Source organism: Misgurnus anguillicaudatus, chromosome 6 (assembly GCF_027580225.2).
Source record: "Misgurnus anguillicaudatus chromosome 6, ASM2758022v2, whole genome shotgun sequence".
NCBI lineage: Eukaryota > Metazoa > Chordata > Actinopteri > Cypriniformes > Cobitidae > Misgurnus > Misgurnus anguillicaudatus.
In genome coordinates, this window is record NC_073342.2 from 12,740,961 (window position 1) to 13,317,676 (window position 576,716).

The window sequence follows — 576,716 nt, forward strand, 5'->3', positions numbered from 1 at the left end:
ATTCATGATTTGTTAATGTATGATTAGGTCATGACTTTACTTGAGGGGGCACATCATTATTAACTACTAATAAACTAACATAAATTAATGATTTGTTACTGTATTATTGTGTAGGTAATGACATTTCTTGGAGGGGTACATTGTTAAAAAGTTATCAATTACACATTCTATACAATTTCAGCTCATCAAAATTTTTGGTGGTTTTAAAGGAGAGGAGCAAATGTGAAAATTGGTCAGACATTTGGAAGGGGTAATAATGGCTTAAAAGAAGAACAAGACAGATACTGTATGTGCATTTTGATAATAAGACAAGCCAGTTCACACAATAACCATCGTCTGTAGGCTAATACTGATTTAAATTTAGAAAGAATATCGTCTGTCACTCTTAATGACAGCAGTGGAACTAATTTTAATTATTAATCCATAATTGCACATTTAATGATTAAGGTTAACTGTAAATGTTGCAAGAAATCCAGTGCCATTCAATGTTTTTAGCTCAGCTACAGGAGCAAATGTATAAACAGTTTTGCATTACAAACCTAAACATTTTGCATTAACAAAAGTTATTTTCGTTCTTCTAGGGAGCTTGTTTGATGTGGGGTATGCAAAGTGTTAATTAATGCATTAACTAAGAAACATGTATTAATGTGTAGTTAAGGTGGGTGTAATTCATGCATTAATTCATATGACTCATAACATAGTTACGGTTAGTTATTGATTAGTAAATAGCTTAACTCATCATTAGTTCATATTAAACTGATTATTAATTTATGTATTAGTACATGATTATTCATGTGCTGTTGTTGTAAAGTGTTACCGAAAAACCAAACAAAGTAAGCGATTAGGCCAACAAATGTTATGTTGATAAGGTAATTAGTTGTACGTTGCAATTTACATGCATCCAGTGATCAGAACTTCATAAGTGCTTAATCATGAAATACTCCAACGGTTCCTTTATCAACAAGATAATGGTTAGGGAGATTATTGGTGTGAGTGTAGGTGTTTTGCAAAACCTGTAAACTGCATGCTTGTATTAGACTCAATTTAACTACGAACACTGTCAAAATTATTTATTTTTCTCTGTAGGCTGGAGGAGATTGAAAAGGCAGAAATAGCAGCCTTGAGAAAATTAAACATTGAACTCCAGAATAAACTACTGACCTTGTCCTCTTCACCCCCTGTATGCAGCGAAATCAAAGAGACCTCTTTAGGTAAAACATGCATTTTTACACTGAACTAATGAACTTTGGTTTAAAAAAATTTTTAATTTCTAATAAATACATGTCATCTACAGTGGAGCAGTCTGGTTCTAGCAGTCAACAGTCTGAAGCAATAATAAATGTGGTTGGAGATGAGGTAATGTTCCTTTAATAACTATTTTATTCAATATGAAAAGGTGAATTTCCAACAGTAGGCCTGGTAAATAGGGATGCATAACGATTTTCACGATAAAAAATGGCTATGACCGCTTCACCCAATGGTTCTATTTATCACTGCACCCTTAGCAACCACACACATCAGTTTGAGAAGTTTTTTGTTTTATTTGAGCTTTTAACATATTGCATTACACATTGGAACCTTGTTGTTCAGGGTCAGGGACAATTTTTTTTCCAGTGAAAGAAATGCTTTTATTAATTTAACTTCATGAAAGTTGCACTAATGCATTATTTTACTTTAATATTGTTTGGTTATATATATATATATATATATATATAATGTATATGTATGTTTTTTCTTAAAATTATAAATGCATGTGTGCATATTTATACATTAAACATTCTTAAATGTATACATGCATGTGTGTGCATTTATCTATACAAAGTTGTTACACACAGTTCACACACACACACACATATATGGTGTAAACAAAAACGTTTTTTCTGCTATAGATTAATCGTTATGCATCTCTACTGGTAAAACAGTTTAGTGACATGTAGTCTCATGATTGGTCAGTTTCTAAGGTGTTACTAGGCCGCTAGCTAATAGTTGATTGATGGTAATGGAAAATTAAGTAATTGTTTTCAAACTAACAGATAATCTAAATAGAAAAAAATGCTTGAAATGATTAAAATGCACCTGAATATATCAAGATGTGCTGCCAACTTTTATTGCCTTCTATGAACACATGTATAGGTTAATGCTGTGTCCAGATTAACTTTTTCTTTACTTATTTTTTGGTGTTCTCAGATTGTCTTGGGTGGGACTATACATTTAAGAAAGGAAGTCTGGGAGAAAATAAGCAGCAGCACCAGGGACTCTTTATTCATTAAAGAACTGGCAGTGGCAGTCTGGGGAACCAAAACCCTTGGGGAGCGCAGCCTTACAGGCAAGGAGTGTCCCACCACAAAATCCAGTCGACAGCCGCTGACTCCAAAAAAAGTGAAAATAGTAAAAGGTATGTCACTGTAGCTAGGAAATACTATACACAATATTGTCAGTCAGCATGAAATATTGTGGACAGTAGTGATGGCATGTACATCTTTCAAAGGTTTTAATTTCACTTAACCCTTGTGTGGTGTTCGGGTCTGTGGGACCCGTTTTTAATGTTTACTAAAAGAAAAATTATGCAATTAATTGTTGTTTCAACCTCAGATTCATTGGCCTTGGCTCATTTTCTATAAAGAACATAAAAATAAACAACTTTATAATGACTGTACACTGTACACCCCCCTACACATTTATATTACATATGTGGTGTTCGGGTCCACTGGACCCGGGGGTAATAAGAGAGTGAAAATTGAATGTGCTATGTAAATTTACTCTGTTTTTCTCCTATCTGGGACTCCTGTGAGTGCATGAGTGTGTTTGTATATATGTCTGTACATATGTGATGGATGCATGTCAGAGTTTTGTCCTTCTGCACTTGCTGTAACAGCGCAAGGATACAACATGTTATATATCAAGCATGAACACTTGTCTGCCCCCACTGTCCCAAAAACTTTACCTTTTGTCTAAAAGGAACAATTCTACATTTTACCACTATATCCCTTACAAAAAATAACCATGGTTGTATTATAGTAAAAGTGTAGTAATCATGGTAAATTGGTGTATTGATTACCATTCCTGGCCTGAACACATGAGTTTACCACAAAACCTATGGTGTGTGTGTGTGTGTGTGTATGATTGTGTGAGAAAGAGTGAGAAATAGAGAAAGTAAAATTTCATATTCAATCATTTTCATCATTTTAGGTTGTATCCAAAAGCAACACATTGTACTGCAGTGTGTGTGGACATAAGATGGACAGGAAGACACAGTATATGTCTATAAAATGCAAGAAATGCATATGCAACACAGCTACACAGTAAAAAATCTGCTTCTTATGTGTTGTGTAGGCTGGCATGAACAGGTTATGTGTTCAGTGTAGATAATGTGTTATAATACCACATCTTTTCAGATGAGGCTTGTGCTATGTAGACGGACACAAATGTGTACAATTTCAAACCAAGTTCAAATAATTAAATATCAAAGTGATGAAAAACTTATTTGAGATGAAAAAGTGATGAAAATACTTATTTTATATAAACATCTGGGGGAGAATAGAATTTTCTTCTCTTATTTCATATTATCACAAAAACGAATGGCACTTTAATCTATAAATAGTCCTCTACCAGTGGTGAGTCCTCTACCAATAAATGACAAATATTAACCATAAATTATGTCTATATTACTTGCAATAAGGCTAAAGTAATCATCTGTAAACAGTTATACATAAATTTGTATGACTGCATTGGTTTAAGATACGAATAATACAGTGGGTCCACTAGACCCACAAACATTGTCTAAGTAACAGAAATATGAACACCACACGAGGGTTAAGTCATATGTGGTTTGCAAAAAATTGCGTGTGAACAGAGGCACTTTTCTAGTCAGCATAATATCTAATTTCTCTTTGTCTATTCAAACCACATCACCCAGAACTGTCACAATACAGAAGTATAAATGGTTAGGTTTGGTCTTTTGTTAATTTAAAAATAAATAAGCTGCTATTTTGGACACTGTGATAAGTATGTGATGGTTATATTTGTTTTTGTTTTTCAGCCACCTTTCGTGAATGGCTAGAGAATAAAAAAATTCCAAAGGAAGAATTGGAAGCCAGGGCGTCAAAGTCTGGCCGTTACATAACCGAAAAAATTATGGACATTAACAAACAAAAAAAGAAAGCCATGTGAAGAGGGGAATTTTAACAATGTATTTCTTTATTAAAATGTGAATTACAATTATGTAAAAAAAATTGTCTTTGTCTTATTTTACTATGAATATGCATTAAGGAATGTGATATATAACCACGCAAGGCTGGTCGGCCAGCACACCAACCACGCAAGGCTGGTCGGCCAGCACACCAGCAACCCAGGCTGGTCGGCCAGCACACCAGCAGCCCAGGCTGGTCGGCCAGCACACCAGCAGCCCAGGCTGGTCGGCCAGCACACCAGCAGCCCAGGCTGGTCGGCCAGCACACCAGCAGCCCAGGCTGGTCGGCCAGCACACCAGCAGCCCAGGCTGGTCGGCCAGCACACCAGCAGCCCAGGCTGGTCGGCCAGCACACCAGCAGCCCAGGCTGGTCGGCCAGCACACCAGCAGCCAGCACCTAATGCTGGTCGGCCAGCACACCAGCAGCCAGCACCTAATGCTGGTCGGCCAGCACACCAGCAGCCCAGGCTGGTCGGCCAGCACACCAGCAGCCCAGGCTGGTCGGCCAGCACACCAGCAGCCAGCACCTAATGCTGGTCGGCCAGCACACCAGCAGCCAGCACCTAATGCTGGTCGGCCAGCACACCAGCAGCCAGCACCTAATGCTGGTCGGCCAGCACCCAGCACCTAATGCTGGTCGGCCAGCACCCAGCACCTAATGCTGGTCGGCCAGCAACCAGCACCTAATGCTGGTCGACCAGCAACCAGCACCTAATGCTGGACCAGCAACCAGCACCTAATGCTGGACCAGCAACCAGCACCTAATGCTGGACCAGCAACCAGCACCTAATGCTGGACCAGCACCTAATGCTGGACCAGCAACCAGCACATAATGCTGGACCAGCATCCCAAGCTGGTCCTAGCATGCAAAACATACCTTATGCTGGTGACCAGCAATGCTGTTTTTTTTAGCAGGGATGGCATTGCGTCCATGTAAGCGAGTACTCGCGTCAGCACAGATCCTAAAATATCCTGTAGTGCAGCCTTACCGAAAGCTGCCATAAATGATAGTTAATGTAACATGTAATGTTACTGTCTAAACTGCACAACATGAAGAGAATTAATGTTACACACCAAAGAAGTAAATTACACGTGTCCCTGTTTGTAAACAATGGCCGTTTCTCAATTCAAAGCCTGCAGTCTGCTGAGGTCGCATATGCAGGCTGAACAGTGCAAGCCATAACCATATTACATGATATAATAAATAACTTAAATAAGGAATATTAAAATAGACATTTCAGGCTTTCTTTGGATATATGTATCATGTCTGTGTGACAAGTATTCACCGAGTTTCAATTTATTTTTTAACGTATTTTGAGAGACAGCTGGCAGAGACAGAGAAGTCTGTAAGCGCACCATGTTTATTTTCTTTATTTTACAAAAACACAAAGGTTGGTTGTTATTGTAAATGTACACAAATAAAAGTAGACACTTCACAGTTTCAAATGATGTCTAACACGTGTATAACTATTAACTGAGTATTTTCAGTTGATTCTGCTTTGATGAGGAGAAAACACATCAAAATGTGGCACCGCGTTTTTTGGACCCCAGGGAGTTAACCCTCAATAGATCATTAAAAAAAACTTGACAATCAATATTTTTTTCCACCTTAAGCAAGTCAATATTTTAAAAGTACTTCTGCCTGAAACATACATATGAAATATTAATTACATTTGTGGAAATTTTATCCCTTTATATTAGGGATGTCTTGATCCGATCACGTGATCGGAAATCGGCCCCGATCACGTGGATCACGTGGACGTAACCTCCCGATCAGGACTCGGATACATATGCAGGGTTTAAAATCCATTAAGGTCTCGTTCTGCTCCGCGCCAGTGTACACGCTGCGCTGGTGCGTGTGAACTGATGAGAAGAGAGTAGGCTTGTTCGACTTCATGCAGCGCCACAAGAACCGGCAGCCGGATGACGTCAAAGTTCCGCGAGTTTGACGTCACCCGGCTGTCGATTGTTGCGGCGCCGCATGAAGTCGAACGAGCCTGTTGACGTGCTTTCATTCATAGGCTTCACACTCGTGCGTGCAAGGAACCCACGACAAAACCGAATTTTTACCGCTCATTTAAACGACGCGTTGATCGTTTTTGTCACCATGTGCTCAGACGCAGCTCCGCGTCTCACTCAGAACCTCAAGAACGCGCATTGCCGCAGGATCATTTGACATTACTTTAGAGATGAGAGATAGAGAGAGAGGTAAGAATGGTGCCCACGTCGAGAAAACTTAATAGAAGTCTAGAAACAAAGTATTAAAGTATGTATAGCCATGTCACTCATCTCATTACAATATGTTAACTGGATACAACTGATTGTATAGCTTAATAAAATAATGTATTTTGATTATACAGATTAATTACGACCTAACTATAGGTATTTTATAACTAACTGCTGACCAGCTTAGGGAATTTCTATGGCTATTTTATAAGATATATTGCTGAATCAGTATGTTGTTTTTCTTGTTAATTGAGTCTTTTTGGGTATCTATCTTATGCATAGAATTAGTCAAGGAGGTTGATTCTTATAACTTCCTTCCAAGTTTGATCAATTGTGCATAATGACATGTGCAACAAATGCATATAGGGTGTCAGACTCATAGATTTGCATAATTTAAAGTTCCGTTTTTAAAGTTTGGGTCAACATGTGGCACAGCTTTAAAACTGAAACTTATAAAATCCTATCAGAGGTCCAAAATGTCATTGAAACACACCAGTGGCTTTGCTGTCATCAGGATTAAACATGTTACCCCTCGAACCCTCCATCCCAACAGAGCATCCCCACAAAATAAATCCCAATTTAACCCCTGTACATATACTATATATATTCTCATTATTTTTTAACACATCTGTAGTTATGCGCTGGCACAGAGTTAGACTCTTTTGACTCCACACAGAAACAGCAAAGCGTGCGGCATGACATAAGGAACATCCTGGATCTGTTTTTTCGCTCTTCTTTATTCTTTTTTTATGTATTATAGAAGTATCGGATCAGGACTCTGTATCGGCAGATACTCAAAATCAAATGACTCGGACTCGAGGGCAAAAAAACCTGATCGGGTCATCCCTACTTTATATGCCAGTTTGTTTATATTTACCCCCTGCATCCTGGCCAAACTTGCCCATTGGCCTACTAATCATCCCATATACTAATTGGTGATATCACTCTATCTCCTCTCCACTAATAAGTTTGGTGTGTGGTGGGCGTTCTGGCGCAATATGGCTGCCGTCGCATCATCCAGGTGGATGCTGCACATTGGTGGTGGTTGAGGAGATTCCCCCTTTCATATGTAAACCGCTTTAAGTGCTGCAGAAAAGGGCTATATAAATGTAATGAATTATTATTATAATTACTATGTTGTGTTTGTTTCGGTTCTGGCCTCTAACTATTTTTTTTTACTTAATTAGTTTATAACACAAAATGTGACCTTCAAAAAGAGAAGACATTGGATGTGTTGGATATGCCCCCGTGCCCCACTCATCACCCCCACCACCTTAGCCCTCAGACACACTTTTTACACCTACTCCATTTTTCAAAATCAAATGCTTATCTTGTCAGTAGCAATGCGCTCCGCAGAAAACAGCTAAAATTGTAAAATTTTGATGCATGCAAGGAATGGTGAAAAGTAACGCCACGCGGTGGACAAGTATAATTATCAAAACTTGAAGGCCAGTAGTCAAAAATGATATCTTGACATAAAGGTATGCATTAGTTTAAGGTCAAGGTCCTCTAAGCTGTGGAATTTGCTACCTCGGTTAATTAGGTTTTGCCCTCTTTATCTTCATTTAAGTCATCTCTGAAAACACATCTCTTTTCCCAGGCCCATTCACAGTGTTGGGGGTAACGAGTTACAAAGTAACGGATTACAGTAACTACATTACTTTTTTGGGTAACGAAGTAAAGTAACGCATTACACTAATAATATTGGTAACTACACTACTTTACTAGACTATAGGAACGCGCTTTCCTGCGTTACCCAAGCAGTGTTTGCCTGGGTGTAAAGTTCTGTCTATTTAAGTGGTGCGTGCATGCGTGTCCCTGTACGTGTGCCGTTGCCATAGAGATTGATTTGACGGAGCTGTTGGTGCAAAGGGGAGCGGGAAATGAAGACGGAGGGTTTCAGCCACTGGGGCGATATTCACATAACTTTCAGCGTATTGCTCGAAAGGACAAAAATATTCGTGTGAAATGCACACTATGCCCACACGACAAGTGTCTTTCAACTGCTGACAACGCGATGAGCAACCTGTCTGAGCATTTGTAAGCCCAGCATGGCAATACAACACTTGTGGCGAAAGATCCTGCTTAACTTACCGGTCAGGGATCGAGAGGTCCGAACCCGAAGACGGAATTAGGTAATGAACCTCAATCGAGTCAGAGCCAGAGCATAATTCTTTTAAAGAAATTATTTGAACGTAACCCGAACAGCAATGTCGCGTGCGCTCAATTTATAGAAAAAAGCCAGGAGTCAGGACCGCTGTTTTCTTCATAATCTTACTTCCAAATCTAATCCTATAAACTTTTCGGTCTTTGATGTATCACTGTTACCGCCCTGCCAGACTGTCTTAAATAGAGAAATAAGTTAATTCCTTGATTTGCGTTGTTGATTCATTTATAAATAATTCCCCCAAGGGTTTAGTTTATGCGCAAAAAGCATTAAAATGAATAGAACGTGATGATTACGTCTTTCTTTGGTGAAAAAATAATAAAATAAATAAGCCTATATGAAATGTGTTTCCCTTAAATAATTAGCAAATTAACAAAACGAATTCAAAAGTAGCCTATGAGTTTATTTATTGTGTGACGCGCTCCCAAACCGATGCAGCACAAAACACTTTTTACCTATTTAAAAAAGCACAATGTTTTGTTATTATTGCGAGTGTAACTTTACATAAATAAATTTACACATTACAGTTTTGAATGTTGTTTTACTTTTATTTGTATGACCATAATTTAAGGTAATTTAAGGTAATGCAAAATGCAAGCTCCTCACGGGTTTCATGCCATCACCCGCGTGGGTTTACACAGGGCAGCGAGAAAGAGACATTAAACTTTAAACATTTAACATTCTACTTGAGTTTTTTTGGACATCCCTTTGGAATCACTGCAATCATATCATCAATTTATAAGGTAATAATAAATATAAGCGCAGCGCTTATGAGTGTTCAAACACTGCTGACCGCTCAGCTGTCAATCAGCCGACCCTCACAAAGTTTCACATTAAATGATAATATATTTGAACAAGCATGGTCCTGTGGCTGTGCTTATTTCTGTCAATGTTCTGCATGAAGAACTTTAAAGGTTTCTACTTACATCACGATTTGCGGTGCGGCCGGTCGCAGTCTTTATGTAAAACGGGTATGAAATAAATTAATGCGTCGGATAACGGGTCAACTGTTATTTTAATCGCGCGGATGCGGGTTATCAAACAGGACTGTGCATGACTCGTATAAGGAAAATGGAATGACAACATGAAAATTATAAAATAGCCTACATGTTAATATTCTGTATGAAACCACCATGGGCGCTAAACTTGCGGTGTTAAAGGGACAGTTCACCCAAAAATAAATTATAAATTTTGTTACAAACCTGTACAAATATCCCTGTTCTGATAAACACGAAGCAACATACCCTGAGAAATGCCAACAACCAAACCAAGCATGAGCCCCATTCACCCCCACAGTAGGAAAAAATAATACTATGGAAGTGAATGGGGCTCATGAATGGCCCGGCCACAAACATTCCCCAAAATATCTTCATTCATGTTCACCAACAAAGACATTTATACAGGTTTGCAACAACATGAGAGTTACAAACCTGATTTACAAATAAATTATACAGAATTTTAATTTTGGGCGAACTATAAATCCGATGGGGTCAAAAATTAGGGTGCACCTAACTTTTGTGCTGGTGCACCTAAGAAAAAATGTTAGGCGCACCAGTGCAACCAGTGCAAAAAGTTAGTCTAGAGCCCTGCTGGCCGGTCATTTAAAGTAGTCACTCATCATTAGCCGACCCCGCCTAAACCATGTCCATGTATCTATGTGGTAAATTAAGAAAAAGGAAAGTAAAGTAATAAGTAGTGAAGTTACTTTTCAAATGCAGTAACTAGTAAAGTAATCTCATTACAATTTTAAGAAGTAACTAGTAACTAGTAACTAATTACATTTTTTGAGTAACTACCCCAACACTGCCCATTCATAATTTGTAGATCTTAAGCTCTAGTAAGTTTTATCTAATTTCTATGTTTTATTCTGATTTTATGGCAATGATGTTGTAAATACAAATAATTTCTTGTATGACTGTTTCTATGCATCTTATTGTGTACCGTAAAGCACTTTGGTCAGCAGAAATAATGTTTAAATGTGTATATATAAATAAAAGTGACCATTATTTTAATTATTATGTATTTAAGCAACTGAAAAAAGCACAAATGTCAGTGCAGGTCAAAACTTACCCAGGGCCCTAAAACCCCTTAATAACCCACATTTAGATTGTTATCCCATTAGCTCAAATTAGAGTGGTTACCCGAAAATCATCTTGCCTCCTGACGCCATCCCAGTGACTCACCTTCTCACAGTCCAAAAGGATTTTTCCTGACCTAGGGATTCCTATCGCCCAGGATAAACCATCGAAATTCTGGGTATTCATGTGTCAGGACCCGTCAGAATCATGTGCAAAATTTTATCTAGTCTTTGTGTTCGGGGTCCTGGCAGTACCATGTTCTATGTGGGAGATGCGTGGTTTTAGTACTGGGTTATTCTGACCACGCATTTCCCGGGTCTCTTCTATTTTTCACCGATCCCTTACTCTTAATGATTTCCAGCTGTATGTCATTTATTTTGTTCCTATTTATTGTCCTTGTGTTTGCTGTTCTGTGCTCGTGCATCTTGTTGGTTCCTGTGTCAGTATCTGTGAGTATTTAAAAGTCATTTAGTCTAGTTTGTTATATGTCATGTTAAGTTTAGTATCAGTCTAGTGTTGCGTTTGCCCCGTCTTGTTTTGCCCCCTCGTGGGTTTTGTTTTTCCCCTGTTTATCAATAAATCTCTTATTTCTTCACGTCTGCATCTGGGTTCATTTCTTGTCCATATTCCCTCACATAATGAAAGCTTCCCTTACCCATGAGTCTTGCAAAAAACAATTCTCACAGCTATGTTTGGGAGGTGTTTAAATTTTAAGTAAAGAATGTAATAATTAATTTATTCTTCAACTCTCTCAATCTCGCAACTCAATTTCTCCAAAATGGAAATTTTTTGGGGTTCTAAAAAAGATAACATTAAATGGAAGAAAATATGGTTATTACCATATAAATAATGTATAATAAATAAAATGAAAGACGTGCATTTTAAAATTTTGCATAATATACCCATGTAATGCCTCTTTATCTAAATTTTGTGATGTAGCTGATATATGCACCTTCTGTAAAAAAGAAAGTGAAGATATTTGCCATTTATTTTTCTCGTGCAATGTTTCAACACTTTTTTGGAAAGATTTAAGTTCCTATAACTTCTCAAAAATTAATGTGAATTGTAATTTACACATTAGGGTGTGATTTATTTTTTTGAAAACCAAAACAAATCTTAAGAATCAACTGTTAAAGGAACAGTATGTAGGATTGTGGCGAAAACTGGTATTGCAATCACAAAACTTGTGGCTAAAACTGGTACTGCAATCACACAACTGGTGGCCAATACACAAAATGACAACATAAACATCAGTTGAGGGCTGCAACTCCACTTTTTAAATGACAATATCCTGGCAGGACCACTGTTGTCAGTGATATTTGAAATTAAAATTATTTATTAAAGTCTAGTGACATATCAGGGCCATTTTATGATTAATTAATATAAATTTCTTACATACTGTTCCTTTATTATGCTTTGGTGACTTCCGGTGGAGAGTACGCTGGCGCACTGTGGCTGCCGCTTCTCCATCAGCTCGTTAAATTGTTTATTTTAAGGTGCTGTATGTTTTTTTATGTTGGATCATATCTGCTAATATGCGGCTTTGCTGGATTTTATTTGTTTTAATACTAGCACCTCTTGGACTGCACTATGATTAGATACTCTGCCACGGCACTTTTACAGTTTCGTCATTTGGTGCCCTCTATCAATGGAGCCTTGGAAAGACAACTGCGATCGCTACGACTTCTCCGGCGGGCAAAGTACGTTCATCGTGGTTCCCGCAGGAATCTGTGTTCAAGCGGAGCAGATATAAACACAGTTTAGTCTCAGAGGCATTTGGATCGTCGGCATCTATTTTCGCGTCATGTCTGCCCTGCTAATTTCTTCTACCTCCAGAAGTCTACTTCATCTCGCTGTGGTGTCCGCCTTGATACAATCAGGTTTGCGCATCTGAACACTCGCTCTATTAACAATAAAGCGGCCATACTTTGTGACATTGTTTTGGACAAAAAACTAGATTTTTTCTGTCTTTGTGAAACATGGCATCATCAGCCCAATGACTATCTCAATCTAAATATGTGTGCTTTGCCTGGTTACACTTATCTTGACCGACCGCGACTCACGGGCCGCGGTGGCGGTCTTGCTGTCATTTATAAAGCTGATGTTGCAGTAACGGAGGTTACACTACCGTGTTTTTCATCATTTGAATGCCTGGCTTTTAAGCTTACTGGTCTCCCTTCTGTTCTTGTGTTAAACCTGTATCGTCCTCCAAAACCTAACTCTGCATTTTTCTCTGAATTTACTGAGTATTTGACACTTGCCAGTGCGCTCTGTCCAGTTATTCTTTTAACTGGCGATCTAAATATTCATGTTGACAATTTGGCTTGCAATAATGCGGTGTGCCTCATGGATGCATTAGAATGTTTTAATCTCACTTAGCATGTTAACTTTCCGACACACAAACATGGACATATATTGGATCTGGTCTGCACTTCAGGAGTAGCTATTGAACAACTAGAGTGTACTGATGTATGTATAAGTGATCATAAGCTCATTACGTTCAATTTGACCCCTCCTTCTTTGCAGACTGTGAAAGAACGTGTTGTCTGTTTTAGGAAAATCGGCGATATTGATCTTGATCTTTTACATCGTACTGTGGGTGACTTGCCAATCACGGCTTCCGTTGACGAGTATAACGCTGCTTTTTCATTTATTTTGGATGAATTTGCCCCTCTGAAAAAACGTGTTGTGTCTTTTAAGAGATCATCTCCTTGGTACACATCTGAGTTACGTAAATTAAAGGCGCTAGGCAGACAGTTGGAGCGGAAATACAAAAAAACTGGTCTAACTGTTCACAGATTAATGTTTGATCAGCATCAGACTGAGTACCAAAATGCTCTTAAAGCTGCAAAAGGGGCATATTGTTCCAATATCATTGCTAGTGAAATCCATAATCCCCGTGTTTTGTTTAGAACAGTTAACAATTTAATTAAACCTCCCAGTGACTTGAACTGCTCTACCACTGAGCAGTGTAATGCATTTCTCAATCATTTTTCAACAAAAATTGAGAATATTTATAATGTGATTGCTTGTGAAGATGCTCCTGAGCTTGTTGAGGTGCATCCTCCCAATCTCTCTGGGATTGCTTTTTCAAGTTTTAGTGCTGTTGACTCTGATCTTATTTCTAAACTTGTTTTGTCCATGAACTCTACTACTTGCATACTGGATCCACTCCCTACGACTGTTTTAAAACATTGTCTGCCTGTCATTTTACCTCACATTACTACTATTGTAAATGCTTCACTTAATTCAGGGAATGTCTTTTCTGCTTTAAAAATGGCCACAGTAATGCCAGTCATTGGTCAGAGTTCTCAATGATCTCCTTGTTATAGCTGACTCTGGGACTTGTGGTATTTTGGTCATGTTAGACCTTACTGCTGCATTTGATACCATTTGTCACAGTATATTATTGGACAGATTGCATAAGTGGACCGGTCTGTCTGGAACTGTGTTAACTTGGTTTAAATCTTACTTCTCAGAACGCTCCCAATTTGTCTATCTGGGTTCAAATAGATCTCAGACTGCTCCTCTGTGTCAGGGTGTCCCTCAGGGGTCAGTTCTGGGTCCTGGCTTATTTAGTATTTATATGCTCCCCCTCTGGCAGATCATTTGGAAGTATGGCCTGGGCTATCCTTGCTACGGTGACGATACCCAGATTTATATTAGCTCTCAGCCTGATTTTAATTCCTCCTCCTCCCAACTTTCTGACTGGTTGCTGGAAATTAAAGGGTGGATGAAACTAAACCTTTTAAGACTCAATTGTTTCAAAACTGAAGTCTTATTAATTGGCACTCCTTTGAATGTTAGTAAATGTGAGGATTTTAAGATTACAGTAGACAATACTCAACTGTCCCCTTCTGGTCAGGTTCGCAACTTGGGAGTGATTTTTGATGCCCAGTTAACTTTTAGTTCACATTTAAAAAATATAACTAAGGTTGCTTTTTCCATCTGAGGAACAACACACGAATTAGACCGTTTCTCTCTGATGCTGAGAGGCTTATTCATGCTTTCATCACGTCAAGGCTTGATTATTGTAACTCTCTTTTCGCTGGTTTACCAGCAACCTCCATTAAGAACTTGCAATATATACAGAACTCTGCCGCACGTGTTCTGACTTACACATCCTCACGGCATCACATTACACCTGTGCTCCAACAACTTCATTGGCTTCCAGTTCAGTCGCGAATTGATTTTAAAATTTTGATTTTAACCTATAAAGCAGTACATGGGTTGGCTCTAGATTACATCTGTGAGTTGGTTACTCCATCCATTCCTGCTCACTCTCTGCGCTCTGCTGGCTCTCTTTCTCTGTTGCAGCCTCGTTGTAAATTAAAAACCATGGGGGGAAGGGCCTTTTCCTATAAGGAACCAAAGCTATGCATTACCTGCGTCTATCAGGGATGCTGCTTCTATGGACTGTTTTAAGAAACTTCTTAAGACACTTTTTTTTAGTCATGCTTTTAATGTATAAACTTATGTATTTGTTTTATTCTTTTTACTGCAATGCTTTATTGTTTGATTATTTTGTATGTATGTTGTAGCGCTTTGACTTTGAGAAAGGCGCGTTATAAATAAAATGTATTATTATTATTATTTTACTGTCTTATCCTTGGGGCAAAATTCTATTTTCATAAACAAAGATTTCTTAAGAAAATACCAACTTTTATAGATTTCTTGTGTGAAGTAGAACATTTAATTAAATCACTAAGACTAATTGATAAAAAAAACATTTATTTCTTGAAGATTTTTTATAAACTCAGCAAAAAAAGAAACGTCCCTTTTTCAGGACTGTGTATTTCAACGATAATGTTGTAAAAATCCAAATAACTTTACAGATCTTCATAGTAAAAGGTTTAAACATTGTTTTCCATGCATGTGCAATTAACCATAATCATTTAATTAACATGCACTTGTGGAATGGTCGTTAAGACCTTAACAGCTTACAGAGAGTAGGCATTCAAGGTCACAGTTCTAAAAACGCAGGACACTAAAGAGACTTGTCTACCAACTGTAAAAAACAACCAAAGAAAGATGCCTAGGGTCCCTGCTCATCTGCGTGAATGTGCATTAGGCATGCTGGAGGGAGGCATGATACTGCTGATGTGGCTAAGGCAATAAATTGCCATGTCCACACTGTGAGATGCCTAAGACAGCGCTACAAGGAGACAGGAAGGACAGCTGATCATCCTCGCAGTGGAAGACCACGTGTAACAACACCTGCACAGGATCGGTACATCCGAATATCACACCTGCGTGACAGGTAAAGGATGGCCCAACAATTGCCCGAGTCACACCAGGAACACACAATCCCTCCATCAGTGCTCAGACTGTCAGCAATAGGCTGAGAGAGGCTGGACTGAGGGCTTGTAGGCCTGTTGTAAGGCAGATCCTTACCAGACATCACCAGCAACAACGCCGCCTATGGGCACAAACCCACCTTCGCTGGACCAGACAGGAGTGGCAAAAAGTGCTCTTCACTGATCAGTCACGGTTTTGTCTCACCAGGGATGATGGACGGATTTGTGTTTATCGTTAAAGGAATAAGCGTTACACCGAGGCCTGTACCCCGGAGCGGGATCGATTTGGAGGTGGGGGGTCCGTCAAGGCCATACTGCTCGTTCTGTGCATGACAGCAATGTTTGTGTTCTGCCATGGCCAGCGAAGAGCCCAGATCTCAGTCCCATTGAGCAGGTCTGGGACTTGTTGGATCGCAGGGTGAGGGCTAGGACCATTCCCCCCAGAAATGTCCAGGAACTTGCAAGGGTCTTGGTGGAAGTGTGGGGTAACATCTCACAGCAGGAACTGACAAATCTGGTCCAGTCCATAAGGAGGAGATGCGCTGCAGTACTTCAAGCCACACCAGATACTGACTGGTACTTTTGATTTTGAGCCTCCATTCATTCAGGGACACATTATTCAATTTCTGTAAGTCACATGTCTGTGAAACATTTTTAGTTTATGTCTTATGGTGTTGACTCTTTTAGTGTTCATACAAATATTTATACACATTAAGTTTACTGAAAGTAAAAACAGTTGAAAGTCAGGGGGCGTTTCTTTTTTTGCTGAGTTTATCTTTCATGTACTGTAATTAATACTTGATTTGGAATTTTCTTTCTTTTTTCCTTTTCCTTTTTTTCTCCCCTCTTCTCTTCCATATGTTCAGATGACTTTGAATGTGTACACTTTGTGTTATACTTGTACTTCATATATGACATTTCTGAATTCATAAAAAAGAGCGCGTTTGGTTAAATAGATCTGATTCCTGTAAATACAGAATAAGACAATAGTATCTCACTTTTTATCCTCTATGGTAATGAGGATTGTTGATTACTGTTGATTTAAACATTATCTGTTGAATAAGAAAGCAATTAAAAATCAATGTAAGCCATTATAGTGCATAATTAACAAACATTACTTTGGTGAACTTGACTTTAAAAGGGTGCTAAGGTAATTTGGGGAACTGTATTCCTTTTTCCTGCTTCATCCTCTCTATAATTGAATGATACATACTAAATGCCAAAATGAATGATGATTACAATAAAGCAAAATAAACAGCAACAGCTAAAATCTTCCTGATTTCCTGATACCTCTTCGATTACAAGGTCGATACAATGTCATGTTTCTGCCTTTTCAGTTAGTAAAAAAGTTAAAGATACCTCTTCGATTAAGCAAACTTTTTTTCATAATTTTGTGTGATTGATTTAAATTAGTATTTTAGAGCAATTGATGAAAAAACTTGTGCAACTGTTACAAGCTCGCAAAATGAGACGGAAAAGAAGTGTAGAACAGTTGCTTTAGTTTTAATAATGAAATCCTAAAGACAGTGCCGAACACAGTGGGTTCACGCTAGAAGTCAGGTCCAATGATAAAACACATTAGACCAATAGGCAGAGAGTAGGTTGTCTTTTGAATGCATTTTCAGCTACCTCTGGATGTGGACAAGCTCAAAACTTTTACCCCATTTACACATGTCTTTGTCACCTGTCAAAACGCATCTTAATACCAGCCTCTATGATCAGGATCAAACACTGAGAATGTAAACAATCAGGTTTGTTTCATTTGTATGTTAGTAATTATTTGTTGTGTTAGCAGGTACAAATATTAAACTTTCTCCCCCCAAAAAAATCTGGAAAATGTCACTTGCATCAGATGCCATTGTAATAACAACAGCATATTTGTGAATTCTGGAAATAGGACTTGCCTACAGTACAACAGTATTGAGACAGACAAATTTAGAAATTATAATAACAACCTATTTGTGAAATTATTTACTGCAAATTGAACAATTGAAATTAATCTGTTTTTGACAGAATTTTGTTTTCTGGTTTTGATCAAGGCCATCATAACTCTTTTTTAGAACATATGATGAATGTTTTAAATATTTTATAAAGACAAATTTCTAGTCTTCTTGTCATTGAACTGGTATGCACTATTGCCAAGGAACACACAAATCAATAAAATGTACACCATGAATGTCCTGTAAGCTTGTTTAAATATAAACCTAATTTAAGTGCATATTATTTAAATGTTTGTTAGCAAATCTATTTCCTATAATTTAATATCATATAAAAGACAAATTAAATCTAGTCATAATTTATGTCTGTTCAGTTTGCACACCCACTAATTACCTCTAACATTGTATAAATTACCTTACAGTAATATTAAGGTGTACCATTATATTAAGGCGTATCTGTCCAGAAGGTGTAGTCTGTTGTTTAAAGAACACATACAGTGCCAGTATTTCTTGGAAGTATCAGTTTACATTACAATATTAAAAAGGAAATGACACATCAAATATCATATTTTAGGATGCTCATTTTTATGTACACAGACGTTTGCCACAGATGTTTGCTGTTGTATCCACTACTATGAACTACAATGAACTCAGGGATATCAAACACTGCACAACACATCATATTAAGTTTATTCAACTGAGGAAACCAATTGCGTTATTTTATTTCGCAAAATCAAAACATGTAACATTGTATATCCTTAAAAATAAGTTGCTGTTACTTATTGTATTTCTTACATCCACTTGTACATCTTAATTTCAATTTACTTAATCTACACATTTAATAAACCTCCAGAACCTGTTAACTAAACTAAATTAGTTTCTTTAATATTCTTTGATACAGATCAGTCAAAATCTGATGTTTAATGTTTTATGTCATAAATTTTGTTTGGGGGGCTGCAAAGGGATGCACCGTACCCAAGGGGGGCCACATGCTGAAGTTTCAGAAATACTGATTTAACCTATGCTGGGCTCGATCCTTTTTGACCCAACGCTGGGATTAAACGCTATCAAAGTAAATTGCTTAAATTCAGTAAATTATATAAAACTCATCACAGATGCACTTACCTGTACATAAAAAAAATGCTGTGTTATTTTCAACCCAAGGATTGGGTCAAAAAAGGGATGAGCACAGCAGCTATGTTAAAATAGAGGTGAAGCAGTTATCAACAGGAGTCTACAGAAACATGTAAGTGTATTTGTTTTTAGACTTGTGAAGTTTTAGGAGCAGTTTCGTTGCTAAGAAATGCTCTCTTGTTTACCTTTGTCTCACGTGCTGTGATCGCGCTTGTTCCCGTGCATCCTCGGGTGTGTTAGTGTATTAGTTTCGGCCACTAACTTAGTTGTTGATTGTTGTCGGGCGTGGCCTGCTGAATTTCAGTTCACAGTTCAAGCACTTTTTTAAGTAGTAAGTGCACCTCAGCAGGCTCATCGCGTGAAGACTGAAGAGTATAAAGACCATCGACTCTACCTGCGCGACTCCAACAAACAGGGACAGCGACAGGGTATTGCACTTTTTTGTACTAACCTTTTTATATTTATCTATTTTTCTATCTTTCTCCTCTCTTCTATTTTCTATTTTACTATGTGTTTTCAATCTCTACTGTCACTACAAGTCGTAAATCAGTTGTATCACGCCGGCTAAATGCTAATAACCTCCGCACTCTCTCCATCCACCACCGCCTCACTGACTTTTCCCATTGGCTTATGGAACTGCCAATCTGCTGTAAACAAACGTTACAGCTATTGCTTCACATTCTGGTCTCTTTGTTCTAGCACTTACTGAGACATGAATTAAACCAGTGGACACTGCCACTCCAGCTGCCCTTTCCAACAACTACACTTTCTCCCATAGTCCTTGCACAACAGAAAGGGGTGAAGGGAACGGTCTGCTCATTCCAAAGCACTGGAAATTCCAACAGCACACACCCTCATATGACACAAGCTCTTTTGAGTCGCATGTTGTTACCATCACCCACCCTACTAAAATCCATTTTCTAGTTATCTATGGCCCCCCATGACAACTTGGACACTTCTTGGAGGAGTTGGATGTACTTCAGTCTTCATTTCCAGAGGATGGTACTCTTTTAGTAGTACTTGGTGACTTTAACATCCACCTTGAGAAATCACAGGCAACTGACTTCAACACCTTACTGCATCGATTGACCTAAAGCTAGTCCCTACTTCACCAACCCACAGGTCTGGTAATCTTTTAGATCTTATTTACACACGTTGCTGTTCTACTTACCACACCCAGGTTACCCCACTACACACATCTGATCACTCCCTCCTCACTCTTGAGCTCGACCTAACTCCCCCAGTCACTGCACACAATCCCCCATTGGTCACGTTCCGGCGCAACCTGCGCACGCTCTCTCCCTCTCGCTTATCCTCTGTGGTCTCTTCCATGCTCACCCCTCCCAACCAACTCTCTCTGTTAGATATTGACAACGCCACTGACACACTATGTTCCACTCTTACATCCTGCTTAGACCGTTTATGCCCTCTGACATCTGGACCAGCCCGGGCTACACCATCTGCCCCTTGGCTATATGAGGTTCTCCATGAACATCGCTCAAGACTCAGGGCTGTTCTTGCTTCCTTCTTCATGGATGTCTCCTCTGCTAAGACCTAATTCATTCAAAAATCAACAACTCACCTGACTCATGCACTCTCGTGCAAGACCTTCTCTACTCTTCTTTGTCCCCCTGCCCCCCCTTCATCTGACTTAACAGCTGATGATTTTGCTTCCTTCTTTGTGAAAAAAAGACAAATGCTATCAGCAGTCAGTTCTTGAAGCCACCACTTCTCGCGCATGCTCAAACCTTTGAGACATGCTTGCTCACCTCCTTCTCTATTTTATCTAGCTTCTAACCATCCAACTACCTGCCCACTAGATCCCATACCCACCCATCTCCTTCAGGCCATCTCTCCGTCGGTTATCCCTGCTCTCACCCACATTATCAATTCATCTCCTACTGGTACCTTCCCCGCAGCATTTAAAGAGGCTCTGACAACCCCGCTGCTGAAGAAACCAACACTCAGTCCTGCTTTGCTAGAGAACTACAGACCCGTTTCTATTCTTCCCTTCATTACTAAGACTCTTGAACGTGTGGTGTTCGACCAGCTCTCATCTTTCTTGACACAAAATAACCTTTTGGATAACAATCAGTCTGGTTTCAAGAGCGGTCAAGGGCAGCCTACAAGTCATCTGTGCTGATCTTACTGGATTTAGCTGCCGCTTTTAACATGGTGAATCACCACATACTCCTGTCGACCCTCATGGCTATGGGTGTCTCGGACACAGCGCTTCTATGGTTCAAGTCGTACCTCTCAGGTAGGTCATTCAGGGTATCCTGGAGAGAGGACGTCTCCGAACCCCAATGTCTCGATACCAGGGTGCCTCAAGGCTTCATGGTTGGACCACTGCTCTTTTTGATATACCTGACATTCCTGGGTTCTGTCATTCGAAAACATGGCTTTTCCTACCACTGCTATGCGGATGACACTCAACTTCACTTGTCTTTCCACCCTGATGACCCCCAGTTTCTGCCCGCATCTCTGCATGCCTGAAGGACATCTCACTCTGGATGAAGGATCATCATCTCCAGCTTAACCTTGCAAAGATAGAACTGCTTGTCATTTGATTTGAACCAAAGATTCATCACAACCTTTCCATTCAGCTAGGTTCCTCGACCATCACGCCATCCAGGATAGCCAGAAACCTGGGAGTGGTCATTGATGATCAGCTTAGCTTTACGGCTCATGTTGCCAGCACCGCCCACTCTTGTAGATTTATTCTCTACAATATTAGGAAAACGCCCTACTGGCTGGACTTCCTGCCTGCACAACCAAACCCCTACAGATGATTCAGAATGCAGCAGCAAGAGTGGTCTTCAATGAGCCAAAGAGGGCGCACGTCACTCCTCTCTTTGTCAAGTTACACTGGCTTCCTATAGCAGCTCACATCAAATTTAAAGCTCTGCTCCTGGCCTTTAAAACCACCACTGGGTCAGCACCCACTTACCTTTGCTTGCTTATACAGCCCAACATACCCTCTCGATCCCTGTGCTCTGTCACCGAGCGACGGCTTGTGGTGCCATCTCAAAAAGGTAAAAACATTATCAAGTACCTTCTCTGGAGTTGTTCTACAACTGTGGAATGATCTGCTGACTCTGTAGCTGTCTTTAAAAATCTGTTAAAAACCAATCTCTTCCGCCATTACCTCACCTCCTCATATAAGACTTACTATTTTTTCATTTCCTTTTATTCTTGATCTCTATCTTTACATTCTTAAAAAAAACGAACCCATGGCTATGTATACTGTGTTGGACTTGGATGAGACTATTTCCAGTGCACTTATGCTGTTCTTGTGCTGCTATAATTGCTTCTATTGTTTACCTCATTTGTAAGTCGCTTTGGACAAAAGTGTCTGCTGAATGACTAAATGTAAAATTATATGTTTATATTTGACCCAACATTGGGTTAAAACAACCCTGCATATGTTCAATTACAATCCAGTAGGCTGGGCTCATCCTTTTTTGACCCAATGCTATGTTGAAGATAACCCAGCATTTTTTAGAGTGTAGACTCCCAAGTCAAAAAGGGATGAACTCAGACAATCCAGCATTGCATTACATAACAACTAAATTGGTTGGGTTTGATCGTTTCTTAGGGTGCAATGCTGAAACTAATGGAACAGTGAAATTACACTTTTAAGAGGTGCTTGTCCAACAGTGGCGGCTCGTGACTGCTCATCCGAGGATGCGCTAAATCAAAATAAGTGTTCGGATTGTCACATGTGTGGTTCCCTTTTCCAAAATATGTGTCCTGCGTGTCGAGAGATCCTGTGTGCATCACGTGTTTTGTCAAAATAAGTGCCTGCTGCACACACGTCAAAACCGCTTATGATAAAAATACACGCTAGACACATTCCCAAAATACACGCTAGACCTTTTTTTAATAGTAAACTCTGATTACGCATGAGATTATGCGAGTATCTGGCAAACGCAAGCGTCTCTTTTATCATAAACCCTTTACACGCATCTGCAGCAGGCACTTATTTTGGCAAGATCGTGATGCACACACAATCTCTCAAAGCGCAGAACAAATATTTTGAAATTACGAACAACACACGATGGGCTACATACATGTTTGTCATGGTCTTGCCAGACCTTTGTGTTAGATTCAGTTCATATGGCAAGATCATGGGAGTACTGTGTTCTGTGTGGGGACACGTGGAGTGATATTCTGTGTGGCTTCCATGTGTTCCCAGTGTCTTGTCACTGTCATGGTCTTGCCAGACCTTTGTGTTAGATTCAGGTCTGATTTCACATGGCAAGATCATGGCAGTACTGTGTTTTGTGTGGGGACACATGGAGTCACATTGTGTGTTGTTGCCACGTTTTCCCAGTGTTTTGTCACTTTTACCCCACTCCCTTGTGTGCTCCCGTTTAATTATGTAATGATTTGCACCTGTTCCCCATTTGAGTTGATGTCTTTATAATGCCCTCTCGTTCTCTGTCTTGTGCTCGTATGTTCGTTAAGATACAGGGTGTTTAGTTCATGTCCTTCGTGTTGCCTGTATCAAGTTCTCATAGTCTGTGTTATTTAGTATTTAGTGTTGTTTCTTTGTTAAGTTTAGTGTCATCATCATATGTTACCTGTTTTACCCCCTCGTGGGTGTTTTGTGTTGTGTTGTGTAAATAAATGTTCAGTTTCAATTTTCTGCACTTGGGTTCTCTCCGCCAAACCAGTCGTGACAATGTTGTGACGACCTTCGCATTGTGCGCTTCAAAAAAAGAAGTCACCAGCCGCGACTGTTGTCCAAAAAAACATAATATATTTTACAGCAACAAATAACATATTTTATAAAATTAAATTCACTATACAGTTGCTTTACAGTAAGTGTTTGGATTATGTATGGATCAATTCAATCTCCAAATACGATCTTTCCAGATGTGTACACTTTGCCGTATGTTTTATTCAAAAACAATGCTAATCTACTGTAACTTACAGTATTGTTCAAAATAATAGCAGTACAATGTGACTAACCAGAATAATCAAGGTTTTTAGTATATTTTTTTATTGCTACGTGGCAAATAAGTTACCAGTAGGTTCAGTAGATTCTCAGAAAACAAATGAGACCCAGCATTCATGATATGCACGCTCTTAATGCTGTGCAATTGGGCAATTAGTTGAATTAGTTGAAAGGGGTGTGTTCAAAAAAATAGCAGTGTGGCATTCAATCACTGAGGTCATCAATTTTGTGAAGAAACAGGTGTGAATCAGGTGGCCCCTATTTAAGGATGAAGCCAACACTTGTTGAACATGCATTTGAAAGCTGAGGAAAATGGGTCGTTCAAGACATTGTTCAGAAGAACAGCGTACTTGATTAAAAAGTTGATTGGAGAGGGGAAAACCTATAAAGAGGTGCAAAAAATGATAGGCTGTTCAGCTAAAATGATCTCCAATGCCTTAAAATGGAGAGCAAAACCAGAGAGACGTGGAAGAAAACGGAAGACAACCATCAAAATGGATAGAAGAATAACCAGAATGGCAAAGGCTCAGCCAATGATCACCTCCAGGATGATCAAAGACAGTCTGGAGTTACCTGTAAGTACTGTGACAGTTAGAAGACGTCTGTGTGAAGCTAATCTATTTTCAAGAATCCCCCGCAAAGTCCCTCTGTTAAAAAAAGGCATGTGCAGAAGAGGTTACAATTTGCCAATGAACACATCAACTGGCCTAAAGAGAAATGGAGGAACATTTTGTGGACTGATGAGAGTAAAATTGTTCTTTTTGGGTCCAAGGGCCACAGGCAGTTTGTGAGACGACCCCCAAACCCTGAATTCAAGCCACAGTGAAGACAGTGAAGCATGGAGGTGCAAGCATCATGATATGGGCATGTTTCTCCTACTTTGGTGTTGGGCCTATTTATCGCATACCAGGGATCATGGATCAGTTTGCATATGTTAAAATACTTGAAGAGGTCATGTTGCCCTATGCTGAAGAGGACATGCCCTTGAAATGGTTGTTTCAACAAGACAATGACCCAAAACACACTAGTAACCAGGCAAAGTCTTGGTTCCAAACCAACAAAATTTATGTTATAGAGTGGCCAGCCCAATCTCCAGACCTTAATCCAATTGAGAACTTGTGGGGTGATATCAAAAATGCTGTTTCTGAAGCAAAACCAAGAAATGTGAATGAATTGTGGAATGTTGTTAAAGAATCATGGAGTGGAATAACAGCTGAGAGGTGCCACAAGTTGGTTGACTCCATGCCACACAGATGTCAAGCAGTTTTAAAAAACTGTGGTCATACAACTAAATATTAGTTTAGTGATTCACAGGATTGCTAAATCCCAGAAAAAAAAGGTAGACACTGCTATTTTTTTGAACACACCCCTTTCAACTAATTGCCCAATTGCACAGCCTTAAGAGCATGCATATCATGAATGCTGGGTCTTGTTTGTTTTCTGAGAATCTACTGAACCTACTGGTAACTTGTTTGCCACGTAGCAATAAAAAATATACTAAAAACCTTGATTATTCTGGTTAGTCACATTGTACTGCTATTATTTTGAACAATACTGTACATCTAAATGAATATGATATGTGGGCATTTTAAGTATGATATCCTGTTAATAAAAAGCAGAACTGTTCATGCTTTCTAGGAATTTTCTATGCTTTGATTAGGATGCTAAATGTGGGTGGCCTGTGAAAAAAATATTTTATGTTGGGTAAGAGTCACATCCTTATTTATTTTAAACAAATAACAATTGTATCATTTGACAGAATGTGTTACTCATCATTTAAATAGATTGTTTAATCTCAAACACCAAAAAAAAGTAAATATTTATTGGGTTCCCAGCATTTACTTGACCCAAGGCAAAATTTGAGTTCCACCTTCCGTTCCACCCTCTGATCACAAAATAAAAGTCATTGGAAACAGGTGAGCTTGAGCTTGAACTGTTCTGGCATAAAAATACTGTAAATTCATTTCTGTCTGTCTCAAGGATATATGAAAGATGTTGGGGACACGGGGTCAGAAGAAGTGGATGTTCTTTGCCAACAACGGGTAACTACCTCGATTCTAAACTAATGACTAACATCAGTGTTTTATCAAATTGCATACATTTTTTACATTCGAAATTGCTTCATCAAAAACTAATTTTCAATATTTGTTTTTATCTAAAGTGACTTACAGTGCATAGAAGGTAGGCTATACATTATATTTTCTAGTCAGTGTGTGTGGGTTCAAACCCATCGACTTTTGCCTGCTAACACAATGCTCCTCCAAATTCACTGTGTTTCTTGTTTTAAAATAAGATTTTAATATGGTTAATATGTTTAATTGTAACTAAACATTAAATACCATTTAATTACTGCTTAAGTAAATCTCATAAACTCTGATGGGTCATTTCAACTGTTTCTACAATTCAACTTGCCAACTAATACATAAATTCCTTAATATGTTTGATTTATTTAACAAGAGTACTCAATATTAATCTTATTATCATTTATACTACACTGTAAAAAATATGCTACACTTATACACTTATAAACTTACTCAAAATTTGTGTTTTTTAAATTAAAAGTTCTTACTTTAAGTAAAAAATTTTTAGGTGAAATGTAAAAAAAATTCTAAAATATTTAAACATTTCCAATTGTTTCCAACCAAGCTGAAAAACTTTAAAAGTTTCAATTGAAGTAAAATGAATCCAACTTTTACTTTTTAGAGTAGCTTTAAGAATATGGCAAAATATTGACAATTTCCTTTGTCTTCTGTTTTCAGTCTTCCCCACTGTGCCAAATTTGGTGACAACGTCAGGTTGAACAATTTGGGGAAATTTTCACTTCAAGACCTTTGATGGTCATTTCTTACAAATGGCTGACACATGTAACCACATTCTGGCAGTGATGTGTGATGCACCTGTCTCAGATTTTAACATCATGAATGTGAATGGCTCAGGTACTTCAGTCACAGAGCTGGAGGGGACATGACATCCATCAAATTTAGTCAAGGCAACATCTTCATGGACGACCTGTGAGTTTATCTTTACATTTTTGAAAGGTGTAAATAAGATTGTCCTTTACTGTGTTGCGCCTTTTCTGTTTAGACAATTGTATGAATATCTAGTTAAACTAATCATTACACGACCGCTAATGCCATAAGCAATGACTCTACAAAACAATGTGACCTGGCAAATAGAGCAGCAACAAATACCAAAGACAAAGTACAAAGTACAACAAAAAATGTAACCAGGGTACCTGAAAACTGCTTAATGACTAAAATACTTTGTAGAGTAAGCAACAAAAGCGCTATGCTTATATAATTCTTTCCAAGCTCCGTGCAGACCCGAAAAAACAAAGATATACAACATGTCATAAGAGCGAAGATTATAATGTAGGAGTGCGCAGGGGAAAAACTAATGTGGGGTTAGTTGTAACACGGACCGTGTTTTGGTGGCATGCAAGTACATTTTTTCATCATATGTTTTTTGGTTTCTATGTTGGGTGTGTAAGATACTGACTAAAACATAACATAATTTTGAAATATGTCTGCAGCTCTTAGCAAATTTTTTGGTAGGCTTGAAAATATTTTCACCCAGCAGGGTTAGTTGTAATGATAATTCTTGCCATTGTTTTAAATAGGCTACACACTAATGATTGCTGGCTGCCAAAAAAATAAATGTGTCTTATCAAAAATTCTGTCAAAATTTATTTTTGTTCATATCTTTAATATTGATTGAATAAGGGTCATGTCAAAGAATAAAATCATAATGAAATTAATGGCTTAAAACAGACTTTGATTTTGAGACTTTAGTATGTTTTTTACAAACTGTGTAATATATAAAAAAAAATTTGTCATAATCATGCAGCTTTTTCTCACATATTTAGACATTTGTATCTTTTAATTGAACTATGGTTAGATGAGGGATAAATAGTGCTAAGGGTGTTGCTAAGGGCGCAGTGATATTAAATAGAACCGTTGGGTGAAGCGGTCATAGCAGTGTTTTATCGTGAATAAAGCACACCTACTGACCAATCAGAATCAAGGATTGGAACTAACCGTTTTATAAAAAACAGTTAAATAATACAAGAAAATATCTAATAAGACTTACTATAGACCAGTTCAAATGATGTAAACAACGCTGGTCCAAAAACACTTCCTGTTACAGTTTGTGACAGTTATTTTTTTATTTCACATATATTATTATCTTTAAGATGTTTGTTTAACTTCAGTTAATTCAGGTTTATATGTTCTGTTGGTTTATTTTATCCCAACGTTTATCTAGTGTTAAAAAACGGAAACAGGAAGTGCTTCTGGACCAGTGTTGTTTACATCTCTTGAACTGGTCTATTCCCACACAGTTCATTTTTTACATGAATTAATTGTGTATTTATCATCATTTTACTTAGGAAAATCTAGTTCTCAATAAATGTTAATATTATTATGTAGAAATTATGAGAGTTAATCTAATAAATATTACTACACCAAAAAGTTCGTTTTTTCAGTGTAAGTTGTAATGTTTGCACTTCTGTCACGTTTGGTGTAATTGTCCAAAAATGGTAAGTAATAGAAACAAACTTTAAATGGTCATTTGTAGCAGAGATGTGTGCGTTGCTTGTGTCAAAATATAATTACTCTGAAAAAAAAGATTAATTGAATTTAATCATTTTTTAAGGTAAGTAGTTGCAATCAATTTATTTAAGCTACATTTAAACAAAAGTTTTATATTTTATTTTACTTTACTAATCTTTTTTGTTTAAATGTAGCTGAAATAAATTGATTGCAACCACTTACCTTTAAAAAATTGATTAAATTCAATGAATCCTTTTTTTCAGTGTAATCAAACTCAAATATTTTTTAATGATTGAGCCAAAACCAAAAAGCGTTAGGTTGTGCCCAGCTCTCCCCTACATTTTGTAATAACACAGTGGGAGGGATTAAAGGTGTGTTGTTATATTTGCGCTGCCTACTGCTGTGACATGATACAACCCAGCCAACATTGCAAGGGACCCCACATGGGCTTCCTATGTGGGCCCTATATGGGTTTGTCCATGGGTTCCACTATGGCCCCACGTGGGTTGCCCACATGAATTTGATATAGAAACTGAGTGGGGCTTATGTGGGGCCCAGCTGGGCAACACACATGGGGCCCATGTGGGCCCTATATGGGCTTCCAATGTGGGCTGTACATGGGTTTGTCCATGGGTTCCATTGTGGCCCCACCTGGGTTGCCCACATAAATTTGATATAGAAACTGAGTGGGGCCTATGTGGGGCCCACGTGGGCAGCACACGTGGGGCCCATATTGCATCCACGTAATGAAGCCCACGTTACATATCAGGGCCCGGAATGAATTTTTAATGGGTACTGGACTGGTCCGTTATTATGAAATAATTATACTTTTAATGCTTAATTGTAATTTACTTAAATAATATATTTGTTTTAAATTGAAAACCGATAAAAGCAAATCATTTCAGTTCGGTAAATATCAGATTTCAGCATAAATATTCAACAGTTCATTCATCTGTAACATCACAAAACATGAAGGAGGTGCAATATGAGAAATAAAAAACTGTAAAGGTTCAATATATTAAAATACGTAATTGTCAATTTATAACAATACAATGCTAAAATAATCATGAACATTTCAAAACTGCTAAGGCAGGTAATGACTAACAATTTAACATAACACTAAAAATAAGCATTGAAAGAAGTCAAACTCTTAAAATACTTCGAACTCAAAAACAACACAAACATTGCTCACTCTTCTGGAGATGGTCTTCTGATCATCAAGTAATCTTTGCTCAAACGTTTTATGAAGAACTTCTAAAGCATCCACAGCCAAACTCATTAAATGTCCTTGCACGTTTGCTTTGATTCATCCCTGTGCAGTCTGTGAACTTGTACCGTAGTATTACATTTTCTAAAAACACAACTCAGGATAAATTACAAGTGTAACAGTTGTGAGAGACTCCTGCTGCTCCGATAGAAACCGTATCCTTGCGCCTGAGCGGAAATTCTTGTAGTTTAAATGTTTATCATCTTTATAGTTGTAATTTTAAAAGTCTGCCTATTTTAGCAAACATTATTTAAAATATGATATTATATTATGTGATAAAAATCACAATTAAAAACATTTGAAGCAGGACTACTTTGTCAAGCGTAATGTGTCGTTGCAGTGAGCAGATCGTAATGAGGTCTCCTTATATGAAACACCTGACTCCAATAATCAGACTCCTTTCAGAATGTTTGAAACATTTCTTTAATTAACACACTTATCAAACTGATGAACTTTCTGACATTTCTTATTTTCACTCATGCTCAGCTGTGCAAATTAAAATTTATAATTGGCAGGTAAACATTACAAATATCACAAATAAATGTTAACAATAATGCATTTTTATTTAAAATGTTTTATACTGATCATATCCTATCTGTGATATTATTTGCTCTTTGTATAAAAGTGACTATAAACCAAAAGTAATAATTTTAAGAGTTTAAATGTATATAAAATGTATTTTAAGCATAAAATGTTTTGCCCACATAGGTGCCATGAGGGCCCCACATTATTATCCCACATGGGCAAACCTATATGGGGCCCACATAGGGAAACCCACATGGGACCCACATAGTCAACCCACATGGGACCCATATATATTGCCCATGTTAAGCCCATGGCCACATGAAACCCATGTTGCCCATTTGGGACACATGTGTGGCCACATATCAATGTTAATTAAATGTAAAACATAATGCATTTTTATTTAAAATGTTTTATACTGATCAAATCATATTTGTTATATTATTTGCTATTTGTTTAAAAGTGACAATCAACCAAAAGTTATTATTTTAAGATTGTAAATGTATAAAGATGTATTTCAAGCATAAAATTGTTTTGCCCACATAGGTGCCATGAGGGGCCCACATTATTATCCCACATGGGCAAACCCATATGGGGCCCACATAGGAAACCCACATGGGACCCACATACATTGCCCATGTGAAGCCCATGCCCACATGTAACCCATGCTGCCCAGATGGGACCCACGTGGGGCCCACATGTCAATGTTGGCTGGGAAGTGAGGGCAATGTTGGAATGCCCCATACATCCCCATAAATAATTTATTTCTCACAAAATTAAAATTGACCACCACAAATAGATGTTTGCACATCGCGTTTATCACTACCTCTGTCTCACATGACAGTTTCTGTACAAACACCTGTGGCGTCAGTCGACGTGCTCCGCTGAGCCTCATTTAAGTTGCATTAAAGCATATATGCTAACGTGCGCGTCACAAACTTCAAGTCTGGAAAAAAACTGGTATGGTGTTCCTGATACTGAACCTGTGGATGTTTTTATCACTAAAAGGGAGTTTGGGAACTTACAGCAAAGCACAGATGAGAACAGGTTTACTCGAGACGCTAAAACAATAGCGATGACGCTAGTCAGACCAATCAGTGATCTACATTTTTTTCACCTCACATTTTGGTATCAGCTCATGTCACTTGGAACCCCAGCCAGGTGGTACTAAATAAAGTATTGGATACTACATACTGCACCCAGTGGAAAAGCCTCCAAGAATAAGCTGACCCAACCTTGGGGTACTATGAAATGGAAAGCGCCATAAGATTATTTCAACCTCAGACAAGACTGGCAGAAGACTTCCCCGTGGTTGTTTTCTCTGAGCTAAGTTCACAAAAGTAGATGACTCCTTGTCTTTTAGAAAATGTATTAATACAATTTGTTTGTTTGCGAAGTTTTTCCGAATTGAATAAAAAAGAAAAAAGAAACAAAAATACAGAGTCCAAAAGTACTGAAGGAACTACAGTTCTGTACTGAAAGAAATACTGAAAGAAAATAATGTACTTTTTCCAAAAATAAAAGACTCATTTAAAATAATGGTTTACTTAAAATGAAAACTAGCCAATATGTAATTTATCATCAATCGATCCTTAATGCACTTATTCATAAACTGCAAACATAAACTACAAAGCTTGTAGAAAATGTTTTGCCTTATCCATACATAAAACACCACCTAAAATACACTTTTTCAAAATGGATTCATATAAAGGGTTCATATAAAGTTTTCAAAACATTTTACTATTTAAAATTATATACTAAAACGTTTGGTAAAAACAACATATACTGTGTATAATTCACACGAAAGTTTGTTATAAAATATTATTTCTAATGTTTTACATATTTGTTTGCACTACACAATATTTGTTTCTATATATTACAGTTATGTAATGTAGGGTTACATAATTTTATTTTTCTCTATATAAATATATTTTTTTATAATTTCTTCTTGCAGGGTATCTATTCCCATGAGTCAGAATTAAATTAACATCGAGAGAGTCTCATAGAGTGTTAAGATCTCCAAATATGGAGTGACTGTTATTTGGGAGGAAGGAGATCACTGTATGGTGGTAAGCTACATTACAGATTATGCTTTTTGAAAACAGTGTTAAGTCATGCATTTTTTATCTAGTGTATAATCAAAGAGTATTAAAGTACCAAGAGGCAAAACTCAACAGAATGTTTCATTGTAACAAACGCACCCATGCACAGAGCTGCAGCTCCGCCATCTTGGTCTGAACGCAACACAGTTCTAATAGGGGATTATCACGCTTCCGGCTTTTGTGGGCAGGACTTGTCAACTTTGTGCATGTCCACTTCCAGGGCAGTTCAACAATGGCTGAAACAAAGGCCAGATGTCACTGCTCTGTTCCACTTTGTAAGTCGAACAAACAACCCTACTTAATTTTTCATAGATTCCTAACTGAATTGAGTCTAAGGAAGAATTGGATTAATGCGGTTTGCCGGGATGAAGAGCCAAACTTTAAAATAAAACAAGGTAGCACGTTTGTTTGTAGCCGGCACTTTTGTGAATCAGACTACACTAATGGTAGTGCTAGCAGACAAGCATTAATTGGCTAGAAGAAACTGTATCCCTTGTCCACTTTGGAGCGGGCTGTGATGGGTGTTGATCTGTAAGTCGATGTATGTCAGAACATAATTTAACAGGGATGCAGTATAAGTAAATTTAGAGTTGTCCATTAAGCTTTCGCCAGATTGATGAGTCATCGAAAGTGAACATGCACATAGATCGCTGAAAGCGGAAGTATTATGTATCAGTGTGATAATTCCCTATTCAAAAGCGGTTAAGGGAACTAAATAGTTGTTTCTAGTTTTCTCTATAGACTAAACTAAAACGGCATCTTGAATAATGTACAAAATAATGCTTTTGGATCAATTTCATCAAAGAGCATGAGGCTGTCAAATAGGCCTTTTATTTACCCCAATAACTTTTGGGGATAACTCCCGTTTTCATACACAGCACAATTTTAAAACACAAGTAACAAGTAACAAATTTACTGCATTACAATCTGAGTTACTCTGCAAGCAGGTTACTCGTATGAAAGCTTCCACCTGCATACTTGATCCTATGCCTTTTAGTCTATTTAAATCTTGCTTTGATCCATTATGTCCCTCAGTTCTTGCTATAATAAATGACTCCTTGTCAACAGGTATGGTGCCAACAGCACTTAAAACTGCTGCTGTCACTCCCATCTTAAAAAGGCAAAATTCTGATGTGAACGTTCTTTCAAATTATCCCCCAATTTCTAATCTTCCAGCTAAAATCTTAGAGGGTATGGTTGCGGCCCAATTGAACAATCACCTAATTGAAAAGAGTTTATTTGAGCCCCATCAATCTGGGTTTCGGAAACTGCACAGCACAGAGACTGCGTTGTTTAAAGTAACTAATGACTTGCTAATAGCTTCCGACTCGCGCTCCCTGTCTCTTCTCATTCTCTTGGATCTTAGTTCTGCCTTCGATACTGTTGATCATGCATTGTTACTTAATCATCTGGAAACTGTATTTGGTTTGTCAGAGACCATTCAAGGCTGGTTTATGTCTTATTTTACTGACCACAGTCAATTTGTTTTTATGGGTGGCCATAGGTCCAAAGTTGGTTCTGTACATACGGGTGTCCCACAGGGGTCAGTACTGGGTCCCTTACTTTTTAGTATGTATATTTATCCACTTGGTCAACTACTTAGATCTCTAGACCTTAACTATCACTTTTATGCTGCTGATACGCAGATTTATATCCATTCAAGGCCAGGTCAAAATGTGGACATCTTTCTAACTGTATCACTGAGATCAAGATTTGGATGTCTAATAATTTTCTGTCCTTAAATGGCTCTAAAACGGACATTATGCTCCTAGGCTCTCCTCATCAACTGCAAAATCCTGATGGTTCGCTCACCCCGTCTGTTGATGGTGTCACCCTGGCGTTTCAAACCAAACTAAAAAATCTTGGTGTCATTTTTGATGCGTCGCTGTCATTTGAGCCTTTTGTTCAGAAGCTTTGGAACTCTCTTCCAGCTGACATAAGTGAAGCAAATACTTTAAAGACTTTTAAATCTCTTCTTAAAACATTCTATTTTAGGATTGCTTTTACTTGATTATTTTATTTTATTTATTATTTCCATTATCTATATTTTTTGTATTTTAATGTGTTGTATTCTCTGTAAAGCGCTTTGAGAAAACAACTTTTAAAGGCGCTCTATAAAATAAAGGTATTATTAACAACAGCCCATGTTCCTCTTGAAAGGATTGACAAATTCCTTGAAAAAACCAAAACACAATGAACAGTGAATATGTGAAAGGGACAACACATTAGTCAAGAGAGCATATATAATAGTAATAAAAGATCATCACAAAATTAACAGTAATAAAACTGGTGATGGTAAGTAGATCACCATATCATTTCTGCCTGCATTACAAACAACAAATCAGACACTGTGCAAACATAAGGTGCACACATTTACTACAAACAGAATGACAATGGAAGTATATTAGCTATTCTATGGGGCGGTTTTCCGGACAGGGATTAGACTATTCCTAGACTAAAATAAATGTAAGAGCTGTCCAAACTGAAAATAACTTGCATTGACATATCTAAAAATACATCAGTGCCCTTTGTTTTGCCTCAAAATGCACACAAGTAATGTTTTTAGTAAAGCATGTTTGTTAAAACTAGTTATATTTTCTGGCTTAAGCTAATCCCTGTCTGGGAAACCACCCCTATGGGGCAGTTTCCCGGACAGGGATTATCTTAAGCCAGGAATAGACCTGAGTTTAATTGGGAAATATAACTAGTTTTAAGAAACATACAGTACTAAAAACATTATTATGTGCATTTTGAGGCAAAACAAAGGGCACTGATGTATTTAAGATATGTCAGTGCAAGTTGTTTTCAGTTTGGACAGCTCTTACATTTATTTTAGTCTAGGACTAGTCTAATCCCTGTCCGGGAAACCGCCCCTATATGTTTTAGTCTTTAGTTTTATTTAATTATTACATCGTTTAATTAATCCTGACTGCTAAAAACTTTGTACAACACGTTACATTTGATACATTAAGAGAGAGTTAATGTACAGATTTATAGATGACTTAGCTTTAAATTTAATTTCTGTTGCGCTTCTGTTTGGGCTGTGAGATTTGTCGATTTTGGGTCCGTAATATTACATGATGGATTCTGACACTATTGAGTAGTTTCACCATGTATACAAGAGTGGTTTTGCACTTTTTCAATTCACACACAACTTCCCTGCACCCACTATTGTACACCTGCATGCCGCTATTTAAGCCGTGCGCTTCAGTCCAAAATGGCAACAGCGGGACAGCAGTGCCATCTAGTGATCTAGTGTCAAAATTGCCACTGAGTTTTGCCTCTTGGTACTTCTGTACTCCTTGGTATAAGTGCACCCATAAACACACACCCTTTCATCCTCATGTTTGCTCTTAGTAATAAAACCAATTATGCAAACATCAAGCAGGATATTGATTTTAGACAGCATTAAATCAAATATTGAAGAAAGTTAAATGATTACAGATGCAAAATTAGGCTTCAAAAGTTACATTAGAATTTTGTCCTAGGGTAGCATACAGTACTGTAACAATTATACTGGGAATCCATTGTTATATTTACACTTGATAAAATACAGGATTATTTTCAATCCCACAATGGGGCAAAAAGGGATGAGCCCTGCCCATGGGTTCCTTGCAAAAATTACATAAATTTGGGTGTCCTTGCCATCATAAAGATGAATAAACCTTTGGTTTTAAGCATTGTTGGGTCTTTTCGACCCAACCTTGAGTTGAAATAACCCAGCATTTTTTGCTAATATTAAACAATATTTTAGCCATAAATAAGCTAAATAAACATAAATAATATCTTCAGATTCACCTTGCTGAGAAGTACAGAGGTCACACATGAGAAAAATTCAATGGCAACAAGACTGATGACATGAATTAACTAATTTAAGGTAAATCAGGGAAACACCTTTTTTTACTTGTTTTAAATACAGTAAGTATTTTTTAAGCTTCTGTGCATTTGGCAAACACATATTCAAGGTCAACAAAAGCCATCTTCATATGTCAACTTTATAAATAGATCACCTGTATGTGTCATGCTGTGAATCAGACTGGATGTAAGTAGAAATTTTCTTAATTGATAAACACACACGGTATAAAAGTAAACTGGTGAGTAACTTAACTTCAAATAATAAAGTCCTTGTTTGCAGGAAACGGATGATGGTCAGACTGGGCGGTATGGAGCGATCATGTAAGTGGAGCAGAGTCTAGTGATCAGTGATGAGACCAGACGATGACTGAGTGAGCAGGTGAGTGTTTTAAAGGGGTATGGTGATTGGGCACAGGTGATGTTGATCAGTATTCAGGGGAATGTGAGCGAGTGGAAGGAGTGAATGAAGATGTAGATGGCTGTGGAGATGGAATCTTGCCAGTATGATTAACATGACGTGTTATACCTCTCAGATCCAGAGACATGGAAGGTGTCCATATCAACCGAACCCTGTGAGGAAGTTTCACTTTCCCCCAGCGATCAGTGTGAAAACCAGGTACAATGACAAAAGTAAAAATGTTAAAAGTATTGAAAAAGTGCTACCTTTGCCTGGGGTGTCTAATACGAATTTTAATCCCACAGATTGACATTTGTAAGCAGTATCTGAACAGTTCAAGGTTTGATGACTGTCGCCATGTGATGGACCTGAGTTCATTGATGGAAAAACCTTCAGCTTTAATGGCAACTGTGACTACATCCTCACTAAGGTCAGTGACTGTCAATACATGTGGACATTTTTCCCACTGTACAATCAAATGATGGGAGAGGCAGGCCTTCCGTTATGGGGATAGAATTTATATTTAAAGAGTTTGGTTCCAAAACGTGATAAATGCCTTTTTTTAAATGAGTTACCACCAAAATCAGTATTGTATCAGGTCAGTATTAAAAAGTACATTCTTAATTTTATGCAAAATCCGATACCCGCTGTGTTATTTTGTCATCTTTTCTCTCTTTTTCCCCAAAACATAAATGCCAGTCCTCCTTCTCTGCAGAATGCAATAAATAAGCTCAACAAATAAGAGTACACCATTACCATACTTTCACTACTTAGAACATCTAAGCATATTCGAAGAGGCGAACAGGAGGTCTGCGATTGGATCTAGTAGGATATCTCGGTGAAATGTTACACGTGTCAATATCTTCCATCTCGTTTTCAAAACGTATATCCAACAATGGATCTGAAGTGCCCTGCTTAAGTTTTTTAAAGAAAGAACAATTCCTTGTGACAAAATGTCCATTTATTTTTGCGGTTACCATGGTGCCTTTGACCTTAGTGACCACAAGTGGCTTTACATTGTATGGTGTTGTTAGTTTGTTGTAATAATAAAAATAATACATTTTATTTATAATACGCTTTTCTAAAACCCAAAGCGCTACAAAGAAAATAAAACAAGTAAAATATAAATAGAACAAATAAAATACAAAAGAACAAAATAATCATTACAGTACAACACCGTAAAATACTAATCACAAAAGTCTATGTAGGCAATTTTAAATAGATGTGTTTTTAACAACTTCTTGAAGCTGGCTAATGTAGGAGCATCTCTAACAGACAGAGGAAGCGCGTTCCAAAACCTGGGTGCCGCAAAGGAGAAAGCTCTCTCCCCAATAGATTTTAATCTACAGGGAGGCTGCTGAAGAGTAAGAGAGTCCATAGACCGGAGGGAACAAGAAGGCGCGTACTGGCTGACTAAGTCACAAATATAAGAAGGTGCTATTTCTTGCACAGCTTTAGTGTAAGTGTTTTAAAAGCAATGCATGACTGGACAGGTACCCAATGCCAACTATAAAGCACACCTGTAATGTGCTGACGTGGTGAAGTATATGTAAGCACACGTGCTGCTGAATTCTGAATGTCCTGCAGGCGTTTTATAGATTTAGCAGGTAACCAACAAAAAGTGGTTGTGTTTCTGCTGACGAAATAGAACGGAGTCTCCAGGTTCAATGGCAGAGTGTGTGGCATGTCATTGTGTGTCTGACAGAGCTTTCATTTTGTCCTTTGCCATTTTGTCTCTTTTGCGGATGTCAGCGTCGACTCAGCAGCAATGGTACTTGGGAGTGCTAAAGGTATTTTTGTTTGCATCTTCCTTTGAAAGAACAGCTCTGCAGGTGAAGTCTCTGTTGTATTCTGAGGTGTAGATTTGTACTCACAAAGGAACACATTAAGCTGTTGCTTCCAAGGGATGCCTTGAACTTGTGCAGTGCGAATATCTTTCCCTAGAGTGCGCATGAATCGCTCAGCTGTGGCATTTGCTTGTGGCCAGAGAGAGGGTTATTTTCCTATGGCGGAAACCAAGAGTTTCAGCAAACTGAGAGAACATTTTGCTATTGAACGGAGGGCTGTTGTCAATTTTGAGCACACTGAAAATTCCCATCAAAATGGTTTTCAACAATAAGATTACGAAGATGTTGAGAGTTCTTTGCTTTTACCCATCATGAAGTCTTTCATTTGTGCCACCTGGGTAATAAGAAGCATTTATAGGCCATCAATTAGGACTAAAGCAGCTAATATCAATTAGTACTGATAGGGGGCAGGGTTTCTCTCTCAATACTGACAGATTTCAGGTGATCTCTTGGCTTTCAATGGCATTTTGCACATTCATGTGTTCAATACTTATTCCCTGTGTCATTTCACTTTATTTATTATGACTCAACTTGTAGACTTAAATGTCCTGATTCTTTGTATGAATTAAATATTTTAGGGCTCGCAAAATTTTTAAATCCCTGGTAGACCTTCAGGCAGGCATTCTTTAGTTTTTGGTAGCCCGAAATGAAATGAAGTAGCCCAAATAAAGAACACATTATTTTTAATGTAGAACATTGTAAAAGATACAAAACATCAATCAAAAAACATTTTCAAAACACAAATAACAAAAATAGTATAAAATAACTAAATTGCAATCAAGTATTTGGTCCTCACTGAGACTGAACTGAAATTTCTATGAACTTGTAAGAACAATATAGAACATTAATTATTCTGTGTCAGATTCTGAATCTAAGGTATCAACTGTCACAGTTGGGAATATGGCACTTGATGTTGAGGGCATAGCATCTTCTTCATAAGCTTTCTCCTCCTGTACATCTTTCTCCACTTCTTTGCTCCTTGTTCCTGTTGTTCTTGTTTTATGTTCCAGGTGTCTTGAACCTTTTCCAGAAAACATCCAGGAACGAATGGCCTTGTCAGGGCAAAATACACTAGTCAACGTTTGAAGTGGATCAGGTTCATAAGGTTCATAAAAGTTGTCCAAAAACAAGAATGCATATTATTTAATATTTTAATACAACTTTTATGAAAGGTTTTGATCCACTTCAAATGTTGACTAGTATAGTTCAACTGATTCTCCATTTATGGAGAATTGCATGCAGTCATTCAGTGTTTCAGGCTGTAGAGAAGTGTGATGTGTTGTTTTCACTCTGTTCATGCAAGAAAATCCTCTTTCGCAGATGGCTGTTGATGGACTAAGGGTCAGCATTAATTTCACCAGCAACAAGATATGAGAGAGGTGTTCTGGATTCTCAGAGAGGAGATCCTTGTACAAACCATCTAGCTTGCTACCACGGTGTTGTGCAAGCCACATTTTTAGATCCATCCATTCTTGTGGAATTTTCTTTTTTTCTTCCTTGTTTAGCAAACTGGCAAAATGTGTGACAAGATAATTGACCTCTTCATCCCCATAATATGCCAGCTCTTCTCTGTGGTGGGGAAGGGTCAAAAACTTTGAAACAAGAGAGAGGCTATTCAGACAGATTTTTAAATCTGCTGTCCATGTCCTTAACTGTAGTGTCAATAATCTTCTGAATCTCTGCACCAGTGTCTTTGTCTGTGCCTTCACCTCTTCTTGCAGGTCGTTGGCTTTTGTTAGCTGAGTTTCACAGTAGCAAATACTGCCATCCTCTTTTACTGTTAACTTTGTGTCCAAGGTTTTCTGGTATTCTCCTGGTTTTGTTTTCAGGGTAAGCGTGCTCTCAACTAACTGATTTGTTCGTGTGATGTTTAAGTTGTCATACTGAAAATCAGTACTGCACTTGGATAAGATGGTGCTGTAGTCCAACATGAAATGCAGGAAACAAACAAATTTCTCAGTCTTCATCTCCTGCACCACCTCCTTTGCTTTGGCAGCATCCTCTGACTTTATTTCACTTCCTCCTGCCATATTCTCCATATGAACAACAGTGGAACTGTAATTTTTTTCCACAGCCTTTAGACATCTTAGTCTGTTTGGAAGACATTTTGTGCTCTTTGGTCCACTGAAATTTGCCACTTTCTCATTTAGCAGTTCACACGACGGGCAGGGGAAAAAACATTCTGGTAGCCCGACTGGAACATGCAATAGCCCAAGGACGTCGGGCTAGCGATTTTGCGAGCCCTGTATTTGGTTTGATTGCTACATCTGGTGGAAATTTTGTGTCAATTGCCCACTTAGAAATCCCCTTACTGATAAAAATGCTGATGCGTCAAATACTTATTTTCCCAGCTATATCCTCCTGGAATTATAGATTACTGCACCACCTTTGGAAGTGATATTTGTTTTGGTGGAACATGTTTGTCAAATGGGAAAATTGAAATACATATTTTTGAACGCATAAATACATCAACTTCAACACCCTTCACTTTTTTAAATAGAAATGTCACCACTAAACCCACAACAACAGAGACATCTACAACCACAACAATAACAGAAACACCAATGACAACAATTACTCCTATAACACCAACCCCCACAACAACAGAACACGAATATTATCACAACAACAGAGACTCCAACGACAACATAAACTACTGAAACACCCACAACAAAAGAGACAACAACCACTGCTACCACAACAACAGAGACACCACCAACAACAACAACTACTAAAACCCACAACAACAGAGACAAAAACAACCACTCCTACAACAACAACTGTTACTGTAAAACCAACACCCATAACAGCAGAGACACCAACGGCAACAACAACTCCTACAACAACAACTACTGTAACACCAACACAGCAACCGACACCAACAACAACCACTCCTACAACAACAACTACTGTAACACCAACTCCCACAACACCAGAGAAAACAACATCCACAACTAGGGTGGCCATTCATGCCAGTTCCGCCGGACACGTCCCAAACAGGATTTTGGGTGCGTTTTCCAGAAGTCTGGTCGACCACATATGTCATCAAGGTTTCATATTTTGGGTTCAATTTCAGAAAAGCAACTGTTACATTTCAAGGTAAGAATAAAACTACAATGATTGTATGTCTTAAAAGAAATAAATCTTAATTTTCTTATGTATTTTAACTGAAATGTGAGATAATTTCACATAATTTCACATGTTCACTTCCATACAGATGGTCTTACAAACCTGCTCTTCAATATTATATAGATAGAAAACATATAGATGGCTGTGGATCAAAAGGAGTGATCTGTGGACAACACATGCTACCTAGACACAATTGGGGACTGATCTCCCTTGGCTGGGTGCCTGGGAGAGGGTGTATGTTGTTGAAAGACCCGAAACACCCAAGGTGACATCACTGATTATGTGTCTAGGTTGCACCAGTAAGATGTATACAATATCTGGAAATACTACTTTATTGTCCTAACTAGGGCCTAGCCTTGGTTTATCTTAACCTCTTTTGACATTTTAGATTTTGTGACAGTACCTCAAATGACTATAGAGTTCCTAATGGAACAATTCACCCATTGCATGAGTACATGGCAGGATTGTGGGCAGTACATTCAAATTGCACAACCCCACCACCTCCAACAAAGCGTCTTACTCCCACCTGCAAACCAAAAATATGATTAGTGCCACATGAACTTCCAGGTGCTCTGTGGTGCTCAGGTAAGTGCAGTGTTGGATAAGATTGAAGCCATTGACTTAAATTGAGAGGTGAGGAAGTAAGTTGGGTTAATGTGCTGCTTCAGAATTATCATGCAGTGTTTTCCGCACATGAGGGTGATCTGGGGTGCACCAACTTGATTGCTAATATGTCCAGTTAGACAGCGTTACAGAAGAATACCTCCCTCAGAGAATGAGGACGTAAAAGCCCATATTAACCAGCTGTTTGAGGCCCAAGTGATCAAGGAAAGTAGTAGTCCTTACGCCTCACCAATAGTCTTGGTAAAGAAGGACGGTAGTCTGCGCATGGAGACCATGGATTTAGCCAGCAGGTACAATCAAGTCCTTATGGCTGTGAGAGATCAACCCAAGACTGCCTTTTGCACCCCTTTCGGGTTATTCGAGTACAACCGTATGCCCTTTGGGCTTTGTAATGCCCCTAGCACCTTTCAACAGCTGATGCAACAGATGTTTGGTGAACAACAAGGTCAATCGCTGTTGCTATATCTTGATGACATTGTAGTAGTGTTTTTGTCATCTGTGGCTCAACATCTGATGCAGCTGGAAGTTGTTTTGAATCGATTAGAGCAGGGGGGATAAAAGGCTAGGCTAGAGAAATGCTATTTTTTTCAGAAAGAGGTCAAATATTTTGGGCATGTGATCTCCTCTGAGGGGGTGTACACAGACCTTAGTAAAGTTAAGGCAGTGTCACAGTGGCTACCAGAGAGTTGATACCAGAGACTGTTGGTGAGTTGCGTTCCTTTTTGGTGGTTATTATCATCGATTTGTTGAGGGTTTTGCAAAATTTGCGACCCCATTGCATCAGTTGGTGGCTGGGACCGACCAGTGCCAACAGAGTTTTGAGGGTCTGAGAAGTAAACTCACATCAGCATCTGTTTTAGCATATGCAGACTTCTCCCGACCTTTTATCCTATGCTAGTCACAATCTTCGGCCCACTGAGCGCAACATGTCTACTAACAGCTCCAGGAAATTGGAGTTTATTGTGCTTAAGTGGGCCATGACTGAAAAATTTATTGAATATCTATTAGGGCAGAAATGTATAATTTTTATGGACAACATCCCCCTAAGTCATTTGGCATCTGCTAAGCTTGGCACTACAGAACAGCACTGGGCTCCACAACTGGCCTCCTTTGATTTTGAGATCAGGTATAAGTCATGGAGAAGTAATAAGAACTTGGATGCTCTCTCGCGACAACATCCACCATGCTCCCTTAATTAGGGTTTGGATATTGAGAGCCTTGGCACTAATGTTCCATTGGAGGAACATCAAGCCTTGGAAGATAGGGTGGTTCTTCCAGTTACCCAGGCAGTCATGAAGTAGTACCAGGTACTGTATATGATTGGGTGGTAGAACAATAAGCCTGGCTTCAGGTTGCTTTTGATGGGGCTTGTGAACGTTTAACCCAGGCCGCAGACCGCCGTAAGGGCAACCATGATCAAGATGTTTGTGATGTTCCGTTGAAGGAAGGCCAGCTGGTGTACCTCCATGATTATGGTAAGAGGGGTCATCAGAAAATTCAGGATTTATGGAGCTCTGTTGTACATCAGGTAGTGAGAGCGCCCAAGATGGGTAGTGTTGTGTATTCAGTAGCACCAATGGATGAGACAGATAAAATTAAACATGTTCATCGATCCTCATTGAAAGCATGCATTCGGAGGGAGTCATTAGTATCTGAAGGTAATCAGAGCCAACAAAGTTCTGAAGTTAACCCTCCATTGGAAAAAGTGAGTGTGCAGGTGGATGAGGCTGATGAAGCAGAATGGTTGTTGGTCATTCCGGGGGGACATCAAGAACAAGTGGCATCAGGGTCTGCTGAATTAGCTTATGCAGAATTGTCCTCCACATGTTCAGTAGTACCATCAGGAGTTGTGCCAGCAGTATCCGCAGCGCCTGATTTGGGGGTAAGACAAGCTAGTGGGTTATCTGCAGATTCATTAGTAATTGTTCCGTCTGTTAGAGAAGAGAATGGGGGTCCACGGCCGCAATGAACTACAGCTGACCACCACTCATGTTCATCATCTTCCTCGGACTGTAGGTAGGGTAGTGACTGCGGGTCATACAGCCTCTACTGTAGTTTCAGCTATTTTAGGCCATGGGATTAGGTTGATCATCGGGGCGACTATGCAAGACCTTGGGAGCGGACTGTGGCAGTTAGAGAGACGTAAGCTCATTATGGCAGTTATTTATCAATTAGTTGGGGCCGATAGAGGGGGTTGGATGACGTGTAAATAAAGATACATGTGTGTGTGACTTGGGCGAGTGTCATTTTCAGGTTACAGTTGAACAGTTGGACAGTTGAAGACTGGAAAAATGTTGTCTGGTCTGATGAGTCTTGATTTCTGTTGAGACATTCAGATGGTAAAGTCAGAATTTGGCATAAACAGAATGAGAACATGGATCCATCATGCTTTGTTACCACTGTGCAGGCTGGTGGTGTAATGGTGTGGGGGATGTTTTCTTGGCACACTTTAGGCCCCTTAGAGCGAATTGGGCATTGTTTAAATGCCATGGCCTACCTGAGCATTGTTTCTGACCATGACCATTGTTTTTTATATTCTGGTTTCATCTGCTTACCTGCAAATAATATGCTTTTTAAGGTTTGTACTGAACTTTTCCTTTGTACTGAACTTTTGTTTTTTTATATCTTAATGCCTTATGGCTGCGCCGCGTAATACATCATTGTCTTTATGTTTCCTTATGTGAAACACTTAACGCAAAACTTTTATATGCTGGGCTCATCTACTAGCAACCTATTCTATATAAGGTATGTATTATTGCAGTCCTAATGCATTAAGTCGTGTTCGATGGAATAATTGATGCACTTGTCGCCTGAGATAAAGACGAACATGACCCGAAACGATCTCCACCATCGGTCAAATATTTCATCTCCATCTGAGTTTGTTTTCCATTAAAAATGTTATGAATATAATGACACCTGTCTGGCCATATGTGAAACCAGTATCAACTTTGACAATGCCAGTGTTTAAACAGTGTTTTTAGAATTTAATAAAAATTGCATTTGGTAAAAAAAAATATTTCTCAATCCAAAAGTATATTTTAAATATATGCTTAATAAGTTCATTTTATAACGTTATAACTATATTTTTTAAGTTGAAACAAATTTTAACCTTTTTAAAACAGGTTTCGTTTACAGGTTCGTAACACAAAGTTTTTCTTCAAATGCGACGTAAATATATTTCCTTGAATTCAAATATATGAAGGGCTAAATATATATTTTAATGCTTTAAAATGCTTATATACCTCTCTTGGATCTTGTCGTTGCCATTGAACATTTATATTTTATGTCAACTAGTTTCCTCTCAAAAATGATTTTAAAGAAAAAAAGGGATATAGAGGTATCTTCTTTTTACCAGATGTCTTGCAAATAAATTCTCTATGATTTTTGTTAGCAAAACAAATTATTGCTGACTTGAGGACCTCGTGCTAGCCACGCATTGATGTGCATGAGGTGTGTGTTTGTCTGCATGTATGATGCGACTGGCTGCTGCCTGTCAATGTGTTGCAGTAAAATAACAGGAGGGGGAGACAGTGAGACATTAATTAATTTCTCCTCTCAATATATATAAATTAAATATATTTATTTTGTAAGTAGCGTTTTTTGGAAATGCAGGTTTCAATCAGACAGCAACAATATTTTCCTTGCGTTTTGTAATGTCAATTCATATTAAATCATATGCAGACCACATTATGCCCAGTAAAACTAAGGGTTGTACGCTCCATATATGGTTGTTTCGGGGAGGAGATGGGAGATACATTTTTTAAGGTAAGTGGTTGCAATCAATTTATTTAAGCTACATTTAAACAAAAGTTTTATATTTAATTTTACGTTACTAATCTTTTTTGTTTAAATGTAGCTTAAATAAATTGATTGCAACCACTTACCTTAAAAAATTGATTAAATTCAATTATGTTTACTGCATTAACAATGTCTCTGGGCAAAATATTCCAACCAGACATGGCTCTATAAAACATGGTCCTCTTTCCATAATTAGTTTTTACTTTAGGTAGTATAAACCTTCCTTCTGTAGCATATCTAGTGGCATAATGATGTTCATCAGAACTAAAGCATAGCCTACAATAAAGTACTTTGGGTAATTTAGATAAAATTATATTTCTTGTTAAATTTAACAGGGAAACTGTAAATCTTTCTTTTACCTTTAACCAAGAAAGTGTATTATACATCCAATTCACATTAGTTCTGAATGGACACTGAAGTACACATCGCTTGTCTGTAGTACCTGCTCAACGCACATATCTTTAACTACTAGATTCAATTTCGGTTCACTCAACAACATATGTCTGGTACCAAAAACAATACTTTTTGTCTTGCCAAAATTGAATACTAACTTATTATTTGTAACCCACTCTACCACAGACTTTAGTTCATCCAATAACACAATTTCAAGATCTTCAATTGTTTCTTGAGATGAGTAGATAGTTGAATCATCAGCATACATAGCTATTTTTCCTTTCTTTAAATGTAATGGCAAATCATTTGTATATATAGAAAACAGGAGAGGTCCTAAACAACTGCCATGTGATACTCCACAGTAAACTGCTCTTTCATTTGAAAAACTTCCATTAAAAATAGCTGTCTGCCTCCTATTTACTAAATAACTTTGAAACCAAATTGTTGCTGCAGAACTGAAACCATAACAGTGCAATTTTCTCAATAAAAGATTATGATCAATCAAATCAAAAGCAGAGCTAAAATCTAACAGTACTGCTCCTGCCAACTGTTTATTATCTAATGCATCTAGCCAGTCATTTGTCATTTGAGCCATAGCAGTGGTGGTTGAATGACCTGCTCTATAGGCATGTTGAAATTCTGTATTTAAATTATAATCATCAAAATATTTCTGAATTTGTTCACCCACAATCTTCTCCATAATTTTGCTTAAGGCAGGCAGCAAACGAATCAGTCTACAGTTGGGACCACCGAAAGTAGATGCATTTTTTGGTAATGGTACAATTTTGGATATTTTCCAATCCTGAGGATAAACCCCTGTATTTAAACTCAACAAATTTAAACAATTTAGAATCAATATTATCTTTGCATTGTAACATTACCAAACTGAAAATTACAGTTATTTTCCTTCATAATACTATTTCTTATTGAGGCCTCTGATTTAATATTTTCAGTCTGCTCCATATCACCCCTTATTTTTCCAACTTTATCACAAAAATAGTTATTTAAATGATGGGAGGTGTGGGAGTGGTCATCATTACATTTACATGGTCAAGTTGTGGTTTCATTTACGTTGTTTATTGTTATTTGTTTATTATTTTGAGTCAATTTATTTTATATTTGTAGGAGCTGCAGGCCTTTGTGGAGAGCAAGGGTAAAGTTTCCCTTTAGGTGGTGAAGGTGTTTCCTTCTGTTATTGTCTTTTCTGGACCATCTGGTATTTGTTGTCCCACTTTTTTATAGTAAATGCATCTTAAACCTTTGTCATTAAACTTGAAATAAATATTTCAATTTTTACACCAGTATGTTTTGTCTCCGTGGTTTATTTTGCCACAGAGTGGGGAACCTGTGCATAGTTTTTAAGTAAATTCCTTGGGTGAAATTCCTGGGGTGGCGTAGTCAGGCATGGTCTAACCCTTTGGGTTACTAATTTATTTATTGTTACCTTCCTTCTGCCATCAGGCCACACCTGCAAGCAATGTAACTGTGGAATGGATAAAGATCCGTTTCATACGGTTACTTGTGTTGATCTAACCTGCACACCTTGTGCTGAGGTAATAATTACAATTTATGTTTGCGATCAATATATTAAAATTGTTTTATAATATCAACTTTTAATATACATGAATTGGTAGATTTTAAGTGCTGTATTTGAAAATGTATATGTGCCAGTGAAATAATAAAACTATACACTTGTAATGCATTCCAAGGGCTTCAAAGAGGTGAAGGTAAACAAAAAGCCTGCATATACAATGCAGCAAACAACACCCAACTAATTATACAGGTACACATTTCCATGCTCATTGAGTTGACCATAAAAAGAAAGTCATTGTGTTTGTCAATATTCATGTATGCTATCTGCTCTTACAATTTAGGTTGGAGAAGTGCTCACGCAGAAATGTGAGAGCATTTCCTGCCAGCGAATTAATGACACGTTTGTGCCGGTGAAGGCAGTAAAAACCTGCCCTGAATACAATTCAAATGATTGTGTCCCTGTGAGTAAATATCTGTAACTTACAAGACATGTAACCCTGCCTGCATGAGAAAACCTAGCTGAAGTCATTTTTGTGATTTAAAGAACAGAAAATATAACCTTGATAACTTTAAAGGGCACACATTATGCCCATTTTTATAAGATGTAATATACGTCTCTGATGTGCAAATATGTGTCTGTAAAGTTTCTGCTTACAATACCCACAGATAATTTATCCAAAGTGCCTCTATTTGGGTAGAAGCCAAATTGTGCTGTTTTCGTGTCTGTAACTTTAAATGCAAATGAGCTACTGCTCCTCACTCCTTTAACAAAAGAAACAGTGAGCGTTTTTGGTTAAAATAGATCTGATTCATGTGAATACAGTTTGAGACAATACTATCTCACTTTTGAAATGGTGGACAGTGTACAACTTGCTGAGGATGGAAACTATGGTAATGCAGTGGCTGAGGCCGGGGTTTATCAGTGTGACATCACATTAACAAAATAATGCTTTGCTTTAATGGGAACTTTCCATTGTAGGGTTGTGGTTTTTAACACAACAACCCTACAATTTTGCATAATAGGTCGATTTTGCATAATTGATGCCCTTTAATATTGACTGACTAAGGCAGGGCTCCATACAAAAAAATCCACTAAGGAGCAACTGGCTCCTGTGAGGCGAGTAACAGGCACCACATTTATGAATTTTATTAAAAAACAAAAGTATTAAAAACAAGCCTCCATAGTTGAAGTACCCTTTAAACGGGAAGTTTACCACTTTTGAAATATTAAAATACTTTACCTTAACACCAGTTTAACACGTAGCCATCTATGAACAAAACATTTTAATGTTTACTTTTCCAAATTAGTGTAAACACTGCGGCTCTTTCTTAAACCATTCTGGGCGTTCAAAACATTGCTGGCTTTATCATTGACATACTGTAAACACGGGGTGGGGCTATCTGTAATTATTTACATTAATTGGGCGGTAGTGCATCAGATGCCATTAGTGTCGCTGGTATTACAGAAATGACAACTCACCTGGGTATAAACATGTCATGCTGACGTCTGAACAAACTTCTATTTGTGTCCTTGCAGGGAACTGAGACATCAGACGCGGATGGATGCTGCAAGACCTGTAAGACAAGAAATAACTATATAAACTAACTGTATTAATTTTAATAAGAAAATGATTAAATGAACTTCACAAAACACAATGCATGAGATATATTGTTCATGACACAAGCTTACATGTCTCTTGCATGTCAGGTGAGCACAGTAACTGTGTTCGAGTGAGAAATACTACCCAAATCCATGTGAAAGGCTGCACCTCCATTGGGCCTATAGAAGTGACTTTCTGAAGTGGCCACTGTGACAGCCAGTCAATGTGAGAGCATACACGCACGCACCTGTTCGATAACAAACAACAAGACTTATGAGTTCTCTAATAAACCTCTTAGTCTTGCCTCATTTCACATAATATATAGTCCCTAACAAAATGATGCACAGCTGCTCTTGTTGCCGAGAGAGCAGAACCAGCACTAAACAAGTGAAGCTGAAGTGTCCTGATAACAGCGAGATCATGTACAACTACGGCTACACTGAGAGCTGTGAATGCACACCAACAAAGTGCATAGACTAGAATACTTGTCGCATAAAATGTCTTTCAGCTTTTGCCTTGATTACTGTTGATTTAAACATTATCTGTTGAATAAGAAAGCAATTATAAATGAATGTAAGCGATTGTGCATAATTAACAAACATTACTTTGGTAAAAATTCCACTACACAGCTTTTTGTTTGTAGTTTGACTTTAATAGGGTTCTAAGGGAATTTCATTTCCTGCTTTATCCTGTCTATAGTAATGAATGATGAATCCAATAAAGCAAAATAAACTGCAACAGCTAAAATCTTTCTGAGTGGCTCTTCGATTAAGCAAACATTTTTTACATGAAAATTCAATTACTCCAGTATTTGTGTGTATAATTAATAAAAATATGTGATGTGTTAGCATGACACTTATGGTGTTTTCAACATATGTTGGTGCGCACCGTGGTGCGGCCTCGGAGCGCACCAAAATACATTGTATCATTTTTCAGTTAGTGCGGTCCGTGTTCACATATAATTTTTTTTACTGTACTCGAAATGCCGCACCGTACACCACGTGACAACGGTCAGCCCTACCATTGGTCTCTGACAGCTCTTACCGTCTCATGACCACCCCCATGTTTCCACGACAACCAGCCTGACAGGGAGAGCGCAGCTATCAAGATGTGGAGATAAACGATGCACGTCTTTGCGAAGTTATTTGCTTTAATGGGAAATTGTGTAGCTGTTCTATTAAAGCCGTTCTCACGGAGCCGTTTGCTAAAAAGCCTGTAATGTCACTATTTGTGTGTGGAGGACAGCTATGCATTTATAAAATCATCAGCTCAAACGTAAAGGAGACAGCGAATCTCTGCAACGGACCAGGACTGGCTTGTTTGTTGTTAACCCACAATATAACACCCGGATCACGCCACAACAGAAGCCCAGTGGCTCAAACATGTGGAGAACTTCCTGTATTTGGTTCGGCCCGAGGTCCAGCAGTGTTCACACCACAGGTGGGTCGCCCCAGAGTTCGGCGGCAGCCGCTCCGAGACCACCTGTTTAGAGCCGTCTCAGAGCGGTCGTTTAGTGCGGACCCGAGTGCGGCTGTTGTGTTCACACTGACCCAAACGAACCGTACTCGGAGCGACACGTCATTTGGGCCGACCTAAACAGTGTATATTATGTGAAAACACCCTTTTTTGTTTTTGTGTTTTAAGTTCCCTTTCAGTCGGTCACTACGACTTCATCGTGACCATCAAATTGGGAACACGCTTCGTGGGAGTAGGTATTCCTATCCTACAGCGCCACCCCCATGCGAGTATTTACCGAGCAGCAGGTGCAATACCAAATCAGCCCTTTTTCCTTCAAAAGCTGGCAGATCACTGCATGCTTAAATTGGTTGGAAAACTTAAGCCCTTCAGTGTAGGCTCTCGGATTTCCACCTCTTTACTTTATTTTTAACTGGAGTTTTAAGTGTGTGCGTTGCACTCCCCTGTGGTCATCATCAATTCAGCACAGCATTAAAGAGTGATTTCCCTAAAAGAGTAGCATGAGTTGAATTTGTGTCTTTTAAAAGACAGACATTCTCTTGCGTCACGGCAAGTGCGTCTTTTTAAAGATGTCATTTCATCCATGCAGTTCCAGATTTGGCAAATATATGGGTCCCCGGCATGGCCACGATTGTTGTCTTTCGTGCCTGGGTATAGAGCACACCGAGGCTACGTTCGTGAAGGGCTCATGCTCCATCTGCAAGAGCATGCAAGGTGACCTGGAGACGTAGCGGACTGCTCTTCCCCCACAGTTTTTCAGACAGCACCCACAAGTCAATGTTACTCTCCAGGTCTTCTGAAGAACCTGGGAGCTACGACTGGGCTCATAACCTACCATCCATTCCCTCCTCTATCGCCAGAGGGTGTCAAGCAGCTTGGGTCCGATCCTGGAAACTTGCGTTTGCTGAATCGAGCTCTATACAAGTTGCCATTCAAATCCTGACACCCAAAAGCATATTTAATGCATTCGTCATTACAATTGGTTTGCAGCAATAGACCTGAAGGATGCATACTTTCAGGTCTCGATTCTCCACGACCCCTCGGGCTGCTCCATATGAGACTGCTTCAGCTTTGGCTTCACGACCGAGTCCTGAGGAGATTGTGGCACAGCACCCTTCACCGTGTAACTATCACACCTTCGCTCCGTGGTCAGCCCTATACTTTCTCAGGGCTGGTGTGCTTCTGAGACAGGTCTCCACGCATGCCATTGTATGCACAGATGGTGGGGGGCCACATACGAAAGGCTTGCAGCCTCGGGGGTCTGGAGGGCACCCCAACTGCACTGGCACATAAATTGCCTCGAGTTGCGGGCTGTATATCTTGCTCTTGTCCATTTCAGAAACGAGCTTCAAGGCAAAGATGTATTAGTTTGCACAGACAACACTGTATATCAATCGCCAATGCTTACATAAAAGTTTGGTACTCCCTCACCACCTCGGCAGCCGATGATGTGGAGCATCGGCTGTCAGCCTCTCACTAGATATATTCTCTATAAACCTGTGTTAGGGCTCAGTCACACCGAAAGCGCTTTAAACGCTTGCAAACGCAAGGCGCGACGCACTGCCTTTTTTAAAAAAGAGCAGTGCAGCGCGGCTTTTCATATTGCTAAGCAACCACCGAGTCAGCTGTCTTGTCAATCAAATATTGAAGCGTGAGGGCTCTTTTGCTGTTAACTGTCATATTAGCAGAAACTTTAAAAAGAGAGCGCTTGCTCTGACCTTGTTTGAGGATAAGAGGAGCACAAACACGCAGGAGAGAGTGAGCGAGTGGAGTCCAGTTCTTCAAAGCAACTGTTTAACGTCCCTCGCCACAATGTAAGGCCCGCCTCTCCCCTCATTCGATTGGACAATGGAAGACGCGAATGACGTCAGGCGCTCCTCCGCTCTCAGCGCTCCTTCAAAAACGCGTGCGCGGCAGGCGGCAGAAAACCGCAAGGCGCTCGGCGCGCATAAACAGCGCGCAAACGCGCCCTGCCCATAGAATATCATTCAAAAAAGGCGCCTGCAACTGCCATAAACGCTTTTGGTGTGACTGAGCCCTTAGGCTAGGCGTCCATGTAGGGTTCCTATGTGTGTATTTCCGTAGAGTTCAATTCTACAATGTTTTCCCTTAACAGAGCCCGCTCTGCGTCTCTCTCTCTCTCTTTCGTATGTGATCGGGTGTTTCATGTGCCACCCAAGGGTAACCTTCTTTAAGAGTGGCTTTCGCAGCATTCTAGGTTTGCCCAGACAGGTTCGCTTCCCAGTTTGCCTAGTTCACTATCGTGGGTTAAGGAACAAGTAGTGAACCGCCTTTCTGCAGCAAGCCCAGGTTCCGCCTCTTTCAGATAAAAGTCACGAAAGGTTTACGCAGGCACTGGAAGGGTCTGCTGCAGTGGCATTTTGGTAGGGGTTCCCAATTCATTGGTCACAAAGTGACTTCGTAGTGACCGTCTGAAAGGAAATTTCTTGGTTACGTATGTAACCCTTGTTCCCTGAAGAAAAGAATTGGAGATGTCATGTCCGATCGCCACGATTTGCTGTTCCACTGTTGATATCGGACGGACACTAGATGCTCGGCTTTCTCAGCAAAAATAGCTGATTTGAGATTGCACCTGCTGCTCGTTAAATACTCACGCGGCGGGGCCGGCCTGGGGGATGCAATTACTTGCAAAAGCAATCCGGTCTAATGCATTTTCGGCTACTTCTAGATGTTGTCAAAAGTGGATGAGCTAAAAACGTTTACCCACGTTTACACTTGTCTTTACACTTGTTACCTGTCAAAACGCATCTTAATACCAGCCTCTATGATCAGTACTAAACACTGAGAATGTAAACAATCAGGTTTGTTTGAATTGTATGATGTTATTTGTTGTGTTAGCAGGTACAATTATAAAACTTTCTCCCCCCAAAAATCTGAAAAATATCACTAGCATAAGATGCCATTACAATAACAACAGCATATTTGGGAATCCTGCCAACAGTATTTAGATGAACAAACTTAGAAGTTATAATAACAACCTTGTAAAAATTATTTACTGCAAATTAAAGAATTGAAATCAGTCTGTTTTTGAAATGTTTTAAGGCAGCACACCACACATTCTATCAAAATGTACTTGCAGGTAGATCAAGGCTATCATAACTATGTTAGGACATATGATGAATGTTTTATATATATTTTATAAGGATTTTTTTGTTGTTGAACTGGTATGCACTATTGCCAATGAACAAACACACAAAGCAATAAAATTTAAAAGACAAATTAAATCTAGTCATTAATTTATGTTTGTTCAGTTTGCACACCCACTAATTACATCTAACATTGTATAAATTACCTTACAGTAATATTAAGGTGTACCATTATATTAAGGCGTATCTGTAAGGTGTAGTCTGTTGTTTAAAGAACATGTTTTATAAACACATATTTCATATGTATCAGTTTACTTTCCTATATTAAAAAGAAAATGACACATCAAATATCATATTTTAGAATGCTTATTTACACAGAAAATTGAAAGGAACATGTTTAAACAATCAAACGCTTGCCACAGATGTTTGCTGTCTAAGTTTATTAAGGAAACCAATTGCATTATTTTATTTCCAAACTCATATCACGCAACATTTTATACCTTATAAAATAAGTAACCTAATATATAATAGTAACCTAATAAGTTGCTTTTACTAATTGTATGTCTTACATCCACTTGTACATCTTAATTTCAATTTACTTAATCTACACATTTAATAAACCTCCAGAACCTGTTAAATAAACTCAGCTAGTTTCTTTAATATTGTTTGATATATGGTCTGCATTTATATAGCACTTTTAACAGACCTATGGCCATCCAAAGCGCTAATTTTACCTCACATTCACCCACACATTCATACACCGACGGCAAGGCGCCATCCAGCTCGTCCGGAGCAGCTGGGGTTAGATGTCTTGCTCAAGGACAACTCAAACCATTGGTCAGATGGAGCCGGGGATTAAACCACCAACCTTCCGATTTGTAGACAACCTACATGAACCCCTGAGCCACTGCCGCCCCTGATATAGATCAGTCAAACGTGTGATTTTTATAATCCTCAACATAGGATGAACAAGTACGAAGAGACTGATCTTAGTACTGGCATTAGTACTGGCAAACTTCTAAATATCCAACAAATGAAAATGAAACCTTTTTTACTGAGAAACATAAAATAGCACTTACACTATTATTCATTATTTATCGTAACTTCTGTGTAATTAAACCTAAGACTATAACCACTATTACTACTAACTACTAAGCACTATGTTGTATAATTTAATATGTTTTGTTTAATTAAAATGTTTTATACAATTTTCTTTGGGGGGCCGCGAAGGGATGCACTGTACCCAAGGGGAGCCACAAGCTGAAAAAGTTATATAACCACTGATTTAATCTATGCTGGGCTCGACCCCTTTTTATCCAACGCTGGGATTTAACGCTGTCAAATTAAATTGCACTATACATTTATTGGGTATGACTTAAAAATAAAAAACCTTGTGGCAGCTCATCACAGATGCACATACACTCTCAAAAATGCTGGGTTATTTTCAACCCAAGCATTAAACTGTAAATCATTTTTTTAAATTTAAACAACCCAGCATATGTTAAATTACAACCTGCAGAATGGGCACATCCTTCTTTGACCCAATGCTGGTTTGAAAATAGGCCAGCATTTTAAGAGTGTAGACTCTTAAAATGTTGGGTTATTTTAAACCTATTTTAAACCCAGCTTTGGGTCAAAATCCAAGACAACCCAGCATAGATCTTTTGATCATTTCTTAGGGTGTACTGCTGAAACAAATGGAACAGTGAGGTTACACTTTTAAGCAGTTCAAAATATTTTATAGGAACAAATAATGTATTTTATAAATTAAGTTCACTCTAATTTTGAGGTTTACAACAAATAGGCCATTACAACTGATTCTGCTAACATTATACAGTATGTAATGTTATATGTTAAAATACAATTTTGTGCTGTTGTTGCTTTAGAGTTTTGATTATGTAGAGATCAATTCAATCTCCAAATACGATCTTGCCAGATTTGTCCACTTTTCTATAGGTTTTCTTTAAAAACAATGCTAATCTGCTGTAACTTGCATCTCATTGAATATGATTTGTGCTACACATCCTCATCCCATGGCGTCAATATTTGACACACTTGACCATGCGTCAATGTTACGCGGAGGGTATACCTTTCGCGTCATTTTTTGACGAACTGGGGACTTTAATACTATTACGTCCGTTGCATTCTCTTTCCTATTTTCTTACCATTTTCGCGTCGGTTTAGGGTTAGAAAAAATTAAACAGTGCACGCGAAATTAAACAGTTCTCACCTGGCGTTGGGCTTAGAGTTAGGTACGACAGTTGTCACCTGGCGTTGGGGTTAGAGTTAGGTTTGGGTAGGGATGTCATTATGTAAATCTAACCCTAAACCGACGCGAAAATGGTAACAAAATAGGAAAGAGAATGCAACGGACGTAATAGTATTGTCCCCAGCTCGTCAAAAAATGACGCGAAAGGCACACCCTCCGCGCAACACACTGACGCATGGTCAAGTGCGTCAAACATTGACGCCATGGGGGGGAGGATGGGTTGGATTTGTTGGCTTTTTGGCTTTTTAAGTATGATATTCTGTTGATAAAAAGCAAGACTGATCATGCGTGTTAAGAAATGGCAAAAGCATGTTTAGGGTGCTATATTTGGGTGGCCTGTGAAAAAATAAATGTCATGTTGTGTAAGAGTCACATCCCTGTTTATTTTAAACAAATAACAAGTGTATCGTTGTTTGACAGATCGTTAAATAGATTGTTTAATCTCAAACACCAACAAAGAGTAAATATGTATTGGGTTCCCAGCATCTACTTGATCCAAGGCAAAATTTAAGTTCCACCTTCAGTTCCACCCTCTGATCACAAAGTAAAAATCATTGGAAACAGGTGAGCTCGATCAGAACGGATCTCTACAGGGTTAGTGAAGATGTTCCAGATGAAGATGCTGGAATGGGCCATAGTGCTACTGGGCCTACAGTCTGCATATGCAAGTGAGTAGACTACAAAAACTGATCTCAACTCAATTTATACATAGCTCAACTGTTCGGACATAAAAATACTGTAAATTCATCTCTGTCTGTCTCAAGAATTTTTTAAAGATGTCGGGGACATGGGGATAGAACCATTGGATGCTGTTTGGACAACAACAGGTAACTTCATTGTAATGAAACAAACAAAAGCTACAACAGATTCTAAACTTTTGACTAACATCTAACTTACAGTGCATACAAGGTATACATTACATTTTTTAGTCAGTATGTCTGGGTTCAAACCCATGGACTGCTAATACACGGTTCCTGCACTGAGCTATACAGGAACAGTGGTAAACATTCTCAAAAAATTCACTGTTTTTCACATTTTAAATAAGATTTTTATATGGTCTTAGACTTTTGGATCACACTGGATATGTCTAAAATGCACCAACAAACTGCACATTAAATATCATTTAATTACTGGTTAAGTAAATATCATAAACTAAACTGCAATTTGTTTACATTTCAACATGCCAACTAATACATTTCTTCGCTGCCTGATGAAACTCACGTATGTCCAAAATGGTTACTTTTCAGGAAGTGAAAAAAACACAGGTATTTCAAAAGCAGTTGAATGTAGCGTTGTCATACTTGGTACGGCATCTTTACATGTAACCATATTCTTGCCAGTGTGATGATATAATCCACATTTGACCAAAATTGAGTTTAAATGGACATACGTGCATATTTTACAGTAATGGTGGTCGATACGCGTTCTTCCGATCATTAATTAGAATGGCCAAGTTGCGTTTCATATTGACAGATGAATACGCTCATTTTAGTAAATAGTCTACGTCTTAGTTTATTAAATGCGCTTAGTTTATTTAATATTAATTATACATTTATTAAATGTCTCTTGCAAACTATGAAGGGACAATGAATCGATACACTGACATGGTAATGCTAGACAGATACTTTTTTTTGCACAGTCCTACCGTAATTTTGTCACTCCTAGACGTACGTCTGACGTCATGGGGAAACGTTTACCTCGATGAAGGAAAGTCGTTGTCTTATCAGGCTATGTTTATTCGGCTATCCAGTGCTGAGCTTCGATGAAACTTCCACCAGGCGGGAGATACGTGGCGTAATTGACAGCTTTGACACCAAATGGATATACGTGAAAATCATATGACATGGTTTCACAACTTTTCATTGGCCATTTAGATATGTGAAGCATACTGTATACGGAAATGAACTTGGACATTCAATCCGTCGAAAAATCTCAAAATCGGCAAAGTGGACATACATGGTTTTCATCGGACAGCGACGATTTATTACTTCATATGTTTGACATATTTAACAAGAGTACTGAACAATAATCTTATCATTTATACTATAGTGTAAAAAGTGAAAACTGCCCTACTTAAAAAAGTTACTTCAATTGATAACACTTAAAAAAAGTTTTTTCACTTCGAGTGAAAAATTTAAGGTGAAAAACTTTATTAAGTTAATCCAACTTTTACTTCTTACAGTGTATAACTTTTCTTTTGTCTTCTATTTTCAGTTCTCCCCACTGTGACAACGTCAGGTATTAAAAATAGAAAATAGATTTTTAAAACACTGAAATAGCCTGTTTCCGTTTTTACAGTTATTAGAAAACTACATTGTGCATATTTGTTTACTAAAGGTGTCTTCTACAAACAAACATTAATAAATGCTCTCAATTTATTTGGCAGAACCTAATCCGGATCATCCATCCACCTTCTGTAGCACATGGGGGAATTTTCACTTCAAGACCTTTGATGGTCATTTCTTTCAAATGGCTGACACATGTAACCACATTCTGGCAGTGATGTGTGATGTACCTGTCTCAGATTTTAACATCCAAATGCAAAGAACAACGGTGAATGGCTCGGTTACTTTCACCTCAGTCACATTAGACCTGGAGGGGACGACCATCAAATTAAGTCAAGGCAACATCTTCATGGACGACAAAGTGTGAGTTTATCTTTAAATTTTTGAAAGGTGTAAATAAGATTTTCCTTTACTATGTTGCGCCTTTTTTGTTTAGACAATTGTATTAATATCTAGTTAAAGCTAATGCCATAAGCAATGATTCCACAAAACAATGTGATCTGGCAAATAGGACAGCAACAAATACCAAAAACAAAGTATAATATCGATTAATTGTTTTTTACCAGGGTAAGTGAAAACTGCTTAATGACGGAAATACTTTGTAGCGTAAGCAACAGAAGAGTCATACTTATGTCTTTCTTTCCAAGCTCCGTGCAGAACCGAAAAAACAAAGAGATACAACATGTCATAAGAGCAAAGACTATAAAGTACATTTGTAATAAATAAGCTGAAAGACAAATAAGAAGTGAAACCACTAGTTGACATGTAAATTAAACATTACCAGTTTAAACTTTAAAGGCAGCTTAGCCTTGTCAAACATAACACCAACCACAATTCAGTTTGTCAATACATGACTTCACCCATTAACAATGCATGGGAAGCATTAACCCTTATGCCCCGTGTGAACGTACTATAAGGATTTAAAAATGGGGCACTATCCAATGCAATTATAGATCGTTTCATCATACGCACGTGCGTTGCCTCTTTGGCTATTTGTTTCTATATATCACAGAAATAATGTAATGCAGGGTTACATTATTTTACAACCCCAAAACAGAAAAAGTTGGGACACAGTAGAAATTGTGAGTAAAAAAGGAATGGACTAATTTACAAATCTCATAAACTTATATTTTATTCACAGTAGAATATAGATAACATATCAAATGTTGAAAGTAAGATATTTTGAAATGTCATGCCAAATATTGGCTCATTTATGATTTCATGAGAGCTACACATTCCAAAAAAAGTTGGGACAGGTAGCAATAAGAGGCCAGAAAATTCAAATGTACATACAAGGAACAGTTGAAAGACCAATTTGCAACTTATTAGGTCAATTGGCAACATGATTGGGTATAAAAAGAGCCTCTCAGAGTGGCAGTGTCTCTCAGAGGTCAAGATGGGCAGAGAATCACCAAGTCCCCCAATGCTGCAGCGAAAAATAGTTTTCTGAGTTTCTCAGAGAAAAATTGCAATGAGATTGAAGTTATCATCATCTACAGTGCATAATACTATTCAAAGATTCAGAGAATCTGGAACAATCTCTGTGCGTAAGGGTCAAAACCGGAAAACCATACTGGATGCCTGTGATCTTCGGGCCCTTAGACGACACTGCATCACATACAAGAATGCTACTGTAATGGAAATCACAACATGGATTCAGGAATACTTCCAGAACACATTGTCAGTGAACACAATCCACCGTGTCATTCGCTGTTGCCAGCTAAAACTCTGTAGGTCAAAAAAGAAGCCATATCTAAACATGATCCAGAAGCACAGGCGTTTTCCCTGGGCAAGGCTCATTTAAAATGGACTTTGGCAAAGTGGAAAACTGTTCTGTGGTCCAACGAATCAAAATTTGAAGTTCTTTTTGAAAAACTGGGATGCCATTTCATCCGGACTAAAGAGGACAATGACAACCCAAGTTGTTATTAGCGCTCAGTTCAGAAGCCTGCATCTCTGATGGTTTGGGGTTGCATGAGTGCGTGTGGCATGGGCAGCTTACACATCTGGAAAGGCATCATCAATGCTGAAAGGTTTATCCAAGTTCTAGATACATATGATCCCATACAGATGTCGTCTCTTTCAGGGAAGACCTTGCATTTTCCAACATGACAATGCCAGACCACATACTGCATCAATTACAACGTCAAGACTGCGTAGAAGAAGGATCTGAGCCTGCAGTCCAGATCTTTCACCCATAGAAAACATTTGGTGCAACATAAAGAGGAAGATGCGACAAAGACGACCTAAGACAGTTGAGCAACTAGAAGCCTGTTTTAGACAAGAATGGGACAACATTCCTATTCCTAAACATTGGTCCTCCTCCAGCTGTTCCCCGTATGTACATTCAACTCTTATGGCCTCTTGTTGCTACCTGTCCCAACTTTTTTTGGAGTGTGTGGCTCTCATGAAATCATAAATGAGCCAATATTTGTCATGACATTTCAAAATATCTCACTTTTTTAACATTTGATATGTTATCTATATACTACTGTGAATAAAATATAAGTTTATGAGATTTGTGGATTGTTCCATTCCTTTTTTGCTCGGGATTTCTGCTGTGTCCCAGCTTTTTCTGTTTTGGGGTTGTATTTATCTCTATATAAATATATATTTTCAATCATTTCTTCTTGCAGGGTTTCTATTCCCATGAGTCGGAATGAAATTAAAATCGAGGGAAGCTCATCGAGTGTTAAGATCTCCAAATATGGAGTGACTGTTATTTGGGAGGAAGAAGATCACTCTGTGGTGGTATGTTACATTACAGACCTTTCTGAATTTCAGGTTCATCTAGTGATGCAAGCATACAATTTTTTTGTGTGGCCTAAGAATGTGCTCATACATCAGTGTATCAAAACTGGTGTAAAAATCACATTTTGTTGCAGAGTTATAACCATTTATGTGTAAAAAACACAAAATTTAAAGGAAATTTTTAGTTTTTTGCACTTTTCGGCCATTTCTGATGGAAATTTTAATATAATGCCAAAGTAGGTTTTACGAATAATTCAAAATGGCGGATACATTTTCATGACGGAAAATCGAATCGTCTTGAGCCAAGGAATCAGAGGAAACAAGAATTTTGTTTCTAGGACTTACGTATCAGAAGTTATAAGCAAGTTTGGACAGTTGGTGGCGCTAGCGGGTTTGAGATAGAGACTCCAAATTTGCTGTAGAAATTCTTTAGACTGTCCTCTATCAGTGTGCCAAATTTCATAACTTTCCTACGTACGGTTCTATGGGCTGCCATAGACCGCAATGGCGGAGGAATAATAATAATAATAATAATAATAATAAAAAGAAAACTAACAGGGCTTGACCCCTAAAAAAGAAACAAATTGTACAAATCTACTATATACACTCTAAATTCTGCTGGGTTATGTTTAACTCAATGCTGGGTAAACATTGGACAGAACACATGTTGGGTCATAAATAAACCTATGCTAGGTTGTTAAACGAACCATGAGTTGAATCAACCCAGCATTGCATTGAAACAGCCCAGCATAGGTTTATTTATCAACCCAATATTTACCCAGCATTGGGAAACCCAGCAGAATTTACAGTGTAGCAAATTATTTGAAAGCAATATCCTGTCTTAATAATATCAAAATTACCATCTGACAAAGTTAAAACGCTGTTTGTATATAAAATATATATGGATATTTATTTTAGGATGAGGGTTCCTTGTATATATATTACATTATATTTAGGGGTTCCTGCCATCATAAAGATGAAAAACTCTAGTTTTAACCATTGTTGGGTCAAATATAAAAATTTAATTTAACCCAATGGCTGGGCTCGTTTCTTTTTGACCCAACGTTGGGTTGAAATAAAAATTTTAGGAAATATTAAACAAAATTTTAGCCGTAATTAAGCTAAATAAATATAAATAATTTCTCCAGATTGAACTTGCTGAGAAGTACCGAGGTCAGATTTGTGGACTCTGTGGAAACTTCAATGGCAACACCACTGATGACATGATTTTAAAAGGTAAATCAGGGAATCACCTTTTTTACTTGTTTTAAATAAAGTAAATGTTTTTTTTACAACTTATACAAACTTATCCAAAGTTAATTAAAGACAAAAGCCGTTTTCATATGTCAACTTTACAAATAAATCACCTGTATGATTAACATGACATGTTATACCTCTCAGATCCAGAAACATGGAAGGTGTCTGTATCAGCTGAACCCTGTGAGAAAATTCCACTTCCTCCCAGCAATCAGTGTAAAAAACAGGTACAATGACAAAACTAAAAGTATTGAAGAATTAAAAAACTGCTACCTTTGCCTGGGGTGTCTAATACGAATTTATCCCGCAGGATGACATTTGTAAGCAGTATCTGAAGAGTTCAGGGTTTGATAACTGTCACCATGTGATGGATCTGAGTTCATTTGAGAAAGTTTGCGCAGACGACCTTTGTCACTGTCCTGGAAACCAGAAGTGTGTCTGCCACACGCTTACAGAAATATCACGACAGTGCACGCATGCTGGTGGCAGGCCAGGAAAGTGGAGAACAGACAAACACTGTCGTGAGTATGATTACTACATTATACAGAGAAGCAATGACCACATTGATTGTGTCTGATATATTATTTATGTGTTGTTCTGTGGAGCAGCAAAGACATGTCCACTAAACATGGAATACATGGAGTGTGCTGGCCCATGCAAAAACACCTGCTCGGCCCCAAATGGAGCCCTGCTGTGTACAGATAACTGTGTAGATGGCTGTTTCTGCCCTGAGGGTAAGGCCTTGTTTCAAACAATAATGTTTTCTCGCTCTTCAAAAAAAACCTTTGAGGAGGGTCAAAATAAACTGTTTAATTCCCCCATTATTTTTACAGGCACTGTGGAAGATAACATTGGTAACAGTGGTTGCGTTCCAATAAACAAATGCCCATGTATGCACAACGGCAAAATATATCAGCCTGGAGAGTCATACAAGCAAGCGTGTAAAAAATGGTAAGTCACACACATGCATCAGTCAACGCAAATCAAACAGATTTTATTCTGATAACACTGCTGCCGTAACAGCGAGTGTGCGGCTGGACGCTGGAGTTGCACGGATGTGGAATGTCCTGGAATCTGTTCTGTTGTAGGAGGCTCTCACATCACCACCTATGATGGAAAAACCTTCAGCTTTAATGGCAACTGTGAATACATCCTCACTAAGGTCAGTGACTGTCAATACAACAAATGCACCTCAACAAATACCCAAATAAATCAATGAATTCACAAATGATTTTTTATTTCAGCACTCTGATGACAGCAGTATCGCTGTTGTTGGAAGTCTGGACAAGTGTGAGCCGAGCCGAACAGACATGTGTTTGAATTCTGTTACTCTGGTCATGTCAGACACGATAGTGACCACTGTAAGTGTTTAAATTTTTAATTTAATAATTTTAGTAAAATAATGTGATAATGTCATGCTTGTCAAATACTAAACTAACAAAAAAATCATTTTTATTTCTTATAAGTTCAGCTAAATGTTTAGAATGACCACTCACTGAATACTTCACAGTATAAGCCCTATAGAATGTTGCCTAGAAGAATATTTGAAGAGCTCAGATACAAAAGCCGCTTAATGCTACCTACAAGAAAAAAGAGAAAATGATATTGACCGTATTATAGTGTATGTTCGTCAAATACTTTCACTTTAAATCTGGTTAATCTCTGCTCAGGCCCTTCAAAAGGTTTTTGTTTGCAGAATCCGTTAAACACCGCGTCAAAGTCCTCAAAGTGCACGAGAGATTGATGTGAAATGACAATGGATCAAATTCAAACTCAACTTGGGTTCCTTCTGAGTAATTGGACCTGAACACAACCAGAATGTGGCAGCCACATGCATAACAGCACCCCCTAATGTATAGTTCAGTTTTTTCAATGTATTTGTTTCCTCATGGGACCTCAAAATGTCCCCACAAGGTCATAAAAGTACTGGTATCCCTATATGTCTCCACGTCTGAAAGATAAACGTCACACGCGGAAGTAAGCACAAAGTAACGCATAAAAGTCTCCGCTCGACTAAAGCAGTTGGCAGAGAAACTGTGAAAATAGAAGCTCATGTTACATTAACAGGCTCTGAAGACCCGAGAAGAGATACAACGAACTGTACAGCTTAAGACAGATATGCCGTTGGCTTTTTGATCGACTACTATGTACTATAGGTGGTGACGTCACTGCCTGCGAGAAAACTGATAATTCTCCAAGTCCCATGTAAACGCAATTGTCTGCATAGCCGGTTTATTGATTTGCATGTAAACGCATGAAACTGTTTTCTATAATAAGCAGATTTTTGATAGTTATCCGCTTATTCTGTGCATGTAAACATACTCAATAATCAATAATTCAAAGTGACTATTTCTGTCTAACTGCATCCTACTCTCTGGATGTTTTAGTAAATGTAGTATGCCAACAGGGTATCCTTTGCATAAAGAGCTTTGTATACATACTGCATATTTTATTTACAGTATAGGTAAAGTGGAAAATGCTATCACATTAGTCTTGTTTCTCAATTGTGATCAAACTTTTCTTTACCTATAAAACAGGTAATTTTTTCGTCCAATGGGACTGTCAAGCTAAATGTAATCAGTCCAGATATGTTGCCAATAATCACAGGTGTGTAATCAAATATGAGAAAATGTCCTTCTCTGAAATATGCATGATTAGGTATATCATCTATTTTGTTTCTTACACAATTTCGGTGACAGGGCAACTGGCCATCTTCCAGCCCTCATCATCCTTCATTATCGCTGAAATAAAGAATTTTCGTCTAGAAATCCAACTGTCTCCAATCATGCAGTTGTATATTATAGCCAGCACCTCAGAGAAAGGCAAAATGATTGGTGAGTTTTGTAATTTGGTGCATATTGACCTACAATACATCACAGTTTTACAGTAATGACTCCACACCCTTACAAAAAGGACAGATGAATGAATGATTACATTATTTGTGCACTATGTTTCATTCAGGTCTGTGTGGGAACTATAACGGTGTCCAGAAAGATGACTTCAAAACAGATTCAGGCATTATAGAGGGAACACCAACATCCTTTGTTAACTTTTGGAAAAAAAACCCATACGCTTGTCCAGATGTTGAAAACACATTTGACAACCCCTGCAATCTGAGAGTGGAAACAGGTCATAAATTCATGCCAAATTTTACCTCCCATTCTCATTTTTGGGGGGAACAGACTGTGCGAACTTTAAGGAAGTGTGTCAAATATCTTTTTCTTATTTATGTAGAAAAACTTGCAAAAGACTGGTGTTCCCGTCTGACGGATCCAAATGGAACCTTCTCCTCATGTCATTCAGAAATATTTCCAGACATTTACTATCAAGTAAGTCTTTACCTCATAGAACACTCTTTCCTCTTTTAATTTACTGTACATGGTCAAATAATTAACACGCTTGCGATCATCTTCTGCAGAACTGCGTTTATGACACCTGTAAGTGTGCTGATATTGGGAAGTGTATGTGTGCTGCCCTCTCCGCCTATGCCCATGCATGTGCCGAAAGAGGGATCATTCTCCACGGATGGGTGGATTCATACCCCTGTGGTGAGGATTTCATTTAATGTCCTTTGGTTAAATATCTAGTCTCTTAAAATTGCTCGGTTTTAAAAGTGCTTCTCTGCCTTTGATTGTACAGACAAAGTGTTTGAGTGTTCAGAAAATATGAAGTACTCCTACAATGTGACTGGTTGTAGCAAAACCTGTCGTTCTCAATATAAAACCGACTACATCTGCAAAGTGTCTACACCTGTGGAAGGCTGTGTTTGTTCAGAAGGGGCTTACCTAAACGATGCAGGCCACTGTGTGAATGCTGACCAGTGTCCTTGTTACTATAACGACCTGGTCATAGAGCCATCAGGATCAGTAAACATAGATGGTGCCAACTGGTAAAGTAAATATTTCAACATATTGTTAAAGTCTGTGTAATGCGATATTAAATATGCGTTCTGAGTTCATTAGAGGAAAAATTAACGAGTGGTGACCTTACAATCTCTCTGATGAAGCCAATACAGAAGTGATTTAAACTGCAATTTATCGACGAGCCGCTAAAGACCCATATTCCCATATTTCCCCATGTTAAAATGACCAACTTTACAGCAGGAAATAATATGTTTACAGCCTGGTACAAAATGTGATTTTGGTCTATATAGTAAATTTTTCACTGCACAGTGAGAAGCGTGAAATTTTTATAACTCATCTGTTTAAATTAAATTAAGCCTTAAAGTTCTGCATACTTTAGGGCGTGGAACCTTGAATGACGGCTGAACTGCCACAGCTGCTAGAAAACTGTAGGCTGTAGTAAAGGTAATGATGGTAAGTCGCTATTGAGCGGACAAACTGCTGATGCTTAATGCACTCTAAACAACCTCTAAAAAAACCTTGTCAAAAAAATAAAATGTTGTGGTTTGATAAAGACGAAGGGAGACGACAAGCATGGATGCACTGTGTGGATGCACTGTGTGGAGAGGTTTGGCAGCCAAGCAAGAATTCAATGACGTGTAGTTAACATTGTATAGTGTACATTCATTTTACACAGTAAAGTAAGCTGAGTGTAATAGTTGATATACGCTAGATATTATATATGAACTAAGGTAATTTATTGCACTTATTATCAGAAATAAACTACTGTAAAATGATTCTGTTGTTATTGATTCTATGTTGAAGTTACTGGAAGTTGCGTTTAGTCCACAAAAAACCTTTGTTAATGTTTTTGCTGCTGAAACCGTCTATAGTTTTAGGGGTGGGGCCGTGCTCCATTGCATCATCGAGCCATAATTTCAGACCCACCCAAAAAACCCAGAACTCAGAAATGGCGAAAAACTGTTTAATGGTCTAACTCCACAATTCAGTACTACATAGTACACATGTAGTCTTTGTCACAGAACATTTATAATGTGTTTCAAAACAATTCTCTAAATTGACTTTAACACACTTTTTACACAGACTTTAACACATGCAATATTAACTAAATAATGTATTAACCCTGATGGTGGATTTTCATGATTTTGTCATATTCCAGCACCTGCACTCTCGGCAAATTACACTGCGACAGTCAGGAAGGTGAGTTTAACCCACAACCTCTAAAACAAAACTGGACAAAATCAATCATAAGATATTACTGAAACAACACTACTTTAACATAGTGTGTACAAGTTATACAAACCTCATTCATGTGCCTGTTCTGTTTTTAGACTGTGTGGCTCCAATGGTCTATGTCAAATGTTCGATGAGTGAACATGGAAAAACAGGAGCAGAGTGTCAAAGGACATGCCAGAACCAAGATCCAAATAACTGCGTGAGTTAAAATGAAAATATTAGTTGGTAGATGAATGGTGGATGAATGGATTTGTAGTTTGGTGTATGTATATAGAGGAAACATTTTACCTTTCTGGTTTTGACTGCGTCAGCACAGGTTGTGTATCAGGATGTATGTGCCCAGATAATCTGCTAGCTGATGGTCAAGGTGGCTGTGTAGAGAAGGAAAACTGTCCCTGCTTTCACAATGGATTAACTTATTCACATGGGGATGAGATTCAAAACGAATGCAACACCTGGTAAACCATTCATTTACTGTATCAAAGATTATAATGTACTGTAAACGCTGTAAAGAAATTATGTGACAAACATTAACAGATTCATGCAAAGATTTGCCATGCGCTTGCTAAAAATCTGCAAGGTTTGCAAACTTTTAATTTTGCAATTGTTCTTTTTTTAGCAAATGCAAAAAAGGGATGTGGAGTTGTACTGATAAAGATTGTTACAGCACCTGTACCATCTATGGTGAAGGACATTATAAGACCTTCGATGGAAGAAGATATTTTTACCACGGAGGCTGTGAATACATCTTTGCACAAGTATGTTTTTAACAGCTCTCTCTAGTTTCATGATGATTAAACAAATAATTGAATAGTCAAAATTGTCACCCTTACGCTAACACTATTTCAATTGTCCACTTTAGACATTTTACTAATTATAAGTAATTATGTAGTTAGCCTATATAGTAGTTGCAAAGTTACTTATAATAAGTAAAATGTCTAAAGTGGAGTAATTATCTACTACCAATTTTTACAGTAGTAGACTGTGTTTAATATCTATTAACACTTTATTGTGATGATCCCTCAACAGACATTCAACTGTCTATAAGTATCTTTACAGGTGCATGTCAACTTATTCCACTAACCCTAACTTCTTCCCTTACCCTAACCCTTACAGTCTACTAAAAGTTAGTAGACATGTATTTGCAAAGTTATTCATGTAACCTGATACATATTTTTTCTGTGAAATCCCACCAGGATTACTGCAACATGGAAAAGAGTCAATCCTCATTACGCCTTGTTACAGAGAACATTCCCTGTGGCTCCACTGACTTCATTTGCTCCAGATCTATCAATCTTTTCTTTGGGTAAGGCTACATCAGTGTTTCAAGTCAACATTAATGCAACATACAATTTAACGTAACTCTGACATAATTGTTTACACAGCATTGACAAGTTTCACTTTTACCATTTCTGATAATACTAGCAGCGACCTAAATTCATTTGTGTCCCAAACTTATTATTGAAATCCTTTAGAAATACAAGGTGGTTTTATCTGAAGTGGATGGAGTAAAAGTTGTTGAAACCAATGGAACTGACTACCAATATCAAGTCAATACTGTGGGGATGTACACTATCATTGAGATCAAAAAGCTTTTAAATTTAATTTGGGATGGCAAAACAACCCTGATGCTCCAACTCCATCCCAGCTTAAAGGTATGCATTACATACGAAGGTATGCATAAAACTATATGCATTTTGCATATTCACCCACTCACCTAAACAACTGTATGATCTCTATTAAAGGGCAAAGTGTGTGGACTGTGTGGAAACTTTGATGGTAATGCAAATAATGACTTTGTAAAGCACGATGGAGAAAAGGTCACTGATGCGGTGGCGTTTGGGAACAGCTGGAAAGTGAATCCAAGCTGCCCGGAAGTGAACAGTTTGATAGACCCTTGTGAGAAAAACCCTCACCGGAGTGCCTGGGCTCATAAGCAATGCAGCGTCATTACAAGCAATGTCTTTAAAGACTGCCATCCACATGTATGTAAAGATATCAAAACTTTTTGAACTTCTCAGTTTAATATGAATCATTTAAATTAATTGTTAAATTTGTACCTAAAATAGAAGAGAAGAATCTACTCCGTACTGTTATAAAGTTGTACATTTTCTTGTCTATAGGTGGACTCTGCCCCATACTATGATGCCTGTGTGAGGGACACCTGTGCATGTGATTCTGGGGGAGACTGTGATTGTTTCTGTACAGCAGTGGCTGCTTATGCAGCTGAATGTCGAAAGAAAGAGGCTTGCATTGAATGGCGGACTCCAAATATTTGTCGTAAGTGTTGTGGGAATGCTGTGGCTACTTGTTACACAGGGGTATGTCTCAGAAAATGGAAAGCTCTTAACTTAAAATAACTTAGTGAAATCAATCCTTGAAACTACAATTCTAATATTAAATGTGTGTAGTATCTGATAGATAATGAGTTAACACAAACTTTAAGATGTGCCTCTGAAATACAAGCATACTTTTATAATTCTGTTTAAGTAGAAAAGCTCCTATGCATCCAATATAATGGTATATTACCTAATATTCGATAGACTAAAAAATTGGAAGGCTCCCCTCCTCCCACTTATCCTCTGTGGTCTCCTCCACGCTCCCTCCTCCTAACCAGCTCTCCCTTCTAAATACAGATAACGCCACTTACACTCTATGCTTAACACTTTCATCCTGCTTGGACAGCTTATGCCCTCTGACATCTGCCCCAGCCCGGCCTACTCCTTCCACACCTTGGCTATCTGATGTTCTCCACGAGCATCGTTCCAAGCTTAGAGCTGCGGAGAGGAAGTGGCGCAGATCGAAAGATCCTGCAGACCCTTGTCTCTATCATTCTCTAGTCTCCTTTGCTAAAACTCAGTACATTCACTCTAAAATCAGCAGCTCACCTGATGCATGTGTTCTTTTTAAGACCTTCACTGCTCTTCTTTGCCCACCAACACCCCCTGACTTATCAACTGATAATTTTGCCTGTTTCTTTGTGAGGAAAACAAACTCAATCAACAGTAAGTTCTCTGCCCCACTACCTCCTGCACAGGCTGAAGTTCCTGATCCATGCTTTGTCCCATACCCACCCGTCTCCTTTTGGCCATTTCTCCTTTGGTTATCCCTGCTCTCATGCACATTACAAATTCATCCCTTTCCACGGGTACATTCCTCACAGCTTTTAAAGAGGCAAGGATAACCCTGCTGCTGAACAAACCCACACTTAACCCTGCAATGTTGGAGAACTACAGACCTGTATCTCTCCTTTCCTTCATTGCCAAGACTCTTGAGCATGTGGTTTTTAACCAGCTCTCCTCCTTCACACAAAATAACCTCCTGGACAGCAACCAGTCTGGTTTCAAGAGCGGCCACTCTACAGAACTGCACTAAGAGAGGCACAGGCAGCCTCCAAATCACCTGTTCTGATCCTGTTGGATCTATCTGCTGCTTTTGACATGGTCAATCACCACATCCTCCTATCGACCTTCAAGACCAAGGGTGTCTCTGGAACAGTGCTACTGTGGTTTAGGTCTTACCTCTCAGGTAGGTCATTTAAAGTATCTTGGAGAGGTGATGTCTCCGAACCACAATGTCTTACTACTGGGGTACCTTAGGGCTCAGTGCTTGGACCACTGCTCTTTTCGATTTACATGACATCCCTAGGTTCTGTCATTCGGAAACATGGCTTTTCTTACCACTGCTATGCAGATGACATACAACTGCCTTTTCAGCCTGACGATCACACGATTTCTTCCCGCATCTCAGCATGCCTATGTGACATCTCACTCTGGATGAAGGATCCTTATCTCCAGCTGAACCTTGCTAAGAAAGAACTTCTGGTCATTCCATCTGACCCTAAGATTCAAAACAATCTTTCTGTTCAAGTAGGTTCTTCGACCATTACGGCTTCCAGGTCAGCCAGAAACCTGGGAGTGCTCATTGATGATCAGCTCAGTTTCACAGCGCATTTTGCTAACACAGCCTGTTCTTGTAGATTTATCCTCTAGGAAAATTAGACCTTTCCTGTCTGAGCATGCTACACAAGTTCTAGTCCAGGCTCTTGTCCTATCCAGACTAGACTATTGCAATGCGTTATTGGCCAAACTCCCGGCCTGCACAACCAAACCCCTACAGATGATCCAAAATGCTGCGGCAAGAGTGGTTTTCAATTAGCCAAAGAGGGCACACGTCACTCCTCTCTTCGTCAGGTTACACTTGCTCCCTATAGTGGCTCATATTAAATTCAAAGCTCTTCTCCTGGCCTTTAAAACCACCACTGGTTCAGCACCCCCTTACCTTAAATTGCTTTTACAGCCTTACGTACCCTCTAGATCCCTGCGCTTTGCTACCGAGCGAAGGCTTGTGTTGCCACCAAAAAAAAAGTAAAAAATCACGACCGTGTACCTTCTTTGATTCTGTTCCTCATCTTTGGAATGAACTACCGGTTGTTACAAGATCTGCTGACTCTGTTGCAGGCTATAAGAATCTGCTGAAACCCCATCTCTACCACCAACACCTCACTTTCTAATATTTTCTTCTTTTTTATCCTTATCTTTACACTGTCAAAAAACCTAAAACTTGGCTATGTATACTACATTAGACTTGTTGAGACTGGTTCTAATGCACTTATGTATTGCTGTTCTGATGTTGCTCTAATTGCTTTTATTGTTACCTCATTTGTAAGTCACTTTGGATAAAAGCATCTGCTAAATGACTAAATGTAAATGTAAATAGACCGTTTCATCGGACGCACGTGCAGTGATGCGAATTTGTGTCTGAGGGGAACTTAACTTCCGGTCTCTGTTTGTTTAATGGTCGGACTAGTTGCTAATTGAACTAATACCTTCTCGAAAATAACAAATGTTTTGATTTCCTAAAGACAATGGAATAATTAATTTTGGAAGTATTACAGTAAGCATTATACTTATAAGTATTACTACTTATAAGTATAAGTAACTTATAAGTATAAGTAAGAGACAAGTAGTATACATTTTATACTGTAACGTTAGCGAAGCTTCGTTTTTGATACAATTTAGGTTAAGGTAATCTATGTGTTGTTTATTTTGCTTGTTATCAGAAATAAACTACTCTAAAAGGACTTTGTGATTAATGATTCTTAGCGGAGTTTACCGGAAGTTACGTGTGTTCAATGAAAGCTGTTTGTTTATGTTGTTATTGCTGAAACAGTCTATATATAATCTAGTAATCCAGTTTAGAAAATGTTATGTTGTGTTATTAAAGTTGTGACTACAATATCTAAACTGGTTTGCAGCTTTATTCTGTGACTACTACAATGACCCAGTGGGAGACTGTGAGTGGCACTACAGAACCTGTGGTTCGGCCTGCATGAAAACATGCAAAAACCCAGAAGGGAACTGTTCCAGTCAAATTCCTCTCCTAGAAGGTATGACCATTTTTAAACCTCTAAAGTATTTGACCAGTGGGCTATTACAAATTTAAAGTAATATAAAGTAATCCTTCTACACTTTTTTTACTTGCCTAGGGTGTTTTCCCAAGTGCCCTTCTGACAGGCCATTTTTAAAGGAAGAAAACCAAAAATGCGTCACAGAGAAAGAGTGTGCTCCTGTGTGTGTATATGAAGGGAAGGAGTTCATGATTGGTAAAGAAGTGTACCACACCACAGATGACAACGGCATGTGTTTCAAAGCTGTGTGTGGGTCAAATGCAACAATAATTACATATAAGGAAAATTGCATCAACGCTGGTATATCCACAACTACAGGACCAAAAACACAACCAACAACATAACCATCAACAGCAACTCAAACCACTGATGTGTCCACATCTACTGGACCATCAACAGGAACAACACAATCAACCACACAACCATCAACAACTACTCATACAACTGAGGTGTCCACATCTACTGGAACATCAACAACACAACCAACAACAGCATCACAAACAACTGGTATGTCCACATCTACAGAATCATCAACAACACAACTATCAACAGCACCACAAACCACTGGTGTGTCCATAACTACAGGACCATCAACAACACACTATCAACAGCTACTCATACCACTGGTATGTCCACATCTACTTGACCATCAACAATACAACCAACAACAGCACCACAAACTACTGGTGTGTCCACATCTACTGGACCTTTAACAAAACAACCAACAACAGCTACTTAAACTACTGGTGTGTCCATAACTAAAGGACCATCAACAGGAACAACAGAATCAACAACACAACCATTAACAGAGGAAACAACACAACCAACAACACAACTATCAACAGCTACTCAAACCACTGGTGTGTCCACATCTACAGGACCATCAACAACACAACCAACAACAGTCAATCAAACCACTGCTGTGTCTACAATTACAGGACCATCAACATGAACAACACAATCAACAACACAACCATCAACAGAGAAAACAACACAACCCGTAACTTCCTATAACGCTTTTTAACCTCCTAAGACCTGGTGTGTCCACTTACGTGGACGTCAATTTTGTTTTTGTTTGCACCATAATACTTAATTCTGTGTAACTGTAACCTGTTGTACACAAACATGGACAATTACACTGCTTCATGTTTAAAGAAAAATATTTGGTAATTATATGTATTGGTTCTTTCTAACCCCAAATAGCTGGAATAAACCTAAAATGCAAGCCAAACCAAAGCTTGGGTCTTAGAAGGTTAAAGTTTCTCTTAAAGTAATCAAAAAACTTTCTTGCAGTAACATTAGTAGACCGTTTCCCTAACAATTCAATTAATACATGTCCTTAAAACGTTAGCATTAGAAATGTTATAACTGCATCTTTAGCAGAACATTCTAAAACCATTAACTTTGAAAACGTTACCATTGCATAGGTGATGTAATGTTCTGAAAACATTGGCATTAGAAACATTATAAATGCATTGTTACTAAAAACATTAATATTGAAAACATTACCATTGCATAGGAAATGTAACATTCGTTACCATTAGAAACGTTGTAATTGCATAGTTGGCAGAACGTTCTAAAACCATTAACTTTGAAAATGTTACCATTGTGTAGGTAATGTAACGTTCTTAAAACGGTAGCATTGCAAACATTATAGGCCTAATTGTATTGTTAGTGGAATGTTCTAGACACCTTAGCATTGAAAACATTACAATTGTGTATGTAATGTAACGTTCTTAAAATGGTAGCATTGAAAACTTTATAATTGTATTGTTAGTGGAATTTTCTAGACACCTTAGCATTTAAAACATTACCATTGTGTATGTAATGTAACATTCTTAAAATGTTAGCATTATAACATTAGCATTATAACATAAACCATTGCATTGTTAGTGGATTCTAAAATTATTAGCATAAAATGTATCTTCTGGGGATTTAAAGAAATTTAAGTAAATGTAAGGATGAGTTTAATAAAAAGGCCTAGTCCTGGATTAATAAACCCTGTCTGGGAAACCTCCTTCTAGTTAATACTTCATCATATTAGCCATTCATTGCATAATGGTTGAGCTAGTTATACTGATGTGTCAAGGAAATTTTCTTTAAAACTATTTTTTCTATTCTATATCATTTTTATTGTTTTTGTAAATGTACCTTTGACCTTATTATAGTGTTAACAATGGAGAAAACCTGTAAAACTTAAAAATTGGTTGGATCAGGTGTCCTGGTGTCCACTACAGAAAACAAAGCCATATAAAATTATAGAATTCAAAAATGCAAATATAAAAAAATTTCAAGGATTTACGATGCTTATGACCATGATAATGTGATAGTATGGGCGTGGTTTTAGAGATGACCATGTGCTCTTTAAACAGTGTTGATATTTGAGTTACGGCTTCAGGTAAGCATAGTGCAATTTGTTTATTTGGATTAAAAACTTGAATCACAATGTTGATTAGCTTAGTTATAGTTACTATATTGTCTTACTGCGGTTATGATTGGGTTAACCGTGTGATTGAATTTTCTCATAAACTGCAGCTGCCATTCACAAAGCTGTTAGCAAGTTTAAAAATCAACACATGAAAAATCAGCTGTCACGACAAGTAAACTTGTCAAATCAATAGCCAATTTGTCAGGGCTCGGCTCAAGCGCCCACCGAAATGGCCAAGAACATATGTTTAATTGCTTCACATTTGCTTTACATTTTGTGTCTAAACATTTTGTGTCTGCTTTCATCTATTTCAAATGGCAGACTACAGAGCGTCTGTCGTTGCTAAGTAACCTAAGCATTGTTTGACGATGTGACGATTAGACTAGTCTTAGACTAAAACATTTTTAAGAGCTGTCCAAATGGAAAACAACTTGAACTGACATACCTTAAAATACACCAGGGCCCTTTGTTTTGCCTCAAAATGCACACAGGTAATGTTTTTAGTAAGGCATGTTTGTTAAAACTTGTTATATTTCCTAATTAAACTAAGGCATATTCCTGAATTAAGCTAATCCCTGTCCGGGAAACCGCCCCAGAGCATTTAACAGGATTTAAACTGTAGCTGTATCCCATCTAGCCAGGACCGCTGTTTCATCCTAATCCAACCTCCAAATCTAATCCTAAACATTTTCTTTGTTTGGTGTATCCCTTCTAGACAAAACCCATGGCTGCAGCTGGCAAAATCAGCCTACCTAATGTCCGCCCTTCCAGACTGGCGGTTTTAAATAGAGAAATAAAGTCCGTCCTTGATTCGTGTTCACTCATTTATAAATACATTTCCTAAAAGATCGTAATTTTCCCAGGGGTTTAGTTTCCTGCGCAAATACCATTAAATCAACAGAACATAATGATTATGTGTAAGGTCTTGTCCAAACAGGAGATGGGGCAAGATCTAAATGCAGATAAGACTTTAATAAAATAAAACATAATCTGTGGCTTGAAACAAGGAGCGTGATCAAGAACGTGAAACAACCCATTCAACAAACAATAACCGACAAAGAATAATGGTAGCAAGAGGGCTTATATAGGGACAAAAAACTTGTGGCATCAGAACATGCCACATAAGGGAACAGGGAAACAAGAGATAACCTGGCAAGACAAGATTTCAAAATAAAAGACATAAACATGAAAACTTTAAAATAAAAGACATGAACATGACAAGACAAAACCCTGACATAACCCCCTCTTAATGGCGGCTCCTGACACCCAACAAAATTCAAAAATATATACTCCTTGGGTGGTTGTGTCAGGACCGTGAGGCAGGGCTCGGCCGTAGAGCACTGGCAGGCCCAGACCGTGGAGCAATGGCGGGCCTGGACTGTGGAGCAGAGGTGGGCCTCAGCCGTGGAGCAGCGGTGGGCCAGGGCAGAGGAGCAGCAGAGGGCCTCGGCAGTTGCTCTCGGCTTCGTTCCTTATTACCCTCCCACAAAACATACTTAGGGGACCGACCATCTTGGTTGTGGGTTCTAAAATGATGGCGGCCTTCATGAGCACTGGTTCAGGCATGGCGAAAGCCATCTTAGGCACTGGTTCAGGCATGACGGCGACCATCTTGTGAAGTGGTTCAGTCATGGTCGTGGCCATTCTGGGAACTGGTTTAGGAGACTCAATTTCATGGGCTGCAGTGAACTTCATGGGAACTGTAGTGCAGTGAGTGACCAAAACACACCACAAAGCTGTAGCCACTACTGGTAGCACTGCAGATAGGGGATAGATCTCTGACTCTAGCTGAGCATGCATGACGTGAGGAGACTCTGGCTGAGCAGGCATGATGTGCGGAGACTCTGGCATGACGTTAATAATTCCAGACATGACAGTAGGGGCATGAAGAAAAGTAAACCCACAGTAAAGTTAGAGGCATATGTCCATAAAACATAATCAATATACTTCAGTATAGAACCGTGGTTAAGTCCCAAAGGCTACTGTTTATAAATATACAGTTGCCTCTCTCTCTCTCTCTCTCTCTCTCTCTCTCTCTCTCTCACCCTTAAATGTTGTTTGAATATAGTCAGTTATGTCTCATATAATCCCTGTAGAGTAGTCAATAAATATATGCATATTCATCCATGGATGCCTCCTGTGTTCTGATTAAATTCAAAGTCACTTTAACTTTCGATCAATTCTACCTCACGCTCAACGTTTCATAAAATTAACTTACAATTATGGATATATTCGCTGGACGAATTAATTAATTAATTGGTATTATTAAGTCTGCTAAAGAATTACAATGGGCTTTAGCAGAAAACGTCATATAGGCTTTTAACGTCATATATATATATATATATATATATATATATATGACGATTAAATGTATGTATTTCAATGCATCCATTACATTAATTTCCAGTGTACATCTTAATGGTAGATAATACTTTAGAGTACCTTATATTTGTCATTTTTTTCTATTTTCATCTATGTAAATCCAAAATGCCTATGAGATCTAGGTGTCTAGGTGTTTTATGTAAATGGAGGTCAAAGATCTCTTGTCTGGCAGCAGTAAGCCAGTCTTGTGTATATGACCAGTAGGCTAAGTTACGTTCAATGGTACAGGTTTGATTGAATTATTTGTGGCTGACCGCAAGAAGCGCCTGTGCTTCAGATTAGAGCCCGAAGCCATTTGTTTTGAGAATAATGTCTGGCTGATGAAGTTATTGGCTGGCTAGCCGGCTCAGCTAAAACCTAAATGGCTGCTGCAGCCGCAAAACTTTTCATAGCTGCAAATGGCTGAAGCTGCCACTACATGTCTACAGATACTGATTAACTAGATCTCAATCTTTCCAAGCAATGAGACTGAGAAAAACTGTAATATAAACACACACTGTTATCAGTATTATTTTGGACTAAGTTTTGCACATTTCACTTCAATGTACACTGAAGCATGTGTCGTGAATTAGTAATGTGGAAACGGTGGTTTGTTACTGCAGTAATATCACGTTCAGTGCTATAAATCTCTCCGTTCCAGAATATTTGGTTCATAACATCAATCTTTGATCGTATTTCAAAATATTAACAATTGTAAAGTTTATTCTTATTCTTAGTTAATCGTAAATTGTTGTTATATGCGTATGGCTTGCGAATGTAATGCTCAGTTAACTTAAATAAACCAGGCTTGATGACGTATGCAGCACTCATATGCGACCTCCGCAGGCTGCAACCTTTGTATTGAGAAACAGCCTCTGTGTATTGTAGCAAATGAACGAACACAAGACTGTGCTGTTATGAAACCAGTCGGAAAATAGATCTTGTGTATTGTTTATATATTTCGTGTGTGTATGTCTCTATGTGATAGAATTATTATTTGATGCAAATAATTCTAGCCGGCTCAGCCAAACTTTATCAGCTAGCGGCTCAATTTGGCTTAGGAAATTATTGGCTGGTGGCAGCTGAACTTCTAAATGCTGCAAATTGCGGGCCTGGCGGCGGCTTCGGGGTCTACTTCGGATCAAACTGCCTTGATAATTTCTGTATTGCTATTTGTAATATGTTGAAAACCAGTCCACCTGGTTCGCCAACCGTGTTGAGAAATTAAATTGTTTGGTTATTTTGTAGTCATTGGCAATGGAATTGAGCTGAAGAGACCTGCTATGCTTTCTTCTAATTTATTTTCGGTGTAACTTATATGTGTACATGCTGGTGTGTCTCCTGAAATGTTTACTATAGGGCAGGGGTCAACAACCCGCGGCTCTAGAGCTGCACACAGCTCTTAAGCGCCCCCCTAGTGGCTCCCTGGAGCTTTTTCAAAAATATGAAAATGGATAAAGTTGATGTGAATATTTTTTTTAATATAATTTCTGTAGGAGGAAAAACATTGATAAAATGTGTATAATAAATATTTAATTTCAACATTTCTGTCAATGAAGCCATGTCATGGGCCATGGATCCCAAGGCTACGGGGAAAAAGAGAAGAACAGAGGATTTAACAGTTCTTGGACCAAATTTATCGGGAGGATTTATTGAGTCTTCGCTATAATGCGAGAGTCCCGCCGAAACCTCCTTGTAACATTCCCCATGAAATCATATATGCTCCACAAACAATCTGCAAGAGAAGGAAAAGGCGAAGGAGAGGTACCAGAGGGGGAATTAGAAATAGACTGAAACGACGCGGCAGCCGGTTTCCCCTGCCCACAATAACTCTAACTAATGCTCGATCACTTAAGAACAAAATGACTGAACTTGAGTCATTAATTAAATATAATCGAGACTATAAAAATATAAATCTGCTTTGCATCACTGAAACTTGGCTAACGGAGGAGAGTGATGATGTAAATCTTGAGGGATATACTCTAATCCGACTGGACCGTGATAGCCAGAAATCATCAAAAACCATTGGAGGAGGATTGTGTATGTTTGTCAACAACAGCTGGTACGTGGAACTTATTGCTCAACCCATTACAAACTTTTATCGGTGTCTTTCAGGCCCTTCTATCTGCCCCGAGAGTTTTGACAAATAACTGTTATTTTAGTTTATGTACCTGGGCCAAATTTTGCACTTGCAGCCGAGGGCATTGCTGACAGTTATAACATTGCACTACGTAACTCATCGGATGATCCGGTGTTCCTTTTGGGAGATTTTAACAACTGTGAATTATCTGCGTTTCTGCCGAATTTGGAACAGTATATAACTTGTCCGACGAGACTGAGTAAAACCTTGGATAAATGTTTTGGTAATGTGGATGGGGCATATGTTCCAAGACTTCACCCACCATTAGGACGCTCAGACCATAATGTTATCCACCTTCTTCCAAAATACAGACAGATACTAAAAAGGACTGAACCTGTCATTCAGCAGGTCCAGTTATGGACTAAAGAGTCGATTGAAAATCTTAGAGACTGCTTTGAAAGCACAGATTGGAATCTGTTTTTTAATGATTTTAACTGTGGCAATGTTGATCATGAGTCCTTGAATGACACGATTACCAGTTATATCAACTTTTGTGTAGAGGCCGTGGTCCAAACAAAAAACATTAGACTATTTCCAAACAATAAACCTTGGATTAATAAAGATCTTAAACAAACTTTAAATAAGAAGAGAATGGCCTTTCAAAGGAATGAGACAGACACAGTAAAATAATTAAATAAAGAAATTAAATGTAAGATAAAGGATGCCCAAATACAGTATAAAGGCAAAGTTGAAAATAAATTTAAAACTGGTAATGTCAGAGATGCATGGAAAGGACTAAATATAATGATGGGCAAACAACAGAAACAGACACAATTGGCTGTGGATGACGATCCACATAGCTATGCAAACAATTTAAATGTTTTTTAATCAAGATTTGACAATCATATGGATATGGAGCATAATGTTTCTCTGATAGAATCTGAACCTATTAGAATAGAGGTAGGGGAGGTTATCAAAGTGCTCCGTAGAATCAAACCAAATAAGGCTACTGGTCCAGATGGCATTAGGGGTATTGTTCTAAAAGAGTGTGCAGTACAACTTGGGTATGTATGTACTAGGCTGTTTCAGATCTTTTTAGATGATGGCTTTGTGCCGGTAGCATGGAAAAATACTACCATTATTCCAGTACCCAAAACCACCTATGCAAAAGATCCTAAGGACCTTCGGCCAATTGCCCTCACATCAGTCCTGTGCAAGTGCATGGAGCGCATATTGAGCAAGGAACTTTTAGCACAAATTAATGGTTCTGTCGACCCATTACAATTTGCTTATAAGCCTAATCGGAGTACCATTGATGCCTCCCTGACCTTACTTCATAAAGCTCAGCATCACTTAGATAAAACTGATGCTCGTGTCAGAATGTTTTTTATGGATTTTACATCAGCATTTAATACTGTACAGCCACACATTTTAAAAGGAAGGTTACAAGATTTAGGTGTACATAGCTGGTTAATTTTATGGATTGAGAATTTTTTAAGCAATAGGCCCCAAAGAGTTTGTGTTAATGGAGTCTCATCTGACTGTATAGTCTTACATTCTGGGTTACCACAGGGATGTGTTTTATCCCCTTTGCTCTTCTCTGTTTATACCAATGAGCTCCAGTGCAACAGGGATGATCTTGCTCTGATTAAATATGCAGATGATCTGGTTTTACTTTCTTGCCAAACAGACCGGAACTGTTCCACTTATTTTGAGTATATTGAAAGTCTTGTACAATGGTTTGACAACAGTCATCTAGGGTTAAACATTGAAAAGACAAACGAATTATGTTGTGGGAATCAGAATAAGAAATGCACAACTGCTCTCCCATATGAACAAGTTACCATAAAAGGTGTAAAGATAGAGCAAGTCCAAAATTTTAAATATTTAGGCACTCTCGTTCCAGGATAATGTGGACTATGTACATAAGAAAACTAGACAACGTTTAAGTCTACTTAGAAAGTTGCGAAACTTCGACATTGAAAGGAACATTTTAATTACTGTATATCGATCAATGATTGAAAGCATTTTAACTTACAACATCGTCTCATGGTATGGAAATTTAACAATGAAACACAAGAATAAATTAACACGAGTAATTAATGAAGCAAATAAGATTATCGGCCATAAACAGAGTACATTGCAAGAATTATTCTCACACTTTCTGGAGAAAAGGGCGTTAGCGATTTACTCAGACCAGACTCATCCCCTGCACTACTGCTTTGAGGTCCTCCCTTCCGGGCGTAGGCTACGCGCACCATATGCCAAGAAGAACATTTTTAAAAGATCATTTATTCCAAACTTTTAACTTTTAACTAGGGCCATTATTGTGAATGTTGTATTAATTTAATTGGATCATGTATTGTGTGATTTATAATGTGTTTTTATTATTGTGGTATGTAATGTTATTATGGAATGTTTGTCGAAGCCAGTGTCAAAGATGAATTTCTGTCCAGTAAATCTGAACAGACAATAAAGTCAATCAATCAATCAATCAATCATTTGCTTTCATTGCCAGTGCGGAAGGATTGCCTGCATGTTTGCTTTGTAATGAGAAGTTGTCAATTAACAAAAAGAGTAATGTGGAAAGACATTTCCAGGGATAGCATGCTACATTTGCAGCCAAGTGGCCAGTTGGGAGTGAGAGAAAAAATGCGATTGCATTACTTTTGGGGAAATTAGAGGAGTGCAAAGATAGATTTAAGAAGTGGATTGACTTTCCAAACTCCACTACTGCTGCTAGTTTTGTTGCAACCCGGGAGATAATAAAGCGTGGGAAACCGTTCACAGATGGTGACTGCATGAAGGATTAATTCATTAAAATATTAGAGCACCTATTTTCAGACTTTAAAAACAAAACCAAGAAAATACAAAAAATTAAAGACATGCCACTCTCCGAAAAAGACAGTGAAGGAAATGGCCATTAAAATGGCAGGCAACATCACCAATCAGCAAATCAAGCACATTAATTCAGCTCCAGCATACTTAATTGCCTGTGATGAGTCATGTGATGTGATCGATATTGAACAGGCAGCGCTGTTATGCAGGTATGTTAACTCTGATGGGCCGCAAGAAGAAATCATCAAATGAATACCACTGAAAGGCCAAACACGCGGGGAGGACATATGTCAGGCTGTGCTGAAGTGTTTAAATGACAATAGGTTAAACACCAACCACCTGATTTCAGTGGCTACAGATGGGGCACCCAGTATGAGGGGATCACAAAAGGGGTTTGTGACTTTATTACAGAAAGTGTTGGATTGAAATCTGCTTGCATTTCACTGCATCTTGCACCAAGAAGCACTATGTGCACAAACATTCAAACCGGAGTGTTTGAAGGTGATAAACCTTGTCATCGAAATGGTGAACAAGAAAATTGCAAAAAATGGAACTAAATCTCTGGGTGTAAGTGTAGTGAAGGATGCGGATGGCTCTTAGTGTATTTCCATACCCATCTCCCACATTCCAGAGCGTGTGTGTGAGTGATACCCTTTGACCCAACTTGATGTAAATGGGTCTAGACACTTCCTTCTTCTCCGGTCTCCATGGTATTGCTGCAGCCAACCTGGGAGACAAGATCTAAAGAGACAGTTAATGTTGCTTATTTGACTTTGTGTACCCTTAAGCAGTTTGCACTGTGACATGTGATACCATCTCAGTTCCCTTAATGGTGGTGGCCACACAGCTGTTGCATATAGCAACGTATGGTCCATGCCACCGGGGTGTGGAAGCATCTTGCTTCACAAAGACAGGTATCATTATCATGTCACCTTCTGAGAATTTTATCTTAGTATTTGGGTTGAAGTGTGCATCATTAGCCAAGTCTGACTGTTGTTGTTTTAATGTGGTCTGTGCATGTAACACCTTCAACATTTCCTGTAACTGTTTTAACTGAGTGTTGTGTGGCAATTATGAGGGGTCCCAGATCTGCTGGGGTGAGTTCTGGGTCTATAGGAAGTTTCATGACTATTCTAGTCATGTGTTTAAATGGACTGATGCCTGTGGCTTTAGAAAGAGTTGCTTGCAGTAATGTTAAAACCGTGGACATTGCATCATAGCACTGGTTTTTATGTTGTGAGATGTGCTTTGAGATGCTTTCTTTGATGTTGTGATTCACCCGTTCCACCAAACCAGAGCTCTGGGGTTTGTATGGAACATGGAATTGTCACAGGTTGGAGCGGACCACAGGTGTCATGAGTCTCGCCCCTCCCTAGTTTCCACCTCGAGGAGGTCCCAAGAGCACCCCAATGACCAGACACACAGAGAGCGTGAGTAAAGTTAAAAACAAGCTTTATTAAATTATTTAAAAGGAAAGTGGGAAGGGGGGGCTAAAATCCAACTCTCGGGCCAGAGTATTCTCGAGTCACTCGCACTCCGTCGCAGGGACTCTCAGGTGGGTCTTCCACTCCTTCTATGGATGCGACATCAATCAGATTATTCACAGCGGGCTTCGTTCTGTTTTGCAGGGGGACTGCCAGGGGGGCCTTTCCTTTCCTGGACGTGAGAGATGAAGATGGTAAGTGCCACTGAATATTATGCGAGGTAAGTACCTGAGGCTATCCGCGGCGAGTTTCTGGGCAGTCCAGCGTGTTGGACTCCTGGCCTTCCAGATACCCGTGTGAGTTCACAATGGCTGCACGTGATCTGACTTGGATGGTTCTGGTGAGTGTACAGAGATCAGACACCAAGTTTATTTTCGTACACGAAAACTGAAACTAAGACTAAAACTATCAGCTAAAAAACATTTTCGTTAACTGAAATAAAATTAAAAATTCATAATAAATGAAAAACTAAAACGAAACGAAACGAGCAACATTTATTGAAAAACTAACTGAAATAAAATAATAATTATCAAAAATAAGTATTTGTTTTCGTAATTAATAAGCTCTCATCCTGTGGCGGAAAATCTGAACAGGCTTTATAATAGACCCCTTAATCGCCGACGTCACTGTGACGTCACCGCTCTAGCTGGAGGCAAAACATGAAGAACTCATAGCCGGCGCGCTAAAAGTTTGAGGTTTTGACTTTAAAATGTCGCCTTGTGTTTTTGGCTGCCAAAATAGAAGTAACAGCACTTTTCGTTCAAAACTAAAGCTTTAACGGATCCCGGCAGACATTCCTTCACAGAAATAAAGAAGACAATTGTGGTTGAATGGACGGAGACGATCCCAAATACTGCTCGTGTTTGCAGTGCACACTTCATATCAGGTAAAATAATCTATCATATGTATTGGTGTGTTGGTCTTATCTAGTACAAATCAGAAAGTTTCTGTTTTATATGTGATGATAAGTCAACCGTCAGTGCACTAGCTAACTTAAATGTTAAACAAAGATACAGCGATAGATGTGTGTGCCATCCTTTGAATGATCTCTTAAAATAATCCCCATTGCTAATCATAGATAGCCCAGCGATAGGTTACATTAGACAATAAGCCTTGACAAAATTCCCCAAACCAGCCGAAAATACTCCATATGTAGGAAATATCCATAACCTGGTTAAAATGTTTCCAATGAGAACAAGATACAATAACTAACTGTTACAGAGTTAATTTACAAAAATAGCTGTCACGAAGAGTCAGTAACTTTACATATTCGGACAGTTCCGAACCTTCTTCTGCATCTATGTTTAATAAATCCCTCCTAAAACGTCCTGGCTTACGCTTGTCAGCATTGCGTCCGTGCCTCTTTTTGCCTCGAACTAATCCCCGCCCACCCGGAGACGTTGCAGTGTTTACAAACTTTTAAGGAGTCTTTATTTGTATATGGCGCGTTATGCATGTGAGGTTAGCTGAGGCTGACAGCAACCTCAGTTAACTGATAAATATGTCAGACAGTCTAGCTGCTGTTAGCTGCTAAACTATAATTACTAAAACTATAACTGAAACTAAATAATATAAAAACTAAATAGAAATGTGTTTGCAAAATAAAAACTAAACTAAAACTAACAAAACCATTCATGAAACTAACTAAAACTAAACTTAAATTTAAAGCAAAATTGAAAACGATACTAAAATAAAAACGAATTTAAAAAAGCAAAACTATAATAACCTTGTCAGACACTGATTTTTAATGCTTAGCAACAGGTCAACGTACAGACGGACACACTGGATCTTCACGGGTGCTACGCTGCCTCCCAACCTTGGACATTCAGGGAAGTATTTCAAAAGGGTACACTGGGGCTTTGCTGGGCATACAGGTAAGTATACGGGACAATACGCTGGCTTTAGCTTTGGGCGTACAGTGAGTATACAGAAGGGCAACTGGGATACCTAGTATCAATGCCAGACCTATTATTTTCATATAGTTATTAATACTAATTTAATAACTGTCTCAATTTATGGCAGCTTATTTGAAAGAGCAGTTTCAGCCACTGTTTACAGCTAACCATATGTGATCAAATTATGGGGACAGACTTGGCTGTGAGGCATATATCCCTAACGTTACCTGTGGTAAAATGATGGGGACAGACTTTGCTGTTGGGAGTCTCTCCTTCGCTGGTTCAACTCCTCTGTCTCCTTCCTTTCATGTTTTCTGACAGTCTGTATCGCATAAAAACTAATTCCGGGGTTCTGTTTGCTGTTGTTAGAACATCCATGTATTACACCACACACCATCGCGCGGTTTAAAAAAAATTACACCGATAATACCATGCATAATACCCACGCTGCTTCACTTGTCAATTGACAGACTGACAGTTCTATGTCAACAATATGGCCGTCCCGAACATTGATGACGTAGATCGAATAACCCCTATACAGAAGGGCAACTGGGTCTTTACTTGAGGATACAGGTGAGTATACAGAACAATATGCTGGCTTTAGCTTTGGCCGTACGGTGAGTGTACAGAAGGGCAACTGGATCTTTACTTGGGCATACAGGTGAGTATACGGGACAATACGCTGGCTTTAGCTTTGGGCGTACGGTGAGTATACAGAAGGGCAACTGGGTCTTTACTTGGGCATACAGGTGAGTATACAGAACAATACGCTGGCTTTAGCTTTGGGCGTACGGTGAGTATACAGAAGGGCAACTGGAAATGGTTATAACTCACAGACCCTCGGGGAGGTGGACGACAGGCTTTAGCCCTTTCTGAAGCTTGGGAGACTGGAGAGGATATGTTCGCCACAACATTGGTGGCCTTCTTCGCCAGGACAGTCTTACCGGACAGCACTCCACACGGTCCCTTTCAACCATAGACAACACTTCCACGACGACGCGGAGCCGTAGGCTCAGACCTATTGGGCGAATAGCAAGGGCAGACACACAAACATTTTCTTGAATTTACTTGGCTCTAGTAAATATGTGGGAAAACGGGTATACCACCTCTTGACTTCGAACCAGGGCAGGTAGATGTACGGGTCAAGGCTGCTGCTCGTTGGGCCTAACACGGCCTCGGCTGGTGTCACCACACAGGAAAGTTCAGGTACGTTGTTACACCCGAGCAGTGGCGTCTGGTGACTTCTTTTTTTGAAGCTCACAATGCAAAGTTTGTCACAACATGTATGTAGCTTGTCATGTGTGTGGTTCATCATTTCAAAAAATGTGTTCTGCGCTTTGAGAGACCGTGTGTGCATCACGTGTCATGCCAAAATAAGTGTCTGCTGCCTTGAACTTGAACTTGAAAGGAGACGCTCGCGGGTGCCAGATATTGGCACAATCTTACGCGTAATCAGAGTTTACTGTTAAGTGAGTGTCTTGCGTGTATTTAGGGAACGCGAGCGTCTCTTTTATCATAAACGGTTTTGACGCATCTCCAGGAGGCACTTATTTTGACAAAACACGTGATGCACACAGGATCTCTCCACACCCATGACACATATTTTGGAAAAGGGAACCACACACGTGACAATCCAAACATTTATTATGAATTAGCGCATCCTCAAAAGTGCAGTCACGAGCCGCCACTGCACCCGAGGTGTACCTCAAGAGTGGATTGAACGCTTCCCTCTGCTCTCTTCCAACCAACAGGACAAGAGATCTAGACAGGGGCAAACCTCTGAAGACACTCCACAACAGGTAGTCATACACACACAGCTGGTTTTCCCATAAGGCAGCCAAAACTTCTCACCGTTAATGTTTCCCACAATATTCACACTGTTCTTACTTGATGTCGTTGCCTCGCCACCACCAAGTGGGGGAAAGGGAATCAGGATGTCACAAGTGGCATATATGTGAAGATGGTCATTCACCAGCACCAATACTCAATCTCTTCAATAGGATTTCTTTCCCGGCCTAAAGGGTGGTTGCTGACAACATGGACACAGCACGACACTGCAATTTCCAAGTGTACACACACAGCAAAGGGAAAAGACTCCACTGCACTCCACACACTTTCAGTGAAATAGGGTCAGAACCACATCAGACCAGGGACTCGTCCTGGGAATCGTTGGGGCACTGATGCAATGAGTGGCCAGATGAAAGCGTCGCCGCCACGACAATCCAACGTCCCCCTTCTCTAGCTGTTTCCGGGTCACCCACAAGTCCTTCCCACGGTGGGGCCGCTCACACACTACGCCACAAGTCACAAGAGGCTCACTGGTATTTCACACTCATGAGGTAACGCTGACACAATGGTAATTTGGGGTACTCACATGTTTGTTGACATGAGGTCTTTTCGTCTTCCTTTCAGATAATCGATAGAAACACAGCCCACTGTGCAATCCTCCTTGAGCCGGCCTCCTTCGGCGGTACTTCCGGTAAGTCTTCCTGCTTACAATCGCTTCAGAGCACGTTACACATTTTCACAGGACATTTCAAATGTAGGTAGCATATATATATACTCAGCCCAGTCTCCGTTCATGCCAGATCCTTTGATTTTTCTTCGCCCAGTCAAGAATATCCACAGCACTTCCGTTCTCTTCACTCACCCAAACACTCCGTCTCACTCGCCATATCGGCTGGAATAAACTGCTCCCTTCCGGTGTTTTCGAGGCTCCCTTTGAATTGCCCAATCCACAATCGCAACCTCATCTGCACACCTGCGATCAATAAAGCCCAGATTTTGGTTGCCCGGAGTTCCCGGAAGTGGTAACTGGTGTTCGGGGATTATTGTCCGGGCGGAACTAATCTCCATCACTTTCAGTTCCACCCTTAAAAAGTCCCTCTGTGACACAATCTTTTGTTAATGTTTGTATGTAAGCATCTTACATATGGTTTCCATTATTTTACCAATGAAGTGGCTTCCATGGTCCGATTTGATTTAAATCGAGCGCCGCCCAGAGTGGTAGAATTTGGTTCACTAACACTGGTGCCACTGTGTTTGCGTTGTTGTTGCGAATTGGAATCGCTTCTACCCATTTAGAGAATTTATCAATTATTACAAGGCAATAACAATATCCCCCCTTGGCACTGGGTAGTGGGCCAATGAAATCTAATTGTAAATTCACATGGCCCTTTTGGCGGTTCTGGTCTGCACAGTTTTGTGCCTCCTGGTCTACCTTGGTTGATGGTGGTACATACGATGCATGTGTCACACCACCTTTGAATATCTGGTGCCATTGCTGACCACCAGTAATTCTTTTCTATCAGCTGTTGTGTTTTATGGGCTGACACGTGTGTACTCATGGTACAGCATTATCACTGGTTTCTGGAGGGCTTTTGGAACAATGTACTTTCCTTCTCCTAAAATCATCCCTTTCACGACTTTGACTAATTGATCCTGTTTTAATTCGGAGCCAGCTCTCTCTCTGAAGTCCACAGCTCTTGTTGATATTGCTATAAATCAAAGGGAGTGGTCTGAGCCGCACTCAGGAACAGTCAGACTGTCGGGCCGTCATTCATCTCCTTTTACGGCTGCTAATTTTGCCAATTGACTGATAATGTAGTGTGTTCATCTGGGTTTCGGCTAATGTGTGCAGACACTTTGATTACCAATATTGGAGATTAATGCGATTTAATTAGCTGCCAAATTGTGGTTATGGTGTTAAAATGTTTGAATGACGTTCTGGCTGAGGTTAAGAATTTTCGTAACAAATACGTACAGGCTATTAACTCTTTCACCGCCAGCATTTTTCATGATTTTCACAAAAGTTTAATGCCTTCCAGAAAATGCTCCTGTTTAAATATATAAACATACAATATATAATTAAAAGAACAGACCCTCTGCTTTCAAACAAAAAAATCTGTTTCATCCTACCTTCATGTGTTCTGTTTTTATCACCTCTCAAATATGTGTAGGTTTCATCAAAAACACCAAATTTTGAGCAAAAACCTGAGATAATTCCATTTTTGTGAAGAACTTTTGATAGAGTTCAGATGCAGAGCGATCTTTAAAACATACACGGACATACAGCTGTTTGTCCTAGGGCAATACTTCCGTTTTTTATAAGTTGCGGAATACCTGGTGGATAATAGCGGTATTGCAGATTGATGAGATAACTCGTCAATGGCGGGGAAAGAGTTAAGCGGTTCAGGGTGTGTTCGGATTACTTCAATAAATGCATTAAGTTGAGCTTCTTGTGCTGATGTGTTTGCAAGTAAATTAAATATTTAATTTGACACACCCTTTATTCGTCCCTTCAATAACATTTGTACCGGCACGTGCACTGTGTGTACGACAACAGGTTGAAAACCTACAATAGGTTCTGTTGGCAACGTTACTTTAATAAAGTAATTAGTTATAGTTACTAGTTACTTCTCAAAAATATTAACTGAGTTAGTAACTGCGTTACATCATTATATAAGTAACTAATTACCAGGCAAAGTAACTATTGCGTTACTTAAAAAAAGTTCAAATATTTCAAATTACTTGGATGCCCCATATAAAATTTGTTAAATGAATGAATTAGACACTAAATAGAAACCACTAATTTTGTCCCTTACGAAAATTAACCATGGTTTTACTACAGTAAAACCCATAATATAATTCACCATGATTACTTTAGTAAAACCATGGTTTTGCTGATAGCAATCAATACGCCAAAAAAACATGGTTACAACACTTTTACCACAAAAAAACATGGATAATTTTCGTAAGGGGTGTCAGCATGTGGTGATGTGGGGTGCTTTATTGGATCAGAATTACAGACGTGAAGAGGCTCTTTCTTACTCTGCATAAGTTGCAGGTTACATAAATATTCTTGCATTTCACCTCAACGATGGAAAACGAGTGCTTATTATACTTTGTGTTTGCGACTGCTACCTTTGAGTTTGTTGTACTGGGCTGCCTGTGAGTGGCTAGCAGCATCACCCGCTGCTTGTTGAGAAGAGAGAGCGATACATGTTCTCGCGTCAGTCTCCAATCACGCCAGAAAAGATTTTTGTAAATAAAGTCGCTAAAGGGGTTAAGAAAGTTGCTAAATCTAGTGACAAAGTCACCAAGTTGGCAACACTGCACTGAACTTCTCGGACTGTGCATGTGTTTGTGTATGAACTCTGCCTGCCTCTGGTTGGCTAACGATTGAAATTAAGCCAATCATCATCGGTTATGTGGTTGTCCCACCCCCTCTAACACACAGAGACCAATCATCATCAGTTATGTGTCTCTCAGCCCACAACACACATACACACACAAGAAAAAAACATTGCCTGCCTGGGTGAGAGAACATCCTCTGGTGAAAATCGCTTTAGTGAGATTAATTATAGTAACACGCAGCATTTATTGTCAATAACGGAAACGGCGTTATAACGGGGGAAGCAGTAATTTATTTCATTACTCGTTACTGAAAAAAATAACGCCGTTAGTAGGGTTATTAGGGTCGAAACCCTGTTCGGTGAAGATTTTTTTAAACACGAATTCCCCCATTGTCTTGTGCTGAAACTAACACCACTTAATTTGTTTTCATTCGCATGGACCTGTAAATGGAACGGCTTTGATGGGCAAGGCAGACTGAGTGCGAGCGCAGAGCATAATTGCTGTTTTAAGTTTGTGAATGCTTCATTGTGGCCATCTGACCATCTGAACATGTCAGAGGCCTTTGTTTTTCCCATCAAGGAGGGCGTTTAAATGTGTTGTGATGTTGGCGAAGTCTGGAATGAAATCTCTCAGATAATTTGCTGTTCTTAACACCTTTTGTAATGCATTCAACGTGTGAGGTCAGGGTAGTTCAGCGACGCATTTTTGCCTATCGTCTTTTTGTGCCCTATGGCTTTGTGTTATTGTGTCACCCAAATCAAGACTCTCTTATTTCACAATATTAACAATTATAAAGTTGACTATTATACTTAGTTAATTGTAAATTGTTGCAGGATGCTTATGACTTGCGAATGTAATGCTCAGTTTACCAGTTAAACCAGGCTTGATGACGTATTCAGCCTTCATATTTGACCTCCGAAGGCTGCAGCCTTCCAATTGAGAAACGACCAGAAATATTTCCTTGCCTTTTTCCAAACAAATATTGTTGCATTGTCTCTCTCTCCCTCGCCACCAGGATTTTCCGCAATAGCGCTCCTTTTTTCTCTCTTTTGTGTGAAAATTGTTGCTCCAAATCCAAGTAAACCGATGTGATCCAAGCAGACCTAAAGTCTGCCGCTTTGTAATACGTCACGCGAGTGACAGCGGAACGCAGCAAATGAGGAAGAGAGAAGAGAGAAACGCTCGGATCTGATTGGTGAATGAGTAGGGTTTGGTTTTACACTGTGAGCAAGTTTGATTGCTGTAGCATCCTGGATTGTAATGTAAATACCATAGACACAGTAAAAGAAAGGTAAATACGTGAACACAGCATCTGAATACAGCGAACTATAAGCAAGATAATCGCCGTCGTTTATAAAGAAAATTGCATTTATGTATGAATCAAGATCGTGAGTTTATATAAAAAAATTGCCTTAAAGGGGAATCGAACCCGGGTCACCCGTGTTATAGGTCCTTGACACTAAAACTGTGCCACGGAGTCACATGCTATAAGTTGCTCTCTACACTCGTTAAGTAGCCTCCAGCAGAATTCACGTTAAAAACAAATTGTGTGGAGGAAGTGACATATGCCGTAAAGCAGTCGAATTTTGTAGTTTTTTTGGTGCTCTGGTTACTACCAGAAACCCTAAGTTTTAAAATACGAGTAAAAGTGATACAGACCCCGTCAGGCTATGGTAGACATGTCATTCAACCTATTTAAAGTCGATGTACTACCACAAGGGTCTTGAAAATTTATTATGAAGGTTGAAAAATTGCAAGAGAGAGACGCAAGAGAGAGACGCAAGAGAGAGACGCAAGAGAGAGACGCAAGAGACGCAAGAGTGGCAACACTGCTATCGGAGCTCCGCCGAGTTCATCATCTAAATCTTACTTTCTTACTATCTTGTTCCTATCTATATAATATAACTTACTAGTTCATCTTAGGAATACCTTACCGTGACGATTATTCAACAGTTTCAATAAGTGAAACGATTTAAACACCCAGTATTAGCATATAGCCCGGTAGCATTAGCAAACGAGGAAACGCTGCTCCGTGCATTGGAGCTCCGTCGAGTTCATAATCTAAATCCTATTTTCTTACTATCTCGTTCCTATCTATATAATATAACGTACTAGTTTATCTTAGGAATACTTTACCGTGACGATTTTTGAACAGTATTAATAAGTAAAACGATCTATCACTAGTAAACACCTAGTGCTAGCATATAGCCCACTAGCAAAAACAAACGTGCCGGTTGAAGTTAGCACTTGCTCACTGTCTGTTTACTGTAAATCTGCCTTTTTCGATCTAATGGCGGACTCATCCGATGTATGTTTTTCAGACCTTTCCTCACCAGAGCGGGAAGCTGTGGAGGAGTTGTGTCCCGGCATTAGCACCAGGCGGTACAGCATGCCTCACATCACCCTGGCTCCAGGCACCCGGAGACGACCGAGGCACGCAACGAGCGAGCACCCATCTCGATGCAGCTTCACGGACCGCTGTCTGGCGAACGGAGACGCCATCGCCCAGCATGAAAACGGTAAGACTCCGCTTGTCATTGTAACCTGCACTACTTGCCACATGTACAGTTTAGCTTCTTCCGTCAGCATAGAGGGGTTTACATGTGCTAAGTGTATTGAAGTAGTAAGTCTGACGGAGAAGGTTGCAGAACTAGAAGCGCGCATCCGAACGCTAGTTGAGGACAGTAAGACCGCTAATGTTAATGTTACAAACACTGTTTCGGGTGCGCCTAGTGTTAAGCGTAATACACATGGCTCGGTTCCGACTTCAGAGTCAAGGCGGCTGACTAACTGGGTGACTGTCAGGCGGCCTAGTCGCATTCGGCATCCAAATCACGTTCCTGTTTTAATATCAAACAGATTTTCTCCACTCAGCAATACACCGGCTGAGACATCTGTTAAAGGTGCCCTGGTTATTGGAGATTCTATACTCAGGAACGTTGGCATTGAGGCACCAGCCACCATAGTCGATTGTATACCGGGAGCCAGAGCGTCTGACATTAGATCCAAACTTAAAGTGCTGGCTAATGCTAACCGTAAGTTTTCTAAGATTGTTATTCACGCCGGCACGAATGACACCAGACTCCGCCAGTCGGAGATCACCAAAGATACTATTAAAGAGGTGTGTGAAATTGCAAAAACAATGTCAGACAATGTAATTTGCTCTGGTCCCCTCCCCGCCTACCGGGGGGATGAAACTTACAGTAGATTAGTGTCTCTTCATGGCTGGATGTCAAAGTGGTGCCCTCAGCATAACGTAGGGTTTATAGACAATTGGAAGCATTTCCGGGGAAGACCTGACCTGCTAAAGAGAGATGGCCTCCATCCGTCTCCGGAAGGAAGTGCTATACTCTCTAGAAATCTGACCAATAGTCTTACTTTTGATATTGTCTGACTATCCAGGGCCCAGGTCAGGAAACAGACAGATCGGCTTACCCATCAGTCTGTTAGCTGCCTTGACATGTCAAGATCACATATATCCCAGCACATAGAGCCTTTTTTAACAGAGTACCAACACATCTCGACTGTGTCTGTTCCTCGAACAAATAAATACAGAGCACCGTTTACCTCGTCTCGCACAAATCTTATTAACATAAAACTAGAACATAATACATTAACAGATGAAACTCAAATGTTAAAATTCGGCCTTCTTAACATTAGATCACTTACCAACAAAGAACCAATTATCAATGAAATAATTACTGACCAAAACTTAGATGCACTCTGTTTAACAGAAACCTGGCTTAAAGCAGACGATTACACCAGTTTAAACGAATCCACCCCACAAGACTATTATTATAAACATGTTCCTCGTCTAATAGGGAGAGGGGGTGGTGTAGCTACAATATACAATAAAATATTCAAAGTAAACCATAAATCCAACCTAAAATTTAATTCGTTTGAAATAATACTGTTAAATATGGAAATAACTGATCGCAACAACAAACGACTTTCGTTCATTTTAGCTACCATATATAGGCCTCCAGGCCACCACACAGATTTTCTTAAAGAAATAGCAGACTTCCTATCTGAGCTTACAGTCACTGTAGATAAAGCTCTTATCGTTGGTGATTTTAATATCCATGTGGATAATCCAAAAGATGCATTAGGACGTGCGTTTATGGATGTTCTAAATTCTCTCGGCATTAAACAAAACGTGTCAGGGCCCACGCATACTCGTAATCACACACTAGACTTAATTCTGTCACTCGGACTCAATATTAATGACATCGAAATATCACCCCAGAGCGATGCCGTTTCAGACCATTACCTTGTGTCATGCACAATACTTCTAGATAGGACCGCTCAGTCTACAACATGCTACAGATTAGCCAGAACAATAATTTCCACCACTAAAGATAGCTTTATTAGCACTCTTCCAGACCTGTCCCAAATGAAACATGTAGCAGATAATCGTGAAGATCTAGATATTATAATAGAAAACCTGAACAACGTCTGCTCTAGCACGTTGGATGCCGTTGCTCCCATTCGAAAAAAGAGAATCAAAGAAAAACCGCCAGCTCCATGGTATGACCATCATACTGCAGCCCTTAAAAAAGTAGCTAGAAAAATGGAAAGAAACTACCGAAGCACAAAGTTAGAGGTATGGCGTTCAGCATGGAAAGAGAGTGTTCAACACTACAGACAGGCTATTAAAACTGCCAGATCTACCTATCTCAGTACGCTTATTAAAGAAAATCATAACAACCCTCGTTTTCTATTTAGCACAGTTGCGAAACTGACTAGAAACAAAGAACAAACAGAAACCAATAGTAAACTCCAACACAATAGTGACGACTTCATGAACTTCTTTACTAACAAAATTATGTTTATTAGGGGAAACATAGAAACTATGCAAGCAGCCATCACTCTACCCAATAGTACATTTTCCACTAGATTACCAAACGAACATCTTGAGTCATTTAATCCTACTACAATAGAAGAGCTCTCTAAACTAGTAACGTCATCCAAATCATCGTCCTGTATACTAGACCCCGTTCCCACAAAATTACTAAAAGAGGTATTTCATGTAGTGGCAGACACTGTACTTAATATCTTTAACTCATCTCTAGAATTAGGATACGTTCCAACAGCTTTCAAACTAGCAGTTATTAGACCGCTCATTAAAAAGCAAAACCTTGACCAGGGAGATCTTAATAACTTTAGACCAATCTCAAATCTACCTTTTCTTTCTAAAATATTAGAAAAAGTAGTGGCAAGCCAGCTACGCACATTCGTAGAAAATAATAATACATATGAAAAGTTCCAATCAGGATTCAGGCCCCACCATAGCACAGAGACAGCGCTGCTTAGAGTTACAAATGACCTCCTATTAACATCCGATCGTGGTGAAATCTCAATCCTTATATTACTAGACCTTAGTGCAGCCTTTGACACAATAGATCACACAATCTTACTCAATAGACTAGAAAACTATGTTGGCATCAGTGGTCAGGCGTTAGCCTGGTTCAGATCGTATCTAACCAATCGATATCACTTTGTTTATGTAAATGAGGAAGAGTCATATCACTCCCCCGTTAAATACGGCATACCTCAGGGATCAGTTCTAGGCCCTATCCTATTCTCGTTATATATGTTACCTCTAGGAGACATTATCAGGAAACATAACATAAGTTTTCACTGCTATGCGGATGATACCCAGCTTTACATCTCGTCGCATCCTAGCGAAACCCACCAGTTTTCTAAGCTAACAGACTGCATTAGTGATATTAGGGACTGGATGGCACAAAACTTTCTTATGCTAAACTCCAATAAAACAGAGATACTTATTATTGAACCGAATCGCTACAAACATAATATGTCAGATTACAAGTTGCCCATAGATGGCTGCACGGTGGTGCCATCTTCCACGGTTAAGAATTTAGGCGTAATGTTCGACAGCAATCTATCTTTTGATAGTCATATCGCCAACATCTGCCGCACAGCATTCTTCCATCTTAGAAATATCTCAAAAATACGCCATATGCTGTCTGCATCAGACGCAGAAAAGCTTATACATGCTTTTATGACCTCTAGAATAGACTATTGTAACTCGTTACTCGGGGGATGCCATGCAAATCAGGTAAACAAGCTACAGCTGGTTCAAAACGCCGCCGCAAGAGTGCTTACTCGATCTAAAAAGTATGACCACATCAGTCCAATTCTGGCATCTTTACACTGGCTACCAGTTAAATATCGTATACAATTTAAAATATTACTAATCACCTACAAAGCCTTAAATGGCCTAGCGCCTTCGTATATTAAAGAACTACTATCAGAATACAATCCATCACGTAAACTGCGCTCACAAAATTCTGTTCACTTAATTATCCCTAGAATATCAAAAGTGTCTAAAGGTGGTAGATCCTTTTCCTACTTAGCCCCTAAGCTCTGGAATGATTTACCAAACAATGTTCGAGTATCAGACACAGTCGATCAATTTAAATCTAAACTTAAGACATTCTTCTTTAACAAAGCATTCACATAAAATGTCCAGTAAATGTACATTTCCCGCAGTAGTTAGTTTGTCCAGAACAAAGCACTCACATACCTCATATGGGTAATATACTTATGCCGCAATAGTTAGCCTGTCTGGAACCGAGCCGACTTGAACCACTATAATGTTTGACACTTGCATTGCATGCGAACGGCCCCTACGCTAATAGAATTCTGTTTTTCTCTCCCTGTCTCGTCCTCAACCACGAGGACCATGAGACAAACAGACCCAGTTCCGGTTGCTGTGAAGATCATTGCATCACTGATCCACTGGCTGTCCTTCAACGTGATGACCAGCCGATGCCCGACCAACGACCACCGGCTAAACCAGTTTAATTCGCTTACCCGCCTCCTATCCCTACCGTTTCTATATATATATATATATAAATATATATTAATTCCTCCCAAGGGTTTTTGTCCTTCTAGGACTTTTTCCCATTGGGTTTTTTTTCCTAGAGGGTTTTTAATCCCAGGGAGAGTCAGCCAACTTTGGCTTAACTTAGCACTTTACAGTATACGTTACTTTATTAATATGCTCGCTTGTACGGTTTAACCGCTTTCTCTACTTCTTATATTATCTATTGATTTTCTGTGTTCTCCTCTACATCTTCTCATGTAAAGCTGCTTTGCAACAATTAACACTTGTGAAAAGCGCTATATAAATAAAATTGAATTGAATTGAATTGAATTGAAAAATTACATGGTGTCACTTTAACAAATGCATACAATTCTCAAGCAATTTAGAACTTTTTTTGATAAAATGCTGTTTCACCCTTATTTGTCATTGGTTGTATTATGTATTGGTTCTAATGGAATATGGCCCAAAACACACTACAGTGTAGTGGTTTTAACTCTTTCCCCACCAGCATTTTTCATGATTTTCACAAAAGTTTAATGCCTTCCAGAAAATGCTCCTTTTTAAATATATAAACATACAATATATGAATTAAAAGAACAGCCCCTTTGCTTTCAAACAAAAAAATCCGTTTCATCCTACCTTCATGTGTTCTGTTTTTATCAAATATGTGTAGGTTTCATCAAAAAACACCACATTTTGAGCAAAAAATTGAGATTTTTGTGAAGGACTTTTGATAGAGATCAGATGCAGAGCGATCTTTAAAACATACACGGACATACAGCTGTTTGCCCTAGGACAATTCTTTCGGGTTTTATAAGTTGCGGAATAGCGCCACCTGGTGGATAATAGCGGTATTGCAGATTGACGAGATAACTCGTCAATGGCGGGGAAAGAGTTAATGGTAAAAGCTATTCTATTGGTATTTTAATAGAAACCATTAGAATTTTTTTCTGTAATGGTTTTATTGTTTTTTCAACAGGGTAGCAACTTGTCAACCCACCTGTGGTTTGTGGATGTTGGCATAAAAAACGATCAATTAACTTCTCCTTTTGGTGTTTTTTGGCAGTCTGTAAAACGATAGCTCCGAATTCTTGTTAATCTGTTAGTACAGTCTATCGCACAACAGCTTTTTGCCATTTAGACCCGTTTTCAACGGGTTTCTGCTGATTTTACACTGTACACAAATGCTGCCGCTCTGTCTTTTGCCACTCAGTGGGCATAACCGCAGTCACTTTCGCCGAAGTTGACGTCACGTGCATACCCTCAATTCTTTAAACTGCACGTCACATCCCATAAATGTTCACTGTATGCTTGTTAAACAACAAGTCTCTTAAATATATGCATATATACACATAAACCCACAATTTCTGTATTTGTTTTTTCATAGTCTAAAACCCTTTATGTATTTACATTACAACTGGTGGACAAACTTTATATTAGAATTTAACAGTAACGTACTAGGATGAGTGCACTGGAAACTTCCATTACCAAAGAAAATCCCTTGTGTGAGCAAGCACCTTTCAATAAAGAAATTTCTAATGTTACCGTTTTTATACATTTTTACAAATTACACCCAGAGACAACGGGGCTGGGCCAACGTCCCGCCCACTTATACACGAGTTACGTGAAATTTCCATTCCACGCACATTATATTTCTACCCCACAGACAACAACCAATCAAATCCGCAGAAGTGAGATGACGTAAGAGGAAGAGTTTCGTTTACGCACTGGCGGGAGAATTTTATTTGTTATGAAACAGAAACATGGTGACGAAGGCAAGAAGACAGCATAGGGCTAAATATCAGACAGCAGTTATTTTATTGATATCTCAAGTCCGTTTATAAAAGAAGAAGCGTTCACACTTACAAATTACACAGTTTTAGCTGTCAGTATATCCCGTTTTAAATGCGAATGTAAGTTAAAATCTGACAGCTGTTTTTAAGTTTTGCTCGCTTTGATAACGTTAACGTTACTTGTTTTTTTCCGTGTCAAGGATATAACGTTATCCACAGGTTTGTTTGTTTGTTTGTGTGTAAGTTATACATGTCAAAAATGAAGGTTACGGTGGATAAGATTATTTCGCTATCAGAGGAAGATAGTGTAGATGAGCTTCAGAAGCATCTCACCTTTGTGTCTGACGATCAGGTTTGTATTCTATTGATGTATACATATAACGTATATGAATTATAGATGTAATTATATGTGTCGATGCAAATAGTCTCATATTATTTAATGTTTGAGGTAGCAGCACCAAATGATGTGCACACACATATTTTAATGTGGTTTTTGACTTTTTTGCTCTTCTTGCCCTCCTGGTCAGCTCACATCCATGGTTACTAATAGCGCTTTAAAGGGAAAGGATACAGGTGTCCTGATTAAAGCTATTTTTAAAGGTAAACCATGTTTGAACTTTACAATACATAAAGTCTTAGTATTTTATTTGTTAAGACTTCTAGTTATAGTGTATAGTCCGACCTAGACCACTGTATTTGACAATGAAACAGCACCTTTACTGAATATAATTTAAGCAAGTAACTTAACAGAATATGAAATTGTGCATGTGTTTGGCACATTAGGGTCACCAGTGAGTGCATCCCATGGTGCAAACCGCAGGCTGCTTGTGTACAAGCATTGTATTCCTCTCTGTGAGTCTGGGGACCTGCAGCCAGAAGTTGCCTCGGATATCATCGGTCTTTTGATGTTGGAGGTGAGATGCTCACTTTTAACTACACAAAGCAATAGGAGTAGTATACAATCTTTGGTGGTAAGTGAAAGACTGTAGGTTCGAACCTCACATGACTCCAGAAGACCGTTCTTTGCACATTGACTACGAAAAAATACCCCCATATGTTGTGTCAGTCACATTTACAAACTGCCTCCGAAACTTTAGTCAGTCATAAAAATATTCGTATTTATACCACGGGTCTGTTGAATGCTGCATTCTGATTGGCTGAGAAATGTTCTATGGGTGTTGATTATTTTACTGTAAACCGCACACCTAACTTGTCAAATGTCTTAAAAATAGGCACCAGAGCAATGTTTGTGGTAACCGTGGTATAAGCGGAATAATTGACTCCGGTCCTTTGAATTATTTGAAAATAATGCACACCTGTGCGTCGTGCCGCCTTACCACCTTGGTGTGCATTATTTTCTTATAATTCAATGGCCCGTTGTCAATTATTCCTTACATATATTCGTGTTTTTCACATCACATTTTAAAGGGTGTTTTGACGTCAGAGCCACCGTGCAATTGAACACCAAAATCAAGAATAGCGTCTAGTTAATCCATCGTCTCGCAACACAAAGTATAACAAACAAAGTGAGAAATACAAAGAGACAGAATATAAAGAGAGATAGAAAGTGCCATGATTGTCAGATATGGTAGCCCCCAGCAGGGAGGAAGTAAGCTGCCTTGCTCAAGTTAGCTAAACGATAGCTTGTTGCATCCTTTTGCCGCGCTAAGAGTGTTGTTTTGCTATTTTTTTCCAACAATTATGAATTATTATGCATCGGATACAGTGTGCAAGGTTTGTATGCGTGACTAATTTGTAGGATAACGAATACAAGAAAGCGCATACGAAAATTACAGACTACAGTGTGTGTACTACATCTGAACTGTATAGCATCAATTTAATAACATTCTACTTGAAAGCATTACATACTTTATTGTTTAGAGACAATAATCATGCGTATTAAACATAATCAGCTTGATTTGGAGAAAGTAAAAATTTGTACTAAATTGCATGAAAATCTTTTTCCATGTTTAAGTGCTATAGACCTTTTGCGTGTTTGCAAACAGAGATTACGTTTTTTGTGGGCGGAGCCCAACTGGTGGCAGAAAGTGACAGCTCTGCAATAGTTGTGTGAAGTGTTTTAGCGTTAAACTGTGATTTTTATGGATCCGGTGTTCTGTAGAAGTCTGTTTCCCCTATATTTCTCTTAAGTGTAATGTTTCTAATAACGTTTTCACAAAGTTACGTTTATTTTTTAACTAAATTAAAAGTTTAAATGGCTTGGCTACTGATATGTGTGCATGTATGTAATGTATATGTATTGTTCTTTATTGGTAACTCAATTATTTTTACAGTATGAATCGCTGAAGTACTTATAAGGGCAATACTATCATGCATTCTTTATAATATAATTGATTAAATATTTCATCATTTCCTGTTTTCAATTTCTTCCTTATATTTATAGCCTACGGGTTTGTATATTTGTATAGGCCTGTTTATATAATATTAACAAAAAAAATATGAAAACTTTAATAAATGGTAATATTATTGATATTATGAACTCATTCAAATCTTTAATCTTTCTAAATAAATTATAAATGTAACGTGATAAAAACGCTATAAGAGACACATAGAGGGAACAGGCTTCGACAGAACACCGGATACTCTAATTATTTTCGATTCAAATTATTAAAAGATTTCAGATGATTTCATCACTCCAGTCTGTCCGGTTGAGGGCTTATTGCAACCATAAACACCTACGTAACTTCAAATGGTGTCTTCGACGACAGTATAATATAAAAATGAAGGTCGTCTATTTTGGCATTCCTATTCTGACACTCAACAGCACAACAAGACATTTTCTAGTGAGTTATATTGTTCGTTTCACTCGTGTCTCATTCATTTCCACTGTTTTTCTGCCACCACATTGCGCGCGTGACGTAACTGTGACGTCGACTCGCAAAAGGTTTATAATTGACCTATGGCTAAGCCACGCCCTCTCCACTCACTCGGATAAACAATCATAGCCGCTATGGCAGCTGTCACACTAGGAGATTAAACGTTAAAATACATTGTTGACTTACTTTAGAACTGATGTAGAAATCCTATTTTAATTTATCCACATTTAGTTGGTGTTGTGGTCTACCGCATTAATCTGTTAAGCAGACACTTATCTCGGTTGAGATGTAGCTTGGGAAAGAGTTAAAAATACACATCGTCGCCTTTCGGGATAGCTAGTGTCGGAATTGCATGTACCCCATGCACACCGTTTGACCATTTTAAACTTAAAATGACAAAAAAAACATATAAAAACGGATGAAAACTGACTAACTGCAATGCATTTCAATGGACATGGAGGGAAAGAATGTCAGAGTGTATTGGGTTGCTATGCGCACTGTGACTGGCTCATCGCGTTTGGGGGCGTGGCTTAGCCATAGGTCGTTGGGTCCCAAGTGCTTCTATCAACCTAGAAAACATGAAAAAACTGTTTTGGTAAACCATTCTCTACAAACATGTGAAAAAATAGGTCATTCAGATTTCGCCTGTTTTGTGGTGCAAGTAGCAAGTCTTATTACAGTAATGCCGCTCCTTAATCTGCACTATCCAACTATGACACTGACACATTGATTGAGTTTCAATTTCAACAAACCACCATCATGGCAATCAGTGATTGCATTTCATCAGCTCATTTGCATTTTAAAGGAGACATCCAAAAATGGCACATACAATGTGCCAATGCTAACATGTTATAATAAATTATCTGTGGGGTATTTTGAGCTAAAACTTCACACATGCACTCTGGGGACACCAAAGACTTATTTTACATCTTTTTCAAAAAATCTCATAATATGACCCCTTTAACAATACATATATAACATTCATATCTTCTCAGACACACAGTCTGCCTGGTGATGCATTGGCAGCTATAGGGTCTCTATATGTGGAGGCCATTAAGGTGGGTGAGATGAACAACGGGAGATCACTGGAACTCTTCCCTACAGTCTTGACTGCTCTTGCTGCTACTGAAGCATTGGCTTATGGCAAAGGTAAAAAGGCATAAAAAGCCACAACTTCAAGTTTAAACTGATTAAAAACATTTGTTTATATATGTAAAGAGATTAAATTAAATGTACCGGTAAGTAGTAATTTGGGAAAAGGAAACAAGCAAACATTTCAAGCACCAATAATATACAAGGATCACAAAATGAGGAGAGTGATTGCACCCATCTGTAAAGTGTGTAAGATAATGATCATGTATTGTGTGAAAACTTATGAAAATGTTTTTTTTTTTTTTACGTTGTATGTTAAAGGTGAGCTGAGTGGAGATGAGTATAAGAAACAGCTGATCAACAGTCTTTGTTCGAGCAGGTGAGATATCCCATTTTACTGCTTAATAAAGGCTTTCAGATAGCATTTATAATTGGTCTCAATTTGATTTCTGAATATCAGGGTTGATTGCAATTAAATGACATTGCTTTTTAACAGTCTAAAACACACACAATTTTACACTGGCTTCTTTAAAGGAATAGTCTACTCATTTTCAATATTAAAATATGTTATTACCTTAACTAAGAATTGTTGATACATCCCTCTATCATCTGTGTGCATGCACGTAATCGCTGGAGCGCGCTGCGACACTTCGATAGCATTTAGCTTAGCCCCATTCATTCAATGGTACCATTTAGAGATAAAGTTAGAAGTGACCAAACACATCAACGTTTTCCTATTTAAGACGAGTAGTTATACGAGCAAGTTTGGTGGTACAAAATAAAACGTAGCGCTTTTCTAAGCGGATTTAAAAGAGGAACTATATTTTATGGCGTAATAGCACTTTTGGGAGTACTTCGACTCGCTTGAAAAGTCTTCTTCTTCTTCTTCCTCTCATAATGGGAGAGGGAGGGTGTTACTGCGCCGAGTCGAAGTACTCCCAAAAGTGCACGCACACAGATGATAGAGGGATGCATCAACAACTCCTAGCCAAGGTAACAACACACTCCAATACTGAAAATGAGTAGACTATTCCTTTAAGGGGATTGTGGTTGTAGTAACAGACTTGTCTAATGTTTACAGATGGGATCCACAGTGTGTAATCCACCTTACCACCATGTTCAGGTATGTTCAAATCTATTGTACTGGTCAAATGTATGAAACCAGAAGAAAAACTCAATGTTTTGTTTTGTCAGGGATGTTCCATTGTCTGCTGAAGACCTTCAGTTTTTAATTGAGAAGATTCTGCGCATGCTCCTAAAGTTGGATCTTCAGGAGATCCCACCTCTGGTCTATCAGCTACTACTGTTGTCCTCAAAGGTCTGATATTGAATTCTGATGATGAAGTAATTTTCTTAATGTAGAAAATTTATCTATTATGCCCATTTTTACAAGATGTTATAGACCCTTTTACTGTTTGTACACAATGATGATGTGGCAGCATATGCATGCACAGTTTGGCAACAGAAGTATGGCAAGAATCAGCAGTGAAGCAACACAGACAGAGAAAGTTACACAGCTACCAGATCTGTGTACTATAGTGGAGGAGTGGATAGAAGATGTTAGCAGATGGCCAAATATAAAGTTGCCAGATATTAGTATTAGTATATTTTATTAGTGCAACCAAACACAACAACCAGACATTTTGATGCTGGGAAACCGTTTTAATAAACTTTCTGAGTTGCTAACACGTTAGAACCAATGGGGAATAACACCACTTCTGTTGCCAAAATGTGCGGGCAGGCTATTTGACCACGTGAGCTGTAAAAGGGTCTATATAATTCTCAGGTTTGCCCAGAATGTGTATGACTGTAAGTAAGTGGCCATGGCTGCGGCTTTATCAGTGTGACATCACATTGATAAGATGGTGGATTTGTTTCATTGTAGGGTGGTTGTGCTCACATACTGCCAACACACATGTATGTCCATACATCTTGTAAAAGTGGATTTTGCATAGTAGGTGTCCTTTAACTCTTTCCCCGCCAGCGTTTTTTTAAAAGTTGCCAGCCAGCACCAGGATTTTTTTATGAATCTCACAAAAGTTTAAAGCCTTCCAACAGAATGTTCTTCTTTAAATATATAAACATATAATATATCAAATGAAAGAACAGTCCCTCTGCTTTAAAAAAAAAATTATCCTACCTTCATTTGTTCTCTTTTTATCACGTAGGTTTCTTCAAAAATACAAAATTTTGAGCAAAAAGCTTAAATAATTGCATTTTTGTGAAGGACTTTTGATAGAGATCAGATTCAGTCAAAGATCAAAACATACACACAGTTCTTACTGTTTACCCAAGGGGTTGCTTTCTGGGTTTTATAAGTTGTGTAAGAACCCCACCTGGTGGATAATAGCGGAAATGTGGATTGCAGGAAAACCTCGTCATTGGCTGCCAATCGTTTACTCTTAATTGACAAGTTAACTCCTCAATGGTGGGAAAGTGTTAACTTAGAATAATTAAAGGTATAGCGGAAGATTTTCCTGATTTTTTTAAAAGAACCACCCCTCCATTTAAAAAAGAAATGCACATGCACAACACTCTACCTGCACCAGAGAGGGAACACCTATTAAAGGTGCAATGTGTAATTTTTAGAAGAATTTTTTGACAGAAATGCAAAATATTATACAAAACTATATTATCAGGGGTGTATAAAGAGCTTTCTTAATGAACCGTTATGTGTTTATTAACTTAGAATGAGACGTTTTTATCTACATACACAGAGGGTCCCCTTACATGGAAGTTGCCATTTTGGTTTCTACAGAAGCCCTTAATGGACAAACTTTTTTTTACTAAGTTACAGTAGCTTTTCTGTGTTTCAAAAGCGAGGGGTGAGCAGTGGACTGAGCCATTGGTTGCAATTAACAACCTCACCACTAGATGCCGCTTAAATTTACACACTGCACCTTTAAACGCGTGCACGAGAGAGAGCATGCAGGAGCCTAGTTATTCTCTTCACTCTGTTTACAAGTTGCTGTCGGCATGTTTACTGTGTCTGCGCGGTTCGTGACTTGTGCCAGTGCTAGCCTCGCTAATCATAGCTTACATCAACTTTTACTAGCAATGATTTTAAATGGATTTCTCCAAATAGCATGACAAACTTTACCTGTCGAGTAGAAACTTCGCATGGGAAGCCCAACCTGTGCTTTTACTGCACGCCAGCGTCTGAAATAGTCTCCCAAAAACACTCTGCTCTTGTTTCTTTCTTCAGAGGCGGTTCTCTTCTTGTCATACAATTCGTAGACACTTTTTCTCTTGCGACCCTCAGACATTTTGAAAAAACACGGTGTGAACGCGAGCTTCAATGAATGGTTGAAACCATAGATCACCACACATATACATTTGAAAGTGCGCATGTGCAGAAAGCGAACCTAGGGACGAGCACGTACGACGGCCTTACATCAACATATCCTCAGAATGATTGACAACTGGGATGACCAATAGTCTAGATGATCCACCCGGAAAAAGAAAATTTTCCGCTAAACCTTTAAGGCTACTAAGTTTTTTAAAACATTATATTTGTGTTCTAATATATATTTTTTTACATTTTTTTAAACAGGGTTGTAAGAAACTGGTTTTAGACGGAGTCATCAATTACTTCAAAAAGCAAGACCAGCTACAAAAAGAGGAGCAGAGAAATGGAGAGTGAGTTTCTCACTTGCATATAGTTTTATTACATTAAATTACACACACATCTGTCAGATATGTCATATAGCTTGCTTAAATGAGCATTGCATGTGTATTATGACAGCAAAATAGACTAAATAGATGATGTGGTCTGTGTTTTTAGGAGTGAAGATGTGGAGGTACAGACCATCCCGCAGGATCAGCTGCGGCACGTAGAGGGAACCGTCATCCTTCATATCGTCTTTGCCGTTCGTCTGGACCATGAGCTCGGCAGGGAGTTTTTTAAAAGCCTCAAGGTGAACGTTAATCAGTCTCACGTAAATCTACACCTTGCCTTTTCTTGAAAGTAACACTGAGCTAGCTAAATTTTGTTTGTCTGTAGGCTTCGCAGAGCGACCCATTGTGTCCTTTCAGTATCGCCCTACTGCTCTCAGTGGCTCGAATCCAACGGTATGAGGAGCAGGTGCGTGTCTAAATGCATTCGTCTGTCACATATACACACACTAAACAAGCTTAAACTAACCAAAATGCTCTCTGAATTGGTTTTGAGATGAAGCTGCTCTCACCTTAACATGATTCATAATTCTCAGGTATTTGAGTTCCTGAAGGTTGCCATCACCAAGAACTTCAAGGACGATCAGATTCAGCAGAGCTCCAAGTTTCTGCAGGATCTGCTGCCTCAGTGTAACAGTGTCTCAGACATGATTTTAGACACGGTGAAAAACAGGTAAAAAAACATTTACACTTGCTGTGGGTTTACAGTTGTGTATTCATTTGTTTAACATATATTTTGTCTATAGCGTGTTTGGCTGGGACCATGTCACCCAGGGTCTGGTGCAGCTGGGATTTATGCTTATGGATTCCTTTGGGCCTAAAGCCGGAGTGTTTGGGAAGGCCACGGATGTTGTGTCCGCTGTGGCTAAAACGCCAAACCAGCTGGCATGTCGACTTGGTGGAGAAGTTCTCTTGGAGAGTTTCAAGGTATTACATTGTGTCTATGTATTTATCTTTTGGATGTGGACATTTTTTGCATGCAGTTTGTACAGATAGTTTGTTTGTTTGTTTGTTTTATATAGATGCATGAGCCAATCAGAGGGGAAATCCTTGAACAGGTCTTAAACCGACTGGTGACTAAAACAGCCTCCCCTGTCAATCATTTCATCGGTTAGAAGTTTAGTACTCTGCTTGTTTATTTCCATTTGTTTGTAGCTTTGCATTAATTTTCCTTTTTGATATCTCGCTGCTCTCACAGAACTTCTTTCCAGCATTGTGATGTCTGCTCCCATGATCCTCTTGGAGTCGTCCTCCAAGGTCACAGAAACATTTGACCAGCTTTCATACTTGCCCCTCAGCACAGTACAGGGTCTTCTCAAAGCTGTGCAGGTAATGTTGCACCTGAATGTTGACATCTCTTTAAATGCACACCAAATTTGTGATGCATTTGATATTATCTGTCTTTTCAGCCGCTGCTCAAAGTAAGCATGTCCATTAAAGATGCCCTCATCCTGGTCCTCCGGAAGGCCATGTTTTCTAGGTATGGCTAAAAACATTTCATTGATTTATATGTACTGTATTATCGATAACTTATTCCCGATGATTCTTCTTTGCAGTCATTTAGATGGACGCAAGGCAGCTGTGGCCGGGTTCCTGTTGCTACTGAAGAACTTCCGGGTTTTGGGGAGTTTAGCTTCTAGCCAGGCTAGTCAGGCCATTACATCCAGCCAGGTAAACCTGCAGGTGGACATTTACTGCAAACAGCACATTATTTAAAGGAGCTGTATGTAAGTTTTTGAGTGTACTAAATTAAGAAAAATACTATAATATATTTGTAGCTATTTAGGAAACATGCTAAGTTCACGTATCTGTTCTCTAAAAACGACACAGATTTTCGTGATTGGTCGCCTCGCTGATAACAACGATTATGTTATAAAATGAAAAGCGAAAGACGAAACTCTATTGGTACGTTAATAAATCTAGGCTTATATTTCATTTTATTTTCGGGCATAGAGTATAAACAGCAACTGAAATATTCAATATAAAGTGTTTCTGGTTACAAATTTTATTAAAATATTTGTTTTTTGACAAATTCACCATGTGATTAACTTCATTCGCGAATAATATAAGAAAACACGGCACACACGTCAGTGTTTCCCACAGGATTTTGAGAGACTTGTGGCGGTCATGACATCAAACACTAATTAGCATATATATGACGTCATCACGTGTTCGCGTTTGATCGAGTGTTGGCACCTGAAATATGTTTCAGTTCTACTCTTTGGTCTGTCACATTATATTGCATTTTAACACAACTGAATGCTATACTTTTACATATTATAAGTTCTGTTGTCAGACATAAAATGAGTAGACTATAAAATAGTTACTTAACACGACCCAGTAACACCTCGTGTTTATTCCAACTGCTGCAAAAATCTTGATTTATAAACGCGACATCTTCTGACAAAATCACCATATATTCACATTGAAGCCTTACTGCTGTTGCTGTTCTCATCAATGTCTTGTTACGAGCGCTTTTTTATTTTAAATGTGAGTTTAACCTTTTCACTGTTATGTGTGAGAGAGGCGCACGCGCTGCATGCAACATTAGAGAAAGGGAGGGGGAACGCTAGGCACTAGCAACAATAGCTGCGTTTACATGGACATTTGTAATCCGTTTAAATGATCAATCTGAATAAAAATGCTCCATGTAAACACCTCAATCGGACTAAAAAGTGCCAATCTGATTAAAAATCTAATCCGCTTGTTAGGGGTGGTTTATACCTTTTGTAATCCGCTCAAAAGGACATGTATACACTTGATTGGATGGATAACTGAAACTGGGACGCTCTGCGCATGTGCAATCTTTTCTTTTTTTAATGGCGGTGGGTAAACCCACTGAAAGGCGCATTTCCGCCACCTACAGGACGGGAGTGTGGAGCATATTCACACGTGCAATGACGTAAAATTGCTGTAATGACATGTGACGCAAATAACTCGAGTTTGTTTTGTTGAAGGAAGTCACAAGAAGTGATTGTCTTGTTAATCTTGTTCCTATTATCCTTCAATTCCCCATAAAGTGATACAAGACAGCGTTGTCCGGTCAGTACATCATTTATTCTCTGATCCACAAACGCGTGTGTTTGGACTCGCTCTCGCGAACGGTCTCTGCAGCACTGCGTGAAGTAAAATACGCTTTTTGGGCACACGTGAATGGGTGTTTTTGCTACTGCTTTATAATCAGCTGAGGCACAAAGCAAATCTTGAAACAGCATGAAACTATATTTGTGCAATGTGCGCATGTTATCAAATCTGATGTAAATCTTGTGTCATATAAACACGCACATCAATCCGATCACATTATTAAGTGTTCATGTAAACGCTATGATAGGATTTATTAATCGAAAGGATTTTAATCCGATGGAGGCAAAATGTGTCCATGTAAACGTAGCTAATGAATTAAGACGTTTTTAAACAGTAAAATATAAATGTAAATGGGAATCATGAAAAATCTATTTATGGCGGACAGTGTTGATTCCGTGGCGGTGCGCCACAAGTAAATCAATGTATGGGAAACACTGCACGTGACTACGGCAAGCAGTAGGTGTCAGACTTGGCAGGTCTGTCTTTAACTCCTCCCTTCGTCTCCAAATGGCAAAGCGCCACATGAACTCGAACACAACTATTCTTTTTTTGAAATGGTACTTACTGGTCAGAATGTCTGTTTTAGTTTTGGTCTGCGTGATCCTGCAACTGTCAATTTAGCCAATAGTGTATTTCGACAGCTCAGTTGCCAGTTATCACGGTTGCTTAAATGAGACCGCAATTGACCATAAATGTGACCTCCGAAATGAGTGGCAGATTGAGGTATAAATATCCACATGAGCTGGTTTGCAATAAACAAGAAATTTTGCAGATAAACGTATGCTTTTCATCCTCAGTTGCGCCTCCTACATGTATCTGGCAACCCGAGCGTGTTTGAATTTAGACTGCAATACCACTTTCAGCCTCTACAGGTCAATGTTACATATAGCACCTTTAAACGATTTTAGTTAAATCCTACCAGCCACTTGCGTTATTTCTTTAACTATCCATCAGGAATCCTCTATTTGTGTAAAGTCAATATGGCTGATTCTTGTTTTCAGGTCCAGGCAGACGTCCACTCGCGTTACAACGCCGCAGCAAACGAAGCCTTCTGTCTGGAGATCCTGAGCAGCCTGCGTCGATGTCTGAACCAGCAGGCTGATGTGCGGCTCATGCTATATGAGGTCTGGGTATTTCAAGTGGAAGAAAACAGCTTAATTCACTGATCCTCTTCTTATTTTTGTCCTCTGCTGTGCTGAGAGTGTGATGTGATTTTATTCTGAAGGGTTTCCATGAAGTCCTCCGTCGAAACTCTCAGCTGGCGAGCTCCATAATGCAGACGCTCCTATCACAGGTGTGCATTGCAACTCTGAATGCATTATGATGATCATATATTGAGGTCCTGTTTTTGATACATAATGTGTTTGTGTGTGCCAGCTAAAACGGTACTTCGAACCCGAGCAGGATCTCCTTCCTCCCCTGAAGCTGGAGTCTTGTATCAGTGCACATGGAGATCAGGTCTTCCTCCAGGAGCCTCTGGTACTGATGCAATGTTTGATGTGCTAACCTTGTATCCAAACATGTGTGTGAACTCCAAATGATGAATGTTTGATGGTGTCGTTCAGGCTCACCTGCTGTGCTGCACGGTTCACTGCCTGCTGTGGTACCAGAACGTACGGACCGGTGGTGGCTTAAGCGATGATGAAGACGATGAAGATGACGAGGGTGGAGTCCAGAATGAACTGCATGGCATTCTGGAAAGCATAACGAAACGAATGATTAAAAGTGAGCTGGAAGATTTCGAGTTGGTACGTAGATGTTCCAAAATCCAAATTTGCAAAACTCTTTTTAGTTTGTAAACATTTAACAAGTGTAAAGGAGCTATAAGTAACCCAACTGGATGAAGTACCATAGCTACAGTATTGCTATGAGGATCTGAAAACGCTAGTTGCTATACTGATCACAGGATTAAATGGAGTTTCATCGTATCCGTGTACGTTTCAGGATAAGTGTGCCGAATTTTCAACAAGTTCCAGCGTTGGGGTGAAGAACAGCATCTATGCTGTTCTGGTTATGGGAGTGAACGAGGTTCTCATGGAGTATAACTTCATCACTGCCAATTACAGGTCTGTGCACTTGCGTCTGTGAAAGTCCTCTGAAACCTGTGCCGATTTGTGTTTAACATGCTACTCTGTGTCATGCAGTAAAAACCGTATTGAAGAAGTCCTGGAGTTGTTCAAGCGCTATCATAAGGTGTCTGAGATCCTGCGGGAGAAAGCAGGAAAGGGCCGCACGCAATCCAGCAAGACTCCTCGCAGCCTGCTGTCTCTGAGCTTTGTCTCAACACTGCTCACTGCTCTGTTCAGGTACAATTAAAGTATGAAGTAACACAAATATATACTCATTCTTATTGGATACCTGAATGCTTGATATTTTTTTTTTAGAGACAGTACTCAGAGTCGTGAGGAGAGCCTGTCGGTGTTGCGCTCCAGTGGAGAGTTTATGCGGTACTGTGTGAGCGTGGCCCTTCAGAAGATCCAACAGGTGGAGGAGACGGGACACACGGATGGGCCCGAGGGTCAGAGCTCCGACAAGACTTTCCGCCACCTTTGTGACATCACCAGGTCTGACCTTTATTGTGTTTTTACAATAAATACATTAAAAAAAGCAAATGATTTTTAGATTGGTAATATGCAGAATATCATCAGATCATCATTGCCCAAAAATTCATTTTTCTCTGCAAAATAGTACATATAAGACCTTGGTGTATGAATAAGATTGAAATACGTTCACTTCCCAAAGCGTGCTGTTGTGGCGCTACACCAACGTGCCATCGACCGTGGAAGATGCTGGAAAAAAGGAAAAAGGCCACAGTGTGTCTCTGCTGTGTCTGGAGGGTCTTCTTCGAGTCTTCACTACTGTTGTACAGCGATACCCAACACAGATGGGCAACTTTTTGTCTTCTCTTGGGGGTGGGTTGACACCACAACATTTTTAGCTTTGAAATAACTAATTTTATATGAGTTTCAGTGAAAAAATGTGTTTGTCCCTTCAGGGGATGGAGAGGGCGAGGGGTCTGATTTGACGGAGCAGACTGCTTTCTACATCCGGCAGTTTCAGGTACCACTTTTAAAGGATTACTCCACTTTCATAAAGAAAATCCTGATAATTTACTTACCCACATGTTATCCAAGATGTTTATGTCTTTCTTTGTTCAGTCGAAAAGAAATTAAGTCTTTTAAGGAAAACACTCCAAGATTTTTCTCCATATAGTGGACTTCAGTCCTTAACAGTTTACAGTTTTAATGCCGTTTAAAGAGCACCTATCGTCCAATTCACGTTTTTAAATTTTCTTTGGTGTGTAAGTGTGTATTAGTACTTGTTAAAGATATGCAAAAGTTATAAACCCCAAAGTTAACGATGATGCGAGTTATCGTCTCCAGCGTAAATCTCTTTTCTTGGACTACAACAAACACACGGATTGTAGGCAACAGTTTACTTCCTGGGATTGGTGATGTATACAAGACCGACATTATCATAATTCCTCCCGCTTCGTACTCAGCCTGGAAGTTAACTCCTGTCAGCAACCAAATCTTTCAAACATGGTATGGAGCGTCACGTTTCCAGCTGATGTCAGATGTATTCAGGCCAATCACAACGTACAGATTAGCTGGCCAATCAGGAACACAGAGCTTTTAAAATCCGTGCTTTTCAGAAAGAGAGTGAAATCTGGAGCTACAAAAGTGTACATTATTTGGAAAATAATGTTTAGTTTTATTTTTTGCCATAAACCACACAAGCACATTTTATTATACCAAATACACGTACAAAATAACGTTGTTTTTAGCAATGAAATTGGTGCTCTTTAAAATTGCAGTTTCTGCACAGCTTCAAAGGGCTCTGAACGATCCTAACCGAGGCATTATAGGTCTTATCTAGCGAAACAATCGTCATTTTTGACGACAAAAAAATTAGGGCTGCACGATTTGGGTAATTTTTCCCATTGCGATTATTGATGCTAATATTGCGATGTGCGGTTGCGGTTATAATAAATGGTATCATGAGTCAACTTAATGGGTTTTAAGGAAAATCCACTCACAGTTTAGTGATAATGCTAAAATGTGTATTTGTAAAACTAGAAATGTTTTCGAATTGCCACGTGATGTAGCAACTGCTCAGTGTCAGTAATCCTAAATCCAAAATATCGCCATACAACAGACGTAGAGGTTTTTTTTAGCTACCAGATCACTGTCAATCTCCTCTGCATCCATCTTCGCTCTGGTATTTCCGCGCTGCGCACACACAAGTGAAGACGCACACGTTTTTCTTTCTTTTTTAAACAGCAAGGGAAATCATCAAACTGTTATCAGAAAGTTTGAGTTAACAAGTCCACACATTTATTTATTTAATATAATTGCAACATTTTGCTGTCATATAATCGTACAGGCTGACATCGCGATTGCGATGCGATTAATTGTGCAGCACTAAAAAAAAAATATATATGTACTTTTAACCCACAACTTCTTGTTTTGCACTGGTTTTGTGACATGCTCGTGTGACCTATCATATTACGTACAAAGGTCACACGTTACATATGTGAAACACACACTTGTGGACCATTTTAAATAATAAACTGACACAAAGACATTAATGGATTATTTTTTTAGGGAAAGCGGAATATTGCTTCAACCTTTCCCTGCCATTAATGAGTTATCAATTAAGAGAAAATGCTTCCTGGCAATGACGAGTTTTTACGGCAATCCATATTTGTGCTATTATCCGCTAGGTGGCACACTTAGGAGTTGTGCACACCAAAACTTTTAAACGCGGCTGAAAACGCCTGGAGAACGCAGAATGCCAGCTTTCTTCAACTGAGTGCTTTGGTAGCTCTGATACTTCTGCTGTGTGCCGGTTGGTTGCTGTGGTAATGTCCCGCCCCTCCTCCACTGTGATTGGACGACCGTGTGAGAACTGGCTTTGTTGAGCGGGGTTTTTTACTCAAAGTTGAATATTTTTCAACTCTCAATTGAAAACATGCGCCGGCCGCGGGCATAAAAGCTTTCGTGTGCACCCCCCCCCCCCCCCCCTTACCCAACTTATAAAAAACAGAAGCATCTATCGATTCAAAAAATGGTAAAAACTCTGTGAATGTATTAATCATGGTTCTGAATCTAATCTCTAACAAAAGTCCTTTACAAAAATGCAATTATTTCAGCTTTTTGCTAATTTTTTTTTTTTTTTTTTTTTTTTGAAGAAAACTACCCATATTGGAGAGGTAATAAAAAGAGACCAAATGATGATAGGATAAAACATATTTTTTTTTAAGCAAAGGGTTTGTTTTTTTTATTTGATATATTGTATTTTATAAAATTTTCTGGAAGGCATTAAACCTTTTGTTAAAAAAAACATAAAAAATGCTGGTGCTGGCTGGCAACTTTTTTTCTTTAATGCTGGCAGGGAAAAGTTAAATTCAAAATAATGGTAATTCCTCTATTGGTTTGCTATGACTGAGCTTTTACCTATAAGATAAAGCTATACCTGTTTTGTACAGCGGGCTCTCATGACTCAGCTCAGCAGCGGAGAGGAGGAGTTTAACACTAAAGAAGCTCAGTTATTGGTCAGCATCCTCAGCGTGTTGTCGCGGCAACTCAACCCCACCTCTCAACAGGTATTTACACTAAACAGCTTGTAGCACTATTTGTGGCTGCTGTCAATCCTAATGTACTTTTTGTTTTTGAACAGTTTCTCCAAATGATCACCTGGACGGTGAAACTCTGCAAAGAAACCAATTTTGGTAAACGTTGCTAAATATATACAAAAGTTTCTTAAATACACTTATACATATTAACCCTGGAGAACCCACGGGTCAAATTTGGCCAACGTTAATTGCTGCTAATTAAAGGGTTCTTGGGTTCCCCAGGGTCAAATACGCACATATTCAGCTTCTTTACATCTTCACAGTTTAATTTTGGATACATTTTTGTTTATGTTTTAGAGGACATATCCTTTAGTAAGGGTTTGCTGTCGCTGCTATTCAGCCTGCATGTTCTTTATAAAAGCCCTGTGTCGCTGCTCTGGGAGATGTGCCAGGACATACACAGCCAACTGGGAGATATCGACCAGGTAATGTTTTTTTTTTTTTTATGAAAGAAGTGGTGGGTATAGCGGTAAAAGCTCAGGACCAGTATACCCCAAAAGGTTACTGGTTCAATCTCAATATTTCCAACAAACTGTTACACTATCAATAAATAGAAAGCGTATTTATTTAGTTTTTGGCTAAATCTCAGTTTTTAAAATTTAATGACTGATTTTGTGGTCCAGGCTCATCAATATATCTGTGCCATAACTCTCTCTCTCACTTGTTGTTTCTGTCTAGGATGTAGAAGTAGAGAAACAGTCTCACTTTGCCATTGTCAGCATGAAGACAGCATCATCCACTACAGTAAGAGAACACAAGTCTGTTTATCAGATTTGAACCCTCACTCCTCACTTGCTTATGACAATCTCTCTCTTCTCTGCAGCTTTTAGTCTTGTCTCAGGTTGGAAAGGTATTGGATGAAGTCGACTGGTTGATTGCCAAGAAGAAAGCTCAGATAAGTTCAGACAGAACCATTTCAGGTAACGTACACACTAAACGGTTTTGAAACATGCCATGTTAAGGAATAAGATAAATAACACATCTGAGAACTTCCTGTGTGTGGCATGTATTAGGAAATACCCAGCAACCGCCGGGCCAGCAGGACTCAATAGAGAAAGCCGTGACGATTCAGTTGGGGACGCTGTTGACGGCTCTGCACGAGTTGGTTCAAACCGCCCTGCTTCCAGGACCCTGCACAGACACACTGATGCGTGAACTCAGCCGGACATATGGTATCCTGACAACCCTTACCAAATATGTAAGTCCTGTCCGGATTTACTACAACGAAATTACAACAGTGCCAAGGTTATCTACTTTATTAGGCAGTTAAAAGTTAAAAGGTGGGGTGCATGATTTTTAAAAAAACACTTTGGAAAAAGAAGTCGGGCTGAGTACCAAAACACACTTGTAGCCAATCAGCAGTAAGGGGCATGTCTACTTACCGACATTGTTGCCTGGGTTGCGTATGTGTGGGTCGGGTTTATAAAAAGAAGGTCCAGATTCTATTGCGGCAGGGGCGTGTTTGTTTGGGTGATTTCAAATGTCAACATTGGCTTTCAGAGATCATGCACCCCGCCTTTAAATGTAAAATTCCCTGACTTTCACTGACTAAAAGCTGAATTTCCATGACCTATTTCTGGGATGCCATGAGCCTGGATAAGGTAGTGTACACTGTGAGTTTATAAAAATGTTTCTTTAAATGCATGAAATGAATAAACCATGCCAATAAACAGCTGTTTAAATTTTAGTCAGAGGAGGCTTGGACCTGGAAATGGTATTTCCTACATCACAAGTTAACAAGCGGATTACATTTTGATAAATGGAAACTAAAATAAAAGCAACAAACAAAAATCCCTGATATCCCAAGACTTCCAATGTCTGGAAAAGACCTTAAAAATTCCATGATATTCCAAAAATTCCATTAGGGTTTTTCTGCAAACAACATACTGCTTGAACAAGTTTCCCTAAAAAGCCTTTATCTTCACTTTCTCAGTATATTCAGCTATGTGCAACCCAGCCTGGCCAGCTCCCTGCGCGCCTGGAAAAATTGGTGAGTATTTTTACAGATGTTTAAAGGAAAGCTTATGTTTGATATTTGGTATCAGCCATCAGAGTGGACCTCACACTTTTAAAGGGCACATATTATGCAAAAACCTATTTTACAAGTTGTTTGGACATAAATGCGTGTTGGCAGTGTGAACACAACAACCATACAATGAATAAAATCCCCATTAAACCAAAGCAGAATCGTTAGATATGCTGTTGTGATTCTCTTGTTAATGTGATGTCACACTGATAAAGCCCCGCCCACAGCCACGCACTGAACTGACTGGTTAACAAACACAAGCTTTTCTAAATGTGTTTGTTAACTCATTGTAGCGCTTATGCAGCTAAAGAGACTATTGCCTCAGACTGTATTTACAGGAATATAACATTTATTTTTAAACGAAAGCAGTAGCTCATTTGCATTTAAAGGTACACACATGAAAACAGCGGGGGGGTTTGTACATGCTACAACACATAACATTTGGGGTAGGCTACTGTATATACCAGAATAGACGACCCCTAGCCTGGGTGCCATCCGATCTTAGCCCTGCCCACAACATTTTAAAAGACGGAAAGATCGGTCTGGGGTTTCTCCGTTGAGGAGCTACCATGCGAGACCCAAAGCTGGTCGACCAATCAAATTGTCAGGGTGGGCTTTATACGATGATGGACAGATGATCAACAGTAACGTAATCAACCACGTCACCAAAGAGCGCGTGTGTTCAATCTATTTACAACGAAATGGCTGCCGCTGGAGAATGTATGACTGTATTCAGCTGTGAATTGCCCCTTTGGGGATAAATAAAGTGTTTGAAACTTGAAACTAGAATTCAGATGTGTGGATTCTGACATTGAGTCTGTTGCAAAAGATATCGACAGAGCATTGATCTTAAAAGAGGAACAGAGAAACGCGAGCAAGGCATTTGTCTATTGGAAAGATGTTTTTACCGTCCTTTCTACTGGATTCAGCAAAAGTTGATCGCAGTTATGGAGGACAAAGTTAAAGAAGCAACTGAAATGGGTATCACGGCGATGCAACTTGGCGTGCACGACGAGATGGATATAATTAGCGGTCGTTGCCAGCTTCTTTTCGGAACCCAGAAATCGTTGAATAAGCTGCTGAATAGGTTGACGGACATGCTAGGCTCCGATATTTTTCAAGCCGACGTAATGGGTATCGTCGTTGATGAAGTTCAACTAATGTACAAATGGTAAGAGAGAGTCTTACTGTATGACTTAGTAAATACTTAATGTTGTGATATAAATGAAATGTTGTAAACTTAATAGGTATTGATGTACGTTCGCTAGTATAATCACAATGTTAGTGTCATTTTAGCGAAATAACTAACATTTCAGGCAGGCTGCAAAAGACGTAATTTCAACATACGTCACACACTCCGTTGCTCTGATTGGTCATAGGTCTATCCAATTGAGTGCAGAGGCATTTTTCGGTTTAGACACGCCTCATAATCATAGCCCAATGGAGCGGTATCAGACTCAAATTCTGACTAGAATTGAGTATGACACTTCAGGCTAGATGACCCCCCCAGTTTGTGGAAAAAATCTGGTTTTCAACAGAATATAATTTTATTTGAAAATTCTAGTGATAATTAATTGAGAAAAAACACATTTAACACCATTCATTAAATATTTGGATTAATTTGTCACAAAATAAAGTGCAAAATGAATAACCTTTCCAGAAAAATGCATGTAATGTAACTGTGGTACTGTGAAGATAGATAGAAAATAACCATCTGCTTTTAATCAAACACATCTAACCTATCGTGTTATTCAGTCTATTTTTTAGAACAAAAGCATTGTCTTATATTCGGGTATATACGGTATTTTGAGCTGAAATTTCAGACACATTCTAGGCATATGTGAGACTTATATTACATCTTGTAAAAATGGACATAATGGGTGCCCTTCTATAGGTCTTTAATTTAAAATCTCGCAGTTTGTTCACACTAAGAGGTTTTGTGGATCCATATTAATCCTGAATGCATCATGCACATTTCCTATCATTCCTAATTCATCTTTAAAACATCTTGTATGTTCAGGTCAAGCTGTCAGGATCTCATCTCACTCCTCAGTGTTACTGCTTTATCACATATGTACAGGTGCGTATGGCAGTACTTCTCTTCTGCTTTATTCACACCTTCACCTCTGTCTCAAAGACATTATTTAACGTTCCTTATGTACAGAGTGGAGAGCTGACAGCAGGAGGATCAGAGAAGACCAAGAAGAAGAAAAAAGAAGATGAGGCCGTAGCGGCTGCTTCAGTAAGAACTAGTGTACTGTACTCCTTGTGTTGATAATGTAATACCATCAAGTTAAAGAACAAAACATTAAGTCAAATTTGTTTTATTCTCAAGGCTAAAGTTCTTCGTGAAACTAAAGCCATACCAAACCTCATTTTCAACATTGAACAGTATGAGAAATTTCTTATCCTTCTCTCCAAGAAGTCAAAGGTAATTGCTTTTTAAATTATTATTAATCCTCGGCTATATGCACAGCATACATATAATTGTAAGATGAAGGCACTTCTGTGAATGTCAATGCCTGTGTCGCCCTCTACAGGTCAATCTGATGCAGTACATGAAGCTCAGCACCTCCAGAGACTTCAGAATTAACACCGCCACCCTGGAAGCTGCACTGCAGGAACAAGAGCAGGATCAAAGCCAGCAGGTGTGTGTTTGGTTAAATGCATTATTGATGCCACACATCAGTGCGTTCGGTTTTTGCTCTCAGTGACGCTCCTTTTCATTTCAGACTGAAAGTTCACAGGCTTCAGAGGGAACCCAGGCACCCAAGAAGAAGAGGAGGAAGCAGTGAGATAAGACGATATCACTGAAAGACCTTCCTTTGCACTTTCACACTTTTTTTTTGTTCAGCCAGCCATTCCAGACAGTTTGAGACGTCTGTTCATCCGTCGTTTTATCTTACAGATGTGCTGGTTTTTGTTTTCCGTCGTTTTTCTTTGGCTAAAGATCCTTTGGTGATCTCTATAATCTGGTAGATATCTAAGGCCTCACCTGTTTGTATAAAAAATGCATTTTATGTTCAAGTTAACAAGTTAAGATACGCCCAAATATCATTTCATTAATACATTTTATCGCTGCTATAATCTTAATAAACAAATGCCTATATGTGGTCTGGTGACTTTCTTGACCTGGTTGAATGCATAATAAAAGCATTTCTGCATCCATCTTTTAAGATGTCTACGTAATAATGCTTTTATTGAAACCAGTGTTTCGTTTCTTTCACGTTTGGCTGTGTAAAAAGCCTTTTAGTCTCACCTTGTGGTAGTCCGTATCTTTTCTCCACTCCTGTGGGGTTCGATGGAGTCACGCAATCCATGGTGACCTCCTTTCGTAAGCACTTATCGATATCCACAGTACTAAAGAAAGCCACTGATTGGGGCAGATCCTTCATTCCCACTTTATAAGCAAACATACACCTGAAGACATTCAGAGCAATGGGTTCAGGTCTTGACTTTACAAAAGAAACAAGATGTGTAAAGCTAGGGCCACACCAAAATATTTTTTAAATGTGAGAGACCACAAACATGAAGAAAAAAAAATCTACGATTTGCCAGTTTTATTCTTATAGTGTGTGGATTGCCACTATGTGGTCATGATAGCACACCATCAGATTCCTTTCACATAAGTTCACAAACAGCGCAAGTCCAGACGGAGAACAAAGAAAAATCCCCTGATGTCTTTTGTGGTCAAACGTGACTTACTTATTCATTTAGCTGACGCTTTTATCCAAAGCAACTTACAATTGTTATGTATGTCAGAGGTCGCACGCCTCTGGAGCAACTATGGGCTAAGTGTCTTGCTCAGGGACACAACGGTGTGGATTCGACAGGCATAAAGAAATGTCATTAATACCGTGGACTACATTTTACATGTCTATCTCACTTCGGTCTGTGCCATGACACTGGTTATGGTTTCATCAGCTCGCTTTCTGATTGGGTACCGTTTTTTTTACGTGACAATCTACAATATACAACAGAATCTCAGATCGTAAATATTCAACATATATTTAATTTTTACTATTTGCGATCGGAGCACTTCCGAGTAGAGGTATTCTCAGGTCCAAAGAAATGTACCCGACTTGAAATGACCCAAATCATTTTTGACCCTATCCCGAATATATATTTTTTAAAGAAATACCCGAGACAAACCTGAGAAAATTAGAGTCTGACCCGAACCAGTGGGGATTTTTTTTTACCCAAATGTAAACGGCACCAGCTTGTGTGCAGTCTGCATCCCGCACACACCAGTCAGACAGAGAGAAACCCTGTTGGCATCGCATCTAATTTGGCCCGCTGCTCCATTTATTTTTCTTTGTTATCTGATGACGAAAACGTAAAAATGTGCATTCAAAAACATACGAGAGAGTTTGGGTCTTCTTGGGTCGTTTAGCAAAAACACGTTCATTTTAAATTACCCCAGACACGATGCCGCTATTATTATACCCAACCTGTGTCCAAGGCACACGTGATACTTTTAGACCCAAACCAGATCTAAGTGGACCGGTGAAGACCTCTACTTCCCAGCAGATTCAGATGCTCTTAACACACCGCGCTAGAGCTGCACAATTAATCGTTAAAAGATCGTAATCTCGATTCAACCCCCCAAACGATCTTAATCCAGCATTTCGACGATTCAGGTAATTATATTTTTAAGGAGGAAAGACGAAGTCTCATCAGTTCTCTCGACAACACGCAATCACAGTGGCCGCGATGACGTCTTGACGTCACATTTATTATTGCGCAAGCCAGATGTGCTTTCGCTGAGAATTTAGACAGAAAGAAACAGAAACTAAAGAGAATGAGTGAGGCAGAGCAATGCGCAGGTACGTCCGACAAGAACCTTGACGTTGTTTTAGTACCAAAAAAGAGGATCTTATTTAGGGTGGCCATTCGTGCCAGTTCCGCCGGACACGTCCCGAACATGTTTTCGGGTTCGTTCTCCGGAAGTCGCGTTGCTCGACCGCATACGTCATCAATGTTTAATATTTCGGGATTAATTTCAGAAAAGCAACCGTTACATTTCAAGGTAAGAATGAAACTAGAATGAATGTATGTCTTAAAAGAAATAAATCTTAATTTTACTAGTGTATTTTAACTGAAATTTGAGAACCTCGATGATGTATGCGGTCGAGCAACGCGACTTCCGGAGAACGAACCCAAAAACATGTTCGGGACGTGTCCGGCGGAACTGGCACGAATGGCCACCCTAATCTTATTCCGGCTCTTATCCCTTCTGAAAGGGTTTTTAGCAGAGGGGGATACATTGGCTGCGTCCAAATAACCACACTTGCTGTCTTTGCACTTGACTCCTTACATTATGTTTTTCTGTATTTGGCCCAAGTGTAGTGGGCGTGAAGATTAAGGTTACATGTAGATTTATTCACGTGATGGACGTTCACGCCGCAAGCGAGAGCATCAAAAAACGCTCAAATACATTCTCTGGAATCCTCTCAAGCAGAGGTTTCTGCCTTCCGATTGGTTGCCGCAGAACGCTTCCGCCTTGCGACTGTTTGTCGCGGTTACCATAAAGTAATAAAAAATCTGATACGATAATCGGTTCAACCACAAAGACGATCACAACTTTATCTAGGATTGTGTGTAAGGGGGAAAACAGCCCAAATTTAGGCCAATTATCTTTTGGTGTGCACCTGGCTTAAGGAGTACTGTAGGAGGATTTTTACCTGGTCAGCAGGTTTGTTATCTGTAGTGCCAGTGCAGCTCTGTAGCGATCCTCACTGCGCACCAGGTAACGCACCTCATCGTGTATGCTGATGCAGAAGCGCCCGTCAATGTTGTGTTCCTCGAATAGCCACCGCATGGCCACCAGCAAGAGATGAAGGTAGTCAACGGCGGAACTCTGCACCACCCAGTTCACCCTGCTGGTTATGAACTAAAACATAATACAGGTAATGCAAATGATATAAAAACATATATTTATAAAAACAAGCATTGCATTATTTATGATAACGCAGGTACACTCATTAAATTTTTATTCTTTGCTTGCTCTGTTTTAATATATTGTCTAAGACAATATGTCTGGCAAATTTTGGCTCTGAACCATCTTCTCAAGGATTTATTGCAATTATAGCCAAGTATGCTTGTTTTGAGCTGGAACTGAGATCTACAGGACACTGGCCCTTCAATACAGGAGCTGACTAACTTTAAGCATTCTCAGTATAATCGAGTTTAAATATCAAAACTTATGGGCAAATAAAGTGTGGAAATGTCCTCGAAACACATTCTTCCTTACCTCATCTTTAACAGCAGAAGGTTCCAAAGCTCTGGAGATCTTGCAGCCCAGTACTGGAGTTGCTGGTTCATCAGAATGGGCGATATTTTCTAATTTATTAAACATCTCTGACTCCGTGCCCCCGCCCCACGCCCGCTTCCCTACGATATCCCATTTCCTCTTCCTGCGGGTACTACAGGTATCAAAAGAGTAACGCATTAACATCTCACAGGAACACAAACCAGCAAAGAAAAGGAGATCATCTGACCTTTGAGCTGCAAGTTTTGAGATCCTGCGCAGCTCCTGCAGTGAGATGGCACCATCTTCATCACTTTCCACCTCTATGTTCAACTCGTTCACCAACCACTCACCTTCCTCCGACAGGTAATACCTACAAACACTCAATGGTTATGATCTGGTAATCCGATGACCAGCAAAAGAAGATCCACGCAAACATCACACTACACATTTCATTCCATTGCCATTCATACGTGTGTTTCAGACCAGACTTGTGCACATTTTGTTGCGTACCAAAGTTCAAGTATGGATTTCACGTGGAGAAAACTGGTGACCTTTCTCTCTACTGAATAGCAAAGATGGATGAAGCACTCCATGCAGGTATTCAGTGTAGTGTAGTGTAACTGCCCCAATAGAAATAAGCATCTGAACGGTTTACCTGCGCAGTCCTTTAGTAAGGGCATACATCTGTCGAGCTTTGCTTCCTGCTTCCTGTTGGCTCAAGCGATGGTTAAACTGCATGAGCAGTCGCTCGGCAAACGGCTGTCCGGCCCCATAAATCCTGCCGTAGTTGAAGACCTTGGCATGCTCGCGGCTGATACCGACAGCATCCGCGGTGCGGCTGTGCAGGTCCGTGCCGTCACTCTTCTTTCCCTGGAGCGTCATCCATCCGAATGCAGTGCAGCCTTAAAATGAGATGTGAAAGTTGTAATATTGTTTATTACTGTAATATAGAGTAGTTCACATCGTTCGGCTTACTGTAGTTAAACAATGAGCTAAGATTTTAACAATAAGCAATTCAGATAGCAATTTCTGACTTTGTCATGCACTTTCATTAGTAATAATACCATGCATCCCAGCAAAGTGAGCTTCGCCCAGCAGGGCAGCAATCCACAACTCTTGTGAGTCCACATCTGCTCCTACCAGATGATAACCAGGTGGCACCTGCACCAATGCCTTTAGTTCACTGCCCACGCGATCTTTCTGTACATATAGATATTAAACACAAAGACAGATGAGATAAATATGCAATAGTTGCAAACTTTTCATTAAGAAACATCTGTCAATACCTAATTCACTTCATTATGTGAAAAGTTTAATATCTATGTTATTTAACAGTTGTGATCAAGAATGATATTAGAAGAATATCATAGCATTTCAGAGTCTCTTTAAACAAACATTAATTCCATTCTTTCCAATAAATAGGTTTACTTTAAAGGTGCAATGTGGGACTTTTTAGCGGCATCTAGCAGTGAGATTGTGAATCCCAACCCAATGGCTCAGTCCACAGCTCACCCCTCCCTTTCGAAACGCATAGTGAAGCTACAGTAGCCACCACAGGACAATAATGTCATCGTCTAAGACAACACAGTGACAAAACGCCCTCTATAGAGCAGTTTATCCATTTAGGGCTATTGTAGAAACATGATGGCGACTTTCATGTAAGGGGACCCGAGGTGTTTGTAGATTAAAATGTCTCATTCTAAAGTAATAAAAACAATACAGTTTATTACGTAAGGTCTTTATAGACCACTGATAATATAGTTATGTTTATATATTGCATTTCTTGTAAGAAACCTTTCTAAAAGTTACACAATGCACTTTTAACTGATAATAATTGTGGATATCATACCCGAGCATTGCTGGCAGTCAGCCACGTCGGCTCTACGGCTCTGCGTGTGACCGTTCCAGCCGTGATGACCTGAGGTAAAATAGCTCCATATTGTGCTTCAACATCGTAATCATCATGTGTGCTGACAGTGAAAAGTTAGGGTCAAACGCATATGGTGATTAAAAACATTAAGATGTATTAGATACTACCAACATACGTGCTGACAGTGCGTGGTAGCTCTCTTCGCCGAAGCCATACAACCATTTGGGAGCTGCAGAGACAAAATACATTTTAGATCATGCTATAAACATTTCATCATTAAAAGGAATGGATCACTTTATATCATATGTTTTTTCAAACCCATATGACCTTCAGTCTTTTGTGTATGACAAAATATGTTAGGTGAAATGTTAGAGATGGAAAGCCTCACTCAGGGTTCCCACTCTTTTCTTGAAAAGATTTTCCAGGACGTTTCCAGGACATTTTCAGGACATTTTCAGCTGCTACAGTGTGAGTCAAGTTATCACAACTTAAACTTTTCCTTTCACTCAGTTTTGAATTTGCTCTGTCTTCCTGACATCGTCACTAACTCCTGCCTATAAAGGACAACAGAAATTTGAAAGTCTAAAACTACTTATATTGACTGATTACTGAAATTAGGCCTACTTTTCATACCTTAGCATTTTCATATCTTTCATATTCTATTAGGGGTGTGACGAGGCACTTAATCCACGAGACGAGACACGAGGTTGAGACGAGATTTTTATTTTATTTTTAAGAAATTCTCAATGATAAAATAAATGAATGGGGAAACTGAAATCACATTATTTTGAAATGTTTTAACTAATCTAGGACTGTCCCTAACAATTATTTTGCTAATTGATAATGAAGTCATTTGATATTTTTGGTAATAAAATAACAACCTTTAACATTACATAATAATGACAATGCAATAATAATTCGTCCAAATAAAGTATCAAAACTAGTAAACACATTTATATAGCCTAAAAAAACAGAATTATGTACTATAACAAATGCCTACAGGGGGCGGTAAATGACCCACTTCAGTTACTTTAATTTTAAACGGATGCTTTTAGCCAAACAACGTTTAAATCCATTTAAATCTTTAATATTTGTCCAATTCTTTACAGTAGAAATGATACAGTCACTGTTATTATTGAGCAAGATTTAAAAAGCAAACGCAGTAAAAGACAGAATATAAAGGGCGATTTATAGTCGTGCGTAGCTCTGCGTAGCCTGACGCGCACCTCACAAAATTTCTAACAGCGCGTCGGCTCTACGCGGACCGTAAGCGCTGTGATTGGTCCACCAGAACCCCTCCCGTCAGGTAAAAAAACTGCGTCATAGGTATTTCCGTTTGATACGGTGAAAACAAAGATGAGCCAAGTTGAGGAGTGATTTAACTCAAACTGAAACATAAGTCGCTGTTTATTTACTTCCATCATTGCTGGTCTTCTCAAATTATACACAACAAGTTGCTATTTCTTCTTCGTTTGTGGGTTTACTTGCTTAGCTTCTTCTTCTGTGACGACTTCTGCTGCTACTGTGGTTACACGCGTGATTACTGCCAACCAGCGGTTTCGCATGTGTTTGCACGTCGACGCGGACGGCGACGCACAACTATAAATGAAAACCGACGCGGAACCTACGCCGTCGCTGCTACGCCGTAGGACCTACGCACGACTATAAATCGCCCTTTATGCATTTAATTTATGACGTATGCAGTCTACAAATGCAACCTCTGGATGCAGCATTTTGTATAAGAAACGGCCAGCATTTGACCTCCCCGAGAAATCTTGTGACATAATTAATTTCGCGATACATATTTAATCGCACGAGATCTCGTCACACCCCTATATTTTATGCATTATACTTACTGTACAGAACACATTATTTTTTCACTTAGACTTCGACTCGAATGCTTTCACAGTGAATCCTTACGTGTAACGGTTCACATTTACCAAAAGCTGGCAGGTACACACACACGTACACACACACGTACACACACACGTACACACACACGTACACACACACACATTACCTTTTTAAGCCCAACTGCAGCAAATGGGGAACGGGGTACAGAGAGTGAGGCAGAGCAGTGCCATTGAGTAGAGCGGTGCTGAGGCAGAGGGGAGGAGGAGAGGGACGGGAATGTTACGTTGTAGGTTCAGTAGACTTGTTATTCTCTGCTTTTCTACAATGATTAGCTGAAACTGCTTTACCACGCTGCTGAATCGTGTTGTCAGACAGGAGTACCGCACGTGCATATTTGCCACAGAACTCACATGTCCGTAGTTTAGAGGAGCAAGTCCTACCAGCGTACTATGTCGTCAAATTGCGCACTTGCTACGCAAACGCGTACATTGGCAGGTATGTGTCACGTGGGGCGGTGTGCTGGCTACATGCGGAAATGAAGGAAGAAAGCGCTCCAGCCCAATATTACACGTTAAAGGCAGGTCAAAACAGACATTCATGCATAACATTTTTAACCCGTTTGCGTTCATCCTACCAGGAGGGAAAATAATTTTCCAGGACAACGCAAGCGTTTCCAGGACATTTGACGTTTCCCCCCATTTTTTATGTGTTTTCCAGTACTGGAAAATTGGTCTTTCATTTTCCAGGTTTTCCAGGTTTTCCAGGACGCGTGGGAACCCTGCTCACTTTCACTGAGCAAAATCTATATTGTTTGTAGTTTTTTTTTTTTTCATATTTCAGTATTTTCTTACAGAGTTCCATAGAAGAAAATCTGTATCAGCATGTAAATGACTAAATATTTAATTTTGGGTGAGCTACCCATTTAAAGGGACACTGATATTATGATGCAATGACATTATGCAGTGCCCTGCTATTAAAAGTTAACAAGGGACTATTTCCGGGTGCTGCGTAATATCATTGCATGTTACAGCAGCAAAGTCCTTGATTTTTACGCCAGAATGAGAGTTGCGATTTTCTAGGCCGATATGGCCAGGAACTATACTTTTAATTTTCCGTCAGTCTTAGTACAAGATGTAACTACAGAAGAGTCAAGTTTTAAATAGGAAAAATATCGAAACTCTTTGGTTATTTTTGAGCGCGATGCTAATGGTCTAATCAGATTCAATGGATTATGCTAAGCTATGCTAAAAGTGCTAGCGCCAGACCTGGAGATCAGCTGAATGGATTCCAAAACAGTAAAAATCAAATGATTAACTCTAGGGGAGCTGGAAAATAAGCACATTTTCAAAAAAAGTGGAGTGTCCCTTTAAGACTGCTGAAGCACATGCACATAAGGACAGTTAACTTGAAGAAAACTTAAACCTGATGCGTTTCTGAGCATTCCTCCAGAACGAGATCATCTTGTTGATCTCCAGGGCCCGTGTGCCAATCGAGCCCCCCCGCCTCGCCTGAAGCGTGCCGTCCTCCATCTTGGACAGGAAGTCTTTAGAGAACGGGCTTCCCACGTTGTTTTCATTCCCGTCCTGTGAAATTATACATTTTTGATAAAAGACTAATATGAATTTGATTGTATGAGCTTTAAGAGAAGAGGTGTTGAAAATTAGTTAAGCACCTTATGAGGAAGTTTAAAAAACCAACAGCCAGGGATGTTGACATCACTGTATGGTCCGTTTCCATTATGATAAGGGCATTCGCTATTTCCATTTTTAACAATCTAAGGAGCAAAAAATACTGTTATTTTAGAAATGTCAAAATTTTTAATAATGTTAATATGTTAAACAATATACGGTAATACATTTTTTTATTTTAAAATATGTCGAATAATAATAATAATAGAGTTTTTGATTTAATAAAGTGAACTATAATAAACTGAATTGTAGTTATATATTATAGTAATTATTACACTTTGTTAATGTATTCTATGGTATCAGTGAATTGATAAACTTTTGTAAATACTGTGGTGTACTTTAATATTTACAATAGTAAATTGTAATATATTGTCATATTAGAACACTTTGTTAATGTATACTATAGTACTCTATCAACTACAGCGAATTAATAAACTCTGTAAATATTGAGGTAAATACTGTAGTGTACTGTAAACTGTACTATATACTGCAAACTGAGAAACTCTTATAAATCATGTAGTGTTTACAATGATAATTTTACAAGAAAAAATAATGCAGTTTACTACAGTAAATAGCCAACTATGCTATAGTATTTATTTCTGTATGTTGTCCTAACCTTTAACCTCTTGGGTGGGGATGCTGTCCTCGGCACTTCATCATCTGATACCTCCAAACGACTCATTTCTTCAACCTACACACAGATAAGGAAATCATTTCTAAAATCGAACACAAAAAGCCCCTATTCACAGAACATTTTCTCAATATCACCCCTAAAACCAGTATCATTTTTGTAAGCTGTACTTACCTTCTGCCATACGGCGCTATCCTTCAACATGATGTCATCCGAATACCAGCAGTCCTGACTCTGTGTCTGTTCCTTTCCTTTACTCTCACAGTATTCTTTATAGACTTTCTCAATTGATCTATAAAACACCACAACCACAAACATGCTAGCTGCTTTCGATTTAAAGTTCAGATTACAAGAAATATGCCTAAAATAATCATTATGCTTATAATAAGCATATCATCCAGTTTATCCTTTATTTTACCTGTAAGGACATACAGGTCCCTCACTGTCTTCTGAAATCTCCAGGTTATCTTTGCGTCCCGGTACCAGGTAACCCCAGCCGTGCTTGCTGGAGTAATGTAGAGGATAGCCGTCCCAGGTGAGGCCCATGAGTTTGGGTGTGACCCTCATCTGTACGCTGATCAGACTGGCTACAGGACTCCAATCGTTCTCTTCAGACATCTTCACAGACAGCTTACGGTACCATCTGTCAAAAGCAACAAATTAATGCAAAATAAAGTGTTTCGTTTTTAATCTATGGGGTGATTCTTACCCAGGGCGGGCAGGTAACTGCTGTATCCTACTGGCGGTCTCATTTACTTTCTCGACTAATCCTTTACCGGGGTGTAAAGCATTCGCCTCCTCTTCTGAAGAAGGACCGGGGTCTTTTGCTGGGGATGCTGACGTTTCTGATCCCTTTTTGGCTTTTTTCTTAGTCGCAGGGATTTTCTTCTGCTTAACTTTCCAATCTAAATCCCATAGCCAAGGATCGTCTTTGTATCTGAACAGCAAACCAAACCAATAAATACCAAACATTTTATTAATCCTGTTTGTGTACCGAGTGTAAATACTAGACGCTTTAAAAAATAGATGATGCAAGCGTGACGTCAAAAAAAAAAAAAAACGGATAAAGGCATCAAATCGAAATTTGGCATCAAGATCTGCAGTGTAAATCCAGCCTAAAAGTTTTAAGTGTGCCTCTGGTGTAATATTAGCAGAATTGGGTCTTCTTGGGTAATTTAAAGTAAATGTGCATATGCCGAATGGACTCAATTGACCCAAAATATCTTGCGTGTGTGCATCAAGTCCTTTTCCAACCCCTCCTCTGTTTGCCAAGACCGCTTGCGATATATAGTGGCTGGCGGTAGGTTATTTTCATTGAACCAGACTTGTCAATCAATTTTGAATGCCCATTTTAGCGGTTACCTTGGTGTGGTCGTCAAACAACAAATGAAAATTAATGTTGACCTCTAATTTTGACTCAATGTGCATTGACTACATAAATAATGACTAGTTCTTACTTACCGATCGTCTTCCAATAACTGGCAGGCATCGTCGGCCAAATTCATCAATGACTTCTTCATCTCCCTCTGCAGCACTTCATAAGTCTCCTGAGCATCTTCCAAGTACCGCCCCCAGTTCTGATTGACAGGAAGGTAGCACATGCCCATTTCTAGCATACCTGCCAGTGTCACTGGGTGAGGACACCTAGAGATATACAAATTGATTTAAGTAACAGATCCTTGAATGATAAAATGTAAAATTGATGCAGAATTGTGGGCGGGGTTATGTAAATGAAGGTTCATACCGCTCTAAAAACAAAGGCAGCTGCTGAGTGAAGACCTCATGGGTGGCCAGAACATCAAAAGCACAATACTGCATCAGCTCCTAAAGCAAAAACAAAATTGTGCAATTGGCAGATGCTTTTATCCAAAGTGACTTACAGTGCATTACATTTTTTATTGGTACGTGTTCCTCGGATTAAACCCACAAACTTTGTGAGCTACAGGAACATACCGATAAAAACTACATACATCAAATACAACCTTGCATCACCCTGCTCACCTGAAAGTTGGTCTTCACATCAGACATGCTGCCCTTCACGAAAATATCTCGAGCTTCTTTCTTCAACGGCTCTCCCCCCACGTAGAGGGCGTGAACATCAACAAGGTTATTAATGCTGCTGATATCAACCCATTCCCATGATCCAATCTGCAACATTACAAGACACATATATACACATCTAATGAAAAAAAAACTGTATTGAACAACATTTTGTTAAGTAATGCAAGTTAATTTACAATGACCTACAATTTTTAATATTTCATTTTTGATAAAGTTGAATCTATATATAGGAAACTTATCTATATGCCATGTTAGGTAAAAGGTAAAGTGCATGATGTCTTAAGTGTTAAAATTCCCAGAGACACCTATAAACTGTGCTAGCGAAACATTGCTGATGGGTTTGCACAAACCTTTGGACCCTCCGGACGCCGCCCGAGTCGCTTCATGTGCTCCTTAACTTCCTGCAGACCTTTTCTCTTGCCGTACTTGCTAGCCATCCAGAGAGAGCGCTGAAATCCTGTCAACCCTGAGATAGCCATGTGGAGACTCATAGTGTCCAGAAATCGCAACTTGGAGCCCTGCGGGGTCGACACACACATTAACGTTGTGTAAGGTATGTACTGTGCAGGATCATAACAAACAATTAAATAAGTAACATACCTTTAGCAAGTACTGCTCTTTAATGTGCGCCCGATCAAAGCTCACATTGTGTCCAACCACAAGCCTCTCCTGCCACTCGCCGCCTGGTGGTCTGATGGAGTTTGCAGGCGTCTCCAAAGGAATAAGATCGGCCAGCGTGAGCTGATTGGACCAGGTGTTTCTGTCCTCTATCAACCTCTTACTGCACCACGAGTACCTGAAGAAACCAACACACACACACACACACACACTATAATTATTGCAATAATGTTGATCCAAGAACATGTCCTGCTTGTTGAATTCCCATCCACCCACCAGGCATCAGGAGATACCGCCACAGCCAGCGTGGGAAAATGTCCCTCCTCCATACAGACTTCCACATCAAACACAAGCGCATTCTCACGTGGGAAATCCACCCTGTTGCGTTCTCCATCTTCTCCATATCTCGTCCAGCCCAGTTCCCAAGCCCATTCCTTGGGCATGTCTGGCAGCCGTGCGCCCTGAAGCTGACTGGCTGCATCCAGGTAAGGAAGGCTCTGCTTTTGGGCAAGGGTGCGAAAGTGTCCGTCAATGTCATCACCGTACATGTGGGGTAATTTGAGTTCTACGTCAGGTAACAGCTCTGCGTCTTTCCCCCAGAGTTTATGTTGCTCCAGATGTTTGATGCTGCGCTCGATGTCCTCTTCTGTGTACTCCTGCTTCTGGCCTCGAAAGATTTGCTCCTGCAGGTTCCTGGAGAGCATCTGGATGTTGAGCGGGTTCAGACGAGTCTGGTCTGAGCCTTGATGGGTTTTGGGTCTCACTGAGGTGGAAGAGCACCTCACCCCGAAGGTGTGCCATCGGTAACGTGATATCAGACGATGCATCATCCCAGAATCTTGAAAGATCTCTCACATTATTAGCTGATCCTGGTATATGAAAATCAAAAACACGTACGTATATAATTTTTACTGCAGATAAATAAAACAACACATCAAATGACAAAAATATCCACTGCTTCTTTTGATAAAGCGATGGTTGTATCCTTTAATGCAAGCATAATATCAAATTCCATATGCTGGTTTGTCATTATCACAATATGAATTGAAAGAAGAACGTACCTGTTTAACCGCCGCTGGATAAATAGACCTCTGGCGAGCTACACATGATAACTTAAATGCAAGTTACCGTTATGGTTAAAAGTGTGGAAAAGAATGCAACCTGACATTCAAAACAATCATAAGATACATCGCACATGGATGTCCTCTCGAAGAAACCCGAACGCGCTTCTTCTTCGGCCGTTTCTCAATCCGAAGGCTGCAGCCTCCGGAGGTCATATAAGGAAGGCTGCATACGTCATCAAGGTTTGTATATTAAGATAACTGAGCATTACATTCGCAAATCAATAAGTATTTCACAACAATTTACGATTAACTAAGAATAACAGTCAGTTTTATAATCGTTAATATTCTAAAATAAGACATGCAGCCTACAAATGCTACCTCCGGAGGCTGCAGCCTTCGGATTGAGAACGGCCTTTTTCTTCTTCTTCGTGCTTTATTGGTGGTTCGCAGTCTTGGGTAGAGCATTATCGCCATCTATCGTGGGCAATGAATCAGGAGTCTTCAAACTTGCTGCGTGTTTCAGCTCCTCCATTTAAAGCCACAATATTTTACAATATTTCTATTATGTTCCACTGTTCCTCTGACTCTATGCACTGACGAATTAAGACCTGCATGACCCTTATGATCTTAATTTTGGAATAACACCCTGGTCTACATAAACTCTTTATTGAATGAAGATGTTTTACTATTTATCTCCATGTCTATATTCTCTTTTGCCATGGCTTGCTTTTTATTCCCTGATACTACAGTATGCGCTGGAACCCACAAAAACTGAACTGATCTTATTTGTCTGTTGCATCATATGTTAAACATTTCTAAAACAGAATCTTGCCGAACGTGCTTCTATTGCACATCTTGTCTTATAGCGACATCTAGTTGTGTGGTTGAAAACTACCCTGTCACGTTAGCTTATTACCGTTAAATGAACATTGGACATGTTTGTTTGTTTGTTTGTTTGTTTGTTTTTTGTTGTTTTCTTATCCATTTATTAATTGACTTATTTATTTTAATGAACGTACGGAGCACATTTGATATATTGCACAAAGTCGCTAGAAAAAATTGGAACGCATTAACGTTATTGTTTGGAAATAGTTTACGCCGCTTAAAAGCCAAAGCGCATACTATAGCGGTAAATTATAGTAGTTTAGCCTTCCGATCCTTCTTATTGTTGTCCGAGCAAATAGTTGATTTAGTGTTCTTTGTGGATGGATATAAAGTCTCCGAACATTTTATTGAATAAAATGAAAAATCACATCGTCTCACAGATTCAACAGGACATCAATACGAGGTGACATTTCAAGGTGCATGATGTGGGCCTCGTGGCCTAATGGATAAGGCGTCTGACTTCGGATCAGAAGATTGCAGGTTCGAGTCCTGCCGGGGTCGTAACTTTTCTTTTTATTAAAGAAAATGTGCTTTGGTTGTTTAGAAAGCAATTCATAGATACAAATAATATTGTTGTCTGAAATGTGAAAACGTTACCGTTACCTAGTAAATATTAAAATAAAAATCTGTCGACGTCTTAAAATGAAATACATTTTTATTACCATTTATTTAAGATGGTATATGCCAAAAGAGAAGAAAGTATAAGTATTTTATATAAGACACGTGTAGTTTTAAAATATTTGTTAACATTTCTGTAAAGGTTTTTATTAAAAACTTCCTCTGCCAGTGTATAGTTTATTATTACCACAAGAGGGCGATATAGCTTCATAAGGCAACACATGAACATTATAGTGTATGATAGTTAGGCCATATAGCCTAAAAAGGATACATTTCATAAATATCTTATGCTTTTTGTTTAAAGATTACAATATTAAATAAACATAAAACACGTTTGTTTTTATTAAAGAAAAAAACTTTTGTGTGTCTCTCACAAATATGCAGGGCTGTTGTTTGTGGTCTTAATTTTATATAAAAAAATACCATAAAACATAGGATATAAGATTTTATACAAACAAACAAACATTAAACAAAACGTATGCATTTAAACAAGAATCAACAGAAAATTAAAATACAAAAACTGAATCATAGATACTTGAACAAGTAAGTTTACACTACAGATTTGCAGATGAATCTGCTAAATGAATTAATAATAAAAATAATATAAAAAAAATAAAAATAAATAAATTAACTAAATTAAATACGATGAAAGCCAATATAAAAGATGTATAATGACTAAGTGTTTAAGCTAATAATGGATAAAATTATTACAAATTATTAAATAATAATAATTGTAAAAGTAAACAACACAGACATAGAAAATACACCTATACATTTCAGTAATAAAAATACATTTTCAGTATTTAAACTGATTTGTTTGTTTGTTTCCCCTCTTTGCCAGGCACTGTACCTTTATGTCATGATGGTAAAGTCGTTCATGTGTCTTTATAATGGCATTTTAAAAAATTTAAGGAAAGGCTTGATTAAAACATCAGCTGTCTCTTTAAAAAAACAAATTAAATTCATTGACCCAGTGTTCACATTATAGAAGTTATAAAGCATTTAATGATTTCTTTCTTTAAGATTCAAGTCTCCAGGTAATTATAATAAACATCACTTCATTCTATTAATCTATTAAGACCCACAAGAATTAGGATGCATACATGTAGCTATTTTATATATTTGTATATTTATTCGTCCGTCTATCTCCAGTAATGCGGGTTCAGATTAGGTAAATGTTCTTTCTTTTCTTGTCTGTGCAGCCCAAGAAGCCAGCTGAAAAGAAATTGCTTTTCTCCGTGAATGAAAGAGCCCTTGTTAGATCAGACCCTTAATTTTGCCAAGTCTGAAGCTTAAAGAAAAGAAGGGAGGGAAGTTTGTCTGTGTGTGTAACTGAGAGAGACAGAAAGTGAGAGAGAGATATGAAGGCATGCCTTTAGAGGGGGTTGCGTCTTAAACAAACGTCTGTTAGATTCAGCGAAAGGAACCTGAGGGGGGTGAGGATACATTAAATCATCATGTTTAGGAGCTTAGGCACGACTCTGGTGGCTGAAAGGACTGTCCGGGCCTTCACTGATGCTATTCATGTTTAGGGGAAGGAGGTCAAAGGGTCGGCGGGGTTCACAGGCTCCAGCTCTATTGGTATGCAAACGTGTTGTGTGCATATGTCCTTACAAACAGAAATCCAGCAAGTGAAAGAAATCAACTCTGTTGACCTACAGCTAATAAAGTTGATACAATGGTTGTAAAATTAAAATATTTGTCTTTCTGTTCTTATAGTCTAAAAGAAGGCCTATATAATGTAGATCCACTGATCAAACTGATTTTATTATGCATTTCCATATCTATCTATCTATCTATCTATCTATCTATCTATCTATCTATCTATCTATCTATCTATCTATCTATCTATCTATCTATCTATCTATCTATCTATCTATCTATCTCAAATGTAAATCTCACATTTTTTAAACAAATAGTTTCAGATTTTACAAATTATGACAAATGAATATTCAGATTTCATGCCCTTATTCAATTCGTTTTCATTTTCTTTTGTAATTTAATGATAAGTGTGTTTAGTGTCCACCTCTATAAATGATGATGGGTTCATTGAGCTCAGTGTCATCTCTTCTGACTGGTCACTGGGGAGAAAAAGGAAATCGCCACTCAATTAGCAGCCCTTGACCTGTCACTCTGAACTTTGACCTCCGTTGTTTAAGTCGGGTTTATTGTCCTCCAGGGAGCGACCGGTCGGTCTCTGTCCATCTGATCCATCAAGCATTTAGTCTGGTTTAAAGAAGTCAAGGTCATTACCGCTAAAGAACCAACCTCTTTCTGACCTATATTATATTTCCGTTTTGCCCGTATATAGGTAAAGGGCACGAGCACAGGAGGAAAACGTAAACACGGGCGGATTCATTTTAGCACGAATGTTTTCATTAAATATATTTTAATAAACAATTAAATAACATTTCGTTTTTTGGCAAATGATAATATAAATGTGTTTACAAAAGCAACGTCTACAATAAAACGTGATATTTAAAAATATATTTTTGACCATTTTAAAAAAAAATGTTTAGTGTCTTTATTTAAAGCGGATGTGGAGTTTTAAACGCCCAGTGTGTTTAAATAAGTCAGATTAAAATTTATCTTTAGGCTATTTCTTGGATAATTTTAGCCATATCACATTTGTTTATTATATTTTAAATTAATTTATATTAATTCAGTCATTCTTAATTACAATCTACCTTTTTATTAAACAGCTTATAAAAGTTCATCAGAACTGAATAATTGTGAATCTGTGATGCTACTGTTTAAATGTTTTTTAGTATAATTTTATGCAAAAAAAATTACATATATTACTAATAAATACATATTAAAAATATAGACATTTGGTAGCGTTTGTGATTTTTCTATAAAACCATCGTATTTCATTGAGTTTTAGGCCTATTCTATTTATTTTCATATCGCGTTTTTTCATAGGCCTGTGTAAATGCTACACGCCACACATTATTAAACATTTCCTTCATGCAAAATTACGAATCCTACTATAGAAAAACTTATCTCTTGAATATTGAGGTCTGGTTGCTTGGTAACCCTCAAACGTCAAAGGTGTCTCATTACAATTAATTGCGCATTGCTTACGTTGCTTAGTAACTATCCAACTGCAAAGATTTGCTTTTTGAATATTAAGTAGGTCTTGCTGACGTCGCCTTCCAATGTGAAGGCTTGACTCATACGTATTAAGTGACTATCCTTCACCATAGTAAATCTGTGGTAAACTCGTAGATGGAGATCTCAGCGTCTCGTCGTCACATCTCTTCCATTCAATGGCTAATTAACACTTTATACTAACCGGATTCATAGGTCACGAGAGACTCATAGGCATTCGTTTTATTAGAAAACCTAATATAAATGTAAAGAACACTGTCCTTCGTAGTATAATTTGGCTTTGCAATAAAATTAGTAGTGTATATAGTTTAGGGGTAAAAAACAGAGAAATCAAATTTCAGTCATTTTTGTAAATCATAATTACTATTTCTCATGGCAAACGTAATGAGCCCAATGTGTGCAGTTTTTTGCGTTTCTGTTCTTTCCGTTATTTTATGAATTTGGTTCATTTAAAATATTATATATATATACTTTTATAAAATGCTATTTATTTGTTTTCCTAAAAATATGTTGTAATTAATGATATTTTCAAACACAAGCCATGCGTTTCATGAGTCTGTTTGTACAGGTCTGCTGTCCATGGTGCTGACCAGATTCTTTATAAAAAATAATTATACAGTAATGTCAATAATTGAGCACACCTCTATAAAGGTCATCTAAAAACATCCAAAACCTCAAATATATATTAAGTTATTATTTTTATTTACAACTCACAGAATTAAAATCACGAGTACAAAAATATATAAGATAATATATTTATTTATATATACATAAATTGTAAAGGGATAAAAATTGTAGAAAAAAATGCATTTGAATAAATAGTACAAATAATTCACAGCTAAAATAAAACACTGTAGTGAAATGAATACAGTAAAATACTTTTTATATCTAACCCCCTGTACAGCAGTGTATTGAAAATTGATGTCTACTGTAAAAACACAGTTCACATGATCTAAACAGAAAAATAATACAATTTAATTTTCTTTTGCATGAAATTAAAAACTCTCAGACACACACACACACACACACACACACACACACACACACACACACACACACACACACACACACACACACACACACACACAATTTAATATGTTTCAGCTTAGATTCAGGTGCCTGGGATCTTTCCATTGTTCTTTCATGCCATCTTATTACAGCTGATTTTCATTTATTTTATCCCACGAGGTAAGTGTGTCTCCGCATAGGTCAGTCCACTGTCCATTCTGTAAAAGACAAACACATCAGCACTTTAGCACACGGTGCATTATCACAGACTCTTTAAGAGCTGCTTCCCATAAGGCAGGGTGACTTTTTTAATTGTGCGGACATTATGAGTAAATTAGGCAAATTAACGAAGTAAAACATTGCCATTGTACCTGCCGCTCAAAACACAATCCATTACAGCCTCACACAGAGACTTACAGTGGCCGCAGAGCGATGATGATATCATTTTAATATTTCCATGTGTTTCGCACTCATCAAAAGCGAAATAAATGATCCGTAATCAATCTCTTTCTCTCTTCTTCAATGGGCCTTTGTAAACAGTGCTACAGCTCTGTCACAGTTTTTAAAAATTATGCATAGACGTTTCTCCTATTCAATACCACAGGGGAGCGGCTTCATGTCTTTCTCTGATAATTTCCACCCTCTCCCCTATGCAAACTCCCTCTTTCTCTTTCTCAGGATTTGTGCTTTTTCTTTTTGTTTTTTTTCCTCCGAACACCCTCTCTGGGCTCCATGCAGCTTATGTAAATGAAGCCTTTTATTATAGCCGACAATCACACACTTGCGCTCTCTCAATATCATACACACACATTCTTACACATAGTAATTCTGTTTCCGACTCCTTCGGAGCCAAAAGCATTGGCAATTACGAGATTGACAAGCAATGTCGGTCTTGCTTGGCTGTGCTCCATATGCACATTTTCATTTATACTTTATACACGCTTATGATATACTACGTACAAGCATTAGGTCACTATTACAACCACCTTGTTCTCAAGCCAAGCAAATAGTGTGCATACATACTAGTCACTTGTGGGTGTATTATGAGAGTGGGGTTAAATTAGTACTTGGGACCGCAGACCCGCAGATGGTGTGGTGCGGGTACGGCTAGACTGTAGTGATGGGTGGGGGGCAGGTCCCGGTGGGGGGTGGAATAGGTCTGAGTTGCACTGAGATGTCTGATGAATCCGGAGCTGGAAGATTCCCAGGCTCCGGGACTGTGCCCAGCTGCAGTCAGAGGCGGGGCGGGGGCACATCATCAGACAGTCCTGACAGCACAGTCTTTCATGGGCACATTACTGAGCCCTCCTGCCTCCGTTCCATAGCAACTTGCTCCCGGGTCAAAGGGCAATGGCCCCCCTCACCAAAATGCAAGACATCTAGACATCTGCGTAGCAGTGAACTTGAACTTGACTTAGATTTCTTCACACGAAACCTTGTTGTAAGTTTAGGTGTTTTACTCACAAACTGGCTTTTCTTTCCCTAGATATCCGCGTCTTCATCTTGTTTTTTACTACAGAGACTCAATTAAGCTTAAAGTACTAAAGAGTTGCATCCGCTTTGCATCAGCTAATGAGCAGCCTAATAAATAAACTATAAACTTCTCGGGTAATTGACGCACATTTTATCATAAACAAACCAACGTACTTCTAAAGAAGATGCGCCTTTGGATGACTTGGTCTCACAAGATTTTGGACACATGAGTTATCCCCCCACCACACACATTCAAAATCAGGTCAAATGCTTTGTTCATGTAAGAAGATCAACAGCTTGTTGTGTTTAGTCGCCGTCTTTGTTTCGGTTAAGATGCTCAGCTTGTGGGCTTCTTCTGTATGCCGGGATGTAATCACAAAAATGGAGGATGGAGAAACATCATCTGTAACTTACTCTAAGGCTTGGCTTTGTTATAGATTACTTCTTGTCTTGGTCAAAGTTGCATTAAGAGACAAAGATTAAAGGGATACTTCACCGATTTAGCATTCAGCTTTGTATCTGTAGAAAAAGGAGAGATATCTGCATTTTGGTTCTGCAAAAAAGTCCTCCGATAATGTAATATGACGATTTTTGCATCATCGGAAGACTTTTTTGCAGAACCAAAATGCAGATATCTCTCCTCTCAGGGGGAAATGATGGAGGGAAACATGGTCATTCAGTAATACTGCCGTTTTTCTACAGATACAAAGCTGAATGCTAAATCGGTGAAGTATCCCTTTAAGCTTGACCTACATTGGATGTTATTAAGGACTGTGTGGCACATGAAGGATTGATAATATATTTATCAAAGTGCAAGATGATTCATATTTTCTTATTACTTTGAAATGTCTTTAAATGTATGTTTTTATAAAGTAAAGTACTGCATCACATGTTCAAGGATCAAATAATCTAAACCTAAAAGCAAAACTTTATGTAATGTAATTGATAATAAAGTTTTATTCAGATAGATATTCGACATTAGCTTTCATTTCAATACCTTAACTTGTAGAAATACAGTACTAGTTTATGCCAGTAACTCTTAAAGTTATACAACATTTCAGTTAGAGTTTTAAAGCGGACGTATTGAGCGAAGCTTCATCCCAGATTAATCACAGATATTTAAAGAAGACAGACTTTTGCTCTCGGCTCTTGACCTAAATACATAGCAGCTATGATCTTGGTTTAATCTTACCGGACACACTACTGACAGCATCTGTAGCTTTGCATGCTGTCCTTTACGTCTGTTAATCTTTACATTTTGAATCATAATGTATATAAAATTTATATAAAAAATTATTTTTTATTTAAGTAAAATATTTTTGTGGCAACAGAAACATCCACAGATGCTGTAGGCAGAGATTAAATTAAAAGTATTCAACTGAATTTAATCTTTACGTTATGTTGGGGTCGTTTGATATCATATTGATATTTCATAACTTTCCTGATATTCTTATAAACAAAATCTCAACTTTATAATATGCTATCTCTTTTTTTTAGTAAATTATTTTAATAAATAATCATAAAATTATGTATGTGCATATATTATTTATGTGCATTATTCGTATGTTTTAATAGAAAAAGAGTCTATGTGCATGTCATTTTGCAGAGTTTGTAATTTCATCAATTTTTTGTGTTGATTATTTTGAATCAAGTTTGTTTTGAGATATTGTAAACTAAAGATTTGTTTTATGATGGACAGTGTAAAAAAGTTTTAAATGTTGCTTACTTTGTACTTAAACAAAGGATAAAAGCTTCAGTTATGTTGCTCTTGGGCTTTTTTGTGGGCGTCATAATTTTGATTTAAAGCAATTGGACATCCCAACCAATGTTTTCATTATGCATGGACGCCCAGAAGAAAAAAAAACGTTTCACACAGAAGAAATGAAGAGCTCAGATGCAAAACTCTGTCATGTTTTCTTGTAAAAATTTTTTTTCATAACTCTTATTGGATTTAGCCTAAAAACCAATATTTCTTATATGTCCTGAGGGTGGGATTAAGCAGATTTGACACAAAAGTATTTGATGAAGGTATAGGTATACATGTCAAGAGCATACGGTTAATATCATTATTTAATTTTTGCCTTTCAAATCTTTACTAACCTCAAATTTTCAAATCTTTAGCCCCACTACAAACCTGCAGTTTCCAAAAGCTTTGATAACATGGCTTCACATCACGTGTCTATCTGAATGTCTTCTGATGTCATATGACCTTCATTGTGGTGGCGGTGATGTAAATGGCTTACCTATGCAGCAGTGTATATTTCCCACCGGTTTATTAATTGCATCAGCAGTGTAGTTTTGTAATGTACAATTGCTAGCTTAACATTTCTGGACATTTCTCAATTATTTTTCATACCAGATGACAATAGGGACCTATGCTTTATTCTAATATCAATTCATTATGGATTGGCACTGGTCATTTAAAATATTATTGTGTCCTATTAGTGCACTCCCAGAAAAAAAAGGTACAAATGCTGTCACTGGGATTGTACCCTTTCAAAAAGTATATCTTTGTACCTAAAGGGTACAAACCTTTTTTGAGGGTACAATCTGTACCTTTTTCTTACAGTGTAAAGGTTTGTACTTAAGTTTAACATTTAATAAATACTGTGTCCCAAATATTATTGACATATACAGTACTGTGCAAAAGTCTTAGGCCACCATGCCAGAATTAGCATTGTTGTTTTTAGCAATTGTATAGTGATCACATATAATTATGTCTCTTTATTAGAATACAACCAGAAAATACAGGAAATGTGTATGTAGTATTAAAAACTGTATAAAAGTATAAGCTGAAGTGTCAAGTTTTTAGGGTAACCTCCCCTTCCACTTGAGCCATAGCAGGAAACTGCAGGATCTCTTAAACCGAAATGAAATTAAATCCTAATTTCTAATTTTAATCGTATGACTTCTGGACTTCAGTCTCCTCAAAAAAAGCTCAAGATGTGTGCCAAGAGAGGTCACACTAAATTCTGACTGATGCCTGACGAAGACATTTAGTTCTGAAATTTTTTTTGTTTTTAATTTTGTGTGCATATTTCCTGTATTTTCTGTTTGTGTCTTAAAAAATAATGAAAAGCTGGTGATTGTGGCCTGAGACTTTTGCACAGTAGCCTAGTACTGTATATTGACGCATCTTAAAATACTATGAATTTTATGGCATGCGATTACGTTTACACATATAATATTTGTAATTATATGTGCTTGTTTTGGTGCATTAAATTGAGTTGTGTATGCATTTAAAAAATGTTGAGTTTGGCTTTTTGGGACGACTATGCAAGATTCACATTGTCTTAAGTGTATCCCATCAATATTATTTGCTTAAATTTTTTATTTAATGACACGAATCTGCATTTTGGCATACTCAAGATTACAAAAATAAGCGTGCATTCTGTAACAACCTGCTACGGCCACAAAACACGCATCTGCATCTCGCTCAGACGTGTATTAACTACACGCAGACTAATTAAGATGATCAGGTGGCCCACAGGCTCCGTCTGTAAACATACACACCCCTGTACACACAAACACACACTCTGCCTCACAAAAGCCCTGCGATCTGCATAACCGTCTTGTGTCTTTGGCATCTGGTGGTGTCTGGTCTGCATCGCTGTTTCCCACCCTGCCCCCTCTCTGGTGGTGATGCAGGAGCAGCGCCCCTGACAATGGTGGGAAAGCGGAGCTCTTTATGAAAGAAGGGGGGTCTCCATTGAGTGAGAGGGACCAGCCGCGAGCTGGGCAGAATATTAATGGCCGACAGCACGTTCTGTTCATTAAAAGCGCGCGCGCTGCAGCTGCCGGCCTGGCCCCGCGGCGGCCCTCGTACCAGCCTCGCCCTCTATCTCTCTCGGAAAATCTCGAGCCAGATTGCCAGGGGCACGCCGTGCGGTTTTTGCCAAGGCTTTGAGCTTGGAGGAAATCATGCTGTTTGGAAAATTGCACTGTTTCTGTGTGAAAGGCAGAGAGCAACATCGTGCCAAGATACTGTGACTTTCACAACTGAACTGTAACCGGGTAGCTTATGCACAATGTGTCAAAGCAACATGTACATTTAAATATATTATTATTGCCTCTTTTAAGTTTTGGACTATTTTGAAGAAATTGTTGCATTCATTTATGAATGGTCTCGTGGTGCAAACAAATATATTTTGAAAAGTATAAATATTCCAATTTATATTAACAAAATTAAATAATGTCAAACATATATGTTTATGTTGCTTTAACTTAACAAATTAAGTTAAACAATCTCAACTTATCCCAAGTTAAAATAGTAGGTTAAACCACTTCATGCTGCATTTTTTAAATAAATGCAGTGTTGTTTATGAGTCAAAAATGGACAAACCTAACCGTTGGGTTATAAATGAACCCAAACTAATGTTGTTTTAGCTTAAAATCCTAGTTGTTTCAACCACGAATGGACTGAATATGGACATTTTCTAGGTTATTTTAACACAACAGTGGGGTTTGTCCCATTTTGACCTAACCATAGGCTGAAAACAATCCAGTATTTTTGGCTGTGCTTGCATTTTAAGTGCAAAACTGTACAGTATATCAGTATATATAAAGTCACATATGTTATTTTCCCAAAAGTATCTAATGTAACTATATTGTACAAAACAATCCAACAATTGATTTAAATTAAACAATAGAAAATGTTCATATAACAACCAAATATGTCAATTTATACCCAGCACTCAACACATATTTTACACAACCATGAGTTGAAACAACCCAGCATCTTTTAAAGTGTTTCACAATTATTGTCAAAACTGAATTAATCTCTTATGTAAATACATTTTGTGTGACTAAGAGTGGATTAATGATGTTATTCAAAAGAAATTAAAAGATTGATGTCGATATACAGTACTGTGTAAAAGTCTTAGGCCACCATGCCAGAATTAGATTTGTTGTTTTTGCAATGTTATAGTCATCATATATAATTGTTTCTCAGTCTTTTTAATAGAATACATCCAGAAAATACAGGTAATGTGTATATAGTATTAAAAACTGTATAAAAATGTAAACTGATGTGTCAAGTATTTAGGGTAAACTCCCCTTCCACTTGAGCAATAGCAAGAAACGGCAGGATCTCTTAAACTTAAATAAAATTAAATCCTTTTTACTTCATTCTGCTCAAAAAACGCTCAAAATGTGTTTTATGCCAAGAGAGGTCACACTAAATACTGACTGATGCCTGAAGAAGACATTTAGTCCTGAAATTTTTTTTTTTTTTTTTTTTTTTTTTTTGTACATATTTCCTGTATTTTCTGTTTGTATCTTAATAAAATAGATTGAAAAATAAATATGGATGGACATTAAATCTTCTAAAACAACAAGTCTGGTGGTGGTGGCCTAAAACTTTTGCACCATATATTCATGCTTTCATGCATTTACATATTCAAGTGTTTGATGATTCTTTCAGCCTTAGTCTGAAACATTTTTGATGGTGAATGTTAAAATCATGTGAACATGTGAGTTAGTGAGGAGCTATGAATTGTGCTCGGTGAGGGCAACAGCAAGAAGCCCATGAGAAGATCTTAAGAGATGCACAACACCAGCTCTCCTCCTATTCACTGTATCTGTGTCAAGAGATTCTCAGCTTAGCGCCACTCATTAGCAGCCGTAGTTGCCTTGTTTTCTCCTTTTGATTCCCTTCCTCATTATCAGTTCAGCTACAAACAATTTGCTTTAAGGAAAAATTTGAATTGTAAATAAGCCTGCTATAGTCGCAAACCTATCTGGGCTATGCAGTCTGGGGGCAAACAATATTGCATAAGTGTATGGATGGATTTAATTTTCAAGATTTTCACTTTATTTCTTTTGATGTCGGCTTCAAATTAAGCAAAGTTTGTCTAATAAGACGCAGTTTTTTTCGATAAATAAACCAAATGCTAAATTATGCATTAATAATCTGCTTTTATCCTTCATTAAGAAGAACGTTATTAAATGTACAGTATATCTGTAGTTTTACAATTAATCTTTATTTTAGTTAATATTAACCGAATTTACCCTTTAGCGAATAATGCAAGTTTCTGTTAATTCATCAGCCACAGTCCAGCATTAACAAAGGAAAATAGCAGTCGCCGTTACAGTCGCTCAGTTCATTTATTTTCTGTGCCAACCGACCCCCAGCCCCCGTCTCCGAGCCCCCCGCCCAAACCCTCTCGCTAATTAGTGTAGTAAGATCAGATAGGCTAGAAGCAAGAAAAAGTGAATTAAGGGAGCTATAATATCCCCCCAAAACACACACACACACATAAAGACCATGATGCAACTCACCTCATGTGTCAGCCCAGCCATCTTAGCTTCTCATGAAAGATCTCTGTCAAGATGGCCTCCCTTTCTTTCTAAGCAGTCCATCTTGGCGCCAGGATGCTGACAAGGATTGCGTCCCCGCTGGCACTGGCATGGGTTCTCCCGAGCCCCACAGGGGCACAGATGGTACTCTGGGTTTCTGGGTAGGCGAAAAAGGAAAGATGTAGCGAATGGAAGCTGCCACATTTCCTCCAAGCATGTCTGGCTCTTTCACACGGATGCCCTTGTTGTTACTTTACTGTGCCTTTTTGCGGATGAAAAATCACTCTGTATGGCACACGATGAAAGAAGGAGCGGGTATGAGATACAGAATGATTGACGAAACATGATCATTAAAAACTCTTTGTTATTATTGCCAAGCCGATGCCATGGCAACCGTCTCTCAGTTTGTTAAATGCCGGCTGTACAGAATAGAATTTTATTTCTACACTGTCAAAAAAGATACAAAACTGTACCTTTATTTTCGCTGGGGTGGTACCCTTAGGTTACATTTTGTACCTTTACAGGTATACAAAACATAATACAAAGTTCATTACTGTACCTTAAGGATCTATTGTGTACCTTTAAAGGTACAGTTAAATTTGTACATTTAACTGGTACAAAAATGTTTCTTAAGGGACCCAAACAGGTCCTTAGGGTATCATATTGTACCCCAAAAGGTAAACATTTTATTAAGTGTTGTATACCCATAAAATACAAAAATGAACCTTTTGAGGGTAAAACCTTATAAGGTACAGTAAAATGTTTTGTACCTTTATTTCTGAAAGTGTATATACTTGTGTATTAAGCATCTTCTTAGGATTAAAATGTTATGTTAGCTTAGATGAGAAGATCCAAATTTTTAACGAAGAAAAGGAAAAGGTTAAAACTTAAATATCCTACTTTCTTTATTAAACTCACTCTGGGAGGCTGATAAGGTGTCATTTTTTATTTTTTGCATTTTTTTAATGTAAGGTTTTTAATATGTACGTGCACTTTTAAAAAATAAAGGTTCATAAAAGGTTCTTCTTCCATAAAGATCGCAGCCAATAATCCTATTTAGACCTAACGTTTAAGAGTGTATGATAGATCCTGAGAGCTTACGTGAACATCTTTCACAGACGATACTGAACAAGCTGTGAATAGACTTTATTTCAAAGCCAAATCCATAAGAACTGCACCAATCCATGGGAATATCCTCACTAGCCTTTGGATAACTACAACATACTCCACCGAATCCCACCAATTAGCCCGCACAGTGTATCATTAAACACTGCAATAGAGTTCTGTTGTGTTCAGAGGTTTCCCAAAAGAATTAAATGCATCTTCATTTAGGGAAGCACTGGTTCTGTGCAATGATAGGCTACTCCCCCTGCGTGTGTACACACAGAGCATGAATAAGTGTTTGTACTGCTAGCATTGTTTCTGTCTTTCACACGGGGAAATCCGGCACAAAGCGGATAAATGGGACTACAGGGCGATCCTAAGGCCTCCCTTTAGGCTAGAGACCCCAACAAATAGCCCTTAAGTACTTCTTTTGTTTGCTGAACTGGTGAGTATCTCACCCACCAAAATCTAATCTCTTTCACCAGATACAGGATATAATCATGACATGGGATGAAAAGTGTCATTTTAGGGGTTGAAATGGAAAAATATTTCCCAAAATGTTATAAAACTGCATAAACCACTTCAAAGTTGTTGTTTTTTTTTTTGCAGAAATCAAAGGAGAAATAAAATCTCATTATGAATGCAGATGATTGAAATTGAAATGTGTTGATCTTGCAGGTTGATGTTGAGTTACTAATAAGAAACACGTTTATTATTACAGAACAACATAGCAAATTACAACATTCATTTTCAATAATATGTGTTTAAAATAGAGAGAGAGAGAGAGAGAGAGAGAGAGAGAGAGAGAGAGAGAGAGAGAGAGAGAGAGAGAGAGAGAGATCATGAATGACGTAATAAATGAAGAGAATTACCTGAGGTAAATGATGGCGCGCTTTCCGCAGTTTGCAGTTTTTGATTGACAACTTGAACAGTTTTTTTAAGGATTATTTCTACTTTCGGTTATCTAGCTTTATGAAATGTGTTATAACTCATACAGCTAGATAACCAAAGACAGAAACCAACCCTCAGAAAAGGCTTTGGATCCGAAATATGGGTCTTGATCTATAAAGAAACGCACATAGTTCGTTACACACGTTGCATGCAGACACGAATTAGCAGAAGCACGTGCATTTGGAATGACAGATTAACTGTATTATTTACAAAAATAAAACATGAAACTAAAATACAGTTAATCAATTAATGATACAAACAAACAAACGACAAAGTTTATATTTTTGACATTTTTTAAATTTGCTATTTTTCTCTTATCTCCCATTTAACCTGTTAGGCCTACCACCACAAACTAACGGTTTTATAATAGAAAGAAAAACGACAGGGTGTGTTTTACAAAATTTGTACAAAATAAAAGTTGTAATAATTATAACATAATGTAAAAGCAAAACATCCAGAAATACGTATTTTATTCGACCAAATTGACAATTCATGTAAAGCCAAAATATTTTAAAAATTAGTGTGAAATACAACATTATCAATCACTCATTTAAATACAAACGAAATTGTCATAAAATTATTTGCTTGTCCATATAAAACATGTAATAGCCTACTAATCTACACACTCTTTTCCAACCATATTCAACCCCATAAAGCATGTCCTTTTCCAGAAGGCAAAAATACTTACACAATCCATTCATTTGACAGGTTATTCCCCCGTTAAATCTTAAAATGTTATATGATTTACCATAGAAACACTGAATGTCATAATTTACACTCCAGGGTCCTGTAGTCGATCCCACTCATGTATTCAGTGTGTAAGCAGGCCTAGCATCATTTTTAAATTTACAGTGTAAACCATTGTGAAAACTTACACATTTATTAACATTCATCATGAACAAATCCATGCACAAAGTAAAAATCTTTCCATTTAAGATTAATTTTTAGAAAATGTGCACGAAAATGGCTGTTTAATATATAATATTTCACTTTTCTACTGTTAAATATAACTAAAATGTAATGACTATTAACGGGATCAGGGATATTACTTAACTTTCCTTTAAAAGAAAAGGCACGTGATAGTCTTACATTTGCTAAACGATAAAGGATGAACGGCAGCCTTTCGTTTTCTTGACCTTTCATGGTCGAATATCATAAGGATATTTAATTTAAACAAAAAAAACACTTTAACTTTAACCACGTTTAATAAATTCATAGAGCCACACGAAGGCTAAATAGGTCGCCTAGAGTCCACGACAAATCTATTGAACTGCATTACATAAAGACACCTCTTTATTTATTTGTCACTATATCTTTCTCCATATCACACAGACTGTCCTGCAAGCAAATTTCATATTTTTAGTTGTGTAAGAGTGTATAGCGTACCTCTTGAATGACTCCATGCAAAAGGAAATCGCCATCATTGTCCTCGTGCATTGCACATGAAACGCGTGAAATGTACCGATGCATTGCAACCTGCAGCATGTCTGTAATCCACAATGTCTCCTTTGCTCTCTATTTTTGCCCCTCAGGTCTAACAAAAAAAAAATGTTTTTCACGTTTTTATCTAAAAAAAAAAAACGCGCTCTGCTGTTTCTAGACCCGTGCCGCCTTAAACAATTACAACAGGTGGCAAACTCTCCAACCCATCATCGATTATATCGATTATGATGATGATGCTGATGATGCTGACGAGCATCCTCTCCTCCGGCTCGTGCAGCTTTGGTAGCAGTGCTCAGCTTCCTGCCCAGTATGTTCTCTCTTGCAGTGACGTCAACGGAGGACCAGCCAATCACAGGTGTAGACGCGCGCAGTGCTGCACACTGACCAATCAGAGCGTGAGGGCGCACGGCGCTTTTGTGCTCTGCAATTGTGATGATGTGACCATGGGTTCGCCGGTGGCAAATTTCTTAATTAACAAAACTGACTGCAGGTCAGTGCTTTGATGTGTTTGTTGATTCATTTACTGACTTTCGTAGTTCCTAAAATATGGTTGGAGAGACTCGGATAAACAGCCTAGGGAAAGAAACTCAATAGGTGAATAAGATTTTTAGATAATTAATATAAATGCAGTAAACAAAATCACCAATTATCCGATGAAAGTTTATTAGAAACTATTAGTAACACAGTACACACTTGCAAAATAACTGCTAGTTCAAAACTAAATGTCCTGCACATGTGACACACTTTATTTAAATCAAAAGCGCAACTTTCAAGATTTCTTTTACAAAGATAACTTTATTCCAAAAATAAATTATGATAAAAATATTTTAAATAAATTCTTAAAATGTTATATATATTTAACAGAGTGATTAAAAACGAAAAAGAAAGTACGATTGTCTGAACATGTGTTTTTAGATTCAAAATTAAAATATTTGTGAAAGTTTGATTGCATTCATTCTCCTCCATTAAAAATATTTCAAAAGTTTTCATATAGTTTAAACGAACGTCGATGCAAAAAAGTGTAAACTATCAAGTTAGTGACTATCAGCATTTTTAAGGAATGTCAATTTGCTTTTATAATTGTTATTGTTTGTATTATTATTTTTTTGAAGATTATAGGAATATAAATAAATATAAATATATTTTTCAGAGTAGTAGTAGTTTATTTTCAATATTTTTGTTTCTCTTGTATCAGCAGTGAGCGCGAGGGTTTAGATCTGTACGAAAAAACAGCATCAATTACGAGAATCGTTTGTATAAAAATACATACACTTCTAAAAAAAGAAAAAGGATTTTCAGGAAATAAATATACACATGATGATATCGATCAAATAACCACAAACCATTTTCGTCATAAAGCAGCAATATAGAGAACATATATAATATATCAAAATATATAAGGACAGAAGGGAAAAGAAAACATTTATGAAATTTATTAGCAGAATATGCTACACACATTTTAGATGATGTGATGTTCAATAAGCTTTAATGAGACACGGATGCAAAATATAAAGCAACCTATTTTTTCCTACATATATTAAATTTTTCACATTGCTCAGAATTTTTTCTAGCATTCCTAAACCATGTAAAAATCCGTTTATACACATACTATCGAATGTATTTATACTTTGGTGGTGTGTTCATCAGAAAACTTGAATTTATATTTTACGTACCCCCTTAGACATGCGGGACTTAACTGAACAAAAGTTTGTGTCAGACTACTAAAGGATGTTGGACTTGAACTTGAGACTTGGAGACATCTTCCTCACCAAAAAAAACGGTAAAAAAGCAGTAGAGCTTTTTCAAAGGCATACACGGTTTAGTTAAAAAACCTATATTCAAAGAAAGATGTACTTGTACATAAATAGTTTTTTAAATATTTGTTATTCATGAATTGAAACTACACATTTTTACTGATGAATTGTAAGGGATATCTAAAAAATGATGTAATGTATAAACTTTCTATGCTTAGTTTTTACTCAAACGCAATTACGAATTGCAAACATTCCAAATGCAAAATTAGTTTTTAAGACCCTCTGATAAAGTGTCCAAAGGAATTCGTGTCTACATTCCTCCATTCTTAATCAGGACCATAATACAACATTGACTCGTGCTGAGGGGTAAAGTGACAGCTGGTCTTGACCTCTGACCCCTGCTGTCTGGAAAGCAGTCATGACAGAGGGGGTCAGCCGCTGCAGGGAGGGTGTCTGTCTGGGAAAGCGGATCCAGACAGTACTAGAACACGTCTGGGTAGGGAGGAGAGAGGAGACATGGTTGGGACAATGTGGTACCCATATATCCCAAAGTCTGAGGGTGTCTGCCCCACCTCAGGGCCCTGACTGGGGCATGGGGTCCAGACAGAACGAGCGTGTGATCAGCATACGCAAACACATGGGACACGAGAACTCAAGCAGTCATGCAGACAGAGCCACAAATGGCACCTCAATTTATTCATGCAGTTTAATTTGATTAGGATTATAATATTAATAAAAGATTCAAATTCATAATACAGTTTTTCTCTTATAAGGATTATATTATATGTGTTCATGTAGTTATACTGACCTAGGGGTGGTTTCCAGGACATGGATTAGACTAGTCCTAGACTAAAATAAATGTAAGAGCTGTCCAAACTGAAAAAACTTGCACTGACATATCTTAAAATACATCAGTGCCCTTTGTTTTGCAGTAGTAAGTAGTAAGGCATGTTTGTTAAAACTAGTTATATTTCATAATTAAACTAAGACCTAGTCCTGATTTAAGCTAATCTCTGTTCAGGAAACCAGCCCCTAACTAGCCTACACTGTAAAAAGTGAAAATTGGTTCAACTTAAAAAGTTACTTTAATTGGTTTCACCTACAAAATTAAAACTTATAATGTTTCAAACTGTCCAATTATGTAACATAGCAGCGTTTCTAAAACCAAATTTATATTTCAGACTGACTAAAAAAAACTAAAATTGTGGTGTTACAATTTACTTTGTTTTAACAAACATATATTAATACATAAATAAATAGTTTTTAGGTGGTAAAAAGATCAAAGTTGTTGTCTGGAGGTGAAATCTCCAATTGTAACTTTCCAATAGGTGGAGTCTTAGGTGAAGGCTTAAAATAGGCTCTTTGGGCTTTTTGCCTCTCCCTACATTGTAAAGACATTGTATTTTCTTGTTTCATCATTTGTTGTTTATATTATGCTAAATAAAATGAAATAAAATAAATAATACCCTAATATGCTACACAAATGTGAATTTGTTACCTTAAAACTGTTGCAATTCTTTTAAACAGCTAATTTGACTAAGCATCCATATTTAACACAGGTGCTAACATCACAAAGTCAAAGTCCAGATTGCTTGTGTTTACATGTGAATTGCAGTCATTCTTTTAACTCACGATTGAGTCAAAACGAGAAAAATCCAACCATTGTGTTAAATAATACAGAAAAAAGTGTTCGTATACGTACTCAAGGTTGGATAAAATATGTGCAATATGCACATCGCCACCGCAAATCAACCCAGATTTTTCACATGTGCCACAGAAGCAATGCTGAAACGTGTACTCTTCATTATCTTCTGAGGCACACAGGTGCCTCATGGACTCATTGAGGGAGACACAGGACAACTTGCGCAACTTGTCGATCAATCTCTAACAAAGACATCTAACACATATACAGTAGCATCTTCATTCATTTTGCTTTGGCAACCACTGCACTTTTAAAGAAAGTCTACAGAAAGTCTACAGAACACAACCAGGTACATTCACAGTTTTAGACTAAAATCATTTTCTCATGTCTGTCTGTTGTTTAAAAACTGTAAAGTAGACCTGAAAGCCACAGTGGAAAGTATGTAAGCAGTAAGAGGGGGGTTGGATTATTGAGTTAATCTCTTGTTCCTCACCACAGTACACTGACAGGGGCTCTTACCGACCCCTTTGAGTCACCGGATACCTGGAGTGTGCAAGGCATACAGCCGGCGGTGGGTCAGCAGTCATGACAGATGGGGGGTGGTGTTACTGACAGGCTTGAGATGAGAAGAACAGGAGCACTTTCTACAAATAAATCAATAAAGACAGTGGTCACATTTTGTGTTTAATGCCAAATTGAACATTTATCTTAAATTAAAAACCCCTGAATTTAGAGTAATTTGGTAAATTCGTTTAGAGCAAGTTGGCTTTTTGTTTTTTACAATATTTTCTTTATTAACTTCACTTTCTATCATTTTACTCTTTGTTGAATTTGTGAATGTTTTGTTTTTTGTCTTTTAAAGTTTCCTGAAAATCCTGCACTGTAAATATAGTATTTTAAGTTTTTGACTGGTATTTAGTTGACATAAATTATAAACTTAATTTGTTCATTTAAAGTTATAGTAAAACAAAAAAATTTTTACATTAATGAACAGCTTTAATTGTGACTATTTGCCTATACTTTTACTACAATTAAAACCAAAAAAACATGGCTACTGTAGTAAAATACACTGTTAAAATATCTGTAGAAATTACAGTATTACTGGCTACTAGCTGGCAGTAAATTACTGTAGATTTTACATTTATGTTATTTACTGGCAACAGTTTGTTCAAAGTTAAATGAACATGAAACATTTTCAGTCTTTATCTTCTACAGTAAGTTACTGGCAAACTGCTGTATAATTAGCTACAGCTATTTTTTTACAGTGTGTTACCACAAAATAACCATGGTTTTGCTAATAGTAATCAATACACCAAAAATACACTTTTACCACAAAAAAGCATGGTTAATTTTCATAAGGGTAGTGCATGGTATAGATTTGTAAAAAAAATCTTCAATTATAAAAATCTTTTCATTTTACATTAAAAGACAAAAGAAAATGACCAAATATTGGCAGATTAATCATGTGGTGAAAATATTTGTCCATCTTTAAACAAAATATACATCACACTCCAAAACAATGCTGGGCTGTTTTAATCCTGGATAAAAGGCTTTCTCATCTCAGCTTTCTCATCTCAATTCATATTTTACGCGAGGTGTCTAATTCGTATTATTGGTACAACCACATTCATACATTTTTGTACGATTTGCCTTGACCCCTGTGATGTTGAGATTGGGTTGGAGTTTCACTATTGTTTTTTATGTTTTTGCACGATTAACTTTGTACAAATATACAAATTAGCCAACTCGTAAAATATGTAAGAATTCTTGTGAGATCAGGCTGGTTAAATGTGGACATTACACCACCAGCTGGGTTTGTCCATATTTTACCCAACCATGGGTTAAAACCAACCAGCATTTTAAGAGTCTTTAGCAAATTAAGGACTTGAATTCCATACTCTGTTTGAAACAAAACCTTTTATCAAAATAAAGATCCTGATGTGTATCACATAGTGGTGCTCAATAAAGGGGTTTACAGCAGACTGCTGTCAGCAGTTACTGTATCTGTGAATGAGACTTAAGGGAACATCCCATAATAAAGTGTAGGAGCATGTCTACATTGTAAATGTGTTTATGAACCTCACACTCACAAGCAAGAGCAGATTTACAGGCTTGTTTATGAGGACAGAAGCACAGAAGCTCTCGGACCCTCATAATGTGAATATATAAGACTCCAATAGAAAAACATATAGCACGTTTTAAAAGACGAAAGTAAAACTGCATTAACAAAATATAAAAAAAAATGGCATCTGCAAATAAATGATGCAAGACCTTTTATAAAATGTCACTTGCTATTTTGCAATTCGATCTCAATGTAATTTTATTGAATGCAAGTTTAGTTTCTCTTAAGTTTTCTTTGGTGTTTTATGTGTATCTCTCTTCAAGTTTGTACACTGTCAGAAAAAATGCTTCCTAGCTGTCACTGCAAAGTACACCTTTGCATCTCAATTCATATTAGGTACTTTATTATTAAACCTTTATTTTACCTGAAGAAAGCACATTGAGATTAAAAATCTCTTTTAAAAAGGCATCCTGCAGATTGACAGATACAAGCACTTAGTTTATATTAGTACCTCAGAGGTATATATTGGTACCAATGTATAAATATTTATACCTAAATGTGCCATATTAAAAACTTTTTACAGTGTAGGCTTTAATTATTTAAACTTCCCCTTTCTAGTGATTTCAAACATTCAAATGCATATTAAAATATCTGGTATCACTTGTTAACAATTAGTTAATGCATTAGCTACCATAAACTAACAATGAAAAATAGCATTATTAATCTTAATAATCTAAGTTCATGTTCATTTTAGCATTTAGTAATACATTATTAAAATTAAACTTTTAAACGATTAAGATTAATTAATGAACTATGAACTAACATGAATAACTGTATTGTTTATTAATGCATTTACTATTACTACCTTATTCTAAAGTGTTACCAAAATTTAAAATTTTAACAAACCCCCCAAAAAATATATTTTTTTATTTTAGCAAACTGGCTTGAATTTTCCTGTTTTTTAAACCTTGCAAAATAATTTTTTATAAGGTTTTACTCCTAAAGAGCTATCTTTCTTTTCAAACATTTAAAATATATTGATTCATATTTTCTAATGTAATTACACATTCAATAATTTGTACATGCAAACACTTTATGGGTGCCCATCTTTATAATAATCACTCTATTATCTCTAATCTCTGTATAACATTTATTTTAATATTCATCAAGCTTATTCAGGACCATAATGGTCGCAGCTAATTAAAGGCATGGATATTCTCACCGAATCCTCTCTTTTCACACACAATGTCTTAACCTTTATTTCTCACAGTTCAGCATCAGCCCCACCCAGAAACACACTCCCAATTTTCCCACCCTTTGGCTCGACACCACCTGTCAATCAAAAGACGGGCAATCAGTCATCAGGCGTGAAAAGACCCCTCTCCCTTCCTTCATTCTCTCCCATAACGTTCCTTTATTTCTTTATCCCACTCTTTCTGAATGGGCGTGACATATTTAATCTCCATCACACCTCCTCTAAATTCCCGCCGTCGTCCACCATTGGCTGGCTTAATCACCGTCGAGGCAGACAGTGGTGTCTTTTTTAGGGGTCTATAGGATCAACTCGACCCCCCTCCTCCTCCGTACCCCGCCTCTCTCCACGCTCTGTGTCTTCAGGGTCAGGGCCCCCCTCGGACCGGGGCCCTTTGAGCGCGGCAAACAGGATCATGTCGAGAATGGAGCTTGATTTAGTTTTAACAGGGGGCTGCGTCCGTCAGTAAGTGGTAAATGAATATACATTAGCTGCGAAAGGACCACGGGGAGGAGAGAACAGAGACGCACAGATCTGAATGCTGAGAAGGAGGAGAAGGGGGTGTGAGAGCTCGAATAGAAAGGGAAGGGGTTCTCGCTTTCCTCCACAGGAACCCCAAAGCAGTTAATTGGAACGTTTGTTTGTTCTTTACGTCTTCACTGAGATGAGAGCTAAGATCAAAGTTTGTCACATGTTGATTCCCACAGAATGGAAATTAAAGGCTTGCGCCCACAGCTGCAGACTAAAAACTATTTGTTTGTGTCATTGTCTGTGACTAAATGTTGTATCAGTGTCCTCTGGATGTCTCTGCAATACTAGCTGAAGGTCTGGACACACCTGTGCTTTTTATTAATAGATTAAAATATAAGTTTATGAAGTAATGCAAGTGATATTAAGTGGTATTAAGTAATGATCTGTGTTACATTTTGTCAAAGAAAGGAAAGTTTTTCATGTATACTGGACACATGTTGGCTGTTTTATCTTCACAGTCCATGATTAAAAAGTTAATTTTTATATGAATACAATTTCATTTTTTCAAAAAATGTATATGCAAGCACAATGCCTATTGCAAGTTTTAAGCATCAAAATGATTTTAAGATCACAAAAAACTGATTTAGTCAAGTGCATCCAGCCTTTGACTGACATTGTACGTTGAAATTATTTTTACTTCCATTGATTGAAATATTAAGGACATTTTTGGTCAAATCTGTAAGGTGCATCTACCCCTTGACCTTAAATATCAAGTTATCGGTTTGGTCTTGTTGTTAATGGCACAGACATGTGGCATGGTCACCTCTGACATCATCCAATTGACCCCAAACAAGCAAATGTCATGAACTTTCACCCCAACATAAGTTGACAAGGGACATAAAGATGGTCACCGGTCATAGAGGGCAAGAATTTTCAAGGGGTTAAAAACTTCATGTCTTGTTAAACCGAATAAAGGATTCATAATGCAGAAAGAGACATTGCGGCCAATTGCACAATTTAAATGAATATTTCAATATTTTAAATATGACTCCTAATGTTTCCACATTTTAAATCATTCTTTATTAATCAAAATAAAAATACATTGTTTTTATTCTTGTTTATATCAGAAATACATCTGTGTGTAGTGTGTAAAGAAAAAGGGAGTACTTAAATTAATGTAGGAATTACAGTATATAGATAATTTAATCTGGCATTAGACAAAAAAATACAGATTTATAACTTTTTTATCAATCTTACAATAAAGAAAAGACAATAAACAATCAAACACATAGTGTACAACATTTAAGAAAAAAAATAGAAATATTTAAATACAGATTGCACATTGTTGTTCAGTAAAATTTTAAAGTTAAAACATGACATTTACTTCTGAAATAAATGCATACATGCTAAAAACAATCAGGAAAATAAATGTAAGCTTACAGAAACGTTTTAAGTACTTTGTTGTTGTTGAAATATTAATATTTCTTTATTAAGGTGAACACAATGTGCATTTGCTGATGCAAGAAAAAGACTACATCTGTTTTTATAAAACAATTACACAATGATCAGCAATGTTTGAACAAGAAAATCTTAACACATTTAAATGTCATTTATTTTGATAGGGTAGACATATTAAAAATTTAACTGCTTGGTAGTTTAGAGGTTGTGTGGTTTTTGGTCACAGTTTCTCTGACCACATTAACAGGAAAATTAATCAAAGTTTTTAACATAGAAATAAATTAATTTTCAACATAAATTTGACTGATTGATAATCTGACAATATGTGTAAAATACAAACAATTTAAGACAATATAGTATATACATCTTTATACGACACCATAAATCATCTGTTCATTAAAATGAACTCACACGTCTTGTGCCAGATTTGCTTCGTTAAAGCATAAAGAAATGTCTGTTTAATTTTGCGTTTTTGGCTGAATGTTGAGGTTAACAGAGAAAAGCAGCAGGAAATCCTGACAGAGGTCACACTGCACGCGTGCTGCTTCGTGTTAGCGCTGCTCCACGAAATTCGTCTCTGTCCTGCGTGGAAAAACTGTGGGTTATTTTCACAACTATATTTAAGATGACTCACCAATTAACTAATTTTAACCCAAATCGTAAGACGATTTGGATAAACGCGTCTGTTTAATGTCTAATATAAACGTATTTAAACAATTAGACTCATGCAACAGCAACGCGGTCATCATGCGCCATCTTGTGGCAGAAATACGCTATAACACAAAACAGCAGAAGAGACCGTAACATAAATTATGTTTAAAATTTGGTTTAACATGCAGGCTTTTTCAGTTTTTTCCTATTCGCCTTACTATAAACCCCTTTACCAAGATATTATAAGCAAACCCTTAATAATACATTTCATAGTCATTTCTTATGTATAAAATGTTGACGTCGTAGACTTTTTAACGTGTTTAAATATCTACTCATACCAGTTTATGTTTATCAACGGAAATTATCATTATGAAAAGATACCAACAATTTTACTGAACAAATGCGTCCATTAAAACACCTATTCAAATTTCCATAGGGCTCCATGGAGCATTCAGACCACTTGCGCCCCCTATTGGAAAAAATCAACATTACCGTTTAACGGGAACAAAGGCTCAGTAGATGCCAAAAGTGATGTGCGCAAATTTGCACAATATTTGTTTTCATGTAAGATTATGTAAAATTAAACCGAGAAACTGATTAAACTTAGAAAACTAAACTTGGTTGATGTATTTGACTAAAAGTGCACAGAAAGCTGACTACAGCTTTATCAGTTAAATATTTAAAAATGTAAATGCTTTGCATATGTTTTAGTGTAATTTTTATACTTTATATTTGTCTTAAAAATGAGCTCTAAGCATAACTACACAGCATGTAAACAAATTATTAATAATTATTAATATGTTTAAATAAAGGGTGACTAATATAAGTGAATAATAAAAAAATAATCTGTGAGGTTAATGCCCAGTTTCACAGACTACAAATGTTTGAGCTGTCATTGTTTTGTCTCAAGATGCATACAAGTAATGTTTAATTCTAAGGCAATGACTTAAATATCAGTACACAGTAAGCAATCAGTACACCACTACTTACACGTCTGCATGTTTGTTGGGGATCATGTGATTGGTGTAAGCCAAGATAGGAGGAACACTTTCTTCATCCTCAGGTACCTACAGCCAATAATGAAAGGAAGATTTAAATAAAAGTTGAATAAATTGCCTAAAGTAATTTAATAAATGTTAAATACTGTATATCTAAACATAGTTATAGGGACATAAATTATTTGTGAACAAAACAATCTTTTAAACCGAAGCTTAGATGAACCACCTTACCTCCCAATAGCACTCATCATCAAAGCAGTTGTCATCTGCCGGATCGCCCCAGATCGGCAACTTCAGGATACAGCCTGTTGGAGGAGTAATACAAGTTACACAAACAATATGTGACCCTGAACCATTCATTAAGTCATTAAGGGTAAATTTTATGAAATTTAGATTTATGCACCATCTAAAGGTTTAATAATATGTTTTATATTGATGTATGGTTTGTTATGTTAGGGCAATATTTGGCCGAGATACAACTATTTGATAATCTGGAATCTTGGGGTGCAAAAAAAAAACTTGAAACATTTACTTTAACGTTATTCAAATGAAGTCCTTGTAATTGCATCCACTCACAAAAATAAAAATTGTGATATTTATTTACAGTAAGAAATTTACAAAATATCTTTACTTAATATCCTAATGGCATAAAGGAAAAATCAATAATTTCGACCCATACAATGTGTCGTTGGCTATTGCTACAAATATACCCATGCGACTTAAGGTTTTGTGGTCCGGGGTCACATATGGCATCTCTTTACGCTAATACATTGGAAAATTGCCAGATATTGTATTACACAATCTATTCTAGTATTCATGTCACACACACACACCTGTCCAGTCTAATGACAGTTTAAACAAATAGCTTTAGATCTTTTTGTATTTGTTGTGCTGTTGTGTAACAGTGATGCACACAAGGAGAAAACATCACAATATGTTTCACAGATGACTGAACTTTAAAAAGTTTCCATTTACCAACGAAAATGCCCCCTCCTATTCCGAAACATAAGGCCACACAAAGTCCGGCTGCCTGGAATCCTCCTTGAGCTGTTGGAACTCGCTTAGCAAACTTGTCTACGAAGTCAAATGTATTTGTCAACCCTAAAAAGCAAAAGTGAACATAAGCACGTATGTGTCATCATGTGGATTTATAGTGGAATTTCAGGAATTTCATTTTTGATTAATAAATGTTCATCCTGAGATATTTCAGTTCAATGTAAGATTTTTTTTCTAAACATTCACTATACCCTTTAACTCTGTGTAAAGTCCAATATTACATATCTTCTCACCCAAATTTGAATGACGAAAAAAATCGGCAAATAAATAAAATAAGTTGGAAAATTCTGTCATCATTTACTCACTCTCATGTTGTTACAAACTCCCATAAATTTCTTTATTTTGATGAACACAATGGAAGATGTTTTGAGGAATATTTGTAACCAAACAGTTTTTGGACCCCATTCACTTCCATAGTGGGAAAAAGAATACTATATTCAATGGCGGCCGGTGACTTCTTTTTTTCGAGGGCACACGATGCGAAGTTCGTCACAACATGTATGTAGCCCGTCATGTGTGTGGTTCGTTATGTCAAAATATGTGTTCTGCGTGTCAAGTTGTCCTGTGTGTATCACGTGTATTGTCAAAATAAGTGCCTGCTGCAGATGCGTCTAAAGGGTTTATGATAAAAGAGACGCTCGCGTTTGCCAGATACTCGCATAATCTCATGTGTAATCAGAGTTTACTGCTATGTGAGTGTCTTGCGTATATTTTGTGAACGTGAGCGTCTCTTTTATCATAAACGGTTTTGACGCGTGTGCAGCAGGCACTTATTTTGACAAAACATGTGATGCACATGGTTCACATGACACAACAAACACATATTTTGAAAACACAAGCAACCACGACACTCTGAACACTTATTATAAATTTGCACCCCTCGGAAGAGCAGTCACCAGCCGCCACTTACTATGAAAGTGAATGGGGTCCACAAACAGTTTGGATGCAAACATTTCTCAAAATATCTTCCTTTGTGTTCATCAGAACAAAGACATTTATACAGGTTTGTAACAACATGAGGGTGAGTAAATGATGACAGAATTACATTTTTGGGTGAACTCTCCATTTAAATGTTGGGGGCGTGTCCGCTGTCACGGCTGAAATCACAAGCTACCATCTCTCTCAACTTTCAAATACTGCTACCTAACCTAAATGGATGCTTGTGATTGTGTTAGGGGCGGGGCCATGCACTGTCTCTCCAGTGCGGCATCGAACCACCATTTAGCACGAAAATTCCTCAAATGTGGAGTGTAATGGGGAGTACACACCCAACACGAATTCAACAATGTGCGCGAGTAGATTACATACATACAAAGTCAATGCAAAGATGCGAATAGATGCTAATAGATGCGAACTCGCTTAGTGCAATGCAAATGACGCGAATACAAATGACGCGATTGCAGCAAGAACACATGCTATTCGCCTCCAACTAAAGCGAAAAATTCGCATGACAAAGTTATATCCCGTAAGTAATCTAGAGCGAGGAACGAAATATTTCGCGTTTGCTGTGTACGCAGCATATGCCCCATTTAGACTGTTAGCGACTAGCATTAGCAAAGCAATGTGATCTAATTAATTTTAATGGAAGCTTGGCGACTTCTGGCGAACGTATGGCAACCAGATGGCTGCAGGAGGCACAATGTTATTACGCAGTGCCGGAAAACCGTCCCCTGCTATTGAAAGTTACAAAGGGGACTATTTTCGTCTGTTGCCTCCTGTAATATCATTGCGCCTCCTGCAGCCATGTCACATCAGCAAAGTCCTTGATTAGTACGCCAGAATGAGAGTATAGTTCATAGCCATATCTGCATAGAAAATTGCTACTTTACACGATGTAACTACAGAAAAGTCAAATTTTAAATCAGAAAAATATCAAAACTCTTTGTTTATTTTTGAGTGCGATGCTAATGGTCTAATCAGATTCAATGGATTATGCTAAGCTATTCTAAAAGTGGTACCGCCAGAACGGGAGATCAGCTGAATGGATTCCAAAATGATAAAAATCAAATGTTTAACCCTAGGGGAGCTGGAAAATGAGCCTATTTTCAAAAAAAGTGGAGTGTCCCTTTAAAAGAGACAGGCAACCACCAGCTTAAGGGGTGGTTCACATTTCGCATTTTTTGTGCGCACAAATATGTTAATTTGAATGTAGACACGCGGAAAGCACGCTCAAGTAGAACGTCGGTGCCGCAGCAAGTTGAAAATACTTCAAGAACTTTTCAGAATGCCGAGTCGAGCACTGGAAGGAAGGAGGAAAGCAACGCGGTCGCATTTTCTTTGCTGCTTTGCGTTTAGAAACAATTCTCTGAAATGACTTTACACAGACTTTAAACTGTTTAGTTGACATCTTAAACTTTAAATGTCAGGGATGCAAATTTAGCACAAGTTTTAACTGGCTCACCCTAACGGCCCATAAACCGTCTCGCTGGCAGCTGCGGCCGAGATGGCGCCCACGATTCCTCCGATGACCCCTGGCATGGCGTGCAGGTTATGAATGCCACAGGTGTCTTGAATCTTCAGTTTCTCCTCCAGGAATGGCTGAGGAACATCAACAAGCGCAAGAACATTCATGAACATCCCATCATTAAAAACATGATTATGAACACCTCGAAAATCACAGTCGAGGGCGCACGATGCGAAGCTCGTCACAACATGTATTTAGCCCGACATGTGTGGTTCGTGTGTGGTTGCTCATCCAAGGGGCACAAATTCAAAATAAGTGTTCGGTTTGTCATGTGTGTTGCTCGTGTTTTCAAAATATGTGTTTGTTGCGTCATGTGAACCATGTGCATCACGTGTTTTGTCAAGGTAAGTGCCTGCTGCACACGCGTCAAAACCGTTTATTATAAAAGAGACGCTCACATTCACAAAATACATGCAAGACACTCCCTTAACAGTAAACTCTGATTACGCATGAGATTATGCGAGTATCTGGCAAACGCGAGCGTCTCTTTTATCATAAACCCTTTAAACGCGTCTGCAGCAGGCACTTATTTTGACAAGACACGTGATGCACATAAGATCACTTGACACGCAGAACACATATTTTGAAAATAAGAACCACACACATGACGGGCTACATACATGTTGTGACAAACTTCGCATCGTGCTGGAATAAATAAAGCTTTGACATAACGAATAAAATTGAATTATAGTATTAAATGTTACTAAAGCTGCGTTTGCTTGTTGGGTCTCGACAGTATGATGAAATCAATTTCTCAGTGATTCAGTACTGATTTAACTTTTGTACAGTGGTGTACATCAAAGACTTGGAAATTGGTATCACTTTACAAGCAAATTGTAGAATTACAAGCAAGTAAAACAAAACTCACAGAGATGAAAATATAGCCCAGTGTGGATATAATCCCACAGAAGAAACCCACGATCAAAGCACCATACGGAGACAACATAAATTCAGCCGCTGTTCCTACAGCAACTCCTCCAGCCAATGTCGAATTCTGGATGTGAACCTGGAGAGAAATGAAAACATTTTAGACGATCCCTCCAGTGGGGCATGAATTGTTTCATGTTAAATTAAGGATTTGAAACACAATTTGGTATAAGGGGCATTTCCAATAAGATAAAAAAAATTACAGCAGCCATTTCCAGAGGAGCAAGTTCGTTTAATGTCACCACTAGAGGGCATTTTATGTAAGGAATAAGACAAGGAAGACTGGCAGGAACGTAGTAGGGAAGAGCATGGCACAACCTGACACATTTTAGTTTTGTCTCAATAAAAAAAAAAATGTTTGATTTTGTTTGTATTTTTACACACGCAACACACACATACACACATCTGTGCTACATATTAACATATGGATTTAATGTAAAGTTGACACACCAAAGCTCCAAACGTATAAAAATGTATTTCTTGTGTGTAATCTAATAACTAAAATGAAAAATGCTACCATGTCTAGCTTTCCATGTTTCTCGAACAGGCTGGACATGGCCATCGCGGTCAGGACGGTGGAGGCCAGAGCCAGGTAAGTGTTGATGGCCGCTCTGTGCTGACCGTCTCCGTGATCAGCGATGGCGGAATTGAAACTGGGCCAGAACATCCAGAGGAACAGAGTGCCTGCGTGAACAGATTTTACAAAAAAAAAAATCATCCTACCTGTACCTGTTGTTATAAATACAGTATTGTATATCTGATGGGCTTTACCAATCATGGCAAACATGTCCGAGTGGTAAACCGATCCGTTCAGGAGTTTGCTCTTATCCAAGTTCGGCCGATACAGAACCCACGATATGGACAGACCGTAATAAGCACCAAACGTGTGGATCACCATTGAGCCACCAGCATCTTTAGCCTGCGATTGCACAGAGTATTACATATACATACATATTCTGTTTGTCCAAACAATGGAAGACTAATGGGTGAAAATGAGTCTCACATGGATAATATTGAGGATGATGTACTCTTCAACAGCAAACAGCGTGACGCCAAACAGAGTCATGACCAGCAGCTGAACGGGGCTGACCTTTCCCAGCACGGCACCGTACGCTATCAGACAACCCGCCACACAGAAATCTGCATTGATCAGGCTAAAAAACAAAAGCATATGTGACCCTCATATCTTTATATTCATATATGTATAAGACATTTATATATCAATCAGTTATTTGGGATGACCTGACCCCGACCCTGTCCTTCATTTTAAAGGAAAGATGAAAATCTCTACCGTTAAAAAATAAACAGTGCTGTACTGTATTGTACTTTACCGTACTCTCTGTTTTGTTGGTCAGGCTTAGAGTTTGAAATTAATGTTTAAACACAAAACAAATATTGCCTGTGGGAATAACGGTGATATGGGAGATAAACAGCAGAGAGGTTTAATCAACACAACGACCGACCACAATCATATAAAGCGTCACGTCCCGTACACGGAACACCTAAGATTACTTCAATATTGCTGAGGTAAATTTTGATCTTTCACTACAAACTATATATCGATGGAAATGTCTAGAATAGACATATCAACGGTGTTTTATAAAATAAATTATGTAGGGAGAGTAATTGATTCATTTATGGAGAGAATGTCCCTCAAAACATTTATATCCTGCTAAATGTCCCTGTCCCGCCAGCGGGATGCCTACATTTACTTTATTGATTTGCATGTGAATTCTTATCTTATCATGACAAATATATATTGTGTAAAAGCTCTACGGGTTTTCATTTATCATCAGGATTTTGGGAAAGAAATTACATAGTGAGAGCCATTTTATAAAATGCCACAGGTCCACAGGTGGGCCCATTATATTTTTGTAACACAAATGCCCTATCTAAACCTAAAATATCTTGACAAACTATATATTATTGGGGTCATATACAGAAAAGGTGGAATTCAGGTGATGAAAATTTGCTTAAATGAACTTCTTTCAACATACCCAAAACTTCTTTAAAGCATTAATTAACTTGTCACATATATGAATCCGCAAAACAGGGAGCTTAATCTATTTTTAACTTTTTAATACATTTTAATAAAGAATCCATGAGTCATTTATTTGTCATTGGTGTTATCTGTAATTTAAACAACATTAATGTTGATACTAAATATTTTTTCTCATTACAGCTTGTGTATTTAGTTAAAGGTTGAGTAGAGGAATGATAACAGCAAGAAAAATTATTGATTATTAATATTTGTTTAATTAAATTATTTATCTTTACCCAGCATTGTATGAAATTATTTGATTCTCAGTTTGACTTTTTTCTTTAAAACTAACAAAAACAAAAATATTCAACCAAAAAGGCTTTAATGCAAAGACTGAAATATCAACAATGTCTTACATCCCAATTCAACAACAAAATATTATTAGAAAGTACAAGAAAATACATTCATAACACCAAAACTTGGTTTAACACAAATGACAGTGTAACACCAATGACAAAATTAGAATATAATAATAGATAATGAATATGATAAAACTTAAAAAATGTTCCATCTTGTTTTGTTTTTATGCTTTTATGTTGGTCAGTTAAAGGAATAGTGCTTAGGAAGTACTCATTAGAGAAGTAACACCAAAATTACGGTAACACCAATGACAATTTACAGAAAAAACTCATATTTTAACAAAATGGCTGCCATTATCCATGTGCTATTTCATCAGAGATGTAACAATCACATACTTATTCAGTATAATATTTTTATGTAAAGATCTTAACACTCCCAGCTATAAAAAAAGAGTAACACTAATGACATCCAAAAAATTTTATCTCAAAATTCTTAGATATATCATGATATTTTAGACAAATAAGGTAAGACATCTCACAAACCTTTTGCCTTCCTCCACTGCATTTCTTTCACTGACCTCTTGACCCATGAAAAACTTCAAAGAGCTGATGCATTGTTTCAAAATAAAGGTGCTTTGGGTAGGGTAACACCAATGACATAAATTTGGTGGACAAATATTTATTTGATATAATTCATATTAATAGTGTCTTTTTACCATTTCAGTGTTGTAGTGAAATCATACAGGGTTAAAGGTACATGTAAATTAGATTTGTTTTGTAAAAAACATGGTTTTAAATAATAAGTACACAGTTCAACTTCCATGTATGATCAAAGGGACAGGGCAATTTTCAGAACCATTTAAAAAAAATTAAAAAGGGGAAAAAAAGAAATTTAAATAAATAAACTCTCTCATCATTTTAAGGACAGTCTATATTTATTACATATATATCATTATGGGATTATTGGGTCAAATTAAATGATTAAGGGGTCTGCAAAAGCAAGGGACAAGCATTTCCACCTTTTTTGTAGAATGACCCATTGGAAAGCTTTGAGAGTGTTTTCATATTTTACAACCATTTTGGGGAAATTATGACGTGGTGAGAGCACGGGACCACAGGTGGACCCAATTTGTTTTTACATAAAGCACTAATACCCAGTTCAAATCTGAACAATTTTGACAAACTATATATCATCGGAAAGCTCTAAGAGTGTAGTTGTCATATATCATCACCATTTTGAGAAAGAAATGAAGTAGTGAGAGTCATTCTCTAAAAGGTCACAGGCCCACATTTAAGCCCAATTTGTTCTTACATATTTCTAACACTAAACCCCTACTCTAAACCCAAAAAATCTTGATAAACTATATATCACTGGAAAGCTCTCAGAATGTAGTTTTCATATGTCAAAGTCATCTGATGATAGAAATAATGCAGTGACAGTTTTTTTGTTACATGCCCCCCACCCATAGGAATGCATATTACTTTTCTATATTCATAACACTATATCCTAATATAAATCTAATAAAATGTTGACAATCATTGGAAAGCTTAGTTTATATTTCAAAACGTTTTAGCAGTGATAATAATGCAGTGACAGTAATTTATTAATTTGTGACAAGAGTATGCAGCAAACTGTTGACCCCTAGTGGCTGTTGTTGGTAAAACCACTAAAAGTGTGACACAAACCTCATTTTATGTGATTTTAACTTGAAATTTGGATCACAACTGCTTGAGAAATATGGCTTCATGTTTACATTATTACATTTTTATATATATTTTATAACATAAATATTTTATTGGATTATTTTTACTTATTAAAATAAATGTAAACTGATTTAAAAAAAAAATTCTGTTTAATATTTTCACCTACTTACACTTCACTGAAAAACCTTAAATTGTCTTCTTTAAAACACGACCAAGCCTTGTAGGCTTCTAGACCACAAAATGCCAGAGTTATATTAATTTGAAAATGCACTTCAACTTTTCACCCCCCCACTCAAAAGGGTGGGGTGACGGTTAAAGGTAACTCACAAATGAGAATAAACGTACTTTTCTATGCCGATCTTGATCTTTCCATCGGTGTAATCCAGGGAATGAAACCAGCCCTGCATCAGAAGAGCCCACTGGATGCCGAAAGCCGCAATCAGGAAGTTGAATCCCACCGCTCCGAATCCGTACTTCTTCAAGAAGGTCATGAGAAACCCGAAGCCCACGAAGATCATGACGTGGACGTCTTGAAAACCTGCAGAAAGAATCGAAAACACAATGACTATCTATTGAAAAATGGATATTTAACGATCATGACGTAAACATGCTATTGTGCTTGAGTTGACATAATAGTTTTTTGGAAATAAAATAAAAAGTCATTGATGTCCATTACAAGTGGCAGTTGAAAGCACCATTATATCTTGATACCAGGGAACAATTCGTTGATTTTAAGGGTCATTAAGACATGCCATCAAGAGGACAATCGGTTGACAGTTTAAAGAATGACATCTATAGAATTTCGGAGATGAAAAGGACCATACACTTAGATTTACAACTGACACACCCACATGTTAATGCTCAAACATATGTTTCATCACGTCCGAGGTGATGAATGTAACCGGAGGTCAATATGACAGTGTAAATGTACCAGATCTATACATTATCGGTTAATGAGTTTCTCTGAAAAAGATGGGGTTGGGTTGTTTTTTGTGAATATGTTTTGCATTTTCCACAACAAAATCCAAGGGCACGACAATGCTGGTGACACCACGAACCTATCATGTCAAAAGTTAATGACAACAGACAATGCTGTGGTTTCTGAACAAGCCCTTATTTGCACAGTAATAAAGACCTTGCTGTCATTGTTACCATAAATGGAGTAACAGAAACCAAAAACATTTTGGTTCCCTAATCAAGAATGATGCTTCGCCTTGAAATCGATTTGTACAATGCTATAACCCAGACAGTGGATGACTCCGGGCCAGATCCGCACCGGAGCTGCTGATTTCAGCGTGGACCCAGCCCAAAGTCCACAAAACCAACAGACTGCCAAAATACGCCATTATGCCCCATGCAATTGGGTCTTATACAGTTAATTCTTATTGCACACTGAAGGAAATGTTCAAATGAATGCAATGATACATTAAACGGTATCAAATTTTACATCATCAACAATGCCTATACAAAACACTCCACCCTGTCTAGTGCTTTTGCTGTATCCGGACAGATTTCCATAATCACTGAACACCTTACGTCTGGTCCTCAAGTACTACTAAGAGATGAACTCCAGTTACACTTCAACCAGAACAATTGCAACAATACGCCTGGATGACATTCGATCGCCCCCCGACAATAGTTGGTTTCATAAAGCACCTGTCACGTACGACTTGAATCTTCGAGAAGTCTAGTACAGAAAACAGTCGGATACGGGGACCAAAGATAGTGACAGAGACACCTTCAAAGACTCTAAAGATGACAAACGATACGGATGCATAACCACTTCACATACACACATCTCTCCCTGTAGGGGACACAAAAGAGTATTTGCAGTGAAAACAGCACTTCACATAGATTCCCATTGAAACCGTGTAGATGAAAAGGTATACGTGTCAGAGTTAGATGAGTGTTTAAGCCTGTGGATATACAGTAGCATAGTTAGTTTTGTATTGAAATATTTGTAAATGTCATCCTGTGGTGCACCATCATGTATTGTTGCATGATTTGTTTGCTAGCACTAAATCTCAAATAAATTTGGGAGTTTTTCCATTAAAGTGACTTTGATACACAAGATACATGGGGGACATTGATCAAGAACGTGCAATGATGAAAAAAATGCATTACAAATTCGATTATAAATTATGAACCATCACTTTGTCTCAGTATGATTTAATGGTGTCTGTTGGTTCTCATCATCTATATAACATCTCACTAATAGTAGCCAACACATTACCAGTAAAGACGACCTGAGACCAGTATAGCTTTCATTAAAACCCCAATATGATATGAACTATTAAATCCACTAGAATTTTTGTGATGTTTGCTGTTTTTTTAGAAGAGAGGACTGGGAACCAGACACTGAAATGGTCATCCTTACAAAAATTAACCATGGTTTTACTACATTAAAAAAAACATGGTTACTGTAGTTAAATGATAGTATAATGATTTTGAAAACCATGGTTTTTAAAACTTATAGTTAAACCATGGCCAATGTAGTAAAACCATGGTTAAAATTCGTAAGGGCAATGAAAATGTTTAATTCATAAATAAAATGCAAAACATTTTGGTTTGTATAAGTGCACAAGTTTTCTTTTTAAATGTAATGGCATCAATGTATCCCTAAAGTACATCCCTGTCTCTGTGTTATTTTAAAGGCAAAATTATGAACATTTAAAATATATTTTAATAAAAAGAAATACAATAATAAAGAACAATGTAATATTTAAATACAAAAATAATAATTAAAACAAGAACATGCTTGGCAAAATTATAACACAATAAAATCGTAAGATTAATTATTAAATTAAACTAATTAAAATATTAATATAGAGAATACATCAGAGAAAGCAAATCACTTACTGGGATATCTGAAGTAGTAGTCATTTTCAATATCACTTGTAATATTATTATGATTTTTGAATTCAACCCAGTGGGTGTCTGACTCCTCATTATACCGCACGAAAACCCCAAAAAGTACGATCATAGCCAGCTGCCAGATCAAGCACACGGTGGGTAAACTCCATTTCATATTAGTGTTTTTGGGGCGATCGTTGGCGCAGAGGCAGTTCCCCATTTCTGCTGTTAGAGAGCAACCTGCTGATGCTGCTAAAACATGTGGACGCGCATTAGTGCCACTTATAAACGCATCGGGAGCGCGGAGGTGTGTCTGCCTCCTCGTTCCTCGCCCCTTGGGCATAAAGGACAGACACAAAAATGTTTAAGGATGAATGGTAGCTGAACTTTGTGCCGGATGATTTATGATTGATTTCAGTGCAGCTGTGCCTATATATATAGCCTATATTGTATGGGATATCGGTCCATATTGTCGAATAAAACTTTTAATTTTGGAGGGATGAGGGGATTTGAGAATACAAATTGCCTTTTTTAGGTGGTAATGCCAATAGGAAATATTCATTAAAACGTAAAATAGGAAAAATATTATGGAATATAAAATATAATAATTCAGCGATGTCACGCGCAGTAACGGACGATTGTAGCTATTTACGTAATGACGTGTGTAATTTCAAACGGACATTGCTGACTACTTTTTTAAAATTACTGTGCAGTGTTGTATATAAATATAATTGTATTTTGTTTAATTTAAATAATAATAATAATAATAATAATTAAACTAACGTTAACGTTAACAATATATCAGAGATTCTGCCATAGGATCATAAATTGTTGTCACGTGACCTTAAGCTTAATGTACGTATTTCGGAGTAAAATATTCGTTTCTGTACGATCTTAAAAATGTAAAAATATAGATTTATTAAGTGTAAAAATATAGCTGTCCAATCAAATAACCAGAGATATGTTAAAAAGAGTGACATTGAAATCGTGGCTGCATTGCATTGTGGATATTCACGTCTGTGCATGCATTACATTCCGTACAAAATATTAGTTTGTTCAAATACTCTGAATACACTCGTTTTACTTGTATAGTTGCATTATGTCTATGAAAAATAAATTATGACATTGATGCATACAACTTTAAAATACACTGAAAAAAATGATTCATTGAATTTAATAAAAAAATTTAAGGTAAGTGGTTGCAATCAATTCATTTAAGCTACATTTAAACAAAAAACATTAGTAAAGTTAAATAAAATATAAAACTTTTGTTTAAATATAGCTTAAATAAATTGATTGCAACCACTTACCTTAAAAAATTTATTAAATTCAATGAATCATTTTTTCAGTGTATAAAGGCTACTGGGGTGGTTCTTATAAATGCTGAAGTTGGGCAATTTTTTGCATTATGGCTGGTATGTGTACCTGTTTTAAACCACTGCCAGTTTCGAATAGCTATTCCTAAGTAGTTACATAATAATATACATGTATTTGTCATGCTTGGTAACTTCTCTGTCCACAGGCAAAGCCTATGCGAACACGCTGGTCACCCTGGATATTATTGTTACTGATTTATTAGATAGAGAATGTTCCTGCTGTACACACGTCTGAGGACATGACGTCCCTTGTAATTGATTGTGGTTTCTAGGAAATTGACATGAGAAGGGTGTTGTCTAACTCCCAAGGGTCCAAACATTATGTGAAGAGGGACTTGCCCTGCTTATAGCAACATTTTTATTATTTCTGTTTCTATCTTCTGTTTTTCTGACATAAATCACCTTTTGACAGCTTTTTGGCACATGGCCACTTACCTGCACTGTCAAACATAAAGGTACAAAGCTGTCCCTGGGGCAGTACCCTTTAAAAAAGATCCTATACCATTTAGGTACAAATATGTATCTTTGAACTGCCAATATGTACCTTTGAAGTACTAATATGCACTTTTTGGGTACAAAGGTGTCTCTTTTTGAAAGGGTACTGTCCCAGTGACAACTTTTACTTTACCTTTATTTCTAAGAGTGTGACCCTATAGACATTACACTTTCCAGTAACAAAAATCCCACATTGTTGTCACATCAAAAATGCACCTTGCTACCTTTTGCACCGGGCCCAATTTGCACATGTAGAGTAAATGTCCTTTAATATTTGTATGTTTTTGTAAAAATTCTGAATATTTCTTTTATTTATAGTATTAGTATTAGTACTCTCATCAGTACACCAAGACAAATTCCTTGTACGTGTAAACCCGCAGTACTTGGCAGTAAAGGTGATTCTGATCTATTAGTTGAGACAGTCCAATGTAGTTTTATTGGTTTATTTGTTTTCTACAAAATGTGCTGTTTTTTTAGTGAGGCTTGTCTTATTTCTGAAATAAATGCCCTATAAATATAAGTCTTATAAATAAAATAAAAGCCTTTTAATTCAGTTTAAAATATCCTGGGGCTACTTGCAGAGAAAGAGGTTTATTGTAAATATCGGCAATTAAATGAACCATCATGATCCCTGTAGTAACAATGTAGTAACCTCCATTAGATCCAGTCAGTTGATTTTAAAAGTTTTGCTGGAGGAGTTCAAAATTGGGTTTGCGTCATTGGGTGTACTGGATGTTAGTGTGCTGAAGGACATCGTTACTAACTTGTAATATTTATAAATCTTTGATGTGTTCATCTGAATGCATGAGCAGGTGCATATATACTCAGTACAGTTAATATGATTCATTATTTTCTTCTGCAACTGGTTGTGGTAATTCAAATTTAACTCCATAGTGTCTGTACATTTGCACTCTTCTCTTGCCAAGAGCAGACAGCCAATAAAATGGCCTTTTGTAAACCACCTTTTATTCAATGCATTGAACTATTTCAGAAATAATGTGTCATTTTCATTTGCATATGCGGTAATTGAACCTATTTAGAAATAAATTTGCAATAAGTGTCAGAAAAAGTGGTCAAAAAGGTGCATCACTGGGGCCGTAACCTTTAAAAAGGTACTAATATGCACTCTTTGTTACAGATATGAGGTACTAATATGAACAATTCAGGTGCAAATGTGTAATGTTTGAAAGGGTACCGCCCCAATGACAGTGTAGTCACAGTGTAGCTTTTGCACAATTTCAAGACTAAATTGACAATTGTTTGCTTGCCTGAAATCCTACTATTTGTAATATACTGTATACTGACATCCAATAAAAAACTTCAGATAATATTTTAACCTTTCCTCTGTTGAATTCGACATTTGATGGCCATCTTACCCTTATTTTCCCCTGAAATGTTTAGCCATCATCATTTAATGGTGTTACTGTATGAGGTTTGTATCGGTTCAATAGGTGACCCCTGCTAATCAACCCTTATTTTATCAGCTACATTCCAGCAAATACTGCAAAACGCCTCGTGTATCTTTTTAAACTAGATTGAACAATAGAAGAGATTAATAAATTGTATCCTAATGCCTTCTCGCATGTTTACTAATACAACAGATGTTCCTCTAAATGTTAGTATCACTGTGTTTATAGTGCCAGGTTAGATGGCTGATAAAGGTATCATACACAAAAAGCACACAAGGGCTCGTGTTGTGGTGCGAAACAGATGACACAGGTCTCCTCAGACTGGTTTAGTGTTAGTTACAGCAACCATCACCTGGAATTAATTAGTATATGAGTCCGGGGAGCATTTAAACAACGGCAGAATGGTTTCACGTTGTGGGTCAGATGCTTTTGGGCCTGTTTTCATTTTCGATTTGATGGGAGAGATGTTTGGCACACACATATATAGCTCATAAATTATACTAAAATAAACCATTTTACGAAAGGCTCAGTACATTAAAAAAAATGCAGCATGAAGTTTAAACAACTTAATTATGCAAGTCATTTTAACCTAATTTTTTAAGTTTTGACTTACTTTTTTAAATTAACTTTTATAAGTGTGAATTCACAATTAAAAGGTGGTCAACGCTAATGCACTTAATTTGTCAAATTAAAGTAACACAAACATATATATTGATATGAAATAATTTTCTACAGTGTTAAGCATTGCATGGGCAGTGCAAAAGATTGTGGGTTCAATCCCTGTGAATGCACATTCTGATAAAACATACGTTGCTTTGGATAGAAGTGTCGGCTAAATGCATGAACGTAAATCTATTTATTGACCATGTAAAATGGTGAAAGAGCTAATTGGTATCAAATAGTAAATGTTTTTTTGTTCTGCACAGTCTAATCCTCAGCCGTCTTTCTGTAAGCACAAAGCATCCAGGTGAAATTCCTTTTGAATAACTAATGAGCCAAAAGAGGAGATCATATGTTTTTTCAGCATCAAAACAGCTTCTGTGTCAGGCCCCTTTTGTAAGGGGGAAATTTACACCACAGTGGCACTTCAATAATTGTTAGCTGGGGGAGGTGTAAACACTATGTCATGTACAGTACTGTAGCCTACTATAACTTGCTTTATTCTCTTCATCACAATCTCATCTGATCGGATTCAATGACCGATTCAGAGAAAAACGTGTCCAGTAACAGGTACTGGAAATATGTGAAACACTGAAATTACACGCTTCGGTTGACGTGAAACATAGTGGAACATTTTGTAAAAAAAAAAATGTGCACATGATCATAAATTATGTTTATACACAGTATTACACCCCAAATACAAAAGATGCATGATGCATTCCGAATATCATTTCATTATTGAAACAACTTCCAACTCATAAAGTGTTTAGACTATTATTTAATATTGAATGTATATGAATGAAGTAAACAAATGTTTGCAAGGTTTTATCAAATTCACCTAAAACAATTTACCTCCACAAACCACTAGAGGGCGCTATGGCGATGACCTGGAAATGTTCATGCCAGGATCTACTGAAATAAACAAGATAAGGCTTGTTCGACTTCATGCGGCGCTACAAGATCTGACAGGCTGGATGAATGACGTCAAAGTACCGCGAGAGCGTGTCGAGAGAAGTCTAAATTCGACTCGCTCTCGCAGTACTTTGACGTCATCCAGTCTGTCAGTTCTAACAGCGCCATATAAATTCGAACAAGCCTTGTATTCTCAGTCAGGCAGTGGCCGTTTTCACAATCCGAAGGCTGCAACCTTCGGAGATCGCATTTGTAGGCTGCATACGTCATCAAAACAGTCTTATTTCAAAATATTGTCAATTATAAAGTTGACTATTTTTCTTAGTTAATGGTTAATTGTTGTAATATGCGTATGACTTGCGAATGTAATGCTCATTTAACCTAAATAAACCAGGCTTGATGACGTATGCAGCCCGCATAACCTGTAACCTGCGGAGGCTGCACCCTTCGGATTGAGAAACGACCAGTGAGTAACACAATTTAACCACATAAATAATAAACACTTTAAAAAGTTTCACGCCACATTATATAAAGTAAAAATGAATTTATTGCACAAATTGATGCCTGCACCACAGTATAAATAACATTTATTATCTATTATGATATTTTGTGACAGTGCTACAGTCTATAATGTTTCCATGACATGCATTTCCAATTTACTGAATTCTTCTTCAGACAGCAGATATTTCCGGATGATAGCTTTGACTTCATCCTCAGTAATAGTTTCATAGTCCTTTCTGTTCTTAAAAGGAAGGTGCCCTGCTAGTTCACATAGGGCCACATTGAAAGCAGACTCTTCCTTTACCCCAAAACAAGACAATCTGGGCCATATAACGATCCTTACGCCGTTTCGGGCTGATGACGGGTCATCCTCCCTGTTTGGCGGGCAACCTCTGGTGATGAAGAGGTTGTGTGCTATGTTCTTATCAACCATGATATCAGTGAGTTTACATACAGCACTGACCGTCAAACCCAGATCTGGACCCTGGGTGTAAAAGAGAAACCCGGATGGAAAGTCCACCAGGCGGTAGAGGTTACTCTTGAGGAGAATGTGTTCCGTCGGGGAGCTTTCAAGTCTCAGCTGATGGTTTAGGTAATAACCATGGAGATGTAGATGGTTGACGGAAGCAAAACCACCCAGGCTGTTGAACCCGACTCTGAAACCTGGATCTGCACTGAGGAGCACCGCCTCGATCCCAATTTGGACCGCCAAAGGTGTCAGTATCTGCGGCTGACAACGATTCGGTTCGGGAACCAACAGACAGTGGCCGAATTCTAAAGGACTCACGTTTATTATGATTTTGCATTTCATATTTGGACCACTTTGATATCTTACTTCACTTGTGGCTTCAGTATTAACCTTCTGTAATTCAAACAGCAACTCTTTCGGGTTGATCTTGTTGAAATTGAACAGGTTCGGATCAAAGTTCTGTCGGATGCTCACGATCTCCTGCGGTTTTCGTCTCTCGGTGCCTCTCATGATGTTCAGCTGAGCGATGTAGCCACACGGACCAGGAAGGATCCGCGTCTCCAGATCACCCAGATGGTACCGAAACAACCCAGCGTCCATCTTTTCAGCCCATCCGGATCGCAGAGCGGTGTCAAATTTGGACTTGCTTTTATTTGGCGAAGAAACATTATTTACAAAATCTTTATCAGTGTAGGTGAAAATAGCACAGTCATCCATAGCGTTTGCCGGTTAAACTTGCGTCTCCTACGTTGTTTTAGTTAAACGTGATAAAATAATTTCCGTCCAGAATAAATCTGTCGTTATTTAAAATCATTTTAATTCCATGTTTCTCATTCAAATCCCCACACCGCGGCGGAGGATGACAGCGCAACACGTGTCTGAATGAGAACGTACTAAACTTCGCTGATTGGTCAGATGGAGAGTCGGTACGGAAAGCGAAAGGACACGTAGCGTTTTTCGCGATTTGTAGTTTTTTGTATTTTCCGTTTAATCGGCTAAGCTACGTTTCGCTAAAACAAACAAAACACACACCCAAAAAATAAAACACTTTTGTCTTAATGAAACAACCTGTGTGTTCGACCTAATACCGCGCCACAAGAACCAACAGGCGGTTGACGTCAAAGTACCGCGAGAGCAATTCGAAACCAGATTCCTCCGTATGATTTCTAGAAACGCTCTCGCGGTACTTGGATGTCAACCGCTAGTCGACCAAAAGGTTACTTCACAAAATATTGAATTTATTTTTATATATTTTTGTATTTTTCTGGTAGTAACCATCCTGTCAAACTTGTCAATTTTTTTGTTTTGCATTGTAAATTTTTTATTCACAAATCCACATTTTTCAATACGTTATCTCGATTTGATGTCTTCCTTGTAGAGATTTTGTTTATTGTTAAATCTCTTAAACACATTGATAATAATAACAGGTTTATTAAGGCTTATGATGATATTATACTTGATAAAAATGATTTATTTTTTTCCTTTCTTTATTTCTCTTCATGTCATTGTATGTCAATGCAGTGCTATTTTGTATTTGTATTCTTTTGTCTTGCAATAAAAAAATAATTCACAAAATATTTATTAAACATGTTTTGTTGTTTTAAAAGCCAAAACTAAGCCTACAGAAAATATATTTTAAAAAGAGGGAAAAATATAATGTTTAAGAATAATAAAGAAATACAAATTCACATTTGTAAAGCAACTTTTAAATGATTCAACAACTCAAATATACTGTAATATAACTTTTGTCTAATCAAATCATTCAAATGTATTATTTTTTGGGAGATAAACAAATAATAATAATAATAATAATAAAGACCACATTTCAAACAAAATTAGTGTTTATATAAAACCAGAATATATAATTTTACAATCAGTAATGAAACACTTAAACATAAATGGTGAAGTGATATCAAATCAATGCATAAATATCAATACTGTTGTGCCCTAAAACACAAAGAGCTCTACATTTATGAAGAATAATTCATATTTTGGAATGCAAAAATATTTAAAATCATTTTTGGAGTGCAAGTAACGGAATGCAGGTGACAGAAACAATATTTGGTCTCCTTAAACTGTATGAAATGTGTGCCTTTAAGACTACCTCTTGGTATATTGTCATATCCCAAATATACCACCAAGTCCTATCTGAGTTGCGTTTATTCAGAGTTGCTGTTATTTCATCCCTCGTTGCTGCATATGAGGCCGTACTCAATAGCCAGATCCAGGCAGCGCTGGGCGGCTTTGCGGACAGGGGCCTGTGTGGGGTCTTCTGCTTTAGCCAGGACGGAGAGGATCTCCAGCGCTTCGCTCTCCATCAGTTTCTCCGCGAGACTTTTGTCGGCCTGCATCAGGTTCATTATGATAACCACCCCACGATGCCTTAGATCCACACTTTCACTCAGCAACAAAGCTTGAAAGATCTCCAACCAGTGGGTGGTCTGCAGAGGATGTGGAGCAGGAGAGTTGAATGAAGATGTCTTTGGTGGAGTGTGTGCCATAATTCAGAGCTTTTTTGTCTTATGTATGCTCCAATGGCCCCATCGGTAAACGTCAAGTACTCATTTATCAACAGCAAATTAGAATTTGCTCATTTGAGCTCTTTAAACTGCATTATTTATTATTAATATTTTATTAAAAAGGCTATTATTGCATATTATTATAACGAACGGTATATTGATGTGTTTATCTATTACATGCAAGTAGATTAATTATAACTATTTTACTCTTATGACTAGTCACTTACTGTTTCAGGAATACGTGAGCAGAGCTCAGGCATGTCTCCGGTCAGCACGGCCAGCGTGCCTGATGCAGCCTTCCTCAGGCGCTCATCATCTTCACCGCTATAAAGGACCAGCAACTTGAGACGGTCACTGTCTTTAACCAGGTAAAGTTTCTGCACCTAATAGATAAAAATAAGCATCCAATAAAAAAACACATTACATGATATATCCTCTCTCTGAACATCTTGAAGGTCAGAAGAGTTTATGAAAAATCCTTCCCATCACATTCATGGTTTATGAAAGACTACAGAATAGCTGCTATTTTTTCAAAATAAACAATCTGGATGAGCTACCACACTAAATACCAAGTAAATGTCAATGCTGAAGTGTGATGCATGCTATGACATACCTCAGTGCTCAAGGCCAGATTACACATACATTCAGTGGCTGCGGCACGAACCATATCGTGCTCTTCAAACATATAGCCCTCTATTTTGGGCACTGCTTTCTCCTTAATGATCTTCTGCCTGTGGAAGATGAAGAAGAAATTACATATCTAAAATGGGAGGAGTCAAAGTTTTTGATGAACAGGACTGCAGCTAACCTGAGTCTCTCACTGATGCCAGCCAGGTTGGTGAGGGCCATCAAAGCCTCGAAGTTCTGCAGCATCGTACAGTCAAGCGCCAGCAGACTGACCAGCGGTCTCACCACCTCGTAGACCTACAGACACACAGATAAATCAACACATTGAACAAACGCTAACATGGACATTTTCATACTGTGATATAGTTCTGATATGAAACCATACCCTCTCGCCAGGGAAGGCGATCTCGGGATTGGATGTGATGGTGAGCTTGGCCAGAGCTTGTGCTGCTTTGATCTTGCCCTTATCTGTGCTCTCAGAAACTAGCGGCAACAAAGCCTGTGTTTGACAGATGAATAATCAATTAATTTGAAAATATATATAATCTTATTGTGGTTTTGGGAGGCATTGCCATACTTACTTTTCCACCACCCTGTGCTACAACTAAACCCCTGTCATCATGTCTCTCCACCAGAGCCAAAATAACCCTGTTAGGAAGAAAATGCAAATGTCTTGCTCACAAAATCATTTTTCAAGGGAGCTCCCCTGACAATGTAACTGAATCTAGGTCTTAATCTGAATTTGGGAAAGCAGCCATGCCAGCATATGGCTAAAATGTTAGCAAACGAATTAGATTTTAGCGGCTTTTGAAATTACCCTGAACTTCCTAACCATGCCATGTCCTTAGATATGTGACCCTGTCTGTGAAATCCAATCTAAAGTAATCTAAATATGATTAAAGAGCATCAAAGTTTGATTTCATTCATTGATTTTAATCTTTGACATGACCTTAAATTTATATGATTGGGGTGAAGGTGAAATACCTGGCGATACATTCCCTGCAGGCTTCAGTGAGGACTGGACTCTCGTGCTTCACCATACACACCAAAGCTGACACAACCCCAACCTCCAGGAGCTTCACCACCCTCTTCTCTACAAAAGACTGGGCATCCTACATACAAACACATCAAATAATGTCATTAAAACTGTCATTAAAGGAATAGTTCACCCAAAAAAAAAAAAAGAAACATCTGTTTACATTGGAATGACGCCCCAAAATACTTTATTTTTGGGTGTACTGGTAACTTTAAGTGATTAAGAACTACATTTCGACTGTATCTCTACCTTTGGGTGCTCCTCGGGTACGTGCTGTTTTGCGTATTTAGCAAGTTCGACCATCTGAGGGTCCGGCTTCTCGACATCATAGCTGTTGGTGCAGTTGACCAACGTGGATCCGACAGCAAACAACACCGTTTTGTCCTCAGACTGCAAAAATGAGGAGAAAATTATGTTATCTCATTGTAACAGAGTGGCAGTGTAGAGCATGTGTGTTTGGACAAAAACATTAAAAGGACGTTGTGAACGATACCTTAGCAAGCTCAAACATAGCTTGAAGGGCTTTCTTATCCTCCACCAAGTCTTCTTTCACATCTGCGTCCAGCGTAAGATAGGCAAGACCCTCGATGGCCCAGCGGCGTGAACTTGGGGGCAGAGCTTCATTGCAAAGCCACCTGGGAAATAAAATATCAACCTATGCATTTAAAAATCAACCTATGCATCTAATGAGGTCAGATATGCAAACACATGCAGAAACAACTTTTAATGCATATCTACAAAAAAGCTTACTTAAAGGAACAGTATGTAAGAAATTTATATCAATTAATCATAAAATGGCCCTGATATGTCACTAGACATTAAGAAATCATTTTCATTTCAAATAGTTATATCACTGACAACAGTGGTCTGGCCAGGATATTGTCATTTAAAAAGTAGAGTTGCAGCCCTCAACTGATGTTTATGTTGTCATTTTGTGTATTGGCCACCAGTTGTGTGATTGCAGTACCAGTTTTAGCCACAAGTTTTGTTATTGCAATACCAGTTTTGGCCACAATCCTACATACTGTTCCTTTAAGAAACAGCTTAGTTAATGCCAGGCAATCCTTTTATCACCAGACTAAAATCCTTAAAATGTGTAGCATTCCTGGCCTTAGCAAACATTACTATTACAAGGAAGGATAAATAATTAAAGGTGCAGTGTGTACATTTTAGCAGCATCTAGTGGTGAGGTTGCGAATTGCAACCAACGGCTCAGTCCACTGCTCATCCCTTGCTTTTGAAATGCATAGAGAAGCTACAGTAGCCGCTACCGGAAAACATGTCATCGTCGGAGACAACTTAGTAAAAAAGTTTGTCCGTTAAGGGCTTCTGTAGAAACATGGCGTCACAAAATGGCGACTTCCACGTAAGGGGACCCTCTGTGTATGTAGATAAAAACGTCTCATTCTAAGGTAATAAAAACATAACGGTTCATTATAAACACCACTGATAATATAGTTTTGTAAATTATTTTGCATTTCTGTCAAGAGATCCTTCTAAAAATTACACACTGCACCTTTAATAGGTACGATGTTCGCCATGTGCATCTAACTGATAGTACGAAACATACTTCCTGCACTGCTTGGCGAGTTTAAGTGTCGAACCCTCAGCGAACTGCTTCATACTAAAATCGGTGCCTCCAGCTGAGCCAAGTTTGCACAGCCCCTTAAAAGAAACCCCACATAAATATGTCAGTTTACACAATGATGCAAAATGCAATATAATAAAGTGACTCAAAAATGTCATACTAACCACCAGCGCTCGCACGCGTATCCGGTCATTTTCGCTTTTCTTGTAAAGATCTTTCAGTAGAGCGACGCCATTAGCTGTGATGAACGACGCCCTCTTGGCTTTGCCGGCGGCGTGAATGAGCGCCTCTACGGCCACCTGCTGGTGGGTGATGTTGTCTGACGCACAGAGGGAAATGACGGCATCCATGATACCGCTGAGCTCTAGGGTGCGATTACCAACATCGCTGGGACCCTGCAGCAGGATTGAGACCGTCTGTATGGCATGTAGTTTCCTCTCCATACCCGCGCTGCCAAAGTGATGCCTGCAGACAAAATGTTGATGGATGGTGAGAAGAACCACAAAACTTGAAGTTACATTTTCTACCGTACAATGAAAGAATAGATTCTGGAATCTGAATGGGAATTGGGAATGTATTTTAGTATGTTCTTCAAATGCAGATGTTTAAGAATCATAAAGGGCACATATTATTCCCATTTTTTACAAGATGTAGCGAGCATGTCCAAAATGCCTCTATTTGGGTGTGTGTACCTTTAAATGCAAATGAGCTACTGCTCCTCACTCCTTTAACAAAATAGACAGTGAGCGCTAAAATTAGATCTGATTCCTATGAATACAGTCTGTGAGAAGATAATATCTTACTATTTAGATATGGTGGACAACGTACAGCTTACTGAGAGTGGAAACTATGGTAATGCAGAACTGTCTGTCTGTGGGCGGGGCTTTATCAGTGTGACATCACATTGATAAGAGAACAAAATGGCATGTCTAATGTGACTGCTTTGGTTTAATGGAGATTAAAAAAGGAGTTCACACACTGCCAACACACATTTATGCTCACACACCTAGTAAAAGTGGATTTTGCATCTTATGAATATCATTCTGTTCCAGTGTATAACCGGTTCTCAATAGAAATCTATGAGATTTCACTTACTGTACATATTCCTCACAAAGCTTGCTGAAGTTTTCTCTCTCCTTATCACTCTTTAGGTCATCATAGAGTTTATTAAGAAGAACTGAGCAGCTCATGGGTGTGCTGTCTGTGAGTGGTGGCCCATCTCCCATCTCTGGAACTGTCCCTGCTACTTCCAGAATCTTCTTCAGGCCTTTAGAAATAAAGACAAGCATAAATCAAAATGACAAAAATGGCGTGTTGCTGCTTAGGAAACCTTATTATGATATTGCATATAATGCTTTCGAGGTTTCCTGTAGCTCAACTTGTAGAGCATTGCATTAGCAGTGCAATATGTCATGGGTTTGATTCCCAGGGAACACACAAAACAAACTGATAAAATGTATAACTTGTAATGCACTGTAAGTCACTTTGAATAAAAACGACTGGCAAATGCATAGAAATGTAAATGTAGCTTAAAAGAATAGTCTACTCATTTTCAATATTAAAATGTGTTATTGCCTTAACTGAGGAGTGGTGGTGCATCCCTCTATCGTCTGTGTGCGTGCGCGTGGGCGCTGGGGCGCGCTGCGACGCTTCGATAGCATTTAGCTTAGCACCATTCATTCAATGGTACCAATCAGAGATAAAGTTAGAAGTGACCAAACACATCAATGTTTTTTCTATTTGGGACGAGTGGTTGTATGAGCAAGTTTGGTGGTACAAAATAAAACGTAGCGCTTTTCTAAGCGGATTTAAAAGAGGAACTATATTTTATGGCGTAATAGCACTTTTGGGAGTACTTCGACTCGGCGCAGTAACACCCTCCCTCTCCCATTATGAGAGTGAGAAGGGGAGCGGATTTTTCAGGCGAGTCGAAAAATGTCATCCAAAATGTTGATGTCTTTCTTTGTTCAGTCGAGAAGAAATTATGTTTTTTGAGAAAGTATTCCAGGATTTTTCTCATTTTAATGGACTTTTATGGACCCCAATACTTAACAGTTTTAATGCAGTTTAAATTGCAGTTTCAAAGGACTCTAAACGATCCCAAACGAGGCATAAGGGTCTTATCTAGCGAAACGATTGTCATTTTTGATAAGAAAAATAAAACATATGCACTTTTAATCCACAACTTCTCTTTTTCCTCCGGCTGTGTGACGAGCCAGCGCGACCTCATGTAATTGTGTAATGACGTAGAAAGGTCACATGTTACATATGAAACGCACATTTGCGGACCATTTTAAACAATAAACTGACACAAAGATATAAATTAGTATCATTCGACATACAACAACGTCAGAAGGGTCCTCTTTCTCCACACTTGTAAACACTGGGGCGTAGTTTCGATAAGTCATCCGTGACCTCTTTACGTGATGACGTATTGCGTGAGGTCGTGCTGGCGTGTCACATGACCAGAGATATACGAGAAGTTGTGGATTAAATGTGGTTTAAGTGCATATTTTTTATTTTTCTTGTCAAAAATGACAATCGTTTCACTGGATAAGACCCTTATGCCTCGTTTGAGTCCTTTGAAGCGGTGTTGAAACTGCAATTTTAAACTGCATTAAAACTGTTAAGTGTTGGGATCCATTAAAGTCCATTAAAATGAGAAAAATCCTGGAATGTTTTACTCAAAAAACATAATTTATTCTCGACTCAACAAAGAAAGACATCAACATCTTGGATGACATGGTGGTGAGTAAATTATCTGAATTTTTTCTTAAGAAAATAGACTAATCCTTTAAAGGGATAGTTGACCCCAAAATGAAAATTCTGTCATCTTTTACTCACTCACATGTTTTTACAAACCTGTATACATTTCTTTGTTCTGATAAACACGAAGGAAGGAAGATATTTTGAGGAACGTTTGTAACCAAACCGATCATGAGCCCGATTCACTTCCATAGTAGGAAAAAAGAATACTATGGAAGTGAATGGGTCTCATGAATGATTTGTTCAAAATATCTTCGTTCTTTGTTCTGATGAACATGAAATTTATACAGGTATGTTAAAACACAAGTGAGTCAATAATGACAGAATTTTCATTTTGGGGTCAACTATCCCTTTAAATGCCTAAAGCATTAATTAGCTAACTAATCACAAATATAGTAACTGATGCACACACACACACACACTTAAACGTAAGGTCAATGAGGACAGATTTTCGGGTCATTACCCTGATCGATGACCCACAGGGTGAGCGAGTTGTCTGGGTTTCTCTGAGATTTTCTCGGCACCTGTTTGACGAGCAGGTTGATGGCACTGTCACGTCCCGGTCCAGACACGCCGGATGCGGGCAGCATGTCAATAAGATGACGCAACATTGAACGCAGCTCACGGGAGGGTTCTGCAACACGCATAGAAAAACATCTTTAAATCTTTGAGATTTTAAGGTTTAGTTTATGACTGCAGAAAACAGTTAACAGCCATAGGAGATTGTCTGACAGAACAACAACAAAAAAACATCTAGGGGATGTCATGCATATTATTACAGCACCTTTCAAGTTAGACCTATTTTAAGTTTGTAAGGTTGTAAATTCTCATTTCTCATTTACTCTTTATTTATAACCCCCATCCTGAACAAAAAAGTTCTCTGAAATCCTGGAAAATGATTTCTGGTCTTGTCATTAAGTAGGCCGCTAAAACTATCTTTCACCTGGCAGTATGGCCTCATCCTTCCCTCGAACCGCTTTCTTCATGCCCTCTGTCAGGGCCTCAAACATCACCTGGACCAGGTGGCACGCCGAAAGAGACACAGCAGAGTCACCAGAACCCATGACACCACACAGCCTGTCCATGCCAAGCTCATTCACAATGGCCATGGTCTACAGACAACAACAAACAAGATGAATCTCCTAAATGACTCCTCCTGTTGACTTTAAAGATTAAATGGCTCATTATTTGGTGTCTGATGAGCATTTACCCTTGATTGGTGTCCGGTACACAGACCAACCAGAGTCCTGAGAGCAGAGAGAACCAGTTCCTCCTGCTGAGACTCTAGAAGTTTCTGGAGAAGTTTCACTCCATCGTTCCTGAAGATCTGCTCAGCACCTGCATCCTCCCGCGAGAGCACCACCAGATTTTGAGCGGCCTGAATGAAAGATGATGAAAAATGTGGAAATTGCTAACGTTATATAAACACTCACAGTTTTAGCGCGTTTAGGTTTCTTGCCAACCTTTTGTTTATCTGAAGTCTGTGCCGAGTTGTCCAGTAGGATATTGAACATTTGTTGGACTCGTGAGTCTGTAGAGGACATCTGTGCTGCCTACAACACATAAACAAAACGTAATTTATACAGGGTGCTCTGATGGGCTCCGGTTAGGGTTTTGAAAGTAAGGCCAAAACTACACTTCTATATTTTCTATCTTAACCCCTTCAGACCCTACGTCCACTAGAATGGACATCATATGTTTTGTGTTTCATACCAATAAAAATGCTGATCAACCAATCAAAATAAGGCACACTGATTAAACACTGGAAAAATCAGGTTTGAAGGGGTTAAAGGGTACATTTGACAAGACATTATTAAAATGTGAAATAAATCTTTGGTGTCCCAGAGTACGTATGTGAAGTTTTAGGTCAAAATACCATTTAGATAATTTATAATAACAAATGCCACTTTGATTCCTAGATTTTGTTAAAAATGGAAATATTGAAGAAGCTTTAGATGTGTGAAATTATACAATGTAAGATGTGGTTTATTTATTTTTTATTTTATTTTATTATTGATTTGTATTTTATTTATTTACTTTTTTATTATTTTAAAATCCTGCCTGGGGTTATGGTTTTTTTTATATTTTGTAAAATCTCAATAAAAGGCATGTTCTACAAAAAAAATACCACTTTTTAGGTGTGAGCAAAAATGCAGTTTTTTGTTGTGACCTCTTAAAGTCGCAATGAAATTGAAATGAAAAACTAATATATATATATATATATATATATATATATATATATATATATATATATATATATATTTATATTTTGGTATTATTAACAAATTACTTATCTGTTGGCTTCATTATTTAAAAAAAAAAATCTTGCGTGCTCATAATCTTTAATCAAAAATGCAAATCTCCTCCCCTCCTCAAAACGATCTCTCTTCACTTCCGGTCATATGGTATGGCAGGTGGGCGGCCCGGGAGAAGATCGCAGCGATTAGCAATTAGTAACACGACCCAACTTCAAACGATCCAATCAGATCTCGATGGACAAATTCAAATCCAGCCCTGCCTTATTTCATCTCAGAAGCCGTTTCATTCGGATATACGTCACCACGAGGAAAATAAGGCAAGCGCTACTTCCGTTTCATGGCGACTTTAAATGCGAATGAGCTGATGAAATGCAAACACTGATCGCCATAATGGTGGTTTGTTGAAATTGAAACTCAGTTGTGCTTTCAATTGTTTTCTTTCTCTCTCTGCACTAAATGGCAATGCTGTGGTTGGATAGAGCGCCTTTAATCTGCACTAAGCAAATTTTTTGTTACATACAGCAAACATCTCTTCACTATCTGCTTGCTGCCTGTCCGATGAGCAAACTGTAAAAAAACGCGATCTCTGTAGACAGCTCAGGCTCGACAAACGGCAATATCAACATAGTGGCCAAACCTAGCACTACAAAACATAACAAAGTGTTCCAGCCAATAAACGACAAGAAGGATTTGGGGGTGGGGGTTGGGCGCGTTCATGAAAGCACGGACAGGAGAGGGAGGGGGAGGAGTTAGCTACGCTCAGTTTGTTTGAAAACAGTTCAAACATCAACAGGAAGTGACGTCGCGTATTATTCGCTTAGAGAGTCTTTAAGGGGTGATATTATTATAGTAAGATCCCCTTTTGACATCACAAGGGGAGTCAAATTTCAACAACCTACTTTTTCACATAATTGCAAATAATGGTTTACTAAAACTGGGTTGATCTTTATCATTTAGTTACTGGGTTGATCTTTATCATATTGTCTAGGTTGATAGAAGCACTGGGGACCCAATTATAGCACTTAAACAATGAAAAAAGTCAGATTTTTATGATATGTGAGTGGTGATTGCTTGTGCCAAAGTCATCTGCAAGATGATGGTGTAGGTCGTTGCCATTGCATTCTGGGTTAGACCCCAGGGAACACACATATGATAAAATGTACTGGATAAATGCATAATGTAAATGCAGCATCAAGAAGTACTAAAATGCTTTTTTTCAGTGTCCACAAATTCATTAAAACCTAAACCATAAGTCTAAATGATACTATGGTTTAATAACATCACTATTAACCCACCTTCTGCTGGATCTGTGCTCCTAGCTGTCTAAGCAGATCTTGAAAAGCTTTATTTTTTGGCTCCAGCTGTGCACATTTCTGAGCATCCAGAAACGCCACGTCCAGCCGTGCGAGCTTCTGCAGAGCCTGTGCTCGACGGAACCGGGCCTTAATGTCACCGGGGTCAACATCCAAGGCTTGAGAGAAGAAACCAAAACACAGACTGATGATTGACAAACTATGTACCCAACATAACCAATCATGGGATTACGAATAGATGTTTCTGTGTACATAAATAGTGAGTGAATACTCATGTGCATGAACAACATGTAATAATCTCTTACCTTTAGTTGCATCTGCCTCTGCTTTGTTAAAGTCCTCTAGTTTGAGATAACATGCAGCACGGTTGCGATACAAAACACCACTGTCAGACTGACCATCACTGATCTTTAAAGCTTTGGTATAGCAGCTGAGAGCGTTTTGCACATCACCCGCCTTAAAATAACTGTTCCCTGCCTCTCTCAATTCAGAGGAGTCCTGGGACATCTAAACATACATGAAAACAGTCAGTTATTACAAACAAACAGGTACTTTTTGAAGCAACACTACACTACACATCACTCCACATAACCATGATACGTGAGTGGAGTTGCATTGAGATGGATTTTGTCGTGCTGATTATCTCACCTTTTTGCGTCTTGGTTTTTACTTCAGGATAAAATGCAGCCGAAGTTTTATTTGCGTATTTTAAATCTTTTAACTGCTGCGAGATATTTGTATCTGTACGAGATCTGTTCACTCCCTTCTGGACAGTTCTGCCTGGTTGCTTGCTTCCTGGTCTTGGTGAGCGAAGTCGACGCTGACGAATCCTATTGGTTGAACGTCGCACGGCGTTATTAATATTCATGAAGTCCGTCTTAAATCACGCCCCTTTTTCCTGCAACGCTTGACCATATAAGTACAACAAGGTCCAGCTTCACCAATAATTTAGGATTCCGTTAAAGTGATACAGGATGATAAAAATACAGTGAATATTTTTCCTTTTCTGGTAGAGGTTATTTTCATTTAGATTCGAAGACGATAATAATGATTTCAGGTGGTATCTTCGTCTATATTGAGATTATTTGTTGTAAAAAAAAAGGTATAACTTAACATTATGTAATTTTATAGTTTAATTTTTTTTTACAAATTTGGTGAAAACAAGACTTATACAAAATTGACATTTACATTTGGCAGGCTCTCCTGGTGAAAACGTATATGGTCCTGGTGTAGTATTTCTCAATCTTTGTAGAAGACAAAACACTTAGTGAAGTGTGATCATCAGGTTGTTGTCATCAGGTTGCACATTTAACAAACCCCTGAGGGAACCACAAAATAACCTGTAGGGAAGACTGGGAATGCTTGATCCACAAAACAGGAAGCTGTCAGTTATGAACATATACCCAGTTGTTTCCTGGTAACCAATATAAATGGGATAACCTTTCCTGACCTAATAGCACTATTTTAAAAACACACAAACCACCTTTGTATACCTGCCCCCTGTCTGTATGCACATCAGTGTGGTTTTAATATGTTCTCGTGTTTACCCAATAATTAGAATTTTAATTTAGAGGATATCATTGACATTTCTTATTAAGTTCCCCGCGTGACAATTATCCTCAGTTGGCCCATATTTATGAATAATTTGGTCGGTAGATTTGCACAGTTTGACATTTAATAACCCTCACAGTATTCCAACCAATCGGAAAACAGTGCGACTCATCCCAAAGAAAAACTCCATATCCCAGAATGCCTTGCGTCATCTTCAAGCTCTAGCACAGGATAACAGACGTCTTTCAGGAGAATGTAGCGGGTAAATATTTGATGTCTTGTGACCGCTTTCGCATTTAAAAGCCAACGCTACTTACAGGTCAGTCGTTGCAAACATGCTAGAAGTGTAGTATTATCATTTTAAACCTAAGTAATGTGTTTGTTAAAGCTTGATCGCGTCGGAGGGATCGAGGTTATATTAACACAGAATGGAAGAGACCAGACCCTATGTGTTTAGATGCTGAATGTGTATTTAACATATATGTAGCCTATATAAACTCATATTTTGAGTAGTATTGTCTGTAAGGCGATAAAATATCCGATATATTGCTAGTAACTTACCTGCATGTGCCGAATTAGGCTAAGCCTTGCAGTGGGTATTAATATGCCAATTGCAACAAACTGGAGGGAGAGGAGAAGCCGGTTTTATGAATAAATATGTACATTAATGTTTTGATATGGTTTGATGAGTCCTGGTCATTTTTCTGTACGAGAACACAGGCCATTGTTTTATACATATGGAGTCACGATAGGATGTTGAATGTCTTTGGGACTTCATAGGTGCTTGTACATAATGTTACTTATCATTTCCTAGGTTTCCACATAACGTGTTAGCACTATTTTAAATTTGATCAGTCAATTAAGCTTTTTACAGTTACTGACAGACTAATATTTGGTAGTTTATTGGAATTGCCCGTAACTGTGATTTCTGGGGACTGACAAGATTTAGCTTTTCCTATTGTAAACAATAATATGGAGAATTTAAAATGCACATTGCATACATATACATTTTATGCCATGATCCACCTCTTTTTCTAGCTGGCCATTAAAAATGCATTATTGACAATGCAGCCTCAGTCTAGAGCTTTACAATGGTAACATTTGAATGTACGATAGAGACATTTGTAACATGGCAAGGAAAACTGAGAATAGTAACAATAAACTCTGATATTTAACCTATTTGCTTGGCATTTTAGCCGACTGAGATACACATTTTTATTTTTGGAAAAATAAAAATGCACCGATATTAGAGCCCGACCGATAAAGGATTTTAAAGGCCGATACAAATGTTTGTTGGTTTTAAAATAAGATATTCCGATATATCGGCCGTTTTTTTTCCAGAAACGCGCAACAAAACATTAACAGATTTCCCTAATATTAGTTATTTGTAGTTATTTATGAGTTTTAACTAAAATAATATGATAATGCATTTGTTTCTTTTATTGTCTCGTGACCAACTCACCATGAACTCACTTAACCATTGTTCTCTCTGCATGGATCAACTCTGGCTGGATCAGCAGGTTGCAGCATGTATAAAGTACTAGGGACCCAGACTTGAGTAAAAGTACAAGTGCTCTATCAAAAAAGTGACTTGAGTAGAAGTTGAAGAGCTCTTTAAGCACAGTACTTGAGTGAAAGTACTAAAGTATTAAACATGTTTTGTACTTAAGTATTGCAAGTAGTTTTTAAAAAAATATACTACCCAAGTACTGAAAGTAAAAGTACAAGTATTGTGTAATGTAGTTATTCAAGAGAACAGTCAAAAGTTTGAATATAATATTGTTTATATTATTTCAAATGTTTAAGCTAAATGACACTCACAATTCCTTTGGCTGTAGCAGGAGTACAAGGACATGAATCTTCAGATAATTCAGATTAATTTAACTGATATGGAGATAGAGAATTCAGAATTAATGAAATATTAGTCGATATAATGGTAATAGGTAAAGGTAAAAGGTGTTTCAATGAATTTAGGTTTCCTTGTTTCGCGCACACTCGCGCATTCTCTCTCTCTCTCTCGGTCTCTCTCGCGCACTTTGGTTCTCTCTTCGCTTAACATTTGTCCACAACCGCGGCTCATATTTGTGAGTGAGAGGGAGCGAGGGGTCCGCCCTTCACTTTCTCCGATTGGTTTAGACCACGATCTGTGTGTGTTTCTAATCTGTATCACCGCTCCGGCAGTGATAATGTGGGTTTGGAATGATTCGTAACATTTGAGTGTAACGAGTAACTATGCAGCACATAACAAATATATCGAAGTAAAAGTATTAAACTCATCGAAAATATGTACTGAAGTAAAAGTGGAAGTAGGAGAAAAAAATAATGCTTCAGTAGAGTACAGATACTGTCTTTTAGTACTTAAGTACAGTAGTAGTTCTACTTCGTTACTATACATCTCTGGCAGCAAGTATATATATCGCTGCAGCACGGAGACTGCAGGTGGGAGGAGCTTATGCCGCAAGTGGGAGGACCTAATGTCGCAAGTAGGAGGGATTTCAGAAATGTACAAGTAGGAGGAGTTTACGCTTTAAATGGGACGGTGGTGAATCCTCTGGAAGTTTGTACAGCCCACTTGCGGCTAAAGCTCTACCCACTTGCTGATAACCCACCCATTTGCAGCTGGCTCCGACCTCCGTTTATACCCTTTTCGGTTGCAGGATGTGTGACGCGTTATACACGAGTGTTGCCAACAGGGAGGTTGTACAGTGCCCTCTGGTGGAGAAACTATACAACGGCAACACTCATGACATGGTTGAAGGCTGTTTCGTCCGTTTTTTTAAGGCCTTCGAAGCGTCTGCAGCAGACAAGAATTTTCATATGATGTGTGATGCGTTCATATGACGCGCTAAAAACATATTTTGACATGGCGCGTGATGCACATATGTTAACATGACTCCGAACACATATTTTGACATGACAAGCCATACGCATCATGTGCACTTAAAGGAGCATTTCACCCATAGAAACATTAATCTTTATTAAAAGTGTGTCATATTTGTAGTCGAAATGTAACATACATTTAGAATTTGGTGCCTATTTGACCGAGAAAAGGGATGTTTGTAGTCTCACTCCCTTAACAAAGATATTGCACTTCCTTCTTTCAATGATGCAAAATGATGATTTTTACATCATTGAAAGAAGGAAGTGCAACACTGATGTCTGTATTTCTCCTGTCTCGGCGACAACTGAGAAAATGATGCATGATCATTCAAAAACATGACTGGGGTTCTAACTATACAAAGCTTAATGCAAATGGGTGAAGTGTCCCTTTAAAGAAAAGGCGTCACCAGCCGCCACTGGTTATCGGTAATGGCAGAGAAATTTTGGATTAGAGTAGATTCAACTTCATCGTCATTATTCAAGTACAAGGCCATGAAAGGTAGTTTAGGTCTAACCAGAAGTGCAAAAGCAGTATAAAAAATTGGTGCATCAAAATTAAAATAAAAATGCATCTGTATTCTGTTTTCACAAAGAGTCAGAGTAGCTTTATTGTCATTTCAACCATATGAAATGTACACGGTGTAACCAAACAACGGTCAGGATTATGTTGCTACACAGACAACACAAGATGCAGTGAAAAAATTGCGTGTTGTCCTGTAATTATGTTGGTTTCTGCTCTTAATGTTGTTATGGTTTTGAATGAACACTTTAATAGCTGCATGTGATGATCTGTTACGTGTTTGTTATCAGATTTCTCTCATACATGTTTGTTTTCGCAGGTGCTTGACTCTACATTCCTGGCTTGCTGCAGACGTTGGAGCTTGAAAATATAACACACCAAACAAAGACCTAAACCAACATTATGCTATTATAAAAAAATCATCCTCCAAGAGCTGTTTATGCAAATTCTTTGTAGCCTTTTCAGTTTAATGTAGCTTTTTGGAGCACCTTTCGGATGTGGGATCGTTTGAGCTGTTTACCAGTGTTGGAGGAAAGATCCTAATCCCAAATCCTTCTGGAGGGAGCTAAGACACTGCCTGACTCGAAGCTAACCGGATTACCTTCATATTAGATTTGCGAGACGAGAGAAGTACACCTGCTTGAATTTACTAGCAAATACAGGTCACGCTGCTCCGAGTTCATTTGCTTTTCGGATCTCGTATGCGGGACGCCACCTTGAACTGTCAAACTTGGCAGAATTGGCTACCTGAATAGTCTTTTATTGTAGGGCAACTTTACGAACCAAATCCATTCAGACTCAAGGTCGATCGTCCTTGGTTGCAGAAAAGGGACGTGTTGTTCGTGCTTGGCTTTCAGATGTTAATGGAGAAGACTTTGTTTTTTTATGTTTAATACAATATTGCCACAGAAGGACAGTGGAACGCAAGTGCACAAGCAAATCTGTATCACCAATGCCTGAGAAGGCCTCTCAGCCAAGCTGGATCGTAAAGAAAAAAATCGCTTGAGAAAGAGGAGACGTACTAAACTCGACTGATCTCATTCAGGTCCTGTTCTTTTTTCCTGCTTGGTGGAGACCTGCATTCATGCGATGGGTCCTGGGCCAACTCAGACAGGAGCAAGCATTGCTTTGTGAAGGTCTACGTGCAGCCCTGTGAGTGATCCTCACACACACATGCACACAGTAGTAATGAGGAGGTGTATATAGGTGGTGGTTGTGATGTCGCAAAATACCAAAGGCGTTGCTCATGCATATTCATTAAGTGTTTATAAGAAATATTTTACAATTATCAGATTATCAGTATTATTGCTAATTTTCAAGTTGAAACACCTACAAAATCATTTGAACATTATCACATTAAGTTCTTATTTAACTCATTATCTTCATTAAGGAAGCAGTGATCTTTTCTAAACAATTTAAGAGTTCAAATAAATACTTTATTTGTGATGTTTCATTTCATAATTTTATATCAACTAGGGCTGGGTATTGGCAAGGGCCTCCTGATACGATACGTATCATGGGTCATGATGATACAATGTATCACGATACAATACAATACGTTGCATGTTGCGATACATTGCACTACTTTTTCTTTTTTTTATCAAAAATGTAAAAAAAATAGAGCTGAACACCTGGAGCTCTTTGAAAGCTGCAGGTGTTTTTAAATTTTCTGCCATTTTCTCACTCCCTCTAACTTCTGAGACATTGGCCGAATGGCCATATATGGCAGACAACTGGACAGTGACAACTACAGCAGCGGCGGAGGAGGTCGTTTTACGCACACAGAGGGATTTGATGTTTTTAAAATATCGATAGTAGAGATTGAAATATCGATACAGCTAACTATCACAATAGAACGCTGTATCAATATTTTTGCACAGCCCTAATATCAACCATGACAGTCCCGGATTTGTAGGTGAATAAATGCAACTTTTTGTCGATCCAGTGGCAACCTTGGGTACGAATCTGTCATTTATGAAAACAAATCTGCTCTGTCACACTTTATTTTATATTTTATTTTATTTTATTTCTATAGCACTATTTATATTAGGGGTGCACCGACATATTGGCCGATGACGCTTGCTATACTTCTCAATGAATTACGGTGAAATGCCACTACATCCAAAAGCCAGAGGGCGCTCTCATGCAGAAACTCTGCGCTGCAGATGAAGAACCATACACACGCAGCTATGACATGCAGCTCCAGGAAATGGCTTGAGGATATGTTTATATTGCTGTTCTTCAAACCTTTTCAGGTATTTTTATGAAACCGTATTTTTCTGTCTATAAGCCGCATTTTTTTTCATAACTTGGCTGGTGCTGCCTCTTGTAGTCAGTAGGGGTGTAACGATTAACCGTGCAAATGCGCGTTTTCTCAATGAATGAATTTGAATGAATTATGGTGAAATCCCGGCACATCCGATCGCCAGGGGGCGCTCTCGTGCACTCTGTTGATAGTTTTGAAAAGGTTTTTAATCAAGTGAGCCCAAGCATGGTTTTAAGATTTTTAGAAGAAATACATTTGAAACATCTTTTTCAATCTTCATTTGATTTAATTATACTGTAATCTCGCCATGAATATAGCCTTTGAAGCTGGTATGGCGTAAAGAAAGAAAGAAAGAAAGAAAGATATCACTGTTCTGTTTGAATGATTTTTATTTAACAAGTGTAGCTTTTTTAAATGCATGTTATAAATGACTCCGACTCATAATGATTTTAGATTGATAAGGACTTCCTACCGACCAAATGCCGTAGTACACGCACAAGCTGTGGAGGAAACACATAATCTCAGCCTTGCGATTCAATCGATTTGAGACAGGCATTTTTAATGGGACACACGATTAATGGTTACATCCTAGCAGTCAGGTGCGCCTTGTAAGTCGGTATGAATTAATTTTGACATTTATGAGGCAAGAGACAATATTACCGTCTACAGCCACGAGAGTCCGCCATATGCTGCTTTTGTATTTATGTAATTCAATGGATTCAGTAATGTGGAATGACGAGTATGCGAACTTCACACTAGTTGGTTAATTTAGCCTATTCAACCTTCCAGGTAAGTTCTGTATGCTATGGTTTATCGTTTAAATAACTGATAATATTACTGTAACGTACAGACATCTATTCAGTCTGCTGTTGTTTAGTTGAATAACTTGCCTTTCCAGATTAAATGTCTGTTCTTCGGCTTGGATTTAGTGAAATAATTTTCTAAATAAACACCACGTATAGTGCACTGTGACTTATTTCGTCTTAATGACGCATTTTTGAATGATGCAGCTTATACTCTGGTGCGGCTTGTAGTCCGGAAAGTACGGTAATAATGAATATGTATAATGATTATGTTTGACGAGTGTTGCTTTTTCGTATGCATAAACGACTTAAACTAACAGTGATGTCAAATCGATAAGGACTTACTGATTAAAAGCCGTAGTACATAAAATAGCTGTGAATAATATCGGCTGTGCGTTTCAGACTAGTTATCGGCCACGTATTATTAGTGTATATCGGCATTTATCGGTGCACCCCTAATTAACATAGAAGACGATGACAAAAAAACTCTGGAAAAACTGGGAAATTATTATATATATAGTAGGGGTATACATCATAGATTATATAGAATTATTGCAAATTTTATCGTGCTTATAAAGAGATTATAACGTAATAAAATGGTATATACTTTTTCATTGACTATAAAACATACAATACGTGTGTGCACACGGTTGAATGCACAGGCTTGCAAAGCTGTGCAAAATAGTTTGACTCGTACATAAACGTAGACAAACAAATATTTGCATTACGACAAAATGCAATGCATCTCCTCTCCTGGGCTACATACTACATTCTATTGTATGCGCATGCATGACCTACGCATGCAAAGTACGCACGGCAACAGCTGTTTGCATGTGATTTTACTGCAATGATACCTGGCTGTGAAAAAGCCAGAAATGGAAAAGTTGCCCCTGTTGCTTTCTGACCCTTATGACCCTCTGCAAAACATTTAAAGGGCGATTTATAGTCGTGCGTAAGTTCTACGCCGTAGCTAGCTACGGCATAGGCTATCCGTAGTCTGTGCGTAGCCTGACGTGCACCTCGCAAAAATTTTAACACGGCGTCAGTCCTACGCAGACCGCAAGGGCTGTGATTGGTCCACCAGAACCCCTCCCATCAGGTAAAAAAACTGCGTCATAGGTATTGCCGTTTGCGACAGTGAAAACGAAGATGAGCCAAGTTGAGGAGTGATTTAACTCAAACTGCAACAAAAGTCACTGTTTATTTACTTCCATCAATGCTGGTCTTCTCAAATCATACACAAGAAGTTGCTGTTTCTTCTTCATTTATGGGTTAACTTGCCAAGCATCTTCTTCTTTGACGGTCGCGCTGCTACTGTTGTTACACGCGTGGATACTGCCTACCAGCGGTTTGCGCGTGTGTTTACACGTCGACGCGGAGGACGACGCAAACGTATAAATGAAAATCGACGCGGAACCTACGCACGACTATAACGAGCCCTTAATATGACATTCAACATCTAGATCACCTGCTGTTATAATACAGACTAATTAAAATTCCTGTAAAACAACAAGTAGGTTAATTGTGTTCCTGTAGCTCAATTGGTAGAGAATTGCATTAGCAGCGCAAAGTCTTGGGTTCAAACCCCAGAGATCACACATCACATACTAATAAACTGTATAGAGCTTGAATACACAGTAAGTTGCATCTGCCAAATACATAAATGTAGATACCTATTCACCTATACAAGCTGTTTATAAAGTGTTGGAGATGAAATTGGACATGTCACTATTGTAAATGATGCCTATGCACGCACACACTCAAAGGCTATGCCGGAGGGACAGTAGATTCTCTGTCTGGGTTCCCGCTGTTTTGAACCTGTGTTGTTCTTTTCTTCCCTCTTTCTTTCGCCGTCCCCTTGGGTTTAAATGCTGGAGGACAAGGGCCACTTTGAAAGAGGCTGGAATTGGCTGTAGTTCGGTTGCAGTTCACAGACCGTGGGTCGGATCTTGCTGATCAGTGCCCCCTGTGTATACACACACACCAATCCCATGAGCCCCCGTTCTAGAAATACAGAGCTCTATGGGGTGGCATTAAAGGATTTTTTAGGCAACTCTGCACTTTGGGGGTCAAACTTTTCTGTCAGTCAAAGAGAAGACTGCAAATGTGAATTCTTTCCTTTTCGCTTTCTCTGCCCTCAGCATTAACATCGGCCAGATAAGCGGAGAAGGATGAAACTGAAGAAGCAGGTGACCGTCTGCGGAGGGGCCATCTTCTGTGTGGCCGTCTTCTCTCTCTATCTGATGCTGGACAGAGTCCAGCACGATCCGGCGAGGAGACAGAACGGAGGAAATTTTCCAAGGGTAAGCTGACCATTGTGTTTCTTAAATGCATTGTTCTCCTATAAATTCCCTTTTTCCCTGGATTGCATTTTTTTGCTGTGGTGTTGCTGTGTGGGTTTGTTTGAATGGCTCCATTTATCAAAGCCTAGGTGTTTTTTTGGTTCTGGCTGACTTTAGCTAATTAATTTCTAGATTAACTAGAGAAGATCTCTTGCTGTGAGGATTGGGCTTTTTGCCCTGCGAACCAATGTCTTTGGTAAATTAAAAAAACGACAACAAACAACTAATGATTAGAAATGGTGGTGGTGTTTTGAAAATGTTTTCCATTAAGGGATGTAGTTCACAGTGTTTGATGTACGTACACTGCAGAAATGACTTTCTTGCTTGGTGTTTATGTCTTGTTTTCGGTCCAAATATCTAGAAGTTCTTAAATCGGGACTTATTTTCTTCATGAGCGAAATGGCCTAAGAAAATTAGTCTAGTTTTTAGACAAAAAAATACACAATTTAAGTGAATTTGTGCTTAAAACAAGCAAAAATATATTCTTGAATGACTTTTTTCTTAAACGCTTCAACTTATTTCAAGATTTTTTTTCTTACCCCATTTATTGCTGTTTTTTTGCTTGTTTTAAGCACACATTCAGTTAAATTATATATTTTTTTGTCTAAAAACTAGATTTTTTCTTAGGTAATTTTGCTTAAGAAAATACATCTTAGTTTAAGAATTTTTAGGTATTTGTACTGAAAACAAGACAACAATACTAAGTAAGAAAGTCATTTTTTTGCAGTGTATTGTAAGCTTTTGGGGAAATACACTGTTAGAAGGTAGGGTTAAAGATAGGGCTGGGTATCGATTCAGATGTTCCAGATCGATTCAATTTAGAATCACAAGCTACCAAATCGATTAGATTTAGATTCAATTTTCGATTTCGGTTCTCGGGTCGGTTTTTATACTCGGTTCTCGATTCAACTCAATAAATATAGATTAAATACAAATACTATATTAATAAAAAAGAACAGTGAACAGCAGTTTACAAGTGGGTAATTAATAAAAAGAAATTAAAAGCCACAACACTATCGCCGTCGTCTTGCTTGTGAAATCTAAAATGCTTCCATACTTCTGACTTTTTATGTGAAGGTGGCATCAACGTCGATAAAGCACATGAAACTGCCATTTAAGCACTGAATGAATAAATGACAGGCTTGCCTCTCGCTCCTTGGTAACATCACGCAAGCCAAAAAAGAGGGTGACATCTAGTGAAGAAGACTAGTAATTAGATTAACGTTAATCTTACGTTCAATGTTTGCGGAAATAAATATAAAATTATTTCAACATATCGGTGTGTAAGTGTGTATTAGTACATTTTAACGATATGCAAAGGGTACAAACCTTAAAGTAAATGATGAGCGAGTTATCATCTCCAACATGAATCTCTTTTCTTGGACTTCAACAAAACACATGGATTGTAGGCAACAGTTTACTTCCTGGGCCTGTTGACGTAGACAAGATCGACATTATCATAATTCCTCCCTCTTCTGAATCACAGCCTGTAAAGGGGTTTTCACACTGCGCTTAACCCTGGGTTATCTTCATTCTAAACCCTGCTTTTAACCCTGGGTTAAGGAGCGTTTCACACCTGTAATTTGAAAGCGGTGTTAGCACCGCTTTTTACCCAGGGTTATGAAACCCTGCTCTGGAGCAGGGTTAGCACCGCATTTGTGGTGTTAACCCTGCATTGTGGTGCCAAACGCATGCAGTGTGAAACGAAGCAGGGTTAGAATGTTATGATTCGAATTAAACACAGTTGAAGTAGCTAATCAAGGCTTGATAATTACAGACAGGTGTGTTGAAACTGGGTTGGAGACTCCTGACCCAGGGTTTAGGAATGCACAGTGTGAAACGTCAAATTATGAATACCCAGGGTTATCTCTTAACCCCTGGTTAAGTTTGAACAGTGTGAAACATGAAAAAAATAACCCAGGATTCCATTAACCCTGGGTTTAGAATAACCCAGGGTTAACAATTTCAGGTGTGAAAAGCCCTTAAGTTAACTTCTGTTAGCATTGCATTGTGACCAAATCTTTCAAACATGGTAAGGAGCGTCACATTTCCGGCTGATTTCAGAGGTATTCAGGGCAATTACAACGTACAGATTAGCTGGCCAATCGGGGACACATAATGTGTTTTTTGAACCATAAACCATGCAAACACATTGTGTTATACCAAATACACAAAATAACGTTGTTTTTTTAGCAATGAAATAGGTGCTCTTTAAAAAATGGTCCTTAGCGGTTACTGGGACATTACCCTTTAAAAGGTCCTAACATATGTGTACATTTGGTACCAGTATAAACCTTTGAGGTACTAATTTGAAATAGTATGTACTACCTAATACAAACCATTTTGCTAGGGCAAGTGTAGTGCATATTATGCATTTGTATTCCTGTAACTCAATGGGTTAAGCATTGCATTAGCAACACATGGGTTTGATACTAGAAAAACACTGAATGCCTAATATGAGATTTTGGTTTTGGTCCACAAGTCATCCTGCATTATTTGTGCTATATCTGAGATATGAATGGTACCTCAAGCTTGTTGTGGAAAGGCACTCTATCAATTTTCTAAGCAATCGGACTATGGACGGAACCCAAACATCATAGACATTTGGGTTTCGTTCATAATCACATAGCTACACCCTGGCAACCACCACCCATAGACCCCTATTATTGTGGCAGAGATGTGTACATTTCTTTAGAAAATGTCGCACTACAGTTTGTTGGTAAAAGGTAGATATGTTACAGATCAGACGTTTCATCCTGTGTGTTGTCTCTCCTATAGTGATCAGGTCAGCTTTGATGCTGTATGCCAGTGGTCGTACCCGTAGATAGATGACCCCCTCCTCCCCTCTTTGGTTTTTCAGAGCCAGATCTCGGTGTTACAGAACCGCATCGAACAGCTCGAGCAGCTCCTGGAGGAGAACCATCAGATCATCAGCCACATCAAAGACTCAGTTCTGGAGCTCACCGACACGGGGGCCGTCTCTCCCAGCGGGCACCTACCTTTCCGCAGTGCCAACGGCTCCTGGGTGTTGCCCTTTGACGGCAGGCCCACTTTTCTATCCGTCAAGCCGCAGGACTGCCAGTTCGCTCTGGGACGCAGAAGCCAGACTGACCTGCAGGTAAGAGTAAGAAATGAGTCTTGGTCAGGCAGAATTGTTTTAATTCAGTTTCTGTTTTTTTGCTGATAGGAATCTCATCTAAAATAATACTATAACACATTTAGGAATCTGCAATGTTTGACTTTGACTTGCCAGAGACAAAATTAGTAGTGTTCGTCTGATCATGTGATCTTAATATGGTGGGCTCCATAAGGGGGAAGAATTTGGTTGTGGCTAGAAGGGATACAGCAACGGACAAAATCTTGTGACATCTCGCCAGATGAGCTGTGTTTTTATCCCAATCCTACCCCCAAACCTAATCCTAAACCCAACATTTCATGGGATTTAGGCCGTTGTTGTATCCTATCAGCCAGAATTACTATTTTCATCCTAATTTTACCCCTAAATCCAACATCTCGCAAGATTAGGGGCCTAGCTGTATCCCATCTAGCCAGAACTGAAGAAATTGGAAAAAGGGGAACAAATTACTCAGGTTTGCTATTTTTATAACATTTTTGGATTTTTTACATACTTCACAAAGATTTAAATGTAAAGGACATAAATATTTTTATCACATAGAAAAAAGACATGACAAGTTATAAAAAAGTGACTTTTAGTCAAAGCTTTTCCATTGGGAATGTTGTTGTGCTTCAGGCTGTCACACCTACACTGAATACAGTTCTTGTGTCATCTGTCAATCATATCAAGATGTCATGAGACCCGGTTTGTTTATTAAGAGCTCCACAACATGACCAGAGATGGGATATCTATGTTAAATTCTCTGACAGCTGTGAAACTTTGAGAATTGTGGTACAGTTATGAAGCCATCACGACCGAACCAATTGAGACCAGCAGAACGTTTTCATTACCTATCTCAGTATTGCTCGATGGTACTTCTGTCTATCTAGATGCTGGATGTTTACTCGCTGCTCAGCTTTGATAATGTGGACGGCGGTGTTTGGAAGCAAGGCTTTGAGATCACCTACGACCCCAACGAGTGGGATGAAGAACCATTGCAAGTGTTTGTGGTCCCTCATTCTCATAATGATCCAGGTAAAGTTTGAATTTTCATCCATTCACACAGGGGTGGTTTCCCAGACAGGGCTTCAGTCTAGTACTATGAACATATAACCAATCATATTCAACACAGTTGGATCAGTAGTTTGAGTCATAGATGTGTCTGGATGCCACATAGACCCGGCGTTGAAACGATTGCAGCACTTTAAAATTAGTGCTGCAAACCCAAAGTTCTCTTGTGCAATGTGTAAAGCCGAACTTAGTTATGTGTCTGAAACTGCCAAATGTAGCATCTGTTTAAATATATATCTATGGTCCGAGGTGGTGCAAAAGAGTCGAGGTGGGGACTAATTTGCATATTTATATCTATGGTCCGAGCTGTGCGATTGAGTAGAGGCGGTAAACTGATAGCTTGCACCGACATATTTTAAAATATGTGACAATAAACTTTAAAGTCCCTGTTCTTTCAGTGTTTTTGAAGCTTTGATTGTGTTTACATTGAGCAATATAACATGTGTTAATGTTTCATGTTTAGAAAAATTTGGTATTTTTCACACAATTTACTTATCTGTATACCGTTGATTTCACTGTCCTAAAAACAGGCTGTTGTCTTCCTTGTTCTATGAAGTCCCTCCTTCAGAAATACATAACGAGTTCTGATTGTGTAGTTTGTTTAGTGTGTTGTGATTCGACAGCAGCTTAGCAGAGCTGTTTGAGCTAAGCTGGTGACTGACATATTCCTGTGGGCGTTAAGTTTAGTCAAAAAACTGACGTCATTAAAGCTGGAAGTAGAGGGTCCAAACTGGCCGTTCGCTGTAGGTTTTGAAAGGGGAATTCTGTTAAAGGAAATATATCGCCTGGCAGTGAACTTTGACATTTATCATTTTTGCAGGTATTATTTATGCTCTAACAGCAACATTACACACTAACTAAAGTTGGAAAAATGGGATCAGAAAGAACGTGACCTTTAAAGTTGTCCAAATAAAGTAACTTGATTACCCAATATACTATGATTTTTTTTTGGCACAAAAGAAAATTTGATAATTTTGACCCATACAATGGATTGTTGCTATGACTACAAATATACCCATGTGACTTGTTTTTGGACTGGTTTTGTGGTCCAGGGTCACATATGTCAATGACATTGTTTTGTCTTAATACACACATCAGTAATGTTTTTTGTAAGGTATGTTTGTAAAAACTACTTAAATATCCTAATATTGTTAAGGCCTAGACCTGAATTAACCTAAACGCTGTCCACGAAACTGCCCCTTAGTGTTGTAAAATGTTGACACATTAACCTCTGACATAATGATACATTTTATCATTCGTAAGCTAATAAGAATCTTAAAGGGACACTCCACTTTTTTTGAAAATATGCTCATTTTCCAGCTCTGCTAGAGTTAAATATGATTTTTAACGTTTTGGAATTCATTCAGCTGATCTCCGGGTCTGGCGCTAGCACTTTTAGCATAGCTTAGCGCAATCCATTGAATCTGATTAGACCATTAGTATCGCGCTAAAAAATAACCAAAGTGTTTCGATATTTTTTCATATTTGAGACTTGACTCTTCTGTAGTTACGTTGTGTATTGGGACCGACAGAGAATTGAAAGTTGTGATTTTCTGGGCCGATATGGCTAGGAACTATGCGCCATTCTGGCGTGGTAATCAGGGACTTTGCTGCCGTAACATGGCTGCAGCTGGCGTAGTGATATTACACACTACCCAAAAAGGGGACTATTTTTGGGCAGTGCATAATATCATTACGCCTGCTGCAGCCATGTTACAGCAGCAAAGTCACTGATATTACGCCAGTTTGAGAGTATAGTTTCTAGCCATATCTGCCTAGAAAATCGCAACTTTTAATTTTCTGTCGGTCTTAGTACACGACATAACTACAGAAGAGTCAAGTTTTAAATAGGAAAAATATCGAAACGTTTTGGTTATTTTTTAGCGCGATGCTAATGGTCTAATCAGATTCAATGGATTGTGTTAAGCTATGCTAAAAGTGATAGCACCAGACCCGGAGATCAGCTGAATGGATTCCCAAACGATAAGAATCAAATGTTTAAATCTAGGGAGCTGGAAAATGAGCCTTTTTTTTAAAAGTGGAATGTCCCTTTAAGCTATATAAGTTTCAATCTTTATTCTGTCATTGACGCAGCACCCGCAATCGAACCACCAGTGCAGTTTATTGAAAGATTCGTGCAGGTAAACTGGGTCATTTACTCGGCTTGCCGTTTTGCAGCATTGGCACAATTTACACAGCACCTCAGGCAAACCTTCACGAAAACTAAATTAGTTCCACCCACTGGACAGATACATCTGCAAACCTTTTTGCACACCTCTTGGCATGTGTGATCCTGCCGATAAAAACCCATCTGAAGTCATTTTTAGTGACTTGACTGTTTTCTACATAAAATCTTGCATAATGTAATATAACCTTGACAACTTTAATATAAAGTAAGGTCATTTCAACGATTGATATTAAAGTAAAATTATAAATGACTGAAATCAAACTTTGATGATCATAATCTCAAAATTAAATGAAGACTTTAGGCTGTATTTCAAGGTCGTATGACCTAGAAGTCAGTGACCCAGTTCCTTGTTGTTTTATTTGGGTCGACAACTTGTCATTAGGCTGTGAAGCATTGTGTGGTTAATGCGTATTGAGTGTTGAACTTATAATTTACTTCAATAATGAGCAGATGGTGTTATTTTGATGAAGTTGTTCATTGGGGACTGAAATGCTGCAGAATAGCTATGGTTGCTTTGAAAGTTTTTTAGTGTAGTCAGTCAATGATATCAATTTGTAGGTCAACAGTAGACAAATACAAAATTCCTGTTTATTTTATTTAGTTTTTTTATCTCATTCTCATATACTGAATAAAGTTAATACTGTATTTCTTTTGTAACAGGATGGGTCAAGACATTTGACAAGTATTATAACGATCAGACTCAGCATATTTTAAACAACATGGTGGTGAAGCTGGCAGAAGACCCTCGCAGGAAATTTATTTGGTCTGAAATTTCCTTTTTCGCCAAGTGGTGGGAAAGCGCTGACGTCCACAAACAAGAAGCAATGCGCAAGTCAGTACATTTTTTTCTTTGCTTGATTTAATTCATTAATCTACTCAATCAAATAATCTGCAGGAAGTTTAATAAAGCCATCTGCTCTGGTACATCACTCTTGTTGTTTTATTAAAGGGATAGTTCAGCCAAAAATGAAAATTACCCCATGATTTACTCACCCTCAAGCCGTCCTCGATGCAAATGATTATCCTTTTCAGACGAACACAATTGAAGATAAATTAGAAAATGTCCGCTGTCCAAGCTTTATAATGGTAGTAAATGGTGCTTCTGATTTGAAGCCCAAAAATGTCCATCCTTCCTTCACAGAAGTAATCCACACAGCTCCAGTGGGTTTGCGAAAATCAGTGTGATTTTGTAAGAAAAATATCAATATTTAAAGATACAGTTTGTATTATTTTCGCCGATGGATGGCGCCAGATCAAACAACAACAATGATGTTGTTTACTGACGCTCTGAAGCAGCGTGGAATTATGGGATTTGTAGTCTTTAACTCAACCGCTGATGGCCATCAATCAGACGAGAACGAGAAATCACGTTGATGGATAAGGTAATCAAGTCTTATAAATGTTGCGTTTGATGACATCGTTTATTTCATTATGTAAGTTTATATGTGATGTTCAAAACGAAATTTTCAGTCATAGATATTACAGTATTAGTCCAAATTCGATGGTTAAAGGCGGAGTCCACGATGTTTGAAAAACGCGTTGGAAAAGGAGACGGGCCGACTACCAAAACACACTTATAGCCAATAAAATCAAATCAAATGCCGGTTTGCGTATGTGTGGGACGGGTCTATCAACAGAAGGTCCAGATTCTATTGGGGTAGGGGCGTGTTTGTTTAGGTGATTTCAAATATCAACATTGGCTTTCAAACATCATGGACTCCGCCTTTAACACAGCACAGAAATAAGTTTTCAACTTACAATCTACAATGATTTTTCACATAATGTATTGAGAGTACAAATCTTATTGTGAAGTGTCTTAAAATGACCATTTATATTGCTGTACAATACCTTTGATGTGCATATCGTCTGCAGGAAGACGCGCTGATTACAATCTACACACTAATGTTGTGATCAATATAATAGCATACGTTTTTTGAAGGGTTACGAATCAAAACAACTCACCCATCGCGTAAAACACAAGCAGGATCAGAATCTCACAATACCTTTGATGTGCATATCGTCCGCGGGAAGACGTGCTGATTACAATCGACACACTAATGTTGTGATTAATATAATAGCATACGTTTTTTGAAATGTTGCGAATCAAAACAACTCATCCATCGCGTAAAACACAAGCAGGATCAGAATCTCGGCCTAGTTAAATGTTGTCGTGAAGCTCTCTCCATCCAGATAATGCAACAACAAATTGATCCTCCCTCGTTTTGTTCCAAACTCTTCTTGGGTCGTTTGGGTGGCCCGTACGCTAACAGGAGCTGACACAACCAGCGGCAGACGGTACAGAGTTATCCATAAGTCCATAAGCAAGCGCATAGTTCCGCATTGTCCACGACACTGGCTGCGTCAGAAAACTCAAGGCAGTGAGGACTGTGAGGACTTGTTGCCTCGCAGCCTCATGAGGAAATGACTTCGGCCTCGGAGGCCTGAAGGCCGCTCAGAGAAAGGCTTTCCGACGCACTTCAAAGCCAGCGTGTTTGAAATATGAACAGAGAGCGCCTTTGTGATAACTAATCACATATTTGAAAACTACAATACTAATTTCTCGCTAGAAATGCAATTAAAATGTGAAAATATACGTTTATTTACACTAAAATTGTGCTCCAGTCGCTTCCTTGGCCGCCAATTTATTTTTTAGAGCTCGACCAGTGTTATCATGTGGGTTACGTCAGTAAAGGCGGTGACAAAGGGTCACAAGGATATTAACGTCATTGACAGGAGACTGCACTGCCCCGTGTCAATGTTTTTAATGGAAATTTTCTCACGATTTACAAGTAGTTGAAAACATTACAGGTATTGATAGTAATCAGCTGGATAAAATATATAACACTGGCCTAGTGGTTTTTGGACATTTTACTGCAAATATCTTACAAATTGCACCTTTAATACTTAAAAAACTAAAATAACTAGCTTTCAATAACGACCAGTGCGTGTTTACAAGAGAGTGCGTTGCCAGTGTAAGACAAAGCATAAGACATAATAGCGTACGAGGCGTGTGGGGCGTAGCTTACGAGGTGTGTGGGGGTAGCGTAAGAGGCATGTGGGGCGTGGCATACTAGACGTGTGGGGCAGGCATACAAGGCACTTGGGGCGTAGCGTGGCGTTTGGTGCGTAGCGTACGAGGCGTGTGGGTCGGAGCGTAAAAGGCGTAGCATATGAGGCATTTGGGGTGTAGCATATGAGGCGTTTGGGGCGTAGCATACGAGCCGTGTGGGGCGTAGCGTAAAACGCGTAGCATTTGAGGCGTTGGGTGACGTAGCTTATGAGGAGTGTGGGGTGCAGCGTACGAGGTGTGTGGGGCGCAGCGTACGAGGCGTGTGGGGTGCAGCGTACGAGGCATGTGGGAGGCAGGGTACGAGGCGTGTGGGGGAGGCGAACAAGGCACTTGGGGCGTAGCGTAACATATGAGGCGCGTGGGGCGTAGCGTAGCGTAGCATAACGGGCGTTTGGGGCGTAGCATATGAGGCGTTTGGGGCGTAGCATATGAGGCGTTTGGGGCGTAGCATATGAGGCGTTTGGGGCGTAGCATATGAGGCGTTTGGGGCGTAGCATATGAGGCGTTTGGGGCGTAGCATATGAGGCGTTTGGGGCGTAGCATATGAAGCGTTTTGGTTGTAGCATATGAGGCGTTTGGGGCGTAGCATACGAGCCGTGTGGGGCGGAGTGTAAAAGGTGTAGCATGTGAGGCGTTTGGGAAGCAGCGTACAAGGCGTGTGGGGCGTAGCGTAAAACGCGTAGCATATGAGGCGTTTGGTGACGTAGCTTACGAGGCGTGTGGGGTGCAGCGTACGAGGCGTGTGTGGGGCAGCGCACGAGGCGTGTGGGGCGCAGTGTAAAAGGGAAAGCATATGAGGCGTTTGGGGCGTAGCATACGAGCCGTGTGGGGCGTAGTGTAAAAGGCGTAGTATATGAGGCGTTTGGTGCGTAGCATACGAGCCGTGTGGGGCGTAGTGTAAAAGGCGTAGTATATGAGGCGTTTGGTGCGTAGCATACGAGCCGCGTGGGGTGTAGCTTAAAATGCGTAGCATATGAGGCGTTTGGGGCCTAGCATATGAGGCGTTTGGGGCGTAGCATACGAGCCGTGTGGGGCGCAGTGTAAAAGGCGTAGCATATGAGGCGTTTGGGGCGTAGTGTACGAGGCGTGTGGGGTGTAGTGTAAAATGCGTAGCATATGAGGCATTTGGTGACTTAGCTTACAAGGTGTGTGGGGCGCAGTTTACGTGGCGTGTGGGGCACGGCTTACGAGGCGCGGCGTACGAGGCGTGTAGGGCGCGGCGTACGAGGCGTGGTGGAGATGAGACGAGACGCTATGCCTTACTCCAAACCCGCACTCTCTCGTAAATGTTGTGTCAGTCATTACCGGAAGATTTTTTTTTAGTTTGTAAAGTATACATATTGATATTTATCTTACGAAAATGTATCAGTTGCCCTCAGAAAGCCTTCATTTACCAACTGAAACTGAGTGAATAACTTCTAGGAAGGATGGATGTACTTTTTGGGCTTCAAAATCAGTAGCACCATTTAATACCATTTTTAAGCTTGGAACAGCCAGGATATTTTCTAATAACTTCTAAAAAAATTTGATACACTGATAATGGATAATCATATGCATATTGAGGGTGAGTAAATCATGGGGTTATTTTCAATTTTGGCTGAACTATCCCTTTAAGAGATGTCAGATGGATGTGGAATCTCTAAAGCTCTTTGTGAGATTTGTCTGAATTCTTTCTTTTAGGCTGATCCTCGGTGGACAGGTGGAGATGGTGACAGGAGGTTGGGTCATGACGGATGAGGCCACCGCTCACTATTTTGCCATGATCGATCAACTCATTGAAGGCCATCAGTGGCTGGAGCAAAATCTAGGTATAAACTTATTGAGCCTTGGTGTTGCTGTTGGAGACTTACGGTCCCACTCTCCCAATAATTTAATGATTAAGTTCTGTCATTAAAAAAAATGGGAGGGGGTTGCTACTTTGTAAAGACGACGTAAATCCATGTGTGGTGTTTTAGGTGTGATCCCTCGATCGGCCTGGGCAGTGGATCCATTTGGTCACAGTGCCACAATGCCTTACTTGCTTAAACGGGCCAACCTGACCAGCATGCTGATCCAGAGGATCCATTACTCCATCAAGAAGCATTTTAGTGCTACACGGAGCCTTGAGTTCATGTGGAGGCAGGCATGGGGTGAGAGCTCTTTTTTTAGAAAACGTAGTTATAGAAAGATTTATTGCTTTTCTCATCATTGTAAAATGAACGTTAGAAAGGCTTTAAATGTCTAACGAAGGTTTCCGAAATCGCAAACCTTTGGCAAATGCTCTTGAAAGCTTTGCCAAGGAGTCGAGCCAAACCCAATTTTGTAGGGCTTATTTATTTAATTTCCTTTATTTCCAGATCCAGAATCGGGCACGGATATGTTCTGCCACATGATGCCGTTTTACAGCTACGATGTGCCTCACACCTGCGGTCCCGACCCAAAGATCTGCTGCCAGTTTGACTTCAAGAGACTCCCGGGCAGTAGAGTCAACTGCCCATGGAAGGTGCCACCCCGAGCCATCACGGATGCCAACGTAGCAGAGAGGTGAGGCTGATAAATGAGGGGTTGAATTTGATTTGGTGGAGTTAAGCTAGCGAACGAATGTAGGTTAATTTCCTGTGTTGGTCAATAAAATCTTGCTGGCACCAGCTGTGTCACAACATGGGTTGTGTTTGAATTCGGTCCAAATCCATTTATGCTTTGCACGGCGAGACCTACAACACCATTATATTAGCAAGCTTGTTGCAATTGTTCTGCATCTGTACCTATTCCATGTTGGCATTATGGTTTAAACCATAAACTTTCAAGAAGCATTTCATTTCAGGTGTTTAGAAATGTTTTTCGCGAGATCGAATTGCAAACGCAAGTGTGTTTTGCTTTACAGGGCTACTGTCTTGCTCGATCAGTATCGTAAGAAGTCCAAGCTTTTCCGTAGCAAAGTCTTGTTGGTTCCTCTGGGAGATGATTTTCGGTACGATAAAGTGCAGGAGTGGGACCAGCAGTACGTAAATTACCAGAAACTGTTTGATTACATGAACTCGCATCCGGAAATGCACGTGAAGGTATGTTTATATGTATTCACATGCTGCGCAATAATGCTGAATTTAGTATACCATGATGACGATTTAAGTATTTGCAGATTTGGCTTACATGAGCTTTACAAAGAAATTAACGATTAAACATAATAAAAAGTAACTCGCCAAATTGGCTAGTGTTTTGACAAAATTACCCACTTTGGGCGGGTATTAATTTCACACACTGTTTATGAAGTAGGGGTGGGCAATAAACCAGTAGATATGATAAACCGGTAGAAATTTGTCAATTGTTAGAGATTTTGGACTATCGTTTTATCAAGGTTACGCGACCACGTCACGTTCCTGTGCGCGCGCTCACGAAAACGTATTTTTGGTCACAAAATATTTTTTGGGGGGTGAACTATCCCTTTAAGCTTGTGAGCATTTTGCCACTTTATTGGCCTTAAATACATATATGCACCAAAATTCCCGTCTTTGCACGTATCCTCATAAACACGACCATTAAGGTCTTACAAGAAATAAAATCGCTACAAGAAAAATTTCAGTGAAAATATCTAAAAATTCTTAAATTAAGATGCTTTTTCTTGATGATCAAAACGACCGAAGAAAATAAGTCAAGTTTTTAGACCAAAAATATCAAATTTAAGTGATTTTGTGCAAAAAACAAGCAAAAAATCTTCAAGATTTTTTGCTTACCCCATTGGCAGATTTTTTTTGCTTGTTTTATGCACAAAATCACTTAAATGTAATATTTTTGGTCTAAAAACTAGACTTATTTTCTTGTGTCGTTTTGCTCATCAAGAAAAATCATTTTAATTTAAGAGTTTTTAGATATTTTTACTGAAAACAAGACAAAAACACTAAGAATTTTTGTCTTGAAAATAATTTTTTGCAGTGTACCGTAATATATATCGTTATCATGATATAAAATTAATCCTATCGTGACATCGCCCACCCCTATTATGAAGTATAGCTAGCAGTATAGTCCCATTTTTATGTATATGCGAAGGTAGGCTTACAGTGCACGTGACGCAAATTTCGTAATCGTAATGTACGTGTGCACTGTACGCACAGATTTTTGTAAACGCGCACACTTTGTATGCATAGGTTGCGCATGCGCCTACAGAAGAATGTAGTATGTAGCCCAGGAGATGCATTGTCGCAATGCGTATGCATCGAACGTCTTTGCACACGTAAATAAACAATGCTTTGCGTGGCATACGTAAAAAACAGACTATACTGCAGAGTGGCTTGTTAGAAAAACAAAACAGTGGCTTGCCAGATGCTTCAATACTACTTCCACATGCATATTACATTACTACTTTGGTCTGCACAGCGCTGCAGGAAGTCAAACACATCTATGATTTCCGATGATATGCCGATGTGATGTCATTAACACGTGACCCTATGAACAGAGGCGGAGTGCTTTTAAAAACTGCTAATTCTCTGCATTCAAACATGTGGGTTAAAGGGACAGTTCACCCCAAAATGAACATTTTGTCAGCATTTACTCACCCTCATGTTGTTGTGAGCCTTTGTGAGTTTCTTTGTTCTGTTGAACACAAAAGAAGATATTTTGATATGATTGTAAGCCCACAGCTGGTACCCATTAACTCCCATAGTAGATAGGAATGTCACGATGATTAAATAACCGTCTTATCGCGATTGTTTGACCTCATCACGGTAATTTCAGAGTGCACATCTTTAAAAGAACACAAGGGGGAGCTGCAGCCCCTGTATAAATGAGACCCTTCTTACTGACATTGCAAAGAAAATGCAGCCATTTAATACAGTGGGGAAAAAAAACTGTATTTAAAGAAATGCTGCAAAACTTCAATAAGCAATTCCAAATTTAGGTAAGTGAAGGATGCTATTCTTAAGGATCTGTAAGGAATTGATTTTTTGCAGCCACTACAGACATGTGGTCCAATACACTTTATGTGTTTATTTCTGATGAAATTTTTTATGTTTTTTTTAAGATATATTCCTTAAATAATTACTTTTAAATATGTGTTATGTGTATTAATATTTTCTGCCAGAAAAAAACTTGCAAAAAATGTAATTAAAATAATCACAACAATATTTGCAAATTATTTCATAAAAAAGGGTATGAGAATTAAATGTCAAAGCAATAAAACACAATTAACCGTCATAATCGTCAAAGCTCTAAAACAGGCAATTATTTGCCATAACCACCATGATTTATTAGACAATTAACCGTCAGCCAAATTTCATAATCGTGACAGCCACTACATAGGAAAAAAACGATGGAAGTGAATGGGTACCAGCAGCGGTGTGCTTACCATAATTGCTCAAAGTATCTTAATTTGTGTTAATAACAAAACAAAGAAACTCATACAGGTTTAAGACAACATGAGGGTGAGTAAATGACAGAATTTTCATTTTTGGGTGAACTATCCATTTAATATAAGGATTTTGTGAATCTGGGGAAAAAAATTCAAGAAGTTTTTGAAAATATACATACATAGATACAGGTCATTGAAAGTGCTTGAATCTATTTTATGCAAGAAGTTTTCTGGAAAAAAACATTTTAATTCTCTGTGTAGTGTAGGATAATATCATAAAAATTCTAGACTTTTTAAGCTCACGTGCTAAACTGTTCAATTTAAATGCTTATATCTTCTGTATGCGAATGTTGATTTATACCAAAATACTTTTTTGCATAGTTGTGCAATGAAAAAAATGGTTCATTGAATTTAATACATTTATTTAAGGTAAGTGGTTGCAATCAATTTATTTAAACTACATTTAAACAAAAAAGATAAGTAAAGTAAAATAAAATATAAAACTTTTGTTTAAATGTAGCTTAAATAAATTGATTGCAACCTCTTACCTTAAAAAAATTGATTAAATTCAATGAATCATTTTTTCAGTGTGTTTAACACATGAAAACGTCTCGGGTTACGGAACTGTTGTAACCTGAGAAGGGAATGAGACGCTGCGTCTCCCTTGCCATACTTCCTGAGTCTCTGTAACGCAGTCTTTGGCAATATTTCAAATAGCGATATACTTCCTGTCTTTGTCGTTAAGCCTCACCATTGGTTGAATTTGATATACGCATTCAGACGCACTTACCCCTGGAGGCGTCCCCAAAGTGTCACCGCAGTGACACAGCGTGAGTTCCCTCGAAAGGGAACTATAACAATGTATCTTAAAAGGTAACACAATGTAACCTTGCTCTCACTCGAAATGTGTCCCCACATTAAGTCCTTGAATTTCAGGGTATTGTGACTGGAAAGTCCTTGAAAGGTCCTTGAATTTGAAGTTAACTAAGGTGTGGGAACCCTGAAGTAGACAAGATATAACATTGTGCTGATAGTTTTAAATATTTTCATGCACAAATCTTACATATTGTGCCTTCAAGAAAACAAAACATAATTTGATCCACAATATGACTGTAATGACCTGCTGCTGTAAATAACTACAGTATAATCATCAGTCCTGAACTATTGGAGCAAAATCAAGATCTTTTCTCTTAACCAATCACAGCTTGTTTATCTCAGCATTGTACAAGAATGAATAACATTTAAAATCATTGCAACTGATTTGATTTTGAATTATTTTGTGCCCTCAGGCTCAGTTTGCAACATTGACGGACTACTTTAGCGCTCTATACAAGGCTAAGGGAGTTGCCCAGGGGATGAGACCGCCGGATTATCCTGTGCTCAGCGGAGACTTCTTCGCCTATGCGGACAGAGAGGATCATTACTGGAGTGGATACTTCACCTCACGGCCCTTTTACAAAAACCTGGACCGGGTGTTAGAGTCTCATCTACGGTTAGTTTGAAATTAAGTTTTATTTTACTGATTTTCATTAGAATGTGTTTAGGTAGTACTGTTTATTTTTAATTGTTTTGCATGATTAAATTTGCACTTACAGGCTGGCACTGAAGTCTCTTAATTCAATTCTGCGTTTTGGCAACTTTGGGCAAGTGTCTGGCTTTATTAGCCAAGATTAAATTATGGTTTAAATGGAGGCCGATTCTCTGTGGCATTATCAAGGAGTAATGAAAACGATTGGTCTCTGTCACCATGTGGCGGACAAGCTTTTCTCATTAATCCAAGCAATGTTTTCACCTGTGGCGGCGGCATGATGTAATTATCCGTTTATTATGTAGTGGTTTGACACTATAGTTTTTTTAATCACACCTCAGAGGGGTAGTAATACACGGGCCGTTCACATGGGAAATCTATGCGTGTTGCATTTCAAGTTTAAGATTCAGTCTAGCTGCGATCTTTTATTATAATCACAAGGGGTGGTCCTTTAAAGATACTTTAAAAATAAAAGATACTTTTTTCCACTACTTTTATAAGACTTAAATTATTTTTATTACAATAATGCTTAGGTTTATTCTTGTTATGTTTCCTACAGAGGGGCGGAGATCCTTTACAGCCTGGCGGTCTCTCACGCACGGCACGCGGGCGTAGAAGGACGTTACCCTACTTCCGATTACTCTCTGCTCACCGATGCCAGGCGAAACGTAGGGCTGTTTCAGCACCACGATGCCATCGCGGGCACCGCCAAAGAGATCGTTGTCATCGACTATGGAAACAGGTGTCTGGATAAAAGCTTGGGTCTTTATTTGTGAAATGGCATCAGTATTGTTCAGATAAACGGCTTATGGTGGGTAAGTGTCTCATGTTTGGTTTTGTTGTGCAGGTTATTGCGTGCCCTGGTCGGTCTGAAGCGAGTGATCATTAATGCAGCCCACTTTCTAGTAATGAAAAACAAAGATGTTTATCGCTTTTATCAGACGGAGCCTTTCCTGGAGACGGTGAGCAGCAGCACTGGTTTATTTTAACACGAGTGTCACTTTTATAAAAATGGCTGAACTTTTACCTTTTCTGATTCTGTAGGATGATAGACGGGCCACACATGATTCTCTTCCTCAGCGCACGCTTATCGAATTAGAATCTTCTCCCAGGTCAGATCCTTTGTCTACATATTTGAGTTTTGCACAACTAAAAAAAGTCCCCTGTAGTTTTTACCAACATTTGATAAATGTATGTGTTGTTTAATGTAAAGTGTCATTGTATGTAAGAGCAATTTTTATTTAAAGAGGTATCTCAGGCAAAACCAAATCCTTTATCTAAATATTTGCTTGATCTTTGTCATCTTTTTAGGTATCTGGTACTGTTTAACCCGATTGAGCAGGAGCGCTTGTGTCTGGTTACGGTGCTTGTGAATTCACCTCGGGTGAGGGTGCTTACAGAAGATGGACAAACATTACCGGTGCAGCTCAGCGCGCAGTGGGTCACCGCCGTCGAGATGAACGGAGAGGTTTACCAGGTACGGTTGTGCAAAACTACATATTTTCAAAATCTATACTAATCTATATTTGCTTGTTAGAGGGATAGTTCACCCAAAAAATTTAAATTCTGTCATCATTAACTCACCTTTATGTTGTTTAAAACCTGTATACATTTTTCTGTTCTGATGAACACAAAGGAAGATATTTGTAGCAGGAAACAGAAGCACCATTGACTTCCATAGTAGGAAAATACTACTATGGAAGTCAATGGTGCTCAAAACCGGTTCGGTTACAAACATTGGTCAAAATATCTTCATTTGTGTTCAGCAGAACAAAGAAATTTATACAGGTGTGTTACAACATGAGTAAATGATGACAGAATTTTCATTTTTGGGTGAACTATCCCTTTAAGGTTTCTTCACGTAAGGGACGTTATTTCAAAGTGTATTTGAAACTTGACAAAGAGCAAAACTCGCAGCACAAGATGTGCAAAACACTGTACGAGTCATGAACGATTGGCAAGAGACAAAAAATACAGTGTATAATAATTCAACAGTGTATAAGTCGCTGCCCGATGAAACTCACGTGTGTCCAAAACGGTTACTTTTTAGGAAGTGAAAAAAAACACAGTATTTCAAAAGCAGTTGAATGTAGCATTGGTACGGCATCTTTACATGTAACCATATTCTTGCAAGTGTAATGATATAACCACATTTGACCAAAATTGAGTTTACAGTAAATGGACATACGTGCATATTTTACAGTAACGGTGGTCGATACGCGTTCTTCCGATCATTAATTAGAATGACCAAGTCGCGTTTTATATTGAGACATGAATACTTTCAGTTTAGTAAATAGCCTACGTCTTAGTTTATTAAATACGCTTACTTTATTTAATATTAATTATAAATTTATTAAATGTCTCTTGCAAACTATGAAGGGACAATGAATCAATACACTGACATGGTAATGCTAGACAGATACTTTGTTTGCACAGTCCTACCGTAATTTAGTCACTCCTAGACGTACGTCTGGTGTCAGGGGGAAACGTTTACCTCGATAAAGGAAGGTCATTGTCTTATCAGGCTATGTTTATTCGGCTATCCAGTGCTGAGCTTCGATGAAACGTCACGAGACCGGCGAGATGCTTCCACCAGGTGGGAGATACGTGGCGTGATTGACAGCTTTGACACTAAATGGATATACGTGAAAATCAGATGACATGATTTCACAACTTTTCATTGGTCATTTAGATATGTGTAGCATACTGTATACGGAAATGAATCTGGACATTCAATCCGTCGAAAAATCTCAAAATCTGCAAAATGGACATACGTGGTTTTCATCGGACAGCGATGATATATATATATATATATATATATATATATATATATATGTCCATAATCTTTATCTCTCTATCTCTCCATATCTATCTATTTATCTATCTATCCATATCTATTCATCTATCTCTCCCTATCTATCTGTCTGTCTATCTATATAAACAACAATGTAAACACTGTAATTAACAATGGCGGCAGGTTGAATACATACAGAATCCTAAGTGTTTGTGTGAATGGGGAATGTGATTGGTCGAGCTCGAAAAAATAAAATAGCGGCCAAGAAAGCAGCTGGATCATAAATTTTGTGTAATTACTGTAAAATTTTAACTTTTTACACCTTGTAATTGCATTTCTAGCAAGAAATTAGTATTGTAGTTTTCAAATATGGGATTAGATATTACAAAGGTGCTCTCTGTTTATATTTCAAACTGAAATTCATTAGGTTACCTATCAAGGCTCTCCAAATGCATTTCCCGGAGCTGCCTTTATGACGTCAAAGTCATTGCCTCAGCTGCCTTTGGTTTCGGACGCAGACTAAATTAATTTATCGTATGTATTTATTTTGGTTCCGCTCAGGCTTCCTTCATGGCACGACTGCCCGCATTAGGATTGGCTGTTTTTCACCTGTATGACTCTGCCGACTCCCCCATGACCCTGCGCTCTGATACGCTACTGAGGATTCCGGGGCGGGCCCAAAGCATACGAAGTTCGGACCCTTTGCCCGTGCGATCCCAGATGTCGGATTCTCAACCTTTCTACATTCAGACCCAGTCTCTTACTCTGGGCTTCTCTGGAACCACAGGCCTGCTTGAGGTGAGATCATTTAGTAAAACATCAAAAGCCTATTTATGTAGGATGATTTTATGTAGAAAACGGTAAATGACTTAACATTTTTGTAGTGCTCATGCTATTGTGTCCCCCATTTAAGTCCATTCGGCACTCTCATTCTTTTCTCCATCAGAGTATTCGGCGTAAAGATGACCCTCAGGAGGTCAGGGTACAGATTCAGTTCTTTACATACGGAACTCGACCCTCGAAAGACAAGAGCGGAGCTTATCTCTTTATACCGGATGGAAATGCCAAGGTATCTTCCCCCGACCGCACCGTCTGCCATGAAAAGCAATTTATCAGACGCGTGTGGTGAGTTAACGCTCCGTTCTGTTTTCTTCTCAGCCTTACTCTCAGAGAGAAGCTCCAGTCGTTCGGGTGTTAGAAGGTCCGCTGTTCGCGGAGGTCGTGACTTACTTTCAGCACTTTCAACAGACGGTCCGCATTCATAATGTTCCAGGTAATCCCTCGATCCTTCAGCCGTCCATCTGTCACTTGTGCGAGGGTATCCTGCTTTATCATTTATTCGATCATGATGTATGGCTCTTGCAGGAGTGGATGGTCTGTCTCTGGACATTACCACCATGGTGGACATCAGAGACCAGAATAACAAGGAGCTGGCCATGCGCCTGGTTACGGACATTCAAAGCGGAGACACTTTCTACACAGATCTCAACGGGTTTCAGGTACAGCTCACCCGGCTCTGTGACAAATGTTTGATTTTTTGGTGAATCTGCCTCAGTTTTTTTGTAAAAGGGATAAATTCATCAGATGTAGAGCTGAAAGGATCAGATTTTAGATTGGATTTGACACCAATTGGATTTGGGTAAAGAGTGAACAACATGTGTTACTCTGTTGGATGGCAAGGTAAAAATTTTTATGGATGATACCACGTCTGTCCGGCTCTTGGTGCACTTGGAGCTTGAATTGTCCTACATCCTGATTATTTAGCAATCATTGGGTGTAGGGGTGGGCAATAAACAGGGTTCCCACGGGTCCTTGAAATCCTTGAAAGTTTGTGAATCTGGGGGGGGGGTGCAAGGCCCTGGGAAGTTTTTGAAAATATACATACATCGATAGAGGTCATTGAAAGTGCTTCAATTCATTTTATGCAAGACGTTTTCTGGAAATATCTTCTGTACGCGAATGTTGATTTATACCAAAATGCTTTTTTGCATAGTTGTGCAAGTGTCTCGGGTTACGTATGTAACTGATGTTCCCTGAGAAGGGAACGAGACGCTGTGTCTCCCTTGTCATACTTCCTGCGTCCCTGTAATGCCGTCTTTGGCAATATTTCAGATAGCGATATACTTCCTAGCTCCCACGTCACCCTGTCTTTGTCGTCAAGCCTCACCATTGGTTGAATTTGATATGCTATACACATTCAGACACACTTACCCATGGAGGGGTCCCCAAAGTGTCACCACAGTAAGGCAGCGTGAGTTCCCTTGGAAGAGAACTGTAACAATGTATCTTAAAAGGTAACTCGATGTAACTTTGATCTCACTTGAAATGTGTCTCCACATTTAGTCCTTGAACTTGAGAGTATTGGATCTGGATAGTCCTTGAAAGGTTCTTGAATTTGAAGTTAAATAAGGTGTGGGAACCCTGTCATCAGTAAAGCCGGTTTGGTGATTAGCAGTAAATCGTCATCACTTGCTTTTAAATGGAGCGGCATTTACTACACAAATCTGTATTTCACCGAGAAGCTTGGAAATCGATTTTTGCTAACGTTGTTTATGGGCTTACCATAACGTTTTACACGTTTACATGACCTTATATGTTATCAGTTTATTAAGCATATTCGACGTAATGCTGCATGCACACCAAATACGAAGCAACATTTTTCCCATTAGACGCATTTGAGGCAAATAGCGCGTTTTCGCGGCAATCACGCCGCCTAATTTGCGTCATTCACATAGAATCAAGTTTGCTTCTATTGGGGTCTTTGCATTGACTTTGTATGTAAACTGCTCGTGCAAATCTTTAAATTCGTGTTTGGTTTGTACACCCCTTAAAGGAATAGTCTACTCATTTTCAATATTAAACTATGTTATTACCTTAACTAAGAATTGTTGATACATCCCTCTATCATCTGTGTGCGTGCACGCAAGCGCTGGAGCGCGCTGCGACACTTCGATAGCATTTAGCTTAGCCCCATTCATTCAATGGTACCAATCAGAGATAAAGTTAGAAGTGACCAAACACATCAACGTTTTTCCTATTTAAGACGAGTAGTTACTCGGCGCAGTAACACCCTCCCTCTCCCATTATGAGAGGGAGAAGGGGAGCGGACTTTTCAGGCGAGTCGAAGTACTCCCAAAAGTGCTATTACGCCATAAAATATAGTTCCTCTTTTAATTCCGCTTAGAAAAGCGCTACGTTTTATTTTGTACCACCAAACTTGCTCGTACAACCACTCGTCTCAAATAGGAAAAACGCTGATGTGTCCGCTCACCTCCAACTCCAACTCCGACTGGTACCATTGAATGAATGGGGCTAAGCTAAATGCTATCGAAGCGTCGCATCACGCTCCAGCGCCCACGCGCACGCACACAGATGATAGAGGGATGCATCTACTCTTCCTAGTCAAGGCAATAACATAGTTTAATATTGAAAATGAGTAGACTATACCTTTAAGACATTGTGCATGTAAACGCACTTATTGTAACCAACAAACATATTCTGCATATTTTTCCAGATCCAGCAGCGACGTTACTTCCAGAAGCTTCCAATACAGGGTAATTTCTACCCCATGCCCACCATGGCGTACATTCAGGACAGTCAGTACAGACTTACCCTCCATGCGGCACAGGCATTGGGGGTTACCAGTTTGGCCAGTGGTAAGTAGGACAATTACACAAGGTACAAGTGCAACTTCACAATTGGATAAAAAAAATTCAAACAGTAATTGTAACTTAAAGGCGGAGTCCACAATGTTTGAAAAACGCTTTGGAAAAGGAGACGGGCCGACTACCAAAACACACTTATAGCCAATCAGCAGTAAGGAGCGTGTCTACTAACCGACATCCTTGCCGGGTTGCGTATGTGTGGGGCGGGTCTATCAACAGAAGGTCCAGATTCTATTGGGGTAGGGGCGTGTTTGTTTAGGTGATTTCAAATATCAACATTGCTTTCAAACATCGTGGACTCCGCCTTTAATGTAATAGCATTAACCCCACATTACTTTTATACTCAAGTCTGATCTTTAGATCTTTACGTAAATATCGTCTGATTAATATTTATTAGGTCATGTGACTCATCACTCTGGTGCAATGACAGCATGTGCCAAACCATTACCATTCAATAAGATTCGTAATTCAGCCACTTCGAGTCTATACTACCAAGTCTGTTGAAAAGCTATATCATTACATCGCTTTAATGTGGTATTGACTCGGTTCCAAAGTACCAATACATTTTCAACCCGTATCGTTGAGTACCCTTCAGAAGGTTTTATGGATCAGAGATGACGAGAGAGAAAACACAAATAGCGGGACACAGAGCTCTTCTTCCCTATTGATTTGATGCAACAAATCCGATAATGAAGATGAAGTGAGTGTATCGCAAGTCTTATTTCTCTCTCATTCTCATTCTTTGTTTATCTCTCTCTGTCTTTGTGTTTTGCAGGTCAGCTGGAGGTGATTCTGGACCGGCGCTTGATGCAGGATGATAACAGGGGGCTGGGACAGGGTCTTAAGGACAACAAGCGAACTGCCAATCGCTTTCGCCTTCTGTTGGAGAGGAGGAGCAACGGCGCAAAGGTGAGTTCTGATTTAAGGAGAATTCCAAATGGGATATTTCAAAACAATAATGGCCCCAATATTGGAGGGTTGTATCCAATCGAAGTGCCCAAAATTGTCCACTTTAAAGAGGCCTTCAAAATTACGAATTACGATGGGTGCAACTCAAGGGGCAACTTTACGGTCTCTCTTGTGAATCCAACACAGAAGTGACTTAAACTGGAATTCATCGACTGGCCGCTAGACACTGGCTCCAAAAGGAAGTCAATCCCATAGACCCCCCCATGTTAAAATGCCCAAGTTTACAGCAGAAAAAATATGTTTACAGCCTGATACAAAAAGTGTTTTTAGTCTATATAGCTTATTTTGCCCTTCATGACAACTGTGATTTTTTTTACTCTTTCGTTTAAATTATATGAAGCCTGCATTATTAAGGGCATGGACACTTGAGTGACAGGTTGATTGCTGCTGCTGTCACTACTGCCGAGCTAGGGGGCAACCAAGCACTTTAGCTCCACACACGCTCCACCTCTTCGCCCATTTTCGGTTATTCGCAAGAGATGTGCGGTTATGCGCTGCCAAGATGGCAACGGCAGGCTCCACGAACTTCAGGCTTCTTAGGCCCTGTCCCAAATGGCACACTTTAATGACATCATGTAGTGCAGACTTTAGTGAGCCTTGATCCGAGTCCAGAGTCGAATTTTGGGACAGACTTGAGCGTCACGCCAGAAATAGGTAGAGAAGTTGCCCGTAAGTGCGAACTCTTCCCTTCCGTCATCTGATTGGTCTAATTGCTCTTTCGCAAGGACTTCTAGGTTGGTAAAGTGCACGAAGCCTGCTGCAGTGCGGGCTTCGCCAAAGACCACATCATGATGAACACACTTCGAAGCGTAAAAATGACAGATGGGACACCCTATGGACTCGTAGACAAAGTGAGCATGTGCAATTTAAGGCCACGAGACCTGAAGTCCATATAAAGTGCGCCATTTGGGACAGGGCCAAAAGTGCCTATGGGTGACATCACGTACACTACGGCCATGTTTCATACGGTGCAACTGATGGTCACTCCCTATGATTTTTTGCACAGGTACACTTTTACGAATACATTAGACCCATAAACTGAACAAAGTTTATTGTATGCATGACAACAAATAAATGTTTTTTACCTGCATGTGCAGAAAACATCCATAGTTAAAATGTAGCCAATAAAAACGAAATTTACAAGTCCTATCCATTGACAATGGTGCCATCAAAGTGAGCACAAATCAAAACAAACTAACTAAACTAATACCCACTTATCAGTCCAAGCGTTTTTTTTTTTTGTCAACCGGCGTACAAAGTGTGCACCCCTCATCCCTTCTAAGCTCTCACGAGGGAGGGTAAACCATTCGAAAGGCTTAGGGCGTAGGGATGAGCCCTTCTGAATGGAACGTAGGCCAGATAAGGATACATTTTAAGAAGTGATTTAAAAAAGCTGATTTTGCGCGCAGTTATGAAGTGCTGCTTTATCTTAACTAACAGTATTGGAGATTTTTGTCTTTCCTCATTCTAGTATACGGGTGATTCTCACGAAATGAATTAAAAATGTCATGAAAATGTAAAAATTGCTTACATTTACTTTTTTTCCCACCAGACATTGAAAAACAAAGTCTGGAGTAAATGGGAACATTAATTTAAAAACTTTTACTTATCATTTAACACTTTTTGTAACAAAATTAAAAAAATTAGTCCTAAAAAATCTCATTACCGCAACAGTCAGAAAACATCAACACTGACATATTTTCAAAATGACATGACAAACCTGAAAGAACATAATTTGGAGATTCTGCACATGCATTTAAAATCGAAGTATTATGCTTCTATTAATTAAATTAACATTTAATAAGCATGTGTTGCGGTAATGATAATCAAGATGTCGTGTAAGCATTCTGACAAGACAATATTTCAAATTAACTGTAAAAAAATGATCTTACCTGGTAGCCATCTTGAAGTAACTGGTCCATGTGCTTGGTCACTCAAAATCAAACTTTATTAAAATTCTGTATGTGTGCTTAAACTGTTTTCAAAAAGTGTTGCGGAGGATGAGAACATCAGGCATGGACACATCATTTTCCTACTTTTTCTTCATTATTATTAAACATGAATATTCAGTAAATATTTTTTCTGTCATCTAAAGTAGTCTAGCAAAATTTATTTATTTTTCTTAATATTTTTGTGTTAATTTGATTAAATTACAACATAACGCATGTTCAAACACAGCCGGACACATTGCGGTAATGAGAATTTCAGCAGAAAATGAGATAAAATTTACAATTATAAATTCTTATGTTGAAATCACACATTGTGCAAGGTAGAACACAGTATTGTGTTAATTCTGATGCTTTTTAATGTTACTATATTACACATTTTAAAGCTAAAATCATTAGTGCCGAGGTGTTTCAATGGTTTCGTGAGAATCACCCATATAGCAATCTCTAAGCATAGGTTTTACTGTGTGACTTGACTTAAAGTATCTTCTGTAAAATCAGCATATTTAAATAGGACAAGATCATCTGATTGACGTGTCCAACCACAGTTTTAGTTTTTAGATGATGGTTGAAATGGACAATACCACAAGTAGACCGGTAAGCAAGCAGAAAGTCAAATGTGAACAGATGTTCAGGAAGTAAGTTATACAACTGGGCCTGTGAATATTTCACTTACTTTTAAGGACTTAATGCTAAAAAATGTTTGGCAAGTACAATTCATGGTTCTTTCTGAAAAAACTTTGTATTTTTAAAGCACTATATTACCCAGCAGGCCAATTGCTGATCTGTGCATTTGCACTCATGCAAGTGGTGCACAGTGGTCGATTAATCTGAATAAAGCTTTTGTCTTTGGCCTCACAGTATGTGTTAAAATAAGATTAAATGAAAAAAGAAGTACATTTAGTCAATGATTTTAATCTCTCCGTCACCTGTAGGGGGCACTGTGTTGTTTCTCATGAGAGCTGCTCTAGCCCAAAGCTCCAGGGAGGGTGTAATCCTAAGACTAGTGTGTCTTAAAGCTGTCGAGTGTGTAATATTCCTTAATGGGTTTTGGAGTTTTAACACGCCTCTCCGCTAGCTAAGATTAATTTGAATGATTTAAATAAAATCTATATTAATCCGAGCTGTCGCCTGAAGAATGTAAAAATATGGGTCTCTGTAAGTAATGAGTTATTGTAATAAATATTGAGCTTTGTTTTTTTGTTTGTCCACTGTACTTTTCTCTTTCTCTTGCTTTTTCCTCACATGCATGCAGCCTCTTGGCTCTTATGCTAAAGTCACCCACGTCATTAACAAAATCATTGCTGGTATTTTAGGAGACCACAAAAAAGAGGTAACATGACTAATGCAGCGGTTAAGTGTACTAGATTAGTAGATTTGTAGCAGTAGCAGTTTTAAGACCCCTAGTAGTTCACTTTATGTTACCATAGCAACAAGCGACGGGTTTCCTGCTGAATTGAGATGTCAAAGGCCGTCAACCATCCGCTGTGTCCTTGTGTGCCGTTATGCCCCAACCTTTAAGAGTACGAGAGGAAAACATGTTGACCGGTAGTTGAGTCTATTTATACGTTCACCCAAAAATAAAAATGTTACCATTTACGCACCTTTATTTTGTTCGAACTTGTTTTTTAAGAGATGCTGTTGGGGCTATATAAGTGAATCGAGATTGTGGCTGTCAGTCACTAACATTTCATATTTTATGTTTGAAGGATGCAAATTTTATTTTTTGGGTGAACTATTACTAAAATCTCTAGTATGTAAATACGAATTTATTAAAGGGATAGTTTACCCAAAATGAAAATGATGTCATTAATGACTCACCCTCATGTCGTTTTAAGCTCGTAAGACCTCCGTTCATCTTCGTAACACACTTTAAGATGTTTTATATTTAGTCCGAGAGCTTGTTGACCCTTCATTGAATATCTACATACGGTATACTGTCCATGTCCAGAAAGGTAATAAAAACATCATCAAAGTAGTCCATGTGACATCAGTGGGTCAGTTAGAATGTGTTGAAGCATCGAAAATACATTTTGGTCCAAAAATGACAAAAATTACGACTTTATTCAGCATAATCTTCTTTTCCGCGTCTGTTGTGAAGCACATGCGCAAGACTAAAGTCACGTGACTGCAGTGACGCGGATGACGTATGACACGACTGACGTGTTATTTGGTGCGCCCCAGCTGTTTTTTTTTTTTTTTTTTTTTGGGCTTCGTTTACAGTCTGAGTGAGACGCACACTGAAAGTTTGAAAAAAAAACTTCGCAAACATATCTGAGGATAACACGTCATCTGCGTCACGTGACGTATGACGTGACTGACGTGTTATCTGGCGCCCCAGCTGTCTTTTTTGTGCGCCCAGGCTTCGTTTACAGTCTGAGTGAGATGCACACTGTAAGTTTGAAAAAAAAACTTCGCAAACATGTCTGAGGATAACACGTCATCTGCGTCACATGACGTGACTTACGTGTTATTTGGCGCCCCAGCTGTCTTTTTTGTGCGCCCAGGCTTCGTTTACAGTCTGAGGGAGACGCACACTGTAAGTTTGAAACAAAAAAACTTGGCAAACATGTCTGAGGATAACACGTCATCTGCGTCACGTGACGTATGATGTGACTGACGTGTTACCTGGCGCCCCAGCTGTCTTTTTTGTGCGCCCAGGCTTTGTTTACAGTCTGAGTGAGACGCACACTGTAAGTTTGAAAAAAAAAACTTCGCAAACATGTCTGAGGATAACACGTCATCCGCGTCACTGCAGTCACGTGACTTTGGTCTCGCGTATGCGCTTCGCGGCAGACGCGGAAGAGAAGACAATGCTAAATAAAGTCGTAATTTTTTGACCAAAATGTATTTTCGATGCTTCAACACATTTTGGCTGACCCACTGATGTCGCATGGACTGCTTTGATGGTGTTTTTATTACATGGACAGTATACCATACGTAGATTTTCAATGAAGGGACAACAAGCTCTTGGACTAAATATAAAAAATCTTAAACTCCGTTCTGAAGATGAATGGAGGTCTAAAAGTTTGGAACGACATGAGGATTAATGACATTATTTTCATTTTTGGGTGAACTATCCTTTTTATTAAGCAAACCTTAATGTATCTTCATCTTCCAGATGGCAGACAGCAGAACGGTCAATTTCCCATCGCTGCTCAGTCACATGACCTCCGCCATCCTAAACCACGATGTGCTGGCACTGCCCGTGTTACCCAGGAAACACGGCGTACCCCCCATTCGCACCTTTGCCCCATTGGCCAGCACGGTGCCGTGTGACTTCCACTTGCTGAACCTCAGGAGCATCCAGAGCTCGGTAAATAATCGAATAAAGTGTGTTTGTGTGTGTTAAAATCTCCCGCTGTGAAGACTTGTGTTTGGTTCGAAATGCGGTTTTGCTGCGTTTATATGGACGCGTGTTGCATCCCCATCCTGATACTCGGTAGGAGATGCATTTCTGTTGCTGACATTTATTTGATATGGTTGCTCAGCAGGACGCACACTCTCCATCTCCCCATACGGCTCTCCTACTTCACCGCCTGGGGCTGGACTGTGGTCTGGAGGCTCAAAATCCCGGTTTTAACTGCACGACTACACAAGGCCAGGTCAGAGACGAAACTTATCTTTTCTTTCTTCATAGTTTACTTTAAGATATTTGTGTACGAGTCTCTGATCTCTTTCCCCAGCTCTCCGTTTCTGGACTTTTTCGTGGGCTGGACGTGCATTTGCTGCAGCCCATGTCTTTGTCTCTGATGCACTCCCAGCCTCCGCTTACCAACGACTCCTACGTCAATCTAGAGCCAATGGAAATCTCTGCCTACAAGCTCAAGCTGTGCTAGGACAAAGTTGCACCCGAGCCAGGCTCTCCCTTTGGACCCTGTGTCAGCAAAAGCAGAGAGCCACAGCCGGATGAACGGAGGACTCTGTCGGAGATCGTTTATCCAGTCCAAAATTAAGAAAATATAACACGAAGGAACTAAACAGGAATATGAGCATGTTCCAGCCGAACGTAGCCGAAATTATATAATTGAGCGTGTTTTTATTGGACATAGCACAAATTGTTATGCTGAACCCTCGCCACCGCAGATTCTTTTTAAAACGGTCACCCCTGGAGTTTGTACTGTATGTAAATATTTTAAAGCTATACAATTGGATCTATACAAACATGTGGGACGCGGTGCAATATGTGATGCCGTCTTTCATTGTGTGTTTTTTACTCAAGGCCTTGGAAGCTACGCTCAAGTCATTTTCACGTGAGCTCGCTTTACTTCGTTTTACTTCACCTCTGATGTGGATGGCGAACGCATGATGATTTTTATGAATGTCACTCACGACAGCCTGTGGTCGGGTCTCGCTCTCTCATTGGTTGGTTATTTCGCAGGTGACAGCTGAGATACATAAGCTGACATTGGGATGTTTCCTGAACTTTATTGAAAAATGACGCTGCTTTTTAATAAGCTAGCTATGAATTATCCTCTAAAGCATTTTTATTTTCACTTTTTTGTAGGGTGTTGCATTTGGCACAGTACCGGTTTTTGAGTTGCCGAATGTTTGTTTATACTGCTTGTGTTATCTTGTATGCAGGTCTGAGCCGTATGTTAGCCTGTATTTGAATTGGACTTCAATGATACGCAGCATTGTCTTATTTCCAAGCTTTTCAAAGAGCTCCTAGATCAGTTTAGTTACATCAATACATATTGGAAGCCTCTTTGTTTGCTTGAATACCTTCTGTATATTCGAGTAAATGAAACAACATGACTTGTATTCGACTGCCAATTACCACGCTAAAAATTGTGGTCTGCTGTTAAAAACGTACTTCGGGCCTTATCTACTATCACTTGTAGGGGTTTTCAAACTGGGGTACGGGGGGCCTCCAAGAGGTCCCCAGAAAATGCCCTTATTATTACTTTATGATCTTTACAACTTCTTGGCAATATATATCCTTGTAAAGCTGCTACGACACAAGATTTATTGTCAAAGCTGCTGCAGTACAAATAAATAGTTTATACATCCAGCATTACTCTTAACTGTAGCCAATTATATTCGTTAAAGATATAAATTGATATATATTTTAGGTAGAGGGTCCCTCGCAAACGTTTCATTGTATTTGAGGGGGTCCTTGGTATTATAAAGTTTGAAAACCCCTGGTGTAGCAGACCTTGCTTCTGTCGGTCACCTCAGTAGCCTAAATCAGACAATTGCCTCCTCGCAAACTGTGTCGTGTCTCATCTCATACTGTACATGTATGCTTTAAACACTAGCTAGATTTTAATTTAAATTACGGAATGATATTCCCGCTCGTCTGTGTTTCAACACTACATTTGATTATCTCTCCGCGGCGAACCGGCTTTCCCAGCTAATCAGGTTCCACAGTAGCATCCTATCAGGAACGTCATAACGGCGAGTATGAATAACGAGAGCCAAGCGTCTGTTCGTTTGCTTGGTACACGCTTTGGCTCCGGGCGCAGGTATCTTTGATAATTCAGCCTGTTGTTATTCATTTTCATACTTTCTTTCTCTCTCTCTGTATGTGTGTGTGTCGCCATGCTTATGTTGTGCATACATTTTCCTTGATTTGTGTAGTCGAAGGATTTTGTTTTGACTGAGAATTTGAAATGTGTTTCCCAACAGGAACGTGTTAAAGATATTAAAGTGGCCGTTTAATAAAGATCAGACATTAACATGTGTACTTAATGGAGTCAATCTGTGTAGTTTTGAGAGAGATGGGTGCCATTCATAGTTTTTATATTATTGTTCTTCAAAGACAGGGGGCAGTAGAGAGTCATCTACGTTGTGAGTTGGGCTGTTTATCAAACTGAAGGCTGCATCCTTCTGAGGTCGCATTTGTAGGCTGCATACGTCTTATTTCAGAATATTAATAATTGTAAAGCTTACTATTATACTTAGTTAAACATAAATTGTTGTAATATGCTTATGACTTGCATAGTTAACTGAAAAGAACTAGGCTTGGTGACGTATGCAGCCTACGGAGGATGCAGCCTTGGATGCAAAAGTGTTGAATACTTTTTATATCAAACCACAGACGGTAATGGCCAGAACATCACATACTGACTCTGTGGTCTGTACCCCTGGACAGCTGACCTTACACAGAGCTGACAGGTCTGAGGAAATCAGTGCTGCCCTTTCGCTTTTTTCTTTTTTTTAGATGCCCTTCAATGCTCAGCTGAGACCAGATTTGGTTTCACCTACTAGGTAAAGGCGTAAAAGGCAGATTTGCTCAGTGCGTTTGAGAAAGAAGCCATTCCTCTTAATAAATATGTCAGTGATGTGAGGCGAGACGGCAATAAAATTCAATCTCACAGCTAAAGACTTTAATAAGATGTGAGAGGTGCTGATATAGATTGAGATGTTTTTTTTTTTTAAAGGATTAGTGCTCTAAAAATGACAATTTGGTCATTGCTTACTCACCCACAGGTTTTCTTTTCTTTTGTGCAATACACATTTGGGCTTTTCAGAATATACAAAGCCATTATTTTTAATACAATAAAAAGCAATGTATATCTACAGGAGACGGCGGTAGATGTTCAGTGATTATTGAGTGCATAAAAAGCTATTGTACGGTTTTAAAATACACATGAGTCATACACTACTATGGCTTTTGGCTATTATATGGACTGTTTTGTATCATCTTTATTGTTTCACAGAGCAGTGGCGGTCGATATCTCATCTTCCGAGGACGCAAAAAACGAAATATGTGTTTAGGGTGTCGTGTGTGGCTCGTCATGTCAAATTATGTCATGTAAACCTATGTTCATTGCCAGTGGCGGCTCGTGACTGCTTATAAGAGGGGTGCAAATTTTAAATATGTGTTCGGAGTGTCATGTGTGTTGTTTGTGTTTTTAAAATGTGTGTTTTTTGCGTCATGTGAACCATGTGCATCACGTGTTTTGTCAAAATAAGTGCCTGCTGCATACGCGTCAAAACCATTTATGACAAAAGAGACGCTCATGTTCACAAAATACACGCAAGACACTAACTTAACAGTAAACTCTGATTACGCATGAGATTATGCGAGTATCTGGCAAACGCGAGCGTCTCTTTTATCATAAACCCTTTACACATGTGTGCAGCAGGCACTTATTTTGACAAAACATGTGATGCACATAGGTTCACTCGATGCGCAGAACACATATTTTGACATGACGATCCATACACATGACGATGTTTTGTCGAGTTTCGCATCCGTGCCGCCTCGGAAAAGAAGTCACGAGCCGCCACAAAGGAGATAAAAAATATGACCGCTTTTAGACCGACGCAAGGCTAAGTAAATGTGACCTTGCCTGTAAAAACTCAGCTCAAGTCATTTTTTGACAGTGATGTACTGTTAATGTAAAAAACATTCTGTGAAAATATAACCTTGATATCTTTAATACTGACTGAGGCCAAAATGTCTGACAATTCAAAAGATTGAAAATGTAAAGTGAAATCAAACTTTTATGCTCCTGATCTCATCATTGGATTGAGAATTTAGACTTTATATTTCACAGACAGGGTCGAAAATTGTATTTTCATATTTGGGTGAACTGTTACTTTATCTGAGAACTAATTGGCTTGTGAGTGAATAAAGGATATAGATACAGCAGACGACTCTGGGCCTGATCCGTGCCGAAGTCAGGGGCTCTGGAGTTGTCTGTTGGTAAACTTGATAGCTACTCATCTGATATGTGCACTAACGTGATGTGTAAACATGCTTATATTCTTTAGAAAGACATGAAGGCCTCGTACACACTGCATTTAAATTCGGTTGTCACTTTACCGTTTAACTTATTCCCCGCCAGACATTTTTTGAAAAGTTGCTCGCCAACATTTTTTGTGTTTTTTACAAAAGTTTCACAAAATGCCTTCCAGGAAAATTTTCTTCTAAAAGTATATAAACATACAAATATATCAAATGAAAAAACTTAAATATGGGTAGTTTTCTTTAAAAATAAAATTATTTTCGCAAAAGCTGAAATAATTGCATTTTTGTGAAGGGATTTTGTTAGAGATCAGATTCAGAACGATTATCAAAACACAGAGTTTAAAATTACTTAATAACATTTTGGCTTCAGTTTTTTCATAAATTGCATAAGTGCGGCATCTAGTGGATAATCGCAGTATTGCAGATTAACATAAAAATTCATCAGGAAAAAGTTTTTATGCACATTTTTTCTCTTAATTGACGAGATAACTCGTCAATGGCGGGGAAAGAGTTAACACACACACTCTGCATAGTGTGTACATAACCGAACTGAACTTAACTAGTTGTAAATGAGGGACTTAAATGTGCAGCATTGACATGACGGGTCTCTTTTGTCCATAATGCACAAGCGTTTGCTGACTAGTGTTGCCAGATCTTGCACGAAAAATACAGCGAACAATAAAAATCTAACTCTGGGTTCGCACCAGCCGCGTTTGAGGCGTCAAATTTGCGTCTACCACATCTAGTTGAACATTTTGACATTACTTGCTTCATTCACGCGTGAAAGCCGTGCCTGAAATTCTAGTCATCGAGACATTTATACAGAAATTCACGACTCTGCTCGCTTCCTGTAATCACGTCACTACTAGAGCAAGCTCCTGATTGGTTAACGTGGTGCATTTTTACGGCAAAAATGTTCAAATTTTTCAACTTGCGCGTTTCCCGCGACAATGCTCAATTTGCTGCATTTGAGCGAACTAGATGCGCGAATGAGGCGGAATCGCGTCTAACGCGGCCCGCTAAATGCCTCATTCGTGCCGTGAGACCTCCAGACGCGCGTAAACGGGTCTTCACATTGACTTAACATTGAAATCACTTGACGCCTCTACTGCGGCTGGTGTGAATAATAGGCTGAAAAAAATTTTGAACAAAATTTTGGAACCGGAAGCTTTTCATTTTAATAACACCCAAAACTTGATCGCTTCATGAGGCAAAAGCCATAAACGGTTAAGCGCCATGAACGGTGAATAAAAAGAGGAGGACCTGGCAACACTGCAAGACGCTGAGAGAAGCAGCCTCACAAATGCGTACAACACACAAAGCCAAGATGGTGGTTTATTGCAAAACATAGCACATACTAATTTGGTCAAGGTTGTGAATAATAACCACGCGAGACGGCAAAACGTTGCTATGGTTACCTCTGTGTCAATCATCGCAGTTTCAGAAGTGAGTCTTGTTCCGTAGATAAATCAAACAATCATTTAGGGCAGTGGTTCTCAAACTGGGGTCCGGGGCCCCCAGGGGGGCCGCGAGATGGTGCCAGGGAGGGCCCAGTTTTATGACATTTTTATAAAATACATTAATTTATCATGAATTCTGTGAAATTTAACCTAAAAAAATAAGGCAGCACTACTTTGTATAATTTAATGCTTTGTTTTATTAAAATGTGAAGTTTTAGAACTGTTTTTTGTCATAAATTCTCTTTGGGGGGGGGCCGCGAAGGAATGCACCGTACACAAAGGGGGCCGCACGCTGAAAAAGTTTGAGAACCACTGATTTAGGGAATTCACTCCCGCATGGGGTTGTCACTCTCAAAATGTGTACGGGGTTAAAGTGTATGTATTTTACTTTGGATGTGAGACGGACATCATCTCAAACAATCATCTCTAAATGCGCTTTTAAGATCACTAAGACAAACTTATTACATCGCACCACAGATTCAGCCTAAATGAATAATTTGAGAGAACAGAAATAGTGCCTCGTCTCTCAGGAGCTAAAGATCCGCGCCAATTGTTCGGCCCATTAACGAGGCAGATAAAATCAATTAAGTTATAGTAAAACATCAGAGAAGGATAATAAGGTGCTCTGCAGATAGAGTAAAAATAAAACGATGACAGCACCGCTCTTGTACTATTAGTCAAAGACACGGCTGTTACATTAGCGTCCGAACGACAAATCAATGCAAGAGAGTGCGGTGCGGCCTAGAAAAGCTGCAAGTTAATTTTCAATATTCTCTAAGAAGTGCACTTCGAAGAGAGAAATCAACATGATACCTCTCCCAAAAGTACTTGGACTATCAGTCTTTCCATCTTATTGCTCAATTAGTATGTACATAGCAGCCGCAATCTCACTCACAATGCCAAGTAGGCAGAAGCTTCGGGCATTGAATATGAGCTTCCATTCCTCCCAGCTGAACTAATTATAGAAAGCATTTTAAATGGGCCATTTCCATAAACTGGATCTCTTCTTCCTCATCTGGGATCCGAGAGGAAAAAGTATGCGTACGCTTTTCTCCGCTGTCATGAGTTTCGACCTCGTATCAAGTACGCATGAAATATTTATGATCACCCACTGCACACTTCACTTAGCAAAGCACACAACGTGTGGGTTATTCATATATAGACAGATTGTATGCTACTTCACATGAATTATGGGATGGAACCCACACAAGTAGGTACAAAAAACGTCTTCACTGATATTCAAGTGCTTTTAAATAAACACAGACACAACAGATGTTTGCAGTTAATTTCATTACTGCAGTATTGACAGTTTAATAAAACTGCTAAATGTCTTAATACACTTTTTAAGCTGTCACTGGGGTGTTACTCTTCCAAAAAGTACACTTTTGTAGCTAAAGAGTGTATGTTAGTACCTCAAAGGCACCAAATGTTTACATATCCGTACGTAAATGGTAAATATTAGGACCCTTTAAAAGAGTACCAGTGACAGTTTTTGCACTTTTTTTGAGAGTTTATGATGCTGAAAGCTGTTGAAACAAACTCGTTTGTGTTGTTTTCATGTTGGTATCATTTCTATTCAAAGTTGGACATGGGGTATATTCACACTTAAAGGGATAGTTCACCAAAAAATGAAAATCTGTCATCATTTACTCGCTCTTAAATTTTTTAGTTTTCTTCTACAAAGGAAGTTATTTTGAACAATGGTTATAACCAAGCAGATTTGGAGCACCATTGACTTCCATAGTATTTAAAAATAACACTATAGAAGTGAATGGTGCCCCAGATCGGTTTGGTTATTAACATGTTTCAAAATATCTTTCTTTACGTGTTCAGCAGGAAAAAAATGAAATGTATACAGGATTGAAACAACTTGAGGGTGATTAAATGATGACAGAATTTTCATTTTCAGTGAACTATCCCTTTAATATCTAAAATTTTGAAAGCAGTGTTAATTTTGTTGCGTGATTGTAAACAGTGGCTCCAAGCGATTTGTCCGTGCATCGCATCAGATTTTTTAAAATTATGCTCATTTTCCAGCTCCCCTAGAGTTAAACATTCGATCTCTACCCTTCTGGAATCCATTCAGCCGATCTCCGGGTCTGGCAGTACCACTTTTAGCATAGCTTAGCATAATCCATTGAATTTGATTAGACCATTAGCATCGTGGTATAAAATATCCAAAGTTATTATATCCAAAGTAGTTATTTCGTGTACAAGGACCGACAGAAAATGCCATAACATGGCTGCAGGAGGCGCAAGATATTACGTACTGCCCGAAAATACTCCCCCTGGAAACTTTTAATAGCTTTTTGGTTATTTTTTAGCGTGATGCTAATGGTCTAATCAGATTCAATGGATTATGCTAAGCTATGCTAAAAGTGGTACCGCCAGATCTGGAGCTCAGCTGAATGGATTCCAAAACGGTAAAAATCAAATGTTTTTTTGAAAATAAGCATATTCCTTTAAGGTGCACTATGCGCTTGTATGGCACATTTTTAATCTGTAGCAGACTAGTTGAAATATAACAGAATCCAACTAGAGCTTTATAAACAGAGGCCGACGGCACGTCTCAGGGCTGGCAGCGACCTTTTTGTTAACAAATGACATTTCCTTCTGAGAGTTATTTTGTGCTTGTAAGAAAAGTTTGAGGGTCAAATCAGGCCTGCAAATCGATCGAAAATCCTCAGGGACCAAGATTTTTCTTTGCTTTGACATACTAATATTGAAAACTCATTACGAAAACATCAGCGGAGATATTTGTGAGGGAACATATTAATATGTTCAGAAGTGAAAATGATTTACCAAGGCAATTTAAAAGTCACGACCTCAGTATAAGATAACTCTAATTACTGATGTATTGATTAGCGCATTTTACAATTAGATATGTGATGTTTTTTTCAAGGACTGCATAATCAGATTAATTCTTACTGGATTGAAAACGTCTTTTCATGTGCATAAGCGGGCTGTCATCAGTCTGTGGGTGTGCAGTGAACTAAGACAGTGCTCTATCTTGCTTGATGGACAGATAAGGTGATCTCTCGGCACGAGCTGTTTTGGTTCAATACTTTGACCGTCTTGTGTGTGATCCTTGCTACTCCAAATCCGTTCCGATGGCTCTTAGCAAACAGAAGTCTGGTTTCTGCTATCTGTTTCTGTACTCCTGTACTTCTCTTTGTTGCAATTGTTTGAAACTGTGCACATCATCTCTGATCGAATCACTGGTTATGTCCTTGAGCTAAGCAATGTTTGTTAATGAGAGCTGCATATTGCCAGGTTTAACTCTTTCCATGCCAACAATGAGTAATCTCGTCAATTAATCTCTTGAAAAGCACCCCCACTCTAGCCCAATCCATGAAAAGACCTACTTTCACTAAAAGGGTTGTTTTTACTAAACCATTTAGAGTATACGCATACCTATGGTATCATTAGAAAGAAGACACTTTGAGCTTCATTTTCCAGGTTTCAAAATTAAGTTAAAAATTTTAAAAAGGCTGAAGTACAATGGAATAAAACTTTTTTTGCAAAACATCTAACATTTTTTATTACTAAAAATCTTAATGATAAATATGTGTGTGAAACCTAGAAATGCAGTAATCACAAAGTCACAAGTCTAAAGAAGTTATTTTTCACGTTTGAGGCCCAAAAATGAGGTTCTTGCAAGGGCTCTTCTTATAATGCTGCGTTTACACCAGACGCGGTAGACGCGGCAAGCGCGAGTGATTTACATGTTAAGTCAATGCAAAGACGCGATTAGGCATCCTGCGGCGAGGTACATGCGGTAGGCATGGTGCGAATGCCGCGGAGCGTTGCCGCGGGAAACGCGCAAGTTGAAAAATCTGAACTTCTGCGGATTTCCGCTGCGTTAACCAATCAGGACCTTGCTGTAGTAGTGACGTGATTACAGGAAGCGAGCGGAGTGGCGGAGTCTCAGCGGAGTCGCAGAAGCCCCTCCCACAACACGAATTTCCGCATGAATGTCTTAAATGACTAGAATTTGAAGCGAGTGAACTCAAATGTGCAAGTGTCCAACTACGTGCGAATAGCGCGTTTTTGCCGCCTCTACTGCAGCTGGTGGGAATGCACCATCAGACTAGTGCCTTTTCTAAGTGCTAGTCAGCCCCAAAATAAAAGTCTTTGTTTACATGCATACACGTTCTTTCTTATTATTATTTATACTTATGTTAGCATATAAAATGCAGTTTCCGCACCAGGAAATATAACGTCACACAAAGATCGTTGGATTCTTTAGCTAATTGGCTACACGTTCTGTCTATCATTATTTTTCATGAAGTCATTGGAGGAACGAGCGAGTCAAATGACGTCACGATTTTTGACAGCGCTGTTTGGATATTATGTATTATACTCCCGCCTACTTTTAGAAACAAAGTTTGACTGCGGGTTTATGCGTTTACTAGAACCTAAAGTGTAATCTTATATACAGTGTATAATAGCATAAATAGTCCCCAAATTGTAAATTATATTCTATTACAAGATGTTCATGCGAAATCTGATGTAAACAACAGAATATATATCTATATTTCACGGATTATTCGCATTTGTGGACAAAAAAGTTCATTAGATGTATTATATTAGAAGGTTTTATGGGTTATTCACACATCTGAAACAGACTGGATTCGACTCGCGATCGTTATATCAACACAAAGGTAAGAAGTCCCGTTTATATTTTGCATGTTGTCTTCCAGACTTCTGTCACAAAATACTACATTTATGATGCTAGAGCATCTGTATCTCAAAACAAAAAACATACACTGGTGCTAAACCCGTAGACCTTTAAAACGTTGTATAGTAATGTTAATATTATTAATGTTTGTAGACAGTAAGCTATATAGATATTGTTAGCAGCGTTAAAAAAACTGACGTCATCCCGCCCACGAATTAGTGCGCGTCGAGAGGTTAAGAGAAAACTAGGGCTGTGAAAATAACGCATTAATTCGATTAATTAATCTGAGAAAAAATAACGCAGATTAATCCATTCCGTATTGAACCTGGATACATTCTAGCCACCATTTGACTGTAAAATAAAGGAGGTAGACGAGAACGCTCTAGCGGTGACTGGATCATTGACTGGAACATTTACTTATAAAAAAAACGGCCTGATGGAAGTGATGATAAAAATAAAGTATGCAACGTCTGCAGCAAAGAATTTGCATATCATAGAGTTCGTCCACTCTAAAGTACCACATCATACAAAGCACATGGATTAAAGTTCTCCGTCCTTACACGGATTTCCGTCAATTGCAAAATTATTAAATTAACTTTTCATAAATACGACGTGTATTCAGCTTTTTAAGTGGGATGTGATCAAAACCTGGAGTGGAGCAAAATCACGTTCCTCTCTCCACTGTAAGCTTTCTGTAATCACTACGCACCGGATCCACTCCGGGTTTTCTGGCTGTAGCGCGTAAGATGAGGTAAAACTTTATTTCAGCTAGCATGGACATACTTATAATGCAGGAAGGCTACGAAGTTTTGGAGATCGATAAAGGTGTAAAAGACCAATGGAGATTGACTTGGCTTAGCGGAATGATGAAGATTGGGATCAGAAAACCAAATATAGCACAGTATAGGTGTCCTGTATTTTGTGGGTAAACGATTTCTCTCGTACGTGATTGCTCGCGTCCCGTTTTTGACTGCTACGTTGATCAAACCAGTGGCTGATAAAACGGGTTTGTTAAACTAGTGAGTACACTTCATGTGGTGCCACAAGAACCAATAAGCAGATGACATCCAAATCCCGTGAGAGCAGTTCGAGAAATCATAACAGAAGACTGCTTTCTAAATGCTCTCGCGGTACTTTGATGTCATCCACCTGTCGGGTTCTTTATTTAAGGTTTATGTTCAATTGCACAAAAAAGCCCTGCAATTGATATTGCACTGTTAAACTTTTGGTAAATAATCTTCCTGAAGCACTTTATTTCCTTAGCATATTACTTTAGGTTATTTTTGTTGATTGTTATAGCCATTATTTGAACAGTGAAAATACTGTAATAATAAAAGAGTTTTTGAGCTTCATTGTCACTAATGCTGATTATTCACTGATTTATTTAAAAAGAAATATTTAATACTTTCACAGCAAAAATTATGTAGGCGATTAATTTAGATTAATTAATCACAGAGTATGTAATTAATTAGATTAAAAATTTTAATCGATTCACAGCCCTAGAGAAAACGCTTCCTTGCCAAAGACAGTTTTTACGGCAATCCATATTTCCGCTATTATGCATTAGGTGGCATTCTTACCCAGCTTGAAGCATCCACTGATCCAAAAACAGTAAAAACTCTGTGTATGTTTTGATCATTCTGAATCTGATCTCTAACTAAAGTCTATTACAACATTGTAAAGTAATTTGGCATTTTTAAAGAAACCTATCCATATTTGAGGGGTGATAAAAAGAGAACAAATGAAGATAGGATGAAATTTTTTTTAAGCAGAGGGTCTGTTCTTTCATTTGATATATTGTATGTTTATATCTAAAGAAGTAAATGTTCGTAAGGCATTTAACTTTTGTGTAGATCATAAAAAATGCTGGCGCTGGCTGGGTGATGCAATGGCAATGCATTTATGGGTAGTGTTATTATTAAAGCGCATACAAAAAAATCGTACATAAAACTTTTAATAAAAAGTTGACTGGAACAATTTTCAGCCCTTGTTCTTGTTACAAAGTAAATGTTTGGGTTTGCATAAACCATGCATACGCACAAACACACAAACCCACGTCTGATCTTATTGATCCTGCTTAGTGGTTTAACACGGAGACAAACATGAGTCAAATAAAGGGAATCACTTAGCGTAGCTGTCCTGTGTTTAATCAAATACAAGTCGAATTAGTCAAAGTGCGCCTGCACTTGTGTAGCTCATTTATGGTCTCTTTCACACACGCACACACACAAACGGCACACTCTCGTAGTAGTCTATTAGTTCTGTATTCCAGTATAAGGAAGACAGATGTATAAAAAGCGCAGGAGATGCTACAAAGCACTCTGAGTTCGTATAAAAGCAGTCTTTTCGCTGTGATACTCCAGCTCTTCGCTGTCCGACTCCGAGTTCATCCCACCCGCTGCATCGTCGTCCCCCCACACAGTGGGGATCCCTCGATATGATACCTTCCCTTGGCCCAGTCCAAAGCCAAACCCTACTCGTATCCCACCTCCCCTAGAATTTGTCACTGGCAGTTTGGTCCTCCTACAAAAAGGGACGCCGGCCACTCCGGAGTGCAGCTGCAACAGAACGAAAACAGCTGCAAAAGTAGCCAAGATGAAGGCACAGCTGAGCACCGCCACCAGCGCTGGCAATTTCGAGGGCAGTTTGGGCTCAAGCGATCCCCCCTCTGAACCCGAATCCCCCTCGCCATTTACTCTGTGATGGAGCACGGGAATGCTGGGAGATTTTCGCTGCACCTGGTTCTGGTGCATGCAAGAAGTGACAACAAGGTGACTGTGTGGAGGGCACGAAAGACATTCGTCTTCTCCCGGCCCTGAGCACATCAGACAGGCCGGGTGACAGGGCAGACAGGCCTGCACGGTGGAGTGCTCTACCCAGTTGTCCAAAGATAAATTGAGGACCTGCGGACCGGAGCTGAAGCCGGGAGGGCAGGACTTCACGCAGCCTTGCAAGTAAAGCGAGAAACCAGTGCTGCATTCTGGAAACAGAGAGCGGAAAACAACTTTGTCAAATATTTTGCATTGAAATTGAAAGAGAATGGCATTCAAAGTATTCAGTATCCGTCATGTGAAAGAATATTTAAATAATGCAGGATGGTGTGAAAAGTATGATAATATTGATAAATAAATAAAAATTCTGCCTGCAGGGCCTTGTGTCAGCACGAAAGAAAAGTTGCTTCAGAGACGACGAAAGGTATTAAATAGTCATGAAGGAATATAAAAATAAAATGCTTCTTATAAAGAATAACAACATGCACTTATGAATCATGCAACACAAAAGCTTTAGATATGCACGGACAGAAAAGCAATTCGTGCAGCTAAACTTGCAATGCATTCGAGTCTGCCTAAGGTGCAAAAAAACGTCCCTTTATAAAGTTAAATTTGATGTTTGAATGGGATAAATTGGGTGATGTACTGTACTTAGTTTCACCTTGAAAAAATCTGCAGTCACAGTAAGAGCACCTTGTGAAAAATGAGTGAAATAATTTTAGGTTCGTCCTTGAGCGTTGCAGTTATGAGAAGCTGTCGGCACCGTATGGCTTCGTGACGGAGATATCCATCATCGCTTGGTAACTTTTAACAGGGTAAACTTAAGCGTTCCAACTAAACAAAATGAAGTTTGTTTACTGACCTCTAGAGGTTACGGGGAAGGTAACCTTGTGTAAGGAAAGGCCAGAGATTTTAAAAACCTTTCTCCTTCTTTAATAATGCAAACCTTTCTGGCACCACAGTGTTTTGCAATATTCATATTCATAAACATATATTAATATTTATAAGGAGAGAGTAGTCTGAGACTAAGACTAAGAGAATTTTTTATATGACAGGATGTTCACAAATTAGCTACTTTGTGCATGCGTGTGCGTAAATTTTCCATCTGTTTGAAAAATTAAGGAAAGCCTCCTAAAGTAGTCTAAATATTTTGTTTATTTACTCATTCTGATGTCTTTCTAAAGCTAGATACTGTTCATTTTACAAAGGGAAACGTAACATACTTCCTAAAAACTCATTATGCAGCATCTCCAAAAAAGTAAACCCAGCAAGCAATACCTGCCATTTCACAGTTAACTATAGCCACTCATAGTCCAGCTATGAGTAACCAACTTCTAGCCAAAATAAACGTAAAATGTTGGTAGTTTTTGCCAAAATTACTGTGAGATGTGTGATATTGCATCATGTAAGCAAAGTAAACAGTGATACAAGGTGTTTGGTTTTCATTTATTTTTGGGCTATGGTTAGACCTCTATAAACTTTTTTCTGACAGCCCAAATTTTGCCTTGTTTTATCCTAGACATCTGGACTGTGTCTGGACGATTATTAGACGCCTTTTAAACGCAAAATTGCTTGCTGGGATGTACGACACTTACATGATAGCTTTGTATGACAAACAAACCCACATTTATGTCACACTGTAAAATAAAAGGTTTGTTGTTTTAACTAAAAAAGGTAAGTGTTCGTGCTGCATTCAAATTTTGAGTAAATTCACCTTAAAAATATTAGTTGACAACATTATTTTTAAAGGAACACGCCGCTTTTTTGGGACTTTAGCTTATTCACCATATCCCCCAGAGTTAGATAAGTCCATACATACCCTTTTCATCCCCGTACAAGCCATAACTCTGTCTGATGCACCTACTGCTAGCCTAGCTTAGCACAAAGACTGGAAGTAAATGGTTCCAGCTAGCATACTGTTCCCAATAAGTGACAAAATAACATCAACATTTTCCTATTCATATGTTGGGATTTGTATAGTCACAGCATGTACAAATAACAAGCCCTGTGTCTTAATTAGTTCCCTAGCTCCCGAGGTCGTGAATCAGTATATTGTGTACACCATACAGGTTCCCCTGTTTCCAGATGGCGGCTCTATTGGACGCATTCGGTCCAATGAACTACCGTAGCCAAGGCGACATCTAGTGTACATATCTATGTTTATTGAGTTGGCTCACGTGATTTTCGGTTGGTGAGCTTCAGAAAAGGTCACGTGATTTCTGATAAGGAAACATAGGGACCATCAATGCTCACTGATTTTTGCATTGCATTGTGGGAATTTTTAGGGAACGAACGTTTCAGTGCACTGGAAGGATTTTGTGGTTGAGACAGCCCTTAAAATGTCCGACTCCTTGATCAGTGCCCTGACTACTCATCATTTAACTGTATACATACTCGGAACTATATTCTCAAGCCGCATTCAGACAGCCAGCGATGCTATCACTGTGTGTCGCCCGTCTCTTTCAATGATGCGTTTCTAAATCTGCTTGTCATAAACAAATGAGTACTATCCATGCCAGTAACTGACAAGAGAAGGATGAGGTGAACTCCACTGGTTCGTTCTCATTGGTAGTCGCTCCCGAAATTCGCTCGATATTTGCATAAAGTTAAACTTTTCTTAACTTTCTCGCGTCGCAGGACACGCCCATACAGTCGCCAACGGTCACTTTCGCTCATGTCGCCGGAAGTCGCCTGGTTTCCATTGAAATGAATGAGATTGCGTCGCTCTGCTACTGCTGGTCGCTGTCTGTCTGAATGGGGCTTCAGAGGGCAAAGCACTGGTACTTGGGCGAAGTGATTTGCTCGCAGCACCTGAGAAGCCCCGTGGTGAGGAGCAGAGAGTTCACGTGTTGCGTGTTTGTCACTTATAGGGAGCAGTATGCTAGCTGGAGCCATTTACTTCCAGTCTTTGTGCTAAGCTAGGTTAGCGGTGGGTGCGTCAGACAGAGTTACAGCATGCATAGATATGAAAAAGGTATGTATGGACTTATCTAACTCTGGGGGATACAGTGAATAAGCCCAAAAAGTTGCCGTGTTCCTTTAAGTTGAATAACTCAAAATTTTAAGACAGCATGAACGCCTTCTTTTTTACAAACAAATCTTTTTTTTTTACAGTGCATACCTTGTAAATATCCTCAATCCCATTTATCTAAAAAATTATGCAGATTTGACATCATAACATTTAATAATCATTTTATTTTTTAGGACAAAATGTGACCATGGACCACAAAACCAGTCGTAAGGGTACTTTTTAACATTTGGACTCGATCAGGGTTTAAGTATTAATACATATAACACATATTTAAAATTAATTATTAAATGAATATATCTTTCAAAACAAACAAAAAAAACTTACTGAAATTTAGAATTGCTGTTTTGGAAATGTATGATTTACCTGGTAATTCATGTTGCTTATCAAAGATTCTTTAAATGCTGTTTGTCCACTGAATTAAATAGCTTTGCAATGTATCACATTACATTGTCAGTCAAGGAGTGCCATTAGATACTGTCTAGTTTATACAGGCGCTGCAGCTCCCCCTTGTGTTTTTAGAGAGAAATGCAATCATTGCGGTGATCTGAAATCATCGCAATGAGGTCAAACAATGGCGATGAGACTGTAATTTAATCAATGTGACAGCCCTATAAACAATGCCAATGAATGGCTGTTTAGATTATAGTCTCACTTAAAACGAGGATACTTGGACCTGGAAATGGCATTCCTTAGGTCACAACTTAACAAGCAGATTGCATTTTGATAATTGCAAACTAACATTTAAAGCGACAAACAAAATCCCTGATTTTCCATGACTTGGACTTGGAATTTTAAAATTCCATGATATTCCAGAAATTCCATGACACGTGGGAACCCTGCGAGATACCACGATTCGAAAATCTAATTGAATCTAATTGTGAGAAAAAAATCTAAATTTTAAGAAAAATCGCATTTTAAAGATCACAGATGAAATCTCTAGAAACTCATTTTCCAAGGAAAACCTTTGTTATAGCTATAATACATACAGCTATGTGTTTTTGGCTTTATCTAATATACTCATATGACTTACGGTCCAGGGTCACAAATGTCCTTTTTAGGATTGCATATGTTTATGCACTTTTTCAGGTTTAGGGTACGTATGTCTTACCAATGCAGATCTGCTGGGTGTCAAAGGTTTTGCAGCTATTGTTTGATGGTCGGGTGTAGTCTGAAACGAATGGATCTGTGGCGCTAGAGCCGGTCCCATACAGGATGAGTGTAAACTGAGACAGAACACCTGTGGAGAAGACACAAACCACCATCATTGAAATTCAGTCACAAGTAAAAGAAAATTTCAGAACGAACGTTACCATAGTCATTCAGTCCAACAACGTTTTCGATCTCCACGGTCCACTCTCCCCGAGGATCCTCATCCCAGGAGTGTGTGGTCATAAACGCCCAGTCGTTAAAGCCTTCAGCCGAATTGTCCTGAGGCCTGAATAGATACCACAAGCGTAAATGTACGTAATACAAACGTGTGTGTTTTTACAATACAAACAATCATGTTTCGTAGAACATCTGTGAGATGTTTATTGTAGGTGATGAACCGTTTCCATGTGCCTGAATAAATACACGAGTTGAATTCTTTTACGATCGCCTACTGAGAGCCAATAAGTTGTTTTGAGTTGAAGTGTCGTTACGCAGGTATTGATTGTATGTGAATGTGTGTTTGCTGGAGAGCTGCCGTTCAAAAGGGCTTCTCAGGGAGCTGATGAGATGACATATTCAAGTACATGTTTACCGTGGAGCCAGCAGCGTGGAACGAGTCCCCAGTGGGCTGATGAGGTGAATTGCCAGGTTCCCCCTGTGGTTATAAGACAGCGTGAGTCTGGCCTGCACGTGTTCGAGAGAGCTCACAAAGTCCAGCTGCCCAGAGCAGGCATCCACAGATCTGCTGAAGATCAGGTGGTTTTTGATATCCCTACGAAAAAAGAATCAAATCAGTATTTCCATTCATTACACCAATGAATCATTCACAATTCATGTGGTGATTTTTAAAATAAGCAATTAAGCTAAATGTTCTTGAAACATAATTGATTTTAAATGAATTATGTGTTGAATCATGGCTAATGAAAATTAGCCCATATTTAAAAAAATGTATTTCAGCCAAACACAGTCTGAGTTATATATCAAATAATATCTTGGCTCATTTACAGTTATATGTCTTCTGAGGTGATGCAATGGATTTTTTGTAATGTTGGGTCAGAGGTCAACCTTCCACCTGACCTCTAAACCCCCATGAACACGCGTGTGGCCATAGTTTATACATTTTGAAATATAAATGCTTTCTTTCAAAAACTAATATAATATTTTTTTATAACTGCATGGATTAGTTTTGGATGGATGGTGCACTTTTTCGAAATTTAAAAATGGGGCACTATCCAATGCCATTATAAAGCTGAAAAGAGCCAGGAGATTATTTAATATACGTAGCTCTGCCTGTGTTTGGCTGAAAGATGAAAGTCTTTATACACCTACAGTATGATAGCTTGAGGGTAACTGTTCCTTTGAAGTATTATATTCAAATGTATGTAGCAAAAACAGAAAATGCATAAAAAATTATATATTTTGTCTGATTCCCTGACAAAATAATGAGTTTAAAAGGACTGCAGCTTGACTGCTCCTCAGGTAGCTGACATTAGCAACCAAAAGCCATTGTCTGGTTACGAGTTTTAATACCAAGGTTTTAATGAGTCAAGGTTTTAAAACCACTAACATTTTCTGTGATACCGTTTCCAAGGTATGAGCTGTGTTTACACTAAATTAATAAAATCATTATGTCATGTAATAATCGATGTTTACATTTAATATACAGTACTGTGCAAAAGTTTTAGGCCACCACCACCACCAGCTTTGTTGTTTTAGCAAAGTTATAAAGAGCTTCACAGATCCAAAATCAAAACTGACCTGTATTGCAGTGTGTCATGTAGCTCTCCATCAATGTAAACAATGTGCAAAGTAGTTGAACCAAAAAGTGCACAATTAATAAAGTTATTGGCTTCTAAAGTAGGGAGTCGACTCTGAATCGCTGAAACGAGTCGTCATATGGACTAAATCTCCTGCGTGACTTTATCCACGTAATACCAACACTTTGCATAATAATCTCCGTCTACAGCCTTGCCCGCGAGAGAAACGAAAACTATGACCTGCCCATAGAGACTTCAGCTAGTTAGTGTGTAAACATCATATCACGCTTTGTTTTCAGTTTGTGTTGTTTTCACTACCAAAGGATGAAGATGTATGAAGAATCAGTGGTTAAAATTACTTTTTCAAGGAAGGATTTACTAAACGTTTGGCTGTGAAGAATCAGTGGTTAAAATTACTTTTTCATGGAGGGATTTACTAGACATTTGGCAATGAAAGATGGTTCAGTACCCAATTTATTTGAAACAACATGCGTCTCCTAACCACAACCAGTAAATATGATTATAGCTACATACTTGCTTAAATGAGTGTAAAAATGTTAATGTCTGTCGTCGTTTTTATTGCTTGGATTGACGATGAATGATGTCATTGTTTAAACTCTTAATATACTGTCAGAGAGTCACGTTAGCAAGCGGCTAACGCATGCTCACTTAGGGTTTTGCTATGACCCGGTTAGCTTACATAAATGCTTAAATGAGTGTAAAATCTTAGTTTCTATCGTCGTTTTTATTGCTTGGATTAATGATGACTGATGCCGATAATGTCTTCTCAGTAAATCATGTTAGCACTTGATCAATACATGTTCTGTGCGGTGACTCTGTCAGTTGACCAATCAAAGCAGAGTAGGCTAATGAAAGGTGGGGTTTAGGCAGACTGAGTCGTTGAACGGCTTCACACAAATCGTTAGGGGAAATCGTCTGAGAAATGGGGTAATTTTAAATTTATATTTAGCGAAAATTGCAGTGTTTTTTGACCTTGCATGCATTTAAACCTGTTGTCCAGGACTAAACAGTGATAGGACGCTTAAAATTGGCATCTTACTGGCTCTTTAAAGTCCATCCATATTTATTTAAGGTTATCATACCACCAAAATCTCATACCGCCCCTTGCATAGCCAATAGAAACCCTGTGTACTGATGTTCTGGTGTGTTTCACCGCCCTTACCTGGGCTCAGTCAGCATATTAATGATACATTTGTGCTGCGGCCCCACGCTGGTCCAATTCTGGGCCGATGTAACGATTGCGCTGGCATCCAGCAGGCCATAGCCATAAGAATGGCTTACTGCCAAAGACAGAGAGAAAGAGAGCGAGTCATGAGGTCAGATGTGTCCATCAAGCAAATGAATGCAGCTGTAACCATTCCACCACTCTGATTGGTTACGTGAACTGTCATTTACCCAGGCGCCCCACACCGTTGGTCCTCCAGTCGTTAGTTATTAGGTGGGCGGGACGTGAAGTTCTCACCACCAGATGCTGCATATCTCTCCAGGTCAGATTCATGCTGCGTGTCACACAAAACAGAAAATTGATATGAAGATTACGCTGCGGCAGGGCGGTGCATATTTCATATTCAAATGATAATTTACACATAATCATTCTCTTGGATGTGACAGGATGTCTTTATGAAAGATGCGTAATTAAAGCTTTTCTTTTACCCCGGTCCCAGAAAATTGCAAATGGAAATCTGTTCTGTCCTGGGGGTCGTGCATCATTTTGTAATTACACAGGCGATGAGGCCTTTTTTCAACTAAAGACCTAAAATTGTACAGCGTGAAAAGGCAGCAATATCAAATACAATTTATAACCGCCCATCCATGATTCACATCTTGAGCTTATTATGCTGTTGCTCTACGTGACGGAAACAAGTGGCTCTGGGATTTGTGTATTCCTGTGAATATTTTAGGGCAGAACAGGTTTGGAATAAAGCAGAGCATGATGGCAAGCCATTTTTACTCCCAAAAAAATAAATGCAGCATAAAGTGTGGTATTATGCTGTGAAAAGACCTCCATTCGTGTTGACATCGATAATTAGCACCTTCCTGCATCGCCCCGTTTGAAAAACAACCGTTCGTATACTTTTTAAGGTTATTTATGAGGAAGGTGAACCAATTCATATGTCTCCGCATTTTTTGACCTCAATAAATGTTTCAGCGGGCAAATTCATAATGTCACACGGACGATTTATAAACCTGGGGCCGTGCCACAGATGGAGTAAGTTGTACCCGGTGATTAATAGGTGTAATACTATTTTAATTCCATGTTGGCTTACATGAGGAAACGTCTGGTGAAAGAAGGGCAAGCTGCGCTGGTGCCAGAAGCAAATCTGGCCCGATTTCGCACATTTCCGCTAAAGAAATGGCTATGTTGGATGGAAAAACATGGCTTAGCACATGCCCTTTTTTGCAAATCAGTGTTTTCATTTTTACATATGAACAAACGTACAAAACAGGTATGCTATGTAAGGTGTAATGTATAGGCAGCCGGTTGTTGACGCCGAAATAAGCTCTGACAGTGAAGACAGGCTTATTTCGCAATAACAACCGGCTGTCTATACATTATCCCATTTATTACACAGCTATATTCCTCATAACTAAGGTAAAGAAAATTTATTATTGATTTTAAATATTTTATTAGCTCATTTTTAATGGATGTAGACCTTCCGTTTCAGTTTTAAGACTAACAAAGACGTTCAAATGTCACGAACACTATTTGGTTTAAAATATAATGTCATGTTATTTAAAGACATATTACATTTTTTTAAGTATTAATAAAATACCTTCGTCAGTGACACAAACAGTTTGGCAAGATGAGAAATTCAAAAATCTTTTTTAAAAACTTTTTAAAAGCATGCATCAGGTTTTTTCAATGCACATAGTGTATTATGTTAATTTTATGCAATAAAAAGTTACATTTGCACAATTTTTATTAAAGTTAAGACTAAATGGACCTAAAAATGTCAAATGGTGTAACCGCTTATTGCGCCAAAGAATTAGAAATATTAAATATTTTATCCACCTTGACGGCATGTAAGCGTAATCATCAAAAAAAAAAAACATTTTAAAATATAATTTTATTAGTTATTTACATATTATTAAATAACTAATAATATGCGTTGTTGTAATATTTCTCCTGAAATATGCTGAGAACAGCTCTGTTTTCTAAATAATCTTTGACAAATTATGTTAAAATGTATGTAAAAAAATCATATTGCACTAAACTAGATGATTATATTTTAATCTACATTTTTTATGAATATATTTATATTTTCTTAAAAAAAATAGTTACACCAATTGAGACAGTTGGGTAACACCCAGAGGTGGAAAGTAACGAATTACATTTACTCACGTTACTGTAATTGAGTAGTTTTTTTGTGTATTTTTACTTTTTTGAGTAGTTTTTAAAATCTGTACTTTTACTTTTACTTAAGTATGTTTTATTTAAAGTATTGTACTTCGCTACATTTTAAATCACATCCGTTACTGAGTAAAAAAATATTTTAAAAAGCAAGGTGATAAAGACCGATGTAAATGGGCGGGGCCCGGGGGAACGAGCAAAAAGAACCATGGAGACGGATGAGACAGGCGCGCGCTAATGCAGACCCGCCTCAGTTCAAATCTTATGAAAGAAACCCCTGGTCACATTTAGCGACCACTTTCCACTGACGCGAAGCGGGTGTTTCATTTCTATGAAATGTAGGATTCATGCTCTTAAGTACGAAATTGCACGACACGTTTTTAATACCATGCGCATTTTCTTCCGAGGTCTAGCAGCTTTGCGTCAAGTCAAACACAACTTCAAAACGTCCTTGAATGCGCAGGTCATTAAACATTGCAGCGAGAGAGAGAGAGAGAGCGAGAGAGAGAGAGAGAGAAGAATAAAGGTCATCAGGTACCCAGGTCAGGGAAGTAAGAAGATAATAAACGTGTCAAATGTATATAGACATGGCACTCATCTCATTATATGCTCATTTAAACTATATATATAGTTTAATAAAATAATGTATGTTACCAGCAATACATCAATTACAACCTTACTATAGTGATTGTATTTACAAGCTGCTGACCACCTTCAAAAGTGCATAAAAATCATTAAACAATTCCATAAATGTTTCTTACTTTAAAAAAGCTTTTTATTTTATTAACTTTTTGTTATTGCACTTTAATTGTAAAGATGTTCCTACAATTAAAAACAACTAGTTTGAGATTTATATTCCCTTGTCGTTTTTGAACTATACTAGAATCCTCCACCTCTTCCCGCTGTAAAAAAAGTAACTTTTACTCTGAGTAAAGTTAAGATGACTTACTTTTTACTTTTACTTGAGTAGATTTTTAGACAAGTAACTTTACTTTTACTTAAGTAAAATATTATTAAAGTAACTTTACTTTTACTTGAGTACAATATTTTAGTACTTTTCCCACCTCTTACACCACATTGATATTTTTGCAATTATCCCCCAAATTGTCATGATCCTGCCAATCTGTTATAAGGTGTGTTCGACTTGCGGTGCGCAGACCGATGACTTGAAGCTAGGGATGTTAACAATTAATCGTTCTTCGATTAATTGTCGATAAGAATTAAATCGATAAAAATTAACGATTGTCGACAAAGCAAGCACGTGTGTCCGGCGCCTGCGCAAAGCACATACACAGCTGGTGAAAAAATTAAACATGCGCGAAGTTAAACTAGCCATGATCACAACGATGCTTGATGCCAAACACTCACATGGGCTTTATAACCTCATTTGAGACGAGGCTGGCTGCAAACGCAACGAAATGGCATCCACAGTGGATCTGAGAGGTTCCGATGCCGAAAATCTAAACATATCTAAACAAACATAGGATACTGAAAGCAAAGAACCTCTTCAGGGAAGCCTGCAAGATTAGCATAGCAACGCTGCTAACGCTGCTTTACACAGGGAAGGAGACCAGAAGCCGTTTTTAATAAACAGATTAAAATGTAAAACTTACATTCTGGCAATAAACTGTTAAATGTAAACTGTAACTGACTGTCGTTACACTCTGAACGCCCACAACATATATCATTGATCATCATCATTACTGGCTGAGGCGCTACACGCTTAACAGATTTTCTAATGGAAGGTTGAAGTCTTCATAACATAAGCATCTTTGCTGAAAGTACGCCGCAGGTCTGACGGGAAAAGTGCCCTTTGTGTGCTTCTTGGATATAATTACAACAAGTGATGTATCAACGACTCAGAAAGCAAGGTGAACAACTAGAAAAATAACACTTGATGATAATGAAAACTTATTTTGTCATGGACGGACGGACTTTCATCCGACTGTGCGGAGTGCCCGTTATGAGGCGGAGTTTACTGTGTCTATTAGTCATTATATTTCATTACGAGAGTCAATTGATGATTTTTATCAAAACACCAACTACATTGACTCATTTTACAATCCCACTAGCATGTTATTTAGACAAAATAAAAACTTTTAATTCGCGTGAGGAAGCTGCCATTTTTACGCACACTTTTATGTCATTGGCTATATGTCACTGCTGTAATGGCTTATTGCACTATTACTGTTAACGATTATTCGATTGAATGATCGTTAATTTAAATGATCATCGAATATGGGAAATTGCATATTTTGACATCCCTACTTGAAGCAGTGCATTCCGGTTAGTAATTTTGTCCGACTTCAGCTGGCGCTGCAGGCACGTGACTGTGTCATGTGGTTTTTAACTCTTTCGCCGCCATTGACGAGATATCTCGTCAATTAAGAGAAAACACTTCCCCGCCAATGACGAGATTTTCGGTCTTTCCGCAATACCGCTATTATCCACCAGGTGGCGCAAATTATGCAACCCGGAAGTAGTGCCTCACGTGAAAGAGAAAGAACTCCGTGTATGTTTTAAAGATCGCTCTTCATCTGATCTCTATCAAAAGTCCTTCGCAAAAATGGAATTATCTCAGCTTTTTGCTCAAAATTGGGTGTTTTTGAAGAAACCTACCCATGTTTGAGAGGTGATTTCAAGAGAACTAATTAAGGTAGGATGAAACGTTTTTTTTGTTTGAAAGCATAGCGTCTGTTCTTTCATCTGATATATTGTTTGTTTATATATTTAAAGAAGAACATTTTCTGGAAGGCATTAAACTTTTGTGAAAATCATGAAAAATGCTGGCGCTGGCTGGCAACTTTTTTTTAAAACGCTGGCGGGGAAAGAGTTAATTACCGCGAGAGCGTTTCGAAAGTAGCCGGCTAGCTCAGCTGGTGCAGCCTCTCCAGAGCGGCTGCACAGAGTTGTGATGACAACACAGCTTTACGTGATTGGTCGCCTCACTGATGACAACGATCACGTGCGTTTCAAGTTTAATACAACCTTTAGTTTCACTAATAAACATTATAAATTCATGTTTTAAAACAGGAAAAAACACGTTATTATGCATAAATATGTTATATTGTGTCGTTTAATAAAATAAAAATGAAAATAACAAACCTTATTTGTATTTTAATAATACAGGCTTGTTTCCCATTATTTTTGGGTATACAGTATACGCAGCAATTAAAATATTCGATAAAAAATGTTTCTGGTTGCAACTTTTTATTAAAAGATTTGTTTTTATCAAATTATCTAATTCACTTCATTCGCGATTAATAACTAGGAAACACGGCGCACACGTCACTACGGCAAGCAGCAGGTGTCCGGCTTCACGGCTCCGTCTTCAGTTCCTCCCTCGACTGAAAGCGGCAAACCTCGCCGATCGGTCTGCGCAGCGCCGGATGATCTCGAACACACCTATAGTTATTCATAGTAGTTCATGGTCATGTGGCAGGATTGTGGCGGTACCCATGTTTTGTTTGACAGCACATGGCCTTTTGTTTGGGTAGTGTGCTGTCGTGTCTTGTCTCTGTCCCCGCCCCCTTGTTTCCTTGTTAATTATTCATCATTGGATAACTCCCCATAACCTGGTCTTCCCTCGTTGTCTTGTTTAGTTTTCCTATTTAAGGCCCCAGTGTGTCTTGTCCTGTGCTGAATCGTTTTGTATTGTTTGGTATCTTTGACATAGTCAAGTCAGTCCTGTGAAGTTTTGTCTTATTGTGTCGTCTAGTCTTAGTCTTGTGATTCTTTGTTAATGTTAGTGGTGGGCAGAGTGAGGCTTCGTGAAACACTGAAACAGTTGAATCAATTGTGCTGTATGTTTCGAGGCCTCGAAACATCAATCCGAAACCGCCTCCACAGTGACACCTAGCGGTCGTTGGCATGTCTTTACATGAAGCAGCCTTGGCAAGATTTTAGAGTGCTGACAAATTGTATCTCACATGTTGTTTGATTGACATACAAGTGATAGAATGGGAGAGTGGATAGTGTTCTTGACTCTCATGCAAAGATCTTAGGATCGAACCTGGGAAATGCATGCGTTGTTGTTTTAACATCTGTTTGACAAGTACATGAGCGTTTAGGCTCACAATTGTCGATAACTATAGGCTATTCGGGTCTATTTAATAAAAAAAAAATGGAATAGCGATATACCAAATAAATAATAAGAGATTCATAAAATATATCAAGCCATAATATGCCACATTGTTTACATATAAAGATCTTTATTCAAATATATAAATTGTTCTGTGTTGATAAACTCAACCAGCTTATTTTTTACATATAATTTCAGTAATTTATATATAACTTCTTTTCAGTAATTTATAGTATTTGATCTTGGCAAAAACGCATATGAGGTTTTGTCAGATTTGTTTCCAACCCTGTCAGTTTAAGATTCGACGCAGATTCGACAGGTACGCCACCTTTCGAAACACTTGTGAAATGCACCGCATAGTCACGTGACTTTGGTGTTTCGAATCACTTCATCTCGTGACATGGGTGTTTCGAATCACATTTCGGAGCAGTGTTTCGAAACATCTACGATTCGGGATCTCGACACAGTGTCGAAATGTCAGTTTCGCGGGAGCCATCCCTAGTTAATGTTTTGTATTTTGCCCCCACGTGGGCTGTATAATGTATGCAAGTAATCTACAAATTTATTTTGAAATTTTAACCCTTTTACATTTAAATGAACCATATGGACACAAAATAATTAACGTCACGTCATTAACCCACCTGTCAAAATGATTTGCAGCATCCAGGTTACTGTGTGTTATTAGTTTTGAGTGATTGTTATCTGGGAATATCAAACCTGCAAATGTTGCGACTGGCCAATCAGAATCAAGCATTTCAACGAGCCGTGTAATAACAGGAAAGTGACAATATTACCATCATCACCCACCACACCCGGGTCTCAATCTGAGCTTATAAAAAATAGTTCAGGTAAATAAACAATTAAAAGGTAAAATGAATAAAATGGAAAATCATAACAATAAAAACAAGAAAAAGGAAAAGATCAAAAAAGGTCACTGCTGCTCTTGAATCCCTTCACATTATCTGCTTTGACATGATTGGTTTCAGCACAGGACAGTTCTAGATATAATATCTCCTGGAGGGAACACAACCAGTGTTTTATTGAGCGATGATGAAGAGGTCTCCAATTTGGACCCATATCTTTTTGCAGCGAGTTCCTAGCCAAACTTTACGATCTCTTAGGTGTAAATGTGAATCATCACTCACAGTAAAGTTTAGGATCTCAGCACAGGCCCTTAAATATGCTGGTCAGGAGCGGTGTTTGTTTTATTGATCCTCATTAGGGGTGGGTGAGTATGATAAACTGGTAGAAATTTATCAACCGATAAAGATCGTCTCTATCGGGGTTACGCGCCTATGTCATATTGCTGTGCACGTGGTCACAAAAACGTAATGTTGACTATATAGGGTTGACCTCGAATAGTTAAAGATTCGATGCATCGATAGGAGAATCCTGATTCGACTACCAATCTCACCGTCGAATCGTTGCAGATGTGTTATTAAATGAGGATCATTCAATTTTGGCCGTATATAGGTGCACAATATCTGATTTCACATGTAACAGTTTTTTCCCAATATATTTATATACAGCATATTATGATAATACTATGCAAACAATATGTGAAGAAGTAGCTTTCAATAGATATTTTTAAAATGCGTTAATAAATCCAACAACCCCTGTGACAGGGCTACACGTCCATATGTTTCTATGTTAATAAACCATTGCCTCTTTGTTTCTACATTTAAAAGACAAAGCTGGTAATTCTGGCTATACTTTCGTTCTTTTAATAATTTCTTTATTTTATTTATAAATCACTCTGGGTTTTCTGATTTATCTATTTGGCTTGTGTTTTGTTTCCGTGCACTTCAGGCATTATGCACATATTTGTTCGGCACCTTGTTACTTCTGTCTTTACTTTATTAATTATTTTTTATTATAAACGTAAATTCTGATCTAATTCTGTAATTTTGGATTGCTTTTCATTGTATCGATGTTGCGCTATTTTGGTGGCCATGGTGCCGGCGCATGCAATTTAGCCGAACGCGCTAGGTGCTCTGCTTCTCTGCTATTTAGGAGTTCATTAAACTAAACATAAAAAATGTATGTTTTTTGACGGATATAAGTTTTACAATGTATTTAAAACAGGGTGGTTATCTTGTCAAAAGTTCAACTACAAAACACGTAAGCCATTTCTTTAAATTTCGGTGATGACACAGAAAATATCTGCACCTCATTTTATGCCTGACATGACTGTCTTTCTTGTGATTTAATATTATGGTCGGTGTTCACTTTCAAATGATAGAAAAGAGATTCCTGAAATAAATAGCATAAGAATCACCAGGTGTTTCTGTAGGTGTAAACAGAGATGATCAAAGTCAAAGTAAGCAAGCAGTATTTCTGTGCTAAATAATAACGCGTATTATAAAATAATTAATTTCAGTGTTTTTCTTGTTATAAATTAACGTTTAATGAATTGTATATAAGGGCATGTTTACATGAGAACGCTCGAGGGTGAAAACGTAAAAATATTTTATCGGATATGCCTTTCGTTTACACGGCGACAGCGTTTTGGGGGCTTAAAAATGCAAAAAAGTGAAACCACCCTTCAGAGTGGAAATCTTAAAAACGCTTTGCCGTCTGCTCACGGTGGCTCTCATCGCGTAGGCGTTTACGTCACAGGCATGCGCCAGTTCAGGAAAATAACAACAAACATGTTGGATTATTTCTATACGTCGGACCTTCAAGTTGCCATAGCAGCTCTGATAAATATACAAGTCTTTCCAGCAGTTGTACGAAATATTCACAGCTAGTATTACTGATCAGAGAAGGCGCCAATTCGTCAGAGGCAAACCAGACGGCTTTGGACGAGACCAGGGAGAACCAGGAAGAAGGTTGTACGCAGGCACATGGACTTGGTGTTGTTGTGAGTCAGTGCTTCACATTGCCACCTAGCCGCCTGGAGTGCATACTACATCGAATATCACACACTTTTGCGTCACCATGTGCATGCAGATTTCCCCCTCAAAACGCTTGTATAAACGCCCAATAAAAAGTAATTACGCAACGCCACTTTTGCAGTTTCTTTTCAGATCGTTTCCATGCAAACGTAGCTTAAAGCTAAGTTGTTATCATTTACATTAACAATCACAAATTATATGTCATTTGTCTTTTTTTTTTGTCATGACTGCTTTGACGCGCCACATAAAATAAAATCGCTGAATTTTAGCCGGGGTTTTCCAACGCAGGATTACATTTGTATTTTTTTAGGTTTAGTTATCAAAATGTTTTGTGTTATATTTTTGTGTGATGTTCTGTAGATCGTGGCTTTAAAATGTCATGAGAAATAATTTAACAAATGTTTATGTTGCCTTCTATTTTACCTTAAAAAATATATAAATGCATCGTCAGTTTTGTCTTCCTTTTATCACTTGAAAGACAGTTTTGGTCACTTTATCAGAAAGTTGTTTCTGTGTGCTGCTTGTGAAAGAAAGTAAAAGTTACCCATTTGTACCTAGTCTGCCCCCCTCCCAACACATGCACACACACATTGATGATTCGACTATCAGTCAACTATAGAAAGATTCGACAATTCTGATTTGAATATGTAAATCCTTAGTCGAAAACACCCCTAGTTGACTGATAATACTCTGGATGACGGGCTCTATTCGTGAATATCAGTCATGTGACCTTTTACTTTATTCCAGTTGTCTGCCGCCATCTTGAGTACCTACCGAGTACCAGTAGGCTACTGACAAGCACTGAAAAAATATCTTGGTTAGAGTGCCTACTCGATCCCTGATGCGTTCTTCCAGCCGCTGTCCGCTGCTACCGAACTATCACTATTTTTACAACACTAAGAAGGCTCGACACAACATGAAACTTTGCTCGAAGTATCACCTGGATCTCTACACATGAACGCGAGCATTGAGAACATCGTTTGTGTACACAGAGTTTACTAAAAAGAAAGGTTTTGAACAACTGACTTTGGCTGTTATGACGTCCACTTTGACAGACATAAAGAATCGATCTCCGAATGCGAATGAATGAATCTCATATGAGGCTCCTTTTCCAACTAGACGATCAATATTGTTTTTCACTTGCGATAAAACAACAAATTATCTATGCATTCATATGGAACTATGCTTTTGGAGCTAGCCATCTTTACTCTCCTCCCTCCTTACGTCAAATTCGGAAATTGACTGGCAAGATGGCGGCGAGCGGACGCCAAAACAACCAAAGTCAGTTGTTCAAAACCTTCTTTTTAGTAAACTCTGTGTACACAAACAATGTTCTCAATGCTTGAGTTCACATGTAGGGACACAGGTGATACTTCGAGCAAAGTATCATGTTGTGTTGAGCCTTCTTAGTGTTGTAAAAATAGTGATTTTGATGCTCACAACATATTGAAGGCATAGCTTAGTTCTTTTGCAACCACTTCAGGTACTCAAAATGGCGGAAGACAAGTGAGTGACGTCAGCTGATATTCATGAATAGATGGTTTTATTGGATGAACCGAAATGAACTTCCTGTCTGTATTTATTTATCGTCTGATCTCTGAAACAAATACGTTGTTGAAAATAAAATGTTTTGATTTGCTAAAGACAAAGGGAGACGACGAGCTTGGATAACAGCTGTGCGGGGAGGTTTGGCAGCTAGGCAAGAATTCAAGGACCTGTGGCTAATATTGTATACATTCATTTTACACAGTAACATTAGCTCAGTGTGATAGTTGCTGCATGTTGGATATAATACATGAACGAAGGTAATTTACCTGTTATTTATTTCCCCTGATATCAGAAATAAACTACTGTAAAATGATTGTTGTTATCGATTCTATTTGGAAGTCTACCGGAAGTTGCATTTGAAGAGTTTGGTTCCAAAACACGATAAACGCCATTTAAAAAAAAATGAGTTACTGCCAAAATCAGCATTATATCAGGTCAGTATTTAAATGTAAATTCTTAATTTTACGCAAAATACAATATCCGCCGTGTTATTCTGTCATCTTTCCTCCCTTTTTTCCCAAAATGCGACAAACGCCACTCCTCCTTTTCTACAGAACGCAATAAATCCGCTCCACAAATTACAGCGCACCATTCCACGCAATGTAAACAAACAATGGCGGCGAATTGGGTACACAGAATCCTAGTTTTCCTAATCTTGTACTTTGTGATCAACAAACAAACAAAAGCAAAATATTACTTTAATGGCAATGATAAACCTGTGGTGGTTTTCTGTGACTGGAAAGAAACCTAAGCCATCAACATCTAATAATTTACGTGAGAAGCACTCGGGAGACGGAAAATGCCGGTTGCTTTTTCCCCAGACAGCATCAAGCTCTCTTATGCTAACACATTGACCCCAGGGGATCTTATAAAAACTTTTATTTTACGCGAACCCAACAAAAATCGAGCAGGACCAAGCATTTTACAGCTGATCGCGGTCAAAAAAGTTCAGCGACGACATCTCAAGTATAACAGCAGCAATGACAATGTTCTTAATATGACAAAGTAAGTGTTTTGATTTATGCCATTAATGTTTCTTTTTTTAATCAGTGTATACCACTAGTCAACTAAATGAATATAACATGGCAAAGATAAATGCACATTTATATACTGATTGAATAGATTTATAGCAATTTGAAAAAAAAACTTGTGGAAAAAATAATACATTTTTATAATAAATCTTTGAAAATCAAATTATGGATTTAAATATTTTATGTTATTATAACCTAAAGATGCTATGTGAAAGTTTGTAAAAGAAAATAGTGGTTTTTATCTTGCCAATTTCTTGGTATAGAAAACACATTTTTACTGAAATTTGTCAAAATGGATTTATTGCGTTTTGGAACCAAACTCTTCATTTGGTACACAAAAGCAGTTTGTTTATGTTGTTGCTGCTGAAAGCATCTATACACAGTTGCATATACTGAAACAACCAAAAGTTGTGGTACAGTTAATGTCAGATTTAATTCAGTGGCGGAGCTAGACTTTTAAAACAGGGGTGGCAAGGTATTATTTTGGGGGGTCAATATACAAAGTGTTCAATTACACTAAAATAAATTATTTTCCACAAAATGTATACAGATTAAATTAAAGTTGTTTATTTTCCAAAATGTACACAATTATATATGAATTAAGTATACAGCAAAAATAGAACAACTGGGGTGGGATCTGTTTGGCCCTGATCTGCACCTGACTTTTGCTTCTTTAGAAAGAAGTTGGTAATATCGCTTTTTCTCTTCATTCTGCTGTCCCTATACAAAGGAAAACTTGGTTACACACCTCATGAAGAAACCAAAATCTGGAACAATTTGCTTGTAATTATTTACCATAAGTACACCGTTACTAATAATACAAATACTAAAGTAATACATTACGACAAACTCTAAGTATATTGAGGTCTAGCCTATTTAACAACACAAGGAAAATTGCTTAAAGACGTCTAGACATGTTATGTTTAGGGAGAAGGGAACAAGTTTTCGTAAACTTTAATGTAATGATTTAATAGCCTTCTGTCCCTCACATTAAGCTATGGAATAGCTTCAGATGACTTTGTGAAATTATAATCCAACCCTCTCAGACCCAGTCACCCAAACTGACGTGAAAAATGTGTGCGGCGCTGTTTACATCTCCACGGTGGTTTTATTAAGTTCAATATGCTGCATTACACGCTCCAATATGAATAAGGCTTCCTAATGTCTGTGATTGTTGCTGAACATTTGCTAAAGACATGTTTTTATTGTTTTAAGCATCTTCATGTAGGCGTGACAGTATTAGTCCGTTTCACAAGACTAGTAATGCTCATTGAAGTATTAATGCTAAGCACTACAGTGTCTCCTTACTTCCCGTTAAAACAGTACTTCGTTTAATTTAATACCAATAAAAGCCGTACATACCAGTAAAACGCTCTTCATCGATCCTGTGTGTGGTGTCGCGTTATGTTTTGGGCACGAAGGAGCCGCGTGTCAGCTTAACCAATAGGCTTGTTCGACTTCATGCGGTGCCGGATTACGTCAAAGTACCGCGAGAGCGAAATCATACGGAGGAGTTTGTTTTCAAATCGGAACTTTGACGTCATCCGGCTGTCGGTTCTTGCGGCGCTGCATGAAGTCGAACAAGCCTAAGCAGCAACAGTCTCGTCCGCTGGGAGATTTGAGAAATGTTCATAAAAATCAAACAGTGTAATGTTTTTAGCGGGGTGGCAACAGGGGTGGCAAGGACTTCGTCTGGGGTGGTTAGAGAGTAGATAGATTTAGAGAGTAGATAGGACTTTAATTTTGCATCACTCAAATAACTTCCTGTAGGTGTTGCAAACATGGCCGCCTACTGGCGCGACTTCCCCAAAGGGTCTTTGATGAGAATAAGAACATAATGACTTTCAGACTTTTGTTTTTGTGTGCAAAATGACTTAATGCTAAGGGTCTGCTGAGCCACAGGGCCAATTTGGACCCGTACGGAGAGTGTGCAATGTCAGCTGTCATCCGTTCTCGGTCTCTCTGCATCTCACCTCGTGTCAGGCCGATGTCGGGGGGCCGAAAATGATGTGTGCGAGGTAATGAAGTCTAACTGACGAGGTTGGATGATTGACAGTAGCGGTGGGCTGGGTAGAGTGTGTGTGCGTGTGTGTGGAGACGGGTGTCAATGTTGTCATCACTCACTTGGCCTCCAGAGCGAGAGCGATGATTCCGGCAGCCAGGGGAGCTGAGGCGGACGTGCCCGTGTGAGAGTCTGTGCACTTCTTCCTGAGGTCTGTTGTCACCTGCGCACACACAAACATACTGATGGTCAACCATCATCAGAAGGACACTGGTTGTGTCTATATATATCACACACATACATGCAGTCCATCAAATTGATGAGAATATCGGGGAAGTAAAACCTAATTCACATGTGATGAAATATGTGTGATAAACTGCAGACTGGCACCCCCACGCATGATAATTTGGGGTTTTAATCATGCCGTAGGAGACTGGAGTGATTGACAGCGGTCAGGATGAGACAAAGTCCTGCCTGAGGCAACAGGGCCATCACAGCACACACAGGAGAGCACCTGGCTGTCATACACTCATACACATTAACACTTTACTTCTACTTCTTTTTATTTCTCGCTGTCACCGCCGCTCTGATACAAACACGCACCCGCGTAAAGATCCCGCCCCACCCCTGCCGGCGAGAATGCGTCCGTTTTCAAATTGAATTTGTTATTGCCTTTGTCATGCTGAAGGAACGCTGAGGTCTCGGAAGAGTGAGGGGGGAGCAATCACAGTCAAACGCGCTGAGAAATACTTGACATCAAACAAACAAACACTCTGAAGCCATCCGAAGCGTCTCAGATGAGCTTCAATGAGCTGGCACAGGGATCAACCTGCCTGAAAAATCTGGAATCGCTTACGCAAACACGACCGCATGGCAGACTCAAACAGAATATGGATAACTACCTACAGCGCGCTTTCCTCACAGTTATCACTGAATATATAATGAAACTGCAAAAAGAAGCCCTGTATGGTTTCTTAGTATAGTATTCTTGTAGCTGCGTTAGCAGTGCAAATGGTTATGGGTTCGAACACACATACAGTACACACACGCATACTGAATAACACTCCCATCTTTGGCCCAATTGGCCGCCCTGATAGAACAGGCCGTGACGCCCATTTGAAATTCGGCTTGCAGGTAAAGTGAGGTCATATAAAGAGAGAGAGAAATCCTTGAAAACATGATCTAAAGAGTCTGCAATGCAGCATGTTTGGTATTCCGAAATCGCCGTCTCGGTGTCTTGCACCATCACTTGGTTTCCAAAGGAGCAAGGCACCGGATTCCTCTTTTGTTTTTTTATTTCCACCCCCAGAGAAAATGACCGGGATGGAAGCAGATGCGTGCGCCTCCGAGCATCATCTGCTATGGAGAAGTTTTCCAAAGTGATATTTTCTGTCTCATGACATTCACCGAGCTGTTTTTCACGAAACCCGCAGGAAATCACAGCGGCAGATGTAGAAATCATTTCATTGGCTGACACTTCATCTTCACAGATGAACGGGACGCCACGCCATCGCTCACTTTCCTTGTGCGATTGTGACATGGTCATTCACACTATGCGTCAAGTTTAATTTTTCTATAGAGATTTGATTATAACTGGAAATGGCTTCCTGGGTGTTTATTTGAGGGTGTACAGGGTGTCTTCACATTGCTAGCATGTGAAATAGCGAATTTCTATTCACTTTTTCTGTGTGTGTGTGTGTGTGTGTGTGTGTGTGTGTGTGTGTGTGAATCAGGTTTTGCAGACACTGTGAAGAATAAATGCTCCCTCAAGGACTGTAAAACTAAAAATATCCTACATTGATCACATTTTCTCTCATATAAAACAGAGGAATTAAGATACTAAATAATGTTTTCATGAAAAATATACAAACGCAAAAAGTGTGAGTGTTTCTTTGGGGTTAGAGTTAGGGGATGAAAAATATATAATTGGCAAGTCAATGCAAAGTCTACAACATTACAATCTTTGACATGATCTTAGTCAATATTAAAGATACCAAGGTTATATTTTCACATAATGATGGTTTTATGTTGAAAAATGACTTCGGCTGGGTTTTCACAGACTGGGCAACATATCAGTCCCTCCAGAAAAACGCGATTATGCGATCGTACGATTTAACGGATAATCAGCCAATGTCCGCATATTTATGTGGCGGTCGCATTTTTTTTTAAATACACCGCACTTTCGCCGCATAAATTGCAGATTTCCTTCCTAAAATGCATTAAAGTTTCATTTACAAAGACGTGAAACTCACCGAGTGGTCAGGGGTGTTCACTGATATGCTCACACAAAAATCGCTGCAAAAGACGCATATATATATATATAGTGTGTGTGCAACTATGACTATAAAAACCTATAGATGGTTATTTTAAGTGTGTGTTGATCAACATAATGAAAGTGTTAAATACTCACAATCTGTTTCTCGTTGAGGTTTCCGCTGCTGTAGGTTGTGGCGAGGGTGGAGGAACAGGCCTCGCTGTACCACGGTACGTTACCGTACTGTGTGGTGCTGCTAATGGAGAGGGTGTAGATGCTGTTGGTGTATCCGTCACAGTTGCAGCTGTCTCTCTCACGACCTCCGTTACCCGATGCCCACACGAAGATGGAGCCCAGGCCGCCTCGACCCTAAAACACACACAGCATGCACGTAGAGTCAATGCCAACATACTGCTTTCTTTTTCATAAGCAAGTGAATTCGAGTAGAACTGTGTATTCTTTATTAAGTTATTACTGTCAATCTTTAACTATTGGACAGACAGAACGTCTGCACAACTTTTCTGATTTTTTCAGTGTCTTCTGTACAGCCAGATCACTGCAGCACTGTTTATTTCAAAAACAAATCCAAAAACATTCAATCATGCCTACCAGATGGCCAGAATAGACTGCCAATAGTCTTAATGTTAATGCTCAAATGTCTAGCCATGGGAGACTAATATATTTATCAATTAAACATTTGTGTAGCGCCATCATGCTCCGTGCACACAGACCTCGTATAAAATACAATAACCCAGAAAAATCCAATTGAAGGAGCCAATTATGACTGTCATGATTAATTTAAAACCAATACGTGACCTCTGCACGCTGAAATCTGCTGTATTTTACGCTTTATTAAAAATGGTTGGACACCTGACAAAATGCCACTTTTCTTTTTCTCATAAATCAGTCTCCTCTTTCGCCGCAGTGGAGCAAGTCTGCAGAATTTGATTAAAGTTTTCCTTTCTATCTTCTGCCTTCCATATGGGCAATATTCACAGCTGAATGCCTTAAGATTATTGTGGCCATAAATGGTTTGTTTGTTTGCGTTGCCGCAATCTGGTTCGCAATTTTAGGAATGAATTTTAGGACTGACGAGCAAGAATGACTCTCCAAGTCACACTGCTGAGACAGATGTTTATAAGAAATGCAATTTGAGTAAATTACATCATCAGCGACGAATTCAACATGCCTTTAGTTAAATGCCATAGCTCATACAGAAAAAAAAAACAAAGGATTAATTATATCTAATCCACCTCTGACAAAAGCATGCAATGCGATCAGGGGCATGTTTACTGTACAATAGATGGCAGGTGCCATTCTAAAAAAGTAACCTCCTTTTGGCTTTCATACATGCATGGGTGCGATTTGTGTGTGTGGGGGGATTATCCCTCCCTCTGGTCTTTATATCCCTGCATCTTTTTATTGAAACATTGGCATATTGTTGAGAGTGATCCTAATCTCAAGAAATGTTTTGACACCTCTTTGTGTAGTGCATAAGAAAACCCCTAATTTCCGAAATATTTTGGTTAGAGCTGATTTGATACCTACTACTCATTTCTTGAACAAAATACCATATGGGAATTACAGACGTGGTAACGGTCAACAGTGCAATTTCACATATAAGAGGTCGACCTTCACACATACTCACACAGGGAACATTTTTAAGATTCGAGGCATGTACAGTTCAGGTTGCATAATTGTTTTATTAAAAGGGGGCACATTTCACAAGACTTTAAGATGTCAAATAAATCTTTGGTGTCCCTAGAGTACATATGTGAAGTACAAAATACCATCTAGATAATTTATTATAGCATGTGAGCAAAAATGTGCCGTTTTGGGTGTGTCCTTTAAAATGCAAATGAGTTGATGTCTGCACTAAATGGCAGTGGCGTGGCTGAATAGAGGGCATGCATTGACGTCACTTTTCCACGTGACCGGAACTCGTCCTGTTGAGTGGCAAATGTTAAACAAAATGGCTGGTTTTCATAGCGACTGCTGCGAAAATGCCAGTAAAACTGACAATTATCAGCTTAAATTGAATTTAGTTGGACTTGATAGCAGAGGTGGACAATACTTTGTTACATTTTCCAAGCATCTGTGCCTTATTAGGGTGTTTGTATTGGGAAAACATTACTTCACTACATTCTATAGCATAGAATCATACTGTGTATTCTTTAACCTGATAAGGAACACCGTGCCGTACACGGCACACCCCCTCCCTTGCACGTGAGGCTGCATAAACGTCATTGTAACTTTGAAGCATTAAATCTTCAAAGTATACTGTCATGCGGCACATCGTTTGAAAGCTTAGACTTTCGGGATTCCATTAAGCGCACACAGAAAGCATCATATGATTTATAGTAGTCATAAAACTGTAATCTAGTTGTTAGTTACCTAAATCGGGCGGCGCCGATTTAGGATATTTACTTACCTTCAAAATCTTCCCCAAAATCCCCTTCGGTGAAATTGTCCAAAACAAATTGTTCATAAATCCCCAAAAGTCCAAGGAAATGGAATATCCAAGCCTTTTAATCCAAAACGATTTGTTCATCTCACAATCTTGACGTTTCTGACCGAATTACGGTATAAATACTGTAAACAGTTAGTTCACTAACGGACATTCGTTAGAATTTCACTTTACATTCACGGTTTATAATGAATATATTCGGATGTCACGTTCATTGTGCAACGTCTGAGGAACAAATACGCCCCCTTGTGGAATTTCAGCCGTTCCATAAGAGGCTACTATTGCATATTAAAATTGATTTAATACCTAACTACATTAAAATTGTGTACTTTTACTTGAGTAAAATTACGTTCATGTACTTAAATATTAAATGTGAAACAAAAAGCAATTATTTATGAAATGTAATAGAGTAAAAATTATGATAATATGCTTTGGAATGTATGTTTTCCAAAGAAGAACATGGATAAAATACAAATACAAACCCTCTGCTTGATAGTGACCCTAGCAACTTGTCAACCCACCTGTGGTCTGTGGACGTTGGCATGAACGATCTATTTACTTCTCCCTTCGGTGTTTTTTGTCAGTCTGTAAAACGAAAGCTCCGAATTCTTGTTAATCTGTTAGTACAGTCTATCGAACAACAGCTTTTTCCCATTTAGACGCGTTTTCACTGATTTCACACTGTACACTCATTCTGCCGCTCTGTCTTCTGCCACTCAGTGGGCGTAACCGCAGTCACTTTCAAAAAGGTGATGTCACGTGCATACCCTCTATAGTGCAGATTAAGAGGCGGTATTATCCCCTTCTGACATCACAAGGGGAGCCAAATTTTAATGACCTATTTTTTCACATGCATGCAGAGAATGGTTTACCAGAAATAAGATTCTGGGTTTGTCCTAATTATAGCACTTAAACATGGAAAAAGTCAGATTTTCATGATATGTCCCCTTTAAGTTTTTGTAACAGAGGCCAGCTAGTCAATGAGAGATGTGCAGTAAAATTAAACCTCACTCCCCAACCTTAAATAGTGCCCTAGCGACGGATGTTAGAGAGCATCCGACTCTCATGCCAGACCAATGAGGTTAGAATCTCGCTTAGGGCACGTGTGAGTAGTACAATTCTATACATATTTTGTTTTAACAGTTACAGGAAATAGCTTAATACCCTGAAAAGTCAATATAAGCCTGTAGTTCATCATTTATTGTCATAATAACAATATTTGAAAAACATCCTCCCTATGATTTTTTCACAAATCGCACCCTGCAAACATGACACGCTCTTTTCTCGCCGTGTCCAAACGGATAATACTTTCTGAAGTGCGAGGTAAAAGCTGGTGATTAGGATGTAATTCCATTCAAGTTATTTCCCAAAATTACTCATCGAGGATAATCTAAGCTTTGCCAACCTCTGTTTCGAACGTCTGTCAGATCGTTTCATGTGTGACTGTGAGGGGAACTGTGAATTTTCTCTGCTTTGACGTTTTCCGTGAGGTCGTGGAGTCGGAAAAGGAAGGAGATTGCGAGCATATGGTTTGAAACACTTCATAGCACAAAAACACACGCGGGAGCTGATTAACATTTATAAAGGGAAGCTGAATAAATAGAAAATTGAAATTAGACATAGACCGAATTTGATTTCAGCCTTGCGTGCCCATGCAAAACTCACTGCAATGATGTCAAAAGTGTCAAAGGGGTTGTCAGGGTGATGATATGTGGTTGCTAAGGTGTCATGAATAAATGTAAGGATGCTGATATGTGGTTGCTAAGGTGTTCCCAAGTTTCTGTATATAAATGGCTTGAATCCCTGCTTCAGTATAAATCTTATTAAAACAGTGAGTCTGACTTCTTAGAAAAGTAATGGCACACCTCTCCTCAACAAGCCGTATAATTTAAGGCATCATTTATAACCGTGACCGCATTAAAAACTCTTGGTGTGTGACGGGTATTCAAATGCATAACCCTACAGTACATATCAAGAATGTTAATGGTGGCGCATGCCTTACAATACACCACAAAAAGAGAATCGAAAAGAAAATAAGAAAATGCAGGCAATGAGACAGACAAATGTTGAAATAACAGAATAAACAAACTCATTTTCGTATTCACATTGCATAGTCTGGATGCTGAAACTGTGAAACTTTTAATAGTTTTTGAACTTTGAAGTAGTTATAAACTGACAATAGATGGCCACGCAAGAAAAATTATCATATTAAAAAACGTAAATGGTAAACAAATCTTTATCTGCTGTCAAGATCTCTCTAAATATTTAAGCTTTGTTGCAAAACATAGTATGGGCAGCTGTCTGCTAAGGGAATCATTGAACTTCGCAAGCGACTGATTTAAAATTCTTTATATTGACTGCATAGATAGTCGCTTTACAAACAGCCGACAAAGTGCATGAGAAATCATTTTAAAGCGGAGTTCACGATTTCTGTAAAACGTTTTGGAAAAGGGAGTCAGGTCGGCTACCAAAACACACTTGTAGCCAATCAGCAGAAAGAGGCGTGTCTACTAACTGACATTCTTGCAGGTGTTGCGTATGTGTGGGGCGGGTTTATCAAAAAAAGGTCAAAAATCTATTGGGGTAGGCAGGGTTCCCAAACCTTAGTCAAATTCAAGGACCTTTCTAGGACTTTCCAGGTCCAATACCCAAAATTCAAGGACTAAATGTGGGGACACATTTTAAGTAAGCACAAGGTTACATTGTGTTACCTCTTAAGATACAGTGTTACACTTCCCTTACGATGGTGAGGCTTAACGACACAGACAGGGTAACGCGGGTGCCAGGGAGTATATCGCTATCTGAAATAATGCCAAAGACGGCGTTACAGGGATGCAGGAAGTATGGCAAGGGAGACGCAGCATCTCGTTCCCTTCTCAGGGAACAACAGTTACATACGTAACCTGAGACGTTTTCATGTGTCAAACACAACTATGCCAGATTCACAAACTTTCAAAGATTTTAAGGACCCGTGGGAACCTTGAATAAGGGGCGTGTCTACTAAACCAATGGTTTTCAAACTGGGGGTTGGGGCCCCCAGGGGGGCCGCGAGATGGTGCCGGGGGGCCCCAGTTTTATGACATTTTATGAAATACATTAATTTATCATGAATTCTGTGTAATTTAACCTAAAAAAATAAGGCTACTAACCCAAAGCACTACTTTTTTGTATAATTTAATGTTTTTTTTATTAAAATGTTGAGTTTTTTGTCACAAATTTTCTTTGGGGGGCAGGAAGGAATGCACTGTACACAAGGGGGGGCCGCACGCTGAAAAAGTTTGGGAACCACTGTACTAAACAACATTGTGCCTGGGTTGCATATGTGTAGGGCGGGTCTATCAAAAGAAGGTCCAGATTCTATTGGGGTAGGGGCGTGTTTGTTTACGTGATTTCAAACGTCAACACTGGCTTTCAGAGATCATGGACCCTGCCTTTAAATAAAGATTATGCAAGATAAACAATGCAATCTATTTTTTATCTGAAATAACAACCGCTCAAAACTAATAACACACTGGATGCTGCAAATAATTTTGACATATTTTGAGCAAATAAAATGTTTTAAATCAATATTTAATGTTCTCTACCTTACTTAAAGGGATAGTTCACCCAAAAATACTGTCATCATTTAGTCACTCTCATGTTGCTACAAACCTATATAAATTTTGTTGTTCTGATGAACACGAAGGAAGATATTTAGAGAAATGTTTGTAACCAAACCGTTTGTGGACGCCATGCACTTAAAAATAATACTATGGAAGTAAATGAGGTCCATGAACGGTTTGGTTACAGATATTAATACATTTACATGTTGATACAAATTATCTTCCTTTGTGTTTATCAGAACAACAAAATTTATACAGGTTTGTAACAACATATGAGTGAGAAAATGATGACAGAATTTTCATTTTTGGGTGAACTATTCTTTTAAGATGTAAATAGCTGTGTAATAAGCGGGAAAATTATGTTATCATGAAATAAGACCCTTCAGTGTGATACAAGACCTTCGGCTTCGCGTCTATACATTATATCTTACGTAACAAACCTGCACATGACATGATTCCAACAAGCCGTCTAATAAGCATAAATAAATATGCAGGTACACACCAGGTAGTCAGTTTATACACTCTTAAGAAGGTCGCACACAGGACTCGCAGCTCAGCGCCGTTCTTAAAAACTCGAACACATGGTTTTCTACGAGTATACGCACACTGGCGCCGACAGGTGCCGCCTGTCCAGGCCGCCCAACTACGACTCAGGAAGTTGCTCAAATCCCTGTCGCGCCACAGAGCGCCATTCACATAGTTTAACATTAAATAACGTCATATTTGTCACAAATCATTAAAAGATTAACATTGGCTGCTAACGTATATTTTGCATTTTGAAGTAGACGCTATCTGACGAAGCTCGCGCTATTTAATGTGCACTTCCGGTTTACGATACCTACGAGTTGTCCTAGACGCTGAGCTGCCCGGCCAGTGTGCGACCCCCTTTAGAAAGGATGTGTTAATAATCTTTTTGTGTTAAGGTTTTAACACATTATGTGCAATTTTGTGTTGATTTTAAGTTAAAATAAAACACAAGTTGTGTTAAAAGTAACACAACATGTGTTGTTTCAATAATAACACAGATATGGGTGCATTCTGGGACAACGCATTTAGTGTGTTGTCCCAAAATCAACACTAACTTGTTGTTTTAACACATCCGTTCTAAGAGTGTAATTGCTTCATACTGTTTTGTATCAGTACTTTAGTGTATTGAAAAATAACCAACTTTAAAATTAATGTTATAATTAATTTCATGATCTAATTTTCACAATGCATTCTGAGATTGCATTCTTGATGAAAATTACATGCAGTTGTGCCTAATGTGGCCAAAAGTCAACATGATTAAATGTGCCAATGATGCATTAAAAGACTGCTTACCCTCACAGCCCACTATAATAAACTAAAAAGTTTTCCTAATCCTTACTACTAGTAGTGCCCTTCCTTCTCAGTTCTCTCCATAGACACATTTCAATAGGCAATGACATCTACAGCCCTGTTCCTCTCACAGGTGCGTTGATTATATCAGACAGGATCTGTGACACATTTAGCTGATCTGAAACCTGCTCGGATGACCTGATGGAAGTGTTATACTCACTTCGGTGACCCCCTGCAGGAAAGCCTCTTTGGCCAGCTTGGCAGGGCCGTCCACCGTCTTCCCATCATCCTCTGGGCCCCAGCTGGCGCTGTAAATGTGGATATGCTGGGAGTTCATGCTCAGAGACTGAGCCTCCACAACATCTGTTACCTCTCCGTCCAACATCCGCACACCTGCATGGAGAATGAAGACAGATTGAGAAAACACGATAAGCACGATATCATTTCAGAGACGATGGGAAAAAGTGGGTGGTTTGGATATTTAAATAAGACTAAAACAAATAAGAATTGTAAAAACTATATGACTCATTGTAGGGGCATGTGTGAGTGATTCATGGTTCAAGAATAAAATGTTAATTGGACCAGATTTGATGTCGCTAAACATAAAGTTGGTATAATATGTCTGGTATAAAGTCAGTGTAAAATAAAGCAGGCCATGCAATTAGTAAGAATGATTCTGTGGCCGTTTTGGTTTACAGGTAATTAATAATTCTAGCGACTGGATTTACAGTCACATCGCCCACATAAACACACATACATACACAACCCAGCGGCCAATTTAATCAACATCTGGTGCCTTGTGTTTATTACAGACATATGGACACGCAAGGGCATCAAAACATCTTTTCATTACAAAAATACCCACACAAAAGCAAGAGAAATCACATGCAGACTTGCCCTCTGCCTAATCGCCATCATTTGTATATAAAATGTGAAATAGTTCTTTAAAATGAATGCATTACAATAAAAAATGGCCAATTTGTTTCTGGCTGCAGTAATGGCTGGCCAATGGTGAAATGTGATCTGAATACCAAAGATATTTTGGGAACCCACTGAGAAAGTGGAGCCCAATCAATGTGTTTTGTTATTGAAAGATGAAGTGTTTCAGAGTAGTATGGAGCTGCATGAAGACATCAGTCACGAGATGCATTTACATTTATGCATTTTATCCAAATTCACTTTTTTTATCAGTATGTGTGTTACCTGGGATCGAATCCATGACCTTTATGTTGCTAGTGCAATGCACACGTTCTAAGTGTTTAATGTCTGATCGCTAATGCTGCGTTTACACCAGCCGCGGTAGCTGAGGCGTGAAGCGTGAGTGATTTCAATGTTAAGTCAATGTGAAGACGCACTGACGCGCGTCTGGAGGTCTCGCGATGTGGATGAGGCGTTTGGCCTGCCACGGTAGACGCAATTCTGCCTCATTCGCACGTCTAGTTTGCGCGGATTGAGCGTCTGGCGCGGTACGCATGAATGGTGCTTTTTGCTTTTGATGTGAATTTGCGGCTGACGCCCGAGTTGAAAAATGTTAACTTTTGGTGGCGGCAGCCTCGCTCGGAGTCACTCATTCAACATGAAGGAACGCTTGATATTGTCCGTGAGCAGTCACCTGGAGCTATACGACACAAGTTCTTATTTCTATAGAGACAGAAATAAAAAGGACCTCGCTTGGAAGAGTGTCAGTGAGGACATTGGGCAACCTGGTAAGTTGTAAATACACATTTCACTTTTGAGTCACGTGACGTTTATAGACCCGCGCTGTTTATTTTCCCCCTATAGTAAGGTGACCAAATACAAACCGGTAACTCTCAATAAATGCACGATCAACATCAGCCATCTTGCAAATAGACAACCACACTTGGCCCTCCCACAAGAAGCAGATTTTCCCTCTGACGCGCATCAAATGCTTGCTTTTCCGCGCGTCTTCTTCGCTCTAGACGCGTGAATGTATTCAAACTGTTCAAGCGGCAAACTATGCGCGGTAGATGCGATTTTGACGCCTCAAACGCAGTTTGTGTAAACGCAGCATAAGCCTGACCGTAGTTTACTTTATATGTGCACATTCAACCTGAATCCATCCTACTCTTCGCTTACCTCCGATTTTGGCATTGTAGGCCACACCCACTCCACAAACGCCATTGTTTGCTGCTGCCGCGACCTCTCCGGCGCAACGAGTCCCGTGCCTGGAGAGACAAAGAGATACAGATGTTGGCATGGCAGCATGACGACTTGCTTTGCCTTTGTAACAGCTTTGATGCACCAAGGAATGGGCCTCTGCCCATTTCACATCCAGTTCAGCTTAATTCAAATTCAGCCCACGTTCGGACAGATAAAGTCTCATGACGCTGTGCTGTTGCCACAATTGAGGGGCAGCCCTCGCAGATTATCTTTACCCTACAATTAAAAACTCATTAGGGTCTCACAGGCAAAGGCAATAAATAAATAAACACCTAAATGATAGGTTTCAGCCGGGGTTGACTTGCTGCTCGTGTGTCTGAGCGTTCTAGTATTGGAGGGAGACCTCAAATGCACTGTGGTGGGTATACAGTCCACCATTTACTCGAAAGAAATCACAGCTTTTGTATATGCACCGCAGGAGTACTTCTCTCCATTCAGATGAGTCCTGATGGAGTTCATTGTTTCCTTTAGATAAAGTAGAGAAGGGAGAGACAGGGACCCGAAAAGAGGACCCATGAAAGCAATGGTATGCACTCTTTTCACCAGAGCAGTCTTACGTTCGCTTTTAAATGCACACAAACATGCACAAAAGGTTATTAAAGTGAAGTACACAATAATACGACTCCCAACCATTTCCCCGAATTGACAAAATCTTGTTTTCTCAGTCCATTCTTAGCTGTCATTCTCAGGAAACACAAAAACAGATGTACCAAGACCTACACAATGGGAAATGACAATGGCTATTCCACAATTCTGTTATCATGACAGCACTGAAAATATTTTAGTTGTGACTTGGCCATAGTGCTTGTAAGCCAAGCACAAATAATAAATGCCTACAATGCATCATCCGCCACGAAGCAATTTGAATTTCTTTTTCTGCTACCTATTATATAGACAAAAGTATTGGGACCCCCTATGTGGAGATTACGTGTTCTCCCAGTGTCAGTATGGGTTTAATTGTTCAAGCAAAGACAACGCTAAAGAGATTTTAATACGCTACTCATACGCTGTTTGAAAAGTTTCAGGTGTGCCCATGTTCAAAGTGTGCACTTGAACGGACATGTTTACACAAAATTATCTCAAAATGACGTCATTAAACTGTAATTAAACTCAGATTTTAGCTCCAACCCTGATAAAACCTTGCCTGCACCTTGGGTGTGCATTATTTTCTTATAATTCAATGGCCCGTTGTCAATTATTCCTTACTTATTCTTCACTCTTTATAGACCCCTATGTATTACATTGTATGCAAAGAGAGAGTTATTGTTATTATAAGGGTTTGTTCAGTTCAGTAGTGTTATAGTAATTGTGTCAAAACCAGTAGTATAACAGTAAATAAAATTTGGTTCAGCATATTGGTTATCAGCACACAAGCATCCAAATATTTGGTATCGTTTTTTTTTTTATCAGTATTGGTCAATCTCTAGTTTGTATGTTAACAAATTTATAGAAGAACATTTTCTGGAAGGCATTAACTTTTGTGAAAATCATAAAAAAGGCTGGCGGGGAAAGAGTTAACCAGTTCTATTAAATATAGCCAGAGATGCGGAAATGGTGTTAAGAATAAATCAAAATGTTTATCTATTCCAGTTATTCCAATCAAAACAAATATTAATGCTATTTAATACAATACTATTTTAAAGAATTTGTTTTCCATCTTTGTTGTTTGTTGTTATTTGGAAAGGACTTTTTCTGTGCTGAAATGACCCCTGTGTGCACCTGTGTACAAATCGATGGGTTTGGATGATATATGTTTGGCTCAGAGCCTGCAAGTCATAGCAAAGGTGTTCAGCTGGGTTCAGGTCTGGGCTTTATGCAAATCAAGCTCTTCCACACCAGACTGAATCAGTCATTTCTTTTTGAACCTTGCTTGTATACAGGGGCATTATTATGACTCATGTTGGAATAAAAAGGTGCTCTGCCCAAACTGCTGCTATAAAATTACAAGTACACAATAAAGTAAAAAGTAGTCAAAGCTGTTCATTAGAAGAGGGTGTCCCTACATTTACATTCAGGCATTTAACAGACGCTTGTATCCAAAAAGAGTTACAAAGAGTTGGATATAATAAAGCAATTTGTCATAAGGAGGTAATAATACAAGGGGCCCTATCTTGCATCCAGCGCAATTGACTTTGTCAGTGACGCATGTATCATTCGTATTTTGCACCGGCGCACACCAGATTTTTTCCTCCACAGATGCACGTCGGCAAACTAGGCGATGAACTTGCGCTCCCTGGGCGGTTCAGCGCAAAAAGGGAGGTGTGTTCCTGCGCAAACCATCCCTGATGCTATTTTGCAGTTTCAAAAAACATTTGCGCCACTGACAAAAAAAACCTAGTCTAAAGTCAGTGGCGCGTTGCGCGTGGTTCATTATGCTATTTTAAGGGTGCATGCTTGACCATAATGTATAGCGTGCACAACGCGCGCACACTTGCTTATCTAATCTACACAGATGCAACAGTTATTTTTGCAAATCATAAATTGTTACAATAAAAAATATTAACACATGAGATAAGGGAAATCATTGTGGTAAGCATTGTGGTGATAGTTTTTATTTATTGTGTGGCTGCGTTAAAAAATTCTCATGCAAATAACGATTTAAATATTTTCATAAGTTTGTTGTGTGGCTGTATTACGTTTATTTTATGTAAATAATAATTAAAATGTTTTCATAAGAAACCTTGTGTATGTGAACTTGATTTGTAAGTGTACTTTGGGGTTGGACTGCTTGCGTTTCTTTTGGGTCCGATTTCAAAGCCCCCAAACCCTTTCAGCGGTGAGGGTGGACGCAGCGATGTCCTCTGCTGGCGTCAGGTCACGTGTAGAGGCAGATCCACCTCCCGTTACACGGCCTGCCCGATTTATGCTGGCAAGCTTGGGATTCCATCGTCTCCTGACATCATTGTAGCGCTTGGCGCGACGATGGGGATGCCAGCTGATGAGACATTTGTGGCTATTTCCTCACACGCCTGTTTAACCGACGCTGATTTGGGCGGGTTTCTCCAATCCCCATACAAAATAACTTCTCTGTCTTTGACTGCTCTTACAAGAACCTCGGCTGTGAACCGCTCCTGGCGTGCGTCTGGTAAATCCGTCATAATAATAGCAACCCGCCATGGAACTTGCGCCCTTGCGTTTAAAGGGAATGTTGGATAGCGTTCTGATTGGTTTATTTGACGTTACGCCCAAACCACACCTATGAATAATGAACCTACTTCAGACCAACCCCTTATTGATTTGCGCCTGGCGGGAAAATGCCCAAGATCCGCCCACAAAGTCACTTCCGCTTTGCGCTTCGAACTTGCTTTTCAGATCGTTAAAATAGGGCCCAAGGAGTGCTTATACCAAGTTACAAGTTTTCATAATTCTGAAACAATATCTGTTGAGAGAGAAATAGAGAGTTAGTATTTTTTAATTTAAGAGAGAAGATGTGTGTCTGCAGTCGATATCAATTTGCCAAGAGATGAGTTTTTAGTTGTGATGTGGCTGACCGGACTACTTAAGGAAGATCATTCCACCAGCAGGGAGTAGTGAAGGAAAATGAACGGGAACGTGATTTAGTGCCCTTCTTTGAAGGTATGACAAGGCACCGCCATTTGCTGAATGTAAGGTTCTGGATGGGGTGAAGGAATGCAGAAAAGTGTGAAAGTATGCCGGTGCAGTGCCAGTAAAAGTTCTGAAAGTGAGCAGTAGTGACGTATACATGAGACTGGCTTGAATCGAAATTCATTAAAAATGTCGTCCCATATTGTTGATGGAGATTTGTGGGATGCACATCCAGGGCACGAAGATCCCGTTCCACCACATCCCAAAGATGCTCTGTTGTGTTGAGATCTGGTGACTGTGGGGGCCATTTTAGTACAGTGAACTCATTGTCATGTTCAAGAAACCAATTTGAAATGATTCAAGCTGTGTGACATGGTGCATTATCCTGCTGGAAGTAGGCATCAGAGGATGGGTACATGGTGGTCATAAAGGGATGGACATGGTCAGAAACAATGCTCAGGTAGGCCGTGGCATTTAAACGATGCCCAATTGGCACTAAGGGGCCTAAAATGTGCCAAGAAAACATCCCCCACACAATTACACCACCACCAGGCTGAACAGTGGTAACAAGGAATGATGGATCCATGTTCTCATTCTGTTTACGCCAAATTCTGACTCATCTGAATGTCTCAACAGAAATCAAGACTCATCAGACCAGGCAACATTTTTCCAGTCTTCAACTGTCCAAATCATATCCACCGAGGAAATGTTTTTTGTGTTGTTACAGTAACACTTTGTTTACAGTTTTGCGTTGCTCAGCCTGGATTACAACACAATGCGTCCGATTCGCGAACTGACTCCTTTGAACGGATTCGTTTGAAGGAACGGTTGAAATAACAGATTTGTCCAACACTGAACTCACAAGACGTCACTGTTAGCACAATCAGTCACTTATAGCGCCTCAGAAATGAGAATGTAAATGTGTTTAGAAAGATTTGCCCTAAATAACAGTCTCAACTAAAAAACATAGACATTTACTAGGTTAACTTTATGATGAATTAATAATTTATCAGGTCTTCCAAATAAGGATTTTATCCTACAAAGCAATAAAAGCCATGGTAAAAAATTGATCAAAGATGATGACAGCAGAGTGTCAGGTAATATCTGTGTCTGATAAATGCATGGTCGGAGGAGGTTGTAAAACTCTTCAGAAAGACCAGTCATATTTTTTTTAAATACTTTGACTTAAATAGTGACATTTTTACATTTAAAATATCTGCTAATGATGAGAACATTTTGATTATTATGTACATATAGAAAATCGGGCAAACATATCGGCTGCCCTGATTTCTAAATATCGGCATCGGCCAGAGAAACAGCCATATCGGTCGACCTCTAGTTGTGCGTGTTGTGGCTTCACAAATGCTTTGCTGCATACCTCGGTTGTAACGAGTGGTTATTTCAAAGTCAAAGTTGCTCTTCTATAGTGCAGTGTGTAGTGTTGAAGTGTAAGAGGTGTTGTTTCTGCACTTTTCCAATTATTAGCAAATAAAGAAAAAACTTTGTCTAAAAACTATTTTGTAATAGTTTATATTTTTTGTGCTCTGTAAGGGAACTTAATGTAAGTGGTAAACTTCATTACTTGTGTTTGTTTACAGACATGATAACTTGGCCTGTGCTACTAAACTCTCAACCTCTGTTGCACCAGTGCTTTGTGCAAAAAAAACCCGTTAATGTACAGCCCTGAAATCGTTGAACCAATTCAAATCCCTTAAATTCTCAAATCTCAGGCAGCCAACAAAAGCTTCTGTTTAAAGTATACGTATTGCATTTCAACAAGTCAATAAAGTCGGTTTCTGTTTACGCAGCAAATACCTGCTACAAAATCACTTTGGGACCTACTAGGTGCCAGTACTTCAAACACACCCTAATTATGTCTGAATTTATTTCTCTCCGCAGTGTTTTCTCCAGGGGATATGCAATTACATTTTTTTTATCTCCTATTATATGAAGAAGAGCAACGTATACCATTCAGATGTATTAATCAGAGTCTACTTCTCACAATTAAAGCCATTTAATTTTAACAAAGAACTTCAGCTAGGTATCCTGCATAAAAGGTGGTGTGATTTCTTCAAAATGAATGTAATTCAACGAGAGTAACCAGACTTTAATGAGCCTTCAGATAGGTGAAAATAGCACTGAATTGCAACAAATTCCTTTCATGCTGTGCATGTAAACCCGTCATTTGCAATAAAACATCATTTTCCACATTCTGTCTTGTGCGAGGTGACGGTTATCGTGACGAATGGCTAGGAACACCCTCATGAATAAACAATACCGCTTTTATATCAGCTCATTTTAGTCGTTTACAGCTCCAGATGCAATCTACTGCATAAGGGAATCTCAGAGTGCTTTTATGCCCATTCATTTATATCTACGTTACCATTTTCGAGGCTTTGGGCTTGTTGACTGTGGCAGCACTTAATATCATATATCGCATAGTTGACTAACTGGCTAGTTCAACTAGTGAGTTTATCTATACTTTTTAAGAGTTTCAGATGGAATTCATTTAGAGATAAATTCTCAGCCAGACTACAGACTAAAAGGCTCTCGTCTTGAAATGTATCCTCATTATTGCAAGCAATAATATGCTTTAACTTGGACTTTAATGTTTCTCTATTTTTAAGAATTATGATAGTTTTGTTTAATAAATTATTACATATTTTTTGCTTGAAAACCTGTCAGTTACGCATGCAGTGATTTCAATAATTCTCAAAATACTGTCAACACAACTTGCGCTAGTCACGTCAGCATACGAAGTGATTTAAAGTGAGTGCCTGTGTAATCTTATGGGGATATGTAATGTCTGCTGTAAGAGGTCAGATGCATATTGCATTCATTTGCATATTCCCATCCCCGGCTTTCAAAGACACCCACATGCAGTCAGAAAGACAGATCAGTGGCCCTCTCCTGAACTGCGAGGCTTAATGACTATCATTATGGAGTGTTGGCACAGTTGACTAAGGTCAGCTCACATTGAGAATCTTTAAGAGAAGCTATAAGACCAGACCATAACCACACACAAAAAAAATGAAGTATCTCTATTGTTTAGAAGCAGAAAACAGATCAAGGTCGGTTCTCTGGCAGCCATTCAGGCATAAAAGCCATCAAGCTATCATTTGCTCCTAAGTGTGGACAGTACAGCCTGTGCCTGTCAGTTTGCTTAAATTATTGTTTGTTCTTTAAAAGTTGTAGGAACGCAAACTCGGTGACACCATTCGCTGGTGCTAGCATTAGTTTATTTATAACGGATACGGAGTGTAACTCAATCCCGTTTTTACTTCACGTATCGATTCAAAGGGCTTTTACAAACCCTCCGGTAAACAAGACATAATGTACTGTATATATATGAGACTATACGTATTGATCCTTCCCAAAGCCAGTTCAGTACAGTAAAATAACTACATTTACATGTACACCAATAATGTGATTATTTCCAATAATCAGAGTAAGAAATAAATCGCAGTAAGATGTTTACATGACTGGAGCTACAGTAATCTAAGAAAGAAAGAAAGAAAAGAACACCATATTCAATATTACAGTCTAAAACTGAATTAGAAATATTAATTTGATTTGATAATGTGTGTGTGGATTAATTGACTAAATCCACCAATGATAAATATTTTATGATGAGAGAGAAACTCGCAAAAAAGACCAAAAATGTGCAATCCCGTGCCAATTTTTTAGTTTCACAGGCAGATTTTATTCATTCGGCACCTCGCGGCCAGATCAAATTTTAGGCTTCATAAATCTTAATCCTTATTCCCAATGATTAGTGCTCCCTGGTTTGTGGTTAAAGCTCTTTCCTCACAGAAATGCTGTGTTCACCTCATTTACCTTTTACAGCTCAGCGAGGTACAAAAGCACTGACTCTGATTACTGTGGTCTCAGTATATTTTAAAGTGCCATGAGTCACAATAAAGCTGACAGACGTTGTACCTGAGACAAATCTTAAAAAGACGGAGACTTTTTGGTGAGGTGAACTGTGCTAATGGATGGTGCGATAACAGTATTTCTTTACAAAAATGAAAATGGTTCATACAGTCAAAGAGACTAGGAAGTGTTAACTGCTTGAATAAAAACGATAAACAGATACAGTATGTATATTCATAATGCTTCACTGAGGCCTCAATTCACAGGAATAGTTCACCTAAAAATTATTTAATGACCCTCATGTTGTTCCAAATCTGTATAAATCTCTTTGTTTTGCTGAACACAAAGGAAGATATTTTGCAAACCGTACAGTATTTGAGGACCACTGACATCAATAGTATTTTTCTTTCCTACTATGGAAGTCAATGGTGCACCTGTTTCCTGCTTTATTACAAATATCTTCCTTTATGTTTATACAGGTTTGTAACAACCTGAGAGTAAATGATGACAGTATTTTCACTTTTGGGGTAACCATTCCTTATAGATGCCATGTACAGATGCATTCAATGGAAAATCAGGTACTTTTCTTACTAGGTGTGAGACGAAAAAAGCAATGGGAAAAATGCAGTGGTAAAACGCTCATCAGTTTTTGCAAAGGGGATGGTCTCTTTAAAATCATTTATTGCTTTGCAATATAATGCATGTAATGATAGCAGAGCTATGTGTGTGTGTGTGTGTGTGTGTGTGTGTGTGTGTGTGTGTGTGTGTGTGTGTGTGTTCATGCATAAAAATGTGTTAGGTTCATTACCTGGAAAAAGTTACACAACCTTTATATTACTTAGATGATAAGTGCTAATTTTCATATTATGACCTTTATGATCGTGGCTTCTAGTTAAAATGTTCTTGTGTAAAAATAGTTTATCACTACATTTATCTGAAAGCTACACATATTCATAGTTGTGATATATGCATTAAAATGTTCAATACCAAACACTGCATGTTTCCTTAACTCTGTTTTAGATAACACAACCACCCACACACAAGCACACAAACACTAATTTGACCATAAAATGAAGCAAGAAGTTTAAACAACTTAATTATACAAGACAACCTACATTTTTTAAGTTTTGACTTGTGAAGTTGACATAACTAATAAAAAAACATTTTTATTTTTTATGCATTTCCCATTTGTGGTGTTAGTGTACAAAAAAGGCCACTAAATAAAAAATCTGATCAAAACTACCAAATGTTTACAAAATTCCATGATTTTAACAATTGAATTGCCAAGTTCATAAGTGATGTCACTGATTTGGGGGGAAACACACAAAATGACAGATTTTCAATATATAAAAAGTGATTGTGGACTGGATTTTTTCACCTTTTTCACAGTCTTGAGAATATCAAAGATTAGTAAAAACATTGGTTTTGATGCATTTTTTTTTTTTTTTTGGTGCAGCGTCAGATTAAGTTTTGTTCTCCCTAATTAGTTGTTCATGGCAGGGTCAGATGGAATCTGCAGACTTTTTTTGCTTTTTCCGTGGATTTTTTTGGAAAAATCTGCGGAATCATTTTTAAATATTTTTAGAAGATATTCGAGAATTTAAGCTAATTTATAAGCTAAAATAATGACTTTTTTAATGAATACACCAAACCAACGAGTCCTCTGAATTAAACTGGACTAACAGGAAGCAGATAATGTGCATGTCAAGATAGAATTATAGTTTGTATTTGAAAAGACATATATTATTGTTTATAGTGTTATATATTATAACAGAATAAAAAAGCTTAAGCTAATACATTCTCATTATGAATTAAGCACGTATGAAGATAATGTCATCATTTTTACAACGCAATGTTAACTTTATATTAAACATAAAAAGAGCATTTATCTTGTAAACGAATTTAAAAATGATGATGTGCTGACTGTCGCGTCACATAGACGACAAAGCCAAGTAAGATCCGCTTAACTCAGCGGTAAGTTTTATTTCATCTCAAATATCAAATGGTTCGTGCTCTATATCAGTAAATACAGTCACAGCAAACGTGCAGGGTTTATGTACTTGTCAACGGCGCTCACGCGCGCAAGGCTATGTATGTGTGCTTGTTGTCAATGACGGTTACTGGTCACAAGCACGCTCAAGCGCGGGGTATGTGTGCTTGTCAATCACGGGCATTAAATCTGCAGAATTCCGCAGTTCTCAGTGGAAATCTGAGTGTGCGGATTCCGTTTGGCCCTGTTCATGGCTTTTTTGCCCCCTTGACTTCCATTATAATGACATTTTATGATTGCAAAGCCATGACACCATATATGCAGGAGTGGGTTAATGGTGGCACATTGTGATCAACAGTAAAAATTACAAATTTTACCTCTCAGCAAAAGGAAAAAGCCACCAACAATCAAGAAAGCATGAATATATGACGTCATGGCTTTGCAATCAAAGAATGTCGTTATAATGGAAGTCAATGGGGCAAAAAAGACACAAATAACAAATGAGGGAGAAAATAAAACAAATCTGATGCCCAAAACAAGGAGGGGGAAAAGGTAAAAAAAATCCAGTTAACAATAACTTTTTTATATTGAAAATTTGTCATCACTTATCAACTTAGCAATTAAAGAGTTAAAATCATGGATTTTTGGTAAACATTTGATAGTTTTGATCAGTACTAAAGTTGATTAAGAAATTGTAGTAAAAAAATTTGCCCACTGTGAATTTTCTCAAAATATGTGTTAATCTAAGATTTGTCACCAAAAATCATTCCATTTGCTGAAACACATAAAAAGTTGTGGCCAAATTAAAACACACAAACAAAAAAAAATGGTCAAAATGGCCCTAACTACGGAGCCCTTAAGAGGACATGGCGCAAAAATTAGATAAAGTTTAGTGAAACTATCGGGTGCTCATGTGAAACTTTAGTTTGGCAATAGTTTCACATGTGTGCGAAACTAAACTTTCTGCACATGAAGGTTTCACGTGAGCACAAGAAAGTTTTACGTGAGCACATGAAAGTTTTTACTCCAATGTCACCTTAGGGGCTCAGTGCCTAACAAGATAATAGTAAGATAAAAATATATGTTGATATGATATTTGAATTTTTTACAGTGTAGCTAAAGTCATCTTTCTGTGATTTATTATTTGATGTTCTGTGAAAATATAACCGTGATATCTTTAATATTGACTGAATAAGATCATATCAAAGATTGAAATTAATGTGAAACCAGTGATTAAAATCAAACTTTGATGCTCCTAATCTCTTAATCAGATAATTTCACAGTCACATTTTATTTTAATATAAGACAGAATAGATTTATAATAGCTTCTTTTCTTGCTCATTTCTAGTTTAATGCATCAGCCAGAATTTTCTTTGTTTCTAGAACAGCCAGCATGTTATACGAGAGTATTGTCTATCTTTCTCTTTTCCTGTCCCTATATATTTAGGTGCAAAATTACTAGCAATCTTTCCCAGCCTTCCCTGTGGAGACCACAACAATCTGTCTAAGCCCACCAGGGAGAGGAAGAGTAGAGAGTGAAAATTAACTGAACACAGTGTCTTTTCTTCCATCCACTCCTGCAACAATCCTACAATACGGAAACCAGAGGCGTAACGGAAGAGATGTGTTCTAATTCTGTCCATCTGCTTTTTCGGTTTTCTATTCATCTTGTTTTATGTTCCTTTCAATTCCCTATACATGCATTTACAGCTCCCCTGCTCAGAGGCACAGGGTGCCCTTGAAAACTCACGATGAGTCGGTATGCTGTTGTGTAGAGTAATGGAATCCATCCATGTGCTGTGAAATAGAGGAGGATCTCCATGCCTGCCTTTAATAGGTTTGGATTAAAAAGCGCTCTAAAAAGGATTAGTGCATTTTGCGGCCAGCTAAACCTAAATTCGGTATACCACATGTCCTGGGGTAGATTGAAAAACAGGGTGAGAGATATAAAGTATAACAACGATAACAGCTTGAGAAATAATGGGCAGAGGGAAGTCACGACAAAACCTTGGCCGAATTTGACGTATCTGCAAAAGAAACCATAGGGCATTCCAGAACTCAGAGCTGCGGTCTCTAAATCCCTGTCTTCATGTACCTTCTGTCTGGCGTGGAATAGTGGATGGTAGGGCAGATTTCCAGCCTCTCTGATGAGATTCAAAAGGCCAGAGAGTGGTGGGAAAAGAGGCTGACAGGTTTGGGTGACGTGAGGCCAGGGTTGAGTGGCTTGGTGCTTAGCGCTGTTATTTACATGTCTGATTGACAGCCACTTAATGCAATCCATCCATCACAAGTACTATTAGAATTAAAGAGAGAAGGAGAGCGGAGGACTTTAAAAGTCTTGTTTATTGACTCGATAAAGCAACCAGACCTGGATATTTATGCACAAAACAAAGGTTGAAATCTTCAAGCGGACCTCCACCCAATCTCAATAATTCATCAGACTGAACAGCACAAGAGAGTAAAATGGTTTTAGAAGTAAGACTCCCATTCATTTTCTCTGTAGAGAAGAGATTTTTTTATTGTTCTTAATTTGATTATTAGATTCGCAATGCTTCGTGCCGCTGTGGTTCATTTCTTCATTAAAGCTTACATAACACATGCTGTTTCTGCTTATCTCTTGTTAATCTTGAGTACATATAGAGTAGTATTACATCCTTCATATATGCAAACAGTCTTTAGTTTTATCAGATATATAAAAGACAGATCAGCATCACTGATTTTATCCTAATAAACCCGAGCTCCTGGAGGCATACCGCGGGTGAAGCGAGTAACAAGCAAACACCACATACAAAATATTATCTCACTATCTAAAGATAACATATGATTCACTACATGTTCGTGGCGTTTACATTATATGCACTTACGCACTGATTGCCAACAAAATAAAGACATTTAATGCAATTTTACTTACTGCCTACGACTCATGACCCGCCTGGGACTAGGGCTGCACGATTTGGAGAAAAAAATATAATTGTGATTTTTTTTATCAAAATTGCAATTTGCGATTTAAAGTGCGATTTATTAGTATATAATAAAATAGCAACCTCAGGTGAAAAAGTAGTACCATAGTATACTTTTACTATTTTCGCACATTAATTTTGTACTTAATATGCTAAAATTTCATCTTTAGTATGAATCTTTTCATCTGCTTTAATGAAACCTGCTTATGCTCTGATGAGGCGCTTGTCATTGATTGGGATGCATGAAGAGAAATGGACATATATAGACGTTTTATAGGACGCACGTGATACACGTCTGGATCCTAACCTTACTTCCGGTTTAGTTTTTTTTATTTTTTGACTAGTTGCTAAACTGATCTCTTGAACAAATGCCTCGTCGAAAATAACAAATGTTTTGGTTTCCTAGGTAATCTATGTGTTGTTTTTTTGCTTGTTATATAAATAAACTATGTTTAAAGGACTTTGTTGTTATTTATTCTTAGCGGATTTTTCCGGAAGTTACATGCAGCCGCTTGTTTATGTTGTTACTGCTGAAACGGTCTATACACCTTTCTTTACACAAAAGGGAAATGTTTCCTCGCATTTCTATCCTTTTATTGAGTTAATGAGTTATAATGGGTTTTAAAAATGAATGAATCCAAATTCCATGACATTCCTGCACAGTTAATTCCATTTTTATGCTTGGATTTCGCAATTCCGTCCGTGTTTTCCGCATCGCGGAAATCATAGGGCCCTACACTTTGTTGAGGAGTTGAATTGCTGCCCACGCTCATGTTTTCAAAAAGGCGTTATTTGACGTTCAGTAAGCACCTCAGTGTTACAATGCCCTCTATTGGTTAAACTGCATCAAACGTAAAATGCGCATGAAGCAAACTGTCAAAAACTGAGTACTAGATGATTGTTATATTGAATAGTTCCGAATCGAAATAACCGCAGCTCTTGCGATTTGAAAACCGCACCCCTTCAAATAGCGATTTCGGTTTAAAAAACTATTAATCGTGCAGGCCTACTTGGAACCACCCCATTTTAACAAAATCCAGCTTTAAACAAACACACACCTACCACTCCGCTGCTACCCCGGATAAATCAACTATATCCATTGATTCCATAATGATGGGTTCTTTAGTAAGCTGAACAAGCTTAAATTTCCATCACAAACAACAACACACTTCTTCGGTTGATTTAGTGTCAGCTTTTGGTGTGTTTGTGTGTGCACTATTTCGGTTAAAGTCCCATATAAGGACTTTCATTGTACTTTCTGCACTAAAATTATCCATAAAAGAAGAAAGATTGTTACCTATGAATCTCTCATGTTCAAAAAAACTTGTTCGAACCCTGGCAAAGTGCATTTGGCACAGAAATGTGCTTTTTTGACACTTTGTCAATGTTTAGCATGTTAAAGAGTGTTAAAAAGTCAGAATGCATTCACTCTAAAAATGGCTGGGTTATTTTTGACCCATAATGGGTAAATATTGGACAGAACACGTAATGGGTTACAAATGGACCCAATGCTGGGTTAAAAATGACCCAATGTTGGGTTGTTGTTATGCATCCACTCCAAAGAGTATAGAAGAACAAACACTGAAAATAAGCTGTAAAAAGGGATTAATGATCACTCAGTTTGGATTTGATCTTTAATGTACTTTTTTTACAAAGTAGCTGATATTGCCATAGCAACAAGAAGCAGCTAGTGGATAGTGTTGGGAAGTCGCTTGTTCGCAAACGACACATCACTTCTAGTCGACTCCCGAGTCGCTCTCATTGCAAAATGGAGGATCCGTAGGGCTGCTGCTGGGCGCTGGTGTTGCAATAGAACGTTCTATTGGCTTTCACTTCTTGTCAATATAAGTTCTTTGTCCATGGGGTAATAATAACCCAGCAGTTGGGTTAAAATAACACAGCATTGGGTACATTTTTAACCCAGCACGTGTTCTGTCCAATATTTATCCATTATGGGTCAAAAATAACCCAGCCATGTTTAGAGTGTAAAATGGCTTTAACCCCTCCCAAACTGTACCTTTGTTGTGTTAATCAATTTATAAATACTTTTTGGAGTTACACTATAATAAAGTGCATAATTGTCACGAATTCGGTTTGGTCGATTGTTTTGCTTTGGGTTTTGTGTTGTGTCTGTGTGTGTTCTTATTTTGACAGCTTTCATGTGCGCGCCGTTTCACTCGGGTGCTCCTCCCTTCACTCATTATTCTCACCTGCGCCCGCACCTGATGGTAATTATTTCTTCCTCTCGGTTTGTTATTTAATTCCCCTCTTCCTGCAGTTCTCTGCGAATCCGTTGTCTTATGTTATCGCCAGTCTAGTCTTGCCCTGTTTATTTGATTTCTAGTCTAGTATTTTTCTTGTGCATTCTGTCGTGTTTTGCCCGTGCTGCCTGGTGTGCTTTTCACTTTCTCTGCTTCAGGATTACGCTCTGTGTATCTCTGCTGTGTTGGACTGTGATTGACAGATCTTCAGTACTGGCGCTGTCCAGTGGTGCTTGCTGACCATACTCGCTGCTAGTTCAGAGACTCTACAGACTGTTTGCTTCTATCTGCTCTCCCTGCGGTTTACAGCGAGTTTTTTTCTCGTAGTGTTGGTATTGTGGATTATCTTACCATTGTAATCTACCACTACTTCTCCCTGTTTTTTATACAGAGAAATCTACACGTTGGTTACGACCAGCGATCTCATTACCCTGTCTACGCGCAGCGGAGCTCGTCACAGTTTGAAGTTAGCGAGTGTCAGAGATCAAGCATCACCGCGCTGTCCATTTGCCTGTCAGTTACTGCAGAGATTTTTTCACCCTGTCACCAAGCAGTGGATTCGTATATGATCAGCAGAGATTTCTTCACCCTGTCACCAAGCAGTGGATACGTACATGATCAGCAGAGATTTATTCACCCTGTCACCAAGCAGTGGATACGTACATGATCGAGCAGAGAATTTTTCACCCTGTCACCAAGCAGCGGATACATTCACTTCTGAGCTCTCCAGCTAGACTCTTTACATCTATTTCACCCTGCTCTTCAAGCAGCGGATCTCTTCTCTCTCTCTCTGTTTTTGGTGACTTTATTAAAAATACACATTGCAATTGGATCCTTGTCTGTTGGTTATTTCCTGACAGACGGACTCGCCAGAAATGGATCCAGCAGATGTGGATACGGTACGGAATGCAATCGCACAACAAGGAGCTTGGCTGGGACAGCAGGATTCCCAGCTTTCTGCCACCACTCGAGAGGTTGAAGGTCTCACTGCCAAGCTTACAGAATTAACCACCCAGATGGATCGATTGCGGCTGGAGTCTCGCCGTCCTAATGAAGCAGAACCTCACATCACTAATCCTCCCACTTACGATGGTGACCCAGGTTCGTGTCGTTCCTTTCTCTCTCAATGCTCTCTTGTGTTTTCTCTGCAGCCACGAAGATTCACTGCCGAAAGTACTCGTGTGGCTTTTGTCATCACTCTTCTTACCGGAAGAGCTAGAGAGTGGGCAACGGCAGTATGGGACACTCAGTCTCCGTGTTGTCACTCATTCGAGGTCTTTAAGACGGAGATGATGAGACTTTTTGATCGGTCAGCACAGGGAGAGGCGGCTGCAGCCCGGTTGGTTCGGCTGAAACAAGGTGACCGGACAGTCACGGATTTCTCTGTGGAGTTTCAGACATTATCTACTGTGTGTGGTTGGAACGATGCGGCTCTACGGGCACAATTTTTGGAAGGATTACGAGACGATATCCAGGATGAGATTACCGTTCACGAGATTCCTCGCACCTTGGATTCACTGGTTGAGCTGGCTCTTCGCATTGAGAGTCGTATGTTGTATCGCAGCCAGCGCCAGTCACTTCGTCATCGGGTTTTTTCGGATGAGATCGTTACTTCTGTTTCACACTCTAACTCTGTTAATCCTGCTGTCCCCAGCGAACCCATGCAACTTGGCAGAATGCGGCTCACACCTAAAGAGAGAGAGAGGAGACTCAGCAATGGACTATGTCTGTACTGCGGGAGGTCTGGACATCTGGCGAGGAGCTGTCCGTTAAAAGCCAACGCCCACCGGTAGTTCCGGGAGTTCTGGTGGGCACTGCTATGAACGAAATCTCCTCTTCTTCCTCTACGCATCTACCTGTCACGGTTTCGTTTGAGGGTACGGATTTTTTGTCGAGTGCTCTCGTGGATTCTGGAGTTGAAGGTAACTTTCTGGATGAGAAGACTGCTCGAGAGTGGGGAATTCCTGTTTGTGCACTCGATGTACCGCTGGCAGTATAAATGCTTAAAGGACAACAGACTGCACAGGTCACTCACTGCACTCCACCCGTAAGTCTTTTTGTTTCTGGTAATCACCGTGAAGAGATTGTGCTTTACCTTCTGCATGATTCATTATCTCCCATTATTTTGGGTCATGCATGGTTGGCACAGCACAATCCTCACATTGATTGGCAGCGTAATGTTATTTTGAGTTGGTCCTCTTCATGTCACGTGTCCTGTCTTGGTGCAGCTGTTTCGGGCTCTTCTTCTGTTTTTCAGGTTCCAGCGGTCGATCTTACCGGAGTCCCGGCGGAGTACGCTGATCTCTCTCAGGTGTTCAGTAAAGCCCAGGCCACTTCTCTGCCTCCTCACCGGTCATACGATTGTGCTATCGATCTCCTCCCAGGCACTTTTCCGCCTAAAGGTAGACTTTATTCTCTGTCTGCTCCTGAGAGAGAGGCTATGGATAGTTACATTAATGATGCTCTTCGCGCCGGTCTCATTCGTCCCTCTACTTCTCCGGCTGGAGCAGGGTTCTTTTTTGTTAAAAAGAAAGACGGCTCTCTGCGTCCGTGCATAGATTACAGAGGGTTAAATGACATTACTGTTAAGAATAGGTATCCCCTACCTTTAATGTCTACAGCCTTTGAATTGCTGCAGGGAGCTCGTGTTTTCACCAAATTGGATTTACGCAACGCTTACCATCTTGTGCGTATTAGAGAGGGAGATGAGTGGAAGACAGCATTTAATACCCCGTCCGGACATTTTGAATATTCCGTTCTGCCGTTCGGGCTTTGTAACGCCCCTTCTGTCTTCCAGGCTCTGGTCAACGACGTATTGAGAGACATGATTAATAAATTTGTCTTTGTGTATCTCGATGATATTCTCATCTTTTCTCCCTCTTTACAGATACACACTCAACACGTTCGCAGAGTTTTACGGCGTCTGCTTGAGAATCAGTTATTTGTTAAGGCGGAGAAGTGCGATTTTCATAAGGAGTCAGTTTCGTTTTTGGGTTTTGTTATTGCCGCCGGAGAGATACGTCCTGACCCAGTTAAGATTAAGGCGGTAGCCGAGTGGCCGATTCCCGACTCACGTAAAGCGTTGCAACGATTTCTGGGTTTCGCCAATTTTTATCGGCGGTTCATCAGAAATTTCGGTCAGATTGCTAAACCGCTTACTGCCCTCACCTCCACTAAGGAGAGTTTTTTCTGGAATCACGATGCTCAGGAGGCCTTTGATAAGTTAAAGGTCCGGTTTATCTCTGCTCCTGTGCTTTCTTTTCCAGATCCTAAGGCTCAGTTTATTGTTGAGGTGGATGCATCTGATGTCGGGGTAGGCGCCGTCCTTTCTCAGCGGTCCTCTAAGGATGGAAAGGTGCATCCTTGCGCCTTTTTCTCCCATAGGTTAAATCCCACTGAACAAAACTATGACATAGGTAATCGGGAGTTGTTAGCGGTCAGACTGGCTTTGGGTGAGTGGCGTCATTGGTTGGAAGGTACCTCGGAACCCTTTCTGGTCTGGACGGATCATAAGAATCTGGAATACATCCGTTCAGCCAGGAGGTTGAACTCGCGACAGGCTCGTTGGGCTCTCTTCTTTGACCGGTTTAACTTTACCCTCTCGTACCGGCCTGGTAGTAAGAACGTTAAGCCCGATGCTCTCTCTCGTTTGTTCGAGGGTCCCGATGCTGTGAGAGCCGAAACCATCCTTCCTGAAGGAAGGGTGGTTGGAGCTCTCCGCTGGGGAGTCGAACAGCGGGTGAGGGAGGCCGGACGAGGGGTAGAAGTGCCAGAAGGGTGTCCGACGGGTCTGTTGTGGGTTCCGGCTGCACTCCGTTCCGAGGTCATCCGGTGGTGTCATGAATCCAAGTTTGTCTGCCATCCAGGAATTCGGAGAACGTTGCTTACCGTCCGTCAACGTTTTTGGTGGCCCTCTATGAGTCAGGATGTCAGACAGTTTGTATTGGCCTGTCAGGTTTGCGCACGCTGTAAAACCTCTCATCAGTCTCCTGTTGGTCTGCTTAATCCCCTTTCTGTTCCCTCCCGCCCCTGGTCACACATAGCCGTAGATTTTGTTACCGGCTTACCTTTATCTAAAGGCAACACCGTGGTTCTTACGGTGGTGGATCGCTTCTCCAAGGCGGTTCATTTTATTCCCCTGCCCAAGCTTCCCTCTGCCAAAGAGACGGCCCAGGTATTAATTGAACACGTTTTTCGGTTACACGGTTTGCCTACTGACGTGGTATCTGATAGGGGTCCTCAATTTGTTTCCCGTTTTTGGCAAGAGTTCTGTAGACAGATCGGTGCCACTGCCAGCCTGTCTTCAGGTTATCATCCGCAGACCAACGGCCAATGTGAACGTGCTAATCAGGATCTCGGTCGAGCCCTCCGCTGTCTGACATCGCGATATCCGAATTCTTGGTGCCAACAACTTCCCTGGGTAGAATACGCTCATAATTCCCTGCCCGTTTCATCTTCCAATATGTCCCCGTTTAAAGCCTCGATTGGTTATCAGCCCCCTCTTTTTCCCTCTTAGGAACCCGATGCGGCGGTTCTGTCTGCTCTAGCTTTTGTTCAACGTTGCAAGCGCACTTGGAACAGAGCTAGGTCAGCCTTGTTATTGGCAGCGAGACGAACCAAGGCCGCGGCCGATCGTCACCGGCGACCTGCCCCTCGTTATATTTGCGGGCAGAAAGTATGGCTTTCTTCCAAGGATCTGCCTCTCCGGGAGCCTTCTCGCAAACTTGCTTCTCGGTTCCTTGGGCCATACACTATCACTAAGGTCGTTAGTCCGGTGGCGGTTAGGCTCAGATTGCCTCCTGCTCTCGGTCGGATTCACCCGGTTTTTCATGTGTCTAAGATCAAACCTGTGATTTTTTCCCACATTAACCCTGTTCCCTCTGCCCCCGCTCCCCCTGCACCCCGACTAGTGGACGGGTCTCCTGCTTACACTGTCAGGAGATTACTAGATATGCGTCGTCGGGGCAGAGGTTTTCAATATTTAGTTGACTGGGAGGGGTATGGTCCGGATGAGAGGTGTTGGGTACCGGCCCGGGATATTCTGGACCCTGGCCTGATCGAAGACCTCCGTCGGCGACAAGGTAAGCCCCTTCCTGGACCGCCTTGAGGCGGTCGTTGGGAGGGGGGTACTGTCACGAATTCGGTTTGGTCGATTGTTTTGCTTTGGGTCTTTGTCTTGTGTCTGTGTGTTTTTATATTTTGACTGCTTTCACGTGCGCGCCTTTCACTCGGGTGCTCCTCCCTTCACTCATTATTCTCACCTGCATCAGCACCTGTTGGTAACTAATTCTCCCCCTCGGTTTGTTATTTAATTCCCCTTCTCCCGCAGTTCTCTGCGAGTCCGTTGTCTTATGTTATCGCCAGTCTAGTCTTGCCCTGTTTATTTGATTTCTAGTCTAGTATTTTTCTTGTGCATTCTGTCGTGTTTTGCCCGTGCTGCCTGGTGTGCTTTTCACTTTCTCTGCTTCAGGATTACGCTCTGTGTATCTCTGCTGTGTTGGACTGTGATTGACAGATCTTCAGTACTGGCGCTGTCCAGTGGTGCTTGCTGACCATACTCGCTGCTAGTTCAGAGACTCTACAGACTGTTTGCTTCTATCTGCTCTCCCTGCGGTTTTCAGCGAGTTTTTTTTCTCGTAGTGTTGGTATTGTGGATTATCTTACCATTGTAATCTACCACTACTTCTCCCTGTTTTTATACAGAGAAATCTACACGTTGGTTACGACCAGCGATCACATTACCCTGTCTACGCGCAGCGGAGCTCGTCACAGTTTGAAGTTAGCGAGTGTCAGAGATCAAGCATCACCGCGCTGTCCATTTGCCTGTCAGTTACTGCAGAGATTTTTTTCACCCTGTCACCAAGCAGTGGATTCGTATATGATCAGCAGAGATTTCTTCACCCTGTCACCAAGCAGTGGATACGTACATGATCAGCAGAGATTTATTCACCCTGTCACCAAGCAGTGGATACGTACATGATCGAGCAGAGAATTTTTCACCCTGTCACCAAGCAGCGGATACATTCACTTCTGAGCTCTCCAGCTAGACTCTTTACATCTATTTCACCCTGCTCTTCAAGCAGCGGATCTCTTCTCTCTCTCTCTGTTTTTGGTGACTTTATTAAAAATACACATTGCAATTGGATCCTTGTCTGTTGGTTATTTCCTGACAATAATACTGTGATTCATCTATATGATACATCTGTTGATCAATCTCTTTATTAAATAATTTGAAATCCTTATAGATAAACATGAAAAGGCAAATATCACCAAAAAGTCACCTGTCAATGGTAACATCAACAGTTCAAAAAATGGGGGAGAACAATAGATAAAGCTTTGAGATAACTCTCTGATATTATGGTCCCTAGATACAGCTAAGGTACCTCCTTCAAACTAAACCTATGGCTTTTTTATCGTCCATTTAAGCATCCCACCTTTAAGGGGCACGTACGCCGACTGTGTGCAGTTGCCAGCGTTCTTTCAGCTAAGTGCTTTGTTTGCTGTGATACTGCTGATTTGTTTACAGTCGTACAACGATGCACCAGGTGATTGTTGTGATATTTGTCCTGCCCTCCTCCACTGTGATTGGACGGCTGAGTGAGAAGTGACATTGACGAGCTGAGGGTTTCACCCAAAAGTGTGACGTTTTTTAAAAAGTGTGGCGCTTCCGTTGGAAACAATTCAAAACATGCGCTGTCTTTAAAGCCTTGCTGTACACGTCCCGTTAAGGGCAGTTTCCCGGACAGGGTTTAGATGAATCCAGGCCTTAGTAATTTTAGGACATTTACATAGTTTCTACAAACCGACCTTACAAAAAAATACTGGGGTGCATGTTAAACTGGTGTGCAGTTAAAAAGCTTATTGGTCTAGGACTAGGATAAGCCCTGTCCGGTAAACCACCCCTTCATCTTTTAACATAAAACAAATTCTTCAACTAAACAAAATTCACATCCATTGCAAAACGCAAAACAATTCTATGCACAAATTATATATTTAAACCAGTGCTTCTCAATTATTTTCTGTCACGCCCCCCCCCCCCCCCAAGAAGAAGTAAACATTTCGCGCGCCCCCCCCAACATAATTTGTCTATAAAATTACACATCTGCAAAACATTGTAACCTTATTAACATTGAGAAAACACAAAAAGAAAACAAAAAAAGAAATATTGATCAACTTACAACAAAGAATAACTTTATTAACATTGTTTTTTAGTCTGTAACAGAAAAGACTTAAAATGCATCAATGTGCCTGAAATAAAAAAATCAATCCTTATATAAAGTATAATATTTTTTGACCATTTGATACTGAAAAATTAAATTAAATATAATCAATAAATAATAATAAAAAACTCAAGCGGCTTATCAGCATGATTGGGGTGTAATATCTTTAAGTGACGGTACAAAAAATATTTTCCCCGGGGGCTCACGCGCCCCCCCTGGTGTCGCTTCGAGCCCCCCCTGGGGGTCCCGCCCCACTATTTGAGAAGCACTGATTTAAACCAACACAAAGAGAGAGAGACAGGCACACAGAGACACAGAAAAAGACCATTATTGTCCTTCCAGCTCTCAATTGATGCCAGGGGATGCCAGCCACTTCTGCTAGCTCTATTTGAATTTGAAAAAGCACTTCACTGTCCAATCGTCATTGGCAGAGAGTGCAGCCTAAATGAACCAGACCCAGTGAAAATTAGTTTAAAAGCTTTGAGTCCTGAACATGTGGAGGGCTGATGAAATGTACAGGGTTTCTTTTCACAGCAGGTGTATACAACTGTGGCCGTGAAAAACAAAGACATATTCTGTCCTCTTCGACCCCCTTCAGTAACTGAATCAATATCTATACATTAGCACATTTTTGCTGAAACGAGAAAGAGCTTTAAGCTTGCCTGCACCGCCTGTCCCGAGCTGCTTCAAAGAAATGTAAGCAGTGTTAGGTACTATATTTAGAGATAATGGAAGACATGTGAAAAACCTGAAATTGAAAGATGTACTTTAAAACAAAACAACACAAAATGTCTCTGTTTAAGTATTTGCTTTGGTCTCTTTATACTGTAGATCTATTATCCAATAGTCTCCTTGTGCAAAATTATCAAAATAGTTTGCACTACTGCAGCATTATTTTATTCACCTGGAGATTGAAACAAAAAACACCAGTGAAATGCATTTAATGTTTGAATTGTTTTAAAAGATATGGTGGAGAGACTTTTGCTGATCTCTCCAGCTTCTCAATTATTTTCCAAATAATAAGACAACCTAAACTAGGCTGCAGCTATCAATTATTTTTGTAATTGATTCATCTAGCACTTATTCGATCGATTAATCAGATACATTTTTCTGTGTGTTTTGTGGCTGTAAAATGATCAAGCATTTTGATTTTATTTCTAAAAAAACCCCAAGAGGTATTGATTCCAACTCCAACATTTGGCTTCAAAACTAAGCATATTTATTGCAATTTTTACCCATTTAGTGTTTATAAGTGCCAGTGCCAACAATTAAGCAATTTAATTTATTAATATGCACAACAGGTTTCATGCTGTAATCTAGCCCTGACATCAAAGTAAATATCTGTTTTATGTAGATTTTTACACTTGCAGCACTTACTATTAGGCTACTAACAAATAATAAAAAAAATTCTGGGGTGAGCTATGGTAATCTGTAGGGGTGACCCCGAATAGTCGAAGATTCGATGCATCGATAGGAGAAGCCTGATTCGACTACCAATCTCACAGTCGAATCGTCGCAGATGTGTTATGAAATGAGGAAGGATCATTCAATTTTGGCCGTATATGGGTGCACACATTATCTGATTTCACATATAACAGCTTTCTCACAATATATTAATATACAGCATATGATAATGCTGCAAATAATATGTGAAGTAACAGCTTTCAATAAATATTTTTAAAATGCGTTAATAAATCCAACATCCCCTGTGACCGGGCTACACAAAGGTTTCTTCGTTAATAAACCATTGCCTCTTTGTTTCTACATTTAAAAGACAAAGCTATGGCTATACTTTTAATAATTTATTTTATTTGATTTATAAATCACTCTGGGTTATCTGATTTAACTATTTGGCTTGTGTTTTGTTTCTGTGGCACTTGAGGCATTATGCACATTTGTTCTGCACTTTGTTACTTCTGACCTTATTTTGTAAAAAAAAGTGTAAATGTATCTATTATAAACGTAAATTCTGATCTAATTTAAGTCTGTAAATTTTGGATAGCTTTTAGTTGTATCAATGTTGCGCTATTGCGTGCTGGCCATGCTTGCGCATGTAATTTAGCCGAACGGGCTAGGTGTTCTGCGTCTCATATTTAGAAGTTCATCAAACTAAACATTAAAAAATTGATTTTTTTCGACGGGTATAAGTTTTTAAAATATATTTATCATACATTTTGTAACAGAGCGGCAGGTAGTAGATGTTATGAGTTTTTTTCTCTACCTTTTACTCTGCTAACCCGTCATGACGGGGGCGTGAGAAAGCAAAATATTCTGAATAAAAGGGGAAAATAGCACGTCTAGGTGGCAGTGTTCCAAAAGCAGATCTTCAGCAGGATACGTGATCGTAAGCGGGATGACGTGACGAGTGACGCCTCACGTGAGTTCAGTCTGTGTTTCCGGACATGCTGCGGTTTGTTTGGAGAGGAGTGATGAGATCGGTAACTTTCCAAAAGAGTTTTCTTTGAAGCCTACTCCAGTCTAAAGCGTGTCAGAGATTTACACGGAGATTCACGCCACGCTATACGGACACATCGTCGATCTCGCTGTATCACCACTAAGCCTGCGATCTGCTGAGAAACTGGTCAGTGCCTCCCTGCATACTCTGTTTACACACACACACACACACACACACACACACACACACACACACACACGCACACATACACATACACGCACACATGTTTACAGTATACTCACGTAAATAAACATTCACGTAAACTCCGCACTTTTTCTTCTATAAGAGTTAAAGCATCAGTACTCTTTGAATATAGGTGTTTTGTATGCAAAATGTTTATTTGTTTACAATTGAAATTAGTTCAGTTTATTTATTTTTATTTTTCTCTTCTTTCCCGGTGTACATGCTTACTGTACATGAAAATAGTGAGACTGTTTCTGTGTAAAGGACACCCACTATTTCCAGCATTATTCTTCTCCTATACTATTTCAAGACTGTTTGTTGAGATGACATTTCAGAGACTTTAAAGGACTGTCTTGGGGTATTTAAAACCTTTAATTTTCTTTCCTGTATCTACATCCAATATCACTGTGCTTACTGTGTAATGTACTGGGTTTAAACTGACTTAAAATATGCACATTCATGTGAAACAATGATGGGTTAAAATGAGTGGTTATATTTATTTCCTGTATTTACATCCAATATAACCGGGCTTAGTGTGTTTGTATTTTGAGCAAGTCGTGAAAGGCCTAAACCCTGCTATTACACATCACTGTTTGAAGGCTTATCACTGTGTTGTGAATTTAAATGTTTTGTTTGTTGTTGTTGTTTTTTTTTATTCTTCCATATTATAAAGAAATAATATCATACTCTGTTGGTTGTTTTCTCTGACAAATACAAAGTATTATTATTATCATTTTTTTGTATGTAACTGGTGGTTTTTTTTTTAAAACTGAGCTATCCGGAACATTACAATTGACAGTAAATGCTGTCTGGCGCCCGAACTCCAAATGTATTTTCTCTAACCTGTAGTTACCGGGTGTTGCCACCGTTACAATTTTGGTTATCTTGTCAAAAGCTAAACTACAAAACAGGTAAGCCGTTTTTTAAAATTTCGGTGATAAAACGGAAACTATCTGCACCGAACCTATTTCTGCCTGACACGAATGTCTTTCTTGTGATTTAATATTATGGTTGGTGTTCACTTTTAAATGATAGCAAAGAGATTCCTGAAATAAATAATATCATCCAGTCTTTCTGTATCTAAAGTGAATACAGAGATTATCAAAGTCAGAGCAAGCAAGCAGGTATTTCTGTGCTAAATAATAACGCATAGTGTCTATAAAATCATTAATTTCAGTGTTTTTCATGTTATAAATTAACGTTTAATTAACTGTAAATAAAGATTAGTTTTTGTCATTTACAGTCACAATCACAAATTATTTGTCATTTCTCATTTGTCTGTTTTTTTTTGGTCATGACTGCTTTGACGCGCTATATCTCCAAATTAAATAAAAACACTTAATTGTATCCGGGGTTTCCAAGCAGAATCACCTTTGTTATTTTTTTAGGTTTAGTTATCAAAATGTATTTTTGTGTGATGTTCTGTAGATCGTGGCTTTAAAATGTTATGAGGAATAAATAAACAAATGTTGCCTTATATATTTTACCTTAAAAAATAAATATATAAATGCATCGTCAGTTTTGTCTTCGTTCATCACTTGAAAGACAGTTTTGGTCACTTGTTTGACTCTGTGGACCCTGTACCGGGTCCAGAATTATCTTATTTTGACTTAATATAAAATATTCCTTTAATTTTGAATGGTCTGTCATGGACCCAGTACCACATATGAGATACTGTTTGAAAGCTTAGACTCTCTACTTTCTGCAGATATGCATCACTTTGAGATATGTTTTACTGTAAGAAAGTTAGTTACACATAATTTACACTATCACCCCCCCAATATTTTTTAATATCATTTAATATTCACATATTTCATATTTTTCAAGTATGACAAACATGGGCAAGTCTTATATCAAATGAAAGCTCTCACTCTCAGGAATAAGGCTGCAGCGTTATACATGTCCTACAATCGTCGAATGAATAATGAGGTAAAAAATTGTCTTTTGTAAACTTATGGGAAACTTGGGTTTGGACTGCCTCAGATAGCACAGATAGCCACAAATGATACACCATCTTTTCTCTTAGGTCCTACTCTAAAAAATGAGTCCATTCACAGCATTTTCTTTGGTTGTGTGCATGAATAATCCCTTGCTATTTATTTTATGTGCAAAACAAAAAAATAATATTTATATGAAAAATGTATTTTCGCACACTTCAGTAAAATAAGAATAACTTTTGAATACGACATGCTAAAGAGATCATTCTTTTTTGGGTGTTTACTGTCTGCTGCTGGTAACAACCAAAACTGTCTGCAGTCTGCTAGAGCACCCAGAACCAGAGTTATACACTATCAAAGACAGTATTTACAACATAAAAAAAGAAAATTTGGTGTTTTATCATATGAAAAACCACATAAATAACACTATTTGTCACAAACAGCAGCTTTTTACGTAACTTCAAAGGGTTTTCTGCAAAACGATATAAAGATATTGCATTTATTCCACTGTATGTGGTTATGGGAGCACTTCAAATGTTTTTAGGCAGAAATATATATACAAAGTATACAAAAGCGTATTATTCCTCCCATCATTTGGAGTAAAATAACTTTTGCATTTATAATGATAGAAAAAAAATTCCTTTTTCCTCTTGTAAGCTGGCAATTGCTGGAATCAAACAAAACTGTCTGAATGTTTCGTTCCCACTCAAGGCCAGAGTTATACACTTTTAAATACAGACTTTAGAAAAGAAACATCAAAAAGCGCCTATTTATTTTTGTGTTTATTAGAGGACTGACAACACATACAACCATGTTGAGCACTTTTAACAGTGTTTTATGTAATTTCAAAGGGTTTCCTGTAAAATGATACAAAACTTTTGTTTGTGCACCTCTGCTTGTGGGTATGAGAAGCTTTTGAAATTGGGTAGGCCAAATCCAGGCGAAAATCCCCAAAATAGCCTCAGAGTGTAAGAGGTTAACAGAAAGTTGTTTATGTGTGCTGCTTGTGAAAGAAAATAAAAGTTACCAATTTGTACCTTGTCTGGCCCCCTCCCAACCCATGCACATAGATATGATTCGACTATTGGTCGACTATGGAAAGATTCGACAATTCTGATTCGAATATGTAAATCCTTAGTCGAGGACACCCCTAGTAATCTGGTAACCTGTATGTGTATGCGTGCGTGTGTGTGTGTGTGTGTGTGTGTTGTGCGTGAGGAAGAGTGACACCCCAGTCAGACCTGTTGCTTCACTGCAGTTTGGTATGCCAGAAATACATACATTCATTTTCAATATAACGCTGCATTAGGCTTGCATCACTTGCATTGCGGTGCATTTTAGGTGAAGCATCCGTTCGAAAAATTGCGTCACAACCAATGTTCCCTCTATTTTTTTCAGCACTGAGCAAATTCTTTTTTTTTCTGAGCGCACATTTCAGTACTGTGAGCAATTCGCAACCACACGACCTGCCGAAAATGACCACGAGCCTGCGTTAGCCGTAGGAAAATCAAAGAGATGACAGCAAATGCATCAATGTTTACCAGAGGCGATTCTGGTACCCAATGAGCTCCGCTGCCACCACCCGCTTTTTTTTTCCTACAGAAACCATAATATGTCTATTGTAAAATAACTATCATTCTAACATTGGTTCAACTAACTCCAAAATCCAGATTTTTTTGGAGACCTTTCAGGCATGAAAACGGGTCAGGGGTGAAAAAGATGAGAAGAAAATTACCCCTCTAGGGTCTGGGAGCATGCTCCCCCTTAGAATTTTTTTTAAATTACAAATTTTAATGTTTTGAGATGCGCTTTTTTTGCCAACATTTTTATTTCGAATTAATGGCGAGCTAGCACTTTTTTTGCCATTAATGCCATATTAAAGTCTCAGGACAAAAGGTGGGCTACAGCAGCAGTGTGGGTATGGTTTTATGTGAATATACAGTGTATCGCTTTAAGCCTTTGTCAAAATGACAAATCTACTAAGTGATAACTTTTATGCCTACAACATTTATTAATAGTTTGTTAATTTGCAGCTTTTCTTGAAAAAGTCCTTTAATTGAACCATTACCTTTACTATACTGTATGTCTAAAACAAAACACTTGTGACTCCTGCACTAAAGGTTAAAAACGTCATCCCCTTCATATTAATCTACATGTGACAAACTAAAAAAATATTTATTGTCTAGTTTGATAGTCAGACAGTTAGTGATTTCACACGTAACTTACCGGTTCTGGTGGTATACAGTGATATGTAGTTTGTTTTCACTCTGTTCCAAACGCCATGTTTTCATGACGACTGACCAGAAAACACGCACGTGACGTCATGTTTACATGACTCCCGATTGTTAAAATAAGTCTCAAATTAACGATAAATCATACAATAAACTTTAACAACAGAGACACACATATGCAACTACCCACTGAGACGCACAAAACTGCATACTGTACGTCTTGCGGAAGAACATTGTAACCGGCGCTACTTCTCTCCGTTTAAGTCTATGGACGAGTCACCCAGGTACTGTGCTACTCTGCAGCGCGCGGGTACCCGCCGGACTAAAATAATCCGAAAATAAACACTTATTATACGTGTACCATGGTAATTCAGTATAACACAAAAACACGGTTTGAAAGATTGATTTGTGGTGTACTCGCTCATTATAAACATAACGTAAACATTTTGTAAGATTTGAAAAAAAAGTTACATCAAACACTTTTAACTGATTCTCACTCTGCGTGTGTTTCGCGCTGGATGACGGCGATGCAGGTACAGAGAAGTAGAAGAAGAGGATGACACCATTTGCTAAGCGGGGAGGTTTTCATTTTCTACCTTAACATATACATTTATACCACAATATACGGAGTATGTTTTGGACATTATTTAACCTTGTCAAAGACGAACGAATATTTTAGAATAAATTTATTTCTTGCTCCAAGTTTTAGGGGTGCTGAAGCATTCCAAAAAGGGGCTAGCCTCGCCCATGTTGTGCGGTCTGAAAAATGTGCGCGGTCTGACAAATCTATTGCACGGCCACTTTGACTGCTTAGAGGGAACATTGGTCACAACATTACGTCCTGGTGTATACAGTGAATGCATGCTGAAATTATTGTTGCGTGGCTACATAAGAGTTTAAGCATATGTGATGCATTTCTGCGATTGGTCTGACTGTCGCGTGAGAGAGACGAGGGTGCATGCGTGTGTGTGTGTGTGTGTGTGTGTGTGTGTGTGTGTGTTAAGGGGTTCTTTTTTTAGGCTATACTCTCTTGCAGTTGAACGTGAATACGTTTACTACTTAAAAACATCAAAGCTAAACATCATATCTAGTCAAACCGCATTACAACATCGCTACAAATACAAATAAAAAAGCATCTTTTGCAGCGATTTTTGTGTGAGCATATCAGTGAACACCCCTAACCATTCTGTGAGTTTCGCGTCTTTGTAAACGAAAGTTTAATGCATTTTAGGAAGGATTGTTCCAGTAGACCTATGCAGCCATTGTGGGGGTGGTGGGGGGGGGTGGTGATACCACAGAAACCGAAAATTCTCGGCGCTAGCAACATATGTCCAAATTTCAGTCAAAACCATTCTATTACATCATAAACAATCGGAAAACAGAGCTTAACCCTCTGGGGTCCGAGCATTTTGGGACACTGTCAGAGGTTCTGACATGCTCTTACATTTGGTCTTTTTTCAGTTGCTTTAAAACATAATAATGGCAAGTGTTTCATACCACTGTGTTCAGCACAAACTGGGCTAAAATATTATATGAGCTACATGTATGTACATGTTTGTATTTTTGAGAGAAAAAGGTTTATGCGTGGTTTTTAAAAAAGCAAAAAATTTAAGTCACTGATATAAGTTCACAAAACCCATACTAAACATGGTTTAACAAGACTTTCCTAAACAGAATCTAGTAGTCTAGAGTTTTTTCTTTAAAATGATGTGAAAATCATCCTGCCTACTCATTCACATAAACCAGTATATTGATTTAGAAATTGTAAGACACTTTTTGTTTAGAGGGGCCGTATGCGAGAAGGATTGATTGACAGCTAGCAAACAAAGGCTCGCATAATGAGCTGCATAATGATCTGCATAATGAGGGAGGAGGGAACTACAGTAAAGAATGTGAGGACAAATGAACATGTTTGTTTGAGGTTTATTAAGAAGTTAACAATATAATCAAAATAAAAATGAAGGTCAGTAGGACCCTATTCAAAAACTTAACTTTTAGAAACTGATAAACAACAGAGCAGTAAACTTCATGTGGCTCATGTTACAATACAACTTTATGTCCAAAGAGTGTGAATATGTTTTTCCACTTCATAGTTTACTGATGAGAGGGATGCAGACCTGTAAGAGAGTTATGAACAGCTGTTAGCATAAATTGTCCACAGAAATACCCTTACATACATAACTGATGGGTAAATGATAGCACTTGTAACGGTGGTCGCCTAAACTCAATATACTCAATATATTTGATAAAAAAAAACTTGGCCTAGGCGGGTTTCGAACCCGGGTCTACCACGTGGCGGCCTAACGCACTACCACTGCGCCACCATTTGGTCACGTGATTGATGTCTTTCAGACACCTAGGTAGACTGGCCATGGTAAATTTATAATTAAAAAAAGGCGAGTCTCCGTGTAAACAACGCGGAGCTCATAATAAAACGGTGTCGCGTGTAAAAGCGCAATGTATGGAATGCATTGCATGTAAACAATATCATATTACAGCAGACCCCCCCCAGTGCAGCATTACTCAAAGTTGCCATGAAGGATACGAAAGTGTCTACTGTACAGCATGTAACAATGAAATCCGCCATTACGTGATCACGCGTACTCGTTTGTAAATAAGCATGTAAACATGGAATCTTACAGCACACACTTAAAAGCAGTGCAGCATTACTCAAAGTTGCCATGAAGGATACGAAAGTGAATAACTGTGTCTAACACTGTACAGCAAACAATGAAATCCGCCATTACGTGACCACGCGTAAGTTACTCGTTTGTAAACAATGCGAACGTTTTTCAATCCGAAGCGTGCAGTCTGTTAAGGTTGCTTATTTAGGCTGAACTGCACAAGCCATAACATATTACATGATATAAAATATAAATGAATACAAATGACTTAAAGTTTCTTCAGGAATATATCCGCATCCATTGCGCCTTCCATTTTTCTTCTTCTTATGTAACGTTAAATAAACGCTTCTCTTCCTCAATGTCCAGACATAAATGAAGATATTCCTCACGTGTGTGTATAAAGTTTATAATCCAAACATGCGCTAAAGTCTTTAAAATTATCAAACATTACGCTTTGCTGGTTTGAACAGCTCGTCTCTTCATTACCATGTCAACAGCGTGTGGGCGTGACCGCATTATAGATAATGAGCTCAGCCAGGAAAAACGGTACTCTCTTTACTTCAATGCAGATTATATAAACAGGAAATATTTGTTTTTGATAATAATTAGCTTGTTTAAAAGTAGACATTTCAGGCTTTCTTTGGATATGTGTATTATGTTTGTGTGACGAGTATTCGCGGAGTTTCAACTAATTTTTGTAACGTGATTTGAGAGACAGCTGGCGGAGACAGAAATGTTTGAATGAGCACCCTGTTTATTTTCTTTATTTGACAAAAACACAAAGATCTCTTGTTATTGTAAATGTAGCGTGTGGGCGTGACCGCATTATAGATAATGAGCTCAGCCAGGAAAAACGGTACTCTCTTTACTTCAATGCAGATTATATAAACAGGAAATATTTGTTTTTGATAATAATTAGCTTGTTTAAAAGTAGACATTTCAGGCTTTCTTTGGATATGTGTATTATGTTTGTGTGACGAGTATTCGCGGAGTTTCAACTAATTTTTGTAACGTGATTTGAGAGACAGCTGGCGGAGACAGAAATGTTTGAATGAGCACCCTGTTTATTTTCTTTATTTGACAAAAACACAAAGATCTCTTGTTATTGTAAATGTACACTAATTAAAGAGGAACCTTGAGAGTTTCAAATGATGTCAAACACGTAAGTGTTTGATTATTAATGATGGAGTATTTTAAGTTGATTCTGCTATGATAAGGAGAAAACACGTCAAAACGCGTCCCCGCGTTTTTGGACCCCTGGGGGTTAAAGGAACAGTATGTAAGAAATTTATATCAATTAATCATAAAAATGGCCCTGATTTGTCACTAGATATTAAGAAATTATTTTCATTTCAAATACTTATATCACTCACAACAGGGGTCTGGCCAGGATATTGTCATTTAAAAAGTGGAGTTGCAGCCCTCAACTGATGTTTATGTTGTCATTTTGTGTATTGGCCACCAGTTGTGTGATTGCAGTACCAGTTTTAGCCACAAGTTTTGTGATTGCAATACCAGTTTTGGCCACAATCCTACATACTGTTCCTTTAAGTGTAAAATACCAAACTTGTCCTTTAACCATTCGGCCATAGACGAATGGTCAAATAATCAGTAATTCCGGACAGAAGTGATCAAAAAGACGGATTAAAACACTAGGTGTGAACGAACATGCATCTCTCTTGTCACTTGTGATCCGATTGACCAAAACACATCTTAAAACCAGGTAGAAAAGGGTCTCAAAAAGGCGCAATATTTGCCAGGATACCCAGGTCTGCATATAAAAGTCAGAGATTTTAATATGACCGCAAACACTTTTCAGATACAGAAAATGTCAAATATTATGAGACTCTTGAAGAGTCCGACTTTTATCAAATATAGGTGAGTACAGCAAGACTGCAGTGCAACACTGTAGACCTTTTCACAAAAAAAAATCCCTCAATATCTCTGACAAAACAAAGTCTTTGGCCCTGAAACCAACTGCTACTCTTTCTCTAGTAGAAAATAATGCCTGAAAAAGCTTAGAAAATAATTGAGTTTTGGGCTCAAAAGATGTGTGGACACTAACCTGCCATTTAATCACAATGAAAATGGTTGATAACTCAGCTATACACTTCGCTCGATAGCAGAAGCGCCTATTTTTTTCAAGATCAGATTTTTGGACTTCAAAAAAATCAATTTTCTTTTAAAAACAGGACAAATATTCTGCGTATTTATGAATACAACAATTTTGTTGTAAATCCATAATGTTCATTGCTCTTTGCTCCTTGTCCATGTGTAGGAGAACCGAACCGAACTAAAGAGGGATTTATTTCTAATACTGCCTCACGGTTTCTGGCTACCGACACAAACATGTATTTTACTTCTCATTTCATGGACTCAAACCGATTCAGTTCAGGATAATGGTATTGACACAGTAAAGGCATTAACTTCCCATATGACGGGTTGCAGAGGTGTGGCAGACCCGAAGGGGATGGAAGTCCCCTCCTTTTTTTCACAGTCGCTGATTGATCGTAATATGCATTCGTCTGGACGCTGAGAGGGTTACGAATGCTTGTTAAGACTTCGCTGTTGCCATGGAACGACAGTATCACTTTAAGCTACTGCAGTGGGTTTTAGCAGAAGTCCCACACGTCAATAGCAGACTGAGGTGCTAAGGCGAGACTGTGATGGTGTTAACGGATTCGTTAAAAAAGATAAGCTGTAAGCTCTACTGTTCTGAGAAGATACAGAAAGAGGAGGCTTTCCTATGCATCCGTCTGCTTTCACAATCTGAACACGAACCAGGAAAGAAAGGGGTTTGGCACAAAGCCCAATTTGCACAAAATTTAAAGCAAATCTAGCAGAGTAGCTGTGGGGAAATTTCAGGGTGAAAAGAAATAGAAAATTGTCTAGGGGTTAAAAGGAAGAGACGATCCTCCCTTTATTACGGCTGAACTTATGATGCTTAATGCAATCAGTGAAAGGCCACAAATAATGGCGTCTATCGCAGAGAAAAAACAAAATCCAGATGTCTTTGGTGTGAATTTAATCACAGCTGATTTTTTGGATAAAAAAGAGAAATGAAAAATACAGCTAGATTGAAGATTGTCAATCTCAGAAGAATCTAAATAGGTGGTGCACAATGGTCCTTCAAACATCCTCTTCAAACATAATGGTGAAAAAAATGCTGTGGAGGACAGAAAGGGAGAGATGGGGGGCCCTGATCGGCTAATTTCTACCATTGTGCCGCAGGCGACTGATTACTGCAACATGATGGTCTGACAGATAAAAAAAGAGTAAAGAGTGTGATACAAAAAGGAGAGGATGCTCTCTCTTTCTCTCTCTCGGGGAAACCGACGGCACGTCTGAACACCGTGCAGTTATGAGATTTTCTATAAAATGCATTTTTCATGAAAGTATTTAGGAGCCGTTAGTGCAGGTCTCTGAACGGCAGGTGCCCTGCTGACTGCATTAAACCGGCTCCAAATCACTTTATACTCCCAACAAAACACTAAGCAGCGCAGTTTCTGTCAGTACATAAGAGTTTAAATCAGTACACCAAAGAGAAGAGAAGCTGTGTCAAAATTAAGATACTGAACTGCCAGCCTAGACTGAATTTTGTCCCTTGATGGTGTCCGGGTTTACATTGTAAATAAACAGTCGTTGGCTCCAGTGCTCGTCCACCAGCGAGAACCTCTAAAAATTTACAATCAAAGAACTTCTGCAATATGGCACGTTTGTTGCAGCCCAACAAATCTGGCAACCCTGCTGCGGATGTGCTGATTGGAACAGTAGGGAGAGAGATGGAGGATGAGAGGGAACAGATTGTTACCTATTGTCATTCAGCTGTGTGTATCTGGGCTGAGGGTCTGGATCTCTGTCATTTACGTCATAACTGGCGTCTGGATCCTAGAAATAAAAGAGAAAAATAGGAAACACTCAACAATTCAATACTCAACGTTCAGTTTTTCTTGACACAACAGCTGTGTTAAAAACCTAGCAAACTGCCGACCCATAAAGGATTTTCCATAGGTGTATTCAAACGTGAAAATTAAAATACGACATATTTTCATAATTGACCAGTTGGTCGTATTATATTTTTGAAAGATTATACTTCTTACATAAAAATATCTCTAAACTAATCTATACATATTATATTAACCCTGAAGCATTGATCACAATAGTCAAACAGTAATTGTATTAAAAAATTTAGTTGAAGATGATAAATTTTACAAACAATCTAAAAGCTTAAACAAAAAAACACTTCAGCTCACTTATGAAATAGACCAGTGATTCCAAACCGGGGGTACGAGAAGTGTTTCCCGCGGGTAAACAAAAAGATTTAGATTAAAAAAAAATATCTCTTGTTTGTCCAGTCATTGACCTAAAATTAATTTATGAGGAAAGCATTGTAAAAATGACTACTTTAAATGTAATTTTAATCGTATCATTAATATTATTAGCCATCTTGTGTAAATGCGCTGCATGCTCCAAAACTCAAGAACGATCTGACTATTTTCAATGAACCTGATTCATTTCTAAAGACAAAAAGTGTATAAACTATAAATAATATTCAAATAATGACACACTGAAAAAAATGATTCATTCAATTTTTAAGGTAAGTGGTCGCAATCAATTTAAAGGAACAGTATGTAGGATTGTGGCCAAAACTGGTACTGCAATCACAAAACTTGTGGCTAAAACTGGTACTGTAATCACACAACTGGTGGCCAATACACAACATGACAACATAAACATCAGTTGAGGGCTGCAACTTTTTAAATGACAATATCCTGGCCAGACCACTGTTGTCAGTGATATAAGTATTTGAAATGAAAATGATTTCTTAATGTCTAGTGACATATCAGGGCCATTTTATGAATAATTTATATACATTTCTTACATACTGTTCCTTTAATTAAGCTACATTTAAACAAAAGTTTTTTGTTTTGTTTTTCAATTTTTTTTTGTTTAAATGTAGCTTAAATAAAATGATTGCAACCACCTACCTTAAAAAATTGAATAAATTGAATGAATAATTTTTTTCAGTGCATTCATTCCCACTGCCATATAATTTTGAAACGACGCAAACAAGCATTTGCATTGTTTTTAAAGTGGCTAACATATTTTGTCCCGTATGATGTCTTTTGTATTTATAGTCAATGTCTTAACACATTTTGTTTCTCTTTATAATTTTAACAGAATAATTTCAGTTATTTGCAAACTTTAATTAACACTAACTTAAATTGAGATTTTAGTCAATTTAGGGCCAGATTTACTACAAAGGTATGAGAGCTCATTTCCAAACAAGCACCGATTGGAGTGGAAAACCTGCGTGTGATTTTCTACAAAGGCGCAAATAAAATAACACGGACAAAATAATGACATAGCCTAAGTACATTTCCATAATGACCATTGCTACCTACTAAGAGCAGTGCAAATAAGCGACCTCGGCAGGACATTGCAATATAAAAGCGGACTGCGGAGTGTGAAATTCCAGCTAACAATGTAAAAGTACACCAAGAAGAACCAGAGGATGATAGATGGAGGGTTAAAAGAAGTTTTGAAACACCTGATTTGACTTCTCATCGTGACTTCTCCTCCACTTCTCCTCACTGTTCCTCTGGCAAACTAAATTTAAATACTCTCCTCCAATTAATGTTGCTCTAAAAGAAAACGTCTACATATGCAATAAGGTCGCAAAAATAACACCTTTTCAGAGCTAAATATCTACTGCGTGTCTTTAGTAGTCGTTATTTAACGCCAAAATGAAGGTTTATCATAAATCTGGCCCTTAAAGGGGTCATATGATGAAATTTTTAAAGATGTAAAATAAGTCTTTGGCATTCCCAGAGTCTGTATGTGAAGTTTTATCTCAAAACACCCCACAGATAATTCATTATAGCATGTCAAAATTGCCATTTTGTAGGCCTGTCTTTTAAAATGCAAACACTGATCGCAATAATGGTGGTTTGTTGAAATAAACATGCTTCTTCAGCCAGTGTTTTTTACTTTAATGTTTAAAATTAATTAATTAATTAATATTACTAATTATTTGTCTTTAAAACACAACTTTGTTTTAGTTTAGATGAAGGGCTACTTGAGCCTTACTGATAGGGCTGTGAGGGTACTTAGGGCTAAAAAGGTTGGGAACAGTTGGTAGACAAACAGACTGCGAATTTGTGCTGCTCTTAGTAGATTGCGTTGGTCATTATGGAAATCAGGTGTGGCGCCTGTATTATTTATTTAGCACCTTTTTAGTAAATAACCTGCATATATTACCACTCCCATCTGTGCTTTTTTTGGAATTGCGCTCTCACGTTAATTTGCCCCGTTTAGTAAATCTGGCCCTAAGGTAGAGTTCTCAACGGGTCGGGCCGGGTTCAGGTCAAAAATATAAGCAAATGAGTCGGGTCAGGTCGGACGTCGGGCTTAATCTTTTACGCTCAGTGAAAAAAATTATTAATCATCACTGCTGTTCACCATAAAGAAAAACTGGTCTGGCTGCTGCGTGCAACATGCATCACAGAGAGGGGCGGGGGAGCAATAAGCTCCGGGGCGGATCAGCAACGGATCCAGACTGGAGCTGTCGGCCTCAGAGCGGATTCGTTGTGGATCCGCCCCGGAGCTTATTGCTATCACTACGCCTGTTGCCTGGAGAGAAGAGTTGGAGAAAAGTAAACTTGCTGCAGGTGAATTCCCCATTGCTTGATACTACAGGAGGAGAAGCCGGTGGCTGGGTACATGTTTGAGTTCTTTTTATTTATTATTGCGTGATTTTTATTTAAGGCATATTTATATAGCCTATATTTAAAGTTTACTGTTTGAGTTGTTTGTATTGTTAAAAGGCGTGAACATTAAATCAAGGTTGATTTGAATTCCCGTCTGCTGGTCATGATAATAGCCTATACGTGTATGAGAAAAAAGGGAGGGGGGGTCGGCAGCGTCGGGCCGCGGGTCGGGTTCGGACAGATAATTCACGTTGATGTGTTGGGTTACATCGGGTTCGTGCTTAAAAGCCACAGGCCGGGTCGGGTCGTAATTTTCAGGCCCGTTGAGAACTCTACCCTGAGGCTTTAAAAAATTATTCAAAATTTGACATAAAAATAAAAACATGTTCAATAACTCTTTCCCCGCCATTGACAAGTTAACTCGTCAATTAAAGGCGCTGGGCACGATTTCTGAAAACGCTTTGGAAAAGGGAGTCGGGCTGACTACCAAACAACATCGTTGCCTGGGTTGGGTATGTGTGGGGCGGGTTTATCAAAAGAAGGTCCAGATTCTATTGGGGTAGGGGTGTAATTGTTTAGGTGATTTCAAATGTCAGCATTGGCTTTCATGACAAGTATTTCCGGCTTTCCGCAACACCGCTATTATCCACCAGGTGGGCTTTTCCGCAACTTATGAAATGCGGAAGTATCGCCCCAGGGCAAACAACTGTATGTCCGTGTAAGATTTAAGGATCGCTCTGAATCTGATCTCTATTAAAAGTCCTTCACAAAAATGAAATGATCTCAGCTTTTGCTCAAAAGTTGGTGTTTTTGAAGAAACCTACACATATTTGAGAGGTAATAAAAAAAGATTGTTTTGTTTGAAAGCAGAGGGTCTGTTTTTTCATTTGATATGTTGTATGTTTATATATTTTAAGAAGAACATTTCCCGGAAGGCATTACCTTTTGTGAAAATCATGAAAAATGCTGGTGCTGGCTAGCAACTTTAAAAAAAAATAAACGCTGGCAGGGAAAGAGTCAATGAGGGAAGTTTGTGAGTATGCTATAAGTAGGGATGGCTCACGTAGTTTCCGGCGAGATCAGGGTGATCTTTCTCGATGCCGTCATCCAGGATGGTCACGACCACTCCTCTTCCTGTGAAGCCCTGAGCCCAGGCCTCCTTCACATTTAGGTCTCCATGACTGGGATTGTTCTGCAAGGTGAAAGATATTTTACTTGACAAATGTCACAATCTTGTCCACTGGAAAGACAGGAAATTATTCTTCAGTGCTTTATTGCTTTTATAAAGGACACCCCCTTTAGCAATGAAAGGTAAATGTTGGACTTGGTCAAGCTCTTGTGTGCACCGCAAAAGCACAGGACAGGGGACGCTGTGTAGAACATGAGGCCCTCAAGCTGTTTTGATGGGAAAATTTAACCAAGTCACACACAATTTGACCAAGACTTCCCATTGGGGAACAACCTACCTGCAGGACTACACACACACATGCACACAGATTTTTTACCTTTGCCACACACTATTGTTCAGCTTGAGGAGCTAAAGCAAATGAAAGATGACTGTTCACACATAGTCCCACACGTTTCTCCCTCACAAAAGAAGTGTGGAAACTTTAACAAAATTATTTTCTCACTCACTCTCACTTCTCATTCATGTCATTTCTTTTCCTCACACGTTCCTTTATATCCGACGCCATCTGCTTTAAGGCCACAGCTAAATACTTTCTTTAACGTGGAGAAACAGCTATAAAATGTAAATGTGGAAATTGGGTGCAAGAACACAATGAAGAACATTAAATGGCATGTCTCTGGATAACTGCCCCGTTCTCTCCCCAGATAAGAAAAAGCAACGTAAAAATAAACCGTCAGGATCGAATCGCTTGTCTTTCTGGGCCGCATCTTCAGAGTAAACAACTTAAAAAGCATTCATTCCCCTGTCAACAATGATACAACCTCCATTCCTCACTATAAAAACATGTTTGCGGGTGTGTGTTTGTTCAACATGTGCATTGGTTGAACTGAAACTTTAACGGATTAGTATGCTAATGCACAACGACAGCAGTCGCGTTTGTGTCGTAATTTACGGTCCACGATGCTCACTTTACGAATTAATATGTTTTTAACATAAGGATCATGCACCGAATACAAAACAGAGTAGCTACACAACACACAAATCTGTGTAAATGTTCACAATTACACACAATTGAATTACTTTGTATTCATTATATTTTTTATCTGTTTGAGACCCATATGTCTACCATTATATTTATAATTTAAAATATGGCAAATGTTCATATAATGATGTCTATTCGGTCAATAAACATAATGTTAATATGTGACCCATCACAGAAACCAGTGATACAAGGCGGCAGCACAACTTTCGAGATAATGAGAAAGAACAGTTTTTTTTCACTTTTTTTGCAGAATCTGTTAGTTGAGATCATGAGGAAGTCTCTCCATGTTTGAAATAGCAGTTTTTTTATATTTAAAAGTGTACATTTTGCGGTTGAAATCGACTTGTTTTTCCAGAGATTCTAGTGTGCAGCGGGGGCGTCATTGTCTGTGTGTATTTACATACTGGATAAGCGGCTTTTGTTTGATTTGTTTTTGCCCCCGCCCCCCAAGGGAACAGCGTGGCTACTAAATAGGGATAGTTCGCCCCCAAAAAAAATGTCATTAATGACTCGCCCTTATGTCGTTCTAAACTCGGAAGACATCCGTTCATCCTCAGAACCCAGTTTAAGATGTTTAAACGTTAAATTTAGTACAAGAGCTTTCTGTCCCTTCATTGAAAATCTATTTACGGTTTCCATGTCCAGAAATGTAATAAACACATCATCAAAGTAGTCCATGTGACATCAGTGGATCAGTTAGAATGTGTTGAAGGATCGAAAATACTTTTTGGTTCAAAAATAGCAAAAATTACAACTGTAGGGGCTAATCACACCAAACGTGCTTTAAACGCTTGGAAACACAATGCGCGACGTACTGCCTTTTTAAAAAAGAGCACGCGGCTTTTTATATTGCTAGGCAACCACCAAGTCAGCTGTTTTGTCAATCTAATATTGCTCTTTTGCTGTTAACTGACATATTAGCAGAAACTTTAAAAAGAGGGTGTTTGCTCTGACCTTGTTTGAGGGTGAGAGGTGCAATAACACGCAGAAGAGAGTGAGCGAGTGGAGTCCGGTTCTTCAAAGCAACTGAAACCTCCCTCACCACAACCTAAGGCCCGCCTCTCCCGTCATTCGATTGGACAATGGAAAGACGCGAATGACGTCTCAGCGCTCCTTCAAAAAAGCGTGCTGCCACGGCGGCAAAAAACGCAAGGCGTTCGGCACGCATAAACAGCGAGCATATGCTCATTACCCATAGAATATCATTCAATAAAGGCGCCTGCAACTGCCATAAATGCGTTTGGTGTGATTGGCCCCTTATTCAGCATTGTCTTCTCTTCCGGTTCTGTTGTAAACCCCGTGAAGTCACGTGACTGTAGTGACGCGGCTAACCTGTTATCCTCAGACATGTTTGCGAAGTTTTTTTACAAACTTACAGCGTGCGTCTTCCCAGACTGTAAACAAAGCTCGGGCGCACAAAAAAAGCTGGGCCGCAACAGATAACAGTCAGCCGCGTTGTACGTCAGCTGCGTCACTCCAGTCACATGACTTCAATGTCTCGTACACACGGTTATAAAAACAGAAAATTTTATTTTGTTTACCACAGTGGTTCTCAAACTTTTTTAGCATGCCGCCCCCCATGTGTATGGCGCATTCCTTCGCACCCCCCCAAAGAAAATTTACTGTTCTAAAACTTAACTTTTAATTAAGCAAAGCATATTAAATGATAGAAAGTAGTGCTGTTGGTTAGTAGCCTTGTTTTTTTAGGGTTAATTGCACAGAATTCATGATAAATTAATTTATTTTATAAAATGTCATAAAACTGGGGCCCCCCTGGCACCATCTCGCGCTACTTACCCGTTCAATGTAAGTAAAGAGAAATTCTAAGCTTACAAAGAAAAGTCAGATCACTGGCAGAGGTCATTTGACACCAACGAGGACATATTTATGAATAAAGACATTGATTTTGATTAATAAAACACTTAAAATCCTACTTATTGCCCCTTTAAAGGCTGTTTCTCCACTTCAAGGTTTTTGGAGTGCCTACCTTCAAATGGCCACAACTTCTCAAAATATGATCAGATATGGAACGTTTGGATACTACACTTTCAGAATCTGTGAATAACTCAAAATGCCCCAGATCCGACTTCTGTCCCTACTTTCAGTGATTGGTCACATATATCAACTCGTTTTAGTAGAAAGGTGTAGTAGATGTATGTATGCATGTCTATAGTTATGTGTATACTGCATGTATACGAATACATACGCATTCCAGCCAATTCAAAGGCACCAATCTGTTCATTCTCATGTAGCGACTGTTGTTTCTTTAGACGCAAGAAGATAAACAATGTGCCCAAGCAGACCATCTTTTATTCAACTTCTGACTACAATCTGTTATTATTATCGATTGTACCCACCCTGAAGTCTTGACTACATCAGCACGATTCAGCAGAAGCTACTTTAGGGATAGAGAAAGATTTCACAATGTGATAAAAACAATCGAAAAGTTGGTTTTGTCTTCAGAAGAATGTGCACTAATGTAGCCCATTCAATATTATACAGGGTTGACTTTTATGTTGTGCTGTCTTGAGACTGAAGCGTTTAAAATGCTGTTTTCAGAGCACCTATCTGTATGGGATCTAAGGAAATGTTCACACATCATCTGAGATAATTTTCCACTGTAAAGCACTTAATACATTGTACATTCAAAACAACTGCAAAATTGACACGTATGCTGTTCACGTACCAGGTACCACTGCTGAGGGAATTTTGGATCTGTGGGTTCGATATGAATGTCTCTTCTGCGTCTTTGTTTGGCAATCTGCTGCTCAGCCCAAATTACCTAAAATCACAAACATCAGAGATAAAACCAAAGACAATATTTCATTACACATTTACATAACTGAAAACGGTTCACATCTCTATCTTTTACCTTTAATTAGAGATTTATGTACTTTCTGCTTGGCTTGCTCTAGTTCTAAAAATATCCACACTGAACTGCATTGTTTAATTCAATCTGCTCTGTTATTGCACTTCCCTGTGTGTTTTTGCACGTTTGGCTGTGCGTGTGCACATTCCCGTGCATGCATTTCTGTCTTTTATGTCAAAACCCTTGTCATTTTGATGGGTTGTTTTAATTTCAATCGCAATAGTTTCTCTTATTCAACAATATTAAATTAAATGGTTTGTTTATTTTTCCCTTGGCAATGCCATATGTGTCTCCTCTTCCAGAACAATAACACTGTGCTCACATCACATCTGCTATTTAAAGTCAGAGATCTCAAAAAGGTGCTACCATTTCTGATCAAATTCTTCCAAAACTTTATTACAAGAGCTTTTTACAGTTTTATATCTCTTTTATATCTATTTTAAAAACTGTTTCTATTTCTGGAACACCACCACAAAGTCTGGTGCTTTAATCTCAGGTACCGTTTATTGCTTTATATAATGTTAAAAGCGTCTGAGTGAGTTTAAATATCATTTTGGGTTCCCAGCTTTGTAGTCTTTCTGAAAACCACAATGGCTTACTCAACATAGATCTTTCAAATAAATGAAACGAAACAAGTGTACTTTTTGAAAAAAGATTGTTTTTGGTAACTAAATATTAGAGATGTAATACTGATACATGTGAGTATTGTGATATTTTGTTTGGAAATAAATAAATCAATACATTTTTTATTAAAAATCATACAAGATTCATCACAGTTGTTTCATTTGGAGTGTACATCCCAACCACTAGATAGCATTCTTCTTATCTCTGAACTTAAACAGTGAAAAATAAATAATAACTGATCTATTAAATGAATGGATTGATCATGACATCACAATTGTGAAGCCACAGAGTCACCATATTGGTATGCCCAAACAATTTAATAAGACGCTTTAATAAGATTTTAATGATAGAACAGCACGTTTCCAATCTCGATTATTAAATCTGAAGTCTCCCATTATTACAATGCAAACGCCCTAAGCATGTACATAGTTAGTTTTGAGTTAGTAATGTGCTGGTAAGAATATTTTCCCTCAGATTAATAAACTCATTTTAATCTTCAACTTTAAACCTTGATGAGAATTAACATTATTTATTAACAAAATAAATAAGCCATATGATATCCATGCATTGTTACAGAAATAAAACCTGGATTTCCCACTTACTTTATAACAGATGCTTAGTTTGCAGTTCTTGACTATTTTTATGAAAACCCAAAAATAATAAAAAAATGCAAACTCATTTATATTAAAGGACAAAATGAAACCTTTATTAACCAGCGCTCTTTTGCGCTTTAGCTTCCATCATTGTCCTGTCAGGGTTGCCAGACCCACGTAACAAAACTACTCCGATGGCCATTCAAAATTAGTCCAAAAGCATTCCAATGATTATTCACAGCCCACATACTAACAACTTATGAATCAAATTCTTTCATCTGTAACCAGCAGAAAAGCATCAACCAGCAGATGCAGTTTAAAAGTAGCCCCATTCAGAACATCGCCGAAAATCTGCGGACCTAGCAACACTGCCTTGCTATTAAAGGATTAGTCAATTTTCTTTAAAAGAATCCAGATAATTTGCTCACCACCGTGTCGTCCGGGATGTTGATGTCTTTCTTTGTTCGGTCGAGAAGAAATTGTGTTTTTTGAGGAAAACATTTCAGGATTTTACTCATTTTAATGGACTTTAATGGACCCCAACACTTAACAGCTTTAATCAAGTTTAAAATTGCATTTTCAAAGGACTCTAAATGATCCCAAATGAAGCATAAAGGTCTCATCTAGCGAAACGATTGTCGTTTTTGACAAGAAAAATATGCACTTTTAAACCACAACTTCTCGTCTATCTCCGGTCATGTGACGAGCCAGCGCGACCTCACGTAATTGCGTAATGCCGTGGAAAGGTCACATGTTACATATATGAAATGCACATTTGCGGACCATTTTAAACAATAAACTGACACAAAGACATTAATTAGTATCATTCGACATACAACAAAGTCTAAACGGTCCTCTTTCTCCACACTTGATAACCGTGGGGCGTAGTTTCGCATACGTCCTCCATGACCTCTTGACGTGATGACGTATTACGTGAGGTCGCGCTGGCGCGACACATGACCGGAGGAAGATGAGAAGTTGTGGTTTAAAAGTGCATATTTTGTCTTTTTCTTACCAAAAATGACAATCGTTTCGCTAGATAAGACCTTTATGCCTCGTTTGGGATCTTTAGAGTCCTTTGAAACTGCAATTTTAAACTGCATTAAAAACTGTTAAGTGTTGGGGTCCATTAAAGTCCATTAAAATCAGAAAAATCCTGCAATGTTTTCCTCAAAAAACATAATTTCTTCTTGACTGAACAAAGAAAGACATCAAGATTTTGGATGACATTTTGGATGGTGAGTAAATTATCTGGATTTTTTTAAGAAAATGGACTAATCCTTTAACCAAGCCAGTTGTGTGGTGAGAAGAAGCACCTAATAAATGTGCAGCTCGAGCTGTATGAAGAAAAACGCTTGACTTTGAGCAAGCAGCACCCGCTGTATGAAGAAACAGAGCCTGACTTTAATTATAAGCACACAGCTCGCGCTGTATGAAAATGCGTGTTCGCTGTCACACAGTGGTGCGGGATCATGTGACGTCACAGACCAACCAATGACAACTAATTTCATAATCAATTATTAGTGATTTTATTGATTACTTGTTGCAACCCTAGTTCCCATTCACTTTTTGTTTGTACTGATTTTTATAGGAGATTCATCTGAGATTAAGTTTATATATATATGTGAAGAGTTTGGTTCCAAAACGCGATAAATGCACCTTTCCACGCATTGTAAACAATAATGGTGCCACTTTGAATACACACGCAATCCTAGTTTTCCTCATCTACTTTGTACTTTGTGATCAACAAACAAACAAAAACAAAATAATACTTTTGATGGCATTGATAAACCTGTAGTGGTTTTCTGTGGCGGGGAAAAAACATAAGCCATCCAAATCGAATAAATTACGTGAGAGGCACTCGCGCAAAGGAAAATAATGCCAGCTGTTGCTTTGTTCTCTCGACAGCATCAAGCTTCTGTCATGCTAACACATTGACCCCAGGGGATCTTATAAAAACTTTCCATTATTTTAAAATCGAGCAAGACCAAAACATTTTACAGCTGATCGCTGACAAAAAGTTCAGCGACGACGTCCCAAGTATGACAGCAGCAATGACAGTGTTCTTAATATGATAAAGTAAGTGTTTTGATTAATGCCATTAAATGTTTATTTTTTAAATCAGTGTATAGTCAACTAAATGAATATAACATGGCAAAGATGAAATGCATATTTATGTAATGATTCAATAGATTTATATCACTTTGAAAAACTTGTCATGGATTTATTGCATTTTGCGGAAATATATATATAACATCAGCGTAAAGAGCAGCGAGTCAATAAAAAAGCAACCCCACAACAATAACAGATGCAGTTGTCTGTGTCTTATAAATGTATTAAAGAAAACAATCTAGCGAAAAAGAAAAAAATAACATTAGCATTTATACTAACCTAGAGGTATTAGACAACAAACGGTAAAATCTAATCACATCTGAGACAAGTATAGGCATCTGAGATATACTCTCTGCAAAACAGTTGTTTTTAATGAACCCGAAGGTCCACGGGGCTCCTGCTCCATATACAGGGTTCATTTTTCACTGTATAGGGGACAACCAGAGCGCCTACCAATTATCTTGTTCTCATTATCTTATCTCTCCCCTCCTTTTTTCTGCTTTCCTTTAAACTCACATATTTTTCTTATGAACAAATAAGTCAATTCTACCACCAAACTTCACTTTCCAAAGAGCCCTCAGACTTTGAATATAGGAAACTTGTTTTTTACATTATTGAAGCACCTGAACATTAATGCTGCCTACGAAATTGCCTACTTATATACGGAAATCAGTAGGGGAGGCGAGTAGAGTGTCCGAATTTACATTATTTGAAAAACAATAGGCGAAAAAGTACCGGGATTATGTATTTATATGACACATATGTTTGTACGGTCTTGGTACTCCATCAATTCAGTATCTACTGTCACAGTATTTGGTTTACAGACACAGGGCAGGTGTCTCAGTATAAAGCCATGTTTACATAATTACACATGATTGGAGGTGTAATTTACACAGTTTTCCATTTTGGTGTTTGTAGGAAGGAAATTAACCATTTCTGATCCTCTGCGCAATTGGTGAGGTTCATTGTAATGATTCAGCAGAACGGTTTAACTTCCTGGGGTCCAAAAACGCAGCGCTGCGTTTTGACGTGTTTTCTCCTTATCATGGCAGAATCAACTTAAAATACTCCATCATTAATAATCATACACTTACGTGTTTGACATAATTTAAAACTGTGAAGGGTCTTCTTTAATTTGTGTACATTCACAATAACAAGAGATCTTTGTGTTTTTGTCAAATAAAGAAAATAAACAGGGTGCACATTCGGACATTTCTGTCTCCGCCAGCTGTCTCTCAAAACACGTTGCAAAAATCAATTGAAACTCTGTGAATACTCGTCACACAAACATGATACACATATCCAAAGAAAGCCTGAAATGTCTACTTTTAAACAAGCTAATCTTAATCGAAAACAAATATTGCCTGTTTATATAATCTGAATTGAAGTAAAGAGAGTAACATTTTTCCTGGCTGAGCTCATTATCTCTATTGCGGTCACGCCCACAGGCAGTACCCGCTGTTCACATGGTAATGAACAGACGAGCAGTTCAAACAATGACAAACAAAGCGTAGAGTTTTATCAGATTTAAAGACTTTACCGCATGTTTGGATGATAAACTTTATACACACACGTGAGGTATCTTCATTTATGTCTGGACATTGAGGAAGAAAAGCGTTTATCTTTAACATTAACGCTACCTAAGAAGAACAATGGAAGACACACTGGAGGAGGATATATTTCTGAAGTAAGTAACTTATTTATCGTCATTTATATTTGCTATCATGTAATATGCTTATGGCTTGTGCAATTCAGCCTACATAAGCGACCTCAGCAGACTGCAGGCTTCAGATTGAAAAACGTTCGCATTTTACATTTTCATATTGTTGTTTTTGGAGTGTGATCTACAAAACCTTGCGCAAACAGTTCTGTAAGTCTGTATGATTTACAGTATTTCAATGCAAGCTCACAGAGCAATGACCTTAACCCTTTTAGTAAAAAATAAAAACATTTTATTAAAAAACATTGCAAGTTTACCCCATATCTTTTTCTAAAAAGTCAAGGTTAGTTCACACACAAAAAAACACATGCACCCGCTTAAATGCTCTCAATTCTTCAAGTTAACCACCCCCCATGGCCTTTTATTCTGTAATGTCGGCACTGGGCTAAATATATCCCACCAATGTGAAGCAAGGCCAGGTCAGATTTTGAAGAATACACCTTCTCGTTTCTGTCACATCTTGCTGCCCTTCGCTCTCCATAAAACTTCTGAAAAGCCCACTTCAACTTTCCGAGCAAACGAAATCGTGTTAAGCGGGCGAGGGAGGTGACCTGCATTAAATTTCACATATTCTGTTAGGATACTTCGCTGGAGGGGATGTGCTTATGAGCGGCTGCTTCTTTAGCATAAACCGCGCTGACCTCGGCGTGCATAACAGGCTGTGTGTGTGCCAAAAACGAACTCCTAGCAACTAGAACGCCATGCGAAATGGGTCCAGAGCAGAACGCTGATGCTGTTAGCCTCAAATAAACAGAAGCGATCACGCTGGGGAGAAATAATCCGGCCCTTCGTCTCTCTTCCTCTCGCTTTCATTCTGTGCTGTCAAAGATCTGTGTTTGGTGTCTTTTGCTTTGCGTCTGGTGGGCAGGTGAGGTCTGGGAGGGCATTGGTATTAGGCGTGTAGTTGGATCTCTGGAGAGCGTGGTGGGTTTTAACTACCGGCTAAAGCTTCAGAGAGTGCAGATAAGAGGCTTGTCAGTGGGAGATCTATGGAAGTCTGCAGCCAGCAGCCCAAATATACAGTCACTCGGGACGCCTCTGCTGCTCTCAGATAACTTATCGGCTGAGCCAGGGACCTAGACTTTAGTAACACTAAACACACAAGCACCTACATACACACCAACCAAAGCTTAGGCCATGTCTTGGTAATGCCAATGACTTCCTCCTCATCACATCTTCTTCCCCATTTTCTTATCTTGTTTGCCTCCCTTTGTCTCTATTCTCACCACCTAACATCTAGTGTGCTCTTTGTGATGGTGCATTTGTAAATTTGCGTGCTGCTCATCTTTACCTGCGGCTCAGTGTGTAGTCGAACATGAACTCCACGATGGCCAGACAAAGATCTCTTCGCCACACCCCTATGCTGGAAATGATAGTAGTCCCCGAACACCTGTGGAGACACACACAATGAGAGGTGATATATTAGAAAATCCAATGCACAAGGTCATATATGCTCCACAGGGAAACACACTCATTAACTCCTGCACCTGCACACGGACCTGCCCATCTCTCTTTCCAACACACTTCACACAGACCCGCACATAAAGGCACAGCCGCATGAATTCATCTCCTGCGGTCCCAACACAATACCAGCGTCAGATCCAAAAACAAACATAGACATTCCCACACAGAGAAAAGTGAGAATGATAAAAGAATGATTTCTATTATGACACACGCATCCGTGATGTATTTCACTGACATGCTTTGCGTTACACCAAACGCGCATATCAAAAGGGTTAAGTATAAAATGTGTGGTGCAGAGCAAAAGGGGGTGGAAATGAAAAGAAACCGCGAGAGAGAGATCTGACTGCCGTTTCCATTAACTTTGATCCAAGGAACCTGTGATTTTGTTGTCATGTGTGTTTCAGCTCTGAAAACCAGCACATAAAAGGTAAAATTTTTACTGCTCCTGGACTGTCACGCACCACACGCTAATGTGTGGGTAGACACGGTGCTCTGCTGGGCAACTCGTGTGTACTTGTGTACTTGGTGTGTGTGTGAGAATACTTGGACAAAATCATGCCTCTATCATTACTCATCTTGTCTTTTTCCCAGCAGAACATGACGAGAAACTTGGACGTCTCAAACTTACAGAAATGTTCACCGTCTCCCGCAGGTGACGTCAATGAAGAAGTGCCTCATTGAATGGTTTCTGCACTGTATAGTAAAGTGTCCCATTCCTTTAAAATGACATTCATTTATCAAAAAGCTCCCCTGCTGGCCTCCTTTTTCCCCCGACACTTCACTTCAGACAGTTTCTCCGCTTTCTCTGCCGCCTCTGACTCAATATCCTTTGACTGTCTTCTTGTGATCAATAACTTGACCTCTACTGCCATTAGACACCTCTACCTGCAGAGATTGGTGTAAATGACATTCAAACAGACATTCGCCTGTAGTGAACTTTAAGACTTTTTAACTGCATGAGACGTGTTTTATTAAGATGTAAATTTATGCTCTAAAGGAAGGTAGATTTTAAAAAGCCGGATCAGCATTGCTTGGGATTCTGAGTAGCAGAGACTCAACTTACTGTTATTTAGATACAATCTGTGGTTAATGAGTGAAGAAGCACTAGCTCTGCATTGAATAAAATATTAAAGTTTATCAACTTAATGACTTATTACTGGGCTAAGAGCAATGCATTGTGGGATTTGCTACATTGTGAAGGTTGGTAGTTGCTTAACTTCTGAAACCGCTTTTGAGTTGGGGAGGCATCTACATATTTGCCTTAGAGGTTTTGTACTAGGGATGGGCATAATTAATCGACGATCGATAATTGATTGTTAGGAATTTCGTCGATTTCGTAATTTGTTATCAATTAATCAAATGCATTTTTTTATTTTACTCCTGTTTCACAAATACTCCGTATGCAGTGCGTTTGCGTATGTGTGCGGCGAATCCGTCAAGCACTCGTTGCAGTGCGCTGCTGACCGCTTATTCTGCATATAAAACGTTCATGTGATTGACACTTTCTGTGAACACTTTTCCGCATAAACAATAGAACAAAGCATCATTTTTTTTTTACAAAACAATATATTTTAGATATTATTTGACAGACTAGTAAGTGTGTATTAAGGATGTTTAAAATCTCTAGCCTGGTGGTCAGGATCTGAATGGATCAAATCAGCAGTTTTGCAATGCTTTATTTATCTCCACATATATCATAAATAAAAATAAGCAGAGTAACTTTGCAAGTCTACCCTTCCACATTATATATTTCCTACTATGTATGTATATGATTTCCAAATAATAAACGAGAGTATTCAACGACAAAAAGCGTCTCATATGGAAATAAATCCTCATATTATTATTTCTCAAAACTTTATGACAAAAATAAGCAACTGTATTCCTACAGTTATTCAAAGATGCACATTATTCCGCATATAATTTGAATATTATACAAAAGTATTCATATAACGGCACGTTTTATATGGCAAATAAATATCATCACATTAACATAACAGCATAATGAAATGAATAAACAGACAATGAAACAGGATTGAAATATAAATTGTATTATTATTACCGGAACAAGCAATATTGCTAAAATAATCTCTGAGGTAAATGCGTCAAAAACGCTGTTACCCGCACAATAAGTCTAAATGAGCAATACAAGTGAAAAAAGCATTATTAGGCCATGTCTCAAAACTTTATACGACAAAATATATTTAAACGAAATGTATACTTACAGTTATTCAAAGATGCACACATTATTCCATGTTACTCCCGTTTATAAGCACGTTTGTCTCTGGCCTCGCTCTGTTATGTAATAGATTGACAGGTGCGCATCTCCGTCTTTCAAACATATATAATTTTGTAATTACTACCTTAGGAAAATTAGCCATGATTTTATCATTGTGAAATTTTTTTTTTTTGCAGATTAAAAACGATTTGTATTTCCGCAATTTTACTACAAATACCATGGTTATGGTATTGTGGAGTTGGAGACCATAGTAAATGTCTACTGTTGTTTTACAACAAATAAAAACTAAAAGACTATGTTAGTATAATTATACAATGGTAAATGGGGCTCACAAAACGCACGCTGTTTCACACATACTCTGTATGCGGAATAAGTTAGCGCTGAGGTACCTGTGCATCCCGGTCAGTCTCCTAGGAGCGGCTGTTTTCGGCGGCGGCTGGACTGACGGTCACCATGGGTTGCGGTCCCGTCTGACCCCAAAACATGCTTTTATTTTTTAAAAAAAATCAGTAGACTGGTGCAGAAGTTTTATGCGAGTTACTAAAGTTAGTTATTTTTCACGAGGCTTTAAGTAGCCTAATTTGTTATAGCCTAATGTTAGGAAGGCTAATATCTTGCACTTTCTTCTGGCTTGAATAATTTTGAGTTACATTTTGACGAAACCTTTCAGATCTAAGTATTATTTTTTTTGTTTAATTTAATGTTAAACATGAATCTGTTTTTTTTTTATTTGGAACTAATAATGAGGTCTCTGTTTAAGAACTCTGGCTCGCAGCTGCAGGTTCCGCTGCTTTAGAGCACCGCACATGCACGCTCATATATGTTTGAAACATAGTTTAACTGTCTGCCACAAGTTGATCTTGTAATAAAGGTCTCATCGAGGAAAAACACGCTGTATATTTGTATTCATTGCATTTTTTAAGTATAAAAGTTAAATAACAAATTTTATTATAAAAATATTAATGATTAATCGATAGTCGATCGTTAATTCTCCCGACGATCGACAAAGAAAACTTAATCGAATGCCCATCCCTATTTTGTACCAAAAAATATCACTGCTCTGTTCAAAGTTTTTAAAGATATCCACAATCAAATGTCACAGATTTCAATATGAACAAATCTTTCAACAAATTCTTAAAATAGGAAATTATATGAGCAATGCAATCCACATTTATTTTAATAGCTCTATATATTTAATGCTTGTGCTGGAAATGAATCATCAACGTCACGGTCAAAGAAATGAAATTTTATATGATTTGGTTTAAGTCTAAATTGAATATGAGGAGGAAAATATACTGAGTACCACAAAATAATTAGGGGTGGGTTGATGACACTTTTCCATTACCGATCCGATTACGATACCTGAATTCTGAGTATCATCCGATACCGATCCTGGGTGTGTTAATTTTAACACATTGTTTTGTGGTTAACTATTTAAAACAAATTATGTGTCATATTGTGTTGATTTTGAGTTATAGAAAATAAAAGGGACACAAAGTGTGTTGTTCCAAAAATAACACAAAGATGTGTTAAGTTAAGGACAACACACTAGATGTATTATCCTTAACACGAGATGTGTTATTTTAACACATTCGTTTTAAGAGTGTATATGCTAGTGTATTGCGTTCATCCAGCGGTTTACTGCGACTTTTTAATCCAATATTTAAAATATGGGTATTGTTTGTGTGTCTTGTGTGTGTATGACACGTTTAATTCACTGCTACTCCAGTGTATTAACTCCGCAATACCACACTAGGGGTGACCACGAATAGTCGAAGATTCGATGCATTGATAGGAGAAGCCTGATTCGACTATATCTCACAGTCGAATCGTCGCAGATGTGTTATGAAATGAGGATCCTTTAATTTTGGCGTATATGGGTGCACTGTGCACAAATCTGATTTTACATATAACAGCTTTCTCCCAATATATTACAGCATATTATTATAATTCTGCAAATAATATGTGAAGTATCAGCTTTCAATAAATATTTTTAAAATGCGTTAATAAATCCAGCAACCCCTGTGACCGGGCTACACGTCCATAAGAGGTTCCTATGTTAATAAACCATTGACCCTTTGTTTCTACATTTAAAAGAAAAAGCTGGCAATTTTGGCTATACGTTCATTCTTTTAATAATTTCTTTATTTTATTTTATTTATAAATCACTCTGGGTTATCTGATTTATCTATTTGGCTTGTGTTTTGTTTTCGTGCACTTGAGGCATTTTGCACATTTGTTCTACACTACTTCTGACCTTATTTTATTTAAAAAAATGTATTTATTATAAACGTAAATTCTGATCTAATTTAAGTCTGTACATTTTGGATTGCTTTTTGTTGTATAGATTTTGCACTATTGCGTGCTGGCCATGTTTGCGCATGCAATTTAGCCGAACGTGCTGGGTGCGCTTCGTCTCATATTTAGAGGTTCATCAAACTAAACATTAAAAAACGGATGTTTTCGACGGGTATAAGTTTTTAAAATGTATTACAGTGGTTATCTTGTCAAAAGTTAAACTACAAAACAGGTAAGCCGTTTCTTTAAATTTCGGTGATGAAACGGAAAATATCTGCACCGAACCTATATTTATGCCTGACACGACTGTCTTTCTTGTGATTTAATATTATGGTTGGTGTTCACTTTCAAATGATAGAAAAGAGATTCCTGAAATAAATAATATCATCAGTTGTTTCTGTATCTAAAGTGAATGGAGATGATCAAAGTGAAAGCAAGCAGGTATTTCTGTGCTAAATAATAACGCGTAGTGTCTATAAAATCATTAATTTCAGTGTTTTTATGAATTGAATATAAAGCTTATAATTTGCAGTAACAATCACAAATTATTTGTCATTTCTCATTTGTCGTTTTTTTTTTTGTCATGACCGCTTTGACGCGCTTAATCTCCAAATTAAATAAAAACACTGAATTAGCCGAGGTTTCCAAGGCAGGATCACTTTTGTTATATTTTTAGGAATTTAAACATTTAAAATGTTATGAGAAATAATTAAACAAATGTTGCCTTACATTTATAAAAATATATAAATGCATCGTCAGTTTTGTCTTCGTTCATCACTTGAAAGACAGTTTTGGTCACTTAATCAGAAACTTGTTTATGTGTGCTGCTTGTGAAAGAAAATAAAAGTTACCAATGTGTACCTGGTCTGACCCCCTCCCAACCCAGGCACACACACATAGATGATTCGACTATCGGTCGACTATGAAAAGATTCGACAATTCTGATTCGAATATGTAAATCCTTAGTCGAGGACAGCCCTATACCACACCATTCAGTTTTTGTGACCTTAACTCTTTCCCCGCCATTGACGAGATATCTCGTCAATCAAGAGTCATTATCCACCAGGTGGCGCCCTTCCGCAACTTTTTAAACCCGGAAGTCACAAAAATGGAATTATCTCTGCTTTTTGCTCAAAATGTGGTGTTTTTGCAGAAACCTACCCATATTCAAAAGCTGATTACAAAAGAACTACTGAAGGTAGGATGAAACTTTTTTTGTTTTTTGAAAGCAGAGGGTCTGTTCTTTCATTTGGTATATTGTATGTTTATATATTTGAAGAAGAACATTTTCTGGAAGGCATTAAACTTTTGTAAAAACCATGAAAAACGCTGGCACTGGCTGGCAACTTTTTTTAAAAACGCTGGCGGTGAAAGAGTTAAATATCTTCATATATGCATGTGTTTTTCACATAAAGCTGTCAAACATATTATGAAGACTTTGAATAGTGTATAAAATGTTTTTAAATTAGTCTGAATTTTCTATAGCATGACAGTAACAACAACGAGTAACGCACAGTATCGGATTTGGATCGACCCCGTTAGTCCGATACTCGTTTCAGGAATCCCAAGTATTGGATCAGCCTACCCTATAAATAATACCAAGTAAATAAATAGATATTACACTGGTGGCTAGGTTATTTTTGACCAATAATGGGCAAATATTGGACAGAACACATGCTGGGTTAAAAATGACCTCATGCTGGGTTAAAAATAACCCAATATTGGATTGTTGCTGTGCATCCATGGATAATAATAACCCAACAGTTAGGTTTAAACAACCCAGCACTGGGTCAATTTTAACCCAACAGTGTTTTCTTTCCAAAATTTACCCATTATGTGTCAAAAATAACCCAGTCATTTTTAGTGTGTACATTTCTATTTTGATGTGTTTGTTGCCTGCATGTAAAAAAACATGCATGTAAAAAAACATGCAACTGGAAAAAGCTTATATATAAGGAATAAATGTAATTGTAATTCAATTTACATTTGACTTATGAACTGCTTTTTTAATGAATATGTCAACTCAAAAGTGTTTGAAAAACTACTTATAAATTCCCTTACAGCAGTTACAGATCTAGAATCTGATGTGCAAAAGTCGGCCATCATCTCACTTTTACATTTGTTGTTTTTGCAATCGTATAGTGACTGTTTATAATAAAATATCTCTTTCATTTGTATGCAGTATTAAAAACAAAATAAAATCATAAGCTATAATGTGAAATATTTAGTGTGAGCTCCTCTTACACTAGAGCAACAGTAGAAACCTGCAGGCGCTTTTAAAGCTAAATGAAATGATAGCCTAATTTCAAATTTTAATCTAATGACTTTAGGACTTCAATCTCCTTAAAATAGTTCTTATAAAATAATTTTTGTTTTGCCATTTTGCTCTGAAACCTGTTTTTGTTTTACATTTTATCTTGAAGTCCCCATGTAGTTGATAATTGTATCACTTGAAACGCATCTTTGAGCATGATAATAGTAAAAGGTTTTCCTATGACAGCATGCTTTAAAACACCTTGAATGTAACTCTTCACCCTTGCCTCAGTTATTATACGTGGATGTGTGTGAATATGCAAATTAGTCCCCGCCTCCAGATATTTTCACCATATGTAAATAAATGCTACATTCGTCAGTTTAAGGGACATTACTGTCTCGTTTACACATTATGCATATGAAAGCTACGCATTTGCAGCACTAATTGGTTTAGCACGTGTTATTGCATTAACACTGCACATGTGTTAAACCAGCTGTCCTGCGATTGTTACAGCAGTCTATGCACCATCCATACATATCTTTAGCTCAAATCACTCAACTGTGATGATGTGATTGGTTACATGTTTGTGACATAGGAAACCGAGGCAATTTTAAACTGCGCTTTTGATACTCAGCAATGGTATGTTGAATGATGCATTTGCACATGGTTTGTCTTAAAGCATATTACACCAAAATAAAAAAAATTATTTTCACCTCAGTGGGCTTTAAATAAAGAGAGCAAAAAATAAATATGGATGGTCATTTAAACTTTACTAAAACAACAAAGCTGATGGTGACCTGATGCGCGGGTAGATTACATACAAAATCAATGCAAAGACGCAAATAGACGCGACTTGCATGGGGAGATGTGAATGACGCGAACTGGATGCTGCAATTGCCGAAATTTACCTCAAACACGTCTTTACGCAAGTTGAGAATATTAAACTAAAGCTAAAAATTTGCATGGCACAAAGCTTAATCCCGCGAGTAATTTAGAGCGAGGAATGCAATGCTTTGCGTTTGGTGTGTATGCAGCATAAGACTTGCCGTATATGACAACACTTGTAATGAAAGATACACAATCTTGTCGACATATAGCACCAGTGCGCTCGCGGCGACCCAAGTTCGATTCCCGGCTCTGTGGTCCCGGCTCTGTGGTCCTATATATATATATATATATATAAAAAAGAAAGATCCACAATCTCTCACAAAAAGGTTTTGTTTTATTGATTTTTAATTCAGTTTTTGTAGAGCAGAATTGTTGTACACAGTCTTTCTGAGATCTAGTTCAAACTGAATGGGGTCTGTAGGGGTCCTGTGGCATGTTTTGTACTGGGATGAGGGTCTTTTGATATCAGCTGCTAGCTTCAGCTGTTTAAATCACATCACACCGTATGTGCCATCAGATGAGTCACAGTACTAACACAAACTTACATTATTCCCTCTCTCCCTCTCTCTTTTATTATGTTCTTTGAATTACGAGATTCTGTCTCATTCATTTACACTCAGGTTTTAATACAAACACTGTTTGTATATGCATGTTTGTGAGTCTAAACTTGCATGTGTGAAAGAGAGACAGGCCCAGATGAAGATGAAAAGAGAAGAGTAAGTTAAAACCTAACCTTGATCTACAGAAGAAGTGAAAAGCGAACATCATTCCTCTTTTTGGCCTAATTGTATAATTCATGAACTCATCTGAGATCTGAAAGAAGTCATTTACTGCTCTCTGTGACATTACTGGACATGACACATACACTGAGAGACGTTTCTTTTATTAGAAGATGTTAAGATGGTGAGGATGTTTTTAATGGACAATGCACTGAAGCACAACACAGTCTAATAGAGAGGAATTTTTTGGTCTGTTAGTTTTGTGTCTCTAATTCCTGGACTTACACTACAGCACATTTTATATGTCTCCCTTATATAAAACATCAGAATTAATTAATCATCTGATTAGCAGAGACTTAATGACTTTAACTGTGTGTGTTAAATAAAGTCATCCAACATATGTAGTGCTAAGGAGGCTCTGGAATCAAGGCTCAACAATAAGGACCGCCTGATGGCCCTGGGCCAGCGTGAATGATGTTTGGACCAGTTGAGATGATTGTCACTTGCCTGTTCGGGCCATTGCTGCCTTGTCACAAAAGTTTATCATCTGCAGGCGTTTAATGCCTTTCTAATTTAAATATTCAAGCAAAAAAGACACAACAGAGATTTCACTGATACGTTTCCAACCATTTTCCATTTTCACGTGAGTTTGGGGTTAGAACGACTTTCTGTAACATAAAATGACATCCTAACTACATATTACTCAGAACAAAACTGACACGATGGCGAAAGCTCGGAAGACCAAATCATATCCACAAGGAAATGTTTTTCGTGTTGTTACAGTAACACTTCGTTTACAGTTTTGGGCTGCTCAGCCTGGATTAGCACACAACGTGTCCGATTCGTGAACTGACTCCTTTGAACCGATTTGTTTGATTAAATGGTTGAAACAACAGATTTGTCCAACATTGAACTCACAAGACGTCACTGTCAGCACAATCAGTCACTCATTGCGCCCCAGAAATGAGAAAGTAAATGTGTTTAGTAAGATTTGCCCTAAATAACAGTCTAAAATAAAAAACTTAGACGTTTACTGTGTTAACTTTATGATGATTAAATAATTTATCAGGTCTACCAAAGAAGGATTTTATCCTACAAAGGCATAAAAGCCATGGTAAAAAAACTGATTAAGAACAAAAAATGATGACAGCAGAGTGTCAGCTAATATCTGTGTCTAATAAATGCATGGTGTGGAGGAGGTTTAAAACTCTTCAGAAATATCAGTCATCATTTTTTTAAATACTTTGGCTTAAATAGTGACATTTTTGCATTAAAAATATATGCCAATGATGAGGACATTATGATTATTATGTACAAATAGAAAATCGGCCAAACATATTGGTCAAGAAAATCGGCATCATATATCGGCCATCGGCTGACCTGATTTCTAAATATCGGAATCGGCATCGACCTGAGAAAAAACCATATCAGCCTCTTAGGACCTCTAATCCTAACCCAAATCCAACTCTAACCCTAACGTCAGGTGACAATTGTTTATCCGGAAAAAATAGTATAAACCAATAGTTAAAGTGACATCCTAACCCAAACCCCAAATCTAACCCCAAACCCATGCGGAAATGGTTTAAAAATAGGAAAAATTATTGAGTAACCAATACGTGAAACTGACACGGAAAAGAAAGTCTGTGGTACATTGAAAAATGCGGACATCCGTGACAATGACACGGATAAATGAGCAAAATATTCTGTGACCATACCATGACACTTTGTGATATCATATTGCAAGTTTCATGTGTGTGCATATCCAAAGCACGCATTTAAGGCCAAAGTATAGTCCTTTTTTTACGTGTACGCCAGGGTGTCTGTACCATGTGCGTGATTTTGTTATCAGAAGGTTGCGCATGCGCCTACAGGAGAATGTGGCATGTAGCCGAGGAGATGCATTGCATTTTGTCGCAATGAGCATGTGTCATAGACTGTAAAAAAAGATGGACGACGTGACATAGCCTCCCTCCATTGTAATGAATTGAAGCCAAAAATGTCCGACCATGGTCGCCACCATGTTACGTAAAAACGTCAGTTTGGAGCCAAGGCATGCGCAGAAGGAATCGTCCGTGGAGCCAGATCGAGGCGGTGCCGCAATATCAAACTTCCGCCCAAACCCTCGCGGGACCAATTTAACCACGCCAATCATAACAACACGCCCCCTTTCTATAGCATTAAATTACTAGCTGAAATTAAACTTATCACAAAAATGAACACTTGAACATATATCAGTGTGATAACTAGGGCTGGGTATTGATTCAGATGTTCCAGATCGATTTGACATCACGCAAGGCAAAAAAGAGGCTCACATCTAGTGAAGAAGACTAGTAATTAGATTAAGGTTAATCTCATTTTCAATGTTTGTGGAAATAAATATGAAAGAAAAAAATTTATTCTGCTCTTTGAGAATCAATTTTGAATCGACCACGTTTCAAAAAATGATTAATTGAAAAATCTATTTTTTGCCCAGCCCTAGTGATAAAAACTACTTGAAAGGACCAAAACCATCTTTCGGAAACATTTGCCACTTTTCAAGACTTATGATCACACCCGGCATGTGTTGAACGAATGCGTCTGTATTTTTCAAGGCTATGTGTTCGACATTGCACGTATGTTAGCTTACACATAAAAAACAGACTATACTTTTGGCTTTAGAGTTAAATAAGCTTCTTTTACTGTTGCAAACAACCTCTGTTATGCTCCATTCCTAACCGTTGAGTAATGGTGCAGTTCATACTGAAAGCTTGAAAAATGAAAAAGCTTTGCAAAACAGAATATGCAATTTTGCTCTCTATAACAAGCACCTCAAACAAAACTGTGTTTTCTAAAGGTATAATGCCTGTAAACAGCTTGAAAATACACTTTTATTTGTTTATCCAAGCTTAAACAAGCAGAATCCAATTTTCCTTTCAAGTCGATCAGGCTGTACTTTTATTGCTACAAATAGCAGCTCTAGGGAGTTACCAATATGGCCGCAGAAAGAACTGACTTGCATAAAAGGGACTTTGGAAAGTATGTCAGTCAGTGAATGAACTGTGTCTGTGCCATCTAAGACTACTGTCAGCCCATCTGAAAATACACTTACAATTGAAGACACCCAGAAAAACTCATTAAAAACACAGCAAGAAACCTGGCTCACATAAAAAGAAATAAAATAGAGATAAAGAAAGTATTGTGAAAAGTTTAATTAGTTTTACTCTTACCTTAGCCTTACCACACTAGCAATATTTCTTGAAATTCAATTTAAAAATGTTAAACACGCAAGCCTTCTTTCCTATTATTCGAAACTGAATTTTCTTTAATGTAAAATCGATTTTCAGCTTCATGTTTAGGAAGTGGAAGTTTAGATGGCTTCATTGAATTAAGCTACTGATTTTATTTATACAGCTGTCTCCAGAGCACCCCTAAACCGAAGTCTGCATTTCATTCAAAAAACATGCAACGTCAATCGATCAGGTGACTTACTGCCATCATCAGTACAATTGCGTAATTGGATTGCATAATACCACAAGTCAATACAAATCAATTTTTCATAATTGCCAGAACAGTGAGTGGTAATGAATAGATTCATGTTAGATGCAGGGGCATAAGCCAAGAGAATTCTGGGAAATGATCAAAACAGCCTTTGATGCCCCACTAGGCTCCAAAGCAAGGGATGGAGCCATTGACGTTAGGCTATTGATGTTCCACAGCTGAATTAAATTCAGAGTAGGTGGTACACCTTAGGAATACAAACATGTACCATAAATGACCTTCAATCAATAGGAATCTTATCAAACTTCCTTCTTAAACCCCCAGTTTTTGATGCATGAAGAAAGTCAAGGCCTGGCTGAGGGATGGAGATAAAAAAATTTTGTTCTTTTGACACAAACTGCATAAGTACAGAATGCCACAAAAAGCATTTACATACAATTTTAATCATGTTAGGTGGGATGTTTTGAACATCTTTTTTCATATTCCAACTCTTCCAAGCCCCCTACAGTATATCATCATTTTGCTACTGAGGTTTAAATAAAAAATGCTAAGGTCTGCTTTCACAGACAAGGCTTAGCATAAGCCAGGACTTAAATTCAGATGTTTAAGTATCTTTTATAAGCATGATGTTACTGGTGTGAGACAATTTTGAGACAAATCAATGGCACTGGTATATTTTAAGATCTGCCAGTGCAAGTAATTTGCAGTTGAGACAGCTCAGATTAGTCTAGGACTTAAGCCTTAAGTTTGTGAAACCGGGGGTACATGTTTTAACTACATAAAGATTGAAATAAGTGTGCTATTCAAAGCCACAATGACAATTTTCAATGTAGTCAAGTCCTAGGTGGGAGAGGTCAGGGCTCAAAATTGCAACATATGCTACTTAAATTTAATTGGCGCGATCTTAAAATATATTTAGGAGCGTTTGTATGAGTGCAAATGATTGTTGTTGTGCAACTTGTTTTTATTTCTTTATGAAATGTTCTCATATACTGTGTGGAATAATCAGCGAACATCTCATTGAGACCCATTCAAACTTTATACGGATGATTCTGTGCTGTTTTTGGCATCAGAGGACACAAATACATGAAGTTTATATATTTAGAGTTGCTGTCAGAGTTCATGCAGATGCAATCGTCAAATACATTAAAAGTCTGTTAAATATAATGAAGTTGACAAAAATATATTACAATTGTATAGTAAAATATACTTTTAAAATAATAAAAAATAATGATTTAAGTAATATAATCATCCTTAAAAGAGTTGTTCTTTCATTTTTAATTTAAACAAAGTTTTGTAATGCAGCACTTTGACAAAATTTAAAATGCAATGTTTTGATGAACATTTATTTGTTTTATTTTTATTTGATTACTTTAGAAAAGATATATTATTACATTTTATGAATTGAGTTTATAAAACATGCTTTTAGTGAAATGTAATTAACCATTAAAGAAACTGAAAAGTATAAAAAACAGAACCCAGAAAAATTAAAACAGAAAAAAATATGATCCGTGAAAATAAAAAACTAAATTTAAAGGCGCTCTAAGCGAATTCACGCATTTTAGACCATAAAACATTTTTTTTAACATACAGCAAACATATACTCACTATCTGCTTGCTGCCTGTCGCTGATCAAACTGTAAAAAAACGCGATCTCTGTAGACAGCTCAGGCTCGACAAACGGCAATATCAACATAGTGGCCAAACCTAGCACAACAAAACATAACAAAGTGTTCCAGCCAATAAACGACAAGAAGGATTTGGGGGTGGGGGTTGGGCGCGTTCATGAATGCACGGACGGGAGAGGGAGGGGGAGGCGTTAGCTACGCTCCGTTTGTTTGAAAACAGTTCAAACATCAACAGGAAGTGACGTCGCACATTATTCGCTTAGAGAGCCTTTAACCTCCTAAGACCTGGTGTGTCCAAATACGTGGACATCACTTTTTTGTTGTTTGCACCACAATACTTAATTCTGTGTAACTGGAACCTGTTTTACACAAATGTGGACAATTACACTGCTTCATGTTCAAAGAAAAATATTTGGTTATTATATTTATTGGTTCTTCCTAACCCCAAATAGCTGGAAAAAATCTAAAAAAGACAAACCAAAGCTCAGGTCTTAGGAGGTTAAAATAAATCATTTAAAATAACAATAAATGGTTTTATAGAGCCCCATGAATCTACACGTTTTAAACATTAGAGCTTGTTTTAAAATGGGCTAAGCACAAGTCAAGTGTGTGGCAAATAATTTAAGATCAAGTTTGATTGTTCAAGGCTTAATCTTCAAGTTGTGGTGCTCCTATCATTTTCAATGGATGCTTCTAAATTTTGTCTGGTGCTCCTAACTTTTAAATTTGGGAGCATCAGTGTTACCTACTAAAAAAGTACATTTTGAGCCCTTTGGTTTGGCCTTCTATGGTTTTTAAACCATAGACTGTAAAAAAAGATGGAAGTAGGGTCGTGATGTCACCCATAGATTTCTGAAGAAGCTTAAAGTAGGCGTTGCCTGCCGTCAGCATCTTGGCCGTGCGTCACTCGCGGATATCCAAAAATGGGTAAAGAGGCGGGACGTGGGTGAAGCTGAGGTGGCTGGTTTGCTGAAACCATGCCCGCCTAGCTCAACTCTAGTGACGGTAGTGTCTGTTCAACCGTCACTTAGGTGGCCACGCCCTTAATTATGCAGAACTTTAAGGCTTAATATCATTTGAATTGATGAGTTACAAAAAAATTCACCCCCCCACAGTTGTCATGAAGACCAAAAACACCTTTTGTACCAGGCTGTAAACATATTATTTTCTACTGTAAAGTTGGCCATTTTAACATGGTGGTCTATGGGAATTGACTCCCTTTTGTAGTCTGCCAGTCGATGAATTGCACTTCCGTATTAGCTTCATCAGAGAGATCGGAAGGTTGCCCCTCGGTTTAAACCATATCTGCAACCAGCAAGTCAATCTTGTCTACACATACAGTAGCCTATTTGACTAACATTTCATCTAGCGGACAGGCAGCACCAGTTTTGGGATGTACGTATAGTAAGATGCTTTTATTGACTATAAATGAAGCTTGAGGGTTAGCCTGATTTTGCATTCATCTTTTGAGGTAACCATGGCCAGTACAGTATGTTTGGGTGTATATGAGAAAACAAGAATGAGCTTAGCTGTTTAAACTATCAGTTAACTTCAAGAAGATGGCTGATTTTAAAATTTTAAATCTCCTAGGTGGGCAAAAGAATTCATCTGCTAAATTAGTATACACAGCGTATTACTATTTCCCCAGGTCCAACAACTCATATGAATCTGCAAGCAGCGTTTTTTATTTTTTTTTTCTCTTAAAAAGTGAAGCATCCTCAGTGGCACAAACATACACAGATCTGAGAGCAGATCTATAGTGCCTGACAGAGATGACAGAGCAGCATTTCTGTCCTAACACTGGAATCATGGGGGAAAACATTAGTCTAACTGGGATAAAAGAGAAAATAATTTCCACTATATTTAAACGTGAAGCTATTTTGATAATACTACATTTTTATATAAAAGAAAAAAAAACATTGAAAGAATGATAATGGATAGAAAGTAAAACTAAAGCAGCTGTGTATCTGTTAGGGCATGTACTCAAAATCTAGAGTTTTCATTGCTTCTAGCTGAATGTTAATTACAGTCCAATTATAACATTGAAAGTGATTTAAATTCACAAACACATACGATTTGAGGTCATCTAACAGGCCTAACACTAAGGATTTTTTCCAAACTTAATTATACATGCGGATGCCAATATTAGTCATTCAGAAAACTGTAAATTTTAGTTTTTAATATTAACATCTTGACCTCGGTGACCTCATAGCTGTCTATGGTCTGAACAATTTCAACGTATATGCGCTCTTGCGTCTTGAGATGCGGCTTTTCATGCTTCAGATGTATGCACACACGGAAACAGTGCATGAGAAACATCTGTTTCGCATCTTCTTTTATTGAATTTTTAAATGAGCAAGGCTTCAAAACAAGCCATCAGGCTATACATTGTCGAGCCCTGAGTGATGTGACCATATGCAACACGCACATATGGTTTCTCTCATGTATTTTTCCAACTTCCTTATAAAGTTTTCTAACATAGTTTTACCCAACTTTTATATAGTATTAAAGAAATAGTCAATTTTCTTAAAAGAAAAATCCAGATAATTTACTCACCACCATGTCATCCAAAATGTTGATGTCTTTCTTTGTTCAGTCCAGGAGAAATTATGTTTTTTTGAGGAAAACATTGCAGGATTTTTCTCAATTTAATGGACTTTAATGGACACTAACACTTAACACTTAACTAAACAGGAATATAAAGGATCCCAAACGAGGCATTAGGGTCTTATCTAGCGAAACGATTGTCATTTGACAATAAAAATAACAAATATATACTTTTAAACCACAATTTCTCGTCTAGATCCGGTCCTGATAGCGTCAGCGTGACCTCAAGCAATACGTCATGACGTCAAGAGGTCACAGAGGACGAACGCGAAACGCGCCCCAGTGTTTACAAGTGTGGAGAAAGAGGACCGTTCCGACGTTGTTGTATGTGGAATGATGCTAATTAATGTCTTTGTGTCAGTTTATTGTTTAAAATGGTCCGCAAATGTGCTTTTTATATATGTAACACGTATTTACGTTAGGTCACGCTGGACCGGACCTAGGCGAAAAGTTGTGGTTTAAAAGTGCATATTTTTTATTTTTCTTGTCAAAAATGACAATCGTTTCGCTAGATAAGACCCTTATGGCTCGTTTGGGATCGTTTATAGTCCTTTGAAACTCCGTTGAAAAAAACTGTTACGTGTTTAGTTAAGTGTTAAGTGTTGGTGTCCATTAAAGTCTATTAAAATGAGAAAAATCCTGCAATGTTTTCCTCAAAAAACATAATTTCTTCTGGACTGAACAAAGAAAGACATCAACATTTTGTATGACATGGTGGTGAGTAAATTATCTGGATTTTTCTTTTAAGAAAATGGACTGTTCCTTTAAAGTGCAGCTATTTCATTACTAAAAAAAACGTTATTTTGTGTTTACGTTATTATGTTATTTTTCACATACCGTACAGTTATGTAGCTCCAGATTGATAGGGCTGCGCAAAATATCGATACAGCTAACTATCGTGATAAAATTTTCCACAATTGTGTATCAATATTTCAATCTCTAGTAGTCGTATAAAAAAAAATCCCTCTGCGTGCATCAAACGACCTCCCTCGCCGCTGCTGTGGTTGTCGCTGTCCTGTTGTCTGTCATATACGCCATTCAGCCAATGTCTCAGAAGTTAGCGGTAGTGAGAAAATAGCAGAAAATTTTAAAATGCCTGCAGCTCTCAAAGCCGACGTGTGGAAGCACTTTGGCTTAAAAAAAGTAAAAAAAAAAAAATCTGCTCTATTTTTTTTTACATTTTTGATAAAAAAGAAAAGTACTGCAATGTATCGCAATATGCATCGTATTGTAGCGCATAAAAAGTATCGTATTGTGAGGCCCTTGCCAATACCCAGCCCTACAGATTTCCCTTTCTTCCTAAAACGCACTGATTTTGTACAAAACTCATTGATTTGAAAAGCCCTGTGCCCCTTATTGGGCAGCTAATCTGTACATTGTGATTGGCCTGAATACGTCTTAGGTCAGCCGGAAATGTGACGCTCCTTACCATGTTTGAAAGATTCGGTCAAAAGTCCAAAGCGGGAGCAATTATGATAATGTCGGTCTTGTCTACATCACCAATCCCAAAAAGTAAACCGTTGCCTACAATCCGTGTGTTTGTTGTAGTCCAAGAAAAGAGATTTACTTGGAGACGATAACTCACGTCATCGGTTACTTTGGGGTTTGTACCATTTGCATATCGTTAACATGTACTAATACACACTTACACACCAAAGGAAATATAAAATCAGGAGTCGAACCATAGGGGCTCTTTAAATATTTAACTATTTTACAGCTTGGGATGGGCTGAATACCATTTGCAATGATGAAACAGAATAATATTTTGGGCTTTAAAGAAAAGCCTACAGTACATACCATAAGAATAAAAAATTACAAGGGTGTTCAAGAGTGAATGGTTTTCATTTGTAAAATTACAGCCAGCATTTTCAATTACCTGTTTATTTTTTTGCATATTGTGAAGTGTATTTTTTCATAAATGGAAAATTCAGTAGATCTAATGAGAGTACAGAGTATACCAGAATATGTGGTGCAACAAGCAATTGACGGAATTGCTGGCAAATTGTTTTGTCGCAGCTGGTTAGGAAACAGGTGTAATAGGGGAAGTGTGTTCCAATTACCTTATGTTCAGGGAAAAATTATGTACAGCTTATTTTAAAAAAGGCCATTCTCTGAGGTGTGACCTACTGTAACACTAGCAGGCTTTCATTTTCTTCCATGTTCGGCATTAAATTTAGTTAATTATCTCAAGTACTACTAAGGATGTTCATTCTGCTTAAATACTAAAACTAAAAATAGAGAAGCTTCATTTTTGGTTTAGATAAAAAAGATTCTAATCATAATACAAAATTGTGTTGTATATCATTTAATCTGATGCATTTGGTAGATGTTTTACTCCAAAGGTTTCATTTTATTAGTCCATATATTCCCTGGAAACCAAACCCATGACCTCTGTGTTGCTTCTGCTACCGTATGCTTTAACAAGTAAGCTACAGGGACATCTGATATTAATTTGTGCTTATATTGGCACATACACGCACACACATTTTCATCTTAACGCCATCTCTTTTTCTGTATGAAACATCAGTGCATCTCTTTCTTGCAGTAACAAATAGCTGTAAAACAGTAATAATGCTTTCTGTTTATCATTCTCTGTCTGCATTACACAAACATAATCTGACCTTTACTTTTCTTTAATATGCTTCATAAGCTTTTTTCTGTTCAGTACTTCTGTTTCTGTATACGCGCGCACACACTTCTCTCTGACATTCAATTTTCTTTTGTTTCCTCTCTTCCGCCCAAATCTCACACTCTCTGTGTGAAAAATCAAACTGACAGGCATGCCATGTCACTGCTACACAACTTTGATAATGAGCTTCTCTGGAAAAAAAAAAAAAAACGAGGCCACGATAAAACGTCACGGCTGCTTTTACCCTCACCTGACCCTAGGATTTGATTATCTGAGGTAGATATTGCTATCCAGATGCAATTCCATTTTAACCTAATTGTCAGTGTCATTTTACGTAAACAGTTCATCTGCCAAGCCTGATTGGTTATCCATAACAGTGACCTCTTATCTTCATTGTCAGAATGGTTTGACGTGACTGTAATAGCACGAACATTTGTGAATAACAAATAGAAATTTCATCTGGACTGATATTGGAGATAACAGCTCGATGCAAATCAGTCACCATTGAGAATTCAGGACTGAGAGGTTTGTGAGTTAATTTATGACAGTGAATCTGTCTTTTGACTTGGACACGGAAAATTATTCAGAATGAAAGAGGGAATAATAAAAATGTATAGCTCTAAGAGACGAATAGGGATGTAAAAGTACTGGTACTTCTGTACAGTACCAAGTTGATGCTAAAATTACATTACTGTAAAATGTAATAATATCACTCGTTTTAATGAATAAATTTTGTATTCAAGTTCTGTCTTACTGTATATTTAAAGGCTCACATGCATACACATTTACATGTTGAGTCCACACATGAGAATGCTGGAGCGCTCACACTAGCCTCTTTCACACCATTTCGGTAAACTACCATAAATTTACCAGAATTAATTTACCAGTAAATACAAAAATGTAGTGCAATACACATGCAGTGACGTTCCGTCTTTTTACCAGTAAGACACAAGCGTGCCGCACAAGCCCTGAAAAGTGAAGCCAAAATGTCTCGATCGCCCCCTAGTGCCTGGTCCCAGTATAGGTCATAAACCCCGCCTCCCCATGTTATTCAATGGGACTTGAAACAAACTAAAATGTAATTACACTTTAATTATCTTTTTTCCTAAGCTGGCTTCTGATGTAAATTAAAATGTTTGTTTTTAAAATAAGTTTGTTTTTAGATAGTTATTTAATGATATAAAAACGGTGGTGTCACGTCATGATTAACATCTGTGATATTGTGTGATATGCGCATTCTGCGAGAGCGAGGGCGGGGTCCTAATTACGTGGCTTTACCTTCCTGCTCACTACTGCGCTGGACTGGTCCCAAAATCGCTACTGCGCAGACTCAAGACCCAAGATGTCAGCGCCATATCGGGACACTGACGGCTTCACTTTTTACCAATGGAAGAGAGCAAACAGGCGTTGTCCATATTTTTTACAGTCTATGGTAAGACATCATTCACACATCAGTATCAAAATACCGGTAAACTCAGTGAGAAAGTGGGGTTACCTGTGGCGTGTGGTCGGCGAGTTCAGTGTTGTATTTGTAAACAATGGCGGGTTATGACTTCAAATGTCTGTATTTTGTTGTTTTCACATCTGTGGCAAATGCTGATGGTCGCAAAGTTGCTCGTGATCAAACAACATTGGGTATGTCAAACGGACCCTGCGTTTGCACATTAGGCTTCACAGAGGGTGTGCTAAGGACGTCGGCAATACGGCAAATAGATGGTAAGCTGTTTTAAACAAATTTGGTGAAGAAATGAGGATGTTAACTTCAAGGATAAGTCTATTTTCTTAAAAAAATAATAATAATAATCCAGATAATTTACTCACCACCATGTCATCCAAAATGTTGTTATCTTTCTTTGCTCAGTCAAGAAGAAATGATGTTTTTTGAGAAAAACATTCCAGGGTTTTTCTCATTTTAATGGACTTTAATGGACTCCAACACGTAACGTTTAAAATTGCAGTTTCAACTAAGTTTAAAAGGACGAGGCATAAGGATCTTATCTAGTGAAACGACTGTCATTTTTGACAAAAAATGCACTTTTAAACTACAACTTCTCGCCTATCTCCGGTCCTGTGACGCGCCAGTGCGACCTCACGTAATTGCGTATTTTTTTGCAGATCATTTTAAACAATAAACTGACACAAAGACATTTAGTAGTATCATTCGACATACAACAACATCTGACCGGTCCTCTTTCTTCACACTTGTAAACACTGGGGCGTAGTTTCGCATACGTCATCCGTGACCTCTTGACGTGATGATGTATTACTTGAGGTCATGCATGCGCATCACAGGACCGGAGATAGACGAGAAGTTGTAGTTTAAAAGTGCATCTTTATTTTTTTTGTCAAAATGACAATCGTTTCGCTAGATCAGACCCTTATGCCTCGTTTGGGATCGTTTCGAGTTCTTTAAAACTCAAAAACTGCAATTTTAAACTGCATTAAAACTGTGACGTGTTGGGGTCCATTAAAGTCCATTAAAATGAGAAAAATCCTGGAATGTTTTCCTCAAAAAATATAATTTCTTCTTGACTGAACAAAGAAAGACATCAACATTTTGGATGACATGCTGGTGAGTAAATTATCTGGATTTTTTTTTAAAGAAAATTGACTAATCCTTTCATGTGTGCTCGACTTTTAAGCAGCACGTGTGTGGAAAGATCAGTAAACAGGGGGTAAATGCGTCATCTGTATAAAAACGTTATGATTGGCCCAAAGCTGTCAGTGCGGTCTGATGTCGTCCGTTCTAAATGCCGGTAATCTATATTTTTGTCCACACATAGTGCTTACCGGTAAATTATTGGTAAGCTTACAACCTCTCTTACTGGTAAATTGGCAGCACTGATTTACCGTAAAGGTTCTGTTAACACATGACCTGTTAACTGCAATTTACCAGTAAATTATTAGCAAAGACTGTATGTCTGTACACGTAAACCACCAAATGTACTTTTCAGTAAAACAGTCTGACTTGGTTAAGTATTGTTTTGTTAATGCTGTGACTTACGTGAATGCAAGTAGGTGGAACAAAAATAAGATATGGGTCAAGATATCAAACAGCGCTTTGTAGTGTAAATGAAGACTATTTCTATATTATACACAGACAAGAAAAAGATTAAGGGCTAGATTTACTTACAGCTTACAGCTTGGGTCAGCACAAATGCCACTTTTGCTGTCAGGATGTACTGAAGAGGCGCGTGTATTGTACCAACCCAATTTCTATCATTATAACACAAACCCTATTTCTGAAGACAACAAATAATCTTTCGATTTTTCATCTAGCAGCAAATTGAATCTTGCCGAATGATTTCCCAAAACAACTCTTTCACCTCAAGGGCACAAGGATCATCCAAGGTCATGGGTGACACCTTACAATCAAAGGAAAATTACTTTCTGAAACCAGTCAAAATCAGAGAGACGAACAGAATGAGAGAGCAGATGAGATACAGTCAAAAAGTCCGACAACTGCAGAGGGGAAAGGTTCATTACCTGAATAACGGAGACAGAACTAATGACACGGAGAAAAGATTGGAAGTTGCTAGCATACACACCTGCGCAAACACATGAGTACACACCAGAGAGATCATTAGCACTCAGATGTGAGGGAGATTCGGATGTGCACAAATACATTCACACACACATGCATGCTAATCTCTAAATGTATTATTCATTAGACGTCGTTATTACTGTCATTAAAATCAGCTTTTGATTCATTGAAAGGATCAGAAAAAAACTGAGATCCTCACTTTCTCCTGCACCCCTGCTGAAAGGGGTGACTGTACTAATCTGATGAAACAACTCATATCAAGCAACGTGTACCATTAGGGATTTCCACATGAAAGAACCATCACGTACAGTATAGCGTCGCTCCAAACAGACCTTTATCAAGGCTTGTAATGTTCATCCACAGGTCTGATAATATAAAAGACATCCAGCTGTAGGAGGAATCAATAAATAAAGTACTAATGCCATGTCTGAGTACATTTATTCATACCAGCCTGTGCACTTAATAAGGAGCATTATGGCCTTTGTTCACACATGTCCATTAACTACTCTTTGTCACTATTCAAAGTATTCACCTTTTTAAGCACTATGCACTATTCATGTTTCTTCAAGCAATCTTCAAACTGCTAAAAATAGTCTACCCATGTGACATGCAATGCCTTGTGGGATATTATATGGGTAAAATAACTTGATTGAGAACTGAATAACCCTGGTAACAAAATGTCTACTTAGAAGAATATGTTTCACAACTAAATCCTTTAGATCTAATCTGACCTGGTTGTGAAATCTGGCACTGCATTTTACTATTTATTGCTACTATTTACAACAGCATTTTTATTCTGACCTAGGTACAGCTTTCACTCCTCAAATTTATGTTGAACGCCATTAAACTGACAACCAAGCTGATTCCTCATCAGGCTAACAGGATGTCATTGCTCCCTCAAGCAGGTCAGATCTGCAATAAAGAGGCAAGAAGATGTTCAGCTATCCTGACTGAATCACAGCACCATTTTTCATTTTATGAAGCAATTTCTTCCTGCACTCTCTCACATACAGACACACCCTTAAGGCTGTTACACAAAGATTTTATTCCATTCTGATGTTGACTAACAAGGCCTGTCACTTTATTGCTTTACAGCTACATTTAGTGTAAACCGGCGGTAACTCCAGTGAGCAAATTGACGTCTAAAAGTGCAAGCGTATGCTCCTTGATGTCATATTTTGATTGATACCAATCAATGGAAATGGCCTGAAAGACCCTCAGCAGTCCTTTAAGCAGGGCTCAAGACTAACTTTTTTTTCCGGTTGCACTGGTGCGCATAACTTTTTTTCTTAGGTGCACCAGAATAAAAGTTAGGTGCACCCAAATTTTTGACCGCATCGCATTTAACGCTGCAGTTTTACAAGCACCCAACCCTGTTAACCCGCACGATGACACTGGCATCCTAAAGAGTTCTTTATTTACATTAATTCAAAGTTACTGTTTGTTTAAATGTACTTACCTCAAAAAACTATACGGCATTAAAAAGCGTTAAGACTTAAGATTCCGTTTTTGACCTTTATTTTATCCAGAAAATCCTATAGTGACTTTAGTGTCTTCATTTTTGTCAAGAGTTATGAATTTGTATTTGACTTTTAAGTACAGTATGACCCTCAGTCACTGTCATTGAGAAAAATCCTCCTGCATGGTTGTCATGTAAGCACTCAACAACTCAATGTTCATTGGGGGCTTTTTTATTCAAAGTTAAAATAAATATGGGTAAATATTAAATAAATATAAATATGGATAAATAGTCATTCCATTTTAAATATTCACTTTAAATTTCTGCAGGGATGGGTAAAATTAAATCCATATTTATTCCATACACTGCAATGGCTACAGCCATTCATACGTGAAGCTAGAGGGCGCTCATGACACAGTCTCATTATGACAACTTAATGAAGAAGACGTAGTGTCACGCGGAGATCGCCACTTTACAGGCAAAGGAAGATGTTGTGATGTTTTAAAACATGGAGACAATAAACACGATTGAGATGATATGTGTTTTTCAAGCTATGTTGGGTATTTTATAACAATACTGTATATTTATAATGCTATGCATAAATAGCATAAAATAGTTCTGTAAAATAGTTTTCTATCTCATTTTGTGATCAGAAGACACACCAGATCAAGCACGGTTGTTTAAAGCACTTGACTTTTGATGTTTTAAAGTAATTATATTATAAATCCCTTTATTTGTCGTGTTTTAATTAGGGCTGGGTATTGTTAGGAATTTCACAATTCGGTTCGATTTCGATTCTTTAGGGTTCGATTCAATTCGATATTGATTTGCTTGCTTCGATAACGATTCAATAATAAGTAAATACACAAACAATTAAGTACCTGAGTATATTTTTAAATAATGTGTGTAGTATTACTAATGTTTGATCACGTTGATGGTGCAGGCTTGAAAGAAGTGCTGCTGTTTGCCATCTTTGATCTTTCTGTTTTGATAAAGCACGCCTTGTACAACGCTGAACGCTCTCATAGGATTTGATGAATCGATATTGAATTGAAAAACAAATAATTGCAATGCATTGATGAATCGATATTTTTACCCAGCCCTAGTTTTAATGGTGGGCTGATCTAACACGTTACTTGCTGTATTGTATAACATTAATGTTACATGTGCTGTTAACATGCTCTGGAGATATGATATATGTTTTAGGAATAATTTCGACTGGTAAAGCTTCTTTTTAGGTAACCTTAAGCTTCTTTTTGAAAGAAAGACATTTGATACAAAGAAATGAAGGATGGATTAAAACCCTGAATAGAAATTCGTGAGTAATAATAATAAAAGAATAAACTTTTTTTCAATTTAACATTGCTGTACTTTGGGTTTACATTCAAGACGATTTTCTTTATAAGAATTAGGCTCTGGCTCGGACTCGATTGTATGTGGTTCATTACCTAATGCCGGGACCGGGGCTTGACATTTGCACACAAAGCCGAAGAGACCTACGAATATGCTACCTAGAACCGAACCCGTCTAATATTTGAAAGTGTGTCCAGAAACACACAGACTCGATCAGCACATTGCTATTAAGTCAATAAACAAGTTGTAAACACTTTGTATTACCTTAGCAGTATTCTCCATTATACCTGACTTTGATGCACATGCATATCCATATTATTCCTCTCTTGCCGATAATAAAAACTCATTATTCCAGATTCAAAGGTCTACTTGCTGTCCCAGTTATGGGTGACTGTACATTACAGCTTTGCATTTTTTATATCTTTAGTCAGTTTACATAACAAGGACTGTTTGCCCATTTGAACTATAATAATGATTGCTAGTTCAGTGCAATGGGCTTGACATTAGCATTGCTTATTTGCTATCATCTCTGTGCTCTCTGAGCAAACATTTTGGATATAATAAGATGGTTCGGAAAAAGAAAGTGCAGCGCGTAGTCGCGACATTCGAAACAAGCTGTCAGTTGCCATAGAAACAGGAGGTGAGCTTGAGACTATACATGCACTTTAGTGCGTTGGCGCTGACTGACTTTGAAATTTAATATTAACAAGATGCGTCACTGGTATTGATATGAATGTGGGAGATCGCAATGGTCAGAATGGCCGCTTCGAGTCCCACCTCCTGGTAAAAAAAAATCCAATCACCAACAGTGAATCTTCTGAGAGATGGACTTTGGGCAGAATGGACAGGTCTTGTTTATCGTGGAGGCGTTGCAAATATGGCGGTGGAGTGACATGACTTCCTTAAAAGTACTTTGCTTTGATCACGGCCAAGTGTTCTTTGATCGATTCAAGCTGGGCTCGGTGTTGCCAATTATTTTCAATGGAAAGTAGCTAAAGCCTGCTTGAAAAGTTGCTAAATTACATCATTACCTAATTAGCATATCAGGGACATCACCACGTCGTATTTGCATAATGACTACATTGGCACTTTAAATTCTCTCTCTGAATTGTCACAAACTATATTTTAATACAGCCGAATACCTAAAAAAGGTTTTTCATTTGTATATTATCTACTTCTGTTGTCAGACAACAAAACAAGTATGAAACAGTGACTGAACGTGATCCATTAAAACTACTTGTTAATGTACACATTATTAATAACCAGCAATCTTACTGAACTGGGGTGCGTTTCCCAAAAGCATCGTTAGCCAACGAACATCGTAAGTTCCATCGTTACTAACATCGTTGAACGATTTGGTGTTTCCCGAAACCATCGCTCAAACGAACATTCGCAAACTGCATCGCTAACTTGTGTCGTTGGAACGACAGCTTTTCACCTGTCGTTAGAAGCATCGTTCCTTGTTATTATCATATGAAGACTTACGTTGATCATGCTTTTAAACAAAATAAGCAAAAAAACATGTAGTACAGTCTATATCCATCATTCTAAATATATTACAATTTTATTTTACGCCTTTAAATTTGTAAACAGAATGAAAGCGCTGCATTTGCAAACTGCGCCTACGAGCTTTAAGACCCTGGGGAATCCCTGGGAGGAGTGACGTAAGAGGGAACTTGCGCGTGAATTTAATATCTTGAAAATAAACAACAGATAACTAAATCAGTCTTCTGATGCAATATATGTTATTTACAGCAATAATCTGACATTAAATCGATTTGCACAGATTAATCAGTACTTCACCTCCCACTTGACATCATCAACTATGTTGTTAAATCAACATGGTTCAAACGACGAATGTGCAACAAAGTTACTATGCTTTCGGGGAACAGTCGTGACAAGGTAGTTTGTTTCTCCAACGATGCATCGTACTATGGTCGTTCAGCAACCAGTTACGTCGTTGTTTGGGAAACGCACCCCTGTTCATTTTAATGAAGTCTGTCTAACAATCATGTTTAGTTGTCAAAATAGTCCAGTTTCGAAACATTGAGGATCAAACAATATTGCGCATGCCCAGTAAAAAAAGCAAGAGCTCTCGCTTGCAGGACAGAACAGGGCACACAAAAAAGAAACTCATCCACTAGATTTGTTGCTAGACGCTTTTTTGTAAAACAGTCGCTGAAGGGGTCTAAAAAGTTCAATTTTAGGAGAAGTGTCCCTTTAAATGTTGATTTTGCGTGGCTCACCAGCGCGGTATGCGGTTTAACCGCCTTCATTTACTAAAATAAAATATTTTTTATGAGGTCAACTAATAGATGAAGGGTAGGCTACAGGTATTCCCCCTTATGAAAAAAAAAGATTAACACAAGCTATACTACAGCTAAATATATTTTTGAGAAAACAAAAATAAATTGAAGAACATAATTTAGGCTTGTTAAGCGCAAATTAACAGAGCATCGGCAAATACAGAACACAGCAGTGTCTTAAAGAAATTAAAATGAGCCAGTATTTGTGCACCTGTAAATGTACAAAACGAATGCAATACAGAAGGCAATGCATAATAATTTAGGGCATTTTAATAATACATTAGTAGATAAATTAACGTTTATATAAAAAGTATGAAAACGAATGTATCATTATTTTGGCTAAATTAAGCTGGAGAGGTCATATTTAGTCACAAAGATTTGTCATCATTTCAGAACAAGCTTAAATGCTATCTATAATAACTTACATTATATCCTGTGTCTTCCTTTGTCAAAAATATGAAGAATTATATGCGAGTAAAAAAGCAAAAAGCGGAAACGTTTAGCTCACGCGGAGCGAAGGAAAAGCCGTTAATAAAGCAGACTCTCCGTGTATAGAGGATGTGATGAAACAGTCGAGTCGGCAGATGATCATCGGTGTTTATAATGTTTCACGCAGATACTGTTGATGAAAAACTTGGATATTTAAATGTGAAAGTTCAAGTGTGCAGTCAGTCAGTTCAGAAAAGCAACCGCGGCGTTATATTGGCTCCATCCACGGAGCGGATGCTGCAGATGCACAAAGAAAAAACCTATAAGGTCTTTTTTATGAGGTTTTAATGCTGGTAAGCATCCAGTTATATTTTGGCGTCATTTGGGTTGATCAGTTATATTAAAGTACTTTTAATCTTTAAAACTGGATCTAGAGGGAGACGACGCCACAGTGATTCTGTCATCTCAGTTTTACTTTTTCACACATTCACTATGATTTAACGAAATATGAAGTATTAAATTTTTAATTGAAATTTACGAAAAACAAATTGGCCTACTCTCTTAACTCTTCACAACCTATTTGGCCTTTAATATACATGTCAGCATGACGTGAAAAACAAGGCGGCATATAGTTTCATGAATTTAACGTGAAAGGCGCGGTTGTTGCGGTTGCTTTTTTCCATGCGGTTGGGCTTGTCAGTAGCGCGGTCATGCGGTAATGCGGTTACCGCGACAGCCCTAGGTCTGAGGATGAATTAATGATATTTTTACCTTTGGCAAGTGTATTTACTTGATAACCATTAAATTTATTCACATTCACATGCACACATTTATTCCTAATCCTATCCAAATTAAAACTCAATTACTGTTTCTTGTGAAGTACATTACATGAATCACAAAAATGAAAAAAAATCTGTCTATATGTAGTTTGCATCATTGGATAATACAACATTTCTTAGTTAAAAAAAAAATCATCAAATATTAAATGTTAAGTCACTTACATCGTGTGTTGCACTTATTGGGGCGTCTTACTAAAGACGTGAACAGTTACCCCACGTTTTCTTTCTCAGCTCTGTAAACAATCTTATATTTTGACATTCAGGAGTGCTGTTGTAAAATTTTTGCAGCACCAAAATAGTTTTAGAGAGTCACATGAATAAGTCTCACACTGAATGCATGAGAGCTGGCAGTCTTGAATATATCACAAAAAATATGTATTTAAAAAATCAAGCTGTCCTCTAGCTCACACTTTATGGTCAGGTCACTGAAACTTGACTGCTTACACATGTCTGAAGTAAACATGACACAATCCCAAACATTTATAGCTGTTAACCTGTTTCGAAATGATTATCTTATTATTAAGACTTATTATTAAGACTTAGAATATTTACTAGTCAATGCTTAGTTCATTATCTACAAAATCAATGGTTTTGATTGGCATGAGGTGATGCATTCATATAAAAGCAATAATAAAAGCAATATCTGCTGGTTTAACTTAATTTAGCTATGGTAGACTAAAACAAGTAAAAGGAGAGGGGAAATATTACTTCATAAAAGGGCTTCAAATGATTATTAAATATTCTTATATAACACTATTTATTGGATCAATCAAAGGATTAGGATCTTAACAGACCTTTTTGGTTTATTACAGGCAGTAAAAAGGAGGAAAGCATGACAGAAAGAGTGATAAATTATGTGTATGGATGTGTACATCTATAGCTAAAGACTTCAGAATACTGCAAAAGACCATAATAAACTGTAAATGAAAAGCTAATGCTATATTTAATTTAATTAAAAAAATAAATTGCTGTTTATTAATTGTAAATGAACACATTAGCTGCTACGTTGTATTTAATTAATTGAATGCTTATAAAAAAAACACAATTTTCTCGAAACATTTAATTATTAAACATTAAAAATACGTCACTTGTCAAGTATGTGGTTGAGCCGCGGTAAACATGTATGTGTGGATCAGAATAGCACCTCAATCTCATTTTGAGTCAGAAAAAAATCCTGAATATTTTAATAAAAAAGTAAACACTTATTAAGACTCTATATCAACGTAATCAGGAACGATCCTAAGTGAACCCCCAAAAAGGATCATAAATCATATCAGCTTAACAAGAATACTTCTGCAGACAATACTTATTTGTCTCCAGAGAGCTATTACCTGTTCCAACCAGCTTTTACTCTGAATTAAACATACTCTGAATCATCATCTACTGAAGGCGGTAATAACAATGAATCATACGCTGTGTGTTGCACCATCTGACACTTAAGTTCTTCAGTAACAAATCGATGGGGCTCAGATGTCCATGTTTAAAGGTTAATACTGCCCACCGTTTCACCACAGCAACCTATTTGCTTTAAAACATCAGAGTTTTGTGTGCATGCGTATGCGATTTGAAAACCCCTGTTGTTCATGTTGTGTCTGAGTGAGATGTGAGGACTGACGGCTGCCATGCAGAGGTTAACTAGCTTGTACAGACGCTTTCAAATTATGTTCCCCAACAGAGTGATGCCAAGTTGAATTATATGGGACATTTTTTTAATAAAGGCGCTGCTCTGTGTCAGAGAGATGGGTGCCCTTATTAAGAATATGACTGCAAAGTCTGCTCTCTTACATTATATTAAGGGTGTCAGATTATAGAAATGACTTGTACAGTTAATGAACTGTACCGTGAATAAGTACGAAGACATTCGATAAAACTTTGTAAAAGACACACTAGCTCTGATCCTTAGCGGTCAGTGTCTGACTTCTTTCAGTTGGTAGGACATGTTCATAAACATATAAACATTCAAAAAGGAAAAACCTCAAAGTCGAAGACATCTTTCTCTCAGTAGACCAGCCGGTTGAAGATGAAATGCTTCTGTGTGGGAATGATAGAGAGAGAACGAGAGAACCACATCCCTTTAGTGTTTGCCATTTCAAAGGTGTTTTTTTACTAAGGAGAAGGGGGTTTCATCCGTTCTCTCCGACTCTCTCTTTATTCTCCCTCTGTGGAGCTGCAGAAAACAAGCTCAGCATGAAAGAGTTAAGAAATGTGTCTTGCCCCAGCCTGTTTGTAAAACCTGGACTTTTGAAAGCAACCGGACTGGTGTCAGCAAAACACTGATTTCATCAATACCATAAACAAAACAACCGTTAGATATTTTCTAAAGATAATCTGTAAAGGAGTTCGTTCATGGGTGTTCAAAGTGTTGCTAAAGGCGCAAGTGCACTCTGTTATTTTATGCGTACATTTTTCTCGAAACATTTAATTATTAAACATTAAAAATATGTCACTTGTAGAGTGTGTGGTTGAGCCGCGGTAAACATGTATGTGTGGATCAGGATAGCACCACCTCCATCTCATTTTGAGCCAGAAAAAAACCCTGAATATCATAATTTTTTAAATAAAAGTAAACACTCATTAAGACTCTATATCAACGTAATCAGGAACGATTTTAAGTGAACCCCCTAAAAGGATCATTAATCATATCAGCTTAACAAGATATGATATGCGTACTTGAGGTACCCGCACAGTCAAAGTACAGCCTTACAAAGTGTACTTCATTTGACACACACAGACATTTAACGCATGCGCTTTGGCCTACTTGTACTTACTGTACTTGCGTACGCGCATGTGCGACCTGGTTTCAAAAATTTGGCGGTGCAAGTAAAGTATATGCGGAATATTGTGCATATTGATGCAGTATATAGGGCCCCAGAGTCCTGCAACGGGTCGGGTACCCGCGGATACCTGCATAAAAGTGTCTCATACGGGTGGATTGTGACATTCCTAAAATTCACGGGCAGGGCCGCGGGCGGATAATTAACTCCGTGCGGGCGGGTAGTAGTGCAAATGAAAATATGTGCAAAATTTGTATGTCTAAGGATGTGCACACCAAAACTTTTAAACACGGATGTTTTTTCAGCCAAGCGCTTTTCAGCTGTGATACTTAAGCTGTGAGCCGGTTGGTTGTTGTGATACTTGTCCCGCCCCTTCTCCACTGTGATTGGACGGCCGTGTGAGAACTGACATTGACGAGCGGAGCATTTCACCCAAACTTGAATCTCTTTCAACTCTCGACGCTCACCGCCGAGCACGGAAAAAACGCTGACCGCCGACTTATTTGAAAAACGGCCGCGAGGTTAAAAGCCCTAATTACCATTACACGCGCAACATTTGATCCATCACGCCACCACCACTACAACAGTGCGCGACCTTTGTTGATTCTTCTCGTAGCCTAGTTGGAGCGAGCGTTGCAGGACTCTGGCATAAAGTTTTGCTGTTGATAACCGGACGCTGAACGTCTTCTCTTAGAAAGCATTTCGAGACGAAACTTAGGAGCACAGCAGGGGTTGTGTAGGTAGGTTGTTCTATTTGTGTATAGTTATCAGGTTCCATTTGTGGCAATAGGCTACTTAAATGGCGCAAAACAAAGCGCACTTTAGCCTGTTTCATTAGCCCATTCATGACGCTGTTGTGATGTTGAGAGAGGTACGAGATAAAAAATAAAGCACTTTAATTGGAATGATTTTAGTGTGTGTGATTTATGCATGTGCGGGTACGGGTCGGGTAACGGGCCAAATATTTACGGGTCCTGGCGGGTGCGGATTTAATTTTGATATTATCGTGGGTGATGGGTCGGATCTGGAGCTGAACTTTGCGGGTACGGGCGGGAGCGGGTCTCCAAAAATGGACTTGTGCAGGACTATGTAGGGCCCTATGATTTCTGCGATGCGGAAAACGTGGATGGAATCACGGAATTCAGGCATAAAAATAAAACATGTGCTGCGTCAGAAACCGCCTACTTCCATACTATATAGTAGGCGAAAAGCAGTAGGTGAGGCGAGTAGTATGTTTGACTTCATAGTATTCCAAAAACAGTAGTCAAAAATTACCCGGATGACCTACTACTTCCGATTAGATTTTGAAGTGTGCATACAACAGGCACTTTACGGTACATTCACACGTGAAAAAAGCGTTAACACTTTATGGAAGGCTTGTCGGAAGCGTGGCCAACAGCCAGTCACAGTGGACGCAGACAGGCTCCGGTTTTCCATAAACATAATTGGCTGGTTGTGCCTAGGTTATTTGCATAAGGCGATCTGATTGGCTGACGCACGTGTTGCCGAGTTAAGAAATTTTCAACTTCTGCCACGAGCAACGGCACTGACGGGGCACCGACGGTTCCACAAGTCAGTTCGGCAACGCATGACATCACCCATTAAAAGTGAATGTGAAGTGTTAATGCTTAAGCCCCGTGTGAATGTACCATTACTATCCCATGATGCCCCGGGAGAGGAGTTATCCAAAGAAGAAGAAGAGGCGTTGACATATTAAGAAATGGCGGAAAGCGATGATGCAGCTGTATTCGCGCTGGTATGACATGACGACGAGAACGTATGTCACGTGATGTATCAACATGGTGGACGTAGTACGTCCGAATCTCATTCATACAACATGATTCATCCTATAGAGTACATCCTGTTTTAACAGTCAGTAAGTAGGTACTTCATCTCATTCAGTACGTACTGTCACAGTATGCGGTTTTGGACGCAGCCTTACTGTACAACATGGAATGTCATTGAAATTTGAATTTAGTCATTTTTAAAACCAATCATTAATTGGACATAAAGAAACGCCCGATTCTTGTCATGCATTGCAAACAATGACAACATTTGCCTCATCAGAGCGCAAGCAGAGCTTACGCTTAGGCGGACCGCCCGAACTGCAAAGTGCTGCGGGAAACCCTGGAGTAAATCATCATTTTGTCCACCAATCAAGTGCCTTGAACAAATAAATAAATGAGTAAACTATTGCCCCGCCCCCCGATACTATCATGTATCGGCGATCTCACAGGCTGACGATAGGACGATGCTACAGTGGGGCATATTGCCCAACACTAGCATGCATACGACCCCACAGCTTTAACAAAGCATATTTGCAGGACATATACAGGACACAAATTTAGGAAAGATAAAGAAAAGTAGCAAATCCATAACTGCAGTAAATATATAAGTGTGCGACTGTGCGTTACCAACTAGTATGCAACACTCTTGACCAATTTACCACTGTATATAGCTTGTATATGTTCCTCAGACATGAGGGCTCACGAAGCGCGCATAGGAGCACTGTAACCAGCTGTCAACACCCGCGTGATCACTGAACTAAGTTTTCTTTCTTGTTTAAGTGAACATAACAGCTGGATGTTTATCAGTATATTCAGTATAGTGCAGTCTGTCTTGGGTCTAAAGTGACAGGAGCCTGCTGCTTTCTGTGTCAGAAATGATCATTGCACAACAAAAATAAAAACCACTCAAAACACTTAACTGAACAACTGTTGCAGCTATGCATTTAAATCATACAGTGAGGACTGTGCAGTTTTATTTGTATTTATTGCTACTGTTAAATAATAGATTGCTGACAGACATTTTAATAACCATTTTATTTCCATTTAATACAGATGCCTAAACTGTAAAACAAGATGAGTACACTCTCAGAAATAAAGGTACACAAGTTGTCACTGGGACAGTACCCTTTCAAAAAGGTACACTTTTGTATCCAAAGAGTGCATATTAGTACTTCAAAGGTACATATTGGTAGTTCAAAGATACATATTTGTACCTAAATGGTACATATTAGGACCTTTTGTAAAGGGTACTGCCCAAGTGACAGCTTTTGTACCTTTATTTTTGACAGTGTATAGTCTCATGATTAAAAGAAAACACACAAGATCTGGTTCCTTGTCAGTAACATTGTTGACCTATATGTAATTTTAAATAAAACTTTCAATAAGTTGATGTTAAATTGTATTTGTTGAATGTTTTCTGTTGATAAGATATACCTTTTGATTACTGAAATTAATTTAACCATTAAAACCAGAATCCAGAAAACTAAAAGTGGAAAACACGGAAAAAAATAAAACGGCTTTCATAGGGCCCTATGTGCATACTGATGAAGAAATCTGTGCCATGCACGGTGCACACTGACACTCACATAGATTCAGTGAAGGACTGGACTCACAAGACCAACAACTCACAACAGTAGCTAGATGTCGTGGATGGAAAGCAACAACAAGATGAATAATCACATTGCATTTAATGTGTGTAATCAATAATGTTTCCCCATTTACACACATTCAAATTTACTCGCATATGTAGAGCCTGCAACAATCACGACTGAGAATAATCAGGACTAAACAGCACACACAAGTCATAAATCAGACCTCAGAGCTCAATTTGAAGCCAGCTGCCTTTAAAAATAATCTACGACACAGTGAAAGCAAAAAAAAAACCTTCAGGGATGTGACATTTCAAATGCAATAAATAACCATTATGTTTTTTAAGGAATTTGTGCAAATAAAATATAAGGTCAACCACTAGAAAATGACCAGAAAAGTTATTTCTCCGCATAATGTTTTACAACATTATTACAACAATAACCTTCAATCGTTCAATCCATCCTTTGTGCCTTCGGACACTGTGTAAAAAGCACCACCTCAATTTCATATCATCCACAACAATAGCCTTTTTGGCAACAGAGAGAGAGAAAGAGAGGGACGTCTTCCCTAAAGCTTTGGTGCTTATCATGGCGGCTTTTACAGCAGAGGTAATGACTATAATAACCAGCCAGTGCATTTATTTCAGTCGCTCTTTCTCTGTGAAATGTCCTGGTATTTGAAAGAAGACGGCTCTGTAGGGATTTCTCACATGGCTGAGCTGTAATAAGACTGAAAACGTCCTCTAACACTGCATGTGTCTATGGTGACTTTCTCTGTCCAAAATGCACAGCTGACAGCGTGAAAGAAAAGTCTTGAAAGATGCGCTTTCTGTACAATTTCAGAAAATATTACCAAATTTATCAGTCAGAGAAACAGTGTGGATAGACTCATGAGGGACACGTTCGTGAGCTGTTTTGAAGTGAGGTCAATGTAATATGAATGACGACCAAAAGCAGCTTGGGGCAGTTTCTTTAACCACTGCTGTTTTACCCGAGAGCAAAAATTTTCTTTTGACTGTGTGCAATGTGCATTGCCTTTCTCAATCTTATTGTACTATTGAATATTCATGTCAATATGAATATTATTAAGTTGGTGATTACAAAACTTATACTTGCAAAATAAACAAACACTGAAAATGAGTTTAATGCATTATTTAACTTATTACTGAATTTCATAAAGTGTAAACGGCACCCCCATAATCTTAACGTGTCTTTGCTCTACCAGCTGACGTAACAAGCAACACACGTTGATGTTCACAACAACCAATAAGGTAGGAGAAACCTCATGACATGAGGAGCTACGTTCACGGCACTTAAAATGTGTCGTGATGATAACATTGCATAATGGCCAGTTACAATACTGTTTACTGGCCTGAACGTCTCTCACGCTGGCCCCGCCACCAGTCCTTTATGTTAAAGGTGATTTTTAAAAGGATCTCTTGACAGAAATGCTAAATAATATACAAAACTATATTATCATGGGTGTATAAATACCTTTTAATAATGAACCATTATGTTTTTATTACCTTAGAATGAGTCATTTATTTACATACACAGAGGGTCCCCTTTCGTGGAAGTCGCCATTTATGCCGTCATGTTTCTACAGAAGCCCTTAAAGGGGTCATATTATGAGATATATTTAAGAAGTAAAATAAATCTTTGGTGTCCCCAGAGTGTGTATGTGAAGTTTTAGCTCAAAAGACCATAAAGATAATAAATTATAGCATGTTAACACTGCCACTTTGTAGGCCTAACAAAAGTGTGCCGTTTTTGGGTGTGTCGTTTAAAATGCAAATGAGCGGATGAAGTGCAAACACTGATCACAATGATGGTTGTTTGTTGTAATTGAAACTCAATTGTGCTGTCAAGTCCTTCTTTTCTCTCTCTTTCTCTCTGCACTAAATGGCAGTGCTGTGATTAGATAGTGCAGATAAAGGGGGCGGTATTATTATAATTCGCCTTGCTACCTACCTCACAAAACAGGCAAAATCTGAACGACCTAATTTTTCACATGCTTGCAGAAAATGGCTTACTCAAATTAAGTTACTGGGTTGATCATTTTCACATTTTCTAGGTTGATAGAAGCACTGAGGACCTAATTATAGCACTTAAACATGAAAAAAGTCTAATTTTCACACTATGACCCCTTTAACTGACAAACTTTTGTATTAATTTGTCTCCGTCAATGTTTTTCCGGTGGTGTCTACTGAAGCTTCTCTATGCGTTTCAAAAGTGAGGGAAGAGCAGTGTACTGAGCCATTGGTTGCAATTCGCAACCTCACCACTAAATTTACACACTGCACCTTTAAGCCCTGATTATATTGTTAAATATAGCTATTAGTCACTACATGGCAATAGATTTGACAAATAAGTGCACTGCTGTATACAAAAAGATTTAAAAAAGTATAAATAAAAATATAAAAAGTCTGTGTAAAGTTATATTAAATATGTGTTCTGTTAATAATGCCTATTAATCTGAAGTATAAAAAGTACATAAAAACAAAGTCACTTTAGCTGGCGTTAGGGCTGTAATGATATGCAATATTAAACCGAAATGGCAAAACTCAGATCCATGAACCTGTGTCGCGGTCTGAGAAGGCAAAATCGCGACACAGATCCAATGCTACCACATCCTTAAATTGCTATTAGTATTATTTGAAGTTAACATCATAAAATACGTAGACCTGCAACACAATAGGTTACTAGTTGAGGATAAATTATTTAATTGTAGACCTTCCTGTAAATGTCCTCCAATTACATGTGACAAGGGGCTGTCGCGGTGAAGGAATTTCCCTTATGGTGAAATTGAAGAACATTGTGTGCTAGTTGTGCAAATTTATAGAACCCCGGGCAATAGGTAGAACACAGCGGTGTCTTAATTAATTTAAAATGAGCCAGTATTTGTGCACCTTTAAATGTAAACTTTCATTAGGCTTTATCTTGTGTGTTCCTTGACGAAAATATGTAGAAATATATGCGAGTAAAAAAGTACAGAACAAAAAATTAATTTTGCAGAGCAAATGAAAAGCCGTTAATAAAGCGGACTCCTTAATAACGTAGAGGATGTGCTGAAACAGTCGAGTCAGCAGATGATCATCATGTTTATAATGTTTCACGCAGATATTGTTGATGAAAAACTTGCATATCTAAATGCCCAGGTGAAAGTCAAGTGTTCAATCAGTTAACAAAGCCAACGGCGTTATTGGCTGCAACCCGCTTATCCGCGGTGCGGACGCAGATACACAAAGATAAAACCATTAAAGGTTTTTATCTAAAGTGGGTTTAAATGTCGATAAGAAATCCGTTGTATTATGGTGCTTTTGTATTTGTGTTGATCAGTTGGAATAAAGTCATTTTAAACTGCCTTTAAAGGCAAAATATGCTAATTCTTTCATCTTTACGTGCTCAATGCTTTTCACACATTCACTGTATGATTTAACGAAATTATTATATTACATTATAAATTGAAAAATATTACGAAAAACAAATTACTCTCTTAACTCTTGACAATTTATTTGAAGAACATTAAAGACATTTAATGTAAAACATCATATCTACAATGGAGTTTAGTTCTGTTTGTTTTTCCAAAGTATTTTGTTAAAAAGAAAACTAGCTTTGGCTATTTATTTACTTCATAAATGGATATTTATATTGTTAATAATTTGTATAGTTAATCTTGTTCTTTGGTGTTCAGGTTGTTTTGATACTTATGTTTGGTTTATCAGTCGTTGTACGATGTGCTGGTTAAGCCACCTTTCCACTGTACACAATAAACGATGGTCAATAAAACGGAAGTCACGATCATTCCCTATGGAGAGTCGCAAAGGGGCTGTGTGAGGTGATGATCGTATGCACATGCGTAATTTTCGGATCCGCTTTGAACGTTGGATCGGTTAAAAAATTTGTGTGACTACACAACAGGCAATACGCCGACCGGAAGTGATGTATTTTAGTGTATTCCAATCAAAACATTGTACAAGGTGCAAATTATGAATCCTTTTTCTTTAACTTTATCAGTAATATTTGAATGCTTCAAAAAAAAAAAAAAAACGATTGATTACTGATAAGTAATACATTATTAAATTAATATGTATACGTTATTATTTTAATCTTGTCTCCATATGTTCTGTCCAAAAAAAAAAAAAAATCTCTGTCATATGTGCATATAGCTTTTTATTGTTTCATTCATTTGCATTTATTTATTTATTTATGTCACTATTGTGAATATTAGAATGAAGCCTCTTGCGCTGGAATGAGCTTCTCTCTTATGTTACGATTAAACTGAAACTTTATTAAGACTGCAACTAGGGGACAGTCGTGTACAGTGGAAAGGCGGCTTTCACTGTTGTGGTATTTGTCCCGCCCCTCCCCCACTGTGATTGGATGGCCAAGTAAAAAGTGACATTGACTAGATGAGCATTTCACCCAACTCTGGGAGCTCAGTGCTAAATGCAGAAAAACACTGAGGAAACAATTTAAACATGCTGGCCGCAAGAAAAAGCCTTGGTGTGCACGTAACCTTAGGGAAGTTGCCCCACCAGGTGGCCATGTTTGCAACATCTCTAGGCAGTTATTTCAGTCATGCAAGACTAAATTTGATTCTACTTAAATAGGAAAAGACAGATATTTCTAAAATCAAGTGCTAAAATCACAATCAAAAACTGTATTTCCAACCAATGATTAAACCTGACTTCAGCTACACTAAAGAGTTCCTCCTTCGGAGATTAGTCAGTCTTTATCGATTGGTTCTTTTAACTGAAAGGCGGGACTTCTGTCACCAAAGCGGCCATATTGAGCATTGCATTTTCCTCTATTCTTAATGATAACAGTGTCACATCTTCTTATATTCAATATAGAGCCCGACCGATATATCGGCAGGCCGATATTATCGACCGATATTAGGCATTTTCCAAACTATCGGTTTCAGCATTCATAATGGCCGATAAATGAATATATATATAAAAAAAACGAACGAAACAGCCTTCAACCATGCCATGAGTGTTGCCGTTGTATAGTTTGTCCACCAGAGAGCACTCTACAACCTCCCTGTTTGCAACACTCGTGTATAACGTGTCACACATCCTGCAACCTGCTGATCCAGCCAGAGTCGGGCAGAGAGAACAACGGTTAGGTGAGTTCATGGTGAGTTGGTCACAAGACATACATTGCTTGAATAACAATTAAAAGAACATCCCAATCAGTTCTCTTAACTCAAATAAGCATGACAAAATTTGTGACTATAATGTCCAGTTTTGCTGCTGCACTGTAAACCCAAACACTATAACTAACTTATAATGGAAAGTACCTGGTACTCAAAATGTGCCAAAAAGTTTAGCTTACTATTATTTTTGAGTTCATTCAACATCTATCATAGATTTAAGTTAACAGTAAATATTTTTTTGAGTTTTTACAACTACACTAAAGTTAAAGAGTTTAGGAAACTTAAAAAATAGATCGCCCTCTAGTGGCGGATTATACAAAAAAGTGACGTCTTCGTTGAACGGACACTCAGACGTGTTTCAAATGGATTAATTTGCTCTTGGATGCAAATAATTACAAACTTTTGGTGGTTGTGATGAGTTCAATTTGCCAGGTAAGGTAGGAAAGAGTCTGGCACTGCGAATTTACTTCAGTTTAAGGTTAAATTAACACGATTGGTTGAGGAAGTTCCAGTTCCCAGCATGCTTTGCATGAGCCCGCAATACGACAGCATTTTTTGAAATTAAGTGATATTTTATGTGGTTTTTATTAACTCTTTTACCGCCAGCGTTTTTTAAAAAAGTTGCCAGCCAGCGCCAGCGTGTTTCATGATTTTCACAAAACTTTAATGCCTTCCAGAAAATGTCTTCTTCAAATATATAAACACACAATATACCAAATGAAAGAACAGACCCTCTGCTTTCAAAAAAAAAAAAAAAAACGTTTCATCCTACCTTCAGTAGTTCTTTTGTAATCAGCTTTTAAATTGGGTACGTTTCTGCAAAAACACCACATTTTGAGCAAAAAGCAGAGATAATTCCATTTTTGTGACGGACTTTTCATAGACATCCCATTCAGAGCGATCTTTAAAACAGACACGGACATGCAGCAGCTTGCCATAGGGCAATACTTCCGGTTTTAAAAAGTTGCGGAAGGATAATAGCGGTATTGCGGAAAGACGGAAATACTCGTCATTGGCGGGGAAGCGTTTTCTCTTGATTGATGAGATATCTCGTCAATGGCGGGGAAAGAGTTAAAGAAAAAGACTCAGTAGTGTTAAACATTTATTTATGTTGGAGATTTAGAAGAGTTTGCTATTTTTTATTTTAGTGCTTACCATTGTTCAGAAGTGTAGTGCCTGTGCTTGGCTGTAAGTCAATAATGTATTGTTTTATCATAAACAATAACTATTTGAAAGTCAGCACTGAGCTCAGTCTCAACACACTTTCACTGGTATTACATTTCCATAAATCACATGATTTGTTTCTGTGATTTGCGAACAAAAATTAAATTGTAGTTGGTTTACTTAAATATTTTGAGTACTCTGAACTTGCCATGTTTTACAGTGTACTGTTAAGTTGTAAAATGTAACTATTTGAGTACAGGAAACTTATAAAAAACAAGGCAATCAGTTGCCTCAAAATATTTAAGTAACATTACTACTACAATTTAAGTTACATAAAGTATATAATTTAATTTAATATCAGACTTAAACTAAGTTTAGATAAATCAAATTTTTTGATTTGAATTGAAGTTGTCAGTACTCAAAACTTTAAAGTTTGCAAACTTAAGAAAATAGCGGCAATCAGTTGCCTCAATTTTTTTTGAGTTAGTAGAACTTATCCGGGTTTACAGTTAAATAAGCCGAGAGTGAAGCGGAATTACCTAGTATCATATTATTTTAGTTAAAACCCATAAATAACTACAAATAACTAATGTTAGGGAAATCTGTTAATGTTTTGTTGCGCGTTTCTGAAATAAATAAATAAATAAAATATTGGCCGATATATCGGAATATCGGATTTTAAACCCAACAAACATTTGTATCGGCCTTCAAAATCCTTTATCGGTCGGGCTCTAATTCAATATCTGTGATTAAAATAACTCAAACTTCTTAGCAATTTTTAAGCCAATACACATAACTTAATATATTGAACAGCGTAAAAAAAATCTAAATCAATAAAGATTTTCACCACCCTATTCTCTAGTTGCAACAAGCTGATGAAAACTGTTTAGAAAGGGCTAAAAAAATCCAGTTTCATAATGTAAGATAAAAATTAGGTACAGCAGAATGAAGAGAAAAAATACCAAGCAGGGGATTGTAAAAGGACAAAGAGAAAGAGCGAAGGTGCTGTGCAGAGAACAGAAACAGTAGGGGAGTAATTATTTAGCCATCTCCTGCAAGGAACTCCTCTACAATGCCAGAACAGTGCCCTGTAATAACCCATACTTCACATTGTTAACTTACTACATATCCACCATGTGTGTGTATATGTGTGTGTGTTTTGTCTAAATAACAAGCTTTGGATACACAAATTCGTCACAGAAGACAAATGGCACCCCAACGCGCTTCAGACAGGGCGCAGTGCCACTGCATCTAAAACCGAAAATGGACGTGTAGAAATGAGCAGAACAGGATGCGTTCTAGCTAGCCTGAGGAGCATGTCATGAAAACATCTCGTTATAAATTCTTGACTAAAACTTTTCCGAAGCTGGAAAAGGAAAGGATATAGTGTGCTATGGCTGTGACCAGTTTCTCACCAAATCTGTCATTTCATTTGAGGGTGAATACACGGAGAAAGGGGCTCTCCCTCCAGGAAAAGGCGACTTAGATAAATGTTGATTCAGTGTTGTGATTGTCGAGCATCAAAAAGAATCGATACTGGCTTTGTGGAAATTCTGCAGAGTTAGAAGATGAATCGAAACGCTATTCAATTCCACTACAAGAATTATAAGCAGATTTTCTTAAATGAACTGAATTGCCTGCTGATTTGAATTAAATCTGTGGAGATGGTTATGATGAAATTTCATGCACTCTTAAGGACATTCCTGAGGCAAGCACAGTTAGAGCAGAGAATATTATGTGACAGACTGCAAAAAGCCTGCTCGAATGGGTTTGGCAACACCCAAAAACCTCATGAAACCAATGTAAAGTCTCATTTTCAAAATGTTATGCAAAAAACCTTTCTTATTACAAACTCTATTACTGAAAATACATTTCTAGCTGAGCAAACTGCTTAGGCTGACAATCACTACACACATTTACATTATGTAGTTATGTATAATGTTTACTTAAGGGGGGGGGGGGGGGGGTCTAAAGCTATTTCATGCATTCTGACTTTTTACAGTTTTTCTCTATTGCTAACACACTATGGGTGCTATCATACACCTGGCGCAATGCAGCGCAAAGCACGACGTAAGTGTTTTCTGCTAGTTTAAGCCCGACGCAGTTATCATAAACGTTGTTTAAATAACAAATGCATTTGCACCAATTTCTGCACCCATGGGTGTGCTGGTCTGAAAACGAGGTGTGTTCAGGCAAACTATTAGCGCGTTGCTATTTTAAAGCAACAAAAATAAACTACACCATTGAACAACTAAAACCTGGTCTAAAGTCTAAAGGCAATGCCGCAATATCTTTTTTGTTATTTAAAGGCGGAGTGCACAACGTTTGAAAAATGCTTTGGAAAAGGGAGCCAATCTTGTAGGCAATCAGCAGTAAGGGGCGTGTCTATCAAAAGAAGGTCCAGATTCTATTGGGATAGGGGCGTGTATGTGTAGGTGATTTCAAATGTCAACATTGGCTTTCAAACATTGTGCACTCCGCCTTTAAAGAGCAAGTTCGTAATATGCGCCTATAAATGGGACAACAACGCATGTACACATGGACGTGCAGCAGCAAACAAAATTAAAGGATTAAAATGTAAAAGATTGTTATTGTGTCTCTTGGCCATAAATGAGGACAGATTACAGGACTTTAAAGGGCTGCTTCACCTGTAGCTGGGTAAGCAGATTTTTTGCTTTGAAAAAAGTGCAAATATTGCATTTAATTTGAAATGTTCTTAAATGCTACCCCACGGATTTATTGTATTTGATGACTTTGTACCTCTGTGGATAGGGTGAGATGAAAACTATAGTAATATTTTTAAAGCACGGCGCTGTCCCAGTGCTGAAAAGGCTCTACACCAGTTTGTAAATTCTTTTCTCTTGTTTGTTACAAATATAAAGTATTTTTGTAAATTATTCTGATAAAAACCTCTACAGTGATCATGCATCATTCTTTATCGGCCTATTTTCCTTATTACTCGATGACTGAAACAATGACTTTTAAGAGAACCAAAGACTTAATTACACAAATAACTAGGGTTGGGAACCGAGTCGGGAACTTATTTAGAACCGGTTCTGTTTTTAAAAGGAACCGGAACCGCATGTAATTCTTACTTTTCGATTCTAAATACGGTATCGATGCGATAAATTTGGCGCACGGCACGCAACATTGCTGTGGCTCTGACTCGATTGTAAGAGGCTCATTACCTAATTCCACCTTCGGGTTCGGACCTGATGTGACGGGAGTCTGGTGTCAGAGCATTGGTTATGATCTTCGGACGGATCAGGCATTAACTTAACATTCTTAATGAAAAAGTTATCAATCGTTCTTTTCCTCTTCTCTTATCATCCGCGGCTACATCCACTCTGTTTATCTGACGGACTCACCTCTCTCTCTCTCTCTCTCTCTCTCTCTCTCTCTCTCTCTCTCTGACTGGAGCGCACACGCATTTTTAAATGTACACACACGTAGATCTGGACCATGGCTTTTTCCCTCGAACCAGTGCGACCTGATATTTTTTTAAGTCGCACCATTGAGAAATTAGGTCGCACTCTAGAGGCCTGCCCTAAGCCAATAAAATATGGACCTTCTTTTGACAGACCCGCACCACACCCTCTCCAAAGCGTTTTTCAGAAATCGTGCACTCCACTTTTAAGTGCAGTTGCGCCCTGCTCTTTAGACTATGTGCTTAGATCGTTAAAATAGGGCCCTAAAATGGATTCAGTTGGCTTAACTTCCCTAACCAATAATTCAGTTTTAAAAACATAAACACATTTCTCATAACTCTTAACACATTCCACTTGCTTTCACACAAGGTCCAATATTTTCAATGACTTTTGCAAAACTCTATACAAAAATGCCTTCATTTTGCACAGGTTTAACCATGTTCTCATTCAGAAAACACCAACACACATAATAAATGACTCAAGCTAGGGGTGTGCAATATTGGCAAAAACTGGATAATACCTATGATTTTGCTGATAACGGAAAATATTTTGTATCCTTCAAAAATGTGTTTGTGAAAAATGTTTTTTGTTCTAGCTCCCTCCTACAACATATTACAGTTTTCTGAATTGCTAAAACACATTTTTTGAAACCATTACTAATTTTCTCAAAACCTGACAAATTTTTCTCACTTGACAAATACTGTTAAAAATCTGTATTACTGTAATCACAAGTTTAGTTAAGTGAATATAATGAATACTTTACTGTAAGTACTGCAAGTAATAGTACATTTCCAATATTACTGTAAGCAGCATATGTATTTTGTAAAAAGTTAGCAATCCAACTGCAAATTTTGCCAATGGCATCGTCTCTGGTGTCCTGTTCTTCCTCATACTCTTCATCTGTCTCTCAGACTGTTTCGAATCCACACAATTGGTAAAAAATACCATTAGAAAAAAGTGTGTAGAATTTTGAGTTGTTGAGAATTTTCCTCAAACGTTGTCTTGTCGGTCATTACTATCGTCACGTAACAAGTGAAATGTCCCACAGCAAGCTTAAACGTGATTTAGATGCACAGTGAAGAGAATTGCGACCTTGCTGACAGTTATATCAAAAATCCCAGACAAGAACAAATAGTAGAGAAGTGCAATTTGTTGTAGCTCAGGGTAAATCAAATATCATTGTCAAGGATTGCTAAGACAAAATATAGCCCTAATATTAGAGGTATGGATTAAGTATTTCTGTACTGGCAAGCTACGTCCAGAAGCTGGCACACAGAGAGTAGCATGCGAACAAAAAATTAAGTTCTCTCTCGTGTCTTTACCAAAACACATATACACAAAGCAATCTCGCCATGTATTCTTGTACAAAACAATTATCAATGTCAATAGAGAAAGAAATTAGATTTGTGATATTAGGCTATGTGGCTCCGTGCAGAACTCGCTCTTAAAGCGACAGTAGCCCCTATTTTTTTTTTTTTTATTGGAAAAATTATACAATCTGTGAGTCTTATGATCCATTGAATCACTATTTAAAAGTTATTAGATCCAAGTAGGGCTGTAATGATACATTGGGTTCTCCATTAAAAATACATGTCTGAAATCGATTCTGAATCGCAAGGCTCCGATTCTGTTGCACATGTGCGACAGGCTATGTGATCAGTTGGAAGTCCTTATCAATCTAAAATCACTATGAGTTTGAGTCATTTATAATGTGCATTTCAAAAAGCGACACTCGTCAAACACAATCATTAAAAATATTATTTTTTATCATGAAAATAACTGAAACAATTTGAAGAACAGCGATATACAGCGGGGAAAATATGTATTTGACTTATCAGCATTTTTATCAAGGTTTATTGGCAGGGTTTCTCTCTCAATACTGACAGATTTCAGGTGATCTCCTTGCTTTCTATGCCATTTTGCACCTCGTTATCTTCATGTGTTCAATACTAATTCCCTGTGTCACTTCACTTAATTTATAATGACTTAACTTCTATACTTAAATGTTCTGATTTCTTTGTATGAATTCAATATTTGGCATGATGGCTACATCTGGTGGAAATTTTGTCAATAGCCCAATTAGAAATCACCTTACTGATAAAAATGCTGATGTGTCAAATACTTATTTTTCCAGCTGTAAATATACCTCTAGAGCAGGGATGGGCAACTGGCAGCCCGAGGACCGCACACGGCCCGGGGTAAATTTTAATACTGGACCATATTATACTTAATCAAATACTTTTAAAATGATGATTTTTGTATTAGGACGTAAAACCTCCCAACCAGGAGGGGGCGCTAGGTCCCGCGTATCGTCACAGTAAGCATAGTCCTGTGTTTGGGCTTATGTGAAGAAGAGGTCTTCACGGCCACGGGTCCGAAAACCCGAGGTCCGATCCGAGACGCGATCAGGATCGGGTCTAAAAGTTTCACGTGTGCCTCGGACACGGGTCGGGTACAATAATCGGGTCTCGTGTTATTTAAAATGAATGTGTTTTTGTCGAACGCACTCGAGAAGCCCTCAACTATCCGTTTAATGTCCTTTTCAAACCTCTCCTCTGTTTGCCAAGAGCGCTTGGACATTGTGTGGTTGGCGATAGGTAAATTTTCATTGAGACAGACAGGTCAGATCATTTTAAATGTACGTTTTGGCTGTTACCTGTTTGTCATATAAACAAATGGAGCAGCTCGCCAAATTGCTTGCAGGGCCACCGGGCTGCAGACTGCACACACGTAAGTTTACATTTGGGTCCAGTCGGGTTAAAAACAACTCGTTGCCACTGGTTTGGGTGACGGGTCGGACTCGGGCCAGAATTGCTCTCAGATTTGAAAGGTAAAATACATTGTATTGTAATAAAGATTTTTTTATATATTTTGTTTTGAATTTATGTATTATTTATTTTAAATAATTTTGTTCTTTAAGGTCTGGATGAGAAACTCCTCTATACTAATATAAAAGTCCCTTGCTTGTTACAGATGTTAAAGCAATGCAGTTAAGAAGTTTTATCTGACATGCTTTGTCCATTGATAATAAAGTTATGATATAGAATTAGCATAACTGCTAAGTTTTATAGTTAAAATCTTTAAAGACCAGTTCATTGTATATTGTGGTTTCTTAATAAAGAAAATTAAGAATGATTTAATTTTTGCGTGTGTTTATGGCCCCCTTGGTATAAAGGAGCAATATGCTGGCCCTCGTCATTATCAAAGTTGCCCATCCCTGCTCTAGAGTCTAGACATTTCCTGGAATAGCGTTTTTAATGGTACTTCTTCTGTGGCACAAATGCCGTTTCTGCATGAGAGCGCCCTCTGGCTTTTGAATGTGGTGGCGTTTCAATGTAAGTCATTAAAATTCATTCATTGAGAGAACGCGCATTTGCACGATTAATCGGCACAGCCCTAGATCCAAGTGTGAAAATGGGCAGGAACAGTTGGATTGCATCAATTTATCAATATTCTACATTGAAAATAAAGTTAGTTTTTTATTTAGGGTACAAATAGGGTAGGGATGGGACGGTTGAAAATTTCATATCATGATTATAGTGACCAAAGTTATCACGGTTATCAATATTATCATGGTTTTCTTAAATTGAGATGGAAATGTTCAAAAAGAACTGATACACACACTGAAAACGTTTTAACAAGTTTTATTTTTGAAAATCAGCAAACAACAAATACAATTAGCAGCTATATGCACTTTTTAAACCATAAACATTAAATCAGGGGTGTCCAGCCTTTTTTTGTGTGGCAATCTACTTTTAAAATGATAAAGCTGACAAGACCTACCCGCTAAAAAACATTTTTTTAACAATACACTGTTACATTTTTTAATAACACTTTAAATGTGTGTTAGGAGGACTATCTCTACGTTGAATTTAGGGCTGTCATCATTACTCCATTCTTTTTGAGGAGTTAAAAAAAATCCTTGAGTACATGCTGAGTCCTTATAGCGGAATAGCGGAGATGCGGTTTTGATGAAATAAACTGATCAGAAGCATCTCTCTCTCGTTCGGTTGGTCGATCGATCGCGCGCACATACGGCTGGCTGCTACCGTGTGGATCAACTCCAGCATGTATGTGCATCCAAATTTTGGAAGTTAGACGACTCCGCTGCAGCGGGCAGGCATAAGATTTATAAAAACACACTTGAGAAGAAATGCGCAACAACATTAAAAAAGACTTCTAAGACCATAATGCCAATTTGGCGCTTTGCTTTCCGAAGCTCGTGGAGGCGTGGAGCAGCTTACAAAGTTATTAACTTATAGGCGATCTACCGGCATTGCATTTGCGATCGACTGGTTGTATTGGACACCCCTGCATTAAATGAACATTAACATGAAGCCCTGAGATGTATTAACCTGTTTTAATGAACAGTAGCTTACATAAGAACATCAAATGCACACATAAGCAACGCATTAAAACACAGTGCACCTGTTACTGCATCCGCCACGCCTTCTCGCACAAAAACTAATGTTGCATGCGAGCGCCTGCGTCAAGCTGATTCTGGCTGGACAGGATTTACCGCGAGTTTTCAAAATCACGGTAATCAAACACGGTTGTAATGATAATTACATTTTAAGCGATAATACTAACCGTCAGGACATTTTATCATGGTTAATCGTGAAACCGGTAATCGTCCCATCCCTAATATAGGGCATAAAAACTTTTTTTGTTTGGTTCCGGTTTCCGACCGACCCTGCCAATTTATGTGTGACCCAAATTTATTTTATGAGATTGGGAAAGAAATAATACACATTAAATAAATACACAAATAAAAAAACTTTGAGGCGAACTATAATTTACCTTTAAGTACAGCACCGTTTTTGTAAAGCACGCGATGCAACGTCCTTCAGCGATGCTAAAAACAAGGCAGCTATACGGTCGTTAAGACAATCGTTCACACATCGTTGTCGTCACTTACAAAAGCACTGGTAATTTTTGGTGTGCATTCGAGATGCTGTTTCGTGCACAGCAACATAATCTTTTGCCCCCGCCAAAAGTTGTAACTTACAGACCAAAAAAGACGAGCTGAACAACTATATGCAAGTCGGCTTTTCTCTTCCAGAGAGCACAAACCAAGGCTCATTTTTGCGGACAGTAAGTGAATTATAATATTTGAATTTATGGTATTATGACCAGGGCTTGACATGAACACCCGCCAAATGCGGGTAGATTTTGGCCGTTGCGGGTAAGACAGCCAATCCCACTAGCCACTTTGGCAGGTTGAATATAATTTTTTAATTGTAGTTTTCTTAAAAGTATTGCGAAATGATAAACAATACGCAATTGTTAAAGGTCACATATTTTTAGGCTTTCTACAGTTTTATTTTAGGTTATGAGGTCCTTAAGAATATATATTTGCTGTTTAAGTACCAAAAACAATCTCTATATATTTTTTACAGCTCCTCTTTCAGGAGCTCTGCTAAAAACAGGTCGTTTTGGCATGTAATAAGTAATATTCATGAGCCTCTCTTCTGATAGGCCTGTTATTTTATGAGTGAAATACGCAGTTGAAATAAAGTTACCCATGGAATTACACAGTGTTAGTTTCTGGACACTAAATGTTAGGTTAGTAAACCAATAGACACAGAGACCAAGAGATTTTAACCTTACCATGTTTAACTCAATAAACAAACAGACACCAAAAGGGCTTGTGTCTGTAACTTAACAATACAAACAACGTCTGATTTCCAACAGATATTCTATCAAAACCGGTGACTACCAAAGACTTTAACGTTACAAAACAACACTTTAGCATCTAGTTAGCAAACACGTTAGCGTTGCATAATTGTTTACAATATATCATTTCAGTTTTCTCTGGCTCCATAATGTATTTTAAAAGTTAGGACTGCTGATAATTCGCACGCGATTGTCTCGTACATCTCTTCAGTAAAGCCAGTTCATTGATTAGTAGTAAATCACCATCAGCTGCTTTCAGAAGCGGCAACCGGCAGCCGGTTCTGAGAGCAGGTGATGCCGCTTAACTACTAACGACGCGATTCGCGTGACAATCGCATGCAAGTTGTCGTGCAGCCCTGCTCACTATGTGTTTACTTACGGGTTGTGGATTTAAGGTCGGATCCAACAAAGTAAGTACTGCAACATCTTTGATGAGTAGATTCCTGGAGAAACCAGCATTGAACTGCCACACTGAAGCAGTCACTTGTGAAATGTTTAGATCAGACGGCTAAAGTTGAACTAATTGTTGAGGAATTTTCTAATTAAATGAATATTAGCCATTGTTCTCGTATATTAATGTTTTCAGAAGCCTTTGCAATTATTTAGTTTCCTGACATCCATCAATTGAACAGCATTTTCTCACATGGTGTGATATAACTTCGGAGTTTGTTTAGCAACAAGGGGGTGGGGCAGTTGACGGTGGACAGTGCTCGGGGTGGAGACTGAAGGCGGCGACTGTCTCACGGTGACGTAGCAAATTCACGGAAGTACAAACGAACCGTTTTAACTCAGAGCTACTTCAAGCAGGCTGAATTTGACTCTTAAATGACTGTTTTGAAACTTATATGGTACATACATAGCCCCTAGACCTCAGTTATCATGAAAAAAGCCAGAAAATTTCACTTTTGACCATATGTGACCTTTAAAGAGTTCCACTTTTATATTTTAGCCACAGGCTCACGTAAGAAATTTTTCATATCATACAGTGTTTCCCACACATAAGTTAGACTAATTCTAGTTAGACAGATTCAACACCGGCCTTCACATATTGCGTTTCGTTATTTATTTTTTTACTTTAAAACACGCGGTGTATTCGTTCAGCTGCATTTACTGTTCCTGCTCTCTCTCTCTCGCTCGCTCTCTCTCTCGCTCTCTCTCTCTCTCTCACACACACACACGCACACCATTAAAAAGAGATAATCCGTGGAGACGTGGCTCTGCGCTGCGTGAGACAAACACGCAGTATAGCCAGTCACCTCAAATATATCCTCTATTCAATTTAAATACCTATCCCTTGCTGCTGCCACTGGAAAAAAAATAAAATAAAATCCCTACCGACCCATGACCTAAACTGACAACCAACCAGAACCAAACTTATTTTTTTATAACCAGTCATTTTGGGCTATAAAAAATTAAAAAGTACCTGACCGAAGGGCTACCAAGGATTTTGAAATTTTGCAAGCTCTGACGGCATAAGAAGTGATGCACAGCTTTACATAATGGCTTATTGCTTTAATATAGCGAGTTCCCCTTCAGTCATTTCACACTGTTATGTTTACAATAGTATATTGTACATATTTCATATTGGTGATCTTGTAGTGCATTTGAAAATATACTTTTGAACTGATTGTATTCATCAGAAAAACAGCAAATAACTTTTCAAGTAACTTCTCTTTATCTGTTGCTGTTCTCTATGTGTGTGTGTTTCCTTATACTCACGACATAGGGGCTGTTTACACTTGGTATTAAGATGTGTTTTCATTGATCGGATCACAAGTGGACGAGAGAGACACATTACGTTTACACCTGGTATTTAAATCCGTCTCTTTTGTCCACTTTCGACCGCTTCTGTGCGGAATACTATGAGGGGGTGGTCTGTGAGACGGTGGGCGAGTCTCTCTGCTGTCATTCAAACCCGAGCGGGAGTAATGATGAGTTTATATGGACGCAAACTAATATTATGTCGCAGTGCACTGCTTGTTTAGCAAGTAAACATGCTGCACAGTGTTTTGTACATGAGTATGTAAGAGCTTTCTTTGAATTTTCAGCGCAATTGATGAAATAGGATCGCGCAACTTTCACACGCTTTCAAAACGAAACTACGGAGATCAGCCGCTTAGTTTTATCAATGAAAGGCTAAAAATAGCGCTGTTCACCGAATGTTAATGCCAGAAGTCAAAAAAAGACGTAAAACTTGTGTTTAATACCTCAGATTAGATAAATGGGCGGAGAGAAGGCGGTCGCGTGTGGCTGTTCGAACGCATTCAACCACATGTGCGTTCCGCAACTCCAAAGCGATCCGATCGAAAGTGGTTTCGACCACCTTTGGATGTGGTTGAAAGTGGTCGAAAGTGGACGAGCTCAAAACGTTTTGAACACTGTTTACACCTGGCATTAACGTCATCCACTTGTGATCCGATCGACGAAAACACATGTTAGTGCCAAGTGTAAACAGCCTAATAGAAATTTGCAAATAGCGCAATCGGCTAAAGTATTAAATTAATATGACGTTGATTTTTACAAGCCATACAAACGCCGCAATCAAACGTGGTGCCACATCATGCTCTGAAAGCACATACAAATTCAATTTGTGGGCACTGAAGGCTGATTTTTGAAAAGCAAGTTATATACTCGATAATATAATTTTGCAAATCATTAAAACAACAACAATGATATATCCTGCACACCCCTAACTCAAGCAATCACAAGCTGAATACAATCAACACACAATTATGCACGTGTTAACACTACATAGCAAAACTGATGACACATCCATCAGAATCTCTACAGTACTTAGTTGAAATTTAGATGAGAGAACCTTCATTCTTTTTTCTATGTAAATTTGTGTGAAGCAAAACAACAAACGTTTTTATTATATTCCAGTGATTTTTAAAGTAATACATAAAAGATTTTGAACACTACTATATTATATGCTGTAAACCCTTACAGTAAACTTAATATGCTGTATACCCTTAAACTCATAACTTTCAAATAGACTTTTTGAAGTGCTGCTGTAGTTTTTCTTATCCGCGCTTTGGCAGAGCTGAGAGCTGACTGCCTAGTAAAGATAGACAACATCATTTGACAGGGGACCAAAAAACTGCCATTGTCATTGCTGATGTACTACGGTAATGCAATTAGATTACAAGAAATTCTGAGGATCATTTTTGAGTGTACACTTTCCAAAAAAGTCAAAAAGCCGATTATGAACTCAGCATGTTTGTCTTCAGATATTCTTTAAATACTCGAGTTCATAATCAGGCTTTTTTGATTCTAAATAGCACTAAAAGTGTCTCACTGGCTCGTCATCAAAGGGGAACCTTTTAAGTGCTATATTGCACATAATGTAGCACCTGTGTAGAACCATGTTGACATGCTATTTATCACCAATTTTTGTGGGGAGGGTATTTACAGTTATTTTATAACCCTATGCAGTGATAATAAAATCTAAATGCTTTATTTTTTATTAGTGCTGAGCAAAGATTAATCGCGATTAATCGCATACAAAATAAAAGTGATTTTTTTGCATTATATATGAGTGTGTTTGTAATTATTATGTATATAATATTTAAATACACACACATTCATGTATGTATTTAAGAAACATTTACATGTATATATAGACGGTTTTATCGGACGCACGTGATACACGTCTGGATCCGAACCTTACTTCCGGTTTCGTTTTTTTAATGGTCTGACTAGTTGCTAAACTGATCTCTTGAACAAATGAAAATAACAAATGTTTTGGTTTCCTAGGTAATCTATGTGTCGTTTTTTGCTTGTTATATAAATAAACTACGTTTAAAGAACTTTGTTGTTATTTATTCTTAGCAGAGTTTACCGGAAATTACGTGCGGACCCCGATATATATTCTATATGATACATACATTTAAAAAAGTTATATATAAATAAAAAATTCAGAAATGAATATATGTATGTGAGTGTGTTTAAATATACATCATAATTACACACACATATATTATACAAAAAAACTTTTATTTTGTATACGATAAATCACGATTAATCTTTGCCCAGCACTATTTTTTATTTTTACTTTACCTTTGACTCATTCCTGATTAGCACAAAGAGGTTTTATGAATTGTTTCCTCATTTTTTTCTCTCTCTCGTGCCAGTCAGAGCAGTCGCCAATGCATCACATATGCTTAAACTTTCATGTAGCCACGCAACAATAATTTTAGCTTGCATTCACTGTATACACCGGGACCTGATGTTGTGACGTGATTATTCGAACGAATGCTTCACCTAAAATGCACCGCAATGCAAGTGATGCAAGCCAAATGCAGTGTTCTATTGAATATGAATGTATGTTTGAAATTAAAGATTTCTGCCGTACCAAACTACAATGAAGCAACTGGTCTGACTGGGGCGTCACTCTTCCTCACACACAGCACGCTTGCACACACACACACACACACACAGGTTGCTAGATTACCACACCAAATAGGCTCACCCCAGAAATTATATATTATTTGTTAAGAGACTAATAGTAAATGCTGCAAGTGTAAAAATCTGCATAAAACAGATATTTACTTTGATGTCAGGGCTAGATTACAGCATGAAACCTGTTGTGCATATTAATAAATTAAATTACTTAATTGTTGGCACTGGCACTTATAAACACTAAATGGGTAAAAACTGCAATAAATAGGCTTAGTTTTGGAGCCAAATGTTGGAGTTGGAATTAATACCTCTGTTTTTTTTTTTTAGAAATAAAAGCCAAATGCTTGATCATTGTACAGCCGCATCATTTTTATTATGCATTATTTGTTTTGGTTGTTTAAAAACACACACACAAAAAAATATCTGATTAATCGATTACAAAACGAATCGATAGCTGCAGCCCTAGACTCCTTCTAGCACCTGAACTTGTAATGTGCATGACCGCACTCTTCCTTGCACATGAGCTCGTAATACGCACGGCTCTGACATTTCCTTGCACTGGAAAGGTTGTTAGCACGCAGAGGGTTAAAACCAGAAAATGGCACGCAGGAAATTTTAGAGCTCCTGAGTTTTAACGTGCTCGGATTAATGACATCAGTTTAAAGAAGATTGTGGTCATGACAGTGTTGCCCTTGCATCTTTTTATCCACCAATCAAGTGACTTGTTATAAATGAGTAAAAAATTAACAAATAAATAAATGAGTAAACTACTGCCCCGCCCCCCAATACCATGGTGTATCGTCAATCTTACAGGCTGACGATAGGACGATCTCAAAATGGGGCATATTGCCCAACACTGTTTTACGTAAAAGCATGGCTTAAGTGACATAAAAGCTACTCTGAACACTGTATTACTCAACCAAAACCTTACATATTTGGTAAACTTCAATGCAAACCTACATACTAGGGCTGGGTAAAAATATCGATTCATCAATGCATTGCAATTATTTGTTTCTCAATTCAATATCGATTTCATCAAATCCTCTGAATCGATTCGGCCCCATGGCCAGTGGCGGCGCTGTGGGCAACAATCTAGTGAGAGCGTTCAGCGATATCGAAGAAAGCAAATCAATATCGAATCGAACCGAAGCCTCAAGAATCGAAATCGAATCGCGAAATTCCTAACAATACCCAGCCCTACTACATACTACACATACTGTCAAAACTATATCTTAAAAATATTTTAAAATTTTCTAAATTTGAATGCTAAATGTTAGAATTATCTTTATTAGTCGAAGTCAGTGAATTAGTTACTAAAGTAGGGAAAAAATAAGATGGACTTTAGCTTATTTAGCTAATTAAATATTCTTCTACTTTATAGTTATTCAACAAATTCAAAAATTTTTACACTTCAAAACAATAAGAATTATGAGCAGTCCCTGCTGGCTGGCTAAGATGGCTTTTGATGTCTTTATGAATATTCATCAACCCTCAACTATGGTATGACTCACTCACCCATAACAGCTCTATCTGTGCTCTGAATTATGGGAATAACCATACAACAGAGACGAATGAGATACATTCATCTCTTTTTATTGGGGAATGCTAGGACAGAGAGAGACAAGTAATAGAATGAGTGAAGAAGGGCCAAAGACAGTGACAAATTGCTTGATGGAAATCTTTTCTTACAGACAGCTCTTGAAAAGGTGCAGTAAAGTAGCAGCATGAACAAATAAAACAAAATGGGCTATAAATAAACAAAAGGGCAGACAAACAATTTCTGTTAAGTGCTAGTTTATAAAACCTTTGCTCTTTATTGTACACTACATTTAAGCAATATTCTTTTTACAAAGCCATTAAAATACATGCATTCTTTTTCAAGTCTAAAATCTGTGATCTGTATGCTGTTAGAACTTAAACAACGATGCTCTTGATCAGAACATCATTGCTCAGTGATGTCATTTAGAGTTACTGTATTATTTATAGCAAATAAATTTCAATTTCACAATTTTGAGTAATTAACCCTGAAAAGAAGAAGCCACTACACAGATCTATACACACATGCAAACACACATTGTTTAAGTGCAATCTTTCTCTCTCTGTTTCTCCTACACATTGACTGGGCGTGCAAGAGTTGATATTTCACCATCTCTGCTGTTCGTATCAATCTCCCATCGACCGCCTGCAGAACTTCACACAGTTCTGTCTCCAGCTGCTAGATAGATACTCTTCTCTTCTGAGTCGACAGGGCTACAGACTTGGGAAACAACTTTTTTTTTATCATGTGCTTTGTAACTAAAGTTTCTCTTGTGCGCTTCTGGCTACACAACAAAAGATGAACTCTCTGATGATTGCAGGAAATGCCGCTTGAGGCTGATGGATAGTTGGTCTTAAAAAGTGTATTTCTACATGAGATGAGAAATGATATACATTGTAAAAAGCGGTAACGTCAAAGTATGTACTTCTTGGTGTAATCTAATATATTCTAGTTGATTGCGTTAATAAAAGCAGATGCTACAACAAAAAGGTTATCTGACTGCCTTTATAGTGTACATTTATATGTCATCTCTCATCAACAAATAATCTGCTCTTGTAATCTGCAAACTGGGTAGAAAACAGGCAAACACAAAAGCAAAATAAGATCTGAGACACTAAACTAAATCAAAGCACACTTTCTCACCAACCATCTAACAGATAGCACACTCCAGTATTCTCCTCCATTACCACACTGCCAGGATAGATCAAATGTTCAGAGAGAATGCAGCAGGCTATAGGCTATCACATCATTCTTGTGTAAAAAAACAACAACTTGGAGCACAAAAGAATGAATTTTTTGAGCCACATTGACTTCTGTACAGCACCGATGGTCTGAAGATAAATATACTTATCCCATGTATCAAAAAATTAAAGTAGTTATTTTTTACTTGACATGACAATGACACCACATGTAAATATTAAGGATGCACCGATATATCGTCTTATAGCGACTAGGGCACTGCCACCACAACGGTAATGCACCAATTCACAGTGGTGGTGCGGTAGTTATTGAATGTGTGTGGGGGGGCATGCATGCATGTTGCGCATATGTGCATGCGCACAGTGATGCATATAGGTTTTATATATAATGCATACTAGGGATGCTCCAATCAGGATTTTTGCAGCCGATACCGATTACCAATTTGTTGTCTTCGTGATCGGCTGATACCAATACCGATACTAGGGCTGTGCCGATACATTGCGTTTCCCATTAAAAAGACCTGCTTGAAATCGATAGTGTATCGCAAGGCTCCGATTCTGTGTTTCAGGCACAGCTTGTGCGTGTACTACGGCTCTGTGATCAGTAGGAAGTCCTTATCAATCTAAAATCACTATGAGTTTGAGTCGTTTATAATGTGCATTTAAAAAAGCAACACTCGCCAAACACAATAATTCAAAAATACCTGAAACAATCTGAAGAACAGCGATATAAATATTCCTTTAGACATTTCCTGGAATAGTGTTTGGTATGCTACTTCTTCTGTGGCACAAATTGCGTTTCTACACGAGAGCGCCCTCTGGCTTTTGGATGTGGCGGCATTTCACCGTAATTCCTTCAAATTCATTCATTGAGAAAACGCGCATTTGCACGATTAATCAGCACAGCCCTAACCGATACTCATAGAAAATACACATATCTCTGTAAAGGGAAAGAGAGAAATCCAAATTTGCATGTCGCACATGAGCAACGGGTTGTAAAAATGCTTAGACTGTGTGAAATGCTCTCTGACTGCATTCGAAATCAGGAGCCCTATGTACAAAAGTAAACAGAAAGATCAATTCATGAGTTCGGCAAATTTAGTGATTATAGATTCATTTAATCCCGTTATCGTCCGATACCGATCTCCGGCAGATTGGTCGTAGCATCCCTAATGCGTATATATTTTGAAATATAAAAATGTAAATGAAGATCAGATATACGTTTCTTAACAAACATATCAGGCACTGATTTCTTTTTCTGCCGGTGGGTGCTCGTCACAACGTCAAGCAATGCATAGGCTATGGACCACTCAAATGCTTTGAAGAGGCGGAAGGTGGCGCGGTCACATTTTCTGAGTGGTTTTAGATGCAAAGAAATGTGAAGCAATTGAGCATATGTGCTTGTTCATTTCGGTGGGTGCTTGAGCCGAGTCCCGGAGCACTTATGGGATTGGCGCCTATGTGCGTGTTTATTGTAGCAGCTCCATCTATGAAACAACAAGTGAGAAACTTTTTTGGGTTTATAATGTATCCAGTCGCACTGAAAAAGCATCTGATGGTGTACTGGTAGCAAAGTCTTGAGGGACCAAGAGAGAATATCTTGCCTCATTTTTCCGCCTTCAAGCCAGCGGGTCATCACTAATATCAATTGCCTCCTCTTGCAAATAGTACACTAGCTCCGAGTCTGCTGGCTGTTTGCATTTACACAAACCCGGAGACATGTCACTGGGTGAAATTTTTCATAGTTTGTAACGTGTACACCAGCACGAGTTGCACTTTTGGCTTATGGCACTTATGGCAACCGTCACAGCCCTGATATTAAAAGATTGCTTAAAAACAACCGATGATCAGGGCAGATTATATCCAGGCAATCAAAGGGGTGGAAGCATCAGTACTCATACTGTATGATTGTTTTGAGTATGACAGGAGAATTGCAGTTTATATGTTCTGCAATTCTAGGATTTCATGACAAAATGATTTCAAACAAGGAGAAAAAAAGCAAAACTATCAATATCCGTATGTATCGCTAGATGACATTCTAGGGGGCTATTTACACTTAGTATTAAGATGCGTTTTGGTCGATCGGATTCACAAGTGGATCAGACGTGTAAAACGTTTTGAGCTCGTCCACTTTCGACCACATTCAGAGGTAGTCCAAAACACTTTCGACTGGATTGCTTTTGTAATATCGATGCGCATGTGGTCGTATGTGTTTGAACAGCCATAAAAGACTGCCTACTCTATGCCTATTTATCTAATGTGATGTACCGAACACAATATTTTACATCGTTTCTGACTTCTAGCATGAACACACAATGTACAGAACTATCTTTTGTGAGCGAAAGTTGCGCAAGCTTATTTCATCAATTGCGCTGAAATATCAGAGAAAGCTCTTACATATACTAGTACAAAACACTTTACAGCAGACTCTGACCTAAGCCGTTTCTCTCAATGTCAAGGAAGGATCCTCGGAAGCCAGAATTTCGAGAATGCTACATTATCGACGTCTGTTGAAAGGACTGTTTGAGGATTCTCAGAGTTTCAGCCAAGGACCTTCGTTTGAGAAATATCCCATATACAAGAAAGGATGCATGCGTATCCTTCGCGCACTGAAATCACCCACAATCCTATGCGCGCAGCGCCGAAAGCACATCCTTCATTGACGCAATGACGTGCACTTGCTAGGCTGTTCCATTTACGTGTTCTCCGAATGCGGAGGCGAGGCTCGTCGGAAGTGACTTGTAAGGACTAGTCCTGCCAAGTAAGTATCCTTGACATTGATAAACGGCACAGAAATTTTGTAAAATGCATTCCTAATAAACATGTAAACAATTAAATTAAAGCAGATGGAATGAAATATGGCATTTTAAATTTGGTACTTGAGTTTCAGTGGTACTCAATCTCTGGCCTGCAAGATCCTCTTTCCTGCATAGTTATGCTCCAAACTTGAAAAAACACTACTGGTCAAGGATATCAAGGTCTTTAGGAAAAGGTGTGGTTGACTGCATGTGGTGCTGCGCAGAGGGATGATGCATGACATCAAAATGAAAGCAAGAGCAACTGGATAGCATACCGAGCAGTCAGCACTTGAAATGCTTTGATCACTGTGCAGAACTGCATGAAGTCAAATACACCCATCACTAAAAGTTACAGACAGGTGAGTTCATTCAAGGTTGGAGCTAAGATGGACCATCTTTTGCCGAGATGCAGGAACTCCACAGTGAATATGTAGCGGCTAGCTGTGAGTGTACATCGGTTAATGTCTACTATGATTTTGCACAACACTAAAAATGTCTGTCTGCTCAAATACTGCAATATGTAAAGGAATAGGGGGCTATTTTGGACACAGCCTTTGACTGTGACATTATAGATACAGTCTTCGGCTCCATCAGAGTCGACAAGCTCCCTGCAAACCTGTCCTATCAATATGCATTCCTTGCGCTGAACTAAGGGCCTTGAGAAAGAGGAGAATGTCCAACTTCGTCTACTTCTCCAGTCATCTTAGAATAATGATTTCTGAAAAGTTGGCAGAGTGACAAACCGTTGGAGGGAGAGAGGAGTAAAAAAGAGAAGTATTCTGGCAGCAGGCAGGCAGGCAGATAGAAAGAAAGTTGTTTTGTCTTCAAAGAGGTAGAAAGAAATAGGTTGACAGGAAGTAACAGCACATGAAGCTGAGAGCTTTTTATTTGTGATACGTATTATGTGAATTAGGATAGGGATTTGGAGGAGGAGACTTCTCTAGAGACATTTTGATTACCTAGGAGGATTAAGTACTGTGTCTGTATCTCTGACATGAAATGATAAGCATCCATCAACGTGAATCAGCTTTGCAACCCATTTTATTTTTAAATTAATGAATATTCAAAAGGAAAAGTTCATATCAGAGCAAATTAATGCACTGATATAGACTTTCTGTTTTGGAAAAACATGCACTAAACAGGCAGTCAATTTTATTTATTAGTTGTTTTTTTATTACAATTACAATATTTAAAGATGAGAAATAAAATGCAAAATACAAATACAAAGACAAAGACCAACAAAACATACATAACAGCCAGTAAGATGTGTGTATGTGCAGGGTTTCCCGCAGCACTTTGCAGTTCGGGCGGCCCACCTAAGCTAGGAAACCCTACTGCCTTAACTAGGTCATCAAAAAAATAGAATAGCGCGGACGCACTTCACACCTCAAGCAGGCACGCGGGACATGGTCCGTCACTGTCTGGAGGATAACTAGTAGCCAGTTGATAAAACATCTTGGAGAATTGCGCGGACGCGCTTCTCACCGCGAGCATGCATTCCCGCCACACAGCTGAAATGGTCCGTCAACTGTCTGGATAGCCAGTTGATAAAACGCGTGTCCATGAGAACTGTACGTGGACTTATGTTTTGGGTTTATTTAAGCCTGTTATTGTATTAATCTATAGTTCTTGCAAATTTAAAGGAAGTTAGCTGGTGATTTTTGTTGTTTGAGCAGCACGTGCCTGTTGATTCGATATAATTGTTGAGTGCTCTTGCTCACGTTATTTCTGTGCATTATTTACATGCTACAGTAGTGACACTCCTTTAAGATAATGTAGTTAATAGTGGGAAATAATCAGTTTTTACAATCTTCGCACTATCTATTATCGTTCGCTAGGGATGGGCATTCGATTAAATTTTTTTAGTCGATTGTCGGGAGAATTAACGATCGACTATCAATTAATCATTAATATTTTTATAATAAAAAATAATTATTTAACTTTTATAATTAAAAAATGTTAAATACAAAAATACAGCATGTTTTCCTCCATGAGACCTTTATTACAAGATCAACTTGTGGCAAACAGTTAAACTACATTTAGTTAGACAAACGGAACATATATGCGCTTGAATATGCGGTGCTCTAAAGCAGTGGAACCTGCAGCTGCGAGCCGCATTCTTAAAATGAGACCTCATTTGTTCCCAAAAAATCATGACCTCTTCATGATTCTTTTTTTTGCAATCAAAACGGAAGGTCACAGATAACGGGTATGGTGTCAAATATTGCACCCTGGTGGTAAAATGTTAAATTGCTGCCACACAGTAAAATTCATTGAATTGCTTCAAGACACACGCTACGCTAGGCAACGCAACCTGCATTAGATAAAAAAGTATTCGATTAATCAATAACAAATTAACGTAATCGACTAAATTCTTAACGATCAATTATCGATCGTCGATTAATCATGCCCATCCCTATCGTTCGCCAGACGTTCTACAAATCTGCTTCAGTTTGTGTTTATTAACCCCTTAGTTTCACTTCATCACGCAGCTATTTTCGTTAGAGGTTTCTGTTAAAAACATTTAATTCATTAATAATCTAGTATGTGTTCATTTTCTGGCATAGTTTTTTTCAAAATTAAGTTTTATTTGAGTGTTTTAAATAAAAATATTTTCATTTTCATCATGACACGTATGTCCCGCCCCTTTGATTGCCACGTTCCTGGCCAAATACCACCTTAACTAACAAATTTTCAGCGGGAAACCCTGATGTGTATAACTGTAAATGTAACTGGGTGTAAAAGTGGAAATGGCACGCCCAAGCCTCACTTACCCTATGAGTGTTTTTTGTTTTGTTTTTGCTTTAAACTTGTTTTAAGCGGCAAAAGAATGTGTGTGTGCGCACCCTATCTAATATATGAAGCATTAAAACAGCTAGACATGTGCTGAGCTACCCATAGACAAGAAATCCTGGTCGAAAGTACAAGCTAGAGGGCAAAAGCACAAAGCCCCCGGCCCCACATCACACCCACCCAGCACAACTAATCAGAACTGCACATGGCAGGGACTGGTATGCCACAGCCAACCTGGGTCCAGAAGCAGCGAAAAAGAGAAAGAAAGAGAAGAATCTGATTAAAAAAAAATGCTCATTTACAAGTAAACAAGTCAGATGCACTTTTTTGCATCTGAGCTCTTCAATTGTCCACTGTCCTACCGTTGTGAGTGCATATATTTTGCTTGCTTTTACAAACTGAGATTAGCTGTGCTTATCGACAAATGATGGCTTTCCTAATTTTTGAGCTCTTATATTTTCCTTATTTTAATAATATTAGCGGGTGCACCAACAGCTATATCATCTCAAATCTTGCTTGAATCGTTTGTAAATCCACTACGACTTGACAAAAGTTTTCAACATAAACATTTACTTTTACATTTATTCCTTGATCTCACAATCACTGTTCCCTTTTGGGTCTTATGTGCTTCAGTGCATTCAGGTGTTAGACAAACACTGAGAACCAGCATGGGTGGAAAAATACCCAAGGGGCGTGTAACGGTTGTTGCTACTCACAAACCCCAGAAAGTGAAAACTTGTTCTGTGTCCCCTACTGTCAGGAAGTGTCTGATTTAAAACAAACAAAAAACAATGACAGCAAGGCGCTGTGGCAAACGCAATCAGCCCACAATACACCAGCCAACATTTCTCCCTACCAGCAGCTCTGAGAGCATAAAGGCCTTTGAGAGCTGCGCGCAGCTATGGGAGCAATCACAAGTGTTTTTGTGTGCAGACGAGGCGAGGTGGGTAAAAATGCGTCACAAAGTGTGCTGATCAGCTGCCTGCTAAGCCGCTATTTCACACACACAAAAAGAGAATTAACCAATCAAAATTCAAAACAACACCAACTCCACACAAGACAAAGAAAGCTGCTCAAATCCTAAATGAAAGCCTCCCAAATGCTAAACCCTGTTCCAAATGTTAATTCGCAACCCTTCTTTCTTCTCTTTCTCAGAAACAACGGCATCAGCTAGTACTGGCCAGGATGACTAGGACTGTGTACTGGCAAGAATCTTGTGATAGGTATCACGATGCAGGGGTTGTGATGCAATATGTATGAAACTATAACCAAGGCAATATATTGAGATATTTCCTATTTTAGAAATATAATAGGATATAATTTTAGGAAAGCTGTGACAAACAAATTGTGGCATGCCCTTATGCTTTTACTTCCTGTCACTGTTTAAGTTCAGAGATAAGAAGAATGTCATCTAGTGGTCGGGATGTAAACTCCAAACTGCTAACAACTGCCATGAATCCTATTTGATTTGTTTGTAAATATCTACCAAGTATCTCAAGGTGCTACTGTGTCTTATACTGTAGTCCATTAAAATAAATTTGGCGAATAAAGCACTGAAACCACTTCATGTGGAGCGACTGTTCATGCTGCATCTTCTTCCCGAAGCGCCGTTTGGAATTCGTCCTTCGTCTGTGTGTGTGCGTGTGTTTAAGCCCACTCAAAAGTGCATACACGGAGAGACGCGTTTCAAAAAGCAAGCGAACACTTTCTGTTCTTGACAGGACACATACAAACAAAATGGATCAGGAACGTCAATTTTAGGGTTGAACCGAAAACCGGAAATGTTAAAATACTGTTTCTTTTCGGAATGAGTCAATAGGGAAAAAATCTGGTTCAAATCCCTGAAAAAAAAAAACTACCGTTCTTTTAGGCACAAGTTCGTCACTGTAGTTTTCCTCACTCATCTCTACTACTGTCATATTTATTTTCACCTTTGCACCTGTGTCTAGTAGAGATGCGCGGTTGGCGGTTACAGCCGCGGACTCCGCGGATAAACCGCGGATCGGGCGGATGACGTGACGAAAAATAATATTTTAATTAAATTCGGGCGGGTGGCGGATCGACTGCTTGTTATTAGCTGTGTCCTTCAAAGCATGCGACTTTAAAAGATGAGCACTCTGTCTTTCAAGGTGGCAGGCTCAGAAGTTCGCGAAGAGAACTGAAATGAGACGGTCTAGCCTTCTGAGGACCCATAATTTGGGTCACCTGTTGCACGCGCCCCCAGTAGCGCCCATCGCGCCTGTCAGCAATAAACAGCGGAGACATTTCTGACTTATTAAAGGGAAACTTCACCCATTTGCATTAAGCTTTGTACCGTTAGAACCCCAGTCATGTTTTTGAATGGTCGTGCACCATTCCCTCAGTTTCCCCTGAGAGGGGAGAAATACTGATTTCAGTGAGGCACTTCCTTCTTTCAATGATGTAAAAATCGTCATTTTGCGTCATTGAAAGAAGGAAATCCTGTATCTCTATTGAGTGTGAAAGACTACAGACACTCATTCCTCATTTTTCCAAGGTGGGGGCTATGGGTGGGACCCACTCACGCTTCAGACCAATTACAGATAAGTGGGTGGGACTTACGAAAATATACGAACACAGACCGAAAAAAAACGACCAGCCGCCATCTTTATGCTAAGCTAAGCTAAACAGAAGTTGTGGAGCGAGCCAGAATTCATGTTACAATAACAGTGGAAGTTAATCAATATTACATGGAAGAGGGTGATTTTACAAGCGTGATGCTCTAATCCGCTGTTCATTGCACCTTTATGAGCCACAATACTGCAAAGAGCTGAGGCAGATGTAGGAACAGAAGCCCGAGGAGTAGGCCGGAGCCTGGGCGTCGGCTGGGTAGAGGAGCCCGGTGAAGAAGCAGCAACCATCGGCCTCTGCTGCGTAGAGAAGCTTGCCTGTTCTCTCGCTGTGTGGCTTCTTTATAACATTTCTGCATCAGAGAAGGAGATGGACGGTTGTTTGGTGAAGGTTTCTATGCAAGAGAGGAACTTTGCGCGCGTTTGGAACGTTTATTTCACGGACATGTTTCGGTTTACGAGCAGACGCGCTGCGGAGTATATAAGCTTGGACGGACTCGCGCCGTTTGCTTTCGGTTTAACATTTCTGGATCAGATAAGGATATGGACGTTTGTTTTGTGAATGTTTCTGGTCGCGTGCTTATTTCAAAGACGTGTTTCGGTTTACGAGCACAAGCTCCAAGAGCTGAGGCAGCGCGTCTGTGGAGATATTATGCAGGGGACGCGTTTGTGTTGGGGATGCAGGGATAAACGGACGTCTGACTAAAGTGAGTGTTTATATTTTCTTTGTTATACTAACGTGGCATTTATGTACACAATAGCATATCTGAGCGGTGTTTTATATGTCTATATTGTGAGAGCAGTGAGGCCAATAATAACACAAATGTAATTACAGTAAACAAGAGACAAAAAGAAAATTGGTAAAACTAAATAAACATTTAAAATGCATACCCTTTTTTTAGTACTTGAAAAGACATTTGTACTGCGGATCTGAAACCGCATGTTACTGTTTGAATAAGACTTTGCTACACACCAGGCCAGAGTGTTATTGTGTGTACCACAATGTAACATCACGTTTAAAAGTAAATCATGATTGGTGTCAGTCAGACACAGTGGTGGTGGCTATTTTCTTTGTTTTACTAACGTGGCATTTATGTACATAATAGCATGTCTGAGCCGTGTTCCGAGTAATGGGAGTGGCTTGCAGAGCTGTGCATTGTGGTGCATAGTGGCAGTTGTAGTTTTTCATACAAATGTGCTCTAAAGTCACATTTTGTCTTTTCTCTGTCAAATAGGCACAAAATTCTACATTTATGTTACATTTTGACTACAAATATGACTCACTTTCCATAAAGATTAATGTTCCTATCGGTGAAATGGCCCTTTAAAATAAATATGTAATCAGAAAAATATGAATTTATTTTAGAAAATATGACACATTGATGTAGATTAAACTATTCAACAACACTATATCAAATAATCAACCTTAGAAATATACGCAACATAAACCGAATAATATTAACACAAAAAATAACTTATAATACTAAAACAGTGACAAGAAAAAGTTTTCTAAATACACTTTTATTTAATAAAGGTTTTAATTGTTTGGGATAGCCTCTGCTGTTAAGGATCCATTCGTTCTATCATTAACAGCGCGGAGAAATGAGGACACATTTTGACACAGCTCTTATCAACGCCGGCGAAGGAGGTACGTGGCAAACTCAAAAAAATGAGAATTAAAAACAAAGGAAATAAAAGTTCAGAAAAGGGTTGCCTGGAATAAGTTTTACAAAGTGGTAAATCAGGATGATACCAGTGCAGACTATGTAATGTGTGCGTTTAATTTAGGCTATTTATTTATTTATTTTTGTCCCATGTCATGTGCGCCGATCGGAGACTGGTCTTTATGATTTAAAAAGAAAGCATTCAAGTGAACGGAGGGGTTACTTGACTGTAACCTTGTTCCCTGAAAAAGCGGAACGAGATGCTGCGCTGCTAAGCGCTATGGGGAAACGTCTTTATCGTTGACCAGCTGAATATAGTGTGCAAACACGTCAATGAAATTGACCCGGAGGTATATAGCCTCGGTTGATGACGACATCACAGCGCACCCAATGCGAGGCTATAAAATAGATGAGTAACAGCTGTGTCATCAGATCTTTTGTTTGAAGACCAGTCCTGGTACATCTACTGTACGGCAAGACAGCGCAGCATCTCGTTCCGCTTTTTCAGGGAACAAGGTTACAGTCAAGTAACCCCTCCGTTCCCTATCAAAAGCTTTACTCGATGCTGCGCTGCTAAGCGCTATGGGGAACGACAATACCCACGCTGCCGTGCTTGGAGATGTCTGGACCCCTTACGGATGTGTAAGTGTGTGCACAAGGACCGCAAAGAAATCTCAGACATAAACAACCAAGCTAAAAATAGTGGATGTGTGCGGAAAGGATGCTCCTGCCGCCTCACAAACATCTATAAGAAGGCACCCCTTCCTAATAAATAGCAGTGGGGAATACCCCTTTATGGAAAAATGGTTTAGACAGCAGCTTGAGATGTTGACTCGAGGATATGAGACCCTGGAGTGACATGAGCATCCAAGCTATAAAATCTTATGAATGTATGCGGAGAGGACCAGGCCGCCGCATCACAAACGCTCTGTAAGGAGGCACCCCTTACTAAAAGTAGCAGTGGGGGATACCCCTCTTATGGACAAATGGCATAGACATCAGCTTGAGATGTTGACTCGAGGACAGAAGATCCTGGAGTGACATGAGCATCCAAGCTATAAAATCTTATGAATGTATGCGGAGAGGACCAGCCTGCCGCATCACAAACGCTCTGCAAGGAGGCCCCTTTTACTAAAGCAGTAGAAGAGGCTACTCCCCCTGGTGGAGTGAGCTCTCAGACCTGCTGGCGAGACTTGACAGCGCGCCTCAAAGGCAAGAGCAATGGCATCCCTAACCCAATGTGATATGGACTGCCTGGTGGCTGCAGCACCTCTGTTGCGGCCCCCAAAACAGACAAACAACTGCTCTGACTTACGCCACTGGCTAGTGCGGTGGACATAAGTCTGAAGAGCACGGACTGGACACAATCTGTGGTATAACTCCTGCTCCGGCGTGGTGAACGGCGGAGGGCAGAAAGTCTCAAGAATGACCGGATGTGCAGTCGAAAAGGGAACCTTACGCAGGTAATCAAGATAAGGATGTAAAATCAACTTCACCATTCCTGGGGCAAAATCTAGACAGGATGGCGAGATCGCCAGAGCCTGCATATCCCCAATTCTTTTTAAAGAAGTTAACGCCATTAGAACAACCATCTTTAGTGTCAGAAGTCTATCAGACGCTGACTCTAGAGGTTCAAAAGGAGGTCTGAACCAGACCCTCAAGGACTATAGCTAGGTCCCACGAAGGAATCTTAGTTCTTGCTGTAGGCCTCAATCGTTGGATGCCTCCCGAGCGGCGCCCCGTCCACCAAAGCGTGGCAAGCCGAAAAAGCGGCCACATAAAACCTGAGAGTGGATGGGCATAATCTGCTGACAGCTTTTCCTGCAGAAAACTCAGAACTGTAGCAAACTGGCAGTTAACAGGATCTGCATTATGTGTCATGCACCATGCTTTAAAGACACCCTATTTAAAGGCATAATTCTTTCTAGTGGAAGGAACCCTAGCACTCAAAATAGTGTCCACTCAAATCCTTTAACAGATCAGTCTGGTATGCCTGTAATATTGCCATAGTATGCAGCGCAGCACCAGCCTGACCTGCGGCTTGATAAGCTTTGCCCACGAGAGCTGAAGTTATTTTACACGGTTTCGTGGGCAGGGTAGGCTTCTTTAATGAGGATACCGAGCCAGGCGAGAGATAACTCGCGTGCGTCTCTTCCACCTGTGGCATTTCGGTATATCCGCGCGTCTTCGTACCCACGATAGTCGTAAATTGACGCCGTGGGCATGAAGCACGCAATGAGTATGGTCTTTCCCATGATTTATTTAATTCACCATGGAGATCCTCAAAGAAAGAGAGAGGCTCATGTTTCGTCCTCTCCCTTTGTCACTATAGAAACCTATCCGCTAGTTTGCTTTGTTTGGGGTTCTCTGGCTCGCGAGGCCAATCAATTTGCAACCTGGCGCGTGTTACCACCTCGAGAAGCTCCTCGACCGACTTTCATCGCGCGAGAAACGCTCGGAGGCTGGTTTATGAAACTCCGCAGAACCGAGAGAGATATCATCAACGTCATTATTATAATTACCCCCACATAACCCGAAGAAACACCGGAGTGCGCTTCGGAATCACGTGAAGAAATATAACTTAATTTAAGGTTGCGGTCAGAAATAATCACGGCGAGCACGAATCATTTATATTGTGAATGATTCACAATGCTCGCACTCATCAGACTGTACAAAGCCATGACCGCATGCTCCTCCCCCAAACACACAAAAACAGTTAAGTGTGTGTGTCGTCCTTCGCCATAAAGCGAAAACAAACACGACTTAGACTGCTCGTGACTCTTCTTACTCATATTTTCCTTTAACTTAAACTCCTTTAAAATCGGAAAGAGAGAAAGTCTGCACTCTATCTTGTTGGAATCTAACTCCTAACAAAGATCTCAAGTGAAGTTCAAAAGGTAAGAGAGAGATTTGCATTTCAGTGTAGCACACACTCATTCAGTAGTTGGTCTGAAAATAAAAAGACCTGATGACACAGCTGTTACTCATCTATTTTATAGCCTCGCATTGGGTGCGCTGTGATGTCGTCATCAACCGAGGCTATATACCTCCGGGTCAATTTCATTGACGTGTTTGCACACTATATTCAGCTGGTCAACGATAAAGACGTTTCCCCATAGCGCTTAGCAGCGCAGCATCGAGTAAAGCTTTTGATAGGGAACAGTACTAAACGAACTTGAAGCAAAAATAAATTTCGGCAAATGCAAACTTCAATCAAACATAGTAAGAGGTGAAGTATAGCTTTAGCCTACAGAAATGCTTATTGCATTAATTTTTAAATGTTTGCGAGGTCCGTGCACGTCCTCCGCTAGCAACACAGAAATTGCTGAAATAAAGTTTATTGTTTTTATTAATTTATATTCACAAAACTTATCAACAAAACATCGATTAAAATTAAGAGACAAATTATCTGAAACGAAATTCATTTTAAAGTAGAAAACAAAACTTAAATTAAACTCGAAAATAATGTCTGACCCATTACAATTCTCCCTTCATATTGGCCTTTACAACGCCCTATATGGCGTTTAAAATTACAGTCTATCTTTCGTAATAAGCTAACTAAATTTAAACAAAACATAAACACATTACAACAATATTCAAACCCAACAATACTCAAACATAAATATAAAATAGACATTATATATGATGATACATGTTAAAACAATCCGATATAGCGTGTATAATAGCTGGTTGGTAGATGTTTACTATTTTTGTCAAAACCTCCGTTGCAAACCTCCATTTACCTGAATAAAATAATTTTTACTTTGAAAATGATGCGCTGTCACGTTAACATCAGCTGTTCGTTTACATAAGACTCCATCTACATTTACACTCAGCGCAACGTCTGAGTTCTCAAACTAAAACAGGGTCTGCAGCGTTGATGAACAAATCCGTTTATGAGGGTCGAAAACGGTGATGTAGTGTAGATGAAAGGCGTAAACGTAGCAAAAGTAATGCATTTTAGAGGATAAACGCATTAATGTAAACATAGCCTGAGTTCACTGCTTATATTCTAGGGCTTTCTAGTCTCGCGGCTGTCATCCAACCCGTCATCAGCAGCGGCTGTCATCAGCAGCGCCTTGCATCGCCCAGTCAGCGGATGGCGGGCGGGTGCGGTTTTGAAAACTGGTCAGAAACGTTGGTGCGGATGGATGGCGGACGGATGATGAGTTTTGTGATGCGGTTGCGGATGAAATAATAGCCCATCCGCGCATCTCTACCAATTATAGTATAACAGTATAAGACCTACTTGGCAAGTATTAAGTAAGGCCTTTTCTGATTGGTCTAATTTGGACAATCTAAGAATGAAACACACAGATGACAGGCACGTAAAATACATTTACGAGAAAATAAATTATAATAACAATAATTCTTTTATAGTTTATATTTTGGCTTAATCCAATGAGCAAGCAGAATACCTTTAAGAGCACTAAAAATTAAATCAAATACTTTTCGGGGGAAAAATCAGTCAATAAACCGGGGGCTCCAGAGCTTGTAAGAAGACATTTTGGATTAAAACATCTGCTAAATGACTGCTTTCAAGCAACTGAGATTACTTATGGTTTCAGAGGCTACTGTCACATACTGTGCTAATGCTAAAACCAGAGCATATGGCTCCAAATTATTTTATCTCTGTTCCTTTGAATGAGTTGAACAGCTGTTCACAACTCTCAGGTTGAGGATTCATTTTAGTAAAATCCTCCCTAAACTCACCCACTTCAATTCCAGTTCTCATAGCCTCGTTCTTCATTTTTAGATTCCCCACCTGAACTTCTTTGTCCTCAAGTAGGCTCATTACAACGTTTCTTGAAAACAGTGGCAGGTGTGTGAACACTAGGAGGCCCTTGAAACATCTAGTAGTCAGGAAGTGGGGAAAGTCAATTTAGCAAACAATACCACTTGCTGAGTTGAGCTTTTATGTGGAATACTTTGAATCATTGTAACCATGCTAGCAGCAGGTCTCAAACCAGTGTTGTAAATGACAGGAAACAGGTCAAGACTTACTTGAATTAACTCCCCAATTACCTGCTCAGCAGGAGCATTGTGAGGTTTTCACTCGGGTTTGGTAAAATGTTGAAAACAGGCTTAAGTAACAATGGCACACACACACTGTTCACCTGTTCAGTGACATTCACAGCCTCTAGCAAGTGGGTGTGTGTGGCTTATTCTCACTCCCTCTGGGTCTCCTCCACCATCCTGTCCCTCCGAGGGATGACAGCTCAAGCAACATGACATTTAAGCCCCACACTCCCTTCTTTTATCTCCACCTATCCATCCATTCTTGCCTGCGAACGAGTCAAAACTCTCCCAATGGGCAATCAAGTAATTATGGGGTTGGATAAATGTTTCACGCTTGCCATCGTTCCCCTGTGGAAAGTGACATGCGCTTTTACAGATAAATAATGCGCTTTCTGTCACTTGGGATGGGTCAGAGGGCCGTAAGTTATTTGTTGATCTGATGTCACTTGTGTCTCCTTTAATCACTATTCCAGGCTATTAAACATCCAGGGTGACTTAAGACACCACAGACAAAACAGCAGTTTATCTGTTTGGGAATATGTACTCTCACTGCATCAAAGTGACAAGTGTTAAATTCTATCTACTCAAAAACGATCAATTTTGCGCATACGTGTTCTAAAGTAAATATTGTCTGCATTTAGAAGTACACAAGCATTTAGAGACAAATGCATAAAGCAAATGCTTGTCAAGTAAAACTTTAATTTTGTTTACTGAGAGCTACTTTGTGTAATTGTTGTGTACTTTTGTATCCATCCTTTGCTCCATACATATAGGGACAGTTTTCCTTACAGGTTTTATCATATATTCCCAGACTGAAATGCATGTTTGAGCTGCCCTAATTTAAAAACGCCTTGTACTGACAAACCTTAACATATATCAGTGTGGCGTTAACCGCGTTACTGCATCATTCACAGCAGTAATGAAATGCCTACTGCGCTGCTGAGGTCATCATCATCGCGCTTTTTTATATTTTCATTATTATTTTTTGCTGGTGAAAGTTACAGGAGTGCATATGCTGTGTGATATGAATTATTGTTTATCATAATTTATTGTCTTCCATCCTATGTTTATGGGCTTATGGAGAGCTTCCCGCACAAGGTGGAGGGACGGTCCATCAAACATATGGGGGGTTTATTTTGTGCGCGTGTCTGATTATTGTTTTTTTTATTACTTAGTTTCAGTACTTGGTGTCTACAGATAATGTTAAATTAAATACACACAAACACTCTCACGACTGCAACCTTCTTAAACATAATGCCAATAATTCAAGCAATAATTCACTTCATGTCCAGGCGCTCTCATATATGTCTTGCATGCCAGGAAACTGTACCAACTCACTCACTGAACCCCTACGTGCATAACAACATCTCTAGTGCAAGGAAATGTCTGAGGCACGTGCATTACAAGCTCTCTCGCGCAAGGAGAAGCCCACAAGCCCTCTCAGGTAAGGAATGCATGCTGGGGATGATAATAATAATAGCATTATATTAATTTAAAACTATAATTTGCAAACATGCCAAATATTGTTATGAAGGCTAGCACTATCGGCAATAGGCTTATATGTCTGACTATTGTTGCGAGGAAATACCACTAATCTAAAATCACATGTTAAAATCAACCATCCTATGGTGTTTGCCGGATTTGGGAGCACCACATCTACCTTAGTAAAACCTAAAACCTCAGGCCAGCAGTCTCCAAGGTCTTTGCAAAGTACCAAAGTGACAGCAGTCAGTCTAGCACACTAACAGCATGACTGGTTATTTGTTTGAATGCTGCTGGGTGATTCTCACGAAATCCAGTGTCCATTCTCACGAAATCCGTGTCCAGCATCAGAATTTTTAAAAAGCCCCTGAAGCCATTTTTTTTGCACATATAAGATTGAGGTCTGAACTTACTATAACCTTTATTTTTAGAGGATTTAAAACATATTTCCTATAAAATGATTTACATTTTTTAGATTATCATTATCAAAAATTATCATTACCGCAACATGATATTACATTAAATATATGCATTTACAAACTCATGTTTCGGTTATGAGAACTAAAAAGTTGTCTAGGTACTATGACAAACTAAATTGCAATTTTTATCTGGAGAGAAAAAATAAGAACTGCTTACCTGGTAGCCATCTTGAGTGTCACAGTAAATTATGTCCCTTCCAACATTTTTTAAATGTTAGTTCCTTGAGGGCTTAAACAATGATTGAAAATTGTTGCGGATGATGAGAACATTTTTCTTGGATACATTTATATTCCTTATTATTGTCTCTACATTTACCAATGATCACCAAATACCACATGTTTCTTTACTGTAAATGTTTATAGTATAACATGCACTGAAGCCTTTTATTTTTTAGATTTTTTAATTATAAATATTTCCATGTCAAAGAACCAAATCCAGTCATGGACACGTTGCGGTAATGAAAATGTTCCCCTTAAATGTGGAAAAAACAACAAAATTGATTTGTATGAGGTTATTTTAAATCATGTGCAAAATAGTACGTGAAGAGATGTTTGTAACTGTATGTTTCTTATTTTGATACTCTTACTTTGCATTTACTTTTTTTATCAAAATGTTTCATGACACCTCATAAGTCTAATTTCGTGAGAATCACCCTGCTGTGTTTATATCTGGAGCTGCTGTAACAAGCTAATTTCTCCAGCTCGGGATATAAAAAGTCTTATTATCTTCTTTGATTATGTAAACAGACAGCAGAAATTCAAAGTTTTAACAAGTTGCATTTGGAGGAGTGCGTTTATATCCACAGACTGTTACCCGAAAAACAATGTCTAAAGAAATAGGAATCGAAGTTTTGCACAACTGACCAGAAGCAATGTTGAGCTCGGCCTGTTCTTTCAGCTTTTACAGGTTGTTTTTCTATGAAATGTATTGTCAATATGGGTTACAAACGATGACAGAAAATGTTCCATAATGGTACATTTACACGGGGCGAAAGCGTTAACACTTCTTATTTACTTTTATTAGGTGACATCATGCGTTGCCAAACTGAATTGTAGATCTGTCAAAGTCGCGTCACTGCTGTTTTTGCAGCAAAAGTTTAACATTTCTCAACTTTTCAAGCGTCAACGCAAGCGTCAGCCAATAAGATCGCCTAATGCAATTAACTTAGTGCGAGCCAACCAATTACGTTTATGCAAGACCGGAGCATGTGTTGCGGCCACTGTGATTGGCTGTTGGCCACTCTTTAGACAAGCCTTCCATCAAGCATTACCGTTGTACCATAGTTCCTAGAAATATATAATTTGTTGATTTATTTATAAAGAAAACTGCTGCTTTCCGATGCGTTCTGGTGAGGGATGCGTGGGTTGTTGTTACCGCGTGATTTGTTGCTTCTTCATCGCCGTAAGAAAATATCCCATACTGTCATTTATCAGTGCAATTGTTTGGTCTCAAGATGCACACAAGTATTTTTTTTGTAAGTTGTTTGTTTGTAAATACTACTTAAATGACCTAATATAACTAAGGCCTGGTTCTGGATAAATCTAAACCCTGTCCAGGATACCACCCCATAGTGGTCAACTTTCTATTAACCTCAAAACTTTCTTACTCTTTTTCAATACACATTTTCCATTTCCAACATGCTCCATCTTCTCATATCACTGTCTCTCTCTCTCTTCTGTTCCTTCCCTATAATACAGTTTGTGGTGATACCCTTTCAGCAATAAAGGATTTCTGGTGGATTGCTACAAGAAAGCTCCATGGCAAGACACAGCCGTGGCGACAGCACTCCGGATTAGCTTGGCACGCCTCCTCACCCTGAGACCCGTATCTCAAAGCTCTTAGTTCAAGTCACAGTTTCTGAACAGAAAAAACATCAAATGGAGAGGAGAGGAAAGACGAAAGCACCATATGGCATCAAAAATTCAACTCGGAACACGGAGATCCTTCAAGGACTTTCACAATCTGTGTGAGAGTCTGAAATGAATAATGAAAAATCAATCCGCCGTGCTAGGTGTGAAAGTGTATTGTGTTTGATTGACAGGTCAGTGTCAGGCATAAATCAATGGAGACGAAGCAAGAGCTTGTTCATTATGCTGCACTAATGAACGCCAAGAATTCTGGGCATACAAAAAACGTGCACGCACACACATTAGTCTATCGTGATGCAAGCTTTTCAACAAGGATGGTGTGAAAAAGTTCCCAAGCTGTTTAAATCAAATGTTAAGGTCACAATGTAGCATATGTGCATATAAGCGTATAAAAAATTTTTTGGAATTACACAAGATTACATTAGAAACACAAGATGTACTTTATACAAAACAATGCCATATAAAACACTGCTGAGTGAAAATTTGGATCAACTTAAAAAACTTCAATTGGTAACAACTAAAAACATTAAGTTGTTTCAACTTATATGTTTAAGTGAGAAATACTTTAAGTGAAAGATTTAAGTTTAAACAACTTTAAATGTTTAGGTGTTACCTATTGAAGTAATTTTTTAAGTTGCTCAACTTTTTACTTTTTATAATGCAGGGGTCTCAAACTCAAATTGGCTTGGGGCCATTTCTGATATTGACATCTCGTAGGAGGGCTGCAGAGCTATTTTAACATTAAAAAAGCACAGCATTTCTGTGAATATATTATTATAAACTATTATTTAACATATAAAAATACTTAAAAAGTATAAACAATGATTTCAGTAAGTAAATATTTTCTTAAACTTATCGTAAATATCTTATTAAAACCATACTTGAATAAACTGAAAGCTGTGCGAACATGTGTGTGTGTGTGTGTGTGGGACAGACGCGGAAAAAGTATTCCTGGGCACGGCCAGGTCCCAAAACAACCTGAACATATTGCCTGAACATTACACAATGCAACTGTGTAACATTTTAACCCTATCAACCCTATTCGCAACCTTTTTTTGGTCACAAGAATCTAGTGCCCTGTGTATTAAAGGGGACATCATGAAAATTGGACTTTTTCCATGTTTAAGTGCTATAATTGGGTCCCCAGTGCTTTTATCAACCTAGAAAATGTGAATAAGATCAACCCAGGAACTTCATTTTGGTAAACCATTCTCCACAAGCATGTGAAAAAACAGGACGTTGAAATTTGCCTCCCCTTGTGATGTCAGAAGGGGATAATACTGCCCCTTAATCTGCACTATACAACCACACCACTGCCATTTAGTACAGAGATCAGCTCATTTGCATGTTAAAGGACACACCCAAAACGGCACATTTTTGCACACACCTACAAAGTGACAATTTTAACATGCTATAATAAATGATCTATATGATATTTTGAGCTCAAACTTTACATATGTACTCAAATGAAGTCAATGGATCATAAATGTTTTCAAAGCTAGTGGACATGATATCTCCAGGTTGTTTAAACTAGTTCATATTACCCATATAATAAATATGTTCTGTTGTATTCTGTTGTAAGTCATGTAAAGTCAAGCCAATGTAATTTATACTGAGTTTTTTTTTACAATACAATGTTTCATTCTGGCATTACAGCGCAAATTATAAAGTTCATCCCAAACAATTTTAAATCTGTCTGCCTCCTATTGGCCACACACAGAAATGTTATGCAAGTTATAAAATAGTGGAGTTTGCGCTTTAAACTTTGTAGCCCTACATTATTGTAGCTCCTCTATGCCCCGCCTTTCTGAAACGTGCAGATTTGTACAAAGCTCATTGCTCTGACTTTTAACAAATTGCGGTGTGAACTGATTGGCTAGCTATCCAGTGCGTTGTGACTGGCCGAATACCTCAAGTGCGTAAATCGAAATGTGACGCTCCTTACCTTTGTTTGAAAAATCAGCTCCCAAAGCAATAGTAAAAGCCAGGAGATAATATCGTCTTTACTACCTAATCAATACGAGGCGAGCCCGAATCTGACCCAGAAAACACAGATGACCAAGCTGATCGATCAACTTTGCCAGCACGACTTGAGCAGGATGTTCATGTTGGTAAGGTAAGGATACTAAAACATAAAACCATGTCTGCTTTGTGATCATAGAAAAGACAAACAACAAGCGCTACTCTACACTACTCAAAACCCTATCATCAGTAGGAAATTCTTTAAATGTGAAAACATAGACAGGCTGTGAATCAGAAGAGCCAGAGTGTCCTTGCAAAATTGGAATTGCTTCACTATTTAGACGAAGCCTTTGTGCACATCCAGTTTATGTTCAGAAAACAAGTAAATGGGCAGCATATAATCTAATATTTGAGCTGTACTGTTTTGGAACAATGTTGTAAATAAAACTTAACCATTGATTCTTATTGTTTCACAAGGAAAAACAGCGTCTCCACGATATGGCGGTGGCAACAATACTGCAGTTCGAATGAAGTTTAGTTGGAATTAGTATATGATATATGATACTAATAAACTTTTTTCTTTTTTTATTGTTTGATTGACATTTAGACAGACAGCTTCTGCTGTAATGTTACACATCAGATGTTTTCCCCAACAGTTAACCAAACATTCACTTCAGACATAACAGATTATAGGTCCTACCTGTGTGAATTCTTTTTATCACTTTTATCATATTTAACATCAAGCATGTCCTGCACTTTTTTTAATCCCTGCATGTTTAATAACCAAAACCACAATGTCAGACACACATGCATATGCACTAGGGCTGCCACTAACGGACTATTTTTATAACAATTAATCTATCTACTAATTTATCGATTAATCAATTATTCTAAATGAATAATTTACCATCAAAATTCAACAAACAATCAATCAAACATTCCTAAAGTTATTTTAACGTGGCATACTCATTTTATATTGTATAGGTATATATTTGTATTTAAAATGTATTGTTATTCATTATGTAATTTGTGGCATCACACAATGAAAAAACCTTAAAAAAAAGAGTGTCTTCCATAGACGCTGTATACCCCTCGCATATTTTTTGTGTGTGTGTAAACAGGACCCAGAAACAATGCCGTAAGGGGCGTGCCATAGTGAGGACGCGCATGTCATCGCAACCAGAAGTTATGGTGCAGCTTGACACAGGAAATTAAATGCAGATCAACATTTACAATGAAAAATGTTGGCAAACTGGACTCAACCAGAGATCAGGGAGTTTGTCACTATCCATGCTAAAGCTGAGATCACTCACCAGCATGAGAGAACAGCGCATCACGCACTCCTTATGATCTTGTCATAAACAAACATGCACGCGCGTGGTTTCTTAACAGAGAAATCACAAAAATTTAGCAAACTTTGGAGGCTGTGGAAAAAACTACCAAGTGCAGGACTTTACGCTGCGTGTCTTTATGGGTTCTTTAAAGTATGTGTGTAGGGCCCTATAATTTCCGCGATCACGGAATCGCGGACGGAATCGCGGAATTGGCTAATCAACACGGAATCTAGTATAAACGCGGAATTTCGCGGAATTTTACATATTTTGAATAAAATTATGTTTTTGTGTGGGAGACGAACGTATGTCTGGGGGAAATGCAGACCGGGGGAGTAAATATGGGCGACACGCCCCCTCCCGTCGTTTCAGACCTCCTCCAAAACACTGAAACCATGGCGAAGCGGCTCTCCACGACTCAGCTTTCGTCAGCGAAAAAATTAAGAAATTCGACGCTAAGCACTTAGTTCCGAGCAGGTCTCACATGACTTTTTTGTGACCGGAGAACTGTTAGTTTGGAAGTTTAGTCAACACTCTGTTCACGGTGAGCGCAAAGATACATGCACTCTCTCATCCATGTCTGTCTCACTGTACCTCTCTCATGTGCACGAGCTCTCCCATCTGTCCGAAGTCCGAACACAAATCCTCATGTATTTGTTCAGTTTTATGCATTTCAATCTAGCTGAGACAAACTAACTATCCCTCGCATTTAAAATATAATCATCTGCATCATGGCGCCGCTCTCTGTCTCTCTTTCGCTCGCACGTGCAAAGAGCTGCATGCTCATGCTGTCCTAAGTCAGATCACTATCCTGTGTATGTTTGTAAAGTTATATGCATTTCAAGCGATTGTGTATAAAATATGGATCGCGTTCCGCTGGATTGATGTGTTTAAGGCACTTCTGAAGGCACCACTGCGTTAACACCTTGTTGTAGCCTCCTGCAACAACACTAAAAAAACCAACGCATTGAATTGAGTTGTGTGTGCGCGTGCGCGCGCGTGTGTATGTGCGTGTGTAAATGCATCTTTTATAGTCATTAAGTAATTCTGTTATCCAGTTTTTCCCCCAAATCATTTACATTTTAATCATTAAAAGGCACACTCTTTTTATGACTAAAATAAAAGTAAAGGGTAAAAAATATAATTGCCAAAAATTAAAACGGATAAAACGGAATTTGCAAAAATTAAAACGGAGAAAACGGAATTTGGGAAAAAATAAAACGGAATTTGGGAAAAAATAAAACGGATTTTATAGGGCCCTATGTGTGCATGCAAGCAGTTAATGTAATGCATAAGTAATATAATACAATGTATGGTGTTATAAATCTACATACATTTAAAAAAATGAAAATATAAAAGACTTTAGAGGACATATGATGCTGATGATGACAGTTGTAACCAAAGTCTTGTAAAGAGTTTTGTTTACTAACCCTGAACATAAACAAACGCAGGCACAGATCAATCGAAACGACCGACCAATTCCAGTCCTTGTGACCCTTTTCATTATACAGAACAGCTGATTTTAAAAGTTCTGCCTAAAAGGATGGTAAATGTACGGCATTTATATAGTTCTTTCAATAGACCCATGGCCACCCAAAGTGCTTTACAAGTTGCCTCACATTCACCCATTCACTCACTCATTCATACACCACTGGCGGTGTCAGCCATGCAAGGCGCCATCCTCATTGGGAGCAGCTGGGGTTAGGTGTCTTGCTCAAGGACACCTTGACACTTGGTCAGGTGAAGCCGGGATTGAACCACCAACCTTTCGGTTTGTAGACAACCTACATGAACCACTGAGCCACTGCCACCCATATGAGGATGAGTTAATTCACAAAAATAACTTTGGTAAGCTTTGCCTTTGCAGCGGCACATCATCCTGAATATGTCCTAGACGTTTTCGCTACAGATGTTCATGCATCAAGCTAGTACTGCTGTGATATGCTAACGAAACCTTACTGAGTTTACAAGCCAGCCTTTTTTTACCAGCTAATCTGAAGTATTCCCATACTTTAGACCCCTTCTGCCTTTAAAAACCTTTGCAAACTAACTCGTTTGACATTGCACTCGACCACCACTTTATTAATCATCTTTTGAAAACAGCGGACTGAGACGACTGGTGGAGAAGGTGATAGACATAAGATGATTCGCGCCTACTGGTGTTGTGGAGGGAGTGGTTGTTATTTTAGTGTGAGAACAAAATTTAAAAGGAAAAAATTATGTAATCGTTTAATTATCAGCTTCAACGCCGTTGATTCTATCGACTTATCGTGACAGCTCTAGTATGCACCCATCTTTGTATTAGATTAAGCATTAAGGACAGTAGCTCTATCAGAAAACATACAAATAAAGATCATGTTAGCATTCCAACTCATTTTGCCAGCATGAGTCACATTTGGGTGATTCTCACGAAATCCAGATTTAGAAGGTGTCCAGCATCAACATTTTTAAAAAGCCCTTTTTTCCACATATAAGATTAATGTCTGAACTTACTATAACCATTACTTTTAGAGGATTTAAAAAATATTTCCTATAGAATTATTATTTACATTTTTAGATTTTCATTATCAAAAGTTATCATTACTGCAACATGATATTAAATAAAATATATGCATTTACAAAGTCATGTTTCGGTAATGAGAACTAAAAAGTTGTCTAGGTACTATGACAAACTAAATTTCAACTTTTATCTGGAGAGAAAAAAATAAGAACTGCTTACCTGGTAGCCATCTTGAGTGTCAAAGTCAATTATGTCCCTTCCAACAATTTTTTTTTTTTGAAAATGTTAGTTCTTTGAGGGCTTAAACAATGATTGAAAATTGTTGCGGAGAAGAGAAAATTGGTCTTGGACACATTTATATTCCTTATTATTGTCTTTACATTTACCAATGATCACCAAATACCACATGTTTCTTTACTGTAAATGTTTATAGTATAACATGTACTGAAACGTTTTTTTTACATTTTTAAAATTATAAATATTTCCATGTCAAAGAACCCAAATCCAGTCATGGACACGTTGCGGTAATAAAAATTGTCCCCTTAAATGTGGAAAAAACAACAAAATTGGTTTGTATGATGTCATTTGAAATCATGTGCAAAAAGAAGAGATGTTTGTAACTGTATGCTTCTTATTTTTGATAGCATTTACTTTTTTATCAAAATGTTTCATGACACCTCATAAGTCTAATTTCGCGAGAATCAACAATTTGGTCTCGGTGATGCTTTTAAAATCCTTACAGTGGAAATTTCAACATGCACTGTTTTCTTTATATCATTTTCACAACAATAATTTGACTGTGTATCAGAGCATGACATTATAACAAAATAGTAATTTAACATGTTTGCTTGATTTGTGGCACAAAACAAAAAAAACATTTAAACTCAATTAGTTATTATTGCTTCTCTCCAAATTGTTATCACACCAGTAATTGATGTCTGAGATGCGTGTTTCAGGTTCAGTGGTTTGTATCGGTTGAAAATTAGTGGGTGCATTTTTTCAGTGTTATTACTTTACATTGTCACTTTAGTAAGGAGATTTTTAAAGATAAATGGGTAGGAAAGAAAGAAAGTACCTGAAAGACCATCTTAGTCATGGTGATTAGAGCTGGATGACCACCTTGCTCCAATTTAGCTATGCCTTTTAATAAAAACAACTTTTGTGTGTTTTTTTTCCAGCTGACTTTTAATCCTTTGTAAATGTGTGAGCAGATTCTGACTTACAGTAGGGCAAATGTGAGAGGAGAGGAGGGGAGAGGAGTGCTTTATTTTGGCAGCTATTTCTTCTCCTGTCCTCCTACACATGTGCTATTCACAGACTCCTCATAGCAAGCTCAGAGGGCACTGCACTCACATGGATTAATTCACATACAATAATATTTTAGCTGTCAGATACCTTCCTGCTTTTCATCTCCCAGCTAAGCGTTTAATTCCATAACAAAAGAAGAGGGAACATCTGGCAAGACACACAATACAATGCGGGCGGCAGGGAAGAAAATACAACATAAGCCGAAAAATTAATTTCCCCAATCACATCTGACACATCTCCGTCTTAATGAATTCAATAGTCACAGACGCAGGAGATTGCGACTCGACGAGCATCAACAAAGGACTTTTGTGTCTGGGCGGAGGTGTGTGTGTGTTTGCGCAAATGTGCTTTTCTCTGGCGTAAAGCGGTACAGCTTGACAGCAAAGAGGTAAATGATGGTGCTAAAACACCATCGTAAGCCTCATTCAGCATTGTCTCCACATACACAGATTTGGCGACACAGAACAGGGGATAAATCTTCGATAAAAAGTAATCCCACTCACCCTCCCATGACTGATGAAACCATGTTTGTGTGCAATTCTCTCTGCCTCCTCTGCTCCCCCTACGATGTGGACGGCCCACGTGTTGGTGTAGATGCCTCGGTCAGCGTTTGCGTGGACCTCAGCATTCTTGAGAATCGAAAACGCTCCCAGCAGCAACAAAAGGGTCCAGCGGCCCTCCATGAACAGGAGTGCACAGGCTCCAAGCCTTCTGGTCTTCTAGATGGTGTCTGATTTTCTAATGCATCTGTGGGCTGCGCCGCGAATTCAGCAATGTAATGACCTGGAGAAGATAAGACAGTGTGTTGGCAAAGAAATACAAGCAGACTGAATACCCATCTTCTTCTATAAAGCTCAGGAAAGCTGAACATAACTGTTCAGAAAGAAAGGGACCACACAGCAAGCCATAAATTTTCATGAAGGGGACTTGAATGCTATTGATAGCATTACACTAAGGGAAAACTGGGATATAAACAACACTTAGTGAGACATGGAAAAGGCTGTACGATTCATATCATGTACCATGTATCTAGAGCAAGTTTGCTAAAAAACTCACTCACGTACTGCTGCACAGAATCATCCAAACTATAACAGCCTTTATAGGCCAACAATTAGGGTCAAAGAAACACCGTTTTATATAACGGCTGACACTTTTAAGACATTGCAACAATGACCCTGTAGCTTTACAGTATTGCATTATCCATCAAAGAAGTCATGCAATACAAAGCAAAGGTGTCCTGTGAGGGTTGAGCAGGTTTTGCCGATTGTGTAACTAAGCTTGGTTCAGGGTTTACACCAAAGGTGCATAAACAATGCTGGTTCAAATGCACATAGCTGCTTTAAATCAGCAAGCATGTAAGCTACTATTATCCTGCTGTATGGTTGTGAAATACGAAATTAAGAAATCTGAGTGTGAAGCGCAAGCTCAAGGTGTTATAATGACAGAGCCAAACAGCATAATGCCCTTTAAATTAAGGTTTCAAATGACAGAATGCCATTAGCGAAACCAGTCCTTGGTGTATGACGGCTACCAAGGCGGATTTTAGCATTTAAATAGCACCGCCTCGTAGGAAGAAGCTAGGTCTTGGTAAAGAAACAAACAAATTGTCACATCTAAATTCTGCATTACAGAGCTCATTAAAGCCTGGCACAGTGCAGTGAGCTGGAGAGAGAAACAGCACGCAGAGAGTAACAGAGAGTAATATCAGCACACTTCCCATTAAAACTCCCATAAAAACCAGGTGTTTACCACACTGTAACGGCCAGTGAGCAATGCCTGTCACTTATAAACTCAAATCTAACCAACTAATAGATTTATTTTAATTAGGGTATTTTAAGCTAGCTCTAATCAATTTGTAAAACAAATCTAAATGATATTTGTAGACATGAGAAGCGAGAGAGGTCAGCCGACAAGTAATTGTTCGGCTCTTGCAGCTATTTTCACCTTTGTCAAATAAACGCTTACAATCTCTCATTCGATCTCGCTTCAATCACCTGTTTTGACAAGACTCATTTAAAAAGAAGCCTCTTCTGAATAGATGAATGTCGGAGGTAATGAATGGTTTACCTTTGGAATAAAACTATCGTAAGATGCGAATGTTGATTCTAAGTCAATGCTGTTTTGACACAAATGAGGCCGCTTCTCTTCACATATTTCTCTTCATTAGATCTGATAAAGCCTTGTGATTGGTTTGACTTATATAAAGAGGATTTCTTGCAAGCGGCAGATATGATCTACAGCGATTTCCTAACTGAGTTTACAAGCAGAAAATGGAACAAGGCCAGAGGGGTTCTGGTAATTGTTGCATTACAACCCACGACACTGACCAGAAATCATCAAAACGCTCGGTTATCGAGCAACCGAAAACTACATTAGAGACCATTTTAATTTTGATAACGTGCAAATGTCCGGGAAGGTGAATTGGAAGTCATTCAAATGGAGGTCATGCTATCAGTCTATTTATTTTTCATATTTAATTACTCCAAAAAAAGAAAGATTACGCAGCTCTCGCTGAGAACCTGGCAGGCTGTTTGCCAGCAAAAGGCAAGTGGGTGACGCTATGTTGGCACGGGGGGCCAAATTTTTATGGCGTGTTCTCTAGGGAAGAGCGATCAGTAATTACCATGCCTTAATAACTCCTCATCAAACACAACTACAACTACTAAAGCTTTAATGATCCATGATGGCTCTGTAAGAGCAAGGACTGAAAAGCTTTATCATTCATTAGAAAGGGAAAGGCAACATACTCTGCTCTCAGTCCTTTAATCCTGTTTCTTGACAGGAAAAGATATGGAAAATGACCACACCGACTGTTAGCAGGAGCCTTTAGGCAAAAGCCAGTTTCATAGTCAAACCTGCCAACAAAACCAATGTTTCATGACAGTTTAAAGGATGCTTGCGAAAAGGGCAAACGCTGTAAAAAACGGCAATAAAAATATATATGCTGTTATCTTCCCAGCACTAAAGGGGTTCACATTCTCTATAAGAAAACAAACATTTCTGAAGGATCATCACACACAGTTATGGATCACATGAAGTATATCACTGCAGTCTTTTAAATCCATTCGGGGCTAGAAAAGTGATGGACATGTTCATGGCACGTTAGTTTGTTTTTGTTGTTCTGCATTTGTTGTAGTCTGAGCACATTAAATATTTCATTAGGTTTCATTGGGTTTACACTGGAGAGACTCTCACGTGCACTGTAAATCATTCAATGTCTGTGAAAAAAATGCTTTACAAAATAAATAAAAAATACTGCCATTTAGTTGTCTCGTGTTTTGCTTGTCATTTAAAACTACACTCGACACCTCAATGTTTACCAATTTAACGTAAACTGTATGAAACGTTACGTGTAAACACCTAGTTATGTCACCCAGTTAAAAATTCATTATTACAATCATTACACAAATAGTCAATTCAAATATTAACGTTACCACAGTCAACACATTTTTAGGTTAACGTTAATACCTGACAAAAAATTAACTGTCCACAACATTAAAACGTTAAATAAAATGCGTACAAAACTCCCCTTAACAAAGAGTTTTCGGTGTAAATTGCACAAAAATATCAAAGCTTAGTAAAATCTTCTTGCATTTGCACTTTAAATATTTGACTTTAATTTAACCATGATTAAACAAACAGAACTGTCATTTACCTCAGACATGAGACGGTTGACACCTCCTCGAGTAACGGCTGCATGCACCGAGCTGTCATTGCGCTTTACACATCTTTGAATTCCGGTAAACGGGCTTACATTTCAGATTTCTGCTCCGGTTTGAACTCCGTTCATCACAGAAAAGTAAAGTACAGCCGTTGAAAAAGCAAAGAAACCGTTAACGGAGAGCTCGCGCCGCTGCTCGTGACATCTTCCGCGCGCGAGACCCCCGAACTCAGCATCTCGCGCAATGAGCGCGCGGATCGATGAAACTTTCAGCAGCACGCGTCTTCCTGTAGTCCTTTGTTTTTATTATTTATTATTATTATTTTGTTTTGTAAGCCTGGTTGATAATTCGGGCTAAATCAGCGAATTTTCCGGGAAAAAATAGCCGCCTGTGATGTAACGTTTCATTTATAGCGCTTGTTTATTGTTTGACAGAAATAACGGGCTCCGTGCAAAAATCCGTGGTAATTACAAATGGCCTACAATTCCCAGGAAGTACGTCATGTTATGAACCTGTCTGCGGTCTGTGATTCGCTGGCTCCATCTGCAGGATTCTTACATACTGTTCATCATGATATCGTCGTTTTTAAAATCATCTCTCCTCATAGATAAACAGTTGGCCATAGGACAAAAGCAGACAATGCAAGGTATGTACTGTCCTTTAGTGTTGCATTGCCTTAATCTTTACAGTTACAATGTCAATCTAAATTTTATTGATACACAGCACTGTATATAAACACAATGCAAGTTGATCAAAGTGCTTTATATAGAGAGAAGAAACACTAATAAATAAGAACAAGATATAGCTGCACATATAAAATATGATAAGCTTACTTGCAAAGTTAGGTATCGGATATATCTTAGCAAAACCTCAATGTTTCTGTAGCTTAACTGGTAGAGCATTGCATTAGCAGCATAAAGGTCATGGGTTTGGACCCCAGGGAACTTGCATATTGATAAAATGTATGGATTGAATGCACTGTACATCTCTTTAGATAAAAGAATCTGCCAAATGCACAAAGGTAATGTAATGTAAATGTACTATGCCATGTAATATGCCATGCATATTCAAGAGCAAGAATGTCAGTATCATTAAAGCATTTAATCAGATTACAAGTAAATCTCAGTGGAGAACAAGCCAACTGCAATACCTACAGTTTTTGTTTTGAAGATATGCAATTATTACATCTATATTTTTGTCAATATTTGTGCGCAGGTAAGGCAAATTTTCCCTCACAGATTCTTTTTTGCTGGCCCACCATATAGATAGATAGATAGATAGATAGATAGATAGATAGATAGATAGATAGATAGATAGATAGATAGATAGATAGATAGATAGATAGATAGATAGATAGATAGATAGATAGATAGATAGATAGATAGACAGACAGACCGACAGACAGACAGACAGACAGACAGACAGACAGACAGACAGATAGAGATGTTACAGTACAGTGATATCCATTGAGATTAAAATACAATTCAGATCTATCAATGTCATCCCGTACTTTTGTACTTTATAATGAGCATAATGCTGATTATAAATAATGGAAAATAAACACATAATGGCAGATGATTAAGCTTCTCACTGGGTAGAAATTTAGCAGACGCTTTTATCTAAAAGAAATTACACTGATTACAGAACAATCCACCTGGAGCAATCTCAAGGGCATCAAACCAGCATTAAGCTGTATCCGTTATGCCACACCACCCATGAATTATATTTTGCTCAAAGAAAATGAAGCATGCTTTGGAACATGTTTTTGCATATGTTCTTCAATTAAGTATTTAGAATTCACACGGACCCATACTTATTCAGGTATGCGAACTCATAAGTGGAGAAAACAGTGAGACAGCAGGTGGTCCTGTGGTGTGATGTTTTTGTTTTTATTAGAAGCTTCTAATGCTTTTAAAGTATTTAACATGTTCCTTTCTTCGTAACTATTTAAAAAATTCAAATGTGGAAAGTTTTTAAAGGTGAATTATTCAGATTTACCTTAACTTCAACATCCCTTTCTAATAAAAAAAAAGAATAACCAAGCCTACATCGGGGGTTTTGAACTTGGATACCAAGACCCCAAAAAATTATGAACCTTTTGTGATAGACCCCCTTCCTAGTATATATATATATATGCAAAGGCAACAGTAACTCAAATAACCACTCGTTACAACCGAGCTATGCAGAAGAGCATCTCTGAACACACAACACGTCGAACCTTGAGGCGGATGGGCTACAGCAGCAGAAGACCACACCGGGTGCCACTCCTGACAGCTAAGAATAGGAAACTGAGGCTAATTCGCACAGGCTCTCACAAATCTCACCAAAATTGGACAGTAGAAGTTGGAAAAACGTGGTCTGATGAGTCTTGATTTCTGCTGCGACATTCAGATTGTAGAGTCAGAATTTGACGTCAACAACATGAAAGCATGGATCCATTCTGCCTTGTATCAAAGGTTCAGGCTGGTGGTGTAATGGTGTGGGGGATATTTTCTTGGCACACTTTGGGCCCATTAGTACCAATTGAGCATTGTGTATTGTTTCTGAGCATGTTCATCCCTTTATGACCACAGTCTACCCATCCTCTGATGGCTACTTCCAGCAGGATAACATGCCATGTCATAAAGCGCCAATCATCTCAGACTGGTTTCTTGAACATGACAATGAGTTCACTGTACTCAAATGGCCTCCACAGTCAATAGATCTCAACCCAATAGAGCATCTTTGGGATGTGGTGGAACGGGAGCTTCGTGCACTGGATGTGCAGTCGACAAATCTGCAGCAACTGCGTGATGTTATCATGTCAATATGGACCAAAATCTCTGAGGAATATTATATATATATAATGAAAAAGATTAACCAAGTGATTTGTGTTGGTGGCATTAGACAAATTGCCTAAATTTGGTACTGTTGTTTCACAGCGGTGGTGACATCATAAATGGGTGAGAATATCTTATTGGTTCCTCTCCCTTAATGTAATTAAACAGTTTTGTTTTATTTTTAGATGCTGTATATTTAAAACGAATACTGTGTTTTGACCCATGTGGTATTTGAATTGTGGTAATGCTGCACACAATGATGTATATAATAAAATCTGTATTTCTAGATAATTTTTTTTCATATTTAACTGCACTTGCTCAGTTGCAGTTGTACCATTTCCACTTTGGGAGATGCTAAATGCCATTTCGTTGCTATGTATATGTACTACGCAATGACAATAAAATTGTATCTAAAGGTTTTTAAAGATAGGGGTGAGCAGGCATAAACTAACTTGGTTAATTAACAAACTAAAGGGGTTAATTGTAACATGGCTACTTTAAATATTTATACAGTTGAGCAATCTGTGCTTTTGTCTTTTTCTTACTGTCAGAAGATGATCCCCTGTGAATTTGTGAAAAGTTTTTTTAGTTAGATATTGAACAAAGAGTGTTTTGAAGGCATGGAAAAAAAAGTATTCTTCTTGTGCCTTTTTCAGTTTCTGAGTTGGGTGTGTAAGTCACCAAATCTAACCTTATATTATTTTAATCACTGTCTTGTAACCTAAAACATAACACCATTTTGAAACATGTCAGCAACTCCTAGTAACAGGTGACTGGGATTAAAACACTTTTACACAGCGGGGCTAGTTGTCACACAGTGGTACAATTAAGCCACAGGAGGTATACAATGATAATGAAATGAAAACAATGTAATACTTTTAATCAAAATGATAACTGGTAATACAATACCAGGGGAAGTAACTGACAATTGTATTTTTTGTCTGAATTGTGCAGCCCTTTCAAAAACTCAATTATGGTTAGATGAAGGATGAATGTGTGAATATCTATTTATTACAGGCAGCCGCAGATATATAAACAATATCCACCTTTAGTATATAGACAGAATTTTATTGAATTATTTGTGCTTAAACAACATTTTCTAGCACGTGTTACAAACCCTCTGTTTGTTACAATTAACCCCAGTTGGGGTAAGTTGTAACATTTGTACTTCGTTCACTTTCGGTGTAATTGTACGAAAACGGTATCCCACAAACAAACTTTAAGTGTTAATTTGTAGCAAAAATGTGCATGTTGATTGTGTAAAAAAATATTAATCTTACTTACTTTTTAATCATTAATCCAATCAAACAGCACTGACACATTATGCAAACAAAATTCAATGCCTAACAAATAACTAGTATAAACACTAGAGGGCGCGTCCATGTTACAGTTGAGTTGCTCTCTGATCCCTTGCCTGCCTCACGTTCATCTTTCAGCGCATGCGCAGCGCCGTTCTTTGTTGTCACGGTCCAAATTTATCCCGGAATAAGGAAAGCACGCATGTGCCGTGAACCCGGATGTATCCAGGACTTTGAATAAAGAACAAAAGCGTCGGGTTGAAAAAGGATTAGGATTGTTGATGAAAAATAAAGGATTTAGAGCGTTCCGGTTCGGGTAATGTATTGGTGCACGGTTTAGATGACGGATGATTGTAAATCACATGTTAAACAGCAACTAGTTTTCATGCATTTACCATCTGCTAAGCAAACGCTGCGCCGTATCCATGCATGAACACTGTAGCAACAACCAAACATCAAAACTATAAGTTAATACAAATCGTATCACCGCGATGCATTTAATACACGTGTACGGTAAAAAGTATGAACGCGGCAGCAACTGGTCCGAGCCAGAAGTGCTCGAACTTTTGCAAATCTGGTCGGACGTCACGGTCCAAACCGAGCTGGTGACCTGTCTCCGAAACCAGCACGTTTTCAACCGAATCGCGAACACCCTTCGACAAAAAGGCATTAATCGGACCGGCGATCAATGCAGAGAGAAGATCAAGAAGTTAAAGTTGGAGTACAAACAGAAGACGCTGAGATCCGCGCGCTATTATGAGCTTATGGAGAGAGCGCAGAGTAACCGCTCCGCCGCCTCCTCCGGTACTTTTCCCGTGTGGGGCGGTCCGGTCACGAGCCAAGCGGTCGGGGTCCAAGACGCTGCGGTCGGGTCAGAGGTCGCGTCTAACCCGCCCAGATCATCTGAGATACTGGAGATCAAAACGGAGGTCATGAGCTCGGATGATGAAGCGGCGGGCCCGCCCGAGATGTTGTACGAGTTCGGACCTGTTGACGATGATGATGAGGCCAATGCTGAACACAAACAAGCCGGTCAGAACCAACAGGACCAGGACATGGATGGAGAGCAGGGAAACACGCACGTTGTGTGTTCCCCATCAGGTATAGTGTACAGTTTGTGATACGATAACAAACACGTAGGAGTCATACCATGGTGCTACCTTGTTTTGATTTGCACGTTAATGACGTATGGTCTTTTAAATGGGTCCCATGAGAATGCCACTGTATTCTTTGGAGAACTATTTAAATACTGGAGTATGGACACCATGATCATGCAATACAGTATGTGTGTTATTGTATTACTGTATGATGCAGTATTGTAGTATTAGTGTTAAATACACCATAGTGCATTTAAATGTAAGCAGAGAGCATAAGTTGTTGAAGGGTTTATAAACTGGGGTCTGGGGACCACCCGGGGGGCTCCAGGTGGCCCAGAAAATGTAAGATATAAAACACAGAAAAAATTATCAAGTTAATTTATAAGGTATTTATCTATAATTTCTTGATACATACATTGCAGAATAATTTTATTTGCTTTGTTTCTTTCTACTGCGTTTTTCTGCAAATGTTCCTTATATATGTGCATACATACATACACATACATACGATTAACATATTTATGTAGAACGAAAATAATTTTGGCTTCACTTACAGTAAAACTGGATGTATAGACGGTTTCATCGGATGCACATGATACACGTCTGGATCCGAACCTTACTTCCGGTTTCGTTTTTTTAATGGTCTGACTAGTTGCTAAACTGATCTCTTGAACAAATGCCTCATCGAAATAACAAATGTTTTGGTTTCCTAGGTAATCTATGTGTTGTTTTTTTGCTTGTTATATAAATAAACTACGTTTAAAGAACTTTGTTGTTATTTATTTTTAGCGGAGTTTACCGGAAGTTACGTGCGGACCGCGACAGCCGCTTGTTTATGTTGTTACTGCTGAAACGGTCTATAAACCTGAAGACAATGTTTAATTCTAAGTTATTTATTTGCACTGCAGCAATTTTGACAAGAAATAATCTTTCATAGCAGCTTTACAAGGAAAATTTGCAGAAAAGTGCAGAAGAAAAAAACAAAGCAAATACTTTAAAAAAAAATATATTATTTATATTTATTATTTAAAATTGTATTTTTTTTTAGCAAGAAATTATAGATAAATACCTTATAAATGAACTTGATATTTTTTTCTGTGTTTTATATGTTACATTTTCTGGGCCGCCTGGAGCCCCCTGGTGATCCCCAGACCCCAGTTTAAAAACCCTTGGCCTACATAACAACAACAGGGCTCAAAATTAACTTTTTTATTTGGTAGCACTGCGGCTCCCAACTTTAAAGAGTTAGGAGCACCAGCAAAAATTTAGGCGCATCCATCCAAAAATTAAAAAGCACCACAACTACAATGTAAATGTTAATAGATTTATTTTATTAAAAATAAAACACCACCACCGGGCTTTACACGTCCTATGGCCAGCATTTAAAAGTTGGTCTTCTATTTTATTTTATTTTATTTTATTTTTTGCTGCATAAATTCCTAAATTAATATCCAAATGCTGTTGAAATAGTATAGCAGCAATAATAATTTAACAATTACAGGTAACATGATTAAGATTTCATAGAAAATCTTGCACACACGTAAAACACTGATTAATTGTGACATTACAAAAGTGACCCTAATATAGAAGGCTAATATATATTGGTATTGATAACTGCATTACCAGGATGCTTTTACTACTAAATAGGCAATGTTTTAAAAAATACAACAAAAACATACCATCAGCATTGTGGTATTCCACAGCAACATGGACCACAAGGATGTTTGTCGAATGTCCATTCACCAGCGCATGCGCACATACACCATTAAACACACTGACAGACAGGTCGGTGTCTCCATCAATAATAAACACATTTGTCATGACACGTCTTGTGTTTTTGGCACTTTCGCCATGTTTAAGCAAGGTACGTCTGGCGCTTAAAATGTTTTGATTCCGCCATTAACACCGTTTTACAGGATTTACAGTAAACAGTTACATTTTCATAGACACTCGAAATCTTTAAGCCACTCTCTCTGAAAGGTTTAACGTCAACTCGTATTTTCCGGTGGTGGAGTTACATTTGAATCCCGATCGTCGTCAAAGAAACAGTAATAACCTTGGCTGTAATCGTCTCGCTGTCGTCATGCTCGCGACGCGTTCGTCTTTTCACATTTCCGCGCTTCACTGAAACAAGGAATGACTGACGCTCATATTAGCCAATCTGCGGTCTTCATTAAACGCAAGAACTTAATGGTGAAATTTGATTGGTTATGTATCGTTGGAGAGAACACTGAACCTGGGACAGCGACAGCACGCAGGATCACAATCAACTCGCGTCACAACAAAATGGGCAGTCGCACAAATGCTCCCAAATATATTTTAAAGTCGCAATTTCGAGCCCTGAACAATTATTTACACATCTAACTAAACTTTAACTAAACACATTAAACTTCTGAACCTTGTTATTTTGGAAAGTACATTTAGATGCTTTAAATGGGACGTATCATAAAATCTGATTTTTCAATGGTTAAGTGCTATAATTGGGTCCCCAGTGCTTACATCAACCTAGAAAATGTGAAAAACAACAACCCAGTAACTTAGTTTTGGTAAACCATTCTCTGCAAGCATGTAAAAAAATAAGTCATTTGAAATTTGTCTCCCCTTGTGATGTCAGAAGGGGATAATACCGCCCCTTAACCTGCACTATCCAACCATCGCACTGACATTTAGTGCAGAGATCAGCTCATTTGCATTGAAAAGACACCCAAAAACGCACAATTTTGCTCGCACTTACAAAATGGCAATTTTTACCATGCTATAATAAATTGTCTGCATTTTCCTGCAATAAACCTGCATTTTGAGCTAAAACTTCACATACGCACTCTGGGGACACCAAAGATTTATTTGACATTTTAACATTCGTCCAAAGTGACCTACAAAAAAGTTTTTATTAGGGATTATTTTAAGTATTGTTTCTAGATGCTGTTATTTGTAGGTGATATGTGTTTTGAAATGTTATGAATACGTTTTATGTGGAGGTCTTACATGAAAAGTTGGTCTAAATCAGTGAATCTTAACCTTACCGACTTCAGGGTCAAATTTTCCACCCTATAATTTTTAAAATGTTCAAAAGGTTGGCATAGTAGTAGTAGCAGCAGTAGCAGCAGCTGTACAACCATACACAATACATCAATAAATAATAAAAATATTACAAAACACATCATAAAACAGGGTTCCCACGGATCCTTGAAATCCTTGAAAGTTTGTGAATCTGGCAGAAAAAATTCAAGGCCCTGGGAAGTTTTTGAAAATATACAAACATACATATATACAGGTCATTGAAAGTGCTTGAATCTATTTTATGCAGAAGTTTTCTGGAAAAAAATCCATATCCTGTGTAGTGTAGGATAATATCATAAAATTCTAGACTTTTTAAGCACACATGCTTCACTTTAAATGCTTTTATCTTCTGTATGCGAATGTTGATTCATACCAAAATACTTTTTTGCATAGTTGTGTTTGACACATGAAAACATCTCTGGTTATGTAACTGTTGTCCCCTGAGAAGGGAACGAGACGCTGCGTCTTCCTTGCCATACTTCCTGCGTCCCTGTAACGCCGTCTTTGGCAATATTTCAGATAGCGATATACTTCTTAGCTCCCGCGTCACCCTGACTTTGTCGTTAAGCCTCACCATTGGAATTTGATATACACATTCAGGTACACTTACCCCTGGAGGCGTCCCCAAAGTGTCAACGCAGTGATGCAGCGCAAGTTCCCTCGAAAGGGAACTGTAACAATGTATCTTAAAAGGGAACACAATGTTACCTTGCTCTCACTTGAAATGTGTCCCCACATTTAGTCCTTGAATTTGAGGGTATTGAACCTGGAAAGTCCTTGAAGGTCCTTGAATTTGAAGTTAACTAAGGTGTGGGAAAACTGATAAAAAGAACACCACAATAAAATGTAAACAGACAAAAACCCTCTTTACTCGCAGAGGTTACACCGCTTTAAACAGCTTTTAAAAGAACCTAAGGTAGGAGCAGATCTTATATGGAGTGGCAGACTATTCCATAGCAGAGGAGCAGCTACTTCAAAAGCCTGATCACCCCTTTGCTTGTGTTTGGTCCTCGGAACACAGAGAACCCCTTTTTTAACAGACCTTAGGACCAGAGGCGTCATGCATGCCCATTCAAACTGAGGGGGCACGTGCCCCCTTGTTTTTTGTTTTTTTTTGCCAAATGGATTTTGCATGCAACCCTCAAAATCAAGTAAGCGTCCATTAATCTGTTATATTTCTTTTAATCTGTTTAATGTGCACAATATTATCAATTCTGTGCTGCATCCTTGTCACTTTTCGGAGATTTTTGCCGGCGTTTTGATCGTGTTACATGACTTTATTCTGGTGGCAGGCACTGCAGTCAGCGCATTCGCAGACGTCATCAGTGTCTGAGTGCGCTCAAGAGCTGTTGTTGCTGCTGCATTTTGCTTTCTGAGGAATTAAAACGTGTAAGAAATGCTCACAACTTTTCCAAGCCCCAGTACGGTAATGTACAGTTAACCTCCTCTGTGCAGAAAATGTATAATTTAAAATGTGACAGTCTCGACGTTATATTAGTAGATTCATCTTGGTACAACGCCAACGTTCGCCAGAGTTCATGGGGGCGCAAAATCACACATGCTCACATATGAGGTAAAATTTAAAGCAATAATGCGTTTTCTCAAATAATTTTATCTACAATTTTTAAAATCATTATTGAACATTAAACATCAATCACGTGGCTATAGCTTATGTCATTTTCGTTGTTTATATACTTAATGGATTTAAAATTACATTAATTTTATAGGATAATGCAGTTGTTGTGCAACATGCATTAACGACACAATTAAACAAGTAATTTATTGAAACTTAAAAAATTAAAAAATCTAATTTGAGATGTAAATCTCCGCTTAATCTCCTTATCCGTTTATATCCCAAGGGTTTTTCCCTCCTAGGACTTTTTTATTTCCTCGGCTAAAAGCCCAAGTTTTTTTTCTCCTAGGGGGTTTTTTAACCCGGGGAGGCAGCCTTCTTGGGCTTAACTTAGCTTCCTCTTCTAGACGTTACATTAGTAATATGCACGCTTATAATGTTGAGTCATAGCCGCAGCAAATTTAACTGCTTATGCTATCGTGTATTATGTTGTGCTATCTGTCGCTTTTCTGTGCTTTTCACTGTTTCTATTAATGTAAAGCTGCTTAGAAACAATTAACTATTGTGAATAGCGCTATATAAATAAAATAAAATTGAATTGAATTAAATATGATGCATGTAATTATTCCGATTAAATAGGTTTTTAAGTCAACACTTATTTTGGAGGTTTTTTCATGAAAACAGGGGTGTTCAAATTGTTATGCAAGTGCCATGGAAAAGACTGAAAGCTCTATAATATTTCGTTTGATGTCTGTGTATGCATACATTTTTGTGAGCTGTGCACATGGTGCCCCACCAAAAAAAATTGGTCCATGGACCTAGGGGGCTTACCTAAAGAAGATCAGCTAGATAAAAGGAGCTAACCCATTCAAACTCTTATAAACAAAACATAAAAGTTTAAAATCACTTCTTAATGACATCGGAATTTCACCACCGAGTTGATCTGGTTGTCAAATTTTAAGCAGTATAAGAAAACCCCTAGTCATAACTGGAAATATGTATGTTTGTGATTCAAAATAACCAAAGATTCAAAAAACAGAAATTAATTTTAACTTGTTTTTATGTTGTTTGGTCTAATTCTAAATCATTTAATGTCATATTGAGACCCCCTTATAGGCCCCGGCCCCTGTTTTAGAAACACAGCTCAAAGTAGTCAATACAATATTTAGCAATGCATTGTTGAATTGCTCTGTTTAACTGGCCCACAGTTTCTAGCTAATATTATCCATATTTATTTGGCAGATCTGTTCATTTTAGCAGTGCGAAATCATTATTGCAGTATTCAAGCCAGCTGGATTGAAATTCAATTTCTCTACGATTGGCACTATTCTGCCATCTATTGCATTGCTTTCTGCACCACAGATGTTCCTTGTGGCAAACCTGGCTGGCATGTTTAGCAAACTATCACTTTAAAGTTTTACTTTACTGCATTTTAATGCATGTTTAAGCCTTACACTTTTACATACATAAGACATTCTTATTTCTTATAATTCATGGTCGAATGTTTGATATTAAACAATCATTTCGTTTGCGATATCATTACAGATTTTAGTGACCAGAATATGACTGGCTCATCCGGTGCTGGTGTATCCCCGGCAACTGCTCCCATGGCGATCAGAGATGGAGGTAGCCATGGCGACCAAGAAGGCCACAGAAGTTCCGGATCGTTCCATCAAAGAAAGCGTCGCAGGGTGGGACGAGGCGGCGACGGGGCGTTGTCGAACGCACTGGCCGGGTATCTGACCTGGCAAAAGACAGCAGAGGAGCGCTTCCTCGCTCTGGAGGAGGCACGGTTGCGTCAGGAGGAGCGGGCTGAGGAGCGCAGGGAACAGCAGGAGGAGAGACGAGCAAAGGAGGAGCGAGAACACGAATTTCGTATGATGTCCATGTTGAGCAGAGTTCTGGACCCTCGTGCGACGGAGGACCAGGGAGCCTCCACCAGCAAGGCATCAAACCCTCTGCTTGCACCCAGCTTGTTACAGACCATGCTACCACAGCTGGCATTCGACAGTGCCAAAACACCAGCTGTGCCCAGCGTGATTTGGGGCGGTCAGACACCCCAGAACAGTCCATACCTGTCTCGCCGTGGCAACAGCATGCGGTTGCAAAAGGGTATCTTGCAGGAAGGCTACGATCAGTATCATGCAGACAAATACGACGGGAACACAAACCCTAATGTTAGTCTCTCTAAAAACAATAATGACAAATGCTTTAATAATGTGTTTTCAAACGTTTCCATGTCCAAATTAGATTTAAACTCTAAGAGGTTTTTGGACCCTGTTTACTGGGTATGTGCGTGTCCCTTATTAGAGCATCCTTAAAAATTTGGGAAAGGGATTTAAAAAAACGTTTAGATAAGATATAGCATTTCCCATAACAGAACATTGCTGAAATGGCTTGAAACTGTCGACTACCCATCTGCAGTCATTTGCATACTACTACCACTACTACTACAGATAAATCGTCCTTTTTTTCCCAAAGTGGCTGCAGTTAACTCCCAAACATTTGTTCATATATAATAGGACTTCACTAAACAAAATGCACTTGGATTTAAGGGGTACACTTTGCTAGTTTCTAAATTAGAGGCCAAAAGTCCTTTGAGACCACGCCCGCCGACAGGGGGGGACAAACGGGTCTGTTGTCCCGGGCCCAGGGTGGGGGTGGGCCTAGAGGGGGGCCCAGAACTGGAACCTATGGAATAATTGTTAAATATAAAGAAAATATTTTATTCATTTGATTTGAAGTTCAGTACGCTCAAAATGTCCGGTCAGATTCAGCACAAGTCCGGTGCTCAGAAAATAAAAGAAAAGAAGAAAATATAGGCCTTATAGAGAAAAATAGAGGAAAATAGAATTCCTAATTCTCCCCATTAGGAATCTGTGACCGCAGATATAGTCACTGCATCGCGTGTGTTTAGAAGTATGTGCTATTTGCTGTGAGGTTTTTATGAGAGAAAGCACAAACTATTTAATATTTATTGTGTAAAACTTGAATTTGAAATAAAACTTACCGCGGAGAAGATAATGAGATGAGATCTCTATTGCTAAGTGACGCGACAATTATTTATTATTTCAAATCCGTTTACAAGATAAATATAAATTGTTAAACAGATGAAATTATCTTGATATAGGCTACATTCATAATGAGAAGCCTTTTCTTTTTACTGTTACACTGTAGACAGTAATATATGTATTTTATATAAAACTCTATGGTCGTGACAGCACATTGTTCATTATCTGTTGGTTCATGTTGGTACAGTTTAATTCAGGGTAATCCTTTAATAAAATGTAATTATAAAATATTTTATTGTTTTGTAATATTCACAGCGCACATTCTCTCAAATGAATGTGCTTAATGTGCTTAAAACATGTTTAATTATTGTGCAAAATTCCGCATAGATTTTGCAAAAGAAATCCGCAGAAATAGCAAAAAATAACTCCTTGCACAGATTCCTTATACAGCTGTACTACTCTTGCAGCAATTAAAGCAGTTCAGATTTGTTTTAAATGGCAAAATAGTTATATTTCTTTTTTTAATTTACATTTTAGAGTATTTTTGTTTGTTCCAACAAGCGGTTAGCAGCCGACAGCAAGTTGACGACATGTTTGATGAATTGAACTCTCAAATCAACACTTCACTTGTCTATAATAACAACTACATAAAATATATATTTCCAGCATATCACAGTGTTAGTTTAAACGTTTATTATCTGCACACACTATTTTTTAAAAGCGGAGGCAGGTTGCTCTGCTGCTCGCAGCTGCAACGGGGGCAGACATATAAAAATGAAAAGGGCTATAGCTACAAAACGAAACGAAATAAACATGAAACCGAATAAACATGCAACCTGCTTACAACTTCGCTATGCATATATAGATTATGTATTGGATGCTGTTTGCATAGATTATGCGCAGTATCCAAGGTTTTAGTCCTCCATTAATATTTTTTCCCGGTGCGCTGCGGTACTGCTGTTAAATACGCAACAGCTGCATTGTAAATGTGTGGCTGGCTGTGCTTATAGCGGACTCGTGCTATAGGTTAAAAGTCTTACTACGTTTGTTTTGCAATCATCGTCTGTCAAAATGTTATTTTAATTAAATTGAAAAATATAAAAAGACGGAGAAGCCTAAATAAGCTCAAGGTCCGCCCGCGTATCAGCTGTGAGGTTAAAATTGGCCGAAACCCGACCTGAGGGGTGTAAAAAGGTCGGGTCGGGCTTGGGCTGAAATGCAGGGCTCTACCCTCAGTCGCATTCATTGAGAAAAATGCAATGCATGCTCATCATGAAAGCTCTTTACAAAATAATATCCCTCTGGGCTTTTGGTTCAAAGGCGTGCATGTTTGGAGAAATTTTGATTGAGTTTATATGTTTACTTCAAATTTCTAAAGAGAGGAGTAATATTTATTCAATTTTTAGTCCAAACACGGCATATTATTAGCTGAAGTTGTTTTACTTATATTTCCAATAGTCTGTTCATAATTCATACGTGATTATGATATTTTGTGTCAGTATACAGTGTCAGTACACTGAAAAAAATATTCATTGAATTGAATCAGTTTGTTAAGGTAAGTGGTTGCAATCAATTTATTTAAGCTACATTTAAACAAAAGTTTTATATTTTATTTTACGTTACTAATCTTTTTTGTTTAAATGTAGCTTAAATAAATTGATTGCAACCGCTTATCTTAAAAAATTGATTAAATTCAATGAATATTTTTTTTCAGTGTACTACATTTAAAGGTGCAGTGTGTAAATTTTAGAAGCATCTAGTGGTGAGCTTGCAAATTGCAACCAACGGCTCAATCCACTCACCCCTCGCTTTTGAAACGCATAGAGAAGCTACAGTAGCCACCACCGGTAAAACATGTCATCGTCAGAGACAACTTAGTAAAAAAAGTTTGTTCGTTAAAGGTTTCTGTAGAAACATGGCGACACAAAATGGCGACCTCCACGTAAGGGGACCCTCTGTGTATGTAGATAAAAACTTCTCATTCTAATGTAATAAAAACATAAGGGTTCATTATAAAAAGGTCTTTATACACCCCTGATAATATAGTTTTGTATATTATTTTGCATTTCTGTCAAGAGATCCTTCTAAAAATTACACACTGCACCTTTAACTAAATGTTTTATACAATGTATAATATGCAATATTCGAGGGTCCTGAATCTGATTATGCCAAATGTCTTGTTACCAGTAAAAAGTAAGGGGTGGGGGGCCCTCTAAGATATCTTGTCCCGGGCCCAGGCAAGACTGTCAGCTGGCCTGTTTGAGACCGTCTGGAAATGTAGCTGCAAATCTGTATGGCTTTTCTCATTTTAAAACACTTAGGTAGTGCTGTGTTTGTTTACCCAGCATCTGCTGTGCTGTAATATGCTGTGGTTTTATGTCTTTTTCAGGGCATTATCAACATGGGAACAAGCGAAAACAAGCTGTGCTTTGACCTTCTACAGAAACGGGTGAGAAGTGATTTTCATACAGTGTTTATGAGCGAATAGCATTTGTAAGAAATAATAAACAGTATACGGTGCCATAATAGGTAGAGAGGACTTGGTTGATAACACATATGATATTTATGGTGCTTAATGAGGCAAGCATACAGTCTTATGCTACTCATAATCTTAGGGTGTTTTCAGACCTGAGCCTTTGTTTTGGAACCTGGTGTGTTTGTTGTGTTAAAGGATTAGTCAATTTTCTTAAAAGAAAAATCCAGATAATTTACTCACCACCATGTCATCCAAAATGTTGATGTCTTTCTTTGTTCAGTCGAGAAGAAATTATGTTTTTTGAAGAAAACATTGCAGGATTTTTCTAATTTTAATGGACTTTAATAGACACCAACAATTAATACTTAACTCAACACTTAACAGTTTTTTTCAACGGAGTTTCAAAGGACTATAAACAATCCCAAACGAGGCATAAGGGTCTTATCTAGTGAAACAATTGTCATTTTTGACAAGAAAAATAAAAAATATGTACTTTTAAACCACAACTTTTCGTCTAGGTCCGGTCCAGCGCGACCTAACGTAAATGCGTAGTGACGTAGAGAGGTCACGTGTTGCATATATAAAACGCACATTTGCGGACCATTTTAAACCGCCACAAAGACATTAATCAGTATCAGTTGACATACAACAACGTAGGAACGGTCCTCTTTCTCAACACTTGTAAACACTGGGGCGGAGTTTCGCGTTCGTCCTCTGTGACCTCTTGACGTCATGACGTATTACGTGGGGTCAGCTGGCGCATCACGACCGGATCTAGACGAGAAGTTGTGCTTTAAAAGTGTATATATATATTTTTTTTATTGTCAAAAATGACAATCGTTTCGCTAGATAAGACCCTTGTGCCTCGTTTGGGATCGTTTGTAGTCCTTTGAAACTTCGTTGAAAAGGGCTGTTAAGTGTTGAGTTAAGTATTAAGTGTTGGGCTCTATTGGGGTCCATTAAAATGAGAAAAATCCTGCAGTGTTTTCCTCAGGAAACGTGGTTTCTTCTCGACTGAACGGGGACAGGCATCAACATTTTGGATGACATGGTGGCGAGTAAATTATCTGGACTATTCCTTTAAGAAAATAGACTAATCCTTTAAGCTATTTAAAAAAAAATTGTGTTATGCTATTTAACATGTGTCATTTTGTGTTCAAATAAAACACAAGTTTGTAAAAAGTAACACAAAATGTGTTGTTCCAATAATATCACAGATGTGTGTATTCTAGGACAACGCATTTAGTGTAAACTTACACTGATTGTGGTGTTGTTTTAAGTGTGTAGGCATATGTGAACACGACAATCGCGCTCTGATCCGCACCAAAACAACCACCCCGAGACCGCCTGGATGAGGTGGTCTCAGCCCAGTTCCAAATGAATTCTGGAGCAGTTCGCTATAAGTGCAAAAGCAATCCGACCCAACGAACCAATGAACAGACTGTCTTATTGCTTTATTAACCCTTAACATACCTGATAGCATTTTGGTGACGAACTCTGGTGAGCACGTCAACACCATTCAAAACCAAAGCGCACCTGTTCCTTATAAAATGTCTTAATTGCTCTTCTTCGCAAAAGGTACATGGTAAGAATGTTGTAAGATGTTTTGTTTCCTGCTCCCAATAATGAAGTAATATAACCGCAGTTATCAAAAAGCCACACAATAATTCCATCCTGACGGACAACTTTGAGCGGAATCAACAGAAATAAACAGATGCACTCTGACCAATTAAATGATAGTTTACTGGCATGTGACTTAAAGTCTAGTCCTTTTGGAAATATTGGGTCTCATTCATTAACCATGCGTACACACATATGTTTGTGAGATGTGCATACGGATGTTTTCACATCAAATTTTCTTCTAAATGTACTCAAAAATTTAACAACCCTAAAAACAACCCGTTCGCAATATGGGATTATCACGCTACCGAGTTTTGTGGGCGGGACTTGTCAACTTTGTGCATGTCCACTTCAGGCGCAGTTAGGTTAGGTATCTAACATCCTTTTAGGCAGTGGTGTAAAGTAAGTTAATGAAGTACAAATACTTCTTTACTGTATTTAAGTAAATTTTCCATGTATTTGTACTTAACTAAAGTAGAATTTATAGTGCATTCTTTTCACTTTTACTTCCTTACATTTTGCAACCAATTATCTGCACTTTTACTTTTACACCATCGTTCCTTTACCTACCTTTTCAACAACTTTTCTGTTCAATCTGGACCAGCAGAACTGGCATTACGATGCAACGGAAGTGGACATGCACAAAGATCGCTGAAAGTGGAAGTACTACGTATCTGCGTGAAATCCCCTATAATCACCTACACTATAATCAAATACTGGGCTATAATTATAATGTTTATAATTGCTTATTTTTTCTACATATAAAGAAGATGACAAATTTTCATGCTTTCCTTCCTCACTTTTTAAATCTCTATATGAAAGTGTCTGCTTAATGCCTAATGTAACCATCATGTAAATGTAATGAGAAGTCCAAAAGTCAATCACTTGATCTCTTGTCTGTTTTATTTTAGATACAGATCTGCGTCTCTGTCCTATTAATTAAATGTCATATTTGATAATACATCCAGTACTTATTTCATGTTACTCCGGTGGACACATACTTCCTCCAGCGACAGCAAAACCTCCCAAATAATGCAAACTTTACTGATAATTAATATCATCATGGATTTCTTTTCAAACTCTTTTGCTTCTATGGCAAAATTCTCTAAAATTTATGTGGATTTGCGCTGCTGAAAACCTTTATATGAAGCTGGTTTGGGCGTGTTTTAAATTACCAACCTCGTGCACACAGCCGCTCATGTCAAAACATTTCAAATTCACTAACGTCAGAACAAGTATAAGAACAAATTCATGTGTGTAAGCAGGTGTTGTGATTTAGGCTTAAAGTTTTCATGAGAAGTTCAGTGTGTTCGTATTAATACGAATGATTTCGGAACAAAGCAATCGTTCAACAGGTCTGAAAACACTCCTACAGTATACTTAGTGATTTATTTATTTTTTTTGACCCCTAGCCCTATAAAACGTATAACTTATGGCAAATTATTTGTACTATAGACATAAATGACAGCTTAACTCATTCACCGCCAGCCTTTTTGAGAAAAGTTGCCCACCTGCATTTTTGTGATTTTAACAAAATTTTCACAAAATTCCTTGCAGGAAAGATCATTTTCTATAAATATATAAACATACAAATTATATCAAATTAAAGAACACACCCTCTGCTTTCAAATAAACAAACAAACAAACAAACAAACAAAATGGGGAAAAAAAGTTTCATTATATATTTACTTTTTCTACTTATTTTAACCACTGAAATATGGATATTTCTTTTCAAAAATACAACATTTTGAGCAAAAAGCTTAAAAAATTGCGTTTTTGTAAAGGAATTTATGTTAGAGATCAGACTCAGAATGACTATCAAACATAAAGGCAGTTAAAAAAAATCATTAACTCTTTTTAACTTCCGTTTTTGATAAATTCGATTTGGGCCATCTGGTGGATAAAAGCGGTATTACACTTTCACTTTGAAATTCGTCCAAAAAGGCATATTTATTAGTTAAATATGAACTCATAAATGACGAGATAACTCGTCAATGGCGGTGAATGAGTTAAATCAGTGGTTCTCAAACTTTTTGGCTTGCGCCCGTCATAGGGTCGGTGCATCTCTTTACGCCGCCCAAAGAAAATTTGTGAAATTAAATAATCTCAAACTTAGAATTTGAATTAAACAAAACATATTTAATGATATAATGTAGTGCTGTTGGTTAGTAGCTGTATTTTTCTGAGATTTAATTACACAGAACTTTTGATACATTAAAGGAACAGTATGTAAGAAATTTATATCAATTAATCATAAAATGGCCCTGATATGTCACTAGACATTAAGAAATAATTTTCATTTCAAATACTTATATCACTGACAGCAGTGGTCCGGCCAGGATATTGTCATTTCAAAAGTGGAGTTGCAGCCCTCAACTGATGTTTATGTTGTCATGTTGTCTATTAGCCACCAGTTTTGTGATTGCAGTACCAGTTTTGGCCACAATCCTACATACTGTTCCTTTAGTGTATTTTAAAAAAATAACCAAACTGGGGCCCCTAGCTCCATCTCACACCCCTCAGTTTAAGAACCACTACGTTAAATTGTGTGGTTTACTTAAGACATTAATTTGGTGTTGTTAGTTTTGTTATTTTAGATTGTAAGATTATGCAAATTAATTATTGGTTTCCACAACAGCTGACCCGACCCGATATGCTTCACATTGAGCCTGCTTTCTTAGAATATCCCAACTGGAAAGGCCACAGTTTGTAAGCCAACATTTACTGTAATTTCACATTCTTTTAAGCGTGCTTGATTTTCTGTAAAATCTCTTATTTGATTCTTGTAAAATCCCATGTTTCTGAGAACTTTCGTTTCACTGTATTGAGGTAAAGTTTTAATCTAAAAATGTTTGTCCCCAAAGCCTAAGAGAGGAAGTTGCTAAGTTCCTGTCTGATTATAGCTGTTCTCCAAATCCTCTGAAAGCAGAAAATGTAAGTTAAGTGTTTTTCCTCAGAAAATGATATTAACTCTAAACCAGTCAAATTTTTGCTTATCAGTATTTTTCTCTTCTGGTGTATGTGCGCTCTTACGTGTTTATTTTCTCACAGGTTGTTGTTATGAATGGTTGTGGGTCTGTTTTCTCGGCTCTGGCAGCTGTGCTCTGCGACCCAGAAGGTATGAGACCATCTGGTCACTACAAAATACAACTGCGAGTTTGTGTCAGAAACAGAGACACCGTTATACTATGAAGCTATTACACATTTAACCCTGTCTTCGTTACTAACAGTTAGACCAGTGCATCATATTATAAAACGGTTAGTTCTAGTCCTTGTTTCTGATTGGTTTATTTATGATACACCAAAGCTGAAAACACCAGGCGGACATCGACTGTAGGTGCTTGTCAGCTTCTTTTCAGCTGAGCACTTTTGGTTGGTATGAGACATCTGCTTCGTTTATTAGTCGTTGAACGATGCGCCGGTTGATTGTTGTGATATTTAATAAAGCAACACTCGTCAAACATAATCATTATTAGGGCTATAACGATTAATCATGCAACTGTCCGATTTCTCAATGAATGAATTTGAATGAATTACAGTAAAATCCCGGCACATCCCAAAGCCAGGGGGCGCTCTCGTGCATAAACCCCATTTGTGCCACAGAAGAAGCATTACAAACGCTATTCCAGGAAATGTCTATATATATATATATATATATATATATATATATATATATATATATATATATATATATATATATATATATATATATATATATATATATATATATATATATATATATATATATATATATATATATATCTTCGCGTTTTGGACTCCTAACTTCTGACATAAATCCAGCGCGTCATAAGCAGCTGTGCTTCTCTCTGTCTCACGTGCACGCGCTCTCGCATCTGTTCTAATTCTAAACATAAACTAAAGTAGTAATCCTTACGTATTTGTTCAGTTTTATGCGTTTCATGCCAGCTGAGCCAGACTATGCCTTTTTTTTTTTAAATATAACTCGCTGCATCTTGGCACCTTTCTCGCGCACGTGCAGAGAGCTGGGCTCTGTACGAAGTCAGATCACTAGGTAGTAATAATGTTTATATGCATTTCAAGGAGTTGTAGCAATACATCCCTCGTGTTTAAAATATAAATCAGACCAAAGCCGACCAGATGTGACATGGGGGCGTGGCAGCATCGACGATCCCATTTTTTTTAATTCGCAGTTCGAGGGTGTGACTTAATTTCGATCGATTTCGATTTTAAATCGAAATCGTGACACCCTTAGCCTATGGTGTAGAACCCATGTGCGACTATTAATTAAACTTCAGCAACTTAAAACATTGTCACTGCTCACAATCGGTCAGGGAGTATTTCTTGATTTTACTTCATGAAAGTTGCATTGATGCAGGTTTTTTTTGCTTTAATATTTATATTATGTTAAAACCGTTTTATAAAAACAATAAGGCACTCGTGGCTAGTGCTGTATTGTGAATGAGTCATGGCTGAAGGGCTTGCCTTCACTTCGCTTTGCATCGTGCCTTCATACTCATGACTTCTTCACGATACAGCACAGCCTCTCATACCTTATTGCTTACTCAGATGTGTGTGTGTGTTTTACAGATTGCATTCTCATTCCTTCCCCATTCTATGGTGTCATAACAGAGGACGTGGGAATGTACAGCAGTGTCAAACTCCGGCATGTGCCACTTGACAGTCAGGTGCTCAACAAAAGCTCTTGTTATGCATGTGTTAGAAGTTTAAGGGTTTGCTGTGATCATAGAAAAATTAGTATTCATTCCGGCTTAGTCCTGAACTGTAACCTGAAGGCCAAAGTATAGTTGATTTTTTAGGGAGATGCACATTCTCCGGATTTTTTTTTTTAAACCAGCGTACAGCGTACCAGATTGTAGTATGTAGCCTAGGAGTTTCATTGCATTTTGTCACAATGTGCATGCGTCAACCAAAGTCAAATAAACTATACTTTAGGCATGGGCCAGTTACCAGTTTCAAGGTATACCAAGGTTTTAAAGTATCAAGGTTCAAAACCACTAACATTTTCTGTAATACCATTTGTAAGGTATGAGCTGGGTTTCCACAAAATTAATTAAATCATTAAATTATGTAATTTACAATTAAAGAAGAAAATTATAATTTTGTTTGTATACGTCTGAAAATAACACATTTTAGTGATGCAATGGCTAAACCGCAATACTGTGAAACCGTGGTATTTTTGCTTAAGGTTATCATACTGCCAAAATCTCATACCGGCCAATGCCTAGTATACTTTGCAATGTTGCAACTAATGTTGTTAGTAATTATATCTTGTTCTGTGAAGAAATGCTTCGGGATACACTGCACGTTTTTGGCTGTCCCAGATTGTGAAACAATCGTGGCAATTTCTATGATCGTGGCTCTTCATCGGTGGTCCGATGTCACTGATTTTGGTCTTGATTTTAATTTGATGAGTTGGATTTTAGATAAGGGCAGATAGGACTCAAATGAGGAGAGTTAATAGAAGTTTCTCATGTCCTCTGATAACGTCTACAGGAACCCATAAAGCTGTGTTTTGTCTCCTCTATTGTATATTTATATACAAATGATTGTGTAAGCAAACACAAAAACAGGTTTTACTTAAAGTTTGCTAATGACACAGTCATTGTGATTGTGTCTTTTGGAAAATAATGAAATGTGTCACGGTCCTATGGTTGATGACTTGCATGTCAAAGGATTTGACTATTGATTTAAGAGTAAAACCAGAATCCTCTCAGGCCACCCTTAGTACGGGTGAGACAGTAATATGTGCGGGCCGTTATAAATATCCGGGGACCACTATTGATAACAGATTGTGTTTTGATACTAGTGCTGGGCAAAGATTAATCGCGATTAATCGCATACAAAATAAAAGTGATTTTTGGCATAATATATGAGTATGTGCTGTGTGTAATTATTATGTATAAATTAATACACACATATTCATGTATGTATTTAAGAAACATTTACATGTTTATATATATTTATTTATATTTTTAGATATTCTATATTAAATATAAATTTAAAAAATGTATATATATAAGTAAAACAATTCTGAAATGAATATATGAATGTGTGTGTGGTTAAATATACATAATAATTAGACACAGTACACGCACATATATTATGCCAAAAATCACTTTTATTTTGTATGCGATTAATCGCGATTAATCTTTGCTCAGCACTACTATAAACTAACAGTAGCCTTTGTATTTTCTAACAAAATTTGGATTATTGAAAGGAAAACACCATAGTTTTTTAATATTTTACTATGTTCTTACCTCAACTTAGATGAATTAATACATACCTATCTTTTTAAAATGCGTGCACTTAATCTTTGTACAGCGGATCGTGAATGTGTTAGCATTTAGCCTAGCCCCATTCATTCCTTAGGATTCAAACATGGATGAGTTTAAAAGCCACGAAACACTTCCATGTTTTTCCTATGTAAAGACTGTTACATGAGTAGTTACACGAGTAAGTATGGTGGCACAAAATAAAAAGCAGATAAAAAATGAGAACTATTTTATTGTATGGGGGAAGAGCACTTATGGTACATTCACATTATAAGCGACTTTGCTGTGTTTCTAAATCTGGTTATCATAAACAAATTCTTTCCATCCACTACAGTAACTGATGAGATGCGAATGACGTGAACTCCACTGCTTCATTCTCATTGGTAGTCGCTCCTGAAAGTCGCTCAAATTTGCATAAAGTTAAACATTTCTCAACTTTGGAGCGCGACTGGACACGCCACATCCAGTAGCCAACGGTCAATGTCGCTCGTGTTCCCGGAAGTCGCCAAGCTTCCATTTGAAATCAATGACATTGCGTTGTTCTGCTACTGCTAGTCGCTGCTAGTCTGAATGCAGCTTTACTTTTCAGCAGAGTCCTGCACGGGTCCATTTTTGAAGACCCGTTTCCGCCCGTACTTGCAAAGTTCAGCACCAGATCCGACCCGTCACCTGTGATAATATCAAAATTAAACCCGCCCGTTACCCGACCCATACCCGCATAAATCACACATGCTAAAATCATTCCAATTAAAGTGCTTTTATTTTTATCTCGTACCTCTCTCAACATCACAACAGCGTCATGAATGGGCTAATGAAACGCCTAAAGTGCGCTTTGTTTTGCGCCGTTCAAGTAGCCTACCATCGGCACCTAAATAGGCTATGGAACCTGATAACAATACACAAATGAAAAGAACAAGAAAAAATACAACCTACCTACACAACCTCTGCTGTGCTCCTACAAGTCTCGTCTCAAAATGCTTTCTAAGAGAAGACGTTCCCCGTTTCCGGTTATCAACAGCAAAATTTTATGCAACTCCTGCTCCAACTAGGCTACGAGAAGCATCAACAAAGGTCGCGCACTGTCGCAGTGGTGGTGACGTGATGAGTCAAATGTTGCACGTGTAATGGTAATTTAGACATACAAATATTGCACAAATTTTCATTCGCGCTACTACCCGCCCGCACGGAGTTAATTATCCGCCCGCATCCCCGCCCATGAATTTTTGGAATGTCACAATCCACCCGTTTTAGACACCTTTTATGCGGGTATCCGCGGGTTCCCAACCCATTGCAGGACTCTGCTTTGCAGCACTTCGACCTCGGGTGCAGTAATATTGACGGAAGTTTGAGCGAGGGGAGGAGTAGCTGGTCTAAATGCTAACACGTTCACAGCCCTCTGTACAAAGATTAAGTGCACGCATTGAGAAAAGATAGGTATGTATTAATTCATCTAAGTTGAAGTAAGAACATAGTAAAATATTGAAAACGGTGGTGTTTTCCTTTAATATAGACAAAACTTTGAAGGAATTGTTTTATGAATCATCTATTAGCTGCTTGGTTCAAGGGCACACAAAAACAGACAATACTCCAGGCTTATTTCCTTAAGTGTAACCTTGTAATGTTTACAAACTGTACTGTTTAGTGTTATATTTTTATATGGCTGTTCTGTTCGTGTATCATGAGTGTTTTTTCTTGTTTTTTATGTTTGTGTTGGTACAGCCCACAGGAAATGATATCAGACCCTTTCAGCTAACTGTCGATAAACTGGAAAACTCTCTCGAAGAGGCAAAGAATGAGGTAATTGTTTCTTTATTAAAGCAGATACGCACATACAGAAACGTATGAATCTCACACATGTTTTCTTCTTTTAGGGATTAAATGTGAAAGCGCTTATATTACTAAACCCCCAAAATCCATTGGGAGAAATGTATTCCTCTGAAGAGATGACCAGCTTTCTAAAATTTGCCAAAATGTGAGTGAAACTAAACCCGAATTACCAAACAGTGTGTACTATCCCTTTAAGTGCTTTCTTTAGGTCTGCGGATGGCAAACTGTTTTGCAAATGTTTTCGTACGCCTTATTAAGTTGCCCATTACTGACAAGAGAAATTAGGTTTGAATAGCAACGTCTCCCCTCGTCTGCACTTATTTATTCATAGTTTCACTCTTGTGTGCTTCAGGCATGAACTTCACGTGATTGTGGATGAGATTTACATGCTTTCTGTGTTCAACGAATCGGACGCGTTTTGCAGTGTTCTCAGTTTGAACGGGTAAGAGACACCAACACAAATTCTCTCTCGCTTCCCTCTCTTTCATTTACTTGTTTTGCTAAATGCTAAATGAACTAATGTGCCCAGAGCTGAAATTGAAAAGAACTACACTTCATTACTCGTCATGGAAAATTAACAGTCGCTCTGTCTCGTGTGTGTAATGAAACAAAATTGATCTCATTCGTCTGGCTTTTAATGTTCGACTGGGCTGTTCTTGCGTATGTGACAATTCAAGTTATATCGCCTGTGACAGTCATTACAAACTGCACTAATGTTTTAACAGGTTGCCAGATCCACAAAGAACCCACGTTTTGTGGGGTGTCAGTAAGGTAAGACAAGAGTCAAGTTAAATTTATGCATTGATCTTAAATCTAAAGGAATGTTTTACACTTTTTTTATGCTGTGTGCATTTATAGGACTTCGCTATGGGAGGGGTGCGGGTAGGTGTGGTCTACTCTGAAAACGAAGATCTGGTTCAGGCTTTGGATCATCTGGGTTGTTTTCATGGGGTCCCAGGACCCACACAGTACCAGGTGACCCAGCTGCTCAGAGATAGAGGTGTGTACCCTCTTTATAGCTTTGTCAAATATTCTGTTGTGTTGTTATATCTATGGCTGAATACCAGTTCCCATAATATCCATGTCCAATCTGCTTTAGTGCATCCAAAAGGTAAAAAGTACCTGGATAACCCAGATATGCCTACTACAACCCACATAAACTGGCAATTTATGCAGGTTCAGAATGTGCAATATTTGCACAATATGAGCGTAATTCAAACTCAAACGTACTTTATATTGCAATTTAAGTACTTTATTTATATTATGATTTTAGTGTTGTCTTCTTTAACTGCTTTACTATACGAATCCCAAAAAGACTTTTGTAATATAAAGTTTAGTTCAGCAAATTAAAATGCTTTTTAGTCAAAGTGGTCTAAATTTGCAAATGGACTGCTTTTGTTGATGTTTTTTTTTAGACTGGCTGAACAAAGAGTTTCTCCCGGAGAACAGACGCAGACTGCAAGAGACTCACAGCTACCTGACAGAAGAGCTAAAAAAGTTGGGAATTCCTTTCCTGAACAGGAATGCTGGCTTTTTTATCTGGGCTGATTTCAGCAAGGTAAGACTAAAGGTCGAAGTACAGCTACTGTAGAAACATGACAGTGACTTGCATGAAAGGAGACTCGCTGTGTATGTAGATAAAAACGGCTCATTCTAAGGTAATAAAAACAGTACAGTTTATATTGTAAGGTCTTTTTTATAATATAGCTATGTATTATATTGCATTTTTGTCAATAGCTCCCTCTAAAGTCCCTCATTGCAACATTGGTTGTTACAATATCGCAAATAAATCTGTTCAGGGTGAAACAAGTCCTGACGAGAATAGAGTCGTGTTATATGATGCGTTACATGACGAGAAAAGAGTCGCGTTGCGTTACATGACGAGAATGGAGTCGCGTTGCGTTACATGACGAGAATAGAGTCGCGTTGCGTTACATGACGAGAATAGAGTCACGTTGCGTTACATGACGAGAATAGAGTCGCGTTGCGTTACATGACGAGAATAGAGTCGCGTTGCGTTACATGACGAGAATAGAGTCGTGTTGCGTTACATGAAGAGAATAGAGTCGCGTTGCGTTACATGACGAGAATAGAGTCGCGTTGCGTTACATTACGAGAATAGATGTTGTATTTTCTGCTGTAATGACTTTTCTGACCCTGACATGCACAGTGGGAACAGCTGTGACGTGAACTGGGGGTCTATAGAGAAGGGGTCTATAGAGTCGCGTTAAGTGACGAGAATAGAGTTGAGTCGCGTTACATGACGAGAGTCGAGTCGCGTAACATGGCGAGAGTCGAGTCGCGTAACATGGCGAGAGTCGAGTCGCGTACATGGCGAGAGTCGAGTCGCGTAACATGGCGAGAGTCGAGTCGCGTTACATGGCGAGAGTCGAGTCGCGTTACATGGCGAGAGTCGAGTCGCGTTACATGGCGAGAGTCGAGTCGCGTTACATGGCGAGAGTCGAGTCGCGTTACATGGCGAGAGTCGAGTCGCGTTACATGGCGAGAGTCGAGTCGCGTAGAGTTTTTTTTTTTGGATAATTTCATTGATGTGTTTGGAGTGATGTGAACAAGCAGATACCATATTACACCCCTGCCTTAATAATAAAACAATATGAGGAAGATGCGCTCAGAATGGGTTTTAGAATAAATATTTTCAATTTAGGCATATTCTCAAGGTGGTTTAATGCATTAGGTCAGTGATATAAATACCCTAAATTCACTATGCACTAATGATATATTACTAATAAGTATGTAGGGTTAAGCAGAAAAGCCCAGAGTCGATTGCATTGAAGGAAACCAACGTGCCCTTTAGCGTTTTGCATTCTTATTCTGCGATCTTCTGCTTGCCTGTACATAATTTTTTTATTAATAAATTGTTTGCTGAATTTGGTGTTTTAAAATCACTGTGTAAATGCATTAAGCCACATCAAAGTTGTCTTTCATGGTTTATAAGGGAATGCCCTTTACGTAAAGCTTTTAGATGGTTGCTTTCATGAGAACACGCCTAAAGTGAAACTTAATAGTACACGATGCATTTATATTGTAACGGCCGGACCAAAGATCAACAGAAAGCAAGACACCAAGATGCAAATTAAACAATTCTTTATTTCAATATTAAAAATACACATCACAATATAAAACCGGTTACCCCACTTTTATTATTTTGGCAAACCGCAAGTATAGGCAGGTGCTCAATAATAAGAGCCGTCAGTTGGTGCCCAGTCCAGGAGCTCAGTCGGTCCGCCAAACGTGTCGTAATCACAGTCCAATATCACAGTGGCTCTATACAGCCGACAGTATAAATGTCAGCAAGAGGCACAGTATTCAGTTATAGTACCCCAATTCAGTTATAAAGTTATCTAGATTTCTTTTGTGATGTGCTTGTAGTATCTGAAAGAGATGACATTTGAAGAGGAGCTGTCTTTGTGGAGGTTTTTCATCAGACACAAGGTTGTCATCAGCTGCGGTCAGGCCTTTAGCTGCGTGTCACCAGGCTGGTTTCGGATCGTCTTCAGTGATCAACAGCACAAACTGAAGCTAGGTATGTTTACATCTTATAGCCATCCCTTATAGAGCCTTTAATACTAACAGGTTGTATATCTGTACATTTATTTACTTTACATTCGTATTATTCAGGTATTCAGAGGATCAAAAAGGCGTTGGATGAACTTCGTGGCTCCACCTCACGTGAGATGACGGGACACAGACAAAATGACACAAATGGGTCAGTGAGACGGGAGGAACTTAAAAACATTAAACATGAATCCAAAGACACGTCAGTCGAATCTGTATCTACCCAAAGCCAACAGCCAATCGTCAGGGGGTGCGTAAAAACAGAGCCTGTTTCATTGGCTGACAAGGACTTTGTATTTCTAAACGGCCAATCCTCTATCGGCTCGGAGAGTCTGGGCTCTCTGATCGGTACTCTTCGCCAGCAGATCCACGCGTCTGATTGGCTGGAAAAAAACAAGCCTGAACTAGCAGCTGGAGACGACCCAACGCAATTGGATGTTTTTATAGATCTGTTAAATAAAGCCAAAAAGTAATGTAAACAAGCAGTTGGTACAGCACAATTGTTAATCTGACTACTTTAATGAATCTTGAGCTCTGTTCCAGAAAAGACAATCAAGATTGTGAAATGGATCGTGTTGAATCACCACAGCAGTATATGAAAGTGTTGTTTTTGTCAGAAGTTGTGTTTTAAGATGGCTCTCACTTTAATTCGAGATTGATCGTTTAACACTCTTATGTAAGATTATTCTTTAATTTGATTTAAAGCCGTCATAAAATGAACAATCATAATAATTTGTTTTGTATTTAAAATGTCCTCCTCAGTAAGGTCCAAAAAAAAGTTTTCTAATGTCAAATACAGATTTATTCATATTGCCAAACTTTGTTTTTGTTATTTTTCACTGTGTATAGCACCTTGTGCCAAGATCCAAATTGGTTTTTGGTTTATTGCCATTATAAGGTTATAAGATGCCTGTTTATTTCAGTCTGATCTAAATCGTATATGTGATGCATTAAACAGCGCAGAATGTGAAATCTGTCACAATACACTAAGAAATAAAAGTTCAATAGTTGTCACTGGGACAGTACCCTTTCAAAAAGGTACACCTTTGTAACCAAAAAGTACATATTAGTACTTCAAAGGTACATATTGGCAGTTCAAAGTTACATATTTGTACCTAAATGGTACATATTAGGGACCTTTTTTAAAGTGTACTGCCCCAGTGACAGCTTTGTACCTTTATTTTTGACAGTGTATACAGTCCTTCCAGAACAATGCTGAGTTTTTTGTGATTGTTGTGGGCAAAAATCCTTGATCTTGTGGCACGTTTTCTTAAATGTGATAGAATATGCGGGATATTTATGCAATGAAATTGCGGGAACTTGCAAAAATTGCAGTTTGCAGCTTTTCAATAATGTTCACGTCGTGTAATTACGTCACTTCAGAACGTTCCTATGGCTGCGCTTGTGTAAGTACATGCAACATTTTTCATTAATTATAAAATCATGCATGCCCCGCATATTTTGCACGCGGAAATCTGCAATTAATGTGGCAAGTCCGGCGTATTTTAAAAAATGCAAGCCCCCCGCATAAATATGCGGACTTTGGTTGATTATGCATTTAATCATGCAATCGCATAATCATGTTTTTCTGGAGGGACTGAATATAAAAGATAGAGAAAACAGAGACTGTTATTGAACACAAACTATATTGGACCCGACAGCAACCTGCAGCCCATTTTTAAGAGCTAAGGTCTTAAAGCACAGTGGCAAACTGACTAGTTTAATACTAAATGTCAAAGAGATGGTGAAAAATAATTATGAATAACTTGACTCTTTCCCTGCCATTGACGCGTTTTTCCTGCAATCCGTATTTCCGCTATTATACATCAGGTGAAGCTCTTACCCAACTTATAAAACTTGGAAGTATCCCCTTGGGCAAACAGTAAAAACTCTGTGTATGTTTTGATCATCGCTCTGAAACTGATCTCTATCAAACGTCATTCACTGTAAGCCCGGATAAGTTGAGTTTACTTAAAAAAATGAAGGTAAATCGTTGCCTTAAAAAATGTAAGTAATGATTTCTTAAAAACTTGTGAAGTTTACTTTAACATATAAGTTGTTCTAACAACAATTTTAAGTTGAATAGACTTAATGTTTTAATTTCTTCCAATATTCCTGCACTCTTAACCCGGTTTAGTTGACATTACTAGAAATTTGTGATTAAATCTGTTGCATATAACTTTAGTTATTATTATCACTTTATATTACTTTTGGTGTTATAAATGGTATTATAACACAAAATTGATGACTGACTTTAAGTCAATCATTGAATAAACGTGATTCTCCACAGAAACACACACAAAACTGTGTTTGACATACATTGTCAGTACTGTGCAGAGAAATACAATAAAATGTTCTGAACAGGGTTCATGTAGAGAAACACTGATCACCTGAACTGTGACTTCACAAAATTATAATTTACAACAAAACAACATCAATAATATAAAAGCTTGAACCTATATGACATTTTTTTAACAAATATTTGAGTAGTGAAAGTTCTTCTCAGTTTTTATTCTGTGAAAAAGCAGAACATAATCAAAATATTCATGTGCAAAGGATTATGGGTATTCCTCACAACACAAACTAATCATTTTAAGTTCATTTTACTTTAATGTTTTAGTTTAATGGATTTTGTAAGCTTAAACGTTAAATCAACTAAACTTTTTAAGCTTTGGCTTCAAAACAGAAAATATTTAGTGATGTTTACTTGATTGTTTAAGTAAAGACAATTTCTGGGTAAACAGTGTTCACAAAAATGCAATTATCTCAGCTTTTTGCTCAAAATTTTGTATTTTTTAAGAAACCTACCCATATTTGAGATATGATAAAAAGAGAACAAATGGTAGGTAGGATGAAATGGTTTTCTTTTTTATTATTCATTATATATATTGTATGTTTATATGGAAGGCATTCAAATTTTGTGAAAATCATAAAAAATGCTGGTGCTGGCAGGCAACTTTTTAAAACGCTGGCGGGGAAAGAGTTAATAGTTGTTTAAGTGAAAAACAGTCCTAGCTAACATGTTTACCTTATAATGGCCCGGTTTCACAGATGAAGCTTAGATCAAGCAAAGATTAGGCCGAGTTAAATGATATACTTTTAAGTAGCTTTTTATATGTTGAGAAAAAAAATATTGCACTGATATATTTTAAGATATGTCAGTGCAAGTGGTTTTAAGTTAAGATGGTTCAAAAAGATTCATTGTAGGATAAGACTTAACTTGTCTGTGAAACCAGGAAGAAGTCTTATCTTTACAAGAAGGTCTTACTATAAATGCCTTGTTTTTGACACCCGAGTTAAATGTTTTCTTTGCTTCAGTTTCGCAGATTTTTTTGTTCAATTCTTCAGATTTTTATGTTTGTGGAGTGACTGAACGAATGACTCGATCTTGCATTAAAATATTATAGTACATTTTACATTTACATTGTTTCATATTTGTTTTTCTTGATCCGGGTTTGGCTTCAGGTAGATGTTCCTATCTTCACAATGATCAATGATGTCTAAAAACGCCCCTCTATCAGCCACGATAGAATGGCAAAACTGATCTCAGATCTGGGGTGAAACGCGAGCGGTAGGAAGTAACCATTGACACGGGTTTCCTGTGAAGCCCACTTTGCTGTGGAGAGGAGGGCTGTTTCTTTCCTTTGTCATTTACCCGTTACCGTGACGACACACAGCAGCCCATGTGATGCGTTGTCATGGTTACTGTGGTTCAGCCTCCAGTGCTGCATACCACAATGACACAAATGTGAAAGTGTCTCTGAAGTTATAAAAGTGAGGAGCGTGTGTGTGTTCTTAAAGAGCACCTATTTCATTGCTAAAAACTATGTTATTTTGTGTATTTGCTGTAATACAATGTGTTTGCGTGGTTTATGGTTCAAAAGCACATTATTTTCCACATACCGTACATTTTTGTTGCTCAGATATAACTTTTGTACAAAGCTCACCGTTCTGAAAAGCGATGTGTCCTCCGATTGACCAGCTTACCATTAAGTGTAATTGGTAGTAGTTTCTTTATATAGACGGTTTCAGTAGTTACAACATAAACACGCGGCTTTCGTGGTCATCACGTAACTTGCGGTAAACTCAGCTTAGAATAAATAACAACAAAGTCCTTTTAAAGTAGTTTATTTATATAACAAGCAAAATAAAACATAGGAACCCAAAACATTTGTTATTTTTGACGAGGTATTTGTTTAAAATTTTAGTTTCAATAACTAGTCAGACCATTAAACAAACAGAAAATGGAAGTTAAGTTCGGACCAGACGCTTATCGCGTCATCGCACGTGCGCCCGATGAAACGGTCTATATGAAAACATAAGCTGTGTCCGAAACCGCTTCCTATCCACTATATAGTGCCCAATATCGTGTGTCTGCCATTTTGTAGTGATGTCCAACATATGAGTAAACAACTTCATTCCCTACATTCGTTCAGTACTTTTACCCACAATGCACTCTGAATTGGAGGGTACATTCGATGTACACCCGCTCACTCATATTTCCCATGATGCAATGGGAGACGAACGCTTAACTGGAATCAGCTGAAGGATACTGACAGTAAAAATTACGTTTATACACATTTTTTAAAATTTGTTTCAGTTATTTTCTACTTTTTAGAAATAAACAGAAAAAAATACTTGGGATATCTTTTATTTAAAATACAATACACATTTTTATTAAACATAAATAAACAACAGTAAATAAATATGACAAGCAGTTGTTTTGTTCTCATTATTAACACATAATACAATAAACATGACAAATGTGACAAACAGTATAGATGACTTAACTGTTTCACAGTACAATTTATAAGCCACACAGGTGTAAGGGTTTATGACGAATCTCTGCGACAGCTCTCTGATGAATGGTATTTACGTCAGTGTCCGAAATCGCTCACTCATTTTTTTTTCACTTCTTCCCATAAAGTGGACTCAATTATCATTTGCTATAAAGGGAATAGTGAATAAGTGAATGAGGGAGCGGTTTCGGACCCAGCTATAAACTCATGCCAAAACATATAACAATATATAACAAATTTATTAGACCACCGGTCTTATTTGTCTCAAAAACCATCCAGCATTGTGAAGGGACTCTAATGCGGACTCTTTACTTTTCAGAGTTCTTGACGTTTCATCATTTTGAACAGGAGTGAGAATGTCAAATTGAATTTGTGTTTTTACATGCAACACGTTTAACTTTTTTGACATTCAAGTCAAAAATGAATCAAGTGCAACATTCGACAATAAAAAAATTAAAAACTATTAAGACTATAAATATACAATTGTAATTTAGCATTTGAATAAAATATAAGAACATACTTTTTTGACTTGTAAAAAGTAAATGCAAAACATTAAACATTAGAAATACTACTGTGACTAAAAAGCTTACACATACTGCTGGATTAACCATTACAGAAACATAACAAAATGATGTTGGTGATCAACACCAATACTGTTCATTTCTTAAGCATTGTCTATGAATATGTGATGTATCAATCGCAAAATAATATCAAACTATTAATAGTTTTCCCTTACAAAAATTTATGTTTTGCCTAAGACTATAAATATTACCCCTGGAAGTCATTTAGGTTACTTTAAATGGCACCTATTATGCCTTTTATTTTTTATACAATGTTATATAAGTCTCAGGTGTGCCTAGAAAGTGTCTGTGAAGTTTCAGCTCAAAATACCCCATACATAATTTGTTATAGCATGTCCTTATTTGGGTGGGAGCAAAAACCCACAGTTTTTGTGTGTGTGTACCTTTAAATGCAAATGAGCAGCTCCTCACTCCTTTACCAAAAGAGTCAGAGCTGACAGATTCGATTCCTGTGAATACAGTCTGAGACAATATTATCTCACTATTGTGATATGGCACATAGTGTACAACTTGTTGAGGCTGAAAACTGGGGTAATGCCGGATTGTCAGTCAGTGGCTATGGGCGGGGTTTAGCAGTGTGACATCACATTGTTGAGAGAATAAACGGCATGTCTAATGAGACTGCTTTGGTTTAATAGGGAGGGAGTGTATGGATTATTTCATTGTAGGGTGGTTGTGTTCACAAACTGCAACATACATTAATGTCTAAACACATTTAGTGGATTTTGCATAATAGGTGCCCTTTAATGGTGGGTGAATGCCCTGCCATGTTGAGTCCCATATAAGATGACACGACAGCATTTTAATAAAAAAAGGAAAGAGGAAGTTGTATACATCTACACTCTAAAAACAAACGGTGCTAAATAGCACTAAAAGTGTTTCTTGGCTCATAATCATAGAGGAACTATTTTAAGTGCCATATAGCACCGATGAAGTACCTGTGTAGCACTGCTGTAGAACCATATTGTGCTATGTAGAACCATATGTGGTGCTATTTCAGTGGTTCTCAATCCCAGTCCTTTTTTTTTAAATATGCTTATTTTCCAGCTCCCCTAGAGTTAAGCATTTGATTCTTACCATTTTGGAATCCATTTAGCTGATCTCCGGGTCTGGCGTTAGCACTTTTAACATAGCTTAGCACAATCCATTGAATCTGATTAGACCATTAGCATCGCACTTTAAAAAAATAACCAATAACCATCCTATTTAAAACTGAACTCTTCTGTAGTTACATCGTGTACTAAGACCGACGGAAAGTTAAAAGTTGTGATTTTCTAGGCAGATATGGCTAGGGACTATACTCTCAAACTGGTGTAATAATCAGTGCCTTTGCTGATGTAACATAGCTGCAACAGGCGTAGTGATATTACACATTGTCCGAAAATAGCCCTTTGGTTACTTTCCATGGCAGGGGACTATTTTCAGGCATTGCGTAATATCATTGCGCCTGCTGCAGCCATCTTACATAAGCAAAGTCCTTGATTATTATGCCAGTTTTAAAAAGGATTATTATTTTTTAGCGCAATGCTAATGGTCTAATTAGATTCAATGGATTGTGCTAAGCTATGCTAAAAGTGCTAGCACCAGACCCAGAGATCAGCTTAAATGGATTCCAAAACGGTAAGAATCAAATGTTTAACTCTAGGGGAGCTGGAAAGTGAGCATATTTTCAAAAAAAAGTGGAATATCATTTTAAATGTCTCCATAGACCGTTTTATCGGGCGCACGTGCGGTGACGCGATAAGCGTCTGGTCCGAACTTTACTTCCGGTTTCTGTTTGTTTAATGGTCTGACTAGTTGCAGAAACTGAACTCTTAAACAAATACCTCGTCGAAAATAACAAATGTTTTGGGTTCCTATGTAATCTACGTGTTGTTTATTTTGCTTGTTATATAAATAAACTACTTTAAAAGGACTTCTTTGTTATTTATTCTAAGCTGAGTTTACCGGAAGTTACGTGATGACCACGAAAGCCGCGCGTTTATGTTGTCACTGCTGAAACTGTCTATATAAAAACACCTGATTCAGGTCATCAGCTTGTTAATTGTTAATGGGGCAGTTTCCCAGACAGGGATTAGACTAGTCCTAGACTAAAATAAATGTAAGAGCTGTCCAAACTGAAAACAACTTGCCCTGACGTATCTTAAAATGCATCAGTGCCCTTTGTCTTGCCTCAAAATGCACACAAGTAATGTTTTTAGTGAAGCATATTTGTTAAAACTAGTTATATTTCATCATTAAACTAAGGCCTAGTCCTGGTTTAAGATAATCCCTGTCCGGGAAACCGCCCCATTGTGTATTAAGGAGCCTGATGTGAAGTCAGGTGTTTCATATAAGGAGACATTTAAAACATACTGAGAGGACTGGAATTGAGAACTACTGTGCTATATGACCCCCGTATGGTTCTTCATAGGTGCTATATAGCGCTAAAAATGGTTCCTCTATTGATTACAAGCCAAGAACCACTATCAGTGCTATTAAGTACCATTTGTTTTTAGCGTGTTGAATGCGATAAGAAGGAATGCATCGTGAGTATTTGGGTGAACAGTTACTTTAATTAAAGGGATAGTTCACCCAAAAATGAAAATTGTTTTATTATTTACTCATCCTCTTGTTGTTATTAATCTTTATAAATTTCTTTAGTCAGTTAAACACAAAAGAAGATATTTCGATAAATGATGTAAGCACACAGTAGACATTGACTTCCATAGTATTTGTTATTCCTACTATGGAAGTGAATCGGTACAGTTAACTGTGTGCTTACCATCTGTCCATGTTTTATTATAGCACTGTACTCGTTCACAGCAAAAACAGTGAACTAGTTTCACTTTCCGAACCGCAGCGAGGGTTTCTAGGGGAATTTAACCGCACTGTTTTGTATGCATGTGAGAGTGGGAGTTTCCACTTTGTGTAGGTCTCCACTGTAGGTCGAGGGAAATCTTTTCAGTGTCGTATTACAGCCCCGTGAGAGGGAAGTGTGAATGATACGTCTCTGTACGTCCTCATGTTAACCTCTCTGATTCACTTGATATTTCAGTGTGATCGTGTGAGCAGCTGCCGATATTGCGTGTTCGTTGTATCAGTAAATTAACATTGTAACACCACTTAAGGAGTCACTAAAGGTAAGAAATCCATGAACAATTTCTTTGTTTTTTGAAGTATTAACCAGCTATAATATTTTATGACTTAAAACGCTACCGAGAGATTAACTAAGTTTATTAGCTGTAAATTTAACCATTCATGTTTTCTCTCATCAGAATAATGAAAGGACCAGAACTGGTTGACTCCAGGAGTCGATTTCGATTTACTGAATCATGCGTTGGTCTGATGGGTTGTTTGTGTATCAGCTATGCTATCTGGGCTCCACAGTGGCTGGACAACAGGGGTCTGTGGTCCTCGGGCAATGAGACGAACCCTGATGATAGCTGGACGGATGAGGACATCGATAAAGGTAATTATATAGTTTTGAACTATATACATTTGACATAAAACTAATAAATGTTTATTGTTGATTTGTATTGTAGTACAGAAGAGAGAGTTTGATAGTCCATGTATGAGACTTATGCGTTTGAAATGTATATTTATTAGTAAAAAAAGTGAGCTCTAGGGCACATTTTTCTCCAAAAGTGTGCTAGATATTTCTGAATGTCACATGTCTCAACGGTTATTTTAACTTTACATGTCATGTATTGTGGTTTAGTGTTTGTTTTGTAGGGGTTTTTATGGTCTGGTGGGCTGCAGCCGACAGGCTGTGACATGCTACGTTTTTCACATTTTTTATTAGTTGTAGCCTGTCTGTTTTTTCCCCAGTGTTCTTCTTTTTAGTCGTCGGATGATCGCATTAAAATGAAAAGAATGATATCATAGGGACAGTATAGACTAAATATAACACTCTCAAAAATAAAAGTGCTTAAAAGGGGGAACAGCGATGACATATATAATAACTTAAAGGGACACTTCACTTTTTTGAAAATATGCTCATTTTCCAGCTCCCCTAAAGTTAAACGTTTGATTTTTACCATTTTGCAATCCATTCAGCCGATCTTCGGGTCTGGCGGTACCACTTTTAGCATAGCTTAGCGTAATCCATTTAATCTGATTAGACCATTAGCATCGCGCTAAAAAATAACCAAAGAGTTTCAATATTTTTCCTATTTACAACTTGACTCTTCTGTAGTTACATCCTGTACTAAGACCAACAGAAAATTAAAAGTTGCGATTTTCTAGGTCGATATGTTTATGAACTATACTCTCATTCTGGCATAATAAACAAGGACTTTGCTGCTGTACCATGTGTGCAGCAGGCGCAATGATATTATGCAGGCCCTTTGGTTACTTTCAATAGCAGGGGACTATTTTCGGGCATTGCGTAATATTCTTGCGCCTCCTGCAGCCAAGGTATGGCAACAGAGTCCTTGATTATTAAGCCAGAATAAGAGTATAGTTCCTAACCATATCGTCCTAAAAAAATCGCGACTTTTGGTTTTCAGTTGGTCTTGGTACACAATGTAACAACAGAAGTTTTAAAAAGTAGTAGAAATAGTTTAAAAAAATTAATAGTTTTTAAAATGTCGAAAATTTTAGTTTATTTTTGTGAGTGATGCTGGTGGTCTAGTTGGATTCAATGGATTATGCTAAGCTATGCTAAAACAGACCCGGCGGCAGACCATAACTAACAGGGGGCCACGTGGCTTCCAGGGGGGTGCATGCAATTAGCAACAATAACTTGCAAAAACTAGACATTAAACCAACAAATACAGTGCAAGCACACACTCATACAACTGGTACAGACTGTCAGCTCATTTCCCGTATAAAGTGCAGAAGATCACAAACTATGCGCAAAAGTTAAACTATTTTGAACTTTGAGCGCAAGCTCGACGCAACAACAAACAACCCTCGCGTGGCACAAGCCATTGAAATGAATGGGTTTCATAGCTTCACGTCGTAATGCTGTTAACGGTCTATAGCCACACTTCACATTTAAGCTTACGTAAATTAAAACAACGCTTACTTACCTTTAAAAAAGCTAAAGGCGGCGTGTACGAACATTAAACTTCCTTAAAACAGTGTCCTGTAGATTTGAAAATTCCACCTCGACCTCTAATCTCCGAGTTTGAGCCAATCGGTGTTTGCATGAAGTCAGATGGAGCAGGCGGTGCTGGTTCGTTCTAAATGTTTTAATATCCATATTTTACACGATTCATAAAATGCCACGAAAAAACACGTTGCTAGTATCAAGTCACAAATATGCTAAAGAGGTAAAGATGCATGAGACTCCGCAATACAACCAATCAGAGAAACTGGTCTATTTTAATTAAAGAAAACGTATATCAACTATATTTTCCTCTTTTGATAACATTAAAAGTCATGAAACATTCAATGTTTAATTTATTTTAATAATTCTTGATATATATTAAATTAATAAAAAACTGTGTAGGGGCACAACAACCTGTTTGGGGGGGCACGACCCGCGAATGCCCCCCCTTGACGCCGACCCCGTACTAAAAGTGGTACCGCCAGACCCGAAGATCGGCTGAATGGATTCCAAAACAGTAAAATCAATTGTTTCACTCTAGGGGAGCTGAAAATGAGAATATTTTCAAAAAAGTGGGGTGTCCCTTTAAGTTCCCTCCCTATGTGAAAAAGAAAGGTTTATTTGGATGTTTAAGGTTCTTTATGGAACCATTCATCCAAAAATGGTTCTTCTATGGCATCTACTTGTTAAGTCGACATTTCCAGGTCCAAGCGTTCACTAATATCAATAAAGGATTTTATTTAAACAGTCATTTTTGAGCACTATTATTTATATCACACAAATAAGTATTTTATAAATTCTCTAGGCTCATGGAATCACAAACAACAATATAAAGTATTAATCATTGTCCATGTCTGGTCATCTCAGATTTTGTTATGGAGAGAAAAATTTGGATCAGGGGTTTTTGATATTTTTGCATTATGATATGAGTGATTTTTGTAATTTCCCTTAATGGAAATTGGTTGGACCCAGAAGCAGTGCATGATGTCAGACTTAACAACTGGATAAGAGTGTAGGTTGTACGTTCTTTAGAAAAGCCTTATGAAGGTTCATGAAGTTTTATTTACTTACAAGTACATGCACTAAAATACACTCAAGAAGGTACAAAAGTTGTCACTGGGGCGGTACCTTTTCAAAAAGTACACTTCTGTACCTAAAAGGTGCATATTGGTACCTTACAGTGCAAAAAATGACTTTCCTACTTAAAGGAGTATTCCACTTTAAAGTTGGGGTCCATTGACTTTTCATAGTAGGAAAAAATACTATGGTAAGTCAATGGGCCCCATCTTTAAAGTGGACTACTCCTTTAATGTTTTTGTCTCGTTTTCAGTACAAATAAAAAAAATCTTAAATCATGATGTATTTTCTTGATGAACAAAATGACCTAAGAAATTAAGTCTAATGTTTAGACAAGAAATATTAAATTTAAGTGAATTTGTGCTTAAAACTATAAAAAATATCTGCAAATGGGGTAAGAAAAAAAAATCTTGAAGTAAGTTAACTTTTTCTTAAACACTAATTCAAGAAAAATCCATTATTTTGCATTGGCAGATTTTTTTCTTTTTTTTCTTTGTTGTTGCTTGTTTCAAGCACAGATTCACTTAAATTTTATATTTTTTGTCCAAACACTAGAGTTATTTTCTTAAGTCATTTTATCCATCAAATAAGCATCTTGTTTGAAGAATTTATAGTTATTTGTACTAAAAACAAGACAAAAATACTAAGTAAGAAAGTCATTTTTTTGCAGTGGTATATACTGGTTCCTCAAAGGTACATATGTGTACCAAAATATTAGGATCTTTTTAAAGGAATCGTCCCAGTGACACTGAAATAACTATTTTTTTTACAATATCATGGGTTGTCCCCCATTAAAGCACCTAAATCTAGATTTTAAAGAGGAGTAATGCTTCTGTATCAAGTTCAATATTTGAGTTGTTTAGGTGCCTCTTATTTAAACATTCCTCTTATTTCTTTTGGTTCCTCTTAGTCCTTGAAGCTGAAAGGGTCTTTGCAATAGTCGCCTTCCTGATGTCTGTGAGTTCAGGAGTGCTGTGTCTCATGTTCGCCCTCTGCTGGACAAATGAGACTGTACGTTCTTACTCTAACACGCGCTCACTGCTGATAGTGGGCCAGGCACTTGACCCCACCACCCTGCTGCTCTTCACACTGGTACCAACAGGTCTGTACCATCCTATTTAACATTTTTTTTTAAATTAAGGATTCTCAAAATCTTCAATCACGGGAATAATCATTCCATAGAAAACCTTAAGGTTATTTGGAGAACCAAAAATAAAGAACCTCTTTAGAAAGATGCTTTCTATATAAATATTTATTAAAATTACTATATGTGCTCCACAGGGTTCTTCTTTTTTATAAGCTGGGCTCTTTTCGCCCATCAACATATTGGTGAGATCCGAGATGACATCACTCGACTCGGACCGTCCTTTTGGCTGGGAGTCTTCGGCTGGGCTTTGCTATTGGCTGTACTGCCGGTAATCTTCCTGGTGGAGAAAGTGATGGTTCCGGACATTTTGCCAGACCTCATAAAGTCTGCCGATACATGGTGGAAGGCCCCGGAGGTCGCGTACGCGAGATCATTAAGTGAATGTTACAATCATTCACATCACAAGCCTCATGTTGACTTTAAAAGGTACAAGTCAGTGCCCTAAAAGAGGGGGGAATGAGATGAGATGATATAAAAACGGGTGATCTCTCAAAAGCTGGACATGTCGCTGAATGTCAGTCTGAACATTTTCACTCAAGTACCAGCACCAGTACCTGTGTCTGGAGTCCCAGTGTCCCAAAAATGTATTGGCTTTGACAGTGTTGTAACTGTTTGACACTGAGGACGGTTGTGTCAGATTACAGACTATCAGTGGTGTGAAACATAAGCTAAAAAGGAAGTAGCAGTTGCAAAGTTTTCTGCTGTTAGTGTAACTAAATGTCTGCTTCTTTTACATAATCTGTTTAATTTATGTATGATAAATTACTCAGAATCGTAACACTATCTGTGCAGAATTGGAATCTGATTCATGATCTGCTGCAGAATTGTGACCCTGTCTGTGAAATTCAGGCTAAAGTCTCAGAGCATCATTGATTTCAATCTTTGCCATAAACTTACTCCGTCAATATTAAAGATATCAAGGTTATGTTCTTTACATTATGTAGGATGATTTTATGTACAAAACAGTAAATCCACCCAAAAAAAACCCTTTAGATGGGTTTTACCTTCTTTTTTTTTTACAATCTATGGTTTGTATAGACTTGTCACATTTTTCCTATTTGTTTTTATTATTATTTAAACAGCACCCTCTGCTGGTAGTGCTACAAAGAACACTCTGTTATACCTAGAAGTCTGCAATAAAAACCTAAACACATAAGCTTAACATAAGTGTATCGAATATTTTTTGTATTATTTTGTGTTTTTACAGATATCAATAAATAGAAATGTACATTGAATTGATCATGCCATCATACATCACATTTATGTTATTGGCTATGTCATTATAACAAAATGGCAACCCTTAAATTTTATGATATCACTGTAAAATAATTTCCTGTAAAATCAACAGTATTACTGCCAACAAATAGCTTCTGTATTACATTAAAATGACTGTAAAACTATTACAATTGTTAACCGTATACGTGTAAAAACTTACATTTATACTAGATATATTCAGACACTTTCAGCAGCAATAACATAAACAGCTTTCGTAAGAACACACGTAACTTTCAGTAAACTCCGCAAATAATAAAAAAAATCCTTTAAAAGTAGTTAAAGGTCATGCTCTTCCTGATCCCATTTTTCAAACTTTAGTTAGTGTGTTGCAGCTGGGTTGCCGGTAATTTACCGTAGATTTAAATTTGTTTTTTATTTGCAACATTTTGTTCAAAGTTAAATGAACATTAAACATTTACAAGTCTTTGTCTTTACAGAGTAAAACTAAAAACACAGCATCAAGCAAAACATTCTGGGAAACAAAATCTGAAGCAAAAAAAGGTTGATGATTTCTGGTTCCCAAAATGCTTTGCATGCGGCTGTTATTGTATAGTTTTATTCTGTAAAGATAAAGACTTGTTAATATTTAAAATTTATTTAACTTTGAACAAACTCTTGCCAGTAAATAACATAAATTTAAATCTACGGTAAATTACCGGCAACCCAGCTGCAATAAAATTGTAATTTCTACGTTTTTTTTTAAAGTAGCATAAATAATATCTGTAAAATTATAAAGCTCAAAGTTCACTGCTAGGTGATATATTTTCTTTAACAGAATTCCCCTTTCAAAGCCTACAGCAAACAGCCAGTTTGGACTACAGCCCTCTACTTCCCCCAGTTGACTGACGTCAATAAAACAGTTTTTGTCTAAACTCCGCCCACAGCAATACGTCAGTCGCCAGCTACAGTTTAAACAGCTAAGCTAAGCTGCTGTCGAATCACAACACACTAAACAAACTACACAATCAGAACTCGTTACGTATTTCTAAAGGAGGGACTTCATAGAACAAGGAAGACATCAGGTTTTTTACACATAAAACATGAACATCTGTTATATTGCTCACTGTATCAAAGCTTCAAAAACACAGGAAAAATGTTACCTTTAATTTCTGATAACAAGTAAAATAAACAACAAGTAGATAACCATAGTTCAAATCCTAGCTAAAGTGTATCAAAAACTACACTGAGCTAACACTGTGTAAAATGTGTATGTATACAATGTTAATCGGCTGCAAGACCTTCCTTCACATAGCCGTAATCCATAATCGGTGTCTCCCCTCGTCTGAGATTGATGAGGATTTCTGCTTCCCAGAATGCTTTGCATGAGGCTGTTATTTTATAGTTTTATTCTGTAAAGATAAAGACTTGTTAATGTTTCATTTAACTTTGAACAAACTTTTGCCAGTAAATATCACAAATTTAAATCTACAGTAAATTACTGGCAATCAGCTGCATAAATTACAGCTAATTTTTTACAGTGTAGGAAACCAAAACATTTATTTTCGACGAGGTATTTGTTCCAGCGTTCAGTTTAGACACTAGCCACACCACTAAACGAACAAAGGCCGGAATTAAAGATACAATTGTAGAATCCGCCACTAGAGGGCGCACGATCAAAACAATAACAATGACATAGATTAAAGGCGGGGTACACGATCTCTGAAAGCCAATGTTGACATTTAAAAATCACCTAAACAAACACGCTCTAGAATATGAAGGGTTTCGTTGCAAAACGAGATAAATCAATTTTTTATTTTTGCCAAAACATGTTTATTATTATGTTATCATGTTATTATTTTGTTTTATGGCGCTACTTAGCTGTATTTTTTAAGTTATGAAGGTAACTAACCAACTGCAGTTGAACTGATGTTAATTGGAATGCCAAAAAAAAAAACGAAATTTCTAAACAATTAAAAAACGGATTTATCTCGTTTTGCAACGAAACTCCAAATATATAATATTTTCACAAAATGTTCTTTACATTATGTAAGTGATGATTTTACTTGCTGGGTTTTCACAAATTGTAATTTTCGGGTGTACTTTCCCTTTAATTCAGTGTAACACCATAGTACATGAAATACTGAAAAAAAAACGGCTAAGGTGAGCTGGTTTTGCTGGTCTTTCAACTTGGTATTAGCTGGTTTTGCTGGTGTAGCAAGCTGGTCTAGCTGTTTTGGTCACTTTTTAAGCTTGACCAGCTTTGCAAGCCCTTAAGAAAATTAACCATGGTATTACTACAGTAAAAAAATCACGGTTACAGTAACTATGGTTACCACAAAATAGCAAAGGTTTTTTAGCTTTTCAGTAAGGCATGCACTTTTCCTTATGTTCTTTATTACCACAAAGACAAACAGAGGAGAAAACAGAGATTTCTTAACCCATAGTGTTTACTTCTCATTTCACCCATGTAAAGATGAATGAAGTGTCTTTGCTAATTGTGCATTAATCAGGTGCAGGTTGAATTAGAAGGCAGTTTCACCCTTTTAGCCGTGTCTAATGGGTTTGTTATTAAATCCACAGAGGACTGTTTTATTCATTTACTATCAGAAAATCTCCTAATTGGTCCTCTGATCAGAACTTGAGTGTCCTTGAAGGCTGTGACAGCAGGGAGTCTGAGAGTTGACATTGCCTTCTTCCCCGATGGGAGTATGAAAGCCACTCTGTTTGAAGGAGGTTTGAATTGTGTGCGTGTGTGCGCTTATAATATAAAGGTTTGAGGTAATGTTTCAGCAGGAGGACACAATTCTCTCTCTAAGGATATCAGCTGTCCACCCCATGCTAACGTGCAGGTGGGAACGTTTTCATGCTGTGCTAACCGTTTAATAAGCTTAAGATTCTGATTAGAGGGGATACAGCTACGGCCAAATCTCGCGAGATGAGTTGGGTTAAGGGTTAGGATTAGGATGACAATAGCGGTTCTGGCTAGATAGGATACAGCTAAGGCATACATTCCGTTTAGGATTAGGTTAGGGTAGGATTAAGATGAAGACACAGCGCTCATCCGGCGAGATTTCGTCCGTAGCTGTATCCCTTCTAGCCACAACTCTTAAAAGCGAATTCATACTGAGCTTGTCTTACAGCGCCACCTTCAGGCACTATGTGTGAGCAGTATGCGTTGTATAATGCACTTTATTTCAAACTGCAGTAACTGTATTATGTAGGTTTAAATCAGTGAATAGATACATTTTTTTTACATTTTGTATGTCTTATCTTTTGCCAAATCAATCAAATGGCAAAATATATTCCCATACCACCAAAGGAATTTGCAACTGTTTTTGGAGCAATTTCTAAGATGTTGTTTAAACAGCAAAGAAGATTAGATTAACAGCAACTCTCATCACACCTTTGTAGGTAAAATATGTTTCTTTGGTTGTTGTAATAATTATAATAGCCTATATCAATTAGATAAGGATATTTTTCGAGACCAAACCAAAGTAAATTTCATTTTGGAATCAGTTTGTGAGTGATTGACTGGAAAAAAGTCTGGCTCTACCCGAAGAAGTTTCTTTTAATCTCCTTCAAAGAATATATCCGGCTAAACATTATTTAACCAAATTCAAAGCTGTCTCTCCTTTCTGGTAAATGCACTAAATTTGATTGTTGACAGTGTTGAAGAAAATTGTACTTTACAGTGGATAGATGATCTTTTATTATTCATAACAAACCCACACTTAATTATTTTAATATATTTTTTTATTTTTATGGCAAAATGTCACATTCAAATGTCACACAAAAAAACATATTTTATTGTATTTAAAAATGAAGTGAAATGTTATATTGAATTGATATTGCCCTAAAAAAAGCTAATCATATTTTAGAAGTGTACTCTCTTCAAAGTATTTTTAAAATATTGTTTGCAATTGATATCTCCCCCTAGCACTTGAAATGTTACTTGAAAAGTTTCATTGTGTTGTATTTACACTCATTGTTTGCTTATATTTAATTTTTAATTAGAAAAATTAGAAACAATGTAGGGTGGGACTTGAATTTATAAATCGAGAGTTCATTGGACTGTTGGAAGTTGGGTCATGTTGCTATTTGCTAATCTGCAATATTTTCCCCGGCCACGCCCTTGAGACGTTCCTCGTGACCGGAAGTAAAGAGAGATCGTTTCGAGGAGGGGAGGAGGTAGTTTTTATTTTTTATAGATTATGAGGGCACATGAACATCAATGAAGTCATTTGTTAAAAAACCCACAATATTCTAAAACATTCAATTTTTTAATTCCAAATTCACTGTAACTTTACTTTACACTTCTGTACAAGAGATGGTTTTGGTCAAGTTACGAGTTCTCTCACAAAAAATACATTATTTATTTTACAATAGTTTCTAGTTTCTTTTTAAATTATTTTATCTAAATATGCAAACTTTGTATTATAAGTTTTGTTTATGAAAATTGTGTTTAAACTTATGCTACACATAAGACATCTAACAGACGCTTATCTTAAGCATACTTTTTTCATCATAGTTCACCTTCATCATACCACAAATGGAGCATATGGTGCTTTGGCAGGAACTGTTTAATTTTATTCGCAAAAAAATAAACTCTGAGTCATTGCAGGGGCAAAACAGAGACGTCACGTTGAAACGGATCTTCATTCTGTGTTTTTAGGGTATTTCAAGGCACTAAATATGGGCTTACTGAGTTACCATGACCATTTCCAGCTAAGCCTAAACGTGGTTCAGTAATTTCTCGGAGGCGGGCACTTTAACGGCGCTCCGTCAGCCGTGCCAGTGAGATTGATTGGCAGCGAGGAGACGCCCACTCGCTCGGTAAAAGCGTTGCTACGCGAGGCCTCGGCCCTGGCGACACTCTTCATATCAATTAAAGCCCAATTAGGGAGCCATGTTCTGCTAATTATGGCACGCTTCACATTCCCAGAATAAAGTGAGCGTGTGTTTACTGAGATAAATAAATAAAGACACGGGCTGCCGAGGCGAACCGACCTTAATCAGATTTTCAGAGCTGTCTCTGTCTGTACGCGCGCGTGTGTGTGTTTCTGTGAATGAAACATGGTGTAATTACGCGATCTGGCCTTTTGGTGACAGTATTGTAACGTGTGTTATGAAACCGGCTCACCAATTCCCCGTATCATCTCTTCCGATTTGACAAATAATGAAATCAGGGAGGGTTGTTTCATGCTGGGAGGTTGTTTGCTTGCTTGTGTATGTGCGCGCGTGCATGCGTGTGTGTGTGATGGCGAAAAAACTGTGCTTATCTACATACGTACTTCTGTTTAGGCTGATGTGATGAAATGACGTCTAAAAAACAGTATTCAGCATTTAGAAATGTAAGAAATAATTTAGATTATCGTGCTGTGTTTTTTATGAAATGTTCTCAGCTGAGGGTTTTTTAGTCAGGCATTTTTATGGCTTCAATCACAAAGACTGCAGAGATGGAGATGGTCAAAATATGATTTGAGATATGAAGTGAACCTGAGATGAGACAGGTGATGGGTGTAACAGAATTGAAATCTTTCGGGTGACGGCTCATTAGATTTAGTAATTTACCCCTAGCGTGCCCTTGTTCCCTGACTTTCAACTTGCGAAAAATCCGGTTTTAAGTTTCTCTCCAGTCCTGACAGAGACAGAATTAAGACATTCAGATTTTCCACATGTCGTCCCTGCTAATGGTTAATCGTGTCTAGCCTTAGAGTCGAGATCAATCAGCGCTAGTGAGACTGGTCCTGATATTGGTCATTTTTATGGCTAGTCTTATGTAATATGTCTGACTGATCATCTGCACCACTAGCGGCTGGTATTGATCAAATTCTTTCTTTTTAGCACACCAGAGTTTTATTATCTATAAGGAGGGAACCAAGAGAAGTGCTTTGGGATTGAGCTGGGACTAATCCACCAACAAAGCCTAGATCTGTCACCCGTATCATCTGTTATGTAATGTTAAAGGGAGATAGTAGAGTCGCCGCTGTTCACTTTGTACTGGGATTAGTTGGTTTAAAATAAAGCCGTGGTTCAGATGTTAATTCGGTGTTTGTGCTCTCCAAACTTTTACAATATTTAACCCCAATAGACATATAAGTGGCTCGATTTGTTTATGAAAACTCACTATGCGAGTCAAAAAAGGCCATCCTGGTTTCTTTTCAGTGTATGTGGTATGGTTCTCCACACGTTTTATCATCCGTCAGGCGGAAAATGTAATAGCATTCTCCTTATCGAGCTCCATGATTCGAGGTATCATTCACATCTGTAGCACAAGCAGTACAGGACAAGTTACACACTGAACTAATCCTTTGAATGTATCAAATAAAGTTTTTCTCTTTTACAGGTTTGCGATAAAGCTTCTGGTTTAAAGATGCCGATGAAGGTCACATTGACATTACGGGGCTTTTTGATGGGAACGTATCCTTACACAGCATAAAAGACTTCTGAAATGTGTAACTTGTAGAAACATCTTATTTATTATTTATAGATCAGGCCGCTACCTCTCTCTTTCATTGCTTGAAGTTCTGTCCGTTCGTAAACATTTCGTAATCAATCCTTCGTGAAAGTTGAAATCGTAAACATTTCTTTCCGAAAGATTCGGATCCGTTTCGCTCACACGCCTTTCGCAAACAAACCGTAAACATTTTTGAGATTGGGGTCCATTTTATGCCACCTTTGCTAATATTTTGGGTTATGTATCTGCAGTTAACAGATGCGGACGATGTCTTCATATAATCTTTATTATATATCTAAAGCTAGAAACATGCTGTGGATTCTTGATGTTGTCAAAATACATGTTGAAAGTTTAAAGGGACACTCCACTTTTTTTTTAAATATGCTAATTTTCCAGCTCCCCTAAAGTTAAATATTTAAATATCCATTCAGCTGATCTCCGGGTTTGGCGGTACCATTTTTAGCATAGCTTAGCATAAACCATAATATTACGCAGCGCCTGAAAATAGTCCCGTGCTATTAAAAGTAACCAATACAGGGGACTATTTTCGGGCAGTGTGTAATGTCATTGCGCCTCCTGCAGCCATGGTACGGGAGCAAAGTCCTTGATTATTACTCCAGAATGAGAGTATAGTTCTTAGCCACAATGTAACTACAGAAGAGTCAAGTTTTAAAAAAGAAAAAAATACCAAAACTCTTTGGTGAATTTTTATCGCAATGCTAATGGTCTAATCAGATTAAATGGATTATGCTAAAATATGCTAAAAGTGGTACCGGCAGACCCAGAGATCAGCTGAATGGATTCCAAAATGGTAAAAATCAAATGTTTAACTCTAGGGGAGCTGGAAAATTATATATTTAACTAACTTGCCCATGAAGGCTTCTCAACCACTGGGTTGCGAGATCTTTTCTGTAATGTATATAAATGAACAATTAGATGCAGAAGTGTATATTTGCAGTGTTTGGGACAACAGTGACCTCTATCACTAGCTGAGTTTCCATTACACTGATTTTATGTGCATTTTTAAGTATCGCATAAGAAATGAATGATGGAAACACAAATTTCGAATAAAAATCCCTTAATTTGCAAAAACATTTTTTTACGCTCGCTTGAGGTGGTTTTTGACTTAAACGAAAAAGTGTAAATGCGAATAATGGGAGATGAAAAAGCATTTGCTGAATAAATTCTAAAGTAGCGAACATTAAACCCACGTGACTGATCGTCTAGCTGACGTATCAGCTGACGTTAGGTGTGTTCGACTTCATGCGGCGCTGCGCAGACCGATCGGTGGCTGACTTGAAGCAGTGCATTCCGGTTAGTAATTTTGTCCGACTTAAGCTGGCGCTGCAGGCACGTGACTGTGTCATATGGTTTTTAAGTACCGCGAGAGCGATTCGAGATCAGCCGCCGGAGTCAGCCAGCGCAGCTTGCGAAGAGGAGCTGCACGGGCTGTAATGACGACACAGCTGTTTCAAGATTGGTCGGATTCACCACATGACAACAATCACGTGTGTTTCGTGTGTATTTTCACGCCCTCAGTTCCACAAATGCTCACAAATCTGTATTTTTATAACAGTTAAAGCTCTTTTCATGTAGTCGCGATGTTATATTGTTTCATCTTCAACAAAATAAAATGGATAAAAAACGTAGACCCCACTACATTGGTATTTAAATAATTTATGCTTATTTTGAACTTTATTCTTGTAAAAACAGATGCTGTAAGCCTCTTCAGTTCCACTCGTGCTCATACACGGACATTCAAAACAGTATAATTCACTTTTTATGTAGTTTACATCTTACAAATCATGTTTAATGCGATTAAGCAAGCAAACGCCACGTGATCAGCCATGCCTGCCGTAAATGCAGCAAACTACGGGAACCACGGCGCGTCCGACTTCACGTCTCCGTTTTCAGCTCCTCCCCGCCTGCACGCGGCTAATCTCGCCGATCGGTTACATCCAGCCACAGCCGATGTCGAACACACCTGTTGTCTTTCTCATATATGGGTTTTGATGTCGTCGCAATGCCCTTGCTGCTAGTGCCTTCATCAAAAATGCTAAATTCCTTCTTCTGTGCAGCTGCACTGCTAGTAAATGTAAACTTGCCCAAACGTAACTAAATGCAGTCCTGTCTCCATTTTCTAAGCATACCTTGTTTTATTTACTTTTGGTTCACTGTAAAAAATCCAAAGAAATTGAACAAAGATTTATTTGTTGAAGGGCGTCAATTCATTATTTTGTGTTCACTGAATGAAAAAAGCATAATCATTTAGCTAACAAATATTAGTTAAGTTAGTTAAGTATATACGTTTTTGTCCAATTCATTCACCCAACTTGAAAACAAAAGTAATCTGAACAAGCAATTTAAAAAAAACAATGGTTGGAATGGTTCCCAGCATGCATTGCAACATGTTCACTTCTTTGGTTAATATTTACTAAAAAAGATGACTGTTTTAATGTTTGCTGGATTTATTTATGTTGTTAGTTATATGTTGTATTTAGAGTAATTTTGAAAGAATGTTAGTTCATTGTTACCATGATTGAGAAGTGTGTGTTCAGTGTAGAGGACGGCACAGTGGGTTAGCGCGCATCACTGTTGCCTCACAGCAAAAAGGTCTCTGGTTTAAGCAAGGGCTAAGTCACACAAAGATTTTGTTTATGAGACCTTTCTGTATACACTTCCACAGTTCAAAACATGTAGATTAGTTAAATTTGGATATACTAAATTACTCTTTACCCAACTTAGTCACTAGTTGAGTAAACATAGAAATTTGCTTATTACCTAATTAGTTTAAGTTGGATCAAGTTGTGGGTTCTAAGTTGACATTACTCAGTAAATTGAGTTAGGTGAACTACATCTTCCAAGAGTTGAGTAAACTCAAAAAAGCTGTGCAGCAAATTGCCTTGAAAATGTAAGTTAAGTCAACTTTTTATTTTTACAGTGTTATAGGTTACCAATACCACTGTCATTTACTCTAATAACTTGATGGAAACGCACCAAATTCACATTTGTTTGTATTTCCTTTTTTTTGCGAATTTGAAAAATATTTGCTTCACACTTGGATGGAAACCCAGCTACTGAGTCATTTAAATTTCCATGTTTAAAGGACAAGTTCGGTATTTTACACTTAAAGCCCTGTTTTCAGATTGTTTATGATGAAATAGAACGGTTTTGACTGAAATTTAGACATATGATGCTGGCCCGAGAACTTGTCCTTTAACGCAAGTAAAATTACGTATTTTTTAGCTCTCCAATTATCATTTAAAGATCTTTGCATATTCCGAAATACAATTAAAATTAATAAAATAAAATTAAAGTGTTTTAGTGGACGTGAAGATCCCAACGTGCATGTAGAATTATTCACCTGATGGGACACACTTAGCAAGTGTAAAAATGTCAATCCAGGTAGTGGCAGCAATTTGCACCAAAACGTATTCGTTTTTTTTATTTAGGCTATTTAAAATATATATTTTTAAGTTTTGTTTTAAATAAAATGAACACATAATTACTCTGAAATTAACATTTGCTGAACTTAAATATTATCTATACTTATCTGAAACTTTCAGAAGCAAAATTCTTTGCACTTCTAAAAAAAACTAATGTTAACCTGATGTTCAGGGGTCATAAATCTTTGAAATCAAAAAGTTATTAAGAATCGTAAGAGAATCGTGATCTTTATTTTAAGCAAAATAACTGTTACAATTAAGGACAATTACATACAGTAAGTACAGGAACTGAGCTTATTTATAAAGTTATATTTATAGCATATAATAAAGTTATCTTTGGTATAAATATTGACCTGTTAATATTATTTCACCATGTCATAAGCAGTGATGGAAGTAACGCGTTACTGTAATTCCACTACTTTTATCAGTAATGAGTATGTAACGAAGTATTTTTTAAAATCAAGTAACGCAATTACAATTACTGAAATTTAAATGAGTTCGTTACTCGCGTTACTCTATTTTGTAAAACAAATAACACTTACAGACAAGACATTTCTGATTTAACGTCGCATGACCGTGGTGGGCGGCGCAATGAATTAAACTTCATCATGGCTGACAGTGCATATAGAATGAACGTGAAAAATCTAAACGGGACAACATACCTTTGTTTAAAAATTGTGCTCAAGTCATAATCCATCCGGTCTCATGTTTGTAAATTATCTTTGCCAAGCAATCCCGGTATGACATTAACTTGCATGTGTAGTCCACAAAAGCAATAAATCTGAGAAATGTTAATATATATCTTAGATGTTTACATTGGCCTTCATGGAAGAGAACGATCCGCGATTGTCGTTTCCAGAAAAATATGCGCTGTACAACTGTTAAAACTCCATATGTGTGAGTGCGCAGTTTGTTTCAGTTTCACTCGCTCCGTACCCGACAAAACAATCCACTCGCTCTGTTCGGACAAAACAATTCACGTACTGCGTTTCCTGATTAAATATCTTCCTTTAATCCTGTGTATCATTTAAATCCAACAGAAAACATATACAAACAATATATGACCAAAGAGCGCACTACCGCCGCAAGGTTCACAAGCTGTGTTCCAATTCCATGGCCGCGCCCTGCTAAGCATGCGACCTAAAAAATTGAGCACTCGGTCTTTCAAGGTGGAAGCCTCAGAAGTTCGCGAAGAGAACTGAAATGAGACGGTCTAACCTTCGGAGGACCCATAATTTGCGTCAGCTGCTGCACGCGCACACCGTGCCTGTCAGCAGGACACATCAGAGACGTTTCTGGCTTATTAAAATAAATATGGAATCAGAAAAATTATAATTTATTTTAGAAAATATGACATGTTGACACAATTGTCTCCAAATTCTTAAAGAGACAATACACAATTTTAACACACTATATATTTTCAATGTAAACATACAGAATATTTGTCTAAATGATATACATAATAAAACTAAGCTTACATATTAAGATAATTTCTAACAAAAATATTCAACGGCTGAATCTAAAGCAAAATAGACTCCTACAGTATGTGATATATTAGAGTCTTACGTGTAAAATAACCCATCCATATCATTTTATTGTTTGACTGTTTAGTACTGTTCATATTTACATTTAAAAAGCAGACATAAAAGTAACTTATAAGTTACTTTCCCTAGTAACTAATTACTTTTGATATACAGTAACTGGTAAAGTAACTCAATTACTTTTAAAAGAAGTAACTAGTAACTGTAACTAATTACTAATTTTCAGTAACTTGCCCAACACTGGTCATAAGTTTATAAACATAAGCATATAAACTATATATCTGCATTGACAGTTGTTGGTCTGAAAGAAACTGATCATAAAAGCTAATGACCATTCTAGTGCTCCTTGTGGCAGCATGTAGAATGCAATGCGTATTTCGAAAGCTTTTTTGTTATTAAGTAGTGCATGTTTCAGGGTATGTTGAGGTTAAGCTTGTGTATTTGGCATGTTATGTTGTTTGTAGTTAGACTCATACAAGCGTCTGTATGCGTTTCTGTAAATTACACTTCTTGTACATTTCTCTCTTATGTAAAACTGCAAACCTCTACTCTTGCAGCTGTTTTGCATGTTTCTATAGGGCTTCAAAATCGTCTACTGCAAATTGTGATGGACAGCCGACGACAGGAAGTGGGCGTTTCACGGCACTGGTGACAAGTCTGTGACAGATTAGAGTGGGCGTGTTTTTGAAGCTTGTGTTGCTGGTAATCATCCTGACATTGAAGGGTTGTGTGTTTACTCCAGTGTACGACGTGTATCCTGTCCCGCGGATGTTTGTACTGATTGACTCCAAAGTTTGATGTTTTTAAACATTACTTTGCTGACTTTCTTTGAATGGCTGCTTTAAAGACACACATGGTTTATCAAACAGGCAGTGCTAATCAGACAGACAGGCCGGAGTAGTCTGGTGAATCTCTCGCTTTCTCGATTTCGTCTCTCGGGGCTGTGATAGCGGATAAAAGGATTTGATTTGTAGTGTAAGGTGAGCCAGAGATTAAATGGTAACTTGACTGTCAGAGTGCCTGCGACATGGCCGACGCACGCGTGCTGTTGAACGTCGTCCAGCGGTGTGTCCGCCGTGTCACTTTGGCCTGATCCGGGAAGCTGCTTACCGCAAATCGAATCTATTCCGGCCACATCTCTGTATCTAACGAAATAAACAGCTCGCACTTTCCTCTTCCACCCCTCATCCGTCCGCAGATCGCTTAGTGGAAGAGAATGAAAAGCCATTTGTATTAGAGCGATGCACTCCCCGGGGTGCCAAGAGAGGAAAGGAGAGAAAACGCAAAGATGAACACGAAGAGGGGAAGGGTATTTCCTTTTATCATCACAATAAGTGGACTATTTTGCCATGTGTGGTTGCCATTCTTTCACAGCCACAGATCAGTTCAATTTTAGGCAATCAGTCTGTCAAACACACAGCAAGTGGTCTCTATCTTTATGCCTTCGCTCCAATAACTGAGTCAGGGTCAGTGTTGTCCTGTCATGTCAAAATCGCTCGATTCAAACCTTGGCATGAGAAAAAAGAGCTGTTTTCAGGTCAAATTTTGTATTCATTTTATAAAACATTTCTCCTAGACAGCAAGGCTTGAGATTTCTCCTGCTATTTAAAAATTACTTTAAAGGGGACATTTCACAAGACTTTTTAAAAATGTCAAATAAATCTTTGGTGTCCCCAGAGTACCTATGTGCTGATCTCTGCACTAAATGGCAGTGCAGTGGTTGGATAGTGCAGATTAAGGGGCGGTATTATCCTCTTCTGACATCACAAGGGGAGCCAAATTTCAATGACTTCTTTTTTCACATGCTTGCAGAGAATGGTTTACCAAAACTAAGTACATTTGCTAGGTTGATAGAAGCACTGGTGACCCAATTATAGCACTTACACATGGGAAAATTCAGATTTTTATGATATGTCCCCTTTAAGAAAACGCCCCAGTATTTTGTCCCTTGAGTTTCAGAAGTGAGCTTTGACTTTTTAAAATGTCCACAGAGTCTATGGTCAAAACTAAGAGATTTCAACATGAAGTCAAATATACTTCACTTTAAAAAATGCATGAAGTTAAAACAACTTCACTCTAAAAAAAGCTGGGTTGTTTTTAACCCAGGGCTGGGCAACTATTGGACAGAACACATTGCTGGGTTAAAATGACCCAAATAATGCGTTGTTTTATCCCATGTTGAAACAACCCAGCAGTTGGGTTAAAACAACCCATTCACGAGTTCGCCCTTACATCTAATCTGATTGCGAAAGTAAGCATATTTTGGCGTGCTGTCCTGGGGGAGGGCTCAGGATCCGGAGTGAAGCTCGAACTCCGAATCCGGGGTATGGCCCGAACCCGGAGAACTCCCCCATCCCAAACTGGGATAGAACAGATTAGAGTGGCGAATTGGGGTGGTGGAGGGATATCCGAAAACAATCTCAATAGACTGAGGTAGGTAGGATGTCTGTATATGTAGTGTTTGGCTGATTACCAAATTAGATGCACCTGTGCTTGATTAGTTAATTATCTGATCGTGCTCCTCCCGAACCTTGTTAATAAAACATCATTTCACGAGTTCGCCCTTACATCTAATCTGATTGCGAAAGTAAGCATATTTTGGCGTGCTGTCCTGGGGGAGGGCTCAGGATCCGGAGTGAATCTCGAACTCCGAATCCGGGGTATGGCCCGAACCCGGAGAACTCCCCAAAGGAAGCTTGATGCATAGGACAGCAGCCGGAGAGTAAAATATTTCTGCATTCCCCCCCAAAATATGCGTGTTGAGAAATATGCCGGCCGACCGGGAGAGCTTAGTGGTTCTTAATAGGAACTGAGGCTTGCAGCGTCGGCCTGACGAGCCCTGTGAGGGCTAGAAAGAGAGCACGAATATGATGCACTTAAATGCTGTGGGCGAATTAGCGTGTCAGACGGAGGGCTCCTGCTGCGCCCGGAGGGAGCCAGCGGCTCTGCTGCACCGGCCAGGGGGATCCCCATCCATCGCAGAACATGGTATAGCTCAGGCGACAGACGGGGGTTTGCCCTGCGACCGAAGGGAGCCGTGGGTCTGCTGCACCGGAAGGGGAGCCCTGTCCGACGATGAATAGGCATGTAATTAAAGCGCGGTTGACGCGTCGGATGGAGGGCTCCTGCTGCGCCCGAAGGGAGCCAGCGGCTCTGCTGCACCGGCCAGGGGGATCCCCATCCATCGCATAACGTGGTATAGCTCAGGCAACAGACGGGGGGTTCCCCCTGCGACCGAAGGGAGCCGTGGGTCTGCTGCACCGGAAGGGGAGCCCTGTCTGATGCTGAATAGGCATAAAATTAAAGCGCGGTTGACGCGTCGGACGGAGGGCTCCTGCTGCGCCCGAAGGGAGCCAGCGGCTCTGCTGCACCGGGCAGGGGGATCCCCATCCATCTCAGAACATTGTATAGCTCAGGCGACAGACGGGGGGTTCGCCCTGCGACCGAAGGGAGCCGTGGGTCTGCTGCACCGGAAGGGGAGCCCTGTCCGACGCTGAATAGGCATGTAATTAAAGCGGGGTTGACGCGTCAGACGGAGGGCTCCTGCTGCGCCCGAAGGGAGCCAGCGGCTCTGCTGCACCGGGCAGGGGGATCCCCATCCATCGCAGAACATGGTATAGTTCAGGCAACAGACGGGGTGTTCGCCCTGCGACCGAAGGGAGCCGTGGGTCTGCTGCACCGGAAGGGGAGCCCTGTCCGACGCTGAATAGGCATGTTATTAAAGCGGGGTTGACGCGTCAGACTGAGGGCTCCTGCTGCGCCCGAAGGGAGCCAGCGGCTCTGCTGCACCGGGCAGGGGATCCCCATCCATCGCAGAACATGGTATAGTTCAGGCAACAGACGGGGTGTTCGCCCTGCGACCGAAGGGAGCCGTGGGTCTGCTGCACCGGGAGGGGAGCCCTGTCTGATGCTGAATAGGCATGATATTAAAGCGGGGTTGACGCGTCAGACTGAGGGCTCCTGCTGCGCCCGAAGGGAGCCAGCGGCTCTGCTGCACCGGGCAGGGGGATCCCCATCCATCGCAGAACATGGTATAATTCAGGCAACAGACGGGATGTTCGCCCTGCGACCGAAGAGAGCCGTGGGTCTGCTGCACCGGGAGGGGAGCCCTGTCTGATTCTGAATAGGCATGTTATTAAAGCGGGGTTGACGCGACGTACGTAGGACTACTGCTGGGCACGAAGGGACAAAGAGCCTCTGCTGCACCGGGCAGGGGGATCCCCAGCCATCGCAGAACATTGTATCGGTCAGGCTAGTGACGGGGGGTTCGACCTGAGATCGAAGGGTGCCGTGGGTCTGCTGCACCGGGAGGGGAGCCCTGTCCGACGCTGAATAGGCATGTTATTAAAGCGGGGTTGACACGTCGGACGGAGGGCTCCTGCTGCGCCTGAAGGGAGCCAGCGGCTCTGCTGCACCGGGCAGGGGGATCCCCATCCATCGCAGAACATGGCATAGCTCAGACGACAGACGGGGGTTCGCCCTGCGACCGAAGGGAGCCGTGGGTCTGCTGCACCAGAAGGGGAGCCCTGTCCGATGCTGAAAGATTGACAAAAATAATGGATATATGAGATAAGTTGTGACTTAAGTATATAAACTTATGGCTGTTGATCGGAATAAATGTTTAACCGATCATGGCTGCATGTGCTTCTTAAATGTGAAGATGATTATACCTGATGTAGCTTTTGAAAGCGTCTGATGACCGTCGACCGAGGGCTTGTATCTGGTTTTGTAATAGACCTTTTGAGCTGCAGTAGTTACTGCTCCAATGCGAAATGAGTGGCTTCAAAATGCTCCACGGGTAAACCTGACAGAGCTATGATTTGTTTTAAGTGTTTTTGGAACCAAAAACGTGTAACAGAATGGTTGGAGTTGTCGACGAATAGAGGGTCCATTGCGGATTTAGACTGGCCATTCCTGAGTTTGAAATAAGACAAGAGAGCCTGATACAGTTGAATTGGGGATGGGAGATTAAAAATGTATATATAATGGCCTTCTTTCTTGGTCTGTCTTACTTTGTTTGATTAACTAAGCGATTGTTTCGGTGGTTCAGCATTCGGTGGGGTAGGTAAAGGGGTTGTTGTTAATAGAGTGTATAGAGGTTTTTTGTGCAGATAGATTAGAATTGAGATGAGGCGCTGAAGCCGTTGCGGAGGCAGCCTCACGCCCGGATCAGCGCCTGGGTCTTGGGGTAGCCCATAGGAAGATATAGAATAGAAAGGAGAACATACGGGGGGCGTCACCGGTTGCGGAGGCAGCCACACGCACGAATTAGCCCCTGGTGCTTGGAGAAGCCCGTATGATACGGAAGGTGGAAAAGTGGTAGGAGGCCAGTGCGTTGAAGCTGACTGATGGTGCCCTGCTTGGGCACCCGCAGCAGGAGCTGCTGGCCATTGGTAGGAATAGGTAGCAGGAGGAAAAGGGAGAAGAGGCTGAGTTTGAGCGGCTGGCGGAGGCATCCTCACGTCGGCGTTTTCAGCCAGAGAAAAAGCGGAGGTTTGTGAAACCATGTCTGTAGCTGGTTAGTTTGCTGGATTTGAAACTGTTGCAGTGATTGGTTAAAAGGAAGGAGGTTGTGTAATTAGAGGGATTACCAAGCTTGGGCGTGGCCTAGACTTGCTGACGGTCTGCTGCGCCTTGAGGCTTGAGAGGAACCGGAGCTTGAACTGGAAGGAGATGTTAGAAAGACATGTTGGCTTTTTGATATGTGAGATTTTGTTACCTTCTTTGATGGTGAATTATTTCCCAGGAAATGTAAAGGCTGTAAAGTAGAAAACTTGACTTTGGAGTTGGTAAGAGCTTGTCTAATACCCGCGACGGTCCATTTTTCGATGGGAGGGATGGATGGTGAAGCCGAGCCGTAAAATGATGAAGGGGATTGTGAAGGCTGTCTTGAAAGTGGAGGTGAACAGGTATTGCGTGGTCTAGGAGTGCGGGCAACGGGCCTTGAGAGCTTCCGCCCGTGCGCTGAGACGTGGGCCTCTGCAGAAGGTCCTCGTTGGCTTGGCATTCCCTTAGAGCCGGTAGAGGGAAACGCCTTAGTAGGGATGTGCTGATAGACGATAGTATCGTGTATCGACGATCTTCAGACATATCGCCATCGACAGGCTGTCATGGCGATAGTCAAGACGATAGATGGCGCATGGTTATTATTATTATTATTATTATCATCATAGTTTTATATTAACATGCACATTGCATGCTTTTTCTCACGTGAGGGTTTGTGGGCTTCACTTTACTTCACTTGCTTGTAAAGAGAGAATTCCTTCTTGCACGTACCAAGGTTATTATAGTTTTGCTTTTTTAAATTAGTTTTTATTTTAGTATCAGCTGATAGTTTTACCATGTGTCTCAATCAGCTCCCTTGTTCAGTAGTCAGGGCACTAATCAGGGAGTCGGCCATTTTAAGGGCTGTCTCAATCACAAAATCCGTTCAGTGCACTGGAACGTTCGTTCCCTAAAAATTCCCACAATGCAACGCAAAAAACCAGTGAGCATCGATGCTCCCTATGATCCCAAACCGGAAATTACGTGACCTTTCTGAAGCTCGCCAACCGAACATCACGTGATCCAACTCAATAAACTTTATGAAATGTTACAGAACTTTATAAAGACAAACGTTTGTTTTAGTTGTAAATATAAACACACATTGCTACACAGTAAGGGACCACAATCTACTCAATATTTAAAATAATAATAATAATAATAATAATATTTATTTAAAATTGTAAATATATTTATTACATTTAAAATGTAATTATATGCCTCCAATTTTATGCACAGATATGTACGAGAATAATGACAGCATTTTTCACAATGTACTGTTTTTAAAATGAAGTCAGAGAGATGTTGGTTTTGCCGGTTGTTGATGAGTAACAGCTGTGAGTGATTACAACGCGCTTAAGCAGCCCCGTGACAGAAAAATAAGTGAGCATTGTCCCAATGTGAAGTGAGCTAGGGTCCTTACCAGTGCCCGAACCTGTGTACATGATATACTGATTCACGACCTCGGGAGCTAGGGAACGAATTGAGACACACGGTTAGTCTTAGTTTCAGTTTTCGTTTACGAAAATAACCTTGGCACGTACCTGCACATAATGCGCGCGTCTTTGACTCCTTCTAGCACGTGATAAGCAGCTGCGCTTCTCTCTGTCACACGTGCACGAGCTCTCGCATCTGTCCGAAAACTAAACGTAAACTAAAGTAGTAATCCGTATGTATTTATTCATTTTAATGCGTTTCATGCGAGCTGAGGCAAACTATCCCTTTAATTTAAAATGTATGACCCGCTGCATATTGGCGCCTCTCTCACTCTCCCGGACGTGCAGAGAGCTGCGCTCTGTTTAAAGTCAGATCACTAGTATGTAGTATGATATGCATTTCAAGGAGTTGAAGCAATACATCCCTCGAGTTTAAAATATGATTGTGTTTAAAACATAATTGCGTTTCGCTGGACTGATGTGTTTAAAAAGGCACCTCTGAAAGCAACACTGCTTGACATGTGTAGCCTTCTGCAACAGCGCTAAACAAATGCATTGAATTGTTTGTATGTGCGTGCGCGTCTGTGTGCGCAGGTGCATGTTTTACAGTCATTAAGTAATCATGTTAAATAATCAGGATAATGATTTTTCCCATAATTGAGCAACCCTAGCTTTGACATTTCCTTTCACCAGAGAGGCAGTTAGCACGCAGAGGGTTAAAACCACCAGCGAGTCTCGTGTCCTGGCATGCATGACATTTTAAGCGCCTGATGACGCGCTCGGATATAGAATCAGTTTTAAGAAGGTTGCGGTCATGACGGTGTTGCTCTTGTTCTTTTTTGTCCACCAATCAAGTGACTTGTCATAATAAGTAAAAAAAAAAATAGATATATGAAGAGTTTGGTTCCAAAACGCAATAAACGCCATTTTTGAAAAAAATGAGTTACTGCCAAAATCAGTATTATATCAGGTCAGTAGTTAAAAGTAAATTCTTAATTTTACGCAAAATCCAATATCCGCCGTGTTATTCTGTCATCTTTTCTCCCTTTTTTCCCAAAATGCGACAAACGCCACTCCCACTTTTTTACAGAACGCAATAACTCCATTTCTGATATTACAGCCCACCGTTCACGCAATGTAAACAAACAATGGCGGACGCGCGTAGTACACGGAGTCCTAGTTTTCCTCATCTACTTTGTACTACGTGATCAACAAACAAAACAAAATAATACTTTAATTGCATCGCTAAACCTGTGATGGTTTTCTGTGATGGGAAAGAAACTTAAGCCATCAGCATCTAACAATTTCCCTGAGAGGCACTCGGGAGACGGGTGCTTGTTCTCCCGACAGCATCAAGCTTCTCATGCTAACACATTGACCCCAGAGGATCTTATGAAAAACTGTACATAATTTTACTCAAAGTCAACGAAAATCGAGCAGGACCAAAAACATTTTACAGCTGATCGCTGTGAAAGACGTTAAGCGAAGACGTCAAGTAACCGCAATGACAGGGTTCTTAATATGACAAAGTAAGTGTTTTGATTAATAACATTAATGTTTATATTTTTAATTAGTGTGTACAACTAGTCAACTAAATGAATATAACATGGCAAAGATGAATGCACATTTATATAGGCTATTGATTCAATAGATTTATAGCATTTTGAATAAAAACTTGTCATGGATTTATTGCATTTTGTGGAAAAAATAATCCGTTTTTATAATAAATCTTTGAAAATCAACTTATGGATTTGAATTTTTTATGTTTTTATAACCTAAAGATGCTGTGTGAAAGTTTGTAACAGAAAATAGTTGTTTTCATCTTGTCACTTTCTTGGTATAGAAAACAAGTTTTTACCAAAATTTGTCAAAATGGATTTATTGCGTTTTGGAACCAAACTCTTCATATATAGTAAACTACTGCCCTGCTCCCCGATACTATCTTGTATCGCAGATCTCACGGGCTGACAATAGGACGATCTCAAAATGGGGCATATCGCCCAACACTACGCCTTAGAGCTTGTTGCCTGCTTTGAACCGGAGGTTTCTTTGCGCTGGTGGATTGCGGTGGAGCATCTAGCTCGTTGTCGGTTAGATAAAGCTCGATCTCGGACATAGCTGTATGATGCAGTCTATCCGAAAACAATCTCAATAGACTGAGGTAGGTAGGATGTCTGTATATGTAGTGTTTGGCTGATTACCAAATTAGATGCACCTGTGCTTGATTAGTTAATTATCTGATCGTGCTCCTCCCGAACCTTGTTAATAAAACATCATTTATTTTTAAGAGTGTTGGTTTTGCAAGTCAATTTAACCTACACTGTAAAAAATATTTTTGCACTTACATTTTTAAGTTGAATCAACTTGAATTGACAAGTACAATTTTAACTGTATTGACTAGTGATGAGTTGCTGTAATTTATAAAAAATTACATAACTAAAGCAAATTCAACTTGATTCAATAAGTTACAGCAACTCATCACTTGTGAATATAGTTTAAATGACTTGTAAATCCTAGATGATTAAAGACCACCTATTCATTGCTAAAAAAACAACGTTATTTTGTGTATTTGGTATAATACAATATGTTTGTGTGGTTTATGGTTAAAAAACACATTATTGTCCACATACCGTACATTTTTGTAGCTGAGATTTCACTCTCTTCCTGAAACGCACGGATGTAAAAAGCTCGGTGTCCCTGATTGGCCAGCTAATCTTTATGTTGTGATTGGCCTGAAAACCTCTGACGCTCCTTACTATGTTTGAAAGATTCGGTCTGAATGCAATGCTAACAGAAGTCAAATTATAGGCTGAGTCTGAAGCAGGAGGAATTCTGATAATGTCGGTCTTGTCCACATCACCAATCCCAGGAAGTAAACTGTTGCCTACAATCCATTGTAAAAAAAAGAGATTTACGTTAAGGATGATAACTCGCTTCATCGTTTACTTTGGGGTTTGTATCGCATATCGCTAACATGTACTAATACACACTTACACACCAAAGGAAATCAGACAATAGGTGCACTTTAAACTAAGAAATGTGCAAAAAGATTTTTTACAGTGTACTATTTTAAGTTTTGACTTGTGATAAGTTGACATAACTTAAAAACAAGTTGAATTGGTTTAATTTAATTTGTTAAGTTAAAGTTACATAAAAACATGCTCATTTAAAATTCGTAGAAAACAAATGTTTTTTAAATACTTTGGAACTAGCCTGGCTAACACCAGACCAGTCTCATAGAGAATGGTTGGTCCTATAAAACTCTCTCATTTTTATGTTAATAAATCATCTTCATAAGTCGGTATATGGTTAAATGACTCATTACCGGACGAATGAAGTCTCTCTCGCCCGCCCCTATCGTCTGTAGGAAGAATACCCCACTTGCAACTTCGCTGTATCCGACCCGGTGTCCTTCAGTCTCACAAAGTCTCAGATATCGTGAGAAGCAGTATCACTTTACAGCAAACAACACAGAGGCAGGCGAGCTAAACACGGCTAGCGAACGTTGCAAATGGCAGAGCCGAAGAAGCATCGAAAACCCTTGATGGAAGGGAAACCTAACTGGATTGGAAATAAGCTGATAAACTTGGTTCCGAGGGGGGAGGGACAACGGTTCGTTTTTACGACAGTGTGCTTGAAAGCATTTACTTTCAGACACTAGGGGGAGCTCGTAGAGAAATATTACGCAGACTTGCATGGTTTCCCTTTAAAGGTGCCAAAAAAAGCATTGAAATAATATGTTACATCTGATATTTACCTATAAGGTATGTGGTTTTATTAAGTGCAAAAAATATCCAGAAACATGCCTTAATTCAGGGGTGGGGAACCCTGTTCCTGGAGGGCCACTGTCCTGCAGAGTTTAGTTCCAACCCTAATTAAACACACCTGAAAAATTAAATTAAAGTCTTCAGGATCACTTGGAAATGAAATTAAGGTGTGTTTGATTAGGGTTGAAACTAAACTCTGCAGGACAGTGGCCCTCCAAGACCCAGGGTTCCTCACTCCTGCCTTAATTGAAAGGGTCATGAATAATTATGTTGATCTCTGCTCTGATTGGCAGTCACTCAGTAGCTGGTAGCTCTCGAAGCAAACAGACCTTATATGTTTGTGCCTGTATCAGCTAAGATACAGATTTTGAGGAGAAAAAAAAACAATTGTTTAAGGATTGATAATGGGCGTTTCTGAGTTTGTGTTTTTCAGTATGGACCTGCAAATGTAATTGTAACGTCAATAGTAGTACTTCAGCCTAAACGCTAGCATATAGCGCTAACTAAGCAGTCACAATTTTGTTTTTAGCATTGTAACAACATTGTCTTTAATTTAATGTGTCATTTAATGTTGGTGTTATGTTCAGATTGGTCTGTTTTTCAGGTGTTTTTTGGGTGTATCTATACCTTACTTTACACACCAATAGTTAATGTTTATTCGAATAAACAGAAATGCTGTGTATTTCTTACAGTCAAGATGAGTCGCAGTACCTGTAACAGACCTCAGCATATTGGAACTGACCAACTAGAATCAAGTATTTGAGAGAGCTGTATTATAATAACAATATAATGTAAAAGTTTAGTTACCATCTTAACATTCTCAATAACGTTTTTAGAAAGTAACTTGTTGATCCATGGATTAGCTTTGGATGGCGGTATAAAGGTCAAAAACCTCTGGTCTAAGGCAAAGCTGATACTTAAACGAAACATAAATGAGAACTTCATTAGGTTTCACAAGCTATGAAAGAGCAAACATTTTTCTCCAGGGTACCATAAAGTGCTACGTTCCTGAGTCCTTCGCACAACATCTGCTCCGCGTCTCCCCGTCTGATCGGCTGCCATGCCGTACCCATCAGCGGCCGCCATATGCTATCCCAGCGGCCATCTCCAGCAGTAAACAAACGATAGATTTTGACAGATGTTCACAGGCCGCGATCACAGACTCCGCTCTGACCGTATTGCTCGGCTCTGGACGCGGTCCTCGCTCTGACAGTTGGACCCTCACCTCTTACCTCCATTATAATTACAGAGTGAATAGATTTAAAGATCAGACTGTTTAAGGCGGCCCTGAATCAGAAGCTCTATTGTCCTCGGGGCTGCGGTGTGCTGAAAAGGCCACGGCTACCCTGCCATTTCTCATAATGGACTTTTTAGTTAAAGGACAGGAAAATAATAAGCGGACTTCACTGCGGAAAGCGGACGCCGTTTGTCTTCACCACCGACCAGACGTTTGGGCGATAAATGAGGGTGAGCTGTGATAGAGAGAGAGAGAGAGAGAGAGAGAGAGAGACAGACATGCTTTTTTATCTCACATACATCCGCACAGACACCAGCAATCTACATTGTATGGATGGATGGATAGATCGACAGACAAACAAACAAACAGACAAATACTGCAGAACGATAGTTTCGATCAGTGTTTCTCAACCTTTTTTCTGCCACGGCACAGTTTTGATAAGTGAAAAAATCATACGGCACACCACTATCACAATAAGCATTAACAGAACTGTACAAATCTGTATTGCAATGTTTAAATGACTTGGTAAACTGGAATATTATACTGTATTAAATGTAGTATTCACATTTAATGTGAAACTTGATCTTGTTTTGATGAACACAAATGATATTCTGTCTGGAATTGATGACAGTGACACACGCAGCTGTGACCAACTCAGCAACCTGCAAGCTAGCTTTGAGCGATTTTTTAAACACTGTTGCAGTGTTATTTTTCCACGGCACACCAAACAAGTGGTCACACGGCACACTAGTGTGCCACAGCACAGTGGTTGGGAAACATTGGTTTAGATGGATGGACAAATTGACAATGGACAGGCAGACAGACAAAGAAACCGATAGACATGTAGATTGATAGATACTGCAGATAGACAGACAGACAGACAGACTGACAGATAGAAAGATACTGTAGATAGATAGACACTGCATATAGACAGAAAGACAGGCACTGTAGATGGATAGATACTGCAGATAGACAAACAAATTGACATATAGAAGGATGTTGTAAATAGACAGAAAGACACGTAGATGGATAGATACTGCAGACAGACAGACATGTAGATGGATAGATACTGCAGACAGACAGACCAACAGACACGTAGATGGATAGATACTACAGACAGACATGTATATGGATAGTTACTGCAGATAGATAGACAACCAGACAGACAGACAGACAGATAGATACATACTGCAAATAGAGAAACAGACAGATGGACACTGCAGACAGACAGACAGACAGACAGACAGACAGACAGACAGACATATAGCGAGATTGACAGATACTGCCAATAGACAGATACTGCAGACAGAGCGATATTGTACAGAGACAGACTGACAGATAGATAGACAGACAGACAGACAGACAGATAGATAGATAGACAGACAGACAGATAGACAGAAAGATACCGTTGAGAGAAAGACACTACAGATAGACAGATACTACAGACAGACAGACAGACTGACAGATAGACAGACAGACAGACAGACAGACAGACAGACAAACAGATAGACAGACAGATACTGTTGAGAGAAAGACACTGCAGATAGACAGATACTGAGAGAGAAAGACACTGCAGACAAACGGATGAACGGACGGACAGACAGACAGACAGACAGATATTGTTAAGAGAAAGACACTGCAGATAGATAGACAGACAGACAGATAGATACTGCAGAGAGACAGATACTGAGAGAGAAAGACACTTCAGAAAGAGAGACAAACAGACAGACAGACAGACAGACAGACAGACAGATACTGTAGAGAGAAAGACTGCAGATAGACAAATACTGAGAGAGAAAGACACTGCAGAAAGACAGATATACAGACAGACAGACAGACAGACAGACAGATACTGTAGAGAGAAAGACACTGCAGATAGACAAATACTGAGAGAGAAAGACACTGCAGGAAGACAGACAGACAGATAGATAGACATACAGACAGACAGATACTGTTGAGAGAAAGACACTGCAGATAGACAGACGGACAAGTGGACAGACAGACAGACAGACAGACAGACAGATACTGTTGAGAGAAAGATACTGCAGAGAGACAGATACTGAGAGAGAAAGACACTGCAGATAGACAGACATTGCAGACAGACAGACAGACAGACAGACAGACAGACAGACAGACAGACAGACAGATACTTTAGAGAGAAAGACACTGCAGATAGACAGATACTGAGAGAGAAAGACACTGCAGACAGACGGATGAACGGACAAACAGACAGACAGACAGATATTGTTAAGAGAAAGACACTGCAGATAGACAGATACTGAGAGAGAAAGACACTGCAGACAGACAGACAGACAGACAGACAGACAGATAGATAGATAGATAGACAGACAGACAGATAGACAGACAGATACTGTTGAGAGAAAGACACTGCAGATAGACAGATACTGCAGACAGACAGACTGACAGATAGACAGACAGACAGACAGACAGACAGACAAACAGATAGACAGACAGATACTGTTGAGAGAAAGACACTGCAGATAGACAGATACTGCAGACAGACAGACTGACAGATAGACAGACAGACAGACAGACAGACAGACAAACAGATAGACAGACAGATACTGTTGAGAGAAAGACACTGCAGATAGACAGATACTGAGAGAGAAAGACACTGCAGACAGACACACAGATGGACGGACAGACAGACAGACAGACAGACAGACAGAGAGACAGATACTGAGAGAGAAAGACACTGCGGAAAGACAGACAGACAGATACTGTTGAGAGAAAGACACTGCAGATAGACAGATACTGAGAGAGAAAGACACTGCAGATAGACAGACAGACAGACAGATAGATACTGCAGATAGACAGACAGATACGGTTGAGAGAAAGACACTGCAGATAGACAGATACTGCAGACAGACAGACAGACAGACAGACAGACAGATACTGTTGAGAGAAAGATACTGCAGATAGACAGATACTGAGAGAGAGAAAGACACTGCAGACAGACGGATGGACGGACGGACGGACAGACAGACAGATATTGTTAAGAGAAAGACACTGCAGATAGACAGATACTGAGAAAGAAAGACACTGCAGATAGACAGACAGACAGACAGACAGACAGACAGACAGACAGACAGATACTTTAGAGAGAAAGACACTGCAGATAGACAGATACTGCAGACAGATAGACAGACAGACAGACAGACAGACAGATACTTTAGAGAGAAAGACACTGCAGATAGACAGATACTGCAGACAGACAGACAGACAGACAGACAGACACTGCAGATAGACAGACAGATGCTGTAGAAAGATACTGCAGACAGACAGACAGACAGACACTGCAGATAAACAGACAGATGCTGTAGAAAGACACTGCAGACAGACAGACAGACATGTAATAATGTCCACAGGTCCAGTTTATGTGTAGGGTTGGATGAAAAGTGTTTTATAACTTCAATGATCAAGGCATAAGGAGAATTAATTCTGAACATATTTCTAAACATCTTTCTCTGTGCTTGACAGTCAGCGTGTTAACCAGGCTCACTTCAACAATGAAAAACTCTCTGATGGATTGTGAGAAACTGATGATATTTTTTCGCAGTGTGTTTTATTGGAGGAACTGAAACACAAACCAGCTCAGAAGAAAAACTCCTGTAAGGCTGAGCATCTCCTGTGACTCTCTGATCCCGTGTCTCACTCGGGGAAAACGCACATTTAATTAAAGCAGAATTAAAGAGCATTGTTATTTTGATTGAAGACACCCGGCTGCTTTACCCCGTTCTTCTTCCGCCCGACTGTCCTGGATTCAAGTCGACGTTGTGGTTTACTTGAGTACATAGCACGCATCTGCTGATCCTTTCGCAGATCTTACTGTCTGTTTGTCTGAAGAACACAAACGCGGTTTCTTTGCTGTAAAGATTGAGTCTAATACCGTATTATTGGATAATGAAAAAAGCCTGTCGACTGGCACAATATCAGAACTTAATTAAATTTCGAGTAAACCGGCAGAAAATAATGGAGAATGTGCGAGGGTCAGAAGTCACAACCTGAACACGACTGCAGGAATGGATGTGTTCACCAAGACCATGTTTACATGAGCAATAGAGGCCCTTTAGATCGGACAAAGATAGAGAAAGAACAGAGAGAGAGAGAGAGAGAGAGAGAGAGAGAGAGAGAGAGAGAGAGAGGACAGTAATAAATAGTGTGTGTCCTGATAATTGCATTAATGATTATTAGGCAAAGCTCAGGGGAAGGTGAGATGAGAGGGAGGCAAGCTGTCAGCTAACTTTGACTAATGGCTCGCACTTCGAGCCGCCGCTTGGAATATTAATTTACAAAATAAACTTTGAGGAAGAAGTGAGGGAGGAACATCGAAAAAAGAGTCTTTGAAGAATAATGAAAAGCTAAATTTGTTTAACCCCCTGGAACAGGGCTTCACCCACTTTGAAAGAACGTAAATATATTTTGCATATTTTATTTGTTAATCTAATTGCGAGACATCACCTTTGGTGAAGTGAAGTCCCGAGCAACCAAACAGCTTAGAAGAAAAGTTTTTTTTTTTTTTAATGGAAAACCTGCACTATTTTGAAAATGTCAGGTTACTAAAAAGTGTAGTTCGTGCCACTATTAGTTAGTCACTCCTCAATGACATTACGGGAAAGGTGTGATGCATTATAATACCCAACTCTGCACATGCAGCAAGTTGGTGTCAAGTACTACCGACTGACATCATAAAAACGTCACACAAATGTCAAAGGAAGATGACAAGCTCTTTAAACACTATTAGTGACCTTTAAGAAGACGCTGCGTGTCAGTGATCCACCTTTTCAGTTGAATAATAGCGCGGATCAGCGCGCAGTTCGACTTGACACCAACATCTTTGACCCCGCATACCAGGTGGCCCCAAAGGTAATGATAACAGCAGTGATGCCACCTCAACAACAACCACTCCCCCAAAAGCTCAATGCCAGGTGGCTGTCAACCGAAGACATTTTTCACATAAATCAAACTGCCGTTGGGTTTATCAATAACAAGTCATTTAGCAGGCGGAGAGCGGCGCAGATCTCCAGAGGTCAGTGCTTGTTTGTTAGATGGACATCTGCAGCCCTGTTTGCTTTGCCATGGCAACGGACCGTTCACTGTCTCTCTGTGTCTTCGACATTTCTTTTATACTTTGAGTGCTGTGAAGGTGACATGAACTCATAAATAAAGGTGTTTCACAATGCCATAGATGCATGGTTTCGAAAATGAACCTTTAAATGTGCATTGTGTAACTTTAAGGAAGATCTCTTGAAAGAAATGCAATATAATATACAGAACTATATTTGAAGAGTTTCGTTGCAAAACAAGATAAATCCGTTTTTTTAATTGTTCAGAAATCTCATTTTTTTGGTTGTGGATTCCAATTAATATCAATTCAACTGCAGTTGGTTTTTTTGATTTAAACCTTCATAACTTAAAAAATACAGCTAAGTAGCACCATAAAACAAAATAATAACATGATAACATAATACTAAACATGTTTTGACAAAAATGTAAAAAAATGGATTTATCTCGTTTTGCAACGAAACTCCTCATTTGTAGTGGTGTTTTATGAGGTAACATAATGCACTGTTAACTCATTTCTCGCCAGCTTTTTTTTTTTTTAAAGTTGCCCGCCAGCATTTTTTGTGATTTTCAAAACGTTGGAAAAACGTTTCATCCTATCTATATATTTTTTTTCTCTGCTGAAATAGCTGAAATAATTGCATTTTTGTGAAGGAATTTGGTTAAGGATCAGTTTCAGAGTGATTATCAAAACATACACAGAGTTTAAAATGAGTAAATATTTTTTTGCTTCAGTTTTTTTTATGAATTGGGTAAGTGCGCATCTAGTGGATAATTGCGGTATTACAGATTAACATAAAACCTCATCAGGAACACTTTTTTATGCAAATGTTTTCTCTTAATTGACGAGATAGCTCGTCAGTGGCGGGGAAAGAGTTACGTTTATTACCTTAGAATAGAGCAGTTTTTTCTACATACACCGCGCCATGTTTCTACAGTAGCCTTAAACTTTATGAAAGGTCATAAACAATGTTGGGGAAAGTTACTTTTAAAAATAATGTATTACAATATTAAGTTAATACCCCAAAAAGTAACTAATTGTTACTTTTCTTGGAAAGTAATGCTTACGTTACTTTTAAGTTACTTTTGCATAACTTTTTCTTACTTGGCTGAGGCTTGATCTCTTTCAGGCATCGCAGGTTTTTTTTATGATCGCAAAAATGTCAAGCTCTGGCCTGCCATCTCTGTTTCTGAGTCAAACTGTTGCCTCTCAGGTGCACAGAGTGCATAATTTTACGTTAAAATTTTTAGTTTAATTTACTACTTTATTTCATTTTTAAATTGAATTAATTAAACTGAAATGTAACTCGCATTACTTTTTAAAACAAGTAACTCAAATATTAATGTGTATAATAAGTAATTTGTTACTTTATTCGTAACTTCAGAAAAGTAATATTATTACGTAATGCCCGTTACTTGTAATGCGTTACCCCCAACACTGGTCATAAACGACTAAATCAAAATTGCATCGTCACAAGTAGATTTCTGCCCATTACCATAATTTTGCATTGCATGTTAACACCTTAGGGGCTGATCACACCAAACGCAAACGTGTGGTTTTGGTCATTTTAAAAAAGAGCAGTGCGGCTCGGCTTTTTATGTTGCTAAGCAACCACTTCATTAACTATAGTGCGAGCGTTTGTATTATTGTACAGTTTGCTACAATTGTACAAGCATAACTCTGACCTTGTTTGAGGGTGAGAGGTGTAAAAAATCTCAGGAGACAGTGACAGTCTTTGGTTGTTTCAAACTTTTGTCACTGCAACAGAAGGCCTGCCTCTCCCCGCATTCGATTGGACAATAGAAGAACGCAAATGGCGCTGGGCGCTTTTCAGCTTAGAACGCTCCTTCAAAACCGCATGGCGCGGGAGGCGGCCAAAACATGAATAGACATACAGTTTGGCTTTGACATTTTTAGCCAACCTTTTGAATGTCTAGGAGGACTAGGCGGTGACATCACTGCCTGTGAGAAACTTGAAAAATCTTCAGATCCTGTGAAGCCAACACGGAAGTGACTTAAACTGCAATTCATCGACTGGCCACTAGAGACTGGCTCCAAAAGGGAGTCAATCCCCATAGACGCCCATGTTAAAATGTCCAACTTTACAGCAGAATAAATATGTTATCAGCCTGGTACAAAAAGTGTTTTTGATTGTCCACGAGTTATGTGCTGCCAAGAAAGCGATGGCAGGTCTCACCTACTTAAGGCTTCAAAAATGCTCTTCACAAACCTACGGGTGATATCACAGAGACTTTGTCCATATTTATTAAAGTCTATGGTGTGAACGCAGTTTTCGGCATAGCTGGTTTATTGATTTTCATGTAAACGCATGAAAACAGGTTTCTATAATAAGCTGATTTTTGATAGATATGCGAGACAAGGTTATTTTTGGGTCAAAAAGTGACAAGGGTTGTAAAAGTGTACAAAGGCTTAACCTATGCTGGCTTGTTTCAACACATTGTTTGGTCAAATATAAACATTTTGTGGGTTAATTTAACCCAGCGTGTTGGGTTAGTCTCTTTTTGACCCATGTTGAAAATAACCCAGCATTTTTTTTGTGCATGTAATTAATCAGTTGAATGTCATCTAATATGTTTTCAGGCCATTGAAGAAAGAAAGTAAGGGAAGAAAGAAAGAATACTTGTAAAAACTGGTATTTTGTGTGACCTTTTCATTTTCATCAGTTTATAGACTTGGCTATTATGACTTGGCCGAGAGCAAACTGCCTTTCGCATTAAAATCACTTTCCTTCCCATTATCACAGTTTATTTATTCTCTCTCCCTCTCTCTTGCTCTCTTTCTTCCCTCCCTCCCCTCATCTGTAAACTTATTTAATGTTCACTTGTGCTGTATTACAGTCAGTAATGTATTTGGTTGTTTCTTTGCAGAAACAATGGCCTTCTGATCATTTTCTGCCTATGAAACCTCCTCTCGCTGTGTGTTTAATGAATAGTCTGACTGATCCTGCCCTGCGTTGAGAAGTCCAGCTAAGAGAGGTCCGTACAAATACGCATGACCGATTACAGCACAGCGATTGTTAAGCAAATTTGCCCTTAATTAACGTATCAACAAATCAATCCCTATAATTCATGCTGATGCTAAAAACAGTTCTCAGTGGGACATTTAACACAAACGTTCGTTAAAGTGTTACATAGAAACGCTAAAAGTGTAATTCATTTAAAATGGTAATTTTTTCATTACAAATGTGAAAGTGTCCAAATATTTTATACCCTGTATTACGTCGTGCATTTTTCCAAGTTTTGTTCAGAGTTTGTAGAGGATTTTTTTTAGTGTTTTTAATGGATCTGATCTGATGTTCCACTGGCTGATGTTTTTTAAACAGGATATTATAGCAGAGCTGCAACATGTTGGTTTGGACCACCTGCTGAAGATGGGTTTCAGAGATTGCAAAGAAAACAGCAGGGGGATACTTAGTTTGTATATATGCTTTGTATTGACATGTAGTTATGATAGAGAATGCGTATCTGTGTCATATGAACAGTTTAGTTTGCTCTCTCTCTCTCTCTCTCTCTCTCTCTCTGTGTGTGTGTGTGTGTGTGTGTGTGTGTGTGTGTGTGTGTGTGTGTGTGTGTTTGCGTGCGTTTATGCATGTTAATTTAGTTCTAAAACACACAGCATTTCTGTGCTATATATGTGATGTATTTCAGATATGATAGTTTCCAAAACATAAAACAGCACCACTAGTTATGCATATGTATATACATTTAATTTGTTTTCCTCTGAATGTAGGGATTAAAGTGTAGATAAGGAGGAGGAATATATTTATAGAATATAGGTTTATTCTTTAGTTAAACCTCTCCTGATTTGCAGCATAATTTAAATTTTTTGCAGAATTCTGCGATACTGAGTAAATTGATTAAATTGATACATAAAACACTACACATTTTAAAACATGGGTGAAATAATTCCTATTTTGTATTGTATTTGTTCATAATCTCATAATAAACACAAATAAAAAGTCATATTTTTATTATCTTTAAAGGATTGGTCAGTTTTCTTTGGGGAAGTCCGGATGATTTGCTCACCACCGTGTCATCTAAAGTGTTGATGTCTTTCTTTGTTTAGTTTAGAAGAAATTATGTTTTTTGAGGAAAACATTCCAGGATTTTTCTCATTTTGATGGACTTTGATGTACCCCACAACTTGAAGCTTTTGATGCAGTTTAAAATTGCAGTTTCAAAGGACACTAAAGATCCCAAACGAGGCATAAGGGTCTTATTTAGCGAAACGATTGTCATTTTTTTGCAGGAGGGATGAAAGTATGCACTTTTAAACCACAACTTTTCGTCTTCCTCTGGTCCTGTGACGTAATACGTCATCACGCCAAGAGATACGTCATGTAAGACGTATTGAAACTACCCCCCAGTGTTTACAAGTGTGGAGAAAGAGGTATATGTCGAATGATACTAATTAATGTCTTTGTGTCAGTTTATTTTTAAAATGGTCCGCAAATTCCACGAACATTAAATTCCACGTCATTACGCAATTACGTGAGGTCGCGCTGGCTCGTCACACAGCCGGATGAAGAAGAGAAGTTGTGGTTTGGAAGTGCATATTTTTCATTTTTCTTGCCACAAATGACAATCGTTTCACTATAAGACCCTTATGCCCCGTTTGTGATTGTTTAGAGTCCTTTTAAGGTGCTTTGAAACTGCAATTTTAAACTGCATTAAAACTGTTAAGTGTTGGGGTCCATTAAAGTCCATTAAAATGAGAAAAATCCTGGAATGTTTTCCTCAAAAAACACAATTTCTTGTTGACTGAACAAAGAAAGACATCGGCAGTTCGAATGAGATGGTGGTGAGTAAATTGTCTGGATTTTTTTTAGGAAAATTAACTAATCCTTTAATGAAGTAATTTGAAGATGAAGTCAGATCTTATGTTGTTTTATGTAACATAAATGCAAAATTGATAGGACTGGTTAGAAGGCAGACTTGCTAACCCATAGTTTTGTGCTCCACAACTATATGAAATAATATGAAATATATATATTTAAATAAATGTGATGATGCAGATTTGGTCCAATCGGTGGATCTGTAGTGTTGAAGAGGTTTAGCAACAATATAGCTTTTACAACAGATTGGCAAGATTCTTATGCAAATTAATATTTGAAGAGTTTCGTTGCAAAACGAGATAACCACCGTTTTTTTAATTGTTCAGAAATCTCGTTTTTTTGGTTGTGCATTCCAATTAATTTCAATGCAACTGCAGTTGCTTTGTTTTGATTTAAACCTTCATAACTTAAAAAATACAGCTAAGAAGCACCATAAAACAAAATGATAACATGATAACATAATAATAAACATGTTTTGACAAAAATGTAAAAAAATGGATTTATCTCGTTTTGCAACGAAACTCTTCATTTAGAAATCAGATCCTTTTTAAATACTTTCCCTCAGTTTTTGTAAGTGGTAAATAGAAATGTTGAAACAATTGTGTTTTTCTTTAACAAACAATTTTTTTAAGTTAATTTTAGTTTTTTAGTTCCAACTGTTCTCTGATCAGTAAGCAAACATAAAATAAAACGTTTAAAATAAGTTCATTAATATCAAACTTTTTTTTAAGTTACACCAATTCATCACAAGTCAAGATCTAAAATAGCAAATTGAAATTACTAGTGCAGCCAATTAAACATTTTTCCAGATTCGAGATTTTAGTTGTCACATAGGCTATTTAGTTATATGGACATGAAGATCAAAAGTGTTTTCTCAGATTGCAAATGTTATATGTGCAAAAGTGAGAGTAACAGTAAGTCAAAAACCAGTAAAAAGGATGGCGTCATCTTAAATTCGATTATACTTTAAATTTAAGGCAGCCAAAAATGTGAACTTCCATGATTGTATCTTAAAAAAAATCTTATTTAAGGATAATCTGTCTTCTGGAAGAGACCTGCCATATGATGTGTAATATTGATGCAAGAGTGTGTATGTGTGTGTATGTGGTTAACCCCCCTCCCAAAATCCTCCCTGACTCTCAGGTGCTAAAATGTGGCAGTTGAAGGCCTCACAGAGAGGTATAAATAGGACCGTCTTCCCATGGAGAGACACAGTCTTTTATTGGAGCTCCAAGCGTCTGAGATCCAAAGACTGGAAGACAGACAGCAGCACGGCGAAAAAACATACACCAGGCTTCCCCTGCGCCCCCATGCAGAAAAGCCTCAGGGGAGAATTTGCCAGCTGAGCTTCAACAACAAGGTAGGACAAACCCAGCTGACTGCCAGACTGACTGCTCTCAGCTGTTTGTGTGTCTCAATAGTTCACTTCAGACATGAGAGCTGGAAAGACCCAGGGTGCAGTGATATACAGAGAGAACAGGCCAGCATGCGCTCGCTATGGGAGTGTTATGGTAAGCGCTTGTACATTTATTGATCTGATCGGGGACTTTACGTTCTTATCGGATGGGTTGTTTTGAGACTGTGAAGGTTTGACAGCAAGTGTTGTGACTTTAGGGTGACCACTGAAAGATTACCTAAAACTGTGATATAATGTCTAGTAATATAATGGAAAAAAAACATTTGTATTTTGCCTTTTAGTAATGCTTTCAGTACTTCAAGAACACACCAGCAGATTTAAAAATTGCAGGGTACAGATTTTTCTCTCTCTCTCTCTTTCTGTTAAATGCCAACAAGCTGCTCCACGGACTAAAACCTCCCGTTTCAGCACAGAAATGACTATTATAACTGATTGACAGCCCTAGAGGTGTCCATTTAGCAAACTCAAGGTACCTGAGAAGGGAGAGCTGGAAAAAATGAAATGAAAACTAAAGATGAGGGATTGGAAAAAGGACATGGCCAGTCCCCGAGCGGGGGCGTTAGGGAGAAGAGAAATTAAGTTTTCAGCCGTGGATCGATTCCAGAATGCTCGTCTCATGCATTTTACAGAGGCGCTAAATGCCACTTACGGTATAATGCTGTAGTCTGGGTCAGACCAAAGCTCTCCCGTTTGGGCTGGGATTTCACAATGCTTTCAACAAACCGCTCATGTACACTTGAGTAAATCTCTCTGATTGTGTGGTGGCTTTGGAAATAAAGTTGTTTTGCACTTCTTTTGTGGATTTGAGAGCCTTTTCCTTTACACCTAACAATATTCCCCAGCGGTAGTCTCGCGATTCATAAATTAATCTTATTGCTTTTCGCTTTCTCTTCTTTGTTCTTGAAAGGAGCAGAGACTAAACCGACGCCATGGAGAAAGGGAGGTGGAGTTCTGAGGACGCTCCCAGAGCTTCAATGCCAGACGAGCTCTCTCATCCGAAGTTCTCCGAATGGAAATTTAAGCTCTTTCGGGTCAAGTCCATGGAGAAAGCCCCGCTCCCGAATGAAGCACAGGTGGAGAAGGAGAACCTGGCTGAGGTAGAGATGGTGGGCTCACCGGGCAGTGTGATGAAGCTTTGCTTTGGAGGCAAGAGTAAGGAGAACGTGGAAGGAGCTCGGGGGAGAGTGGACCTTAAACTGCAGGAGATTGATAACCATATGAATCTACTGAAGTGAGTCGAACACCGCAGTAAAGAGAAATCTGTCCCTCTGGACAGCAGTAGGTGAAATGGAGATTAGAAAGATACTTTTGCTTAAGATTCAGTGATTCTCATGGGGAAATAAAGACCATAGTAATCTCACATTTGTCTGCCCTAGAGTGTTAGAAGATATCTTAATGTAATAAACTGTATTAAGTCTAAAATCAAACTTATTTAATTAAGTCTCCTAAGCTACAAAAAGCAATCTTTGTAATTTTTAACTGAGAGAAAAAAGCTTGTATAGCTCAAAAGTTGCTCTTTCATAGCTCAGGAGATCGAATTAAGTGCATCCACTTTGTTTCTCCTAAAATTGCATGAAAAAATAGATCCCAATGACACAAATATTGAAATACATAAAGATTATATAAAAGTATAAAACAAATATGTGTATCTGGTTTTAATGGTATTCATATTGCAATCTTCAACAATATTGATTTCGGATTGTAGACTTGGCTCAGTTTGTGAGAATAATTAAGATCTTTTCCATAGTTGAGGAATTTCTGGGTCTTTTTTTCAAGAGAAATATCTGAGACCCTGCTTCTGTCTAGGGGAAACAGCTTATTGTGACTGAGATTATTGATTCAACCCCTGGGTTTTTAAAATGTTGCAAGCTATTAATCATCCGAATCTTAATAAGAGTTCGGACATGTGTCCTTGTTTGTCATATTTAAGTTGCTTAGCTCTTACTTTTGCCCTTTGCAGAAGTCTGTGTCGCCTGTGTGGCCTGGCAATACGTAAGGCTAAAGGTCCGGCGCACGAGGTTCAAGGAGACTTGGAAGAAACCAGCAGATGTGCTTTGCGTAGGATGGGCTGCAAATTTGCCACCTGGCCGGAGGTCATCTCCAAGGTGTTCAAGGTGGACGTTACAACCGACATGGAAACGGTTCATCCTTCCCTGTTCTGTCACCGCTGTTGGTCTGCTGCCATGAGAGGTGGAGGTTTCTGTACCTTCACCAGGACCACGATCCCGAACTGGGAACCCCACACCTCCCATTGCAACATCTGCTTCCCCAGGAAGACCTCGTTCAAGCGAATGGGAAGGAAGAGAGTCAAGCTGCTAAAAGGTTCACACGGCCTTTCAAAGAGAATCAAACGTGACTCCCCAACTTCTTCAGGTGTCAATAAATTGTGGAGGCAGACGTCGGAGAATCTCGGGACAACGGGAGGGAAGGAATGGCTTAAACCGTCAATTCAGAGAGGACAATGGGTGAAAAACATCACACAATGTCACAGAGACCATCTGAGCACTAAGCTTGTACCTCAAGAACTCCCAGTGGACCTGATGTGTGCCTTCACCTGCCAAGTGTGTGATCACTTGCTTTCTGACCCAGTCCAGTCACCGTGTCAACACCTGTTCTGCCGTCTCTGCATTGTAAAGTACAGTCACGCTTTAGGTCCAAACTGTCCCACCTGCAACCAGCACCTGAACCCATCTCACTTGACCAGACCGGCAAAGTTCTTTCTCACCACCCTCAACTCTCTACCTCTTCTATGCCCCAGTGAAGGGTGTGAGGAATGGGTCAGATTGGACTCCTTTAGAGAACACTGCCTCAACCACTACCATGCCAAAGAGTCCCAAGAAGAGCAAACACCTTCGGAGCAGAACTTAGACAGTTACCTGCCGGTCAACAAAGGCGGGCGTCCTCGGCAGCACCTGCTCTCGCTGACCCGTCGAGCCCAAAAGCACCGACTGAGAGACTTGAAGAACCATGTGAAGATATTCGCCGATAAGGAAGAAGGTGGAGATGTGAAGTCAGTCTGTTTGACGCTCTTTCTTCTGGCACTGAGAGCTGGGAATGAACATAAACAGGCAGATGAGCTGGAAGCAACGATGCAAGGTAATGCCAAGAAGCATATCACACACAGTACAGTATGTGACTGTCAAAGCGGTCGCACAAATTCGACTAGAAAGAACAGATAATGAAATATTGATTTGATCCACTTAAGAGTCACTAAGAATAAGAATACAGTGGCCACAAAAAGTATTCAGACATTTAAAGACATTTTATATAATAAAAAAATGGCCTTTAGGTTCAAACCAGCAAAGAGCACAAATTCTTGCATTTAATCTTTATGTTTTTTGTATCAGTATGTGTGTGAACCGAACCCATTACTTTTTCATTGCTACTGTGATGTTTTACCAGTTGAGCCACAAGATCAACATCAGGGGATCTCTGACTTCCTACATCATTAAAAATGACCATTTGGGGCCACTGTATATAAACACTTCCAATTATTATCATCTTGTTGCTATCATTTTATTCACCTGTTCACTTTTCCTAAGCTTTAACATGTCATTTTACACGGTTATGTTTTTATTTATCACTAACAGATGCGTAAAGCGAATTGGACATGTCCAAGATGTTCCTATGACACAAAATGAATTCATTATTTGCTTGTATGCTTGACTGTCAAAATGTAAATAGATTCTTCACCATGCTGTTAAACGTGCGAGTGCACATGTGAGACTCTTTTACACAATAACAATTCTTGTAAAGCGCCTGTTAGGATGAAAACAACATCAGTAGGCCTTGTATCTGCAAATGATACAGATACTGTTTTCAAGCCCCAGGGGAACCGGGCCCAGCTGGTGTCTGTTTTCATCAGCAGCCAATAGATCACTATCTCCAGCCCAGCTGAGTCACCTCTCATCTAACTTAAACATTAATCATCTCACTCATCTACCACAATTAGGAAGATTCAGGATTCTAGAAATTACTAAAACTCATTTGGTTGGGGGATCTCCGGAGTCCTGTCATGGTTAATATTTCATTCCAGAATTATAATAGGGAGAGATTTTACATATTTTGCATGAAGAGTTCTTTTATTATTATTGTCATTGATGATCCTCATTACAGTAATATAGTACAGTTTAGTTTTTTAAAAGTGCAGCAAAATTATATTTATCTAGGCATAGATGAATAATAACAATTCTGTACACGGTAATGACATATCGTGAGCATCAAATAGGATTGTTTGCTCCTTCTTATGTAAACCTTGTGCATGCAAAAGACGGCTGGAAAACAGGCCAATCTCAACATAACACCAACTGTTACACTTTGCAAGTTTTTTTGGGCAAAACAACATGTAACCATATTCTAGTGAATTCCTCATAACTGGATTATATTGGGTCTATAGCTAACCTAGACAGGGAACTGACAGCTATTGCTTGCTGGGATCCTGTCCACAGTTTTATAAATTCATTGTGTACTTCTTTTTCTATCTCACACTGTTTTTCTTCTGTTTCCCACCTAGGCAGAGGATTCGGTCTCCATCCTGCTGTGTGTTTAGCTATAAGGGTCAATACCTTCCTCAGCTGCAGTCAATACCACAAGATGTACCGCACTGTCAAGGCTACAAGTGGGCGCCAGATATTCCAGCCTCTGCACACCCTCCGCAATGCTGAGAAAGAGCTTCTCCCAGGCTACCACCTGTTTGAATGGCAGCCAGCTCTGAAAAATGTTTCCAGCTCCTGGGATGTGGGAATCATCGATGGCCTCTCAGGTTGGACTTCCTCCGTTGATGATGTCCCTGCGGATACCATCGCAAGAAGATTCCGCTATGACGTGGCACTAGTTTCTGCATTAAAAGACTTGGAGGAGGACATCATGGAAGGGTTAAGAGAGAGAGGCATGGATGACAGCACGTGCACTTCTGGTTTTACCGTGGTGGTAAAGGAATCATGTGACGGTATGGGAGATGTTAGCGAGAAGCATGGATCTGGCCCAGCGGTGCCTGAAAAGGCAGTAAGGTTTTCCTTCACAATCATGTCCATTTCCATTCGAGCTGAAGGTGAGGAGGATGCCATCACGATCTTCCAAGAACAGAAGCCAAACTCGGAGCTCTCCTGCAGACCTCTGTGTCTCATGTTTGTGGATGAATCTGACCACGAAACACTCACGGCCATCTTGGGACCAGTGGTGGCAGAGCGGAAAGCCATGCTGGAAAGTCGGCTGATTCTCTCCGTTGGCGGTTTGCTACGTTCCTTTAGGTTTTTCTTCCGAGGCACAGGCTACGATGAGAAGATGGTACGTGAAATGGAAGGTCTAGAGGCTTCTGGTTCCACGTATGTGTGTACTCTCTGTGATTCAACTCGAGCCGAGGCTTCTCAGAACATGGTGCTGCATTCCATCACACGCTGCCACGGTGAAAACCTTGAGCGTTACGAAATCTGGAGGACGAATCCCTTCTCGGAATCAGCCGATGAACTCCGTGACCGGGTCAAGGGTGTTTCTGCCAAGCCTTTCATGGAGACTCAGCCCACTCTGGATGCCCTGCACTGTGACATAGGTAACGCAACCGAATTCTACAAAATCTTTCAGGATGAGATCGGTGAGGTCTTCCTGAAGAGCAATCCAAGTCGAGAGGAGCGCCGACGCTGGCGTTCAGCCTTGGACAAGCAGCTGAGGAAGAAAATGAAGCTCAAGCCCGTAATGAGAATGAACGGAAACTTCGCCCGCCGACTGATGACGCGTGAAGCCGCGGAGGCGGTCTGCGAGCTCATTCCTTCCGAGGAACGTCGCGAGGCTCTGTTGAAGCTGATGGATCTCTACCTCCAGATGAAGCCCGTGTGGAGGTCCACCTATCCTGCGCGAGACTGCCCAGACCAACTGTGTCGATATAGCTACAACTCGCAGCAGTTTGCAGATCTCCTTTCAACTACGTTCAAGTACCGTTACGATGGAAAAATCACCAACTACCTACATAAGACTCTAGCCCATGTGCCCGAGATCATTGAGAGAGATGGGTCTATCGGAGCATGGGCCAGCGAAGGAAACGAGTCCGGGAACAAGCTGTTTCGTCGTTTTCGTAAAATGAACGCCAGGCAGTCGAAAACCTTCGAACTTGAAGATGTATTGAAACACCACTGGTTGTACACCTCAAAGTATCTACAGAAATTTATGGAGGCTCACAAGAATTCAGCTAAAGCTTTACAGGCCACAATCAACCCAGAAGAGATCCCAGAAGAAGTAGACCTGGATCTTGAAATCCCAGATTTTTAAGTCATTTATTAAATAAGTAAATACATGATTTACTTTCATTGACTTTCTTTAATGCACATTCCTTTCTTTCTAATGAAAATATTAAGTAAATTACTTTATTTCTTGAAAGATGCAATATCAGGTGGGATAGTATTGTTTACTTGATCTTTTTTTTTGAAGCTCGTACATAAAAGCGAGCAAATCTGTTTCATGGCAGAGATAAAATTGTATAGGAAGGGTTATTTCTTCTCCCCAGCTTTTACAGGCAAATTTCTGTGTTTTATTTCTTGCTGCTTGTGAAATATTAGGGAGTTTATTGTATTGTGACACTTCCATGAATTCATACAGAAGGGTTATTTATGAAAACATAGGATGATTTTATCATCACAATATTCTGATGGTGATCCTCTGGGCCACAAATAATTCTGAAGGACACTTTGTTACAGTATTTGCACATGCATGTTAATCCTCTCATGTTATCTACCTCAGAATTCAGTCTTCAATCCTACAGGTACCAAAGGACATTTGCACCACCTCTTTGACACAAACACTTATTGACTGATTTATATCAGATTTATTTTCTTTATGGTTTTGTGTAACAGTACACCTCATAAAATTTTACCTCATTTTATTAATGATGAATTTGTTAGTACTAGATTTTTTCATTGCATTGCATTTACTGTACATTGAGATGATTTCATTGATCCACTTTTTTACTTTATGATTACATTTTTAATTCTTTTGACTTGATTTAATTGATTTCTTTGATATCCTACATATGGGTAATTAAAATGCTTGTATTTGTTTTAGTAACTTTGGGTACTTCTGCTATCTTCAGGAGTTCTTTGTTACCCAAAGATCTTGTAATTAGAGAAAAGTGTAAAACTTTGTAAAATCTTGATTGCAAGATTGCCTTTTATATTATTTCATTCAAAATTACTGTAATGTTTGCATTGCAATGTTCTTAAATAATTTTCAAATTAATAACATTTTGTTTGCACAATGGCTCCGAAGATGTTCCTGACCCAAAATGTTATTTTTTCTTTCATTGTGTGAGAACATTATAATTATCGTTACGTTGAACATAGCAATTTATACTATACATGTGCCTTCTTCATTATTGTTAGAATAATAATTATAGAAATGTTTTGTAATAAATGACATTTGACTTGTATTACACTTTAAATAAAGAAGAATTAATCAATTTCTTAAGTATTTTTGGTTCTGTTGTATGCATATACTATATATAATTTAAATACACTTTAAAAAAGCTTTGGTTATTTTCAACCCAGTGTTCGATCAAATAGGGGCAAACCAAGCTGTTAAGTTAAATTAACCCAATGGGTTGGGTTTGTCCCTTTTTGATCCCATGCAGGGTTGAAAATAATTAATATATATATATATATATATATATACAGTATACACACACTGTATATTTTTTAAATTAGAGTTTTATCATCTGAAAGTTGAATAAATTAGCGCTTTTCATTCTTGTATGCTTTGTTAGGATAGGACAATATTTGAAAATCTGGAAACTGCAGATTTGCATGGTGTAAAAAAATTTAAATATTGATTAAATCGCCTTTAAAGTTGTCCAAATGAAGTCCTTTGTGACACATATTATTAATCATAAATAAATGTTTATATATTAATGGTAGGAAATTTACAAAATATCTTCATGAAACATAATCTTAACTTAATGCCCGAATGATTTTTGGCATAAAAATTTACAATTTTGACACATACAATTAATTGTTAGCTTTTGCTACAAATATACCCATCCTACTTATGACCTACTTGTGTCCAGGGTCACATATATATCTTTTATGTAGGTAAAATGAATAGATAGCGATATAAACCATTTAAAATAGCTTTTATTTAAAAACATTACATTTTTTGATCCACTTTTTTTTTAAAACATTTATTTATTGAAATTTTACAATTTACAAGAAAACATATAATGACATATAACAATCAAACTATAAAATTTTTAATGCAACAATTTAACAGCCCACAACGGGGGACCACAATGGAAATAAGTCTTTGGGCTCTATTGTGTTATCCCTGACTATTTATGTATTTTAATGTATGACTCAGAGTACTGTTTTATATTTTTATATTTAAGTGGTCAAATAAAATCAATAAATCAATCAATCAATCAATCAATCAGTAATAATAAACCAATGATGTGTTAAACAGTTGAGTGCATATTATCATTTAACCATAATACATTTCAGTGGTTTAAATCAGTCTAAAAATTACACTGTAAATATAAAACAACCAAACACACAAAAATCGCATTTGTTTGATATCATGACATTCCACAACAACAGCTCAGTCAAAAAGTCTCCTGATGAAGCTTTTCTTGGCTGGGGTCATTTTCAGTGTGACCGGTGTCTTGCGATGGGTCATCTTCAATGGGACTTTCTTCAAAGGCAATATCTGGCGTGGTGGTGTCATCTCTTGTTTGGGCAGGCCTCCGTGATCCAGGCAGAAGTACTTGCTGTTGCCTTGCGAGAGTCGCAGCAAAAGGTTTTCGGAGAGCTCCATGCACTGAGCATGAACCCAGTGTCCACCTTCCCCCCTGGAGCAGTAGATCATGGCAGGACGGGTGAGCTCAGTAGAGTAATATGGCTCCCATGTGTTTGGGTCTACCTGGCAGGCGAGGCAACACTTGATCCAGTAACCTGTCTGAGATTCATCCTCCTCGTCTTCCTCGTTGTAGGTGTCACCATCTCCATCGCTGCTGTACTCCAACTCGTGAGGTTCGCGGCCAAAATAGAGCTCCTCCGAGTCCTCCAATGGTGCAGAGTCCTCCAACTCATTGGACTCCTGACTGCAACCTTGAGTTGTTTGATCTCCATCTCGTTCCTGCTGGAAGCTGATTTGGTAGAAATGGTAAGCGTCTGGTGGAGCTGGATTTCCTTCCGAGGGAACGGCAAGAAGCGTGCTTCCTTTTCCCAAGCTTCCCCCGAACCAAGTACGGCTCTGGTTTATTTCACCGGTCCACTGTGGTGGTTCACGTTGCTCCATGTGTACTCCAACATCATCGAGTCCAACATAAGTGCATTCCATACGCTTTTGGGACTCTGATTTGTAACCACCAATAATGATGTACTCATGATAGCCAATAGGAGCGACAATGGCACTGGTAACAGCCAGACCATCCTGGAGAACACTACAGGTCAGGACAGGGCTTCCTAGGAGAAGCTCCACACGTAGACGGATCAGACGAGGAGGTCGACAATCAGAATTGAGAATGTGACCGCCCAGAAAGTAGACACAGTCCTCTCTTGCCAGGGCCACGTGAAATGACTGGCCATCCGTGAGCTCGGGTAGGTTGTGTGCAGAACAGCAACCGAACTCCATGTCAATAAGGAAGACTTGCGGTGGACAGTCCACAACGCTGTTCCAGTTCTGCGTGGTTCTCTCGGCAGGCGGCATGTAGGATCTACCGCCAAATAAAACACAGGCCGTCTTCCCTCTGCTGTGGATCACACTGATGGTGTGGCCGTACCGTGCGCTAGGAACTTCTCCAACCAACTCCTTCTCTTTACATTGCAAGGTGATCTTACGGTTGCATCCCCTGCTGTCCACGCTCAGCATATAGAGACTTGAGGACAGCTCGTTGTTGGGCGTCCGCCCGCCGTGAATGAGGTAACATTCGGGGCTGTCATCGGAGGGTTTAAAATGAGCTATCGCTGGGCATCGAAGGGGAGGAAGATAACAGGAGCTGTTCGAGAAAGAAATGGGACGGAGCTTAAGTTCTCCTTGTTTTAGCCGCACACCAAAAACCCCCGTCGGACATGAGCGTTTTGGCCAGCCCTTTTGGCCGAAGAGGTAAACATCACCCTCCAACTCAAGCAGGGAGCAGCCTGGTTGAATAAGGCTAGCACAGTTTACAGCAGTTAGAGACTGTAAAGTCATCCTTTTGCAGAGAGCTGTGAAAATATAATAAAAAATAATAATATAATAAAAATATAACAATTCTTGTTTCATTTTTAAAGTAATAAATAAATAATTCTGTCATCATTTTCTCATCCTCATGTTGTACTAAACCTGTATGTATTTTTCCCCCTGATGAACACAAAAAATATATTTTAAGAAATTATGGTAAACACACAGCACTAAGTGACCATTGACTTCCATAGTAGGAAAAAAATATTTTGGAAGTATTGTGATAAATGACTAAATGGATTTTTTTTTTATAATTGAACCCATTAAATTCCATCATTTTTTAATTCCTACTATGGAAGTCTATGGTCACTTACTGCTGTGTGTTTACCATCATTTCTCAAAATATCTTCTGTGTTCATCAGAAAAAAGAAATTCATACAGGTTTAGAACAACATGAGGGCGAGTAAATGATGACAGAATTTTCATTTTAAAGTGAACTATCCCTTTAATAAATAACCATAATGTAAAGAATATTCTGTGAAAATATAACCTTGATATCTTTAACATTGACTAGCTAAAGTAATGTCAAAGAATGAAATTATTGTTAAAAAAAGATTAAAATCAAACTCTGATGCTCCTAATCTTTTAGGTTATTAAACTTTAGCGTGGATTTCACAGGCATGGTCACATATTACTAATACGGAACAATATTTAGCAAACCTTGTTTCCCAAAAAGGGGGATGCATTCATACAGCACACGAGTTGTAGTTTTTCTTTATTCAATTTCCCTCAGAAACTGTCGCTAAGGTTGCGATGTAAAGACTACATTACCCAGCATTCAGTGCAACAACCGCTTCCTCTCGCTCTACTTTTGAATGGTAGGTCTGACTTTATCTGTTGATACGCTCCGAACGCTTATATTACTTAACATCTTTACTACCATACAACAATGTTTCAAATTTTTACGGTTTTTTAGACAGAATTTTAATGTCTTTAGGTAATAAAATACGCTAAAAAATATACTATGAACTGCGCAGACTGTCAACACTTGCATAATGACACTATAAAAATCAAATTCGCGGTTTTATATTAAAAAAATATATATATATATAAATCTATTTATGTAACTGGTATATGACATTTTTTGCGATTGTACATTACATGACAGAAAGACTACATTAAGCATTACGTAATATTCAATCTATATAACAATACAGACTCCTAATAAATGTATATTATTGTATATTTCTTACCTCTTTGCCAATGCCCCCCGAAATGTGAGAGCTTATTCTAGATATATAAAAACAAATAGGTTAGTGACAGTGGCTGGGACTCGGTGTTTGTGAAGGTTGACTGGCTCATCTTGAGGTTAACTGCCTGTAACTGCTGTTTTTAACAGGTGGCAGAACACATCACTCAGAGTTTGAATGAAAACAAGCCGAAATTCAGTGCACCATAGGTTGGTGTACTAATGTGCACTTTGCATTAGTGGTCTACAGCTGGTTATGATTCATTCATCTATAGACCCATCAATAGATTCAACAGGTACAGGTCAGATCATACTGTACGACTCGGTACATTGTTGCATTTTACATCACAATTGGGTTGGATGTTACTGGATGGTTGGATGTTACAGGCACTTCATAAGTTTGCATTTTCGTAGGAATCTGAATCATATTGGACTTTGAATCATATTATATTTACATTTATGCATTTGGCAGACACTTTTATCCAAAGCAATTTACAGTGCATTACAAGGCACACATTTGATGAGCATGCGTGTTCCCTGGGATCAAACCCACCAACCTTTTGTGCTGGGAATGCAATGCTCTTTGAGCTACAGGAACATATGATCAACTATTATTCTAAATTAAATTTATAATCAAATATATCAAGTTTATAATTTTTGTGTCTAAATTATTGCAAAGCTGCATCGCAGAATAAACGTTTATGAACAAACAGTAGAGACGTTCGAAAAACAGTATAGAAATAACGAGAAAGCAAAAGAAAACAGAAAGAGTTTGTTGCATGCTAAATGAAATATGACTGAAATAAAAAAGTATTTAGGGTTACAAAGGGGCGGAAAGTTTCTGGTAAATGTCCAGCAACTTTCCATGGTAGCTTAATCTGGGGAATTTTGGAAATATTCCAAATTGGAAATTTTACGGGAATTATTTAGAAATTTAGGGAAATTTATATAAACAATATCATAAACATAAATAAACATTTTGTTTGGTCATAAGCAGACATGCACGCAAGGTAATACAATTTTTTGATAAAAAGTGATATCTTGAGTAATTTAATTGTAAGTAGAACTTTAATTGATTCTTTTCTTGAGTAAAGGCCATTTCACACGGTACCCGGCAAGCGGCGGGATCGCCGCGCGGCTACAGCTTTCTCGTGTATAGACGGTTTCAGCAGTAACAACATAAACAAGCGGCTGTCGTGGTCCACACGTAACTTTCGGTAAACTCCGCTAAGAATAAATAACAACAAAGTTATTTAAACGTAGTTTATTTATATAACAAGCAAAAAAAATAACAACACATAGATTACCTAGGAAACCAAAAAATGTGTTATTTGCGACGAGGCATTTGTTCAAGAGATCAGTTTAGCAACAAGTCAGACCATTATAAAAACAAAACCGGAAAAAAGTTCCGATCCAGACGTGTACCGCCTCAGTGCATGTGCGTCTGATGAAACCGTCTATAGCATTTTGTGCAGCATTTAGTGCAGATATGTTTATCTTCAATGGCGCCTGTCGTGAAGACCCGTGTCTTTAAAAGGGACAGTTTTTGGGGTGCACAGGCAAGGCGTGTGGACCAACTCTGCTTCACCTCTGTATTCGCCCCGTTTTCCCACTTTCCGCACGTCTCCTATAAAGAACTATACACTTGCGGTTGCGACGTACTGTGTGAAACACCCATAACACAAAAGCATAATAAACATTATTATAGTTATTATAATAGTGCTAGCTAGCTAGCTTACATTTAGATATTTGATTTACTGGCTAGCTAGCTAGCTACTGTATTCCCGTGGAAAGTTTCCAGCCTTGAAAATTCCCAGAATTTTGCAACCCTACTAATATTTCAGTTTGTCCCGAAGGACCTTATTAAATTCTAAGAGTTCAGTATTCCCGTTTGATCCCATTATTATGATTATTCCAGATTATGATTTTATAGGAATTTGGTTCTTGTTTATCATTTCTTTTTGTCTTGGCACTGTACTTTGTAGGCAACTTCTTTGGGCAACAACCTGCAACATACACCACAAAACAAGCTCTTCATTATTCATCTGTGATGGGGTATCATGTCATGTGCAATATGTTGTTAAAATCATTTCCCCGTGTATTTGAGTGGTGTGTGATGCCAGGTTTAAGCGAGGAACCGAATGCTTCACTGTCATTACGCCAAATACCAAATGTGAGTCACGCATTGGATTTTGGCAGGGGGTAGTTCGGATGCTCCTTATTTCCCCTAGGCTTATATTTGCATTAACTGTTTTCTGCTCGGCGGCTCTTTAAAGGAAAAATAAGGAGACTGGGGAGAGAAAGCGCATCATTTTTTGTGTTTTGGGGGATGTAAAGATGTTTGTGTGTGAGCCCTCATGCAATTTGTGTATGTGTGTGTGTGATGACAAAACAGCGTGCAAAACAAAGTAACTGTAACCACGAGTGCCTGTAAGAACATTGAAAAACACAAACAGTGGAGCACCTGTGTGTTTGTGAGCCCGTGCTGAAGAGCAGGGCTGTGAAAGAGGACGCTCATCGTCTCCCCTGAGACGTAGCAGCAGACAATAAAGAATTCGTCCGCTGTTTTCGAGCGCTGTGGAGGAGAGCTTTATTCCCCCGTTCAAGCGCACTTACATGCCAATGTTCACGTTTACGAATGCGGTAAAAAAAACCTGTTGAGTTCTGGAGGAGATTCGCATTCGGCTGTGGCAAATGGATGCCTCTCATCCGCACACCGATTAACCTGTACATTTTGGAGTGTCCGACTAGCAAGCTCTTTATTTACTCCTCCCCTTATTGCAGCCGCCTGCTCTCGTCTAAATTTCAGGCGAGGCGCGTCTCAAACGAGTCTACTGTATTTCTGGCAGTGTACCCAGGTGTTCTCAGTCATCCATAGAGTGCATACAAGTTGCATACTGTGCGGAGTACATAAATGCTATACCACTAAAAGAGTACAAGTACAAAGTGTGCTATTCTGAACATGGAGAGAGATGGAGGAAAGAAGAGGGTCAGTGGTACAGCTGACGCTCAGGGCCATGCAAGGATTTGTGCTGTATTATTGATGGAGTGGAGTAATTAGACTCTAGTGTAGCACCTGTTTCGGTCCCGGCTAATGTTGTGCCACCTGAAGATGGTTCTCCCTGGGGCGAGTTCATGATGAATGATACGGCGACAGCTCGGAGGTTCTGACGATCATCATCTCCATTCTTCATTATTTTTTAATGTCACAGCAATCACTGTCCGCCTCTCTTTCCAGCCGTTATTGATTGTAATTAAGTTGAACTTCAAAGTGATAATTTTATTCCAATCAGGGCTAATGCGACTCTAACGCATGTTGATGGATAATGGTGACCTGTTGAGAACTGCGGGATCCATTTTTGCATTTTGTAAATTTTTCACATGCAAACCTTTCTTGTAGCTTTACTTTATTTATTTTTAAACATAATAAAATGTGCACACATGCCAAAATATTTAATAAACACACAGCGTGTTTTATTTTCACTTGATTTAGTTTTTGTGAATTTCTTAAACTCCCCCCTTAAACTCTACAGATCCACCGGCGGTTGCAAAACTAAATTAGAAAAACTAAAATAATTTTTTTTTTGAAGCACAACATTTTCTGTAAAGTAGTGCTGGGTGATAATTCGATAACAGGCACGGGTCCTTGAAATCCTTGAAAGTTTGTGAATCTGGGGGAAAAAATTCAAGGCCCTGGAAAGTTTTTGAAAATATACATACATAGATACATGTAATTACAAGTACTTGAATCTATTTTATGCAAGAAGTTTTCTAAAAAAAAAAAATCCATATTATTCCCTGTGTAGTGTAGGATAATATCATAAAAATTCTAGACGTTTTAAGCACACGTGCTAAACTGTTCGCTTTAAATGCTTATGTCTTCTGTATGCAAACCTTGATTCATACCAAAATGCTTTTTTGCATAGTTGTGTTTGACACATGAAAACGTCTCGGGTTATGTATGTAAGTGTTGTTCCCTGAGAAGGGAACGAGACGGTGCGTCTCCCTTGTCTTACTTCCTGTGTCCCTGTTATGCCGTCTTTGGCAATATTTCAGATTACAATATATTTCCTGGCTCCCACGTCACCCTGTCTTTGTCGTTAAGCCTCGGCATTGGTTGAATTTGATATTCACATTAAGACGCACTTGACTTACCCCTGGATGCGTCCCCAAAGTGTCACCGCAGTGACTCAGCCCGAGTTCCCGCGAAAGGGAACTGTAACAATGTATCTTAAAAGGTAACATTTAGTCCTTGAATTGGACCTGGAAAGTCCTTGAAAGGTCCTTGAATAACGATAATTTTCTCAATATAAATATTATTATTATTATTTTTTGATAAAATGATAATGACAGTTCGATAAGTGGGACACAGCAGTGGGACACTCTTGACATTTATCAGTGTGTATAGCTCGTATATGTATAACACATGCGTGATCACTGAACAGTCCCTCCAGAAAAACGCGATTGTGCGATCGCGCGATATATTGCATAATCAGCCAAAGTCCGCATATTTATGCGGGGCTGCATTTTTTCCAAATATGACGCACTTTCGCCGCATTAATTACATATTTCCGCGCACAAAATATGCGGGGCTTGCATGATTTCATAATCTCCGCATTTTTGTAGCAAGAAGTCACATATATATTAGCAGAAAGTTGAAAAATGTTGCATTTACTTCCCAAAAGCACAGCCGTGTCCTCTATTGCCATGGGAACGTTATAAAGTGACGTGATTATGTGAAGTGAACATCATTGCAGCTTTTGCAAGTTTCTGCAGTTTTTGCAAGTTCCGCAATTTTTGCAAATTCCCGCAATTCCATCGCATAAATTGCATAAATATCCCGCATATTCCATCGCATTTTTTAAGAAAACGTGCCGCAAAATCAAGGATTTTTGCCTGCAACAATCACAAAAAAACTCAGCGTTTTTCTGGAAGGACTGACTAAACTTAGTTTTCTTTCTTGCTTAAGTGAACATAAACAGCTAAATGTTTATCGGTATATTGAAACAAAATTCCACACATTACGTTCAACATTGTGTATTGCGGTTACAGAAAACAAACTAATTTGATTTTCATATTTAACTCTTTCCCTGCCATTGACAAGTTATTTCGTCAATTAGGAGAAAACATTTACCTGCCAATGACGCTTTCCTGATGAGTTTTTACTGTAATCTGTAAATCCTCTATCCACTAGATGGTGCTCTTACTTAATTTATAAAAAATGAAAGCAAACATTATTTGTGAATGTTTTGATAATTGTTCTGAATCTGATCTCTAACAAAAATCTTCCTTTACAAAAATGCTATTATTTCAGATTTTTGCTAAAAACCTACCCATTTGTAAGAGGTTATAAAAAGAGATCAAATGAAGATAAGATGAAACATTTTCCCCGTTTTGCTGGTTTGTTTGAAAGCAGAAGGTCTGTTCTTTCATTTGATATATTTGGATGTTGTTTATATATTTATAGAAGAGAATTTTCCTGGAAGGCATTTTGTAAAAATCACAAAAAATCCTTGCAGGCAACTTTTTAAAAACAGGCTGGCTGGGAATAAGTATCACGCATGCTGATAAAAAATATCTTGTATTGTACTGTAAGTTGCTTTAGATAAAGCATCTGCCAAACGCATAATTGTAAATGTATTTAATAGGAATGACTTGTTTGATTCACTCCAGTCTCCTGTTACTATCCTGTGCGTACACTGTAAAAAGTTTGTTCAACTTAAAAAGTAAGTTACTTGGTTGCCTTAAAATTTTGAGTTAATTCAACTTAACAAATATTATTTGAAACAATTTTTTCTACACAGCAGTTTTGAGTTAGCTAATATTTTTAAGGTGAATTAACTCAAAATTTTAAGTCAATCAGGTAACTTACTTTTTAAGTGGAACCAACAAATTTGTATGGAGCATTGAATTAGCAACGCATACGGTATGGGTTCGATCCCAGGGAACACTGTATTCAATATGACTTTATGCCAAATAATGTTCTTCTCTGCTATTGTGAATGTTAACAGATTGGACAGGATGCCAGGTTTAGTTCAGGGTTCAGATATAGACGACCATGACCAGGCCATCACCGAAGCTCTTGATCAGTTCTGCAGTGCCCCAGAGCAAACCTATGAACAGTTTTTTTCCACCTTCACCTACCTGACCCCAGGTAAGCCTTACCGAATGCCAGTCATGTCTTCTGTCCTCTGATACATCCTCAAATTTCTACCCGTGACCTTCACTGTTCATTCCAACTCCAGAGGATGTGAGGGGTCCACGTGTGACTGCTCACAGAAGACACGGAGACTCGTCCCACAGCAGCCAAGAGGAACAGAGAGAAGATGAAGTGTCAGAGATGGAAAGAGAGGAAAGCACACTGACTACTGATCAGGAAGAGGTCAGTGCATTATAGATCTAAACCTTATAGATCTGAACTGACAGCCCGCTCTTATCAGTCAGATTTTTTCTTTTACCTTTCAATCAAAGTCAAAGTTTCCTGCATTGGCTTTTGCTCTGTTTATCACTTACACACACAAATATGCAGGTTCTTCTGATGTTCTTCCACTTTTTGGGCCTTAAAGTTTAGAGGTTTCAGAGGTTGAAATCACTGGCCTTATGTATTGCAATTTGGCCTTAAAGGGATAGTTTACACAAAAACGTCATTATTTCGGTCATCATTTACTCACCATGAAGTTGTTCCAAAATGTATGTATTCATATAAATCTATAAAAAAGATATTTTGAGGAATGTTTGTAATCAAGCAGTATTCAAGCACCATTGACTTCAATAGTGTTTTTTTCTATGAAGGTCAATGGTGCTCCAAAACTGCTCCTCAAAATATCTTCCTTTGTGAAACCAGAATCGAGCTGGGTAACCTTATCAACCACCTAGCAATGTCCTAAGCAAGCAACCAGAACGTTCAACCAAAGATATTGGATATAAGAAGATTGAGCACTCTTATGAATAGGGGATAATGCAATGCTCAATACTGCCGCTCTGGCGACTAAAGTCCCGCCTTCCAGTTAAAAGAACCAATCATCAATCAATAAAGACTCTCCGGGAGATCTTGCATTTAATCTTGCATGACTGAAATAACTACCCAGAGGCGTTGCAAAGACGGCCGCCGAGTGGTGCGAAGACTTTTAAGAAAGTTTTACTGCGTCTAAAACAGCCTACTTCCATACTTACTATGTAGCAGGCGAAAAACAGTAGGTGAGGCGAGTACTATCCCGCAACCTCCTGAGAGAGAAAGAAGAATTAGAGGTGTTGTTTTATTAAAAAATGTCCAAAAGCGGTAACGCATCTCTATTCAAATGCAAATACATATAGTAAACAAATGCCCCTTGTGTTAAAATTGCACTTGTTTAACGTCATTTCAGTAAAAAATGCACAACTAACTTGTTATCACGACGTCACATGATTTATTATCATGGTGGATGTACTACGTCCGAAATAATTTGTGCAACATAGTACCTACTCTTTTAACGGTCAATGAGTACCTACTGTCACAGTATGCGATTTCGGATGCTGGGTTTGCCTCTACAAACTACAAAGCAATGCCCTAGCAACCACACAGAGCAACCTAGCATCATCATGGCAAACCACTCACATTTTATGCTGAATTCACACCATCAAATTTGTGTCTACTGCATCTAGTTTGCCGCTTGAACATTTTGAATGCATTCGCGTGTCTAGACCGAAATATACGCGCATAAAAAGCAAGCGTTTGAATCGAAATTGACGCACGTCTGAGGCGAAATCCGCTTCTTGTGGGAGCAGCAAGTGCTAGGCGTTTGTCTGTTTGCAAGATGGCTAATGTTGATGCATTCATCGAGAGAGTTACGGCTTTGTATTTGCTCTGGAGATGTTGTCCCGTGTTGGAGCGAGGATCACCCTTCAGGACACCAACTACAGGCGCTCTATCCCGGCTCCTGATTGGTTAACGTGGCACGAATTGACGCCAAAGCTCAAAATTTTCAACTCGGCGTCAGACGCAAATTCGTGTAAAACGTAAATGCACAAAAAACAACATTTTGCGCGTAATGCGTGCATCACGCCAGAAACTCAATTTGCGTCATTCGCGCGAACTAGAGATCTACCGCACCGCGCAAAATGCCTCATTCGTGCCGCGACACCTCCATCTTTACATTGACTTAACATTAATTATACTTAACATTATTATAAATTATATGCGACAAATGCTCTATTCATGGTTGGTGTGAATGCAGCATTAGAATTAGTTGCAACTAAAGGTCTTCTCGGCTCCAAAGAAATGTTCCCGACCCGAAATGACCCGAATCACTTTTTACCCGAACCTGAGGTGCATAAAAAATAAATAAATAAATAAATAAATAAATAAATAAATAAATAAATAAATAAATAAATAAATAAATAAATAAATAAATATATAACCCGACTGCACCCGAATGAAAACAGCAGCGATGTGTGTGCATTTAGCAGCCCCACACGCACCAGTCAGGCAGAAAGAAACCCCGGTGGGCTCGCAACCAATTTGACTCGCTGCTTCAATTATTTTCATTTGTTATCTGATGATGACACCAAAGTAACCGCAAAAATGTACATTCAAAATTGATTGATTGACAGGTCTGTCTCAACAAAAAACAATACCCCCAGCCACATGATGTCACAAGAGCTCTTGGCAAACAAAGGAGGGGTTGGAAAAGGATTTGATGCACACACACAAGATAGTTTGGGTCTTCTCGGGTCTATTTGGCAAAAACACATTCAATTTAATATTATACTCGACCCGTATCCGAGGCACACATGAAACTTTTAGACCCGAACCCTCCTTCAGAAAAATCCTAGTACACCCTGGCAACAGTTTAGCATCATAATGGTCACTTTTGTACTGACATGCACCATTAACATTCCCTCTTTTTATTTTCCCTTTCTCTGTATTTGTCCGCTCTCTCAGTTTTGGACGCTTTCATCGAGATGTGTATTTTGTCATCTGTCCCCACGTCAGCGCTCAACGCTTACGACTTCTGCCTGGCTCGCATATTGATCTTAGCGGGGATTTGACGAGCCGCAACACCAGTTACTGTCAATAACACAAAGCACATCGGCCAACAGCGCAGGCCGCTCAATGCTAAAAGAGATTCTGCCATATTTAGCTCCACACCACCGGGAGAGAAAAACAGTCGTATTGATCGTAATGTCGTTTCGAACGTAATCATGCTAGTTCACTGGGTGCCGGCATTTTTGAGCATCATTAAGTGAAATGAGATGACGAGGGTGAATTTAAGAGCCTGTGTGTGTGTTTGTACTGAAGGTGGTGCTGGATGCTGGTTGTGTTGGAGGAATACTGGGTGGTGCTGCCAGGCCCAATCCAGAAAAACTTGTGAAGGTAAATGATTGGATGTTAAACAGCAAGACGGCTTAATAGGTTTTGGAACAGATCAAATATGTGAAAGCACACCAAGTACTGAGTTAAAATGGCAGAAAGGTCTTTACATTACAGCATGTATGATCAGTTAAAGGGACAGTTTTCCCAAAATGAATCATTTACTCACTTCCACAGTGCCACAAAAATGTCTTTATTCTGTTAAACACAAAGGAAGATATTTGTAGTCAAGCAAGAAACATGAGCACCATTGACTTCCATAGTAGGAAAGAAAAATACTATAAAAATATTAATAATAATAATAATAATAATGGAAGGCAGTGGTGCTTTCTTTGTGTTTAACAGTATAAAGAAATTCATACAGGTTTGTAACAACATGAGAGTGAATAAATGATGACAAAATTTTTATTTTTGGGTGAACTGTCCCTTTAAGACCGATATACTACAGAACATAAGAGAAGTCTCTAGTGAATTGTATCATTCATTATCATTATAATGTATGAAGTACAAAAAAATTATCAAAATTTGATCTGTTTTTTTACTCTTTTTCATGGCAGTTTGATAATTATTTGGGAGATTCGGAGGACGAAGAAGAAACCACTGATGTCACAGGTGTTTATTTTCTATATTTATATGTATGTACTATATGTACAGTGCACATCCTCTTATTTCACAGCTTTAAATGAGATACGATTTTGCAAATCACTGATTCGCATGAAATTCACATACACAGTAATGCAGATTCACATATTAAAATCACCTGCAAAAATAATGCGAATTAATTCTTTTCATATGGATATGTAAGGATTGCATGAGCTCAGCTCACTTTTAATGGATATCATATGCACACTATATTTTTGTAATTAAGGCTGTCGTACGGCTTGATTTAAATATATTACCATTCATTAAACGCATTCAGTGAATGCAAATTTCTAACCCGCTCCCTCGTCGATAGAGCCGGGGGCAAACACTGGCTGTGAGAGGCTTAACGCTCGTCGTATGGGCTTCTAATGAGACGGCACATGAGCCAGCTCTTTTCTTCTGCACCAGACAGACTCATTTAAACTCAAATGACCAGTTTAATAGAAAAATAATAAAAACATTTTTGGATTAGAGAGGCATAATGTTCAGAAGAGGGCCTACCCTTTTTCCCGGAGGTTTTGGGGTCTTCACAACTGCTTTCAAGTCAAGCTGTAATTTTTAACTAAGATTTAACTCTGTATAAATATGGTAGGTTGGATCAGACTTTCTGTCTTAAGGGCTTTTCACACTGCGCTTAACACCAGCTTATCTTTGTCTAAACCCGTTTTAACCGTAGGTTAAGCAGCGTTTCACACTTGTAATTTAGAAGTGGGGTTATCTCTGAAATTAACCCCTGGGTTATGAAACCCTGGATTAGCACCGCTTTTGTGGAGTTGGAATGTAATGACTTAATGCTTAGCACGGACAGTCAATCAGAAAGTGAAAATCACGTACCTCATATCATGATCTGAGTACTGAAAACACCTGAATTGGAGTAAAAATGATATCTCAGGAGACTTAAAACAGCCAATAAAGATTTACGTTGTGACCTGTTCTGTCACTGTAACGGAAGCGTGAAACAACAGTTGGCAACAGATTGCCAAAACCGGTAATCTGACATTTGACCTATTTATAGGCCTATCTATACTACTGTAAAGTAAAGCAGTGATTGGTTAGTGATCAGTTAAGCATTTAGTGTTTGCACATGTGAGGAGTGTGTCTGTCTGACCTGGTGAATAAGTGTAGCATTTTGATTTGGTTGTGTTTGGAAAAGGAAAGCAAGTCACTTCCTCATAGATCTTTGTGTTTTAGGTAGAGAATTGTGTGTAGTGTTTTGACAAAAGTGTTTTATGCAACTGAAAACTGAGTCAAAGGCTGAGAAATAGATTATGGTTTTGAAGATTTGGCATGTAGTTTTGCACTTTGATTGAGAGGTTTCAAAAATTGTGTGACACGAAAAGATTTTGTGTGTAAGGAATCGTAAAAAACTGTAATATCATAAACTAACAATGCACATTTTTGTAGCCTGCGAGCAAAAATGTAAAAAATGCATTTGCGTACTTAAAAAAATAAGGCTCTAATTTAACTAATTTAATTTTATTTTGAAGCCAATAGTAGGCGGTGCCCGCCGTCGCCATGTTGGCTGCGCTTCAACACGCATCCCCCTGGATAACCGAAAATGGGAAATAGGCGGAAAGTGGGTGAAGGTGAGGTGGCTGGTTACTGTAACCATGCCCATCTAGCTCGACTTCAGTGACTGCAATGGCAGTTCACCTGTCACTCAAGTGGCCACGCCCTTAATTATGCAGAACTTTAAGACTTAATATAATTTAAACAGAGGAGTTACAAAAAACATTCACCCCCCACACAGTTGTCATGAAGGGCAAAATAAGTTACAATTTATGTGATAAGTTGAACATAACCTGTTGAAATTGTTTACCTTAATTTGTTAAGTTATATAAAAATATATGTTGATTAGTTAAAGGTCTCGTTCTTTCTGTGTTTTTGAAGCTTTGATTGTGATTGTATTTTTTACACAATTTACTTATCTCTATACTGATGTTTTCACTGTCCTAAAAACAGGTTGATGTCTTTCTTGTTCTATGAAGTCCCTCCTTCAGAAATACGTATCGAGTTCTGATTGTGTAGTTTGTTTAGTGTGTTGTGATTCGATAGGAGCTTAGCTTGCCGTTAGCTTAGCTGGCGACTGACGTATTCCTGTGGGCAGAGTTTATTGAAAAAACTGTTCTACTGACGTCATTAAAGCAGGAAGTAGAGAGCTGTAGTCCAAACCGGACGTTCGCTGTAGGCTTTGAAAGGCGAATTCTGTTAAAGGAAATATATCGCCTGGCAGTGAACTTTGAGCTTTATCATTTTACAGGTATTATTTATGCTATTATAGCAACATTACACACTAACTAGGGTTTAAAAAATGGAATCAGACAGAATGTGACCTTTAACATGGACAATTGTATTGGCATTAACCAAAATGCTGAAAAACTAACAGACGGACGGCCGGTTTGGACTACAGCCCTCTACTTCCTGCTTTAATGACATCACTAGAACAGTTTTTTGACTAAACTCCGCCCACAGGAATACATCAGTCCCCAGCTAAGCTAACGGTAAGCTAAGCTGCTATCGAATCACAGCACACTAAACAAACTACACAATCAGAACTCGTTACGTATTTCTGAAGGAGGGACTTCATAGAACAAGGAATCAGCCCGTTTTGAGGACAGTGAAAACAGTGCTATACAGATAAGTAAATTATGTGAAAAATACCACTTTTATACACGTGAAACGTGGACACATGTAATATTGCGCACTGTAAACACAATCAAAGCTTCAGAAACACAGAAAGAACGTGACCTTTCATTGCTTTTTCATTGCATTCAACGTTATCAAATCTCACCGTATTATAAATGCTGCAAAATATTAAAACTAGAAAAATAAAACTACATGAGTTAACCTCACAACTAGTCGTTTATGGCCTGTGGTGTTTTTTGTGATCAAAGGGGTTAATACAGAAGAAGGGAGAGGTATGTAAAATTCATTAGGTGTCGTGGTTAGAATGCCAGTCAAACCCTCTGAATAACAAAAAGGTGGATGCAGAACTTTAGCGTAATTAGCATGAATAATCACGCCACTGCTGGGCTTTGCAAAAAATGGAGAGCGCCAAGTTAGAGAGAAAGTGAAGGCGGGCGCACAACTCGGAGACGACAGCAATAATTGCCTTTACATCGAGGTTTAATGACCGGCCTTTGCCGTCCAAAGGAATCTTCAGTCGGGTCAAGGGGAAGGTGGCGTGAAGGCGGCCTTGTCAAATCCGATCAAGGGCCGGTGGTCTAATGGCAGGGTACCTGCGGTTTTAATGAAACGCCTCTCCGCGCCAGTCAAGGGGGCTTATGGCCTTCAGAGTCATTAGCAGTGAAAATCTCCTTTCTGTGTTTCCTTTATGATCTTGTTTTCTTGGTGGGGATTTTTTGAAGATCACAGTGCACAAATGGAAAAATGCATGCTATGCCGTCAGATGCCTGGTCTGCATTTAGCAGCTGAAAGTATGAATTTCACTGTGTTGGTAATTGGATGTTTAATTAAGATCAGCATCCGTCGCATTTCTGCCAAGTGCGATGTCTCTCTCAAACACACAAGAACAAGATAAAAAGTAGATACATAAAAGATACACAAAAATCATTTTATTGATATGTTTACTTACAGGGTTAGTTTAAGCAAGATTTTCTTCGTTTAAACTCTGAATCATTGAGTGCAGGGGCCATAACTGTGTTTTGTCTGAAATAAATCAAGTACTAGAACAGCTTTATAAGTATTAAATAGTAAATAATAAAGTGTATTATCCATGCAAATGTCTTTTTGTGTGATTCGTCCACTTTTGCCAGGCACATCTGTATTACCTGGTGAAGTTGAAGAGCATCTAGATGCGTCTGCTTCATCTCTCTGTCATCACACGCTGTTGGAGATGTCATCTACTTTCACAGACCAAAGCACAGACAAAACACAAACTGCTGAGGATCAGGTACACACAACGACTGTATTTCACATGAACTCCTATAGCATAATTGGTATTGCATTGCGTCAGCAACAAATAATTGTGTGTTAGATTCTCCGGAAACGCACGTATTGATAAAAATGTATGCCTTGCATGACGTTTCTTTAGATGAAAGCATCTACCAAATGCGTAAAACCTTGAATTAACCTGCTATATGATGTCTTTGTCTTTATAGAATGAAAGCGATATGGTTCTTCCTTTTCATCTGGATGAGAACTTCGATTACGACACCGTCGTGCTGACTCGCAAACATTCGATCCGAGAACAAAACCATAGACCATCTTGAGCTTAATTGGAAATAGTAAGACTGGCAAAAGCTTTTAACAACTCTGGTTTTACAGAGTAAATCCTCATTAAGAGGGTCAAATGCGTTTTTTTTGTTTTGGCACTAAAAGGAGGAGAAAGGCGAAATGGCTGTTTTGAAAATAAATCAGGAGTTTATCACACATGTCATTGTGTGAAGCACCAGTTTGAAGGATCTTCAGCACCATCACTCAACTAAGTCTTCAGACGCTTTTTACTTCATTAAAACTAATCTGAATCCATCTGATTCACTTTTATGAGTTTCATAACGAACCATTACATGATCAGTACTAAGTTGAATAGACTTAATTTTATCTACAGTATCAGGAACTGATTGCACCGTGAAAAATTACACAGTAAAGTCTCTATTAAAGAAAATGTTGTCCTCATTTGTTCGCCCTTAAGTTGGTCCAGGCCTGTATACATTTCTTTGTTCTGTTTTGAAAAATATTTGTGATAAAAAAATAAAAATCTGGAGCACCATTGACTTTTATTCACTAATGGTTGGGTAACTATAACCCAGCAGTCGGTTTAAAACAACCCAGCAGTTGAGTCATTTTAACCCAGCAGTGTGTTTTGTGCAATACGGACCCAACCCTGGGTTGAACCAATACAGCACTTTTTAGAGTGTAGTATTTTTTCCTACTATGTAATTCTATGGAGCCCCAGATCAGGAGAAAGCGACTCGTCTGGAAGGGAACACAGTACTACGTGAGTTTGCTATATACCTCGTTTACCTTGCTTTTCTATTGCCTAGACTACTATCTGTTGTGATTTAAGAAAACTTGCTTGCTTGTTTAGTTAATATACTTGATTGACTATTAAGTGTTATAGTTTGGCTCTGTTTGTATTTGTTAGCTCGTGTTAGCGTGTTCTGTTTTTCTCTGTTAGCAAGTGCTTGCTTTATTTACTTATGTGCTCTAGCTAAAGTTTGTTTTTATTGCACTTCATTCGTTTTTTTATTGCACTTTATATCACTTAAAGCGTGTAGTGACTAGATCGCAGTTTCAATACGTGTACCAGTGACATCATTCAGGCTTTTGTTTTGCTAATTGCTAAGCCGTGTCCAGCTCTTTAAATTAGCTGGGGTTTACACTTTTACTTAAACCGTGCATCAGCGCTGGCGACAACCCTCGTGTGCAGCCCGCCTTGTGTAAAAACCCATGAGTGTTAACACCTGAGATTCGAGACCTATGAGTGTAAAGACCCGCGACTCTTCCTGTGCGACTCAAGACCTACGAGTGTAAAGACCCGCAACTTTTTCTGCGCAACTCAAGACCTATGAGTGTAAAGACCGGCGACTCCACCTGCACGACTTCAGACCTAAGAGTGTAAAGACCCGCAACTTTTCCTGCGCAACTTGAGACCTACGAGTGTAAAGACTCGCAACTCTACCTGCGTGACTCAAGACCTACGAGTCCGAAGACCCGCGACTCTAGACCTACAAGTGTAAAGACGCAAAACTCAAGACCTATGAGTGTAAAGACCCGCGGCTCTTCCTGTGCAACTCAAGACCTACGAGTGTAAAGACTCAAGACCTATTCGTGCAAAGACCCACAAATCTTCCTGTGCGACTCGAGACCTAGGAGTGTAAAGACTCGCGACTCTTCCTGCGCGACTCGAGACCTATGAGTGCGAAGACCCGTGACTCTACCTGCACGACTCGAGACCTATGAGTGCAAAGACCCGCAAATCTTCCTGTGCGACTAAAGACCTATGAGTGTAAAGACTCGCGACTCTTCCTGTGCGACTCAAGACCTACGAGTGTAAAGACCCGCAACTTTTCCTGCGCAACTCAAGACCTATGAGTGTAAAGACACGCGACTCTTCCTGTGCGACTCAAGACCTACGAGTGTAAAGACCCGCAACTTTTCCTGCGCAACTCAAGACCTATGAGTGTAAAGACCCGCGACTCTACCTGCACGACTCGAGACCTATGAGTGTAAAGACCCGCGACTCTACCTGCACGACTCAAGACCTACGAGTGTAAAGACTCGCGACTCTTCCTGTGCGACTCAAGACCTATGAGTGCAAAGACCTGTGACTCTACCTGCACGACTCGAGACCTATGAGTTCAAAGACCCGCAACTCTTCCTGTGCGACTCAAGACCTACAAGTGTAAAGACCTGCAACTTTTCCTGCGCAACTCAAGACCTATGGGTGTAAAGACCTTTGACTCACCCTGCGTGACTCAAGACCTACAAGTGTAAAGACCCGCGACTCTTCCTGTGCGACTGAAGACCTACGAGTGTAAAGACTCGCGACTCTTCCTGTGTGACTCAAGACCTACAAGTGTAAAGACCTGCAACTCTTCCTGTGCGACTCGAGACCTACGAGTGCAAAGACCCGCGACTCTACCTGCACGACTCGAGACCTATGAGTGTAAAGACTCGCGACTTTTCCTGTGCAACTCAAGACCTATGAGTGTAAAGACCCGCGACTCTTCCTGCGCAACTCAAGACCTACAAGTGTAAAGACCCGCAACTTTTCCTGTGCAACTCAAGACCTATGAGTGTAAAGACCCGCAACTCTACCTGCACGACTCAAGACCTATGAGTGTAAAGACCCGCAACTCTACCTGCGCTACTCAAGACCTATGAGTGCAAAGACCTGCATCTCTTCCTGTGCGACTCAAGACCTATGAGTGTAAAGACCCGCAACTCTACCTGCATGACTCGAGACCTACGAGTGCAAAGACCCGCGACTCTACCTGCACGACTCGAGACCTATGAGTGCAAAGACCCGCGACTCCACCTGCGCGACACAAGACCTACGAGTGCGAAGACCCGCGACTCTACCTGCACGACTCGAGACCTATGAGTGCAAAGACCCACGACTCTTCCTGTGCGACTCAAGACCTACAAGTGTAAAGACCCACAACTCTTCCTGTGCGACTCAAGACCTACAAGTGTAAAGACCCGCAACTTTTCCTGCGCAACTCAAGACCTATGGGTGTAAAGACTCGTGACTTTTCCTGCACAACTTGAGACCTACGAGTGTAAAGTCCCTTGACTCCACCTGCGCGACTCAAGACCTACAAGTGTAAAGACCCGCGACTCTTCCTTTGCGACTGAAGACCTAGGAATGTAAAGACCCGCGACTTTTCCTGCGCAACTCAAGACCTACGAGTGTAAAGACTCGCGACTCTTCTTGTGCGACTCAAGACCTACGAGTGTAAAGACCCGCAACTCTAGCTGCGCGACTCAAGACCTATGAGTGCAAAGACCTGCGACTCTGCCTGCACGACTCAAGACCTATGATTGCAAAGACCCGCGACTCTACCTGTGCGACTCAAGACCTATGAGTGTAAAGACCCGCAATTCTACCTGCGCAACTCGAGACCTACGGGTGTAAAGACTCGCGATTCTACCTGCACGTCTCGAGACCTATGATTGTAAAGACTCGCGAATCTTCCTGTGCGACTCAAGACCTACGAGTGTAAAGACCCGCAAATCTTCCTGTGCGACTCAAGACCTCCACCTGCACGACTTGAGACCTAGGAGTGTAAAGACCCGCGACTCCACCTGCGCGACTCAAGACCTGTGAGTGTAAAGACCTGCGACTCGAGAGCTACGAGTGTAAAGACCTTTTCCTCAAACTGCTCTTTCAAAATATCTTACTATATGTTAAGCAAAACAAAGAAATTTATACAGGTTTGAACAACTTGAGTGTAAGTAAAAAAAAAAGATATTTAAAAAAAAATAGATCTGGGGCACCACTGACTTCCATAGTAGAAAAAATTACACTGTTAAGGTCAATGGTGTCCCAGATTTGTTTATACAAACATTTTTCTAAATTTCTTTTTTGTGTTTAGCAAAACAAAGACATTTATACAGGTTTATAATAACTTAAGTAAATGATGACAGAATATTCATTATTGGATGAACTATCCCTCAAACTTATATTGACTTCTTTCTATTCTCTATTGATAGATGGGTGTTCAAAATTATATGTTTTGTTTTTAAATTAAAACATTGGTTCAAAGTCAGAGAAAATGATTACATTTTAATGAAAAATTAAGACCAACACTTTTTTACGTTTAATTGATGTGCGTTTACGAATCGCTGCAATAAGAACAGAAATGTGTATTTAAAGTAAAATGTTTTTTATGTTCACACTTTGAGTTTAATATGCATAATACAAACAGATCAAATTATGTGTATTTGTCTAGCAGTTCAAATCAAATCTCAGTATTATTACTGTTATTATTTTTCAACTATAACTAGTCATTTTCTGACTCAACGGCTCAAGTAGAAGACATGTGGTGTAACCTTTGTGCTGAACTTTTGACAATCTTGGAAAAGCAATTAATTTCTCATTGCTTCAGTTTCTCACTGCGTTTTATTCACGGGTACAAAACGCTCAGGGACTCCACGAGAATCTCATACCTTTAATAAAAGCCCAAACATGTTGCTCTTTGAAAAGAGTCTGTCGCCGTTTTCTCAACTCGGTCATTTATTTTGACATTTCAAAGAATGTCCGAAAGTACGTTAAAAGAACGTCCTGGCTGTTTCTCAGCATGTTTCTCTCATGCTATTTCAATTTCTCATTCTTTGTGCCCTGTGGCCTAGAGTTTCTCAAGCACGAAATAGTCCTCGTCCACACATTACTGTTCACTTACCTCTTCTAAAATATCAAAAGACAAAGTGTGCATATTTAAACTGTCCTTTGTCCATGCATTTTTAATCTCTGCTTCTAAGTAATTGGTGGACGGGGCATTAAAACAAGCACAAAAAGATTACAGCGACTGTGAAAATATATAGCTGACACAGAGACTTGAATTAATAGATCTCAGGTGCTACGAATGCATTTGTGCTTTACGAAAATAAGTAAAGTTCAAGCTTGTGCTATTCTTGGCAAGTTCTCGCAGAAGTGCATAAAGTGCATATTTTGCCTAAAAAGGATAGCTTACTCGAAGATGTATGTCTTTATTTACTCACCTTACAAACCTTTAAGTCATTATTCTTTCTGTGTAAGATAAAAGGTGAAGAATCTTAATGCATCTTTTATTTTAACCACAGGTGGTCAAACTCTAAAAGCTTACAAGCTTAAAAGGGTATCCCACAGCTCGAATATAAAATCAATAATGCAAATATACTGTATGCTGCAGAAATGATGTGATCAATAAAATCATGATAACTTATGCTTTTAAATAAATAGCTTAGTGTAAAGCACTGCATTAGCAGCGCAAAAGGTCATGGGTTCAAACCCAAGGAACACACATACTAATAAAAATAATGTATATCTTGTTATGCAAAGTCATTTTGGATAAAAGCATCTGCAAAGTGCACAATTGTAAATATACACTCTCAGAAAAAAGGTACAAAAGTTAGGACGTTACTTTTTAAAAAGGTCCTACACTGCAAGAAATGATTTTCAGGAAAAAAATGTTCTTGGTGTTTTTTTCTTGTTTTCAGTAAAAGTATTTAAGGGTTCTTGGATTGAGATGCTTTTTCCTGGTGAGCAGGGCGACCCAAGAAAGTAAGTGTAGTTTTTAGACCAAAAATATCAAATTTAAGTGATTTTATGCATAAAACAAGCAAAAAAAATAAATAAATATGCCAATGGGGTGAGCAAAATGTTCTTGAAATTTTCTTGAATTTAGTGTTTTAGAAAAATTTTCACGATTTTTTGCTTACCCCATTGGCAGATTTTTTTTTTGCTTGTTTTATGCACAAAATCACTTAAATTTGGTATTTTTGGTCTAAAATCGGGACTTGTTTTCTTGGGTCGTTTTGCTCATCGGGAAGGGGCATCTTAATTTAAGAATTTTTGGGATATTTTTGCTGAAAACAAGACAAAATGCTAGGAGTTTTTTTCTTGAAAATCATTTTTTTTTGCAGTGTAATTTGTATATAAAATATGTAGACTGCAAAAACTGATTTTCAAGAAAAAAATTCTTAGTGATTTTGTCTTGTTTTCAATAAAAATATCTAAAAACTCTTAAAATAAGATGCTTTGTCTTGATGAACAAAACGACCCAAGATTGAAAATAAGTCTAGTTTTTAGACCAAAAATGTCATAAAACAAGCAAAAAATCTGCCAATGGGTAAGCTAATTTTTCATGAATTTTTCTTGAATTTAGTATTTAAGAAAAATGTTCAAGATTTTTTGCTTACCCCATTGGCAGATTTTTTTTGCTTGTTTTATGCACAAAATCAGTTAAATTTGATATTTTTGGTCTAAAAACGAGACTTATTTTCTTGGGTCGTTTTGCTCATAAAGAAAAAGCATCTTAATTTAAGATTTTTTTTATATTTTACTGAAAAGAAGACAAAATACTAAGATTTTTTTTCTTGAAAATCATTTTTTTGCAGTGTCATTTTTATATGAATTATATACACTGCAAAAATTGATTTTCAAGAAAAACAATTCTTAGTAATTTTGTCTTGTTTTCAGTAAAAATATCTAAAAATTCTTAAAATAAGATGCTTTTTCTTGATGAACAAAACGACCCAAGATAATAAGTCTAGTTTTTAGACCAAAAATGTCAAATTTAAGTGATTTTGTGCATAAAACAAGCAAAAAAACCTGCCAATGGGGTGAGCTAATTTTTCATGGATTTTTCTTGAATTTAGTGTTTAGGAAAAATGTTCGGGATTTTTTTGCTTGCCCCATTGGCATATTTTTTTGTTGCTTGTTTTATGCACAAAATCACTTAGATTTGATGTTTTTGGTCTAAAAACTAGACTTATTTTCATGGGTCATTTTGCTCATCAAGAAAATGCATCTTCATTTAAGAAATTTTTGATATTTTTACTGAAAACAAGACAAAAATACTTGGAATTTCTTTTCTTGAAAATAATTTTTTGCAGTGTACCGCCACAGTGACAACATTTGTACCTTCATATACTTTCCTTTATATACATATTTTTTCTGAGAGTGTAAAATAAGTTAAGCAATGTTATTTTTATAAGTTACAGCAACTCATTACTAGTAAAGATATAAAATAACTTTTATTATAAATAAAAAGGTAATGCACACTGTCAAAAATTCTCAGTTATTCTGCGTTTATCTCAAGAATAACAACATGTTCGCACAACACAAGTGAAAATAATTATTTAGACTTTGATCTCAAGCAATATGTTATCATGCAATTGTTTCATTCACAGACACCCAAGCCGGTAGAAAACAAGTGTTTATTGCGCACTTTGTCTTATGTACACTCTTTTATTTGCGAAATCTGCTCAAAGCGCTTGCTGTGACTTGGCCGTCTTGTTGCTAAGCAATAACCGAGCAATGAAACGAACATTTGGTACATTGCAGACCACTTCGATGGCACTTTATCTCGGCTCAAACCGTGCCTGCAGCTCCGCATCTGTTCGAGGCCCATTTCGGTTTCGCTCAGACCTTGTAAATGCTTGTTGCACAGAAGCATTTGAATGCCCTACCAGGTGGATGCTCCTGTTTGCCAGGTGGGGTTCCCTTTGCGGTGCGTTTGGCATCGTAGATCACGACCACGACTTTCAGTTAGAGACACCAGAGAGATAGCGAGCGAGATAAAGAGGGCAACCCCGATCTCTCCCCCGCGTTTTGAGCCAGGTGTGTGTGTGAACGAGTGCGAGTGCTTTGTGGGACACCAACAGTCTAAACCAGGTGAGATAAAGTTAAACCGAACCTTTGAGAAGGTTATAAAGATGCTTCTTTAAACACGTGACGCAGTTACGGCCGGCTGGCATCCTCAAAGATGCAGAACTCAATCATGTTACTAATAGCTCGGTATTAGTCTAATTTGAGTATTCATTAATTCAATTAAGGATTTATCAAGGGCAAGTTCTCCTGCATAATGAGAAACTGAGACAAATTAAGAAGAACTTTTTTTGGGACCGGCAACTTGGTCAGCATTAGCTAACACTGAATGGAGAAAAATGGGTTTAAAAGTTACAGAGCTATAAACTAACAATCAGATTAATGTAATATAAACACATATGATTAGGATTGAATCCGTATTCTGTTGTTTTCGATCGTATGATTTAGTGACATCTAATGATAGCGTTTTAATGTGTCAGAATATTAATCGCTCGTGGAAAACCTATATGGAATATCAGGACATTTGGATTTCCAATCCTAGAAAAGTTTTTTTTTAACAAGTAATCAGACATGATGATAAAGCATATTAGGCGTGCTGTCCGATGGGAGAAATTTTTGCCTTAATTCAGAGTACTCCCCCCTCCTTAACTAAATAATGACAAATGTGAGGGACGGCTATACAGACCTCTTTTTGCTGATTGGTGGCATTACATGACCATCCTTGTCCTAAACTCATTTAAATAATTAAATGAATTAGAAAAGCTGATAAAGAAATGTTTTATTGGACCACTGTACTTTTTTTAAAAAAAGTTGCATTGTGTGTTGTAATTTTACTGTATTTGGTGTTCAAGTTTTATTTTGTGAACTGTTGCCTAACTCGAGTTTGTACAACCTCGTTTTTGTTTTTAAATTATATCAAATAACATGAAAAAAGCATGAAAATCCCCCAATTGTTCTGTTTTCTTTCGAAAATAACAATATATTGGTTTAGAAAAACATGAGTGTGGAAATAAATACTTTTTAGCTAAAGTAAAAGTATCTGTTCATGTTTGGTTACAGTGGTTCTCAAAGTGGGAGGGTGGGGCACGTTGTGAGATGGTGCCCCAGTTTAAAGGCAGGGTGCATGATCTTTGAAAGCCAATGTGACAATTAAAATCATCTAAACAAATACACCCCTACCCCAATAGAATCTGGACCTTCTTTTGATAGATCCACCCCACACATACGCAACCCAGGCACCGATGTCGGTTAGAAGACATGCCCCTTACTGCTGATAGGCTACAAGTGTGTTTTGGTACTCTGCCCGACTCCCTTTTCCAAAGTGTTTTTCAAAAATCACGCACCCCGCCTTTAATGACATTTTATAAAATACATTAAATTATCATAAGTTCTGTGTAATTAATTAAAAAAAGGCTTCTAATCAACAGCAATACATTGTGTCATTTAAAGGCAGGGTGCACGATTTTTGAGAAACGCTTTGGAAAAGGGTGTCGGGCCGAGTACCAAAACACACTTGTAGCCAATCAGCAGTAAAGGGCGTGTTTCTACTAACCGACATCATTGCCTGGGTTGCATATGTGTGGGACGGGTCTATCAAAAGAAGGTACAGTATTGGGGTAGGGGTGTGTTTGTTTAGGTGATTTCAAATGTCAACATGTGCTTTCAGAGATCGTACACCATGCCTTTAATATGTTTTGTTTAGTTTAAATTCTAAGTTTAAGATTGTTTTATGTCATATTTTTTTGTGGGGGGGGGTGCGATGGGATCCCTTCAACGGGTTGGGGGGGTTATATTAAATTGGCCTCTATCTTACACCCGGCGCAATGTGCGACGCAAGTGTCTTTTGCTAGTTTTCACTCTGCGCAATTATCATTTTCACGTTTAGCGCCACATTGTTTAAATAGCAAATGCATTTGCACCCCCTTTTGCGTCCATGGGCGTTCTGGTCTGATAATGAGGTGTGTTTAGGTGCATTGTTGGTGCATGTTGAGGCAACTAAAATAGACTGCGCCATTGACCAACAAAAACCTGGTCTAAAGTGTAAAGTCAATGGCGCAATATGTTTTTTTGTTATTTAAAGAGCGCATTAGTAATATGCGCCTATAAACTGGACGAAAACGCGGGTTTGTTTATCACATACATGAATGCGCAGCAGCGCAAAAAATGCTTTTAAATATGAAAGATTAAAGGATTGAATGTAAAAGATTATTATTGAGTCTCTTGGACATAAATGAGGACTAATTATGAGACGTTAGAAGGCGCAAAGAGCTGCTTCACCTGTAGCCTGGTAAGTAAATAAATGCTTTCCTTTAAACAAATGCATCTGTTTTTAAATGTTTTTTTGTAAATGCTACCTCACGGATTTATTGTATATGATGACTCTGTATCTGCGGATATGGTGAGATGAGAAACATTTTAAGTAATGCTTAAAAAATCTTGTGACGCTATCCAAGTGCTGAAACATGCGGAGAGCCGTTTGTAAATTCTTTATCTCCTGTTTGTTACAAATAAAGTATTTTTTGAGTACAAACCTTTTCTTACATACTTGTAAATAATTTTTTGATGATATTGGATAGCCATACATTTAAAGCAATTAAAAGCCTGCTTTTTACTTCCATGACTAAAAGAAAACGGGTTTTAAAGGTTTTAATAAAAAAAAAAAACTATTTCAATACAAGTGAAAAACAACACAATTATTTAACATTAATCTTAAACTGGATCTTCTTCCTCCGCTTAGTTTTTCAGTTTACAAAGTCAGTCATCTAAATAGGGATTAGACATAGCGCCAGCGTAACTGGCTTTTAAAGGGGATGAGAGCTGAGACTCTCATTGGTTTATTGCGTGTTACGCCCAAAATACTCCCATTAATCCTATAAAAAAAATAGGACCAACCCTTTTCAACCATGCGCTCGGCGCACAAACCATTTTTCCTGTCGTTAAATTAGCAAAAGTGGATTCAGACACGCCCATTTAGACGTTGCACTGTGCGCTTTAGACAATGTGCTTAGATCGTTAAAATAGGGCCCATTATCTTGGATTACAAGATGTAACATGTGATAACAATTAAGGATGTCACAATTTCACGATTTTTTAAAATCGAAATCGATCAAAATTGAGTCACAACCTCGAACTCCGAATTAAAAAATGGAATCGTCGATGTTGCCATGCCCCCATGTCACGTCCGGTCGGCTTGCCAAGCTTTTGTAGTTTAAACACATGTGGTTGAATATGTTCGAACAGCCACAGGAGACAGCCTTCTCTCCTCCCATGTTTTACGTCTTTTCTGACTTCTGGCGCGAACACACGGTTTACAGCGCTATTTTTAGCCTCCTCTGTCTTCTTCCTTTCATGTTTTCTGACAGTCGGCATCGCATTAAACTAATTCCCAGGTTCTTTTTGCTGTTGTTAGAACATCCGTGTATTACACCACACACCATCACGCGGTTTAAAATGACACCGATAATACAATGCATAATACCCACACTGCCTCGCTTGTCAATTGACAGACTGACAGTTGTACAGTATGTCAACAATATGGCCGCCGTGAACATTGATGACGTAGATCGAATAACCCCTATAGAAATAAGAACTTGTGTCGTATAGCTCCAGGTGACTGCTTACGGAAAATATCAAGCGTTCCGTCATGTTGAATTAGTGACTCAGGGCGGGGCTGCCTCCACAGCAGCAAGCAGGCTCCTTATTGTTTAACGCAGCACGAAATGTCCGCCGAAGTAAAAATTTTTCAACTCGGGCGCCAGCCGGCAATTCGCATCAAACACAAAATGCACAAAAAGCACCATTCGCGCGTACCTCGCACAACGCTCAGTTCACGTGAGCTAGATGCGCGAATGAGGTGGAAATGCGTCTTAACATTGAAATCACTCGCGCTTGACGCCTCTACCGCGGTTGGTGTAAACGCAGCATAACAGTGTTGACCTTACACCAGACGCTTTTTGCAGAAATTATTATTTTGTTATGGCCTGTAACATCTTGTGAACCAAAATGAAAATATAACCATTTGAAAAAGCAGAAAAAATAGACTGTACACCAAATGTACCTGCAAATATACTGTATAATCACTCATATGTTTTATAGAGAGTGCCCTTCGCTTTAGAGGCTTGATACATTTTATATTGCTGAACATGTTAAAAACAGAGCGACTTGACTGTAGTTAAATTGGTCTCCTTAAGATTATGAGTAGCTTGTACCTTGCCAAGCAGCAGTTTCTAAGTATCATCGGCAACACTTTTGACATGGGTGAGAGGAACCAATTATGATTTTACCTTTCAAGACCCCTTATGAATTGATTTTCCTGAATCATTAAGCATATGCTAATGTACAAGCTTGTGTAGCCGGACCTTTCACAACCGGCATCCCGTCACATTCTTGTTGCTTTAATTGAAGATGTCAATCATTTCCAAATTGCCCGAGGAAATCAGAGCCAATGCAGACCATATTTTCTTTCTTTTCAAACTTTTATTTTTGAGTGCTTGTGTTGTTCTCGTGATTAAAACTGTCAGTATGCTCGACAACGTTGTTGTCAGCAGTGTATGTGTGTGTGTGTGTGTGTGGTTTATATCAGAAGATGAAATACACGTTTAATGTTTCTCTCCTGATGGTGTCACTATTGTGTTGCCGGTTGCTCTCATGACTGTTTTTGTCCGTCTTCCAAGTCTGCACCATCTGCAATGTTGAGCCAAGGCAAGAAAATCTCACAGCTGCAAACACACGTTGCATATTTCCATAAATCTACATTTGAAAATATGTACAATGCTGCTTTTTTACCAATGAATTATAATTTTAAATGTTAAAACGACTGTAAACACACAACCCACAAAAATACAACTTGTCCGGTAGGTTCGTTTTGCTTTGCCGTTGAAAATCAACTATCCGGAGCTAACCAGGTCAGTACAGAGAGCTCTCAAATTTGTGCCACCCGACAAATCCATATAACATATAAATGCTTCCCCTGGGCCTTGACTACCGTTCAGTGCCCTTGATGAATCGTACCATTGCAGAACATGTGGAGCACACCTCGGGAAAATCTGCTGGCGGGAGCTTATTCGTCTGAAAATTCGCTCTGATAACACGCCGGCTAGTGGGCAGCCCAGTAGCGCTGCTGGAACATTAATTCAGATGGATGTAGACACCAAAGATTCAATTCCCTCCCATTTTCTGTCTTATTCTTCTGCAGAGTTGAAGGATGTGGAGCCTGCCGGCTACGGACGCTGCTTGTACCCGCCACGAGCCGGATTAAATCATGTTTCTTGTATTTACATACTTAAGACTGTCGTTATACACGCATGGTTAAACAGTAACGTTCCCGTTCCTACATATGCGGTTATTTATTTTATTATCGTAGTATGTGTTTCTACTGAGCTATAGGTTTTGAAAATCACAGATTTTGCTCTTAATAATGAGATGTAATTGTAATTTGACAATGAATTCATTTTCTTGTCACTACAATTTACATTCAGAATGGGGAGGCATTTGAATATAAATTGAAGCGGTACATACTGTAATACATCATATGATGAACAAGATGGGCGATTTGGAAATGCATGAATTAAACTCACTTAGAATGCTGACAATTTCTGGCATGATTTTTCATGCATCATTTTTTAAAATCATATCCCCGTTCATAGGGCAAAGTTGAATCGACAGTGAAATTATTTACGGTACCAATAACGTCTCCATCTTGCCAACCAGGAGATGGATAACGTGTGCATTCCATCGATACAAATTAACATAAAGTAAAATCAACTTTTCTCAACTTTACTGCATCACTGGACACCCAAATATGGCCAGCACTCACTCGCCTGGTTTTCATTACAGATGTGCACAAAATATTTTCTAGGTATGGCGTTTCCATTAACTGTTTTTATGCGACTAAAACATAACTTTTTTAGAGATGCACCAATATAAAATTTTTCCACCAATAACGGATTATTCAGTCTCATACCGATAGTTTGGTGGTTACATTAAAATTTTCTGAATGTTATTCATTCATACAATGACCATTAATATTGAACATTAAATTAGTGATGTTTCTTTTCATTTTCTATACATAGAGCTCAAATTCATTGCATTTTCTTGTTCTCTTTTGATTGACAGGATATATCAGTCATCACTATCGTCTGTTTTTAAATTATTGGCAGATAGTGTGAAAATTGCATTTATCGACCGATACTGATTATTGGTCGATATATGGATCTTTAATTCGAGTTTCACCTCGTGATAAGTCATTCAAAAAAATCATGCCGACAGATGTTGGTAGGTTTACGTATATCGCAGCCACTGCACAGTGATTATTTTTAAAGAGCACCAATTATCCCATTCACGATTTTACATTGCCTTTGGTATGCAAGTGTGTATTAGTACATGTTAACTCTTTCCCCGCCATTGACGAGTTAATGCTTCCCTGCCAAAGACGAGCTTTTCTGGCAATCCGTATTTCCACCATTATCCACCAGGTGGTGCACTTACCCAATTTATAAAACCCGGAAGTATTCCCTTAGGGCACACAGTAATAACTCCGTGTATGTTTTGATCATCGCTATGAATCTGATCTCTATCAAAAGTCCTTCACAAAAATGCAGTTACCTCAGCTTTTTGCTCAAAATCTGGTATTTTTGAATAAACACCCATATTAAAGAGGTGATAAAAAGAGAACAAATAAATTTATGATTAAACTTTTTTTCTAAAGCAAAGAGTCTGTTCTTTTTTATTTATATATTTAAAGAAGAACATTTTCTGGAAGGCTTTTCACTTTTGTAAAAAACATAAAAATGCTGGTGTTGGCAACATTTTAAAACGCTGGCGGGGAAAGAGTTAAAGATATGCCAAAGGTACAAATCAGCTTGGTCATCTGCATTTTCTGGATCAGATTCGGCTTGTATTCATAAGGTAGTAAAGACGATATTAACTCCTGTCAGCATTGCATGCTAAACTTCAAAATACGGTAAGGAGCGTCACATTTCCGGCTGATGTCAGAGGCATTCAGGCCTCAATCACAATGGTTAGCTGGCCAATCTGTGCTTTCCAGAACATTGAGCTTTGTACAAAATCGATGTGTTTTAGGGAGGCAGGGCATAAAGGAGCTGCAATAATGTATGGTATGTGTAAAATAATGTGGTTTGAACCAAAAACCACACCAACACATACCAAATACACATTCAAAGGAGACACATAGCAAGGCCACGTATGAGGAGTTTCTATGCAAATTCACATATTTTAAAGAATGATCATGTGACTTTTATGCACGTCATGTGACCTGTAAATGCGAAAAAACTTTCCATTGCAGTTTTGCGATATATTTGATTATCAAATTCCCTGAAAAACCACCCTTATGCTAGCATAAAAACTTTCTTGTGATATACACGGTTTCAGCAGTAACAACATAAACAAGCCGCTTTCGTGGTCAACACGTAACTTCCAGTAAATAACAACAAAGAAATTTAAAAAACGGAAGTTCGGACCAGACGCGTATCTCGTCACCGCACCATGCACATGCGTCCGATGAAACCGTCTGTATATAGTTTTTCGAAATTGACGTGTTCCCCCATTGCAAAAAATTACTTTCTTACTTAGTATTTTTGTCTTGTTTTCAGTAAAAAATATCAAAAAGTTCTTAAATAAGATGTATTTTTTTAATGAGCAAAATGACCTAGGAAAATTTTTAGACAAAAATATAAAATTTAAGGGAATTTGTGCTTAAAACAAGTAAAAAAATCTGCCAATGGAATAAGAAAATTTTTCTTGAATTAAGTGTTTATGAAAAAAGTAAACTTATTTCAAGAATTTTTTTTATTCCATTGGCAGATTTTTTTTTGCTTGTTTTAAGCACTAATTTACTTAAAGTTTATATTTCCTAGGTCATTTTGCTCATCAAGAAAATACATCTTATTTTAAGATTTTTTTTGATATTTTTACTGAAAAAAAATACTAAGTAAGAATGTCATGTTTTGCAGTGCATTTGCATATTTTTAATTTGCGCTATTTGAAGGATCATTAAAACGCAACTACTAAAGCTCATATCACTGGAAATCAGCAACATAAAAAAACCCAAATCCCTTTATGTTTGAATACCTCTTAAGACCAAGGCGGTCAGCGTACAGCCATTGTATATGACTTTCACGCCTTTGCCAATTTGCCAACATGAATAAATAATTTCCCAGGAACGTCAGGAAAGACAAAACTCGCCTGGCTCAAGGTTGTGTGCACTTCTGAACCACAATATTAAGGGTCTTGGAAGAACAATGGCTAAATTAACACTGCAGCCTTCGAGTATTCAGTTTTTTCCATCTCCTCCCCGCTGCATTATTGCAGTAATGGGTCTTGGTGCCGAAGCCTGTGATGGATTCCTGTGGGAGAAGTCGGATTAATGAAACGGATGTGCTGAAATTTATGCCGGTTTCATCAGGTTTACAGTGAAGAAAAACAGGAGTTAACACTGTCTTGCGTGTTATTCGATTGCACACCTCTCTACGACTGTGTCCGGTGCTAAGGTTGCATTGATTTACAACAGACGAAATCACGGTGTAATAAAAGCCATTGATAATAAAGCATCGTGCCGCAGGGAAGTGAGTGAGCGAGAGATCAGAGCTAGGGAAAGAGGAGGGTTGATGATCTCCAAAGCAGTTTATGTAAATTCTCTCTTATCCCCCTCAGGGCTGGCAGTCACCTTGCCAAGGCCCAGTTAGGTAGCATTGGCAACGTTGCCGTCACACTGTTGCCCTCCACAGCTGGAGTGAGAGAGAGTGGCATGGGGCTCAGCCCACCGTGAGCCGGGATTTGGTGCCGGATCAGTCCGTATGAGCCAGGGGAATGTGTCACGCGGTATGTGGCAAATATTACCTCATTTTTTGTCCGATCCATCTCTCCAGATGATTTGTGTCATGGGGAAGGGACTTGGCTGAAAGTTTTTAGGGAAAGCAGACACTGTATTCCTGAAGTACATCATATAAATCTATAAATAAGGTCTTTGTGGCATTGGCTTTGAGGATCTCTCTATACCTTGATTGTGAGACCAGACTGGCTTGTTAAAGGTGCATTGTGTAACTTTTAGAAGGATTTCTTGACAAAAATGCAACATAATACCATAACTATATTATCAGTGGTATATAAAGACCTTACATAATGAGCTGTATTGTTTTTATTACCTGAGCAGTTTTAATTTACATACACCACGAATCTTCTTACATGGAGGTTTCCGTCATGTTTCTACAGTAGCCCTAAATAGAGCGCATTTTGTCACCACGTTGTCTCAGACGACGACATGTTTATCATGTGGCGGCTACCGTAGCTTCTCTATGCGTTTTAAAAGGGAGGGATGAGCTGTGGACTGACAACCGTTGGTTGCAATTCACAGCCTCACCACTAGATGCACACAGTGGACCTTTAACCCATTAACTGGCGCTGTCCTGTGAGCGGGACACCCAAGTTTACTTTACATTTACATGCAAAATATTAATCTTTCACAACAAACTATATATTGTTGGAGAGGTCTAATGCTGTGTTCACACCAGCAGCGGTAGAGGCGTCAAGCGCGAGTGATTTCAATGTTAAGTCAATGTGAAGACACATGATGCGTGTCTGGAGGTCTCGCGGTGCGAAGGAGGTGTTTAGCGCGGCGCGGTAGACACGATTCCATCTCATTCGCGTGTCTAGTTCGCGCGAATTGAGCGTTCCCCGCAGGAAACGCGCAAGTTGAAAAATTTTAACTTTGGCGGAAAAACGCACCACGTTAACCAATCAGGAGCTTGATCTAGTAGTGACGTGATTACAGAAAGTGAGTGGAGTCGCAGAAGCCCCTCCCATGACACGAAATTTCCGTGCGAATGTCTCAATGACTAGAATTTCACGCGCCGCTTTTACGAGCAAATGAAGCGAGTAAACTCAAAATTTGACGCCTCAAACGCGGCTGGTGTGAACCCACAGTAAGAATGTAGTTTTCATATTTCAAAATCTTTTAGCAGTAATAATAATGGAGTTACTGTAATTTATTTATTTGTAACAAGAGTATGCAGCAAACCTTACAGCAAACCAACACACACCTTAGTTTTTTGATAATTTTATATATTAAAATAATGCTATATTGCATTTTTTATTTATTACAAACAAATGTAAACTGCTATGAAAATATATTTACAGTATATTAAACTCCAGGCACTTCTGTAAAAATCGTGAAAGTGTCTTCTTTAAAACAAGCCAAAATTAGGCTTCTAGACAAAAAAATGACATATTTATCTGCTTGTTTCTTGACGTAAATGTGGGCGCCGCCATCTTTGAGCTTTCCAGTTTATGACTTCCGGTGAGCCACTAAAGGTAATGGTAGTCTATTGCAAAGGACACAAGTGTGCCGATTTGACTGGCTGTTTAATGTTTATTATGAAATCCAGGAAGACCGACATAATTTGTGCAGTTTTGGGTTGCCATAATAGCAAATACAAACGCAGTAAATCTCTACAAAACATTTGTTTTAACATAATCCATGCACAAGAACTGAATGTGTATGTGGCGCACATGCACTCATGATCTGTATTTACAAATCCATCCAGTAAAACATTTCAAAGAAACTGCCAGTAAACAACAATGATTGTTTAAAAACAACTAATATTATGCTGATATAAATATGCTGATTTAGCTGATTTGTTTATTCTGCTACTATATATTATTACAAAAATGCAGTAGATTACAGTAGAGTATAAATATGACATAATCTGCTTAGTTAATGTTTACAATAGTTCGTAATGTGTTTGCACGTACTTTTGTTATGTTTTAATGAAAAAGCAAATACTTTAAAAAGTAAGCTCATGTCTCCACCTGCGTAAGAAGCGATGTGATAATATTTTCATAAAACGAAAACAATACTCAATACATGTAGTAGTTTAATATGTTTATTATGGTTTGTTCAAATAACTTGCAATGTGTTTAATGATACTGCTGACTGTGTCGGAAACAAGTCCATTAAAAAATCTCACACCAGAGGGACAGTTGTGACATTTTAAACCATCACCTGAAAAGTTAAAAACACTAAGTCTTGGTAAATTTCATGTACAAACACTCGACTGACTTTCCCATTGTAAAGATACTGGTATGTCTCTGTGCTTTTATATTTGCGCATTGAAGATCCGTCACCTCGATCAACATCACGAAATAATTGAATATATCTTCATATATCAAGCCACTTCTTCATTTCATCCTCACACTGGTTCATACATGGCAGGTGTAGTAAATATTAACTGTTTAAATCATGTTTTATGCGTGCTCCTACTACACTGTTTTCTACCGGCTGTCTATTGAACCAGAAGTCTCGCATATGACGGGAAATACGTTACATCACGCGTTCGAGAAAAAAACTACCACATTCACACAATTACATTATGCAAGCCAAAGTCAACCTTTCACTATAATCCCACTTTTAATACAATTATTAAAAACACGTATTTCCTGTGATGTACCTCACGAAAGAAAAGGGCAGAGTATATTTAAAACCGCCTCCAAGCATAGCTATACGTATCATTCACATATCACCCGAAACCCATGTTAAGTCAGGGTGCGCCGTAGTGCAGCGGAAATAAGAAATGAGTTCTTTTTCATTTCCCTATTTCAGCCGACCCCTTCTCCAAACTCAATATGGACCCCGTTCAGCCCGGCCCTTTGAGTAGAACTCGCTGTCCCGGTCCCAGCGACGCGGATCCGACTCTGTAATCACATATCTAATCTGTGTCCTATATTTTATATGTGTATGTAATATCTGTTGGTAAATGCCAGACTCACAGACTGCATGATTGAGATCCGAGTCGAGAGGACGGCGGGGTGATTGATTTCTGCCCTCGCTATGGCGACTGAATTATTCGAGTACGTGATTGACAGTTGAGGGGTTTTAAATGGACCGTACATGAATGTTACAGGAATGAGGGGGATGGAATGATAAAATTACATCAAGCAAGGGAAGTGAGAGAGAGAGAGAGACTGTTGGTTTAGCACCTTGCTTTTGTCATTTATTCTTTCCTTAATTAACTTGCTGTCTCTCTTATTCTCCCACACGGTATCCAATATACTGCCGGCTGTGATGGTCCTTATCTAGTTAAAGTAAATATACAGTCCTCTCATCCATTGATTTCCCCTTTTCACATGGCAAATCCCCACCGGCGGGCGAGTGACTGCTGCTTACATACCTCAGAATGCAGCAATGAGCTGGAAGATGAAATATTATCAATTTACATATCTTAATATATCATGTGAACAAATATATATCTCTTTGTATGAGTGTGTAAAGAGAGCTTATCTTTAAAATCTCTCTCTCTCTCTCTCTCTCTCTCTCTCTCCACTACAGTTACACATCATGATATTTGTAGTTAAACTCATAAGTAAAGTTTGTTTTTCCGTCAAAAGAATAACTTATTTAGTTACGACTCAATCCGAAAATGGTAACGCAACAACAAGTGTATGACGTGTCTTGTGGTAAAACTGCTGACCAATCAAAATGCAGTGGGAAGAGATCTCTGGACCTGGATCCAGCCCCGCCCCCTGGATGCCGTGTTCTGCAGTGAGGCGCTACTGTATCTGCCAAAATAACTGTGATAACTTATGTAATCATTTTTTTAACATATTAGTATTAATAGACATTGTTTATTAGTATAGTAGTTATACTAGCAAATAGGTAAGTGATTCACATTGTATGGATGTAACATCAATAATGTGTCTTCTGGCTTTTCACACTTTTATTAAATAAACTCTAATTAATAGATTAATAGATGTACTTGTTTTTTTAACTTGTCCACCATAAATGCACAAATTAAACTTACATTAAAGTCTTCCTGCAAGTCCACACTGTAACCCACTGTAAGGCGCTTTGACTGTCAGGAAGAAGTCTGGATCAAGGGCGCATATCGACCGAAAAAGGGTGCGTCCATGAGCACCCTTTTCAAACTTAAAATGCAGTGGTGGCTCGTGACTGCTCAACCGAGGGGCGCAAACTCAAAATAAGTGTTCATGTGTGTTGCTCGTGTTTTCAAAATATGTGTTTGTTGTGAACCACGTGCATTACGTGTTTTGTCAAGATAAGTGCCTGCTGCACACGCGTCAAAGGCGTTTATGATAAAAGAGACGCTCACGTTCACCAAATACACGAAAGACACCGCCTTAACAGTAAACTCTGATTACACATGAGATTATGCGAGTATCTGGCAAACGCGAGCATTTCTTTTATCATAAACCCTTTAAACGCGTCTGCAGCAGGCACTTATTTTGACAAGACACGTGATGCACATAGGATCACTCTGTGGGCAGAACACATATGAAATTACGAGCCACACACACAGTGGCGGTCCTGGCTAGATTTACGCCCTGGGCGAACCATCCCTTGGCCGCCCCCAGAAAAAAAAGAATTACCCTCCCGCCACCAACATGTATTATTTTATTATATATAATCTTAAATACAAAAAGGTAACAAGAACAGAGAAAAACAAGATAAATAAATGTAATATAGTATATAAACACACACACAGACTCCTCATCAGACTACACAACCATGTCTGTGGCTGCTGTTGAAGTATCTGACTCCTCATTTTTGCCAGTGGGTAATCTAACTTCAAAATATTTCAGAAATGCCCCTGAATTTACAATTAAGATCCAATATGTAAGTTAGATACACTTACATCACACATGCATCAGTTACCCAATTAAAATGATCATAACACACATTTTATTAGTTTATAGGATGTTAACAAATGCTAAGCATACACTACAAATTATTTAAAAAGCTATATCACTGTGTAGCTTACAAAATGGCATGTCAATTTATATTAGAAGTTATTTAAGTTCACATATAGCGTATAGCGATAAAAAATTACACAGTCAGGAGGTCTGTGTGAGTTTGCACTTGTTGTGTTGCAAACACAAACTAGACTGTGTGTTGCCTATGGGTGAATTTAGTTGCATGACATGGTGCCTCAATTCTAATAGTTGCTAGTTCAGCAAAACTAAAACAAAACAAAAAAACAGTCGTGTTCTGTGGCTAATAGCAACATATTAGCAAGAGAGCGAGGCTAATATAAATAACATTAGCTCGTAGAAATCGGCATACCTTTATCTTTTTCCTCATCTTCTTTTCTTATTTTTCTGATCTGGGCAACTTATGGCTTCTTTGGTCTTTTAATTTGATCCATGATGATGAAGACTCGACATCATTAACTTTGCATTACATTTTGCCAACAACAACGTCCGTTCGCCCGTCAATCAACCGGTGTCACGTGACGTGAGTCACGTAGATGACTGACTCTACAGATTTTTTTCTCACAAAATCCAATTGATAACATGTTCGTAGGTATATGGGTCTATGTTAATTTTAGGAATGAAAAATAAAATGATTTTGGAAGCAGATGCAGCAGTTTGTGTTGTATGGCCTCAGGTCTGGGATCAGTCTATCCCTCACTCGCCCCCCTTAAGGCGAGCGAGCGTTTTGCAGTCGCAAGCTGTTTCCCCGCCCCTTTCTCCCGTGCCTCTTCTGACACGCACACAACCTGTGTATGACTCTTATCACTAACTTGAGATGGAAATGAGCGTTTGTCTAAAAAACCGCTTGGATTTTTTTTTTTTTGAGTGCGCTCGTGCGCCCTCACATAGATTGCGCCCTGGGCGTTCGCCCACATTGCCCATAGCAAAAACCGGCCCTGCACACACATGATGGGCTACATACATGTTGTGACAAACTTCACATCGAGCGCCCTCGAAAAAATAAGTCAATTGCTGCCACTGCTAAAATGACAAATGGGACACCCTACAGTCATGTCATGTGAAACTGATTTCCTGGCCTTACTGTATAAAAAAATCATATGGTACCATATTAATGCTTTTACATACTTTTTTCACTCCAAACCACTAATGTTAACTGATAAAAGTAAGCTACTGTTAATAATACTTTGCTGCGTTCAATTTTTTTGTTGCATCAACTTGGATTTACAAGTCATTTCAACTTACTATTATTTATCTTGACTAGAGATGAGTTGTTATAACTCAACCCAGTATCACAAAATTGCGTGACTATTTCACGCATGGACCAGCGTGAAAATGTCACGCTTTGTCGCGTTTGAGTGTGAGCATGTCACGCTTTTCTGTTTGTGTCACTGTCACGTATTGGTTACTCAACTTTTTTGTCCTAATTTCTTACCATTGTCGCTTCGGTTTAGGGTTAGATTTACATAAAATGACATCCTTACCTAAACAAACTCTAACCCCAACGTCAGGTGACAATTGGGTAAAGTTTAGAAAATATAAAAGAATAAGTGACAAATACTTAAAGTGACATATAACACAAGCACCAAATCTAACCATAAACCGAAGCGACAATGGTTTGAAAATAGGACAAAAAAGTTTAGTAACCAATACGTGACAGTGACACAAACAGAAAAGCGTGACATGCTCACGCTCAAACGCGGCAAAGCGTGACATTTTCACGCTGGTCCATGCGTGAAATAGTCACGCAATTTCGTGATATAGGGTTGTATAACTACAGGTGAGTTGGTATAACTTATATAAAATTAAGTTGACTTTTCTCAACTATATTTGTGACAACTTATCTCTGTTGACATGACTTGTAAATCTGAGTTGATTTAACAAAAAATTCTAAGGCAGCAAAGTATTTTTTACAGTGATAAGGATATGTACCAAAAATTAAAACTAACATACTAACAAGTTTTTTTGACAGTGTATGGTTTTTAGGCTATGTTTCTGAATGAGTCTGATCTCACAAAAAGTCGTGTTATAGTCACGAAAATTTTTTTATTTATTCGTGTCCGTGGCACAAAATCCTTTTTTTTATGCCTTGAACCCCAACTCTAACCCCAACTCCAGGCGAGAATAGTTTTAAAAATAGAAGAAAAAAATGTAGAAACCAATACATAAAAGTATATCCTAACCCAAACCCCAAATCTAACCCCAACCCCAAGGGAAAATGATTTAAGAATAGGGGGAAAAAGAGAATGACATAAAATGACAAAAAAGAAAGCCGTGCCACGGACACGAAATCTATTTATAGAAATTTGTGCCATTGACAAATAAATTAATCAAATTTTTCGTGACTATAACACGACTTTCCGTGAGATCATGTTGTTCTGAATGCATACTATGAATACACTGCAAAAAAGTTCAGTGAGTGCACAATAAAATATGTACGTGCTACTGCAGAAAGAGTAGTACTGTATGGTAATACAGCCAAGGTTAAAACTTGAACCTATTCATTGTAATATAATAATACACCTTCAGGTAGTGCTGAGTTTCTGTAAATGAGCGAGGGGGGACGGTTTTGGTTTCTGTGTGCTGCCTTTATGCGATGTAACCTTTAAGCTGAGTATGAAAAGGTTACCATGTTCCACAATCCCTATGTTGTGTTCTCGTCACTGTCTTTTATACCTGCACATTTTTTACATATGAAATAAAGTTAAACTGTCGGAGCCCTACTGCAGCAGGTAATGTACTGAAGAGGACACAGGTTCGAGTTCAGGTTATGTACATGTATCACCTTTATTCCTCCTTAATATTGACTTAACTAATACTTGTAAATTAATAAAATAAAGATGTAATGAACTGTCTTAAAGGGGGGGGGGTTTAATGGTATTTCATGCATTCTGACTTATTAACACAGTTGTTTTCTCATGCTAAACGTAGGCAAAGTGTCAAAAAAGCAGTTGGGCGTGTTACATAGTATATCTGTGCCAAATGCACTTTGCCAGGATACAAGTTTTTTTCGATTACGGGTCCAGCTGACGTTTCAGGGTTTTCGATACGTATCGCTTCTTTTTATGGGCACTTCCCCCGGAAAACCCCGCCCACCCGTCAATCAGCAGGAGACGCTAGAACTTACAAACATCATGTGACAGCTTTCTTAAATTTCAAAACTCAACAATGGCACGAAAGAAGAAGTGTGTTTTTGGATGTAAGGAGAAGAAAGCCAGCATTATGGAAACAATAGACATAGTTTGTTAGCAGCGGAGTTTTGTGTGTGTATTTGTTTAACACTGGATTTCATTGAAAAGTCCCAACTGGGTCATGAGTTGCATGCGGTAAGTAAGACTTCTGTCTTATGTTGGAAATAGGCGTGTGCATATTATATAAATGACACAAACATGTAATGAATCATAAAGTTAAACAGTGTTCTATAGTGTTGCATGACTCGTACTCGCTCCTCCCGCGGTAGTAACTCCTCCTTCTTCATTTTTTTGTACGTTATCGGAAAGAATCGTTAAAGCTAATCTTTCTATTATAAAACTGATTTAAATATCTTACAAAGTCAATAAAATGTTTACAGATAACTAAAGGTTTTGTATATGACTAAGGTCGCATTTACAATGCGGGATGGTTCACCCAAAAATGAAAATTCTCTCATCAATTAATTCACTCTCATGTTGTTACAAACCTCTAAAGGTTTTTTTTTTTTGATGAAGACAAAGGAAGATATTTTAAGGTATTCTTTTTCCTACTGTGGAAGTCAATGGGGCATATGATTAGTTTGGTTTCAAACATTCCTCAAAGTATCTTCCTTCATGTTCATCAGAACAAAGAAATGTATACAGGTTTATATATATTTTTGAGTGAAACGGAAAGTAGCGGGCGCGGCTTGTGTTTTCCAATGTGAATTGATGAAATATAGAAAAATAGGCGTTTCATTTAGAAATAGATCTCGCAGCTTACTGACAGTTGGAGGGGCGGAGTTAATAAATGCTCCGCCTAAAGCTGCATTCAGACTAGCTTAGGGATGCTCATATTGACCGTTTAACCGTTAACCGAAGGTAAGAATTTATGACCGATTAACATTATCAGTTAAAATAAAAAATATTTGTTAATACATGGTACGTGTCGTCATGAGCCGACAGACATTTCGCCACTTTTTCTATCTTTAATTTGTGAATGTCCTGTAAATGACACAAATTATTGCTGCCCTGACGGTCTGATAAAGTAATAATTTGTATGAGAAATCATTTGTATGCGTGTTTGGAAGCTGAACGGAGACGCGCGCATGTCCGCGCAAGATGACGCGGTCCGTCTCGCGCACATGGCGGACAGACGTTCGCTGATGGCCTCTGACCCTGTCCATAAACATCTCTCTTTTTCCACAAACGGAGAAAGAAGAAGCAAAAGCAAAACTTTCTGAAAAGCATCCTGCTTTAGAAATGACCACTGTGGTAGATGAAACAGAGACAATCTGCCCTTTTTGGATATTAATCCTCTGGACTGATCGCATGCTTTTTAATAAGGTAATGTTGCGTGAATATCTGATAATGTATGAATCCTGGTTCTGTTGTTGATCTGTCGCTGCTGTTTGCACATTCAAATAAAATATTTTGTTTTTACTAGTTCACAGACAATCGTCAACTGTATTTTTACTCAATGACAATTTCATATTAAAATCTTATAAGTTAACGGTTAATGTTCGGTTTAGAAGCTACGGTTGTCGGTCGGGAAAATTAACTGATATGAGCATCCCTAGACTAGCAGCGACTAGCAGTAGCAGAGCGACGCAATCTTATTGATTTCAATGGAAGCTTGGCGACTTCCGGCGACACGAGCGACAGTGACCGTTGGCGACTGGATGAGTCGCGTCCAGTCGCGTAACAAAGTTGAGAAATGTTTAACTTTATGCAAATGATGATTGACTTTCGGGAGCAATAGGAACGAAGCAGTGGAACTCACGTCATCCATCTCTTGTCAATTACTGTAGTGGACCGTACTCAATTGTTTATAACATAACCAGATTTAGAAACGCCTCTTTTAAAAGAGATGTGGAACACACAGCGACAAAGTCGCTTATAATGTAAATGTACCTTAAGCTGTCTAGCTTATGTCAATTAGAGCAGTGGTTTTCAAACCGGGGTGCCGCGAGATGGTGCCAGGGGGGCCCCAGTTTTATGACATTTTATGAAATACATTAATTTATCATGAATTCTGTGTAGTTAAACCTAAAAAAATAAGGCTACTAACCAAAAGCACTACTTTTTTGTATAATTAATTTTTTTTAATTAAAATGTTGAGTTTTAGAACAGTTTTTTTGTCACAAATTTTCTTTAGGGGGCCGAAAAGGAATGCGCCATACACAAGGGGGGCTGCACGCTGAAAAAGTTTGGGAACCACTGAATTAGAGAATTAGAGGGGGGGGGGAGTACATTTTCAGATTTGTATTAAAGTTTACGAGGTCACATGAAATTTTTTTTAAATAATGACCCACACGAATAAATTGTTTATAATGAACCAAGCAATATTCACAGCAATATATAATTGTCAGTTTTGATTGCATGGGGACTTTAAAGATGACATATGTACTTGTATTATATATGCAGCATTATGTAAATGTTGCTGGTTGTCTTTAGCTCTGTGTTTGAGTAACTGATGACGTGATGTGAGTTTGGGTTGGACTGCCTCTTTGAACAATAAACTTTTGCAATAAAGCTTTATATATATATATATATATATATATATTGAACAAGGTAGTCACTTTCCCAATCGGCACAGAAATACACATTTCACCTTTAACTCTGAAAATTGCTGGCTTTATTTTATTATACATAAACACTCTGTCTTTGCCCAAGTATACAATTTGATTGATAAGTGTCAAGAGATAAGGTGATATGTGGGATCAAGGGGGAGAGAAGGGAGAGCAGAAAAGACACGGCGAAGAAAAGCCGTCAGGCAGACAAAGAAAGAAAAGAAGCGGGACCCTCTTAAGGACCTGATTGAGAACGTGGAAAATCAATCAACTTATCCCCTGTGATTGACAGGCTGGCAAGGGCTGTTTTCTGCAAAGGTGTCAAATGCTGCACAATTGCAACCCCGCCGTCTCTTTAGTGTCCGTCACCCTTTTATTCGCATATCATCATTCCGTCCATCTCGCTCCAAATTACTCTTCACAATGTCTCCACTCTCTCTACTTCTACTCTCTCGCTTGCTTTTCCTCGACCGCCTCTTCTCTCTTTTGCAATCTCTTTCCTCTCTTTTTTCTGGAGACTGCTGACTGACACTCCTTTAATCTTGCTGCTCCTGCAACCTTTATGGAAGAGTAAGGGATGCTTTCCTCACACATACATACTTCCTATCCGATCGGCTCTCCGAATGCCTCCTGTTTGAGTGTATTTGTTTTCCGTAATATCACGCCTGTACCGAGAACAGAAAATGGCATTAGGATTCTGCCCTTAATCTTCAAATGACACCTAAGAAATGTGACCGAAGACTTTAATTTACTACGTTGAACTTTTCAGACTGAGTCCACTTTGTTGTACACTTTGTTCTTTTCTCTTACATTTCTCCGTCTTTCAAGCTTTACAGCCTAAACCCACTTTCTTGCTTTGATCCTTGCTTCGAGCAATAAGGGGATGAGTGTTTCATGTGTCCTTAGGTTTTGGGATATCTGTCTATAGCGAGCAAATCTTAGTGTGATGCTTTTTCCGAACAATCATCGCTTATTACATTGACCCATACCCATAATTCAATGCGACTATGCTGTATATCATTGTTTTTGATGTGATGCTTAAATTTTGGCATAAAGCTGGTGTCAAAAACCACACTTTTCTCTTTTCTGTGTTTATTTTGCCATGCAGTGACATCCGAAGAGCACACGCCTCTGCTTTCACCGCACATTTATCCTGTCAGCCGCAAATGGCGGAGTCCTCTGAGCTTTTGCTTTTGAAACCGAAGGACATTGTGCTTGGTCGGTTGTTATTGCCAACCTTTCTTTCCGGCAGACTCGCTCTGTTTAGAATGGGATGGAAAGGGAATCTGGCAGCTGTTCCGATTGTATCGTTTGCATGAGAGACCTCTGTGCTTGGCATCCGAGGGTAACGCCTGTCACTCATCCAGCACTTTAAGACAATGACTACCAAGTAGACATATTGATTCTGAATGCATCGTGCCCTTGCTGGCCAGATCCATGATAGAGAACAATTTGTGTGATGCTGTAACAGGAAGGTTATGAAATGAAATGAGTCTTTTGATTAAAGACGAAATCGTGAGTTTCGGCTGCCCCAGACGTGAAATATTTGTGACGATTTCTATAATCGTAGCTCTTAAGCGGTGGTCCTTCGTCGTACAGTGAGAGAGATTCAAAGGCGTCTGTTTTGTTTAACTGTTGGTGAAACATCTGAGACAGTTTATATCAAGATAAAAATACTGAGAAATCTGTAATCTTTTCCAAACTGTGAGTAAGCCATGTTTTTTTTCAGAAGGCAAGATTTAGCGTATAAGATTAAAAACAGCCACCTGTTTGACAGTCAAGCAAGAGAGGTTTTAAAAAGGCACAGGCTTGCCAGACGCTTTCTACTTTCCTACCCAGGTTTTACGGCATCTATACTTTTCATTCAAACCCAACACACTCTAAAAAATGCTGGGTTATTTTCATCTAGCCAGCGGTGGGCCATAAAGGGATGAATTTAACCTACACTCTCAGAAAAAGGCGCAAGAAGGTACAACTTTTTGATGTGGTAAAATATATTCTCATAATTTCTACATAGTAATATTAACATTTATTGAGAACTAGATTTTCCTAAATAAAATGATAATAATACACAATTTTGTCATTTACAAAATGAACTATGTGGGAATAGTAAGTCGTATTATATATTTTCTTGTATTATTTCACTGTTTTATAGTCACTTGCACATACAATCCCAAAGTAAAAAGTAAATTTTAATGAAAAACTTTAGCGCATTCACTTAAAAAAAAAATCAGAGTTCATTTAACTTAAGCATATACAATCCATTAAACTAAAACATTCAAGTAATATGAACTTTCATTTATTTCCACATGTTTTAAGGAATACCCACAATCCTTTGCACCTGAATATTTAGATTTTTTAAGCTTTTTCACAGAATAAGAACTGATAAGAACTTTACTTAAATATTTGTTAAAGGGGTGATTCAATGGTTTTTCATGCATTCGGACTTATTATCACAGTTATAGAGTTGTTTCCTCATGCTAAACATAGGCAAAGTGTCAAAAAAGCAGTTGGACGTGTTACAGAGTATTTCTGTGCCGAATGCACTTCGGCAGGGTTCGTACAAGTTTCGGAAGTTTTTTCAGGGGTTTTCTATACGTATCACTTCTTTATATATTCTTTATATCACTTCCCAGCCTTAAGAAATCCAGCCTTATGAAAACAATGGATATAGTTTATTACCTGGGGTAGCAGCGGAGTTTTGCGTGTGTGTTTGATGTGCTGGATTTTCCCAAACGAGTTGCATGCGGTAAGTAAGACTTCTGTCTTATATTGGAAATAGGCGCGTGCATATTATATAAATCAGTGGTTCCCAACCTTTTTAGCCCTAAGTACCCCCACAGCCCTATCAGTAAGGCTCAAGTACCCCTTCATCGAAACTAAACCAAAGTTGTGTTTTAAAGACAAATAATTAGTAATTTTAATTAATTAATTAATTTTAAACATTAAAGTAAAAATCACTGACTGATGAAGCATGTTTATTTCAACAAACAACTACCATTGCGATCAGTGTTTGCTTTTTATCAGCTCATTTGCATTTTAAAAGACACACCCAAAAACGGCACATTTTGCTCAGGCCTACAAAATGGCAATTTTGACATGCTATAATTAATTATCTGTAGGGTGTTTTGAGATAAAACTTCACATATGGACGCTGGGAACGCCAAAGACTTATTTTACAAATTAAAAAAATTCATCATATGACCCCTTTAAGGGCCAGATTTACTAACAGCTTGCGCAAACCATCATTTTGGCGTTAAATAACGACTGAACTTACTAAAGTCACGCAATAGATATTTAGCTCTGAAAAGGTGTTATTTTTGCGACCTTATTGCATATGCATTTGTGGAAGTTTTCCTACATTAACATTAATACGAGGAGAGTATTACATTTTGCCAGAGGAACATACTTTAAAACAAATATATAGTTTGCCAAGCCATGTTAATTTGCTGGAGAAAAGAGGAGGAGGAGAAGTCACGAGGAGAAGTAAAATCAGGTATTTCAAAACTTATTTTACCCTTCATCTTTCCGGTTCATAGTGTACTTTTACTTAGCTGGAATTTCACACTCCGCAGTCCGCATTTTCATTGCGATGTCCTGCCGAGGTCTCTTATTTGCGACCCTGTACTAATTTGCGCTGCTCTTAGTAGATTGCAGTGATCATTAGAGAAATGTGATTATGTCATTATTGTGCCTGTGTATTTTATTTGCGCCTTTGTAGTAAATCACACGCAAATTTTCAGCTTATTTGGAATTGAGATCTCACGTCCTTTTTAGTAAAAGCCCTAAATTCACTAAAATCTCAATTTAAGTTACTGATAATTAAAGTGTGCAAATAAGGTAAAATTATTCTGTTCAAATATAAAGAGAAACAAAATGTGTTAAGGCATTCTTTATAAATACAAAAGACATCATACGGGACAAAATATGTTAGCCAAAAACAATGCAAACGTTTTTTTTGCATAATTTGAAAATGCAACGGAAGCGGGAATGAATATTATAACATTATTTAAACATTAATTATAGTTAATAAACTTTGTGTCTTCAGAAACTATTCAGGTTCATTAAAAATAGTCAGATCGTTCTTGAGTTGGACATCGCTATTGCATTTTGGATCATGCAGCGCATTTACTCTTGACGGCTAATTATATTAATGATAAGATTAAAATTACAAAGTTGTCCTTTTTACAATGCTTTCCTCACAAAAATCGATCGTAGGTCAATGACTGGACAAACGAAATACATTTTTATTAAAAGTAAATGAGATCAAAGCAAAATGTAAATCTTTTCGCGTACCCCCTGGAAACTCTTCACGTACCCCCTGGGGTACGTGTACCCCCGGTTGGGAATCACTGATTTAGAGGTACTGGTACCTTACAAGCACATACAGCATCTGTACCAAAATGGTAAAGAAAAACTACACCGTTTTTCAATATTTTACTATGTTCTTACCTCAGATGAATTAATACATACCTATCTTGTTTTAATGCATGCCCTTTTAATCTTTGTACAGCGCCTCGTGAATGTGTTAGCATATAGCCTAGCCCCATTCATTCCTATGGCTCCAAACAGGGATGAATTTAGAAGCCACCAAACAATTCCATGTTTTTCCTATTTAAAGACTGTTACATGAGTAGTTACACGAGTAAGTATGGTGGCACAAAATAAAACTTTTGTTTGGAGCCATAGGAATTAATGGGGCTAGCCTAATGCTAACACATTCACGAAGCACTGTACAAAGATTAAGTCCGCGCATTGAAAAAACATAGGTATTAATTCATCCAAGTTGAGGCAAGAACACAGCAAAATATTGAAAAACGGTGGTGTTTTCCTTTAAAGGTAGCGTCACAGTGACAACTTTTGTACTTTTATTTCTGAGAATGTACCCAAAATGCTGGGTTGTTTTAACCCATTTTGGGTCAAATATAAACATTTTATTTAACTCAACCACTGAGTTTGTCCCTGTTAGACCCGATCCTTGATTAATTAACTATTTTAAGAGTGTATCCTGTAGATTTTTAATCTGTTGTGATTGTAATGGTTTAATATGATGAGATATAACTAGGCCACTGGTGCTGTTTTGTTTAGGTGTAACAGAAAAAGCTCTTCATATAAGGGCTTTATTTGTTTTTGTAAAATCTCCGAAGCCCATTTGACATTTTGATAAATACTTCAGGGTGAATATAGTGTTTCGGTGTGACATCTCGCTTCCTAAAATGGATCAAAGCAAGATTTCCTTGTGAGCTTCCTGTGGCTTTTTGTTTGAGCTGTTTGAAGGTTCAAGGGAAATAAAATATGAGAGTCAACTTAGTCTTTTGTTTTTAAATCCGTAAACACCAACAATAGCATCTGGCCCGCATTATGTAATTGCACTTGGACCTATTGCTTTTCTTGATAGATGAAGCTCTTTTGTGTTTTTCATCATTCCCAGGAGTATAAGGATGATAAGAAAATGTCCCTTTGCCCGTGTGCAGTGGCACTTTACTGTGAAATCAGGATGCTGGTGCTCGTAGTTTTTGTGAGTCACAGTTTTACATTTATTCGATGTGGGAGCTCCAGGGTGAAGTGACTCAGATGTACAACCCAGTTGGGAAAAAAGGACCTTTTCTTTTCGACATCCAACTTGTTTAAAGGAACGGTTTATGCAAATTGAAAAATCCTGTAATCATTTACTCTCTGTCGTTTCGCACACTTCTGTTGAGCACACAAACGTTTGGAAAAATGGTTGTGTTACTCTTTCCCATGCAAAACAGCATTGAGTATAATGCCTAACATCTCTTTATTTTTCAATGCATGTTTGCAAAAGTCATGATTTTGGGATGATAAGGGGCCTCATTTATAAAGTGCTGCATACTAAACCATCCCAAATGATATTTTATGATCATTTCTCAAAAGCGCGTACAGTACGTCTGATTCATAGAACAAACGTACGCAGAAAACATGCGTACGCCTAACTTTCAAATGTGAAATCTTTAAATCGCAAATGATCGCAAAAACTATATGCCTAATTAATGTGTTAAAAAGAGCACCTGTTAATGTCCTTTCGCATAGCAGTTGAACAAGCAAAAGTGCATTTGTCTGCTCAGACCTTCATGTGGCACTAAGCACTTTTTTCACGTCAAAAACCATCTTTATAAATATAAATGTTTTCTGTAGATTTTTGCGTACACACACTTTACGATCAAATTTGTGCATACTTACGTATTGTAAATGCACTGCAAAAAATGACTTTCTTACTTAGTATTTTTGTCTTGTTTTCAGTACAAATATCGAAAAATTCTTAATTCAAGATGTATTTTCTTGATGAGCAAAATGACATAAGAAAATAAGGCTAGTTTTTAAAAAGGGAATACATCTCAATTTAAGAATTTTTAGATATTTTTACTAAAAACAAGACAAAAATACAAAGTAATTTTTCTAACGCGAAACAATAAAATTGTGAAAGATAATACGGAGCCCCTAAGGGGACATGGAGCAAAAATTAAATAAAGTTTAGTTTTGTGTGCGTATGTGAAACTATCGCATGCATACGTAAAACTATCGCGTTTAGTTTCGCGCGCGCATGTGAAACTTTCAAAAGCTTGAAAGGGAAAGTTTCGGGTGTGCACGAGAAAGTTTCACGTGCGCACGTGAAACTAAACTTTTAAAAAAAATCTGCACATGACGGTTTCACGTGAGCACGCGAAAGTTTCACGTGAGCACGCAAAATTTTCACGTGAGCACGCAAAATTTTCACGTGAGCACATGAAACTAAACTTTAGATTTTTTTTACTCCAATGTCATTTTGAAATTATTTAGCACATATGTCATGTAAGGGGACCAGCAGTGTATGTAGATAAAAACGGCTTATTCTCAGATACAAATAATACAGTTCATTGTGTAAGGTCTTTATACACCAATATAGTATATACAATATGTATAATATGTATATTATATTGCATTTCTGTCAAGAGATCCTTCTAAAAGTTACACAATACACCTTATGCACTACGGTTATATTTAGTAACAAACATTTGCAAATAACATTTCTTTCTTGCATGCTAGAATTGTGCAATATGTCAGCACATCCGTTTAAATGTATTGTCCTAGGTTTTGCATTTGGACGGGCCCCTATTAAATCTGAAAAGTGTCGTAGGCTGATAACATGCTTAGAAAAGACAAAACCCTGAACAAAAGACGCTCGCATTTCCGCTGATTTGAGCTTCTCGGGTTTGGAAAGTGCAGACGGACAGAATGTTGCTACACTGACAGAGAGCGAGCGAGCGAGAGAAAGAAAGCTGTAATTTTGGAGCGCTTTAGGTCTTTTCAGACAAGCGTAGCTGCAGAGTAACAACAATGACGAAAGGCTATTTGACACAGAGATGGCCCGCACCAGGAGATATGCATTTATATTCTGCACATTTTTCATTCAATCTGAAAGAAAAGGATTTTCGATATGAATTCAATTACAATTGAGAACAATGTTGAAGCAGCCAGAGATTTACTTTGTGTGCGTGTATAATAATGTCCGAGGTGGTCTCTATTAACACCTGAATTGTGAGTTTATTTTGTCATAATTTCTACCTGATATAGATTTGTGTTTAAATAATTTTGCCGTGAGCAGGCATTATACTGTATATTATTAAATATTAGGGCTGTCAAAAGATTAATCGCGATTAATCACATACAAAAGTTTGTGTTTGCATAATATATGTGTGTGTGTACTGTGTGTATATATTATGTATATATAAATACACACATACATGTATGAATTTAAGAAAAATGTTATTTAGGTATATTTTTTATTTATATTTATAATGTAAAATATATCAAAATATATATTAATATACATGTAAATGTTTCTTAAATACAAACATTAATATGTGTGTGTATATATATATATATATATATAATAATTTACACAGTGCACACACATAAATTATGCAAAAAACTTTTATTTTGTATGCGATTAATCACAATTAAATCATTCCTCTCCAGCTATTTTTTGAAAAGTTGCCCACCAGCATTTTTTTGTGATTTTCACAAACGCTTCTACAGAGCCCCTAAGGGAGACATGGAGTAAAAAAAATAAAAAGTTTAGTTTCATGTGCTAACGCGAAAATTTCATGTGCTCACGCGAAACCTTCGTGTGCAGAATGTTTTTTTAAAAAGTTTAGTTACACATGCTTACATGAAAGTTTTGCGTGCTCACGTGAAAGTTTTACGTGCTCGCGTGAAAGTTTTGCTTGCTCGCGTGAAAGTTTTGCGTGCTCACGTGAAAGTTTTACGTGCTCCCGTGAAAGTTTTGCTTGCTCGCGTGAAAGTTTTGCTTGCTCGCGTGAAAGTTTTGCTTGCTCGCGTGAAAGTTTTGCATGCTCGCGTGAAAGTTTCGCGTGAGCACGTGAAGGTTTCGCGTGAGCATGTGAAGGTTTCATGTGAACACGTGAAGGTTTTGCGTGAGCAGGTGAAGGTTTGTGTGAGCACGTGAAGGTTTGTGTGAGCATGTGAAAGTTTCACGTGCGCACATGAAAGTTTCACGTGCGCACATGAAAGTTTCACATGAGCACATATAACTAAACTTAAGATTTTTTTGCTCCATGTCCCCTTAGGGGCTCCGTACGTTTCACAAAATGCCTTCCAGGAAAATTGATTTCTAAAAATATATAAACATACAAATATATCAAATGAAAGAACAGACCCTCTGCTTTTAAACAAACAACAAACAAACAAAACGGGATAAAACCTTTCATCCTATCTATTTTTTCTCTGCTTATAAACTCTTAAATCAGCTTAAATATCGGTATTTCTTTTCAAAAATATTTTTTTTAGCAAAAAGCTGAAATAATTGCATTTTTGTGAATGAATTTTGTTAGAGATCAGATTCAGAACGATTATTGAAACATACACAGAGTTTAAAATTAGTTAATAACATTTTGGCTTCAGTTTTATCATAAATTGGATAAGTCTGGATAATCTCGGTATTACAGATTAGCATAAAAAAAACAAAAAAAACATAATCAACCAATCAGAATAAAGCATTCAACAGACCCGCGGTATAAATGAAAAATATTGCCCAATTACAATGAAGTATTTCAGGAAAACATGTAGTAAGTGAGCAAAGATGTGAGAGAGATGTGTTAACTGCCTTCAAAACATATTGCTGATTTTGCTAACTGTGTAAAATTACAATTAAATTGGTAAACATCATGATCTAGAAATCACATATGCTTTTAATTCTCACCTTCTATGTGTTAATAACAGTAGGTGGTGTGTTTTGACATCTCTAAGTTAGTTATACAATTAATCATCCGATACATCGCATATGGTATTTATCATACACTATGAATTGGCCTTGCGTGTGTCAACAAGTTGCGTTTCTGCTAATCTTTCACTCATCAAGATGGCTCGCGCTTGTTGGCAGCGTAAGTGTACAGTTATGTAAACTCGGGCGAGAGTTTTGCCAGTGAGTGAGGGCAACACGCGATTTTGTTGTCCTTGTTTCGGGCTCTTCTCTATTATAATGAATTACATTTGTATTTTTTTCTATCAAAAGTCTAACAAACAATTCCTGGAAGAAGCTCTTGTTGTGGCAGTGGAGTAGTGTGCCATTATTAACTATGTCAGAGATCTAACATCCTTAGATGTGCGAGCTTTCAACGCCATTAGAAATGCCACACAAAGCAGGCGGCTTTTAAGCTTTAAGTATGTATTTGGTTATAAATAGCTATTGTAGTTGTGTCAGTAGGGGTGCATAAGTTCAATCCCAGGCTGAATGTTTACATGCCACGTGCAGATTAAAAATGCATGATGTGGAGTCCACGCATCTTTTGGTTTACTGGTAAATAACATATTGACATGTAAATAAGCCAGGTAAAGGAGATATCCAGAATCAATCCAACAGAGGTTTTTTTTACACTTAAGGTTTCACGGATGCTGTGTTGATTCAGTGATTTAAAGAGATCAGCGTGGGCTAAGCACTCTTTGTCTATAATACACTGTGTGGGTTCTGGCTACATATGGCGAGGGCAAGGTGGTCTTGATTGTTTGAAAGATCTTTAAATAGTCTTTTAATATTCTTATTTTATGTATGTAATCAAAACATTTAAAAAAATTAAATGTTTTAGACATAACAGATGTATAATACGAGTATGTATGTCATTGTGGGTGGCAAATAGAGCAATGCTATAAAAACCTGAAGATATATCCAAACATTTGTGACCCTGTCAGTGAAATCCAAGTCTCATTATCAAATATTGAGATTTGGAGCATCAACGTGATTTCACATTGATATCAAGGTTATATTTTCACAGAATATTCTTTATATTATCTAGGATGACTTTATGTGAATCACTAAAATGACTTTAGTTGGGTCATATTTTATTATAATACAAATTAAAAGGACACTTTTTTTGGAAAATATTCTCATTTTATGGCTCCCTAGAGTTAAACATTTGATTTTTACCATTTTGGAATCCATTCAATCGATCTCCGGGTCTGGTGCTACCACTTTTAGCATAGCTTAGCACAATCCATTGAATCTGATTAGACCATTAGCATGGCGCTAAAAATAACCAAAGAGTTTAGAAATTTTTCCTATTTAAAACTTGACTATTTTGTAGTTACATCGTGTACCAAGACAGACAGAAAATTAAACATGGCTAGGAACTATACTCTCATTCTAGCGTAATTATCAAGGACTTTGCTGCCGTAACATGGCTGCAGGAGGGGCAATGATATTACGCAGCACCTGAAAATAGTCCACTTGGTAACTTTCAATAGCAGGAGACTATTTTTGGGCACTGCGTAATATCATTTTTATGCGTAATATATATTTTTTAGTGTGATGCTAATGGTCTAATCAGATTCAATGGATTATGCTAAGCTATGCTAAAAGTGGTACCGCCAGACCCGGAGACATGGATTCCAAAAAAGTGGAGTGTCCCTTTAAGATATTTTATAGTCATTCCCCATAAAGTCCCCATGAAATCAAAATGTAAGTATTTTGTCTTTCAGTATAAATATGTTGGCCGAAAGCACTTCAAAACACTGTCAAAGTTCACATTTAAAAGATATGCATACAGTGTGTCATTTCCGACAGTATGGATCAACGATTTTTATGACATCATTCTGCACCTCAGCTTTTTATTAAATTCCAGGCTATAAAGTGAACTAAATGCTGTGGGCTATTTTAAAAGAGGGAGGAGCCACTCAATATGTCCCACCCCAACTTTCTGTTTAAGTGGAAAATGTCAACGCATCCTTAAAATCACTTTAGTGGGTCTTTAACGGTGTAGTGATTCAGTGGCAGTGAGTTTCAGTTTAAAGAGAAGAGAACAGTGTTTACTTTCATCATCAGTGGGCGTGTCCGTTGACAAGGACAGACTCTTGACCACAGCCCTGGGCGGAGTCCTGGCTGACAGATCCCCTCCACCCGACTGAATGAGTGACATTAAGATCACATTGTGGCTGGTAATGTAATTTATGCTTTTCATCAACTAATGCAGTGCAAATCCATTTTCCCTTCCCAAACTTGAAGGGCCACATACATTAACTTGATGGTGAGGCAGAGTCACCGGGTCCAGCTAATGAGGCTAAATGTAATTAGAAATCGTCTCTCCTGAACAAACACAGCAGCTTCGGGCTAGCCAACTCGAGCAGAGGACTAACGTGAAATGAAACTTTAAAAGCCAGCAACTTAAACTCACCTAAGGTTTTATATACGCAAACACACCCGCATCCATGGCAATATGTTCTCTGGTTTATCTGTAGAGTGACATCATAGGGCTCATTTGGAAACATGTGGTACAGAAACCTGCATAGCATTGGGAAGGGTACAGAAACGAAACGGTAGCCTTGACTGAAGTAGGATTTTTAATTTAGACCTTTTAATTTTGGCTGGAATTTGTTTAACCGTTTGTGGATCTGTCCTTGCTTCGTTTTATAAATCACATTGCAATGCATTCTGGGTATAGAAATAGAGAAGATGCACAATGTCTTAAAGGAAACACAGACTATAAACACATGCATGGAAGGATAATGTACAGGCAGCTGGTTGTTATGGCGGAAATATATTTCTTGCGTATATATTTCTTTTGTATATAAATGACTTAGAAGCTGTTTGTGATTGCAATTTGTTTTTATATGCTGATGACTCTGCCTTATTAGCCTCAGACAAAGATGTTGGAGTAATTCAAAGGACATTATGTGAGGAACTTGGTAAGGTAAGAGACTGGCTTTCTGAAAACAAACTTTTATTAAATCTTGATAAAACTGAAGCTATATTATTTGGGTCTAAAAGAACTCTGAAAAAGGTACCTAATATGTCCATTATGGTTGGGGAGTGTGAAATCTCTAATAGAACTTCTGTTAAATATCTTGGATGTATCCTTGACAATGATCTAAGTGGAACCAGTATGGCTTTAAAGATTTTGGGTAAGGTTAATGCTAGGATAAGGTTTCTTGCTAGACATGCCAGTTGTTTGGATAAACAAACTCTTAAATTACTCGCATCTTGTTTAGTACAGTGTCATTTTGAATATGCATGCATATCCTGGATGTCTCACTTGTCCCATGTATGGCTAGATAAAGTGCAAAAGTCACAAAACAAATTAATAAGAGTAGTTTTAGGTCTTAGTAGTTTTACACATGTTGATGTATCTCATTTTAGACAGCTTAATTGGTTACCTATAGAGGGTAGAGTTAAACATCTTAAATTAAAAATGGTACACAAGATATAAAAGAGCTCCTTTATATTTTAATAATTATTTCTCAAGGGTTAATGAGAAACATACTTATAATACCAGGCAAAGTCTTATGAATGTTACATTATATAATTTTAAGAATATGTATGGGCGTAGGTCTTTTCATTACTCAGGGGCTCTAGAGTGGAATAAAGTGCCTCTTAACATTAAATGCATTGTAAATACAGGTGGTTTTAGCATGAAAGTTAAAAATTGGATATTAGGTGGGTTGTTTTAGATTAGAGTAGGTATGGTTTTTGTATATTGTAGGGATTTTATTGTGATTGTATTTGTTGGTATTCTGGAAAAGTTTTTTTTAGATGATGTGGTTTATTTATTTGTAATGCCAATGCCCCTACTTCCTTTGCACTAGAAGTGAAGTTGTGTTTTACTTCAAGGACCACAATGGAAATAAGTTATTTTAACTTTATTGTGTTATCCTTGACAAATGTGTTATTTCACTTTTTGTCCAATAAATCAAAAACAAAAATGATCCCTGACTGTGTGATCAGGATCTTGTATCACACTGAAGATGCTTATTTCGCAATAACAAAAAATTCATTGTGATTAATCGCATACAAAAAAAGTTTGTGCTTGCATAATGTATTTGTGTGTAATTATGTATATATAAATACACACATAGATGTATAAATTAAAGAAACATTTTTATGTATCATTTTTAAAATTTATATATAATATAAAATCTATCCATCTATCTCTACACTAACCTAACGGATTATTAGGAACACCATACTAATACTGTGTTTGATCCCCTTTCACCTTCAGAACTTAATTCTACGCGGCATTGATTCAACAAGGTGCTGAAAGCATTCTTTAGAAATGTTGGCCCATATTGATAGGATAGCATCTTGCAGTTGATGGAGATTTGTGGGATGGACATCCAGGGCACAAAGCTACCGTTCCTCCACATTCCAAAGATGCTCTATTGGGTTGAGATCTGGTGACTGTGGGGGCCATTTTAGTACAGTGAACTCATTGTCATATTCAAGAAACCAATTTGAAATGATTCAAGCTTTGTGACATGCTGCATAATCATGCTGGAAGTAGCCATCAGAGGATGAGTACATGGTGGTCATAAAGGGATGGACATTAAACAATGCCTAAATGGCACTAAGGGGCCTAAAGTGTGCCAAGAAAACATCCCCCACACCATAACACCACCACCACCAGCCTGCACAGTGGTAACAAGGCATGATGGATCCATGTTCTCATTCTGTTTACGCCAAATTCTAACTCTACCATCTGAATGTCTCAACAGAAATCGAGACTCATCAGACCAGGCAACATTTTTCCAGTCTTCAACTGTACAATTTTGGTGAGCTTGTGCAAATTGTAGCCTCTTTTTCCTATTTGTAGTGGAGATGAGTGGTACCCGGTGTGGTCTTCTGCTGTTGTAGCCTATCGCCTCAAGGTTGTGCGTGTTGTGGCTTCACAAATGCTTTGCTGCATACCTCGGTTGTAACGAGTGGTTATTTCAGTCAAAGTTGCTCTTCTATCAGCTTGAACCAGTCGGCTCATTCTCCTCTGACCTCTAGCATCAACAAGGCATTTTTGCCCACAGGACTGCCGCATACTGGATGTTTTTCCCTTTTCACACCATTCTTTGTAAACCCTAGAAATGGTTGTGCGTGAAAATCCCAGTAACTGAGCAGATTGTGAAATACTCAGACCGGCCCTTCTGGCACCAACAACCATGCCACGATCAAAATTGCTTAAATCACCTTTCTTTCCCATTCTGACTTTCAGTTTGGAGTTCAGGATATTGGGTTACGCTTTAGATTACAGCCCGGAAAGTACTGGGTAAGTACAGCGAATTTACAGCGTATGTTTCTGTAATTATAGTATACTTATGAAGTACGTAAGTGTAATTATAAGGGAACAATTTATAATATTTGGGGAATAAAGGGGTAACAACCAGGAAAAATACAAATAATATATGCAGTAAAGTACTGGGTAAGTACAGCGAATTTACAGCATACATTTCTGTAATTATAGTGTACTTATAAAGTACATACATTCAATTTTAAGGGAACAATTTATAATATTTTGGGACCAAAGTGGTAACAAGTGCCACTTTAATTTACAGCCCGCAAATGTTGTATTTACTCTTTAACTACGTGAAACAAGGGGGTAACAAGTGCCACTTTAATTTACAGCCCGCAGTTGTATTTACTCTGTAACTACGTGAAACAAGGGGGTAACAAGTGCCACTTTAATTTACAGCCCGCAGATGTTATATTTACTCTGTAACTACGTGAAACAAGGGGGTAAACATTTTTGCCTTGCCTATTTTAATTTTACTTGATGACCCAACAAATTCCTGTACTATTTTTCTTTCTTAAGGTAAGTAACCTATATTGAAAATTCTAAATAAATTGTATCATACTAATAAACAGCATAAACACATTAACTGAATTTCAAGTTTTGTTGTTTAGTAATCTCCATTATCATGCATCATGAAATGATAAAATATGTACCCCCCGTGGTTAAAAAAAATACTTCGCCTAAGACCCACAGTTTGCAGAATCCATGTGAAAGCAGCCATGGTATGACGCCAGTGCGATCCCCATGCACCAGCTATATGTGGAGAGGAGTGTGATCGAGCCAATTCAGTGAATGTGTGTGTTCTCGCTAAATTACTCTCAAGCATAAGATTGTTTTGCATGTAGCCTACACCATATCACGTAGGTCTAATATTTGAATTGTTAGTCCGAAAGTTATGAATTACTTACTGTATAAATAATTTGTAATTTCCCACGTTTTTAGCATATAAGTCATACATACCATGTAATTTTAAAATAGTTAGCCCTTAGTTATAAAATACTTACTGCATATATTATTTGTATTTTTCCTGGTTGTTACCCCTTTGTTTTCCAAATATTATAAATTGTTCCCTTATAATTACACATACGTACTTCATAAGTATACTATAATTACAGAAACATACGCTGTAAATTCGCTGTACTTACACAGTACTTTCCGGGCTGTAATCTAAAGCGTTACCGGATATTGTCTTGACCAGGACCACACCAATAAAATGCATTGAAGCAACTGCCATGTGATTAGTTGATTAGATAATTGAATTAATGAGAAATTGAATAGGTGTTCCTAATAATCCTTTAGGTGTCTGTCTATCTATCTATCTATCTATATGTTTCTTAAGTACATACATGCATGTGTTTGTATTTATATGTGCAAAATAATTGCACAGTGCACACAGATATATGCAAAAACAAACTTTTATTTTGTTTGCGATCAATCGCGATTAATTTTTGACAGCCCTAGTTTTAAGATAAGACGTTCAAATGTCACAAACACAATTTGGTTTAATCATTTGTAAATATTATGTCATATATGTTATTAAAATACATTTATATTAAATTTTTGTACTGTACCTGTCAAAATGATTTGCAGCACCTGGGTTACCGTGTGTTATTCATTTTAAGCGTTTTTTATCTAACAAACCTGCAAATGTTGCGACTGGCCAATCAGAATCAAGCATTACAATGAGTCGTGTAATAACATAGATGAACACTGCGATTAGCTATATGTAAAATTAAGTGTCAGTTTTAATAAACCTTGAAAAAATCTTTTCACGGTGGCCACCATACATGACGTCAAAAGGTTCCAATCAAAACCAATTCTATTGATGCCACAGCGAGGTAAACATGGTAAACAAGTCTTCAATAAGCAGATTGCATGTAGAAACATCTATCACACGCCATGCTAGACTAAAACCAGACAAATCCTGGGTGTTTGTAGTTAGAGAAACACAGGGATGGGGTGGCCTTTATCATGACAGACGCGGGCGCCTCAGGTGCCTTTTGATTCCCAAAGTCTTTGTTTGATCTCTCATGGAGGCAGTACACAATTTCCAATTACCCGTTTCCATAAACGGCAACTGTAACACAACTGTTTCCTGTACACCGTGTAACTTACCTCAAATTGATGCTATTCCTAAAATGCTCGGTTTTAAAGAAGACCCCTAAGAGCCTTTAAAAGCCCATGAGGCAGATGTTGTTGTTGTCTAAATGTGACCTTATGTTCCCTGTTCTGTTTTTCACACAGAGGAATATATGTGGCCTGACAAAAGAGGCATCTCCACGCAGTGTGCAGTCTTATTTATTTTCTCTATACTGTTGCAGTTCACTTTCGAACACAAGTTTCTGAGCTTTTGAACATCGGCACAATTTAATGGTGACCGCGAGTCACCCAAATGTTCTTTCTTTTGTGTTCTGCAGGAGAACATAGATGATTTAATTTGGGTGAGCTATCCCATTATAATTTTTTTTTAAATCGTGCAGTAATATTTATCCACAAAGCGACTTACGGTGCATACATTTTATCAGTATATTTGTTCTGTCATAATTGAACACATGACCTTTGCGCAATGCACTACCAATTAAGCTACACCCTATGTATTTCCAGAAAGGTCTCGCCATGTTTTCTTTCTTAAGGGTATTTTTGCTGGGAATGACTTGTAGCATATTGTGGTATACAGTAGATGCGATTCCTGTATAATGTATTGCGTGCTAAAACGTCGCCTGTCCTGTCATAATTCTTGCAGACAGGCGCAACAAAACAAGATGCACGGCGGGATTTATCTCGCTCATAGTTTGGCATATGAGACAATACGTGTCCTGTATGAGAAAAAAACAATGTCAGCCAACAAAAAAAATCCCCTACATAATATGGGGCAGTTGGCAACTGATAACCTAAATGTATGAGGAAGACCACATTGACAGGCCTCTGGAAAGTGAGTGGGAGGGGCTTATATAGTAGCACTTACGATGTCATAAGGGGGTGGCATCTTTATCAGACAAACAAAAGACCTAATTGGCTAAAAAAAATGGTATCCTTATCTGCCCTCTATTCCAGCTCTGTTTCTCTTTTTCTCGTTCTTCTCCTCCGTCTCCTCTCTCTCTGCAGAGTGGGTGTTATGGTGGATAGTGTCAGCACACAGCTGTCAGAGGTAAGAATGTGTTGCTGGGCTTCTCTACAGGAAGTGACAGTCACACTGTGCAGCCTGGGTTTCAGATGCATGGAAACATTTGAGTCTCTCAGCCAATTCACGCTACTCATCTTCGCACCTCTTTTTCTCTGCCTCACACACATGCATCTGTACAGTATTTAAGCTAGAAGTATAGTCCAGTTTTTATGCATACGCGAGGGTCCAGGTACAGTGTGCATGGCACAAATTTCATCATCAGAATAGCGCACTGTACACCGTCAGATTTTTGTTATCGCGCATGCATTGTACGTGTAGGTTGCGTATGCGTTAACAGGAGAATGTAGTATGTAGCCCGGGAAATGCATTGCATTTTGTCGCAATGCCCATGCGTTGAACGTCTGCATACACGAACAAGTCAAATAAAAGTGAGCTTTGCAAAACCGTGCATTTGACCGTGCGTGTACATTCGCGTACATGTAAAAAACTGACTATACTCCAGACTTTAGGCCAGTGCCGGTCCTAGATGCTGGGGGGCCCTAGGCAAACCTTTGTGAGGGGCCCTCTGTCAGTGCATTCATACCCTGATAGCACACATACATTTTGGAGATGTCTATTTGATGTCTGCGTTTACATCTGCAAGACGTCTGCAAAAAATCTGCCAATGGGTTAAGTAAAAAAATCTTGAACCTTTTTCTTAAACACTAAATGCAAGAAAAATTCAAGAAAAATTAGCTTTCCCCATTGGCAGATTTTTTTTCTTGTTTTATGCACAACATCACTTAAATTTTATATTTTTGCTCTCAAAACTAGACTTATTTTCTTGGGTCATTTTGTTCATCAAGAAAAAGCATCTTAATTTAATTTTTTTTTATATTTTTTACTGAAAACAAGACAAAAATACTAAGAATTTTTTTTCTTGAAAATAATTTTTTGCAGTGTGCCATCAGTTGTGGTCTTGACCGGTCTTTAAATAAAATTCCGAGTCCTCTTTGACACCAAGTAAAACCGAGTAAAAATGTGATCAATTCCAAGGCGAGACCAAGACCTTTAAAAAGTGGTCTTGAGACCGGTCTTAAGGCCTAGACCGGTCTCGAGAACTACAACAATTACAACTATCAATTGCGCTGAAATATCAGAGAAAGCTCTAACATATACATGAACGAAACACTGTGCAGCATGTTTACTTACAACACAAGCAGCAGACTCTGATAATATTAGTTCGCGTCCATATAAACTTGTCATTACTTTTAAATGACAGCAGAGACTCACCCACAGTCTCCACAGACCCCCCCTCACAGTATTCAGGACAGAAGCGGACAAAAGAGACGGATTTGAATACCAGGTGTAAACGTGATGGGTCTCTCTTGTGATCCGATCGACGAAAACACATCTTAATACCAAGTGTAAACAGCCCCTAAGATTCGCCTAAACAGTGTAGTAAATAGCTTTTTGGCTATTGGCTAACATTTCAGAGCCGGAGCAGGTTATTACTTTTTGATGAAAGCTTATCAAAAAAACTTTTATCATACAGTTAAAATTTATATACACAATAAGACCAGAATGTTTAAAGTTTCAAATGTACTTCTTTCTAAGATACAAGTATAGAAACTGAATGGCTGAATGGCTGTAAGCTCATTAAAATGGAGGTGAAGTAAAAGCCCTCTTTGCTTGTTTTCCGCACTAGGATGGGCATTTGGTCCTTAGAGGCACCAGAGGGCAGCGCCACCGCGGGGAGTCTGGGCTTTCAGAGCGGAACCCTGTTAGCGAGAGAAAGCGGAACCCTTTAGCCCTCCTAAAGTGGCGGTTTCAAAAACAGAGCCGCTAATCACCCGTGAACTGAGAGGAGGAATCCTTGCGGAGGTTCTGGAAAAAGCCCGGGAGAAGCTATAAATATCCATGCGCTGAATAGATTGCTTGTCGAACTTGTGTTGGTCCTGCGCATATTGTGTTTTGAATATTGGCGTGCTGGTCTTTTGTTCCATACGGATTAAATGTAATGCACTGTAAGTTGCGTTGGATAAAAGCATTCGCCAAATCCATATTTTTTTTCAGACTAACATCATGGCTAAGCCTGTCTACTAAAATCTCACTGTATTAGACTGTAGGTGGAGAGATCGATTATTATCAGACTCTATGGTTCTGAGCGCTTCTTTTAAATTTTGTGTCTGTGATAGAGAGGGATGCTGACATCACTTAACACACGCCTGCTGAGAGAAACCTAATCTTTCTAGACAGCTCCTGCTAACACACACACACACTCTAAAAGAGAGAGAGAGTTTATATGTGTCATTATGCCGTATATGTAAACCAGAGGTGAAACAGGTGAAAAGGTGACACAAAGTCTTCATGATGCAGGCGCTGTCATAAAAAACATGTTTTCTTTAATTAACCTTCATAGACAGACAGAGAGATAGACAGGTAGACAGACAATCAGACAGATGGATATATAGACAGGTAGACAAACAGACTGATTGACAAATAGATTGCCAGGCTAACAGACAGACAAGGAGACATATAAATTGAAAGCTAGATAGACAGACAGACGGACAGGAATATAGACAGACAGTTAGATAGACAGTCAGATGGATAGATTGATTTATAGGTAGACAGACAGACAGACAGACAGACTGATTGACAGGAAGATGGACAGACATGTAGGACCAATTGAATTGAATTGAATTAAACATGCAGACAAACAATGAGACATACCGATATCTAGGTAGATAGACAGACAAACATGCGGACAGACAGACAGACAGATAGATAGATGTATAGATAAATAGGTAGACAGACAGACAGACAGATTTGCAGGTAAATAGACAGACATGTAGACAGACAGACAGCCATACATACAGACAGACAGATGGATAGATAGACAGGTAGACAAACAGACTGATTGACAGATAGATTGACAGGCCAACAGTTTTATAGATAGATAGGTAGACAGACAGACAGCAAGACAGATAGATTTATAGATAGATAGGTAGACAGGCAGAAAGATTAACTGATTGACCGGTAGATAGACAGACATGTAGACAGACAGGTAGATCGATTTATAGATAGATAGATAGACAGACAGACTGATTGACAGGTAGATAAACAGACATGTAGACAGACAGACAGATTGACATACATATAGACAGCCAGAAAACAGATTTATAGATTTATTGATAGATAGGTAGACAGACAGAACGACGGACTGATTAACCGGAAGATAGAAAGACATGTAGACAGACAGACAGACAGACATAAATAGAGACACAGATTTATAAATAGATAAGAAGACAGACAGAAAGACAGACAGACTGATTGATCAGTAGATAGACAGACATGTAGACAGACAGACAGACAGACAGATTGACATAGATTGAGAGACAGACAGACAGACAGACAGACAGATTTATAGACAGATAGGTAGACAGACAGACTGATTGACAGGTAGATAGACAGACTTGTGGACAGACAGATTGACACAGAAAGACAGGCAGACTGAAACACAGAAAGATATATTTATAGATAGATAGGTAGACCAACAGACAGACAAATTTATAGATAGATAGGTAGACAGATAGAAAGACAGACAAAAATATTTATAGATAGATAGGTAGACAGATAGAAAGACAGACAAAAATATTTATAGATAGATAGGTAGACAGATAGAAAGACAGACAAAAATATTTATAGATAGATAGGTAGACCGACATACAGACAGATAGACAGATTTATAGCTAGATAGGTAGACAGACAGATATATTTATAGATAGATAGGTAGACCAACAGACAGACAGACAGATTTATATATAGACAGACAGATAGACAGATATATTTATATATAGTTAGGTAGACCAAAAGACATACAGACAGACCGACAGACAGATATATTTATAGATATATAGGTAGACCAACAGACAGATAGACAGATTTATAGATAGATAGGTAGACCAACAGAAAGACAGACTGACTGACAGGTAGATAGACAGACAGACATGTAGACAGACAGATTGACACAGAAAGACAGGCAGACAGACTGATATATTTATAGATAGATAGGTAGACCGACATACAGACAGATAGACAGATTTATAGATGGATAGGTAGACAGACAGATATATTTATAGATAGATAGGTAGACCAACAGACAGACAGACATATTTATATATAAACAGACAGACAGACATACAGATATATTTATAGATAGTTAGGTAGACCAACAGACATACATACATACAGACAGACAGACAGAAAGACTGACAGACAGACAGACAGACAGACAGACAGACAGACAGACAGACAGACAGACAGACAGACAGACAGACAGACAGACAGACAGACAGACAGATATATTTATAGATAGATAGGTAGACCAACAGACAGACAGACAGACAGACAGACAGACAGACAGATTTATAGATAGATAGGTAGACAGGCAGACATATTTATAGATAGATAGGTAGACCAACAGACAGATTTATAGATAAATAGGTAGACCAACAGAAAGACAGACTGATTGACAAGTAGATAGACAGACAGGTAGACAGACAGATTGACAGATTTATAGATAGATAGATAGACCAACAAACAGACAGACCGACAGATATATTTATAGATAGATAGGCAGACCAACAGACAGATAGAAAATTTATTGATAAATAGGTAGACCAACAGAAAGACAGACTGATTGACAGGTAGATAGACAGACATGTGGACAGACAGATTAACACCGAAAGACAGGCAGACATATAGACATAATAGAAATGTGTCCATCTGTCTGTCCACATTCCTGTTTGTTTGTCTGTCTCTCTGTATGCTTTATTCCCTATTTGCCTTCTTTGTGTGGAGATGAATGGCTGGGATGTTTAGGTTTGGAACGAGGAGGGGTGAGGAGAGATGACAAATTTCATTTTTGGGTGAACCATTCAGTCATTTTCCTTGTTGGCTGTACTTTATAGTGTAGGTGATTTTTGTGGCCCTTTGGGTCCTCACATCCCCTTTCACCTAATGGCACCTGATGAACGCACAGTCACCCTTTCCCAAAGCGATAGACTTATTATCACATTCATCTCTCTTTTAGATTCCACTTTCTGTCCACACATTTCCCTTTCTTGCTGGCAAGATCAGACCCACAGCTCCGGCCGCGGCCTGAGAAATCGAGTGACTGACACTTCTCCACAGGAGCCAGGAAATAATGAAAAATCCACACCAATCCCGAAGCCAGTCTGCCGGAACGCAGCAGATCTAGAGCCTGAGAAAAAAGATCCAGCCAGCCGTCTCGAGGGAGCCGCTGTGCGTTTCTGTCTGATCTGTGGTCAGTAATGTGGCGGGTCTTGTAATGTTTTGATGCTTTAGATAAATACAGCTGGTCTAAGAACAGCATGTAAAATCTAAGCAAGGGGTGTTGAATGAGCTGCTTGACTGTGGAGACGATTCCTCCGCTGTGTCTGACAGGAAGAAATGGGAGCGATGTGTAATTAGGGCCGCTATATTGTGCGTAGCATTGGCAACACTGGTGGTGACTCATGTGACAGGTTGGGAACACAGTCAGATAACCGAACGGAATAACACGTCAACATGCAATTTCTTCGTACCATAAATATCCGCCGTAATTTGATGGATGACGGAAATTCAGACAACAAATTTCTTTAAATATGTATTTCTCACTCGTTGCTGCTGAGTATGAGATGGCCGCCCACCGAATCCAACTGAGTGGGCAGTACGGTTAGGAAGCAGGAGTCTAGTTTTGAGTTGTGTTTTTTCAGACTACATTTTGATCATATTTTGTCAAAAAGTCTCATGCACAGGTTTTGTTGTTGTGTTGCTTAGACGTTGCCTGTGGGGTGTCGTTGGCCTCTGCGAAATATGTGTGGGTCAGCATATACTTGTTTTGCTATGCTTAAGGTGCAGTTTTCTTAAATTCTCCTTCAAAATGTAGTCGAATCCTTTTAAACCAACTTCTGAGTTTATAAATGGGTCAGTTTATTCAAGTTCATTCAAATGTAAGAAGCCAAAGAGACACTACATGCCCAACAACTGAGACACCTTAACACTACATCCATACAGTATGTGCAAAAATTATCGATAACTTATATTAACAGCCAATTTTTACGTTTTATGTTATTTCACAGCTCAACACAATACTTAAAACACGTTTGTGAAATACATTCAGCGATGTCAGTTTTGTCTTTCACATCAACTATAATACAGATAGCAAGCAGCTATATGAAAAGGATTTTGCTGATTGATTGACCCCATATTCCTTTTATGGGCCTTTACCCCCAGAAAAGCACACCTGCTCCGTCGAGTAGAAGTCACCGTTATCACTGCACAGCACCCGACAACTTTGTTTTATCAAGATGCTTTGACAAAAGAAGTGTGTAAGGGGACGAAAACCTTATTTAGCTTTCCCTGTCTTAAGACAACAGAGGATCCAGTTTGTTTTTCCTGGACACCAACGTAATTGTGAATGGGTTTATGTTGGTACCCTGGCTGCATTCCGGAGAGGATTGATTTACAAACCAGGCTAATTTTTACGCCAGATTTGCCACTTGTTTACAACTGATGGAGTGGTCCCAACTTTAAAAGACACTGTTTAGGAGACACAACCACAGGTGTAAGTAAATTAAAATCTTGCGTGTTTTGTTTGCACTTGGTGCATATGTGCATGTAAACAACACGAACAACAACCAACATTTTCTGCCTCAGTTGGCATTGTACTGCACTTACGACATTTACACATTTTCAAACCATTGCGATATGCACATCTGTGATATTTTTAAATATATCTCACAGCCCTACTGCTTAGAGTTTATCCATCAAACTCTTTAAACAAGTGCCAACTCCCCACCTATACACATTCCGTGTGGTTTCGCCTCATGTATTGATTTTTTTGTCAAGGTCCATGAACACCACATGCACAACAGAACCCCTATTAATTAAGCATCGGTTTACCGTGAAAGTCAATTACACAGATATCTGAGTCCGAAACCTATGAACGTTACAGCAAGGCCAGAACCTAGCCAAGCGCTTTCTTTTGTTTACTTGCTGTTTCGTATTGTCTCTCAAACTTGGTGCCCAAAAGCCATTAATTCCTATTGTTTCATAATAGCGATCAATTTGTTTTGCGCCAAAGCTCACTTTTATTGTAGTCTTGCCTCGTATGTTATCTCCAACGCATTCAATTAGCCTCCATTCAGTGGACGTGTGAAAATTAGAGGTCCGTAATCCATTTAGTGAGATTAATCATTGTCCTCGCCAGTACATATTCTGACCTTGTTGAACATGGCGTTTAATGTAAAGGCATTAGTGCTGTTATGACAGGACCGAGTTTTCAGCTGCAGAGATTTGAAACGGAAGTCTTTTCTGAGACAGTCTGCGGTAAAAGCTGAGATATTAGCATTGCTTACAGCACGCATGCCCTTCCTTTTGCTAAAGTACCCCCCCTCCCTGTGCCTGTCTCTCCGTTTCTCCTTGTCCTCCCAATTTCTCCGAGCTGTCGGCGTGTGTGTTTGTGAAGGTGTGTGATTAATGTTTGCCGTGTGTGTAAGCAATCACTTCTCAGCTGTGTTGGCTTCTCTGTCCAAGAGTGACAGCAGTGGTCCAATAGACGTTACCACAGTTATGCGTCCCAGTCTATAAAGATGATTTTGAAGGGGGCAGGCATCAGCAGGAGCGCCATGAAAGAACTCTGCAGTAGGTTAGTGAAGTGAACAGTCTAAAGAGTCTGGATATTTCTTATTGTACCCTCTCTCATCTTTCTCTTTCACTGCATCTTTCTCCCCAATAATTTTATAATGAGCCACATGTGACTGGAACACAAACCTTGTAAATTCTTGCTATGATTTAATTGCTCACAGATATGACACTTGCAACACGTCAACGGTCCACAATGTGTTATGGTCAATTGAGCAAAACACCTAGCTATTACGGTAACGTCATAGTTCAAATCTATTTTTGCTGTTGGCTTTTCAAAGCTTAGTCAATTATTATGATGTGTCATGGTTCTTAAGCTAATTTTGAAGCAATCGGAAAGGGTAAAATTTTGTAAGCCCTTGTTTGAGGCACTTTTTTAGTCATGAATCAGACGAAAATTACCGCGACCCTTTTTGTCTTCTATGTCAAATACATTACATGTTGATTTTTTTTACAATTGTTATTGTTTACGGCATTCACCTCACGCTTTCAGACTATTAAGCAATCTTACGAAATAACCTTCCCGTGATGATAAACAAAACAGAATAAACCAGTTTGAGGTGGTTTACCAGCCGGTTAAAATCACCTTTGGTCAGCCAGCCTGGGAGACCATTGTAATCCAATTTAAGACCAGCGAACCACCTTAGACAGGTTTAAGATGTTGTTTTCAACAGCTCAGTTTCTCTCTCTCTTTCGTTTATTCTTTAAACTGCCTTCTCCCATGTCAGATTTCTATCTTTTCTACAGCTCATAATCCAACGCCCGCTCGGCTCAAGAAGAAATATGGTTTGTGCTCCCAACCAAGAACGAAGAGCCTTTCATCAGGAGCAATGGTACGGCCATAAAGGGCTGAATTACAGCACCCGAATCGGTTTTAAGAAAAACATCTACAATCGCACGGATCATATAAAAGTACTCGCCTCATGTCTGGCACATAAAACAGTCATAGACCGCCAGTCACATGATGTTTGTTATAACGAGGGGGGTCAAGTTCAATGGTAAAGCTGATCTCAAATCAGTACAAATAGGGTCTCTGAAACACATCGAGCATATTCCACCAAAGGTCAAACCTCATTGTGATGCTCTTTGTCCAGTATCCTCAGGGGACTTAATGTTAGAACGGAGTTAATTGTCCACTTGATGTAAGTCATGTGGTACGATTGATCCACTCTGAAGGGTCCTAATGCAATGACATTCACCCAGGGAGAAGGGACACAGAAGGAACGAAAGACTCTCACTTAGTGAGTCATCAGCAATGAGGGAAAACAACAGGCTTTTTTTACCGCAAAGTCAATGGTGAAACCAGAAAGGCCATCTGTTGCTTTCCTATGTGAGAGAAAACAAAGTGTGTTTGGTAATCCACGGCACGTTCCGCAGATTGAGGTTTTGTGTTAAGATTAAAAACTCTGTAATTGAGCACAAGAACTTCTCTCAAAGCGCAGTGTCAAAGGAACACAACGTGTTTTTGTTTTTATTCCTCTAGATTGGGATGTACGGGTGATGGAAAAGCATTTGGTTGTTTAGTCAGATACTAATGATTCATCTTGGATGTAACATGTGAAGAGTATCTCTTTAATCGATTTGCTTGAATGCATTTGGAGCTGCTTCTATCCAAAGCGACTTGCAGTGCTTTCAGGCTATACAGGTTTTCTTGGGGATCGAACCCAGGACCTTTGAGCTGCAAATGCAATTCTTTACCTACTGAGCTACAATAACAGTTTATTCATCAAACAAAGGGGTAGTTTTCTCCATGCAGGCAAATATTAAAGCACTGCTGAAATATCTTGATTTTCTTACTTACGGTAGATATTTTAACCAGGTTTCTCCCCCTAGAAAATCCTCTCACCTTCAAGTAAGATTTATAGTCACTGCAAGGGGTTTCTCATTTATGAGTTAAGATTAGGATTTAGACAGGTCTGAAAACAGCCCCTGCATCACATAAAAATCAAATTCTCTCTAGCGGTGGCTTAAAAAAAACACTTTTTCCCATAGGCAGCCACTAAGCTGTCTGGCTATGCAACAGTCTCTTAAGGAGTTATTAGAGATGCAGTGCTGGTAGTCTAATAGATATGGATCAGATCTACTAACAGAAGGGTTGCAAGTTCAGTCCCAAGAAGACATACCTGAGAAATCCATCTCTAATACAATTTTTGCCTTGAAGCATAGCACTTAACCTCAGGTTTTACCATTGGGGCTGTCCCTGAGTTTGGTGTACAGCAAATTACTTAAGTTGAACAGCATTGTGTCCCACCTTGGTGCTATTGATTGAGTCCCAGAGCCCTAAGCTATCTCTCCACATAAGGTTTTAGTATTGTAAAATCTGGCCTTTGATTCTCTAATTCACCAAGTCACATTTGGGTTTTACATAGCTTTAACTCAAACACTCTAGTATCAGAAAGCTGTAAGTAATGGTACATATTTCCCATTCCTGCAGCTGGTGCCCTTCTGCAATCTATGTGATGTGCCGTGGTACCTTACAAATAGATTGTGGCTGTTCCATGCTTCATTCTGCTGCCTGTGTTGCAGTACCCAGCAGAGCTGCTAAGGGGCAGCATAGTACTGTAAATAACAGTGTGGTGCTCATGAGGAAGAAATTGTTTCTGCATGCTGGCATGTACAAACCAGAGAATGCCTGCGTCTGAAACAGCATACTTTTCTGCTATATACTGTATGTGGGCGAGAAACAGTATGTGACAAAAAAGTATGTCAGAATCCATGGCACTCATGAAAAGAACTAATAAGTCTGGCTAGATTATGAAGTGTACATTCAATAAACACTTGCAATGGGAAAGAATTTGTGAACGGAGATGACACAACACAACTGACACTGGAACATCTCATGACAATGACAACATGGCAAATGTAGTATCCTGATTTAATTTATACTACACACAGTTAAGTGTTAAGTACTGATTTAAAGAAGCTTAGACAGTTTTAGCCTTGTTTGTGATCTTATTTCAGTATTTCTGATTGTAAAGCTGTACCAAATTGTAAATGCTACTGAGAGTCATTTATGCATACTACTCAGAAAACATTCCCCCATTAAACGATAAGATTACGAAGATCTTGAGGGAGATCTTTGCTTTTACCCATCATGAAGTCTTTCCTGTGTGGCTCCTGGGTAATGTGAAGCCTTTATAGGCCATCAATTAGGACTAAATCAGCTGTTATCAATTTATTACTGATAGGGGGCAGGGTTTCTTTCTCAATACTGACAGATTTCAGGTGATCTCCTGGCTTTCTATGCCATATTGCACCTTGTTTTCTTCATGTGTTCAATACTTATCCCCTCTGTCATTTCACTTTATTTATTATGACTCAACTTGTATACTTAAATGTTCTGATTTCTTTGTATGAATTCAATATTTGGCTTGAGGGCTACATCTGGTGGAAATTTTGTGTCAATAGCCCACATAGAAATCCCCTTACTGATAAAAATGCTGATGTGTCAAATACTTATTTTCACTCCTGTACAAAATGTATACCTTGTAATGCATTATAAGCCACTTTGGATAAAACATCCATATAAACATATAAACTGTAATTGTCTTTGGCTTTATTATAGAAACCAAGCACAAAAAAATTATGAGTTGATTTAACCTTCTGAGACCCAAGCTCTAGCTTTATTTTGGCTTGCATTTTAGATTTTTTTCCAGCTATTTGGTGTGAGGAAGAACCAATAAATATAATAACCAAATATATATATTTTTAAACATGAATCAGTGTAATTGTTCACGTTTGTGTACAACAGGTTATGGACACTCCAGGTCTTAGGAGGTTAAATATTTTGACATCTGAATGCTGTTTCTAGGCCTGTTTAAAAGTCTGCAATGTAAAGACGTGCCCCTACTCAGCCCGACCTAAACGGCAAAAGTGTCCCACTTCTGTCACTTAGTCATCTTTAACCTTTGACCTCTATATCCCAGAATCACCACTGGGGTGAGTTTCTTTTTATCAGTTTTTATTTTGCCGTACAGCTTCCAAGCGACAGTGTTAAGCATTTGTTAAACAAATGCAAGATGACACTCGAGGTAAAAAAGCGCCTCGTCTCCGTAGCGAAACTTAATCGCCTGTTACTCAACAGCTCAGTCATCTGTGTTGCTCTCAGAGAAGGCACGGCAATTAATCACCACTAGCGACTCAAATGATGTCTTTTTGGACAGGCTTAATATCCACTCCATTTCCTTTGGCATTCATCGCAAGCCTAACTTTCTTATATGTATATATATCGAGACTTTAATAGCTAAGAGCAGCTCCGGCCCGCATAGTGTTTCAACGTTTGGAACAAAAGCACTTGGACGGCGAACGATCAGGCCTGCCAATTATCGAGCGCTTCGCGAGAATGGATGAGTTAAACTCCCCCAGGAAGAGATGAAATTCCACCTTGCTAGGTACTGTTGCTAGCTTTTATGGCCCCAACCCAAAAGTTTTTGCTTGGAATTGTGTTGACCTGTCGCATGTTTGACATGTGGCCCTCCGTTTCTGTGATTTCAGGCGCTATTCGTGTCTAGCCAATGTCAAATGTCAAACAATCTAATGCTAACCTTTGATTAACCTCGACAAGCAGGATCCTCAAATGACCTCATCCTCGAGTCTAATTTTACTGACACCAGGAAACCATTAGCTGATGAAATATGCGGCAATCCTATGAAAATGAATGATGAAGTAATTCCGAGAACATGCGTGGCTACGATCTTTCCTCCATCTGCCAGATTAGTCCAGCTGTCTTCGCATTGTTATTGTAGAATTAATACAAAAGTCTTTGGTGTACTTTAACATAAATGAGAAAACTTTAGACCATGTTTTCTTGGTTGCTTTATTCCTAGAAAGCCTTCCTCCACATTGAATATTGTGTTAAAGCACTTCATGTATTGAATTTTATTAAAGCCGATGTATAGACTGTACAGTAAATGCACTGAATTCTTTGAAAACTTGCAAGTGAATTGTTTGTGTGCATCTATAGCCTTTCATCTTTCAGTAAATGTTCATATAGTATTAGAGATGTGTTCTAGCTGAATTCCCCATGAATCCGGAGGTTGTCGTCTTTTTGGAATGAGTAAACAATTTAGCAACCGGGGAGCTGAACTATTGCTTGCCCTCTGGCCATTTCACAACAAAGCTGTTAGCACAAACCGCCAAACAAAATATGACTGACGTTGACCCCCTGACCGGCAATAAGTCGAACAATTTCCCTTACACTGCAAGATCATGATTCAACGGGAGCCACAAAGTGGACAATTACATTAGAGGCTTGTTTGAAGAGCGTGCCAACTAGCATGCTAACAGTGTTAAAAGTTTTGTTTTGACTGATGCTAAAGTCCTTGTTTGCAGTGTCTGAGAGTTGCTAACTCTTACTAAGTTGTAATGCTACTTTATGGTCCGATTCATGATTGTACATTTCCTTTGGTGTGTAAGTGTGTATTAGTACATGTTAACGATATTCAAAAGGATACAAACCCCAATGTAAACAATGATGCGAGTTATCGTCTCAGACGTAAATCTCCTTTCTTGGACTACAAAAAAAGACACGGATTGTAGGCAACAGTTTACTTCCTGGGATTGGTGATGTAGACAAGACTGACATTATCCTAATTCCTCCGCTTGGACTCTCAGCATGTAAGTTAACTCCGGTTAGCATTGCGAGCGAATCTTTCAAACAAGGTAAGGAGCGTCACATTTCCGGCTGACGTCAGAGGTATTAAGGTAAACCATAACATACAGATTAGCTGGCCAATCAGGGACACGGAGCTTTTCAAATCCTTGAGTTTCAGGAAGAGTGAAATCTGAAGCTACAAAAATGTACGGTATGTGGAAAATAATGTGTTTTTTAACCATTAACCACTCAAACACATTGTATTATACCAAATACACAAAATAATGTTGTTTTTAGCAATGAAATAGGTGCACTTTAATTAAAATTTCCTCCTCTTAGCTGCTAAAAAAACGAGAAAAAAACAAGTTACTTTGTAGAGTAAGTTGAAGTGTAGCGCAATGAATCGCTACATTGTCTTTTGTCAGTGCATTGTTCGTTGGGCTTAACCCTCTGGGGTCCGACCATTTTGGGACACTGTCAGAGGTTCTGACATGCTCTTACATTTGGTCTTTTTTCAGTTGCTTTAAAACATAATAATGGCAAGTGTCTCATACCACTGTGTTCAGCACAAACTGGGCTAAAATATTATATGAGCTACATGTATGTACATGTTTGTATTTTTGAGAGAAAAAGGTTTATGCATGGTTTTTAAAAAAGCTAAAATTTTAAGTCACTGATATAAGTCCACAAAACCCATACTAAACATGTTTTAACAAGACTTTCCTAAACAGAATCTAGTAGTCTAGAGTTTTTTCTTTAAAATGATGTGAAAATCATCCTGCCCACTCATTCACATAAACCAGTATATTTATTTAGAAATTGTAAGACACTTTTTGTTTAGAGGGGCCGTATGCGAGAAGGATTGATTGACAGCTAGCAAACAAAGGCTCGCATAATGAGCTGCATAATGATCTGCATAATGAGGGAGGAGGGAACTACAGTAAAGAATGTGAGGACAAATGAACATGTTTGTTTGAGGTTTATTAAGAAGTTAACAATATAATCAAAATAGAAATGAAGGTCAGTAGGACCCTATTCAAAAACTTAACTTTTATAAGAAACTGATAAACAACAGAGCTGTAAACTTCATGTGGCTCATGTTACCATACAACTTTATGTCCAAAGAGTGTGAATATGTTTTTCCACTTCATAGTTTACTGATGAGAGGGATGCAGACCTGTAAGAGAGTTATGAACAGCTGTTAGCATAAATTGTCCACAGAAATACCCTTACATACATAACTGATGGGTAAATGATAGCACTTGTAACGGTGGTCGCCTAAACTCAATATACTCAATATACTATATAAAAAAAACTTGGCCTAGGCGGGTTTCGAACCCGAGTCTACCACGTGGCGGCCTAACGCACTACCACTGCGCCACCATTTGGTCACGTGATTGATGTCTCTCACACACCTAGGTAGACTTGCCAAGGTAAATTTATCATAAAAAAAAAGGCGAGTCTCCGTGTAAACAACGCGGAGCTCATAATAAAACGGTGTCGCGTGTAAAACGCAATGTATGGAACGCGTTGCATGTAAACAATATCATATTACAGCAGACCCCCCCCCCCCCAGTGCAGCATTACTCAAGTTGCCATGAAGGATACGAAAGTGTCTATTGTAACTACAGCATGTAACAATGAAATCCGCCATTACGTGACCACGCGTCCTCGTTTGTAAATAAGCATGTAAACATGGAATCTTACAGCACACACTTAAAAGACACAGCAGTGCAGCATTACTCAAAGTTGCCATGAAGGATACGAAAGTGAATAACTGTGTCTAACACTGTACAGCAAACAATGAAATCCGCCATTAACTTACGTGATCACGCGTAAGTTACTCGTTTGTAAACAATGCGAACGTTTTTCAATCCGAGGCGTGCAGTCTGTTGAGGTTGCCTATGTAGGCTGAACTGCACAAGCCATAACATATTACATGATAGCAAATATAAATGAAGACAAATGACTTACAGTTTCTTCAGGAATATATCCTTCTCCATTGCGTCTTCCATTGTTCTTCTTAGGTAACGTTAAAGATAAACGCTTCTCTTCCTCAATGTCCAGACATAAATGAAGATATTCATCACGTGTGTGTATAAAGTTTATAATCCAAACATGCGCTAAAGTCTTTAAATCTTATCAAACATTACGCTTTGCTGGTTTGAACAGCTCGTCTCTTCATTACCATGTCAACAGCGTGTGGGCGTGACCGCATTATAGATAATGAGCTCAGCCAGGAAAAACGGTACTCTCTTTACTTCAATGCAGATTATATAAACAGGAAATATTTGTTTTTGATAATAATTAGCTTGTTTAAAAGTAGACATTTCAGGCTTTCTTTGGATATGTGTATTATGTTTGTGTGACGAGTATTCGCGGAGTTTCAACTAATTTTTGTAACGTGATTTGAGAGACAGCTGGCGGAGACAGAAATGTCTGAATGAGCACCCTGTTTATTTTCTTTATTTGACAAAAACACAAAGATCTGTTGTTATTGTGAATGTACACTAATTTAAGAGGACCCTTCAGAGTTTCAAATGATGTCAAACACGTAAGTGTTTGATTATTAATGATGGAGTATTTTAAGTTGATTCTGCTATGATAAGGAGAAAACACGTCAAAACGCGTCCCCGCGTTTTTGGACCCCTGGGGGTTAAAAGCCGAGCTAACATCATTTTCTCTCTCTCACTCATGTAAGCATTGGGAAGTCTGATTCATGTCATTGAATTGGTTCGTTTACTTGGCTCATTTACATGAAGCAAAATGATTTACAGATTCATTTGAAACACCTGCTTGGCATTTATGTCTTTTTCTATTATCCCAAATGGTATTATACCTATTACTGTAATATTTGGTTAAACGGGGCTTTTCGTCGTTACGTTTTTGACTTAATCATGTAAATTATGTAATTTTCTAAATGATGCCACTTTGTGTTATTGATGGTGTGCCATTTAATATTGATCTGTTTAGTGTTGCCGCCATAATTGAGAATCTTTTGTAACAAATAAATACTGATCTGTCTCAAAAAAAGTTTTAATGTAGTAGCGTAGCAACTTCAATTTGCTAACAAGGGCGCATATTTACTTAAGCCGAAACAATGTCGCCTCAATTACTTGTGACTGTCCCGTTGGAGATGGAAGGCAGAATCGG

General features: G+C 38.4%; 13 protein-coding genes, 4 long non-coding RNA genes, 2 other non-coding genes and 1 pseudogene across 32 annotated transcripts; 12 read left to right on the forward strand and 8 right to left on the reverse strand.

Moving 5' to 3' along the window:
* The first annotated feature begins 19,550 nt into the window (after positions 1-19,550).
* On the forward strand, positions 19,551-22,116 carry LOC141364206 (uncharacterized; annotated as a pseudogene).
* Positions 22,117-25,893: 3,777 nt separating this feature from the next.
* LOC129434095 (uncharacterized) lies at positions 25,894-34,988 on the forward strand. Its single transcript, XR_008640574.2, has 5 exons — positions 25,894-26,033; positions 26,153-26,172; positions 26,751-27,002; positions 32,285-32,399; positions 34,205-34,988. It is a non-coding gene; the product is annotated as an uncharacterized lncRNA (long non-coding RNA).
* A 195-nt stretch (positions 34,989-35,183) lies between these two features.
* LOC129434099 (uncharacterized) lies at positions 35,184-37,063 on the forward strand. The gene is made up of 3 exons (XR_008640577.2): positions 35,184-36,666; positions 36,821-36,903; positions 36,990-37,063. It is a non-coding gene; the product is annotated as an uncharacterized lncRNA (long non-coding RNA).
* Positions 37,064-46,099: 9,036 nt separating this feature from the next.
* LOC129434090 (uncharacterized) lies at positions 46,100-51,287 on the forward strand. Its single transcript, XR_012369822.1, has 5 exons — positions 46,100-48,028; positions 48,185-48,258; positions 48,350-48,469; positions 49,546-49,585; positions 49,717-51,287. It is a non-coding gene; the product is annotated as an uncharacterized protein (transcript).
* A 5,687-nt stretch (positions 51,288-56,974) lies between these two features.
* LOC129434181 (mucin-5AC) lies at positions 56,975-75,262 on the forward strand. Its single transcript, XM_073868532.1, has 28 exons — positions 56,975-57,129; positions 57,226-57,288; positions 58,676-58,699; positions 58,848-59,109; positions 61,383-61,497; positions 62,646-62,733; positions 62,899-62,981; positions 63,065-63,275; positions 63,363-63,488; positions 63,588-63,705; positions 63,778-63,916; positions 63,999-64,115; positions 65,292-65,361; positions 65,454-65,588; positions 65,716-65,883; positions 65,989-66,083; positions 66,173-66,302; positions 66,394-66,643; positions 67,777-67,817; positions 67,949-68,047; positions 68,155-68,311; positions 68,473-68,611; positions 69,050-69,159; positions 69,328-69,508; positions 69,599-69,838; positions 69,977-70,133; positions 73,111-73,242; positions 73,342-75,262. The coding sequence occupies exons 1-28, from the start codon at positions 57,066-57,068 to the stop codon at positions 73,605-73,607; spliced, it is 3,780 nt and encodes a 1,259-aa protein (XP_073724633.1). The 5' UTR covers positions 56,975-57,065; the 3' UTR covers positions 73,608-75,262.
* A 24,799-nt stretch (positions 75,263-100,061) lies between these two features.
* fanci (FA complementation group I) lies at positions 100,062-121,592 on the forward strand. The gene is made up of 37 exons (XM_073868533.1): positions 100,062-100,483; positions 100,659-100,731; positions 100,915-101,045; positions 103,964-104,117; positions 104,382-104,439; positions 105,142-105,183; positions 105,255-105,378; positions 107,614-107,699; positions 107,845-107,977; positions 108,064-108,144; positions 108,272-108,408; positions 108,482-108,662; positions 108,758-108,845; positions 108,934-109,064; positions 109,145-109,215; positions 109,292-109,406; positions 111,821-111,943; positions 112,045-112,113; positions 112,197-112,298; positions 112,385-112,567; positions 112,764-112,885; positions 112,964-113,125; positions 113,204-113,383; positions 113,562-113,731; positions 113,815-113,879; positions 116,311-116,427; positions 116,502-116,553; positions 116,755-116,882; positions 117,136-117,201; positions 117,281-117,377; positions 117,471-117,655; positions 118,391-118,447; positions 120,504-120,563; positions 120,648-120,725; positions 120,819-120,914; positions 121,024-121,131; positions 121,216-121,592. The coding sequence occupies exons 1-37, from the start codon at positions 100,382-100,384 to the stop codon at positions 121,276-121,278; spliced, it is 3,990 nt and encodes a 1,329-aa protein (XP_073724634.1). The 5' UTR covers positions 100,062-100,381; the 3' UTR covers positions 121,279-121,592.
* Positions 120,792-134,708, reverse strand: polg (polymerase (DNA directed), gamma). The gene is made up of 22 exons (XM_055192542.2): positions 134,520-134,708; positions 133,735-134,327; positions 133,441-133,636; positions 133,191-133,358; positions 132,781-132,927; positions 132,524-132,603; positions 132,241-132,423; positions 131,489-131,716; positions 131,198-131,422; positions 130,954-131,071; positions 130,765-130,839; positions 130,133-130,234; positions 129,883-130,043; positions 126,782-126,835; positions 126,586-126,703; positions 125,801-125,936; positions 125,392-125,638; positions 124,984-125,106; positions 124,737-124,908; positions 124,168-124,376; positions 121,743-121,903; positions 120,792-121,478 (listed from the first exon to the last, which is right to left on the reverse strand). Exons 2-22 carry the CDS (start codon positions 134,286-134,288, stop codon positions 121,381-121,383), a joined length of 3,555 nt encoding a protein of 1,184 aa, XP_055048517.2. The 5' UTR covers positions 134,289-134,327; positions 134,520-134,708; the 3' UTR covers positions 120,792-121,380.
* Positions 134,709-135,835: 1,127 nt separating this feature from the next.
* Positions 135,836-135,908, forward strand: trnar-ucg (transfer RNA arginine (anticodon UCG)). The gene has a single exon. It is a non-coding gene; the product is annotated as a tRNA-Arg (tRNA).
* Positions 135,909-139,849: 3,941 nt separating this feature from the next.
* Positions 139,850-151,670, reverse strand: LOC129434286 (uncharacterized). Its single transcript, XR_008640670.2, has 4 exons — positions 151,356-151,670; positions 149,891-150,080; positions 147,897-148,199; positions 139,850-140,362 (listed from the first exon to the last, which is right to left on the reverse strand). It is a non-coding gene; the product is annotated as an uncharacterized lncRNA (long non-coding RNA).
* An 8,278-nt stretch (positions 151,671-159,948) lies between these two features.
* rhcgb (Rh family, C glycoprotein b) lies at positions 159,949-173,457 on the reverse strand. Its single transcript, XM_073868534.1, has 11 exons — positions 173,051-173,457; positions 170,537-170,729; positions 167,151-167,301; positions 166,919-167,066; positions 166,665-166,831; positions 166,089-166,226; positions 165,156-165,294; positions 162,676-162,798; positions 161,932-162,005; positions 161,693-161,769; positions 159,949-160,633 (listed from the first exon to the last, which is right to left on the reverse strand). The coding sequence occupies exons 1-11, from the start codon at positions 173,385-173,387 to the stop codon at positions 160,603-160,605; spliced, it is 1,578 nt and encodes a 525-aa protein (XP_073724635.1). The 5' UTR covers positions 173,388-173,457; the 3' UTR covers positions 159,949-160,602.
* Positions 173,458-178,420: 4,963 nt separating this feature from the next.
* On the reverse strand, positions 178,421-179,927 carry gdpgp1 (GDP-D-glucose phosphorylase 1). The gene has a single exon (XM_055192979.2). The coding sequence runs from the start codon at positions 179,581-179,583 to the stop codon at positions 178,522-178,524; it is 1,062 nt and encodes a 353-aa protein (XP_055048954.2). The 5' UTR covers positions 179,584-179,927; the 3' UTR covers positions 178,421-178,521.
* A 762-nt stretch (positions 179,928-180,689) lies between these two features.
* Positions 180,690-192,010, reverse strand: unc45a (unc-45 myosin chaperone A). The gene is made up of 19 exons (XM_073868535.1): positions 191,624-192,010; positions 191,279-191,481; positions 190,956-191,131; positions 188,866-188,955; positions 188,613-188,780; positions 188,346-188,514; positions 187,866-188,036; positions 185,732-185,903; positions 184,801-185,101; positions 184,619-184,713; positions 183,542-183,683; positions 183,298-183,438; positions 182,997-183,124; positions 182,594-182,660; positions 182,398-182,511; positions 182,194-182,309; positions 181,999-182,116; positions 181,613-181,768; positions 180,690-181,307 (listed from the first exon to the last, which is right to left on the reverse strand). Exons 1-19 carry the CDS (start codon positions 191,839-191,841, stop codon positions 181,047-181,049), a joined length of 3,006 nt encoding a protein of 1,001 aa, XP_073724636.1. The 5' UTR covers positions 191,842-192,010; the 3' UTR covers positions 180,690-181,046.
* Positions 192,011-192,642: 632 nt separating this feature from the next.
* man2a2 (mannosidase, alpha, class 2A, member 2) lies at positions 192,643-232,682 on the forward strand. 4 transcript variants are annotated; one of them, XM_055192975.2, is made up of 25 exons: positions 192,706-192,843; positions 196,244-197,076; positions 201,135-201,296; positions 204,196-204,453; positions 205,341-205,485; positions 208,370-208,541; positions 212,460-212,587; positions 212,735-212,908; positions 213,116-213,302; positions 213,643-213,820; positions 217,389-217,591; positions 218,187-218,369; positions 218,475-218,589; positions 218,672-218,739; positions 218,939-219,104; positions 220,983-221,219; positions 221,368-221,490; positions 221,580-221,694; positions 221,787-221,920; positions 223,936-224,077; positions 224,862-224,995; positions 228,257-228,334; positions 230,123-230,317; positions 230,496-230,606; positions 230,688-232,682. In XM_055192975.2, exons 3-25 carry the CDS (start codon positions 201,165-201,167, stop codon positions 230,838-230,840), a joined length of 3,531 nt encoding a protein of 1,176 aa, XP_055048950.1. In that variant the 5' UTR covers positions 192,706-192,843; positions 196,244-197,076; positions 201,135-201,164; the 3' UTR covers positions 230,841-232,682. The 4 variants fall into 4 exon arrangements, with proteins under 4 accessions (XP_055048948.1, XP_055048950.1, XP_055048947.1 ...); XM_055192973.2 differs by lacking the exon at positions 228,257-228,334 and having other exon boundaries at positions 192,643-192,786; positions 230,493-230,606; XM_055192972.2 differs by lacking the exon at positions 228,257-228,334 and having other exon boundaries at positions 230,493-230,606.
* On the reverse strand, positions 204,188-413,131 carry furinb (furin (paired basic amino acid cleaving enzyme) b). 3 transcript variants are annotated; one of them, XR_012370017.1, is made up of 17 exons: positions 412,679-413,131; positions 409,527-409,806; positions 325,676-325,774; positions 319,153-319,248; positions 315,359-315,487; positions 311,397-311,473; positions 276,222-276,310; positions 274,345-274,517; positions 266,895-267,107; positions 264,607-264,707; positions 250,969-251,072; positions 250,736-250,853; positions 248,388-248,567; positions 247,957-248,081; positions 247,755-247,883; positions 204,335-204,447; positions 204,188-204,243 (listed from the first exon to the last, which is right to left on the reverse strand). XR_012370017.1 is itself a non-coding variant. In XM_073868537.1 (16 exons), exons 2-16 carry the CDS (start codon positions 409,704-409,706, stop codon positions 204,398-204,400), a joined length of 1,863 nt encoding a protein of 620 aa, XP_073724638.1. In that variant the 5' UTR covers positions 409,707-409,806; positions 412,679-413,131; the 3' UTR covers positions 204,188-204,397. The 3 variants fall into 3 exon arrangements, 2 of the variants coding, with proteins under 2 accessions (XP_073724638.1, XP_073724637.1); XM_073868537.1 differs by having other exon boundaries at positions 204,188-204,447; XM_073868536.1 differs by lacking the exons at positions 204,188-204,243; positions 204,335-204,447 and adding an exon at positions 242,783-243,824.
* Positions 413,132-416,949: 3,818 nt separating this feature from the next.
* Positions 416,950-442,135, forward strand: accs (1-aminocyclopropane-1-carboxylate synthase homolog (Arabidopsis)(non-functional)). Its single transcript, XM_055192562.2, has 15 exons — positions 416,950-417,903; positions 424,078-424,709; positions 427,933-427,992; positions 432,278-432,348; positions 432,504-432,573; positions 432,691-432,757; positions 434,209-434,306; positions 437,634-437,711; positions 437,786-437,886; positions 438,094-438,183; positions 438,467-438,512; positions 438,600-438,741; positions 439,157-439,299; positions 441,132-441,285; positions 441,381-442,135. Exons 1-15 carry the CDS (start codon positions 417,294-417,296, stop codon positions 441,788-441,790), a joined length of 2,772 nt encoding a protein of 923 aa, XP_055048537.2. The 5' UTR covers positions 416,950-417,293; the 3' UTR covers positions 441,791-442,135.
* A 7,545-nt stretch (positions 442,136-449,680) lies between these two features.
* Positions 449,681-454,526, forward strand: LOC129433878 (uncharacterized). Its single transcript, XM_055192588.2, has 4 exons — positions 449,681-449,819; positions 449,955-450,148; positions 453,720-453,911; positions 454,091-454,526. The coding sequence occupies exons 2-4, from the start codon at positions 449,959-449,961 to the stop codon at positions 454,399-454,401; spliced, it is 693 nt and encodes a 230-aa protein (XP_055048563.2). The 5' UTR covers positions 449,681-449,819; positions 449,955-449,958; the 3' UTR covers positions 454,402-454,526.
* A 34,072-nt stretch (positions 454,527-488,598) lies between these two features.
* rag1 (recombination activating 1) lies at positions 488,599-497,356 on the forward strand. 4 transcript variants are annotated; one of them, XM_055193350.2, is made up of 4 exons: positions 488,599-489,897; positions 490,862-491,185; positions 491,915-493,050; positions 494,468-497,356. In XM_055193350.2, exons 2-4 carry the CDS (start codon positions 490,884-490,886, stop codon positions 496,213-496,215), a joined length of 3,186 nt encoding a protein of 1,061 aa, XP_055049325.2. In that variant the 5' UTR covers positions 488,599-489,897; positions 490,862-490,883; the 3' UTR covers positions 496,216-497,356. The 4 variants fall into 4 exon arrangements, with proteins under 4 accessions (XP_055049325.2, XP_055049326.2, XP_055049328.2 ...); XM_055193351.2 differs by having other exon boundaries at positions 490,865-491,185; XM_055193353.2 differs by lacking the exon at positions 488,599-489,897 and adding an exon at positions 489,932-490,048 and having other exon boundaries at positions 490,865-491,185.
* A 757-nt stretch (positions 497,357-498,113) lies between these two features.
* rag2 (recombination activating gene 2) lies at positions 498,114-501,496 on the reverse strand. The gene is made up of 2 exons (XM_055192999.2): positions 501,345-501,496; positions 498,114-500,135 (listed from the first exon to the last, which is right to left on the reverse strand). Exon 2 carries the CDS (start codon positions 500,119-500,121, stop codon positions 498,529-498,531), a length of 1,593 nt encoding a protein of 530 aa, XP_055048974.1. The 5' UTR covers positions 500,122-500,135; positions 501,345-501,496; the 3' UTR covers positions 498,114-498,528.
* iftap (intraflagellar transport associated protein) lies at positions 500,854-515,822 on the forward strand. 6 transcript variants are annotated; one of them, XM_055193003.2, is made up of 7 exons: positions 500,854-500,969; positions 507,352-507,494; positions 507,586-507,722; positions 510,618-510,692; positions 511,247-511,301; positions 515,108-515,244; positions 515,453-515,822. In XM_055193003.2, exons 2-7 carry the CDS (start codon positions 507,362-507,364, stop codon positions 515,561-515,563), a joined length of 648 nt encoding a protein of 215 aa, XP_055048978.2. In that variant the 5' UTR covers positions 500,854-500,969; positions 507,352-507,361; the 3' UTR covers positions 515,564-515,822. The 6 variants fall into 6 exon arrangements, with proteins under 6 accessions (XP_055048978.2, XP_055048977.2, XP_073724639.1 ...); XM_055193002.2 differs by lacking the exon at positions 500,854-500,969 and adding an exon at positions 501,495-501,636; XM_073868538.1 differs by lacking the exon at positions 500,854-500,969 and adding an exon at positions 501,495-501,550.
* A 58,705-nt stretch (positions 515,823-574,527) lies between these two features.
* LOC129430194 (uncharacterized) lies at positions 574,528-576,221 on the reverse strand. The gene is made up of 2 exons (XR_008639450.2): positions 575,538-576,221; positions 574,528-574,740 (listed from the first exon to the last, which is right to left on the reverse strand). It is a non-coding gene; the product is annotated as an uncharacterized lncRNA (long non-coding RNA).
* Positions 576,222-576,716: the final 495 nt, after the last annotated feature.

Coding starts and splice junctions, on each gene's coding strand:
- LOC129434181 (XM_073868532.1), top strand. CDS start 57,066: ATGTTCCAGATGAAGATGCTGGAATGGGCCATAGTGCTACTGGGCCTA. Junction 63,489..63,587: donor TGGCTGTTTCTGCCCTGAGG/GTAAGGCCTTGT, acceptor TTATTTTTACAG/GCACTGTGGAAGATAACATT. Junction 65,589..65,715: donor AGAGAAAGGCAAAATGATTG/GTGAGTTTTGTA, acceptor TGTTTCATTCAG/GTCTGTGTGGGAACTATAAC.
- fanci (XM_073868533.1), top strand. CDS start 100,382: ATGTCAAAAATGAAGGTTACGGTGGATAAGATTATTTCGCTATCAGAG. Junction 105,379..107,613: donor TACTACTGTTGTCCTCAAAG/GTCTGATATTGA, acceptor TTTTTTAAACAG/GGTTGTAAGAAACTGGTTTT. Junction 116,428..116,501: donor TCAACCCCACCTCTCAACAG/GTATTTACACTA, acceptor GTTTTTGAACAG/TTTCTCCAAATGATCACCTG.
- polg (XM_055192542.2), bottom strand. CDS start 134,288: ATGATGCATCGTCTGATATCACGTTACCGATGGCACACCTTCGGGGTG. Junction 133,359..133,440: donor AAGAGCAGTACTTGCTAAAG/GTATGTTACTTA, acceptor TCGACCCCGCAG/GGCTCCAAGTTGCGATTTCT. Junction 132,928..133,190: donor GGCGTCCGGAGGGTCCAAAG/GTTTGTGCAAAC, acceptor GTAATGTTGCAG/ATTGGATCATGGGAATGGGT.
- rhcgb (XM_073868534.1), bottom strand. CDS start 173,387: ATGCCCAAGGGGCGAGGAACGAGGAGGCAGACACACCTCCGCGCTCCC. Junction 166,832..166,918: donor GGACATGTTTGCCATGATTG/GTAAAGCCCATC, acceptor CTGTTCACGCAG/GCACTCTGTTCCTCTGGATG. Junction 160,634..161,692: donor CCCAACAAACATGCAGACGT/GTAAGTAGTGGT, acceptor TTTTCCACGCAG/GACAGAGACGAATTTCGTGG.
- gdpgp1 (XM_055192979.2), bottom strand. CDS start 179,583: ATGGATGACTGTGCTATTTTCACCTACACTGATAAAGATTTTGTAAAT.
- unc45a (XM_073868535.1), bottom strand. CDS start 191,841: ATGAATATTAATAACGCCGTGCGACGTTCAACCAATAGGATTCGTCAG. Junction 188,037..188,345: donor GGATGAGGCCATACTGCCAG/GTGAAAGATAGT, acceptor TGCGTGTTGCAG/AACCCTCCCGTGAGCTGCGT. Junction 181,769..181,998: donor ATCTGGCCTTGAGCACTGAG/GTATGTCATAGC, acceptor TTTATCTATTAG/GTGCAGAAACTTTACCTGGT.
- man2a2 (XM_055192975.2), top strand. CDS start 201,165: ATGAAACTGAAGAAGCAGGTGACCGTCTGCGGAGGGGCCATCTTCTGT. Junction 205,486..208,369: donor TCATTCTCATAATGATCCAG/GTAAAGTTTGAA, acceptor CTTTTGTAACAG/GATGGGTCAAGACATTTGAC. Junction 221,491..221,579: donor TACCGGATGGAAATGCCAAG/GTATCTTCCCCC, acceptor TTTTCTTCTCAG/CCTTACTCTCAGAGAGAAGC.
- furinb (XM_073868536.1), bottom strand. CDS start 409,706: ATGGAGGGCCGCTGGACCCTTTTGTTGCTGCTGGGAGCGTTTTCGATT. Junction 325,775..409,526: donor GTTTCATCAGTCATGGGAGG/GTGAGTGGGATT, acceptor GTGTCTCCACAG/GTGTTCGGGGACTACTATCA. Junction 243,825..247,754: donor CACCCAGCAGATCTGCATTG/GTAAGACATACG, acceptor CTCTGTTTCCAG/AATGCAGCACTGGTTTCTCG.
- accs (XM_055192562.2), top strand. CDS start 417,294: ATGCATTTAATACACGTGTACGGTAAAAAGTATGAACGCGGCAGCAAC. Junction 427,993..432,277: donor TTGACCTTCTACAGAAACGG/GTGAGAAGTGAT, acceptor TTTCCACAACAG/CTGACCCGACCCGATATGCT. Junction 438,184..438,466: donor AGTGTTCTCAGTTTGAACGG/GTAAGAGACACC, acceptor ATGTTTTAACAG/GTTGCCAGATCCACAAAGAA.
- LOC129433878 (XM_055192588.2), top strand. CDS start 449,959: ATGAAAGGACCAGAACTGGTTGACTCCAGGAGTCGATTTCGATTTACT. Junction 450,149..453,719: donor GGATGAGGACATCGATAAAG/GTAATTATATAG, acceptor GGTTCCTCTTAG/TCCTTGAAGCTGAAAGGGTC. Junction 453,912..454,090: donor CTTCACACTGGTACCAACAG/GTCTGTACCATC, acceptor TGTGCTCCACAG/GGTTCTTCTTTTTTATAAGC.
- rag1 (XM_055193350.2), top strand. CDS start 490,884: ATGGAGAAAGGGAGGTGGAGTTCTGAGGACGCTCCCAGAGCTTCAATG. Junction 491,186..491,914: donor AACCATATGAATCTACTGAA/GTGAGTCGAACA, acceptor TGCCCTTTGCAG/AAGTCTGTGTCGCCTGTGTG. Junction 493,051..494,467: donor GCTGGAAGCAACGATGCAAG/GTAATGCCAAGA, acceptor TTTCCCACCTAG/GCAGAGGATTCGGTCTCCAT.
- rag2 (XM_055192999.2), bottom strand. CDS start 500,121: ATGACTTTACAGTCTCTAACTGCTGTAAACTGTGCTAGCCTTATTCAA.
- iftap (XM_055193000.2), top strand. CDS start 506,716: ATGAAACATTTTCCCCGTTTTGCTGGTTTGTTTGAAAGCAGAAG. Junction 511,302..515,107: donor AGAAACCACTGATGTCACAG/GTGTTTATTTTC, acceptor CACTTTTGCCAG/GCACATCTGTATTACCTGGT. Junction 515,245..515,452: donor CACAAACTGCTGAGGATCAG/GTACACACAACG, acceptor TTGTCTTTATAG/AATGAAAGCGATATGGTTCT.